Source organism: Lygodium microphyllum, chromosome 6 (assembly GCF_053477565.2).
Source record: "Lygodium microphyllum isolate KBCC chromosome 6, Lygodium_microphyllum_v1.1.10, whole genome shotgun sequence".
Lineage (NCBI taxonomy): Eukaryota > Viridiplantae > Streptophyta > Polypodiopsida > Schizaeales > Lygodiaceae > Lygodium > Lygodium microphyllum.
Genome location: NC_141140.1, coordinates 126,419,367 through 126,937,805, shown reverse-complemented (window position 1 = coordinate 126,937,805; position 518,439 = coordinate 126,419,367). Strand labels below are relative to the sequence as shown.

Genomic DNA, 518,439 nt, shown 5'->3' with positions numbered 1-518,439 from the left:
CATAATATTCTTTAGGATCTCACAAGATGTTGTTTCGTGGCATTCTGTGCGCTTTATGTAGCGCTTTGCTCCATGTGCTACCATCTATCATATATCAACTCTCCATCTAGGTTATTGAACGTGTCTTGTCGATGTATGTTATGTTGATGTTGTCGTTTCTCGTCTCGTTGATTCCATCATTCGTCTCGTCATTTCATCATGTCTTGTTTGATGCACAGATCGGATGTTGTATGCGTGCGTAGCGAATCCCGGAAGGTCCCTAAGAACAAAGAACTCTGCAAACCTTTATAAAAAGTAAAAGAGAATTTGCACAACATGAGACAAAAAGATAAATTGGGTGCAATCTCCCCACATGCCTTGTGTGAGCGCTTCACAAGGCATGTATTTATAGATTTATTTATAGTTTTAGGTTCAAGGATTTCAGTTTCTTCTTCTAACAAAGGAGGGTTTTCATAGACAGGATGGATATGTAATTGGCCTCTAAAAAATCATAACAAATTAATATAAAAAATATTATGGATATTCCAATGTTTGGGTAGTTGTAATTTAAATGCATTGTTATTGATCTTGTGAATTATTTTGAAAGATCCATAAAACCTAGGTGCTAATTTAACAACAGGATGTTTCTCAATACTTTTTAATCTTCTCTTTTCAATACGTAAAGCAACATTGAAACTCATGGCTTGTCTTTTCTTATTAGCTTATTTAGTGTATGATTGATGGGCTTTCGCAATCATATCTTTAACTTGAGCAAAAAATAGTAACATGTATATTGGCAATATGATCAATAGCTTTAACTTTATTCGATAATGATATAATAGATGTAGACAATCTATGTCCATAAATGATTTCAAAATGTGCTTTATGCGTAGCTGTGTGTCGTGTATTATTATATGCAAATTGAAGTAGATGCAAATGTGTGTCTCATGTTTGTGGTTTTGAAATTGTGTATGCACGCAAAAGATATAGATTGTACTATTAGTAGCTTTGTTTGCCCATTGGTATTAGGATGGAATGTAAATGAGAAATTAATCTTAGTACCCAAATTAGCAAGCAAAGTAGTCCAAAAATTATGAAAAAATCTAGAATCACGATAAAAAATAATAACTTTTGGCAAACCATGATTTAGTGAAAATAATCTTTAAACACAATTGTGCAGCTTGAGATGCAGTTAATATTTTCTTGTATGGTAGAAAATATGATTACTTGCTAAATTGATCTACTATAGTCCAAATCATATCATGTGTATTAGGCTCATATTAGGCAAACCAGTTATAAAATCCATTGAAATATGTTTTCATGGATTGTCAGAAATTGGTAAAGGCATTAACAAACCATATTTCTTACCATGATGTCGCTTGACTCTTTGACAAATTAAATACTTAAAAATAAAGCTAGAAACATCAGGTTCCATTTGCGACCAGTAAAAATCTTCAACCAATGTTCTTAAAGTGGAAATAATACCTCTATGACCTTGATATGGAGGACAATGAATTTTGTGTAACACAAATGATCTAAATTGAATAGTGACATACAATCTTTTCTCATAAAACATAAATCCATCAGAATAAAACAAAGAATCAATTGAAATCCTATTATTAGTAACTAATTTATTCCAATCAGCTTGAAAGTTGGGGCCATGGTCATAGGTATCCTTCATCGAAGTAAGGGAAACAAAAGATAGAACATAAATATTATGGATACTTGGTCTTCTACTCAAGGCATCGGCAATAATATTTTCTCTTGCTAGTTGATATTGGATAAGTGGATGATCACTCTAAATGAAAGCAACCCATTTAATATGACGGTTAGAAATTTATGGCTGTTAAGGAGATGTTTGACACTTTGCTGATCAGTGTTCCCATTGATGTAAAGCTTCAACTACAGCTAAGAATTCTTTATTATAGGTGGAATACTTCAACTCAGAAGGTTTAAGTTTGCAACTAGAATAGACTATGGGATATGAATCTTGCATGAGAACATCTCCTATTCCTGATCCGCTAGCATTAGTGACTACTAGGAAGAATGATCGATTAAAATCAGGTAATTGTAAGACATATGCATGTGTTAAAGCATGTTTCAATAAATCAAAAGACTTTTCCTAGTTGTTAGACCATCGAAACATAACACATTTCTTTAACAATTTCCTGCCTGATCTTGCAAGCAATGAAAATTTTCTCACAAATTTTCTATAAAAGCTGGCAAGGCCTAAGAAGAAACGTAACTCATGCACATTTTTAGGGATTGGCCAATTCAAAATTGCCTCTATCTTTTTAGGATCAACGCAAATACCATCAGAAGAAACAGTGTAATCTATGTATTCAATCTGGGTTTGGAAAAATTTACTCTTGTCAGGGTTAACATACAATTGATTATCTTTCAACAATTTGAAAACTAAAGATAGATGTTCACAATGCTCATTCTCATCCTTACTGAAAACCAAAATATCATCAAAGAAAACAATCACACAATTTTGATACTTCAATGATATACGATTCATCATACAATTGAATGTAGTTGGTGTGTTGGTCAAACTGAAAGGCATATTAACAAGAAATTCATAATGACCAAACTAAGTTCTAAATGAAGTCTTAAAAATATAAGGTGTATCCAAGCATACTTGATGATATCCAGATTTGTGATCTATCTTGCTAAAAACAGTGGCCCCTTGTAGTTTATCCATAAGGTCGTCTCCCTAGGGATTGGATATCTATTCTTAACAATGATTTTGTTTAGGGAATGATAGTCATTGCACATCCTATAGGTATTATTTTTCTTCACTAATAGGACAAGTGCACCAAAAGGAGAAGTACTGGGCCTAATGAGTCCTCGGTTCAACAATTCCTCAACTTGTGTTTGGATTTTTTTTTAATTCAATCTGATTGTATCTATAAGATGCTTTACATGGTGGTTGAGAGCATGGGATTAAATCTATTTTATGCTCTTCAAGATGTGCAGGTGGTAAACTAGGTGGTAAATCAGCAACAAAATAATCTTTAAATTGTGAAAGAAATTGTACATGCCTAGGATGTATCTAATTTTCCTTAGCTTCAATTTTATTCACCCATACTAAATATGATTTATTACCTTTTCTCAATGTACGTTTAGCTTCTGTGTGACTAAGCAGTGGAAAATTATCAAAGGTATGCAATGCATATAATGTGATTTGGTTTTCGTTAAAATGATTTTTCATGGAATTTTTAGAATAATCTATGTTACGGTTATATTTGTGACACCAAGGCATTCCTAAAATAATATTACTAGCTTGGAAGGTACAACTAAGAAATTTCTACGCTCAACATAATCATCGATTTTAATCTCTTAATCATGCACTTCTTGTGTACCATTGTATCTAGTGCCTAAGAATGCAGCCTTTATGCAATAATGAGTTGGAACAGTAGATAAATTCAATTCTTTTTCCACTTTGTGAAAATAAAATCATGTGTACTTCCATTATCATACAAAACAATCTTTTCTTGACCATGTACAAAACATTTCATTGTTAACAACAAATGAGGATTTGGCATACTTGGTAAAGTATCTGAAGCATCGCCGATATCATCACCATCTTTAGTGAAGTCTGGCATATCTTCATGGTCCTTGTCATCAGTTACTCCCAAGTGATTGATTTGAACAACTTGCTTCTTGGACTAATAGTTCACTGCTAAGTGTCCAGGTTGATGACACTTGTAGAAAACCATAGGCTTTGCTTTGGAGACATTGTTTGTAATAGCTAGAAATTTGGGTATATTGGGATTTGGATAGAGGAAAGACTTAGGGTTTGAATTTGTATTTGATGGTAAAGTAGGAGGTCGAGTCCAGGGTTTACGAAAAGAAGGAGCAAATTGATTTTGATTAAATCTTAATTTGGAAGTTAGAATTGAATTGCTTTGTACTAAAGTTACCATTGTCGAAAATTGGTGTGGTCGCTTTTCTTGTCTACGAATTTTATCCTCCACGTCATGCGCTAAAGAAATCGCATCCTCCAAAGTCTTTGGCTTGAACATATTTACTTTCACATAGAAGTGACCAAGCAAACCAGACATATACTTGCGGTTGTGGATTGCCTCAAGAACATCTTCAAGCATTCGAAGTTGAAGGCACTCCAAAAACGCTTAGTGTATTGTGGGATGGATTCATAATCTCTTTGTTATTGCAAGAGATCCCACTGTTTGATAGCTTTCTCATGGAATTGAGGTGGAAGGAAATTCTGCAAAAATTTCTTTTGAAAGGCTTCGCAAGTAGAGGGACAATCAAAACTCTTGCGGACAACAGTCCACTATGATGATGCTCTATTTGCTAGATGGTTAGTGACACATTTAGGTCTATCTTTTTTAACATATTGCTTTTCATGAAAATAATCATCAAACTGACTAATGAAAGTGCCAAGAACAATTTTGCCATCATGTTGCCCATTAAAAGTGCGGAATTTAAAATATCTCTTACTTATATTGGCCTTTTTCTTAAGAGCTTGTGCATTGAGTGCCGCATCAATAGTACATCGAATAACATCTTCAAGTTGTGCTCCATCTTGATTGATAGTAGATTGTTGAAGTATAGCCAATTGTGTCTACAAGTTTTGATGTGCTCTTCACTCTTCTTGAAGCTATATCATGATTAGATCCAATTTGTGCTCCATAGTCAGCTCTAGCAAATCACCTTCGCCTATAGAATCATCCATATTATAATCCAACATCCTAGATTTGTTTAAAGATTTCTCACTCGTCTTCTAATCACATGTGAAGAAGCTCACCACGAACTTGCTTTGGCTATTAGGATGCCTTTGCTTTTACGATCTTGCTTTTCTCGGGTACTGCAATTAATAACAATCTTTTTCCAAGCAAAATAGTCTTCCGCATAGACTGCATGTGACAGCCTACTTACTATGAATCCGCTCAACCAAGTTGTAGGTGGGAACAAGGGCTTGTTGGAACTTCAAAACTGGTTCAAGAGTACCATAATGTGAACACTCGCTATGGAGGAGATTAATGATTGAAACTTTAAGCTTTCATTCAGCTTAATAACTTTAAGCTTTTAAAAAGCTTAATGAATTTAAGAATTCGACATAGAATGGTTGTATGTTCTCGCTGGATTCGACGTCAACGAGTTCATACATCTGCCGTAATTCATTGAATTGTTGAAATTTATGCCTCCTTTAAGCTTATTAAGCTTATGAACTCAAACTTCATAAACTTCTTATATGCTTCCTTGTCAACAAAAACGACTTTTAAAGGAACTTCATGAGTGGTCCTTCGCCTCCTAGGAGAGATCCTTTGTGAATAGAGGGTACACTAGGGAGTTCTTTACCGCTAGGAACACGCCTACGTTGTCAGTTCATCACGAGACAGTCTGTAGAGCCCGTTCGTTCCTGGAGCTTCACCTTCACATGAGATGGTAAGCGATTGGAATCTCTTGATCTCAACTTCGCTCTGATACCACCGGTGCGCAGATCGAATGATGTATGTGTGTGTAGTCAATGCCGAAAGGTCCCCAAGAACAAAGAACTCTACAAACCTTCATAAAAAGCAAAAAAGAATTTGCATGACATGAGACAAAAAGACAAATTGGGTGCAATCTCCCCCCAATGCCTTGTGTGAGCGCTTCATAAGGCATGTACTTATAGTTTTATTTATCTTTCAGCTCAAAAGTAGCCCACTTTACAAATAGCATACTTTTGCTTTTGTGTTTGCTTTTGCCCAAATATAAAGTAAGGCGTTTGGGCATCCAAAAATTGAGATGTGCTCAAATACAAATGTCAAATAATGAAATATTTAACTGAGCACCTATGCATATACAAGATCATAAATATTTTATCAAGCACTTTAATAAATAAGCGCGCTTAAATAAATATTGGTGCCACGCTTTTAGTGATAAGGCACATGCCCATCAAAAATGGTAATTCTTCTAGGCATTTGGATTCGCATCATTGCTCGATGCTACCCAATGCCACCATTGCCTGCTCTACACATCAACTTAAGGATTCACAATTGTTAGAAAATAATAAAATAAAACCCAAAAAAAGTGAATACCTAGTAGTCCTTAACTACAAAATAATTAAATAGGTTGAAAATCTATCCTAACCTTAATTTAATTTCAGTGTAGACTCTAAACTCATAAACGTCAATTAATTTAATATATATTTTGTGAAATCACATGTTGTGGAATCACCCACGTGCACATTAAATTAATATGACGCCCGAAAAGGATAGGCATCCCCGTAAACTTCTCGCACAAGGAATCCACCTTATGTACAAGCCCCGACAAATAAATATAATCACGGAATCCATCGTGGAATATGCCTCCTAGCATCATGTCGATATCCAATGAATTGATCATGTCAATGTAATAAACGTACTAATGTCAATGTAATAAACATACTAATTAGTTAACATTATGTTAGTTCACATTTAATAAATATAAGAATTAGTAACATTACTTAGTAATTTTTTAATTATTGTTAGTTCAGGTCAACTAATAAACATAGTAATTAGAAATGTTACTTAGCAAAAGGCTTAGTTTCTGTCCTTTTATTTTTGTAGTTGGACTTACTGTTAGTATTAGTAATTGTAGTATTATTACTTAGTTAGTTAGACTTATGTATTATTAGTAGGAGTTAATAGTTAATTATTAGTGGTAATATTAGTAGTTGGACTTATTAGTAGTTATAGTATTATTAGTTAATTACTTAGACTTACGTAGTATCAGTAGTAGTATTTGTAGCAGTTAATACTTAATTATTAGTAAAACAAAATGAAAAGAAAACGATCTTTTGAATGTATGGAAAAAATGAAAGTCTAACGGTCTTTCAAATGTATTGGGAAAAAAAAACTATATTTCTTTTGAACAAATGACATATTTTGAATGGACAACAGATGGCACCTTCCCCCATAATTATTTAAATACGAAGAGACCTATGCCAACTCTTTGGCATGCTATATATCTTTTTTTATTTTTTATTTTAAATTATAATTAATATTTATTTATTTTAATATTTATTGATTTTATTTATTTTAATATTTATTGATTTTATTTATTTATTGAAATTACTATTAAGTGAAAGATTTAAAAATAATCATTCTCGCATGTAAAAGTGATAAACTAGATTTTTTTAAAAAAAATATGTAATTACAAGTATAGCATGTTGTTTTCATAAACAAGTGTAGTGTAGTTGAATGATAAAAATGTATTGTTCTCACCAGCATTAGCAACAATGGACACTATGTTAAAATGAACTCACTGGACATCCTTCAAGACTTCTAGAAAAATGAAAACTATGGTTTGTAGAAAAACATAATTAAAACCCTTTGCTGCAACTTGGCACAACATAGATAAATTCGAATCATCTTGGGCAACAAAATGTGAAAACATTATTGTAACACTAACAATGTGCACATCTTGTGGTATAGTCACAATGCAACATCATGCTGTGATCTCGTAAAAGAACAATTCATCTACAAAAGAAATATGAGTAACAGCGACTTTGTCAAGCACTATTCTCATCCTTGCATACCAACAATAGGGAGTCAATATGACGATAACGAAATGCTGACCATGTCTTACAAAGAAAGACATAAACAAATACATAGTCTCATTGTTATTAGACTATACATAATGAATTCTCAATGCAAAGTCATTACAGCTTTAACTGTTGAGCATCATTGATACATCCATCTTAGTCTCCAAAATGACAACAACGAATTGCAAATGGAACCTTGGACCGTCTATTAATTCTTGACAACCCTCTAGTCTCTTAGAATGATGCATCACTTTCGTAGCCATCTACTAGAATTGACTTGACTACATCTGATATTGCATATGTGTAAGATTTTAACATGCTACATAATCCATTGATCTAGAAGTACATGGCCATAGCAAAACATCCACATCCAAGGGCAAGGCTTTGCATCCTCACAGCAGGCAATCCATCGGAAGGATTGTAGAGCTCCATCGTGAAAGCTCTCCATTTGACCCACTGCTCCAAGCAGAATATGAGAATGAAAGAGGTTGCAATGTGATCGACAATATAGTTGAGCCAAGCTGATAACACACATTCCAAAGAGTTGATCAACATGAGTTTGCATGCATTATACTACAAAATAATAATTGTCTTGTACAAAGAACAACAATGTTTAGGACGAACGGCTTGCCTGTAAGAAGCTTGCCCTGCCTAGATATCACCTTGAAAAATGTAGTGTTTCCATTTCTATTCCCACTTGGCCATGGCACCTACAATGGCAACATCTATTTTATTGAATACATCAAGATGCAGGCATTAACCCTATTCTCTATTGTTAGAAGATAGGCATAGGAACCCACTGTAAGCAAGAGTGCATAAGGGCAGATGGGTGTGAATAGCCTTAGGGGTAGGGGAAACCCTAACCCTAGCTTGGCAGAGGCTATATAAACAACCTATGGGTCATTATCAAGAGTGGGAGAGTGTACCCAAGTTGTACTTGTAAGCAACTTAGTAAACAAGATGTTGTTCTTATACTTTGACGTCTCTCCTTCCTCTTGTGCACACATTCCAATGCTGCAACTCTGATTTTTCACATGGTATTAGAGCCTTCTCTGATCTCTTCAGCTTCTTATACCCTCAACCTCACTAAATGCACAAAAAAATCTCCATCTCTCTCATTTTTTCCCTTTAAACTCCATAGCTAACCAGATCCCCTGACCTTGGAGGAGGTGGTGTGGGCAATAGAAGCAGTTTTAGACTCTAATTTCAAATCGCAGATCTGGTGCAATTTTTGCAAGCGACCTGATTCAAGCTGAAGCACGTCTAGTACAAGGAGCAATCATGGGGGCGGCTACCTTAGGGCTATTGTAGCCCCTATAGAGGACTATACTCACCTAAGAGGGTTTGTCCTGATTCATCTCCTACAGCCTGCAATGATCAAAACCCTAACTGTGGGTCTCTAGCAACCATAGCCAGGAAGCTTTAAGCTTCTTCAAACTTTCAAATTTTTTCAATGTTTGGTCATTAACAGTGATTTTAATCACTGAGTCAACTTTTTTTTGAGTCAGTTACTAATCTGGGAACCTAATCTCAAAGATTAATGCACTTGAAAAGTCGTCATCAAGCTTATCAAGACCGACATTTACCATCTCTAGCAACATGAGCTACAGATGAGTGCTTGTAAGCACTAAGGCACATTGCTTAATCATCATTGCTGCCAATACTTACACAATCTGAATGCTTTCTTCAGGAAAATAAAACAACTAAGTACCCTACATCAAGTTGTAAGGCTATGTGTTCAACTATAGACACATAGACCATCCAACACTAGAAGTGTATTGCATATCTTGAGTGATTTCTTCTTAAGTATATTGGTCAATCAAATTAGAGGGATGAGTGTCATTGCACTCTCCTCAGAATCATCGGTAACAAGCATTGAAATCATAGACAATCCTTGTCCTACACAAGGGTCATCCATTGAGCCATACCACAAAGAGGAGCCCGAAGTCCAGTCTAGGTTCAAATCATTGAAGCCTAAAAAAACCATTAAACCTCAGAAGAAGATTGCCCCTAAGAAAGGACCGCCAAAGTCATATTTTGAAATATTACATATGTATGATTTTCAGTCCTTCTCCTCATTACAACTTTGAATTGCTTCTGCATTTAGTGGCAAACTTGTAAGGGAATAGACACTGCCCTTGTTCTAACAAGTGGTAAGACCTTCCAAATGGCCACAACATATGCTAATGTCCGTCCTCAAATTCGAAAATTTGATGGCAAAGATTTCCACTCATGGTAGCTACTTATCAAGTATAAAATGATGGAGAGAGGGTATTGACCTCTCATTCAAGGCACTAGAGCTGTTAACTCTGCAAATCTAGTTGATATAGAGGATGACCAACGTGCCCAGGCAATCATTATGTTACATTTAGATGAGTCATTGATTCATCATGTTGATCAACTAAATACTGTTGAAGAAAAATGGAATGAGCTTGAAAAGCTCTATGGAGCCATTGGTAAAAATACTAAAATCTTCCTTAAAATTGAATTCTTTAGCTTGGAATATCGATCAGGAGAAGACTTGGGAAAATTCATCTTTCACATGAAGGGACTTATGGCACAGCTTGCCTCAGTACAAGCTCCAATACATGAAGAAGATGCTATAGCTAGTCGACAAGTGTTTCCTACTCTTGTAACCACTCTTACCAACATTCTAGATCCTACATTGGCAAGTACCATCCAATCATGTTTGGATGAAGAAAAGAGGAACCACAAAGAAGGTAGCAACAGTCAGGCATCTTCAAATTCCCGTGATCAAGCATTGGTATATACAGCTCTCACTAGATGTTCTTTCTGTAAGAAAAAATGACATCTTGTAAACAACTATTGGAAGAAGTATCCCGAGAAAATGAAATGTAACAAATGCAAGAAGACAGGGCATATCACTAGTAAATTCCCCAACACTCCTGATGTACCCAAAGAACTGGTGGCCAATTATGCCTCCAATTCATCGACTTTTTTGAGTCTTTAAACCATCTACCTAAAAACACTCTTGTAGCCTAATTTATAAAGGCATCCCAGCTGTTTAAAGGGGGGGGGGGGGGGGGGGGGGGCATCTTACATGCCTTGTAATCCAATGCCACCCTGGCATTGAGGGGGGTGTTAGAAGATAGGCATAGGAACCCACTGTAAGCAAGGGTGCATAAGGGCAAATGGGTGTGAATAGCCTTAGGGGTAGGGGAAACCCTAACCCTAGCTTGGCAGAGGCTATATAAACAGCCTATGTGTCACTATCAAGAGTGGGAGAGTGTACCCAAGTTGTATTTGTAAGCAACTTAGTTAACAAGATGTTGTTCTTGTACTTTGACCTCTCTCCTTCCTCTTGTGCACACATTCCAATGCTACAACTCTGATTTTCCACATCTATGTACACCTTACACAAGCCTTACATCTTGATTCTATACTAGCTGAAACAAGTTGTCTTGATCGTGAATAGCACAAGCATAACTTGCCTACAAAGAGACATTGACAACTACAAGCGTGCAAACAAGAACAATTCCAATGAGGAGATCGTCAAGCACATCCTCCGCTACAATGTTCCAGCTTCAATATCAAGATCCCCATCTTGTCACCCGCATACCTTTAAGGACCTTATCGCAATGGTCGATGTATGGGGCATGCCTCATTTCTTCCTTATGGTTTTTACTGTAGACGAGGTCACTAATACAAAGGTGGGATAAGATCAGCAAGTTCAAATGCATTGCAAAGAAGTTGAATCTTGAATTCTCATGGAAAGACTACCCTGTCCAGTGCACCATCCTCTTCCACACCAAGTTCTACCTTTTCTACATCCACTCAAATTCTTGACAATGAATGGCATCTTGCATCAAAAGACAAGATCACAACCGGTATACAACCTCCTACAAACTTTGCAACCTTCATTTTTACTTGAAACAACAATGCTAACTCATATGCACTTAACATATAGGACTCGTGAAATACATACTTGACAAAAGAACTTCAATACGAAGTCTCAATTTACAATCCAATACGAATAAGCATGGCCCAAGAGCTTCTAGACATAAGAACAAATGGCATCAGAACATACCCCATTGAGCTACTGCACTACAGATTTAACAACTCACTTAACCAATTGTTAGAGAGTCACGAAAAAAGAAGACAAGGACATACTAGAAGATTATATGAAAAAGAACTACTACGATCTTGGTTGTGAAAATCTTGCAATAATGATCGAGAAGGTCATATACCTATTGAGTAAAGCGGCGGTTTATACCTGGAAACATGGTTCCAACTCTAATCCATTCGGCAACATAATCTACATAATAGGAAAGTTCTCAAAAATTTAAAAAAAAACTAACAATATCAACTTTTCTCGCAACATGCAGACAGAAGCAAACCTAGAAGAAACCAATCTTCTACTAGCGCCAAACTTGCAGCCTCAACCACTGCAAGTCCTCCCACCAACTCAAGTACTTCCATATCATCTGGCACCGTATACGACTAAAACTCGCGAGCTAGTCCAAAAGTGCCAATGCAAAGACACAATATCAAGTACTTCATCTACAACATAAGATGTAAGATAAATGACAAGGAGTACATAGGAAAAATGACCCCAACATTGAGAAAAGAATTCAACAACACTAAAGAAATCCCGTCAAGAAAATGAAGAAAGACATGGAAACATTCCAGCCGTTCAAGGATAACTTTGAGGTTAACATAGATACAATAGTTGATACCATAGACAAGGAGAGGAATTTTCAGCAAGCCACCATTCGTAAGAAAAATTCAATCGAGACAGGGTACAACAACCTATATGGAGACCCAACAAGATGTAAAAATTATTATTCTTTAAAGGTAAGAAAACTCATTTAACATAGTTAAAAAAAAAGTGAATGTCCAAACTCACGATCATTGACTTGAACTATATAAGTCTATAGATTCTCTTTTCAAGATTCTCCATGAATTTAAAAATGCTAAATCTTATCTACAAATGTACTTCACTTTAAAACATGTCACATATCTAAACACCATCAGTAAAATTGATGTACAACAAACATGCAATAATTACATATGGAACTTCATACTCCTTTACTTAGCTGAATGCATCAACCTAGTTGTCTACAGATGCTTGTTTAACATCTTTTTAGTTCATCTTAATGAATATTGCATCGCAATTTGATCAATGGTGAAAATCAAACTTGAATAGTGCAAATGTTGGTAGCTCAACTCACGAATGATAAAATCTAGTTACACTGCAAGATATAGGTCTCATAAAACATTCAAAGTGACAAAAATATTCATTAAAAAAATTGCATTGGTCGTCAAAATGAGTGCAAAATGTACTAGAATACCCACAAGACTGAAACATAAAATAAATACACGATTGATGATGAAAACTTATGAAATCATGGCAAGATACAAAGGATACTAACATAGTACATAAAACATACATGCATAAATCACACAACCAAAAAGAAAGAGGATGTGTGCTCCACGAATCCAAGCGCAAGGTATAGATCCTCACCATTTGAAAACTCATCATGATGCAAAGGAGTGTTGAACGGAGTCCGCAAAAAAAAAAAACTACATATCAGTCCACCATACATAATGCATTTTAATAAAAATAGTAATTAGGGACAAGAAAGATAAGTGACTTACTAGGCCACCGCATGCATACAATCTATCAATCAATGCAGTGAGACCGTGTCTCTCTACATATCGAGTCTCTAGGCCGATGGGATCGTGGTTTGTAATGGAGTGTTGCAAAGAAAATAAAATACAATTGTTAGAAACACGACTGTCAGTATAAGCGATATTGCAAAAAAGAAAGTGAGAAGAACAAAATAAAAACTTACAAAGTTCTCCTAATAAAACTTGTGGCTGCCACTCCCAAGATGATAGACCACCTCTGCCTCCAATCGTGCCGTCGCTACCTCGCACTGTTGTTTCCATGTCCTGGAGAATCTATAGCCTCCTCCCTGAGTCGGCGCCAGTCATTTGCATCAAGCTACTTGGGCTTCAAGGCACCACTCTTGAGTGCCTTGCGTGAGTTTGATAATTTGTATGACATGTACGCACGCATGCACTCCATCATCCAACCTATGAAAAACCTCTCTACCACGGTGGGTATTGGAAACTCCTGATGCAAGGATGCTATTATGTAGTCCTTGCTCCCCTGTGGTATGTTCTTCCAATGGTCCAAGATGTTGTGCTGAAAAACTTGTTGGCACAACTCTCTCATATGAGCCATCACTCTCCTCCTCTCATCATTCATGATCATGACTCCTGTTTCGTCATCTATAAGGTATCCATACCCCTCTGGGGTATGTCGAAGATGTGTCCTCTCCCACCTACGATCGCGCTCTTGGGCATAACCAGGAGACCCCTGTATATCTAGTATACCCATGGGGATGGTATCTCTTAGAGTAGCACCCATAGGGATGCCACCTGTGCGGACGACTGAGCAAAAGCTGGAAGCTGGAGTCACTGGAGTAGACATCCCCATAGGTGTCACAATTCCTACGGGTGATGCAACTCCACCAAAACGACGAGACTGAGACATTGCATTGGTGCCTCCATAACAATCACTTGAGCCAACCTCTCTCGAATCTGCACGAGAGCGAGGAGTAGCACCTGTATCTCGAGCCGACCACAGGCTCACTGCATCCACGTCTCTGCAGTATCCCCCAAAACCACTCCCTCCATCCGATCCAAGTCTAGAGTGTCGACCTCTTCTACTGGAAACCGAAGCATCAAAGCATGCTGATGTAGATCTAACGGAACGACGTGATGGTATCCGAGACAGGTCTTGGTCCACCATATCTCTAAATCAAGCCATCTAATTTGGAGACATACATATAAATATATTTTGCAACTCCCCGTCTCTCATCCCTTAACTCATCATGCTCTCCAAGATATCGTCAAAGGTCAGCTACACAAACAAAAAGTGATATTAGCATAGTCAATATAAAGATTCAAGCAAAGCACGATCATATAACTCTGAAAAAAATGGTCTTACTTAAAACGCATATTCTAGAGTACCTTTATAAGCAATTCATTAACGAATTGTGTATGTGGATGCTACAAGTATGATGTAGCCTATGGTCCCATGTTAATCTCCTGACACAACTCCGCATAGACTGGAAAGTCGATAGGCATGTCACCACAAAAGGATGAGTCCACCGTGTTCTCAAAGAATTCTTGGTCTCATGTCTTTCCGTTATCGTTACCCGATTCTGCCTCCCCTACACGCTCCAGCGGCCTCCACCCCTTACAATATTGACCCCTCCATTTGCATACTATCCTCATCTACGCTGGGAACATTGCTTTCATTATATACTCTCGCACTTTAGGGAGCTGAAGGCACAACATACCACCATCAAGGTTGTCACGGGTTTGGATAGAATGTTATTGTTCAAAATTACATACAAGAGAGATTCAACATTTATGACATATACCATGTCGTAATAAAATTTTAAAAAATAGTTAATGCATCTATTCACAATGGGCCGGCAAGACAAACATGTCACACAGATCTATCCATCTTTTTTTTAATCTATTTTGACAAATCTAAATGGACCTCGCCGAATGGTTACCTCGGCTCCTTCTAGTACACTTTGAACCATTTCACATCGAATATGATCATGTAGAAGCTACAGTAATCCACCATGATAACACTTTGTAAGTTTCCAAAATACCCCATCTCATCTAAAATGGTATTTGGATTCGTGGCTCGCCATTGGCTCTCTTGCTCAAACTTTGCCATGACACCACAATCCGTTGTGGAGCACATTTTGTCAATGCGCTCGATGCAAAAATGTCACCCGTGCGACCATGCCACACTATATATTTTGTATTGTACATTGAAACAGATAGATTAGTTGTCACATATAAAATCTAGATACGACAACTTATAAAACATGTGGTCACCTTTGGACTATATCCCCTCGTGAATTCCCACTCCTCAATAGAGATCTCCACCCCTTCGTGAGAGGCTACAATCAAAGCTCCATGCAACCATTGCATAGACATAAACTGCCACATCTCCTCTATTCCTCGGGATATCGAATTAGTCGGTGGTGCATACTATGTTAAAATTCGAATCGCGCCTCTTCCCAATCTTTCCTGGCTTGCTCGTACCTAGTGAGCCACGTCTCCATGGAGGCATTGTGCAACATATAAAAACGGTTCACTTTCTCCTCCATTGCAACATGCATCCTTTTTCCTATCCCATTTCCAACCACCACATCAAAACTCAATGTAACCATCACATACACATAAACCGCAGCATCTCCTCCATGCTCTCGGGATATCGAATCGGTTAATGACTCATACTACGTCGATATTCGGATCGTGCTTCTTCCTGATCTTTCCTAGCTTGCTTATACCTAGCAAGCCATGTTTCCATGGATGCATGGTGCAACATACAAAAACGATTCACTTTCTCCTCTATTACAGCATCTATCCTTTTTTCTACCCCATTTCCAACCATGGTTAGTCTATCATCGTCCTTCAATGACCATAGCATAATGTTGTTTGAATCTACCAATTGTAGCCACTGTGAAATATGCACTAACGTCTCAGACACCAACCAACCTTCAGCCATGCTACCTTCTGACCGAGCTCATTGTCACACAAAGCCTTTCAGGGTTTTCATGAACCGCTCCAAGTAGAACATCCATTGCATATTGATAGGTCCCACAATCTCCACTTCATTTATAAGATGCACCAAGAGGTGGGCTTATATCCTGAGCATGCTGGTGGATAGGTACTTCTCAAAGAGACAAATTGTATCCATTGCTCTCCACCTTGCGGATTCAATAGAGGATGTCTTGATCTCCTTCTATGAGATCCATCACTAAATTTGACAACCTGTAAATCGCCCCACGTATTTCTGGAGTAAGGCATCCTGCGATTACAATTGGTAGTATAAATTGCCACAAATGAAAAAGCATTATGAACACCGACTAGACTCCAAATAGCAAAATATGCAAGCCACTTACAATCCATTTATAGTATAAACTTGATATATCTTATGCCAATCATGGGATTTTAGCCATGTTAGTTGGTTGTCTTTAGAAAAAGCAAATATGAGAGAACACATCATACCCATCGAAGTGCAGATAGACCTGATAATTTGCTTCATAATGTGCTCTTCTTTAGTGGACAAAACCCAAGAAGTGTGAGATAGTTGCAAGTGACCATCAACACTCGATTGTGGCCAAAACACCTCCATCTTGCCTATCTCGTTCAAATCCATTCAAGCCCCTACAGTGTCTCTCTTTCCTGTGATGTGGTCCCATAGTAAGCTACCCATATTCTTAAAAATATGCATGTGATCCAACAAGTGGTTGATCTATAACTGGGTCCAATATGGCAACTTGTAGAAAATCAAGAGTTGTCGCATTTCGTTTGGATGCGACTATGTGTGGACCATTTTCAACTCGTATCATCTTTGAGTATTCATTCGTGCTGGAGGTCTTCTAAGAAAACCTTCCCTTAGCTCAGAACCCTTTGGGTAAGAAAGAGGCGTGCCTTTTTTTATATACCATCTTATTCATGGTTTGTGACCTTCGAGAGTCTAAATGTGGCCCACACAATGGACATGCATGATAACTTGAGGTAACCAGACCTGTCCCAACACCTCTATTTAGTGAACACAAATTTGAACAAGCTATGATAGATATGACCAACGAGAACACAAGCCTACTTACCTGAGCACTCCCCGAATCCCGAAAAGTCATACATGGTCCACATGAGAATGGCTCGTATATTGGTCGACCGTCAACCATCGTGTTTACTCATCATATCTTTCACGGCAACCTCCTCCTCCCACAAAATCTTAAGCTCATCGACTAATGGACGGAGAGAGACATCCATATTATTGACTTTGTAGCGGCCAAGAATGAGCAATCTAAGGATCATGTGTTCTTTCTTCATAGAAAGCCATGGTGGAATGTTATAGTTAACAAGGACTATAAGCCATACACTATAAGAAGTTGAGTGGAGATTAAATGGGTTCACGCCATCCATAGCAAGACCAAGTTGAAGATTCCTTGGCTCTCGTATAAAGCCTGGAAAGGTAGAGTCAATGTGGCTCCATGCGCATGAATCCAGTGATATTTGTTGGACTCCATTTGTTGTCAAGCTCGCCATGTCCGATGTACAAAACAAGTGACGTATACAAGGGTTAAGTGGAAAATATCTAAAAACTATCTGAGGGATGGTTAGCCCTTGCAAGTCCTGTCGACACCTGTGAGCACCACACTTTGGGCATGTCTCCAATAGACTGGGTCATGCCTTCCAAATGGTGGATTGGCACAAGCACTCCATCTATCGCACGCCCACAAACTCTTCTAATTGGCTGCAATAGTTGCATTCCTTCTTTAGATGAGATGTCACCTCCCTGTATAAATATTATGACTGCGTCTAATGTTTTTGTATATGATATTCAATTAGTTTGCAAAAATAATATAAGGTATAATTTATACACATTTTTATTACCGTTTGCTCAAAGTATGAGATCTTTAATCAATGATCTCTGATTGAAACTCGCCGAAGCATCGTATGTATTCTATAGACAAGCGATACTTTCATCAGATTGCTAGCTTGCATTGAGAGCAAGAACACGGAAAACACTAATTAAGATACACCTTGTGATCTTGAACATCACGACCATCGTCATAATTCATTTTATCTACGTTACGACAAACAATTGGTTTTTGTTCTTATTCTCTTCTTCTTTATTAATTTGTTTGAGAAAGGATTTCTTCTTTTGTAACTCAACAAAATTAATGTCAACTAAAGTCTTTGTTTTCTCCCCCTTTCTTTGCACTTTTCTTTGACTCTTCGTTTTATGTTCTCTCTCTCTCTCTCTCTCTCTCTCTCTCTCTCTCTCTCTCTCTCTCTCTCTCTCTCTCTCTCTCTCTCTCTCTCTCTCTCTCTCTTTGTTGCCCTTCTCTTTGTTTCTCTCCACCCCCTCGTGTTTTCTCACTCATTCTCCTCTCTCCCTCCCCCTCTCTCTCTCTTTCTTAATTTCTTTGTTATCTTTCATGTTTACTCTCTCTCTCTCTCTCTCTCTCTCTCTCTCTCTCTCTCTCTCTCTCTCTCTCTCTCTCTCTCATTTCCTCTCTTTCTCCCTCAATGAACCTCATTCTCAAGAAAAAAAAAAGAACAAACCAAGAGAAGAATGGATTGTCCATCTCCTCTTTGCGACAAACCCTCTCTTTGTTTCTCTCCACCCCCTCGTGCTTTCTCACTTCTTTCTCACTCATTCTCCTCCCTCCCTCCCTCCCTCCCTCCCTCTCTCTCTCTCTCTCTCTCTCTTTAAATTGACTAGAAATTATGGCAAGAAATTTGTAAATCTAAGCTTACTAATTATAAACAAACCTACTAACTTACTAATTAATTATTTAAATAGATAATAATTTAAACAATACAAACCTCTCTCTCTCTCTCTCTCTCTCTCTCTCTCTCTCTCTCTCTCTCTCTCTCTCTCTCATTGATTAGTAATCTAAACAATTTAAAGCAAAGCATCTAACTAAACTAACTAACTAATAGATAAATCTATAAATCTATCACCCCTTGTGTTTTCTCACTCAATCCCTCTCTCCCTCCCTCCCTCCCCCTCTCTCTCTCTCTCTCTTTAAATCAACTAGAAATCATGGTTAGAAATCTATAAATCTAAACTTACTAATTGTAAACAAATACTAACTTACTAATGAATTATTTAAATAGATAACAATTTAAACAATACAACTCTCTCTCTCTCTCTCTCTCTCTCTCTCTCTCTCTCTCTCTCTCTCTCTCTCTCTCTCTCTCTCTCTCTCTCTCTCTCTCTCTCTCTCTCAATCATTGATCTGCAATCTAAACAATTTAAAGCAAAGTATCTAACTAAACTAACTAACTAATAGATAAATCTATAAATCTATATCCCTAAACTGTACAAACCTCTCTCTCTCTCTCTCTCTCTCTCTCTCTCTCTCTCTCTCTCTCTCTCTCTCTCTCTCTCTCTCTCTCTCTCTCTCTCTCTCTCTCTCTCTCTCCATTTCTTCTTCTCCCTCTCTCATTTCCTCTCTTTTTCCCTCAATACACCTCAATCTAAAAAAAACAAACAAAAAAAGAAAAAGAAAGAACAAGAACAAACCAAGAGGAGGATGGATTGTTGTCTCCTCTTTGCAACAAACCCTCTGTTTCTCTCCACCCCCTCGTGTTTTCTCACTCATTCTCCTCTCTCCCTTCCTCCCTCTCTTTCTTACATTCTTTGTTATTTTTCATGTTTATTCTCTCTCTCTCTCTCTCTCACTCTCTCTCTCGTGCTCTCTTCCTTTTCCTTTCTTCTTCTCCTCTAAACCAATAGGGGGCAATGTACTCACCGCAAAAGCCTGAGGATGGATTCTTCGTCTCCTCTTCACGACGGCCCTCTTCTTTCTTCATGTACTTCCTCCTCTTCTTTGCAAATGGTGACGGTGGCAACGGTGACGGTGAGAAGCTCTCCTTCTCTCTTTTTCTCTCTTCCTCTCCCTCTCCCTCCCAAAGGCAAAATCTCTTTCACTCTTTGCAGAAAATTGCCATCCTCGGGTTTCACCTGCTTTTTTTTTCTCTGAGTACCGTCACTATTTGTGTCGCAAATAGAGACACTTCTAATATGTGTCACAATTGCCCGTTGCTATATTCCTATATCCTTGTAGTGTTAAGATAAATATATCATTACCTTTCCTTTTCAAAGTCTAGTTAAGACTCTAGGTCTGACATTGCCCTAGAAGTGAAGGAGCTATTCATATCACAAAAGAAACCAGAAATTGGTTTCGATATTTGTTTTTTATTTGAGGTCAAGATAGTGAGTTTTTGTATTTTTTATTTTGATTAGATATTATAATAGACAAAGAGAGATGTGATGGTTTTCATTTGTGCAGGATCATAATGAGTGTAAATTTCAAACTGAATCCCTCTATCTCACTAAAAAGTGAAAATCCACCCACATGTCTTGCAATTATCTCTAGCTTTCAATTAAAGCTTCGTGAATTGGTTTTAGTAGAAAACCCTCTCACAAGAGCATTTCTGAAGTTCACTTCCATGTTTATTCTTTTCCCACATATTGAAGTTGATCATATGAAGAGACTTTTATGTTCTCTCTCTCTCTCTCTCTCTCTCTCTCTCTCTCTCTCCAAAGCTATGAAAGTTTCAAGGGGAAGAAGAGAATATGAGCTTCACTCTCTAAGTCCCTCACATAAGCTCTCACTCTCTCTTGCTCACTCTTAAGCAATGGAACAACAAGAGGAAATAGTAAAATCAAGAAGAGTAGATGCTCTCAAAATTGCATGCACAAGAATGAGCTCTCTGTTCCAATTTTCACATTTTATTCAATAAGGTTTGACTTTAATATTTCCTGCTTCAATTGGGAACCCTCCATCCTTATCCACTTTTTAAGTTGTAACCAGTCCTTTCCCTTTTGCATGCACTTCAACCTTTGTAAACATACTATAGGTAAAAAATGAGCTTAGAAATTGTCCACAACCTTGTCAATCATCAGGGTCTTTAAAACATAACTCTAGTGATATTACAATTCACACCTGAGTAACCTTCTCGATCATTATGATCCTCCATTTTCAAGTAATAGATGGAATTACATTACAATTATACTTTATGAATGAGGACTGCCTGAATTAATATCATGATATCTGAAATAATAATCCCTTCCCAAAAATAAATGTCACTACTTTGACTTTGAAATCTTATTTTCTTCTTAAGTTAGCATTTACTCCCCTTCTAAATGAGTGTTAGTCTCTTGGTGTTGCCATCGAAAGAAGCATATTATAGCTTGTACCGTAGATGCAAAATACTTGGGATGGTTATTGTGTGGTTCATTGGAGGAGTGGTGGTCAATAGTTCACATTATTGATAAAGGTGAAGAATACATCTAGGTACTCTAGTAGGTGGTGGTTGGTGACATGGCTCAAATCCCTAGTAGGGGGACTATTGACCCCTTCGGGAAACCCCAACCATGTCCCATCTCTGCTACCCTCAACATCCAAAATAGGGGTCCTTGATCAATATCACCCCCCACAACTCAAGGAAGTGTTTCTCAAGTTAGTACCAACTTAACTACTTCATGTAATTTGTAGGCTGGGCCTTCAAAGGTCGCCTTTTTAATCATCTAGTCACATAGGCATCATAATATAGAAGTCAAGATCCAACCAATGTCAGTGATTGCATATTCTTTCTCCCTATGATGGGGCTTTGCAATTTTGAGCACTCTAGATCATTTATGGCACTTGATGAGGGTGGGGTGGAATAATAAGCATATCTAACCCCCCAGTATCCTCTATAAGTGAACTACTTCCTCAATCCAATGCCAAGTTTTTGAAGATCAACTCAAAGCAAATTCTTAAGTGCATATGTGAATATATCTCATCCATTCTTCTCTACTACTAAAAATAGAAAAACTACATTATCACATCCTCAATGGACATTAACATATTGGGTTGTAAACATATCCTATTCACACTATTTTCAGCAAAAGCAGTCAATGCTTTGACTTGTGAATTATCATGCATCTCATGTAATACAATGATTTTCTAATGTATTGATGGTGCAGGCAACCATTGATAGTTACATTTTGACCCATTTTTATCGATTTTTTATGATTGTTTTGCTACTAGTGTTATGCTAAAATTCTCCAAAGATTCTGTGGGCACACAATGTCAAGTACTAACTAGATATCTCTCTTGCATTGAGATTGTCAACTTGTGCTAGATTTTAGTTAATATTCTAAAGCATCATTATGGATTTATCATTAAAGAATGCACTCTTCGACATGGATAAGCTTGATGGGACAAACTTTGCATATTGGAAAGAGTAAATATATAATATATTGGGGCAAAAGAAGTAAATAAGCCCATATTCTTATGAGTATGAAAATTGTTATGACATTTTGGCATTGTTTTTTAATGTCTTCTTGAGTAAAATGATGCAAGATTAATGCTATTAGGCATTTTAATTCCATTGGTATCATGTAATAATGTCATTTTCATAATCAACAAAACTTGATGTTGTTAACAAAACTTGATGCCACTTATTTTGTATCAAGTAAACCCATATCTATAGTCATGTCTATATGTGTGACTAAATTATAGACTTAATGCAGTTATAAACATGAATATATAGACATTTGTTAGCACGTGCAAATTTTTTTTCCTTAGATCAAAATATACATCTAGTTGCCCACTTAGGACCTCATTTCATTTTATTGTGGGAGAGAGCTCACAAGGTATATTGACACTCGATACGCATTATAAGAGTCTAACATGAAGTGCAAAGTAGAAGCCTATAAATATAGATGGTGCTATCTTTAAGAAAATAGTAGGTGTATATGCTTTTTATGACCGTGTGGCATGAGAGAGAGAGAGAGTATGTGTGTGTGTGTGTGTGTGTGTGTGTGTGTGTGTGCGCGCACGCGCGCGTGTGTCTATTATCTTTAAGAAATAATGAAGGTTGCAAAGTCAAAGTTTCAAATTTTATTTTGGGAAAGAGATTTTTTTTTAAATTTCATGACATTAATTTGGATATTGCTTATGTGTAAACTACAATTGTAATCTATGTTGGCTCACTCCTATGAAAATTGTTTTATCCATTGGAGTTACATTTAGAAGAATCACAAGGGATGAGAAGGTTGCAAGAAATCTCTATTCATGCTAGTCTAAACTATGTCACAAAGGTCAAACTGTGTGCAAAAGGAAAAGGACCACACATGGAAAAGGATGGAGCGTGCCCAACTTAAGTGGGAAACTATTAAATAATAGAATAGAAAGCTCATTCTTGTGCATGCAACTTTGCCCACCATTCTTGCTTCTAGTGTATCCATGTGTGCAACATTGCTTGAGAGTGAGAGATAGAGAGAGTGAGGGTGAGATCTTGAATGAGGGAATAAGAGAGTAAATCTCATCTTCTCTTCCTGCTTTCTCCTTCTTCTTCCACTTGCCACTTCCATAGCTTGAAGGGTAAGAAGTAGAATGAGGTTGAGAATGAGTGAGAATATGTATGAGAGAGAGAGAGAGAGAGAGAGAGAGAGAGAGAGAGAGAATGTATGTGACTAGTTCAAGAAGCCCTTCTCTGTAACTTTCATCGCCTTCTTCTTCTCTATCTTTTTCTCTTATCATTGGAGCCATTGTAGATTGCATTAGACATGAAGGAGTGGAGGAAGCTAAGGCCACCATTGAACCTTTGACGATGCCAAAACTACAACATGGTGGAGGTAAGTGGATGAGTCTACTACAACCCTTTAAATTATTATTTTTTCACTCGCATTGTGAGTGTGAGAAGAGAGTATGATGACTGGTAGTTTAGAATAAAAAGAAACTAAGGGAGATATAGTTGAGTCATGAATGCATTGGGCTCTTAAGAGAAGAAGAGTTTATGTCCAATGCCATGTCATTGACCACTTGTAGAGGGCAATAATTTGGTTCCATTGCCACCATGTAGGATAGAATTAATACTCACGATGCTTGCACTCCCACACAAAATAGGAAGCGATCTCAAATTTATGCATCTTGCTTACTTTGAAACACATGTGGCTAGGTAGGTAGCAAATTGGTAGGACATCAATTAGTGAATCAAAACCACATAGAGAGAGATTTAGGTAGATTATGGAGGGATAATGATAGAGCAAGTGAATCACTTAGGAAAAAAAAAACTTAAAAATTTCCCAAAAAGAATATTTACTTACCAGTCTTAGTGGAAGTAGTGTCTACTTGAGGCCCATCAACATGCTCGCTTACTCCCATATCCAAATAATAAACTTATACTCACATCCACCTGTATCACTTGAAGAGCTATTCATAGACATTGTAGTAGATTGTTACCCGATTCTGCCTCCTCTACATGCTCCAAGCTTTGGGCAGCCTCCACCTCTTGCAATATCGACCCCTCTATCTACATACTATCCTCATCTATGCTAGGAACATTGCTTTCATCACATACTCTCTCACTTTGGGGAGCTAAAGGTACAACATACCACCATCGAGGTTGTCGAGGGTTTGGATAGAAAATTACCTATTCAAAATCACATACAATAGAGATTTAATATTTGTGACATATACCATGTCGTAATAAAAGTGTAAAAAACATGAGTTCATGCAAATGTTCACAATGGGCCAGCAATACAAACATGTCGCGCTAATCCGTCCATCTTTTTTCGGAATCTATTTCAAGAAATCTTGATGGACCTCATCAAACAGTTGCCCTGGCTCCTTGTAGTACCAATTTGAACCATTGCATATCAAATAGGATCATGGAGAAGCTACGGTAATCGACTGTGATAATACTTTGCAAGTTTCTAAAATACTGCATCTCTTCTATAATGATGTTTGGATCCGTGGCTTGCCATTGGCTCTTTTGCTCGAACTTTGCCATGACACCACAATCCATTGTGGAGCATATTTTATTGATACACTCCACATGGAAATGACGTCCGTGCGATGAGCCGCACTATATAATTTGTACTATACATTGAAACGATTAACTAGTTGTCACATATAAAATCTAGATACAACAGGTTATAAAACATGTGGTCGCCTTTGGATTACATCTCCTTGAGAATTTCCACTCCTCAATAGAGATCTCCACCCCTTCGTGAGAGGTTGCGATCAAAGCTCCATGTAACCATGGCATAAACATAAACCGTAGTATCTTCTCCATGCCCTCGAGATATCGAATTAGTCGGTGCTGCGTACTACGTTAAAATTCGAATCATGCTTCTTCCCGATCTTTCTTGGCTTGCTCCTACCTAGCATATGGATAGGTCTAGCAATCTCCACTTCATCTATAAGATGCACCAGGAGATGGGTTTGTATCGTAAGCATGTTGGTGGGCAAGTACTTCTCAAAGAGATAGACTGTCTCCACTACTCCCCACCTTGGGGATTCAATAGAGGATATCTTGATCTCCTTTTGTGAAATCCATTGCACTAAATTTGACAACCTATAAATCGCCCCGCGTGTTTCTAGAGTAAGGCATCCTGCAATCATGATTGGTAGTACAAACTACCACAAATGAAGAAGCATTGCGAATAACAACTACACTCCAAATAGCAAAATATGTAGGTCACTTACAATCCATTCGTAGTACAAACCTGACATATCTTATGCCAATCATGGGATTTTAGCCCTATTTCTTTGTCGTCTTTAGAAAATGTGAATCTGAGAGAACGCATCATATCCGTTGGAGTGCTGATAGACTTGATAATTTGCTTCACAATGCGCTCTTCTTTAGTGGACATAACCCAAGGAGCACAAGGTAGTTGCAAGTAACCATCAACACTCGACTGTGGCCAAAGCGCCTCCATCTTGTCTACCTCCTTCAAATCCATCCTTGCCCTTGCAGTGTCTCTCTTTCTTGTGATGTGGTCCCATAGTAAGCTACCCATATTCTTGAAAATATGCATTGGATCCAACAAGTGATTGATTTGTAAGTGGGTCCAATCTAGCAACTCGTAGAAAATCGAGAACCGTTGCATTCCGTTTGGATGCTATGATAGATATGACCAACGGGAACAAAAGCCTACTTATTTGAGCACTCCCCGAATCCCAAAAAGTCATGCATGGTCCACATGAGAATGGCTCGTATATTGGTAGACCGTCGACCATCACGCTTGCTCATATCTTCCACGTGACCCCCTCCTCCCATAAAATCTTAAGCTCATCGACTAATGGATAGAGATAGATGTCCATATTCTTGACTTTGTAGCGGCCAGGAACGAGCAAGCTAAGGATCAAGTGTCCTTTCTTTGTAGAAAGCCATGGCGGGATGTTGTAGTTAACAAGGACTACATGCCACACACTGTAAGATGTTGAGCGGAGACCGAATGGATTCATGCCATCCATAGCAAGATCGAGTCGAAGATTCCTTGGCTTTCGTGCAAAGCCTGGAAAGGTAGAGTCAAAATGGCTCCATGTGCGTGAATACACTGAAGTTCATTGGACTCCATTTGTGGATTTATTCTGTGCATACCACATTATCAAGCTCGCCATGCCCGACATACAAAACATGTGAGAACATCTAACTGATGAAGTGCTTGATGAAGCTTGATCACAAGTTGACGGCCATCACATGTGCATACATCCATGTGTGGACATGGGAAGGCCAACACTAGAGTACACAAAGCTCATAGCCGAACCCCTGATTTGGGATGAGCAACAACATGTTTGCTCCTGCTATGAAGCTATTGCTGAGGAAGTCATGAAGACATTCTAAAAGCCACAGCTAGAGAATTGTGCTTGATACCCTCACTCTATGCTACCCAATGTGAGACAAACAAGAAAAAGCTTGAAGCAATCAAGCGAAAAGGGAAAGGACAAGGCAACTTTGTGCAGAAATGGTACTCCAATCAAAGCTTGGCAGTCAAAATTGCCCACCGACTAATGACACTCGTTGAGCAAAGGAAAGCCCTTTGAACATCAATACATGATCCCACGAACGTTGCCCCAACCTCATTACGAGTGTTGGCAGTGGTCCATGAGGTCCACCTTTCTGCCACCCACTATCCAAAAACATCCCTTATATGATAAACTACTTCTAGAAGAAGATCTACATCTGGCTAGCAAGCTAGAAGTAGGGAGCATGGTTCTTAATGTTAGTGCATATGTCTTCTGTCTCACTCAAGACCCTACAATCCTAGATCTCCCCATCAATACAACCCTGACTTCCTCAATTGGTTCCGTCCAAGCCTACATGACAAGAACCCTAAACTCTCTCTTGGTTCTACACTAGAGTCACCCAAACCTCCTAAGCAAGAGAAAAACAGCTCTAAACACAACACCTGACGACAAATAAGAAGCAATGGAGGCATGTTCCAACAATGGGTAAGAACAAGAGCCTAGAGCAAACGCCTGACCAGGAGCAATTGCCAATGCAATCTGATGAGGAGCTAAACGAAAGGGAATTAGCTGAAGAGCTAGACTCTCCAAAAAGAGAGGCAATTGTACCCTCACAACCTAGCGAGGCTGTTTAGTAGGCGGCAACTATGTTCCATGAGGACACTCTAGAGAAAGAGAATGTTGAGGCCCAACTAAGCACATCAACAGCGTGGCTGACTTAGTTTAGGGTCCAAAATCTTTAAAAGGGATACACCTTAATTGCCCAAGAAAAAGAGGAGAAAACAATAAAAACAACGGCAGTTACAAGTGATTGTAGATACCAAGAAGATTGAGACCAAGAGTGCTGAAGAGCTGAGGAATAAAGCATCAAGTCCACCCATGAATGAACCCATTTCCATCTCTCCTAACAGCGTTGAAACCTCAGACACATCCGTGTGTTCTGATAAGTCAAAGCAACCATTACCATCAACAGTTGCTTGCAACACTCAATCCACAGACAACAACTGAACTTGCATTGGCCAATCAAGAGTGGATATAGCAATGTCACAATAGGTTGAAAAAAGTGTACCAGTCACATCCGAGGAGAACCATGACACAATAGTAGCAAGGCCTCAAGAGAAACATGAAAACCCCGAGGACATGAGCAATCCTAGCGTTGACCAATCCTGCTTATCTAGGCTTGAGCCCCTAGCCATGCTAAAGCGTAGGGAAACTCCTAGAACCTTGCATGAGATAGCAAACGAGCAAGCCCTCGTTGAGCATAGAAGTGTCACAGAATGCTTAACTAAGTTGGATGCTAAACTCAAATTATTCGCACGTGTCTACATCCTTGCAGATATGGGTACATTTCCTAAGGAGCAGCTTGACAAATACTTGCCATATCCTCTATTTTGGGAAGAGTAGGAATATCTTAACGACCACTATGACTAGCTCCTACATGAGCATATACAACTCATCTCTGACGAGGAGGCCAACAAACTACGCCTAACTATGACATTCAAGGAAGCACTTTGCCAACCAAATCTCTTAGAGATAGAGCAACTAAAGTGACAATCAAAGGGTCCAAGTCAATTTGAATAACCTTGGTTCAAAAACCGCGCTACAATGGCCAAACTTGGAGCCCAGATTATGACACTCAGAGGAGCGATTGGCCAAATGGCGGTCTCACAGAGACCCCCAACCTATGTGGTGCCAACTTCCTTTTGAGTACTGACTACCATTCGAGGTATGAACTTAGTTGGAACTAGCCAAGAGAACTCTCTAGTTGATAAGATTCTCACTGAGGAGGAGCTACATGTTGCGAGTAGACTCGAACAAGGTACCATGCTACTCGATGTTGCAAAATATCTGTTGCTATTAACTAGGTTGCCACGAGTATTGGATGCACGTGCCACACTCTAGTACAATCCTAAGTTCTACAATTGGTTTTTATCCTCATGAAGTGACATGGATTCATAAATGTGTACACAAATAAATAATGAGTTTTGTGATTGTGTATAAATAATACCAACACACACAAGCAATGATAGTCAAACGCAAGAAGAAAATTTTGGGTTTTACAGGCTAAGTTCCCCAAGTCCTCCCCTCACCACATGTCTAGAAGTCGTGTGACCATTTCCACCTCCAGGTGGAGGGCATGCAACCCTCATTGCTGCCATTGGAAGCCTTGGTCAACACCTCTAAGGATGCAGACGGGGTGCCATCCCCTCCTACAAGCTTTTCCCATTTTCGATCTATTCTTCTAGGGACGAGCCCTGCTCCATTCCATCACCGCCAGTCCACACAACTTGGCATGAGCGAAGATCTGCTTACTGGCTGGAATCCACCCCACACTTGAGGTAGGACAAGTATCATCACAGGGGTTGCCCCTCTATAGCAAATACTATATACCTCGCCTCATCCCTCCTCGTCATATGTGCATGTTAACCAGCTATTTAATTCCGCTCATGGAAGTGGCTCTGCCATGCCTCAGGGTCTAACCCTTGGTTCACATTTTGTAGGTTCCTCAACAGTCACGAGTCATGGAGCATCCCATGCCACTAGCCTGCAAACAAAGGAGACTCTCCTCCGCAGAAGGGAGCACACTGCACAAGCTTCGCCACTAGAATGCTACGTGCCCACCCTGAAGCAGTATTTACCGAGACGCGGCCCAAAGTGGAAACGCCTTGGACACAAGTCGAACACTCCCCAAACCAAGAAGAGGAAGGTTCAAAGGAATGCCCGGAGGGTAATGACCCCTAACGTGCTGGCCATCCGTAGACACTCGAGCACTAGATGCTCAAAGGAGGAGAAAGAAGCAAAAATTAAGAATGAAATTGCTGAAGTGTTCCAGAGCATTCTTAATATGGCAACAGCCATGGACTACACCATTTGGATCTTGACCGATGTCTCCACTACCCTTAGCGCAACTCAAGATGTGCAACTCTCCCTGATTGCTCAACGGACTCTGGCCCCCCACATAATCGATCAGGACGCGGGTTTGCATACAGTACCTCAATCGTCTGGTCACTCGAACTCACCCTGCCTCATACAAATAGAATAGCCTCTATTTTGTATAAGATGCTTACCAAGTGCTATCTTGCCATGACTTTTTGACTTTAGGTGGTTAAAAGGGGTAGGTTCCCCAACTATACAAAACTTACCTTATCTACTTCTAACACATTTCATGTCTTTAACAAAAAAGATAATCAAGCACATGTGATATGCATCAAAGTCAACACCATGGGATTCGGATATGTGATGTCTCTTTCCATTGCACGTGTTCATTATAGTTGAAACATATGACTTGCATGTACTGACACAAGTTGTTAAGTGGATACCGAACGACACAGGTCTCTGTATGAAAGCGTTCAATGTCCAAGTTACCACAAGACCACCAACCCCACAAAGAGCCATTATAGAAAAGTAACAGAAACACCAAGAACAAAGAACCATGATGGAAGCCCCAATGCTAGAAGAGAAAATCACCCTTGCAGAATGCTTACATTGCATTTGAGCATGGCCCAAAGCATAGTCATTGGCTACTCTCTCTTTCTTGGCTAAACTCTACATTTGGCTCACTACAATTGCTACATCAATTGTATCAATATCTCACATATTACAAAGAGGTTTGAAAAATCTCAAGTGTATCTCTCCATCTCAACAATTGTTCCTCTAGCACCGAGACTAGTAACACAATCATCGTTGTAATATCCATTTTCACAGCCTTTGGATCTCGACATTTCCCAATCCAAATGAATGGCTGATAGCCTCAACATATTGCAATGGTTTTATTCATATTATCCAAAAAAAAAAAAGCACTCATGATTGCAACATAGCACTTAGGGGTCCTCAAAGTAGGTACATCCAGTGATCTTGGTCGGCTGGCTCTGTCCCTAGCCCCCTAGCCCCTTACACATCCCCCACAATTGTTCACGGTGCATCAATGGTAGGACATACCTAGGGAGCTTGTCTCGCCTATGGTTAGACCTGCCACCCTGACCCATTTGCACAATTCTTTTCTCGCACTCCATCTCAGTACAATTGCAACCAATAGTGGTAAGCAAGGCTCGAAATACCATGGTAAGTACACAGTACTCTTCGAACAACACAACTAGCTGCTAGCTACCAAAAGTTAAGGTGTCAATAAGCTCAATTATACTACATCGTGTTGTCAAAATCACAAATGATGCCTAAAAAAACCTTCGTGTGTACTTCTCCTCAACATTAACAAATTTTTCCACCCCATTGAACCCTTGCTTCATCCACACATTGCTATGAGGAACCAGATGAGCAGTCTTCTAACTACGTAATATCTAAGTATGCATGAGCACTCACATTATATCTAAACCACAACCTATCCGCAATTTGGGTCCTCAAGTGCAGGCTATTACTCTCAGCTTGCTTAGAATTCGACTTGTCTCCCAAACTAATCAACCTACATCTTGTGCACACAATAAGAAGACTAGTACCAACCCATAGGGAGAGACCATATGAGAGGTTTTCAATTGTAGGCATTGATGACTTCAACGAAAGTACCCTACCGCTCTCCATCACCACTCAACTTTGCACTCTTTTCCTTTCTCATCATGCAAGCCCACCAAAGAACCGTCATGTGTAGAATCCCCACAAACCAACACATGTACCAACCCTCTGTACAATTCCCAACAACAAGCAGTCCTATCCCCAACTCCAACAACCTGCCAACCACTAACCACCCAGGCCAACAACATGCCCCCAATGACCCTCAAGGCAAACCACAGATGTCCCTTCTACCCACGTCTTTGGTATATGCCAAAGCCTGCTACCTACAACGGTGAGTGCCATAGGACTGGCCCTCGTCTAGGAGGGAGGTAATGTTGACCCTCAAATGAACAAGGTGGAAAATCTGAAAAATCTAAACTAGAAGACAAGGCTAAGGCAAAAGTGAAATGGAAGACGATGCGTGCCAAAGAAGAATCCGAAAACACAAGAATTGCAAAATAGTCCCAAATCAAGAAGAAAGATGCATAAGAAAAGACACAAGTCAATATTTTTGTAAAAGAGTGCAAGGCGTACCAGGATTTATTTTAAAAAGCGCCAAGCTCTCACCCATGCAAATTGTAAAGGTAGATGGGCGGTGGAAAGGAAGCTAGGAAGATAGGAGGACAATGGGAAAAAGGGCCTAGGCCATGGTCGGCCATGTAAAAAAGGGGATAAGGGGATGACCTCCCAAAAGGGATTTAGGGTGTGTGGCCGAACGTAGCTCTCTTCTTCTTCTTCTTCTTCTTCTTATTCTTACTTGCTTACTTGAGCTTGTGCTTTTGAGAGAGGGACTGTGAGAGTGTGAGGGAGTGAGCATGTGAGGGTGAGGGACCGTGGTGGAGAAGCTCTTCATCTTCTCCTCTGTTTTTCTCTTCTCCTCTCTTGCTCGCAGCATTGGAGCTTGGAGTGTAGGGCTACAGGAATGGAGCTCGCTTGAAGATTGCACTTGGATCATGGAGCTACCAGAGTGCTCGAGAGAGGAGACTACTCGATCGGACATGGAGATAAGCTCATTACACTCGTAGAGATGGATAGCACGTTGGCTATGTGAGAGGTAGCCATTAGTGCTCGGCTTGGAATGCTTGAACAATAAGCGGTCCATGGGTCTCGATGGTTGAGCTCGTCTCTCCCTCCCTCCCTCCCCTTGTCTTTGTTTTTCTCTATCCCCTCTTGCATGACTACGATCTTAATAAGTGATTAGTTTAGACAAGGAAGTGATGGCTTCTGAGGAAGACACCTCTCGGATCATTGAAGTCAAATCTAAGCCCCATGAGCCAAAGCTTCAATGGATGCCTAAACTGCAAGGACCGTCACCTAGGAGCAGACACCCACAACCCCGCAAGGCTAAGAACCCCACCTCGTGCCCTAGGAGGCCAAAACACAACTATAGACATTGAAGTACGGTCACGCCGAGGTGGGTCCCCAAGACCATATTGCAAATGCAAGGCTATTACGAGGGTAATGCCTGGATATGGATTCCTAAGGCCAAAATGACCAAAGGCATTGATCAAACGCCACTCTCAAGCTTAACCACACAAGGCCACATAACACATCCAAGGCCGAAGTCATAAAAGCCTCCGGATTCAAAGCCTTCAGAATCACAAACACACAAACTAGTGAAGATCAAGTGAGCCTATCGACCCAAACCACGGCCTACTACTCACACACATGCCATGACTAGTCCTACAACTCATGGAACATCACCGAAATGTCACAGTGCACTGTTAGCAGAGCCACAACCCAGCCTACTGTACAAAAGGCCCAACCGCAAGCTTAGGAACAACCAAAGCAGCCCCCATCATCCTGCTGACCACTCTAGTTCTGTCAAACCCCAACCCCCCGATCTTAGACCCTCTTATGAGAGATGATCAATTATGACTGTGGCCCTCTACTTAGCGGAGAATACTAGGGATGACTTGGTTGCATATCTTAGATGCCTAGATTCTATCTTCATGTCGCTCGCTAAAAGTTATGACTGCTTAGATTTGGGACTCTTAGATGAGCCTACAGCAACGGAAGTACAAACACTTCCTTATTCTTGGGAAGAATCAGAATTTGTGTTTGTCAAGGCTTCCGAGGCAGCTGAGGAGCTAATTACCACTGACATCTTATGCGAACAAGCACAAAAACAATGCCTCATCACCTCATATGACAAGTGCACAACTTATACCAATGATCAAGAGATAGAAGACTTGAAAGAGCTTGCTGACAGCAACTTCCCTTTCTCGAGGTAATGGTATGCTCTTCACCTTTAATGGGAGCTCGAAGGATGTTAAATCATGACAAATGTAGAGCAACGACACACAATCAAAACATCAGAGTATGACCCAACTCATATTGCTCCAACCTCTTATAGGGTATTCACAACCATTCGTGACCAAGAACACATTTAAGAACACCCCTGCTTAGATCGCATCCTCACCAAGGAGAAACTGCACATTTCTAGTCGCTTAGACTCCGGTGACTTCTTGCTTGATGTCGTTACTTACATCACCCAGGTAGGTATCCGACCTTTCGACATAGACCAATACGCTCATATGGAATATAATCCAAACTTTTATGCTAGGCTTATGCCAAAGTAAAATACTATGCCCATGTGCTGAACGCCCTCCCGAAAGGAGAGAAGATTCGAAGCTTGCACTCGAGAGCTATGGCGGAAAAGCAAGAGCAAGAAAGAGAGAGAGACAAGAAATGGGAACTCCAATAGTCACAATGTGTGACCAGGCCTTCCTTTATTCAAATTGTCACTAAAAGAATAAAGAATAAAGTGACGGTGACGAGCGCCCGCCACCTGCAGTGTGCAGTGGCAGTGACTGTCAGTGTAGTAATACATGGACGGCTAGGCAAAGTCGCCTTTATCCCCAACAACCTCCCACTTAAAGGCGAACCTACCCTAGTGAGGAGTGAAAAAGAAAAAGGAAAAAAGATAGTATAACATGTACACATGTACAACAGGATGAGGAAAGACGTCATCTCATCCCACGCCCATCAACCTCCTGAGGAAGGCAAGATGTCATCTCATCCCATGTCCATGAACCTCCTGAGGAACTCCAATAGTCACAATGTGTGACTGGGCCTTCCTTTATTCAAACTGTCACTAAAAGAATAAAGAATAAAGTGACGATGACGGGCACTCGCTACTTGCAGTGTGCAGTGGCGGTGAACTGTCAGTGTAGTAATACACGGGCGGCTAGGCGGAGGCGCCTTTACCCCCAACAACCTCCCACTTAAAGGCGAATCTGCCCTAGTAAGGAGTGAAAAAGAAAAAGGAAAAAAGACAGTACATCATGTACACATGTACAACAGGATGAGGAAAGATAGTACAGCATGTACACATGCACAACAGGATGAGGAAAGATGTCATGTCATCCCACGCCCATCAATCTCCTGAGGAAGGCAAAGTGCTCTGTAGAGAGGCTTTTCGTGAGCAGATCTGTAGGATTCTGGTCAGTCGAGATCTTGACAAGGTCAACAGACTTGTCCTCAACGACCTCACGTATAAAGTGATACCTCACCTCAATGTGTTTCATCTTCGCATGGAAAACCGGATTCTTGGCTAGGATTCTTGGCTAACTGAATAGCACTCATAGAATCCGAATGCAATGTAGGGATAGCATCAATACCAAGGTCAGCAACCAAACAACCCAACCAAATGGCCTCCTTGCAAGCTTCAGTGGCTACAACATACTCAACCTCTGTAGTAGAAAGGCCGTGCATTTCTACACCCTGGACATTCAAGAAACAACACCTCCAGCATAGGTGGACATAGCCGGAAGTGGACTTCCTACTATCTGCATATCCTGCATAATCAGAGTCAGTGTATCCCATGACTCCAGTATCCTAGCTGCCATAGCATATGCACATATTTGCAATGCCCTTTAAGTACCTCATGATACCCTTCACCGCATCCCAATGCTTCTTGCCAGGTGCAGACATATAACGTACCACAATACCAATTGCAAAGGCAATATCTGGACGAGTGGCTATCATGGCATACATAAGATTGCCCACCACTACGGATGCATAGGGAATCTTGGCCATCTCGTCCCTCTGCTCATCTGTCTGCGGACAATCACCTATGAGACCTTCACATAAGAAGGCAATGGATAGCCGATAGGCTTTACGTCCTACATGTGGAAGCGCTCAAGGACTTTATGAATGTACTCCCTCTATGACAAGTAGAGGAGTCCCTTATGCCTGTCGCATTTAATGCGCATACCAAGTATGTGAGAGGCATGTCCCAGATCTTTCATCTCAAAGCTCTTCTTGAGCTGAGACTTAAGAGCATCTAGCTCATCATGAGCTTGCCTTGCTATCATCATATCATCCACATAGAGTACCAAAATCAATAAAGAACCATCACGAGCTTTCTTCTGTAAAGACACGGATCCATAGCACTCCTGCTGTAGCCTTGTGACTGCATAAAGGTATCAAACTTATGATACCACTCCCTAGGTGCCTGCTTTAAGCCATAAAGACTTTTCTTCAATTTGCACACTAGGTGCTCCCTGCCAGGTTCTGCAAAGCCCTTAGGCTGCTCCATATAAATCTCATCATGCAAGTCTCCATGTAAGAAAGCCATCTTAACATCCATCTAGCATAAATCCAAGTCAAGCTGAGCAACCAAAGCCAAGACTAAGCACAGGGTAGTCATCTTAACCACAGGAGAAAAGACCTCATCAAAGTCCACACCATGCTCCTGCTTATAACCCTTTGCTACCAATCTAGCCTTGTATGACAACTTGGGGTATCCAAGGGTACTTTTCAGCTTATACACCCACTTGCATGGCAAAGCCTTCTTGTCCTCAAGCAAGGAAACCAAATCCCAAGTCTCATTACTATGCAAGGAGTCTATCTTAGACTGCATAGCCCTCTCCCAAGAGTGACTGTCACCCCTGCGCATAGCCTCATCATAGATGAAAGGCTCTCATACATCTCTAACCAAGACATAATGCATCAAGGGCTGAAATCTATCAGGTGGACATCTGTCTCTAGTAGATCGTCTCACTGCAGGCTTTTCTGCGTGCCCAGCTGCATGTCCAACACCCTGACCATGAGTATCTACTAAAGCTATAGGCTGTCCAACTGGCTGTGCGGGAGCCCTCGGCTCCTCCTGAAATATGTCCCTACGGATCTCAACAACTCCCTTAGATTGTCTATGCATCTTTTCTTCATAGAAAACTACATCATGACTGCGGATGACTTTCCGCACCTACGGATCCCAGAGACGGTAACCCATCTTGCCTACATCCCTATAACCAAGGAAAATGCATTTGATACTCTTAGGATTCAGCTTACTTCTCTTATCCCTGGGCACATGGCAAAATGCCTCACATCCAAAGACACAGAGATGTGCATAAGAGGGAGGTTTTCCAACCCATACCTCCTCTACAACCTGGAAATCCAAACCACTAGAGGGTGATCTGTTTATGACATGCACAACTGTACTAACTGCCTCAGCCCAAAAGCTCTGTGGTAGGCCTACATGGCTAAGCATACTACGTACATACTCCTGGATGGTTCTATTCATCCGCTCAACCAAACCATTCTGGGGGGGGTGTAGGGGGCGATCAACTGACGCTTAATACCCCTCTCATCACATAACTGCTCAAAAGCACGTGAGACATACTCACCCCCATTATCTATCCTTAGGCATTTTAGCCTATACCCAGACTGGTTCTCAACCAATGCAAGCCATCTTTGAAACACAGCTAAGACATCGGATTTTAGCTTAATGGGATAAGCCCAAACTTTCCATGAAAAATTATCTATGAAAGTAACAAAATACTGTGCACTACCCATAGACTGACAAGGCATGGGCCCACAGACATCCGAATGTACCAATACCAAGGGATCACTCATGCGTGGCCTACCAGACTTCTTATGCGTAGACCTAGTCTGCCTGCCATAAAGACAATGTTCGCATGAATCAAAACATGCATAATCAAGGGGCGGTAAGTACTACAAACCAGAAAGCATTTTCATTCCCTTCAAAGACATATGGCCCAAACGGGCATGCCAAAGAGATACATGTGGGATAGAACCCACAGACAAAACGTGATCAAAGGAAGAAGCGAATACAATCAAGGGATAGAGGCTATCAGCCTTGGCACCTCTCGCAATCACAAGTCTGCCACGAGTGATCTTCCATATAGAGTCTCCAAAATATACAAGATAACCTACATCATCAAGCCATCCAGTTGACATGAGACTGCGTGTCAAAGCAAGTACATGACGTACATCATGCATAACAAAACTGCTGTCGAAAGGACACTGTAGCCTAACATCACCAATGCCCACAATGTCAAGAGAGCTGTCATCACTCAAGCACACAGAATCCGAAACAGTACGGTATGAATGAAACCACTCTCGGCAAGGTGTCACATGAAAGGATGCACATGAGTCCAAGAGCCAACACTATGCATACATAGATTGTATCTCTGTCATCTGCGAAGCACTAGAAGAAGCTGCAAGAATATAATCATCATCATCAACATCCTCAGGCTGCATATTATTTATCCCTTCAATTTTAACATTGGATTTTTCAGGCACTATTCCGTAATCAGAATACTTATCTTGCACTTTGTCTTTCCCCTTATCTTTGTGCCTTTCATTGCGCAATTCATGGCATTGTGGCCTAATATGGCCCTTTTTCCCACAATGGTGACCAGTAACATCTACATTCCTACCACGAGATTTGCTATGTGTCTTTCCACGAGACAGGGACCGAGATTTCTAAGAATCCCGTCCACGGCCACTGCCATTGCCATGCTTTTCATATCCATCATTCTTGCCTCTAACTGTCATAGCATGCGACACATGAGAGGCATCCAAATTCTTACGATTAACCTCTTCTTGTAGAAGACACTCTCAACATCAAATAATTTCAAGGTAGCAGCAGAGGCACATAATGCAGTGCGAAATACATCCCATGACTCATTAAGAGTACCAAGCAAGAAAAGAGGAGTGACATCCTTTGCAAAAGTGATGTCCTGCGAAGTCAAGTTCTTAAGTATAGCATGGAACTGGCTCAAGTGAGCAGACATGGTCACATTCTCCTTCATGCGCAAATCCATAAGCTGCTTCAGCCAATACATCTAACTCACTGCCAAGAAAAATACATCAAGCTGTAGGCGTCGGGTAAGCATGTACCCAAATTGCATATAACTATCAAAGCACTGACCACTGTCAAAAGCATAGACCAATGTCAATAAGTGAGGACTAAAATAAGCTCAAGTTTCAAAAGCATTCGGATCCAATGACAAGCTCGAAGTCGTCCATCGATGATCAATACATCATAGCATAACCCAAGACATACACCCAGAACCAATAGACTTATGTCAAAGCATAAAAGATAGCTTCAGTCCAAGAGTATTCAACATGCATTTACTGTTATAAACTAAGTATTTTCAGCTCTACAATTAGGCCAAAATCATAACATTACATGTAGCTTCAATCCCCAAATCAATAAGGATGCAATAGGCATCAAACCGATTATGTAGTGATGCCATGAGGCATATTCCACGGTGGATTCCGTGAGGTTTTGCGGTGAATTCCGTAAAATTTTATTACCGGGGCTCATACACAAAGTGGATTCTTTGTGCGAGAAGTCGATAGGGATGCCTATCCTTTTCGGGCATTTTGTTAATTTAGTGTGTACGTGGGTGATTCCATAGTGGGTGATTCCGCAAAATACATATTTAAATTAATAAATGTTTATGAGTTTAGAGTGCGCACTCGTGATAAATTAAGATTAGGATTGATTTCTAACCAATTTATTTATGTAGCTGAAGACTGCTAGGTATTTACTTTTGTCGGTTTAATTATATTATTTTTCTAACAATTGTGAATGCTTCAGTTGATGTGTAGAGCTAGTAGCGGTGGCAGTGGGAAGCATTGGAGGATAGCGTGTATTCAAGTTATCATCAATATTTTGATGGGTACGTATCTTAGGCATGGCGCCTATATTTTGTCGCGCTTATTTATCAAAGTGCTTAATATTTATTTATTATTTTTGTATGCGCATGGACGCACAATTTAGATATTTGTATTGGACATTGTATTTGGGTATGCCTGACTTCTTAGGCGCCCATTAGCTTTAATTCTTTATTGGCACAAAAGCAAACTCAAAAGCTAAAGCGTGCTATTTTGTAATTTGGGCTATTATTTGAGCTTGAAGATGATTAATATATGAAATACATGCTTTGTGGAGCGCTCGCACAAGGCATGGGGGGAGATTGCACCCAATTGGTCTCTTGTTCATGTCGTGCAAGCTTTCTACATTGATTTGTGTGCAAAAAGTAGAGTTCTTTTGTTCTTGGGGACCTTCTGACGCTCACTACGTGTGCTTATGGCAACCGATTTATGCAGCAGTAGTATCAGAGCAAAGCTGAGATCGAGAGCTTCCAATCACTTACCATCTTGCGCGAAGGCAGAGCTCCTGGAACGAACAAGCTCTACAGTCAGTTTCGTCACGAACGATCGATACCAGTGTGTTCCTGGCGGTCAAGAACCCCCTTCTACACTCTCTGATCGTGAAGGACCAGCCTGTGGAGGCGGAGGACCACGTGGACATCTCCTTTATCAAGTCGTGAGTTAACAGTAAACTCCATAGCTTAAAGTTTTAAAGCTTTAGCTTAAAGCTAATTAAGCTTAATAGTAAGCTTTAAAAAAAGCTTCAATCAACGAATCTGACGATCGACGGCAAGAATATGTTTTGAACGGCGCCGATTTTGTCGCCAACATCCTGAGATACCCGAAAATCACATAGGCTTCGTAAAGCCTTAAGCTCCTAAATCCTCTAAGTCTTCCAAGTCTTTCAAATTCTTGCACGTCACCTAAGTCACAGAGGTTACAAAAGACTTATTCAACAACTCCCATAAAGGCAGATCACACGCAGAAGCACAGAATCCGTTTATTGCTATCTGGTAGACCCTGTTCACACTTGCAGACTTGCTGAACCAGTTTCAACAAACGCAGAAGGTCATACACAGGTCATACGAAGATTATACATCGTTTCTACGAAGACGGTTGTGACAACGAATACCGCAATTGCAAAGGACAATGACCATAAAAGCCAAACAAAAATTTATAAGCCTTGTATACCCGCCTTTGAGCTACGCTCATCCCACTAATCAGATTTCGAGAGTGTGAGGTCTTTTGAATTTTAAAGGATGACCGATCCAAACATGGACGATTTTATGGCTGAAGGTGATTTACCCGAACCAACGATGGAGCAAAAGTTGGATTTGATTATGATGTAGCTCGAAGAAGAACGAAGAGCCCGACAAGCTTTGCAAGCTCAATTGGCCAATTTGCAACGATCTACCGCCGACCAAGATGGACCGCAACCCGAAGATCTTATACAACGTACCATCGATGCGACACTTAAAGCCCAACCTATCCGCAAAGAAATAAAGATAAGTAAAAGAAACTTCAAATTTCGTACTTTCAATGGATCACGAGATGGAAAGACTGTACTTGCTTTTATCAGTCAATTTGATGATTACTTCCATGAAGAAACATATGCTGAGAAAGACAAAATTAAATGTGTCACTAATCATTTAGTTATCGAGCATCCTTATGGTGGACTGTGGTCCGCAAGAGCATTGATTGTCCCACTACATGGGAGAGTTTCCAAAAGAAATTTTTGCAGAATTTCCTTCCTTCTCAATTCCATGAAAAAGCCATCAAGTAATGGGATCTTCTACAGCAAAGAGATCGCGAACCTATTTCCCAATACACTGAATGTTTCTGGAATGCCCTACTGTAACTACGCATGCTCGAAGATGTACGTGAAGCAACTCACAAACGCAAGTTTATGTCTGGCCTACTTGGACATTTCTATGCTGAAGTCAATATGTTCAAGACAATAACTCTTGAAGATGCAATTTCCTTGGCTCATGACACTAAAGACAAGATTCGAGAAAGAGACAAGCGACCACAACAATTTCCAACTAATGGTAACTATGGTTCCAAACAATTCAATTCAAATTTTCAAAGATTCAAATCAAAGTCATTTTCTTCCATCTTCATTCCGTAAATCTTGGACACGACCACCTGCTTTGCCATCAAACACCAATCCAAACCCTAAGCCATCCTCACAGCCAAATCCCAATATTCCTAAACTTCCTGCCATTACCAATAATATATATAAAGCCAAACCCATTGTTTGTTACAAATGCCATCAACCTGGACATCTAGCAGCCAATTGTCAATCGAAAAAGCCACATGTCCATACCAATTATCTTGGAGCAATCGAAGAAGAAGAACGTGAGGAAATGCCTGACTTTACGAAAGATGATGACGACATTGGTACTATTTCAGATACTTTGCCAGGTATGCCAACTCCCCATTCTTTGTTAACAATGAAATGTTTTGTGCATGGTAAAGAAAAGACTATTTTACATGATGATGGGAGCACACATGACTTTATTTTTGCAAACTTAGTGAAAGAATTGAATTTGCAAACTGTTTCTACACATTATCGCATTAAAGCTGCATTCCTAGGCACAAGATATAATGGAACACAAGAGGTGCATAACTTAGAAATTAAAATTGGTGAATATATTGAACGAAGAAATTTCCTAGTTGTACCTTTGCAGTCTAGTGACATTATCTTAGGAATGCCTTGGCGTCATCAGTATGATCCTGACATAGATTATTCTACGCATTCAATTAAAATTTATTTTTAAGGAAAACAAATCACATTGCATGGTATGCATGCTTCTAATAATTTTCCACCGCTTACTCATACTTAGGCTAAACGTGCATTATGTAAAAGTAGCAAATCTTATTTAGTATGGGTGAATGAACTTCAAGCTAAAGAAACACAAATGCATCCTAGGCATACACAATTTCTTGCCCAATTTCAATATTATTTTGCTGATGATTTACCACATGGACTACCACCTTCACGTCCTGAAGATCACAAAATAGATTTAATTCTTGGAACATAACCACCATGTAAAGCACCATATAGACATAACCAAATTGAACAGAAAGAAATTCAAAATCAAATGGAAGAATTGCTTAACAGAGGATTAATTAGACCTAGTAGTTCTCCATTTGGTGCACGTGTCTTATTAGTAAAGAAGAATAATAATACTTATCGCATGTGCATTGATTATCGTGTCCTAAATAAAATTACTATTAAGAATAGATATCTAATTCCTAGGGTAGATAATCTTATGGATAAGTTATAAGGATCTACCATATTCAGTAAGATAGATCTTAAATCTGGTTATCATCAAGTAAGATTGGATAAATCTGATATATTCAAAATTGTATTTAGAACACAATTTGGACACTATGAATTTCTAGTTATACCGTTCGGTCTAACTAATGCACCAACTACATTTAGTCGTATAATGAATCACATATTTTTGAAACATCAGCATTGTGTCATAGCATTCTTTGATGATATATTGGTATTCAGTAAAAATAAGAATGAGCATTATGAACATTTGTCTTTAGTTTTTAAGTTGTTAAAAGACAATCAATTGTATGCTAATCCAGAAAAGAGTGAATTCTTCCAAATAGAATTGAATATCTAGGACATATTGTTTCATCAAAAGGTATTAAAGTCAACCCTAAAAAGATAGAAGCAATTTTAAATTGGCCCATATCCAAAAATGTGCATGAGTTACGTTCTTTTCTCGGTCTTGCTAGTTTTTACAGAAAGTTTGTGCGAAATTTCTCATTACTTGCATTACCTTTGACCAAACTTTTAAAGAAGGGTATTGTTTATAACTGGTCTGACAATCAACAAAAATCTTTTGATTTATTGAAACATGCTTTAACCCATGCTCCTGTATTACAACTACTTGATTTCAATATACCATTCTTTTTAGTAGTTACTAACGCTAGTGGATTTGGAATAGGAGTCGTCCTTATGCAAAATAATCATCCCATAGCCTACTCTAGCTGTAAACTCAAACCATCTGAACTTAAATATTCTACCTATGATAAAGATTTGCTAGCTGTAGTATAAGCCTTACGTCAATGGAAACATTATTTAATAGGATCTGAATTTATGATCAAAACTGACCAACAAAGCATTAGACATCTCCTTAGTCAACCACAATATCTGACCGACACATTAAATGGGCAGCTTTTATTCAAAGTTTTCATCTCCTTATACATTATCAACCAGGAAAAGAAAATGTTGTAGTTGACGCTTTCAGTAGAAGACCGACAATTTATAATATTTCTGTGATATCATTTGATTCCCTTATCCCTATGAAAGATACTTATCATCAGGATCTTACTTTTCAAACTGATTGGAATAAATTAGTTGCAAATAAGTGGATTCCTATTGATTCACTATCGTACAATAATGGATTCATGTTTTATGAAAAGAGATTATGTGTGACAGTTCCATTTAGATCATTTGTTTTGCATGAGATTCATTGTCCTCCATATCAAAGTCATAGAGGTATTATATCTACTTTGCGTACATTGACTAAAGATTTTTATTGGCCACATATGGACACTGATGTATCTAACTTTGTATTTGAATGTTTAGTTTGTCAACGAGTTAAAAGACACCATGGTAAACAATATGGTTTACTAATGTCACTATCTATTCCATCACGACCATGTGAACAGATTTCAATGGACTTTATTACTAGTTTACCTAACACTAAAGCTAACCATGATATGATTTGGACTGTTGTAGACAGGTTTAGCAAACAAGCATATTTTATTCCATGCAAGAAAACTTTAACTGCATCTCAAGCTGCTCAATTGTTTTTGAAAACTGTTTTTACTAATCATGGTTTACCAAAAGTTTTTATTTCTGATCGTGATTCTAGATTCTGTAATAATTTTTTGATTACTTTATTTGCTAACTTAAGAACAAAGATTGACTTTTCATCTGCATTTCATCCTGAAACTAACGGTCAAACAGAAGCTACTAACAGTACTATTTTAGATCTTTTACGTGCTTACACCATTTCAAAACCACACACATGGGATACACATCTACATTTACTTCATTTTGCATATAACAATACACCACATACAGCTACAAAGAAAGCACCATTTGAAGTTATTTATGGATATAGATTGCCTACACCTGTTGCATCATTATCAAACAAAATTCAAACTGCTGATGATATTGCTAATATGCATGCCACTATCTTTGATGAAGTTAAAGATATGATTGCCAAAGCCCAGCAATCGTATACAAAACAAGCAAATAAGAAAAGATAGGCTATGAATTTTAAAGTTGATGATTATGTTTGGTTACGCATAGAAAAACGTAGATTACAAAGTGTAGATAAACACCCAGTTGTCAAATTAGCACCTAGATTCTATGGACCATTTAAGATCATACACAAAATCAATGACAATGCATTTAAACTAGAACTACCACAACACTGGAAAATCCACAACACCTTCCATATCAGTTTATTACGACCCTTTAGAGGCCAATTACCTGTACACCCTGTCTATGAAAACCCTCCTTTGTTAGATGATGAGACTGAAATACTTGAGCCTGAAACTATTATAGATACTGACTTTATGACCACTAGAACTGGCCGTAGATATTCTAGATATTTGGCCAAGTTTAAAAACCATCCTGTTGAATATGCCCAATGGATGCACACTAGAGACTTACATGCTTTCCCCACTCTGTTAGTTCCACATTGAGCTAATAGCAAGTGAGGACAATTGCTATCCCACCCAGGGGGTATGATGCTAGGAGGCATATTCCACGGTGGATTCCGTGCCATGGGGGATTCCGTGAGGTTTTGCGGTGGATTCCGTAAAATTTTATTACCGGGGCTCATATACAAAGTGGATTCTTTGCGCGAGAAGTCGATGGGGACGCCTATCCTTTTCGGGCGTTTTGTTAATTTAGTGTGTACATGGGTGATTCCATAGCGGGTGATTCCGTAAAATACATATTTAAATTAATAAACATTTATGAGTTTAGAGTGCGCACTCGTGATAAATTAAGGTTAGGATTGATTTCTAACCAATTTATTTATGTAGCTGAAGACTGCTAGGTATTCACTTTTGTCGGTTTAATTGTATTGTTTTTCTAACAATTGTGAATGCTTCAATTGATGTGTTGAGCTAGCAGCGGTGGCAGTGGGAAGCATTGGGGGATAGCGTGTATTCAAGTTATCGTCAATATTTTGATGGACGCGTATCTTAGGCATAGCGCCTATATTTTGTCACGCTTATTTATCAAAGTGCTTGATATTTATTTATTATTTTTGTATGCGCATGGGTGCACGATTTAGATATTTGTATTGGACATTGTATTTGGGTATACCTGACTTCTTGGGCGCCCATTAGCTTTAATTCTTTATTGGCACAAAAGCAAACTCAATAGCTAAAGCGTGCTATTTTGTAATTTGTGCTATTATTTGAGCTTGAAGATGATTAATATATGAAATACATGCTTTGTGGAGCGCTCACACAAGGCATGGGGGGAGATTGCACCCAATTGGTCTCTTGTTCATATTGTGCAAGCTTTCTACATTGATTTGTGTGCAAAAAGTAGAGTTCTTTTGTTCTTGGGGACCTTCTAACACTCACTACGCGCGCTTACGGCGACCGATCTGCGCATCATGTAGTCATGCCCAAACAAGCATAGGCATAAACTGTGAATGTAGCACTAGCATCAAATGTCTGTGGACTGTTTATAATAATCCTGAAACACTGTTTTCAGCCACCAACTAATGCCTGATCTCAAAGGATCAATGCCAAGCATCAATACATGTGCTAAAGGCCTGAAATGGAGCCCCAAACAAGTGCTTAATGCCAAGCTGGAGCTGGAGCTGAAGTGGCTGACTGTGTGGTTGTCCAAAAAATAGGCACAAATTTTGTGATATTGCTACTACTCCTGCTGGTCCACGTGGCAGGTCTGGAGTGGTTGGAGGGCTCAAACATGAGCCAAAGGGGTATGGGAACAAGCCTCTAACAGCCCACAACCGGTGGCAAAGAGATATGAAGGTTGGAAGCTTGAATGGTGGCTGCCCTATTTGCCTAGACATGTGGACTGAAATAAAACTCTGAAATAATGAAGCAATACCTCAATGTCAATGCCTTGATGGTGCCTCGATAGGCGAGAAAAAGCTCGAGAAGCTGAGGAGTGACAGGAGCTCAAGAGAATGAGCTATGGCTGTCGGGAAGGAGACCCAAGGCGAGTGGGGAGTCTATGGGAAGCTGAGAATGCCATGAGCCAAGCTCAAGAGTCAGGAAGCCGTGCTCTGATACTAGTTGAAAGGAGAGAAGGATCGAAGCTTGCACTCGAGAGTTATGGCAAGAGAGTAAGAGCAAGAAAGAGAGAGAGAGACAAGAAATGGGAACTCCAACAGTCACAATGTGTGACCAGGCCTTCCTTTATTCAAGCTGTCACTAAAAGAATAAAGAATAAAGTGACAGTGACGGGCGCCCGCCACTTGCAATGTGCAGTGGTGGTGACTGTCAGTGTAGTAATACACGGGCGACTAGACGAAGGCGCCTTTACCCCCAACACCTCCACTCTCTAACCTTCAATCCTAGGAAGGATTCTTCTCAATTATGAGGAGAAGGGAGTATGGTGAATCAAAATCAAATCAAACACACAAGGAAACAAAAAAGGAAAAAGATACCTTAAAAACCTCAATCCACACCTAATAATAGAGAAGGAAAGAAAACATTAACTCGCTATTGAGGAAAATGTAACCAAATTTTGAAATAAAGCTTGAAGGGAAAGTCTATATTTGTACTAAAAATGTTTCGATCCAGCAAGCATGGAGTCTTTTCTTTCAGCAAGTAAATGTTTTGGAAAGCATAATGGTGAACTATGGTTCATGACAAGACCTGAAGACGTCACAGCAAGACCGAGCCCATCGCCTTCCTTTCACAAAAGAGGAAAGGGCAAAGTATTGCCTTTCCCTTGGAAACAGACTTACAACTAGCTCAAATTCAAGAGCATTCACAACATTGAAGATGTAGTGGCCAATGAGGAGGTTGTCAAGAGGGTTGTAGAACAGTGCAACCTCGCCAAGTACATTGAAAAGTTGGACAAGAGCCGACCACATTGTGTGTGGAATTCTTAAGGACATACGACTCTAACAAGAGTCCCAACCACACTAAGTGTGTGAAATTCTTAAGGACATATAACTTTGATAGGGAGTGTGGGATAGTAACTGTGGGGAGTATAGAAGGAGCCAAGCAAGTGCAGATTTCGCTAGGTAAGGCCTTGGTAGAGAAGGTGTTGGGATTGGAACCAAAGGTGGAAAAGAGGCAGAAGAGAGATGTTTATGCCATGCTGAAGATGAAAAAGGAGAACGTATTGACAAACGATGGCATAAGCATTCAAGACATCCTCAACTCAGAAGTTAGATTGTAGGCTAAGATGATCCACTCCCTCTTCTCCAGCCAAAGGTACAACTCACTTATACACAGGATCAACGTGCACGTATTGGAGAGCATGGCATCTCACTCGCTGGATGAGGTGGATTGGAATGGCTACGTGCGAAAAACCATTGATCAATCTGCTAAAGCACTAGCCCTTGGAAGCAAATCGGTGGGTGAGAAATCCCCAGTGTCAAAAGGATCTGAGAGAAAGAAGCCTTCACCCAAAGCCTCGCTCATTGGGTATAGAGGAATCCTGAATGCTCTTTTCCAGGAAGCAATAAAGGAGGCACGGGATGGAGAGGAAGGAGCGGATAAAACACCTGACAAGTCACATCCCCATCACGATAGATAACAATAGAGTGAGAGGATAGTTAGTGAAGAGGAGGGAGAGCAAGAATCTCAGTCCAACAGAACGGAATCAAAGAAGTCTAAGAAGAAGATGACATTGAAAAAGTAGGAGGAAGAAAGGATGAAAAAGGAGAAAGTGGATTTGCAGAAAGCCAAGAAAGAGTCAAAATAAGAGGTGAAGGAAAGGAAGAAGAAAGAGAGAGAAGAGTTTGAGAGGCTAAAAGCTAAGTCAAAAAAAGTTGAAGAAGAGAGAAAGAGAAAGGCCACTAAAAAGAAGGAGGATTTGAGGAAGAAGGAAGAGGAAGACATCGAGTTGGCAAAATGCAGATCAATGGAGCAACAAGGTGAACAAGACAAGATGGACACTTTTGATCTCGAGAAGAGATGAGGGCTCGAGTTCAAGCACATAGGTGCCTGAAGACACGCCAACCGCAGTGTAGGAGGGCAAGGGCAAATCCCCCATCCACCCCATTCCACCCCTCATGGTACCTACCCCCACAACAACAATGCCTACCTTGGGTACCCCGACCATGGTAGATGCCAATAATCTTATGGCCTGGGTGCAATATTTTGTTAATAAGGAACTGGCTCAAGCAAAGAGTGTGGAAACCCCAACCATAGGGCAAAAGAGACCAGCAGCAGAGTAGATGCTGCGAGTGAAGGAACGACCCTAAGCGGCAAAAGGTGAAAACTTCCACAACTCCCATCCCCACAACTGTGACGCCACCCACTAACTACGACAAGTATGTCACGGAGCTACTCTCTCAATTGGAGAAATCCACGGAGGAAAAGAGAATAGCAGTGGTTGAGTTGGAAGCTAAGAAAGAGTCAGTGGTGACCTTCCAGCTGGAAAAAACACAACAGCTGGCCATGTACCAAAAGGAGATTAGCAAGCTAAAAGAAAAGCTCAGTACCAAGGAAGAAAATGAGAAAACCTAGAGAAAATAACTTGAAGATGAGAACCAGGAGTTGGTTGGACTACAACATGACTACAACTCTTAATAATGCAGCATGAGGACCTGGAAGCTCAACTGAAGAGAATCCAACTAGGCATGGATGAGCTCACTGCAAGAGAAGTAGAAAGAGTGTACAAAGAGGAAGAGCATCACCAAGAGGTTGAAGACTTGGTAGTAAGGGTGATACTAGGGGTAGATGAGCATGAGAGGTTGGAGAGAGATATCAAGTACCTGGAAAAGGAGGAGGTGATAACTCAGAAGTGGAAAGAATAAGAATCGACAATAACTGCCTTAATACAGAGGTAGGGGGAGAGCTTCGAGGAGATGACGAAGAGAGCAGAAGAGTGGACAACCCGCAATGAAAGGAGGGTGAAAACCTTGGCACACCGTCTGGCTCAAGTGGAGAAAGACAAAGTACTCACTAAAAGCAGAGTAGAGGCCGCCCAAGAGGGCTTTCAAACTCAACAATGCGCCTTCTTGAATAGCTTACTAGATGTCACACAAGCAGAGGAAGGAGAATCCATAGAAACTGTAAAGAAGAAGCTAAGGATAGCACACAGTGCTCTGAGAGCAGACCTACAGATGCTACCACACCCATGGGAGTTGGCCTTAGCATTGAAGAGCAGTGCCACTATCTCCTATTGGTAGGCCTAACCCCATAAGAAGTTGACATACTTGGATTCACAGAAGGGGCATAGCAAGTGCCAAGGTAAGAGGAGGCGACTGAAATGAACTTTGAAATGGGACCGCAAGAAGAAGAGCTTGTCCCACCGGCTCCTTTCCCACGACCAGATGAGCAGCAACAAGCAGATACCTCCGTAGAAAGAAAGACGGCACTGAGAGAAAGGAGAAAACAAATGGTGGAGAAAATAAGAAGAAGATGGAATGCTAGAGGAGTAATAGCATCAACTATACCTATCCCACGATGCAAGGACGAATCCCCAGCAAGCTTCCATGCTGGCCTTGTGATTTGGGAACGGCAGGAAATGGCCAAGAACCCCTTCGATTTTAATTTCCAATTCCCCACTATCCTATGTAGAGTTTTGCCCATCAAGGTGGTGGAGGAGGTGATTAATATCAGAGGCAGGCTTAGGGAGAAATGGCTGAAGGAGAGAATAGAACCTCACTCTCTGGGCACTAAAGATGCTAAATTTTGGCAAAACAAAGTTTTTGAAGTGCCAAGGTCAGTGCCTGGTTATGAATGCCAACCTACATGGAGAAGGCGGATCTACAACATCAACATGGACACTTGGATGGTCTTTTGCAACACTCAACCCTTCGAGCAGAACAACCCAACATTCATGCCATACCCTTGAAGGGTAGGAGTGGATTTTGACCCCAATGTCCCACGGCCACTTTGACTTCTCGATAATCTATAGTCCACATTGTACCACATATGAAGATGCCCTTATTTTCACATCAGAAGACTTGTATGATACCATGGTCCACTTCATCAACGAATTCTCTTCGTGCCTTGACCCCACCTTTATTACCACCTATAATTACCTTAGATTGCTTAGGATACTCCTTAGGCAAGACCCCACTCTGCAAGAGCGCGGCCTCCCAACCCTCCATTTTGATCCTAAGGCTATAGATAGTTAAGCAATGGCTCGATTAATGATGTGAGTTGTACTACTACCTTCATTTTGCTTAGCTCTTTTAGAGGATATGAATGATAGCCGCTTCACCCACTACAATCATCCATTCCTCTTCACCACCACCCACCCTTCAAGTTCCGCCTAGACCTCAAGGGGTATCTCCAAACCCACCAATTCCTTAACAAATCTATCAAGCCTCCTTCTCCGCCTCACTCTGATGACAAAGATTAGCTTCTATCATGACTATGAAACTTTTTTTTTTTAAAGAGAAAGAAAGAAAATGCAAAAGTACAAAACAAATAGAAAAACAAAGAGAATGGAAATGGAAAGAGAGCATTATACGAAGACATAGCAAGTTGCACATAGACCATAGTCACTGCACCTAAGGGGTTCTCAAGTTCGGCATGTCCAATGGCCTCGGTTGGCCGACTTTGTGTCTAACCCCCCAGCCCTTTTTAATCCCCCACTACACACACTTAGGGCACCTCAAGGGCAGGACATACCTAGGGAGGTAACACTCGTCTCTCTAAGTTGCGACCAAGGCACCTCACTTCCGCATGCACGGGGTTTTCAAATGTGGGATATCACCTAGATTTCCTGTGGTCAGACCTAGCTCCCCGTTCCACCAGCACAAACACGATGCACTACATGCTGAGGTAGACATTTTCCCTAGGTAGAGCATGTTTTCTCTTTTCACGTGCTCCCGGATGCTATAACCACCAACATCAGAGGCCACACCATCCACTCAATATACCTTCGGTCTCCAACAACGCAATCATTGCCAAGCTCCTCGACCACTACCAATTAACACAAGGCCCCATCATCCACTTAGACAACCACCCTTCAAAGCATTAGACCCTCAACAACAAAGACGGAAGCAAAAGAAGTGAAATGCGGATGAAATCGAAGAAGTAAGACAGAGAACAAGCAAAGGCACAATGGCGACCTCTGAAATCAAGTTAAAGATAAAAAGCACATTTTTAAGTGAAATGTGTCCCAAAACTTTTGTAAAAGAGTGCTAGGCTCCCTCCTATGCAATTTGAAAAAGGGTAGACGGACATAAGCTAAAGAAATAGGCCAAGCAAAAGGAAATAGAAAAGAGAACCTTGCCATAATGGCCGGTTATGTAAAAAAGGGAATGGGTGCCCATGGGATTTTAGGGCATGTATATAAAGTTCAAAAAGTGAAAGAGAGCTCATTCTTTGGTATGTGGCAACAAGAGACTCTTCTTCTTCTCTTCTTCTCTTCTTGTTGCTTGCTTCTATATGCTGAATAGAGGGAGTGTGAGGGAGTGAGGAATCAAGGAGGTGAAGCTCTCCACCATCTCCTCTCTTCTTCTTCTCTTCTCTTGTCTCATGCGCGGCTATGAAGGATGGAGCTTGGAGGTGGAGACTTGAGGATGCTTGAGCTTGCATCAAGAATCATGGAGCTACTGGTGTGCTTGAGGAAGGAGGCAACTCATTTGGGCATCGAGGTAAGCTCACTACACCCCTGTAGGATCAAAGGCGTGTCAGCTAGGTGAGAGATAGCCCTAGGTACTCACTTGAAATGCTTGAACAAATAAGCGGTCCGTGGGTCTCGGCAGTTGAGCATGAGCTCCCTCTACATTTTATTAGTCCTTACCCTTGATAAAAGCAAATTTACAACTTGAAGATAAGTTTTTGCTCATGCTTTCTGAGAGTCCAAGAATAAGATACCAAGTGGCTAATTACTAGATTTAGCCTAAATTGTCCTAATAATAACTTGATACTCATGAAATAAATTTCGATATACACACTTTAGAAAACCATAATTTTGTATGTAAGAGGAGCATGTTCATAACAAACACCCTTATGAAACGCTCATCCAACTTCCTAAATAACCCAAACAATCTAAATGCCTTTCAAATGATGATGTTGTTATGGTGTAGGTTTGCTCTAATGCCCCCCTTTTCATTGGAATGTACATTCTCACATTGACCTCCAAAAGGGAACAAATAATGTGCCTCTAAACCAAAATGGGCAACCTATTGACCTCCAAAGATTACAAGGGCTAGTTGTTCACTCGATTATGAGAATGGCAAAACCTGTAACTGAACACGTGTAGAGAATAAGGAGATTGCTTTTGACATTTAAAACACCATGGAGAGTGTTGTGACACAGGCATGTTGATAAGTCTCGTGTAGCATGGAACTGGACAAAGCATGTAGGAGCTTCATGGAGCATTCATAGGTAAGTTGATGAGACGTTTGCAAGCATGATAATGAGGCAATAGTTCAATTTCACTAGACAAGGGAAGGATTCTAATTGGATCCAACCTTGCGAGAGAGGACCACTTACGAGAGGGCATTGGGCAAGTATGGCAAGGGGCAATGTGGGAGTACTTGTCACATTCAAACAACATGTGGAGCAAGAGAATGACATGGGAGGTTTTAACCAATGTTTGAAAGGCCCCCATGTGTCCCTTTCCCTCTTATGTCGTGCACACGACCGACCGTTGTCATGTGTTGACTCGCCATGGTGAGTTACATGATGACATGGAGTGGAATATTTTGGGTATCTAGGGTTGAATATTGCGGGGAGAGTCCGTGGTGGTAGAGATGGTAACTCCACGTGTCAGAGCCCCATGCGCTTATCTGCCAAAGGCAAAACTTCACGAACAGGCGAATCGCCATCGCTATTGGCGTGATCGTGCCGCCGAAGGTGAGGTCGCAGCGCTGCTCCCGCCATATCACCCCTCTCTCTTCCCGTTACATCCTCCTCATCGATCTCATCCTCTACGCTTTTCGCAATCTCAGTTTGCTGCGACGCGGTACAGTTCTTCACGTCCTCCGCAATGGATTATGGGAAACGGGCAATCCATAGCGCTGTCCTCTTGTCATTTTCGCTATACAGCACCTACTTTACATTCGCAATCCATTGTCTGTCACCTTCTTTTAGATAAATTTTCTATGCTTGTATGGATGCCTAATTGATTGTTGTTTGCATGATGCTATCACATCTGCAAGTAGACGCCGTCATCAAGCCACTCGAGTTTTCAATCACCAGCTATCCCAAGACCAACAATGTTCATCTTCTATTCGTCATTGATTTCTCACCTTCTTCCGGGTCAATTCGTCACATTCTTCTTTCAAAATACATTGATATTTTGTGCTTGCATGGATGCCTGATTCATGTCTGCATGTTGCTGGCATATCAAAAATGCATATCGTCATCATGCCTTTTTATGTTCTCCACATCCATATGTCCCAAGACTAGCGTGTTGGGCTATAATATCCACCTACTCCCGAGCCAGTCTATCAAGCTCCCAATATATCCACACGTTACGTCTCGCATTTAGCATTTTTCTTCTACTTGCTTATACTAAATTCCCCTAGCTACATCCTCAATGTTGTCTAGACAACTAGGGTTCTAGTTCTATGGAGCTGCAAGGTGAATCTATTGTCATGGATCACTCATCGTCATCTCGCAATTCATGCTCTTTTTCTACAATACATAGATTGTTAACTCCTCTCCCTACATGCATGTCACTTCTAGGACAACAACAACTCATGATGTTGCAATGAGGTCCTACAATTGTATTCTAACACAAAGCGAGGCTTGCAAATGTGAATCTTTCAAGTAATTTGTGTTGCCATGCCATGTAACAATTGATTATATTTATGGGTGCCATATAGTCTCTTCATCAACATGCATGCGGTAATTTAACCTAACGATAAAGAATGTTTGGATTGACACACTATGGTAGTTAGCTCATGAATACATGCATATTTGCACAAGATTGTGATACAAATCAATCACTCCACAAGCGAATCACTTAATTGCAATTCCATAATAATAGCTCGTTTCCTTCACACTTGTTGGGAACTAAGGCTATACGGGTCTATTTCTAGTAATCACTTAGTTCTAACCTTTTCCTACTAACTCAAAAAACTTAAATATAACTTGTGATGCATGCATATTTAGTGTTATGCTTTGAAGTGTATGTATGTTGGTTGCACGTTACAATGAGCTGTGTGTTGTGCCATGTATGATAGTTTGTTCCTATGAAGCTTTAATGCTACATGCAAGGATTAATACATGGACTTCTTTAAATAATTAAGCTCTACTATTTAAAGTCTATTGTGCGTACTCTTGCATACTTTGTGATGGTTTGTTCCAATCTAATGGTTTCTAACATTTGTATGGTTTGTTGGTACCATCCTTTCTTGTTGTGCCTTCGTTCTTACGAGGCTTCGGTATTGCAAATGAAGAATTGCACAAGAATTGAGCTCTACTATATAGAGCCTCTTGTGCTTATAGTTGCGTACTTTGACGTGCTTTGTTCTTCGGTCTAACAAGTTGTGAGACACCTATGGTTTGTTAGTACCACTCCTCAATGTCACTTCAGGATGACATAGTGGAGAACACCCAATGTTGTCAGTGGACTCTTGCCTCCCCATTCCTTGTTTCAATACTTGATGCATGAAGCTTTTCTAGAGCACCTCCGAGACCTATCCCATTAATAGATATTGGGGCATTTGGGAGCTAGTATCACCCTAGCACAACTCAATCCTCAAAGAATAGTTAGTTCAGCTTCTCATTTGACCACAATGCAAGCCACACCATCTAGCCAATCAAGTGGCAAAAAGAGGAAGAGCACGAAAATATGGTCTCCATCACATTTTGGTGCTCCTTGATTTGCATGAATATAAATGGATTTCTCTTAAAGGGGGAACTTTAAGGCAAAGCACTAGGCTAAACTTGCTTATGACATGGATCATAGGTGTGGAACAGATTCTTTTGAGGTTTGACACGATTGGGTACACCAATTGTAAGTGGTTTAAATGACAGTTTTGTAGGAGAATACTATTTTGTTCTCTAGACAACATCCTTAGTAGACGACAAAGACGTAGCCATGGGGGACAGAAATGGGGTGCCTCCACCACTAGTTGGAGGATGTGGATACCCCAAGTAGGGTTGTTGACATCAACAATGATGCTGGGATTCTTGGTTCTACAATTAGACATGCCATCTGAGGGCAAAAGACGAAAAACACAATATAGCTTTAGCACTAGAAGGAATGGGAGTATTTGCAAAGGCATTCGAGCATGTGGAGCATATGGAGCTGGAAGTGAAGTGATTGGAGACGCAATTATAGCATAGCTTCTTGCTCCTTGGATGAACACATCATAACAAAACAATGACTAGTAGATGATCACCATGCAATTCATATACTTACACTTATGTGTGCTTTACATTTCCTAGTTGTGTGCTTTAGTGGAGTTTAGGGCATTTATCTTTGATGATGTCACCATCTTCGATTGCTTGATTGTTGTTAGCATGCATTGATGTCATCCTCATTTGCTTTGTAGTTGTTACTACTACTCTTTGTTATCATTAGTTGATCATGGACTTATGGCACTAGAGGTTCTCCAATACTTGAGTTGTGACATAGTGGTTTGATACCTTATTTATTGTTTCAAACTAATGCAAAGAGTGTTCAAATGTATTTTGAATCAACACTAAGTTTGATTTGAAAAGAATTACAAGCAATGAATGTTATCACATGTACTTTAATTGACCGAAAGCAGTTTACTGATAACACGCTTAGCCTTTGGGCCTAGTTTACTTAACCATGTGTAGCTAAGCATTTGGGCCTAATTTATTGAACCATGTAGATGGTTGGATTCCCATCACAATTCCTCCCATCTCCCTTCTCCGTTGATCCTCACTTGTCACTTATTTAACAGTGTTGAGATGCATTGCGATAATTAGCATCCGGATCGGCTTGCAAATGTATTGCACATATAAGGGTGAGTAAGACATCTTGTTAGCATCTATCTACTTGGAAGACACTTTTCCGTGATGATGAACAATGATAGAGATGACAAAGGACACCCTCATTTAAAAGGTTGAAATGTCTTGAGTTAATAGTTTTATCTACCTATTTTTTGAACTAGGTAGCATGTCATGCAAATAATGTAGCATCTATACTATTAGTTAAGGAGAGGTTGGGGGCGAGTGCCACGTGGCAGCCCCCCACCTCCCCCACAAAAAAGAAAGAGAATGCAGGGGCGGGTGTCACGCGTCCAGCATACACCCGCCCTCAAATAAAAATCGCACCCGCCCCGGTGTGAAGCACTGGGGTGAGTCTAGGCGCGGAGCGCCTAGTATGCATATATATGGCACATGTTTGTCAATTGGTTTGAATGTGTGCGTGAGATTGGTTCATTGTTAGTTGGAGATGATCATTAATCATTTATGAGCCTAGACTTCACAACTTCACGTGTCAAACATAAGAAGTAGCAAATGCAAGTTGATGTATTCAGTGTCTCTAAATTTGTGTATGGTCCGGGGATTCCCCTTGCCCAAAAGTGTCTACTATTTATAATTGCTTGAAATGCGGAGCCCATGGCACCTTTTTATGAACGGGTCTTTTGTCTTCCACCAAACGTTGTGACAAATTCTTCTTTTGCCCAATTGGCCCTATTGTTTGAGATAATGCAGAATCGTGAATTGAGGCCTGATTCACACTAGGGTAGTGGACAAAGTAACACTCAAGTCACTAGGGTAGTGGACAAAGTAACGCTCAAGTCCTCTGTCCTTTCCATAGAAGTTAACTTGTCCACTATGGATTTTTCACACTTGACCACCTAGCTTATGGATTTTTCACACTTGACCACCTAGCTTATTGGAACTGTCCCACCTTTATGTTGGAGCACGTGGGTTCAAACCTTGGCCACGAAAGACCTTGAAAGGAGATGTGCTATATAGGTTAATGGGAGAGGATATATGTCATCTTTATGGGCATGTGTTTCTTGCTGCCCAAACATGTTGTGGGATTGGATAGGAGCTGCCCTACGACGTAGAATTTCCAATGTTGACCGTTTGTCTTGACGTGAAACTTGAAAGCCCAAATTGGGGGTCATGTATTGATTGTCTCCTCTTTGGCCTTTGCGAACGTTGGCTAAGGCTTCCCTAATTTGACGGTTGTGCCACACTACGTAATACGGATAGTTCGCACTTCCATTTCAAAGTTAGTTAGTAAGGTTGACTGTGACATCTGAAAGGTCGAGCGGGACACCATTCTCAGTTTTACGAGAGCGAGCCGGAGCCATCTTCACATCCAGATTCGAAAGCCGTAAAAACCCTAACCCTAAAAACTCCCGTTTCAAGGACTCTTGTCTCTTGTCTGCCCTTTTCGATCCCTCCCTCACCCTCACCCTCACCCTCACCCTCACCGTCCGTCTGAAGGCTCCGTGTGCCTGTGACGATTTGGAAACAGCAAGCATCATCAGATGGGGATACTCGCGTGATGATCATCTCTTTGTCACTACCTCTGAGGCGCGCGAGTTTTCGCTTCCTCTCGAACATACGCCGGGTGCACCTGGGATGGTACATAAATATACTTAGAGGGCATAAATCTACTTATGCCCAATGATATCAGAAATGTGCTGAGGTGCCCCTACGACATGCTCCCTATTACTAGCGTGCAATCTAAGTTAATGAACTGGCCAGCTTTCAGGTGGGGGAAATTGTGATTCCTTGTCATCGACGTTGAAAGTTTGCAATATGGGTTTCTAGGTTTTGGGCTGTCTGTTGTTGGTTTTGGTAGCTTGTGTCATTAGCTCAGTGCTAGGAGCTCAGCTTTATTAAATGTCACTACGGGAACATTGTATTATCGACTCGAGCTGATTGCAGGCGTGCTCGACGAAGAGTGGGCGTGCAATGCTTACGATCTAGCAACACGAAGCCAACGGGTATTTGTTCTGTATGGGCCATGGGTTGCTTTCATGCCGTATGGTGTAAGTATCACATTTACTTATCTATTTCAATTGTTGAGCTAGAGGACCAGGTTTCGTCTATCTCGGGCACGAAAGGAACGGTCATTCCATGTAGCCCCAATTTGCCGCCCTCTGGCAATCGGGGAACGGGTCTTCTCTGCTGGGGATTTCGGCTTGTTGTCTGGTGATGTGACATAGCTAGCCTCCCAGATTCTCGATGGAAACTTTTCTGCTCTAATTGGAATCTTCCCTCCCTAAGGCCTAGGTTTCCATTCGGAACAGTAGAAGCGTGAATAATCCAGAATAGCAGGAGCAAGTCATTGATTTTTATCAAACCAATGAATCTAATGGCAGCAGGAGTTTGTAACTAACCAAATTTTTGATGTTAGTAGGATTATTACCTACATGAATTTCACATTTCTATGTCAGCATTTTATAATAAGGTGGAGGAAAGTCTCTCTTATGAATTATCTCATTTTATAATGAGATGGAGGATAGTCTCTCTAATGCGGTCTCATTACACCATACTTTTGGAAGGGCCCCCTCCCCCAATCATTGAAAAGCTTATGTTTTTGTAGACTCCCTTTTTGACAAGAATATGAATTATCTCATTTTATAATGAGGTGAAGGATAGTCTCTCTAATGCAGTCCCCCCATCATTGAAAAGCCTATATTCTTGTACGAGCTCCAATATGTATATTTTTGCTTAAGGAGCTTTGCCTTCTAGTAAATCTTGATGTCCCTTGATAGAACATTATTCAAAAACCTAGCAAACAAAGTGAAAAGCTTCTTGCTCTAATATGAAGTGTAGTAAGCCTTCAACTAATACACTATTTTTTGTTACCCCAATATTGAATGTGAATTGAATTATCAAGCATGAATGGCTTTTACATTTCCCCAATTTGCGATCTATAATCCCCCTTCCACCTAGCATTCTAGTTTGTGACAATTTGGACCTTGGGAGGTGAACTTTTCTTCCTCAATTTGAAAGTGATGGAGGATATGTATATGCTTTCTTCAGTCCATCCGAAGTAAACCTCTTGTAGAGTCTTGCTAGATCTTACCAAAGACAAGCAAAATTTAATGGTTGGGTAGATAGAATTCTTAGTATTTTAGAGTTTTTAATGTTGTAATGTGGCTAAATTGACTTCTAGTGCTCAAATGTCCTTTTGTTCTTGCTTGGGGGTGTGAAATCTTTAAGAAATAAACACTTCACTTGATGTAGCCAAGTAATTTTCTACTGCGTAAGTTTCATTTTATTCCTATTGAATGTCCATTGATGATTCCTTGGGTCAACAACTTGACCCATTGGGGAACCTAGGTATCCAAGGACTTGCTGATGTATATGAAGATTTCTCCCTTGTTGACCACCTTTCCTCTACAATCTATTGATGATTCCTTTCCTCCCTTGTGCTATGCTTTCAATCAAATATAATATTGGGGGTGTAGCAAAACAAAACGTGGGAGATTCAATTGTTCTTGTTGCACTTGCAGTTTTGGTTCTTTGTGAGGTTGATTAATCGAGATGTAAGCTTATCGTCCTTCAAATAACATGCTCTATATAGGTTAGCAACTATTTGGTGAAATTCTATGCACTATATTATTTTTTAGAGGGCTTTCCTTCTCTCATTTATATATTTTCTACCTCCCCTTTTAATTAAAATTTTCCCCTTTCCCTTCTCATGTGTAATGCTTAGGTTTTCTCTCTCTCTCTCTCTCTCTCTCTCTCTCTCTCTCTCTCTCTCTCTCTCTCTCTCTTTCTTTCTCATAGATCAAACTTTTTAATTAAACTTTTGTGTACTTAAAACATTTTTCAAAACTTTTTTTAATTTAAAAATTTTCTAATGTAGTTTTGAGAGAAGGATACAAAGAAGAGAGAGAGAGAGAGAGAGAGAGAGAGAGAGAGAGTATGTTTTTCAAATTTAAATAGTTTTTAAGTGGCAAGGAGAGCAAGAAGAGAATTTTAAAAAGGGAGGAGAAAAAAGAAAAATTAGAAGAAAATAGGAAGATTGTGAGACGAGACAAAAGGAGAATATAAACATAAAATATGAAAATTTTATTGTTATACGTTGGAAAGCCTCAAACCTTTGAAAATTTTAATCAAAGGAAAAGAGAGAGAGAGAAAGAGAGTAAACATAAAGAGAATATAGGTTTGGAAAATTTTGAACTTAGATATCAAACCTTCATTTTTCAATCAAAATTCCCTTTTCCCTCTTTCTTGTGTAATCTCTCATTTTCTCCTTTCCCTCTTTTTTAACTAAAGCTTCCCTTGCTTCCCCTTCCCCTCTCACTTATAATCTCTCTTTCTTTTTCTCTTTTTCCCTCTTTCTCATGTGTAACGCCTAGGTTTTCCCCTCTCTCTCTCTCATTAAATCAAACTTTTAAATTAAAAGTGTCTTTCTATTAGATTGAACTAATTTAGTTTTCTTTAATTAAATGTTTGATTTTTAAAGCTAGTCTTCTTTTAATTAACCATTTTTTTCTCCCCCTATTTTCCCTCCTGTCGAGGGCTTAGATTCTGTCTCTCTCTCTCTCTCTCTCTCTCTTCTTTCATATAACATTTAAGAGGTAAAGAGGAGAGGGGGAGAGAGACAAAGAGAAGAAAATGAGATAATAAGAAAAGAGATCTAAACATAAAGAAAATTATAAAGAGAAAATACAAAATATAAAAAAAAAGGAAAATAAAAAAATTGGAGAGAAGAAAGGGACGGAAAGAAGAAAAAGATAAAAGTAAGAAAAAAGGAAAATGAAGAGAGAGAATGACAGAGAGAGAAAAGAGAGTAGAAGATGAAATAATATAAACAGAAAGAGGAAATTATATCCAAGAAAAATAGAAAATTTGCATAATTTAAGAGATATAGAGAGGAAGGGAAGGTGGAAAAGTGAAAGAAGAATAAGAGAGAGAAGTGGAGTGTGTGAAGAAAAATGTTAAAAAGAGAATGAAGAGGAAGTAAACAAAAGGAAAAGAAGGGGGAGAATAAAAGAAGAGAAAAAGAAAAGTAGGGAGAAAAAAAGAGAAGAAAAGTAGGAAAAGAGAAAAAGAAGAGAAAACCATGAGAGTTAATAAAATAAGCAAAAATAGAAGGTAGAGAGAAAACTAGACATAGGAAATTAGGGGAGAAGAGAGTAAATTAAAAAATTAGAAAGAGGAAGAAGAGAAGAGAGAAAGATGAGAAATGGATTGTTGAGTAAAGTTGTCGTTTTGCTCGTCGCTTTGGGGGAGCGAAGTCTCGGAGTAGCCTAGCATTCTGTGCGTGCGAATGAAACGCTAGTGATATCTAATTGTGACCTCAAATTTTTTGACATGATATAGAGGTGCCATTTGTGTTGGTTTTGTCACAGACCATTGATCAACATCAAAGCTTACCCTCCTTTAGATAGAATGTATTATAGGTTGGCAACTCTATAGCGAAATCCCATTCATTACATAACCTACCTTAAAAATTGTTAGCTTACTCTATCAAAGGTTGTTCCGATGTTAAATTGCAATAACATAATTTTTGACTTGATGTTTAATTGCAATAACATAATTTTTGACTTGAGATGGAGGTTCACTTTGAAGCTTTAAACAATGAGTCCATCAATCCTAGTAAGTTCTTGCCTTTTATTAGCTTGTTTGGTACACATTTATCTATTTTTGTATAATGGGCCTCGTGAATATATAAATGATAAATGGCAACGTGAGATTGCCAGAAAGTTTAGAGTGGCTTTTTGCATGTAGTTGCAATTCTTTGTTGGTTTAATTCCCATGAGCCATCATCATAATGTTAGCCTACTATATTTTCCTTAATGTTGCATTTTTTAAGAGACGCAATGAATTTCAGCTAGTTTGCAATGTATATCTTGGATCAACCTTTTCTTGTTTAAGAAGTTAAAGTGAAACCATGTAGCTACTTTTGCAAGTAAGAAGGGCTTCCTTGTAAACATTTGCACAAACTTTGTTGGCATCAAGCATGTTGTTACTTGGCCCATCTTTCTTGCTTTCCATATTGTGTTGGAGGTGACTTGCTAGAATTGTTGAGAGTAGTTGTGGATTTGACTCTCAACTTTGGTTTGATTGAGTTTTGATCTTGAGAAGATTCATTGTGTTGGATTTATGCCTTCGTGCTTGAGGTGGGACAATTGGAATTTTCTCCATGCTTGTGCTTGACAATGCCCCTCTTGCCTTCATCTATTTCCATACAATTGTTTGTATTGCAATTGTCATTTGCCGTTTGCTTCTCCTTGTCCAACCATTTTGCATTACGGTGTTGAGCAAGCAAGAATCCATGCAAAGCCTTGTATGAAGGTTGGCACCATGTGAAGGGGGAAAGTAATATAGCATGAGGAAATTTTGTAATACATTATTAGTACATTTTTCTTAAAATTACAATTTGTCTTATCGAAGAGAAAATATTTTTTCTTTTTTCTTATTCTAAATCTTAGGATTTTATGAAGATGAATAGTTTGATAATCTTAATGTTTCATCCATTTGATTATTTTGCATATCTGCTAGACGACTATTATCTATAAAGCAATATATGCCCCTTGTAGTCCAATGTTACTTTGGATGTAACAATGGTTGTATACATGCTCTCATTTGCACGTACATTGTCTTACAATAAAAGTTTGATGAGTGCATAGTGAAGATAAATATAGCTTGAAATTGTAGGGACTTTTGTCAAGCTTAATTACTTTGAAATGTTGCAATGTCAACCTACTCCTCAAATTGCTCATACCATATTCGTTTAGCTACCATGGCCATGCTGATAAGAACATCAGGAGGATGCATGGGGCATTCATGCAAGTAATGGCCTAAGGGGTAATACTTCTTAATGTGGCTATCATTAAAAAGTCCAATGCCTTTTCCCTTTAAAATTTTAAGCTCAACATTGCATGTCTTGCTAATTTGACGAACATGATACGATCCTAGGCCGTGAAATTTTAATTTTTACTTATGGTCTTTAAGAGAATACAAGAGCACCAAGTCACCTTTATCAAAGAAACAATACTAAAATCCCCAAGCATAAATAAGCAATATTTCCCACCACTTTCAAGGGCGTGGCGTTTAGGTGGTATGAAAAACAAGCAGTGTGAACTTTTGGCACTACATGGGACGCGACTAAAAGTTGGCCTTCCCTACTAAATTAAGGTGTCAAGGTTTTGAAGAGTGGATGCGAGAGGAGTTCATGAATCTAAGTCAATCCTTTGGAGAATTAGTAGAAGCTTATGTTCTTTAAAGGCTTAAAACGAGAAGTTTGTAAGTTTGTGGAATTGAGAAGACCAGTCAATCTGCAAGTTGCAGTGGAAGGTGCAAGATTGTATAATGAAGTTGAAGCAAGGTTGTCAATGACCTCAGGAAGAGAAGTCTTACCTCCTTCCATGCCAGGAATGGTATATCCACCAAATGCAATTTCAGGAACAGTTTTCTACCCCTACTCCCAGATGCAAACAATGCTGCAGTACAATGCACATAATCCACTGTGGTTGTAGACGACAATGACTCAAATGATGATTCAACCACAACAACAATGGTCTTAAACAATTCCTCCAATGGTAACTCAACAATAGTGAAATCCTATCCATTGGAATCAACAACCCCCAGTCTCAACAGGAGCTCTGAATCAAAACCAGAACAGAGGACCTCCTAGATCCCAATCCAACCAATGTATGCAATAATTATAGAAGCTTCACAAAACCCTACTACAAGTACTCAAGGAAGTAAAAATAGAAAGCAATAGTAACTTGTGGGTGGTTGCTCATGTAATCAATCTAAATAAGCTAGATTCATGTTGTACTTTGTTTGAAGAATGTGAGAAATAAAGGGGGGCCAATATGTTGACCTTCTACGTAAAAGATAGTCTTAGCCCATTCGTTAAAATGATGAGATTGGGATATGATAATCCTTCTTATAACAATTAATTGCTCGAAGCTACCTCATGTTTACTACCCAACAATATGGAGTGCATAAAATAGCACTCCTCTAAATCTACTATAAGTAAATTTGGGATTTATTAAATATAACACCCTTTTGACTGGAGCTTCCATTGGTTTAGTGAAGTTGCCATGGACTTCAAGGAAAAGACATTGGAGCTTCCATTGGTTTAGTGAAGTTGCCATGAGATGATACTCAGGGGTGTCCATTGAAAGAAATAACTGATATTGGGATGTTATAATAGTTGCCAAAACACGTCCATTTGATACAATAAAATAAAGTGTTACTCATCATTGGAGCATGGTCATGTAGCACAAGAGTTGACCATAAATAGATAGCTGTACTCAACGTAAAGTAATTGCACATAGAAGTGTGCTTGCTAGATAGGGAAATTAATGCATGGCATGTGTCATCAACCGTTGTCACCAAAGGGTCCTACACAATGAGGATAATAAATATGATGCCTATTTGCAAAGCGATCATGACTTCTTTCTTTGTTGTGTTAACATCCCGCACTACCATTTATGTATGCATGCTTGTGGGAGACACACCAATTGATGTATGATATGGTTCTTTTGTGGCTAAGCTAGGGCGGGGGCCTCTTGGAAGGGCGTGATTACTAGCATGATCAATGGTCATTTACGATCTAGGCCAAAAACTTGGTAATGCTCAAATCCATTATGGTCTAGCTAGGCCAAATGTGTGAAGTATTCAGGCTTATGAGCCAAGGCCAGCATGGCTGTCCAATTTACCACATAAGCTAACGAAGTAAAGAGTAAAATAGTTCAAGCTTACTTAGTCGAGGGCCTCCTTGGGCCAAGGCTAAATCTGGTTAAGTGTGACTTATCAATCAGGTCAAAGATTTTGTCCAATGTCCGAGAGCTTAAACAATCATCCACTTTAGAATGTCAATCTCCAAACCATAGGCACAGCCATCACCAAATGCATCCTTTGTATTATTTTTTTCACTTTGTGATGATTTGTGATGATCTTGGAGCTCACAGCTTGATAGATTGACCCTCATATACACCCAATCTTCTCCTTTTCACAATACCTTGCTTATATACTCGATGATACAATGCCATAATTTGTGTAATATCTCTATTCATAAAATTATTGGGTATAATTTTTTATCTTCATACTTAAAATACTTTGATGGCCTAATCATAGTTAATGTCTCAACCTTGACTAATTGAAAATCCTTCACTATAAGATATAGACCTTATACTGACGTTTAAAGTGACGAAAATGTAAATAACAAAATTTGTTACCATCGTTGCAAAAAGTGTCGTTATTGGCGACGCCATAAAACATTCCGTATATTGTCGCTATTAGCGTCGGTATTGGTGTTGGTATGCAATGTTGATATCGACGCCAATACCGATGCTTATAGCGACGGTTTATGACGTAAATAACGATGCGAGCAGTAAAATTTGCGACGCTACTAGCACTGTGTGCTTTATTAAAGCCATACAAAATAGTTTCTTCACTGTGTACAATGCGTTGCAAACAAAAACAATGTTTATTGAAATCATAACACTGATAGATGAAATAAATACATAATCGCATAATAACAAGATTGTTTTTTTGTGGCTATAGCACTTTGTGCTTTATTAAAGCATACAAAATAGTTTCTGCACTGTGTATAATGTGTTGCAAACATAAACAATGTATATTGAAATCATAACACTGATAGATGAAATAAATACATAATCGCATAATAAGCAATTGGTACAATCATGACAAGATATCACTAATACATAGAAAATGTTTACATAGATCAGACGACTTAAAAATAAAGGTGTGTGAGCTCCAGCGATCCAAGGGCGAGCTATATATCATCGTCCCTTGAAAGCTTGTCTCGCTGCAAAGGAGTATCGAACGGACTCTATAGAAAAAGAAAAACACATCAGTCTACCATACAATAATGCATTCTAATTAAACATGGTAACTACGGACAAGAAAGATCAGTGACTTACAGGGCCGTCGCGTCTATACAATCGGCCGATCAATGAAGTGAGACCATGCCTCTGCATATCGAGTCTCAAAGCCAGTCGGATCGTGATTTGTAATGGAGTGCTGCAAAGAAAACAAAATGTTAACTGTTAGAAACATGATTGTCAGTGCAAAGAATATTGCAAAAAACTGTTAGCCAATCATCTGCATCTAACCACTCGGGCTTTGTAGCTCCACTCTTGATTGCCTTGCGTGTGTCGGATTGTCTATATGATATGTATGCACGAATCAATCCATCATCTATTCCCTAGAGAATCGATCTATTGAGGTTGGCACCGGAAACTCATCGTGTAAGAATGCCATCACCCTCCTTCCCTTGTCATTCATGATGATGGCTTCTGACTTACTATCGACTAGATATGCATATCCCCCTCAAGTTCGCCTAAGATGGGTTCTCTCACATTTACGTCCACGCTCTTGGGCATATCCAGAAGACCCCTGTGCATCCCGTGTATCGACCGGGGTAATATCTCTCGGAGTGATATCCACAGGGGTGTTACCTGCTGACGTTTGAGCAAAAGCCGGAGTAATTGGAGTAGACGTTCCTCTAGGTGTGATAAATCCCTGAGGTAATGCAGCTCCAACTGAGCTTGAACCATGCTTCTTGGAAGGGCCACGAGAGCGAGGAGTCGCACCTGTATCCCGTATCGATGGCAGGCCCATTGTCTCTATATCTTTGCAGCATCCCCCTGACCTTGAACCACTCCCTCTCTTTGGCCCAAGTCGTGAGCGTCGAGCTCATTTGCTCGAAGTCGAAGCATTCAATTACGTTGAAGTAGATCTAGCAGAGCGTCCTGACGAAGACCGAGACAGCTCTTGGTCTGGCATATCTCTTAATCTCGCTTAAATTTAAATCATACAAAGCACAGTAATATAAATCATTTAAAAAAAATTCACTTAAAATACATATCTTATGTATCATTATAAGCGATTGGTCAACGTATTGAGTTAGTAGATGCTCCAAGTATAAAGTATCATATGGTCCCATGTTAATCTCCTAACACAACTCCGCATACACTGGAAGGTCGATAGACATGTCACCATAAAAGAATGAGTCCACCTCGTTCTCAAAGAATTCTTGGACTCCTGTATTTTCATCATCGCATTGATCATATAGTCTCGCACTTCGAGGAGTTGAATGTATAACATACCACCATCGAGGTTATCGGGGGTTTGAAAAAAATATTACCTGTTCACAAACACGTACAAGAGAATTCAAACCATTGTGACATAAACCATATCATAATACAATTAACAAACAAATGAGTCCATGCACCTATTCACAATGGACCGGCAACACAAAGGTGTCGCATAAATCTGTCCATTTTTTTTCGAAATCTATTTCGAGAAATCCAAATGGACCTCGTCGAACTTCTGCTCCAGCTCCTCCAAGTACTACCACTTTGAACCACTTCGCATCGAATAGTATCATGGAGAAGCTACGGTAATCCACCGCAACAATACTTTGCAAGTTTCCAAATTACTCCATCTTATTCACAACCGTATTTGGATCCGTTGCTCGTTGTCGGCTCTCTTACTCGAACCTTGCGATGATTCCATAGTCCATTGTGGAATGCATTTTATTAATATGCTCCACGTGAAAATGCCATTCGCACGATCACTTTACACTATATATTTTGTGATGTACATTGAAGCACTCAAATTAGATGTCGAATATAAAATTTAGATATGACAGATTCTAAACCCCTCATCACCTTTAGACTACATCCCCTTGAGAATTTTAACTCCTTCATTGAGACCTTTGTCCCTTGGCGAGATGCTGCGGTTAAAGCTCCATGCAACCATCGCGTTGATATGAACCGCGACATCTTCATGCCTTCGGGATATTGAATCGGTCGATATGTCATCCATGCGACCACGCTGCACTATATATTTTGTACTTACATTGAAACACTCAAATTAGATGTCGCATATAAAATTTGGATACGGCAGATTCTAAACCCCTCATCACCTTTAGATTACATCTCCTCGAGAATTTCCACTCTTTCATTGAGACCTTTGTCCCTTCGTGAGACGCTGCGATCAAAGCTCCATGCAACCATCGTGTTGACATGAACCGCGGTATCACCTTCATACCTTCGGGATATCAAATCGGTCAATAATGTGTACTACGTTGGAATTCAGCTCGCGCTTCCTCTCGATCTTGCCTAGCACTCTCGTACTTGGCGAGCCTTCTCCTCCATTGAGACATCCATTCTTTTTTCTACCCCATTTCCAACTACCATATCTCCAGTCAGTCTATTATCGTCCTTCAGCGACCATAGCATTTCATTGTCTGGTTTCATCGTTGATAGCCATTGTGAAATATGTATTACCGCCTTAGACACCAACCAACCTTCAGCCATGCTATCTTTTGACCGAGCTCGTTGTCGCACAAAGCCTTTCAAGGTTTTCATGAAGCGCTCCAAGAAGAATATTCATCGGGTATGGACAGATCCAACAATCTCCACTTCATCTACAGGATGCACAAAAAGGTGGATTTGTATCGTGAGCATACTGATGGGCATGTATTTCTCAAAGAGAGAGACCATCTCTATTGCTCCTCACCTCGCGGATTCAATAGAGGACATCTTAATCTCATTCTTTAGATCCATTGCACCAAAGTCAATAACCTGTAAATGGCCCCGCGTATTTTTAGAGTAAGATATTCTGCGATCGCGATCGCGATTGGGATTGGTAATATATATTGCCACAAATGAGAAAGCATTATGAATAATGGCTATACTACAAATAGCAAAATGTGCACGTCAATTACAATCCATTCGTAGTACAAACGTGACATATCTTATGTCAGTTATGGAATTTTAGCCCTGATAATTGGTGGTCTTTAGAAAATGCGGACCTGAGAGAACGCATCATATCCGTCGGAGTGCGAATAGACTTAATTACTTGTTTCACAATGCGCTCTTTTTTAGTGGACACAACCCAAGGAGCATGAGGAAGCTACACGCGATCATCAGCACTCGACTGCGGCCAAAGCGCCTCCATCTTATCTACCTCCTTCAAATCCATTCGTGCCCCTATAGTCTCTCTTTCCTGTGATGTGGTCCCATAACAAGCTACCTACATTTTTAAAAATATGCATGGGATCCAACAAGTGGTTGATCTGTAAGTGGGTCCAATATGGCAACTCGTAGAAAACTGAGAACCGTCACATTCCGTTTGGATGTGATTCCGCGTGAACCATTTTCAACTCGTATCAGCTTGCGGCGTTCATACGTGTTGGAGGTCGTGCAAGGAAACCTTCCCTGAGTTCATGATCCTCTAGCAAGAAAACAGCGTGTCCTTGATATATCATCTTCTTCATGGTTCGTGACCTTCAGGAGTCTAACTGTGGCCCGCACAATGGACATGCATGATAACATGAGGTAATCAGACCTATTCCAACACCATGACCCAGTGAATACTTGCTTGAACGAGATAAAATATAGATATTACTAGCGAGAACGGAGGCCTGCTCACCTGAGCACTCTCCGAATCCCAGAAAGTCATGTATCATCCATATGAGAATGGCTCGAATATTGGCTGATTGCCGACTATCGCGCCTGCTCCTATCTTGCACGGTGACCTCCTCCTCCCACAAAATCTTAAGCTCATCGACTAATGGACGAAGATACACGTCCATATTTTTGGCTTTGTAGCGACCGGGGACGAGTAGGCTAAGGATGAGATGTCATTTCTTCGTAGAAAGCCATGCAGGGATATTGTAGTTGATAAGGACTATAGGCTACACATTGTAAGAAGTTGAGCGCAGATCGAATGGGTTCACGCCATCCATTGCAAGACCGAGCCGAAGATTCCTTGGCTCTCGGGCGATGGCTGAGAAGGTAGAGTTAATGTACCTCTATGCGCGCGAATCCGTTGATATTCGTTGAACTCAATCCGTGGACCTATTCTGCACATATCACGTTGTCAAGCTTGCCATGCCGGACGTACAAAACATGTGGTTTATGCGGGGGATAAGCGAAAAGTGTCTGAGAACTTTTTAAGGGATGGTTTGTCCTTGCAAGTCCTGTTGATACCTGTGAGCACCACACTTTGGACATGTCTCCATAGTCTCGTATTCTCCTCGAAACAGTATACAATCGTTGATACATGCATGGATGTTATTGTAGTCCATACCAAGCTTCCCTAAAACATATCGTGCATCATCACGAGACTCAGGCACGGTATTTATAGGTGGTAATATATGATATTTCAATAACTTGAAAAAAATCATAAAACACCTTAAAAAAGCACAAGTGTTTGTAATAATAGTGTCGAAAAAAAAAATCAATGAAGCGTATGTACAAGGTACGTAAACAACTCGGTCACACCCATCATATAATGGTATGGATGCTTCCTCTCTAAGCGGATCAGAAGTCTCGACATCCATGGGAATCAATGCATTGATCATTGTCTCCATCTCATGCTCCAAGATTGTAGGTAGGTTTGGAAGGTTGCTTGTTTCCTTTGGCATTGACGGTATAGATTGGCCTTGCAAGTGGTGGATTGGCTCTTGCACTCCATCCATCGCACGTCCATGTACTCTTCTAATTGGCCGCAAATGGTGCACTCCTCCTTGGGATGAGACATCACCTCCCTGGATAGAAAATTTATCAACGAGACCCAATCTTATTGTATATGGTATTCAATTAGCTTGCGAGTACAATGCATGATTGATATTAACTTCAAATTACCGTTTGTTGAAAATTTGCAATTGCCTGATTAATGATCTCAGATTGAAACTCGCCAAATCGTCGTACGTGTTCTATAGACAATCGGCGGTTTCATCTAATTGCCAGCTTGCATTGAGAGCAAGGACATGGGACAGGCTGATTAAGATAGGCCTCGCAATCTTGAACAACATGACCTTCGTTTTCCATTTTGTCTACGTTACAACAAACAATTTGTTTTTGTTATCATTCTTTTCTTTTCTTAGATTGTTATCCTCTCCTTCCATCTCTCTCTTTTTCTATGACCTAACATAAAGTATCATAGAACACTAGTATTTAGTACCTAATACTCAGTACTTAGCACATAGTATCATAGCATCTTAGTATCTAGCACCTAATACTCTAGTATCATAGTGCCAAGTACCCAGTACTATGATACTATGTAGCAGATGCTAAGGTACCATCTCTTTCTCTCTTTCCCTATTAAGTTTAATAATTTTTATCTCTTTTTCTCTCTCCTCTCTCTCCTCTCTCTTATATTTATTTTTCTCTCCTCTCCATCTGATTTCCTTTTTACTCTCATTTTCCTTTCTCTCTTTCTCCCTCTCTCATTTCCTCTCCCTCTCTTACCCTCACCCTCTATTTCTCTCTTAAGTTTAATGATTTTTTCTCTTTTTCTCTCTCCTCTTCCTATCTTATTTTTTTCTTTCGCATCTCCCTATCTCATTTCCCTTTCTCTCTTTCTTCCCCTCTCTCATTTTCTATCCCTCCCTCACCCTAACCCTCTCTTTCTCTCTTTCCCTATTAGGTTTAATGATTTTTTTCTTTTTCTCTCTCCTCTCTCTCTCTCTCTCATTTTCTGTCCCTCCCTCACCTTGACCCTCTCTTCCTCTCTTTCTCTCCCTCTCTCATTTTATGTCCCTCCCTTACCCTGACCCTCTCTTTCTCTATTAGATTTAATTATTTTTCTCTTTTTCTTTCTCCTCTCCCTCTCTCATTTTCCTTTCTCCCCCTCTCTCATTTCCTCTCTCTCCCTCACCCTAACCCTCTCTTTCTCTCTTTTCTTATTAGATTTAACGATTTTTTCTCTTTTTCTCTCTCCTCTCATTGCTTTTTCTCTCTCCTCTTTCTCTCTCATTTCCCTTTCTCTCCCTCTTGTATTTCTTGTCCCTCCCTCACCTTGACTCTCTCTTTTTCCATTAGATTTAATGATCTTTTTCTCTGTTTCTCTCTCCTCTCTCTCTCATTCCTTTTTCTCTTTCCTCTCCCTCTCTCATTTTCTCTCCCTCCCTCGCTCTCACCCTCTCTTTCTCTCTTTCCCTATTAGGTTTAATGACATTTCTCTCTTTTTCTCTCTCCTCTCTCTCTCATTTTTTCTCTCTCCTCTCCCTCTCTCATTTCCTTTTCTCTCTTCCTCTCCCTCTCTCATTTCCTCTCCCTCCCTCACCCTCACCCTCTCTTTCTCTCTTTCCCTATTAGGTTTAATGATTTTTCTATCTTTTTCTCTCCTCTCCCTTTCTCATTTACCTTTCTCTCTTTCTCTCCCTCTCTCATTTCCTATCCCTCCCTCACACTAACCCTCTCTTTTTCTCTTTCTCTATTAGATTTAATAAATTTTTTATCTTTTTCTTTCTCCTCTTTCTCTCTCATTTTTTTCTCTCTCCTCTCCCTCTCTCCTTTTCCTTTCTCTCTCTCTCTCTCTCTCTTTTCTCTCTCCTCTTTCTCTCTCATTTTTTTCTCTCTCATCTCTCTCTCTCTCATTTCCCTTTCTTTCTTTTTCTCCCTCTTTCATTTCCTCTCCCTCCCTCACCCTGACCCTCTCTTTCTCTCTTTCCCTATTAGGTTTAATTATTTTTCTCTCTTTTTCTCTCTCCTCTCTCTCACTCTCATTTTTTTCTCTCATCTCCCTCTCTCATTTCCTTTTCTCTCTTCCTTTCCCTCTCTTATTTCCTCTCCCTCCCTTGCCCTCACCCTCTTTTTCTCTCTCCTCTCCTTCTCTCATTTACCTTTCTCTCTTTCTCTCCCTCTCTCATTTCCTCACCCTCTTTTTTTCTCTTTCTCTATTAGATTTAATAAATTTTTACTCTTTTTCTCTCTTCTCTTCCTCTCTCATTTTTTTCTCTCTCCTCTCCCTCCCTCACCCTGACTCTCTCTTTCTCTATTTTTCCATTAGATTTAATGATCTTTTTCTCTTTCTCTCTCTCCTCTCTCACATTTCTTTTTCTCTCTCCTCTCCCTCTCTCATTTCCTTTTCTCTCTTTCTCTCCCTTTCTCGCCCTCACCCTCACCCACATCCTCTCTTTCTCTCTTTGCCTATTATGTTTAACATCTTATCTCTTTTTCTCTTTGCTCTCATTTTCTCTTTTTTTCTCTCATCTCCCTCTCTCATTTCCTTTTGCTCTCTTCCTCTCCTTCTCTCATTTTTTCTCCCTCCCTCTCCCTCTCTCATTTCCCTATTATGTTTTCGTCTTCCCTCCCATCTCCCTCTCCCTCCCTCTTCCTCTCTCATTTTCTCCCCCTCCCTCTTTCTCTCTTTCTCTCTCTCCCTCCCTCACCCTCCCTTTCCCTCTCTTTCTCTCTCATTTCCTCTCCCTCTCTCAATATATATACACAAATCATATAAGCAAAAGTAAAAGAGAGAAAATGCATTCTCCCTCCCTCTCCCTCTCTTTCTCTTTCTCTCCCTCCCTCTCTCTCTCCTTCTCTTTTTCTCTCATTTCCTCTCCTAAACAAGCAAAAGAAGGAGATAATTAAACCCTAAACAAGCAAAAGAATGAGAGAATGGACTCACCGATGAGATATGGCGAGGGTCCTCTTCATGATGAAGGCTCCTCCTCTCATTCGCGAACGGCGGCGGCAAGCGTTCTTCCTCTCCCTCTCTCACCCTCTATACAAAACGGTCGCTCTCTCTCTCTCTCTCTCTCTCTCTCTCTCTCTCTCTCTCTCTCTCTCTCTCTCTCTCTCAAAATGTCTCACGAAAATGCGTGAAATGAAATGCGCTCTGGTTTCGGCCTTGTTTTTTTTGCGATGCAAATAGCGACTCCGCTATTTCTACATCGCGACCCGCAGTCGCTATACCTCTCTTTCCTTGTAGTGCTTAAAGACTTTTACTAGTTAGTATTGATTCGAGGGCTAAGCAAGTTGTCTAAGGCACTACAACTATGGGCAAGGGATTTTGGGATATCAACCTAGAATACGATAGTTAAAAGGCCAATTCTAATACTAAGCTGTATAGGGCCAAGACTCTATATTGTTCCAACCTACATACATGTAGTGAAAGCAAAACTTCCTTTACCCATGATGGTGTTGAAGGGTAAATAATAGGCGAAGTTGTTGGTTGAGGTGGAAGAAGGCCTTTGGACTAGATAATCTAGAATGAAAGAAGAAGAACTAGTGCATAGATCAGATATTGTACGTGTGCGTAATGAATGTCGGAAGGTCCCCAAGAACAAAGAACTCTACAAACCTTCATAATTTCAAGTACAAAGCAAAAGAAAATTTGCACGACATAAGATAAAAGAGACAAATTGGGTACAACTGTTTTAAGCAAGATAGATCTTAAGTCTGAATATCATTAAGTACGCATGGATATATCTAACATTTTTAAGACTACATTTAAAACTTAGTTTGGTCATTATGAATTTCTTGTTATGTCTTTGGGTTTGACCAATACACAAGCTACATTTAGTCGTAGGATGAATCATATATTTTTTAAGTCTTGTGTGATTGTTTTCTTTGATGATATTTTGATTTTAAGTAAGAATGAAAATGAGCATTGTGAACATCTGTGTTTACTTTTCAAATTGTTGAAAGAGAATCAATTATATGCTAACTTTGACAAGAGTGAATTTTCTAAACTTAGATTGAATACTTAGGTCACATTGTTTCTTCTGATGGTATTCGTGTTTATCCTAAAAAAATAGAGTTTTTTGTTCTTGGGAACTTTCCGACATTCACTACGTATGCGTACAACATCCAATCTGCGCACTAAGAACAAAGGAACCAATCAATCCATTACCCACACACTATTGGGATGCAAAATTTATATATACATGTAGTTTAGTCTATCAACTTAGTCACACCATCACTTGGTGTAAGTGCCATCCCTAAGGCTGATGTATACTTGTGTGGACGCCTATGTTTGGATCGGTGCAATACTCACCCTCTTCATGGATCACTCTACTTGCAAGTGTCCATGTGTATCACCGTAGTGAGTACGCTTTGACCATCAATGGCCTGCTCTAAGGTTTCAATGAGTTAGCATGGCTCGACTACAACCTTGGTTTTTGACACATGACATGATTGCAGTATGTGTTGACCATGTGATCACAATCCACCATGGACAAGTAAAATAAGTCAATGGATAGCTCAGCATGGACGTGAAGAGCGGTCCTCGGATGTGAGCCTGATGGTCCGTCTACTTGCATTAAGCACGACTGCAACGTTGGGCTTGACCCTAAAACACGATGCATGCGACCATGATAGTCAAGGCCTCTCATCCGCGTTTGACAGCTACCAAAATTAGCTTTGGCCAGAGAGTCTCGGCTCACGGGCCATCTACTCGAACATGCTCGCTTGATTGCCACCCGCTTTCCTTTGGGCCTTGTGGCCCTGAAATGACCCGGCTAATCAATCCTTCGCCTGGTGGGGTGGCCTACCTCTCGGCTTGGACGCCACATCCTCCTCGAACCACTGCTGTGCATGCCGTATCCTTCCGCCACAAACACTGCGTCTGATGGGCAACCACTCGGACAATGTCACATGGCATAGCCACCTTGGCCCTCTACGACTACTCTCGCACAGCTGTTTGTGCTTGGCCGCACACCAGTCAACTTTCTCTTGGCCTTTCGCCTCAGTGCTCACTTCCTCCAGTCGGCCTAACACCGACGCCCTCGCTCAACGTCCTTGCTCGGACGCCCACCATAGGACTCGGACGGCGGCTCCCCCCGCCCTCTCACATTGCCACGTAGACCTCCCGTGGCTGGCATGCAGTTTGAAGTTCGGAAGCACAACACTCGTAATGTTTAATATAAATGCTGTTGAAGAAAGTGATGTTTGTCTTTTGTGAATATAGTGCATCTCGTGAATAAACCCTCTTTAGTGCTTCAAGGTACCATTCTAGGTTAAATAACATTGCAGCTTCAAGGCTTAGTCTCAGTCACTTAACATTGGATAGCGCTCTCACATCTAAGAGATATCTATTTGCAAGTTTGGAAACTATATGCCTTTAATGTGAGAAGTGGAGGCTAAAGCTACTTGCCATTTTTTTTTGGGTAAGGAAAGGTGGACACATCCGAGGGGAGCCAAGAGAATCACATTGAGGCTTGCAAGAAGGGTGCTTCCAATCATCCCCATGAGAGTTATTATCTTGTTTACACAAGACCTAGCCTTAGCCAGCACAATAACATGACCTTCAACTTGTATATTGGTTTGAGCCCACTTCATATGCAAGTCTTGCACTTACTTGAGAGTAGAGTCAAATCTATTGATGAGTATCTCATGCCAAAGTAGAGTCGTTGAAGTGATAGAGGAAAGATGGAATAGATTCAATCAAGTGCAAGGTTCCTCCCAAGCCACTTGATTCAGACATCCTTATCTCATGGAGCATACATTGTGAGAGAATATTCAAATCCTAGGGAAGAGCATTCACCCATCTAGAATGATTCCCTAAATCCTAAAGATAGATCCAAAGCTTGACATTCTTAAACATAACCTAAACGAAATAATCCCCATAAGTTATAAACTTGTTGCTTGCCCTAGGGCTTTTGAAAACACCGGTTGCACACTCACAGTACTTCCTAGGTGATTAAAAATGAGCTAATTACATGCATAGGGAGCAATTGAGTAACCATGGGGATTGGGCCTAAACTCTAGCCACTTGCAAGAGCACGATTGAGGACACACTTAGATTCTGAGGCTGTGAGGACTAGCATGCAACTAGGGATTGAAGCTTGTGTTGAGACTTCAAAGATCAAGAGGGAAAGGAACATCCCTATTTAAGCCCCAACTACTCCAACCCAATTTGCATTCTAGTTCAAGGAAACGAGCACCTTGAGTTGCTTGCTTCATTTGGCTGCACATCAGTAGTTTTGGGTGAAACCAAAAGGCCTCAATACCTTTAGTGACTCTCGATGACACAAGGAAGAAATACTTGATCTCTCTAGAGAAAGACATAGCATGGCTGTGAGCTAGACCACTTTGACATCAATAAATTTAGTCCATCATCTTGACCTTGAGTTGTCTATTGCATCCCTTGTGTTGCTCTACAACATAGACTCACAATGCTTTGACTACATGAAAGAGGAAATTTTCCACCATCCCTAGAGAACTAAGACTCTTCAACCACATTCCCTAGTTAACCACTTTGTCAATCCCCAAATTCATGCTCTCAAGTCAAAGAGCTTATTGCAACATATTCCTCAAATCACCAAAACCATTAAGCTACTAAGTGGCACTCAACTTTCCCTAAGCGTCTTCCACAAATCATAGTAAGGAGGCAATTACGTGCCGATTTAATCCGGTCACCAAGCATTATCTCTATTGTGCTTAAATATTTAAGCTAGTGATCACATGATCTTAGTTTGACGTGGCTTGATTATGGTTGATTGGCAAAGGAAGAATTCTCAAGATAGGGAATTTGATTGTTTATAGCATAACATCTTACTCACATAGGCACCCTTCCAAGCCCACTATGAAACAGAATGCACCCTTGCATGCCCTACCCCATGGAGTTGAATGGGCCTCTAACTGCATTTATTATGAGTGATCTAAATCTTAAGACTATTTGAACTATCACGAATGATAGGGCATTATGTTCCTTGATTTCTTGAGGAGACTTGCATGCCAAGGGGATTGAGTGGATTTCCAATGTTGAGTTAGCTACAATGGAGCTTGTGAATAGAGATGCAGGTTGAGAGAGAGAGAAGAGATAGAGACACACGATTTTTGGTACTGAAGAGTATACCTTAATAATATTTTAGATAGGTATATGTACTATGTACAGCCTGGCCCTTACGGGCGGACACGAGCACTACCCTTTATTCCAACAACCTCCCCCCTAAAGGCAATGTGCCCAAAGGTAGAGAAAAAGAATCAACCAAGTCTAAGTATGTACAAAGCTCAAAAGACTATACCTATCGAATACCCATCATCTGCCGACAATGGGCAAACCTCTGTGCTAGAAGACCCTTCGTGAGAAGGCTTGCAAGCTTATCATCAATATGCACCTTGACCAGGTCAAAGCTCTTGCTGTCAAGTACCTCTCTGATGAAATGATACTTCACATGTATGTGTTTTGTCTTTGCATGAAAGATAGGGTTCCGTGCTGCTAACATGATAACACTCCGACTATCATAGTGGAGAACAGGAACTTTAGTAATCCAAAGCTCAACAACCAACATGACAGCCATAAGGCCTCTTTGCATGCCTTAGTGGTAGCCACATACTCTAGCTCCGTATAGTAGACATTGCAACACACTTCTGCAACCTAGATATCCAAGAGATAGATCCCCCTGTGAAAGTAAATGCATACGCTGTAGTGGACTTCCTGCAATTCGCAAGTCCAGCATAGTCTGCATCCGTACAGCCAATGACAGATGCCTTCTACTTACCAAAGTAGATGCACAAATCCTTTGTGCCCTTGAGGTATCTCATAATACATTTCAGTGCTTCCCAATGCTTCTTGCCAGGGTTTGCCATGTACCTACTAACCACTCCCTCTGAAAAGGCAATGTCTAGACGTGTAGCAACCATAGCATACATCAAACTGCCAATAGTTGAAGCATACGGCAAATCTTGGCCATTTTAGCCATTTCATCATCAGATATAGGCCTATCCTCTCCACTGAGTTTCACATATGGAGGCAATGGAACTCCAATTGCTTTCCCCCCCTCCATATTGAACTGCTGTAAAATCTTAGATACATACTCTTGCTGAGATAGATAGAGTAACCCCTTCGATCTATCTCTAAGTATCCACATCCCAAGAATGTGATTGGCATCACGAAGATCCTTCATGTCAAAGCTGCCATGAAGACTTTGCTTCAATGAATCCAAGGCATGAGTATCCCTGCTAGCAAATCAGCATGTCATCAACATACAGAACCAAGATAATTAGGCTACCATCTGCTGCCTTCTTGGTGTACAAGCAGTGATCAACTTGACTTCTCTAAAAGCCCTGAGATTGCATGAAAGTATCAAACTTATGATACCATTTTTGTGGTGCCTATTTCAACCCATACAAACTCCGTTTCAGTTTACAGACAATCGTCTCTTTGCCTTCAGCAACAACAAAACCCTCATGTTGCTGCATATATATATCCTCATGCAAATCACCATGTAAGAATGCAGTCTTTACATCCATCTGTATGAGGTTCATATCTTCAGCTACGACCAAGCCCAAAATGGTTCTTAGAGTAATTATCTTGACTACATAAGAGAAGATCCATCAAAGTCAATTCCATGTTCTTGCTTGTACCCCTTTGCAACCAACCGTGCTTTGTACTTTGGCGAAGAACCGGAAGTGACCTTCATCTTGTAAACCCACTTGCATGGAAGAGTTTTTTGCCCTTTAGGCAACTGCACCAAGTCCCAAGTACCATTCTTATCAAGTGATTCCATCTTTGACACCATGGCCTTGAACCACTTCTTAGTGTCCAGTCTAATCATTGCTTCCTTGAAGCATGAGGACTCACCACAATCCATCAACATGACATAATTTGTAGCATACTGCATACTAGGAACAAACCTGTCAAGTGGTCTGGATGGTCAAGTCGACCTACGGAGTGAAGGCTCAGCATTTTCTCGCTGTTGGGCCTGCAAATATGCATTTACAGGTTGTTGTCGTGGAATAGGGGCTTGTAAATCTGCATGTACAGGTTGTTGTCCTGAAATTCCTCCATGTTTTCGTAACAATTCAGTCTATCCTAACTGCATGTTTTCACATTGAAACTGTGATGTATCATGGGCAATACCTTGCTGGTCATTTCCAACACCATTTTCTGCAGTTTTAGGAGTATTTATAGCAGGTATACGCTGTTGTCCACTAGGCACAAATGACTATCTAAAAGGTACATCCTCCCTGAAAACAACTCTTCTGACTTCCTCAATCTTCTGGGACTGCTTATGCATGCAATTTTCTTAAAAGATAACGTCATTGTTACATACTATCTTTATTTTCTTTGGATCCCAGTGTCTATACCCCATTTTAACCTTGTCACTGTATCCTAGGAATATGCATTTACAGGACTTTGGTTCCAATTTATTGCATTCTTCTTTCCGCATATGCACAAAAGCCTCGCACCCAAACACTCGCAAATGAGCATAAGAAGGTGGCTTGCCCGACCATGCTTCCTAAGGGACTCTCCCTCCCAAAGACTTGTTTGGTGACCTTTTAATCAAATAAATGGCTGTCATAACAACCTTTGCCCAAAAGCCATGGGGTAATGCAGCATGTAACATCATCATACAGACCTTATCCTGTATGGTCTAATTCATGGGCTCTGCACCTCCATTTTGGGTGGATTATGAGGGGTAGTGAGCTCCCTCTTTATCCCCTTGCTATCACAAAATGCCTGAAAGGATTTGGACACATACTCCCCACCGTTATCAGAGCAAAGACACTTAAGTGTCTTATAAGTTTGATTCTCTACCAATGCCAAGAATTTTTGAAACCTGTCAAGCACTTTGTCCTTGCTACGAATAGGGTAAACCCATATCTTCTGAGTAGCATCATCGACAAATGTGCAAAGTATTTCTTTCCTCCTAGAGATAACCTTGGCATTTGTCATACATCGGAATGTACTAACTCTAGAGGCAAAGATTTTAGTGAAAGAGGCTTTTTATGAGATGTCTGTGCATGCTTACTCCATAAACACAATGATCACAGTGCTCAAAATCAGCATAACGAAGACAAGGCAAGTAACCCAAATATGAAAGTACTTTCATTCTTATTTGACTCATGTGTCTCAACCAACCATGCCACAAGGAAACACTTGGCTACTCGGTCATGACAACAACATGGTCACTCACACTAAATACATGAAGTGGATACAAAGTATCACTCTTGCAATCTCTGGCAATAACCCTAGATCCCTATAGATCTTCTATTTTCCATCACCAAAGGTGGTATGAAAACCATAATCATCTAGCTGACCAGTAGTAATCAAGCTCTTCTTGAGCTGCGGTACATGCCTTACATTCTAAAAAGTGAAGACAGATCCATGTTGAAATTGCAGTTGCACACTGCCAATGCGTGCAATGTCACATGCATAATGGTCCCCAAGATGGACAACACCATGTTGACCTCCTGTATAGTTTGTAAACCACTCACAATGAGGGGTGACATGAAAAGAGACACGTGATTCCAAAATCCAAGTGTGCATGTCATTATTCGTATCGGCTATCAAAGCATGTGCACTGAAATATGAAGAGACAAAGAGTACATCATTTCCACTGTTGCTCTGATGGGTTGCTCTCATGGCTAACTACATTCACCTATTTGATCTTTACACTGCTCTTCTTAGTAGACTGACTCTCTTTCTTATCTTCTTTATTGTCATCCATCTTCTTGCCATTCCCTTTCTCTTTCTTCCATTCATAGCAATCACGTTTGAAGTACCCTTCTTACCATAGTGATGACACTCAACATCCTTATCACGTGATTTACTGCATCCCTTGCTATCAGATTTGCCTTTCTGTTGTGATCTGTCTTTAGTATGCCAAGCACTGGAAGACTTACTGGATGAATTATTCTCTTGATTCATTTCTTCCATGAGTAGAGCACTCTCTACATCAGCATACAAAAGCATAGCATTAGAATTACTCATAGTAGTTCTGAAGGTATCCCAACTCTCTGGCAGAGTGCAAAGCAAGAACATAGCTTTGAACTCATCATCAATATTAAACTTCAAAGTGGTAAGCTGGTTGAAAATGGAGTTAAACTCACTAAGGTGAGTAAACATTGCAGTACTCTCTTTCATACACAAATCCATGAGTTTCTTGAGCCAATAGACTTTGCTTGCAACACTTTTCTAGGCATACAATTCTTCCAATCGCTTCCAAATGTCATAAGCAGAACCCAACCCTTCAATGTTAAACAACAAGGCATCAGAAATCTATAGCTCACTGGTCCAGCGTGCAACCTCATTCAGCTCATCCCAATCATCCTACTCTACATCAGCTGGTTTTGTTCTCTTTACTTTAATAAGCTTTGCTTGCTTCTTCTACAACAAGATACTATAGCACCCCTTTTGCCAAACTACAGAGTTGTTTGCTCCTTCAAGCTTCTTGATATGCATAAGATGATTGTCACTACTAACAGCCATGATTCACAGTCAAATAACTGTATGACAGTAAATGATAGCTAATGCCAAGCAATGAAAGCTCCAAAATCCACTCAGTAGTATGTTAGGAATATCCTCAAGTATGTACAACAAGATCATACATCAGTTCATTGCCCAAAATGCCTCAAAAGTATTCAATGATAGTAAATATACAAATTTTCTAATAAAAACAGAGTGCATCCTAAAATTCTTGACAATACAGGTAGTTCTTCTGCAATTCGGAACTGCAGTCTAGAAATTCTTGACAATATAGGTGGATGTCATGCAATTCAAGAGTGCAGTCTAGAAATTCCTAACAATACAGGTGGTTGTCCTGCAATTCAAGAAACTATCTTGAATGTACAACAATAGACTTGTAAGTAAAGCTAATCCAAAAAATGAGGTCTAATCATTGCTCAAATGCATTTTGGAATCAAATCTAAGCATGTAACATTAACCATAAGCATGAATACATGGTATAGAATCCCCGAGACCAAGTCTAGAAGCAAGACATAATGCATACACAATTAACATGTCATTCAACCTTGTTATTCCAACAACCAAATCTCTATTAAAACTGAGTGAGATCTTAGTCAAAATCAGTCCAAATGCACTTCAATACATAGGCATATCATTCCTTAGTGTCTTGACATCACTTGAGCATGTATACACATCAACATGCATGTCCAAGGACCAATGTCATTAAAGGACAAAGAGCTGCTTGTAAATTGCAGGATGTGGACTATGTATTCCAGCCACAAGCACGGCTACAAATTGAGCCAAATCCTTGCCAAGATTAGCTCAAAATGGCCTTAAGACAATGCCACATGATTCCAAAGCATCCAGCATCAAGATATCCAATAACCATATTTGCATACCTTTGCTGATGGCGCTTTCAGCCCTAAAGGGATTAGAATGCTGGTCCAAGTGTTGGAGATGATGAGGAGGGTCTTGAAGTGGCCAAGGATGGATGCCAACAAGCTCGAATGAAGAGGGAAGCTTCGAGCTTCAAGAAGAAGCTTCAAACCTTGTTGCCTTGGCTGCAGACTCTTCACAATGAACTCTTCTTCAACTTCATGCTCCTACACTTGAAGAAATGCAAAGCTCCCGATTGCCTGAACGAAACTCTAATACCAGTTTGTTGAGTTAGCTGCAATGGAGCATGTGTAGAGATGCAGATTGAGAGAGAGAGAGAGAGAGAAGAGATAGAGACACACAATTTTTGGTACTAAAGAGTATACCTCAGTAAAGTTTTAGATAGGTATATATACTATGTACAACCTAGCCCTTACGGCCCTTTATCCCAATAGCCAAGCCTTAGTTTAGAAGTGTGTTGAGACTGATAGATTTAGTCACAAAACCAAGGGCTATATTGCAACTCTAGGGTGGACCCAATTGATATTATCTTGTCTTGACTTCTTAAGTTGAATTCAAGTGAGTTGCACTTGCTCCATTAACCAAAATTTTCAAAGCATACATTTAGGCATTAGAAAATAGAGAATAACCTCATAGGTGGCTTGTTGATTCAATCCCATAATGATAGTACTCCCATGCAAAACCATGAGGCAAAGTCATGGACAATTCCACCTAATGCAAGAATAAAAGGAGGATAAGAACCAACTATGGTGAATGAGAATTGACAACCTCAAAGCCATGTCAAGGCAAGTATAGTGACACAAGGGCCTAACAACCGCCACGAACAATCACTAAAGAGAAAAAAATGTAAATGAAGGTTTTAGGGAAGGTTGACCACCTTAGACACAAACAACCCTAGATTTGAACTTCATAGCCTAGGTAGACTCAAGGGGATTCGGAGCAATTAGAATACTTAGGGTACTCCAAAATCATTAAACACTCAAACACAGATCGAATACCATTCGGCAACTAAGAAAACCCCACATGCAAATGAAGGAAAACAAAGACCTTAGAACTTTTAAGTCCTCCCTAGCCATTAGGGGAAAATAGGCCATGCAAGAATGTATGCCCATGTTGATTATACCGCACCTGATCTGAATGAGATATACAACACTCTCAAAATTCAAAACACAAAGGTGATGGACAAAAACCCTAAACGTGAATAGTCCCAAAGTAGTATTGCATGGATGAGCCATGATCTAACACACAAATCATGTTTGATAGTGTAAATTGGGACTCACAAGTTCATTTTCGAATGATAGGGCTCAAAGACTTAGATCTAAAATATGAATAATTGATACTACATGCCTATGTTATGATGAAACTTACTTAAAAAAGGTGGCATATTGTCGATGCACTAATCAATGAAGGAGTAGACTTCAACTTATTAACCTACGCAACTTGGATGAAGATTTGTTGACTTGAACTTACACTAACAAACACAATCCTAAATCCTATTGGGGTAAGACCATGTGCTCTCTCCTAAACAAATGTAGGATTCTCATTACAATAGAAAGCAAAAGCTTAATCATCACATAGCATGTGCTTCCAGATCGTAAAGTAACGGGAAAGGATATCCTCCTCAATAAAGCTTTCCGGTGGACAATAAAATGTGATCTTAACGTTGTAACACATAAAATACATTTAACCCTTTTGAATGTATCGATAATCACAACTTTTAGTGAGAGTAACCTCACCTATCCTCAAGAAAAAGTCTAGGAGCAAATCCTTGACTCAAAAGAGATGCCTAGTGAGAAAGGCAAGGAGATGTTTAAGTAGTTACTTTGGGCACACAATGAAGAGAAGAAACCACTCAAGACAACCATGCCTCAAACCAAAAACCAAGTTGACGAGAATGTGAGCAATAAATCCAAAACCACTACAATTAAGCAACAAAGGACTCCTTAAAGAGGAAGGACAAACCCAAAATTTATGGATAAATATGGATAAATATGTTGAAAAAGAGATGGTATAACACAACGATGGGTTCCAAAGTTCCTCCCACTACCTAGGAAATTGTTGGTTATGGTTGCCTAAACCACCTATGGGACTACATCCATCGTACTATACGATAATCCCAATTCCCTTGATGAAGAAAAACCAAACCTAAACAAAAAGCTAAACCAAAAGATGCAACTACTAGACCAATAGAATCCCTCAAGTTTTTGAAGTTCAAGCCGTCACTGTCCAAAAGAAAGAAGAGAAATAAATAAACCCATAGGAATTTATGCATCATATTGTCATTAATGGTCATACTATACAAGTTCTAAAAGGGTTCTAGCCTACAATGAATGATAGATTTCATTCAATAAGAAGGACTAAAGTATCTCAAAACAAGAAGAGCCTTGGTGTGGCAAATAAAATCAACTTTGGAATAGGCAAATGTACTTCAAAACAATTGAACATAACTTTTAAGCACTGCATTTTTTAATATTATCAAGTGGTCTATCCTGTGGCCTTAAGTGGATAGCGTTTTAGCTAGCTTTAACAAAGCCACTTCATAGAGATCCTAATTGACAAGCCAATGCAGGTAAAATTATGAAAATCCCTTTAGAATAACTAAAAATATTTTGTTTGTAAATGCATCACTTTTTGATATTTTTCAACTTGGAAGACTTGTTAAGTCCTTGCACACTAGTAATTGTCTCTAACAAGTTAAGGTCACTTACATATTCGGCATATGATTTGGTACCAATTTACACTATGTCATTCACTAAGTTACTCTTTGAGATAGATGTGCATGTAGATCTAAGGGATTGCCTAGGAATTGAAGGTCTAGCAAGTGCATTAAGAGGGGAAATTAATTCATATAAAATAAGCGACTTCAATGATTATTCCCCTTTCAAAAGAAAAAGAAAGTTGCTTTTATGTAAAAATTCCCTTTGCTTACCTTATGTAAACATAATTAAGTGAAGTTTTGGCATATGATAGAACACAAATACACCCGCATATGCATGCACATAGTGAAAGAAAGACTCTTACATTTGAGTCAGATGCGCACATACATCAAGGGCATTTCATGTAGATCCAAGGGATTGCCCCTAGGAATTGGAAGTTAGCATGTGCATTAAGAGGGGAAATGAATTCAAATGAAATAAGCAACTTCTATGATTTTTTCCCTTTCAAAAGAAAAAATTAATTTTTTATATAAATTTGTTTTGCTAATCTTATACAAACATAACTAAGTGAAGTTTTGGTATATGATAGCACACATACACACACGCACACGTGCACACACATGCTTACATGCACATCTCTCTCTCTCTCTCTCTCTCTCTCTCTCTCTCTCTCTCTCTCTCTCTCTCTCTAACATGGCTCAAGCTTGAAAGATCGTACATTGCATTGTATTATAGTCTCTATTCTCACACTCTTTCTTCGATGCACTTAATTTTTTTTTGTCTTTAACCCTTGTGTAATCATGTAGTCCCATGTCTAAAGCCACATGTTCTTGATAAAAAAATTTATGACATGGTTGGGTTGAGGTGATTGAAGGAAGCAAGTGGGGAATAGTGGCAAGAATGGTCACTCGTTGAATAGCAATTAACAAAACAAAAGGAGAGGAAGCGTGGTATAGGCAAACTAGGATAGATGCACCAATAAGCAGCCAGGGGACCAAAAGAAAATCATTTTCAAAGGTCACTCCCCCCCAAGCTGCAAAAAGCAAGGGACTCAAATAGTTTTACAATGTGAACCAAAAAAGGGATAGCTTCCTTTCATTTCACATTCGCTTTGCCACATCTCTCTTACCTTTCTTTTGGAGTAGTCATGACCCTCAACATGTCAATTACTTGAACAAAATAAAAGCAAATTCATGTTAGAGCTCCACCTTCATATCTATCTAACTAATTGTGCAATGATTTAAATGCAAAATAGTATGCACCTCTACTAATCCCACGATCTCCTCCCTACACATACACTGTGCCATTGCTCTCACTGTCTATTGATCCATATCACCTTGCTAGAGCCAATCAATTGGCTAGGATAGCTGTTCAATGGTGTTGATGATCACTTGGTTTATTTGAAGGCTTATATTGAACTAAGGAGTAGCCACATGTCTATAAATCTGCTCAAACCTTGTGTTATTAGAGCTCATTCCCATGTTGCTTTTTACATCCTAACATGTTGGCCTTGCAATCAGCCCTTGTCTTTGCCTACTACCATGTCCATGTTGGAATATTAAAATTAATAAATTAAATAATCAAAAGCTGCGATGAACCGTCGCCCACTCTCTCTATAAAATGTAATCAATAGTTACATGAAAAGAAGAAGAGTTAATCATGATTCAGGTCTCGTCTCATCTCTTTCTATCTCTTCAACGCCATCTCTTTCTCTATCTCTATCTCTATGTACACAGCCATGGCGTTCTACGCAACTCTCTTCTCTACCTAGCAAGTTCTACAGGGTGTCATTGCCAACCTTCCTCGTGTGCCAGTGAGGTTCCCGTTCCCACCCTCCCTTCGCTTTTCAGTACCACCCTCCTCACGCAGCCATCTCTTTTTGTGTTTCCCACATTTTCACTACCTTTCCTCTCCTTCACGCCTCGGCATCCCTCCCTTTTGATCACCACCTTTCCCTCTTCACTGCCAACAACGCCTCGCCCTTGCTTTTTCAATGCGACCATCATCAACCCTCGCCATTCTTATGCAAAACCAGCACCATACATAACCCTTGTTCCTGTGCTATTTCACTCTCATAACTTCAACTACAAACAAGACATCAAACGGCTAAATCAACGACAATATGGTGAATTGGAGTTTGGCATGACGATTTACAGTTCGACCAAAGGCTGCAATATCGCAACTATTTTTCCTTAGCCTCTTAATCATATAAAATAGACCACCTTGATATCACAATTTATAGAGCGTGGTCCGTTCGTCTTCAAATGTTGTTAAAACAGGAAGACATATGGTCCTATGTTGATGGCACAACTCCATGTCCTACCCCAACCATCCCTACTAATTCACCTTCTCGCACAACACCCACCAATGCTGTCGACATTGCTACTTGGAAATGTAATAACGCAAATGCTATTTCTGACAGAATTCTCACATTAGCTGACACTCAAGTACAACTTGTCCACCATCTCTCAACATCCAAGGAGATTTGGATCGTCTCAAATCCCTCTATGAACACTCTGATATTGCCTCACGAGTCTCTGCCCATTGTCGTTTGGTAAGCTTACCTCTTAATGAGGGAGATGATGTCCCTAAGTTCTTGGAGGAGTGGCAATGTCTCCTAGATGAGACTTCCATGATTCACAATCTGTTGCCATGCTACTTCATGCATTACCACCCACATGGAGTGCTTTTGTTACTACTAATGGCAACACACCTAATCTCACCTTACCCATCTTCATTGGACGAATCCTTCAAGAGGATACAATGCGAAAAAATGCAAACACTCATTCCACTAGTACTCCAACTACCTCTTCACCTTTAGTCATGGCTACTATTGGCCGGTGATCCCCATCACCATCCTTTCGAAAAAAGGGAGTGTCATAGAAAACTTCCCCTTCCCCTTTCAAATTCACTAGTCCCTCATCATCTCATAGCCAATCCCCTACCACTCCTTCTAAACACAATATCATGTGCTCCTACTGTCATAATTAGGGTCATTATCACAAGGATTGTTGGAAGCCTAGCAAGTTCTATAGCCCATACTTGCAATTGTTAGATACTATGAGTGTGCAACAAGTATAGAGTTTAGAAATGTGGAGTGCATGTTAAGCCAGCAAACTAGTGTACCCACAAAATAGCTACACCAATCACATAGCCTCCCCAGGGATTAGTGCTACAATAAGTCATCATACAGGCAAGAGACAAGAAGTTAGCATAGTGCTCCCTCTCCAAACTTTCAAAAACCTTGAATCCACTCCCTCATCAAGGCCAATTTATATTTGGCCTAATTCTAAAAATCCTAGGTTCTTGGTCAAGGATTATGAGAACCTTTTGAGGGAGTTTTGAGAGCTGGATCACGTATGAGAGCTCTACGATGACCTGATATAGCTCTGTCTTATAAATAATAATCTATTTTTTCTGCATACATTTTGACCTTGGCTTCCTTGCAATTCAAGGTTGCCCATAGTGCTTAATTGCAGTTTCTACATTCCACAACTATGTTTCTGAATATTAATTTGTTCTTCCCAACTATGAGCCTTAAAACAACCAAGAAGATAAAGAGGGGTGCTCACAAGATCAACTTTGTTCCAACTTGATGGTGCATCATGCCAAGTCCACCACCCTTGCAAGCTTTGAGGACAAGAATTTGTCACTCTGAGGCAATAAGCATAATGGTCACAGTTGAGATTACACAGGATGTGCAAGCACTTTGCCAATCTCAAGTGCACTTTGCTATTCAAAGACACAAAAGGAGAACATAGCCTTGGACGGAGTTTGACATGGCTATTGCAATCGAAGTAGTGGAGGCTAGGGTGTCCCAGAGAGTTATTGCCCATCACTACGGAATGAGCCAATTTGCATTTGATGCATGGTTGGAAGAGAGATCTACTAGCACGCGCGAAGGGCCGTCTTCCACTTTGTTGGAAGAGGAGCAAGATGCGGGCCACGGGGCTACAACTCAAGACCTTATTATAAAGGTGGCTGAAATATGCCAACTAGGGTAAGCCCCTTCACTCATGCCATTCTAGTCTAGAGTTGGTTGGATGGGTTTAGGAGCGAGTATACTAATCTAAAGCTTAGAGTTGCTGAACCATTGGAGTGCCAAAGAGCTATTAACTTGAGGCCTAAAATTGTCAAGTCATTGTATGACAATCTAGAGCTCCTGTAGAGCCACGACAAAATTGCCCACATGGTAACATTTGTAATCTAGATGAAATTGGCTACAAAGGGTCTAGAGATGGAAGAATGAAGATTCTAGCCAAAAAAGGCACACAAGCTTTGTATGGCATGACATTGGACTCTCAAGAGTAGTTGGCCATTCTCACTTGTGTAAATGATGAAGGCCAATCATTACCAAGGTACTACATATTTAAGGGAAAGAGGGCTATGCAAAATTACCTTGGCCCATGCAAAGAGGGGCCCACAATGTCTGTGGAGAACAAGGCATGGATGACAATGCAATTGTTCTATGCACGGATGGAGCATTTTAGGCAAGTGTTGCCGAATGGTGTCTCATCGAGCAATCATCATTTGCTAGTCCTGGATGGTCATGGTAGCCACACTAGCTTAGAGCTTGCTCCTAAGGCCGAGTTGTGGGGCATAGACATTGTCACTCTCCCATCTTATACACCCATTGACTTCAACCATTAGATGTTTCTATCTTCAAGCCATTCAAGACTGCCTTCAAGAAAAAAAAATGGCATTTTAGTGATTAAAGAACCATGACGTAGTAGTGAGAAAGTCTGATATTGTAGGTATTGCTTCAAGAGCATTAAAGAAGGCTATGTCAGTTGGGAACATAAAGGCAGGTTTTAGAGCCACAAGCATTTGGCCTCTAAGGCACATCTATAGACAAGCAGAACCAGAGAGAGAGAGAGAGAGAGAGAGAGAGAAGCACACCTTCGACTGGTTTGTGGTCTGCATGCCACTCCTCCTTCGACTGGTTAATGGTGTGTAGGTGCTGATTTCGAAGCCTGGTTCAATAGCCTTTCTATTGGTGTGACGATGCAACAATAATTCGACGGCCTTTCGGCAGGTCTGGCTCCTCAGCCTGATTCTATATTTGAAGCAAAGTAAATCAACTCATTTAAAGTTGATACCTTGTTCAGCATATTGGACTCCTGACCCTCGCATCTTACTGGGGATGTAGCAGCATCTCTGACAAGCTGGGATGCAGTGTTGACAACTCTTGGGCCCCCTTCATTTGCAGTCAAACATGGACTAGCAACCAACGATGATGGACCGACAACAAGTAACAAAGCGACAAGGAATTGTAGCATAGACGATTTGCAACAAGCTCACGTAGGCCATGGCAGTGGAATCCTCCACCCCCGACATGCGCACTCCCTATCCCTGACATTCACGCAAGCGATTTGCCACTCAAGCAAGCCCGTGCCAACATGTGGCAAAGCCTGCCCTCCCACAACCACGTTTTATTCGCAGTCTTTTTTGTAAGTGGCATTCCAAAAGGGGATATGCCAAGTGGTAGTGGGGACCACCATAGAGTTGGGGTCCGGGGACACGTGGACCATGCCTCGTATGCACCCACATACCATGAAACGGCCTGCAGGTCATGTGCATTTTGATGGTCATTTTAGATGACCTTATATTGACACACGCACTCCAGATCAAGGGTGCAACAACAATGACCTACTTGTTGATATAAAATTAAGGCAACAATCACAACACCACACTTGAGGTTGATTGCTACCAAATAGATTGAACATGTAAAGGTAGCAATGCAAAAAGCCAATAGTTAAGCAACTTGTACAATTTGTAAGGAAAGTGATGGCTCACCACATTACAAATGGCAAAAGAAAGGGGTGAATGTTGGTTCCCACCTTGCATCACATGCTATACACGGGTTTTGAAGATAATTGTAGATTCGAAGGTCACACAACAAACACTATTGGAAGTGAGTCATGTTCCCACCTCACATTGGATATTATAGTTGGGTTTCGCAAACAATGGTAAATTGAGGGGTCACACACAAAACCCTAATGGAAGTAAGGGGGTGTGATCAAAGTAATGATATTCCTTAGTTTTGCAAACAATGGTAGATTGAGGGGTCACACAAAAAACCCTGTTGGAAGTAAGGGGGTGTAATCAAAGTAATGATATTCCTTAGTTTGCTTGTATGGTTGGATGAACTCTATAATTAGTTATGCTTCTTATATCATGGTAGCCCTCCCTTCTTAGTGCAACCACTAGAGCTGTGAGGTATCTGCTTAGCTCATTCCAAGGCACACCTTTTTATAGTACATCAGTAGGTTTTCCTAATGACGCCGCCCGATGCTCCCTTGGAACATCACGAGGTTTGTCACTTAGACCCCATTGAGTCTACATCGCAACAGAAGTGTTCTGGTCAAACCTACTAGGATCAACCTGAATTTTTAGGTTCCTAAAATGAGATGAGTCTCCTAGTAGCTAGCTAGAGTCAGTAATTTCGAGTTCCCACTTCTACAAGACTACTCGATTTGAAGCAAACTTGCCATTGCACTTTGTTCAAAGAGAATGGGAGTTGGAGGGGAGTGTGGTACATCAACCCTCCTGTCCATAAGGCAAAATCCCATTTCAACCCCCCTAAAACAATGCAAGTCAGTTCTATTTAACGACTAGTTGGATCGTCTTCTTATTTCTGTTGCCGATTTAGAAAAGCTCCCAGCTAAGTGAGACTACTCTACCATTGGACAAACTTGTAGGGGGTCACGTCCACCCAGTTTCCTTGATGATTGAATCATCTTTAGTTTTTTAATTACCTACAACACATTTATTGGAACATATACAACCAGCTTCCTTAATTAGTCATTTAAATCACATGTTCCTTCACGTAATTTATCTCATGGATATGTATACAATTCAAACAATCCTTGAATAATAAACTTCTTCATTATATTGGAAGTTATTACAATCTTCATCTTTCCGACCCTGTGGAAGATACAAGAATTCCACTAAGGTATTCTGTCTACCAAGATTCCATCTTTGTAACTAGTATTTAGGGTTCCTGGATCCCATCTTGGGTCACGAAGGGGCTTATCAAAATCTAGGAACAATGCAGGATTTATGGCCAAAGCCCCCCATGGTACCTACATTTCCTACTGCCCAAGACTATCCCTACGGACAAACCTTTCGCTACGGAGTCGATCTAAGCCTCTCAAAGTGATAACCATGACCCCCTTAGAGTAGGGTTTCACAGCTAGCTTATAGCTTAGTGAGATCCTTTCTTTTATCCTATTTGTTAATATTTTCAATCAGAGATATAGATTCTAGCAAACACAAACAATCCTTTTAAACGTATATCAAATGATGCAATGACAATTACACCATCGTATAACTCACAACTTCACATAGCCAAGTTAAACCTTATCCTAAGGTAACCTTATATTCTAATGAGGATTCTCCTCCCCATAAAGAAGTGTTGAGTACATCTCTTACAACATGTTAAGTAAGACATGAATTTTTCGTTTGGGGCTATCTTACCCAACATAAGCGAAATTTCTTAAAGAAATATATTGTGCCGATAACTCAACGAGATGATGTACAAATCCTTTAAATAAAAATTCATTTTTTTAAGCGTTAGTCAACACTTAACCTTGTCACATTTGACAATAATTATATCGAGTTGTTTTACTAATCTCGAGTGTACGTAAAGTTGTATGTACAATAACCTCTTGCAACTATTTCTATCATGATTCCATGATTTAGAATCCCACTTAATCTAACTATAAATCATAGTAATTAATTGTTTATGCGTATACTAGTATGTTTTCTAGATGAAACTGTCAATTTGTGTAAGTGTAAATTATAGAAGCTAATATTTTATGTAATTATTTTATGTGGCGAAATAATAACCTAGTAATGAATAACCTGGTTTGGCATGACGACATTGCAAATTTTATCTTTGCTCATGCTTGCGTTCGCTACACCTGATGTTCTATTGGTAGTGGCAACTTCGGCAGCCTCATGCACTCCTGTATCTCCAACAATACCCGTTCTTGACCAGTTGAAGTGGTTTCCATGGTCCTTTCACCTCGTTACTTTGGAGCAATCGTCGTCTACAAGTGGATTCGAGAGATAAAGAAGGAGTAATGAATTCAAGATAGAAGAGTATAAGAGAAGATGGCTTACTTAAAGACCAAGACATGGAGGGAATTGAGCTAACTATCTCCCTCGCAGCCTCTCAGGGTAACTTCTCTCTCTCTCTCTCTCTCTCTCTCTCTCTCTCTCTCTCTCTCTCTCAAGCTCCTTCTTGTAGCCTCTTGGAGGGGTTTCCTTCTACCTTCCTCTCTCTACCTCTCTCTCGCAACCTCTCGAAGTCTCCTTATGCCTCTGTAAACTGCTTCCCATGCCTCATATTTATAGCTAAGTTAGAGAAGAATAATTGTGGCTGAGAAGAATAGCTTTTAATGGGGGGGGCATTGGCAAAATCAACGATCTGAAACTTCTAAGATGCAATCTGATGCTCAAATCACAAATCTGATAGTTTCGTTGGCTTTGAAAGGGAGGTAAAACCCAAAGACACTTGATTAGAAATCTTCTAAATCACTCCTTCTTCTTCTCCCTGTTCGAAGTGTTATTTATTGCATGTAAACTATGATCACGACACACGCGATTTCACCAATCTTTCTTTTTTGTATTAAATCTCAAAAACTAGCTAAAAAGACCACTTACTTTTTTTATATGACATCTTGTTCTAGAAATCTTTCATAGCTTTTTAGGATATTTACAATAAATAATATCTAAAATATGCTAGTTTTATCCAAAAATCTAATATTTTTGGACCATCTATACTATACACATTAACACTAGTGACTAATATGGCTCATAACTCTCGTTCACATGGTAACTTTCGTGATGAGTGGCTATAGTCTTTGTCAATTCGAAAAAAATATCGGGTTACGATCCTCGAATTTTTTAAATAATAAATTATTATTTATTAATGTTAGTTAGTTTTTACTAGTCTTTAGTTAGTAACCTTACTAACTTATTAATTGATTAACTAACTTTTGAACTAACCAACTAACTTGTAATTGCATAGAAGTATTTCAAGAGCCTTGCAATTATATAGTAATGACTTAAGTTAGGAGTTGGAATGACCATTTTTTAAGGCACTTAAGTCAAGATGTGTCCATATATGGTTATCCCTCTTGTATCTTGCTAGCACTTCCTTCTTAGTGTGACCACTAGGAGCCTTCTGTTAGTGTGACTATTAGGAGCCTTGCATATACATAATAGCGACATAGAACTAGGCTATGCCCAAGTGCATTGACTTGGGTGTGTACAAATCTAAGTTATAGAGTATAGCTGTCACTAAATTGATTGCTTATTACACATTCTCTATTGAGTAAATTTATGTCAATAAATTAATGACTCACTTTTCTTTAAGTGTTGATGATGATCTAGCACAGCCATGAGACTATTTAGAGACCAGTATTCCTAGTGCATCACTTAATGAGGTGATCAGAGCACTGTGACGGGGATATTTGGTACATGCTGTATAAGTTATGAAGGGGAAGGAAGTGCCTGCCAAGTGTAAGAGTGTACACAAGAACCAATGAGTTATACATAAATGAAGATGGATTGAGTTCTAAGAAAAGGAAGTGCATTAGCATTGTGTATATGTATCTATGTGTGTATTCGGGGACGCTTGGGAATGTTTACTTGTGTGTAATGAGCATTGCATTCATTTGGGGGTCATCCTCTCCCTTACAAGTCAAGGTTTAAGGTATTTTCTCTCTTAATGAATTAAGAATAGAAATAATTCTTTTACTAAGAAAAAGGAAAGAGGTAATTCTCTCACTAAGAAAGACAAGAGACTTGATCCTCTAGAAGTAATGAGAGAAGTGATTTTCTCTTTCTAAGGTCTAAGATGACACAAGCTTTCGTGGGAAGTCAATGTTAAGGTTGAGGCCCAAGGCAATCTAATTAACTCTTCTTAAATATGGCTCAAGGTAGTTGCATGGACCACAAGTTAAGAGTACAGTTTAAAACACTGTTTTTTTAAAAATAGATGTGGTGAATCCATTTTTAAAATATCTCACGATAGAAAGCCAATCTCTAAAAATGGCTCATGTGAGTTATCGAAAACAGCGAGATCTACAACTTTCGTGTTGGACATTTTTCCATTCGAACAATGCATAGAGAGATATCTCGAAATTGGTGTCGCAAAGTAGGTTCTAGAACGTCACATCTTGCATGAAGATCAACATTTCCAATCTTGGCACTTAAGTTTCTCTCTAAGAAGAGAAGCTCTTGAAAGCCTATAAAAGAGGAGGCTCTCCTTGGGTAGTGTGGGGGAGGTGAAGGAAGCATCGGTTTGCATGCATCCAAGAGGAGGAGAGAAGGTGCAAATACTACGGAAGCCATGCTGAAATCAAGTTCCACGAGAAGGAGAGAAGGTGCAAGTTCTACGGAAGCCATGCTGAAATCAAGTTTCAAGAGAAGGAGAGAAGGTGCAAGCGCCGCGGAAGCTCTGTTGAAATCAAGCTCTAAGAGGAAAGCCCTACACATATTGTGCAGGAGAGAAGGAGAGACTCAAGAAAGATCAAAAGGTGCCAACTTTCAAGTTGTGCAAGTGTTAGCCGATTGTATACCATGTAAGGAACTGTGATCTTGTTCCCAAGATCTTCAAGTTAAGAACTCATTTATGTGATAGAGGAGCTTGCTTCTTGTCATAATATAACTCCACAAGGGGGGGGGGGGGATTGGCCCATCTTCTAGTCCCTAATGTGTTGTCAATCTCTCTATCTCTCTACATATTTCTTTTCTCTCATAGGTTCTCTCTTTGTGTCAGCATATAATATTTACCATATATATTTTAAGTATATAAGAAAGTCAAGCATGTATCTCAGATTTTATAACAATAGCAACCACACACTTGCATACTTCATTTGGACGCTACCTTTGCCAATCAGGAAAGAGAGACTCTATGAGGAGAGAAACGACCCTTTAGAAGAGTGCAAGAGACTCAAGGAGAGAGAACACGATATTTACCAATAGATGACTGCCACGTGTTTTAACTCCAGCTACTTCATGGGAGTATGACCATTTTTTGAGATACTCCATGAACTCTCAAAAGTGGTAACACATAAGTGAAGAGTAGTTATGTAAACCATCCACACCTCATTAAACCTAACTACATAGACTTCTGGAAGTAAATTTTCTCTAAGTGTATGGAATTGTAGAATCCTCATTTGCAACCTTTCAATGAACAAGCTTGGATTCACTCATGAACTCCACAAGCAAACCTATAGGGAAACACAAATCAATCCGAGTACTTAGAAACCATGTTAACAACCCAATCGATTGTCTGTAATGGGTAGTATTTGCCGTCGGTGAATCTAGGTGGGTCGTAGTCTTTCATTTTGGAGTCATGGGAGTAAAAATTGCCTTACACCCCTCCATCTCAAAAGTAGTCAAAAGCTCTTGCACATGCCTTGTTGGGAGATGAAAATTCCCCTTGGAATTTGTCAAATCTTATGACCTAGAAATAAGTGGAGAAGATCCATATTCGTCATCTCGATTCTCAAACATCTCGTGCATTATGCATTGCCTTCTTTGTCTCCTTGACCTTTTGGACTCTTATGATAGGAGTGGGAATGCACTTAAGAAGTGTCCACCCAGCACCCGCATCTCTGCGCCGCGCGCACACACATATATATATATATACATGTATATATGTATATCGAGAGAGAGAGAGAGAGAGAGACGGTGATGAAAGCAGCAGGTTTTCCGTACTACGAGGCTCGGGCTGGCCATCGCGGGGCCGTGACGAAGGAATGGCTGGCACAGGCCGAGGCCGCTGTGGATTTGGAGACGGCAGCAGGAGCAGCGGCCAATGGTGTCGGCGGAGGGGCTGCTCCGCCTTTCAGTGTGATCGAGGAATTCAATCACTGGCGCAGCAACCCTGAGCTCGCCGAGGCAGTGGCTGCTATTAAGGCCCTCACAGCAGTTATCAAGCGCAGCGAGGCCACCACCATGATGGGGCTTGAAATCGAGCTGAAAAAAGCATCCGAAGCCCTCAAGGTCAGTCGTCCATTATCTTGATCTATACATACATGAAGAGCGTTTTCCCCTAAAGTAGCGTGAATGACAAAATTGGGGTTTGAATCAGTCTGTATTGCTCTTAGAAGCAGCTGTGTGAAGCCATTGTCATGGTATTTAATTGCGTTAATAAAGGAGAAAGCAATCAAGAAAACAAAGAGCACGTCTATGCTGACCTGTGCCTTTCATCTCTGCATAGGCATGGGATGAAACATCCATTTCACTTTCAGCAGGCTGTGACCTCTTCATGCGATATGTTACTCGTACTAAGGCTTTGGAATATGAAGACATTCGTGCGGGAAAATCTCGTCTTATTGAACGTGGAGAGCGTTTTGGTGAAATTTCCCTGAAGGTATACCTTGGAAAGTTTTGGCTCATCAGGATACCATGGTTTCATTTAGACTGATTGATGGAGCAAATGTTGCAGTCACTTTATCTCATGACTCTACTTTTATCTTCTTAGGCTAGAAAGACCATTGGCATGCTTGGGCAAGATTTTGTTCGAGACGGTTGCACAATACTCACCCATGGTTTTTCTAGGGTAGTCTTAGCAATCTTAAAACTTGCTGCTGCCAATGGGAAACATTTCAGTGTTATCTGCACAGGTATATTTTCAGATTCAGAACTACATGTTTTTTTTATTTTTTGGGTGTTTTTTTGTTGGTGGGGTGTGGATATGGGGTCAAATAGTGTTTTTCTTATTATTGTATACTAATACACATGCTGAAAAGCAAGTGAATTCATCTTGATCGTGTTTGTTTTTGTGTTGTTAGAGGGTAGGCCTGATAGCACAGGAATTGAGATGGCAAAAGAGATGGTTGCAGTTGGTGTTCCTGTTACACTCATCATAGATTCAGCAGTTGCCTATACTATGGAGCGTGTTGACATGCTATTAATTGGTGCGGATGGGGTTGTTGAGAGTGGAGGCATTATCAACATGATTGGAACTTATCAAGCAGCTATGGTAGCAAGGAGCATGAGCAAACCGGTATATGTTGCAGCTGAAAGCTACAAGGTATATACTGAAAGATCAGGTGACAGAAGCTTTAGTTTCTTTGCTAGTTTTTATTTGTACTATGTAGAACAATTGGGCAAAGTACAAACAAATGCTTGCATCAAACAAATACATAAGAAATTGAGCAAAAATATTATTTCAGGAAGGTGTTTTTCAGGTCTGTCTGATGAATGGGCCATTTGTATAGAATGCTAGGGAAAGCACCTGCTGAATAGCAGCATGAGGATGCTGGATAGTGGGCGGTAGCAGCACCTACCTATATAGGAGTCTAGATGTCTTGAAGGGATATTGAGGTATAGGCCTATCGTGGTCTTCAATGTTGTTCATTTATACAAATTTACGTTAGAGTGCAGTGAATGTGGAAGCATATGATGGGATTGAAAGAAAATGAACATGGAGAGTAGGGAGAGAGAGAAAGAGACAGTAGAACACAGAAATCTGCAGTGAATGAATGTTGAAATGAAGAAGACAAATATGTAAAAGGGCACATGTTGGCCATGTCTCTCTAGCTACCCCTGAAAAATAGAGAATAACAATGATCGGGAGGGGCTGGGCATAAATAGCCCATAATAAATGCATAAAAAATAACAGATTGGCCAAACTGGCTGACCAGCCTGAATACTGGCCAATTGTGCCATAAGTGCAGTGAAAATGCTGCGCATTGCCATGCACCACCTGCCCGGGATGTCTGTATTGCCCACCCTGCCCAATGTGATCCTCATGGTTGACTTTGTTGCAGAACCATTAGACGACTGCTGAAAGCTGTCTGACCTGCATAGGAAAATGCATAACTGTGCTCGACATTACTAACTATACAATAGTACACTACTTGTGTTGTCCAGGGGATGACTGAATCTCTAACATTCCCCTCTCAAATCCTAGATGCAGCATAAGGCTTAGGGATTTGGAGTGTTGTTGAAGAATGGCCTGAGGAAGAGCCTTCGTAAATAAATCTGTGAAGTTATCCTCCTGTCTTGTAAATACCACATCAATAGTCTCATCCAAGATCTTTTCTCAAATGAAATGGTATTGTATCTCAATGTGCTTTGACCTGGCATGGAAGATAGGATTTTGTACCAAAGCAATGTAAATCTCATTGTTGCAATGAAGTGTAGTAGGACTTGTCTAGGAACAACTAAGCTCTCCTAACAACCTCCGAAACAACATTGTCTCACATTTGGTAGAAGATGCCACTCTATACTCCGCCTTTGTAGGTGATAGGGCAATGATGGGCTACCTTTTACTACCCCAATAGATAGCACCTGCACCCAAAGTGAAGCAATATCATGCTATTGACTGTTGGTGGTCAACATCTCTAGCCCAATCTAAATTTGTAATCCAGTCATCTCCTATGGCTAGCTAAGGCAAGAATAGCCCTAATGGTAGCTATCCAAGCCATAGGTACAAAGGTATCATGGGAATCCACTCTTGGCCATTGCACGACTCCTTTAGGAATGAGCCGTGCCTTGTGCTTTCTTAACGATCCACTTGACTCCAATCACCTTCCTATGAATAGGCCGTGGCACAAGATCCCAAGTGCCATTCCACTCAATAACATCCACTTTTGCTCCATAGCCTTCTTTCAATGCTCTAATTGCAGAGCCTTCATGTAGGTCACTTGCGATAGGTGGGCTCTCTATCTTGTATGGCACAAGACATCAAATAATAGTTAGTACAAACAAGCTCCGTGGAATGTGCTTGGTTTCTTTGAGATCCCCATGGGCCATCCTGTGGTTGCTATTCCTCAAGAACTCTCTCAATCTTTGCATCACAGTGTATCATGTGCCTAATGAGAGAAGGCCAATACTTCCCTCACCACTCTGCCTTTGACGATGTCTCTGGAATATCCACCTGTGCTAATCGAACGGGTGAATCTAGTGGTGAAGCCATCTCCTTCTCCATTGATGGTGGAGCCTCAAGAGGCATAGGCTTCAAAGGCATTGGCTCTTGTATCCAACTGCCACGTGGATCTCCAAGTACGGGATGTAGAGAGCATCCCCCTTTGCAGCACACTTGAACACCATGAACTACGAGACAGCCAGCTTTTGAGTAAAGTAAGCCTTGGATGGCTTTCTGTAGCACCCTACCATAGGAGAGGAATGATCCTACCTACATGCCCTATCTGCAAAGGATTGGAGTTGATTTGAATGGGGAGGTGCATGGTAGGTATGACTTCCCTATGATCTACAATGTGAATGCCACTTCTCTGGAAGAATGCTTAACCTTCACTGAAAGGGATCTCCGCCCATCAATAGTAGGCTTTCTTAGAGAATTCTCATTGTGCCTAGATCTTGCTTTCATTACCGCCTGCAATTATCTCCACCTTTTGCGAATACTACTAGAACAAAAGCCTACTACAGAGGAAGAACGGTTATTGTTTCTCTTTTTTGATATTGATGGAGGAATAGATAGTTGTGCAATGACCCGTGTCTCATGATGAGAGCCATCCTCTTGCCAGCATTTTGTATGAGCCTATTAGAAAATATAAGTGATAGGAGGTTCACTGGGTGCAACCAACCGTTTTTGTCATCTATGCTCCTCAACAATGTAAAGGTTAACTTGAAGGGCTATATGCAAAGCAGAGTCTTTCTAAACAAATCCCTTAAGCCTCTTCGCAGCTTAGTCCTTGCCCATGAATGGGATGCCACTTAATGTGCTCCCTTGTAATCACAAAAAAAAGAGAAAAAAGAAGAAAGAAAATAAAAGAAAAGAAGAGAAATAAGTGAAAAAGAAAGAAAACAAAAATGAAATCCGTCCATTTGTACTCTATGAGCGTCACAATCATTGCACCTAGGGACTACCCTAGCTCTCCCTTGCTTCACTACTTAGGGTACATTAAGGGTAGTGTAGTTACTGTGAGGCACAGAGATCGAGACAATCAGTGTTTGTTAGCAGCAGAGAGAGACAGAGAGCAGAGTAGAGAGAGTGCACGATTTGTGGTTATAATGATGAGTGTACCACTTTAGGTTTTTTAGATAGATATATATGTGTAAGTACAAGTGCTAAGGGTGTGTTCACACCCGAGCACATTAAAAGGCACGAGGGCCTTTATTTCCAAGAACCTCCCACCTAAAGGCAATGTGCCTTAAGAGGAGAAAAGAATCAGCTAAGTCTAGGTATGTACAAAGTTGAAATACATATATCTATCCAACTCCCATCATCTGTCAGCAATGAGCAAACCGCTTTGCTAGAAGACCCTTCGTAAGAAGATCTGTAGGATTATCATATGTATGCACTTTGACAAGCTCAATGCTCTTAGTGTCAAGTACATCTCTAATGAAGTGGTACTTCACCTGTATGTGCTTCGTCTTTGTATGAATGACAAGATTTCGTGCTAGCATGATAGCACTCTGACTGTCACAATGGAGAACAAGTAACTCTGTAATGCCAAGCTCTCCCACCAGACGTGAAAGCCATAAAGCTTCCTTGCATGCCTCAATGGCAGCCTCATACTTTGCCTCTGTAGTAGACAATGCAACATACTTTTGTATCATGGAGATCCAAGAGACTGCTCCTCCTGTGAAAGTAAACACATACCTAGAAGTGGACTTTTTGCAATGCGTATGACCAGCATAGTCTGCATCCGTAAAGCCACAAGAGATGCCTTCTGCTTTCCAAAGCAGATACACAACTCCTTTGTGCCTTTGAGGTATCTCATAATATCTTTCATTGCTTCCCAATGCTTTTTGCCAGGGTTTGCCATGTATTTGCTAACCACTCCCATTGCAAAGGCAATGTCAGGATGTGTAGCAACCATAGCATACATCAAACTGCCAACGGCTGAAGCATATGGTATCTTGGCCATTTCAGCCTTTCTCATCATCAGATGCAGGGTTGCCCTCTGTACTGAGTTTCACATATGGAGGCAATGAAATCCCAATTGTTTCCCCCCCTCCATATTGAAACACTGTAAAACCTTGGAGATATACTCCTGCTGAGATAGATAGAGTGATCCTTTTGACCTATATTTGAGTATTCGCATGCCAAGAATGTGATTTGCATCACCAAGATCCTTCATATCAAAGCTGCCATGAAGACTTTGCTTCACTGAGGTCAAGGCATGAGTATCCCTGCCAGCAATCAACATGTCATCAACATACAAAGCTAAGATAATTAGGCTGACATCTGCTGGCTTCTTAGTGTACAAGCAGTGATCCACTTGACTTCTACGAAAGCCTTGAGACTGCATGAATGTATGAAACTTATGGTACCATTCTCTTGGTGCTTTTTTCAGCCCATACAAACTCCTTTTGAGTTTATATACCATCTTTTCTTTCCCTTTTTCCACAAACCCTTCAGGCTATTGCAAATATATATTTTCATGCAGATCACCATGTAAAAACAGAGTCTTTACATCCATTTGTATGAGCTCCATATCTTCAATTGCAACCAAGCCCAAAATGGTTCTCAATGTAGTCATCTTGACTAAAGGAGAGAAAATCTCATCAAAGTCAATTCCATGCTCCTGCTTATATCCCTTTGCAACCAATCTTGCTTTGTACTTAGGTGAGGAACCAGAAGTGACCTTCATCTTGTAAACCCATTTGCATGGAAGTGTTTTCTGCCCTTTAGGCAATTGCACCAAGTGCCAAGTGTCATTTTTCTCAAGAGATTCCATTTCTGACAACATGGCTTTATACCATTCCTTGCTGTCTTGTCTGTCTATTGCTTCCTTGAAGCAAGACGGTTCACCATAGTCTGTCAACGTGACATAATCAGCCACATTGTTTGCACCAGAAACAAATCTATCAGGTTGTCTAGTAGCCCTAGATGATCTCCTAACCCAATGATCATTGTTTGTTGGCTGTTGAGCATTTTCAGCTTGCTGTCCTGGCATTTCAGCTTGCAAATCAGCATTAACAGCTGCTTGTCCTGGATGTTGTTGCACATGTAGTGGCTCAGTATCATGAGCAATATGTGGTTGATCATTTCCAATCATTTACAACAGGTATTTGCTGCTGTACAGCGGGCACATTTTGCTGTCCAAAAGGTATTTTTTCTCGGAATACAACCCTACGGACCTCCTCAGTCTTTTCGGGCTGTTTATGCATGCGATCTTCCCGGAAGATAACATCATTGCTGCGTACTACTTTCCTTTTCTTGGGATCCCATAATCTATACCCCATTTCACCCTCGTCACCATACTTTGGCTCAAGTTTGCTGCATTTTTCTTTACGAATGTGCACAAAAGCCTCACAACCAAACACTTTCAGATGAGCATATGAAGGTGGCTTGCCCGACCACGCTTCTTGAGAAACTCCCCTCCCAAAGACTTGTTTGGTGACCAGTTAATCAAGTGTACGGCTGCCATAACAGCCTCTGTCAAAAAACCATGGGGTAATGCAGCATGAGACAGCATCGTACGGACCTTATCTTGTATGGTCCGATTTATACGCTCTGCAACTCCATTTTGGGGTGGATTATGAGGGGTAGTGAGCTCCCTCTTTATCCCTTTGCTGTCACAAAATGCCTGAAAGGCCTTGGACACATATTCCCCACCATTGTCAGAGCAAAGACACTTAATTGTCTTATCTGTCAGATTTTCAGCCAATGCCAAGAATTTTTTAAACTTGTCAAACACTTCATCCTTGCTACGAATAGGATAAACCCATACCTTTCGTGTAGCATCATGGATAAAGGTAATAAAATATTTCTTTTTTCCTAAAGATAATCCTTGCATCTGACATACATTTAAATGTACTAACTTTAGAGGAGAAGATTTTAGGGAAAGAGACTTGTTGTGAGACGTCTGTGCATGTTTACTATAAACACAATGATCACAATGCTCAAAATCAGCATAACGAAGACAAGGCAAGTAACCCAAACGAGAAAGCGCTTTCATTCTTGTTTGACTCATGTGTCCCAACCGGTCATGCCACAAAGAAACACTTGGTCGCTCGGTCACAGCAACAACATGATCACTCACACTAGATACATGGAGAGGATAGAAGGTATCACTTTTACAACCTCTGGCAATCACTCTAGATCCCTTAGAGATCTTCCATTTCCCATCACCAAAGGTGGTGTGAAATCCATCATCATCTAGCCGCCTTGTGCTAATCAAGCTCTTCTTGAGTTGAGGTACATGCCATACATGCTGAAGTGTGAAGACAGAACCATGCTGAAACTGCAATTGCACACTGCCAATACTTGCAATGTCACATGCATAGTTGTTCCCAAGATGGACAACACCATGTCGATCCCCTGCATAGGCAAAGAACCATTCACGTGTCAGAGTGCAGCAGTGCGGAAGCGTAGGGCTGAGAGAGAGAGAACGCAGAGAGAGAAGAGAGAGAAAGAGACAGTGGACGATGAAGATCTGCTGTATAAAGAATGCTGAATACAAAGATATGCAGATATATATACGGGCATAGTGCGTTGGACTGCGTGTCTCCACCTTGACGATGCAACCTGCTGTTCACCTCGAAGTCTGCAGTCTGCACTGTCTGCTGTCTGAAATCTGCGAACAGAGACGGAATCTGCGCGTGTCATCGGTCTGTAATCTGCGAGCAGAGAAGTGTACCAGACTGCTGAAAGTGCCAGGTATAAATAGCTGAAAAACCGGGGGAAAGAGGGCGCCAAAAATAGCCAGGCGGCTGCATTAAATGCAGCCGACAGGCTGCTGTAGGTCGGACTGCCACGTGGCAGTCCGATTGCACCAGCCTGCTGCCTCTGATTAGGCTATGATCTGATCTCTAACACCCCCTCTCAGAGCCTGGGCAGGGCAGAAGCCTGAGGGATCTGGAATGTCTCCGAAGAAGAGCTTGAGGAAGCGCCTTCGTAAACAAATCGGCAAGATTGTCCTCCGTCTTGCAATACTCCACAGTGATGGTCTCATCTAGAAGCTTTTCTCGGATGAAGTGGTACTGGATCTCTATGTGCTTCGTCGGGGCATGAAAAACAGGGTTCCTTGCCAAGGCAATGCAACTCTCATTGTCACATCGCAACAATGTAGGACGAGTCTGGGGGCACCCAAGCTCCTCCAATAATCGTCGAAGCCACACAACCTCGCATGTGGTGGAAGACGCGGCCCGATACTCCGCCTCAGTAGACGAGAGGGCTACCGTGGGCTGCTTCTTGCTACTCCATGAAAGAACACTTGCATCCAAAGTAAAACAGTAACCTGTAGTAGACCGCCTGTGGTCCACGTCACCGGCCCAATGTGAGTCGCTCCAACCTGCAAGTACAAGATCTGACCCATCTGTCCTTGCGGGGTAATGAATCCCTAAATCAGACGTCCCCCTCAGATACCGAAGTATCCTCTGAGTAGCCTGCCAATGCACCACCATCTTAGGTTCACTCATGAACCCTGCCAAGAGTCCAACAGCAAAACATAGATCAACCCTGGTGTTGAGAAGCCAAATCAAAGACCCAATTAACTGTCCATAGCGGGACGCATCCGCCAAAGGAGAAGCTGAATGGGAAGTGGCCTTCCAGTTTGGATCCATAGGAGTAGATAGGGCCCGACAATCCTCCATCTCAAAAGACACCAAGAGCTACTGTACATATCTCTGTTGAGAGATAAAGATCCCCCTCTGAGATTGATAAATCTCATGGCCCAAAAAGAAATGGAGTAGACCCAAGTTCGTAATCTCGAACGTATGATATAAAGCTGACTTCGTCTCTTGGACCTGTTGTGCATCATCACCTGTGACAATCAAATCATCAACATATAAGACAAACAGCACACAACCATCCTCGGAAGTGCGAACATACAGCTGCGGATCGGCCTTGGACCGCCGATATCCTAACTGAGATTGGAGGAACGAATCAATCTTCTCGTTCCATGCACGCGGAGCTTGCTTGAGGCCATACAAGGCCTTCTTCAACCTGTAGACTTTCCCATCTGAAGAACCAAAGCCAGGAGGTTGCTCAACATAGATCTCCTCCTTCAAATCACCATTGAGGAAGGCCGACTTCACATCCAACTGATAAACAGGCCATCTCCTATGGCCAGCCAAAGCAAGATTAGCTCTAATGGTTGCCGTACGAGCTGTGGGGGCAAAAGTATCATGACAGTCAATACCTGGGCGCTGTGCAAAACCTTTAGCAACAAGGCGAGCCTTGTGCTTATCCAAAGAACCATCGCTAAGGTATTTGGTCTTGAAGACCTACTTGACTCCAATCACCTTCTTCTTCGGGGGGCGGGGCATGAGTGACCAAGTGCCATTCCTCTCAATAGCCTCTAACTCAGCTTCCATAGCTTTCTTCCATGGTGCGGACTGTAAAGCCTCCTTCACGGAGGTGGGCTCTTGATCTTGCATAATACGGGTCATCAAATAATAGTTGGAGCAAACAAGCTCCGTAGAGTGTGCCTGGTGCCTCCGTTACCGCCGCGGACCATCCTACGGTCCCCACTCCTAAGGAACCCCCTCGATCCCTGAATCACGGAGTGTGTCACGGGCCCAGCGAGGAGGAGGCCGAACCTCCCCTCGTCGTTCTCCATCAGCAGAAGACTCTGGAATATCCACCGGTGGTAACTCCTCACAGGTGTCCAGTGGAACAATAGACTCTGTGTCAGAAACAGAATCAGAATCAAAAGGCAGGGGCTGCAGTGGAACTGTAGAAGGAGCTCAACTCTCCCCTAGATCTCCAAGAACGGGATGCTCCTCACCCGTTGAAGTAGCTGGAACCTCCACAAACCGCACATCACGGCTAGTGTACACATCTTGCTTGACGGGATCATACAGTCGGTAACCCTGGGACTGGGGGCTGTAGCCAACAAATACCTGTTTTCGGGAAGCTGCTTCAAATTTATCACGGTGAGCCTTGGGAATGTGAACATAGGCATCACACCCAAAGACCCGAAAGTAAGAAACATCTGGCTTCGTCCCAAAATAAGCCTAAAATGGAGTCATCCCTTCCACGGCCGAAGTAGGGGATCGATTAAGGATGTGAATTGCAGTAGCCACAGCCTCAGCTCATAGAACTTGAGGGGTCTGTCGGTGCTCCATCATGGTGCGCACCATCTCGATCACACTGCGGTTCTTCCGTTCAAGAATACCATTTTCTTGAGGAGTATTGGTATTGGCAAACTCTTGGTGAATTCCTCTATCTGCACAAAACTGAGCAAACTCATTAGAAACAAATTCACCTCCCTTGTCGGATCGCAAGGTTTGCAACTTCCGGCCCGATCGGTTCTCCTCAAAGAGAAGCCAATCCTTGAAGTGCGAGAAAGCTTCTGACTTTAATGCCAAAAAATAGGCCCATGTCATCTTGCTGTAGTCATCCACGATCAGCATGAAGTACGAGCTCCCACGCAAGGACTCATTCCTCATAGGGCCACATAGATCCGTAGATACTAGCTCCATCGGTGAAGTAGACCGCCGCGAAGTTGTGTGGGGAATGGCATCCTTATGCTGCTTCCCCCGAATGCAGGAGACACATGGCTGCTGGCTCACCACTATATCCGGCAACCCTCGAACAAGCTGTCCACGTGACGCCCTCCGAAGATAGTCATAGTTCAGGTGACGAAACCGAGCATGCCATAACTTTGTCTGTGACTGAGAGGTAAGAAGAAGAGTAGAGAGGGCGGTGGAAGACTTCAGTTTATAAATGCCATTCTCCTCATATCCGGATGAGAGAACCTTCCTCGATCCACGATCAAGGACTCGCACTGTAGTACTGTCAAACTCCACCAAAAGGCCAAGGGAGCAAATCTTATGAACTGAAAGGAGATGGTACCCTAATCCTGGTACATGCAAAACCTCTGAGGTATGGGTACCACCTCGCCCATCGGGAATAAGCTGCATCTTACCCCGACCTGCAATAGAAACTGAAGAGCTGTCTTCAATGAGAATCTGCCCACGCGAGGGTCGCAACTGGGCAACACCATCTGATGAAGGAGTCATGTGCCGTGAGGCACCACTATCAACAATCCACTCTCGAGCCTGGGGAGCCGTCATCGCAGCATTAGAAGCATTCGGTGAAGCGTCCTCAGTGACAGCTAGATGAAGAAATGCAGCTGATGAGGGTGCAGCCACCGCTCCAGAATCCTTGGTATCCTTCTTCTTGGTGTCCTTCGTGTCTTTGTCAGGGCAATCCTTCTTCCAATGGCCAGTCTGTACACAAATATGGCATGTGGAATCTTTGTCCTTGTCCTTCTCCTTGTCGTTCTTGGACTTGTTATCCCCCTTCTTCTTCTTTTGGTCCTTCCCCTTCTTCTGAGAGGCTTGACCTGTCAACGCCTCCGACTTGGAAGCATTCTGTCCCTTTAACTGTTCCTCTTGGTCCAAGACCATAGGAACCAACTCTTCCCACCGAAGAGTAGACTCTCGCTCCGAAGCAATAAGGGCAGAGTAAAATGTACCGAATCGTGGCGGCAACTGGGACAAAAGTGTGATCGCCATGTCTTCGGAGGAAATCGGCTTCCCCGCATTCTGAACTTGCATCTGAAGCTGCCTTAGCTTGTTAATGTGCTCCGGCAGTGAAGAAGACTTATTTACGGACAAGGCCCGCATCTGTACCTCCAAAGAAACCCGCTTCATTAGGGTCATCCGATTGTACATCTGATCAAGCTCCAGCCATATCTCCCGAGCCACCGTCAAGTGCTCGATGTGAGCGATCATGGCTGTAGTGCATGATAGAAAGAGAAAGGATCGAATCCTGGCATTCAGTTTGTCCCAATGAGATTGGGCCTTGGCCAAATCTGCACGAGCATCGGAAGAGAGTTTGGACTCATCTCTTACCGAGGGCCAGTCAATCTTCTCCTGTACCAACTCCGCCAAATCATAGGACTCAAGAATGGCCAACATTATGACGCGCCAAATGCAGTAGTTGTCGCCGTCAAGCTTCTGATTTGCAGGAAGAGCCGGTAAGACGGGCACCTTCTGGTCCATAATCGCCTGGAACTCCAAGTCAATCTCTGTAGACATCTTCACCTGCAATGCCTTCACAAACGCAAAAGCAGCCCCCTGTGACTGGGAAAACTCAGCCTGCTAAGGCTCTTCCGCGTCCTGAACCTTCTTCACCCGCCAAAGGCGATGAAAAAGTAAAAAACTGCACTTGTAGGCTGAAAACTCAAACTTCCTCCGCGTCAAACAGCAGTAAACAGAAGCAAATCCACCACCCGTACTCCTTTCCTGTGCGCCACACTCGTTTCAGCCTTGTTCCAAGGCGCAGCCCTCCTGTCTGCCCTTAAACGCAAAAAACGCAAATTTGTGTCGCGATGGAAACTCCTCTTCAGGTTGATTCTGCGCTCAGTCAGCCCTCAAACACTGCTCTGATACCATGTCAGAGTGCAGCGGTGCGGAAGCGTAGGACTGAGAGAGAGAGAACGCAGAGAGAGAAGAGAGAGAAAGAGACAGTGGATGATGAAGATCTGCTGTATAAAGAATGCTGAATACAAAGATATGCAGATATATACACGGGCGCAGTGCGCTGGACTGTGTGTCTCCACCTCGACGATGCAACCTGCTGTTCACCTCGAAGTCCGCTGCAGTCTGCACTGTCTGCTGTCTGAAATCTGCGAACAGAGACGGAATCTGCGCGTGTCACCGGTCTGTAATTTGCGAGCAGAGAAGTGTACCAGACTGCTGAAAGTGCCAGGTATAAATAGCTGAAAAACCGGGGGAAAAAGGGCGCCAAAAATAGCCAGGCGGCTGCATTAAATGCAGCCGACAGGCTGCTGTAGGTCAGACTGCCACGTGGCAGTCCGATTGCCAGTCCGAGTGCACCAGCCTGTTGCCTCTGATCAGGCTATGATCTGATCTCTAACATCACGATGAGGGGTGAGATGAAAGGAAGCACCTGAATCGAGAATCCAGGTATGCATGTCATCATCTCTATTTGCAAGTAAAGCATGTGCACCAAAGTGTGAAGAGACCAAGAGTACGTCATTTGCACTGTCACTGTCATGAGCGACTACATTCACCTCTTCAATTTTGACATTGCTCTTCTTAGGTTGACCCTCTTTCTTCTCTTCCTTACTATTATCTGTCTTCTTGCCCTTTTCTTTCTCTTTCTTCCATTTGTAGTAGTCACGTTTAAATTGATCCTTCTTGCCACAATGATGAGATTAAACATCTTTTCCATGTGATTTACTGCGTCCCTTGCTATCAGATTTTCCTTTCTGTTGTGATCTGCCCTAGTATGCAAAGCACTAGAAGACTTAGTGGATGCATTGTTCTGCTAATTCATTTCTTCTATGAGTAGAGCACTCTCTACATCATCATACAAAAGAATCGCATTAGAATTGCTCATAGCAGTCCTAAATGTATCCCAACTCTCTGAAAGAGTGCAAAGCAAAAATGTAGCCTTAAATTCTTCATCAATCAAGAACTTCAAGGCAACTAGCTGGCTGAAAATGGAGTTAAACTCACTCAAGTGAGTAGACATTGTTGTACCATCTTTCATATGCAAATCCATAAGCTTTTTCAGCCAATACACTTTGCTTGTGGCACTCTTCTATGCATATAGTTCTTCTAGTCGAGTCCAAATAGCATATGCAAAATCCAAGCCTTCAATGTTAAATAGCAAGGCATTAGAAATCGATAGCTCGATGGTTGAGTGTGCAAGCTTGTTTAACTCATCCCAATCGTCCTATTCCATATCTGTGGGTTTCGCCCCTTTTGTCTTAATTGGCTTTGCCTGCTTCTTTTGCAACAGGATATTGTAGCACTGTTTTTGCCAAATTGCAAAGTTATGTGCTCCTTCAAGCTTCTTTATGTGCATGAGATTACTGCTCCAACCATGATTTTCAGCCCAAATGTGACAAAAAAATTCAGCAAATGCAGGCCCAAACTGTCACACAAGTGACGAAGGTACAAACAAGTACCAACCAGCGATAAATGACCACGTAGAAGTAGAAATTTCAGATCTGTAAGTAAATTTTCAGAAGCACCAAACCATGTGCTACAGCATTCTACAACTGATTACAGCTGTTCCAAGGGCAAATGCATCACATTACATGAGAAATTCCAAAATTTTGCTGCAATTTCTGTTGTACATGTATCCATGGGCATAAAATTTGACATGCACCGTCAAAAGCCCCCAAGTTTTGTGCTCAAAGCATCAACCACACATCTGCATTGTCTCTGCTAAGCATAGAACAAGCCAAATTTGCCAAAATAGAGCAATTTCAGCAAAAACCCCCAAAATTTCCAAGTGCTAGATGTCCAAATTGCATGGAATTAAGCTTGCATGTATACAAAATGACCAAATGGGGCACACATTTTACCCAAATTGCAAAAGCCCCAAGTTGCACGGGATCCAATGTGCATCAATGTCGAGAAATAGGGTAAATTTCAGCCCAATTTTTGCATGTACATGAAAAGCGCTAAATGTCGGAGGCAAAATGTCACAAATTCTTGCAATTTCTGAGACAGATATCACTGTTTGTCTTGCTCGCACTAAATTTGGACAAATCCCCAAATTTCTTAGGTCCGGTGTGACAAATTTCAGTGAAATTGAAAAAAAAAAATTCACTTAAGTGTGAAAAGCCCCAGAATTCCCGGGCAAACGTCCACTGATTTTGCAATTTGTGAGTCAGATTATCCAGTTCTGCGTTAAGGTCTCTAAGTTCTAGAAAAGCCCCAAATTTTCGGGTGCAAAGTTGCGTAAATCTGAGTTTTGTGCTTATGTACACAAACGCCTGTTAGTGAGCAAGGGGCTTGCTTGCAGGGAACCTTTGAAAAAATTTAAAATTTTTGCAAAGGAAAAAATGACGAATTTTTTCCATTTACAGCAGCTAGCCCGTCGCCTGATCGCGTGACCTGTGGTTGATTAGAAATAACGTCGTTTGACCTGCGCCTGCAGCCACATAACTAAGTTTGACTAGGAGGTGACATTTTGACTTGTGTCTCACCAAGAGGTGTCGTTTTGCTTGCATTTGACTAGAAATGACGTTTTTGACCTGCGCTTGCAACTTGGAACTGTCACCTGGCGGAAACGTGACCTATTGACCTACACGGACTCCGAGAAGCACGAACACCTTAACCGCAGCTCTACTACTAGTTTGTAGTGACCCTGAGATACGGAGATCGAGACAGTCAATGTTCGTTAGAGAGAGAGAGAGAGAGAGAGAGAGAGAGAGAGAGAGTAGGAGAGAGCAGAGTAGAAAGTCTGCACGGTTTGTGGGTACAATGACGAGTGTACCAGTTTAGGTTTTTTAGATAGATATATATGTGTAAGTACAAGTGCTAAGGGTGTGTTCACACCCGAGTGCATTAAAAGGCACGACGGCCTTTATTCCCAACAGGCAGGACATTTTGACAGACATGTCTTCCTAAGTCACTCACAACACCTTCCCCTCCTTTACTCGAACTAGGTACTCAAGTGTGAGATAATACCTTAGGCTTGCCTATGGTTCGATCCATCTCCTAGGTCCACCATCACTTGCACAATGCATTGCACACTAAAGTAGATACACCCCCTTAGGAAATGCACTCTTTTTCTTTTTGGTACATTGTGCGGTGGTGTGGCAAGTCAACTACTATGGAGGCCTTCTTTAACCAACCGTCTATCTTCGATATCAACAACCTTTAAAATTTGCTTCATAGAAGAGCGTCCCCAACATGGCTAACCTCTCCAAAGGCTCCAAGAACCATTTTTCCGATTCAACATTTTCAGCCCGTACCATAAGTGCCATGGGACTAGCACTTACCTAGGAGTGGGGTAATGTTAACCCTCGGAAGACCAAGATGGAAAAAATCCGAAAAATCGGAAGCAGAAGACAATCCCAAGGCAAGAGAAAGACGGAGGACAAAGGTGCACTCAAAAAAATCTGAAGATACGAAGCGCAGGAAAAATTCTAAATGTAAGAGGAAGCGCATAAGAATAAGTACACCTCAATATTTTAGCCAAAAGAGCACTAGATGCATTGTAATTTATTTTGTAAAAGAGCAATGGGCTCTCTTTTGTGTAAGTTATAAGGAATGAGAGGCATGAGCTAAGGAAGGAGGAAAAAGAGTTAAGGAGTGGACAAAGGCCGGACCAAAAAGGGGATGAATGCCCAAGGAGGAGATAAATGATGTATAAAAGTCAAAAAGTGAATGGAAAAGCTCATCTTGTGTATGAGAGAGGGAGTGTGAGAGAGGGAGAGTGTGTGTGTGAGAGAGCGAGGGACCTTGGAGAAGCTCTTCTTCTCCTCTCTTCATCATCTTCTTTTTCTCTTCTTCTATCTCGCGCACATGGCTATGAAGGTCAAAGCTTGGAGCTTGGAGATAGGGCTTGCTTGAGAGCACATCCTGGATCGTGGTGCTACTGGCGGATTCGTGGGAGGAGGCAACTTGATTAGATTTAAAGATAGGTTCACTATATTTGTGTGTGGGAGAGTGTGCATGGCTATGTGAGAGGTAGCCATAGCTTGCGACTTAAAACAATAAGCAGACCGTGGGTCTTGGCAGTGTACTTGCAAGAGCGGCGACAAGTGAGGGTTTTGAATCAAATTTCATCGCATGGAGTCAAGGTGCCCCAAAGTACGAGAAAATAAAGATGGATTGTCCCATGGCCTTCATACAATAAGAAAAACAATCCCACACACTATTAGGATAAGTGCCTAGGGATTCCTAAGTATGTGTGTGCCAATCATATGGAAAATATGTGGAGAGAAGGGCAAGACGAGTAAGCAAGCAAGATAAGCAAAGCTAACATGCAAGCATAGGAAAAGAAGCACCTTTGGAGATTACATGCAGAATACGATGCAACGGTGCAACTTAGACAGTGTTCTCATAGGGAAATTGTTTACTTGTCCAAGCACCCTTTTACAATTATGTCATCCTAATAATGCGGATGAAGTTACAAATATCCATAATACATAATACATAATAAATAAATGTCTAAAAGTGAAAAGTTGTAAACATTATTACTATCACTATCAAGAGAAAGAAACCACCCCCTCTCAAACTGGAAGGAGAAGTAAGAGGAAATCACTCTCTTCTCGTTAATCTGAAGAAGTAGAGGAGAGTGTATTCAAGCTCATGTGTGGTAGTAGATACTGTAGAACCGGTCTATTGATTGCCGCAGTCAAAATATTTGCAAAGTTGTTGCTTGATGGCACAAACTCTAGGTGAATGGTTGCCTAGCTCAACCTGCTCTCTGGTGAAATGATTGTGAATCACCATGTGTCGTGTGATTGTTTGGCTGGTGCTTGTGAGAGAAATTGATCAGCATATTCTCTCAATCACACCAAGATCCGAAACAAGTCGAGCACACGACAGTTAGAGTGACTAATTTATTGTCGCTCTAACTTGTATATGCTTCAAACTATGCATGAGATGCCCATGGCTAGATAGGTAAAGTTAGACCTTGGAAGTAACAAGTTGCATTCCACTTATTACGCATTTAAAATAATGAGTTAGATTTTGAATATAAAAATTGTCATTTTATTTCATTTAGGTGAATGTTGATGAGATGAAGTTAAGTGGGGCTACCTCCAAGAGTGTCAACAAGGAGCGAAATGAGGAGCATGAGACCATCCTCAAGGATCTCTACATGGAGGTAGAAGAGATTGACTATCAAGTCTCATGGATACGTAGAGGCCATCGAGTTGTTGCCAAAGTTGTGAGCACTAGGACTGGCCCTACACTAGCCATTAGGACCTATGTGAGGCGAGGCTTTGGGAGTTTCTCTATTGCACATGCAGTTCTTGTAGAGGATGCTCCAATTATAGAGTCTGAGTATGATGATGATGGGAATGTTGCAAGTGATGGCAACTTTGGTGAGCCATCTAAGGCCTCTTCTAGTGAGGGCCGCTCTCCACCTTCCGATGTGTTGGAGTTTGATGATGAGTCGTCCTCATGAGTCTAGACATTTTGTGCTTAGTTCATTTGTAATGATAAATTTTGAGTCCTTTCATGGACATTTGCGATTGATGTATCTTTTTGGAGCACTCAATATATGATTTGTCACTCTAGTTTTCACTATTTAGACCTATATGGCATTTTACTCTTTAGACCTATATGGCATTGCAATTGTTTTCTAAACTCTAGTCTCTAATGCATGAAAATTTGTCATGATTGATCTATCTTTAAGTTGCACATTTTGTATGTATTGTTATATATACATATATAATTTTAGATTTATTTTTTAATGAAAGTACGAGAGAACATATTTTATTCTTGAAGTTTTTGTGTACGTTTTGTACCTCACTAGTTCACGTACGAATTGTATCATACTAAATGTACGAAACCACCATGGTCTCAACCATTCAGTTAGCTTTCAGAGAGAGAGAGAGAGTTGGTTCATTTTCTGATCAGAGAAAAACAATTTTCTGTAGAAGACAATCATTTGGGAGCCTCAACAGGCAAGGAACAGAATGGAGACACTCTTCTAGGGGCTTGCAACAACATTGGTGATCAAGTGATAGCATTTTGGAGATGCCCGGCAGTAGGTGACTGTATTAAATGCAGGTTGGAGCAGGCAACGTACAAACTTTAGGGTTGGTCAAAGCCATTGCCGTGGTTGGTCCATGTGAGGGGTGGTATGGTGTTAGCTACAATGGCATGCATATCAAGAAGCTCAATGAGGAGGGAGAGAGAATCAATAAATCTCTCGAGCGTATGCATGTCGGATAGGCAAAATATGGTTGCACCATACTTTCCAATGGATGGAGCGATTGGAAGAAACAAGGCATCATCAACATCCTTGTTTCTTCACCTCTTGGCACATATTTTTTGTGGGTTGTGGATGTGGGGCAAAGAGGACGAAAAACTACGGTCACATTCATATACTCATATATTTGCTAAGCTATCATTGAAGTAATCTCTTTTTTGGTTTATAATTCAATGAAGTGGTCATTGACAATGCTTCCAATTCTCGAAGAATGGGCCACTTGCTTGAAGCAGAGTTCCCGTCCATTGTATTGTCCTATGTGCCGCCCATTGCATTGATCTCCTCATAGAAGACATAGGGTCGTTGGAATGGGTGAGTAAGATTCGTAGGGGATGGTTCTTATAGTAGATTTCATCACGAAGAAGGTAAAATTCTCGGCTGACTAACGCGCCTACAATGTTCTAGAGTTGAAGAAGCCCTCCAAGACATGTTTTACCGCCATGTGGTTGCTTTTAGAGTGACTAAATGATGTGCAAACATAGAGTGTTGCCAAAATGATGATTTCTTGTAAGAATGCCGCATGTTGGTCTTTCTCCAATGCGTTTGGGAGGTAGGCATCTCTATCGGTTACCAAGTCTTGATCCATGAAAAGGGGTGGAGCTTTATAAATGGGATGTAAGAGGGTAGTCAATTTGTGGATAAGTCTTCTCATCCACTTCCATCTTCACTCCACTAAGTAAAGGATACCATCACACCTTGACATGGCATCCAATATGTCAGCACTACATTTATTTTAAAAAACATTTAATGTAGTCACGAAGAATGCGAAAATTGAAACTATTTACTTTAAACTTAATTAACTTATGCAAAAACAAGTGTAGTTACCTCGGGTCCTCCACATCTAGTACTATGCATGCCTTGATCTTCTCAATGGCTTCCCTCATGAAGTGCACGAGAAGCCCCAAGGTAGCGTCCTCCATGTCAACAGTCATGTGTAGAACCCTATATAAGGGGGTAATAGCAATGATTAGAGCTCGTACATCATTCCAAAATGCCTCTCTCATGCAAAGTCTTTAATCAAGCCTCTTTTTTGGTGGGAATCTTCTCAATATTAGGTACCCACTATCCAAAACATTGTCCTTAGAGTACTTGCACAAGTAAGTTCTAAGTACCCACTTGTAAGTTGTTGCCTAAGGCTGAATTGTTTTGTGATCAATGAGCATTGAATTTGGATTTTGAAACAATTTGAATTTCTGTCTTATGTAGGATTGCTCGGGTGGTGCATGTCAAAGAAACTAGTCAATATATTCTCTCATTCACACCAAGATCCAAAACATGTTGATCACATGGTAGTTAGAGCGACTAATTTATTGTCGCTCTAACTTGCATATGCTTCGAATTATGCATGAGATGCTCATGGCTAGACAAGTAAAGTTAGAACTTGGAAGTAACAAGTTGTATTCCACTTATTACATATTCTAAATAATGAGTTAGATTCTAAATATGCAAATTGTCATTTTATTTCAATTAGGTGAATGTTGATGAGATCTAGTTAAGCGGGCCTACCTTGAAGAGTATTATTAAGGAGCGAAATGAGGAGCAAGAGGCCATCTTTAGGAATCTCTAGATGGAGCTAGAGGAGATCAATTGTTGAGTCTCATGCATAGGTAGGGTCCGTCGAGTTGTTGTTGGAGTTGTGAGCACTAGGACCGGCTCTACATCAACGACTAGGATCTATGTGAGGCGAGGCTTTGGGAGTTCCTCTATTGCACGAGCAGTTCACATAGTGGATGCTACAATTAGGGAGCCTAAGTATGATGATGATAGGAATGTTGTAAGTGATGGTGACTTTGATGAGCCATCTGAGGCCTCTTCTAGTGAGGGCTGCTTTCCACCTTCCGATGTGTCTGAGCCTTATGATGAGTCGCCCTCATGAGTCTAGACATTTTATGCTTAGTCCATTTGTAATTATACATTTGTGATTGATATATCTTTTTGGGGGCACTCAATATATGACTTATCGCTCTAGTTTTGACTCTTTAGATATCTATATGGCATTGCAATTGTTTTTTAAACTCTAGTCTCTAATTCATGAAACTTTGTGATGATTGATCTATCTTTAAGTTGCACATTTTGTATGTATTATTATATATACATATATAATTTTACATGTATTTTTTAATGAACGCATGAAACAACGTATTTTATACTTGAAGTTTTTGTGTACGTTTTTTACTGCACTAGTTCACGTACGAATTGTATCGTACAAAACCACCCTATCCTACTATTTAATTAATTTTCAGAATTAAATCATCTTGAAAATTAATTTCAACTCTTTTGATCCTGCCCAAAATTAAATATGCCCATCCATAATTAAATTTGCTAGGCCATTTGTGACGCGGAGGGGTCTTGATGCTTTGTTGAACCTTAGATTGACATTAATTAATTAATTAATGCTAGTTCTTAGTGTCACCACTAGTAGTTATTGGCGAAACAACTATGCAAGGGTAAAAAAAAACTTACACCAATTGACTCTCAAAGACCAACCAGCATAACTTATCATAACTTTTGCGTTTGAGACCCACTGCATCCTTAGGGTCCTTGGCCTATTACCATGAAATAACTACCATGTGTATCACATGTGCTAAACAATCTTGCACATTTGATCTTAATCAAATGTTATCAGCAAGATTAGAGCATCTTAAAATTTCTCATCTCCATGACAGACCTTGGAGAGGGCGGTGAAATTTGATTAAGCACTTAATTACAGCAATTAATAAATTCATAAAATTGACATGTACACTTTGTCACACAATCTTGGACATTGGACACATTGTTGGCTCAAAACCGGCGTCCCTTTCGGTATTTCTTTAAGTTATATTGCAATCGGATGGACTACAACAGAGATTCCTTATTCTTCTTCGTTGATCCAAATGCTCATTGTTGCCACAAATGATTAGAAAGTCTTCAAATCAATTTGCCTCTTGGTTTGCTTAGGGATTGGTCTTTACCCAACTCCTTGAAAAACAAATTCAACTCCAAATTTGATATTGGCTGGTTGGCTTCTTAAATCTCCTTGAAATTCCTTCATTTTGGTTGTTGAAATTCGAGTTCTAGGCCCTTAATTTTGAGCATACATCTTGAGGTAACTGGTAAATCCTAACTTATGTTGTAAATTAGGGTTTACAGCAGAGATTGACTGAAATTTTTTCCTTTGATGGCTCAAATTGCTGGGAAACACTGAGATAACTTGTGAGCATAAGAGAGAATGCTATAGAGAGAGAAATTTCAGAGTTTCATCGTGAGAAAGGTTATGTTGCCTTGCTTAAATAGCCATGGAAGTTGTCACCTATAGCTTAGGACCACTAGAAAGATTGTTGCTCCCCTTGTATGTTGTCATTTGCACTAGAAGAATCTTGGGCTACTGTCACCCACTCCTTGACGGCTCCAAACTGTTGTCACATGCTATAGGATTGATCCATCGTGGCTGTAAATCCTATCAGTAATCTCTTCTTGCTCTCTAACAACATTCTTCTCTCTCATAATACTGAAATAGACTTCCACCAGTCCCTAAAAACGTTTTTTTCACTTGCATGGGCAAGTTTTACCAAGTGACAGCCTTCTAATCTCATTTTTCAACATTATGTAGCTTATAAAATTAATTTTGAGAATATCAATTCTAAAAATTAATTTAATAACTATTCTAGTGCTTAGAAGAGTAATTTCACTAGCCATTAATTAAATTGGCTAGGCCAATTGGTCTTTCAAGTATCTTTGAGCACTTATTGATCCTTAGAGTGATATTAATTAATTAATTAATTAATTAATGCCTAGTCGCTAATGTCACTATTGACATTAGGAGTAAATAAATTGGTCTAGGTCCAAATTTGAGATCAGGTACCACCTAGTACGTGTCAGTATAACTTATCACAACTTTTATCTTTGAGACTCACTACATCCTTGGGGTCTCGAGTTCTTGATCTACTACCATGAAATAATTGCCATGTCCATCACATGTGCTAAACAACCTTGCACATTATCGAAAAGATTAAAGCATCTCAAAATTTCACGTCCTTGTGACAAACCTTACCCTTGAAATCCTTGCAATTGTCCTCGATTGCACTACATTGTGCCAGCACTGGAGTTTCCATATGACATCATTGTTACAACATTGGTCACTGTTGTCTAACCATGCCACATGCCCCAAATCTTGCTGAAAATTTTCGCCCAGCATAAACATCTAATAATACTAAAAATTAGTCTATAATTGTTGCTTGAAACATGTTGGATGCATCCATAACTCATGTTTCTCAATTGTTCCGACTCCACAATCATAGTAAAGCATATTCGTAGCATAAACCATTTTTGAAATTGACATTTACTAACATGCTCCTGTCCATGGAACTAGTTGTAAGCCATTGAAAATTGATCACTTGCTGATTTGAGAACTAAATACAAACTACTGCAAATGTGACCTCAAAGTAATCACAGATTGATTGCAAAAATTGATAAGCAATTGATGCAAAATTGTTCCCAAAAGTGACCATAAGTGGTTCTCAAACTAATCAATTGTGTTGAAACGAACCAGAACTCAATCTTAAAATTGAGGCAAAAACTCATATCCAACTAATCATGAATCAATTCCAAATTGATGCAAAAGTATAGTTTTAGAGCCGTAGTAACAACCATACTATACTTATTTGCATACATCTTTGAGTGACTAGTACACTGAGTAGAGACCCCATGTCATACATATTGTCAGCACAATACCTTTGATGCATGTTGAATATATTCGAGATCCACTATATACGAGAGCTATCCACAATTGGAGGAGTGGAAGTGGTACCTTCCCCTTGAGCATCAAGTAATACTTTGAATCCTTGCTTTGCTAAACGTGACTAAGTTCGAACTAAAGTAAGCCCTAATTGAAAGGCATCTAGGTAAAGTTGCAACAACTGAGGATGCTTTGCCAAGTCATCGTTTCCCATCCACTTTGCATCCATTGTTCAATAATTTTGAAACTTAACCAAATATCTCCTAGAAACTTTACCTCTATATTTTTTTTCTTATGTCCAAGATCTGCCCAGGTACTAAAATCTCATTCAACTCCTCAACCTCGCGCTGAATTTCAGCAGACATATCTTGTGGCACATCACCATGAAAAGGCCTCAACAAACTGACCTGAAAGGCCTTATGTATCCGCCAATGTGGAGGTAATTTCAGACAATATGCCACATTGCTGATATTCTCCAACACTTGGAAGGGTTCATAGTATCTCATTCTTAAGTTCGGATACAATCTCTCTTTTTCTTTCATATTTTTCAGCCTTAGCCTTTTCAAAATGCAGTAATACTTAATCGCTCTCTGCAAACTACAAAGCATATGACGATCTCAACTAAGTATCAATGTTGCTCCCATTGTGTCTTGTGGTCTAAGACATAGCACCTTAAAAGATATAACAGTGCGGAATTTGCTTCCTTAAATTGACTCTCTCTCTGCGGATTGAATGATGATGAAAATTTCAGCGTGGTACCCATGTTCTCAAGCAACCCCTTCCAAAATAAACTAGTCATCTAGGGGTCTCAATCATCGATGATTCACTTTGGCATACCATGATATTTAAATATATGTTGCAAAAACAAGCGTGCCATATGATCAACCTTTATTTTGTAGGTGTCAGAGGCAAAAGTTGCGATAAGCTGTTTGGGGGTCGGTTGGTGTTAGTTTTGACCCTAGCACAATTGTTTCGCCAATAAATGTTAGTGGTGACTTTAGGGACTTGCATTAATCGATTAATGCTAGCATAAGGGTCAACAGAGGTTAGAGACCACTCCAGAATGGCTTAGCCAATTTAATTATGGATGGGAACATTTAATTTTGGGCAGTGTCAAAAAGGTTGAAATTAATTTTCAGGACGATTTAATTCTGAAAATTAATTAAATGCTATAGATAATGTTGAAAAATGGATTTAGGTGGCAAAGATGCCCATGCAAACTGAGAAAATGTTTTTGGGGGTTGGGTCTCAGTTGTTCAGTTAGTTTACAACCTCAGAGAGAGAGAGAGAGAGAGAGAGAGAGAGAGAGAGAGAGAGAGGGGGGGGGGGGGTTACTGGTCCATTTTCTAATCAGAGAACAACAAATTGCTACAAAAAACAACCATCTGGGGGTCTCAGCAAGTAGGGGACATCACAGAGACACCTTCTAGAGGTTGGCAATAGCATTGTTGATCAGGTGATAGGCATTTGGAGGTGGGTGGCAGTAGGTGACTGCATTAAATGCAGGTGGAGCAGGCAGTAGGCAGATTTTAGGGGGTTTCTCGCAAAGAAAATTAGATTTCTCTCTCATCTTGGCTCTCTAACCTTCTCCAATGATTTCTCAAAAGATCTCAGCAGAACTCAGCCAAATTTGGTGAATAGTAGGCGGATTTTTGATATAAATCCCAAATTTCTGTAGAAATTAGGGTTTGACAGCCACCTTGGGACCCAAGCCAACAGGAATAGGCATTGTACACTGAAATCAATGCCTAAAATTCGTGGAATTGAGAAGGATTTCAAATGCAAGGTCATCCAATGTAAATTGGGGCAGCTGTTGGCCAATTGGTGGTTTCAATTGTGCAATTCCTAGGTGAAAATCAAGGGGCAATTGATCCAACTTACTTGTTGATTGTACGTACAATAAGGGGCTTTTGGATCAGCAAAGGAGATTGTGAAATCTCAACTTATACGCTGTCCATTAGCAATTAAAGATAAAGAAATACCAAAAGAGGCACTAGCTTTTGGGCCAACTGGTTGTCTATTGTGCAAGACTGTGAAGGTAATGTCTACATTTCTATTTATGGTTAGTTATTAATTGCTATATTTAAGTGCTTGATTAGGTTTCACCACCCTATTCGAGGAGGAAGGTTGGTTTCATGAAATAATTGTCACGTGTATCACATGTGCTAAACAACCTTGTACATTTGATTAATATCTTAATTAAATGTTATTGGCAAGATTAAAGTATCTTAAATTTCACGTCCTCATGACACTTGCAAGTCCTTCTCTTTCAGGCTAAACCTACAAGGTTGTCGCGAGATTGAATGGCTACGAGACAATGTCACAATCCTATGGTCTAAGGTTCCGTGAGATATATCTTATCCATATTTTAAAAATTGAATTACATTGCAAATTATACGATTGAAACTTTTCAATAAAAGAAATATAAGTAGGAACACTTGGATTAGAAAAGCATTCACTAAATTTCTCTACTAAAATCGTATGTACATTGTTTTTTGTGATCCCTGAGAGCGAACCGCCCTTGATCACATGGAAATGATAATCAAGCCTAAAAGAAAGTACATGATTTTTATAGTCAATGTACAAAGTGGAATATTTATCAAAGAACCATGCATGGCATGCCAAGAATGACGTCGACATGGTCAAGTCTTATAAGTTAAGATTGTTTTGTTCAATTTGTGGATACTCTAGCAAATCATCCATGCTAGTACAATTGTGAGCACTCCACAAAGCCTTATAAACAAGTGTTATTTCTCCAATAAAATTATTCCTTGAGTTTTTGGTTGATATTGGATATTGGATGTCAAAATGTTAAATGATGAAAAACTGATAATGGAAGGTTGGTCATGCAGTTTGCAAGATTGTATCCTCTTCATCAAAGGGATATGTCACCAGCACCCCGTAGGGTGGATTTTCAAGTGCCCTTACCATCATCGGTTCAACTGGAGTGTCCAGCAAGGGATTATACACCACCTCAGTATTTAACCCTCTTGTTCACAGATCTTGGAGTTTTAACTCCCTCTGCTGTGAGCGATGAACTGATTCAACTGTATCTTTAAACTGATTTTGAAGGTGCTGTTAGTATACTTAAATTCAGTTTATTTTTTATGATTCTTGAGATTTCTTCTTCTGATGTTTAGCAACCAGAATATGGAGACAACAGGAATATGAATTTCAAGTATCCACTGAGTGATGATTTGTTTTGGTATGTTAACAGCTGGCATGTGGAGCATGATAGTAAAAGTAACTAGTAGGGTTTTCCCCAATGTATCCAGAGGATCAGCTGATTCAATGATTGATCACACTACTAGCATTTCTATCTTCTCAACTTTGGAAGGCTTTCTGCCTTGCCAGTAGTCAACTTCTCAAAGAGACTGCTGATTATGAGCCTTCAATCAAGCAGAGAAGAGGTGAGGGCATGAAAGGCAGGCATGGTGTGTACATGGTCTTCAATTTTGAGATATCTTAAGACTTGTAAGAGCTTAGTTGTATAAGTTTCAACCAGGCTGCTAAGCGACTGCCATTCTTTAATAGAACTTGTTCCACATAATCGATTTAGAGCTTTGCTAACTGATTCAGGTTAGTATTTGGTGTATGTATGATTGCATGAACTAAAAGTCTTCAGTATATTGTTACTTCCACTTTTGTAAGCTTGCTGTTCCTGGATGAATGCTGTGTATTATGGATTGCATTGTTATCTTGATTGTGGACCAAGATTAAGCATTTCATAAAGGCATGTCTGAAGGTTTCAAGGATGTTCTACAGTGAAACATCGTGTGAAGAATGCACATGATGTCCCAATGCAGATGAATAATTTATGATCTCTTCATCGTTGTAGTATGTATCTATAAGCAAAGCTTGTTCCATGTCACTGCTTCCCAATCTTCTATGTTTTAACAATAGTTGGTAACACGTGTGATGTTTATAGATACAGCTTGAAAGTGGACTTCAGAAGGTCAGACCTGTTCCAATCAAGAAGGTGAATAACACCAAGATATTCGGCAATAAGCAAAGTACTTCAGCACAGCAATTTGAAGTTCCCTTTAAAAATAATCATATCTAGCATGCTGATGTGCTGAGTTTGATTTAATGAGAGGAGAATACATCAGACAAGCACAAATTAGTTCATTGGCATGCCATCTACGTAAGGAAAGATACTAAGGTCAAATTCAAAACTCCATGGAATCCAAGTGCATCACGAAAGGGATATGCTAATTCATACAATCTAAGGGCATCGTAAAAGGGATGTGCTAGTTCATAGATGGGCCAGAACAAAGACTTGAAGGTACTCAATCTAATGATGATAAAAATTGTACTTGCTTTTCATCACCTATACTACAAGCCTATAAAAAAGTTGGAATTCATTACACATTTGGATGTGGGTGTTCCCAACTACATGAGTAGATAATCTCATAGGAATGTTTGGCGACTTAACAAAATGTAAGCTGAGGCCATTTATGATGTTATTTTCCATGTAATGATGCTTCCACAATGAGGTTGCGTATGCAGGCATGGCTACATTCTAGTGAATCTTAATGTGGTGATAGTAGCCAAAGGAGGTGGAAAATTGTAGGAGAGATGGAGGTAAGTGTAATTTGTACTATGCTGTATGCATATCCTACATAAGGCACACTATGCAAAGGAATTCATCCTAGTGTTTCATCGTTATTAGTTCTTGATTAACCTATCTTGTCTTGATGATGCTTCTCGTCAACCATGGAATTATGCTCTTCTTTACTTGCACTTAGTTTAGGATTAGTCTACCAAATTCAAACAATCTCTATTAGCACAATAGATTGATATTTAAGCTTATAGAACTTCACTTCATTATCATCTTGCTTGCAAAGTCTTTAGCATCTTTTCCTTTCTTAGGTGTTTTAGACCCACCTCTACTCAAGGAGTTCTACTCTAGTATAGAAAAGGTTATTTGAAAATTTGAAGATATGCTTGGGTTGCTTCTTACAAAGTTTTCAAGCAAAAAAGTACATGAAATTATCATCTATAACTCTTATGCCAATTGTAAAACCAAACTAGCAATGCTAAGGACCTCTATTATTTCTAGCATAATATGAGGTGATAGAGATTTGTGCCCTAAAGTCCACAAGATGATTTTAAACAGGTTTTTTCATTGGAGTTTTTGTTAAGGAGAATTGAATGATTCTCTATGCTAGTCTATGTTGGCAATCATAGCCAAAAGCTTTAAAAGTACCTCTATTTCAAAATTCTAACTTTTTAGCTACTTCAAGGTTTATTGTAAGTAATGTTTTTATTATTTGACATTTCTAGCTTTTGGACGTGTATTTTACTTTATATTGGTCTTCCTTATCACTTGCATTACATTTGAATACATTACTATTTGGGGGATAACTAAAATGTTCATAATCTTATTTTATAGTGATGGCGTGGTTCTCATTATGCACTAAAAAATAAGTTAATGTATACATATTTAGGAACTAAACATTGCCTCGAGACTCAATTTAGTGCTAGTAAGGTCATTCTAGTTATGTCCACAAAAACAAAATAGAAAATTTTTATGGCACTTGTTTTCATACTTGGCATACAACGTTGAAGTTTGTTCTCATCCAGGGTCTATTTGGAACTATCAATGTGGAATTAAATAGAGGCCCATTGCATTGTAGGCCAAAATCAAGAAAGCCTCGGAAATAGTTGCCTTATAGTCTCACATACTAATATACCATTGCATGGATGTAACATCTCCCATGAAGCTTGATATCTTCTACAAAAGTCTTTTTGGGGTTTAGTACAAAGCTTTAGCTATTAAGTTACCTTTGTCAATAAATCTTTTGGATTGAAAATGAAATGAGAATGATACTACCACATCACACATGAACTACGTATATAATCGAAGAAGATTTGGTGATTGTTGTCTCTTAATGAATCACTAGAATAACATGATCCCCTAATTGCTACCTCAAAAACCTTCCCCTCTACAACTCTTAATGGAACTTAAGCCTCTTTGATGGAGGAAAGTCAAAATAAGGCAAAAAGATGAAAATGCATGCATCAAAGTCGATCTTGCTAAAGCTATCATCACGTGTTCTCGTTGCAAAATTGATGGAAAAACTCTCAAGGGTTGCAAATTTGAAAGGAAAGCCCATCTACTTATGCATCTATTGTGGAGGGATAAAATTTTTATAAAATATGTAACATAAAAGGAAAAATAAGAATTGCAACTTGTTAGAATATGTGCCATGAGAAACAAAGGAAGAAAGGCAAGTTGTAGAGGAGGAGACTTCTTCTCAAGAGTCTACACTAAGAAGGAGACATGTCGATATTTGCCAACCATTTCTTCTTGTGCAATAGTAAACTAAAGCATGGACTGCCTGAATGCCCAATAAAAAAGGCTCACCTTACACATCTACTCATTAAAGTAAGCACCTACCATCTAATCATAGGACAATTGTACAAGCTAGGATAAGACAATCTATTGAGGAGATGCATGTGTGAGCAGAAGTACTATAGAAACATGGAGCAATAACTAAAGGGCACTTCAATGCCACCACCATCACTTGAAAGGTGCTATAGTCATAGCTTTGGTGTGCTAATCTTATTCAAGATGCAACACTATTTGTTAAGCATTAGAATGAGTGCTAGTGTATGAAGGTACCCATTAAGAAGGAAAAAATGGAGCTCGTGCAAGTCCTAGCCTATCAACCTTTTGAAAATGGAAAGTTTGACTTCATGGAGCTTGCCAACCCTATTGTGCAATGTTCTCAAGTATAATATATCATAGTTGTGATAGACTATCTATCAAAATGGATGGAAGTAAAAGCAACATGGAAGAATGATGCTACAACAATGGAGAAGTTCCTATGGTCACAAGTCATATTCGAAATCGGATGCTTGATAAACATAGTTAGCGATAAAGGGATCCACTTCATTAATAAGGTAGTAGGCACTTGCTCTCCACATTCTTAATAATTTGCCAAAATCAAGCACATATTACCCTTGGTCAAATAGCCAAGTAGAACCAACCAAAAGGACCCTAATCAATGTATTGATGAAAATAATTTCCAGCTCATGAATTGATTGGGACAACAAACTCATGGAAGTCTTATGGGCATATCAAACTGCTTATAAGATAGCTACAAGTTACACCCCATTTAGGCTGACCTATGGCACCAACACCATTATATCTATAAAATTAACAATCCCTAATCTATGTATTATCGTGCAAGAATGGTAGGAAGGAAACAAAGCTAGGATTGAACATCTTGTTCAGTTATAATGACTCATACAAACTAGGCTTTCAACCACTCATATGCTCATTGTGGAGAAGGCTCACGGGAAGGATTGGTTCGACAAACATATTCAACATCGAGGGTTTGATCAAGGGGACCTACTTCTTCTTTACTTGCTTAAAAACATAAATAGAAGCCAAAGCTTAGAGGGATGGGACCTTACTAAGTTCATGCCATTAGCTGAACTAGAAATGTAGAGCTAGGAACTCTTGAGGGGGAGGGGATAAGCCACTTCAACAAGAGCCACATCAAAGAGTATTGATGAAGGTGCAAGGAGAATTGAGATTGCACACACACACACACACACACACACAGAGGACACTATGCTTATGGTGCCTCCAAATAGCTTTGTTATGAAAAGTACCTTATTACCTTATTAGTGAAAGAACAAAGAATGAGTGAGTGTGTGTGCGTGTGTGTGTAGTTAGGGTTAGTGATGAGTAAGATGGGCAGCGAGTCACATTGACATTTATCCTAAAAACCTCCCACTTAAAGGACAATGTGCCTTTAAGAGAGACAAAATAACAAGAGAGTTTCTTAAATAAATACATGTGAGGTACCCTCACCCAATGCCCATCAACTCCCTACAATGTGCAAATGCTTATGGGAGGGCAAAATCTTGGTGAGAAAGTTTGTTGGGTTATCATTAGTATGAAGTAACCTTGTCATCCAAGTTCTTGCATTGTTGCTACCAAAGCATAATCCAAGCAACCAAAAATACATAAGTGAGCCACAAATTGATTTTTTCCATGCCAAGCTTCATATGGAGTGGTAGGCTATAAAGCCTTAGTGTGACACACGTTAAGAACATAGACTACACATTAAATAGCCTCAAGCAAAAAAATATGTTGCAAAGCTTGACTCTTCATCATGCATTGTGCCATCTCTATGAATGATATGTTTTCCCTCTCACCTACACCATTTTCTTGTGGTGTATATAGCATTGTGCATTGGTTTTCATCCATATTTATCCATATATGCATGAAATTCCTTGGACATATACTCCCCCTTCAATCTAAATGAAAAGTACCCACTTTACATCTTGATAAAATTTCAACCATTCTAACAAACTACTTGAAGCACAAAAATGCTTTGGACTTAGCTTTTAAACCATATAACCATGCATACGTTCAATAGTCATCAATGAAAGTCATGAAGTATGAGTAGTTACCAAAAGAGGGTCTTTGCATGTGGGACTACAAACATCAATATGTAGAAGTTGTAGTGTATGAACAACTCTGACTAAATCGTCTTTTGGAAATGAAGCATGTTGCATTTTAGCCAATACGTAGCCTTCATAAATGTGTTTTCCAAGTGTCTCAAGAATAGACAATAAAGACACCAAATTAGATTTCTATAGGCCCAGTAGACTAGTGAAATTTAGATGAGCAAAACACACATGCCAAAGTTTTGCATTTGAAACAGCCTACGAATCTACAAACTACACATTGCATGTCTACCATATATTTTTCATTGTTATCAAGCTTATACAAGTGATGGCATAATGAACCAGATGCAATCATTGTATCACCATAAGAGAGAGCATGAACTCTACATCTGTCACATCAATAAGCTTTACAATCAAGCCAATCTTGGCAAGTGTAAAAACTAATATCAAATTCTCTTGACCTTTTATATATATAAAGCATCCATAACTATGAAATACTACCATTAACAATAATCAACACAATTATATCAACTCTTTGAATAGGATAATATGAGTTGTTTGTTGGGGGTTAAAGCTGACCTATGCCTGGCGGCCTATATTTATATTGTACTTTGTGCCTATACACATGTACACTACATGTGGCAACCACCCATCACTATCATGTTTATTCTTTATTCTTTTTAATTGAATAATAAAGGAAAGACAAGTCACACATTGTGACTCTTGGAGTTCCCACATAATGGTCTTGCTCTCTTGAGTTCAAACCTCCATAGCCATTGCTCTATTACTTTCGCTTGAGCTTCTATCTCACTCTTACTCATGCTCACCTTTTCAACTAGTATCAAAGTGGGAATTCATTGAGATTCATCTATCCTTCTTTGACACAAGAAAAAGAGCTTCAATGGAGCTTCCATGGTAGCCACACCTTCTTTCAGGAAAGAGAGCTTCAAGTGAGCTTCCATGATAGCCACACCTTCTTTCGAAAAAAAGAGCTTCAACTAAGCTTCCAAGATAGCCACACCTTCCTCCACCTGAGGTACACAGTAGCTCCTCACCTTCTCTAGCTTGTTTTCTAGCATTCAAAGCACCTTTAATTAGTAACAAGTGACCCCAAAAGGTCACCCATGGTAGGGACAATCCCCATGGAAGATCTCACAATTTGTGGCACATTTTAGGGGCTATCCTTGCCATGCTTGCATCAATCTCATTGTGTCCTAGTTCTTCTTTTGCTTCTTACTCAATGTTTGTGGGTTCATTCTACATTACTTGACTCCATTTCAAGCATCATTCTAGGCTTATTTTGTGACTTCAATTTTGGGGCTAATTTACTATTATTATAGCATCCCATTCTCCCTTTGTTTTGCAATCATAATGACAGGTGCTTTTAGTGCTTCTAGAGATAGCGCCATCTTTAATATTGACAAGTTGGATATCAATAACTTTAATTATTGGAAGACCCAGATATGGCAAGTTTTGGTGCAAAAAGAGTAGGTTAGACCATTGAAATGCAAATGCATGAAGCCCGAGGGTATGGATGCTAACACTTGGGATTACATTGATGAGTCATGTAAGTCCACTATCATTTAGTCTTTGTCTAAGCATGTATACTTTAATCTCATTAAGACTAAGGGTAGTGCATGGCAGTTATGCTAGAAAATATGAGATCTTTATGATAAGCAAAGTCTTGCTTCACAATTATACAAGCTTAAAAAGCTTGTGGGTCTTCATATGAAGGAAGGCACACCTATGTACTCATTTCAAGGAGTTTCACTCTATTTGCAACTAACTTACTTGGCAGAAGGTCATATTTGATGATAACTTAAAGTCTATATTTTTGCTTGTCACTCTTCTAAGGTCTTGCGATACCTTCAACTATTAGCATTAATGCTCCCGAGGATGGTTCTAAATGCTCAGATGTAGAGGGAGGCTTGTTTATTGAGGAAGTGAATAGAAAGAATGTTGATGCAACCTATGCCTCTCATGCTCTTATTGTTAGAGACATGAATGATACTAGAGGCAGTTATGACCATTGTGGTAGAGACCACAACATAATATGTTTAAGTCTAGACCTCATGATCAAGGTTGCAATAAGCTCTATAGTCCTAAGTCATTTATTGCTTGCCATTATTGTGGGCAGTAGGGATATATATGGCCATAATTCCATAAGATGCATGAGGATAGGCATGCACGATAATGTTTAGACATCTAATGGTTGATGTATTACTAAGTCCATTATAAAGATTGAGGAGATTAATGTATTGGAGTATATTTCACATGATTATATTTCAATTGCTTCTTCACTTGGTGCCATGCATGTTCATGATGGTCAGTCTTCTTTCTCTCAATGCTAGTTACTCGATTTAGGTGCTTCCGCATGATCTTGCATTGTAGTTGGTTTGATACTTACCATACTATTTTTTGGTTTAGCATGCCCAAGATATAACCATGTTTGTGATATTGTTAGCATTCATGATATACACTTGTAGTTTCCCACTAGTACTTTCTTTGTTCTCCAATATATATGTCATGTACCGGCTTTGACCAAAAGCATTATTGCTATAGGATTGTTGGATGATGCTGGGTATCATGTCTCTTTTGGTGATTCTAGACCAAAAATCACTCATGGCAAACTCATTTTTGGTGGAGGTGCCAAGATTGGTAGTCTTTATCCTTTGCTTGTCTTTGGCTCCACTAGTCATATATGAGTTGTTTTGTTGGTCTCCTCATGTATCTGTGAGAGTGCGCAACAGAAGAAGAAACACGAACACAGAGGGAGAGAGAGAGAAAGCAGAAAAATGAAGGAAGAAAATCTGCACTGATTGAAAGGAATGCTGAATACAAAAATGTGGACTAATCAGTCCCCGCACGCAGCTCGAAGCATCAATGAGGGCACCAGATCAGGCTGATGATGACGGTAGCACCGAAGACGGAGGAAGATGACGGAGTCGGAGTGTGCACCTACCAAAGAAGGAGGGAAGATGATAATACAACTGATTACCAATTGGGAAATGGCTATAAATAGCCAAAAAACCCAAAAACTGACCGACTTGAAATTTGAGGCCATAAATATGTTCGACCAGCATTTAATGCTGATCCGACCAGTATTTAATGCTAGTAAAATGCCAGGAATGCTCAAAAAAATATCGGAAAGGGTGGACAATGTTCGACAGGTGAGGTAGACTGAAGAATGCAGAAACTACCCCGGGATATGCACATAAAATCCCGACTGGAGGAGAAAATGCACTGAAATGCAAAGACAAGTCAGAGCTCCTAAAGTGAAGAAACTCCTCGCGATCCTGGGAAGCCCCCTCTAAAATAGTAGGGGCCAGGAAATCCACAGCCGCATCACCGAGATCGTCCCCCTTTGAAAGGGATGGGGGGTACGAGGGAACCACCGGAGGAGAGGGTGGGGGATGGGAAGAAACTTGTGGAGAAGAGGGTGCACAAGTGGAAACGGGTCTAGCAATAGACAACTGCCTCAGAGGTCCATGCATAAGAGAAGGGGAATGGAGCCTATAAAGCCCGCTCTCCTGCCAACCTGTCACAATAACAGCCCGTGTAGAAGAATCCTCAATACAAACGGCCTGCTCGGTGAAGACAACCCGGGTACCAAGCCTAGTAAGGCCATAGACTGAGAGGAGTGGAAAGCCCAAGTTAGGAACATAAAGAGCCTGGGAAAGGGAGCTCGACGCGTGGTCGGGAAATAAAGGCAAAGTGCCAACACCACAAATAGACACTGAAACAATGTCACCAACAGTGACTAAACCCTCAGAAGGGCATAGATCCTGCAACAAATCACCTCGGGGAGTCATATGACGAGAAGCTCCACTATCAACCAGCCAAGGTCTCTCAGAAGATGAGTCAACCACTGAAGAAGGCTCCTCCAAGTCAACAATATGAAGGAACCTTGACTCATGAGTAACCGCTGGAGTAGAGGTAGAAGGCTCAGATGTTTTAGCTTCATCCTTCGCTCTTGGACAAAGGTGAGGGTACTTCTTCCAACATTTCTCCTTTGGATGTGTCCCCTTCCCACAGTATGGGCATTTAGGCTTCTTTGAGTCGAAGTCAGAACCTGAAGAACTCTCATGTCTTTTAGCCTGTGACTTCCCTTTCTTTTGTGTCCCCCCTCTCGAACATGCAACAAAAGCTTTGATGGAGGTGGATCCACTGGCTACCTCTTTGGCGCACTGGTCATGCTCCAAAACAAGCGGGGCAAGCTCCTCCCATAGAAGCTTCTCACGTGTCCTCGATATAAAAAGGCTGGTGTAGAAGACATCAAAACGGGAAGATGGCAGCTGAGTCAAAAGAATCATGGCCATATCCTCGGAAGAGATCATCCTGCCAAGGGACGCAAGCTCATCCCTCATGTCCTCCAACCTATTGATATGATCCTTCATGGAAGAAGAATCATCAACAACGAGCATCCGTAATTTCTTCTCGAGAGTAATCCGATGGGCAAAAGTCTTTTGATGGTACAAAGAAGCAAGCTTTGTCCACACTTCCGCTGCTTTTCGCAACCTGCACACATGCACTAGGACAGAATCTTATAAGCTCATAAAGACGAAAGTTCGAGCTCGTGAGTTGAGCCAATCCCACAAGGCCGCACGATCCATCAATGATCCAACGGTGGGATCCTCCACTGGATGGGAAATAGGGTTGTAACAAACTCCCAAAGATCAAAGGTATCAAGGATACACTCCACCTTACACGACCAAAGTGAGTAGTTGGAACCATCAAGCTAATCTTCTTTGGGCAAAGAAGGGAGTACAGGCACCTGTATAGACGGTGCCATGGAGGGCATATGAAGGCCAGTAGAACGAGCCTTCTGTGAAACATGGAGAGAACGGGGAATAGAGGGATCTCGGTCAAATGGGCTAGGTGACCTCTGGTCGTCGCGTGAACTAGCACGAAAGTCTCTCCGTCTCTCTGAGGAAGGAATAGAGACCTCATCCTCTGAATCAGCAAAGAACTGGTGATAAGATATATTCGTATATATCTACAATCACCAAACAATCTGCAACCAACAGACAGTCAAGATGGAGCCGCCTATGTCAAAAAAAAGACCCAGAAGATACTGTCGCCTGTAAGAGAAGAGAGAATGCTGTAGCTTGGAGAGAAAAACGGCCGCCTATCCTCTAGATGATGATGCCTCCTCTTTTGCTGATGTTGACCACCTCCTATTGGCTGCGTTTGATGCAAATGCAGGCTGCAAACACTTAGAAAACTGTCGCCTATTCCTCTTGATGCTGCAAAATAACAAAACAGGCACCTGTATAGACGGTGCCATGGAGGGCATATGAAGGCCAGTAGAACGAGCCTTCTGTGAAACATGGAGAGAACGGGGAATAGAGGGATCTCAGTCAAATGGGCTAGGTGACCTCTGGTCGTCGCGTGAGCTAGCATGAAAGTCTCTCCGTCTCTCTGAGGAAGGAATAGAGACCTCATCCTCTGAATCAACAAAGAACTGGTGATAAGACATCTTCGTATATATCTACAATCACCAAACAATCTGCAACCAACAGACAGTCAAGATGGAGCCGCCTATGTAAAAAAAAAGACCCAGAAGATACTGTCGCCTGTAAGAGGAGAGAGAATACTGCCGCCTGGAGAGAAAAACGACCGCCTATCCTCTAGATGATGATGCTTCCTCCTTTGCTGATGTTGACCATCTCCTATTGGCTGCGTTTGATGCAAACGCAGGCTGCAAACACTTAGAAAACTATCGTCTATTCCTCTTGATGCTGCAAAATAACAAAACATAGGTATGGAAGGCTACGTTTCAGCCTGGATAGCACCGCCAAGGGCTGGAAAGGAGGGAAGAAAGGCTGCACTTGATGGTATCCTCCTCTACAATGGAAGCTCTCCTCAGTGCTCTCAGTTAGGCTTTGATACCATGTGAGAGTGCGCAATGGAAGAAGAAACACGAACACAGAGGGAGAGAGAGAGAAAATAGAAAAATGAAGGAAGAAAATCCGCACTGACTAAAATGAATGTTGAATACAAAACTGTGGATTGATCAGTCCCTGGACGCAGCCCGAAGCGTTAGTGAGGGCACCAGATCAGGCTGATGATGACAGTAGCACCGAAGACGGAGGAAGATGACGGAGTCGGAGTGTGCACCTGCCAAAGAAGGAGGGAAGATGATAATACAACTGATTGCCAAGTGGGAAATGGCTATAAATAGCCAAAAAACCCAAAAACTGGCCGACCTGAAATTTGAGGCCATAAATATGTCCGACCAGCATTTAATGCTGGTAAAATTCCAGGAATGCTAAAAAAAATCCCGAAAAGGGTGGACAATGTCCGACAGGTGAGGCAGGTTGAAGAATGCAGAAACTGCCTCGGGAAATGCACATAAAATCCCGACTAGAGGAGAAAATGCACTGAAATGCAATAAACTGAGTGCTCTAGAATGAGCTTCCTCCTCCGTCAAAACAAGTGATAGACAAGTCAGAGCTCCTAAAGTCCTCGTCTGACTCAGATTGAGGCTCACGGGTAGGAGATGACAAGGCATGACAAACATGATTGCTAACAGTATCTCTGTGGCATCGCCACCTTGGGTATATGTCACTCAAAGGAATGGAAATTTTTAACACATTTGCAGTTTCTCTCGGTCATGTTTTGATTCTTGTGATCATTTTTTATATGGCAAGTAGATATACAACATGCATAAGAAGTTTCATTGTACGAGAATGGGTGAGCTCCTAGCTTTTGTTCATTCACATGTTTGTGGGTCCATGCCTTATCATTCCTTGCGTGGTACTAAGTACTTTGTCATGTTTATTGATGACTTTTCACATGAACTTTGGGTCTATCCTATAAAGTAGAAGGTAGGGGTTTTAGCTAGGATTCAACGCTTTGTTGCCTTGGTTAGGAACCAATCTAGGTACATGCTAAAATGACTAAGATTTGATAATGGGGATGAGTATGTCTCACATGATTTTGAGCAATTTTTTGATGATCGAGATATTAAGTGTTAAGTGCCCTCTATACTCCATCCTAGAATGGTATTGTAGAATGCATAGGATAGGATGTACTAGCACTATAGCCCGCTCTACTAGTCTCTCACATCCTTTTGATTGCTATGAGTCTATTTCGCATTATGTCATGGTGATAGATTTTGATGATGAGCCCTGTGTAGAGGTGACAATTTCTCTTGGAAAATGGCTATGTAGTCTAAGTTTGACTCCTTAGAAAAGAATCATACTTGGGATTTGGTTTCCTTGCCTAATGGAAAACATGCATTGCCATGCAAGTGGATGTATAAGCTAAAGAGCACCCTCAGTCACCCTAAGCGAGCATATAAGGTTTGATTGGTTGCAAAGGTTTTAAATATGAGAAGGAAGTTAACTTTAATGAGATCTTGTCCCCTATGGTCAAGACGACTACCCTTTGCTTGGCTTTGGCCTTAGTTGCATAGTTGGATCTGAACTTATACTAGATGGATATTAAGGCAACTTTCCTACATGGGGACCCATATGAGGACATCTATATGTAGCAACCTAAGGACTTTGTGGAAAAGGACATGGAACACCTAGTGTATATATAAGTTGAGGAAAGTTTTCATGGACTTAAGTAACCACCTAGGAAATGGTATCATAAGTTTGATGCCTTCATGCATTCATAGTTCTATACTTGCAGTAGTATGGATCTATGTCTTTACAAGAAGAAGGCTCGTGATGGTAGCCTTATCATTTTGGTATTCTATGTTGATGATATGTTGATTGCTTGGAGTGCTTATGATGATGAGCTAGATTCTTTGAAGATTCAACTCAAGAGGAGCTTTGAGATAAAGGACATGGGGTATGCTTCTCACATATTTGATATGCACATCACTTGTAATCACTCAAGTACTTTGTTTCCATGTAAAGGTAAGCCATATAGATTATCTGAATCAAATGATGGAAGGGCCTAGATGGCCAAGATTCCCTATGCATCCGAGGTGGGCAGCTTGATGTATACCGTGATAACCATTAGACCTGGCATAACATTTGTAGTGAAAATTGTTGCTTATTATATGGCCACACATAGTAGGTGACATTAGATGCCATGAAGGGTATCATGAGATACCTTCAGGGCATTGCAAACTTATACCTTTGCTTGCTATGGGAGCCAGAATACTAGAGTTGTGAGCTACACTAAGTTGAATTATACAAGACATGTAGACAATAGGAAGTCTACCTCTAGCTATGTATTTGCATTTGTTGGAGGTGTTGTTTCTCATATATCTAGGATGTAGTTGCCTTGTCTACAACCAAGGTAAAGTACATTACAGTCCCCCAATGAGGCTTGCAAGGAGGCCCTATGGTTGGACCATTTGGTTTCAGAGATCTTGGTATTAGTTCTATGCCTCCTGTACTATATTCAAACTCTATGAGTGTTATCTAGTTGGTATATAATCCAATCTTTCATGTAAAGACCAAGAACATTAAGGCCTATTATATCACTTCATCAAGAAGATGATTGAGAATAGGCAAATAGAGCTTGCTAAGATCTCCACAAATGAAAATCCTATTGATTTTCTTACTAAAAGTTTCCCAATGAAATGTTATGCCTTCCTTAGGAAGATGATGGACATAGAATGAGATGATGTCTTTCCTCATCTAGTCGTATTCATAGGTACATTTTCTTTTCGCCTTTACGTGGGAGGTTGATGGGGGTTAAAGAGGATGCTTATACCTAACTACCTATATTTATCTTATACTTACTATCCGCATACTTGTACACTATAGGTGGTGGCCACCCATCACTATCATATTTATTATTTATTCTTTACTATGGAATACTAAAGGGAAGGTAGATCACACATTGTGATTTTTGGAGTTCCCACATATTGGTCTTGATCTCTTGAGTTCAAACATCCATAGCCTTAGGGGGCAAGATCAAGAGAAGTGAATAGATTGCATAGAGAAGTAATATGTTTCATGGCACCACTATCAAAGTACCATACATAACAAATATGCAATCATTTAAAGAAGAGTTATACTTGTGTTGTACACTAAATGTCCACTCTGTATCCTACACAATATTTATAGATTTTAACTTAGAAGGAGAGGCATCTGCAATAGCCATACTATCCTCTTTCTTCTTAGCCTCTTGCAAAGCTAGTTTAGTACCATCCTTAATGACATGATCTTTGCCCAACAAAACTTAAAAAACATATTTCTTTTTCCTTGATTCTTATCAGCCTTCTTTATCTAAACAGTATTTGCATATTTTGACTTACTAGTAGAAACATAAGATTTTCTTTTACCTTTATGACTAGCCATAAAAGCTTGGCCTACAACACTCATAATGGACATGATTTTCCTAGATCATTGTTATTATATCAACGAAAACACCAACTCATCAAACAAAAAAGCATTCATATTTTCTTCCTTCAAACAAAGTGTAGATGCAAAAGTTTAATAAGAATCAAGAAGACCATTGAGAATAGTTTGCATAAGTAAATGTATGGCAAAAGCCCATCTGCAATTAACTACTCCTTAAGATCTTTGACATTTACAAAAAATTATCCATGTTGTCATTTGCATACATACGTTCACTCTCTAAGTGCTTAGCAAATAAACAAAATGGACCTCATTTCTTCCTTAATACAAACATGCAAGGATATCTCAAGCATCCTGTTGAGAAATAGACAAATGATGTATGCTCTAGGAAGAGATGTCCTGAATCCCATATGCACAGTGAGGAGAGTGGAACAACCAAACTTCTATAAAGCATTGCTCTTAATTATCACTTTTACACAATTATGAATGCATTATCATGATGTTGTGTACTTTCAGTTAGTCTCATTGTCATTTTCAGTCTCTTACACAAGATTGTGTTTATGAGTCCAAGCTAATCTATCTTGGAACCTAATTCACTTGTGTAACATTTGGTCTGGTCATTATCCATGTCACTATGAACTTAGTCTTCATCTTCCAACCTCCACAGTTGCCATGCTCTAAATCCATGCATTTCAACATGGTATCACATCTCAGCTGAGGATGGCATAACTCACTTCTTTGCTCTCTCAGTTCGTTTTAACCTTACGTTAGCTCAAATCCAACTCATGGTCTCATTTCTCACTCCCATCTCTACTTGATCTTGTGGCAGCCATAGCCAAAACAGTACCTACTTACCTTGGAGCCTCTGGATCTCCCAAACCAAGCAATATCTACTGAAGATTTCTTCTAGACATATCCTCTATACCTCAAGGCACTTCTATATACCATGTCACAACTTAGTATTAGCCCCTCTATAAGCCAGCATTGCAGAAATTCATTCTCGCTATCCAGAACTACGCCTCCTCTGGTCATACTACTGCTGTTGTGCACACAAGCCACGATTCTCTATGCAAACATAGGGCAATCAAAGGTGGGCTAATGAGCTTACTCCCCATCAAAGGACTCATCAAATGGTTGCCTCTAGAGGCTGCTGTGATAAAAAAATCAGTCAAGTGTATCAGAAACCCTAAAGACTCCATAGCCAAAACCTCAAAAGCTTGACATTTATCATCACTAATTCTTCTCATTGAAGCTATCAACAGTGATTTTAATCACTAAGCTACAAGCATTAAAGTCCACAACAAGATTCACCCAAGGAGAGGAGACCTTGGAATATTTGAAGACCTCAAGCATTGACATCTAACACTAAGCTCAAAGAATAGTATCCCCCATTGATACTCAACTAGTGTTAGTTTGACACTGATCTTTGTGTGTCTCTTGCCACATTGAACTACAACTCCCTTGCTGGTTGATTGGCTGCTCATAAAAAATGGCAGAGCTCGAACAAATAGCAAAGTTCAATGGAGAAGGCTTCCATGCCTAGAAGGAAAAGACCATGCAAAACGTCATGAGGAAAGACCTTAGGGATCTCTTTGAAGATGATGAAAGTAATGGTGGAACTTAATTCACTAGTGTAACATTTGGTCTAGTCATTATCCATGTTACTATGAACTTAGTCTTCATCTTCCAACCTCCATAGCTGCCATGCTCTAGATCCATGCATTTTAACACATCTTTTATCTATCTCACATGAGCGAATATGTGGGATCATGGTAGCTTTAACAAACAATGCAATCAAAGCATATAAACTCCCATTCTCTCCTCCTCATGTGCTCCAAGAAGGACCCTCACATACCTTGAAGTAGATTCTCGTGGTCCCTCATATGCTCCTTTTGTTCTTTTTGCAAGCTCCTTGGGGGACTTTCTAATATCCTAGTAACACTCTTCTTTGTACTTTGATTTATTCTTCTTGTGGCCTCTCTTGTCTTCATTTGTATTCTCATGGCTTTTATCTATTTCTTGTCACCATTTTTCAGTAGTGACATATGTAAATACAATTAGGACCATCAATGCACTTTTTTCTCTTTTTAGAAGTTTTTCTACCCTTTACCTTATATATATGCCTATTAACTTTTCTTGCATACTAAGTCTTGTTAATATTCTCTATTGATACCTCTCAATACACTTTGAGTTGTGCTCTCAAGCTTCTTCTTCTCTAAGCTATGTATGTGTATTCTTACAACCTTTAATCCTCCACTTGATTTTCTAAGATTGGGACAAAATTTGATGAACATTCATAGGTCAACAAATATAGGGGAATGCCTGTAAGGGCTGGGCATTGTCTGTTTTTATATTTGGGTTTGTTTTGGTCTCCATTTGCATTGCGATCAATATTGCATAAGCCATTTCATCCTTTTATGTATAATTTTTTAATAGTAGTCAATTCTACTAGCCCTTATAGTCTTCTTTATATTGTAGTATATAGTACAAGTTGGTTTTGTGCATATTTTTCTCTATAAAAGCAACTTTTACATCAAGTATAGTCAATGGCCATGGCTGGCAATAATTATGTTTTTTGTATGTTGATTGTTGAGGACAAGTTGGATAGAAGTAAGTATCTATTATGGGCTTATATGATGCATCATGTATTGGTTGCAAAGTTGCTCTAAAACATTGTACATGGAATTGAAAGACATCTTGATGGTAGTTCAGAAATTGCAAGTGCAACATCCTCCAACACTTATTTTTGTTGCTTATGCTGCACTTGCAGTAGGGTCAAAATTAGAAGAAGAGTAGAAAGAACAAAAGGAGAGAGGCCATAAGAATAAGAAATTGAATTATAAAGAAGAGTTTCACTAGGATATTAGAGAGTCCTTCAAGCAGATGTAGAAAGGACAAAAGAAGCACATGAAGGACCATGAGAACCTTCTTCAAGGCATGTGAGAGTACTTCCTAAAGGACATGAGGAGGAGAGAAAAGGACTTCATGTGTAGGCCAAGGTCAAAATTGGAAAGAAGAGGACAAAGATACAGGGCAAGGAGAAGGTAGCGGAGGGCCTAAGCTTAATGGATATGGTGGCTACTTTACAAGCCTTGTAGGTCAAAATCCAACAACTCAAGAACTATGCACAAAAAAGGCCTAAGTTGTAGAGGTAAAGAATGAACTCTAAGCAAAGTAGATGTAGCCATAGAAAATTACAAAATATTTTTAATACAGTCTAATCAATGGCACCATGAACTCAAAAAATAGGTCAAGAAGAAAAATAAAGAATTGGTGATTAAAAATAAGGAACTAGAGGAAAATAACAAGGAAGTGGAAGATAGGGACAAGGCATTGGAAGGCAAGAGCAAGGCACTAGAAAAGAAAAGTAAAGAGGTGGAAGAAAAAGATATAGAGCTAGATGAGAAAAACAAGCAGCTAGAGGAAAGAACATAGTGTTGGAGGAGGTGAGAGCCTGTTTGCTTGACCTAGAAATAACTCAACACCACAAAGAGAAAAAAGGCCTAGATGGTTGAGCTAACAGGTATATAGAGTGGAAAAAGGTAGGAACCCTCACGCAAAATTTCACGGAAAGTCAAAAGGAATACGATCCTAGCCTTTATAGACCTACAAACCACCTATGAAAATGATCTCACTAACGTTGTAACTAGATTGAGAAAGAAGTAGAACATGTCTAAGTTGACATGCTCCACTGGATGGCCTCAAACTTTGCCGATTTACTCTTTCAAGAGAGTTGTTGTAAAGAGAAAGTGGTAGTGTGTAAATCTATTCTTGGCTACAATAGGAGTTGTATCATAAGGCTATGACAACCATAGTATAGAGATACTTGTGGACTAGGTGGAGGAAATGAAAGCCTAATTGGAAATAGGTTGATTTTGTATGGGGAATTCAAAGTGATAAACTATGAGCTAGACATAGCTTATCAATATGGGAATGGTAGGTGAATAAATGAGTGAGCTTGTCTCCTGTTGTTGGGAGACTACATGGGAGGATAGTGACCATTATTTTTGTAAAAGTGAAGCTATTCAATGGGACATTTTGAAAACATTTTCATAGAAGAGTGCTAAAGCAATGCGACTCATCATTAACTAGGCTTCTGTCCATGAAGGCTAATGATCATACTAAAGTGATTGGGGCCAAAAAAAAATGTGATGACTCTAAATATCCATGCCTCAACGTGTGGTAGAATCATCACCTTGATACTGCATGGAATGGTAGTTGATTAATGATCCAAGTTGACCGATGTGGAGCAACAATGCATTGCCAAGACCTTCTAGCACAATCCAACTCATTGTAATGGCATCTCACTTTGTACAATTTTTATTGCTTATGACTTACCATATCGATCAAGACTAGAGCAACATCCCTTATTGGACAATAAACTTCTTGAATGAGAACTACATGTTGCAAGCTGACTCAAACGCCCATCTTTGTTAACCAACATCATGATCTATCTTTGTAAGCTTCATTCTCAACCTTTCGATCTAGACACACTCATTGATCTTCAATATAGTCCAAATTTTTTTCATTGGTGGCTTCCCAAGGACACCATGATATGACCTCTTTCTAAATAAAGCACACATCTTGTACACATGTAATAAAAATCTTCTTGAAATCCCCTCCCCCCTCCCACACACATACGCACACCCCTTGAAAACCCAAGAACGCACTTCTATAGCTAAGATGTTGTCTATTGCCAATGGGGTGTGGAGAGGGGGCAATATTAGGAATACTAAAAGTTGATACCAAAATAATTGAAACAACAATAATTTATGTTAGCATCAAGAACTATCTCAAGTGCATTATTTTGCATTATTCTTTTGTTTCAAATAATCCTCATGATGTATTATTGTTATAAATGTGTAGATGGTAGGATTTCTAGCTCCAACCATCAAGATCATTGACACTAGCTTACCTTCCCAAATTAATGGCCCTAGAAATAAATATAAGATCTTTATTATGAAACAATGAAAGGAGTAAAACTTGCAATTCAGCATCTAGCACCTCAATGACCTTAAATTCCAGGCATTGAAAAAATTTTAGGAGCTAGTTAGTAGCAATGACATGGCCAAAAAACTAATAGAATGATGTAGTCTACAACCCTACATTAAAATATGCAATGAACCTATTCATTTGACCACATGCCTGAACTTCATTTGAGACTAGGTGGCCAATTCAAAAACAATTCTATTGTGTGATTAAGTAAGAGGAAAACAAAAGATCTCAATAGTGACACTTACACCAGAACTAATAGAAATCACCCTAGGAATCGAAGAAAAAGAAGGAAAACATGAGAGACACTTCCACCAAAACTAATAGAAATCACCCTAGGAATCCAACAAAAAGAAGGAAAACATGAGAGACCCATAGGAATACCTACAATTTCACAAAATTGTGAAAAGGCTTATCTTAGTCAACTATGAGAGAGGGGTATATTGGAGTGAAAGTATTTCTCAAGAAGCTTTGATGGGCTTCACAAATATAAATGCCCCACTAGAACTGTTGGGGGATTTTGCTTAATTATGCCATGCAGGAACTGAATTACTAATTGTGGAACATAGATGTCTATGTTCCACCGAAAAGAAAGACATGGTCAAACTACTTTTCATGATTTTTCATCCTAATGTTTTGTCTTTAGTAGAGGTGAAATGTGGGTAGGAGTGTGACCTCACGATTTTAGGGTACGATTCCTTTATTGATGCCCCAAGTAGGGGGAGTGGGGCTGCATTAATATTTTGTAAATCTTTTCTTAAACCAAAGGTTTGAGCCATGAGTGGGATTGGGGACTAGTAATAGCAAGTATCTATACCCAAATAATAGTAATGAAAGGGAGGAATTATTGGTTTGACTAGCAAAACTGAGACCTGGATGAGATATTGTTTCTAGGGGATTGGAAGATGGTTGTGCATGTAGAAAATAGACATGATCACACTAATTAGATGGCATTAAAAAAATGAGTACATGGCAACTATTTCAAAATGCCTTCGATCTGATTGACTTGATCAACCACCTCACTCAATGAAACAAGCATCGGGGTTACTCCCTGAGAGTTTTTGTATAGACCACATTTACGCTTCTATGGGATGGTAGTGTGGCTAGGGAGTAGAGCATTGAGGTGACTCCTCTATTGCCCCTTGCCCCTTGCCCCCCCCCCCCCCCCCCCCACACACACACACACACACACACACACCCCAACTATGGTCAAGAACAAGATCTGGATTGGAGGGAGCTAGTGCCACCTATTGTGAATGTTCGTGACAATCTTGATATTGATATTGGCTTTGGCCTTTGCCCTGGGATTACTCTTAATCTCCTACAAGAGTTTGAGGGTTTTTTGGAATTTGATGAGAATGTTAGACTCCACAATTCAACAACAGCTGAAAGAAGTGGATTGTCCCTCCTTTGCATTTTCGAAGACTGTGAAGCAAAATAAAGCTTTGGAGACATAATGGGGATCAATGCTCTCTTTTCCAACTTTCTCTTGAACATTGTGGGATCAGAGCACATAATGGGAAATGATTATTATGATAGAGCTTTATTGTTTTTGGATTGCATGCCCACTTCTATTCTATTGTACAAGGTTGCTATTCTTGTGACCACCCTTTTTTTGAGGTAGAACTACACCGTGTGGTTGGTTACATGAAAAAGAATGATTCCCTTGGGAAAGATGGCTTACTTGTTGAGTTATTCCAAGAATATAGAGATATTTGTGGCACTCATCTAACGAGGATGGCAAATGAAGTATGTGGAAGTGGGGAGATGTCTAAAAGTGTAAATGCAAGAGTGATTAAGCTCATTCTTAAATCTATAAATAGGATCCATTGCTAAGACTAGATGCAATCACTCTTCTAATATATGGCATATAAGGTTTTTGCCAAAGCTCTTGCTTTTAGAATTGAGTTTTTATTATTGGAAGTGGTCCATCCAATGCAATTCAAGTCATAGTGCTATTCTCAATTTGGTACTCTTTATTGAGCATGCTCTATCCTAGAATGAGAGGTTTGTTGTGGTTAATGTTTACCTTGATAAAGCCTATGATTGGATTATTTTGGATTTTATCCTTTTGGTCTTAGTCAAGGCTGGTTTCAATGCCAGCTTCTACAAAGTTGTGAATGCGTTGTTTTCCAATACTTGGCTTATGTTTGTCTTAATGGATATTTCCAAAAGCCTTTCCCACTAAAACACTCACTAAGGCAAGAATGTCCTCTCACGTTGCTCCATTTTCCCTATTCTCATATCCACTACTTTGGAAAATGGATGTGTCGATTTGGAAATAGCTTAAAGGTCTCCCCCTTTACGATGGGTCGACTTTTAGTGGGAAGATGTTTGCTGATAATAATATATTTTTGCTAAAGAAGAAACTAAATTGGTGGCCTTGTTGAAGCTATTTGTGGATATCTGTGAAGTCTTTGGGTCTAAAGTAAGCATGGTTAAAACTAAGGTCCTAAAGCTTCATGTCAAGGAATGTGATGATGTATTAGATAAATTTCACATGAAGGATATAGGTGCTGGGAGAGTGTTCAGGTACCTTGCTTAGCTAGTATACATTATTATACTTGAGAAGCAAAGATTTGACTTGTTTTTTGAGAAAATTGGTGGCAAGCTTACTCATTTGAATTCTCTATGTCCTATACTTTTGGGGAGAGTTATTGTGATTTAGCATGTGTGTCAATATATGACAATATTTACAGCCTCCATTTTTCCCTTGTGTAAGATTGCATGTTGTTGATTTGAGAGGCTCTTTCACGATTAGGCTTGGTTAGATGGGACCAATTGACTAAGTGTATGGAGAGTGGTGACATGGGAATCCCTAAGTTCACCGACTATGCTTTAAACTTTGCAATAAAGTGGCTACATAATTTGGAGTCCCCTCAACCTTGGGCCATCCTAGTAAGATTATGGGTTGAAACTGTTTGTATGCAGGTACCTTGGTGGGACCAGTTGATATGCATCTGCTTCCCTTGAAGTTCCCACAGTTGATTGACTGCACATTCTAGAATTGAAGTCTGTTCAAAGGTTCTCTCTAAAGTAGAATGGGGAGGTCATTTTGGCAAATTCGACTCAAGCCTAGCTTTATTTAAATGGATATCTTTCTTCCACTTTACAATGGTCCCCAGGCTCAAATCATGCTTCAACCTTTGCAGCCAAGTTGCTATGTAATTTGAAGTCCCCTCAACATTGGGCCATCTTGCTAAGATCATGGATTGAATTGTTAGTATTTGCTAGTATGAAGGTACCTTGGTGGGACCAGCTGATGTGCATCCCCTTTGCTTGAAACTCCCATAATTGAAGGCAGTAAATTCCAGAATTGAAGCCTAGTTAGAATTTCTCTCTAAAGTAGAATGGGGAGGTCATTTTGACAAATTTGACTTATGTCTACTTTATCTATTGATATAACCATATTTTGCTTCACAATGGTCCCTCACTAGTGTTTGTAAACACCAAACAGTTTAAAGCTCTACTTGAGAAAGGAGTTGGAGAATGGAAGGATTTGTGGGATTTTGGTAAATTGGAATAGCTTGCAGTGGAGGAGATCACTCACAAGTTCTATTCGACATCTCACTTTGTCCATCTTCTCCTAATTTTATTTCTGAGTTCAATATGAAGTCTTGCAAGCTTAATGGCATTCCTCTCTTGAAGGTGAAAATGAAGAGGCACCATGGCCTTCCCCATTGATTAGACTAGCACATAAGTTTTGGAAGAAGACAGATGGTAATTGGTTTGACAAGGCGATGAAAAAGCTTGCAAGAAAGCTTTGGCATGCTTCTCCTTTCCCAAGAATCAAAATTTTTTGTTGGAAAGTGACAATGAAGAAGGTGGCTATCAGAGATAGATCATGTAAGTGGGCCCTAGTTCCTTTGATATGTCTACTTTGCCACTGCAAAGAAGAACCAATCTACCATCTATTTTGGGATTGCAACTGTGTTATGCAAATTCGGAAGAAGGTATAGAGATGATTAGTTCCTATTGGGTTTCATGATGTAATAACTTGGAAATAAGCACTTTTCAATATTAAAGGTAGGATGTCCTCATCTTTGTTCCATTTTGGGGTGTGATTCTCCTAGTGATTTGGGAGGCTAGAAATAAAAAAGTTTTCAACTATGTGGCCTAGGTTGTAGTCAACCTCATCAATAGGTTCAATAAGGTGTCCAATTAGTGTCTAAAGCCCTCGACATGTCTTAGAAAAGATAACTCAATGAAAGTTGTTTTGTTGAAACTAGCTAATACTATTGCTTGAGGTAGACTATGATGTAACGATCACTACTTTACTTTAATTCAATTGATTGCATTATTAGAAAAAAAGGGCAATTCCTCAAAGATTAGATTCCCCTTTGCATTCTTTGTCATTTATGATAGACTTGGCCCTTATCCAAAGTGGGGCAAGCATGTAAGGTGAGAGTAGTGACTTGTGTCTACTTAGAAACTTGATTCATTAGACCTTACAATATTTTTAAAAAGCATCATTCAACTTTAAAGTTTCCAACTATCTAGAATTCCAAGCTTTCAATGACTTGTGTCTACTTAGAAACTTGAATCATTAGACCTTGTAATATTTTTAAAAAAGCATTGTTCAACTTTAAAGTTTCCAACTATCTAGAATTCCAAGCTTTCAAGCTACTATAGTAATAAGGGGCCTTGCCAAATATCACAAGCCATTATATTACATGCATAATACTTCTAATGGCACAATCAATCTATAGGTTGTACTATATGATACATAAGTTGCATAACTTATTAACTTGTAATTTATGAAATGCTATAGTAAAACTTGCAATAAATCTAAAATTTAAAAAATTGTGTTGGATGGGCATTTTTTACTTTCCCCCCTATTTCATCAAGACTCCCTTCACATTTTTGCATGCCTTTTAGGATGGATAATTTCTAACTTTGCCATTCCGAGAAATTGAGGACTCATAGATGCCTTTCATTGAAACAAGTTTAAAGCCTTTGGATGGGTAAATGGCCATTCGATCTTAACTTGGAAATTTGCTTCTTAGTAATGCATGCAATGACATTGCCCAAATTGCAAGGTGGGTGCCCTTAGAAAATGGTGCTTAGCAAATATGCATCTATATTTTGGGAGCATGCTTGGAATTCGAAAGATGACATGATATTTTTCACTTTTAAATTTAATTTAATTTCATAGTGAAACTCTCAATGAGTGATATCTGTACTTAGAAATGCCATCTTATTAGGCCCAAAAATTTTAAAAGAATGGTTTTGAACAATTGATGGAAAACTTTTTTGTCAAGTAGTTAAATAAATGCAAGTTTTCAAAGTGACCAGTTTTGATCTTCAAAATTTATATAAAATTTTGACTCTATAACTAAAAAACTCAAAAAATCCACCATGATTTTTAAAAGCAAAATAAAATTCCAACCGGTATTTTAGAAATCTAGCCGGTACAAATACATTAAAATGCAGTTTTTTGTTTGCACTCTAAATTAATAGCAAGCAAATTTTAGTAGGTTCGAAAATATTGAAAATTTCAAAATTCAAATTTAATTTTAATTCAGAGTCAAAGGCCATTACAACTCCGAACACCAAACGAGTAGCGAGATTTGTACTGTGGGTTAGGAAATGCCATCGACGCTGCTTTGGAGTGCAAGTGTGCCAGCTCCGGCTCTAGGGGCGCACAAGACGACGATGTCGAGTAGTAATGACTGTGGGTCGAAGCCCTTGGTAGACCGGGTGGTGATCGTGGGTGGTGGGCTGGGTGGACTCGCAGCTGCCCTTCAGCTCAGGAAAGCCGGAATTGATGCTCAGGTGAGAATGCGGATTAATAGTGCCTTGCATTGATGACAGTCTTGCGAGTCGGTGCAACTCATCCTTTCACCAGCGTGTGTGTTTCTTGCAACGGCCAGTTTGGAATTGCAAGTCGATAGTACTAAGCTCGCTCTTATGGGTTGTGAGGGTATCACTTGTTTCTGCCGGAGTATAATTCTGTAGGAGGGCTTAAGCTCCTTGCCGGTGAGCAATCTGGTTGTTAGTATCTTTACGGAAAGCATAATTAAGCTCCTAGCATCCATACGTCGACTTTATCACTCTACTCAGACTTGACCAGGCTACATCGCTTACCAGTCTCCTATGGATCATCCGAATGTAGAGGGGAAAGTACCATAGCAACTGTGGCAGACTTCCGCACCTACAGAGGGAATCCTAAGATGATGAAAGAAAAGGAGGTACGAAAGCCCCCACGTGAGCCACCATATATTGAGAATGCTTTCACTCTTTTCTTTGATGATTCTTACAAGAGAAGACATAAGGAAGCTTTTGGAGGTCCATCATTGTAAGACTCATATGGAATATTGATAAAAAAGGAAGGATTTAAGCTGAAAATGCAGAGTAACAATGAAGCAGACAATGCAGTGTTTGAAGAAGTCTTAGAGGTGGTCCATGTCATGTGGATCAAAGAGGTGAAGGGTGAGGGGATGCCTTCATAGTGCTGAAGCAAGTTTTTGGGATATAGTAGGTAAAAGATGTTAGACTAAGACATGCTGACAAGAAGGATGTTACAAGCAAAGGCTCGGTGGCTGCAAAGGGCAGCATTTGTGCACATTCTATTGGTGCCTGCTACAATGAGTAGTGAGAAAGCTGTCTGGCCGACAAATTGGAGTGTTCGTGAGTTCGACGATTTGGGGTGTTCATGGTGGAATGCAACTTGAGGGTGGGCATGCAGCATGTCTGAATTGGGGCAACATGTTTGAAGATTGATTGAGGATAGTCATGTGGCACTCAACACTGATTCCCAGCTTTCGGTTCCTTCTTCTGTACCCATTTGGTATACTCATGGAAGGTTGTCCTTCGGAAGGTGAATTGGGATCCAACAGATGATAGATTACATGCTAATTCCTTGTAGATTGAATTGTTGGTCTCGGCTGCTCTCTTGGGAAGGAAAATAAGATGATCGCTCTAAGTTCAATTGGATGGCATGTTTGGACTTGGACTCTATTGCAGATGTGACTCTATTGGCTCATAATGTGTCGATGCCTTTTTGCACAGCCAGATGTGTTTTGCAGATTCCTTGTGATGTTGTGATTTATGGGGTAAGATCTCAATGTAGTTGCAAGATTGATAGCCCTTCACCACGATTCTGATCATGCTTGGCAAGATTGGAATCTTGCGAATCAGCCGAATCTGGAGGGTGCTCTGGTTAACTAGATATATCACCTTATGATTAGAGATCACCGTTGGTTAGTGACCAAATCCAATGTTGTTTGGAGACTTCATAAAAGCAAGGCAACATGGAAATTGATTATTATGGAAGGGTGCCTAAATAAGACTCTAATCAAATGCAAAGTTTTTTAAAAGAGAATACTGATGGGTGGCGTATCCCTTGGCTTGGCTCTTTCCAGGCGCCGTATTTTGAATGGCAACTATTTCTTTTGTACTATGAGTGTGGAATCTTCCCACTATAGATTTATTTCATGCCCATTGGCCAGAAAGATTCCACTTTAATCCCCTTTGATTGGGTCTTTGGTAAGGCAAAATATCCCACTCTCATGCAGCCACATATGAAGATCTTGTTTCATTCTCTTGGGTTCTAGGGCTGTTGGCACAACTGGGTCACTCGTAATGCCTTCATCTTTGATTCTATCTCTCGGGTTCAAAGTCATATTGCTAAGCTCAAGGGTCTTATCCATTGGCAGCTGAATCTTATTCAACATGGTGGCCTTCTCCCTAGCAAGGATTCGGTTTCCTATCATACGGCAATTTCTTTTGCTACTTTGCCGTGACTCTTGTATTTCTCATGTGATTAATATAATTACTCATTATGAAAAAAAAAAAAAGATCTTTATGGCAATGAACACAAACTTACAGCATACACACTATTCAATTCAGCAGAGGAAAATAATAATACAAAAAAGCTGAGAGATAGAGTGCTCTTGCACAAGAGATGACATAAGATTGGCCCTCAAGGTGAGCATCCCTTATGATTTTTTAAAAATATTAAAGATTGGTCTTTACACAAACCACTTATGGCCTACCCGTGTGTTGAGATATCGAGCTCCACTCGTGATATGCCAGGGTGATCGTTGTGCATTTATGTCACCGACTTGTTAGCTGTAGATGCGGTTGGTACATCGCCCATGAATAATAGCTAGATGACAGCTATCCTTATTTACTCTAGTTCGAGCTCCACTCGTGATATGTTAGGGTGACCATTGTGCATTTATGTCACCGACTTGTTAGCTGTAGATGCGGTTGGTACACCGCCCATGAATAATAGCTAGATGACAGCTATCCTTATCTACTCTAGTTCGTGGCTCGGTTAATATGCCACCTTAGTTAGTTGAGTTTGGTTTGAGACCCATATATAGGGTTATTCTATTTCTATGTACTTGAGTTCTTTTGGCTTACACAAACTAAGAAGAGGAAAACTGTTTTCAGCCTCCACCTTTGTGTATATTCCCCCATTGTGCAAGCAAGAAAGCTACAAGTGAGACTCCTTCCTTCTCTCCCATAATCTTGACATGGTATCAGAGCCTTGTTCGTAGTAAGGAGCACAAGAAAGCAAGCCAAGTTTGCGGTGTTCTGGTAAGAGGACTAGTATTGCTTTCATCTTTCTGTTTTGGGAGCAAGTCTCTGTAGGTAGCACATTCGGAAAGTGCAAGAGTACATTGTCTCAGGTTGAGACGTCCTTCGCGGTGAAGCAAGAGGGCAGTATATGCTGCGGGAAAGGCTTTAGCCCTTGGTGACCTTGTTTTTTTGATTTGAGGCCATTTCGGGGCCTGTTTTGGAGGCAGAAGTTTTCTGCACGCACTCAGGAAAAGGCTGTGTTTTATGCTGTGCGACCACTGTTCTACATGTCGGTGAAATGTTACTGTAGAAATGTAAACGCCCCGAACAACGTAGTATGCTTAACAATTATGATATTTGCTTGTTTTCGAGATTTAATATAAAAGAAAATGAACACTTAAAGCTGAAATGAAAATTATTCATAAAATTATAGCCATGAAAATGTAAAAGTAATGGAAACAAGATTGAGGATTGAAGATGGGCAACCCCTCCCCCCCCCCCGAAGGAATGTCTTTCTGCTCAACCCAAGTCCCTTAGGGAAGAGCTCAGTTACAATCAACCTGAGAGTGAGGAGAAGTAATTCTCACTCTCACAAGATCATGCAAAGATGTTCAAACACACATGCATTATCTATTATACAATGATAAGAACTAATTTTTTTACAGTATGAGAGAAGAAAGAGGGGGAAATCAGCCTTTCTCCATCGTTGATCAGCAGTACATGGATAGGACTTGCTTCTTGTTGCTAAAATGGAAGAAAGAGCTTGAAAAGGTGCTGTAATGAATTTTGCAGGCTTGCTGTTCTGTAAAACAGCAGTGATAGAAGAGGGAATATGGAGGAATTTGATAATGAAAAAGTGGGGGATGATGATGGGGATGGATGGGGCCAGTTTCTGGCTATCTGTGGGTGCTGTACATGAGTTTATAGCAATGAAAAATGATATTGAATGAAGAAAAACGAGCTTTTATTTATAGGAGAGGGAAGAGCTAGTACAAAAGGGAAAAGTGGAGTAGCACAAGACAAATGTTCAGTCACATGTCATGAGATGTGACAAGTGGTGGGACACTTGGAAACTTGTGTGACAAGTGTCTTGACACTTGTCTCTTCTCTATGGCCTTCCTTTTTGGGTTGAATACTATCAATAATAGAAACAACCAAATTTAGTAAGCACAGTCAGAGTACAGAACTTACTATTTTTAGTATGACATCCCTATTTTTTAGGACTAGCATTTTTAGGCTAATTCGAGGCTCCTAAAATTTAGGGATCTTCTAAAATTTAGGGATTTCCAAAAATTTAGAGACCCCCCCAATATGGGTGTCATATGAAAGCTTTTTCCGTGTACATCGCAAAAACGGTATCAGAATCTTCATGTGACTTTCCTATGCAAAAAAAATGTGTATTTCAAGCTTTCAGTCCACACATGCACATTATACAAGCATTTCATAATCATGCCATCTTGTTGATTGTAACTGTTTGTTCTGGTGGATCTAGCCCACACTTCAAGGCATCAATCCTTTCTGTGTGCGAGTCTAACCCTGATATGCGTGAGTTCTGGTCACAGGCGCCCAATCGGGCCATATAGGTAGAAGTGTGAACTATCTTTTCTCTAATCCACCGCGTGGGTCCACCATAACCTGTGACCACTCATCAGTGGCCAGCTCCGATGCACTTTTCTTTATATCTAATTAGTGCAAAGGAAATAAATTTAATAAATCATTATATAGACAAATTAATGAAAAAGGATACAAATTCTGTTTCTATAGAGTTGTGACAAGAAATTGCATCGTATGCCTGTGTGCAGAGACATTGGGAGTTACAGAATCATCCTTGTTGCCTGTTGATGCAAAATCGTCACTAGGAAGTGACTGTGTGATCAAATACCACTTTCGTCAGTTTTGCAGATTCGCTCTTGTGAGGCTGAAGTTGTGTTCTTTGCAGTGACGGAATTTTTTGCAGTGTTCTGTAATGGTGTCTGATTCTCTTTCACAGATTGTCACTGAAAAGCTTGACAAGAACAACTTCCAAGCATGGAAGTTTAGAATGATGAATTTTCTTATGGGAAAAGGATATTGGGAATTCGTTGCAGGAAATGAAGAAGAACCAATTCTTCTTGATGTTTCCAATCAACAGCAAATGCAGGCATTTAAAGCATGGTATGAGAGAGCCAGGAAAGTTATGTACTAGCTGTCTATCAGCATTTCAGACTCTATGATTGTGCATATTCAAGATGCAAGTACGCCAAAGGAGGCATGGGATACTTTGTCAAAAATGTATAGCACAAATACGCAAGCCAGGAAAATGCAGCTCAAGCAAGAGTTGCACAATGTGCAAAGAGAAAATATGAGTATCAATGACTATCACATAAAGGTGAAGAAGATTGTAGATGTACTTGCTTCCATTGGATCGCTAGTGGAAGATGATGATTTAGTTTTTGTGACCTTGAATGGTCTAGGAAATGATTATGCACAGTTCCGAATATCCATTTCCGTCCGTGAAAGATTTCCTGATTTTGAGGAGTTGATTGTTCTTTTTATTTCTGAGGAGCAGAGAAATGGTGGTGCATCTTCTTCAGGAGGAACTTCAAAAGAATATGTTTTCTACTCAAATGCTGGAAGAGGTAGAGGCAGAGGTAGAGGAGGCCGATCTGGAGGCCGTGGTAGAAATCAGAATATGCAGCAAACTCAAGAAAACCAGTCCTATGGAGGAGGACGTGGTAACTCTAGAGGCAGGGGAAGCCAAAGAGGTCGTGGTGGATGACAAAGAGGCCAAAATGCAAACAGTAATGTTGAATGTTACTAATGTGGTAAAATGGGTCATATGGCTAAAGACTGCTATAAAAAGCAGAATGACATCATGAATGGAAAATTGCAACAAGGGAATTATGCATCTTCTAGTAGACAGGGTGATGACAGAAATGAGCATTTGTTTATGGTGCAGCACATGAACAATTTTGTGACAAGTGCAGAAGAAAGCAACGATGTATGGTATGTTGACTCAGGTGCATCAAACCACATAACAGGTCATGCAGAATGGATAGAGGATGCAAGGAAAATGGAAAAACTAGGATTTGTGGAGACTGGTGATGATATTGCACATCCTATGGTGCAGATTGGAAAAATTCCTTTGTCTATGCAAGATGGGAAAAAAAAATACATGTCCGATGTATTTCATGTCCCGAATATCACCAAGAATCTGGTTTCTGTTGGTCAAATGATTGAGCAGGGCTTGCAGGTCAGATTTAATCCTTATGGATTCTTTGTTGAGGATATGAAAAATAAAGGTCGCTTGATAGCAAAAGGAAAGAAAAATGGCATAATGTTTACGTTGAATGCAGACATGCCTGAATTGAGTGCAGCAATGTTTGCACATGGGATCGGTGTAGTTGCAGATATTGATATCTGGCTGTCATTATTTTGTCACTTTTATTGATGACTATAGCAGAAAAGTTTAGGTGTATTTTATGAAAAAGAAAAGTGAAGTTTTTGGGCATTTCAAAACTCTTAAAGCTATGGTTGAAAAAGAAACAGGCCTGCAAATAAAATGCCTAAGGTCAAATGGAGGGGGAGAGTATCTCTCAAATGAGTTTGTAAGGTTCCTGCAGGAGCATGGCATAAAGCAGCAATATTCATGCAGTCATACCCCACAACAAAATGGAATTGCAGAAAGGAAAAACAGGCATATTGGAGAGGTATCTCGTGTCATGCTCAATGAAAAAGACTTGCCAGATTTTTACTGGGCTGAAGCAGTTGCTACAGTAGTCTACATAATGAATAGGACTCCCACTGCAGCAATACATGGGATGACTCCAGAGGAGAGGTATAATGGTAGGAAACCAGATATTTCTCATTTGAAGATTTTTGGTTGCATTACCTATGTTCATGTGCCAGATGAGTTGAGATCCAAGTTGGATCCAAAAGTTGAGAAGTGCATATTTATTGGTTACTCTCTGCAGCAGAAAGGGTATAGATGCTATAATCCTTCTACTCGTAAGTTTACAGTGAGCAGAGATGTTTTTAATGAGATGAGTAGCTGGTATGAACCAGTAAATGTGATTGATAATGTAGATGCAATGGTAATGCTGCACAGAATTCACAGCAGCAGTCACAAGATATTAGTGGACATGGAGCGTTCTCTAGCAGTGGTTCACATTCTTCGCCATGGACATGCAGATTGAGATCAAGAGAATCTTCTCAAAGTATTGCAGATAGTGGTATGCAAGTATCACGAAAAGGAAAAGAGAAGGTAGATCAGCCCATATTTGATGTGAATGCAGGTCACTCTTATGTGGATGGTGAATCCAGTGGCTCAGAACAGAGCATTGATGATGAGTTGGGTATCCCTTCTATTGTTACACCTGGAGTAAGGAAGACCAGGGATGTTTTGAGAGCACCTGGGAGTGAACCTACTTTGCGCAGGTCTACTAGAGCTAGGTATCCTGTGGATAGGCTGAAATATGATGGATTTACAGCCATTCACTATGCCTATATGGTCAAAGTGATACAGGAATCAGAAGCCACTTCTTTTGAGCAAGCCATGTGAAAAGAAAAATGGGAGAAAGCCATGGATGAAGAAATGGATGCCTTGGAAGCAAATGCTACATGGGAATTGATACCTTTGCCTAAAGATAAGAATGCAATTGGTTGTAAGTGGGTTTATAAGGTGAAGCACAATGCTGATAGTTCTGTGAACAGATACAATGCAAGATTAGTAGTCAAGGGGTATGCACAAACATATGGCATTGATTATGAAGAAACATTCAGTCCGGTTGCAAGGATGGCAACTGTAAGAGCAGTCATTGCTATGGCTGCATCAAAGGAATGGTCTTTACATCAGATGGATGTAAAGAATGTCTTCTTGCATGGTGATTTGCAAGAAGAGATATATATGGAGCAACCACCAGGTTATGTGCATGCTGTTCATCCTGAGTTTGTTTGTAGGTTGAAGAAAGCCTTGTATGGCTTGAAGCAAGCACCTAGAGCATGGTTTGACAAGATAGGACAGTATCTTGTCACTGTTGGCTTTCAGATTTCCAAGGCGGATTTCTCACTTTATGTGAGAAAAACAGAGAAAGGTATTATGCTACTTGTCATTTATGTTGATTTAATTATGACAGGTGACAGTGATGAAGATATTCTTTATGTGAAAATGCTATTGAAGCAGAAGTTTGAGATGAAGGATTTGGGAGACCTACGTTATTTCTTGGGCATTGAGGTGATTAGATCACCAAGTGGGATACGGCTCTTGCAAAGGCAGTATGGATTGGATATGCTGTCCAAATATGGGATGACAGGCTGTAAGCCTATTTCAGTTGCTTTGGAGCAGAATGTGAAGCTGAGCACAGATGCAGGTGAGCTTCTCGAAGACCCTACTATGTACAGACGCATAGTAGGAAGTTTGATTTATATGACTATTACCAGGCCAGATTTAAGCTATGCTGTTGGATTGGTAAGTCAGTTTATGCAAGCTTCAAGGAAACCCCATTTGGATGCGGCTAGACGCATACTGAGGTATGTGAAGTCCACATTGCAGTATGGACTATTTTATGAGACTGGGGTTCAGATACAGTTGCATGTATACACTGATGCTGATTGGGCTGGTAGTATTTCTGATAGACGATCTACCAGTGGTTATGTGTTCTCGTTTGGGAGTGCTGCAATCACTTGGAGCAGCAAGAAACAGCCTACAGTTGCCTTGTCGAGCACAGAGGCTGAGTACAGGGGTGTAGCAATTGCTACATGTGAGGTAGCTTGGTTGCATAAGCTACTTTATGATATGCATCAGCCTATAGATGGGCCAGTTGTCATTTATTGTGACAACATGAGCAGTATACACTTGGCAAATAACCCAGTCTATCATGCTAGAACAAAGCACATTAAGGTGCATTATCACTATGTGCGGGAGAGGGTTTTACTAGGTCTTATTGATCTAATTTATGTCAGCACAGAGGATCAGGTAGTTGACATATTTACGAAGGCATTGGGCGCAGAGAAGTTGCGCAAGTTCAGAGACCTGCTTGGTGTGCAGGAATTGGGATTGAGCTCGAGGGGGAGTGTTGAGATATCGAGCTCCACTCGTGATATGCCAGGGTGACTGTTGTGCATTTATGTCACCGACTTGTTAGCTGTAGATGTGGTTGGTACACCGCCCAAGAATAATAGCTAGATGACAACTATCCTTATCTACTCTAGTTCGTGGCTCAGTTAGTATGCCACCTTAGTTAGTTGAGTTTGGTTTGAGATCCATATACAGGGTTCTTCTATTTCTATGTACTTGAGTTCTTTTGGCTTTACACAAACTAAGAAGAGGAAAACTGTTTTCAGCCTCCACCTTTGTGTATATTCCCCCATTGTGCAAGCAAGAAAGCTACAAGTGAGACTCCTTCCTTCTCTCCTACAATCGTGACAGTGTGATCAACTTAGCTATCACAGACCAACACTTTCTTTGCTAATGCTCGGGCCTGGCTCTTTAGTGGACGAGAATGGCTCAATTGCTATATCCTCAAATGCTCTCACCAACCTTAACTAATAAGCTTTGAATTTGTCACAACTATACACTCAAACCATTGCTATATTCTCAAATGCTCTCACCAACCTTGACCAACAATGCTCTTATCAACAACCTTGACCAACAAGCATACAAAGGTGCAATCACTCCAATATCGACCAACATGACATTGAACAATGCATCCATGGTCTCTCATTGATGCCATATTGTAATCAATGAGAAATTTACACTAATATCAATCTTAGATTGATACGAGTCACTGAATGAGGTGTTAGCCTTGATTGTCCAACAATCTCAAAGCTTTGTCCTAACCAATGCACCTTTAATTCACTATGAAATTGAAGTAATTCAAAATTATAAGTTTGTTGTGTATATATTCTAATCTCTACCATATATTTGTCTTGGGATTGGATGCTGGCTTTATTTTTAAACATTTTGCAATGTTTGCCTTGAATTTTCAATGATTCGTCAATCTCAAACAAGGGGCAAATTGGGGGTTTTGTTGCAATGTCTTCACAAAGCAATTCCACACCCAAATGACTAATTTCTAAAAAACCCTAGCCAATGACTTGTTGTAAACAACAAACCCAGCTATGATCTTCTATAAGCCAAAATTTATAGAGCAAAGCCTAATTTTGATTTGCTATAAAACAAAGTTTGTACAACAAAAGAGAGAGATAAAGGAGAAGATGGAGATTGATTCCTGGTTGTCTAGCACCTTGCGATAGCTCCCAAACTTGGGTTGCTGAAAATGAGAGAGAGAGAGAGAGAGAGTTCTGAATAGCCAAGACCAAGTTTCCAAATAAGTAACTTGTTGCTCCTTATTCAAATCCTATTAAGCTTAGGGATTGCTTTATAACTTAAGTGAGTTGCTTGTTGGGGGAAACTTTTATTTAATCCAAATCTAAGGCGCAAAATTTCAATTCGATTAAAGTTTCACATTGCACATTGTTGCTTTTTCCTAGTCTTTGTATGGTATACCCTATATGCTTGTCCATCACATGCCCCAGTGTCAAATTATTCCTTGCTAGTGCAATGTTCACTATGCTAAGAGCTAGGGGTATCAATATGAGAGTTCATCTTAATTAACTCATTATGCTCATTAGTCATTTTAGTGATACATGCCAACATAATTACTAAGAAATCAACAAACAAGCACTAGATAGAAGAAACGTCTAGGTGATACTTGGGGCAAATGTTATGAAATGGATGAAATAGAAAGGACAACGAAAACTCATAGGAAGCGGAATTTTCGAGTAAAAATGCTAGGAAACGGTTGTTTCCAGTGACCGTATTGTGAGAGTGCAGTGAATGTGGAAGTGTATGGACAATATTGAAAGACAATGAACACAAGAGAAGAGGGAGAGAGAAAAGAGATAGAAAAATGCATAAATCTGCAGTTAATGAATGCTGAAATGAAGAAGGCAGATATACAAATGGGTTGTTGAAGTATCTCCTTGAGCCGATCTCTCTTTGCATCACCTTGAATGACAAGTATGAAGGGCATATATGCAACCGACTATAAATAGCTGAAAGTAATGCCCTAACATAAGTAGGGCGGCTAGCAAACGCAAATTGGCCAAAAAAAGCCGTTGACCAGCCAATAAATGCAACTGATTGCACATAAAATAATTCCTAATAATCACGAGTCACGACATGTTGCTATATTGCCATGTGGCACTACCCTGCTAAGTAAAAGGTGGGTGTCTACATGTGGTGATTATTGAAAACTCGAGAATGGACTGTACCAATTGAAGCCTGAGAATGCTAATCCAGAGGATGACTAATCTCTAACAGCCCCTCTCAAATCTTGGATGTGGCATAAGGCTCAAGGATGTGGAGTGCTATCATAGAATAATGTGAGGAAGCGTCTTCGTAAACAAATCTACTAGATTATTCTCTGTCTTGTAATATACCACCTCAAGAGTCTCATCCAAGAGCTTATCGAAATTGGTATTGTATCTCAATGTGCTTCGACCTAGTATGAAACACAGGGTTCCGTGCTAAAGCAATGCGATGAGGCTCTATACTCCGCCTCTCTAGAAGAAAGGGCAAATGTAGGCTGCTTATTGCTACTCCATGAGATAACACTTGCACCCAAAGTAAAGCAATAATTTGTCATTGATCTCTGTTGGTCATTATCTCCGGCCCAATTTGAATCTGTCTAGCTTGTCAGAACCAAAGTCGAATCTCTAGTACTTGTTGGATAATGAATACCAAGATTGTGTTTCCCCTCAGGAATTGCAAAATCCTTATAGTAGCCTTCCAATGAACCACCTTGGGTCCACTCATGAACCCTACAAGTAAACCTACAAGAAAGCACAAATCAACCTTGGTGTTATGAAGCCATATCAAGGACTCAATCAATTGCTTGCATCCGTTGCCAATGAATTTGCATGGGTCGTAGTCTTTCAGTTTGGATCCATAGGAGTAGAAATGGCCTTGCATCCCTCCATCTCAAACATAGTTAAAAGCTCCTGTACATGCCGCTGTTGAGAGATGAAAGTCCCTCTCAAAGTTTGCCAAATCTCATGACCTAAAAAGAAACGGAGAAGGTGTCATAGTGCAGTGATACGGAAGCGTAGGACAAAGACTGAGAGAGAGTGAACATAGAGAGAAGAGAGAGAAAAGGAGAGTGTAAAAGTAGAAAATCTGCGGTGTAGTATGCTGTGTAAGAGTGCACAAATACACAAGGGGGTAGAGAAAATATCTGTGTATGTCTCCGACTTGATGACCTCGATCTCTATCAGCCCAAGCACAGTCTGTCTCAGGCAGTAGATCTCAAGATCAGAATCTGAAATAATGAATGTTGGAGTGTGCCATGAACTGGCTATAAATAGCCAAAAAATAGGAAATAACTGCACCAGGTCAGCTGCATTGAATGCAACTGATTATAGTAAAACGAACTGTCCGACTGCAGTAAATTGTCCGATTGCAGGTGCTGATGTGGCACCTGCTGACGTGGCAGTGCCGTACTCATTGTCTAGGAAATGACTGGCTAACACCCCCCCTCTTAGATCCTGGATAGGTCAAAAGATTGAGGGATTTGGAATGCTGCCGAAGAAGAACCTGGGGAAGCGCCTTCGTAAACAAATCTGCAAGATTATCCTACGTCTTGTAATACTTCACATCAATGGTCCCATCCAAAAGCTTCTCCTGAATGAAGTGATATTGGATCTCAATGTGCTTTGTCGAGGCATGGAATATAGGATTTCGTATCAACTCTCATTGTCCACTTTGAAGAGTAGGATGAGTTTGGGGGCAGCCAAGCTTCTCCAACAATCTCCGAAGCCACACAACTTCACATGTGGTGGAAGACGCAGCTCGATACTCCGCCTTAGTAGAAGAAAGGCCTATCCTGGGCTGCTTCTTGCTACTCAAAGAGATAACATGTGTACCCAAGGTAAAATAGTAGCCTGTAGTAGACCGTTGGTGGTCCACATTGCTAGCCCAGTCCGAGTCACTCCAACCTGCAAAAACTAGATCTGAAGCATCTGAACCTGCGGGATAAGAAATCCTTAAGTCAGAGGTCTCTCTTAAATACTGAAGAATCCTCAGGGCAGCCTGCCAATGCACTTGTTTGGATTCAGTCATGAACCCTGCCAAAAGACCCACAGCAAAACAAAGATCAACATGAGTGTTGAGAAGCCAAATCAAGGATCCAATCAACTGACGTTAGCGTGAAGCATCCATCACGGGAGAATCTGAGTGTGAGGTGGCCTTCCAATTCAGATCCATAGGAGTAGTAATGAGCCGATAAGTCTCCATCTCAAAAGTCACCAAGAGCTCCTCAATGTATCTCTACTGAGAGATGGAAACCCCCCTCTGAGATTGATAAATCTTGTGACCTAAGAAGAAATGAAGAAGCCCCAAATCCGTCATCTCGAATGCCTGATGTAAAGCTGTCTTGGTCTCTCGGATTTTCTGTGCATGATCCCTTGTCAGAATCAAATCATTAACATATAACACAAACAACACATGACCAACCTCGGAAGTGTGTACATAAAGTTGCGGATCGGCCTTAGAGCGTCGATATCCCAACGTCGACTGAACAAACGAGTCCATCTTCTCGTTCCATGCATACATAGCCTGCTTGAGGCCATACAAGGCCTTCTTCAACCTATAAACTTTCCCATCTAAGGATCCAAAGCCAGGAGGCTGCTCAACATAGATCTCCTCCTGCAAGTCACCATTAAGTAAGGCCGACTTCACATCCAATTGATAAACAGGCCATCTCCTATGGCTAGCCAAGGCAAGAACAGCTTGAATAGTCGCTATGCGAGCAGTGGGGGAAAAAGTATCATGCAAATCAATGCTTGGGCGTTGAGCAAAACCTTTAGCAACAAGGCGAGCCTTGTGCTTGTCCAAAGAACCATCGCTAAGGTACTTGGTCTTGAAGACCCACTTGACACCAATTACCTTCTTGTGAGAGGGACGAGGCACAAGAGATCAAGTGCCATTCCTCTCAATAGTCTCCGACTCGGCTTCCGTGGCCTTTCGCCAATAATCAGACTGCAAAGCCTCCTTCACTGAAGTGGGCTTACGATCTTGCATAAGACGGGTCAGCAAACAATAGTTGGAGCAAATAAGCTCCGAAGAATGTGCTTGGGTCCTCCGTGATCTCCACGGTCCATTCTGCGGTTTCCACTTCTCAGGGACCTCCTCGATCCCTGAATCTCGGAGTGTGTCACGGGCCCAACGAGGAGGATAAGCCTCTCTCGTCGCTCTCTATCTGCTGAAGACTCAAGAACATCCACACCGAAAGCTCCCCGAGGGTTGCCGGTGGAAGAGAAGACTCTGAATCAGAAGAAGAATCTCCATCAAGAGGCTCTGGCTCCAAAGGAGCTGTCTCGGGAGCCCAACTCTCCCCTGGATCTTCAAGGACGGGTGCTCCTCACCCCCCTTTGTGGCCGGAACTTCCACGAACCGCACATCTCGGCTCTTGCAGACATCTCGCTTGATGGGATCAAACAAACGATAACCTTAGGACTGGGAGCTATAGCCAACAAAAACCTGTTGTTGAGAAGCCGCCTTGAACTTATCATGCTATGTCTTCGGAATGTGCACATAAGCGTCACACCCAAAGATCTTGAAATAAGAGACATCAGGCTTAGTCTCGAAGTAAGCCTCAAAAGGTGTCATCGTGTCAAGGGCCAAAGTGGGAGATCGATTGAGGATGTGAACTGCGGTAGCCACTGTCTCGGCCCACAGAAACTAAGGTGTCTGTCTGTGCTCCATCATGATGCGTATCATCTTGATCACACTTCGGTTCTTCCGCTCCAAAATGCCATTCTCTTGGGGAGTGTTGGTGTTAGCAAACTCTTGGTGAATGCCCCTATTTGCACAAAAACGATCAAACTCATTAGACATAAATTCACCTCCCTTGTTTGAACGCAAGGTCTTCAGTTGCCGGCTACAATGGTTCTCCTCAAAGAGAAGCCAATCCTTGAACTGAGAGAAAGCCTCCAACTTCAAAGTTAAGAAATAGGCCCAAGTCATCCTACTGTAGTCATCTACGATCAACATGAAGTACAAGCTCCCCTTCAGGGACTCGGTCCTCATCAGACCACAAAGATCCGTAGATACAAGCTCCATGGGTGAAGTAGACCATCTAGAAGCTTTGTTGGGAATCGCATCTTGATGCAGTTTCCCACGAATACAGGAGACACATGGCTGATGGCTCACCACTATGTCCGGCAATCCTCAGACAAACGACCCTCGCGACGCCTTCCGAAGGTACTCGTAGTTCACGTGGCTAAACCGAGCATGCGAGAGCTCGGACTGTGCTTGTGAAGTAAGAGCTGAAGAAGACTTCAATTTGTAGACGCCATTCTCCTCATACCCTGTAGAGAGAACTTTCCTCGATCCACGATCAAGGACTTGAATAGTATCACTGTCAAACTCCACCAAGAGGCCAAGAGCACAAATCTTATGGACCGAAAGTAAATGATACCACAAACTTGACACATGCAACACCTCAGAAGTGTGGGTACCACTATGTCTATCTGGAATAGGCTGTATCTCACCCCGTGCAGCATTAGACACAGAAGAGCTGTCTCTAATGAGAATCCGCCCACGCGAAGGTCGCAAATGGGCAACACCAACGGAAGGAGTCGTGTGCCGTGAGGCATCACTGTCCACAATCAACTCTCGAGCCTAGGGAGCTGTCATCGCAACATTAGAAGTTTTCGGTGGAGTCCTCAATGACTGCTAAGTGTAGAAAAGCAACGGATGAGGGTGCAGCCACCGCTCCAGAATCCTTCGTGTCATTCTCGGTATCCTTTTTGTCTTTGTCTGCAATCCTTCTTTCAGTGACCTGTCTTTCCACAAATATAACAAATCTATTTCTTGTTCTTCTTGGATTTGTTGTCCTCCTCCTTCTTCTTTTGGTCCTTCCCCTTCTTCTGAGAGGCTTGACCAACCAATGCCTCCGATTTGGAAGCATTCTGTCCCTTCAGTTGTTCCTTCTTGTCCAAGACCATAGGAACCAACTCTTCCCACCGAAGAGTCGACTCCCGCCCTGATGCAATAAGAGCGGAATAAAAAGTACCAAATTGTGGCGGCAACTGGGATAGTAAAGTGGTCGCCATGTCTTCGGAGGAAATAGGCTTCTCCGCATTTTGAACCTACATCTAAAGCTGTCGAAGCTTGTTAATGTGTTCCCGAAGCAAAGAAGACTTATTCACGGACAAGGTCCGCATCTGCACCTCCAAAGAAACCCTCTTCATCAGGGTCATCCGGTTGTACATCTAGTTAAGCTCCAGCCATATCTCATGAGCCACCGTCAAGTGGTCAATGTTAGTTATCAGGACTGTGGTGCATGACAGAAACAGAAAAGATCGAATCTTGGCATTCAGTTTGTCCCAATGAGACTGGGCCTTGGTTAACTTTGCACGAGCATTGGAAGAGAGTTTGGACTCATCCCTCACTGAGGGCCTGTTAATCATCATCCGCCATATGCGGTAATTGTCACCATCAAGCTTTTGATCCAATGGAAGAGCCAGTAGGACATGAAGCTTTTTGTCCATGATCGCCTGGAACTCCAAATCGGTCTCTATAGACATGTTAACCTGCAATACCTGCACAAATGCAAAATCAGCCCCCTCAGATTGTGAAAATGCAGCCTTTTAGGGCTGGTTCCTCCGCTGCCCAAACCTTCTTCACCCGTCGGAGGCGATGAAAAGGTAAAATCTGCAATGGAAGGCCTCAAACGCAGCCTTCCTCCCCTTCGAACAGCAATAACCTACAACAAATTCACTGATTAGACTCTTTTCCCGCACGCCCACACTTGCTTCAGCCTTGATCCGATGCGCAGTCCTCCCTCTCGCCCTCGAATCCTGGAAAACGCAGCCTTGTGTCGCTCTGAAATCTTCTCTTTAGATAGGTTCATCCCTCAGTCAGTCCATCTTCACCGCTGTGATACCATGTCAGAATGCAGCAATGCGGAAGTGTAGGACAAAGACTGAGAGAGAGTGAACACAGAGAGAAGAGAGAGAGAAAAGGAGAGTGTAAACACAGAAAATCTGCAGTGTAGTATGCTGTATAAGAGTGCAGAAATACACAAGGGGGCAAAGGAAATATCTATGTATGTGTCCGACTTGATGACCTCGATCTCCGTCACAAGCACAGTCTGTCTCAGCCAACAGACCTCAAGATCAGTATCTGAAATAATGAATGCTGGAGTGTGCCAGCAACTGGCTACAAATAGCCAAAAAATAGGAAATAACTGGACCAAGTCAGCAGCCGACTATAGCAAAAAAACTGTCTGACTGCAGGTGTTGACGTGGCGCCTGCTGACGTGGCATTGCCGTACTCACTGTCTAGGAAATGACTGGCTAACAGAAGGTTCATATCTGTCATCTCAAACACCATTGTAGTGCCTTCTTCATCTGCTTGACCTTTTGGACATAGTCACCTGTCAAAATGAGATCATTCACATAAAGCACGAACAATGCATGTTCTCTAACGAAGGTATGGACATGCAATTGGGGATGAGAAGAGAAACTATTCTCTGTTGTCCACATCCATTCCCAGTGGATATCTCAGTTCGAGTTTGTTGTCCATTAGTAGGTGCTTACATCCAGTCCTCCATCAGCCATTGAGGGCTGTCTTCAACCCTCCAGGTCTATGTTTACTATTGGTGATTGCCGATCAGCCATCAGCTGAAAATTCCAAGCCTTATCCTCTTACTTGGCGCCCATCAGACTGCTCCATTTTTACTGGTGCATGCATCTCGAGCCTGCAGTTACTGATCAGTAGCTCTTGCATGCTTGCCACGCATCATCTGTAGTTACGTTTGCAATTTCACTAGTTGTCTTCGTCATCTAGATTGTATTCAAGCTACTGCCCATTCTTCCAAGCTGTCCTAGACATGTTTTGGCCTAATCTAGACTCTACAGATTTGCATTTGCTGCTGCCATATATAAAGAAATACTCCAAGATAGAAACACAAATACAAATGTACAACAAAGCACAAACTAAACAAAACACAGTTAGGGTTAGGGTAACTCAAAGACAATGAACACGATGAAGAGTTTGAAATGAATGAATTTGAATAATACAATGCTCATGCAATGAATGAATACTATATCTTGAACTCTCATGCGTCGAGGACCGATGTAGAGATGATGAGTTGGAGAGTGTCATACTCCAACGGATCCTAAAAAGCAGTAAGGCAGTCTCCAAATACGTCTAGCAATAGCAAAAAAAGCACTAGAGATGTCAGCGGATCAGTGTCAAATAGACAGAGGAGAGAAAAAAGTAGCAAACACAATGTCTGGAGGTGGGCGACAGTGTGGACGGTAGCTGTAGGGTCAAAATCCAGCAGTGTGAGTGACGTGGAGTGCAGGGCAACAGCTAGATGGTCCAAATGCAGCCAAGGAGAGGTCACTAGGTGCCCATGGATGTGCCGATCAGAAAAACGCAGCTTAGGGCCGGTTGCTAGGTGCAAATGCAGTAGGGTGAGGGGCTTCATTAGTTGGTGAAGGCAATATGGGGTGCGGACAGGGAGGTGAAGGCTGGAAAGTGACACTAGATGGATGTAGACAGCGTGGGGCGGCTTATAGAAATTTTGGGCCTCCCAAAATTAGGTTTTGCATATGGGACATTTAAACTCTCTTGAATCATTTCCGCTTCAGAAAAATGTTTAGAATTCATTAATTAAGTTGAGTTTTGGGTTGTTTAATGAAAGCTAATGGTAATTTAGCTCAACACCTCTCTTAGGCCTAAAGCTAGAATAGAAAGGGATAGTAAACAAGCTCGAGGCTCGAGCTCTTTTTCTTGTCTTTTCCCTAAGGTGTCCAACCCAAAGCACCCAAGGCATTGGGCAAAGGGTGCATGTTGATTCCCTAGTGACCTACCAAGACTACAGAGGTGATGGTTATCTTACCAAGGGAGCCCAAGTATTCACCCTAGAGAGGACTGACCATGATACAAAGGGTACTCGTTGGTTGCCCATTAGTCTATTAAGTCCTGCAAAGGCGGATAGAAAAATAGTGGACTTTGTTTTTGTTTTTGGTTTCTTTGTTTTGAGGGCTTTTGTTTCGTTTTCAAAAGATTTAGCATTAAGTGAGTCTTAAAAAAGAGTTTTTAGTCAATTGAGTAATAGTGTCCCAAGGGGAGATAGGGATGGTGAGCCCCAAGACCTTCATAAAACAAACATATCCCAACCACTATAGGATGTCGATAACGAAGGAAAGAGGCTAACTATGGGAAGCATCTATGGTGAGTATGTGGGGAGGCAAAAAAGCACTGCAGAAAGCAAGCTAGACAAGCTAAGCAAGCAAGGGAGATTGCCATATACAATTCCACGAATATGGTGCATTTAGAGTCGACCACTCCAAAGATTGAAAAAGGATAAATGTGCATAGATGCACGTTTAGATGAACATAATGCTAATGCATTGGAGCTATGCAAGAGAGAGCATGCTTATGCAAAATGCGATGTGACGGTGCTATTTGAATAGTGCCTTGGTAGGGGAATCGCTCACTTGTCCAAGCACCCTTTTACAATCATGGTTATCTTGATGATGCGGATGAAGATACAAAGTACGATACACATAATGTCTGAATCAAAATTGTAAACACCACCTTGTCACCAATATGATAAGAAAGCTGCCCCCTCTCAATTTGGAAGGAAAAGCTAGAGAGGAGCACCCTCTCCTCGTTGATCTGAAGAAATAGAGGAGGGTGTGAAGAAATTTGTGGAGTAGATGCTAGGGTTGGCACAAAGGAAACACAAAGTGTATGACCACGACAGAAACATAATGATACAGACACAGATGTGTAAAATTCAAACCCTAAAAGAAAAACTCAAAAACTCAAACAAAACTGCACATGAATGAAGAGTGTACAAAGTGCCCAAGGGCAAAACAGTAGTGTCGGAGAGTAACATCTATTGGAGATGGATCTCGAGGGCTGTGATCATGAGTTAGAGTGTTGAAGGAGAGGAAGTTGCTAAACAATAATGAGAGATGTTGCTAGAGAACCAAACGTAAGTAGTGATGATGTGGAAGGACCTAGGTGGTACTAGAAGGCTGTAAATGCAACAAACAGAGGATTTCCTGATGGAGGAAGAGTGCTGAACACAGTCGCTTGGATAGCAGGATACCAAACACAGGTAGGCATAGTGACACACAGAGGAAGGAGACTGATTAACCACCCGATGTATGGGAAGCAGCATGCCAAATACAAGCAGTTGGAGGAGGCGAGGATGCTGGTGATGGCTGATCTGCACCAAACGCTGTTGAGAAACCCTTCACCCTTCACTCGCAGTTTGCGTTTTTGCGTTTAGGGCTTGCAGCCCCAAAAAGGGGCGCCATCCTAGACAGACTATGCCTATTTATAGGTCACTCTCTCATTCATTCCTCATGGCTAATTCATTCAGTCCGTCACCTCTCCAGCCTCTCCACTACCCTCACACCCCTTCAGGAGGACATTGCGGTTCGTGGTTCGTGGTTGTCTTCATCATCTTCCTTGTGCTACGACACCCTTGTTCCCTTGTATCACATTCACTCCGTGATTCAGAATTTCATCATTCCATTCATCAGAGTTTCTTCTCTCTTCCCTTCTCTTTTCCATGTTTGTCGAGTTCACTCCGTGTTCCTCCCCGCAAACCCTACTGTCTTGCTGGTACGTCATCTTTTGACATGGTATCAGAGCTAGATCTGCTCACCTAGCAACGAAGATCCTTTACTCCAGTGAAGGCAAAGATCGGTGGCGGGTTCGGCATCCACTTCTCTTCGTCTTCCGCTGCATTAAAATCTCGTTTTTGCAGGTTTTAGGTGTTTTCAGCTTGCTGCTCACACCCCTTTGCGGAGGACATCACTGTCTCAGCTGTCCCTTGCTGTCATCTACAGTCTGGCGCCTGTTTTCAGCCTTCCACCCGCAGTTTGCAGCTGTTCATAGCAAAATGATTGTTGTTGATCACTCTCCATTCAAAAAACAATCTTGTTTTTGCAGATTTCAGGTATTTCACCTTGGTGCCCACACTCCAAACACGGAGAACATCGCGGTCCAAGCTGGCCATTGCTGTCTACAACAGTCTGGCGCCTGTTTCCAGCGTATCACACTGTTCAGAGCTGATTTCAACATATTGACTGTTGCTGCTGTTTTTTTCTGCGTTTTTAGTCTTTCTCTCTCTTGCAGGTTGTCCTGTTTGCGTTTTTAGTCTTTCTCACTTGCTGCCTGCGTTTTAAGTCTCTCTCTCTCCTCACCTACATTTTTTTACTTATTGCAACCTCTTACTGTTGCTATTACATTCTCCTCCCATTGGCAGCTCACTTTCAACCCTTCCACTGCCCTCCCACCACTCGAGGCAAACATTGCAGTTCGTGCTACACATTGTCCTCATACCCCTTGAGGCGGACATTGTAGTTCGTGGTTCATGGTGGCTGACCTCTTCCTTCTTCAACAAGGCATACTGGTATCCATGGCTTCTTTACCAACAGATGTCCAAACTATTGGGTGCTCCTGCTGTGGCATCACTGGACACACCACCAATGCTTGCCGACTTTGACCCTTGCTCCCCACCCCTCGGAGTATGTTTGTCTTCCACTAGGCACTCCTTGTGTCTCCTTTTTGGGCCACAGAGATAATTCTGCATCGGCTATCAAAGTACTATGCTCAAGGCAATAAGACATACTGATGCGCACTAAGTCCTTTCGAGCACATGGAGGATCAATTGGTGCTACGACCTCCTGGAGATCGTTGCGATGCCAGTAGCAATCTTCTCCCACTTATTTTCAGATACAATTGCTTCCATGACCTATAGATTTGCAGTCCACCTATCGAGAGACGGTGATTGTTTGATATCGTCTCCTTATCAGTCTGCTCCTTCGAGAGACAGTGGTTGCTCGACTCCTTTCTCTTCTTCGGCTATCCAATCTGCTCCACTGAGAGACAGTGACTGTTGCCCACCTCTTGCTCATTCTGAGCCCCACCCTTTCCCACCCTCGACTACTCAGGTTTGAGACGCTACCTCTGGAAGCTCTTCGGCATCCCAGATATCTTCTTCAGTACGATCGGTGGCACTTCCTTCGTCATCAGACATTTCAGAGTCTGTGATCCATGAGTTTTTGGATTTCCTATCTACTTCAGAGAGGGATGTTATTTCTTTGCCCTCAGAGGGGGCATCTACTTCTTCTTCGACTTCAGTGGGGGCCCCTCCACCTTCCACCTTAGAGGGGGAACCTACTCCACATGAAGCTCTTCACCCATCCTCTACTTTCTTGGAGTGATTGTCTTCGACCAGTCATCTCTTCTACTGATACCCAAGATCTTCAGGTACCACCTAGATCGGGACCTTGAAGGTTCAACCGCGACTTGGCGACGAGGCCTTCGTATTCCTTCTAGCATGGATGCACGGAGCTAGTGGCTTCTCTCCCGAGGTTGAGTTTCGGGTTCTCCAGTTCACAATGTCTACTGTTCTTTACGGCCGGTTTCTTTTCAGGTGGAAATCTTGGATCTTAGGGATCCTCTACCTCCTAGGCATTGCACAATTTCATCATCTTTGTACTAGGGCGCTTGGGCAAGTGAACAATTTTCCCACGAGGGACACTGTCCAAGTGGCACCTGTTGTATGAGCATTCTTTAGCATGTAGCATTGCATCTCCACCTCTTCTCTTGTTTCCCTTTTTGGGCCTAAGAGGGGTTGTTGAGAAACCCTTAACCCTTCACCCGCAGTTTGCGTTTTTGCGTTTAGGGTTTGCAGCCCCAAAAAGGGGCGCCATCCTAGACTGTCTGTGCTTATTTATAGGCCACTCTCTCATTCATTCCTCACAGCTGATTCATTCAGTTCGTCACCTCTTCTCTCCAGCCTCTCCACTACCCTCACACCCCTTCAGGAGGACATTGCGGTTCGTGGTTCGTGGCTGTCTTCATCATCTTTCTTGTGCTACGGCATCCTTGTTCCCTTGTATCACATTCACTCCATGATTCAGAACTTCATCATTCCATTCATCAGAGTTTCTTCTCTCTTCTCTTCTCTTCTCTTCTCCATGTTTGCTGAGTTCACTCCGTGTTCCTCCCCGCAAACCCTACTATCTTGCTGGTACAGCATCTTTTGACAAATGCAACAACGGAAGACATCTAGTTAGTTGGTGGCAACTCCAAGGGGAGTCGTCAACAGCTAGGGTAGCAGAAAGTAGAGTGGCAATAGTCGTGAAGGCTGGACAGCCATGTGGAAGGAGACTAATGGCTAAGATTTGCACATAAGGGTTAAAAACCTGCACAAAGGGATGAAGATTGAATGGGGAAAGATTGTGTGGATGCGCCCTCCCAAATTAGAGTTTCACAAAAAACTTTCTCAAATTGTGTCATGTTATAGGGTTTTTCATCAAATAAGCATACTTTGGGGCTATTTGAGAGGCTATTTAGCTTAACACCCCATCTTAGGCCCAAAGCAAGGCTAGAAAGGAAGGCCAACCCAATTTTGCTCTAGGCATCCCACCCCTAAGCAGCCAAGGCATCTGATAGAGGGTGCACGATGGTTGCCCAATGGCCTACCAAGACTTTAGAGATGATAGTTATCTTACCAAGGGAGTCCAAGTAGTCACCCCAAAGAGGACAAGACATCGGACAAAGGGTGCTCATCGGCTGCCTAGTGGCTTGCCAAGTCCACAAAGAAGGATGGAACCACAATGAATTGAGAGTGTGTGTTTTAGGGAAAAAAGAGGTGTTTTGAGAGATGATTTGCAGTCGATTAAGGAGCTGTATCGTATGGGAGAATGAGAAGGGATGGTTAGGCCCAACCCATCACAATACAAACAAGTTACCTATCCACTCGAGGATGTTGATGTTGAGGGAAGGGTGAAGAAATAATGGTGGTGTGATGTACAAATCACCGGTGAAAACATCTTAGGATCCGTCTATTGGTGCTCTGCACAATGAGGATGCTACATGTTGTGAAATATAGTAGGTGCTACTTGGACAATGTCCCTTACGGGGAAATTGTTCACTTGCCCAAGTACCCTTTACAAAGATGATGAAATCATGTAATGCAAAAGGAGGAGGTACAACAGGGGGGGGAAAGGCTGATGTTGAAGATAAGTGCCAAAACTGTAGAACACTAAGAAGGGTAGCAACACCTTCTCAACATTGGATATCAATGCCAAAGGAGGACATAATACTATTTTTAAGTGGGTTCAATATAAGGGATTTTTAAAATACTATTTTTACACATTTTTCACATGCAAAGGGGTCCCATATAAAGGGGTTACTTACAAATTGAATAGAAAAGGGTTATGTTTTATTAAGAAAAAATTCACAGATAAGGGTATTTATAAATAGGCATTGAACGTACGTGATATAGAGGGTATACATATAGTGAATTACCCAGGCTTATGGCTGGCCCAAGAAATGGGAGCTGTGCCCAAGGTAAAGGTGTAGCTGCCATGGGAATGCTGGGTGTCAGGATCTCTTGTCCAACTAGATTGAGCGTACCCTTGCAAACATAAACTAGAACCATAAGTCAATCTATAAGAAAAGATACACTTGAAATATCTCAAAACATGAAGACATACACTCTAATGTGACATCCTAGGTGTAGTGAAATATTGACCGAGCAAACTAACTAAGTACGCTAAATCTGGTCTTGTATGAATCAACCAAAGCGATTTCCCTACTACGGATCTATAGGTGTGCTCGTCGAAGGGCTATTGACCTAGGGTATCCTTAGATAAATGGATAGTTGGATCGAGAGACGTGACCACAGGCTGTGTTTGATCTTGGCAATATTGATCCACCAATTGAAGAGCATATTTCTGCAATGACACAAAAATACATCCCCCAGCGCGAACTACCTCCATCCCTAAAAAATAAGATAACAAATTGAGGTTTGTCATCTCAAATGTAGCATAGAGCTTGGTCTTAATTTTTGCCATAGCAACAGAATTTAAGCCAGTGATAAGTAAGTCATCTACATATAGTAGGATATAGCTGACCCCTTTGAAGTGATACAGACATCTAAGTTCAGGTCATAAGGCGTAGAATGGTATTTGTGAGTTTGAAGGAACTCATCCATTCTCGGGAACCAAGATTGCAGTTCTTGCTTTAGATCATAAAGAGCTTTCCACAAGTGAAAAACCTTATCTTTCCGGTCAATAGAAGAAAATCCGGGTGGTTGCTCCACATAGACTTCCTCCTCTAGATAACCATTCAGAAAGGCACTTTTGAGATTTATTTGATAGATTGGCTAATCATGGTGAGCGGCTAGCACAACCAACAAATGGAATGATATCAACTGCGCAGTAGGAGCAAAGGTCCCTTCATAGTCAATGCCTTACTTCTGAGTTGAAACCCTTGTACTACAAAGCAAGCCTTGTATTTGTCTAAAGTCCTTGTTGGGCACTGGTTGAGGATGTGCACCAAAGTGTTAGCAACCTCGACCCAAAGGTGCTCACGGAGCTCTACTACGAACAGGGTAGAGCATGCCATGTTCATGATGGTCCTGGTTCCTACACTCCACAACTCCATTATGAGAGAGGGACACTTTGGGTAGGCTAACAGTGAAGAGAGACGAGATGAAAGTAGGAGAAAGTGGTGCAAAAGTGGGAGCAGAGAAGTGGGCGCAATTGATGACCATCAATGACACTTTGGGGTTCACATCACAGCGTGCTCCTGACAGGGAAGGACATCCCAAAATGAATTCCCTGCCCCTTCCATGTGAGGGACGGCGGGACAAGGAATGTCCCGCCAAGCTGAGTTGCATCTTGGGCCAAATTTCGGGCAGAAGGCCATTTCATTGTCTTGGGCCTTGTTCCGGCCATTCTCTGTTACTATGGGCACCCTCATTGAGCAAGCTGGCAGCTGGCTGAACAGGTTGTTAGCTGCCATGTAGGTGGCAACAATGAGGGTGAAAGCAGCAATCGGTGAAGAAGGGTAATGATGTTGATCAAGAGGATGAATTGCTAGCACAATGTAAGAATAATTAGGAATAAGGATGGATGCCCATCACATTTCCTTATATAGGGGGTGGGCATTTGTCCTACCAAATAAAAATGCCTTTTTGAATGAATAATTCTTTTTGGGGCTGTTTTGTGGGGCTAAATTAGGACTAAATGTATGACAGTTTTGTGTTAATGCAGTCCTTTAATTTTAGTGGTTCAATAAGTTGCCTGAGACTCCACGTAATGTAACAAAATTTGACTAATAACTTTTGAAGAAACTCTCTATTGTTACAACTGTAGCGTTGCATGCTGAAGGCTTTATCTTTGATTAGTGCCTGAAGGTGCCGTGATCTTGGAAGATCCATGTCAACACCTTAGTTTGTGCGAGGTAACTGGCAGACTCTCGAGGAGCCATGTGGTTGTTGGCAAGGGGTGGAGATGTTGCCAATACTGGCAATACTACCAGTGTGCTATGGGATTGTGGCGTTGTGGCATTGGGAGGCAACATTGAAGAGGCTTTAGATTCAGCAACTTCCAAAAGGCAGTAGACAAAATTTAAGCTACTGGTATCCAGCTTGCAGTGCCACTCAACTTGTGGCAATCCACCTTCTTGCCGTGGCTGTCACATGATTGCCCTAACCACATGCTTATTTGCATTCACTTGCTTTTGACCACCACACAAGCATAAATGCACAAAACATAAGGTTCAGGTGCAACATAATTTGGACATACAGTGTTTCAGTCTGTGCATCTAGTGGCTAGTACACAAAGAGAAGTTTTAACCCAAATTGCAAGTTCATGGGAGTAGTACAAATGTCGATAGGCACTATAGCTTATGCACAACTTTGAGAACACAGATGTGAACAGCAAAGCACAAAAACATGAAACAATAGTGAATCAAGATACAATAGCTCAATCCAATCTTGGCTACCCAAGAACTCTATGCTTTGATACCATGTTTGATGTGTGATGGGCTCAAGAAAAGGTTTGGAGAGAAAGAGAGAGGAAGCGTGTTTATAAAACACAAGATCATGCAATTAGGTAGTAATAAGCCAATGTAAAGCATAAACAAGAGCAATCAGGTCAAATACAGTGCAATTCAATAACGATGATCACGCAAGAGTTAACCCAAAGTGAGCCACCAAGGACACTCACAACAAGCTGGAGCTGAGAGCGAAGTACCAACCAAGGTGAGCGAACAATGAGTGTGGCTTCACACTATGTGGGGTGTCAAATAGGGTTGCCTTTATATAAGCTACAAGAAGGACAAGGCTTGAGTCACGTGGATGAGAGCTAAGAGGACTCTAGCACTAAAGTAGCATACGTATTTCTAATGTTGTCATTAGTTGCATCGGGAATGCCCCACAAGCAACATCCAAACACCTTCCCCAAATGCTTCAATGGTGAAGATAATTTCAGTATTGTGATGGAAATAGAGCTGCAAAGGAAGGGCCAACAATGCAAGGAAGTTAGGAATGATGAATAACCCGGACTGTGACCCCCTAGGTGATGAAGTACTGAATGATGGAATGAAGTATGTACAATGTGCTGCCTTAAAATAGGAAAAAAAAACCAAGGGTTGACCTGATACGGAAGGACGAAATGTGGTCGAATTGAAATGGTGTAACCTGCACACGTGGTGGATGTGCCTGAACATGGCATTTGAAAACACCTTTGTTTGCTTCCATATGGAGCTGGACATCAACAGCAAAAATTGGGTCAAAATTAATCCTCAATTATTGGTCAATGTGTGCCTCTCTATCTCTTTTCATCTCGTATATTCTTTTGAGAGCCTACCATAGCCAACTAGCCATATGCAGAGTAACATCCTAGGTGTGAAGATATTGTCTAGTCTCATTTAGAAGCCAAATAAAAAATGTGAGGAGATGCCTTCTCTATGCTAGTACTCGATAAGGAATGACAACATTTTGACCCAACTGTTTTGACCCAACTTGATGCTATATCAGGAGAATAAGACATTAGAAGGAAGATCTATTAGGAAAGGGATCTCTCGAACAACAACAATTTGACCCAACTGTTTTGACCCAAGTTGATGCTATATCAAGAGAATAAGACATTAGAAGATCTATTAGGAAAGGGTTTGCCACTGTTTTGACCCAAGTTGATGCTATATCAAGAGAATAAGACATTATAAGATCTATTTGGAAAGGGTTTGCCACTGTCTTAGATTCTGCTATTATGTTTAAAGGGGTTCCTTTGATAGGCCCAACGTCTCCATCCATTCATCATGCAAGTCTTTGCTAACTTAAACTAATATTTGGTTGGTCCCTCTCTCTCCAATGGGAGATAGAGTCATGTACTCTCGAATGTGTGAGTACTTTGATTGCATTGGGCAACAACTTAGGGACCAACCCTTTTCTTTTGTGTGGTGTCACATGGTTGCATCATGCATGCGCTCAAGGCTCAATCATGATACCGGTCACATGGGCACCACGTTACAAGTACAACTGATAACCTAAATCTATAAGTAAAGTATTCACAATCAATTTCAGGTGCAATTGCAACGGGTTCCAGATGGTGACTTAGACAAGAACCTGTCTTCCCAATCCCATCTCTTTGTGACTAAGGTGTGACCAATCTCAACCTTTTCTTTTCATGAAATAACAATGAGGCTAGGCAGAACGTCAACCTAAAGCCATGAAAGTGTACAATGCTTTAATCAAGAGATTTGAGATGCCACCTTGCTCTTCATATTTGCCAAGTTGTACTTGTCATGATCCCTGTAGGAAGTGTCTACATTGTTCCTATGCTTGCATTTGGAAGGAGTAAAGTCAGAAATCATCATCTCCATTCTTATATGAAGTTTGAGGTGTAAATAATGCAAAACATGCAAGCCAGTTCTATAAAACAAGAAACTTTTGATAGTACCTGTGTTTTGAACCTGTGAGGGGTAAATAATGCAAAATATGCAAGCCAGTTCCATAAAACAAGAAAGTTTTGATAGTACCTGTGTTTTGAACCTTTAATCAACTATTATTAACTTTCTTGGTTCATGTTTATTCATGTAGGTGTTGAACAATGTTGATATCATAATGTTATGGTGAATTTGTGGGGACTTATGACACACAATGTTTATGCTACACAATGATGTGTCATTAATGTATTGATATATTTCCCTTACTGATTGTGAGGTTGTGGGGAATGATCTTGTGTATTAGGTATATGAAAGGAACTCAACAATCTCTGGAGGTGAAGGCACACTTATATCCATTTTTCCAAATGGCTGCAAGGCTTTGAATCAAGCTAACCCAGAAATTGTCTTTAAGGTGATACCTTGAATTTTATTTTGGTGAAATAGTTATAATGGAAATAGTTGCAAGTAATTACAAAATCTGAAAATCTTGTGTTTATGTACATATTGTAACTTCTGCACAAAAGCAAAGTAGATGATTCAATGACAAGTTTTCATGATCAACTTGCAAACATAGTTTGGTCTTATAGATCTTAGAGACCTTTCAAAGATGACAATGAAGTTTCTTTTTCTCTACTTTCCCATCCAATGCATGCCCCTTTTGTTAGGCACAAGAAGGAACACACTAAGCTCTTGACAACTCCCAATTTCTATTGCACAATTCTTTCAACATGTTAATGAGAGTAAATGGTCATGGGGATGCTGTATTATAGAGATAGGTTATGTCATCTTGATTGAGGCTGAATAGTGGTTAAGTGGGTGAGCAGCAATGGTTGTGTGATAATAAGCACTAGTTTTAGTGTTTGAAGCGATATTAAAGGGGGAGTTAAGACTCAATCTTTGACTGTGAGCCATGTAACAACTACATGTTAAGGGAAAAATTCTCAATCTATTGAAGCATTTTAGTCCCAAGATCCCAAATACGTAGTTATCTTTCAAATTGACCTCATTTGGGCCATATAAAAAAGACCTATGAAATGTTAACCAATAAAAATCTAATTAAAAGTTGAGAACATCTAAAAAGGTGGAACGGAAGATCAAAACATTCAAATGCAAAAATGTAAAGTTGGTAAGCAATCTTATACAGTAACCTCTTTGTAGGACACATAATATAAAACACAATAATGATGTATGACATCTCATCAATAGGGTTAGGGTATTTGATAAATGCTCAAGCATCTACAATAGACCCTTGTCCCTAGGAAATAAACACTAAATCTTATTCATATTTCTCTTTTAATTGTTAATTTGGTATGTAGGCTAGGCCTAAAATGTGGGTGCCCAGGACAACCCAAATACCCAAAAAGAAATGCACTATTGTGCCGTCCACCTAAAGTGCTTGAAGCACATAAAATGACAGACAAATACAATGTCAAAGCTCTTGTTCTCGTCTGATTCAAATTGAGGCTCATAGGTAGGAGATGACCACACAAGACACACATGACTGGTAACACACCCTCTTAGATCCTGGATATGGCAGAAGGCCAAAGGAGACGTGTATCCAAGGGTGGCAAGAAGAGTGCTAATGCCAATGAAGTTTGTCGATGAAGAAAGTCAATTAGGGAGCAAGATTCCTCTCCATATTAAAATCCGATCAAACAGATTGCCAAGAAAGGGAAATGGAAATGGAGAGGCCTTGAATAGATCACTCTTGAAAACTCTAGTCGAGGATGGGTGAGCCAAGTTTGTGACTCAAGTGATGAACAATAGCGAGGAACTATTGAAGGTGCCATAAGATGTATGGAAACAATAGGGACCAAGGGCCAAGCGGTTGAGGATAGTGGCTTGATGATGAAGAAAATAGGTTGTTGCATGAAAGAAAGACCCAAAGTAGATTGGAAGCCTTGAAGAAACTCCTCACGATCCTGGGAATTTCCCTCTGAAACACAAAGGGCCAAGGAATCCATAGCCACATCACCGATATCGTCCCCCTTTGAAAGGAATGAAAGGTAAGAGGGAACCACTAGAGGAGATGGGATGGAACCTTTGGGATAAATGGTGTACAATCGAGAATAGGTGTGACAAGAAGAAAGTTGTCTCAGAGGATCTTGCACAATGGAAGGGGAATGGAGCATGGATAGCTCCCTCTCTTGCCAACTTGAAGACAATACGGGTCCCAATATTGGTAAGGCTATAAACTAAGAGGAGTGGAAAGCCCAAATCCGAAACATGTAGGACTTTTGAAACGGAGCTCAATGGATGGTTTGGCAATAGTGGCAAACTGCCAACACCACTAATAGGCACTGTAGAAATGCCACTAGTAGACAAGACCCTTTGACGGATGGAGATCCTATAACAAATAATCTTGAGAAGTCATATGACTCCATGTATCACTATCAATGAGCCAAGACTACTTAGTAGACAAGGCAATCAAAGAAGGTTTCTCCACTTGGTAAATGGGTAGAAACATTGACCCCATGGTAATAATGGGTGACGAAGAAGAGGTAAATGAAGGCTCCTATGTAGATCCACCCTTTGCTCTCAGACGAAGGTGAGGGTATTTCCTCTAGCAATTCTCCTTGGGGTGTTGTGAAGATATGCTAGGGTTTGCATTGAGGAGACATAGCATGTACAACCAAGAGTGAAACATAGACTCAAATAGAGACGAGTAAAATTTAAACCCTAAATGCAAAATACAAAAACTCAAAACTCAAACATAGAGAGAAGAATCTTTCAAGTGAATGAATGCTGTAAAGTTAATGTAAGAGTGTACAGAATGGCCAAGGGGAGAGCAATGCAATGTTGGAGAGTGACGTCCACCGGAGATGGATCCCAAGTGTAGTGATCACCGGTCAGAGTGTGGAAGTCCAGCAAAACACCAAATGTTGATCAGTGGAGGGTCAGATGACTGAGGTGATAGTAGGGAAGGTGCTTGCAGCAGAGGGCGGCAACAGGAAGCTACAAATGCAGATGTAGGATGTTTGCTAGTAGGGAGAAGATGGTTGCCAACATGGAGAAGATGGTTGCCAGTTGCCGCTTGGGGATGAAAAGGCCGAACATAGAGTGCAGAGCTGATGCTTGATGGTGAGGAGGGAAGGCTGCCACCTATTGCCTAGTTGATGGAGAGTTGAACACACAAAGAAGGAGGTGTCAGAGTGCAACAATGCGGAAGCGTAGGACAAAGATCGAGAGAGAGTGAACATAGAGAGGAGAGAGAGAGAGAAAAGAAGACAGTGTAAACGCAGAAAATCTGCGGTGTAGTATGCTGTATAAGAGTGCAGAAATACACAAGGGGGCAGAGGAAATATCTGCGTATGTCTCCGACTTGATGACCTCGATCTCCGTCAGTTCGAGCACAATCTGTCTCAGCCAACAGATCTCAAGATCAGAATCTGAAATAATGAATGTTGGAGTGTGCCAGGAACTGGCTATAAATAGCCAAAAAATAGGACATTCCCAGCAGCAAGTCGGCTACATAAAAATGCAGCCGACTGCAGAAAACTGGCCGATTGCAGACAGAAAATCTATTTGACTGCTCTGCAAACTGTGCCACATGGCACCCTCTGTGACTGCACTCTGGCCGTACTGCTCTGCCCACGGCTGTATAGGGAATGACTTTCTAACACGCCCTCTTAGATCCTGGATAGAGCAGAAGACTGAGGGATCTGGAATGCTGTCGAAGAACAGCCTGGGGAAGCGCCTTCGTAAACAAATCTGCAAGATTATCCTCCATCTTGCAATACTCCACAACAATGGTCTCATCCAGAAGCTTCTCCCGAATGAAGTGATACTGGATCTCAATGTGCTTTGTCCGGGCATGGAATACAGGATTCTGTACCAAGGCAATGCAACTCTCACTGTCGCACCGTAGAAGAGTAGGACGAGTCTGGGGGCAGCCAAGCTCCTCCAACAATCTCCGAAGCCACACAACCTCACATGTGGTGGAAGACGCAGCTCGATACTCCGCCTTAGTAGAAGAAAGGGCTATTGTGGGTTGCTTCTTGCTACTCCAAGAGATAACACTTGCAGCCAAGGTAAAACATTAACCTATAGTAGACCGTCGGTGGTCCACATCGCCAGCCCAGTCCGAGTCACTCCAACCTGCAAGAACCAGATCTGAAGCATCTGAACCTGCGGGATAAGAAATCCCTAAGTCAGAGGTCCCCCTCAAATACCGAAGAATCCTCAGGGCAACCTGTCAATGCACCTGTTTGGGTTTAGTCATGAACCTTGCCAAAAGACCCATAACAAAACAAAGATCAACACGAGTGTTGAGAAGCCAAATCAAGGATCCAATCTACTGATGCTAGCCTGAAGCATCCATCACCGGAGAATCTGAGTGTGAAGTGGTCTTCCAATTCGGATCCATAGGAGTAGTAATGGGCCGAGAAGTCTCCATCTCAAAAGTCACCAAGAGCTCCTCAATGTACCTCTACTGAGAGATGAAAAACCCCCTCTGAGACTGATAAATCTCGTGACCCAAGAAGAAATGAAGAAGCCTCAAATTCGTCATCTCGAATGTCTGATGTAAAGCTGTCTTGGTCTCTCGGACCTTCTTTGCATGATCCCCTGTCAAAATCAAATCATCAACATATAACACAAACAACACACGACCAATCTTGGAAGTGTGCACATAAAGCTGCAGATCGGCCTTAGAGCGTCGATATCCCAACTTCAACTGAAGAAACGAGTCAATCTTCTCGTTCCATGCACGCGGAGCTTGCTTGAGGCCATACAAGGCCTTCTTCAACCTCTGAACTTTCCCATTTGAGGATCCAAAGCCTGGAGGTTGCTCAACATAGATCTTCTCCTATAAGTCATCATTAAGAAAGGCCAACTTCACATCCAATTGATAAACAGGCCATCTCCTATGGCTAGCCAAGGCAAGAACAACTCGAATAGTGGCTGTGTGAGCAGTGGGGGCAAAAGTATCATGGAAATCAATGCCTGGGCGCTGAGCAAAACCTTTAGCAACAAGGCGAGCCTTGTGCTTGTTCAAAGAACCATCGCTAAGGTACTTGGTCTTGAAGACCCACTTGACACTAATCACCTTCTTGTGAGAGGGACGAGGCACAAGAGATCAAGTGCCATTCCTCTCAATAGCCTCCGACTCGGCTTCCGTGGCCTTTCGCCAATAATCAGACTGTAAAGCCTCCTTCACTGAAGTGGGCTCACGATCCTACATAACACGGGTCAGCAAATAATAGTTGGAGCAAAGAAGCTCCAAAGAATGTGCCTGGGTCCTTCGTGATCTCCATGGTCCATTATGCGGTTTTCACTTCTCTGGGACCCCCTCAATCCCTGAATCTCGGAGTGTGTCACGGGCCCAACGAGGTCCAACTCGGTTTTCATGGCCTTCTGCCAATAATCAGACTGCAAAGCCTCCTTCACTGAAGTGGGCTCACGATCCTGCATAACACAGGTCAGCAAATAATAGTTGGAGTAAACAAGCTCTGAAGAATGTGCTTGGGTCCTCCGTGATCTCCGCGGTCCATTTTGTGGTTTTCACTTCTCAGGGACCCCCTCGATCCCTGAATCTCGAAGTGTGTGATGGGCCCAAAGAGGAGGACGAACCTCTCCGCATCGCTCTCTATTTGCTGAAGACTCAGGAACGTCCACTAGCGAAAGCTCCTCGAGGGTTGTTGGTGGAAGAGAAGACTCTGAATCAGAAGAAGAATCTCCATCAAGAGGCTCTGGCTCCAAAGGAACTGTCTCGGGAGCCCAACTCTCCCTTGGATCTTCAAGGATGGGGTGCTCCTCACCCCCCTCTGTGGCCGGAACTTCCACAAACCGCACATCTTGGCTCTTGTAGACATCCCGCTTGACCCGATTAAACAAACAATAACCTTGGGACTGGGAGCTATAGCCAATAAAAACCTGTCGTTGAGAAGCCGCCTCGAACTTATCACACTATGTCTTCGGAATGTGCACATAAGTGTCACACCCAATGATCTTGAAATAAGAGACATCGGGCTTAGTCCCGAAGTAAGCCTCAAAAGGTGTCATCCTGTCAAGGGCCGAAGTGGGAGATCGATTGAGGATGTGAACTGCGGTAGCCACTGCCTCGGCCCACAGAAACTGAGGTGTCTGTCCGTGCTCCATCATGATGCGTGCTTTCTTGATCACACTTCAGTTCTTCTGCTCCAAAATGCCATTCTCTTGGGGAGTGTTGGTGTTAGCAAACTCTGGGTGAATGCCCCTATTTGCACAAAAATGATCAAACTCATTAGACATAAGTTCACCTCCCTTGTCTGAACGCAAGGTCTTCAGTCGCCGACCAGAACGGTTCTCCTCAAAGAGAAGCCAATCCTTGAAGTGAGAGAAAGCCTCGGACTTCAAACTCAAGAAATAGGCCCAAGTCATCGTGTTGTAGTCATCTATGATCAATATGAAGTACAAGCTCCCCTTCAAGGACTCGGTCCTCATCAGGCCACAAAGATCCGTAGATACAAGCTCCATGGGTGAAGTAGACCACCTAGAAGCTTTGTTGGGAATCGCATCTCGATGCAGTTTCCCACAAATGTAGGAGATACATGCCGATGGCTCACCACTATGTCCAGCAATTCTCGGACAAATGACCCTCGCGACGCCTTTTGAAGGTACTCGTAGTTCAGGTGGCCAAATCGAGCATGCCAGAGCTTGGACTGTGTCTGAGAAGTAAGAAGAAGAGAAGTAAGAGCTGAAGAAGACTTCAATTTGTAGATGCCATTCTCCTTATACCCTGCAGAGAGAACCTTCCTCGATCCACAATCAAGGACTCGAACAATATCACTGTCGAACTCTACTAAGAGGCCAAGAGTACAAATCTTATGGACCAAAAGTAAATGATACCCCAAACCTAGCACATGCAATACCTCAGAAGTGTGGATACTACCACGTCCATCTGGAATATATTGCATCTCACCCCGCGCAGCAATAGACACAGAAGAGTTGTCTCCAATGAGAATCCGCCCACGCGAAGGTCGCAAATGGGCAACACCAACAGAAGGAGTCATGTGCCGTGAGGCACCACTGTCCACAATCCACTCTCGAGCCTGGGGAGCTATCATTGCAGCATCAAAAGTCTTCGATGTAGAGTCCTCAATGATTGCTAAGTGTAGAAAAGCAGTAGATGAGAGTGCAGCCACCGCTCCAGAATCCTTTGTGTCCTTCTTCTTGGCATCCTTCTTGTCTTTGTCGGCAATCCTTCTTCAAGTGACCTGTCTTTCCACAAATATGGCAAATCGATTCCTTGTCCTTGTCCTTCTTGGATTTATTGTCATTTTTCTTCTTTTAGTCCTTCCCCTCTTCTGAGAGGCTTGACCAACCAATGCCTCCGATTTGGAAGGATTCTGTCCCTTCAATTGTTCCTTTTGGTCCAAGACTATAGGAACGAACTCTTCCCACCGAAGAGTCGACTTCCGCCCTGATGCAATAAGAGCCGAATAAAAGGTAAGGAATCGTGGCGGCAACTGAGATAGTAAAGTGATCGCCATGTTTTCGGAGGAAATAGGTTTCCCCGCATTTTGAACCTGCATCTGAAGCTGTCGAAGCTTGTTGATGTGTTTCCGAAGTGAAGAAGACTTATTCACGGACAAAGTCCGCATATGCACTTCCAAAGAAACCCTCTTCATCGGGGTCATCCGGTTGTACATCTGGTCGAGCTCCAGCCATAACTCACGAGGCACTGTTAAGTGCTCGATGTGAGCTATCACAGCTAGGTAAAAGACATAAACAAAAAAGATCGAATCCTGGCATTCAGTTTGTCCTAATGAGACTGGGCCTTGGTCAACTCCGCATGAGCATTGGAAGAGAGTTTGGACTCATCCCTCACCGAGGGCCTGTTATTCTCCTCCATCACGAGTTCCGCCAAATCATAAGACTCCGAAACAGCCAACATCATCACCTGTCAGATGTGGTAATCGGCACCATCAAGCTTTTGATCCGATGGAAGAGCTGGTAGGATAGACACCTTCCTGTCCATGATCACCCGGAACTCCAAATTAGTCTTTGTAGACATGTTAACCTACAATGCCTGCACAAACGTAAAATCATCCCCCTCTGACTATGAAAACCTAGCCTTCTAGGGCTGGTTCCTCCACTGCCCAAACCTTCTTCACCCGCCAGAGGTGATGCAAAGGTAAAATCTGCAATGGAAGTCTTCAAACGCAGCCTTCCTCCCCTTCGAACAGCAATAAGCTCTAGCGAATTCACCGATTAGACTCCTTTACTGTACGCCCACGCTCGCTTCAGCCTTGATTCGATGCGCAGTCCTCTCGCTCGCCCTCAACTGCTGGAAACGCAGCCTTGTGTTGCGCTGAAATCTTGTCTTCAGATAGGTTCGATCCTTAGTCAGTCCATCTTCACCGCTCTGATACCATGTCAGAGTGCAACGATGCGGAAGTGTAGGACAAAGACTGAGAGAGAGTGAACACAGAGAGGAGAGAGAGAAAAGGAGACATTGTCTCCTTTTTTGTCATTGTCTTGTCGACGTCGCCTGCTCTGCGTCGCCTGCAGACGCCGTCTGACGCCTTTTGCTCGCCGCCTGCAGTCCCCTCGCCTGTCCCTGACGCCCTCCACGGTCGTTGCGTCCTCCCCCCTGCTGCGCCTGCTTCTCGCCTCTTCGCCCTACCCGTTAGGGTTTCGGCTAATAACCGGACCCCTGCTCGGCGCCCCATACCGTCCTGCTCTGCTGTCGACTGCCCGGCCGTTGCTTTGCCCTCCTGCCCGGCCGTTGCTTTGCCCTCCTGCCCCTGCACTGTTCGGGTTGTGCTTTGCCACGAGGGTTCTTGGGATAGGCCACGACTGAGGTTGACAGGTAAAGCTTCGCTTTCATCGGTTGTGTGTACAGAATACGCCCCTGGACAGCGACTTTGCATTGGAAAAGAGGGAGTGAGAGAGAGAGGGAGAGAGAGAGAGAGAGAAGCGTGCGTGTCTCTGCCCCCCGCGACTTTTTCACTCGGCCTCTGTCTGACATACGTACTGATACAATATGGCTGGCCTGGATTTGGCTTTCATAGACCAAGCTGTGGCAGCTCTTAGTCCGGATTCTGACACCGAGGAACCAGAGGACATGGTTCCGTGCACAGAGGAGATGCCCCCTGCTCCTGACCTCCAGCCAGCAGGCAAACGCACCAAGCATACTTCGGCAGGGATAATGGATCATCAGGATCGTTCCTATGCTCAGGTTGCTTCTGGTTCTGCGGACTCTCAGGAGGTTGATTGGGAGTACTTGTTGGAGTTTGCTAACACTTTGCTGGGCGATTATGTTCAACATAATTAGAAAGTCTTTTCGGACTCTGCAACGGAAGATGTTCTGGAAGCCACTGTGGATCCGAAACATGTCTTGTGCTCCTTTTCAGTGTTCTATGAACGTGCTGTGATACTTTTTTTCACTGGTAGGATCCCACTACTTTCCCGTATTCGCCAGTGGCTGCACAGTTTGCTACAAGAGGAATGTGTTGAAGAGATTTTTGTTGGCCCCCGGGGTTTTTTTGAGGTGCTGTTGAGATCAGAGACACACCGTGCTGCTCTCCTGTCTAAACTGCCATTGTTCGTTGATCGCCGTCTGGTCCATGTGGTGCCATGGCGCCCCATGGTAGATTTTCAGCGTCTGCTGCAACGTGAATGCCCTGTGTGGGTTGAAGTGGAAAACTGTCCGGCTGTTTATTGGCCACTGCTAAAAGACGCCATGGCCGCTGTGGGCACTGTTCTGATCCCCCCAAGCCTAAGGGCCATGAATCGCAACCGCCTATGTATGTTATGGGACACTGCTCGAAAAAGGCCTGCTTGGTTACGCATTAACTGCTCTGGCATGCATCCTTTACATTTTCGTTTGAAATGGGGCAACTTTGCAGGACATTGCTTTTCATGTGGAAAATTGGGGCATTTTATGGCTGAATGCCCAGAGAAGCACCACACTTCAGATGCCGAGCATGTTGCGCAGCCCATGGAAGATATGGTGTGTGATGCGCCGTCGCAAGATGCCACCCAGGCACCTAAAGTTTTGAATAAAGGTAAACAACAGGTCTTGGGTTTGGATTCTGGTGGCAATGATTGGGTAGATGTACGTGCGAAAAAAGGCAACAAGCATGCTGCTGGCATGATGGATACTGTGCCTGTTGCCTCACCAGATTCCATGCGTACGTATATACGCAGGAAATAAATGATGTCTTCAGAGCACTTTGCTCCTGCTATGGTTTCCTCTGCTCCCCGTCAACAGACAGCTAGGAGAGTGTCTTCAGATGGTCCTAAGGGTCCACCCGCTAAGCTGGCTTTTGATACTCGAGGTAATGTCATTACCCCATGGGATCGTCGTTATCCCCGCTCCATCCCCAAGTCCGCAGATATGCCATCCACTTCCAAATTTGGACGCCAGAACTCTTTTGCCGTGTTAGTTGATTTCTTGGATGAGGGTGTACTAGACATTCTCGCCGAAAAGGTCTCATCGAGGCAAGCTGTGCCTTGTACCTGATCCTCTTTTGAATCCACATGAAGATAGCTACGTGGAATGTACGAGGAATTTGTTCTCGCCACAAGCAACATGCCATATGGACAATATTGCATGAGAATCAGTGGGATGTCTTGTGTGCTGTTGAACACAAGAGTCATAGTGAAGCAGGTAAAGTTGTGGATTGCCATGGTTTTCGTTTGTTCTATGCAGGGACACATGCCAGGCAGTATTCTGGTGTGCTTATGATTGTACATGAAAAATATCAGCCGGTTCTTATCAAGAATGATGTACATGGCCGCTTTGTGGTGATTGAAATTTTATTCGAAGGAGAGATCTTATGGTTACTTGGCCTCTATGCTCCGAATGATCCTCTATCTCGCCGGGAGCTTTGGTATACCTTGCAGAGTTCCTTGTCCCTTGGCAGACAGGGTTTTTTGATGGGGGATTTTAATATGTGTGTTGATTCTTTACAGTCTACATCCGAACATTCGATAATGGATGCGCCGGAAAGACGTACGTGGCAGCAGTTGGCTTTGAGATATCACCTCAATTCAGTGCATTCGATTCCAACTTGATTTTTAGAGCAGATGGAGACCCTTAAGTGGGAAGAGTAGGTTCTTACAATCTTGGACCAAGAGGAACAACTTAAGGTTAGAACGCTCCTAAGTTGGAGGCTTTGACCGGATAGTCTTTTCCCAACAGAAGTGAAAGAATAATAACAAGAAGAAGAAGGACAAGAAGTCCAAACAAGATAGAGCTAAGGAGCCTACTTGTTGTCATTTATGTGGCAAGATTGTCTCGATAAGGACAAGGACACTAAGAAGGAGAAGACTATAGAGGACTTGGGAGTGGTGGGTGCTCCTTCATCGACTATCTTCCTCCATTTGGAGATGGTAGAGGATGTTCCTTTGATGGCCACTAATAGAACAATGATGTCCCCAGAGTCTCACGAGTGGATTGTGGATAGTGGTCCTTCCCACCACATGACTCCTCCTTTAGAAGGGATTGTCCATATGGGTTCGATGCTTGGAAAAATCCTTTTAGGTGACAGTTCTTTAGTTCTCATCAAAGGCAAGGGTGATATGTAGCTGATTTTGGATGGTCAAGGTGGTGCCCACACATCAGAGGCGCTTTATGTGCTGGGTCTAGGATATCATCTCCTTTTAGTGCAATAGATTTGTGCTCTTGGTTTGACATTCGAGTTTCACAAGTATCCCTTTTGAGTTTTTGGTTGTGTTTTTTAAGAGGTTCTTTGTGAAGAGCATGAGGAGAATGGAGTCTACAAGATGTGGTCTTCTTTTGCCTTTTCTTCTCTTCTTCTTTCTTCACACACTTAGATTGGAGCTTTGGCATGCTTGGTTTGGCCACCTCAACAAGGAGTATCTTCGCAAGACCGCTCGTAGGCAGTTAGTACGTGGTTTGCCAGAGATTGGGGTGAGCCACCCACTATGTGTATCTTGTATTTGTGGCAAGCTGCATAGGGATACTATTACCAGCAAAGCTTCACGACGGGCTAAGGAGCCCATGGAGCTTGTTTCAACGGACTTATGTGGACCAATGAGGATGGAGTCCCTTAAGGGGAGTTTGTATTTTATGCTAATTGTTGATGATTTTAGCAGGATGACATGGGTGTATTTCTTGGCCTTGAGGCTCACATTTTAAGGATTGGTTGATCTTTGAAGAGAACAGGTTTGGCAGGAAACTCAAGATCGTACATTCTGCCAAGGGAGGGGAGTTTGTCTCGCATGAGCTAACTCGTTTTGGTGTGATCTTGGCATTCACTAGGAGTTGCCAACACAAATACCCCTTAAGAGAATGGCATATTGGAGTGGAAGAATCATAGTTTGATCGAGATGGGGCGAACTATGATGGAGCATCGGCAGACACCTTAGTGTCTTTGGACTGAAGCATTGGTCACCGTTGTCCACATTCTTAATCGATCCCTTAGTTGCCATGGTTGGTATGATCCCTTTTAAGGCTTATTTGGGAGAGAAGTCAGATGTCTCTTATTTTAGGGTGTTCATGTGTGATGCCTATGTTCATATCCCAAAAGAGAGAGACAAGTTTGAGCCAGCTTCCAACAGGCGGTTGTTTGTGGTATATAGCTTGCAGTCCCAAGGATAGAGGCTTTATGATCTTGCTTCCCTGGAGGTGTAGACGAGTTGTGATATTCAGTTTGTGGAGTTTTCAACTTAGAGGGGTGCATTGAGCATCCTGTTCTTGGAGATCTAGGTGACAGTTGGGCACTTGATGTAGTGCCTTTAGAGCCTTTGCTTATTGAGGCTCCACCCTTAGTGGAGGAGGAGATTGCTTCACCACTGGATTCGCTCGTTGAGTCAGCTTCGTTGAATATTTTAGAGACTTTGGTAGATGGTGAGCAGTGGGGGGAGTGTCGGCCTCCTTCTCGTTGGGCTCGAGACACTCCGTGATTCAAGCAACTCTTGGTTCTAACACACTCTGTTTTGATGGATTAGCTAGAAAATCCCATTTTTCTCATCTCCACAAGATTGGCATAGCTTGTTGATACTTTTCAAAAGAGATCATACTAGTAGGTCAAACTTGATACACTATCAATGGGACTACAAGACAATAATTGCCAGTTGCATAAGTTTTATCGCGGCTTGCATGCTTCCTTTGCTAGGGAAAAAGTGGTTCACTTGAGCATATTCAATGGAAAAATGGTCATAGGTTTGTGAGCTATTATGCAAATGTGCAGAACCTATTTCAAGGACTTGCTTGGATTGTAGTCCTGTATCTCTCATGTAGTTGATGTGGCTTGTTCATTGTTTTGTGATCTGGTTAAAGATCAGGTTCGGCCAAATGTTGTTGATAGTTTGGATATGGACATTACACAGGATGAGGTCATGGATGTTCTCTTGCATTTGCCTAAAGACAAAAGCCCAGGGTGGGATGATATCACCAATGAGCTTTTGAGACCTATGCCACTCACTTGGTTGCACCTTTGACAACCTTATGCCGTAGATTTGGACAGTTGGACACATGCTGTCCTTGTGGAACGAGGGTCTTATTAAATTGATCCCTAAACCATCCTTCTCAACCTTTAAGCATTGGCGACCAATCTTGTTGATGGGCTGTGTATAAGATCTTTACCAAAGTCCTAGCTAATAGTTTGTAGGAATACCTTTTGGACATTATTCACCCTGCCCAATTCAGATTCATCAAAGGGCGAAATATTTTGCACAACATCTTGAATGTCGAGATGGGTATAGATTGTGCTCGATACATGAAATAAGAAATGGTGGTGGTTTAGTTGGACCTTGAAAAAGTCTTTGATAATTTGGGATGGTCGTTGTTGGGTTAGTCGATGCAAGGCATGGGATTTGGTTCGAGAATGTGTGGACTTATCAATACTATTCGCGTGGATTCCTCTTCAAGAGTTCTGCTAAATGGTGGTATCACGACATCCTTTCTCCTTCGGCGATTGGTTAGGCAAGGTTGTCTATTGAGTCCTTTGTTCTTTGCCTTGGCCACTCACCCCATTTTGACAATGTTGTCTCGTCCAGTGGCTAATGGTGAGGTTGTTAGGCTCTCTCTCCCTTCACAGGAACAATTGGTGGGCTAGGCCTTTGCAGATAACACCTTCATGTTTCTTAAGGTTGATTCAGATAATATACGAGGAGTGATGGTCACATGGGACTTTTTTTGCCTTGCCTCGAGACTCAACATTAATGCATCTAAATCGGCCCTTATTAGTTGCATTGAGAGTTATCTTCGTGGCGTGGTTTGGCAAGGCAAGGTGGTGCTTAAAGGCTCTGTTTTCAGGCACTTGGGCTATCCTTTTGTGGGTGCATGTTTTGCCTAAAGTGCTAATGGATTGGATTTCCCCGGGTATTACGAATAAGTTTGTGTATTGGAAATCACAAGTTTGGCCTTTCCACGTAAGATTTAAAATAGTGTAGACAATTATGATACCAATGGTTCCGGGAAAGAGAGAGAGAGAGAGAGTGTGTGTCGGTCAGTCCTTCTGTGAGATCAGTTCGTCATACACGATGGCTGGTTTGGATCTGGATTTCCTAGACCAAACGGTGGCAGCACTTGGCCCGGACTCTGATGCTGAGGAACCCGAGGATATGGTTCCGTGCACTGAAGAATTGCCCCCGGGTCTTGACATCCAGCCTGCGGGCAAACGTACCAAGCACACCCCGGAAGAGATAGGCGTTACTCCCGATCGTTCCTATGCGCAGGTTGCTTCGGATCCGGTGGACTCTCAGGAGGTGGACTGGGAGTATGTTGGAATTTGCTAACACTCTGCTTGGTGAATATGTTCAACACAACCAGGAAGCCTTCTCTGCCTCTGCTCCAGACGATGTTCTGGAAGCTACCATCGAGCCAAAAACTGTCCTACGCTCCTTTTCGGTATTTTATGATCGCGCGGTGATACTCTTCTTCACCGGTCGCATCCCGCTGCTTTCCCGTATTCGCCAATGGCTGCAGAGTCTGCTACAAGGGGAATGTGTTGAAGAGATTTTTGTTGGATCTCGGGGTTTTTTTGAGGTCCTCTTGAAAACAGAGATGCACCGTGCTGCTCTTCTGTCTGAACTGCCTTTGTTTTTTGATCGTCGGTTGGTTCATGTGGTTCCATGGCGCCCGATGGCAGATTTCCAGCGCCTCCTGCAACGTGAATGCCCTGTGTGGGTAGAAGTGGAAAATTGTCCGGCTGTTTGCCGCTATTAAAGGATGCTATGGCTGCTGTGGGCACGGTTCTGGTCCCTCCCAGTCTCAGGGCTGTGAATCGCAACCGCTTGTGCATGTTATGGGATACTGCACGGAAACGGCCTGCATGGTTACGCCTCAATTGCTCCGGCATGCATCCGTTACACTTTCGTTTGAAATGGGGCAATTTCGCTGGCCATTGCTTTTCCTGTGGATAGTTGGGGCACTTTATGGCTGAATGCCCCGAGCAACAACACGTTTCAGATACAGCTCATGTTGCTCCGCCCATGGAAGATATGGTGTGTGATGCTCCGCCGCTGGATCTTACCCACCCGCCCCAAGTTCTGGCCAAAGGTAAACAACAGGTTTCGGGTCTGGATTCCCGTGCTACTGATTGGGTTGAAGTACGCGCCAAAAAAGGCAACAGGATTGGTGCTGGCATGGAGAGTATTGGGCCTTCTACCTCACACGATTCCATGCGAACATATATGCGCAGGAAGGAAATGATGTCGTCAGAGCGCTCTGCTCCTGCTATGGTTTCTTCAGCTCCCCGCCACCAGCCCGCCAGGAAAATGTATTCGGATCGTCTCAAGGGTCCACCTGCATAGCTGGCTTTTGATACCAGAGGCAACGTCATTACTCCGTGGGACCGTCGTTACCCACGTTCCAACCCCAAGCAAGCCGATATGCCCTCAACTTCCAAATCTGGTCCTCAGAACTCTTTTGCGGTGTTGGCAGATTTCTTGGATGAGGGAGTCCTGGACATTCTCGCCGACAAAGTCAAATCGAGGCAAGCTGTGCCTCGTACCTGATTGTGTTTTGTATACACATGAAAATAGCCACGTGGAATGTGCGAGGAATTTGTTCTCGCCACAAGCAACATGCCATGTGGACTGCATTGTATGAGAATCAGTGGGATGTCCTGTGTGCTGTTGAGCACAAGAGTCATAGTTGTCAGATTGGAGAGGATCGAGGTGCAGTTGAAGTGCAGTAGACAGTGTGAGAGTGAGAGACAGAGTTGAGCACGACACCCAATGCAATAGTACTGAAATAGAGTGTAAGCTGAAAGTACAAATGATAACCCTTATACCTAAGAGTTATAAGGGGCTGTTCACACCCGAACACAGTAAGTGCCCGTAAGTGTGCACCACAAGCACATACAAAATAGTACACATAATCTGGGGGAAAAAACCTCTCCTACCGAGAGTAAAAAGTGCCCCAGTGTCCTAGTGATCACCCGCACACTCCCATATGAGCGTAGGCGTAAGTAAGGCGTGTGAGATACCCAACAAACCCCCCTGGAGTGAAGAGTGATCAAGTGTACAAGGATCATCCACCACCAAAGGGCGTCAAATTCAAAGCATCGCGAAATGCTTCAAATTTGTCTCGTGGAAGAGCTTTGGTGAAGATGTCTGCCACATTGCTGGTGGTAGGACAGTAGACAAGGCTGATATCACCTGCATGTAGCCTCTCTCTGACAAAGTGGTAGTGAATCTCTATGTGTTTCGTGCGAGCATGAAACACAGGGTTCCGTGCCACTGCAATGGCACTCTGACTGTCAGTATATAAAGGAATAGGCTCCGTAACAGATACATCCAAATCAGCAAGTAAGCGTCTAAGCCATACGCACTCAACTGCAGTAGTGAAGGCTGCCTTGTACTCAGCTTCACATGACGACGTGGCAACAGTGGATTGTTTCTTGCTAAGCCAAGAAATGCATGACGAGCCAAGAAAGAAACAATTGCCACTAGTGGAGTGACGAGTATCAAAATCACCAGCCCAATCAGAGTCACTGTAAGCATGTAACTGCAGTGGTCCCCCCTTGGCATAAAGCAATCCAAGAGCTCTAGTACCCTGCAAGTAACGAAACACACGCTTCACAGCTTGCCAATGCGACATACGAGGCTGATGCATGTACCTGCTCAAAACTGAAACGGCAAACTGTACGTCTGGCCGAGTGTGGCATAGATAGATGAGACATCCCACTGCTGGAGCATAAGTATGGATATCAAACAAATCACTGTCATCATGTAATGACAGTTTGAGCCCAGGTTCCATGGGTGTACAAACTGGCTTGCAATCCTGTAAGCCAAACTTCTCAAGAAGTTGCCCAATGTACCTTGACTGACATAATCCAATGCCTCTAGCATCATGTACAAACTGGATGCCCAAGTAATAGTGCAAAATACCCAAGTCAGACATGTCAAAAGTTTGCTGTAAATTATTTTTGAATGCTGAAATCTGATCAGCACGTGTTCCAGTGAGCAAAAGGTCGTCTACATATAGACACAAAATCAGCATGGATCCCCCCTCTTTATGTACATAAAGGGTAGACTCAGATGGGCTGTTTACAAACCCCTGACTAAGCAAGAAAGCATCTATCTTTGCGTACCAAGCTCGTGGAGCTTGTTTCAAACCATATAGAGCTTTTTTCAGCTTGCATACTAAATTTTCTGAGCCTTCAACTGCAAAACCAATGGGCTGCTGTACATACACTTCTTCCTGAAGTTCCCCATGTAAGAATGCAGTCTTTATATCCAGCTGATGCACTTTCCAACCAAAATGTGCAGCCAAGGCAATCATAGACCGAATGGTCGTCATACGGGAGGTAGGAGCAAAGGTCTCCTCATAGTCAATGCCCTTTTTCTGTGCGTAGCCTTTAGCTACCAGCCGTGCCTTGTACTTATCTATGGATCCATTTGCATTCCTTTTCAATTTGTAGACCCATTTCGTACCAATGGCACGCTTGCCAACTGGCAAAGACACCAAATCCCAAGTATGATTCTTATGAATAGAATCCAATTCAGCTTGCATGGCTGCCATCCAATGCACACTATGTCGTGCATCCTCAAAACATTCAGGCTCCTCATTATCATGAGTACATGCTGCCATAACAAACTCCATGGAATGTGCTGAATCATGCAGTCGAGTTTGCCTTCGAGTACGACCAGCCAAGGGTGTTTCCAAATGACTATCTCTCATAGTCTGCGTGTACCATCTAGGCACCTGTCTTGCTTCCTGACTGTGTACAAGTTCCTGCTGAATTTCAGTTTCAGCAATGTGCTGATTTACTGCATGTTCCATAGGAGCAGCTGGCTGAACATTAGGTTCATTTGCTGAAGTACCAGCTGAATCACCAAATGTGATGGGCAGCAGCCCTTCAAAGACATCACGGGCAGCCTGATATGTATCAAAACCAGCCAAGGATAATTCTGATTTTTCATCAAATACAACATCCCTGCTGACAAAAACCTTCTTGGTCACGGGATCATAGAGTCTGTAGCCTTTGCTTTCGCTGCTATATCCCATAAAGATGCATTTTACAGCCTTGTTGTCCAACTTCTTTCGAAGTACTTGTGGAATATGGGCATATGCAAGACACCCAAAAGTACGGAAGTGGCCAACAGAAGGTTTGGGGCTGTGCCAAGCCTCAAAAGGTGTGACGGTTTTCAAGGCCTTGGTAGGGCATCTGTTCAAAATGTGGCAAGCGCACATGACGGCTTCCATCCAAAAACTATGAGGCAAACTCTTTGCCTTCAGCATACATCTGGCCATCTCCATGAGTGACCGATTTTTCCTCTCTGCTACCCCATTCTGCTGTGGAGTATATGCAGTAGTGTACTGATGGATAATGCCCTTCTGCTGCAAATAAGAATTCAGCATAGAGGACATGTATTCCCCCCCTCCGTCCGAACGGAGAGTCTTAATCTTGCAACCAGACTGAGTTTCCACAAGTGCACTGAAAGCCAAAAATGCATCATACACTTCTGACTTCTTTTTCAAGCAGTAGACCCAGCACAAACGTGTAAAGTCGTCAATAAATGTTACAAAATAGTAACAACCACCCAATGACTGTGTCTGCATGGGCCCACAAACATCCGAATGCACAAGCTGCAATCTGGCTGTTGCTCTAAAAGCAACATCACGGGGAAAAGAGAAACGATGCATTTTGCCCAAAATGCAACCCTCGCATAAATGCTCAGGAGGTCTCTCCAAGAGAGGTAATCCATCCAACATCTGAGTACGCTGTAATAGCATCAAGCTGCCATAGTTTACATGCCCCAAACGAGCATGCCATAACTCTGCCTCTAACATAGCAGGAGTAAGAGTGGATGTCAAATATGCAGACTGATCTACCGAAAGAGCATCCAACTCATATAACCCATGACACAGAGAACCTGTCAAGACCAATGTCATGTGTTCCTTGTCACGGACCATGCAACGGTCATCATCAAAGGTGACCTGCAAACCACAACGTGCCATAGAAGAAATGGAAAGCAGATTCTTCTTAATGCCAGGCACATACAAAGCATCCTGTAGGTGGAGAATAGAGCCATCAATGGCTGTAAGCTGAATCTCCCCAATACCACGAACAGGGTATGATGCATTATTAGCACACTGAACAGACTTCCCAACGGGAGGTGCACCAAGAGAAGCAAACAAATCTCTACGAGATGTGATATGCCGTGAAGGACCACTGTCAAAGAACCAAGTGTCAGCATCTTCTGTAGAGCTAAATGCTCTATCAGCCCAAGAGACATCATAACTGCAAGTGTAAAAACAATAGTCCCTGTCTGCAACAAAGGACGCGGACTCACTAGCAGTGGAAGGAGCTGCAGAAACAGACATCCCTGACTCCTTCTTCTCTTTGGCGATGTGCTTCCTGCACTCAGTGATGTAGTGGCCAGGCTTCTTGCAGTAATGGCATTTTCCTTTCTTGGCTTGCGTGCCCCCCTGTTTCTGACTTGTCTGTGAAGTGTTACTACTACCAGAACTCTGCGAAGCATTTTTCCCTTGGCTGTTTTTACCCTTCTGCCTTGACATAAAAGCCTGCTCAGAGGCTATACCATTCACACCACTGTTCCGTCTAGTTTGCTCCTCCTCTAGAAGCAAACTGACAAGCTGAATGAAAGTGATGGGCTCTTTCGAAATCCTCATAGTGAGGTTCAAGGCAGTATGAAAAGCCAAGTAAGAGGGAGGCAGTGAATTCAATGTCGTAGAAATCAGCTGCGCATCTGAGTAGTACTCATCCACATTCATGAGTTGCTCCCGCAAGTCCTGAATTTTGTTGAGATGATCCTGCATAGAATCACCCTCATTCATCTTTAGAGTCTCTAGCTCTTTCTTCAAGAAAGAGATGCGGGTCTCATTCTTTCCTGCAAACATCTGCTCCAATATCAACCAAGCTTCTTGTGAAGAAGCTGCTGAACGAATATGAGGAATGATAGAACGCTGAACTGCCAATGCAATCAGCGACATAGCCTGTGCATCCCGTGTATCCCAAGTTTTCTGAGCTGCAGTTCTTGGGGGAAATGGCTGAGCGGGGTGAGGTGGAGGGGGCTGAGGTTGCCCTCTTGCACGTCCTCCTGGAGGAGGAGTAGCGGGAGCCACAACTCCCGGTCGTGCTTCCTCTCCACTGACATAATCCCACAAATTTTTGGCCACTAATACATTCTTCATCATGAAAGACCAAAGGGAATAATTGTTCCCATCCAATCGGTCTTCCTTGGACACATAGGTGAATACATCTCCTCCCTGATTTGCCATTATTTCCCAAAAGGCAATAGAGCAATGTCAATGTAGTACGAGCTGGAAATCTGCAAATTTCCAGAAATTGCAGCAAACACAAGTCTGCAATTAATGTGCAAAGGGTACTCTGTCAAAAAAAAACTGTCACTGATGCACGCTTCCCAAGGTGCAATTAGTGCTCAGCAGCACTAAAACATCAAAAGCCCCAAAATTTTCTGCCCAAAATTTGTCACAAATGTCTGTTACAAAAGCCCCAAAATTTGCATTCAATGTGTCACAGACAGACACAGCACGTTTCCCAATGCTGAAAACTGAACCTGCTGCTGCTGCACGAATCCCTGTGTGGAAATAAAAAATGCAGAAATATTACCTCTGCAGAATGATTGCAGTTGACTAACGACGTGCACGGATCCCGAGGCAACGTCTGCGCACAGGAACAGACTGTCGAACTTGGTGGTGGACAGCTGCCGGTTCAGGAAGCAGCACCTTCGGACAGAAGTCTAGTGCATGCCAGTGGCGCCCTGGGCAGGACTGGTACGTGCTGGGCAGATGGCGCGCTGTGCAGAACTGGCGGCACGTTGTGCATGACAGGTGGCATACTGGGCAGGGCGCGCTGTGCAGGACAGATAGCACGCTGTGCAGGACAGGTGGCACGCTGGGCAGGGAAGGCTGCGCCTGGACTGAAGACGTCTGCAGATGGCGCGCTGCAGCTGGCGGGTGGAGCTGTGCGCTGGCGGCTGGAGCTGACGCTGGCGGGTGGAGCTGCGCTGGCGGCTGGAGATAACCTGGCAGGTGGAGTTGCAAGTGACGTGGCTGCTGACGAAGGTACAGGCTGCACGTGCTGTACCAGACAGGTACTGACAAGCTGTTAGTGCTGACGCAAGTCCTCGGGAACCGAACAGAGCTGCTGACCAGCTCTGATACCAAATGTCAGATTGGAGAGGATCGAGGTGCAGCTGAAGTGCAGTAGACAGTGTGAGAGTGAGAGACAGAGTTGAGCACGACACCCAATGCAATAGTACTGAAATAGAGTGTAAGCTGAAAGTACAAATGATAACCCTTATACCTAAGAGTTATAAGGGGCTGTTCACACCCGAACACAGTAAGTGCCCGTAAGTGTGCACCACAAGCACATACAAAATAGTACACATAATCTGGGGGAAAAAACCTCTCCTACCGAGAGTAAAAAGTGCCCCAGTGTCCTAGTGATCACCCGCACACTCCCATATGAGCGTAGGCGTAAGTAAGGCGTGTGAGATACCCAACAATAGTGATGCCGGTAAAGTTGTGGATTGCCATGGCTTTCATTTGTTCTATGCAGGAACACAGGCCATGCATTATTCGGGTGTGCTCATGATTGTACATGCCAAATATCAGCCGGTTCTTATTAAAAATGATGTTCATGGCCGCTTTTTGGTGGTCGAAATCTTATTCGAAGGGGAAATCCTATGGTTACTTGGCCTCTATGCTCCAAATGATTCGTTATCTCGCCGGGAGCTTTGGCAGACTTTGCAGAGTTCCTTGTCACTTGGCAGACGCGGCTTCTTCATGGGGGATTTCAATATGTGTGTTGATTCTTCCCAGTCTACATCGGAGCACTCGGTCATGGATGCGCCGGAAAGTCGTATATGGAACGACTTGGCTCTTGCTGTTCTTAAGCAAGATCTTTGGTCTTGGCTACACCCGTCTTCTCCAGGCTTTACTTTCCATTCGGCCCAGTATGCCACAACATGGTCGCGGTTGGACCGCATATATATCATGCAGAATGATGATTTTCTGCCTGAGATGCTCGAAATAAAAGTGTTGCAGCAATATGTCTTGTCGGACCATTTCCCTCTGCAGTTCGAGTTGCTTGCACAACCCATTGCCCCCTTCAAGCAATTTCTGGAGAGACTCCCTTTGCGTTTCAACTCCTCCTACTTAAAGCATACAATTTTTCAGGGCTATATGCAGCAAATGCTTGACAGATTCTCCTTGGACTTTTCCTCTCATGGCACTGCCTCATTTGACCGATTGCTCTCTAATGTGCAGCGGGTTGCTCGGCAATATGGGATCTATCATGCCTCTCTTTGTCGGTGCCGTTGACAGGCAGCGGAGGACCTGCTGCTTTTGGTTCGCTCTCTGCTGATGGACACTCCGGATGATGCATTCTGCTTGCACTGGCCCTGCGGGTGGCCGATCTTGTTAAAGAATTCCAGTTAAAATCGTATCAGCAGGCCAAATTGCAACATCTAACAGAGACTTTGCAAGATAGTGCATGTCAGACCCACAAGTTCTTTCGAGCCCTCCATGCCTCTCCTGCTCGAGAGAATTTGACCAGACTCGAGGATGCACAAGGCCACCTTATCCTGGATCCACAGACTATTGTGCATATGTGCAGGAATTATTTCCGTGACCTTCTCGGTTCCGCTTCTCCTCCTTCAGCCCAAATTACTCAGGCCCGTTCGGTCTTTTATGACCTGGTCCGCAATCAGTTACCCCAGGACATGCAAGCTACTTTGGGGTCAGATATTGGTGAAGCAGAGGTTATGGATGTCTTGTTACACTTGCCCAAAGATAAAAGTCCGGGTTGGGATGGTCTCATCAATGAGTTCTTTGAAGCTTTCGCTACCCAACTGGCGAAACCATTGCAGGCTCTGTTTCAGCAGGTGTGGGAAATGGGGATCATGCCTCCCTCATGGAAACAAGGACTTATTAAACTACTTCCAAAAGTTCCTTCGCCATCTAAGTTGACACACTGGCGCCCCATTTCTTTGATGGGTTCCATGTACAAAATCTTTTCCAAAGTAATGGCGAATCGGCTCCATAAGCATCTCCCTGCCCTTGTGCACCCTCTCCAGTACGGTTTCATTAAGGGCCGAAATATTCTACACAATGTTTTGAATGCCCAATTGGCCATTGATTATGCCCGGCATTCTAATCAGGAGGTGGTGTTGATTCAACTGGACCTGGAAAAGGCTTTTGACTATCTGGACTGGTCTTTTGTTGCTGACCTTATGTCTGCTATGGGCTTTGGTGCTCGGATGTCTCGTCTGATCTACACCATTAGTGCTGCGGCGTCTTCGCGAGTCATGCTGAACGGAGGTGTTACTGAGCCATTTGTCCTTGCCCGTGCTGTCAGACAGGGGTGCCCTTTGAGCCCTTTATTCTTTGCCCTTGCGACACATCCAGTTCTTTCCATGTTATCACATATGGCCGCCTCTTCCTAGTTGGCCGGACTGTCGCTTCCTACAGGGCAACATTTCATTAGCCAATCCCTGGCGGATGATACTTTTATGATTTTGCGTGCGGACAAGGATAACCTTCGAAAAGCATTGGATGTTTGGGGTCTCTTTGGCCAGGCGTCAGGCCTTCGCATCAATCCGCTCAAATCAGCCATTCTAAGCTGCACGGAGTCGGACTTGCAATCCTTGGACTGGCAAGGTCTGGTTGTTCCTCGAGGTTCCATTGTCAGGCATCTTGGATACCCATTCGGGGTTGATGTTCCCCCAAAGCAGTTTCTGTAGTGGATTTCTCAGAAGATGATGGCCAAGTTTATGTACTGGAAGTCTCAGGCCTGGCCTTTTCATGTCCGCCTCAAAGTAGCCCAGATAATTATGTTGCCAATGATCACATATTTCTTGCCATTGTTGCCCTGGACTCCTACGACTCTGAATGCTCTCACTCAGTCTATTCGCTTCATGCTCTGGAAGAAGGACTCATTGAAGGCAGGTATTTCCTGGATCTCGTGGTCGCATGCGTGCACCCCCAAAAGCATGGGTGGCGGAGCTATTTTAGATGCCCAAACTCACATGCAGGCACTCCGTTGGTCCCTTTTCCGCGCCATGTGCTCGGATGATCATCATCCGTGGGTCGCTATCGCCTGTTCTTTCCTTGAGGGTCATGGGCTTCGGCATGGCAATACCCGACTCCGGAGTTCTTGGTGGCACGTTCTTAATGCGGATTCGCGGTTTTCCAGTTCTTCTTCATCGCTGCTTACTCATTTGGTGTGTTCCTGGAAACACGTCCTTTGAAAGGCTCAGTGGCACCCAACGGAGGATCGCCTGGCTTCTAACTCTTTTCAATTGGAATTACTGGTAGTCTCGCGTCTACTTTCGTGGGAAGGTAAACATGAGCTTAGACCACAATTCAACCGGATGGCATGGTTGGGCTTGTCTTCAGTTGCGGATGCCACCCTTGCCAGTCGCAATGTGCTTATCTCCTTTCGTACTGCTAGGAGGATTTTCTGGATCCCCTGTGGATATAGGCCTTTATGGGAACAGCTCGTGACGGTGCTCCAGAACAGACAACCCTTTTCTGCTCTTGCTTTGGATCATCCTTGGCAGGATTGGGACCTACAAGGCTGGCTGCCTTTGAGCAAAGCTTCTGCTAATCAAGTGTATCATCTCCTGATTAAAGATAATCAATGGCTAGTTACTAAAGCGAATGCTCTATGGGGATTGCGTAAATCCCGCTCCTGGTGGAGGGTCACTGTGATGGAGGGTTGGGTCAACAAGACACCCTTTAAATATAAAGTCTTTCTTTGGAGAGTGATCATTGGGGGTCTTCCGCTTGCTTCGGCTCTTTCCAAGCGACGAATCTCCAATGGCACCTGTTTCTTTTGCACCACTACTATGGAAACCGCTCGCCACCGATTTATTTCCTGCCCCGTCGCTAAGGTCTGGTTATTTTTGTCGGCCGTTTGGCGAGGGGTGGTTGGTATCACACTACGCCCCTTTGATTGGGTTTTGGGCCAGCCCAAATACCCTTCTCCCGCACAGCCACATATGAAGCTCATGTATCACTTTCTTCGATACTGGGGCTGTTGGCATAACTGGACCATTCGGAATGCTTTTCTGTTTGACTCAGCCCATAATGTTCAGTGATATATTGTGAGGCTTAAGGGCCTCTTGTGTTGGCAGTTAGCTCTTTTCCATCGTTCTGATTTGCTCTCTACGAAGGACTTCCGTCCTTGGCATATGGCAATTTCCTCCGCATCCTTGCCATGAAATTGTAACTTGTAGTACTTAGCACCTCGTCGCATGATGACTTGCATTGTCGTCATGTATCTTGTAATCAAGTAATCTTGTATTTTTTTCGTAATTAATACAATTACCTTTTACGAAAAAAAGAGAGAGAGAGAGACATTAATGTCTCTAGAAGGCGAGAATGGCCTATGAGAGCATAACTAATACAACTGGTATCATCATCTCTCATCAAAGAAAAAAACAGAATTATGTCTAGGTCTACATGATAAATTGAAATAGAAAATGAAAAAATATGAAAAATTGAAAAACTGAAAAGAGTATAGAGTATCTCCCTCTGAGTATATGGAATCCACCAAGACTTTGTGAGCTACCTCCAATTGAGTTGTCGTGGTAATCTTCGTCTGTAACGAGCAATCGTGACGCGAATGTGTCGCATAGGAGCATGTCTACATTGCCAATCTGGTACCCTAGGGCGTTGTTGTGCTCTGCATAGAGCTGTAGCTGTGTCTAGTGTGATGCCACCTAATGATGTCCCTTGATGGCGCATGTCAGTAGATGTAGTGTCTAAGGTGGCAGTGCACGGGGGGTCAACTATACTGAAAAAGTTTGTACTTGCTCTCTGGAGGGGTGCATGTGGTTGGGGTTGCTTTCGATCTATAAGAATGTTGCTTTGCGCCGTTGGGACTCCTATAACAAAAGGTCCAGACATCTATGGTCCTCATAGTTCATCACCCATCTCAATGGTCCAAAGCCCTCCTTAAAGAGGCAATGGTAGTGGCCTTGGATATCATAGTATACAGTGCATCTACAAATGTAGTGTTCCCCCGTCTCTTGCTTCTATCCACAAAGGTAGCACATCCTTTCATTTGCTGCAACATGGCTCCATCGACTTGTGTCAATCATCAACTAATGTGATGAGGTGCGGATTTGTCCAATATCAACTCAAAGTCCGTGAGGAAGTTGAGCATTCATATATCTTGGCCTCACTGTGAAACCATTATGGGAAAGCTGCAAGAAGTGATGTTGGTATTGTGCCATCTTCGTGCCTAATGGGAAAGGGGGACTTGGACCGAGTCCTCTCTGTCTTCACTTTAGTGATGTCTGCTATGATCACTCTGTCATTCATGAATTTTTGTTGCATGCTGCCCCACACCTTCATACATGCTTTCAGGTTTGCATCCATTTTAGCATTTAATTCCTTTCCCCATGTTTCATGCATTGCATTCATGTAATGTGTCACCTTGTCAATCATTGACATACATATTGCTGCGATCTCATCTCTTATGAGGGCTTTCACTTCATCCAAACTGTTTGTTGCAATCAGCCTTTGCATCTTTGTCCATTGCTTGGCACTTGTGAGAGTGGCATTTTAATGAGCTCTTGTCATTTTTTTAAATACACTTTCGGTTGCCTAGGCAAGGTTTACTTGGGCAAAAATTATGCATGTGAAATAGAGGGTGTAGGTACCATTCACTTGGCCCTTGAAAATGGCCAAGAGCTGATTTTGCATGATATCAAATATGTATCTAGCATAAAGAAAAGTCTACTATCAGTTGGGCAGCTTGATGCAAGATGGTATTTTACTATCTTTGGTGGTGGATCTTGGAAGGTTCACAAGGGCTCTATGCTGATTGTTAAAGGCAGCAAAAAGGAGACTTTGTATTATTTGCATTGTAAAGTATTGCTTGGCAAGTTTTTGATTGTAGCTGAAGTTTATTCTCAGATGGAACTTTGGCACAAAAGACTTGGCCATATGAGCCAATAAGGCCTTTAAGTTTTCTCCTCTTCAGGGAGATTTGATGTAAAAGGCTCCGGTCTCAACTTTTGTAATAATTGCATATATGGACAACATGTGAAGTCTCCTTATTACTCTGGTGTCGTTAAGAAGTCCAATGCTCTTGTCTTAGTACATTTAGATATGTGCACTATACCTGTTAATTCACATAGGGGGGTGCACAGTACTTTGTCAATTTTATTGATAATTTTAGTAGAAAGTCACGGGTGTATGTATAGAAGAGGAAAAAGGAAGTGTTGGATGCTTTTAAAAAGTTTCATGCTTTTGTTACCATACACAAAGGGCTTAAGTTAAAAGCTATAAGAACGGGTAAGGGGGCATGTATATCTCTAATGAGTTCAAAAGGTTTTGTGAGATGCATGGCATTAAGAGGAAGTTGACAGCCCCTTACAATCTTGCATCAAATGGCGTGGCTGAAAGATATAATCACACACTTTGTGAGAGAGTCAGATGTATGCTGTTCACAACTAACCTCTTGTAACAGTTTTGGAGAGAGGCTCTTAAAACTATAGTTTATATGTACAATCACTCTCCCAATCGTGCATTGGAAAATGACATTCCTAAAGAGGTTTGGTTTGGCAAACTTGCTTCATATGATCATTTGCGTGTCCAGGATCGGCTTAGGCACACTCTCCCCTACTTCTTCAAATCGACGGGGAGAGGGTGCTTTCCTCTTACTTTCCCTTTCAGTTTGAGAGGCAGCGGCTATTTCTCTTTATAGTGCTAGTGATGATACTTATAGTTTTTAGACATTCATATATTTTTTTATATTGTACTTATGAACATTTGTAACTTCATCCGCACTGTGAGGATGACATGATTGTAAAAGGGCATTTGGGCAAGAAAACAATTCCCTTGCAAGAGCACTGTCCAAGTGGCACCATTGCATTGCATTTTGCACTACATGACATCTTACATCTCCCTTTGCATTACCCCATGTATTGGCATTTTGTTCATGTAAATATGCATTTGTGCACATTTATTCCTTTTCGATCTTTTGGAGTGGTTGCCTACCATATTCGTGGCATTGCACATGTCATTCTCTAAGGCAATTCTCCCTAGCTTGCTTTGCTTGTCTTGCTTGCTTCACATCTTTGTTATATTTGTGTCACCCACACCTTAGCCATTTTCCTTCTTCACCGACACCGAGTTGGGGCACGAATACTCAATCGAACGAAAACTGATTTGAAACCCTTGTCAAAAGATGACGTACTAGCGAGACAATAGGGTTTGCGGAGAGGAACACGGAGTGAACTCGCCAAACATAGAGAAGAGAAGAGAAGTGAGAAGAAACTTTGATGAATGGAATGATGAAGTTCTGAATTATGGAGTGAATGTGATACAAAGGAACAAGGGTGCCGTAGCATAAGGAAGATGATGAAGACAACTACGAACCACGAAGTGCAATGTTCTCCTAAAGGGGTGTGAGGATAGTGGAGAGGTTGGAAAGAAGAGGTGACGGACTAAATGAATCAAGTGTGAGGAATAAATGAGAGAGTGGCCTATAAATAGGCACACTGAGTCTAGTATGGCGCCCCTTTTTGGGGTTGCAAAACCTAAACGCAAAACGCAGAAATGTAAAAACGCAAACTGTGGGTGAAGGGTTTCTCAATACCCCCTCTTAAGCCCAAAAAGGGGAAGAAAAGAAGAGTGAGGTGGAGATGGAATGCTACATGCTGAAGAATGCTCATGCAGCAGGTGCCACTTGTGGAAAAATTGTTCACTTGCCCAAGCGTCCTAGTACAAAGATGATAAAAACATGCAATACATCGGAGGAATGTTTGACTTTGTGTGGTGCCAAGAACCATAAGGATATGCCCATACTCGATCTTGGGAGGTGGCTCCATGCTGACCAGGAGACAAAGAAGATCCACCCTCCGTGACTCCTTGCTGGAAGGAATACGAAGGCCTAGCCACCAAGTCGCTGCTGAAGACCCAAGGGCCCCGATCAAGGTAGATCCTCTAGATCCTGGGAATGAGTAGAGGAAATGATTGCTCAAAGGAAAGCCACTCCTTGAAAGTGAAAGGTGGTGGTTTGTGAGGAACTTCATGGCACATAGGGTCCATCTCTGAATCGGAAGGAGTAGAAGTAGGAGTCCCCTCTGAAGCCGAAGAAGAATTGGAATCCCCCTCTGAGGGCAAAGTGAGAAAATCCCCCACTGAATCCCAGTCTGAGAGAGAAAGGGAATCCAACCACTCATGGCTCATGGATTGCAAAGCATCAGATGACAAAGGAAGTGCTGCCGGTCGTGCCGAAGAAGGTATCTGGGGCTTGGAAGAAGAAGCCAGAAAGCACCCATAAGTGGTATCTCAAACTTGAGTGGAAGAGGGTGGGGAAGAAGGAGGCTCAGGATGAGCTAAGGGTGAGGAATAGTCACGGGCTCTCAAGAGAGTGGACTCTGGAGGAGATGTGAGCCGGGAAAGCCATTGTACCCGAAAGTGGGTGGGGGAAACCTCCGCGCAGCGGGGTGGTCTCTAGGAGGGCTTATCTCCTCGTAAGGTCTTAGAGTCTCCGTGTGCTCGAAAGGACTTAGTGCGCGTCGGGTGCGGCTTATTGCCTTGAGCATAATATTCTGATAGCCGATGCAGAATGATCTTTGTGGCCCAGAAAGGAGAGGTGGTACAAGGAGTGCTTGGTGAAAGACACATATACTCCAAAGGGGCGGGAAGCAAAGGTCGATGTTGACAGTCTTTGGTGGGATCACCGTTCGTGCCGCAGTAGTAGCACCCAGTAGAAGGATAATCTGTTGGTGGAGACGCCATGGTATCGGTGTGGCAAGCTGGAGAAGGGAGGGTGGGAGGAAGAAAAAGGATATCTCCCAATGCGTAGCGGAAATGATAGAGAAATCAAATGTTGATGCCAAACTTGCCACCGATCTTTGTCTTCTTTGATGAGGAGGATCTTTGTGGGTAAATGCAGCCAAGGAAGACTGAATCTGATGTAGACGATAGTGCAGGAGAGAGAGAAAGACTAAAAACGCAGGAAAAAACAGCAGTAGTAGTCAATATCTTAAAATCAGCTCAGAATAGTGTTTGATAGGCTGGAAACAGGCGCCAGACTGTTGTAGACAGCAATGGCCAGCTTGGACCACGATGTCCTCCGCGTTCGAGGTGTGGGCAACAAGTTGAAATACCTGAAATTTTCAAAAACGAGATTGTTTTTTGAATTGAGAGTGATCAGCAATAGTCGCTTTGCTGTAAACAGCTTCAAACTGCGGGTGGAAGGTTGGAAACAGGTGCCAGACTGTAGATGATGGCAAGGGACAACTGAGACTGCAATGTCCTCCGTGAAAGGGGTGTGGGCTGTAAGCTGAAAATACTTGAAACCTGCAAAAACGAGATTTTGATACAACGGAAGAAGAAGATAAGTGGATGCCAAACTCGCCACCGGTCTTTGCCGTCACTGGAGTGGAGGATCTTTACTGTTGTTTGAGCAGATCTAGCTCTGATACCATGTCAAAAGATGACGTACCGACAAGACAATAGGGTTTGCGAGGAGGAACATGGAGTGAACTCGGCAAACATGGAGAAGAGAAGAGAAGAGAGAAGAAACTTTGATGAATGGAATGATGAAGTTCTGAATTATGGAGTGAATGTGATACGAGGTAACAAGGGTGTCGTGCCACAAGGAAGATGATGAAAACAACCACGAACCATGAACCAGAATGTCCTCCTAAAGCGGTGTGAGGGTAGTGGAGAGGTTGGAAAGAAGAGGTGATGGACTGAATGAATCAGCCGTGAGGAATGAATGAGAGAGTGGCCTATAAATAGGCACAGCCAGTCTAGGATGTCGCCCCTTTTTGGGGCTGCAAACCCTAAACGCAAAAAGCAGAAACACAAAAACACAAACTACGGGTGAAGGGTTTCTCAACAACCCTCAATTTTAAATCTATCAAAATTACAAAGCCCTAAAAAAAAAGTCCATAGCTAATTCCATCCGCCTTTTCTCCCTTGATAAGATTACCCTCACCTCTGTAGTAGGCTACTAGGCAGTCGATGCACACCCTTTTTCAGATGCTCTAGCTGCTTTGGGGTGGGATGTCTTGCAAAAGATAAAGAAAAAAAGGGCTTGGCTAGGCTACTTCTTGTGGTAATGTTGTTGTGTCTAAGAGGGGGTGTTGAGTTAAAAAATGCATTAGCTTCGCTTAAACAGTCCCAAAACATACTTAATTAAGGAAGAAACCTTGTTTATTTGAAAGAAATGCGTTCCTAGAGAGTGTCCGTATCCCATAAGCACAAACCCACTTGGGAGGGCTTTAACTTTCTATAAATAGGTATGTTGCGCTCCTTTCAATCTTAATCTCATTTTTGTAGGTTTTACGTGTTTTCAGCTTGCTGCCGACACCCTGTTCACAGGGAACATCGCAGTCCAAGCTGTCCATTGTAGTCTTCACTCATTTGGCTCTTGTTTTCAGTCCTCCATCATGATTTTGTTGTTTTCAGCCAAGCGACTGTTGTTGTCCACCCATCTAGCTATCACACAACCTGCCATGCCAGCATACTGTTGTGTTTGCAGGCCCCAACTACTGCCTTAACAGTTTTTCTCTCTCCTATCAGTTGTTGCTACTGTTTTCTCTCTCTTCTCTACCATGTTTTGGATTTTTCTCTCTCCTCCCGTTGTCATCATCATCATCTTAGCCTACATTTGCAGATTTTCTTTTTTTAGCCTGTGTTTGCAATTATTCTCTCTCATGAGCTTGTATTCACAGCACTCTCTCTCTAGATTGCCATCTGCATTAGGTCCAGCTACACCTAGGTTGTAGTTACTGTTGTTCGACACTCGAAGGCTACCTTGTTGCGATTCGACATCGGTTTGGAGTACGACATACACACTCTCCAGCTTATTACCCCTGCCTTGATCCTTGAGATACAGGAGTTTGAGGTTCAGTATTCATTCTCTGCATAGTGTGTTTGTTGCATGAGCATTGTATATTCAGTAGTCATATCACTTCATTCATTCTCTGTGTTCATTGTCTCTGAGTTACCCTAACCCTAATTGTGTTCTTTTATCAGTTTGTGCTTTGTTTTACGGTGTTATTTGTGTTTCTATGTTAGGATATTTCTTCACATTCTTGGGGTGTTGATGTTTAGTCAAAACACTTGGTTGAATGGATTTTAGATAGATTGGAGACTAAGTTTGTTTATTAGAAATCTTAGGTGTGGCCATTCCATATTTTTCTCAAAGTGGCATGGATTATCATGATATCCACACTTGCTTAATTTTTGCTACTTCTATCCTAGACTATCAATACCTTGAATGATTATACTTGGCATATCCATTTCATGTTATGGAAAAATGGCTCCTTGCATGTAGGTATTTCTTGAATTTCTTGGAGCCATGTTTGCACTCCGAGAAGCATGGGTGTTGGGGCTATTCCAGATGTTAAAACTCATATGATGGCTCTTCATTGGTTAGTTTTTGGTGCTATGTGCACTAATTGTCATCCCTAGGTCTTTATTGTCCATTTTTTTTCTAGAAGACCGAGGACTATGCATGGTAAACTAGCATTCAAGGCATGTGGTGGCACATCCTTAACACTAATGCCCCTTGACATCTTCTTCTTTTTTGGTGACCCATTTGGTATGCTCATGGAATCATAAGGCATCTTGGCATCACAAATAGAGATTTTCTTGGCCGCTAATTCTTTTCAGATGGAATTGTTGGGTCAAAGTTGCTCTTTTAGGATGGGAAATACGACAATCAACCAAAATTTAATTGCATGGCGTGTTTGGGCTTGTCTTCTGTTTCTGATGCCATTGTGATGAGCTGCAATGTGTTTATGTCTTTCTATGCAGCCAAGAGTCTTTCTAGGATCCCTTGCAAATATGGGGCTAGATTTTGATGGTATTGCAGAATAGGCAGCCCTTTCCCACCCTTGATTTGATCGACCTTGGTAGGATTAGGATCTTGCAAGATGGCACAATCTTGAAAGGGCTTTAGCTAATCAGCTGTATTATCTCATGATCAAAGATCATCATTGGCTGGTCACCAAAGCCAATGGTGTTTGGGGCATGCATAAATCTAAGGCTTGGTGGAAAATGACTGTGATGTAAGGTTGGCTAAACAAGATTCCGTTCAAATGTAAGGTCTTTCTTTGGAGAGTGTTGATTGTGGCGGACTTCCCCTTGCCTTGACTCTTTCGAAACGCCGAATCTTAGACGACAATTGGTTTTGTTTACACTTCTAATGTGGAATCCTCTTGTCAGGGATTTATTTCATGCCCTTTAGTTAGGAAAATCTGGATCCTCTTGTCTAATATTTGGAGAGTTATGGTTGGGCCGTTGCTGTGCCCCTATGATTGGGTCTTTACTAAGGCAAAATATTCCACTTTGGCACAACCACATATAAAGATATTTTTCCACTTTTTCAAATTTTGGGGTTGTTGGCACAACTAGGTTACCCAAAATGTGTTTGTTTTTGCTTGGACTCTAGTGTCGAGGAACATATTGCTAGGCTCAAGGGTCTTCTATATTGGCAGCTAGATCTCATTCAGCATGTTGGTCTTCTTTCTAGGGAGGACTTGGTTCCTCGGCATATGACAATTTCTTCTGTTTCCCTGCTGTGACTTTTGTATTCCTTATGATATAATAGAACTACTCATCATGTTTTGGGGGGGGGGGAGGGAGATAGGAAGAAAGAAAGTGATATTACCATCACAAAAGGCCAAATAAGCCTATGAGACCAAAATTTAACATCTAAAAGTCAGGGAGTTACCCCAAGTCCCAAAATAGCTATCATCCAATGCTATGACTAGAGAAGAAAAGCGGGATCCTGAAATTAGTCTTGTGCAACTAGCGTGAGCTTGAAATGAGTCATGTGGAACCAAATCTTCCTAGCTAGTGATCGTGCTGACTCACCTGGCAAGCAGGCAGCCCTGTGCAATGAGATTTTCCTAGACAGTGATTGTGTTGACTCACCTTGTGGGAAGTTGACTACATATAGGGTATTGTAACTAGCAGACAGGCCAAGCCTGTGGTTGCAAAATCAATTTCTTAGTCAATCAATCTGATAAGTAGGTATGCTGTAATATAGACCTGCTTCGGTACAGCCAGGTGCAGGTCCCACGCACAGGCAGAGACACAGTCAGGTGCCTAGACTTTGGTGACATTGAGAGAGAAAGAGCAGATTGCAGTGTCTCTGCAGTCGTAAACATAGACTGGGGCTCTGGCCTAGGCAACATGCATGTGTCTTGTGGTATAGATGTGGATTTCCTTGATCAGCGAACTCAAGAAGGGGAAGAAAGAATTGGTGGACATAATGTTGACACTTTAGCAGAAGATTTTCATGAGCCAGTGGAACGAGACGAGATGGACAAACATTGCAAGAGCTGACATCAGATCTTCTGGTTTTTGGTGTTCCAGAGATGCCTCAGTAGGTTGCATGTACACCTCACTCGCAGACAAATGTGTATTTTCAGTATATGCTTGTAAGTGCTAATAATCTCATGAATGACTATGCAGGTGTGAATGAAGGCAAAGCGAACTATTGAACCAAATGGTGATCATGCAGTGGCTGTCATGGGGACAGAAATAGTATTACAATAGATTTCTACCTTCCATGAGAGGGAAACTATATTTTATTTTATGGGAAGGACTCCTTTCATTCTCCCTATTATAGTCAATGCTTTTGAGTGATGATGTGTATTAGAATGATGATTCAGAGCATGTGCAAACCCCTCTTGTGGAGGATATTTATGATGGACTGAATGGCTTCTTTGAGATACTCTTTCGTACATTGGATGGTTGTGCATGGATAATGTAGTGTATCCCTCTGATTATGGATTGGGCAATTGGTGCATGCGGTCCCATGGAGGTCCATGGAGGAATTTTAGGACGCTCTTAGGTAGACATGCCCAATTTGGGTGGAAGTGGTTAATTTCCCTTTTGACCTTTGGCGATTCCTTCCTCTTGTATTGAGATCTCTTGGATAGATCTTGGTGGAGCCTTGTTTGGCCTCTTGTTAATAGAAATAGAGCCTGCATGCTTTGGGATACTGGAAAACCTCTGCCCAATAAAATTAATTGGTTTTTGAGTCGAAATGGGTGACTTTTGCATGACATTGTTTTAGATGTGGCCAGTTGGGCCATTCTGTTTTTGAATGTGATCATGGTCTTGAAATTTTATAGCGTGGTTTGGATCTTGAGTCAGATATGCAGGAGCATGAACCCCAGGATGTCCCTCTGTAGCAATGTGTCTTTCCCCTTGTGCTCTTGATCTACGTGGAAATATTGAGATCTCTTGGCTAGATCTTGGTGGAGCCTTGTTTGGCCTCTTGTTAATAGAAATAAAGCGTGCATGCTTTGGGATATCGGAAAACCGCGGCCCAATAAAATTCATTGGTCTTTGAGTCCAAATGGGGGACTTTTGCATGACATTCTTTTAGATGTGGCCAGTTGGGCTATTCTGTTTTTGAATGTGATCATGGTCTTGAAATTTTACAGTGTGGTTTGGATCTTGAGGTAGATATGCAGGAGCATGAACCCCGGGATGTCCCTCCGTAGCAATGTGTCTTTCCCCTTGTGCTCTTGATCTACGTGGAAATGAGAATACAACTTTGCTCTAGGCTATGCTTGTAGGCGAGTCGCATCTTGCCTACCAAGAATAGGCGTTGAAGGACACTTCTTGGATTAGTGTGATTAAACACATGCTTGACAAGAATCCCGTTTGATTCCTATTTATTCGAATTCTAATAATGTCATGTACACTTTCGAGGCAGAGATAAGGGATTTTACGCTCAACCTCAATCATCTCATGTGTCTCCAATAGCTGGAGTAGTCGATAAAAGTGCTTTTGATTTTTATTTGAGGTCTGATGCTTGTCGGAGGCAGTTGTCCTCTTGAGATCTTCTAGTAGTGATTTATATGTGGGTGGAGAAACATCATTCATTATCCCTTGGTTTTGGAAATGACTCATTGGATGATGTTGGCCTTCAAGGCTCTGCTTGCTTGCCTACCTTTGATTTTCAATCATATTCTGCTGAACGATCATGTTTTGGGGCACATGTACAACTAATTGCTGCATTTAGCATGCAGGTTCTATTTAGGGGTCTCAATGAATGTTCCGTCTTTAGGGATAAAGCATATGCTTTGTCCTTAGAATATGGTATCCATCATGCATCTGCTTTTCATGCTGAATTGCAGCATTTGCAATCTTTGTAGAACATTTGGTGTCTAGGCAATAGGCTAGGGATACCTTTGATGAGTTGGTCGCATGTTCTAAACTGTTGAAATGCAGAATCCAGGCTCTTCAAGAGGAGGAATATCCTAATTATAAATTACTAGCTTATCTGGATGCTTTGCATGATGATACTTTCTAGACTCATCATTTCTTTTGCTTGTCTACACCAAAAATATGCTCAGGAAAATGTTGTGCATTTGATGAACAAATAGGGTGACATGGTTATTGAGCTTGCATCTCTTACTCAGACGTGCCTTGAGTACTAATAAATCTTGGTTGGGTCCACATGAAGCTCTTTTTGATGCTATTCATTTTACTCGTCGATACATTTGTGACTGGTCTGAAATCAGGTTAAGCTTGAATGGGTAGATTTGATGGAGGACGATATTACAGAGGCTGAATTGAAGGATGTGCTATCCCATTTAACATGTAGGAAACACCCTAGTTGGGATAGCCTCCCTAATGAGCTTTTTTCAGTCCATGTGGAATAGCTCAAAGATCCACCGACTCCGGATGGTATAGTGACGGGAAGCTAGGAAATGGCCATCCCCTATTACTATGGTGTTGGGATTGGAAGATTGCAGTTATTCATTTGAAATAGGGGAGATCCATTTCTATTATGGGTTCATTGTACAAAACGTTTTTCGAAGTCATTGTCAACAGATCGCAAAAAATGTTTATGCAATTGATTCATCCATGCTAGTTTGGTTTCATTAAGGGATGGAACATCATACATAATATTTTGAATGTTCAAATGGGGATTGATTATGCCAAAGCCTTTGTTGAAAGTGGAGGGGGACACATCAAAGAGTGATGGAGGTCGAGCAGGAGTGAACCAGTGAGTGTGACGGCTTGAGAGAGTTTGAGCAGAGTGTAAAGTCTGAGACGATAAGAGTGTACAACCAATGCGTTGGTACACAAAGAATAAAATGTATTTATACTTAGGGCATGTAAAGGATGCGTTCACATGTACAATGTGCGTGTACTATATACACGGAGATTACTGGGTCTTTATATCCCAACAACAGGGTTATCTTGTGTTTTAATCTTGGTCAATGTGATTTGACCATCTTCTAGAATCTGTTTGATGAAGTGATATCGCACATCTATATGCTTTGTGCATGAATGATACATGGCATTCTTAGCCAGATACACTGCACTCTGGCTATCACATCCCAAAACTGCAGTACCCATAGAGATGCCGAGATCATCTATAAGCCTGCTCAACCATATAGCTTCCTTAGAAGCTTCAGTAGCTGATATGTATTCAGTTTCAGTGGTACTCAGTGCAACAATGTTTTGCAACCTGGAACACCAAGAAACAGCCCCACCAACAACTGTAAAGACATACCCGTTGGTGGACCTACGAGTGTCCAAGTCACCTGCCATGTCTGCATCACAATAACCCTGCAAACTAAGTGCACCCTACCCATAGTAAATACTTTTTCTTTGTGCACCCTTAAGGTATTGAAGAATGCACTTGACAACCTCCCAATGTGCTTTGCTAGGATTTGACATAAACCTGCTAACAACTCCCACTGTATGAGCAATGTCTTGATGAGTAGCAACCATAGCATACATAAGAGAGCCACAAGCTGATGTATAAGGAACTCCCTTCATAGCAGTTGCTTCCACGTCATCTTTGGGGTTGTTGGCTTTGCTAAGCTTGAGATAAGGAGGTAAGGGTACTCCAAAAGGCTTAGCTTTAGCCATGTTAAATCTGTCCTGTACCTTTCCAATGTACTTTTCTTGAGATAAAAACAACAATTTCTGCATTCTATCTCTACGAATCCTCATGCCCAAATATGCTCTGCATTCCTCAAATCTTTCATGGAGAAAGTTGATTTCAACTGATTTTTTAGAGCATCCAAGCTAGTCTTTCTTTTCCCTGCTAGTAACATATCATCCACATACAAAACAAGTATTATGGGGCTGCCATATGTATCCTTTTCATGTACAAGCAATGATCTGCATGGTGCGTGTAAACTCATGAGATAGCATAAAAGTATCAAACTTTTTGTACCACTGCTGTGGTGCTTGCTTCAACCCATAAAGGCTGCGTTTTAGCTTGCACACCATCTGTTCTTTTCCAGGAACTACAAAGCCCTCGAGCTGTTTCATGTAGATTTTCTTATCAATGTCACCATGCAAGAAAGCTGTTTTTACATCCATTTGATACAGCTCTAAATCCAAAACAGCAGTAAGAGCAAAAAGCACACGTAAAGTGGTCATCTTCACAACAAGTGAGAAAACCTCTTGGAAGTCAATCCCTTCCTTTTGTGCATAACCTTTGGCTACTAGCCTTGCCTTGTACTTGGGTTTCCCATCAACTGTCTTGACTTTGTACACCCATTTGTTTGGAAGTGGCTTTCTTTCCTTTGGTAATAACACAAGATCCCAAGTATCATTTGCATATAGAGATTTAATCTCTTCCTGCATAGCTAGCTCTTACTGCTGAACTCACATGACTTGGCCTCTTTGTATGTAAGAGGCTCACCCTCATCTGTAAGCATCACATAATGCAAGGAGGGGTCAAACCTATGTGGTTGCCTTCTTACGCGTGTAGACCTGCGTACCCAATGATCAACATTGTCAGGAATTGGGTCTACATCAGGAGGTATATTATTTTCAGCATTCATTTGCTGCTGTAAACCATTTTCAGCATGCTGTTCATGTTGTATAGCACCTTCAATTTCATTTCCAGCACCTGCATTTTCATAATCAGGAAGCCTATCTTGCTGTCCATGACCTCCTTGTGCTTCTATTTGCTGTCCATCATCATTTGGCTCAAAAGTAACCGGCTGATCATCAGTTTCAGCCTGTGGTACAGCACCTTGAGGCTCATTTTCTGAAGTAATGGGTGGCTACAAACTCTGAAATTTTACATTTTTTAGATCTTCATTAGAGGCTAGAGTGCCTTTTAGCAAAATTGCCTCATTAAACACAACATTACGGCTGCAAATAATTTTCTTGGATTGAGGTAACCACACTCTGTAGCCAAATTCACCCTCATCACCATAGCCCATGAAGATGCCTTTGGTAGATTTTGGGTCAAGTTTATTCCTCAGTTCATTCCTAACATGCACAAAGGCATCACAGCCAAAAGTGCGTAAATGGTCATATGAGCCCGATTTGCCAGACTAAACCTCTTCAGGGATGCCATTATTTAAGGACCTGTTTGGAGAGCGGTTGCAAATGTGAACCACAGTTTTGAGTGCCTCTCCCCAAAATGCATGAGGGAGATTAGCAGTGGACAGCATGCACCGCACTCTTTCACATAAAGTCCTGTTATATCTTTCAGCCACCCCATTTGAAGAAGGGGTGTAAGCTCTCTCTTAATACCATGCAAGTCACAAAAGGACTTGAATTCAGTCGATGTGAACTCACCCCCATTATCAGCTCGCAAGCATTTCAACTTTCTATGTGTCTGAGTGGTCACAAATGCATGAAAAGTTTTAAAAACAGCAAACACATCACTTTTCTTTTTCAGCAAGTATACCCAAATCTTCTTGCAACAGTCATCAATAAAGAAGATAAAATATGCAGTACCACCCAATGATTTCACAGCCATACTACATACATTTGAATGCACTAAGTCCAAGACATTGGACTTACGAGAGACACTAGAGTAAAAATAAATTTTTATTTGCTTTCCAAATTGACATTCATTACAAAAATCAAGTTTAGAGCCTTTTTCATCAATCCTCTTCAGAGAGGTAAGGACATCAAGTCCTTTTTGGCTCATATGGCCTAATCTCTTATGCCATAACTCCAAGTGGCTGCAAATTTTAGCAACTGCAAGAAACTTGCCATTCAAGGCTTTACAGTGCAAACAATACAATGTGCCCTTCTTGGTTCCTTTTGCAATTAGCATGGAACCCTTTTTCACTTTCCACAAACCACCACCAAACAGTGTGGTTTAGCCATGCAAATTAAGTTGACCAACAAACAGTAAACTCTTTTTAATACTAGACACATATCTGACATCTTTTAACACAAGCTCTTGACCATTGTCTAAAGACAACTGTACGGTACCAATCCCATCAATGCTACAAGCATGGTTATTTCCAAGGTACACCTTTCCATAACTGCCTGCATTGAACATAGCAAAACACTCCAAGCAAGGAGTTACATGGAAAGAGGTACTAGAGTCTATAATCCAAGTCTGAGTGACACCATCATCAATAGACAAGAGTGCATCAATCATATCAGCCTTGGTAATCTACATATCCTGCATGTGACATACAAGGGCATCATAATCAATTGCACATAATACATCAGCCTCTGTATCTGAAAGCTACTCTATGACCACACTAGAGGCCACATTGGCCTTTTCTTTGCCTTTGGATGTCTCCAATGTATCTGTCTTTTCTTCTTTCTTCTTTTTATCTTCTGACATAATCAATTGCACAAAATACATCAACCTCTGTATCTGAAAGCTCCTCTATGACCACACTAGAGGCCACATTGGCCTTTTCTTTGCCTTTAGATGTCTCCAATGCATCTGTCTTTTCTTCTTTCTTCTTTTTATCTTCTATATTCTTCTTTCTCTCATGTTCCTTCTTGTAGTACCTGCAATCAGGTTTCTTGTGGCCCTTCCGACCACAATGATAGCAAGTAATGTCACTCTTATCCTTTCCTTTGCTCTTGCTCCTGTTTCTGTGCTCTGCATATGCATTTTTCTTTTCAGTCATGCCTTTTACATTATAAGCTGAGTTGCTGCCTTCTCCACTAGACATACGTCTGATTTCTTCATTCAAGATAGAACCCCTCACCCCATCATATGAGAGATTGGGGTTATTGCTGAGTGAAACCACCAAGGTTTCCCACGAGTCCGGCAGTGTCATGATAAAAAAGATCGCTCTCAACTTATCATCAAAGTCCAAGTTTGCATCTTTGAGCTGATTTAGAATCCCTGTAAATGCACTCAAGTGCTCAGTTGCAGGCTTTGTCTCATCTAGTCGCATATTCATCAACTTGCGCATTAAATGCACCTGATTAATAGGTGTGGTGATCTCATAAGTAGTCTTCAGCTTCTCCCATATTGCATAACCTGTGTCTAAACCCTTAATGTCTGTCAGAATATCATCAGTGACACCTATCTCTATGTAAGCCACAGCCTTTTTATTCACTCTGGCCCAATCTGCATCAGACATTAGTGCGGGTTTATCTTCCTGTAAAGCATCCTCACAATCCTTCAGGAACAAAATGCCCTGCATATGGTCTTTCCAAAGGTCAAAGCCATGACCATCAAACCGTTTGATCTCCATCAAACTCTTGATGTCTGAACTGGAAGAAGTTGCAGCCATTTTATCACGAACACAAGCTGAACCAACAAAATACCTGCTGTTTTTCCTCAACCAGAAATAAATCTCTGCTGTTTGTACATTAACCAGCCATTGCACGGGCAAAAGATGCAGAAGTTTACCAAATTCTGTGCAAACCCCCAAAATTTCAAGTCCAAAATTGCATGAATGTTAGTCAATCTGACCAAGCTAAGTAAAGCTTTGCCAATACTTGAAAAGCCCAAATTTCTGGGATCCAATGTCAGGAAACTTTACCCAAAAGGGCAAAATTTTGACAAAATTTGCAAAATCCCCAATTTAATTGAGGTCACCGCTCGCGATGTCTGCAATTTCTGACTCAAAAGTCACTGACAGGCATGAATGATGCCAAATCTGGGAAAAGCCCCAAATTTTGTGGCTCGATTTGCACAGATTTTGAAATTGTGCCTTTGGTGTGTGAACACCTGCCAAGGCAAGTGGTAATGAGGGGATTAGAGAAAAAATTGATTTGTTTTTTGAAAAAAAAAACGAAGGAACTAATGGGGGGGTCTGTTGACCCTTGTCGCGTCACGTCGCCCGCCTGTCCACGTCGCCTGCCTGTCCAGGTCACGAACGGTCACGCGACCCCGTCACGTTTGACTGACGCGCTTGTCTGCCGGCGCCGCCTGCCTGTCGCTCGTCACACGAACCGCCTACAGAGGTTGCTTGCACGTCACATCGTTCCAGTCGTCGCCTGCACGTCTTGACCATGCGCAGTAGCAGGTGCTTGATCCATGCCCACTGCCCAGTGCCGCCTGGTCTTGTCTGCACGTTTGCTACCAGTTGACTTTGCTTGTCGCTTGCCTGCTGAAGGTCGCGTTCGAGTTGGGAAGCATACACAGAACCTTAAGCTCTGATACGAGTTGTTGAAACTGGAGGGGGGCACAACAGAGAGTGATGGAGGTCGAGCAAGAGTGAACCAGTGAGTGTGATGGCTTGAGAGAGTTTGAGCAGAGTGAAAAGTCCGAGATGATAAGAGTGTACCAACAATGTGTTGGTACACAAAGAATAAAATGTATTTATACTTAGGGCATGTAAAGGGTGCGTTCACATGTACAATGTGCGTGCACTATATACACGGAGGTTACCGGGCCTTTATATCCCAACAGCCTTTGGCTAGCAGGTTGTTAGGATCTAGCTAGATATTGAAAAGGATTTTGATCATGTTGATCTTTTCTACGATAGTTAGTGTCTACCATGGGTTTTGGTCCTTGGATGCCTTCTCTTATTGATACCATCCGTGGTGATGCTATGGCTTATATTGCACTTTTTTTTTGGGGGGGGGGGGTCGCGATTCATAGATGAGATTGCTTTGACTTGTTCTCTTCATCAAGAATGCCCTCTTGGTCCTTTATAGTTTGCATTGGTTACTTATCCGATGCTCTCTTTGTTGGATAGGCTTGTTGATGATGGGGAGATTGTTGGTTTGACTCTTCCTAGTGGTACTCAACTTTTGGGCCAATCTTTAGCAGATGATTCCTTTATGTTTCTTAAGGCTGATTAGACCAATGTGAATCGGCTAATGACTATTTGGACTGTGTTTAGTTAAGCTTTGGGGCTTCATATCAATGCTTCGAAATCTACACTGATTTCTTGTACGGAGATTGATTTGCAAGTATTGGGTTGGTAGATCTCTAAAGGTGAAATAAGTTGGTACTTGGGATATCCCATTTGTGTGGATGTGGCACCTCAAACTCTGCTTGATTGAATGTCCTCTTTGTTGGGTATTTCACTCACGCCTCACTTAACGCCTAGGTTCACATAGGAGTGTCGGTGATCAGTAGGACACTGGGACACTTTTACTCTCGGTAGGAGAGGTTTCTTCCCCCAGACTTATGGTATTATTTTGTATGTGCTTATGACACACACTTATGGGCACTTACTGTGTTCGGGTGTGAACACCCCCTACAACTCGAAGGTTAAAGGGTTCTACCTTGTACTTTCAGCTTACACTCTTTTAGTCTATTGCATTGGGTGTTGTGCTTCACTCTCACACTGTCTATTGTTTTCTATGTTGAGCTTTGATCCTGCCATCCTCTCTCACACTCTTGAGTTCATGATAGGTTTATGCATTGGAAATCTCAAGGTTGGCCTCTTCATGTGTGGCTAAAAGTAGCCCAATCTATCATGATTAGTATTGTCTCATATTTTATGCCCTCACTTCCTTGGACCAAGAAGTCTCTCTTGGAATTGATGCAGCCCATCGGCCATGGATGTACTTGGGTCGTAGCAACCCATATGGACAAAACTACCTTTGCCAAGTCTATATTTTGTGACTTGATCCAAGATCAAGTCTTGCTTGACATAGCAAGTTTAGAGATTGACATTTCTGAGGATGAGGTGATGGATGTTTTGCTGAAGTTACCCAAGGACAAAAGCCTAGGTTGGGATGGTCTCACCAACTAGTTTTTTGAGATCTATGCCAGTCGCCTAAAGGCATCTTTGATCACTATGTGCGAGGAAGTTTGGGCAACTGTCTGCCTCATGGATAGAGAATGTTATTAAGCTGATTCTGAATGACATATATTAAGAAGTTTTTGCATAGAATTGTGTTTAACTTTTGGTGCTGAGCTGATCATGTTATTAGCCAGAAAAACACATACTATTTTGCAGGAATAAAGTAATGTAGGATTCATGGTCTAGTTCTGGCAACATTGGCTAGATGTTTTCCTGTTGGTGTTCAATCACATTGAACTTGGATAATGTTTTGCAGATGCGATCATGTGGCTTGGAAAATGCACCTGCAACCATTGTCTACCCAGATGGCTCAAGGATTGGAGAATGGAGCCTTGCCACACAGATGGAGCAGAAGTTTGGCCAACCGGTCATTGGCATCCTTTGGCGGGATGCATTGCAAATACTTTCTGAGTTTTTACCTGATGACTGCAAACACACTGGTTTTGAATGTGTGAATGTAATTCAAGTATGACAACTTTTCTTTATCTTTTGATACCAAGTTGTTTATACATGTAGGAGGACATTTGTCATATGTTGGTAACTATATGCACACCTAGTTCCTATGTACATTGATAGTTGCTGAAAAAACTGGGCACATATGTGTGAATGTATGTTAATGAAACTGACCAATTTCTAGCTGAATGATGTAATAATTGCTTCCTACAGGAATAAACTTTCATATCATACCTATCAAATTTCAAATGAATCTGGCCTGAAGTTGCAGCTACATATGAAATTCCTGAAGGCAGCAGTTTATCTTTGGCATATAAAAAGTAGGCTGAAATTTAAGGTGTGAGGGGATTCTTGAGGGCACAAAAGAGGCCCATGGGAGCTCCGTGGACAGCAGGGAAGGGCCCTGCTTATTGAGCTTGAAGTGATACCTCCCAATGAGCCAATGAAGCCATCAGAGGTTTGCCAAGTAGCTAGGATTCATACATAAAGAAAAAAAAAGGGCAGGCTAATAAGTTGTCTGATGCATATTGCACATAGTACCCAAACCGGCATTCTGGATGCCTGTTTTGGAAACCCTGTTTTGGGAATGTTTCCGAAACTTGGAACGTGTTTTGGGAACAAACTTTTATAAATAAATAAATAAATAAATAAAAATTGGGTTTGGCGGGGGCGCGGGTGGGTGGAGGGGGGGGGGGGGGGGGAAGGATTTGTTTAGGGGGGAGAGGCCTTCAACTTTACCCACCTGTGTTTCAGTTTTTGGCCAACTGACAATGTGTTTTAGTTCTTAGATCTCAATTCTAGCCTTCAAATTACACTTTTATTGCATGTGTTTGCATGGAAATTTCTCTTTGGTAAAGCCATCTATAGTGAGAGGATGGAAGCGGTCACAGACAGATTTGCATAACTAAGGTGTTACTAACTCTCAACTCTTGCTAACAACCTGCAGCTATTAAATAGTGACATGAAGGTTTGAAATCCTCAACTTGCCACAGTTTGTTTGATATAAGAGATGGAGAGAAGATGAACACAAATTCATGTGACATGAAGGCTTGGAGTTTTGTGTAAAATTTAAGTAGATGGTGTTATGTGCATTGCTACTAAAGTACGTATTTATGGATTTAATGCTCAAATCCAAAACTGCTCCTGCCGTTTCCAAAACTAACTGAAACTCTGAGCCTCTGGTTTTTGCTCTTTCCATTTCCCCCGTTTCTGAAACTTCCCCGTAGTATGATGTTGCAGCCCCTAATTTGAAAATGCAGGCCTACAGAAAGCATAACAATGATTTCCAAGAGTTATAGGAACCATCCCCTTGCAAAATCTCAGGTGGCAGCAGTGGAGTAGACACACTCAAAATTGATTGAGAACTTTTGCTCTAGATCCCCATTTAATGTAGGTTCTTACTGAAAAGGCAAGAGAATCATTGTCGACACAAAGGACACAAATGTTGGACTTCAAGTAAAACCTTCAAGGATGATAAAAATGTCGAGGTCGAAGCATGAAAGGCCACCAAGATGGAGTGACCCATCCTTCAAGGTTGAGATCTCCCCTTGAGGAAAAAGTGCAAGGGAGGGAGGGGTTGCAAGAGCAAGGCGCATCCCCTGACCAGCAAAACCCAGCTCTGGTAATTTCTGGCTAAATGTCATGCAAGTATTCAAGCTGTGGTTGAAACTTGCAGCCGTGCATTAATATCTTGTTTTAAAACAGTGGCTATCCTCCACAAGAGAGAAAAGATGACAATTCCACAACAGAGCCAAAATAGTAGAAGTCAGTACACCACATCGACTTGGAAATAGTAGAAGTCAGTACACCACATTGACTTAAAATGGCTACCTTCTTCAAAGAGAGTTGTTCCATCACGCATGATCGATGGCCTATCAGCATGAAATCACAACTGATCAAAGCGATGCAGAAACTTGTATTTTTCAAGGTGGTCATCCACTATCTATTCAGCCCCAACTGTATAGGTACCCTCAACAATAATTAGAGATTCTACCTGTCTATATTCGACTGACAAAGAGAAGATAACCCAAACTGCCAAAGCACTTCTTGAAGCAGATCCTCGACAATAGTCCTATTATGTAGAAACTCTAGCCAGCTGCAACTGGATGCAAAAGGCCTTTAGTCCCAATGCAAATAACCACCACTCTTTGTGCCTATGCAAGTCTATGATTGTTACTTTGCCGGTCACAAAATGGTACAAGGAACAAAAGATCAGCACTCTATGCAATCCTCTTGAAATTGAGATCTGTGATGGATATTTGATTGAACAAATGGTTCCTATGTATAACACTATACCTGCTAAGAACAACATGAACCACTAGTATGAGCATTGAGGTGATTGTCAGCAGTTTCTATACTCCGTGAACTTTGCATGCTCGTCCACAATCCCTTGTGATAAGCAATATTTTCTTTGTTTGCGCACCCGAACATACAATCCACATTTACGAGGAAACACCTCAAGGATCTGTGACCATGTAAGTATTATAGAATATATGTGCACAGGATTTAGGGGTGCAGTGACTAATAGCACACGTAAAGACATGTATGCCCAAGGGATTGTGCCATTTAAAATATGGTCTTTAGCCAGTTGATGTGTGTACAGAGGCTATAGACAAGTAAATGGTTGATGTGCTAAGTATGCACAGTGCACACAACTTATTAGGACCAGGTTCATAAGCCATTAAAATAAGGTCATGGTGTGGCTTGGATGTTAATTGTACAGCTCAGCCAACTCCTCTCTCTTGTTCAACTACAAAAACCCTAATGTATAGATCAAACCAGCAACCTGTTTTATCCCATCCGTCATTGGTATCAGAGCAAGAAGACCTTCAAGATGAAGCATCTTAAATATTTAAGTTTTTAATCAGCAAAAGAAAAAAACAATCTCCCAAACTGTTTGTGAATGCCAAAAAGTCAGGACTTCCTGGAAAAAATCCGAACCACCTGTCACCTTTCAGCGATGCAAAAATGTTGAATGCTGCTTTCGGTTATAAATTGGCAATGTGGGCATCAGGTGTTGCTACATCTACTATAGACACTCAATAAAAGTAGGGAAAAATGTCACGAGTGCTTTTAACAGGTTCATAAGAGTAGAATAAGTCACGTGTTGAATCTGGGCAGCAATTGGACAAGCGAAAAGCTTAAATTTATCGTCCCAGCCCTTGCCTCATTTATATCAGTAAACAGTCCCAGATCTCCGAAAATTAGTGTTTCAATCTCAGAAAGGAAAACCAACAAAGCTGGTGCAGACTTCATAGTGTACTCAGCCAGAGACACCTGGAAATCAACTCAGAACAGAAGCAGCCAAGCCGCTTTGTTGAGGAGCCCATTGCTTTGAGCCGGCTTGGACATATCAGGATTGCTTTGAGCCGATTTGCAATATTTGGGATTAGAAAATCCAGCTGAGACAAAAAGGAGGGCTCCATCATCTATTTGTTTAACTCATGAATTGATTTTTTCTTCTTCAATTTCAATGTAATGATTTGAGGAATGGAAAAAGAAAGAGGATACATTTACATGAATCATGGAGGGTAGGGATGAATGTATACAAAGTGAAAAGGGTCAACCTATGGCTGGTCCCAAAATAGAAATTGATGGGGACTAAGTAAAATTGGAAAGATTACGCAATTGCATCTCAATCTGTCCACCCATAACATTGAGATGTAATTGTATCAGTATGTGTTCATGCAAACAATGGACGCTATGAAATCGCAATTGAAAACATATGGATATTTAGTCAAAAAGGGTAAGGGCGACTGATATTCATCTTAGGTAGTTGCCCAGAAAGGATGGTAGTAGCCCAGAAAGGATGAGAGATCAAGATATGAAACCTTCAATGTTCGATGGGGAAGACAAAGCTAGGAACAAATATTAAATCTGCACTTTTTTCCAAAATGGTAAGATTTACATGGACTAAAGGATAGCCCACTCAAGTACTAGGAGCTTAGTGAGTCTCCAATGGTAAAGGCGAGGACTAGAGGCATTTTTAAAAGATCTCCCTTGTTTTGTTGCTACTGGATGGAGTGGGGGGTTCTGCTGAAATTGGACAGTATTAATAAACTTGCCCAGTGTAGATTCGCCTGCCTCAACATTATGGGCTGAGTAACCAGGGCTGATAAGGACCGAGTCACCCGGGTGGTGCGTGATTGGTTTGGGTATCTGGAAGAGAGCGTTTCCTAACCTTGCAAGTATTGAGTCTAGGACTCGAGCGTGCAAAGTTTACAAAGTTGAAAAGAGTCTGTCCCAGAATCATTTTTAAGTCCAATGATTGAGAGAGCCTTGTTGTCCTTTTTATGCCGCTCTTAAGATCCTCCATCGTTTTCTTTCCTGAGTATTGCCTTCCATACATTTTACTCATTCGAGTAAGTTTGGAAAGGTTTAGGCTTGGCAAGGAGACAGCACAGGACAACTTGCTGCTCGGAGACCAGTGTGCCCCTCGTGGAATGAGGTCTAGGCTGATGGGAAGAGGTTACAAGAGGCCGAATAGGAAGGCTGAGAGGAGAGAGGAAAGGTGGAAGATGGCTGAGAGGGAGGAGGGAAGGGCAGAAGGAAAGGGTTCAGAAGGCATCAGGAGTGTAGAGAAGGGAGGCATGATGAAAGAAAGGCCAAGAAAAGAAGGGTAGGGTGGGCAAAAAGAAGGGGGCAGTGTGCTGAAGACATGGAATTCAGAAAGCATGGAGGCTGAGAACAAAGAGGGAGATTGCATGCTGGATCAAAGAGGCTGAGAACAAAGAGGGAGATTTCATGCTGGAGCAGCAGAGAGGGCAAGGATAGGTGGGACTGCAGGGAGAAGGAAGAAACGATAGATTGGCGAGCAGGGACGAAAGGCTTGCGGGGTTCAATCTTGATACTTGTAAGAGGTGGCTTGTGTTTTGACTCTCAACTTTTATACACTATTTTGATAATACAATGCTTCCAAGTTTCATATTTCAGGTTCCACAATTTGAAATACTTTTGTTGTGTATGCGTTTAATGTACACTTGTAGTATCACTCCAACTCCTATCTTCTCCTCCAAGAATTGGGGAGGGGTAATTAACCATGTAGTGCCTATCTATGAATTGGTTCTTTTTTGAATAGAAGGAATGGGCATGGATCCTAAGATGTGAAATGAAGCCTTTCAGTGTGTCCTCATATTCTATATCGCCCTAAATCTTTTGTGCATTAGACCCTTTCCCCACATTAAGAGCAGATACAAAGAGGATTTTGATCAGACACCTTTCTCCATATGGCACGAGGATGATCACTACTGGAGTCATATCCTTTAGCTCTTTGAGGATGACTTCATCACTTGGCAGATCTATATGAATACTCAGCTTCCATATGGTGCTATGTACAACGATTTGGGAAAATTCGTATCTCAACACATTGTCTAAGGACGGAGACAAGTGGATAGAGGGTATGGAGACAAAAGACCACACATGCCGACTTTGTGATAAGAGTGCTAGAGACAAAGGAGCATTACATTTGTTGGTGTATGGTTTATTATGATATTCAAAAGACCGCACGTGCCAACTTTGTGATAAGAGTGCTAGAGACAAAGGAGCAATTACAATTGTTGGTGTATGGTTTATTATGATATTCGAAGCAGATACCACTATCTGTTTCGAGAGGGTTTTGGTCCTTTGCAACAAGTGATGTAGTTTGAGGATTAGAGGTGTTTGCAATTCTCCCTTTTGGAGCTTAAGAGACACGGAGTGGCTATTCTATGGGCTAGGATCCCCCACAAATAGGTCGACTCAGACAAGAGGCTATTACTGTTTTTTCACTATCATGTAGTCGAGTACAAGATTGGCCACATCATTGACAGATAGCTAGTAGGGATACATCATAAGGGAGCTTCATTGTCAGGGGGTATTTTCTTGGATAGAGCATTGTCACTCAACCAAGCAAGACACCTATGTCGGCTTGGGAGGAGATCCAAATATCCTTACCATAGAAAGATTAGAGCTATCATTGAGCACCACAGGAGACAGATATCGAGGCACCTTCGCCACATAAAGCTACATTTCTACCCAAGTGGGATATGTCATTGAGGAAAGGAGTATTTCTATCCTTTTTTCTTCTCCTTTTTATTAGTATCATTTACGTTTGTACCACAATCATATTCTTTTATAGAATATTGCCTAATAGCTAGTTTTGTAGGCATGCCTTTTATCTTTTCAAAAGGGAAATATAGTTCATTGAATATATTGGTTTGGTCTCACCACATTAGCCTTTCATAGATGTCAATATACTCTTTCTTTCTTTCTCTCTGGCAAAATGCTTTCCAAATGAGTGGACCATGCACACACTAGTCTCTAGATCCCCTAGATCTTGGAAACTTTAGGACTATCATGGTGGGCCACACATTGCCTATGCAAAGAGGAAGATTGGCTACAAGAAAGATTGGATTTAGCTAGAGTTATCTCCACTTGACCACATCTTCAATCTAAGAGACATGATTGAGCAAGCAAAGGTTAGGAAGAAGAGACTCTATTGCTACTTTGTGGATTTCTGCAAAGCTTTTCACACATTCCCATGAGATAGACTACTATAGAGGATGCAAATGCTTGGGATCTCGTTGGACATGATTTGGTGCATCTATGCATTGTACATGATTGTTATAGGCTGAGTGAGATGCTCAGGAGGGCTTTTAGATAGGGTCTCTAGGACCTTAGAGTAAAGCAGGGATGCCCTCTCTTCCCTATACTCTTTGGACTTTACACTGAGAGGGATAGAAGACCACATCACATGAGGAGACACTTCGAGCCATTATGGAGGAGGGTCGAGCTCGATACAAGAGAATCTACTGTTGCTTTGTGGATATAGTGCCTTGCACATGCATTATGCAAAGACCGCAAGGTATGGGACTACTAGAGGGCATACCATGGGGTATTGATGCATTATATAAGATAAAGAAAGGCCATGTATGGGCACTTTGGGGGCTATCATAGAGGACAATACAGTAGGAGGTAAGCAAGGATGCCTACTTTCACCCACATTGTTTGGTTTATATATAGATGAATTGTTTGATTACATTGATCGTGAAGGAGTCGTCGAAGTTAGCCTAGCAAGGGTATTAATATCGATATTATTGTATACAAATAATATTGTTCTAATTTCAGACTCACCAGAGGGATTGTAGTACCACCTAGATGCTTTGCACGTCTTTTGTAGAGACAAAGACCTCACAATACATCTCATGAAGACCTAAACCATGGTCTTTAACACTTAAGCAAGATGCGTGACTAGATCCATATACGAGTTTACATTTGGAGGAGACATTGTGAAGCATGTGAGGGAATATGTTTATCTAGGATTCACCTTCTTTGACCCACGATTTTCACTAAGAGGGGTATTAGAGGCTTGTTTGTCGTGGAGCTATGTAGTACTAGGGGCAGCCGCGAGTCAATGTGCTCACATACAATTCAAGGAGTCCTGTATCAAACTATGGTTGTTTGACACCCTAGTCACACTTACACTACTATATAGAGCAAAGATATGGGGCTGCAACTTGTACAACAAGTGCCTAAGCCTACTCATGATCAAACCAGAATAGAGAGAGATTATTATGATGGCTAGGATGGCATGGAAAGGCCATTGATTATGATGATAGCACTCATGATTAGGAGTAAGCCCTCCACCCCACATCCCATTGTCAAAGCAGAGCTTGGGGTAGAGGCACTCTTCAAGGCAATGATCTTTTGGCATAGATTATGGGAGCTCCCACGCCATAGATACTCTAGATTCACATTGAGTTTATCTAGACAGCTAGTCGCAAAAGGTGAGAAGAACTGTTGGTTTTCACAAATGACTATATGGATGAGGCTATATGGTTTATCGATACCAACTCCTATGCCTATTCCTATGCCTATCGTTAGTTGGGAAGCTCATGTCCAAGAGAGGAAGATACCAACTCCTATGCCTATCGTTAGTTGGCTATATCCAAGAGAGGAAGATGAGAATGGTAAGTCACAAGTGCTTGCTGAATTGGTGTGGAAGCATGGAGGAGAGGAGCACCTTTTGTAGATGAGAGAAGCGTCAAAGTTCAAACAGTCAAATAGGGGTCAATGGTCAAAGAGAGGGCTGCCAGCTAGAAGGAATCCAAAGAGGGCTGGGGAGGAGAGTGCATGGCTGGAAAAGGGGGTGGGGTGAGGTATGTGGCCTAAACAGGTGCAAAATCACATACAAATTCGTATGGGTACGTACTGTACGGTACCGTACAAATCGTACCGTATGAACCTGTCTGTACGACGTACAAAGGCAACTATGGAGGAAACACGGCATGTACAACCAAGACTGAAACACAAAGACTCAAACAATGACAAGCAAAACTCAAATCCTAAATGCAAAAGACAAAACTCAAATATAGAGACAAACACAGAGAGAAGAAAATCTGAAGTGAATGAATGTTGTAAATGAATGTAAGTGTGTACAGAATGCCCAAGGGAAGAGCAATGAAATGTCGGAGAGTGATGTCCATTAGAGATGAATCCTGAGTATTGTAACCACTAGTCAGAGATGAGAGAGTGCTGAATAATGAAGGGCAACACGCTGGTCACCAAAACACAGCAGTCGAGGCTGAAATCTGGTAAATGTAGTAGTGTACCACCAGAGAAGATTAAAAATTGGTCACTTGAGGTAGAGGACTATCAAGCGAGAACAAGAGAGGTATATGCTGGACAACAAAAACGCAGGTACTACATTAGTCACTCAATGGGACAGATGGCAGCAGTCTCTCGCTTGGCATTAGATGCCAGAAACATCGGTTGATTATGATGATATAGCAAATGGAGACCTCCAAACATCAAGGGTAATGGTTGAAGTCTAGGGACACCTGGGCCAAGGTGGCATGGGTGACTATTATCCGTCATTACTCTGAGAGGGGTTTGGAGATCATTGACCTAAAGTACTAGATTTCGGCCTTCTTGGGTAGACATGAAAGGTCCTTGTATAGGAGGGCCTTTAGGATTGCAAGCCGCAGCTCAACAAGGAGTGGAGGCCATGCTCAAGATGGATCTTCACATCAGTACAGATCACCCCACCCAAATCCTCCTTCTTGCATAGTTTGCGATGAGTGTGGTAGAGTCTATGTAAGGCCTTGATTTAGAGGTCCCCCAACTTATCAAGAAGAGATAGGCCATCAATGGTCTTGAACCCCTAGGTTTGAGATTGTGACAATATCCAAATCGGTGAGCATGCTCACATCTAGTGGGCCAAGTGGGAGGTTGGCCTTGCGCGTATTGTTAGATTGTGGAGGAAGGTTTATAAGCTAGTTGATCAGGAGGTCTTGCAGTATGTATTTGGTTGCCACTGTGGAGTTGAGATCAAGAGGAGGAGGATTGAGACAATGATCCCTCACGACTAGTTGGACCCCCCTATTCAGGAGGGAGTTGAGATTAGGAGGAGGGAGATTGAGACAATGATTCCTCACAACTAGTTGGACCCCCCTATTCAAGAGTTGATGCTACCTAGTGAGATGTGGGTGGCTATATTAATGGACGAGAAAGATACCAACTCCTATGCCTATCATTAGTTGGCTATATCCAAGAGAGGAAGATGAGAATGGTAAGTCACAAGTGCTTGCTGAATTGGTGTGGAAGCATGGAGGAGAGGAGCACCTTTTGTAGATGAGAGAAGCGTCAAAGTTCAAACAGTCAAATAGGGGTCAATGGTCAAAGAGAGGGCTGCCAGCTAGAAGAAATCCAAAGAGGGCTGGGGAGGGGAGTGCATGGCTGGAAAAGGGGGTGGGGTGAGGTACGTGGCCTAAATAGGTGCAAAATCACATACGAATTCGTATGGGTACGTACTGTACGGTACCGTACAAATCGTACCGTATGAACCTGTCTGTACGACGTACAAAGGCAACTATGGAGGAAACACGGCATGTACAACCAAGACTGAAACACAAAGACTCAAACAATGACAAGCAAAACTCAAATCCTAAATGCAAAAGACAAAACTCAAATATAGAGACAAACACAGAGAGAAGAAAATCTGAAGTGAATGAATGTTGTAAATGAATGCAAGTGTGTACAGAATCCCCAAGGGAAGAGCAATGAAATGTCGGAGAGTGATGTCCATCAGAGATGAATCCTGAGTATTGTAACCACTAGTCAGAGATGAGAGAGTGCTGAATAATGAAGGGCAACATGCTGGTCACCAAAACACAGCAGTCGAGGCTGAAATCTGGTAAATGTAGTAGTGTACCACCAGAGAAGGTTAAAAATTGGTCACTTGAGGCAGAGGACTATCAAGCGAGAACAAGAGAGGTATATGCTGGACAACAAAAACGCAGGTACTACATTAGTCACTCAATGGGACAGATGGCAGCAGTCTCTCGCTTGGCATTAGATGCCAGAAACATCGGTTGATTATGATGATATAGCAAATGGAGACCTCCAAACATCAAGGGTAATGGTTGAAGTCTAGGGACACTTGGGCCAAGGTGGCATGGGTGACTATTATCCGTCATTGCTCTGAGAGGGGTTTGGAGATCATTGACCTAAAGTACTAGATTTCGGCCTTCTTGGGCAGACATGAAAGGTCCTTGTATAGGAGGGCCTTTAGGATTGCAAGCCACAGCTCAACAAGGAGTGGAGGCCATGCTCAAGATGGATCTTCACATCAGTACAGATCACCCCACCCAAATCCTCCTTCTTGCATAGTTTGCGATGAGTGTGGTAGAGCCTATGTAAGGCCTTGATTTAGAGGTCCCCCAACTTATCAAGAAGAGATAGGCCATCAATGGTCTTGAACCCCTAGGTTTGAGATTGTGACAAGATCCAAATCGGTGAGCATGCTCACGTCTAGTGGGCCAAGTGGGAGGTTGGCTTTGCGCGTATTGTTAGATTGTGGAGGAAGGCTTATAAGCTAGTTGATCAGGAGGTCTTGCAGTATGTATTTGGTTGCCACTGTGGAGTTGAGATCAAGAGAAGGACGATTGAGACAATGATCCCTCACGACTAGGAGCCCTTAACAGAGCTCAACATGAGGAGCTATTAGCTTTACCCTCGAGGAGGATCCGTGTCATCGGACTCTAGGGGAATACCTAGCTGGACCCCTATGTGCCTTGGAGTGAGTTTCGAGAATGGCGCCTATGGATTTCGGAGAGTCGGCCTCTTGATGAGGTGGAGAGGGACATTGGAAAGTGGTTTTGAGTGACCACTACAGTTTCCAAGAAGCCCCAGGGCTTTTTGGCCATACACAACAAAGATTGGCAGGCATGTCTTGATGAACGATGACATGGATTGGGCATCCTTGCGTAGCAGGCATTGTGCGGAACACAACATTACCGATGCTTTCCTTCGGACCTTGTAGTGATGCTTGTGGATAGTTGGAAGCTGTAGAGGGGGCCTTATTTTCTGTCTGCTGGCATATGGAGACTTAGTAGTTGGTAGTTAATTGGCCTAGATGCAACAGGATGGAGGCTGCAAAAGCATTGTCCACTGCAACGCTCAAAAATCCCAAAGCATTGCCTTTGGTCTTGTGAGGCAACATAGTTGGTGTGGAGAGGAGCATGTTGCATCCTTTGTCGTGTGGCACTTATGCTAGGTTTTATATCTTGGAGGGCCGTTTGTTGGCAAGCAACTAGCCAAAGCTACCACTTATTATATGAGGGAGAGATGCATGATACCATTCTTCTTATCAAGGCATGTGCTTGTGCTGTGGTCGGTTTGTAGGAATTACCCATCCAGCCTAGTAGAAGAGCTGACAGTTGAGTGGTTGGAGGTATGAGAGATTATTGAGAACTTGACAATTTGGCACATTACGAAGGCACACTGTTAGTTGGTTCTAGGTAGCGAATGTCTAAGTGCATATGAGACTTTGGCAGAGCTTTGGACCTCTGTCATCCACTCCATCTGTGGCCATTGAGATCAGCTGTAGGGTGGCTCTCGAGCTTGCAAGGAGCTTTGATACCACTTCTTATGTACCTAGGGTGGCCATGATCTGTTCATCAGGATGGAAGCAGGCAACCTTAGGTGGCACTACTCTCCTCCTCTGTGGCTTCTATCCCCCATTCCTCCCAAACCGCCTTGAGAAGCTTGTATATATGATCCCAACTTGACCTTGTATTAGCTCTAGCTAGGCTGTTGAGCACATGTACTTTGTCGTAAAGTCTTCCTTTGAAATATAATTAAATATAATTAGCCACTTTTTTCTTGGGAAAAAATAGGATGCTATGCAAGGCCCAATGTATATGGGTGTGACAAGTGGAATGAAAAACCCAACGTATAGCAATGTTGGCATGATACTAGGATATGAAGTAGCAAGTTTAGCAATGCATATATGCAGCCCACTATTTGGGACTCCTAGTATTAATGCTGGTAATGCAAATGCTCTGTATGGTTCTAGTCATGAGGGAAATGCAACCAATGTACCCTTTTTGGCAGCAATGTGAAAGTTCCAAGGATCTGTGTGGTCCAAAGTTAAAAAAGGCCTATAACCTAGTGGAGGTTTTGAGGCAAGTAAAGTTAGAGGTAAAGTATCCATTTGCTACTTAGTGAACTTTTATGATTGTTTCACCTATGGAAGGATGCAAATGGATGGAGGAGGGTGACTTGGTAGATCATCCTTAGTGATGCGATTTACCTTGATGTGTTTCAGTTAGAGCTGATTTTGGATCAGGCTCTTTCATGTTTAGCGGAGCATAGAAGGTCTAGAGTATTGCCTAATGCTCAAAAAGGAGGTTGCACCTCCACTCCCCTAATAATGGATGGGTCAACTATGTAATGGACCTCAGATGTTCTTGGTTTTCATCCAAGGTACTTTATACTAACAATATTTCTGCCATTGGGATTACTATTCTGTCTACTAGTCACTGTGACTTGGTATGGTGATGTATATGGCTTGCATCTAGGCTCTAAAACTATACATTTGCACGGTTGTTAACATTTATGGAATACATGGAATTTACATTTGGATATGTTTTACATTTGTAAGGCATGTATGGGATACATGGATAGGATGCCATATATATTTGCAAGTGATGCAAGAGAAGTATAATTGTATAAGTTACATGTGATTTGCAGCTGATGTATGCTCTACATGAGTATTATGTGGTACATCATTAGAACAAGGCATTGGTTATGCTTAGGTTATACATTGCTATGCCTTGGTGGCATAGTTGCTGAAAACGCCCCGAAACACCACATTTTTGCCGGATAACTATTCCCGTTTTCGTTTCCGTTTGGGTTTCCATTTCTGCTTTTCTCATCCCTTTAGTTACTCAAAACTCCCTGAAACCCCAAATCTTTGCCATTTTCGTTTCTGTTCCCATTTCCCATAACTATGCTTGGTGGTTAGAGGAGTATTGGGATTTGGCATGCAGATGTATCCCTTATGGTTCTAACAGTGGTTATGATTCATGTGTGTGTATTATGTAAATTGGTTTAAGTATTTGGAATTTTAGAATGCAGAGTTCATAAGCATGGTTAAGCAATAGGTATGCTTGTTGTTTGACTATGATGCTAGCATATATTCTAGTAGTGGCAACAAATGCTTTTGAGACATTGTAGTGCAATTGAGGGCAATTGGAAGAATTTCAAGGGGGAGCTCTGTCACAAGTATGTAAAATTTTGATGCTGCGATGCGTTTTTTACATTCCGTGATGTAATGACCTCGCTTCATACAATAGTAGCACTTGCCCTACTTGGCTTGCATACCCCCTGGTTTCTTGCTGCTTTGTGAAGTACCTAAACTTCCAGAACTCTGCAGAGCATTTTGACTGGCTGCCCTTGCCTTTTTGCCTCATCATAAAATCCTGTTCAGAGGCTATTACATCCACCCTACTGTTATTTCTTGTTTTCTCTTCTTCTAGAAGCAAACTAACCAATTGAAGAAAATTAAGTGGTTGTGGAGAAATTCTCATGGTGAGATTTAGGGCTGTATGAAAGGCCAAATAAGAGGGCGTTAATGAATTCAAAGTAGTAGAGATCAACTATGCATATGAATAATACTCATCTACATTCATTAGTTGCTGAGGCAGGTCCTGAATTTTGTTAAGATGATCTTGCATGGAATCACCTTTATACATCTTCACATTCTCAAGCTTTTTCTTCAAGAAAGAGATGCGTGTCTCATTTTTTCCAGCAAACATTTGCTCAAGTGTAAGCCACGCTTCTCGTGAAAAAGTTGCAGACCGTATGTGCAAGATTATAGACCACTGAACTTCCGATGCAATTAGTGACAATGCTTGAGTATCTCGTGTCTTCCAAGCCTTTTGGTCTCTTGGGAAGTGGTTGAGCTTGAGCGAGTCTTTGACCATGTCCCCCTGGAGGAGGTGTTGCAAGAGCCACGCCACAACTCCAGGATGAACTTCTTCACCACTATCATGATCCCAAAGATTTTTCATAATCAGCTTATTTTTCATCATGAAAGACCATAAAGAATAGTTGTTGCTATCCAATCTATCCTCCTTGGATATGTATGTGAATACAAAACTTTGTCCTTGATTTCCCATGGTAAATGTCACCCTTTCAAAGAGCACAAGAGCAAGAACTAAAGCTGGAGAAACCTGGAAATCTATAAATTTCCAGAAATTACAGCATGCACCATGCGTTAATTAACAAATCTTTGTCACACTCTGTCAAAACTATCCAATGTACACACTGTCCAATGCACAAACAATGCTCAACAACACAAAAAAATGCAAAAGTCCCAAAAAATTGTCGTCCGAAATGCACAATTTCAGTCTATTTTAGATTGAACCTAAACTATATGTGCCAACGTCTGCACTGAACCCAAAAGCCCCAAAATTTTGCCTCGAATTTCAAGAAATTTCTGCAATAAATATATCCAGACACGTCCAAGAGCAGAAATAGATTGCTCTAGCAGAAGCCCGTGTATGAAATTCAAATTTTGAATTATAAAATGGATAAATGTCTCCTTTTACCTCTAGTGCTGGCTTTGAGATCCAACTCGCTTAGTGGTACAGGAGGCTATGATGTTGGCGGAGGTGGCGAGTTGGTGGAGGAGACCTGGAATAGGTGGCGCAATTGCAGGTGACAGTGGTTGGTGGCAATGTAGCTGCAGGTGACCAGGCTGGTAGTGGTAGCGCTGGATCAGACTGGTGGTAGCGGCGCTGGTGGACGAGGGCGTAGGTGACTGGAGCAGGAGGCGCAGTCTACTATGCTGCAGATGGCGCTAGATAGTGGCGGACCTATCACAGGTGTTGGAGATAAGTGGCGGCACTACTGATGGACAAACCTATAGGCTGGGTGGTGCAGGCAGGTGACCACGGTGGTAGTTGCTGACAAAGTTGGAGCTAACCAAGAGCTCAGCAAATGCGGGTGCTACTGGTACAAGACTAAGAGATGCGAGAAACTAAGCTGAATTTGAGCTCTGATACCAAATGTGAGACGGGGAAGATCGAAGCTCAATTGAGAGTACACAATTGACAGTGAAGAGAGTGTGAGAGTGAAGACATGACTCCCAATGCAATAATCAAAGAGTTATGTGCAAGTACAAAGTACAACCCTTAAACCTTAGGGTTGTTAATGTGCATTCACACCTGAAAGGTGTAAAACGCTAAGTGCTCGAACTGTGTAACATAAGTACATATAATAAAGAAGAATATAACTGAGGGAAAAAACCTATCATAAGGAGAGTAAAAAGTACCCCAGTGTCCTACCGAGGATCATCGAGCGTAGGTAAGTTAAACCCACCAATTAGCTAATTAATGCTAGTTTATGGGCTAATAAATGCTCAAGAATACTTGGATGACAAAATTGGCCTAGCCAATTTAATTGTTGTTAGAAATAGTTACCTTTTTGAGAAATAATTAATAATTAAATTAATTCTCAGAATTAATATTCTGAAAATTAATTTAATTGGGCTGAAAGTTGCTGAAAATGCATTTAAAAGGATGCCAGTTGGCAAAACTTGCCCATGCAATTGAGGGAAAGGCTATTAGAGGTTGTTGGCGCCTCATTCTAGTATGGTGGGCATTGGGAGAGGAAGAGAAAGAGCTGTTGCTACAATTTCCTATCCATTGGAGGCTATCAAAGAGTTGTCCCAAGATGAGTAGGAATAAGTTGTCTATAGGCAAGTGACAACAATTTCGGGGTCCACAAGGACATGTAGTTGGCAGCTGCATGTGGGGCCATAGAGACAGGGAATACCCTTTTCGGCACACAGGAACGAATTAACCCGTTTCGGGAGATTCGAGCCCAGGAAATGCTGGCGGAACATTCCAGCTCATTCCCTGTCCCGTTCCCTCCTGTTCCACGCTGTTCTCTAGCCGTTCCAAGGCTGTTCCCTGTTTGGAATGGCCATTCCAATAGCTGAGTTTTTTTATTTAAAAAAATGGTCAATTGACGTCCAATTAGGTCGCGATTCGCTAGCCCGACGTCCCCTATCACTAGCCCGCCTCTCTCGCTTTTGTCGCTTGCCTTACCCGATTGCCTGCTTGCTCCCACCTTTGTCGCTTGCACCGCTTGCCTCACCTGCCTGCTTCCACTTCTCCCGCCTGCCTCGCCTGGGCCCTGCTTGCCCCCACCTGCTCCCGCCTCTCCCGCTTGCCTGGCGTGCGGCCCGCCTCTTCTGCCTGCCTGGCCTGACTCCTGCCCGTGATCAGGTGAGGTCCAAGGAATTTCGTATTGGAATTTTGGCTGAAATTTCTGCAATTTCATTGAACTTTCGATTTTGGCTGAAATTTCTGCAATTTCATTGAGCTTTCAACTTTGGCTGAAGTTTCTACAATTTCATTGAACTTTGACACATGCATGTTGAAATTTTGACTACAAATTTCTGCAATTTCATTGAAGTTTATTGATTGTTTGTCACTTTCATATAGATGGCAGCATTGACGTCTATGGGATCTTCATCATCCTTAGCAGGTACTTCGTCAACAAATGGACTAAGTCGAAGCACTACTTGGTCATGGTGGGATGAGGTAGATGCAGGGGTGTCATTGAGAGGTGGAGGGGCTCATCCTTGGAAATACAAACTTTGCTCTTATGCTCGCACTGGTGGGGCTGATAAAGTGAGAGCCCATCTTCTACATAAGGAGGGGACAGATGTGCGTTTTTGCACCAATGTATCAATTGAGAAAAGGTAGGAGTTACTTGACTGCATAGCCACTTCTATGGGGAATTCACATGCCAGGAGGACGCCAAATATAGTAGTGGATCCAACAACATGGACTCCAAGGCTACCAAGGCATGGTGCTTCATGCAGAAGACCACTAGGATTAGTGGCTACGTAGCCTTCTCGTGGGCCATTAGTGGCAGCAGGTCGTGGTGTTAGATAGAGTTCATTGCACACTTCATGGGAACCAAAGAAAAAAGAGGAAACAGATGCAACAATGGCACGCTTTTTTTACCATGACCATATTGATTCAAATCAGCCAGGTCACCTTATTTTTTAAATATGGTGACAAAGATTGCAGAGTATGGCCCACATAGAAGCCCCCTTCATCAGAAACTATCAGGACTACATTGCTTCAGAAGGAGAAAGCAGCCATAGAGATTGCAACAGCAGATATTCACAATCAATGGGCAAGAAATGGAGTGACATTGATAGCAAATGGATGGAGTGACACACGCCATAGGTCCATACATGGTGTTGTCGCATATTCTCGTGGGGATGTATACTTCATTGGTAGTCATGATGCTTCAAAGACTAGAAAGAGTGTAGATGTACTGGCATCCGAGTGGTGCGAGGCAGTGTAGGCTGCTGGGGTAGAAAATGTAGTGCAGTTTGTGGCAGATGGTGAACCTACAAACAGGGCAGCAAGAAACATTTTAATGGCAATGTATCCACATATCACCTTTAGTCCATGCATGGCGCATTGCTTGAATAACTTGTTGAAGGATATTGGGGACTTGCCATGGATTGCATCTCTTGGTGCTAAAGGCAATAAGATTATCACATTTATATGTAATCATCAGTACTTGCATGCTGACTTTTGCAAGAGAAGTGACAAAGAACTTCTCAAATACTCTGATACACGATTTGCATGTAAGTTTCATATGCTTGGTCGATTGCACTATTGCAAAGGTGCAATTAGGAAGCTATTTGCTAGTGATGAGTATGAAAATTGAACTGGGGCTGCCTCTGCTAGTGTTGTGTTATATAATGCATATGTCTCTGATAGAGATTTTTGGGATGAGGTGAATCGCACCAACCAAATGGTTGATCCTATTATACACATGTTGAGGCTTGCAGAGGGCATGGATCCATGCATTGGGAAGATCTATGAAGGTATGGATCACATGATTGAGAAGTTGAAGAGTTTAGAACCAAATGCAGACAGGTATGAGCAGATCAAGGAATTATGCATCAGCAGATGGAATGAGTATGACTCTCCTATGCATGCTGCAACATATGTGCTTGATCCTGAGTTTCAAGGAAAGATGCAAGAAAGAGACCTTGAGGTGGTCAAGGCTTGGAACACAGTACTTGCAAGGCTCTATCCTAGACATGAAATGCAACACAAAATTAAAAATCAGCTCTCTATGTATCAGCAGGGATGTTTGGTACAGAGGATGCACTAGAGGACATGACAAATATTGGGGCTGCTTTATGGTGGGATGACTATAGGGCAGAAGCTCCAAAGTTACAGAGTCTAGCTATTCGTATTCTTAGCCAAACAATTAGCTCTTCTTGTTTAGAGCAACTATGGAGCTCATTCAATCACATTCACTCAAAGAAGAGAAATCGTCTTTGTACAATGAAGATGAATCACCTAGTTTATGTGAGCTCCAATCTTTGCTTGCTAGCTCGTACATCAATTGCAAAGGCTGATTCTTTTATACATTGGGAAAAAGATGATGATGATGATGATGATGGTGATGGTGATGGGTAGGATGTTGTTCAGTAGGATGAGCATTCAGGCACAATGGAGCCATCTTCCATGAATCAAAGCACTTAGTGGCTAGCCTTTTGGAACTTCAGAGTATTGACTTGGAAATTGGAGCTCTTGTAACTTGGATCTTTAGACTTTATAATTGTTTGAACTTGATTATTATGTCTCTAATTTCACGAATTATGGTTGATATGATATCTCTCTCTAGATTCTAAGACTTAAGTGTTTATTCTATCTCTCTCTCTCTCTCTCTCTATTATATATATATATATATATATATATATATATATATATATATATATATATATATATATATATATATATATATATATATATATATGTGCCATTCCCTAACTTTCGGCATTCCCCCGGTTCCGGGGGGTCCCGTTCCCCGTTCTTGGTAATTGTGTGTGGGCTCTTTTTTATGCTGCATTGCAATCGATCACCATTCATAGCAAGATTAGCATCGAATTTCAGCCAATTTTGGCAATGAAACTCCCAAAATTACTCTCTTCAACTTCCTCTCTATTCTTTCAACCAATTCATAGCTTCCCTCAAGAGATCTCAACCAAATTCAGCCCCAAGAGGGTGAAATTGAAGAATTTCTATTGCTAAACATTAATTTGCAGCAAAAATTAGGGTTTACTAGCCACCTTGGGAAGAGTGCTCAGATTTGAGAATCTAGTACTTTGAAATTCGGCAGCTGAAATTTGGGGATTTCAAAGAATTTCAAGAGGTCAGCCAGCTAATGCTAAGTTTGGGGTAGAGCTAGTCTTCCAAGGAGCAGATTGAAGGCCAATTCCCAAGCAAACCAAGGGGCAAATTGGTTTGAAAGATTGATGGTTGTTATGGACAGCAAGATCTATTGAAGATTGAAGGAAATTACGTTGGATCTCAGTGCACTTCAACCTTTAGCACTAAAAGTTAAGAAATATAGCAAGGGGCACTAGTTTTGGGGCCAAGTGTGTGTCCAATGTCCAAGATTAAGTGGTAAGTACTTGGCTTGAAGATGGCCTTCTATAAGGACCATCTCCTTTGGATTTTTGGGAATGTTCTCATTTTTAGGCCGGAAAACATAGTTGTGCATGTCATTTGGGATGCAATGTCCCATAGGCTAGATGCGAACCTCATCACACTAGCTTTAAGTTGAGATAGGTTTTTTTTTGTCTGACTTTTTTGATTGAGACTCGTAATTTGCTAGGTTCAGTTAAGTTTACATGCAGATTCAAGAAAGTTAAGGCGGTGGAGGCTTTGGGGCTGAGGAGGGGCGAGAAATGGTTCCTTGTATTGAGATGGTGGTCTTTTGTTCTGAGATTCAAGCCCGGTTCTAATGTGCAACCACCAATGAAACATAGCAAACATGTTCTTGAGACCTTGACAGAAGATTCTAAAGAACCCATCCCCACTACCTGATCATCAGGTGTGTTCCTATGCATAGGTCACCTTTGCCACTGAGGAATCTCGGGACTTGGACTAAAAACACTTCTTAGAATTTGGCAATATGTTGTTGGGAGACTATGTCTAATACAACCGTGAAAGCTTCTCTAATCAAGACCAAGATGATGTTTTGGATGCTAATGTGGATATTAAGACAATGTGCACTCCTTTTCCACCTTCTATGAAAGAGAGGTAATCCTTTTTTTCATGAGCTAGATCTCAGTGCTTTCTTGGTTTCAATGGTTGCATTAAATGCTGTTGGGCCCGTTCCTCCTGCCCGTCCCTCTCCGTGGCACACTGCGCCTCTCTCTCCCGCCATACATCCTCTCCATCGCGCCGCCTCCCCCGTGCTGCCCCATGCTTGGTCACCCCCCCATCCCCGCCCTATTGCTACCCCCACCACCAGTCTCCTTCACGCTACCCCTATCCCACACCCCCTCCCTCCCCCCCCCCCCCCCACCGCGGGCCCGTCCTAGTACCTCCCCTGCGCTGTCCCCCGTCTCTTTCACCCTACGGCTACCAGCTTGTAAGCCATTCACCCACGCAGCTCCAGTCTGATGCCGTCATCCGTGGCGCCCGGCACCTCCACCGTCGTCAAAAAATAGAATGCCCCTGTCCTCACCATCGCACCCCCCCTCTCCTTCCCCCTATTGCTGCCTCCATTTCTTGGTACAGTGGTTTCACTTCAGGTTTCTTAGACATCCGGTCACCCTACTCTTCCTTGGACTGGCGATAGAGTATCGCCAGTTAGTGGAGGACTTTGGACGGCTCTTTGGCATTGTCCTTCCCGCCTCTTTCGCAGACGCAATGATACCCACAAGAGTCCCAAAGGTATGGGTGGCAGTGAAAGAGACAAAGAATATACCACAGTTTCTGGAGATTGAGGCAGGCGGACACTCCTTCAGGCATCAGGTTATTGTGGCTGGGCAACTAGGACAGTGTCTGCATTGCCATGACTTTGGGCATTAGGCAATAGATTGCACGCGCTTTAGAGCCAAGGTAGCTTTGCCGACACGCCCATAGGTAGATGCGGACGGCTTTACACGAGTCCAGTGACGATAGAGAGGGAGACGGTAGAGGGGCTGTAGTCAACCCCTCAGACACAATCGTGACAGCAGGGAGCAAGAGTGTGAATCCCCCCCCCCCCTCGTCCCACCCGGCAAAACCACAAGCCTCCACATCCACCTCCCACAAAGGCGTGATAGGCCACCTCACCTGAGGGCTCACATCCCCCACACCCTCCTTCTCCCCCTCCCCCTCCCCCTCGGACCCTAGACCATAGTCAACCCCCCCCCCCCCCCCCCCCCCCACACACACACACACACACACCCGCCTTGTGCCTCCGACCACCCCACATACCTCAATCCTCCCCCTCTCCACCATCCCCTCCTCCAATCAGTCTCTCCTCACACAGCAGCTTAGCCCTCCCTCCTCCTCACACAGCCACCAACTCATCTGTCCGTATCGCCTGTCACACTTTCTCGAGACAGGCACAACTGCTACCACAGGAGTTTTTCGCTGTGGTCTCTGGTCTTACTTGAGAGTTGCAGAGTACGGAGAGTTTCCACTACCTCTAGAGGTGGGAATCTTCGTGGTACGCAAGTCAAGGAGCTGCAAGGTCCATCTACTAGCACTACTGGATGGACCAAACTATGCTTTATTCCTTCAAACCTCTCATACAGGAGACTAGAGGATGACACAGATAGAGGAGGTGAAGAGTCTGGTGGCAGATCACATCTCCCAATGGATGAGAGGAGGACTAGCACTCTTCTCCCAGCAGCGGCCAAGTTGCATGATGGACATAAATTGGTGGGCTATGGCCGAGGTCCCACATCTGAGCTTTATCTTTTGAGCCCCTCTGCAGTGGAGAGCTCCGATGGATGTGATCGAGTGGCCCGTGGCATAGGCGGTCCATTTCTACTAGTGTACAAAGTCACGCCTCTCAGCGTGGCTGTTAGATGCTCTGGTGGTACCACCAGGTGCATCTATCATCCCCATGGTCCAGCCGAGGGTTACCAGGGGGGAATGGAGTTCACCGTCTAGGCTTGCAGTAAAGCATCCCCATAGCTCTTCTTCTTTGTGAGCAGCTTCCACACCAAACAAATGCCTATTCGGTCAGCCACAGGTTTCCTTATGAATTTACATCTTGCATCTTGGAATGTGAATAGCCTCTACTATAGTGGGGCACGTGGTTCCAAGAAGTTCATTGTTCGGCAAGAGTTGCAGCCTGCCCTCGCCAGATGGATCAATATCCTACTTTTGCAGGAGCACAAGTTCACTTGCGCCTAGGCCAAGTGGGTAGGGAAGGTACTCCCAGGCAGTTCACACACTTACTGGGAGCACGCCATTGGTGCCCACGGCAGGAGTGGAGGCGTATGCACCTCTATTGGCCCGAGCCTCACCGCCTGTGTACTAGACCATGGGACGATTGTGGCAGGGAGGGTTCTATGGATCAAATTGGACATTAGGGACTCGTGCCTTGGAGTCCTCAATGTCTATGCCCCTATTGAGGTTAGGGCACATAGGAGGTTCTGGGTGGAGATCGCAGCAGGACTCCTAGAGGTGGACTCCTGGATTGTTGGAGGAGACTTCAACAACCTGGAGGCCTTAGAGGACCAGTAGGGCAGAGGTAGAAACTACCAAGGCAGGGCTAGAGAGAAGCAGGAGGCATGGGAGGTTTTCCTACTGGCAGTAGGAGCACGCAATGCTTGGAGAGACCATGCTTCCCATAGGAGGGAGAGGTCGCTGGACTTCTCTTGGGGATACAGGCGGCTAGGCGGAGTTTTGCTTGAGCGGCTGGACATGTTTTGTGTGGGAGAGTGGCGATGCTCTCGTGGAGGCCAGGTAGGGTAGTTGGTAGACACCACTTTGTTTAATCATTGCCCGGTTCTTGTCACCAGGTGGTGATATATATATATATTTAGTTGTTGCTTTTTATCCCCAGAGGTATCTTGGATTAAGCCGAGATCTTTGCATGGCTAGAAGAGGCAGCCATTAGGACAAATTGGACTAATGGTTTGTCTGAGCCTTGGGACCAGTTTGAATGGGCATTGAAGAATAGAATGCAGTGGTTTGGGACTGTGTGCTTAGCCACTGGAGATGGTGCAGGACAAGAGCCTGGCCAAGACAGAAAATGCACATGTGAGAATGCCCATGGAATAAAAGTCACTATAACTGAGCCACATTACACTTTTTGATGTGGTTGCAATGATAAAAGTTGCTCAAAACAACTTGAGGAATGCAAGGGACACCATCCCTAAAGTTTAGGGAGTTACTATTTTTGGACCCCAGAATCTGTTTGCATCATTATCTTCGTTTTTGCACGAGGATTAATTCTTTGGTCTGTGCCGAGGTCAAATTTTGCACTGATCATGGAGAATTTTAGACCGGAAGGTTTAAACGGGAAAATTGTTACATGTATGCCATATGGCACAAATTTCCGAGAGAGAGAGAGAGAGAGCATTAAAAAAAAACGTAATAGGCATGAGGAGCAGATCTGAGAGTGAAGTTTTGAGGAGCTGAGGGCAGATTGCTACAAGTACATCAGTTACGGAGAGTACTTCGTCTCAGACTCATGTACGGAGGTAGAGCTTGCTCCCTCTGGTCAACTCTCTCTCTATTCTCAGAGGAAATGCTCTGCATGATGGGCTGATTCCATCGAATGTACAGTTCTGTGTTTTCTTTGCACTTTTGTTGAGGCAAGAGCCTCACTGTCCAGGTTCAGGAGCAGCTGATGGCTTCTTCAATGCAGGAACTAAAGAAAGTGATGACCATGCCATACGGGAACAGGGATTTTCAGCTCTGATTTAGTGCTGTTTGTGGGATTGTTTTACTGTTGGAATGATGCCAGGTAAAAAGGATGTTGTTCTGGATATGCTGGATAGTAAAAATAGTATATACAGAGTTCTGAAGACTACAATTCTGCACATGAATCATTGAGTTGTGGTCACAGAAAGTGTTTTCCTAAAAGGGATGTTATTCAGGATGTGCTGGACAGTAGAAACAGTAAATACAAAGTTCTGCAGACTGCAATTCTGCACATGAATTATTGAGTTATGGTCATAGAAAATGCTTTCCTAAAAAGGATGTTGTTCTAGACATGCTGTACTGTCCTTATGTAGTTGGGATTTACTCAGAAAAGATGAAAACCAACTATTCATAGGTTTATGTATTTTGGAACATTTCATTTTTTGTAACTTTCCATCTTTTAATTGATAAAGAAATACCGAGAGGGGTGCCGGTCTTCGGAGCCAAACAATTTGGTGTTGAGCGAGCAAGTCAAGTCTATGTTTGTGTGTGTGTGAAAAGACCAGGTATTAATTGAAGGAACTACCGCTTTATGTGAGTCATAGACCGGTTTTAGTTCTCCTGACACTTGATGCCCCAGCCTTTGCCCTACACACACGATCTTGTCAGATCCCTGACTCGATCTACAGGAGGGAGGAGGCAAACAGATAGATTGAGCAGATTTGGACTAGGGAATGGGACAGAAGGGACCGGATCACAAAGGAGGTTGCACAGGCCCTAGCTGAGTTTGAATAGTATCTGCCAGGAGGCATCCCTACAGGACAGGCAGCAGAGTTGGGAGGAGGAGAGAGCACTCTAGCAGGACCTAGCAGCCACACAGAGACCCCTACAGGAGGCACCAAGGGATCCCATCCTCCACATACAGGAGGTGTGCGCACAAGCAACCCTCGCTGGCCTAGAGGACAAGCGCTCGGAGTTTTCATTCCACATCTCAGCAGCCTTTTGGGCGTGGAAGGGGGACACGATATGCAGGGAGTTCTTCTAGGTGCATCAGCCCCACACCTCAGGAGAGCAAATACACAGCCTTCGGGATCAGTATGGGAGGATTCGCTATAGCCCAAATGAGGTGATGGACATTGCCACTGACTACTACAGATGCCTTTTCCAGTAGGAGACAGCCTCAACTAGAGGACAACAATGCAGACAACAAGTTTGGGATCACATCCATCCCTCGTCACAGACGCTCTCTTCTAGATCCCTTCACAGAGAAGGAACTAGAGGAGGCTTTCCATGCATACGACGGGGCAAAAATGCCCGGGAGAGGATGGCCTTTCCAAGGCCTTCTTCACTACTTGTTGGGAAGTGGTCAAGGACCCCCTATTGTTGGCCTTCCAGGAGATTTTCAGCTTAGGATGGATGCCAAGGAGTCTATTGGCAGGTCTTATCAGTCTCCTTCCCAAAGGGAAAGATCGGTTGGAGCTATCGTAGTGGAGACCGATCACCTTGTTGTTAGTGGCCTATAAGGCACTGGCCAAGATGACTGGTATGCGACTCCGCCATGTGCTTCCAGACATCATTCATGACACAGACAGGCTTTTTCTAGGATAGGAGCAGCCTAGACAATGTCTTCGCCTTCTTTGAGGCGACAGAGTGGGCCCAACACAATAGTCAGGGATTGGCGGTTCTACTCCTAGATTTTGAGAAAGCCTATGATAGGGTTGAATGGGACTTCTTAGAGGGTACCATGGTGAGGTTGGGCTTCCCCGAGTCATGGATCAGCGGGGTCTTCACACTTTACAGATCGGCTACCAGCAGGGTTCTCATAGGTGGCAGGTGAGGGGAGGAGTTTCGGCTAGAGAAATCGGTCTAATAGGGCTGTCCTCTTGCCTCGTATCTGTTCCTACTCTTTGCAGAGGCGATGTCTCACTCCCTCAGGTCATGTGTGAGCGGGTTACGTGGCCTCCGACTTCCGGTGAGAGAGAAGACAGAGCTGCTAGACTCAGAGTATGCAGATGATACATCTGTTGGGTATTTGACTCACGCCTCACTTACGCCTACGCTCATATGGGAGTGTCGGTGATCAGTAGGACACTAGGGCACTTTTTACTCTCGGTAGGAGAGGTTTTTTCCCCCAGACTTATAGTCTTATTATCGTATGTGCTTATGTGCTTATGTTACACACTTATGGGCACTTAGTGTGTGTTGGGTGTGAACACCCCCTACAACCCTAAGTTTAAGGGTTGTACTTTGTACTTTCTGGTCACACTCTTTCAGTCTATTCTCTTGGGTGTCGTGCTTCACTCTGTCTCTCACTCTCACACTGTCTACTGAATTCACATCTGCACCTCGATCCTTCCATCTCACATTTGGTATCAGAGGAGTCTTCTGTCTGCTGTCTGCAGCCCTCGCCAGCTCTGCCAAGTCGACTTGCAACTTGTCTGCCCGCCAGAACCGTCTAATCCTGTTCGAAAGCCCCAGTCAGTTTCACCCTGTACCTGCGTACTGCCGCTGCACCTGTAGGAGCCGCCATCTTAGCCAGACGTGCTCCTGTGCCCGTCAGTTTGCCAGCATGCAGACTCTCCCGCTAGCGCGCAGCTCCAGCTCGTCAGGTCTGGGCACTGCCTGTCACCAGCGCGACCTGTCTCTAGGGCCATCTGTTTCGTGCGCCGCCTGCCTGAAGCCCATTCGTCTGTCTGAAGCGACGCCAGCGCCAGTGCCGCCTGTCTAAAGCGCCGCTTGCTGGTGGCCGCTTGCCTCTAACACGTCAGCAGCCCGCCCGACACCATCTGACCAACAACCATCAGCCTGCCCGGCACCGTCTGACCAACGACCGTTAGCCTGCAATCCACGTCAGCAACCTGCGTCCCGTTCGCCCGCTCTGACAGCTCGATGACTTCCGTTTGACCAGTGACCTGCCACACTGCCCCGTCAGCCTGCAATCCACGTCAGGTATTTTTTAACAAAAAAATTATTTTAGTCCAGAACAAAGTTCTAGAAGAGGAGGTTCATACGCGGCAGGCACAGCATATAGGATATGGGTGTGGGATAAATTTGATGCAAAATTTTGGACTGGTTCATCAGAAATTTTAGGGCTTTTGTGTATTTTGAGGACAGTTGCATATGAACTGCTGTTACAGTCACAGAAAGACTGTTTTGACAGAAATTTTGGCAAAAATTTTGGGGATTTTGATATAACAGTGTTGCTGAGCACTGTTTGCACCTTGGGAAGCGTGCATTAAAAGACAGTTTTTGACAGAGTATGCCCTTGCACATTAATTGCAGAAGTGTGTTTGCTGCGATTTCTGAAAATTTGCAGATTTCCAGTCCTTACTGCTTTGACATTGCTCATTTGTCTTTGGAAATTTGTCATCATGGCAAATCAGGGAGGTGATGTATTTACGTATGTATCCAAGGAAGACAGATTGGACGGAAACAATTACTCGCTATGGTCATTCATGATGAAGAATGTATTAGTGGCTAAGAATTTATGGGATTATGTCAGTGGAGAGGAAACTTGACCGGGAGTTGTAGCTCCCGTTACTCCTCCTCCTCATGGCGCACGTGGACAACGGGGACCTCAGCCCGCTCCACCTTAGCCACTTCCTCCAAGAACTGCAGCTCAAAAAGCTTGGGATACACGTGATGCACAGGCCTTGTCGTTGATTGCTCTGGCAGTTCAGCGGTCCATCATCCCTCACATTCGTTCAGCATCTTCTTCACGAGATGCATGGTTGACTTTGGAGCATATGTTTGCAGGAAAGAATGAGGCTCAGATCTCTTTCTTGAAGAAAGAGTTGGAAACTTTGAAGATGAATGAGGGTGATTCTATGCAGGATCACTCGAATAAGATTCAGGACTTGAGGGAGCAGCTCATGAATGTAGATGAGTATTTTTCGGATGCACAATTGATATCCACCACCTTGAATTCCTTACCTCCTTCGTACTTGTCTTTTCATACTGCATTGAACCTCACCATGAGGATTGCTGAGCACCCACTCACTTTTATTCAGCTGGTTAGTTTGCTTCTAGAGGACGAGCAAACAAGGAAAAATAGTGGTGTGGATGCTATAGTCTCTGAGCAGGCTTTTGTGGCAAGACAGAAAGGCAAAAACAGCAAGGTGAAAAATGCTCCACGGAGTTCTGGCACTTCGGGCACATCGCAGAATCAGACACAAGGGGAGACGCAAGCTAAAAAGGGAAAATGTCATTATTGTAAGAAGCCAGGCCACTATATCACTGAGTGCAGGAAGCGCATTGCCAAAGAGAAGAAGGAGTCAAGAATGTCTGTTTCTACTACTCCTTCCACTGCTAGTGAGTCTGCGTCCTTTGTTGTGGACAGGGACTATTGTTTTTACACTTGCAGTTATGACATCTCTTGGGCCGATAGAGCACTTAGCTCTACAGAGGATGCTGACACTTGGTTCTTTGACAGTGGTACTTCTAGACATATTACATCTCGCAGAGATTTATTTGCTTCAGTTAGTGCACCTCCCGTTGGGAAATCTGTACAGTGTGCCAATAATGCATCATACCCTGTTCGTGGTATTGGGGAGATTCAGCTCACAGCCATTGATGGCTCTATTCTCCGCCTGTAGGATGCTTTGTTTGTGCCTGGAATCAAGAAGAATTTGCTTTCTATTTCTTCTTTGGCACGTTGTGGTTTGCAGGTCACATTTGATGATGACCGTTGCATGGTTAGAGATAAAGAACGCATGACTTTGGTCTTGACAGGATCTTTATGTCATGGTTTATATGAGTTGGATGCCGTTTCAGTAGATCAGTCGGCATATTTGACATCCACTCTTACTCCTGCTATGATACAGGCGGAGTTATGGCATACTCGTTTGGGGCATGTAAACTTTGGCAGTTTGATGCTTTTGCAGCGTACTTAGATGCTGGATGGCTTACCTCTCTTGGAGAGACCTCCTGAGCAGTTATGCGAGGGATGCATTTTGGGGAAAATGCATCGTTTCTCATTTCCCCGTGATGTTGCTTTCAGAGCAACAACCAAATTGCAGTTGGTGCATTCAGATGTTTGTGGGCCTATGCAAACAATGTCATTGGGCGGTTGTTACTATTTTGTGACATTCATTGGTGACTTTACACGTTTTTGCTGGGTCTACCGTTTGAAAAAGAAGTCAGAAGTGTATGATGCATTTTTGGCTTTCAGTGCACTTGTTGAAAATCAAACTGGATGCAAAATTAGGACTCTCCTTTCGGACCGAGGGGGGGAATACAAGTTCTCTATGCTGAATTCTTTTTTGAAGCAGAAAGGCATAGTCCATCAGTACACTACTGCCTATACTCCACAGCAGAATGGGGTAGCAGAGAGGAAGAATCGGACACTCATGGAGATGGCCAGATGTATGCTGAAGGCAAAGAGCTTGCCTCATAGTTTTTGGATGGAAGCAGTCATGTGTGCTTGCCATATTTTGAACAGATGCCCTACCAAAGCCTTGAAGACCATCACACCTTTTGAGGCTTGGAACAGCCGTAAACCTTCTGTTGGTCACTTTCGTACCTTTGGGTGTCTTGCCTATGCCCATATTCCACAGGTACTTAGAAAAAAGTTGGACAACAAGGCTGTTAAGTGCATTTTTATGGGATATAGCAATGAGAGCAAAGGCTACAGACTCTATGATCCCGTTACAAAGAAGGTTTTTGTCAGCAGGGATGTTGTTTTTTATGAAAAATCAGAATTATCCTTGGCTGGTTTGGACACATATCAGGCTGCCCGTGATGTTTTTGAAGGGCTGCTGCCCATTACTTTTGGTGATTCAGTTGGAGCTTCAGAAAATGAACCTAATGTTCAGCCAGTTGCTCCTATGGAAAGTGCAGAAATTCAGCCATTGGCGGATCGGAATATTCAGCATAATGCTGAAACTGAAATTCAGCAAGAGCTTGCACACAGTTAGGAAGCTAGACAGTTACCTAGATGGTATTTGCAGACTATGCAAGATAGTCCTTTGGATGCACCCATGGCTGGTCGTACTAGAAGGCAAACTCGTTTGCATGATTCAGCACATACCATGGAGTTTGTTATGGCAGCAAGTACTTTTGATAATGAAGAGCTTGAATGTTATGAGGATGCACAACACAGTGTGCATTGGATGGCAGCAATGCAAGCTGAATTAGATTCTATTACTAAGAATCAAACTTGGGATTTGGTGTCCTTGCCATTTGGGAAGAAAGCCATTGGAACGAAATGGGTCTACAAACTGAAAAGGAAAGCAGATGGATCCATTGATAAATACAAGGCACGGCTTGTAGCTAAAGGCTACGCACAGAAAAAGGGCATTGATTATGAGGAGACATTTGCTCCTACTTCCCGTATGACGACCATCAGGTCTATGATTGCTTTGGCTGCACATTATGGTTGGACAGTGCATCAGCTAGATATCAAGACTGCATTTTTACATGGAGAACTTCAGGAGGAAGTTTATGTACAACAGCCCATTGGTTTTGCAGTTGAAGGCTCAGAACATTTGGTATGCAAGCTCAAAAAGGCACTATATGGTTTGAAACAAGCTCCTAGAGCTTGGTATGCAAAAATAGATGCTTTCTTGCTTGGTCAAGGGTTTCTAAACAGCTCATCTGAGTCTACCCTTTACGTATGTAAAGAAGGGGGATCTATGCTGATTATATGTCTTTATGTTGATGACCTTTTGCTCACTGGAACACATGCTGATCAGATTTCAGCATTCAAACAAAATTTGAAGCAAACTTTTGACACGTCTGACTTGGGAGTTTTGCATTACTACTTGGGCATCCAGTTCATACATGATGCTCGAGGTATTGGGCTATCACAGTCAAGGTATATTGGGCAGCTTCTTAAGAAGTTTGGCTTACAGGATTGCAAGCCAGTTTGTACTCCCATGGAACCTGGACTGAAACTGTCATTACATGATGACAGTGATTTGTTTGATATACATACATATACTCCTGCAGTTGGATGTCTTATCTATCTATGCAACACTAGGCCAGACATACAATTTGCAGTTTCAGCTTTGAGCAGGTATATGCATCAGCCACGTATGTCACATTGGCAAGCTGTCAAGCGTGTTTTTCGTTACTTGCAGGGTACTCGATCTGCTTTATGCCAAGGGGGGACCACTGCAGTTACATGCTTACAGTGATTCTGATTGGGCTGGTGATTATGATACACGTCACTCCACTAGTGGCAATTGTTTCTTTCTTGGCTCTTCTTGCATTTCTTGGCTTAGCAAGAAACAATCCACTATTGCCACATCGTCATGTGAAGCTGAATACAAGGTAACTTTCACTACCACAGTTGAATGCGTATGGCTTAGACGCTTGCTAGCTGATTTGGATGTATCTGTTACGGAGCCTACTCCTTTGTTCACTGACAGTCAGAGTGCCATTGCAGTGGCACGGAACCCAGTGTTTCATGCCCGCACGAAACACATTGAGATCCATTATCACTTTGTCAGAGAGAGGCTACATGCAGGTGATATCAGCCTTGTCTATTGTCCTACCACGAGTAATGTGGCAGACATCTTCACCAAAGCTCTTTCTCGTGACAAATTTGAAGCATTTCGCAATGCTTTAAATTTGATATCCTTTGGTGGCGGATGATCCTTGTACTCTTGATCACTCTTCACTCCAGGGGGGGTTGTTGGGTATTTGACTCACGCCTCACTTACGCCTACGCTCATATGGGAGTGTCGGTGATCAGTAGGACACTGGGGCACTTTTTACTCTCGGTAGGAGAGGTTTTTTCCCCTAGACTTATAGTCTTATTGTCGTATTTGCTTATGTTACACACTTATGGGCACTTAGTGTGTGTCGGGTGTGAACACCCCCTACAACCCTAAGTTTAAGGGTTGTACTTTGTACTTTTTGGTCACACTCTTTCAGTCTATTCTCTTGGGTGTCGTGCTTCACTCTGTCTCTCACTCTCACACTGTCTACTGAACTCACAGCTGCACCTCGATCCTTCCATCTCACAACATCACTCTACATAGAGGATGATGGGCTAATGTAGGAGAGAGTGAGACTAGCTCTTGAGGTGTTTTACACTCTAGTGGGAGCGAAAATCAACTACCGAAAGTCTGTTGGTTTTCTTACGGATCCGGACTCTAGCACAGAGTGGGGTGTCCACTTGGGATTTAGATGGGTGTGAAGAGAGCAGACCGTCCGTTACCTAGGGTTCCAGGTGAGACTTGACATCATTCCTGCCCAGTAATTTCTTCTAGGCCTCGACTCTATTCGGCGGAAGCTGACTTATTGGAGTATTGCTCACCTTTTTCTAGCGGGCCGAGCCCTAGTGGTTAGCCAGGTCCTCCTAGTGACGGCCTGGTACATTGCCTCGTGTTGGTGCTTTTCCTGGTCTTGTGTAGTTCAGCTTCGCCACCTAGTGCGGAATTTTCTCTGGACCGGGTCTGACGATTCTAGGGACTCCCGAGCCAAGGTGGTGTGGGCAACCATCATCCAGCATTGGTCAGAAGGAGGGCTTGGGATCATAGATCCAGAGTATCAGAGTTTGTCCCTTTTGAGCAAGCTAGTAGTCCACGGTTTCACACAAGGAGGGCAGACAAGGAAGGGCCTATTGCAGGAGGGCCTCCAGGAGCGTAGACCGAGGCTTGGCGGTGATTGGAGGCCGTCCTTGAGATGGATCTTCACGACGGCCCAGATCACACCCCCCTGATCCTCCTTTCTCTGCAGCCTACTTCGTGTATGGTAGGGCCTCCGTAAGGCCCTTATTCAGAGCCCCCTAGGTTGCCAGGAGGAGATAGACTGCCAGCCAATGATCTAGAACCCCCATGTGAGAGATCATGGGAGGGGGTGCAGATTGGCAAGTGCCCCCACATCCAGTGGGTTGGTTGGGAGGCTGACCCGGCTTGTACCATCAGGACATGGCGGGAGGTGTATAGGGTGGCGGACCAAGAGGTGTTGCAGCAGGTATCAAGTTGCCAGAGAGGAGTTGAGTTGAGGAGAAGGGAGATTGATGCTGCGATACCTTAGGAGTGGCTTGACCCCTCGATACAAGAGCCGATAGAGCCTGGCGAGGTAAGGGCCGCTAGATTTTCACCAATAAGTATCCCCCTACAGGTGGCAGGTAGAGTGGGCGCCGTCCCAATGGGACTTTCTTCACCGTGCAAGAGGGGGGGCGTCTGGTTCTTGACAGAGGGCAGCAGGATGAGGGATAGTTGTCCTTCTGTGGAGGAGAATTTAGGTGGTTAGCCTTCAGGGGAAGACATGGCGTCTGGACCCTTATGCGTTCTTGGAGGAGTTCCGGGAGTGGCGCCTTTGGATATGGGAGAGCAAGCCACTTGATGAGCTGGAGTGGGACCCTAGAGAGTGGCTATGGCCGGCCATTGCAGTCGCCAAGAAGCCACCGAGGTTCTTGGAGTACACAGCGAGGATTGGCAGACACGTATTGATGCAGGAGAACATGGACTGGGCGCCTTTGCATAGCAGGTATTGGGCAGAGTATAGCATCACGGATGCTTTCCGGCGGATTTTCTGGCACCGCCTATTGGACAGCTGGAGGCCAAGGAGGGTATCGTATTTCTTATGGCTGTTGGCACATGGAGGCTTGGTGGTGGGAAGTTATTTAGCCCAGATGCAAACGGATGGAGATTGTAAACGCTACCCACAGCAATCTCTGGAAACTCCAAAGCACTGCCTTTGGTCGTGTGAGGTAGCGCAACTCATGTGGAGAGGAGCATGCCACATTCTTCGCCGTATAACACCCAGCCTTGGATGTATCTCATGGGGAGCTTTCTGTTGGCAGGTAATCAGCCAGGGCTGTCACCTTTTGTATGAGGTTGGGATGCAGGACACGATCTTCATCATTGAGGCTGGGTCATGCACAGTGGTCGGCTTGGAGGCTCTACCCATCCGCCAGGTACTGGAGCCCACAACAGACCGCTCTGAGGTATGGGAGATTGTAGGGAGTCTTTCTGGATGGCACATCTGGAAGGCGTGGTATCAGGAGGTTTTTGGCGGGGAGAGACTTTCAGTACATGCGACTTTGGCAGAGCTTTGGACCTCCATCATCCACTCCCTCCGCGGCCAATGGGATTAGATGCAGGGCGACCTTGAGCTCGTCAGGAGCTTTGTTTTCACTTCATGCACACTTGGGGCAGCCAGGATCTGTTCTTCATGATGTAGGCAGGCAGCCCCAGATGGCAATACACCCCCCCTCCATGGCTTCTTGCCCCCATCCCCCCTAGATCACCTTGAGAGGCTTGTATACTTGATATATCTGTGACTTGGCATCAGCTCCAGCTAGTTTGTTGAGCATGAGCACTTCTTTGAATTCTGGGTTTTTTCTGAAGTAATATAATTAGCCACACTTTATTTGCAAAAAAAAAAAAAAAAAAAAAAAAAAGTTGAGATAGGTAGATACTTCGAAGGGGCATGAGAGGGTAGGATATGTTAGAGGTATCATGGAGACAAAGGAGCATTACATATGAAGATGTCTTGCCTAATATGAGATACAAGGGTACTACCATTGCCTTTTTTCATGGTTGAATCATGGCCTTCCACAATGAGAGATGCCTAGGACTCTTATCGTCAAAAGCTCCATAGAATCGAGATTCACAAACCCCACCCTGAGTGCTAGCCATGCAAGTACACATGGCATTAAATAGCACTAACACACACCTCTCCTCCATAGCCCCACCACCACCAATAGCAGCTTCACCGCCTGACCAACTAAATAGAGGACCATCTAGGATGACTAGTCCTACAGCATAGGTGTTGCCCGCAAGATTTTGTGAGTAGATGGGTCATCATATTTCATCCCCCTTAGTCTTTCTTGGAGAGCCTCACCTCAGGAGATGCCATCATGGATGTACTGATCTCTTCATAGAAGCCCTATGCTAGATATTATTGATAATAGGAAGTGCCAGGAGCTGTTCTGTAGATATATGTGTCCACTTTCTTGTTCGTTAATTTCTTTTATCCATAACAAGATATACCATGGATTCACTGTAATCCACAATTGGGTATCATAGTTCATTTTGGCCTTTAGTGATATGCATGCATTTGTATATGTGTGTGCGTGTTTGCCTTTTATTTTTATTTTAATTTCATTTAATCATGTGATAGAAAAAGTGAAAAGAAGATGGCAAGTCTCTGTATAGACAATTATAAAATTTGCATGGTGTTTTTGGTGCTGTCAAAAAATCTCATGGTTTTGGACGTGCTATTCAAGTTCTGAATTGCAAAGGTCTACCATATCTTTTCATATAGGGGTCTTTTTTCGTAAAGAGGCATTAAGTTAAGCTTTAGTGCTAGTACCAAAATCATTTTTCAAATTGTTTGTCTTTTCTTTTGGTGGGGCTTTTCAGGAAGAAGATGGTGCCATAGTTCATTTGAAGAAAGAAGATGAAACCATTGAAGTGAAGGTGATCGTGAAGCTAGCAATTGTCATCCATTAGACCCTAATAATGCACCTTCATTGTAAAAGCTGCTCTTTTGTACTTCTGTTATAGTCTTTTACCATTTCTGTTTGAGCATTGCCTCAATGATACATAGCATCAACATAGGTAGGCTACATACGGCTACTCGTGGTCCTTATTTCGCTTTCTTACCAAATAACCATAGCCAATTATTTTTCATACTTTGGGTTCCAAGAATATACTAGTACCAACCTCATCCAATTGCTGAAAGTTTGGGACAGGTCCAGCCTCACAACCAGCCCATTGAATGTGTGCACATCCTCCAAGCTGTGAGCAAGTCATCTTTATCTTTGACCTGCCATTCCAAACGATTGGCTGTCTATCAATCTTCTCCTTACAACACGGGCCTTTGCTAAAGTGCCTTTTGCAGAAGCTGCCAGATCTAGAGAGGGTGGCTGGTACCATAGTGAAAATCCCCTTAGAGAAGGTCTCTACTCTTATGTAAGACGAGGTCTGGAAGCCCTCCTGGAGAAGCAGCTTCCAGGTCTCCCCATCTGGCATGAGTCCTGAGGCCACGAACTTGCCTAAGAGGTTCTGAATTTGTTACTTTGGGTGAATAATCCCCAATCCTTCTGAGTAGTCATCAATGTTTGGTTTGCCAAGCCACTTTGGCTCAAGAATCCCTAGAGCCCTCCACATGAAACTTCAAATCAGATGGTGTAATAGAGAGATGTAGTCAAAGAGAATCAGTAACATGAGACTATATATGAAATCCATATGGGTTCTAACACGGGTACTGAGTCCAGACTGTTGGGCTGTTGTGATGTTGAGTCCACTTGAAACCAGGGATATCTGACTGTTTGTCCCCTACTCACCCATCTGAAACCCAAGTAAACTTTGCAATTTGTGCTAGACTCTGAATCTCTACGAAAACTGACTAACTTGCACTAGTTGATCTTCACTCTTGTAGTGCATAACACCTCCAAGGCCAATCTCACCTTTTCCAACATTAACTCATCATCCTCAATATATAAGGTTGTGATGTCTGCATAGTCTGAATCTAGCAGCTCTGTCTTTGTTCGCACAAGCAGCTTGAGGCCCCTCAACCTACTAACTGGAGAGCAGAGAAGATAAGAGATTGCTTCCACAGAGAGCAGGAAAAAATATGGAGCCAGTGGAATATCTCTGACTGACCTCTCCAGGTGGAACTCCACACCTTTCTGCCCTCCTATCATCACCATGCTGCCAGCCATCCAGAACCCACTGATCCACAGCTAAGGAAAGTCTAGCCGATCTGTGCTACCCTCCAGAAAGTTCCAATCAACCCTGGCATAGGCTACTCAAAGTTCAGAAGAAGCAGTGCAAGCTTGTGCCTATATTGATGGGCCCACTTCTGTGGCCTCAAAGAAGGTGAATATGTTGTGTAGGATACTTCAATCTTGGACGTGACCTGTCTGAGTGTCATGAATGATGTCTGGTAGGAGGGGTTGAAGTCTGCTGCTGATCCTCTTTGCTAGTGCTTTATAGGCGGCTGACAAGAAGTAGATCGTGCACCACTGAATCAGCTCTGATTGGCAGTCCTACCTTTTGGGGGGAGGCAAACAAGGCCAGAAGACATACTACCCAGCATCCACCAGAGCTGAAGTTTCTTTGAAAGGCCATCAGTAGAGGGCCCTTCACCTCCTAGAATGTGAAAATGAAGGCCCTAGAGGGTCCATCATCTCCTGGGTACTTTTGCCTATCCTGTATCTCAGAAGCTTGGAGCATCTCCTACGCCATGAAGGGTGCAAGGAGGGGCTTGCCCCATTGTGTCAATGACCAGGGAGGGGATGCATTCCCACACATGTTCTCTGCAATGGAACACTCCAGATGAGATCTGGTCCTAGTGGAACAGATGTCTACAGAAGTCAGTGGCCAACTCCAGCACCTTCTCTAGCCAAGATCGTACTCTCCCATACTGATCCTGAAGGCCATGGTCCCACTGATGCTGGTGGTCCAAGGCACCTGGAAGAACTCTCTACACATACCGTCTCTTTTTCATGCCTGAAAAGCAGTAAAGGTGCGGGAAAAAAACGTTCAGCTCATATCCTCTATGCTCACTAAGGTATCTCACACATGCATCTTTTGCATCTGAAAGATATGATTTCCAGTGGAGTCTTGTAGCAGGTGTTGGATGGTTGCCATGTCCCAATGCAAAGCCTTCTCCCCCTTGCAACCTAGCTCTCTCACTTGCAGAGCCTCCTCCTAGCAAATCCCACTTGACTCTCCTAGGGCGTCAACTTGCCAATGAAGAAGTCCTTTCAAGCAGACTATATGACTGTGCATGCCTGATGAAGCATCAAATATGAATGCATTCCTCATAGTCCATATTGCCAACAACCCCAAAAGCATAAGAAAGGAAGAGCACTTTCATATCAGCTGGCACGGTGTCCAGAAACTTGGGATGTCCAAAGACCTAGCCCTTTGGAAGCATCGATATCCCAACCACTCGGAACCGAATGGCCAATAGTAGTGACCAAACCTTCCATGCCACTGGGCAAGTAAGGAATTGATGGCAGGGGATTTCAACTGACGTCTAACAAAAGAAGAAGCAACCATTGGAAATCCTTCTCTTATTGATCCATCCCTCCATAATTGTCAATTTCCACTAGGCTTTAGATTTGTGCAATCCCCAAAGAGTATTTGCTTTGCTAGTCAACTATGTGTGGTCTCTAATTATGAAATGATAAATTTGATTAATCGAAGATGACCAAAGGGTCAAACGCCCTACAAGACCCCAGTCTTGCAAAGGGCACTCAGCATCTAGGACAGGAAAGGGGTGCCAGTCCTACCAGAGATCAGAGACTCTACACTAAAGATCATTGTAGCCAGGAGGAACCCAATAGACTCTTTTGATGATGCAAAAGGACATCAGGGGGCTTCGGGGGCAAAAGGGTGGCATCAACCAATACCATTGAGGTCAAGCCATGCGATTAAACTTAGGTCTCACCTTGGATTTTCCTTCCCAAGAAAGAATAGGAGACACCACTAGAATTTCCATTGGCAATGAAGTAGTTGCCTGTCTATCCTCTGAGGGATGCTAACGGACCTTGGAAAGGGCAATTTTCCATGAAGACCACATGCCACTGGGAACCCTGAATCCTTGTATTGCCATGCCAAAGACTCTGTTTCTGAAGAAAAGCATGAGCAATAAGCGTCTAGGGTTGTTGACCAATACACAGAGCCCGAAACAGTGACCAATGAAGGGTTGTCATATGGGTCCACACATCCAAAACAACTCCACCTCCCATGGATTTCGAGATGCAAATATGACTTCATGATATCCAAGATATACGTGCTTGCATAAAATCTTTCTTCTATGTTTGCTTTGACTCAAGCCTACTCTCACAAAGGAGTGCCGTGGTGATTCACAATAGGACATTGGGGCACTTTTCTACTCTCCGTAAGAGATTTTTTTTCCCCCAGTCACATTATTTACTATTTGTGTGTTTATGTTACACAATTTGGTCACTTAACGGACTTTACACACTTTTGGGTGTGACCTTAAGGTACTTACACAACCCTAAGGTCTAAGGATTGTACTTTGTACTTTCACTTACACACTTGAATTGAATCATGTGTCGAGTGTCAACACTCTCACTCTCTACTATTCACTCTATTTTGAGCTGATAGTTTCCATCTCCATCTTCAACATTTGGTATCAGAGCTTCGAGATTCGCTAAGCTCCCCATCAACTCAACTCAAGGTTCGTCAAGCTCTCTACCAGCTAGAGCATTAGCCGCCAGTTGCCCCCGACTAGTCTTGCCAATGCCCTAAACCCTAAACCCAGTGCATGTCTAGTCGTGCCAATGCCAGTCAGTTCCACTACCACCCAACAGCTGCCGCGTAGCTCTGCTAAGTCCTCTAGCTCCACCACTAGCTCTACGAAATCCTCGGCTCACCGCCTACCAGCCTGGGTAGTCTTCTTCATACTCCCGCCGACTTGAATTCGGTTTGTCTTCATCTCGTCTTGGAGGTGATAGGTATACTTTATTATTTTTATTTGGGAAATCAGAGCTGTAGTAGGGGGCTTTTGCTAGAAAGGTGCATTTCCGCTCTAGAAAGTGCTTTTGGGTACACATTACAAAAATTTATTGGAATTCGAGTGAGAAAATTTGGGGCTTTTGCATGTTTGGCAGACATTGACACATGTATTGAAGGCTCAGTCTGAAATTGACTGAAATTGTGGATGTCTGATGGTCAAATTTTGGGGCTTTTGTGTTTTCAATGCTAGTGAGCACTGTTCATGCATTGGACAGCATGCTACTCGCTGAAATCTGTGGAAATTTCAGCACATTGGATAGTTGTGATCAAGTACGACACAGTTTGTTAATTAGAGCTTGGTGTTTGCTGTAATTTCTGGAAATTTGAAGATGTCCAGGTTATTCCGGCTTTGGTTCTTGCTTTCGTACTTTTTGGAAGAGTGACATTTCTCATGGCCAATCAAGGACAAAGTGATATATTCACTTATGTATCTAAAGAGGATAGCTATATTGGATGGCAATAACTATTCTCTATGGTCCTTCATGATGAAGAATGTGCTCATTGCTAAAAACCTTTGGGAGTATGTTAGTGGCGAAGAAGTCCATCCTGAGTTGTGGCTCTTGCAGCTCCTCCCCAAGGAGGACATGGTCACATGCCAACTCCAGTCAGTTTCCCAAAGAAAAGCTACACAAAAGGCTTGGGACACTCAGGAGGCCCAAGCATTGTCACTCATTGCATTGGCAGTTCAACAGTCCATAATCTTGCATATACTATCTATTAATTCTTCACGAGTAGCATGGCTTACACTTAAGCATATGTTTGCTGGAAAATGAGACACGTATTTATTTCTTGTAAAAGGAGCTTGAAGTGATGATGGATGAAGGTGATGCTATGCAAGATCGTCTTAACAAAATTCAGGACTTACGTGAGTAGTTGATGAATGTAAATGAGTATTATTTTGATACACAGATGATCTCTACTACTTTGAATTCCTTGCCACCTTCTTATTTGGCCTTTCACATGGCCTTGAATCTCACAATGAGAATTTCTCCACAGCCACTTACCTTTCTTCAGTTGGTTAATTTGCTACTTGAAGAAGAGCAAACAAGGAAGAGGATGTTGTAGCCTTTGAACATGCTTTTATGGCAGGACAAAAGGGAAAGGGCAATCAGTCTAGGAATTCTCCGCAGAGTTTTAGAAGTATAGGCACTTCATAGAGCAACAAGAAGTAGCGGGGCACGCAAGCTAAAAAGGGCAAGAGCCATAATTGTAAAAAGCTAGGTCACTATATCAGAGAATGCAAGAAATGCATTGCCACGGAGGAGGAGTTTGGGATGTCTGTTTTTTATGCACCTTATGCTACTACTGCTACAAGGTCCGTGTCGTTTGTTGTTGATTGTGACTACTGTTTGTACACTTACAGTTATGATTCTTCTTTGGCAAATAGAGCATTGAGCTTTACAGAGGATGCTAGCACTTGGTTCTTTGATAGTGGTGCTTCTAAGCACATTACATCCCATAAGGATATGTTTACCTCCATTGTTGTAGCTCTTGTTGAAAAATCTGTTAGAGGTGTTGGAGAGATTGTTTAGAAAGCCATTGATGGCTCTACTCTCCGTTTGCAAGATGCATTATATGTGCCAAGGATAAATAAAAATTTCTTGTCCATTTCTTATTTAGCAAAGTATGGAATGCAAGCCACATTTGGTGATGACAAATGCATGGTCAGGGATAAGGAATTTTTGACTTTGTTATTGACTAGCACATTATGTCATGGACTCTATGAGTTAGATGCTCATTCGATTGATCAATTAGTCTATTTGGTATCTACTATTACTCCTACTATGTCACAAACAAAGTTATGGCATGCTCGCATGAGGCATATTAACTACAACAATTCGATGCTTATGCAGTGTACTCAGATGTTAGATGGTTTACCTCTTTTGGAGAGACCTCCTGAGCAAATTTGTGAGGGATGCATATTGGAAAAAATGCATCGGTTCTCTTTTCCTCGTGATGTTGCTTTTAAGGCAACGGCCAGGTTGCAGATTGTGCATTCGGATGTATGTGGACCTATGCAAACAAAGTCATTGGGTAGATGTTATTATTTCATCACCTTCATTGATGATGTTACTTGCTTTTGTTGGATCTATTCATTGGTGAAAAAGTAAAAAGTGTATGATACATTTTTTGGCTTTATTGTACTTGTGGAAAACCAATCTGGCTATCGGATTAAGACTCTCCGTTCGGACCAGAGGAATACATATCTTCTTTGCTGAATATATTTTTAAAGCAAAAAGGCATTGCACATCAGTATAGTGCTGCATATACTCCAAAGCAAAATGGGGTTGCATAAAGAAAGAATTGATCACTCATGGAGATGGCCAGATGTATGTTGAAAGCTAAAAATCTGCCACATGGTTTTTGGATGAAAGCAGTTATGTGTGCTTGTCACATTTTGAATAGGTGCCCTACCAAGGCATTAAATAGTATCACACCTTTTGAGGCTAGGAATAGCTACAAACCTTCAGTTAGCCACATTCATACTTCTGGGTGTCTTACATATGCTCATATTCTCAAAGTATTGAGAAAGAAGTTAGGCAATAAGGCTGTCAAGTGCATATTTATGGGTAGAGCAGTGAATGCAAAGGGTACAGATTGTATGATCTTGTTTCCAAGAAAGTCTTTGTCAGTAGGGATATGATTTTTGATGAAAATATTAGAATTATCTCTTGCTGGTTTTGACACATATCAGGCTGCAAATGATGTGTTTAAAGAGTCGTTGCCTATTTCTTTAGGTGATACAACTAGAGCTTCATTAAATGAACAAAGTGTTCAACTAGCTACTCCATTAAACAATGCAGAAATTCAGCCAATGGCTGATCTAAATATTCAGCAAGATGCTCAACTTGAGGTTCATCGGAAGCATGTACATAATCAGGAGGCTAGACAAATGCCTAGATGGTACTTACAGATTTTAAAAGAAAGTCATTTGGATGCTCCTCTTGCTAGTTGTACTAGAAGACAAGCACGTTTGCATGATCATGCTAATACAATGGAGTTTGTTATGGCAACACATAGACTTGATGATGAGAAGCCTAATTCTTTTGAGGATGCACAACCGAGTGTGCATTGGATGGCAACAATGCAAGCTGAATTTGATTCTATCATGAAGAATCAAACATGGGATTTAGTGACATTGCTTGTTGGAAAGAAAGCCATTGGTACTAAATGGGTCTATAAGTTGAAACTAAAAGCGGATGGATCCATTGATAAGTACAAAGCCAGACTTGTGGCAAAAGGCTATGTGCAAAAGAAAGGCATTGATTATGAGGAGACATTTGCTCATGGTTGGATTGTGCACCAACTTGATATTAAAACTGCATTTTCACATGGGGAACTTCAAGAAGAAGTGTATGTTCAGCAGCTCATGGGTTTTGCAGTTGAAGGATCCGAACACTTGGCATGCAAGGTGAAAAAGGCTTTGTATGGTTTGAAGCAAGCTCAACGAGCTTGGTATGTAAAAATTGATGCTTTTTTCCTCAGCTAAGGGTTCATTAACAGCCCGTCAGAGTCTACTCTTTACATATGCAAAGAGAGGAGATCTTTGCTGGTCATTTATCTTTATGTGGATGATCTTCTGCTCATAGGGACACATGCTAATCAAATTTCAGCATTCAGGAAAAATTTGCATCAAACTTTTGAAATGTCAAATTTGGGGCCTTTGCATTACTATTTGGGCATTTAGTTTATTTATGATGCTAGAGGCATTGGATTTTCACAGTCTGGATATATTGGTAAACTGCTTGAGAGATTTGGCTTCTAGGATTGCAAGCCAAAAAGCACACGGATGGAGACTGCACTCAAGCTGTCTTTGCATGATGATAATGATCTGTTTAACATTCATACATATGCTCCAACAGTTGGATGTCTCATTTATTTGTGCAACACAAGGCTAAATATTCAATTTGCAGTTTCAGCCTAAGCATATATATGCACGGCCCACACATGTCGCATTGGCAAGTTGTGAAACATGTTTTTCATCACTTGCAGGGTACTAGGACTCTTGGATTGCTTTATGCCAAGGGGGGACCACTACAATTACATGCTTACAGTGATTCTGATTGGGTTGGTGATTTTGATTCACGTCACTCTATAAGTGGAAACTGTTTCTTTTTTGGCTCATCTTGCATTTCTTGGCTTTGCAAGAAACAATCCACTGTTGTACAATCATCTTGTGAAGCTAAATACAAGGCAACTTTCAACTACTATAGTTAAATGGTATGGTTGAGATGTTTGTTGGCTGATCTTGATGTATCTATCATGGAGCCTACTTCTTTGTTTATTGACAGTCAGAGTGCTATTGCAATGGCATAGAACCCATTGTTTCATGCGCACATGAAACACATAGAGATATATTATCACTTTGTCAGAGAGAGGGCTACATGCAGGGAATATCAACTGTGTCAACTATCCTACCAATAACAATGTGGCAGACATCTTCATCGAAGCTCTTCCTCGCGACATATTTGAAGCATTTCGCAATGCTTTAAATTTGATCTCCTTTGATGGATAATCCTTCTATGTTGATCACTTTTCACTCCAAGGGAGTTTGTTGGCTTTTACTCACACCTATCCTCACAGAGCAGTGTCAGTGATCCGTAGTAGGACACTGGCACATCTTTTTACTCTCCGTAAGAGAGTTTTTTTCCCCCAGTCACATTATTCTCTCTTTGTGTGTTTATGTTACATAGCTCGATCACTTAATGCACTTTTCACACTTTCGCGTATGAACGCATCTTAACGCACTTATACAACCCTAAGGTCTAAGCGTTGTACTTTGTACTTTCACTTACACACTTGAATTGAATCATGTGTTTTGAGCTATGTCAACACTCTCACTCTCTCTCTACTGTTCACTCCATTTTGAGCGAATGGATGCCATTTGTGAAGGAAACTGCTAGGGTTTGCACTGAGAACACATAGAGTGTACGACCACAACAGAAATACAAAGAGACAGATACAGACACAGAGGGCAAAACTCAAACCCTAAACGCAAAACTCAAAACTCAAACACAGAAACTCAAACACAAACAGAAGAAGGGAGAGAGAGAACACAACTCTAAAGTGAATGAATGCTGTAAATGAATGTAAGAGTCTACAATGTGCTCAAGGGCAGAGCAATGTCGGAGTGTGACATCCACCGAAGACGGATCCCAAGTCTGTGACCACCACTCGGAGTGTAGGAGTGCTGAATAGTGAATGCAGCAGGTTGGTCACCAAAATGGAGCAATCTGGAGACTGGAAACTAGTAAACGCAGCAGTGTACCACCGATCGGAGGCTGAAAACTGTGCAGTCTGCTGCAAACAGGAGGCTGAAACAGTGTCTAAGAGTGTCAAGGCCTGCAATGCTGAAAACACAGGCTGGCTAACCCTGGAGATGATGGATAGCAGGCTGAACAGCAATCTGGGACAGGTGGGAAACTGGGCGCCAACATTAGCAGAGGGTGTGTGGATTGGTGTAACCTGCAAACAAGGATAATGGCTGAATGGGGACAACCTGTCTATTTATAGATGTGGAAGGGCGACCCAAAAATTAGGGTTTCCACTAAACTCTCTCGAACCGCTCCTTGTTTTAGGGTTTCCACTGAACTCTCTGGAACCGCTCCCCGTTTTAGGGTTTTACTCTAAAAGTGCATTTTTAGTGTGTTTTGGGGCTGTTTACCTAGAGTATCCGAAAGGACCTAGAGACATGCAAATCGAAGAAGGTGGCTACCATCATGTATGTCCAGTAGCAGCGCTCTGCCAAGGGAATGCTTGATGAGGTGGTGTCACGGGGACGTGAAATTTTGAGATACTTTAATCTTGCTAGTAACATTTGATTAAGTTATTAATCAAATATGCAAGGTTGTTTAGCACATGTGATGCACATGCCAGTTATTTCATGGGAACAGGCAAAGGACCCCGAGGATGCAGTGGGTGTTAAAGGCAAAAGTTGTGTTAAGTTATGCCAACTGGGTTTTGGTGGTCAGTTGTGCCAGATTGGACCCTAGGACAATTGTTTGGCCATTAAGTGTCAATGGTGATACTAGGGACTAGCATTAATCAATTAATTAATGCTAGTCTAAGGGTCAACAAAGATTGGGAACCACTCCAAGTTGCAAATGGCCTAGCCAATTTCATTACAGATGGGCATGTTTAATTTTCGACAGGGTCAAAAGAGCTGAAATTAATTTTCAAAATTAATTAATTCTAAAAAATTAATTTAATTGCTGAAAGTGCATTAGGAAGGTTGCCATTTGACAAAACTTTCCCATGCAACTAGGGAGAAGGCTGTTGGAGGGTTGTGGAAGTTGATTTGCAGCTATTCTGAGCTTGGTGGAGGGAGAGGAGGTGATCAGATTTGGCTTTAACTGATCGCGCACCGCGACAGGACAGGATGCAGCAGGTTTTCTCTTCCGCCTCAAGAGAGGCGGCGGTAGGAGAGGAGGGCTCGCCAGTAGAGCTAGTGTTTTACCTCCCTTTTGAAGCTGTTGGTACCATCAGATTTGTCATCAGAGCTACAAATCAAAAGATACATTTCAGCTGATTTTCTCTCTCTCTACAGCATTGTGTCATCTCCTCCAGTCCATGCTCAAGCATTCTCAATAATTCTCAGCCATTGGTAGCAGAGTACAGCCAAATTTGGTGGACAGCAAGGAGTTTATTGCTGTAAACCCTAAATTACAGCAGTAATTAGGGTTTAGCAGCCACCTTGGGACCCGTGCCATCAGTCAAAGGCATTCTACACTGAAATCAACACTAGAAATTCGTGGAATTGTGAGGATTTCAGATGCCAGCCCATCTATTGTGAATTTGGGGCAGCATTTGACCAATTGGGGTTCCATTAGAGCAAGTCGTGGGTGAAAATCAAGGGGCAATTTGCCCGAATGCTTTGTTGATTATTGGAATAGCAAGGGGCTTTTGAATCAGCCAAGGAGATCGTGAAATCTCGGATTGTAATTTATCCATCAACAATTGAAATTAAAGAAATACCGAAAGGGGCGCCAGTTTTGGGGCCAACAGGGTGTCCAATGTCCAAGTTTATGAAGGTAAAGTGAGCATTTCAGTTTATGTTCATTTGCTAATTGCTATAATTAAGTCCTTAATCAGGTTAAACCATCCTATCCGAGAAGGAGGGCTGGTTTCAAGTGGAGAGGAAGGTGAGATGGATGCATGAACTTGCAGACCAATCAGCCAATCCCTCGTGGGGAGTGAAAGAGATGGGCCGCCGAGGCTGTACTCGAGCCACATGTCCAACAGCAGCAACGAGTGCTGAAGGAGCAGATGAAGCAAGAGCGGAGGGCGTAGCCCCACTCGACTGTGCAGTCTTGCGGCGGTCTACTGAGGCTTTTTAGGTGGAAGACCTTGGGCCTTAGAGCGACACTCCTAGTTCATATGGCCTGCTCTCTGAAAATGTGTGCAAAACCTGTTTTGCTTAGGGAGTTGCTGCCAAATAGGTCTAGATTCTTTGGTTCCATCTAAGGAAGAGAAGTCACCCTTTGATTGGCTTGCCTTTGCATCTAGCGAGTCCTTGCCACTAGTGGTTGTCCCTCTCGAAGAAGAGGCAACCAACCCCCTCTTGCTAGAATAAGGCTGTGATGAGGATTTTTTGTGGACTTGATCATACAGCCTCGCGTAACGCAAGAACTGGCACTCAAACTCGTAGAAGGTTGGCAATCTAGGTTGGTAGATGATGTTTTGAATGAAATTGAAGTGCTTGTCAGGCAACTTATTCAAGAAGAATGTAACCTAATCGTCATCTGACTTTGGAGAGCTAGTAGTGGCGAACTCGGCAAAGTAACCCGCCTGTATTCAGCCAGCTTGACTTTCAGATCATCCCCTACCTTAAAATGAAACTCTTGAAGCTCAAAGTCGAGATTGATGCGCCGACTACGATCACGAGCCGCATAGCGGTCGAGAAGGTGACTCCAACGCTCTGATGCGAGCAGGAAGTGCTGCAACTAAGAGTGAAACTCAGGAAGCAATCCCTACATCAGCTCAACATTGGCTGTGGCATTGTGGGCTCTCCATTGACGGATGTAATCAGGGTGAGCTAGTCGAGGGTCAGGCATAGGCTCTAGACCAAGGACGAGGTCCCAAAGACCCTGAGACTCGAGCACTTGTTGCATGAAATTAGACCAAGTGGTGAAATTTGACTCGTTAAAACTTGTCTCATCTGTGAAGGCATTCTTGGCCGTTGCAACAGGAGTGGTAGTGCTCGGAGATGGACAGTGTGAAAAAGTGTAGTGCGGGTAGGATGGGGAAGTGGAGTACACTTGGGAATGGGCCCCAGAGTGCCCACCAAGCATGCGTGTAGTGTGCAAGGTGGATCCATATGTAGGGATGGGTTGACTAGGCATGGGTATGGTAGCCACATGAGGAACCCAAGGAGGTGGGACGGGAACACGGTGAGCAGACGATGGGAATCCCTGCGTAGGTGTAACCTAAGGAGAGTGTGAAGATGCACCATAAGCTGAGGATGGAAACCCCTGCGTACGAGTAGTCATGGGAGATGTGAAGCTGGGGATAGTGAGGGGGATGCCCATCACAGTCGTCCCAAGAGTTATGGGTGTGCTCATGTGCTGAAAGGCGAGAGGCACTATGTTAAAGGGTGGCATTCACCCTAACGAAGTACCATGGTGCAAAGAGGTAGAGAATGGGGTGGAGAAGGAAAAGGTGCTAGGAGCAAAGATGGAAGATCCAACCCCTAGGGTGTGTGATGCATGTTGGGTATCTCACACGCCTTACTTACGCCTACGCTCATATGGGAGTGTGCGGGTAATCACTAGGACACTGGGGCACTTTTTACTCTCGGTAGGAGAGGTTTTTTCCCCCAGATTATGTGTACTATTTTGTATGTGCTTGTGGTGCACACTTACGGGCACTTACTGTGTTCGGGTGTGAACAGCCCCTTATAACCCTAAGGTATAAGGGTTATCATTAGTACTTTCAGCTTACACTCTATTCAGTACTATTGCATTGGGTGTCGTGCTCAACTCTGTCTCTCACTCTCACACTGTCTACTGCACTTCAGCTGCACCTCGATCCTCTCCCATCTGACAATGCAGATGTGGAGTGTAATCCAAGGTTTTGGAAAGATGATGAGAGGTGTGATATAGAAGAGGGTGGGATGGGAGGGAAGTGAAAAGTGTGTGTGATATGCTCAAATGAAACAGAAGTTGTAGATATACTTGAATTTCGTCTGCTTCATGAGCCCCCTCTATTGAAGTTCACATACGCAAAGCCATCCGGATCAAAACAAAAGAATTGTACAAACGTGACATTGGACCTGGCTGAGATGATGAAGATGGATCACCAGACGTTCTAAATGCCGTATATCCTCCATGATCGGAGAGGTGGCCAGCCTCACCAACAACCGGTCCGGATGTGGTAGCAAAACTAGTAGGAGGGGTGTAAACATCACCATACTTGTTGTGTTGGTACTCCTCAAAGTCCTCCTCTGTCATGTTAGTGAAATTTGGTGAAGGTGGAGTGCCGTCCTCCAATGATGGAGAAGCCTAATAAGACATCATAGGAACTGGAGAAGGTGTCTAGGACATTGTGATTCGGTTACGAGTCGTATTGTGTGCCTCACACAAAGACTAGCTTTCCACAATATCCGCAGGATACTCTTTACAAGAGCACCGACTCTGATACCATGTGAAGGAAACTGCTAGGGTTTGCATTGAGGACACACAGAGTGTACGACCACGACAGAAATACAAAGAGACAGACACAGACACAGAGGGCAAAACTCAATCCCTAAACGCAAAACTCAAAAACTCAAACACAAACAGAAGAAGGGAGAGAGAGAACACAACTCTAAAGTGAATGAATGCTGTAAATGAATGTAAGAGTCTACAATGTGCTCAAGGGCAGAGCAATGTCGGAGTGTGACGTCCATGGAAGACGGATCCCAAGTCTGTGACCACCAGTCAAAGTGTAGGAGTGCTGAATAGTGAATGACAGCAGGCTGGTCACCAAAACAGAGCAGTCTGGAGACTGGAAACTAGTAAACGTAGCAATGTACCACCAATCGAAGGTTGGAAACTATGCAGTCTGCTATAAACAGGAGGCTGAAACAGTGTCTAAGAGTGTTAGGGCCTGCAATGCTGAAAACGCAGGCTGGCTGACCCTGGAGATGATGGACAGCAAGCTGAATAGCAATCTGGGACAGTCTAGAGGAGTCGCCAGTAACTGAGAGCTTTCGCCTACAACAATGGACAAGCTGAAGATAATGTGGCTGTAGTTGATGATATGGTTGGACAGTAGATGGAGACAAGCTGCAGGTTGGAAACTGGGTGCCAACAACAGTAGAGGGTGTGTGGGCTGGTGTAACCTGCAAACAAGGATAATGGTTGCATGGGGGCAGGCTGTCTATTTATAGATGTGGAAGGGCGCCCCAAAAATTAGGGTTTCCACTAAACTCTCTTAAACCCCTCCCCGTTTTAGGGTTTCCACTAAACTCTCTCAAACCACTCCCCGTTTTAGGGTTTTACTCTAAAAGAGCATTTTTTGTGTGTTTTGGGGCTGTTTAAGAGACTAATCAGCAAGTAATGCATATTTTAGCTCAACACCATCTCCATCTTCAACATTCTAGAGCATGAAATGGAAGTGCGGAGCAAGATCCTTCAAGGCAACATTGGTCCAAGGCTACTTTAAGGCGCACATGAAATGGCTAAGCTTGAGATTTCCAAACTTGTCTTCCAATTTTTGCAATATCCATTTCAGCAAAGCTTTTGGCTGCACATCAATCCGCAAGGGGTAACAATGATGCCTTGCAATATCACCTTGTTGGACAAACTTACGTGCCATCCTAAATCTAACAATTGGAGGTGGTGCAATCAACAAGGGAAGATTTGGTAGCATTGATTCACAGGCGTGATGCATGCTTTAATAATTCCCATACATCCAAAACTCTCCGAAGTTTCTTGACCAACAAACTATCATTGCAAAGGTATAGAAAGACCTACTAACTGCCCCATATCCACAAGATGTGATAGCATGGAAAGAATAGGGTGAGTAGCAAGTGCAATGAAAAGTGAGCTGAGAGGACAGCCCTATCGGATCGATAGTGCAAGGGTAAAGGGCTTTGTAACTCCACCATTTAGGATAGCATGGGAGGTGGCACTCATTACTAATGGTGTAGATCAACCTTGACATGCGAGATCCAAAACCCATAACTTTCATGAGATCTGCAACAAAAGACCATTCTAAGAAATCAAAGGCATTTTCTAAGTCCAATTGCACCAGAACCTCGTCCTATCACGTGTGCCCCGTATAGTCTATGGCCATCTATGCATTCAAGATATTATCAAGAATGTTTTTGCCCTTAATAAACCCATATTGGTGAGGGTAAACAAGATTGGGCAAGTGTTTATGGAGACGGTTTGCCAATACCTTCTTTCCACAATAAAGAAATGGTCCTCAAAGCCCAAACTTGTTGGCACATGGCAGCCAAGCATTTTGCCAAAAGAAATGCATAGGTGCCAAAGAATTCATTGATGATGCCATCCCAGCTGGGGCTTTTATCATTTAGTAGATGCAATAAGACATCCATAACTTCGCCCTTAGGGATACAACTTCTAGGAAGCCTTGCATGTCTTGGGGAACTTGATCTTTAGACCAAAGTATAAAAAGGATGCACAAGCTTATGCAATTTGCAGAGAAGATATCTGTCACAACTCAAAAGGTTTGCGAAGTATTCCTGACACATACTTACACTCGATTGGGGGTCTGTAACCATGTGACCTTTTGCATCTTGCAATCTCACCAAATTCTCTCATGTTGGAGATGCATGCAAGGCCTGAAAGAATTTGTGAGTTTGACAAGAATTGTCTCAAACACTATCAATTAGATTCAGAAAATCATCATGTGTCAAGTTGACCAACAATAATTGGACCAAGGCTAACATGTCTTTTGCAACATGCAAACACTGCCTATTAAGTGAAGCGTGATAGATCCTATATATTCTTGACACCTTCTGGACATTTGAAATCAATCTATCGAAGGAGTCCGATCCTTGCAGTGGAAAATCACATGAAAACCTCTCCAACACCTGGATCATATAGCCCTTGAAAACAACATGACTTAAAGAGGAAGAGTTGAATCTCAAGGGAAGCCTACTCTAGAGACCAGCAAAAGCACCCATCAGCTGCCTGATCATGTCAAGGTGCAAAGGGAAATGGTTGGATAATACATAGTGCTGCAAGACTCGCATCTCCAAGATTTATGGTAAAAAGGAGTCTTCATGCATAGCATAAATATGATCTAGGCAAGACCACATGGACAAGTATTGAGACGAGTGAAAGGTAAATTCTAAAGCTAATGGAAAAAGCCAAGACCAAACATCTTGTTTCAGAACATCCATGGCGAAGGCCTACCACGCCCTACTTTCTAGGTTATCCATTAGAGAGTGTTCCAAAGCCAAGCAGATTTGAATTTATTTGAATTGGCTACACGGCTTGCTTTGAATTGGAGGGGTCCATGACAGTTGTACACGGCATCTCAAAATATTTATCCTTTCTATGCATATATGTACCGAAGGCATCCTTTCTATGCATATATGTAAAGATTTATCCTTTCTATGCATATATGTACAAAAGATTTATCCAACTGGGACTTATAAGGATCAATTCACAATAGTCTAAGGATCAATGACCATTTGACCTTCTGCATCCTGGAGTCTAGTCATATCCTCTTGAGCAGGAGATGCATGGAGAGCTCGAAAGAACTTATGGTCTGACAAGCACTATCTTGCAAATTCTCAGTCAAATTTTGCAATTTGGCTTGCTGATAAGATTTTAACTGAAACTCTTTAATAAGATCAGCCAAACGCATAGCCAATGGCAGCAGAAATTCATCATCTAGAGTTTCCACCAATAGAGAACGAACCAAAGCCAGTAATTCCTCCGCTGCTTGTCGACGCCGCCAACAAAGAGAGGCATGATGGATCCCATATTGCCAAACAACCCGTTGCACATTAGAGAACAATCGTTCAAAAGAAGCATTTCCCTCAGAGGAGAAGTCCAATAAAGTTCTATCAATCAATTGCTGCATATAACCTAGAAAGATTGAATGCTTCAAATAAGACGAGTTGAAACGCAAAGGGAGTCTATCCAAAAATTGCTTAAAAGGTGCAATGGGTTGTACAAGCATCTCAAGCTGTAGAGGAAAATGGTCCGACAAGGCATATTGCTGCAACACTTTCATTTCGAGCATCTCAGGAAGAAAAGCATCATCCTACATGATATACATGCGGTCCAACCACGACCATGTAGTTGTATATTGCGCAGAATGAAAAGTAAACCCTATAGAAGAAGGGTGTAGCCATGACCAGAGATCTTGCTTAAGTACGGCAAGAGCAAACGCATTCCACGCACGGCTTTCCGGAGCGTCCATCACCGAATACTTTGATGTGGACTGTGAAGGATCAACACACATATTAAAATCCCCCATTTAAAAAAAAAAATCCAAAAATTTATAGGTGTTGGATATTACAACTTGTGATATTGGGATTTTTAGAGAGACTCTACAATTTCTAAAATATGTGAAGCCACACACTTTCCGCAAGTAACAGTATCCTCAGCTCAACTTCGATTTTTCCTACCATCTAGTTTAAAATAGAAGCTAACAGGTGGATTCTGCATCAACATTGTAATTTCCTGGCGCATTTTACTCAAGTGTCAATCATTCTCCATTTGCAACATTGGGACTCACGGCCCTCACAAATGACAATAACATCCACAGCTGCACTTTCACACATGTCTTGATCAAGGCACAACCGTTTACCCTTGAGCATCCTCCATCTACGATACTTAAACACTAGGCATAAAGTCTAGCGTGTGACAAAGTACATGTAATTGGAAAGGAAAGTTAGCCGATTAATAGTCAACTAAGAGAGAGAAATTTTACCTGAAAGCCATGTTCCTTGTTGTGACGGGTGATGATCCACACACATAGCGCAAAAAAGAGACCAACGAAGAGCCAACATATGAGTTTCAGCATCCAAAATAGCTCCGCCACCCAGGCGTTTGAGGGTACATGTATGTTACCATGAAATCCACGAAATACCTGCGTGCAATGAACCCTTCTTTCATAACATGAAACGAATGGGCGAGTGAGAGCCTTCAAAGTAGTAGGAGTCCACGGCAGCAATGGCAAGAAATATGTGAGCATTGGCAGCATAATTGTCTGAGCCACTTTGAGGCGGACATGGAATGGCCATGCTTGCGACTTCCAATACATAAACTTAGCTGCCAGTTTGTGTGAAATCCACTCCAGTAGTTCCTTTGGCCGAACATCAACCCCCAATGGGTATCCAAGATGCCTGACAATGGAGCCACGGGAAACAACCTGACCCTGCCAGCCCAATGACTGTAAATCAGACTCCGTGCAACTGAGAATGGCTGATTTGAAGGCATTGATGCGAAGACCAGAAGCATGACCAAAGAGCGTCCAAACATCTAATGCCTTGCGAATGTTGTCCTTGTCCGCACGAAAAATCATAAAGCTATCATCAGCCAGAGATTGGCTAATGAAGTGCTGTCCCAAAGGAAGAGACAATCCAGCCAGTTGACCAGAAGCCGCCATTGAAGATAACATTGAAAGAACCGGGTGAGTCGCCAGGGCAAAGAAGAGAGGACTCAAAGGGCAACCCTGTCTCACCGAGCATGCAAGGACAAATGGCTTTGTAACCCCACCATTGAGCATAATGCGTGAAGAAGCCGCAGCACTAATGGTGTAGATCAATCGGGACATCCGAGTACCAAAACCCATAGCAGACATAAGTTCTGCAATGAAAGACCAGTCTAAATAGTCAAAAGCCTTTTCCAGATCCAATTGAATCAATACCACTTCCTCACTGGAGTGCCTTGCATAGTCAATAGTCATTTGCACATTTAAGATATTATGCAGAATATTGCGGCCCTTAATGAAACCATATTGAAGAGGGTGCACAATAGCTGGAAGGTGCTTGTGAAGCCGATTCGCCAGCACTTTGGAAAAGATTTTATACATCGAACCCATCAAAGAAATTGGTCTCCAGTGTTGCAACATTGACGGCGAAGGGACCTTGGAAAGCAGTTTGATAAGGCCTTCTTTCCATGAGGAAGGCATGACCCCTGTTTCCCAAACCTGCTGAAACATAGCCGCCAATGGCTTCACGAGTTGGGTAGCTGAGCTCTCAAAGAATTCATTGGTGAGACCATCCCAACTAGGACTTTTATCCTTAGGCAGGTGTAACAAAACATCCATAACCTCCTCCTTGCAAATATCTGCCTCCAAAGTAGCTTGCATATCAAGTGGAACCTGCTGGCGGACCAGATCATAGAAGACCGAGTGTGCATGCGTAACCTGGTTAGAAGGCGACGGAGAAGAACCAAGAAGGTCCATAAAATAATTTCTGCACATATTGACAATGGTTTGCGGATCAGTGACCATGCGACCTTCTGAATCCTGGAGTGTATTCATATTTTCTCGTGCAGGAGAAGCATGCAAGGCGCGAAAGAACTTATGAGTCTGACAAGCACTATCTTGCATTGTGTCAGTCAAGTTGTGCAGTTTGGCTTGCTGATAAGATTTCAACTGAAATACTTGAATAAGATCAGCCAAACGCATCACCAGTGACAGCAGAAATTCATCATCTGGGGTGTCCACCAGCAGCGAACGGTCCAAAGCAAGTAAGTCCTCCGCTGCGTGTCGACGTCGCCGACAAATAGAGGCATGATGGATCCCATACTGCCGAGCAACCCGCTGCACATTAGAGAGCAGCCGTGCAAAGGAAGCCAAGCCCTCGGAGGCGAAGTCCAATAAAAACCTCTCAATCAATTGTTGCATATAGCCCTGAAAGATTGGATGCTTCAAATAAGACGAGTTGAAACGTAAAGGGAGTCTATCCAACAACTGCATAAAAGGTGCAATAGGTTGTGCAAGCATCTCAAGCTGGAGAGGAAAATGGTCCGACAAGGCATATTGCTGCAAGACTTGCATTTCCAACATCTCGAGAAGAAAATCATCCCCCTGCATGATTTACATTCGGTCCAACCACGACCAGGTAGTTGCATATTGTGCGGAATGAAAAGTAAACCCTGAAGAAGAAGGGTGGAGCCAAGACCAGAGATCTTGCTTAAGTACGTGAAGAGCAAAGGTATTCCACACCCGACTTTCCGGAGCATCCATTACCGAATGCCCTGAAGTGGACTGAGAAGAGTCAACACACATATTGAAATCCCCCATCAAAAAACCCCTTCTGCCAAGTGACATGGAGCTCTGCAAAGTCTTCCAAAGATCCCATCAGGATGCAGGGTCATTTGGAGCATAGAGGCCCAGCAACCATAAAATCTCTCCTTTAAATAAAACTTCGATTACCACAAAGCGGCCCTATACATCATTTTTAATAAGAATAGGCTGGTATTTCTCATGGACAATCATAAGCACGCCCGAATAGTGCATAGCATGTGTCCCTGCATAAAATAGGCGAAACCCATGGCAATCCACAACTTTTCCTGCTTCACCGTGACTCTTGTGCTCAACCACACACAAGACATCCCACTGGTTCTCATGCAAGACAGTCCACATGGCATGTTGCTTATGACGAGAACAAATGCCTCGCACATTCCACGTGGCTATCTTCATATATCTTCAAAAAGAGAATCAGGAATGAGGCACCTGTTGCCTCGATTTCACCTTTTCCACAAGAGCATCCAGGACACCTTCATCCAGAAAATCAACTAACACTGCAAAAGAATTCTGGCGGCCCACTTTAGAGGTAGATGGAATATCCACTGCCTTGGGAGTGGAACGGGGATAATGACGATCCCAAGGTGTAATCACATTACCTCTAGTATCAAATGCCAGCTTAGCAAGTGGGCCCTTTGGACCGTCTGTATAGACTTTCCTTGTAGACTTATTACGGGGGGCAGAAGGAACCATAATATGCGCAGCATGCTGTGAAGAGAACATTTCTTTCTTGCGCATATACGTGCTCACAGAATCCTGTGAAACATTAGGCCCAGAATCCACAAGGCCTGCATCCAACTTTTTACCTTTTTTGGGACGTGCCTCGAGCTAGTCATTGCTACGGGAATCCAATCCCAGGACCTGTTGTTTACCTTTATCCACAACATTAGGTGGCTGGGGTCCTCCTGTGCTGGAGCATCAAGCACCATGTCATCCTTAGGCAATACAACATGCGTATCATCCGAAGACGGTTGTCTCTCTAGGCATTCGGCCATAAAATGCCCCAATTTTCCACACGAAAAGCAATGTCCTGCAAAGTTGCCCCATTTCAAGCGAAAGTGCAAAGGATGCATACCAGAGCAATTGAGGGGAAGCCACGCAGGTCTTTTTCTGGCCGTGTCCCATAACATGCATAAATAGTTTCGATTCATAGCCCTTAGGCTTGGGGGAACCAGCACCATTCCCACAGCTGGCATCGCATCCTTTAACAATGGCCAATAGACTGCCGGACAATTTTCCACTTCAACCCACACCGGGCATTCACGTTGAAGTAGGCGCTGAAAGTCTGCCATAGGGTGCCATGGCACAACATGGACCAAGCGGCGATCAAAGAACAATGGCAACTTGGACAAGAGCTCAGCCTAATGTGTCTCTGATTTCAGCAGCACCTCATAAAAGCCGCGGGGTCCAAGAAAGATCTCCTCAACACCCTTGTAATAAATGGTGCAGCCACTAGCGAATATGGGAAAGCACTGGGATCCTGCCAGTGAAGAAGAGTATAATTGCACGGTCATAAAACATCGAAAAAGACCGCAAGACTGATTTGGGGTCCAGCGTGGCTTCCAGCACTTCATCAGTTCCCGAGTCAGAAAAGCTTCATGATTATGCTAGACATAATCACCAAGCAGAGTATTGGCAAATTCCAGCAAATGCTCCCAGTCAACCTCCTGGGAATCCAATGAAGTATACATCCAAACGAGAATATGCAACAACACCATGTATGGACCTATGGCGTGTGTCGCTCCATCCATCTGCTATCCATGTCACTTCACAGAATCAGAGGCAACATGCGCATAGGAACGTTTCTGAGGACCCATTATCTCGTCGGAAGTATTCTTGGAGCGTTTGCCCGCAAGCAGCAGGTCAGAACGAGAAGGCATCTCCTTCGTGCAAGGAACCATATCCTCCAACTCCTGTGTATCAGAATCAGGACCAAGGGCTGCCACCATCCGGTCGATAAAAGCCATATCCAGGCCAACCATACTACTGTCCTCTCTCTCTGTCAGGGCACGCAGCCAAGGGTGACATCGTAGGTCCGCGGGGCAAGTCAGACAGGTCACAGGTCAGCCGACGTCTCAGGTCCATAGGGCAGGTCAGCCGACGTCACAGGTTCAACAAGACGGGTCAGACGAGGGGCCAGGCGGGCGCATCAACACAGGGAATCGCGGGGCAGGTCATTGTGCAGACGCAGGGACCGTCGGACAGGGAAAACGGCACAGTGGTGTGCGCGAGGCTCACAGATGGTAAGGTCGACGTTGGGCAGGGTTCAGACGAGGCACGAACCAGGGCGGACAGGCGTGAACAGGCATGGACCAGGGCGGACAAAAAAGGCGCGAACTAGGGCGGACGGGTCCGAACGGGCGCGAACAGGCGCGGACGGGTCAAGTGACAGAAGCAACAGGCCGGATGGGCCGGACAACCGACGAGAGGTTGTGCGACGGGCCAAGCAGGCGCAGAAACGATAGGCCGACAGTAGGGTTTAGAGCTCTCTCCCCACCATTGCTTTCTCTCTCGTCATCTCTCTCTCCTCATTTCATCTCTCTCTTCTCTCTCTCTCTCTCTCTCTCTCTCTCTTTTTCGTAAAAGGTAATTGTATTAATTACGAAAAAAGGTACAAGATTACATGATTACAAGAGACACGAGGGCCCTAGGCCAACGTGGGGGAAATCCCCGTACTAATATACTAAAAAGGTTACACCAATCATGGCAACGACCCAGAGGCAATTGCCACATGCCAGGGATGCAAATCCTCTTGAGGGAGCAAGTCGGAATGCTGAATGAGATCTAGCTGCCAATGCAAGAGCCCTTTAAGCCTGGCAATATGTCTCGGTACATTAGAGGCCGAATCAAAGAGAAAAGCATTGCGCGTGGTCCAAATGTGCCAGCATCCCTAGTATCTGAAAAAGTGAAATAAGATCTTCATATGTAACTGTGGCAGTGCAGGGTACTTTGGGCGCACAAAAACCCAGTCGAAAGGAGCTAGTGAGGACCCCACCACCGCGCGCCAGATTTGCGACAAGAGTAACCAGATATTCTTGGCGAGCCGGCAAGAAGGAAAACGATGTCGGGCCGATTCCGCAGTAGTAGTACAGAAGAAACAATTGCCATTCGAGATTCGACGCTTGGAAAGGGCCGAGGCAAGAGGAACACCACCAATCATTACCCGCCAAAGAAAGACCTTGCATTTGAAAGGTGCCTTATTCAGCCAGCCCTCCATCAGCGTTGCCTGCCACCATGACAGTGATTTCTGCAGTCCCCAAACAGTATTAGCTTTCACACCCAGCCATTGGTGATCTTGAATGAGAAGATGATACACGTGATTAGTAGAGGCCTTTTCCAGACTCAACTGGCCTGCAAGGTCCCAGTCCTGCCAAGGACGATCCACAGCCAGGGCAGGAAAGGGTTGCCTACCCTGAAGCTCCAACAAAAGCTTTTCCCATAAACCACGGTATCCGCGCGGGATCCTGAAAAGTCTCCTAGCAGTCCGAAACGATGCGAGGACATTGCGAGTGGCAAGGGTAGCATCCGCAATCGAAGTCACACCTAAACGGGCCATGCGGTTAAATCTCGGTCTGAGCTGATGTTTGTCTTCCCATGAAAGTAATCTGGATACTGCCAACAATTCCAGCTGAAAGGAGTTAGTCTGCAAGCGGTCCCCTACTGGATGCCAACGGGCCTTTTGGAGCACCACTTTCCAAGAGCCGACCAAGTGTAGTAACAAAGAGGAAGAGGGATTGGAAAATCGAGAGTCAGCATTAAGGACATGCCACCAGGAGGCCCGAAGCCGTGTGTTACCATGGCATAGCCCGCTGTCCTCAAGAAAATAACGGGCTATGATGGTCCATGGGTGATGATCCACACACATGGCACGAAAAAGAGACCAATGAAGAGCCAGCATATGAGTTTCTACATCCAAAATAGCGCCACCACCCATGCGTTTAGGGGTACATGTATGTGACCATGAAATCCATGAAATGCCGGCCTGCAGTGAATCCTTCTTCCATAGCATGAAACGAATGGGGTGAGTGAGAGCCTTCAAAGTAGTAGGCGTCCACGGCAGCAATGGCAGGAAATACGTTAGCATTGGTAGCATAATTGTTTGAGCCACTTTGAGGCGCACATGGAATGGCCACGCTTGCGACTTCCAATACATAAACTTCGTCGCCAGTTTTTGTGAAATCCACTCCAGTAGGTCCTTTGGCCGTACATCCACCCCCAACGGGTATCCAAGATGCCTGACAATGGATCCACGGGAAACCACCTGGCCCTGCCAGCCTAATGATTGTAAATCAGGCTCCGTGCAACTGAGAATGGGTGACTTAAAGGCATTGATGCGAAGGCCAGAGGCCTGAACAAAGAGCGTCCAAACATCTAATGCCTTTCGAATGTTGTCCCTGTCTGCCCGCAAAATCATAAAGGTGTCATCAGCCAAAGATTGGCTAATGAAGTGCTGCCCCGAAGGAAGAGACAATCCTGCGAGCTGAGCAGAAGTCGCCATTGAGGATAACATTGAAAGGACCGGGTGAGTCGCCAGGGCAAAGAAGAGAGGACTCAAAGGGCAACCCTGTCTGACCGAGCGTGCAAGGACAAATGGCTCTGTAACCCCACCATTGAGCATAACTCTTGAAGAAGCCGCAACACTAATGGTGTAGATCAATCGGGACATCCGGGTACCAAAGCCCATAGCAGACATGAGGTCTGCAATGAAAGACCAGTCCACATAGTCAAACGCCTTTTCCAAGTCCAATTGAATCAATACCACTTCCTGACTAGAGTGCCGCGCATAGTCAATAGCCATTTGCACATTCAAGATATTATGTAGAATGTTGCGGCCCTTAATGAAACCATATTGGAGAGGATGCATAATAGCTGGAAGGTGCTTGTGAAGCCGATTCGCCAGCACTTTGGAGAAGATTTTATACATCGAGCCCATCAAAGAAATTGGTCTCCAATGTTGCAGCTTTGACGGCGAAGGGACCTTGGGAATCAGTTTGATAAGGCCTTCTTTCCACGAGGAAGGCATGACCCCTGTTTCCCAAACCTGCTGACACATGACCGCCAATGGATTCACCAACTGCATGGCCGAGTTCTCAAAGAATTCATTAGTGAGACCATCCCAACCAGGACTTTTATCCTTAGGCAAGTGCAACAAAACATCCATAATCTCTTCCTCGCAAATATCCGCCTCCAAAGTGGCTTGCATATCAAGTGGAACCTGCTGGCGGACCAGATGATAGAAGACCGAGCAGGCATGCGTAACCTGGCTAGAAGGCGAGGGAGAAGAGCCAAGAAGTTCCATAAAATAATTTCTGCACATAGTGACAATGGTCTACGGATCAGTGACCATGCGACCTTCTGAATCCTAGAGTCTAGTCATATTTTCGCGAGCCGGAGAAGCATGCAAAGCGCGAAAGAACTTATGAGACTGGCAGGCACTGTCTTGCAATGTGTCAGTCAAGTTATCCAGCTTGGCCTGCTGATAAGATTTCAACTAAAATACTTGAATAAGATGGGCCAAACGCCTTTCCAGCGAGAGGAGAAAATCATCATCTGGGGAATCTACGAGCAAGGAACGGACCAAAGCCAATAAGTCCTCTGTTGCATGTCGACGACGCCGACAAAGAGAGGCATGATGAATCCCATACTGCCGAGCAACCCGCTGCACATTAGAGAGCAGCCGCGCAAATGCAGCCAAGCCGTCAGAGACGAAGTCCAATAAGAACCTCTCAATCAATTGCTGCATATAGCCCTGAAAAATTGGATGCTTCAAATAAGAGGAGTTGAAACGTAAAGGGAGCCTATCCAGCAACTGCATAAAAGGTGCAATAGATTGTGCCCGCATCTCAAGCTGGAGGGGGAAATGGTTCGACAACGCATATTGCTGCAAGACCTTCATTTCCAGCATCTCGGGAAGAAAATCATCCCCCTGCATGATATACATTCGGTCCAACCGCGACCAAGTAGTTGCATATTGTGCGGAATGAAAAGTAAACCCTGAAAAAGAAGGGTGAAGCCACGACCAAAGATCTTGCTTAAGTACGCGCAAAGCTAAGGAATTCCACACCCGGCTTTCCGGCGTATCCATTACCGAATGCCCTGAAGTGGACTGAGAAGAGTTAACACACATATTGAAATCTCCCATCAAAAACCTCCTTCGGCCAAGTGACATGGAGCCCTGCAAAGTCGACCAAAGATCCCGTCGGGATGCGGGATCATTCGGAGCATAGAGGCCCAGCAACCATAAAATCTCTCCTTCGAATAAGACTTCGATTACCAGAAAGCGGCCCTGCACATCATTTTTAACAAGAATAGGCTGGTATTTCGCATGGACAATCATCAGCACGCCCGAATAGTGCGTATCATGTGTCCCTGCATAAAACAGACGGAATCCATGACAATCCACTATTTTCCCTGCTTCAGCGTGACTTTTGTGCTCAACTGCACACAATACATCCCACTGGTTCTCATGCAAGACAGTCCACATGGCATGTTGCTTATGGCGAGAGCAAATGCCTCGCACATTCCACGTGGCTATCTTCATATATCTTAAAAAAAAGGAAGTCAGGAACGAGACGCCTGTTGCCTCGATTTCACCTTTTCCGCGAGAGCATCTAGGACACCCTCATCTAGAAAATCAGCCAATACTGCAAACGAATTCTGGCAACCTGCTTTAGAGGTAGAAGGAAAATCCACTGCCTTGGGAGTGGGGCGGGGATAACGCCGATCCCAGGGTGTAATCACATTACCTTTTGTATCAAACGCCAGCTTAGCAGGTGGGCCCTTGGGGCCATCTGTATAGACTTTCCTTGTAGACTGATGACGGGGGGCAGACGGGGCCATAGTACGCGTTGCCGGCTGTGAAGTGAACATTTCTTTCCTACGCATATACATGCGCACGGAATCCTGTGAAGTATTAGGCCCAGGATCCACTAGGTATGCATCCAACTTTTTACCTTTTTTGGGACGTGCCTCAATCCAATCAGTGCTACGAGAATCCAAAGCCAGGACCTGTTGTTTGTCTTTATCCACGACGTTAGGTGGCTGAAGGGCCTCCTGTGTCGGGGCATCAAGCACCATGTCATCCTTAGGCAGCACAACCTGCGCAGCCTCGGAAGACGGTTGCCTTTAGGGCATTCGGCCATAAAATGCCCCAATTTACCACATGAAAAGTAGTGGCCTGCAAAGTTGCCCCATTTCAAGCGAAAATGCAAAGGATGCATGCCAGAACAATTGAGGCGAAGCCACGCAGGCCTTTTCCTGGCTGTGTCCCATAACATGCATAAACGGTTTCGATTCATAGCCCTGAGGCTTGGGGGCACCAGCACTGTTCCCACAACGGCCATCGCATCCTTCAACAATGGCCAATAGACCGCCGGACAATTTTCCACTTCCACCCATACGGGGCATTCTCGTTGAAGTAGATGCTAGAAATCGCCCATAGGGCGCCATGGTACAACATGGACCAAGCGGCGATCAAAGAATAATGGCAACTTGGACAGGAGCTCAGCTCGATGTGTTTCCGATTTCAACAGCACCTCATAAAAGCCGCGAGGTCCAAGGAAGATCTCCTCAACACACTCCCCTTGCAATAAATGGTGCATCCACTGGCGAATATGTGAAAGCAGTGGGATCCTGCCAAAGAAGAAAAGTATAACTGCACGGTTATAAAACACCGAGAAGGACCGCAAGACTGATTTCGGGTCCACCGTGGCTTCCAGCACATCATCAGTTCCCGCGTCAGAAAAAGTTTCATTGTTGTGCTGGACATAATCGCCAAGCAGAGTATTGGCAAAGTCCAGCAAATGCTCCCAGTCAATCTCCTGCGAATCCATAGGATCAGAGGCAACCTGCGCATAGGAACGCTCCTGAGGACCCATTGGCTCGTCAGAAGTATGCTTGGAGCGTTTGCCCGCAGGCGGCAGTTCAGAACCCGGAGGCATCTCCTCCGTGCAGGGCACCATATCCTCCGGCTCCTCTGTATCGGAATCAGGGCCAAGGGTTGCCACCGTCCGGTCTAGAAAATCCATATCCAGGCCAGCCATACTGCTGTCTTCTCTCTCTCTCTCTCTCTCTCTCTCTCTCTCTCTCTCTCTCTCTCTCTCTCTCGCTCTCGCTCTCTCGGTGTCTGTGGAAAGGCAAGGCTGCACTGTCTCCGTGTGCAGGTCGCAGAACCCAGAGGCGCAAGCTCAGGCACGAACAGAGGAGACGGCCTCTCGCGGGGGCGACGACCATGGCGGCTGACTGGCGAGGGCAGCGTCCGACAGGCGAGGGTGGCGTCCGACAGGCGAGGGCGGACAGGTCTGGCGGGCGATGGCGGCGGTCAGATGATGGCGTCTGACAGGCGACAGGGCAGCAATCGTCAGGGGCGGGCGAGAGGACAGGTGACAGAGCAGGCTGTCGTCTGACAGGACAGGGCAGGCAGTCGTCAGGGGCAGACGCGAGGACACGCGACAGGGGCAGGCAGTCGTCGGACAGGACAGGTGTCTGACAGGCGGCTGGGGCAGGCAGTCGTCTGACAGGGGACAGGCTTCCGATGGCGAACAGGACCGCGACGAGCAGGAGCCGCTGGTGTGACACGCGACAGGAGCAGGAACGATGGCGGGCGAGGGGCGATAGTCATCCGGTTGACGGCAGGGCAGGGCACGCAGGCGGCGTCATCGCGATCTTGCTAGGCACTCTCTCTCCCTCCCTCCTCTCTCTCTCTCTCTCTCTCTCTCTCTCTCTCTCTCTCTCTCTTTCTAGCAATACTTTGCTTTCTTCTGCTTTATATAACCAAATATACAGACAGTGGGAGATGTGCCCTTCCACAGGGAGCTCTACACTACACAGTACAAGAATGCTTATTGAGAGCGCGCAGCAGGCCGGGCGTCGCCGGTGGGCTTGGTGGACCCGTCTGCGGTGTCAGACCCAGGAGGCGGAGGGGGAGCAGCTGGTGTGGGGATGGCGGCGGCCTTGCGGCCACCGACAGGCTTCAAAAGCAGAAACACAATCCCACCCGCTACTACCAGCAGGCAGAAGGTGGCAGCGACCCATGACTGCCTCACCGACGGTGGCCTGTACTGCCATCTCTTGTATTTCGTGGAATCGTCCGCCATGGATCTTCCCTCGAAGCTAGCTCGCTCACTCGCTCTGTGTCTCTCTCCCCCTCCCTCTTTACATTGCGGAGCTCTCTCTCTCTCTCTCTGTCTCTCTCGCTTCCTTTGATAGAATGGAAGAAAATGGTTGTAGGTCTCCCTAGAAACCACGAGCACAAGTCAGCAGCGACATGCATATTCTCACCGCTCGACACGTTCAACCCAGCAATCCTCTCTCTCTCTCTGCGACTGCAAGAGCAGCCCAGCGTGTAGGTTACTGGATATCCCACAGGGTATTTCACGAATGGGCTGCAAGCCCCAGGTCAGTGTGAAGGTCCAGTGGGGGCACCAGGCAGGAGCATGTAGAGCACCATCGTGTTTCTCACACCAAAATTCTCCTCTCTCTCTCTCTCTCTCTCTCTCTCTCTCTCTCTCTCACATAGGTTGTATCTAGGATCCAACATGAAGGGGGGTTTAGGGCTGAAGCTGGTGGATCCGGAGATTATGGAACTTGGGAATGAACGGACAGCACAGTCCTTGCCAACTGCCCAATCTGTCCTCTTCAAGAGGTGGCCCATAGAACTTTTCAAGTGTTGGGTTTCACTCACGCCTATGCTCACATAGGAGAGTCAGTGATCCGCACATAGGACATTGGGGCACTTTTTACTCTCCATACGAGGTTTTTCCCCCAGTCACATTATTCTTCATTTGTGTGTTTATGTTGCACAGTTTGGTCACTCACCGCACATTACACACTTCTGTGTTTGAAAGCACTTTAAGCCACTTACACAACCCTAAAGTCTAAGGGTTGTACTTTGTACTTTGGTACCTTACTTTTGCTATCAATCAAGTGTCCAGCAGTGACCACACACACACACACACTCTCTCTACTGTCTATACACTCCCAAACTGAGCTGATATCCATCTCCACCAACAAGTGGTATTAGAGCCTCGGCCAATCGGCAGCTGCCTCAGCTCTGTCCTGCGCCAGCTCAGCTGTGGCAGCTTTGTCCGCCAGCAGCTGAGCTCCAGCTGGTTTGTGACCAGCAACCACCTCAAGCCACCGCCCAGTAGACTGCCCTGCAGTCTGCTGCCCGCCACCTGCAGCCAACCCACCACCCTGCAGACTGCGCCCACCCTGTTCACCAGCTCCTCCAGTGCCCTGCCTACCAGCTCCACACCCCACAACCAGCTCCTCCAGCTGCACCGCCTACAGCCTGCCCTGTGGCCGCCTTGCAGCGCGAGTCCTGCAGACTCCTCTGCCTGTAATCTGCTTGCCTCCAGCAGCTCAGCCTGACAGTAGCTGCCACATCAGCATGCATCTGGTCTAACTCGTCTTCAGCTACCACATCAGCATCTTTCCAGCTCATCTTCAGCTCTGCCACGTGTATATTTTATTATTTTATTCAGAATATGAGAGCCAAAGCAAAGGGTTTTTGTAGGGAAAGGTCAATTTCTGCTTTAGCAAGTCCTTCAGTGCACAAATTGCAGAAATTTGCAGGCATTTGGATCAGCAAATTTGGGGCTTTTGTATTTTTGGTAGACATTAGCATATGTACTGAAGTTTCAGTCTGAAATTGATTGAAATCATGCACATTCGATGGTCGAATTTTGGGGCTTTTGTGCTTTCAGTCCTGCTGAGGAATCTTATTGCATTGGGCAGCATGTTGCTTGCTGAAATCTGAAAATTTTCAGCACATTGAGGCAATAGTGGTCAAGTGTGACACAATTTAGTTGATTACAGCTTGGCCATTTGCTTTAATTTCTGGAAATTTGCAGATTTCCAGGTTAGGCCAGCTTTTTTTATCATTGCTATGCATTTGGAAGTTACATTTATCTTGGCAAATGAAGGACAGAATGATGTCTTCACTTATGGATCAAAAGAGGATAGATTGGATGGCAACAACTATTCTCTTTGGTCCTTCAATCTTTGGGATTGTGTCAGTGGGGAAGAAGTTTGTCCTGGTAATATGGCTTTGTAACTCCTCCACAAGGAGGTGGTGGTCAAAGGCAAGCTCCCGTTCAGCCACCACCCCAAAGAAAAGCTACATAGAAGACTTCGGACACTCTAGATGCCCAAGCATTGTCACTTATTGCATTGGTAGTTCAATGGTCCATAACCCCGCATATCCGGTCTGCTACTACTTCACGAGTAGCATGGCTTACACTTGAGCATATGTTTACTAGAAAAAATGATACTCTCATTTCTTTTTTTAAGGAGCTTGAAAATGTGAAGATGAAAGAAGGTGATACTATGCAAGATTACCTAATAAAATTCAGGACTTGCACGAGCAATTGATGAATGTAGATGAGTATTATTTTGATGCTCTAATGATTTCTACGACTTTGGACTCTTTGCCACCTTCTTATTTGGCCTTTCATACGTCATTGAATCTTACAATGCGGATTTCTATGCAGCCACTTACTTTTCTTCAATTGGTCAACTTATTGCTGGAAAAGGAGCAAACAAGGAAGAATAGTGGGGTGGATGTTGTAGCTTCTGAACAACCTTTTATGGGAAGATAGAAGGACAATTAGTCTGGGAATGCTCGATAGAGTTCTGAAAGTTCAAGAACTTCACCGAACAACAAGAAGCAAGGGGGCACACAAACCAAGAAGGGCAAGTGTCATTACTATAAAAAGCCAGGTCACTATTTCACAGAATGCAAGAAACGAATTGCCAAGGAGCAAAAGGAGTTTGGGATGTCAGTTTCAGATGCACCTTCTACTGCTACTGCTATAAAGTCCGCGTTGTTCGTCATTGAGCTTGACTACTATTTTTATACTTGCAGTTATGATCCCTCAGCTCTACAGAGGATGCTAGCACTTGGTTCTTTGATAATGGTGCTTCCAAGCACATTACATCTCGCAAGGATTTGTTTACCTCTGTTGTTGTAGTTCCTGTTGGCAAATCAGTGCAATGCGTCAACAATGTATCTTATCCTATTAGAGGTGTTGGAGAGAGTGTCTTGAAAGCCATTGATGGCTCTACTCTATATTTGCAGGATGCTCTATATGTTCTAGGAATAAAGAAGAATTTGCTGTCCATTTCTTCTTTAGCAAAGTGTGGAATGCAAGTCACCTTTGATGATGATAAATGCATGGTCAGGGATAAGGAATTCTTGACTTTAGTACTCACTAGCACATTATGTCATGGACCTTATGAGTTAGATGCTCATTCGGTGTCAATTAGTTTATTTGGCATCTACTATTACTCTTCCTATGTCACAGGCAAAGTTATTTTTTTGCAAGTAAAATGTGGCTGATTATATTACTCAAAAAAACTGATTTCAACGGTGTACTCATGCTCAACAGACAAGCTAGAGCTGAATCACAAATACATCCTGTATACAAGCCTCCCAAGGCAGTCTGGGGGGGGATGGGAGCAAGAAGCCATGGAGGGGGGATGTATTGCCATCTAGGGTTGCCTGCTTGCATCATGAAAAACATGTCCTAGCCGCTCCAAGTGCGCATGAAATGACATCGGAGCTCCTGACAAGCCCTAGACTCGCCCTGCACCTGATTCCATCGACTGCAGAGGGAGTGGATGATGGAGGTCCAGAGCTCTACTAAGGTCGGCTGTACTGAAAGTCTACACCCCGCCTTCCAGATATGCCAACCAATAAGACTCCCTATGATCTCCCATACCTCAGAGCGGTCCGCTGTGGGCTCCAATACCTGGCAGATGGGTAGAGCCTCCAAACCGACCACTGCGCACGACCCTACCTCAATAAAGAATATCTTGTCCTGCATCCCGACCTTATACAGAAGGTGACGGCCCTCGCTGACTGCCTGCCAACAAAAAGCTCCTCATGAGATACATCCAAGGCTAGGTGCTATACGGCAAAGGATGCATCATGCTCCTCTCCACACAAGCTATGCCGCCTCACATGGCCAAAGGCAGCGCTTTGGGTTTTCCAGAGGCTATTGTGTGCAGCGTTTACAACCTCCCTCCTGCATCTGGGCAAGCCAGCTTCCCACTGCCAAGCCTCCATGTGCCACCAACCATAAAAAATACGATATCCTCCTCAGCCTCCAACTATCCCATAGGCGGCGCCAGAAGGTCCGTCGGAAAGGCTCCATGATGCTATGCTCTGCCCAGTGCATGCTACGTGACGGCGCCTACTCCATATCCTCCTACATCAGTACGTCTCTCCATATCCTCCTACATCAGTACGTGTCTACTAATCCTGGCAGTGTACTCCAGAAACCTCGGTGGCTTCTTGGCGACTGCAGTGGCTAGCCATAGCTACTCTCCTGGATTCCACTCTAGCTCATCAAGTGGCCTACCCTCCCAGATCCATAGGCGCCACTCCCTGAGCTCCTACCAAAAGACAAAAGGGTCCAGCCGCCATGTCTTCCCCTGAAGGACAATCACCTGGATCCTCTTCCATGAAAGGACAGCTATCCCCTCATCCTCCTCCCCTCTATCAAGAGCCAAACACCTCCCCTCCTGGATGGTGAAGAAAGTCCCAAGTGGAGCACTGCCCACTCTACCTACCACCTGTACGAGGGTGCCTGCTAATGAAAACCTAGCAGCCCATACCTCTTCGAGCTCTATCGGCTCTCGTATCGGGGGAGCAAGCCACTGCTGAGGTACTACTGCGTCTATCTCCCTCCTCCTCAACTCAAATCCTCTCTAGCAGCCTGATACTCGTTGCAGCACCTCCTCGTCCACCATCCTGTACACCTCCCACCATATCCTGATGGTACGAGCTAGGCCAGCCTCCCAACCAGCCCACTGGATGTGGAGGCGCTTGCCAATGTGTGCCCCACCCGGACCTCTAACCTGGGGGTTCCAAATCACCAGCTGACACAGTCTATCTCCTCCTGGCAACCTAGGGGGTTTTGGATTATGGCCTTGCGGAGGCCTTGCCACACGCGGAGCAAGCTACATAGAAAAGGTGATCTAGGGGGGGGGGGGGGGGGGGGGGTGATCGGGGGCTGACGTGAAGATCCATCTCAGGGATGGCCTCCACTCACCGCCAAGCCTCGGTCTACAATCTTGAAGACCCTCCTACAAGAGGACCTTCTAGGGCCCTCTTGGTGTGAGGCTGCGGACAACTAGCTTGCCCAAGAGGGCCATACTCTGATACTCTGGGTCTATGATCCCAAGCCCTCCCTTTGACCAATGCCATATGATGGTCACCTACACCACCTTGGCCCTGGAATCCTTAGAGCCGTCTGACAACCCAGATCAAAGGAAATCCCGCACCAAGCGGCGAAGCTGCACTACGTAGGATGAGGCGAAACACCAACACAAGGCGATGTACCAGGTCATCACTAGGAGGACATGGTTAACCACCAAGGCTCGTCCGGCTAGTGAGAGGCGAGCCGTACTCCAGTAGATCAGCCTCCTTCGAATAGAATTGAGCACTGGAAGAAACTATTGGGCGGGAGTGATGTCGAGTCCCACTTGGAACCCTAAGTACCAAACAATCTGCCCTTTGCTCACCCATCTAAATCCCAGGTGAACACCCCACTCCGTGCTAGAGTCCGGGTCTGTGAGAAAACCAATCAACTTTCGCCAATTGATTTTCACTCCCGCTCTGTAGAACAGAACATCTCAAGAGCCAGCCTCACTCTCTCCAACATCAACTCATCGTCCTCTATGTAGAGTGTCGTATCATTTGCATACTCTGAGTCTAATAACTCAGTCTCCTCTCACTGGAAGTTGGAGGCCACGTAATCCTCTCACACGTGGCCTGAGGAAGTGAGACATCGCCTCTGCAAAGAGTGGGAACAGGTACGGGGCCAGGGGACATCCGGACCGATCTCTCTAGCTGAAACTCCTCCCCTCGCCTACCACCTATGAGAACCTTGCTGATGGCCGATCTATAAAGTGCAGAGACCCCACGAATCCAATTCTAGGGGAAACCCAACCTCACCATGGTGCCCTCTGGGAAATCCCAGTTCACCCTGTCATAAGCTTTCTCAAAATCCAAGAGAAGTACAACCAATCTTTGCCCACTGTGCTGAGCCCACCCTGTCGCCTCAAAGAAGATGAATACATTGTCTAGGATGCTCCTATTCCGGACAAAGCCTGTCTGTGTGTCATGGATGATGTCTGGAAGCACGGGGTGTAGTCTCCTACCAATCATCTTTGCTAGTGCCTTATAGGCCACTAACAATAAGGTGATCGGTCTCCACTGGGAAAGCTCCAACCGGTCTCCCCCTTTGGGGAGAAGACTAATAAGGCCTGCCGAAAGACTCCTTGGCATCTAGCCTGAAGTGAAAATCTCCTAGAAGGCCATCAGTAGAGAGGCCATCCTCTCTCGGGCATTTCTGCCCGTCCTGTGTATAGAAAGTCTCCTCTAGTTCCTTCTCTGTAAAGAGGGCTAGGAGGGAGCGTCCCATCTCCTCAGTGACAAGGGACGAGATGTGATCCCAGACCTATTGTCTACATCGTTGTTCTCTAGCTGAGGTTGTCTCCTACTGGAAAAGGCATCTGTAGTAGTCGGTGGCTATCTCCATCACCTCGTCTGGGCTAGAACGAATCCTCCCATACTGATCTCCCTTCCACGCCCAGAAAGTTGCTGAGATGTGGAAAGAGAACTCCGAGCACCTATCCTCTAGGCTAGCAATGGCTACTCACGCACGCACCTCCTGTGCGTGGAGGGTGGGATCCCCTAGTGCCTCCTATAATAATCTCTATGTGGCTGCAAGGTCCTGTCAGAGTGCTCTGTCCTTCTTCCAGCTCTACTGCCTGGCTTGTATGGCTGCCTCTAGGCAGATACTACTCGACTCGGCTAGGACCTCTACAACTTCCTCTGCGATCCGATCTCTCCTGCCTCACTCCCTAATCCAAATTTGCTCTATCTGTCTCGTCACCTCCTCCCTCCTGTAGATCAAATCAGGGATCGGACATGATCGTGTGTCTAGGGTAGATGCTAGGGGATCAAGTGTCAGGAGAACTAGGCAGTGATCGAACAACATGGTGCCCCCACCAACTGCCCAATCTGGCCTCCTCAAGAGCCTCCCCACTCTCCCACATAAAACCTATCTAACCGCTCTAGCAAGTCTTTATCTAGCCGCCTATATCCCCAAGAGAAGTCCAGCAACCTCTCCCTAGAAAGCAGGGTCTCTCCAGGCATCGCGTTCTCCTACTGCCAGTAGAAAGATCTCCCAAGCCTCCTGCTCCTCCCCATTCATGCCTTGGTAGTTTCTGCCTCTGCCCTACTGGTTCTCCAAAGCCTCAAGGTTGTTGAAGTCTCCTCCAACGATCCAGGAGTCCACCTCTCTGGAAGTCCCTCCCCGATCTCTACCCAGAACCTGCTACGTGCCCTAACCTCCGTAGGGGCATAGACATTGAGGACTCCAGGGCACAAGTCCCCAATATCCAATCTGATCCATAGAACCCTCCTTGCCACTATCATCTCGTGGTCTCACACACAGGCGGTGAGACTTGGGCCAATAGAGCTCTACTCCTACCGTGGCCACCTATGGCATGCTCCCAGTAAGTGTGCGAGCTGCCGGGGAGTACCTTCCCTAGCCACTAGGCCTAGGTGGGAGTGAGCTTGTGCTCTTATAGAAGTAAGATGTCGATCTTCCGGCAAGGGCAGGCTGCAGCTCCTGCCAAACAATCAACTTCTGGGAACCACGTGCCCCACTATAGTGAAGACTATTCACATTCCAGGATGCAAGGTGTAAGCTCATGGGAAAACCTGTGACTAACTGAACAAGCATTTGTTCAGTGCGGAGGCTACTGATGAGGAGGAAAAACTATGGGGCATGCAAGTATACTTTGCTGCAGGTCTGGAGATGGCAAACTCCAATCCCCCATGGTGGCCCTCGGCCAGGGACCATAGGGATGATAGATGCTCCATGTGGTACTATCAATGCATCTATCAGCCATGCTGAGAGTCGTGACTCTATACACTGGTAGAAATGGGCCGTCTGTGCTAGGGGCCACTCGATCACATCCCTCGGAGCTCTCCACTATGGAGGACCTCAAAAGATAATACTCAAGTGTGGGAACTTGGCACTAGCCCACCAGTTAATGTCCATCATGCAATCAAGCCACTACTGTGCAAACAGTGCTAGTCCTTCTCCCATCCACTGGGAGATATGGTCCGCCACCTGACTCTTTAACTTCTCTATCTGTGTCGTCGTCCAATCCCCTGAGTGAGAGGACTCAAGGAAAAAAGTGTAGTTTGGTCCATCCAGTGGTGCTAGTAGATGGACCTTGCCCCTTCTTGACTTATGAACCATGAAGGTCCCCACCTCTAGAGATAGTGGGAACTCTCTGCGCTCTGCAACTCTCAAGTAGGACCATGGGCCACTGCGGAAGAACTCTTATGGCAACAGCTGTGCCTGTCTTGGAAAAGTGTGACGGGCGGCCGAGGCAGATGAGCTGGTGGCTGTGTGGGCGGGGAAAGACTTCTAGTGCGAGGAGGATGTAGGCGTGTATGGCTCATCATCTCCTGTGGGAGGAGGGGGAGTGGGTCTTGGGGGGATCACCTGAACAGGGGGTGCTCGGCAGGGGAGGTGGTGGAGGGGAGAGGATCAAGGGATGGTGGGATTGACGAAGGTACGTGGCGGGTGTTTGGGGGGGGGGGGGGGGGGGGGGTTGCGGTCCTGCCTGGTGGGGGGGTTGCTAAGTACTCTGCCAAGGGGGCGTCGCTCGCTCTTCTACTCCCTGCTGTCGAGGCTACGTCTGAGGAGCTGGCTACTGCGGCCCCCCTTGCCATCTCCCTCTCTGTCGTCTCTAGACCTTTATGAAGCCATTTGCGTCCACCTGCGGGCTTGTTAGCGGAGCCACCTTGGCTCCGAAACGCATGCAATCTGCTGCATGATGCCCAAAGTCATGGCAGAGCAGGCACTGCCTTGGTTGCCCAGTCACAATGACTTACTTCCTAAAGGAGTGACCTCCTGCCTCAATCTCCAAGAACTTTGGTATACTCTGTGTCTTTCATGGCCACTCGTACCTTTGAGACTCTTGTAGCTATCACTACATCCGCGAAGGAGGCAGGGAGAACTGTGCCGAAGAGCCGTCCAAAGTCCTCCACTAACTAGCAACATTCTATTGCCAGTCCGGGGAAAATAAGGTAACTGGATGTCTAAGAAATCTGTTATTGAAGTGCAAATGTCTCCACTGTGAAGCCGCTATACCAAGGAACCATGTAAATGACCCGTAGAGGCATAGGGCGAGCTCTCCACTAACTCACAAGCTACGTCCGCAGAGGTGAGTTGAACCATGAAGATCCCTTGACCCATGAAGACTGCCTCTGCAATCTGCGCTATGCCAATGCGCAACGTGGAGTGGAGCCAATCCCGCAACTGGGCCCTTGATGGGGATTGTCCGACGACCTGACCAAAGATCATTGTTTCTTTCAACTCGAGCTCTGTGGCATGGACGGCTAAGAGCTGTTCCTCAGAGAGGACGATGCGCAAGGTGTTTGACTGGGGGGCGCTCGCAGAATGCGCCGGTGTCTGACTAGAGGTTTCCATTGCGCGTCCCTACTGAGAATGCGCCGGTGATGGGGACAGGGGATGGCACTAGTGATGGGGGATCAGGTGATAGCGATGGCGATGGCGAGGGGGCAGGCGGATTGGCAGGGGGGGGGACAAGATAGCAGACGTGATGCGACGGCAGGAGTCTATCACAGGCAAAGTTATGGCATGCTCGTATGGGGCATGTGAACTATGGCAGTTTGATACTTATGCAGTGTGCTCATACATCAGAAGACTTACCTCTCTTGGAGAGACCTCTTGAGCACATTTGTGAGGAATGTATTTTGGGAAAAATGCATCGGTATTCCTTTCCTCGTAATGTTGCTTTTAAGGCAATGGCCACGTAGCAAATTGCACTTTCAGATGTACATTGAAAGCTAAAAAATTGCCACATGGATTTTGGATGGAAGCAGTTATGTGTGATTATCACGTTTAGAATAGGTGTCCTACCAGGGCATTGTAAAATATAACGCCTTTTGAGGCTTGGAACAGTCGTAAACCTTCAGTTGATCACTTTCATACTTTTGGGTGTCTTGCATGTGCTCATATTCTGAGAGTATTAAGAAAAAAGTTAGACAATAAGGCTGTGGAGTGCATATTTGTGGGGTACAATAGTGAAAGCAAAGGGTACAGATTATATGATCCTATTTCCAAGAAAGTTTTTGTCAATAGAGATGTGATTTTTAATGAAAAATCAGAATTATCTCTTGTTGTTTATGACACATATTAGGCTACAAAAGAGGTTTTTGAAGGGCTGCTGCCTATTTCTTTGTATCACTGGAGCTTCATTAAATGAACAAAATGTTTAGCCAGCTGCCCCACTAAATATTTCAGAAATTCAGCCTATGGCTGATCTGAATATTCAGAAAGATGTTAAACATGAGGTTTATCAAGAGCATGTATATAATCAGGAAGCTAGGCATATCCTTAGATGATACTGCAGACTCTACAAGAGAGTCATTTGGATGCTCCTCTTGTTGGTTGTATTCGAAGACAAACACGTTTGCATATTCATGCTAATGCTATGGAGTTTGTTATGTCAAAAAACACACTTGATGATGATGAGCCTGATTATTTTGATGATGCACAACAGAGTGTGCATTAGATGGAAGCAATGCAAGCTGATCATAAAGAATCAAAAATGGGATTTAGTTACATTACCTATTGGAAAGAAAGTCATTGGTACTAAATGGGTCTATAAACTAAAATGAAAAGCGGATGGATCCATTGATAAGTACAAGGCCAAGCTTGTGGTGAAAGGCTATGCGTAAAAGAAAGGCATTGATTTTGAGAAGACGTTTGCTCCTGCATCCCGTATGACCACCATCAAGTGTATGGTTGCATTGGATGCCCATTATGGTTGGATTGTGCACTAGCTAGACATTAAAATTGGATTTTTACATGGGGAACTTCAAGAAAAAGTCTATGTTCAGCAGCCCATGGGTTTTGCAATTGAAGGATCCGAATACTTGGTATGCAAGCTAAAAAAGGCTTTGTATGGTTTGAAGCAAGCTCCACGAGCTTGGTATGCCAAAATTGATGCCTTCTTACTCAGTCAAGGGTTCATTAACAGCCCATCAGAATCTACTCTTTATGTATGCAAAGAGGGGGGATCCTTGCTGGTTATTTGTCCTTATGTGGATGATCTCCTGCTCACAGGAACACATACTAGTCAAATTTTAGTATTTAAGAAAAATTTGCAGTGAACTTTTGATATGTCAAATTTGGGGCCTTTGCATTACTATTTGGGCTTTCAATTTATTCATGATGCTAGAGGCATTGGATTGTCATATTCCAAATATATTGATAAACTCTTTGAGAGATTTGGCTTCCAGGATTGCAAGCCAGTAAGCGCATTGATGGAAACTAGACTTAAGTTGTCTTTGCATGATGACAATGATATGTTTGGCATTTATGCATATGCTCCAGCAGTTGGATGTCTCATTTATTCATGTAACACAAGGCTAGATATTCAGTTTGTGATTTCAACCTTAAGGAAATATATACACAGCCCATGCATGTCACATTGGCAAGCTGTGAAGCGTGTTTTCCGTTACTTATAGGGCTTGCTTTATGGCGGGGGGGCGCTACAGTTACATGCTTACAATGATTCAGATTGGGCTGGAAATTTTGATTCTCGTCATTCTACAAGTGGAAATTGTTTCTTTCTTAGCTCTTCTTGCATTTCTTAGCTTAGCAAGAAACAATCGAAGTAGTTGGATGTCTCATTTATTCATGCAACACAAGGCTAGATATTCAGTTTGTGATTTCAGCCTTAAGCAAATATATACACAGCCCATGCATGTCACATTGGCAAGCTGTGAAGCGTGTTTTCCATTGCTTATAGGGCTCTAGGACTCTTGGATTGCTTTATGCCGGTGGGGGGGGGGGAAGACGCTGCAGTTACATGCTTACAATGATTCAGATTGGGCTGGAAATTTTGATTCTCCTCATTCTGCAAGTGGAAATTGTTTCTTTCTTGGCTCTTCTTGCATTTCTTAGCTTAGCAAGAAACAATCCACTGTTGCCACATCATCTTATGAAGATGAATATAAGGCAGCTTTCACTACTACAGTTGAATGTGTATGGTTGAGATGTTTGTCAACTGATCTTGATGTATGTCACGGAGCCTACTCCTTTGTTTACTGACAGTTAAAGTGCCATTGTAGTGGCACGGAACCCAATGTTTCATACAAACATGAAACACATTGAGATACATTATCACTTTGTCAAGGAGAGGCTACATGCAGAGGATATCAACCTGGTCTACTATTCTACCAACAACAATGTGGCAGACATCTTCACCAAATCTCTTGCTCCTGACAAATTTGAAGCATTTCACAATGCTTTAAATTTGATCTCCTTTGGTTGTATGCTGATCACTTTTCACTTCAGGGGGGTTTGTTGGGTTTTACTCACACCTACGCTCATAGAGGAGTGTTGGTGTTTTGCACATAGGACACTGGGGCACTTTTTACTCTCCATAAGAGAGCTTTTTCCTCCCAGTCACATTATTCTTCATTTGTGTATTTATGTTACACAGTTCAGTCACTTACCTCACATTACACTCTTTTGTGTGTGAACGCACTTTAAGCCACTTACACAACCCTAAAGTCCAAGGGTTGTACTTTGTACTTTGGTACCTTACTTTTGCTATCAATCAAGTGTCCGAGCAATGACCATACACACTCTCTCTCCCTCTGCTCTCTGCACACTCTCCCAAGCTGAGCTATTGTCCATCTCCACCAACATCAAGGCACTCCAAGAGGCTACCTCCCAATTGCCTTTAGGCCCAATAGAAGTCAAGCAGGGGAAGTTAGATTTCTCCAAACATCTTTAACACCAATTGCAAAAAGGAAGGCCTCCTGTTCTCCATATGCAGCAATATGTAAGTCTGTGCCTCTTCCTTGCCTGTCCTTTAAGCTCTCTAGATTGTTGAAGTCGCCACATCTAACTAAGAAACAGGCCTGCTTTGACCTGTGTCAATGCGTAGATGTTGAGGATTCCACAAGTAAAACACAGTGGACGAGCACAAGTAAAACACAGTGGACCTAGACAAAATTGCAAATAAAGCAGTGTATGAGCACAAGTAAAACACAGTGGACGAGCACAAGTAAACACAGTGTATGAGCACAAGTAAAACACAGTGGACCTAGACAAAATTGCAAAATGAAAAAATTAGGAAAAGATGGTTCTGATAAATGAATGAATGAAGGTTTTGTACAAATGTGAGAGCTCAAGGAGCAAAGCTGTCCAACAACCACGGACTCTCGTGGGACTGGGCTGAGGGAGAGTGCCGGAGAGTGTTGTCCTCCGTGTACAGATCCCAAGTACAGCAGTATCATTAAGAAGTGAAGTAGATGCAATAGACTAGAGCTAAGGGTGATTAAAATGCACTCCACCTGATGCAAATGCAGCAGCTTGAGTGCGACATGGCAGGCTGGATGGTCAACTGCAGGCTGAAACAGTAAAGGTAGCTGATCTGATGATGTCCAACAGCTGGTGACAGCATGGGGAACCTCCAAACAGGCTGACAGCACCCAGAGAGCACTGGACTGTGAACACAAAGTAGAAGGCTCCCTTTGAGTATCTATTCTTTGTGGTTGAAGACAAGAATGAAAGATGATTGCGACACTGATGCTTGGCTTCAGTTAGAGGGTGACCTATGACCCCCCTTGCTGGCTCGAAGGCATAGGAGGGGAGTAATGTTCACCCCTTGAACCATGATATGGAATGTAGGAGCCAAGGTGTTGATCACATCTCACTGTGTTGTAGAAGCAGGCAGTATGGAGTGAGCTGATGGTGTCCATTAAGTGAGAAACAAGTTTGAACACTGGTACAAACTGTGGGTGCTTGAAGCAGCCTTCGTTCATTCATCCTAAACCACCAACTGGGCATGTGTTCCCTTCAGAAAGTGACTGTAGGGGAAGGAAATGAGGAACCAGGTTAGTAACTGGCAGAAAAGAGCAGAGTGTCAAACTGTTGCAGGTATGAGAAAAGTGGACAGAAACAAGCTATATAGGTTATAACAAGGGAAGGTAGATGGAAAGCTGAGACAAGGGGATACAGGAGAAACAGTGTTGAGAAAAGCAGGGCATCAGATTTGGTGGCAGGGACAGCAGATACATTGCCATTGTGGTTGCAACTCATGTTTTACTCGACTGTGCTTTGTGTGTAAAAGCCCTTTATGATGCATAGAAAAGGATGTCATGTGGCTTTTAATTGAAAGGTGTCTCAACATATTAATTGTTTATGTTTTGGAAGCTTGATCCTTTCATTGGCTGATTATGCTCTTGTGCGTAATGGTGGCAGGCACCTTTGGTGATTGGTGCAGATGGAATCCGCTCCACTGTAAGAACAACATTGTTTGGTCACACAACACCACGAGACAATGGACGAACCATGTGGCGAGCTGTTATTGACAGCCACCTCTGTTCACATGAGGTGCTTTTTGCATCCTTTTCAACAAGGGTCGTGTAATTTATAATTGGCTTATATGTATGTAAGTATCAGTAAATAGCATGCCCTTCATTTATTAGTAATGCCGAGAAAATGTAGCAGCTAAATTTTTTACAGAGCATTGGATATTCAGGTCTAGTTTGGTGCCATGGTTAGAATGATTTCAGTCATTACTGTGGCAAACGTGCAGAAACTTTTCATTGGTTCTTCAGTGTGGTCCAGTGTCAGATTAGGACAACGGAGTTTTTACTGGTGGCAATCGTGCATGCAGTCTCCACATGTGGATCAGAGGCAGGCACACATTAAAACTGACACATGATAGAATGTACTGACTTTCACCAAAGGAGCATTATTATTGGGTTGTCTGAGTAAGAACGCCAAAGAAACATCATTGTATGTTTGTCTTGGAGTAGACTGTTTGAGCTAGAATTCAGCATTCTATGAAACTCTCTGAAATGCATGGATTTGTACTGTTGAATTGGTGCTTGGTTGGGTCTCATTTTGAAATTTCAAGTTCCTTTTTTGTAAAATTATTACTCGTACTTCAATCTCAGAAACTTGTGTTTCAGGGTTTGATCACTGGAACATTGTCATCACTATTCAATGGAAGAACTATTTTTATTGTGAATGGAGTTCAAGGCAAGCTTTATTGGGCTCTGAGTGTTGAAGATGATTATTGTGAAGGAAGTTCAAAAATCCGCTCTAAAACAAAAGAAGAATCCAAAGAAAGGCTACTTCACTATTTTGAGGGATTTAGCCTTGCCATATCAATTATCCAGGTAAGTGTCTTTGATTACAGGTTATTTCCAAGCTCCAAATGTTGCCTGGAAGCACAGTTATTCCTTGTCTGGTTTGACAGGCTACAGATCCAGACCTTATTTTGGAACGGAGAGTGCTAGACATGCCTGTTCTATCAACTTGGTCAAAAGGAAGGACTGTTCTTCTTGGAGGTTCTGTATTTCGTCACTTTCATGGCTGCAATGACTCAGTTCAGATTCTGCTTTCTCACACAAAACAATGACACCAATATCTAATTTCATGGACCGAGTTGACCTCAGTTTATCTGAAGGGCTGGTCTGGATTTGTGTAGCCCCTAACAAATTGTTTAGTTTACTTGACTGCCTGGTTAGGTCACCAGGATATGAAGTTTCCTCTTTTGATACTTATAGAAGAGCTCATAGCACCTAAGGATGCTTATCTTGATCATAGTTTAGAGATTTCTCTATCAAAGATCCCTCGCTTTTGAGTTGATTCACAACTGATGATCGCAATAATAACCTGCCAGAGAGAAAGCCATTATACATGTTTAAAAGTTTTCCTAATATGTATAACTTAAAAAGGAGTAATGAAAACTCTTTAACGGAGCACATATGCCAGATTTGTCTATGAAAGCCAGAAGCAGGGGGGTACCACATCTTCTTTGTTCGGCAAATTATGATATTCCAGGGTGCTTTCACTGCTTGTTCATGGATGGTTTAGACCGCTGTCAATAGTCATAGATTACACTAATCAAAGATGTCTCAGCCTCTTTCTCCTGGAGATACGGAGACTTAGAGAGATTTACCTCAGGGATAGAGCACCAATACACTGAGGGCCTATACAAAGGCAGCTTACAGATATCTTCACGAGGAATACCGAGGCAGCTTCAAAGCAGTCTTGGTCTTTTTTCCAGGGGAAATACTAAGGAGGCTGCAGCACAACCTCAGCCTGCATCTACCAGAGGGATATGGATTGATCAACCAGCTTAGCTTCGCCGATCCTGACTCCTAGATCTCAATTGAGAGCAAGAGAGGCATGTAAGCCTCGAAAAAATTTATGTGACTGATATAAAGCATCTCGCAATTTTTCAGTTGAGATTTGTAACTTGGCTTGCTGATACAATCTTGATTGGAACTACTGAATGGCCTGGTTGCATGATGGACATCAACTGGTGGGCTGGTGCCGAGGTCCCACACTTGAGCATTATTTTTCGAGCCCCTCAACAGTGGAGAGCTCCGCGGGATGTGATCGAGTGGCCCCTAGCACAAGCGGCCCATTTCTACCAGTGTACAGAGTCACAACTCTCAGCTTGGCTGATAGATGCATTGATAGTACCACCTGGAGCATCTATCACCCCTATGGTCCGGCTGAGTGCCACCATGGCGGACTGGAATTCACCGTCCAGTCCGGCGGCAAAACGTACTTGTATGCCCCATAGTTCTTCCTCTTCATTAGCAGCCTCAACACCAAACAGATGCCTGTTCGGTCAGTCACGGGTTTCCCCATAATCCTACACCCTGCATCCTGGAATGTGAATAGTCTCCACTATAATGGGACACGTGGTTCCAAGAAATTCATTGTTCGGCAAGAGTTGCAGCTTGCCCTTGCCGGACGGCGGATCGACATCTTACTTCTACAGGAGCACAAGCTCACTCCCACCCAAGCTCAGTGGGTTGGGAAGGTACTCCCAAGCAGCTCGCACACTTATTGGGAGCATGCCATAGGTGCCCACGGCAGGACTGGAGACATATACACCTCTATTGGCCCAAATCTCACCGCCTGTGTACAAGACCACGGGACGATAGTGGCAAGGAGGGTTCTATGGATCAGACTGGATATTGGAGACTCATGTCTTGGAGTCCTCAATGTCTATGCCCCTACGGAGGTTAGGGCATGCATCAAGTTCTAGGTGGAGATCACAGATGGACTCCCAGAGGTGGACTCCTGGATCCTTGGAGGAGACTTCAACAACCTGGAGAATTTGGGGGACCAGTTGGGCAGAGGGAGAAACTACCAGGGTATGGTTGGGGAGGAGCAAGAGGCATGGAAGGTCTTTCTACTAGCAGTAGGAGTACGCGATGCTTGGAGAGACCCTGCCTTCCACAGGAGGAAAGGGCACTAGACTTCTCTTGGGGATACAGGCGGCTAGGTGGAGTCTTGCTGGAGCGGTTGGACAGGTTTTATGTGGGAGAGTGGGGAGGCTCTCGTGGAGGCCAGATTAAGCAGTTGGCAAGCACTACGTTGTCCGCGGTTCTCCTGACACTTGATCCCCTAGCATCCGCCCTAGACACACGATCTTGTCAGATCCCTAACTCGATCTATAGGAGGGAGGAGGTGACGAGGCAGATAGAGCAAATTTGGACTAGAGAGTGGGGCAGGAGGGACCGGATTGCAGAGGAGGTTTCAGGGGTCCTAGCCGAGTCGAGCAGAATCTGCCAAGAGGCAGCCATAAATGCCAGGCAACAGAGCTGGGAGGAGGAGAGAGCACTCCGGCGGGACCTTGTAGCCATGCAAAGATTATTACAAGGGACACCAGGGGATCCTACCCTCCACCCACAGGAGGTGCGCATGCGAGCAGCCATGGCTGGCCTAGAGGACAGGCGCTCGGAGTTCTCTTTCCGCACCTCAGTAGCCTTCTGGGTATGGAAGGGGAACACAATGTGCAAGGAGTTCTTCCAGGTGCACCAGCCTCGCACCACAAGAGAGTAGATACGCAGCCTTTGGGATCAGTATGGGAGGACTCGTTCTAGCCCAGACGAGGTGATGGAGATTGCCACCAATTATTACACGCGCCTTTTCCAACAAAAGACAGCCTCAACTAGAGGGCAGAGATGTAGACAACAGGTCTTGGATCACATCCCGTCCCTCCTCACAAAGGAGATGGGACGCTCCCTCCTAGCCCCCTTCACAGAGAAGGAACTAGAGGAGGTTTTCCATACACAGGATGGACAGAAATGCCAGGGAGAGGGTGGCCTCTCTAAGGCCTTTTTCACTACCTACTGGGAAGTGGTGAAGAACCCCCTACTGATGGCCTTCTAGGAGATTTTCACTTCAGGACAGATGCCAGGGAGTCTTTCGGCAAGCCTTATCAGTCTTCTCCCCAAAGGGGGAGACCAGTTGGAGCTTTCCCAGTGGAGACCGATCACCTTATTGTCAGTGGCCTATAAGGCACTGGCAAAGATGATTGGTAAGCGACTACGCCCCGTGCTTCCAGACATCATCCATGATACACAGACAGGCTTTGTCCAAGATAGGAGCACCCTAGACAATGTATTCACCTTCTTTGAGGCGACAGAGTGGGCTCAGCATAGTGGGCAAAGACTAGCCGTACTACTCTTGGATTTCGAGAAAGCTTATGCAAGGTGGACTAGGATTTCCTAGAGGGCACAATGGTGAGGTTGGGTTTCCCCCAGGTTTGGATTGGCAGGGTCTCCGCACTTTACAGATCGGCCACTAGCAGGGTTCTCATAGGCTTGCCGAAAGACCCCCTAGCCCCATACCTATTTCTACTCTTTGCCCTAGCCCCATACCTATTTCTACTCTTTGCAGAGGCGATGTCCCACTTCCTCAGGTCACGTGTGAGCGGATTACGCGGCCTCCGGCTTCCAGTGAGAGAGGAGACTGAGTTGTTAGACTCAGAGTATGCAAATGATACAGCTCTCTTCATAGAGGACAATGAGTTGATGCTGGAGAGAGTGAGGCTGGCTCTTGACGTGTTCTGTTCTGCAGTGGGAGTGAAAATTAACTGGCGGAAGTCGGTTGGTTTCCTCACAGACCCGGACGCTAGCACGAAGTGGGGTATCCACCTGGGATTTAGATGGGTAAGCAGAGGGCAGACCGTCTGGTACCTAGGGTTCCAGGTGGGACTCGACATCACTCCTGCCCAGCAGTTTCTTCTTGTCCTTGATTCTATTTGGCGAGAAAACTGACCTACTGGAGCACGGCTCGCCTCTCACTAGCCATCCGAGCCCTGGTAGTTAACCAAGTGCTCCTAGGGACTGCTTGGTACATCGCCTCGTGTTGGTGCTTCTCCTCGGCCTGCATACTGCAGCTTTGCCGCCTAGTGCGGAACTTCCTTTTGGTTAGGGTCAGATAGCTCCAGGGATTCCAAGGCCAAGGTGGTGTGGGCGACCATCATACGGCATCGATCAAAGGAAGGGCTTGGGATCATAGACCCAGAGTATCAGAGTAAGGCCCTCTTGGGCAAGCTAGTTGTGTGCGGCCTCACACCAGGCGGGCAGACCTAGAAGGTCTTATTGCAGGAGGGTCTTCAAGACTGTAGACCGAGGCTTGGCGGTGAGTGGAGGCCATCCCTAAGATGGATCTTCACGTCAGCCCAGACCACCCCCCCAAATTACCTTTCCTACGCAGCTTACTCCGCGTGTGGCAGGGCCTCTGTAAGGCCCTAATCCAAAGCCCCCCAGGCTACCACAAGGAGATAGACCGTTAGCCAATGATCTGGAACCCCCATGTCAAATATCATAAAGGGGCACAGATTGGCAAGCGCCCCCACATCTAGTGGGCTGGTTGGAAGACCGGCCCAGCTCAAACCATCAGGACGTGGCATGAAGTGTACAAGATGGCGGACGAGGTGTTGCAACGAGTATCAAGCTGCCAAAGAGCAGTGGAGTTGAGGAGAAAGGAGATAGATGCAGCAATACCTCTAGAGTGGCTTGCTCCCCCGATATAAGAGCTTATAGAGCCCGGGGAGGTATGGGCCGCTAGGTTTTCACCAGCAGGCATCCCCTTACAGGTGGTAGGTAGATTGGGCGGTGCCCCACAGGGGACTTTCTTCACCGTTCAAAAGGGGAGGCGTCTAGCCCTTGATAGAGGGCAGTAGGATGAGGGGATAGCCACCCTTTCGTGGAGGAGGATTCGGGTGGTAGGCCTTCAGGGGAAGACATGGCAACTGGACCCCTATGTTTTCTGGATGGAGCTCAAGGAGTGGTGCCTTTGGATGTGGGAGGGCAAACCACTTGATGAGCTGGAGTGGAATCTAGGAGAGTGGCTATGGCCGGCCACTGCAGTTGCCAAGAAGCCACCCAAATTCCTAGAGTACACTGCTAGGATTGGCAGACACGTACTGATGCAGGAGGATATGGATTGTGCACCATCACGCAGCAGGCACTAGGTGGAGCACAGCATCACGGAGCCTTTCCGATGGACCTTCTGGCACTGCCTATGGGATAGCTGGAGGCCAAGGAGGGTGTCGTACTTCTTATGGTGGCTGGTGGGACATGGAGGCTTGGCAGTGGGAAGTTGGCTTGCCCAGATGCAAAAGAAGGGAGGTTGCAAGCGCTGCACACAGCAGCCTTTGGAAACCCCAAAGCATTGCCTTTAGTCGTGTGAGGAGGCACAGTTTGTGTGGAGAGGAGCATGCCGCATCCTTCATCATATATCACCCAGCCTTGGATGTATCTCATGGGGAGCTTTCTGCTGGCAGGCAATCGGCCAAGGCCATCACCTTCTATATGAGGCCGGCATGTTGGACACAATATTCATTATCGAGGCAGAGTCATGCGCAGTGATCAGTTTGGAGGCTCTACCCATCCGCCAGGTACTAGAGCCCACAGCAGACCGCTCGGAGGTATGGGAGATCATAGGTAGTCTTATTGGCTGGCATAGTTGCACGAAACGTTGTTTTTGGCCCTCAAAAACAGCGTACCATTTCTGCTACGCAAAAACGTCGTTTCTGGCCCGCCTACTTTTTTTTTACTTTTCAACGCATTCTTTTCAGGCATTTTTAGGCAATTTTGCCCTACGTTTTTTAGCCGGGAGCCTCCACCTGAAAAACGAGAGCCCCGATTTGAAAATCGCTGCAGCCTGCGTATGCTCATTTCTCGAATGCTGCCGGCAGCCATGGGCTTTGCACACACATGCCTCTCTCTCTCTCTCTCTCTCTCTCTCTCTCTCTCTCTCTCTCAACTCACACACACACAGTGCACACACAATCGTGGGCATTCGAGTCTGGGCCTTGGCACTTGCAAGTTGCTCTCTCTCTCTCTGGAAAATGCAAAGGATGCATGCCAGAACAATTGAGGCGAAGCCACGCAGGCCTTTTCCTGGCCGTGTCCCATAACATGCATAAACGGTTTCGATTCATAGCCCTGAGGCTTGGGGGAACCAGCATTGTTCCCACAACTGCCATCGCATCCTTCAACAATGGCCAATAGACCGCCGGATAATTTTCCACTTCCACCCACACCGGGCATTCTCGTTGAAGCAAACGCTAGAAGTCGCCCATAGGGCGCCATGGTACAACATGGACCAAGCGGCGATCAAAGAATAATGGCAACTTGGACAGGAGCTCAGCTCGATGTGATTCCGATTTCAAAAGCACCTCATAAAAGCCGCGAGGTCCAAGGAAGATCTCCTCAACACACTCCCCTTTTAATAAATGGTGCATCCACTGGCGAATATGTGAAAGCACTGGGATCCTACTAGTGAAGAAAAGTATAATAGCACGGTCATAAAACACCGAAAAGGACCGCAAGACTGATTTCGGGTCCACCGTGGCTTCCAGCACATCATCAGTTCCCGCGTCCGAGAAAGTTTCATTATTATGTTGGACATAATCGCCAAACAGAGTATTGGCAAAGTCCAGCAAATGCTCCCAGTCAATCTCCTGCGAATCCATAGGATCAGAGGCAACCTGCGCATAGGAACGTTCCTGAGGACCCATTGGCTCGTCAAAAGTATGCTTGGAGCGTTTGCCCGCAGGCGGCAGTTCAGAACCCGGAGGCATCTCCTCCGTGCACGGCACCATATCCTCCGGCTCCTCCCTATCGGAATCAAGGCCAAGGGCTGCCACCATCCGGTCTAGAAAATCCATATCCAGGCCAGCCATACTGTTGTCTTCTCTCTGAAGAAGTCGTCAGGCGGCAATCGTCAGATGGGTCTCCAGGCAGCGCACAGGTCTAGGCGATCCTCTCTCTCTCGCTCTCGACTGCCTTAGCTCTACACGCGGACGTAAAGCAGGGGACCACAGGCGAACAGGCATGCACTCGTTCAGGCGTGTTTCTCTCTCTCTCTCTCTCTCTCTCTCTCTCTCTCTCTCTCTCTCTTTTTTCGTAAAAGGTAATTGTATTAATTACGAAAAAAATACAAGATCACTTGATTACAAGATACATGACAACAATCCAAGCCATCATGTGAAGAGGTGCTAAGTACTACAAGTTACAATTTCATGGCAAGGATGCGGAGGAAATTGCCATATGCCAAGGACGGAAGTCCTCCGTAGAGAGCAAATCAGAACGATGGAGAAGAGCCAACTGCCAATACAAGAGGCCCTTAAGCCTCACAATATGCCGCTGAACATTATGGGCGGAGTCAAACAGAAAAGCATTCCGAATGGTCCAATTATGCCAACAGCCCCAGTATCGAAGAAAGTGATACATGAGCTTCATATGTGGTTATGCGGGAGTAGGGTATTTGGGCTGGCCCAAAACCCAATCAAAGGGGCGCAGTGTGATACCAACCACCCCTCGCCAAACGGCCGACAAAAATAACCAGACTTTCTTAGCGACGGGGCAAGAAATAAATCGGTGGCGGGCGGATTCCATAGTAGTGGTGCAAAAGAAGCAGGTGCCATTGGAGATTCGTCGCTTGAAAAGAGCCGAAGCAAGTGGAAGACCCCCAATCATCACTCTCCAAAGAAAGACTTTGTATTTAAAGGGTGTCTTGTTGACCCAGCCCTCCATCACAGTTGCCCTCCACCATGACCGGGATTTGCGCAATCCCCATAAAGCATTCGCTTTAGTAACTAGCCATTCATTATCTTTAATCAGAAGATGATACACTTGGTTAGCAGAAGCTTTGCTCAAATGCAGCCGGCCTTGTAGATCCCAATCCTGCCACGGATGATCCGAAGCAAGAGTAGGAAAGGGTTGTCTGCTCTGAATCACCGTCAAAAGCTGTTCCCATAAAGGCCTGTATCCACGAGGGATCCTGAAAAGCCGCCTAGCAGTACGAAACAATATAAGCACATTGCGACTGGCAAGGGTGGCATCCGCAACTGAAGACAAGCCCAAACGTGCCATTCGGTTGAATTGTGGTCGAAGTTCATGTTTACCTTCCCACGAAAGTAAACGCAAGACTGCCAGTAATTCCAATTGAAAAGAGTTAGTAGCCAAGCGATCCTCCGGTGGGTGCCACTGAGCCTTTTGGAGGGCATGTTTCCAGGAAGACACCAAATGAGTAAGCAGCGATAAAGAAGAACTGGAAAACCGCGAATCAGCATTCAGAACGTGCCACCAAGAACTCCGGAGTTGGGTATTGCCATGCCGAAGCCCATGGCCCTCGAGGAAATAACGGGTGATAGCGACCCACGGATGATGATCATTCGAGCACATGGCGCGGAAAAGGGACCAACGAAGTGCCTGCATGTGAGTTTTGGCATCTAAAATAGCTCCGCCACCCATGAGTTTGGGGGTGCACGCATGCGACCAGGAGATCCAAGAAATACCTGCATGCAATGAGTCCTTCTTCCATAGCATGAAGCGAATAGACTGAGTGAGAGCATTCAGAGTCGTAGGAGTCCAGGGCAACAATGGCAAGAAATATGTGAGCATTGGCACCATAATGATCTGGGCTACTTTGAGACGAACATGAAAAGGCCAGGCCTGAGACTTCCAATACATAAACTTGGCCACCATTTTCTGAGAAATCCACTGCAGAAGCTGCGTTGGGGGGACATCAACACCCAAAGGGTATCCAAGATGCCTGACAATGGAACCTCGAGGGACAACTAGACCCTGCCAGTCCAAGGACTGCAAATCCGACTCCATGCAGCTTAGAATGGCTGATTTGAGCGCATTGATACGAAGGCCTGACGCCTGACCAAAGAGACCCCAAACATCCAATGCTTTTCGAAGGTTATCCTTGTCCGCACGCAAAATCATAAAAGTATCATCCGCCAGGGATTGGCTAATGAAGTGTTGTCCTGTAGGAAGCGACAGTCCGGCCAACTGGGAGGAGGCGGCCATATGTGATAACATGGAGAGAACTGGATGTGTCGCAAGGGCAAAGAATAAAGGGCTCAAAGGGCACCCCTGTCGGACAGAACGGGCAAGGACAAATGGCTCAGTAACACCTCCGTTCAGCATGATTCGCGAAGACGCCGCAGCACTAATGGTGTAGATCAGACGAGACATCCGAGCACCAAAGCCCATAGCAGACATAAGGTCAGCAACGAAAGACCAGTCCAGATAGTCAAAAGCCTTTTCCAGGTCCAATTGAATCAGTACCACCTCCTGATTAGAATGCCGGGCATAATCAATGGCCAATTGGGCATTCAAAACATTGTGTAGAATATTTCGGCCCTTAATGAAACCATACTGGAGAGGGTGCACAAGGGCAGGGAGATGCTTATGGAGCCGATTCGCCATTACTTTGGAAAAGATTTTGTACATTGAACCCATCAAAGAAATGGGGCGCCACAGTGTCAACTTAGATGGCGAAGGAACTTTTGGAAGCAGTTTAATAAGTCCTTGTTTCCATGAGGGAGGCATGATCCCCGTTTCCCACACCTGCTGAAACAAGGCCTGCAATGGTTTCGCCAGTTGGGTAGCGAAAGCTTCAAAGAACTCATTGGTGAGACCATCCCAACCCGGACTTTTATCTTTGGGCAAGTGTAACAGGACCACCATAACCTCTGCTTCACCAATATCTGACTCCAGAGTAGCTTGCATGTCCTGCGGAAGCTGATTGCGGACCAGGTCATAAAAAACCGAACGGGCCTGAGTAATTTGGGCGGAAGGTGGAGAAGCGGAACCGAGAAGGTCACGGAAATAATTCCTGCACATATGCACAATAGTCTGTGGATCCATGATAAGGTGGCCTTGTGCATCCTGGAGTCTGGTCATATTCTCTCGAGCAGGAGAGGCGTGGAGAGCTCGAAAGAACTTATGGGTCTGACATGCACTATCTTGCAAAGTCTCTGTCAGATGTTGCAATTTGGCCTGCTGAAACGATTTTAACTGGAATTCTTTAATAAGATCGGCCACCCGCATGGCCAGTGCAAGCAGAAATGCATCATCCGGAGTGTCTACCAGCAGGGAGCGAACCAAAACCAGCAGGTCCTCCACTGCCTGACGACGGCGCTGACAAAGAGAGGCATGATAGATCCCATATTGCCGAGCAACCCGCTGCACATTAGAGAGCAATCTTTCAAATGACGCAGTGCCCTGAGAGGAAAAGTCCAAGAAGAATCTGTCAAGCAATTGCTGCATATAGCCCTGGAAAATTGTATGCTTTAAGTAGGATGAGTTGAAACGCAAAGGGAGTCTCTCCAGAAATTGCTTGAAAGGGGCAATGGGTTGTGCAAGCAACTCGAACTGCAGAGGGAAATGGTCCGACAAGACATATTGCTGCAACACTTTTATTTCGAGCATCTCAGGCAGAAAATCATCATTCTGCATGATATATATACGGTCCAACCGCGACCATGTTGTGGCATACTGGGCCGAATGGAAAGTAAAGCCTGGAGAAGACGGGTGTAGCCAGGACCAAAGATCTTGCTTAAGAACAGCAAGAGCCAACTCTTGCCACATACGACTTTCCGGTGCATCCATGACCGAGTGTTCCGATGTGGACTGGGAAGAATCAACACACATATTGAAATCCCCCATGAAGAAACCCCGTCTGCCAAGTGAGAAGGAAGTCTGCAAAGTCTGCCAAAGCTCCCAGCGAGATAACGAATCATTCGGAGCATAGAGGCCAAGTAACCATAGGATTTCCCCTTCGAATAAGATTTCAACAACCAAAAAGCGGCCATGAACATCATTTTTAATAAGAATAGGCTGATATTTGGCATGTAGAATCATGAGCTCACCCGAGTAATGCATGGCCTGTGTTCCTGCATAGAACAAACGAAAGCCATGGCAATCCACAACTTTACCGTCATCACCGTGACTCTTGTGCTCAACAGCGCACAGGACATCCCACTGATTCTCATACAATGCAGTCCACATGGCATGTTGCTTGTGGCGAGAACAATTTCCTCGCACATTCCACGTGGCTATTTTCATGTGTATACAAAACACAATCAGGTACGAGGCACCGCTTGCCTCGATTTGACTTTGTCGGCGAGAATGTCCAAGAATCCCTCATCCAAGAAATCCGCCAACACCGCAAAAGAGTTCTGAGGACCAGATTTGGAAGTAGACGGCATATCTGCTTGCTTGGGGTTGGAACGTGGGTAACGACGGTCCCACGGAGTAATGACGTTGCCTCTGGTATCAAAAGCCAGCTGGGCAGGTGAACCCTTTAGACGATCCGAATACATTTTCCTGGCGGGCTGATGACGGGGAGCTGAAGAAACCATAGCAGGAGCAAAGCGCTCGGAAGACATCATTTCCTTCCTGCGCATATAGGTTCGCATGGAATCTTGTGAGGTAGTAGGCAGAGTACTCTCCATGCCAGCACCAATCCTGTTGCCTTTTTTTTTTTTTGGACGAACTTCAACCCAATCAGTGGCACGGGAATCCAGACCCGAAACCTGTTGTTTGCCTTTGGCCAGAACTTGGGGCGGGTAGATAGTATGCAACGACGGAGCATCACACACCATATCTTCCATGGGCGGGGCAACATGACCCGCATCTGAAACGTGTTGTTGCTCTAGGCATTCAGCCATAAAGTGCCCCAACTGTCCGCAGGAAAAGCAATGGCCTGCAAAATTGCCCCATTTCAAACGAAAGTGTAACGGATGCATACCAGAGCAATTGAGGCGTAACCACGCAGGCCGTTTCCTTGCAGTATCCCATAACATGCACAAGCGGTTGCGATTCACAGCCCTGAGACTGGGAGGGACCAGAACCGTGCCCACAGCGGCCATAGCATCCTTCAATAGCGGCCAATAAACAGCCGGACAATTCTCCACTTCTACCCACACAGGGCATTCACGTTGCAGGAGGCATTGGAAATCTGCCATCGGGCGCCATGGAACCACATGAACCAACCGACGATCAAAAAACAAAGGCAGTTTAGACAGGAGAGCAGCACGGTGCGTCTCTGTTTTCAAGAGGACCTCAAAAAAACCTCGGGATCCAACAAAAATCTCTTCAACACATTCCCCTTGTAGCAGACTCTGCAGCCATTGGCGAATACGGGAAAGCAGTGGGATACGACCAGTGAAGAAGAGTATCACCGCGCGATCATAAAATACGGAAAAGGAGCGTAGGACAGTTTTTGGGTCAACGGTAGCTTCCAGAACATCGTCTGGAGCAGAGTCAGAGAAGGCTTCCTAATTATGTTGAACATATTCACCAAGCAGAGTGTTGGCAAATTCCAACAGATGCTCCCAGTCCACCTCTTGAGAGTCCACAGAATCCGAAGCAACCTGCGCATAGGAACGATCCGGAATAACACCTATCTCTTCTGGGGTATGCTTGGTACGTTTACCCGCAAGCTGGATGTCAGGACCCGGGGGCAATTCTTCAGGGCACGGAACCATATCCTCTAGTTCCTCAGCATCAGAGTCCGGCCCAAGTGCTGCCACCGTTTGATCTATGAAATCCAGATCCAAACCAGCCATCGTGTACGACGAGCTGATCTCCTGTTGTGCGTTCTCTCTCTCTCTCTCTCTCTCTCTCTCTCTCTCTCTTTTTTTCGTAAAAGGTAATTGTATTAATTACGAAAAAAGTACAAGATTACATGATTACACGAGTACAAGAGGCACGAGGGCCGTAGGCCAACGTGTGGGAAATCCCCGGACTAGGGTACTAAAAAGTTACACCAATCATGGCAAGGACCCAGAGGCAATTGCCAAATGCCAGGAATACAAATCCTCCCGAGGGAGCAAGTCAGAGTGCCTGATGAGATCGAGCTGCCAATGCAAGAGCCCTTTAAGCCTTGCAATATGTCGCGGTACATTAGAAGCCGAATCAAAGAGAAAAGCATTTCGGGTGGTCCAAATGTGCCAGCATCCCCAGTATCTGAAAAAATGGAATAAGATCTTCATATGTAACGGTGGCGGTGTGGGATACTTCGGGCGCACAAAAACCTAATCGAAGGGAGACAATGAAGACCCCACCACCGCGTGCCAGATTCGTGACAAGAGTGACCAGATATTCTTGGCGAGCGGGCAAGAAAGAAACCGATGTCGGGCCGATTCCGCCGAAGTGGTGCAGAAGAAGCAAGTGCCATTCGAGATTCGACGCTTGGAAAGGGCCGAGGCAAGAGGAAGACCACCAATCATTACCTGCCACAGAAAGACCTTGCATTTGAAAGGTGTCTTGTTCTGCCATCCCTCCATCAGCGTTGCCTGCGACCATGACAGTGATTTCTGCAGGCCCCAAACAGCATTAACTTTCACGCCCAACCATTGGTGATCTTTAATGAGAAGATGATACACCTGATTAGTAGAGGCCTTTTCCAGACTCAACCGGCTTGCAAGGTCCCAGTCCTGCCAAGGGCGATCCATAGCCAGGGCAGGAAAGGGTTGCCTACCCTGAAGTTCCGAGGAAAGCTTCCCCCATAGATCACGGTATCCGCGCGGGATCCGGAAAAGTCTCCTAGCAGTCCGAAATGATGCAAGGACATTGCGAGTGGCAAGGGTAGCATCCGCAATCGAAGTCACACCCAAACGGGCCATGCGGTTAAATCTTGGTCTGAGCTTATGTTTATCTTCCCATGAAAGTAATGTGGATACCGCCAACAATTCCAGCTGAAAAGAATTTGTCTGCACGCGGTCCCCTACAGGATGCCAACGGGCCTTTTGGAGCACCACTTTCCAAGAAGTGACCAAATGCACTAACAAAGAGGAAGAGGGACTGGAGAATCGAGCGTCAGCATTAAGGACATGCCACCATGAGGCTCGAAGTCGTGTGTTACCCTGGCGGAGGCCGCTGTCCTCAAGAAAATAACGGGCTATGATGGTCCACGGGTGATGATCCACACACATGGCACGAAACAGAGACCAATGAAGAGCCAGCATATGAGTTTCTGCATCCAAAATAGCTCCACCACCCATGCGCTTAGGGGTACATGCATGTGACCATGAAATCCAAGAAATGCCTGCCTGCAGTGAATCTTTCTTCCATAGCATGAAACGAATGGGATGAGTAAGAGCCTTCAAAGTACTGGGCGTCCATGGCAGTAATGGCAGGAAATACGTCAGCATTGGTAGCATAATTGTCTGAGCCACTTTGAGGCGGACATGGAACGGCCAGGCTTGCGACTTCCAATACATAAACTTCACGGCCAGTTTGTGTGAAATCCACTCCAGCAGGGCCTTTGGCCGTACATCCACCCCCAATGGGTATCCAAGATGCCTGACAATCGAGCCACGAGAAACCACCTGGCCCTGCCAGCCTAATGACTCTAAATCAGGCTCCGTGCAACTGAGAATGGCTGACTTGAAGGCATTGATGCGAAGACCAGAAGCTTGACCAAAGAACGTCCAAACATCTAATGCCTTGCGAATGTTATCCCTGTCCGCCTGCAAAATCATAAAGGAGTCATCAGCCAAGGATTGGCTAATGAAGTGCTGCCCCAAAGGAAGAGATAACCCTGCCAGCTGGGCAGAAGCCGCCATGGAGGATAACATTGAAAGGACCGGGTGAGTCGCCAAGGCAAAGAAGAGAGGACTCAAAGGGCAGCCTTGTCTGAGCGAGCGTGCAAGGAGAAATGGCTCTGTGACCCCACCATTAAGCATAACTCTTGAAGAAGCCTCAGTACTAATGGTGTAGATCAATCGGGACATGCGGATCCCAAAGCCCATAGCAGACATAAGCTCTGCAAGGAAAGACCAGTCCACACAGTCAAACGCCTTTTCCAGGTCCAGTTGAATCAAGACCACTTGCTGATTGGAGTGCCTCGCATAATCAATAGCCATTTGCACATTCAAGATATTGTGCAAAATGTTGCGTCCCTTAATGAAACCATATTGGAGGGGGTGCACAAGAGCTGGAAGGTGCTTGTGAAGCCGATCTGCCAGCACTTTGGAAAAGATTTTATACATCACGCCCATCAACGAAATTGGTCTCCAGTGTTGCAGCTTTGACGGCGAAGGGTCAAAGATATTGTGCAAAATGTTGCGTCCCTTAATGAAACCATATTGGAGGGGGTGCACAAGAGCTGGAAGGTGCTTGTGAAGCCGATCTGCCAGCACTTTGGAAAAGATTTTATACATCACGCCCATCAACGAAATTGGTCTCCAGTGTTGCAGCTTTGACGGCGAAGGGTCCTTGGGGATCAGTTTGATAAGGCCTTCTTTCCATGAAGAAGGCATGACCCCTGTTTCCCAAACCTGCTGGAACATGACCACTAAAGGCTTTACCAACTGCGTGGCTGAGTGCTCAAAAAATTCATTAGTGAGACCATCCCAACCAGGACTTTTATCCTTAGGCAGGTGCAACAACACATCCATAACCTCCTCTTCGCAAATATTCGCCTCCAAAGAGGCTTGCATATCAAACGGAACCTGCTGGTGGACCAGCTGATAGAAGACCGAGCGGGCATGCGTAACCTGGCTAGACGGCAAGGATGAAGAACCAAAAAGATCCATAAAATAATTTCTGCACATATTGATAATGGTCTGCGGATCAGTAACCATGCGACCTTCCGAGTCCTGAAGTCGAGTCATATTTTCGCGAGCCGGAGAAGCATGCAAGGCGCGAAAGAACTTATGAGACTGGCAGGCATTATCTTGCAATGTGTCAGTCAAGTTATGCAGCTTGGCCTGCTGATAAGATTTCAAGCTAAAGACTTGAATAAGATGGGCCAAACGCTGCTCCAGTGACAGCAGAAAATCATCATCTGGGGAATCCAGGAGCAAGGAACAGACCAAGGCCAATAAGTCCTCTGCTGCAAGTCGACGGCGGCGACAAAGAGAGGCAGTGTGAATCCCATACTGCTGAGCAACCCGCTGCACATTAGAGAGCAGGCGTGCAAACGAAGCCAAGCCCTCAGAGGCGAAGTCCAATAAGAACCTCTCAATCAGTTGCTGCATATAATCTTGAAAATTTGGATGCTTCAAATAAGAGGAGTTGAAGCGTAAAGGGAGCTTATCCAGTAACTGCATAAAAGGTGCAACAGATTGTGCCCGCATCTCAAGCTGGAGGGGAAAATGATCCGACAACGCATATTGCTGCAAGACCTTCATCTCCAGCATCTCGGGAAGAAAATCATCCCCCTGCATGATATACATTCTGTCCAATCGCGACCAAGTGGTTGCATATTGCGCAGAATGAAAAGTAAAACCTGAAACAGAAGGGTGAAGCCACGACCAAAGATCTTGCTTAAGTGTGTGCAAAGCAAAGGAGTTCCACACCCGGCTTTCTGGCGTATCCATTACCGAATGCCCTGAGGTGGACTGAGAAGAGTCAACACACATATTGAAATCTCCCATCAAAAACCCTCTGCGGCCAAGTGCCATGGAGCCCTGCAAAGTCAACCATAGATCCCGTCGGGATGCGGGATCATTGGGAGCATAAAAGTCCCAGCAGCCATAAAATCTCGCCTTCAAATAGGACTTCGATTACCAGAAAGCGGCCGTGCACATCATTTTTAACAAGAACAGGCTGGTATTTCTCATGAACAATCATCAGCACGCCCGAATAATGCTTAGCATGTGTCCTTGCATAAAACAGACGAAATCCACGACAATCCACAACCTTTCCTGCCTCACCATGACTTTTGTGCTCCACTGCACATAATACATCCCACTGATTCTCATGCAAGACAGACCACATGGTATGCTGCTTATGGCGAGAGCAAATGCCTCGCACGTTCCACGTGGCAATCTTCATGTATTTTCAAAAAAAGAAAGTCAGGAACGAGGCGCCTGTTGCCTCGATTGCATCTTTTCCGCGAGGGCATCCAGGACACCCTCATCCAGAAAATCAGCCAATACTGCAATTGAATTCGGGTGACCTGCTTTAGAGGTAGAAGGGAAATCCACTACCTTGGGAGCAGGGCGGGGATAACGCCTATCCCAAGGAGTAATCACATTGCCTTTTGCATCAAACGCGAGCTTAGCAGGTGGGCCCTTGGGGCCCTCGGAATAGACTTTCCTTGAAGACGGATTGCGGGGGGCTGACGGGGCCATGGTACGCGCAACCTGCTGTGGGGTGACCATGTCTTTCCTGCGCGTGTACGTGCGCACGGAATCCGGGGAAACATGAGGCCCAGGATCTACCAGGCCTGCATCCAACTTTTTACCTTTTTTTTGTCGTGCCTCAATCCAATCAGAGCTAGGAGAATCCAAAGCTCGGACCTGTTTTTTACCTTTATCCATGACAGTAGGGGGCTGAAGGGTCTCCTGTGTCTGGGCATCAAGCACCATGTCATCCTTGGGCTGCACAACCTGCGCCTCCTCAGAAGACAGTTGCCGTTCCGGGCATTCAGCTACAAAATGCCCTAATTTACCACATGAAAAGCAGTGTCCGGCAAAATTGCCCCATTTCAGGCGAAAATGCAAAGGATGCATGCCCGAGCAATTGAGGTGAAGCCACGCAGGCCTTTTCCTGGCCGTATCCCATAACATGCATAAACGGTTTCGGTTCATAGCCCTGAGGCTGGGGGGAACCAGCACTGTGCCCACAACCGCCATCGCGTCCTTCAACAATGGCCAATATACCGCTGGACAATTTTCCACTTCCACCCACACCGGGCATTCGCGTTGAAGCAGACGCTGGAAGTCAGCCATAGGGCGCCATGGTACCACATGGACCAAGCGGCGGTCAAAGAATAGTGGCAACTTGGACAGTAGCTCAGCTCGATACGATTCCGATTTCAACAGCACCTCATAAAAGCCGCGAGGTCCAAGGAAGATCTCCTCAACATACTCCCCTTGCAATAAGTGGTGCATCCACTGGCGAATATGTGAGAGCACTGGGATCCTGCCGGTGAAAAAAAGTATAACTGCACGGTCATAGAACACTGAGAAGGACCGCAAGACTGATTTTGGGTCCACTGTCGCTTCCAGCACATCATCCGCAGCCGCAGCAGAGAAGGTTTCATTATTATGCTGGACATAATCGCCAAGCAGAGTATTGGCAAAGTCCAGCAAATGCTCCCAGTCTATTTCCTGCAAATCCACAGGTTCGGAGGCAACCTGCGCATAGGAACGGTCCTGAGGACCCATTGGCTCGTCTGAAGTGTGCTTAGAGCGTTTGCCTGCCGGCGGCAGTTCAGAACCCGGAGGCGGCTCCTCCGTGCATGGCGCCATATCCTCCGGCTCCTCTGTATCGGAATCAGGGCCAAGGGCTGCCACCGTCCGGTCGAGAAAATCCATATCCAGGCCAGCCATACCGTTGTCTTCTCTCTTTCGCTCGCTCCCTCACTGTAGCAGCAGGATGTACTGTCTACAGTCTCTGCTCTTCAATAATCTGCTGCCTCCTCGGCACAGATCTGTCCTTGTAAAATGTCTAGCTGCCTGACCCTAAACTGTCGTGTCCCGGCCTGTGCAGGGACGTATTCTGCAAGCACACCCTTTGATCCTGGCGATTCTCTGGTCAGGGCTTCCACGATGCAGCGCAGCACGGTTACAGGTAGACAGTGTGCAGGTCACGTTGGCGCGCCAGGTAGGCAGTGTGCAGGTCACGTTGACGGGCGCCCAGGGCCAGCGCAGGTGACAGCATCCCCGATTCGCTTGCTCTCTCTCTCGCTTTCTCTGCCTGAGCCCTGCGCACAGGGGACCACGCAGAGTTGCACAGGCCTGTGCACGTGATGCTGGTTGCGCAAGCAGGCAGGGGCGCAAATCTGAAGACGAGTCGCTGTAGCGAGCTGAGAGGCGACGCAGACCAGAAGACGATCTGTGGCGAGCAGACAGGCGACAGCGCCCAGGCCTGACAGCGACCACCGACCAGGACCCGCAGGTCAGCCAGGCGACGACTGCGACGAGGCCTGCAGGTCAGGCGGCCGGCAGCAGGGCGGGACGCTCGCGCGGCGACATTCTCTCTCTCCCGCTCTCTCTCTCTCTCTCTCTCTCTCTCTCTCTCTCTCTCTCTCTCTCTCTCTCTCTCTCTCTGTGTAAAGTGGCAGGGCTGCTCTGCCTCAGTGTGCAGAGCTAGATTGCACGTGCAAGAAGAAAATGTCCTGTCGGCAACCTCTGATGTCAGCAAGGACAGAGTCGTGCTGCCGTTACCTCCAGTCTGCCAAACAACACGATCACAAGAAGGTAGGACGCAGGACAAGTTGGTGCGTGCCGGGCACAAACGCAGGTAGCAGAAGACAGGGGCGCAGACTCGAACGCCGGATGCTGGCTCTTGCTGATGCGAAGGAGAAATCAATGGGCCCTGTTCTGTCGCACGCAACCTGTTACCTGTGGCGAGCTGACAGGCGGCTGATAGACGGCTGACACGTGACGGCACCCAGGTCGGAAGGCGACGGCAAAGACCCCCACACGCAGGGCGGACGGGCGACGACGGCGACCAAGACCCGCAGGTCAGACGGTCGACGGAAGGGCGAGGGGCTCAGGCGATGGCATCTTCCCGCTGGCGGCGCATGCTCGCTCTCTCTCTCTTTTTTTCTTTTTTTTTTTTCGTAAAAGGTAATTGTATTAATTACGAAAAGTACAAGATTACTGGATTACAAGATACATGACGACAATCTAAGTCGTCATGTGAAGAGATTCTAAGAACTACAAGTTACAACGTCATGGCAAAGATGCAGCAGAAATTGCCCTATGCCAGGGACGTAAGTCCTCCCTAGAGAGCAAATCAGAATGCCGGAGAAGATCCAACTGCCAATACAAGAGGCCCTTAAGCCTCGCAATATGCCGCTGAATATCATAGGCGGAGTCAAAAAGAAAAGCATTCCTAATGGTCCAGTTATGCCAGCAGCCCCAATATCGAAGAAAATGATACACAAGCTTCATATGTGGCTGTGCAGGCGCAAGGTATTTGGGCTGCCCGAAAACCCAATCAAAGGGGCGCAGGGTGAAGCCAACCACTCCTTGCCAAACAGCCGACAAAAAGAACCAGACTTTCTTTGCGATGGGGCAAGAAATAAATCGGTGGCGGGCGGATTCCACAGCCGTGGTGCAAAAGAAACAGTGGCCATTGGAGATTCGTCGCTTGGAGAGAGCCGAAGCAAGCGGAAGACCACCAATCATCATTCTCCAAAGAAAAACTTTACATTTGAAGGGTGTCTTGTTCAACCAGCCCGCCATCACAGTTTCCCTCCACCATGACCGGGATTTACGTAATCCCCATAAAGCATTCACTTTGGTGACGAGCCATTGATGATCTTTAATCAGAATATGATACACTTGGTTAGCAAAAGCTTTGCTTAAAGTCAGCCGGCCTTGTAGGTCCCAATCCTGCCAGGGATGATCCGAAGCAAGGGTAGGAAAGGGTTGTCTGCTCTGGAGCACCCTCAAAAGCTGTTCCCATAAAGGCCTGTATCCACGAGGGATCCTAAAAAGCCTCCTGGCTGTACGAAAAGATATAAGCACATTGCGACTGGCAAGGGTGGCATCCGCCACTGAAGACAAACCCAAACGGGCCATCCGGTTGAATTGTGGTCTGAGGTCCTGTTTACCTTCCCAAGCAAGTAAACGCGAGATTGCCAGCAACTCCAATTGAAAAGAGTTAGTAGCTAAGCGATCCTCCGCTGGGTGCCACTGAGCCTTCTGGAGGACGTGTTTCCAGGAACACACCAAATGAGTAAGCAATGACGAAGAAGAACTGGAGAACCGCGAATCAGCATTAAGAACATGCCACCAAGAACTCCGGATCTGGGTATTGCCATGTTGAAGCCCCTGGCCCTCAAGGAAATAACGGGCTATATCAACCCATGGATGATGATCCGAGCACATGGCGCGGAAAAGCGACCAACGGAGTGCCTGCATGTGAGTGTGGGCATCTAAAATAGCTCCGCCACCCATGCGTTTGGGGGTGCACGCATGCGACCACGAGATCCAGGAAATACCTGCATGCAATGAGTCTTTCTTCCATAGCATGAAACGAATAGACTGCGTAAGAGCATTGAGAGTCGTAGTAGTCCAGGGCAACAATGGCAAGAAATATGTGAGCATTGGCAACATGATAGTTTGAGCCACTTTGAGGCGGACATGGAAAGGCCAGGCTTGAGATTTCCAATACATAAACTTAGCCACCATTTTCTGTGAAATCCACTGGAGCAGCTGCTTAGGGGGAACATCAACGCCCAAAGGATACCCAAGGTGCCTGACAATGGAGCCACGAGGAACAACCAGACCCTGCCAATCCAAGGACTGCAAATCCGACTCCGTGCAGCTGAGAATGGCTGATTTGAGGGCATTGATGCGAAGGCCGGACGCCTGACCAAAGAGGCTCCAGACATCCAATGCTCTTCGAAGGTTATCCCTATCCGCACGTAAAATCATAAAAGTATCATCCACGAGGGATTGGGTAATGAAGTGCTGTCCTGTAGGAAGTGACAGTCCAGCCAACTGAGAAGAGGCTGCCATATGAGATAACATCGAAAGAACTGGATGTGTTGCAAGGGCAAAAAATAGAGGGCTCAAGGGGCACCCTTGTCTGACAGAGCGGGCAAGGACAAATGGCTCAGTAACACCTCCGTTCAGCATGACCCGCGAAGACGCTGCAGCGCTAATAGTGTATATGAGACGAGACATCCGCGGACCAAAGCCCATAGCAGACATAAGTTCAGCAACGAAAGACCAGTCTAGATAGTCAAAAGCCTTTTCCAGGTCCAGTTGAATCAGTACGACCTCCTGATTGGAATGTCTGGCATAATCAATTGCCAGTTGAGCATTCAATACATTGTGTAGGATATTTCGGCCCTTAATAAAACCATACTGTAGAGGGTGCACAATGGCCGGGAGATGCTTATGGAGCCGATTCGCCATTACTTTGGAGAAGATTTTGTACATTGAACCCATCAAAGAAATTGGGCGCCACTGTGTCAACTTAGATGGGGAAGGAGCTTTTGGAAGCAGTTTAATAAGGCCTTCCTTCCATGAGGAGGGCATGATCCCTGTTTCCCACACCTGCTGGAACAAGGCCTGCAATGGTTTCACCAGTTGGGTAGCAAAAGCTTCAAAGAACTCGTTAGTGAGGCCATCCCACCCCGGACTTTTGTCCTTAGGCAAGTGTAACAAGACGTCCATAACCTCTGCCTCACAAATATCGGACTCCATAGTAGTTTGCATGTCTTGCGGAAGCTGATTGCGGACCTGGTCATAAAAAGCCGAACGGGCCTGAGTAGTTTGGGCCGAAGGTGGAGAGATGGAACCAAGAAGGTCACGGAAATAATTCCTGCACATATGCACAATAGTCTGTGGATCCAGGATAATGTGGCCTTCTGCATCCTCGAGTCTGGTCATATTTTCTCGAGCAGGAGAGGCATGGAGAGCTCGAAAGAACTTATGGGTCTGACATGCACTGTCTTGCAGCGTTTCCGTCAGATGTTGCAGTTTGGCCTGCTGATATGATTTCAACTGGAATGCTTTAATAAGATCAGCCACCCGCATGTCCAGTGCGAGCAGAAATGCATCATCCGAAGTGTCCACCAGCAGAGAACGAACCAAAGCCAGCAGATCCTCCGCTGCCTTGCGACGCTGCCGACAAAGCGAGGCATGATAAATTCCATACTGCCGAGCGACCCGCTGCACATTAGAGAGCAATTTTTCAAAAGACGCAGTGCCCAGAGAAGAGAAATCCAAAACGAATCTGTCAATCAATTGCTGCATATAGCCCTGAAAGAGTGCATGCTTCAGGTAAGATGAGTTGAAGCGCAAAGGGAGTCGGTCCAGAAATCGCTTGAAAGGTGCAATTGGTTGGGCAAGCAGCTCAAGCTGCAGTGGGAAACGGTCTGACAAAGCATATTGCTGCAACACTTTGATGTCGAGCATCTCGGGAAGAAAATCATCATTCTGCATGATATACATACGATCCAGTCGCGACCATGTTGTCGCATACTGGGCCGAATGAAAAGTAAACCCTGTAGAAGACGGGTGTAGCCAGGACCAGAGATCTTGCTTAAGAACAGCAAGAGCCAACTCATGCCACATATGACTTTCGGGCGCGTCCATTACCGAATGCTCCGATGTGGACTGGGAAGAATCCACACACATATTAAAATCCCCCATGAAGAAGCCGCGTCTGGCAAGTGACAAGGAGGTCTGCAAAGTTTGCCAAAGCTCCCGACGAGATGACGAATCATTCGGAGCATAGAGGCCAAGTAACCATAAGATTTCCCCTTCGAATAAAATTTCAATCACCAAAAAGCGGCCATGAACATCATTTTTAATAAGCATAGGCTGATATTTGGCATGTACAATCATGAGCACTCCCGAATAATGCATGGCCTGTGTCCCTGCATAGAACAGTCGAAAGCCATTGCAATCCACTACTTTTCCGGCTTCACCGTGACTCTTGTGCTCAACAGCGCACAGGACATCCCACTGATTTTCATGCAATACTGTCCACATGGCATGTTGCTTGTGGCGAGAACAAATTCCTCGCACATTCCACGTGGCGATTTTCATGTGTAGTTAAAACCAAATCAGGTACGAGGCACAGCTTGCCTCGATTTGACTTTGTCAGCAAGAATGTCCAGGACTCCCTCGTCCAAGAAATCCGCCAACACAGCAAAAGAGTTCGGAGGACCAGATTTGGAAGTAGATGGCATATCTGCTGGCTTGGGGTTGAGTCGGGGGTAATGACGGTCCCACGGGGTAATGACATTACCTCTGGCATCAAATGCCAGCTTAGCAGGGGGACCCTTTGGACGATCTGAATACATTTTTCTGGCGGGCTGATGACGGGGGACAGAGGAAACCATAACAGGAGCAGCGCGCTCGGAAGACAACATTTCCTTCCTGCGCATATATGTACGCGTGGAATCTTGTGAGGAAGTAGGCACAGTATTTTCCATGCCAGCAACAACCCTGTTGCCTTTTTTTGCACGTACTTCCACCCAATCAGTGGCGCGGGAATCCAGACCCGAAACCTGTTGTTTACCTTTGGCCAGAACTTGGTGCTGGTGGATAGCATCCAGCGACGGGCATCACACACCATTTCTTCCGTGGGCGGCGCAGCATGGCCAACATCGGAGGTGTGTTGCTGCTGTGGGCATTCAGCCATAAAATGCCCCAACTGTCCACAGGAAAAGCAATGCCCTGCAAAATTTCCCCATTTCAATCGAAAGTGCAACGGATGCATGCCCGAGCAGTTGAGGCGCAACCAAGCAGGCCTTTTTCTTGCAGTGTCCCATAGCATACACAGGCGGTTGCGATTCACTGCCCGGAGACTGGGAGGGACAAGAACAGTGCCCACCGCGGCCATAGCATCCTTCAACAGTGGCCAATAAACAGCCGGGCAATTTTCCACTTCGACCCACACAGGGCATTCACGTTGCAGCAGACGCTGAAAATCTGCCATTGGGCGCCATGGAACCACATGAACCAACCGGCGTTCAAAAAATAAAGGCAGTTTAGACAGGAGAGCAGCACGGTGCGTCTCTGATTTCAACAAGACCTCAAAAAACCCCCGGGAGCCAACAAAAATCTCTTCAACACATTCCCCTTGTAGCAGACTGTGCAGCCACTGGCGAATACGAGAAAGCAGCGGGATTCGACCAATGAAGAAGAGTATCACAGCGCGATCATAAAATACTGAAAAGGAGCGTAGGACAGTTTTTGGGTCGACGGTGGCGTCCAGAACATCTTCAGGTGCGGAGTCGGAAAAGGCTTCCTGATTATGTTGAACATAATCGCCAAGCAACGTGTTGGCAAATTCCAGCAAATGCTCCCAGTCAACCTCCTGGGAGTCCACAGGATCCGAAGCAACCTGAGCATAGGAACGATCCTGAGGAACGCCTATTTCTTCCGAAGTATGCTTTGTACGTTTGCCCGCAGGCTGAATGTCGGGAGGAGGGGGCATCTCTTCGTTGCACGGAACCATGTCCTCAGGTTCCTCGTCATCAGAATCCGGGCCAAGTGCTGCCACTGTTTGGTCTATGAAATCCAGATCCAAACCAGCCATCGTGTGACAATTTGATCTTGAAGGAGGACTGACCCTGTCTCTCTCCCGCTCTCTCTCTCGCCCGCTGGTCTGGACAGAGGCGCTGTCCCGGGGTGTACTCTGCAAAGACGGCTAATAAAAGCTGAGCTGTACCTGTCACCTTGCAAGGGCAGAAGGGCGAAACAGAGCCTGTCGGTCGCAACGGCAGGACGGGACAGGCTGAGGTGCCGGGTAGGGATCCGTCAGGTCAAGGGACAGGGCGGCAAGGGCGGCCGTGGACAGGGCGTATGAAGCCGAGCGTTAGAGGCGGCTACAGACAGGGCGCCAGGCGTAGAAAGCGTGGGCGGTGGCAGGCATAGGGCGGCAGGAACCTGCACACAGGGCCGAGGCGAACCTGCACAGGCCCGAGGGAAGGCCTCAGGCTGCAGAGAGGGCAGGGAAGCGTGCCCGCAACGGGGACGAACCAGGGCGGACGGGCGCAGAGCCTGCACGACAGCGGGACGGGACAGGACGGGACGGCCGTGAACCAGGGCAGACAGGCGCAAACCAGGGCGCACGGGCGCGGAGCAAGGCGGACGGGCGCAGAGCCCGCAGAAGACAGAGAGGCGAGTCAAGCGACGGAGGCGATGGGCCCGACGACGGAGGACAGGTCGCGCCGCATCCCGTCAGTTCCCGCCATTTCCCCTCTCTCTTTTTTTTTCGTAAAAGGTAATTGTATTAATTACGAAAAAAAGTACAAGATAACTTGATTACAAGATACATGACGCCAATCCAGGCCATCATGTAAAGATGGGCTAAGTGCTACATGTTACAAAGTTATGGCAAGGGGGCAGATGAAATAGCCATAAGCCAGGGACGGAAGTCCTCCCTAGAGAGCAAATCAGAATGCCGGAGAAGATCTAACTGCCAAGACAATACGGGCTTTCCATTTCAACACATGGTTAAGGCTAACCTCCTTCGGGAGCATCTTACCCCATTTCCCCTCTCTCTCTCTCTCTCTCTCTCTCTCTCTCTCTCTCTCTCTCTCTCTCTCTCTCTCTCTCTCTCTCTCTCTCTCTCTCTCTCTCTCTTCGCTCTCTCTCTCTCTCTCTCTCTTTTTCGTAAAAGGTAATTGTATTAATTACGAAAAAAATACAAGATTACTTGATTACAAGAACATGATGACAATCCAAGCCATCATGTGAGGAGGTGCTAAGTACTACAAGTTACAATTTCATGGCAAGGATGCGGAGGAAATTGCCATATGCCAAGGACGGAAGTCCTCCGTAGAGAGCAAGTCAGAACGATGGAGAAGAGCTAACTGCCAATACAAGAGGCCCTTAAGCCTTACAATATGCCGCTGAACATTATGGGCGGAGTCAAACAGAAAAGCATTCCGAATGGTCCAGTTATGCCAACAGCCCCAGTATCGAAGAAAGTGATACATGAGCTTCATATGTGGCTGTGCGGGAGTAGGGTATTTGGGCTGGGCCAAAACCCAATCAAAGGGGCGCAGTGTGATACCAACCACCCCTCGCCAAACGGCCGACAAAAATAACCAGACTTTCTTAGCGACGGGGCAAGAAATAAATCGGTGTCGGGCGGATTCCATAGTAGTGGTGCAAAAGAAACAGGTGCCATTGGAGATTCGTCGCTTGGAGAGAGCCGAAGCAAGCGGAAGACCCCCAATCATCACTCTCCAAAGAAAGACTTTGTATTTAAAGGGTGTCTTGTTGACCCAGCCCTCCATCACAGTTGCCCGCCACCATGATCAGGATTTGCGCAGTCCCCATAAAGCATTCGCTTTAGTAACTAGCCATTCATTATCTTTTATCAGAAGATGATACACTTGATTAGCGGAAGCTTTGCTCAAATGCAGCCGTCCTTGTAGGTCCCAATCCTACCAGGGATGATCCGAAGCAAGAGCAGGAAAGGGTTGTCTGCTCTGGATCACCGTCGAAAGCTGTTCCCATAAAGGCCTATATCCACGAGGGATCCTGAAAAGCCGTCTAGCAGTACGAAACGATATAAGCACATTGCGACTGGCAAGGGTGGCATCCGCAACTGAAGACAAGCCCAAACGTGCCATTCGGTTGAATTGCGGTCTAAGCTCATGTTTACCTTCCCACGAAAGTAAACGCGAGACTGCCAGTAATTCCAATTGAAAAGAGTTAGGAGCCAAGCAATCCTCCGGTGGGTGCCACTGAGCCTTTTGAAGGACGTGTTTCCAGGAAGACACCAAATGAGTGAGCAGCGATGAAGAAGAACTGGAAAACCGCGAATCAGCATTCAGAACGTGCCACCAAGAACTCCGGAGTTGGGTATTGTCATGCCGAAGCCCATGGCCCTCGAGGAAATAACGGGCGATAGCGACCCACGGATGATGATCATCCGAGCACATGGCGCGGAAAAGGGACCAACAAAGTGTCTGCATGTGAGTTTGGGCATCTAAAATAGCTCCGCCACCCATGCGTTTGGGGGTGCATGCATGCGACCAGGAGATCCAGGAAATACTTGCATGCAATGAATCCCTCTTCCATAGCATGAAGCGAATAGACTGAGTGAGAGCATTGAGAGTCGTAGGAGTCCAGGGCAACAATGGCAAGAAATATGTGAGCATTGGCAACATAATAATCTGGGCTACTTTGAGGCGGACATGAAAAGGCCAGGCCTGAGACTTCCAATACATAAACTTGGCTACCATTTTCTGAGAAATCCACTGCAGAAGCTGCTTTGGGGGAACATCAACACCCAAAGGGTATCCAAGATGCCTGACAATGGAACCTCGAGGAACAACCAGACCCTGCCAGTCCAAGGACTGCAAATCCGACTCCGTGCAGCTTAGAATGGCTGATTTGAGCGCATTGATACGAAGGCCTGACGCCTGACCAAAGAGACCCCAAACATCCAATGCTTTTCAATGGTTATCCTTGTCCGCACGCAAAATCATAAAAGTATCATCCGCCAGGGATTGGCTAATGAAGTGTTGTCCTGTAGAAAGCAACAGTCCGGCCAACTGGGAGGAGGCGGCCATATGTGATAACATGGAAAGAACTGGATGTGTCGCAAGGGCAAAGAATAAAGGGCTCAAAGGGCACCCCTGTCGGACAGAACGGGCAAGGACAAATGGCTCAGTAACACCTCCGTTCAGCATGACTCGCGAAGACGCCGCAGCGCTAATGGTGTAGATCAGACGAGACATCCGAGCACCAAAGCCCATAGCAGACATAAGGTCAGCAACGAAAGACCAGTCCAGATAGTCAAAAGCCTTTTCCAGGTCCAGTTGAATCAGTACCATCTCCTGTTTAGAATGCCGGGCATAATCAATGGCCAATTGGGCATTCAAAACATTGTGTAGAATATTTCGGCCCTTAATGAAACCATACTGGAGAGGGTGCACAAGGGCAGGGAGATGCTTATGGAGCCGATTCACCATTACTTTGGAAAAGATTTTGTACATTGAACCCATCAAAGAAATGGGGCGCCACAGTATCAACTTAGATGGCGAAGGAACTTTTGGAAGCAGTTTAATAAGTCCTTGTTTCCATGAGGGAGGCATGATCCCCGTTTCCCACACCTGCTGAAACAAAGCCTACAATGGTTTCGCCAGTTGGGTAGCGAAAGCTTCAAAGAACTCATTGGTGAGACCATCCCAACCCGGGCTTTTATCTTTGGGCAAGTGTAACAAGACATCCATAACCTCTGCTTCACCAATATCTGACTCCAAAGTAGCTTGCATGTCCTGCGGAAGCTGATTGCGGACCAGGTCATAAAAAACCGAACGGGCCTGAGTAATTTGGGGGGAAGGAGGAGAAGCGGAACCGAGAAGGTCTCGGAAATAATTCCTGCACATATGCACAATAGTCTGTGGATCCAGGATAAGGTGGCCTTGTGCATCCTCGAGTCTGGTCATATTCTCTCGAGCAGGAGAGGCATGGAGAGCTCGAAAGAACTTATGGGTCTGACATGCACTATCTTGCAAAGTCTCTGTCAGATGTTGCAATTTGGCCTGCTGATACGATTTCAACTGGAATTCTTTAAGAAGATCAGCCACCCGCATGGCCAGTGCAAGCAGAAATGCATCATCCGGAGTGTCCACCAGCAGGGAGCGAACCAAAACCAGCAGGTCCTCCGCTGCCTGTCGACGGCGCCGACAAAGAGAAGCATGATAGATCCCATATTGCCGAGCAACCCGCTGCACATTAGAGAGCAATCTTTCGAATGACGCAGTGCCCTGAGAGGAAAAGTCTAAGAGGAATTTGTCAAGCAATTGCTGCATATAGCCCTGGAAAATTGTATGCTTTAAGTAGGACAAGTTGAAACGCAAAGGAAGTCTCTCCAGAAATTGCTTGAAAGGGGCAATGGGTTGTGCAAGCAACTCAAACTGCAGAGGGAAATGGTCCGACAAGACATATTGCTGCAACACTTTTATTTCGAGCATCTCAGGCAGAAAATCATCATTCTGCATGATATATATACGGTCCAACCGCGACCATGTTGTGACATACTGGGCCGAATGGAAAGTAAAGCCGGAAGAAGACGGGTGTAGCCAGGACCAAAGATCTTGCTTAAGAACAGCAAGAGCCAACTCTTGCCACATACGACTTTCCGGCGCATCCATGACCGAGTGTTCCGATGTAGACTGGGAAGAATCCACACACATATTGAAATCTCCCATGAAGAAGCCTCGTCTGCCAAGTGACAAGGAAGTCTGCAAAGTCTGCCAAAGCTCCCGGCGAGATAACGAGTCATTCGGAGCATAGAGGCCAAGTAACCATAGGATTTCCCCTTCGAATAAGATTTCAACCACCAGAAAGCGGCCATGAACATCATTTTTGACAAGAACAGGCTGATATTTGGCATGCACAATCATGAGCACACCCGAGTAATGCATAGCCTGTGTTCCTGCATAGAACAAACGAAAGCCATGGCAATCCACAACTTTACCAGCATCACTGTGACTCTTGTGCTCAACAGCACACAGGACATCCCACTGATTCTCATACAATGCAGTCCACATGGCATGTTGCTTGTGGCGAGAACAAATTCCTCGCACATTCCACGTGGCTATTTTCATGTGTATACAAAACACAATCAGGTACGAGGCACCGCTTGCCTCGATTTGACTTTGTCGGCGAGAATATCCAGGACTCCCTCATCCAAGAAATCTGCCAACACCGCAAAAGAGTTCTGAGGACTAGATTTGGAAGTAGACGGCAGATCTGCGTGCTTGGGGTTGGAACGTGGGTAACGACGGTCCCACGGAGTAATAACGTTGCCTCTTGTATCAAAAGTCAGCTGGGCAGGTGGACCCTTTAGGCGATCCGAATACATTTTCCTGGCGGGCTGATGACGGGGAGCTGAAGAAACCATAGCAGGAGCAAAGCGCTCGGAAGACATCATTTCCTTCCTGCGCATATAGGTTCGCATGGAATCTTGTGAGGTAGTAGGCAGAGTACTCTCCATGCCAGCACCAATCCTGTTGCCTTTTTTTTTTTTTTGGACGAACTTCAACCCAATCAGTGGCACGGCAATCCAGACCCGAAACCTGTTGTTTGCCTTTGGCCAAAACTTGGGGCGGGTGGATAGTATCCAACGATGGAGCATCACACACCATATCTTCCATGGGCGGAGCAACATGACCCGTATCTGAAACGTGTTGTTGCTCTAGGCATTCAGCCATAAAGTGCCCCAACTGTCCACAGGAAAAGCAATGGCCTGCAAAATTGCCCCATTTCAAACGAAAGTGTAACGGATGCATACCAGAGCAATTGAGGCGTAACCACGCAGGCCGTTTCCTTGCAGTATCCCATAACATGCACAAGCGGTTGCGATTCACAGCCCTGAGACTGGGAGGGACCAGAACCGTGCCCACAGCGGCCATAGCATCCTTCAATAGCGGCCAATAAACAGCCGGACAATTTTCCACTTCTACCCACACAGGGCATTCACGTTGCAGGAGACGCTGGAAATCTGCCATCGAGCGCCAGGGAACCACATGAACCAACCGACGATCAAAAAACAAAGGCAGTTTAGACAGGAGAGCAGTACGGTGCGTCTCTGTTTTCAAGAGGACCTCAAAAAAACCGCGGGATCCAACAAAAATCTCTTCAACACATTCCCCTTGTAGCAGAGTCTGCAGCCATTGGCGAATACGGGAAAGCAGCGGGATGCGACCAGTGAAGAAGAGTATCACCGCGCGATCATAAAATACCGAAAAGGAGCGCAGGACAGTTTTTGGGTCGACGGTAGCTTCCAGAACATCGTCTGGAGCAGAGTCAGAGAAGGCTTCCTGATTATGTTGAACATATTCACCAAGCAGAGTGTTGGCAAATTCCAACAGATGCTCCCAGTCCACCTCCTGAGCGTCCACAAAATCCGAAGCAACCTGCGCATAGGAACGATCCGGAATAACACCTATCTCTGCCGGGGTATGCTTGGTATGTTTACCCGCAGGCTGGATGTCAGGACCCGGGGGCAATTCTTCAGGGCATGGAACCATATCCTCCGGTTCCTCAGCATCAGAGTCCGGGCCAAGTGCTGCCACCGTTTGGTCTATGAAATCCAGATCCAAACCAGCCATCATGTACGACGAGCTGTTCTCGAAGAAGGACTGACTGACAGTGCAGATCAGTGTCAGCTGCGTTAGAAGGCTGCACCCCTATAAGCTGGTTGCGCAGGACGTCACACGGACAGGTTGCAGGTGTTAAAAGTCTGGCGGGCGAGGGCAGCGTCTCTCTTTCTCTCGCTCTCTCTCTCGCGCCTTCTCAGGCAGAACAGGACAGGCACTGGAGCCGCGGCTTCAGGCGTAGCCTGTCCCAATATCGCGAGTGACAGGGCACAACCCTGACAGTGCATGTGCAAGAGGGCGAACCACAGGGGGGCAGAGGACGTCAGGTCTGGACAGGCGACGAACGAAGGCAGGGGCGGCGACGGTTAACAGGGCTCAGGTCCGACTGTAGGACGGGCGAGGCAGCAACGGCGCAGGGCAGAGGTCGGGCGCGGGCAGAAACCCTACGCGCAGGGCGGGCGAACAAGCGCCAACGAGACAAACGGGCGAACGGGCGCAGGGCAGGGCAGGGCGAACGAGCGAACGGGCGCAGGGCGGACGACGAAACGCGACGGTCAGAGGACCGTCAGTAGCGCGACCGACTCAGGCGACGCCATCGCGAGCTCCCGTTCTCTCTCTCTCTCTCTCTCTCTCTCTCTCTCTCTCTCTCTCTCTCTCTCTCTCTCTCTCTCTCTCTCTCTCTCTCTCTCTCTCTCTCTCTCTCTCTCTCTCTCTCTCTCTCTCTCTCTCTCTCTCTCTCTCTCTCTCTCTCTCTCTCTCTCTCTCTCTCTCTCGCGTGCACGCGCGATGCAGCAAACTCAGGATTCAAGTGGGATTCGGGAATAATCAACATGCCAAAGGATCAAGCATGGAGTCATGTCACAGTGCTTCAAGCTTACGGAGGTGGTGGTGTCTCCAAGCGGTGGCAATGCAATTATTGCAGCATTCAAAGAGGAGGGGCAGCCGCAAGGATCAAAGATCATCTTGCCCATGTGCCCAATAAAGACATTGGTCCATGTGTCCATGTGAACATGTGCCTGCTGATGTTAAGGCTTCCATGGAGCATTGGAGGCTCAGCCGCTTGGCTCTTACAAGTGCATCTAGTACAGGAGAGGGAAACCATGTAGATGATGAAATTTCAGCAACAGGAGGTCCTATAAAGAGGAGTAGAGGAGCTTCAGAGTCTGACACAATAAGTAGTGCACATACAGGGGGTTCTACTGGTGGAGCACGCGGGACACCTCGGGCAACAAAAGGTCATTGCAGGGTGCTCGTATCAAAGCAGGTATTCAAAAGCAAGCCATTGCAAAGGCCACCAGAGAGCTCACTCGATTATTCATTCAATGTGCCATTCCTTTCCATGTCTTGCACACGCCGAGATGGAAATCAGCCATGAGGGCTGTCAGCCGCATTGGATGTGAGTGGGAAGAGCCATCGTATGAGGGTATTCGGACAAGAGAGCTTAAAAATGAGAAAGCTTGCATAGAGGTTTAGTTGCAGCCATCAAAGGCCACTTGGGTGAAGTATGGTTGCACGATCTTGTGTGATGGGTGGTCTGATGTAAGTAGACAAAGTGTCTATAACATTCTAGTCTCCTCTTGCAAGGGGACAATGTTCTCGAGGGCCATTGATGCTTCGGCAGCTGGCAGAGTGGTCACTGGCTCATATATTTGGCAGCATATACACAAGGCAATCATGAAGATAGGGGCAGATAATGCGGTTCAAGTAGTCACAGACAATGGGTCCAATTGCGTTTCCATGGGTTGCATGCTTGAGGCTGAGTTTCCGAAGATAAGGTGGACCCCATGTGCTTCTCATTCTTTAGACTTGCTTATGGAGGACTTAGAGAAGTTAGATTGGGTTGACAGGATTTTTTCAACAGCCAAGTCCATGGTGCATTTTGTCACAAAGCGGCCTAAGGTGCAAAGTATCTACCATTCACACAGTGAGTTAGAGCTACTCAAGCCCTCAAGCACAAGGTTTGCATATATGTTTATTGTTGTGGAGAGGCTTGTGCGAGTGTGCAAGGACTTGATACGCACAGTGGTGTCCCGAGAGTGGTGTGCTTTGGAGGATAGCCAAGATGCAAAACACATATCTTTCTCACGGATGGTAATGGATCAAGGATGGTGGGAGGAGGCTGAAGCCTTAGTGAAATCAATCCAGCCCATCTATTCTGTATTGCACATTACTGATATGGAGGGGAGCACCATGGGGCTACTCTATGAGTACATGGATAAGATTGGAGAGGCCTTGGACAACAATACCTGTCTTCCTCGTAGAAAGTAAGTGATTTTTATGGTTTATGCAAATATGTATTATCATTTATGGTTTGCAAATATATGTTTATCCACCATAGCTTCAATTGCCCATCTTGAATCTAGGATCGAGGAGCTTCGATTTGTATGGCAGACAGGATGGAATTGGTTTCATAAACCAATCCATGCAGTTGCACATGTATTGCATCCCCTATGGCGTAGTGAGGATCAGTCTGTTGATGATGAGCTAGAGAACGATATTTAGGAGTATTTTGAGAAGTGGGCAGACGGAGATTTGCAGATGGTCATGAGTAGTTGCACATGTATTGCATCCCCTATGGCGTAGTGAGGATCAATCTGTTGATGATGAGCTAGAGAACAATATTCAAGAGTACTTTGAGAAGTGGGCAGACGGAGATTTGCAGATGGTTACGAGGCTTGAGGATGAGCTTCTCCTGAAGCAACATCCAAACCACGCTGCAAAACCTTCGGAGCATCATCACATTGAGAGACAAAATGACCCAACTGGCCACATTTGAAATAGTGTCCTGCAAAAGTTCCCCATTTAAGCTCAAAAACCAATGCATGCATTCTTGGTGCCTCAAAATGAAGTTTTCTGGGGTGCGATTTGCGAGTATCCCAAAGAAAGCAAGCTTTGTTCTTGTTTCGGAATACAAGAGGAAGAAGCCGCCAAAAGTGAGAAGGAAAATTAACCACTTCCACCCGGATCGGGCATGCATGCTTAAGAATATCTTGAAATTCCTCCATTTGCCTCCATGGGACAGCATGAACCAATTGACCATCCAAAAACAAAGAGATATGCTGCATTATGCATGCCCAAGCATCAAAAGAGCAAAATAGAATCTCAAAAAACCCTTTAGGGCCATCATAAATCTCCTCCACAAGAGTAATGTATACTTGCCCTAAATCATCATTCTGACTCACATGGTCACTCAATAGCTTGCAACCACCCTCTAAAATGGGGAATCAAAGGAATTCTTCCCATAAAATAAAAGATGGTTGCCCTCTCATGGAAGGCAGTAACAGCAACAGTCACTCAGAAACAGTGGCGCATGTCCTTGCCTATGGATATGCAGATCACGCAGTCTGTAGGTCGATTAGGGTTGCAGCTTGTTGATGGACAAAGCACAGATGGCATGCTAGGGCACAAACAAGATTGTTGGGTCAGAACACAGCACAAACGGTGCTCAGGTCAAGTCATTGACATATCTCCAAGGCTCCATAGCAGCTGGCAGATGCAAACAGGCCACGAACAATCTGCAGGCACCTACCAGGCCAGCGAACAGGGCACAGGCTGTCTCTGGGCAGGAAACAGTGCATTCTATAGATATAAATCCCTAGGCAATAGGGGCAGACTGAGCGGTTCTGCTCTCTCTCTCTCTCTCTCTCTCTCTCTCTCTCTCTCTCTCATTGGATCTCCAACAGCACAGAGCAGCATTGTTACGGGATCGGAGGCAACCCCAGTCACATCCACCCCTCCAGAGAGCAGTTATAGACTTTTTCAGTATAGCTGACCCCCCGGCCACTGCCACCTTAGACACTACATCTCCTACTAACAGGCACCAGCGAGGGACATCATCAGGCGGCATCACAGTGGAAAGAGCTACAGCGTTATGCAGAGCACGACACCCTAGGGTTCTTGCTCGGCAACACATTCATGCTCATATGCGACACATTCGCGTCATGATTGCTTGTCAAAACAAAGATTACCATGTCAAGTCAAGTGAGGGTAGCTTGCAAAGTCTTGGTGGATTCCATACACCAAGAGGGAGATATTCTATACTATTTTCAGTTTCTTAGTTTTTCATTTTCTTCATTTTCCATTTCAATTTATCATGTAGACTTAGACATAGTTTTGTTTTCTTCTCTAATGAGAGATGATGATGCTAGTTGTATTAGTTATGGTCTCATAGGCCATTCTCATAGTTGTCAGGTACGAAAGGTACAATACGGTATGGTACTAAATGGTACCTTAAGATTTTATAAGGTACAATACGATATCGGTACGAAAAAAAAATAACTTAATTATTTTGGACTAAAGATAATAGAATAGATATTTCAAGTCTAAATAGCAATGCTATTAGAGTATATAGGATGAGTACTTGAGGGTAACATGCCAAAACCTAATGTTGCATGGGCAGCATGCGCTACTGCTACCTACAACTTATAACTACATAGATGGGAGTGGATACATCATACATGCATGATCATACAAATAAGAGAAGTGTGGGCTTGAGAGAGAGAAGGTTGAGAGAAATTGTTTGAATCTCAAATAACCTAATCTCATGGGAGAATCATATTAATATAAGGAGCATTTAGCTAGTCCCAAAGTGTAGTTCAAATGGGAAAGATGTATCGTATTGATACGTAAGGTATAGTACCTAAAGTATGGTATAGTATGAAACCTTTCGTACGTGATACTAGTGCAACTATGGCCATTCTGGCCTTCTAGAGACGTTAATCTCTCTCTCTCTCTCTCTCTCTCTCTCTCTCTCTCTCTCTCTCTCGTAATGGGTTGTTTATATTAATTACCAAAAAAAGTACAAGATAATAGGATTACAAAGGGTAGGATGGCTCTAGGCCATCATATAGAAACCAGCTACAATGGACTCAACAAAGACAAAGGGACGAGTGTGCAAGAGGCACCCCGAGACTCATTAGACACACAAGATCAAGAGGGTTGACGAGAATTTGCCGCATGGGCTTGGGTCTTCATTGCCAATGTCTCCAGTACACCATCTTCAAAGAAGTCTCCCAATACTGCAAAAGGATTAGGTCTCTTAGGATCAGCCCTTGAGGAAGAAGGTCGATCTACAATGCAAGAGTTGGAACCTAGGTACTTGTGATTCCACGTGCGAGCTGGTATCGTTATGGCTCTTTGGGGGTTGGGGCTCCTTGTGAGTAGTAGGGATTGAAGCAAGTAACACATCTGGACGATGCAAATAGGTGCAAAGAGCATCCAGTGATGAAGAAGAGCCAATAGGTACTTCAGGCGACCCGAAAGTCTCCTTGGCTTTGCCTTTAGTGCGGCGGGCCTCTGTCCCATTCCTACATCTCTAGATCCAAGGGTGGAGCCAATGGCTCAGGTTTAGACAGGCTGGGGTCAATAATCTGTCACTTGGCAAGATAGGGAGGTGGAGTTTGTTCTTTCTCCATAGACTGGTTCACCATGGTTGTCTTTCTATCGAGACATTCTATGAGGAAGTGACCCAATTGACCATAAGAGAAACAATGCCCTGCAAAAGTACCCCACTTGAGATTAAACCAAAGAGGCTACATACCATTGCAATTAGGGTGCAACCAACTGGGCCTCTTTCTAGTTGTATTCCAAAGCATGCACAACCTGTTTTTGTTGGCTGCCTGTAGACTAGGGGACACCAGCACATGGCCCACAACGGCCATAGCATCCTTGAGGAGGGTCCAATAAACCGCTAGGCAACGCTCCACTCCCACCCATACTGGGCATGGCTGCTTGAGAAAACATTGAAAATCTGCCATCGGGCACCAGGAAACAATATACACCAACTGTTTATCAAAAAAGAGGGGAGAGCAAAGGACAACCTCATAGAAGCTACACGGGCCAATGAAGATCTCCACACCATCAGTTTGGAGAAGCGATACCAACCACTAACAAATCTGAGTGATGACAAGAGTCTAACCTATGAAGAAGAGAATAATACCTTGCTCATGAAAGGCAGAAAAGGAGCAAAGAACCTCTTGAGTATTCACTTGTGCATCCAAAATCTCTTCCTCCGCGCAAGTAAGAATATCTCTACGATTATGTTCAACATATTCCTCCAAAAGAGAGTTAGCAAACTCTAATAGCTGCTCCCAATTTGGCTCTGGCAAATCTGGCGAGGGAGAGGCCACCTGTGCATATGAACATAGTGGAGAATCACCTGAATCAAGGGCCTCTGGAGCAACAGAAAATTATTCATGCTTGCTACATTTGATAGAAAGATGATCATCATGGGGTGAGAAAGCCATCTCATCAGTGCATGGGACCATATATACTTCTTTTGCGCCAGCTTCAACATCCATGGCCGGGTCTCCAACCGCTAGAGGCAAGTCAATTCAGCAGGGCCCTCCAAAGTGCAAGGCCAGGGAACAGTAGAAGACAAGGGCCCAAGGCAAGCAGGAGTAAGGTACCTACACACTATGCAGGAGCCGTTGCCTCCAACAGCCACAAACCAGAATAACAAGAAGGCTGGGAGATTGTAGGTCGTGAGCCACGCTAGTTGTCAGGGTGGCTTCGCTCTGAACAAACAACAAACGACAAGGCAAGTACAGGGTGGCATGAGGCAGCATGGCGCAAGCCCTCTCACGTAGGCAAATAGCAAGGTAGGTGTAAGGTTGGCCATAGTTGTCAGGTACAAAAGGTACAGTACGGTACGGTACGATAAAATATGGTACTAAATGGTACCTTAAGATTTTATAAGGTACGGTACGATATTAGTACGACAAAAAAATAACTTGATTATTTTAGACAAAAGATAATAGAATAGATATTTCAAGTCTAAATAGCAATGCTATTAGAGCATATAAGATGAGTACTTGAGGTTAACATGCCAAAACCTAATGCGGAATGCACAATATGCGCTATTGCTACCTACAACTTATAACTACATAGATGGGAGTAGATACATCATACATGCATGATCATACAAATAAGAGAAGTGTGGACTTGAGAGAGAGAAGGTTGAGAGAATTTGTTTAAATCTCAAATAACCTAATCTCATGGGAGAATCATATTAATATAAGGAGCATTTAGCTTGTCCCAAAGTGCAGTTCGAATGGGAAAGATGCATCCATTAAGTTGGTACCTTATGGTACTAATACATAAGGTACAATACCTAAAGTATGGTATAGTATCAAACCTTTCGTACGTGGTACTAGTGCAACAAGAGAGAGGAAGAGACCACACACACACACACACAGGAGAGGCTTGAGAGAGAGAGGGTGTGAGAAGCTTGAGAGAGAGAGAGAGAGAGAGAGAGAGAGAGAGAGAGAGAGGCTTGGGGGAGAAATAAGAAAGAAAGAAGAAAAGAAAAAAGGAAAAAGAAAAAAAGAAAGTTGTAGACTTAAAGTAGAGTGGCCAAAAAGTGCCCATTTTTTTGTACTAAATCATACGGATATGTACCGTACAGATCAGTCCGTACTACTTATGGAGACAACCCTAAGGTTGGCCAAGGGAAATTCTAGAGAACAACAAGGTAGCAACAAGGTTGCATGAGGCAAGAGGGTGTAGATTGTCTTCCACAAGTAGGAACCCTAAACAACAAGGAACAATAGTCTCCTATAGGCAGAAACCTAGATGATAGGGCCCATGCAAGACGCTCTCTCTCTCTTTTTTTTTCGTAAAAGGTAATTGTATTAATTACGAAAAAAAGTACAAGATAACTTGATTACAAGAAACATGACGCCAATTCCAGGCCATCATGTGAAAAGGGGCTAATTGCTAGGAGTTACAAAGTTATGGCAAGGGGGCAGATGAAATTGCCATAAGCCAGGTACGGAAGTCCTCCCTAGAGAGCAAATCAGAATGTCGGAGAAGATCCAACTGCCAATACAAAAAGCCCTTAAGCCTTGCAATATGTCGCTGAACATTATAGGCGGAGTCAAAGAGAAAAGCATTCCTAATGGTCCAGTTATGCCAACAGCCCCAATATCGGAGAAAATGATACATGAGTTTCATATGTGGCTGTGCAGGAGTGGGGTATTTGGGCTGTCCGAAAACCCAATCAAATGGGCGCAGGGTGAATCCAACCGCTCCTTGCCAAATAGCCGACAAAAAGAACCAGACTTTTTTTGCGATGGGGCAAGAAATAAATCTGTGGCGGGCTGATTCCACAGCAGTGGTCGCTCTCTCTCTCTCTCTCTCTCTCTCTCTCTCTCGTGAAGATAATTGAATTAAGTAGTAAATATTTACATGAGACCATCAGGTCAACATTCTCTCTGTATCTCTTACATTCTATTACATCAGACCATCAGGTCAGCATACTCAATCTCTCTCTCAGTGTCTTTGTAGAAATTTACAAGATGCAAGCAGGCTCTCAAAACAACCTATTACATAACCAATTCTAATAAATGAGACAGAAAGAACAGCTGGAGTAGAGCGAACAATCACCAACTAGGGAGCAGCAATATCTGGAAGAACCAGGTCAGCTAACATCATAGAAGTGATTTGCCATAATACCAATCCACGCACACGAGCCACATACCCATGGATGCTTGATGTCGAATCAAAAATAAAGGTATTGCAAGTACACCATATGTGCCACAGGGCTATCCATCTAAGAAAATGAAATAGGCAGGAACAATCTAAAGACAAAGATGGCATAGAGGACATATTTCCCATAATCCACGAACGAACCGGTATGCGATGCTGGGTCATCGAGAACCACACATGGGAAATGAAATTCCAGATCTGTCGCGCAAGAGGGCAAGAGATAAAGAGGTGAAGCAATGTCTCATCACATGTGATACAGAAAACACAGCGCCCTGCAGAGATCTTTCGGGCACGGAGCACTTCTCCCATTGAAAGACCCCCAATGAGCAGCCTCCACATGAACACTTTACCCTGATACGGAACCTTAGACTTCCAAAGTTGGATAAATCTGTCTCGCCACTTCTTTTTGCTATCCTTGAGATGCCAGAACTTATTAACCTTCCTCGTGACCCATCTTTTAGCTTCCACCATCTCATGATATATCTGATTCGCTGACCTTTTCTGAAAGTCATCAGGAAGCACAAACTTCCAGTCACGCCATGGATGCAATGGCTGTAACACAAGCAAAGGAGAGAACCTCTGAAGATAGTCTTGTATTGACAACCAAATGTCCCTGTATCCACGAGGCACCCTAAAGAACTGACAAATACGCCTAAAAGAATAAAGGCGGGGCTGCCTAGGAATAACCCCATCACAAACTGTCTTCAACCCTAACCTGGCCATCCGATTAAACTTATCTCACTGCAAATCTTTGTGTGGCCAATCCAACAATCTTGAGGAAGTCAGTATTTCTCCTTGCAGCGAATTTTCCTCCTTACAAATATCCGAAGGACGCCAGACAGCAAAATGAAGCATCTTCTACCAGGAAGCAATTAAATGAGAAAGGAGAAAATATTGGGAGACCTTTATGGGCCTCATAGAATTAAGCGCATGCCACTAGAAAGCATGAATAATCGTGCTTCCATGAGAGATGCCAATCGTTTCTATGAAGAATTTGGCAATATCTGACCAAGGATGACACTGAATACATAGACTCTGCAAAAGGGACAGCCTCAAAGCAGCCATATGCAAATTTACATCCAACAAAGCTGCACCCCCCATCCTTTTCGAAGTGGTGACATGCTGCCAGGAGATCCATACTTGCTCCAAACGATTGCCTTTCTTTTTCTAAACCATAAATCTGATAGGCTGAACCAAATCCAATAAGGACTTCTTAGTCCAAGGCAGCAATGACTGAAAGAAGGAAATCATACTAATCATAATGCATTGAGCCACTTTTAGCCTAACATGAAGAGGCCAACTCTGAGATTTCTAGTACATGAACCTGTCATGAATTCGAGATGCCGTCCAATCCAACAAAGCACGGGGAGTAACCTCCACACCAATAGGATATCCTAAGTGTCTAGTTATATTGCCCCTCCGGATCACCATTCCATTCCATCCCAAGGCCTACAAATCATTCTCCGTACAGGAGAGAAGGGTGGATTTCTGAGTATTAATGTGAAGACCCGATGCCAAAGCAAAAAGGTTTCAAGCCACCATTGCCCGATTGACATTAATAGGATCCGCCTTGAGGAACATAAAAGAATCATCTACCAAAGATTGGCCCACGTGCTGATCACCGCCAGGAAGAGATAACCCAACTATCTCACCTTGAGCTGCCAACTTATCTAATAATGAGAGCATCGGGTGAGTTACCAAAGCAAACAGCAAGGGGCTAAGTGGACAGCCTTACCGAAGAGACCGAGATAAGGCGATTTCCTCCGTAATCCCTCCATTAAGAGCAATATAGGCCACAGCACCGTGACTAATGGTATCAACTAGAGAAATCATACGGGGGCCAAACCCCATTGTAGACATTAATTGCCGCAAAAATGACCAACTAACATGATCAAATGCCTTCTCAATATCTAGCTAAAGCATAACAACCTGCTGGCTAGAAGCTTTGGCATAATCGATTCCCAGCTGGACATTCAAAGTGTTGTGCATTATATTCCAACCTTTAATGAAACTGTATTGACGTGGATGAATGAGGTGTGGAAATACTTTCTGCAATCTGTTGGCAATAATCTTGGAGAAGATTTTATATAACGATCCCATAACTGAAATGGGTCTCCATTGCTTCAAAGAGGTCGGAGAGGGAACTTTGGGCAACAACATGATGACTACAATCTTCCAATTTGAAGGCATCATACCCGAGTTCCACACCCGCTGACACAATCAAGTTAATGGGTCCTTAAGCAGTTGCACATTGGCTGAAAACAGCTCATTAGGAAGCCCATCCCAGCCTGGACTTTTCCTTCGCGGCAAGTGAGACAGCACTTCTTCCACTTCCTCTTCAAAAATATCGGCCTTCATTAAATTCACCCATTCTGGTTTGACCTGATTACTAACTAGATCACAAATGTATGTTCGAGCATAGAGAATAGCATCTGAAAGGATCTCTTGCAAACCCAACAAGGCCCTATAAAAGTCAACAATCATCCGAATAATGGAGGGAGGATCAGTCACCATATCACCTTGCCCATCCTTTAAGCGCACAATATTTTCCCGGGCATATTTTTGATGCAGACGAGCAAAAAATTGATGAGTCTGACTATTGTTATCATGTAAAGCTTCAGCTCTGGCTAACAGTTTGTATTTTGCATACTCCTCTTCCTGAAGAGACTGGACCTTGCCTTTCAACCATTCAATGCAAGTGAGCAAGTCATCATCGGAATCCCCAGTTTGACACAAAGCTAAGGAATGAGCTAATAAAGCTTGACCATGTTGCAATTCAGCTCAAAACAAGGAAGCATGCTGAATATCATATTGTCGGGATAAGGCTCACTCATTATCCCTAAAACCGCCCATGCTTCCATCCCTCTAGATAGAACCTTCAAGCTAAAAGAAGCTATTAGGTGCTGAACATCTTCCAAACTGATTTTGCTGCAAAAAAGATTGATTAAACCGAAGAGAGGCAAATGGGCAAGGAGAGCCTTGAATGCATGAACAGGTCTGTGGCTCATTTCCAGGACCAAAGGGTAATGATCTGACAGAACATGTTGTCTTTCCATCCGCATATCAATGACTGCAAGAAGAAAGGAGTCACTTTGGCAGATGTAGATTCTATCCAGTTTGGCCCAAGTATTTGGATGCTGCAAAGAGTGATAAAGTATATCCGGCTTGTGATGGATACATCCAGGACCACATGTCGTGTTTCAAAGATGCCGTTGCAAGAGTATCCCAAGCCTGTCGCTCAGGACCATCCATAACCAAATGTGGAGAGGTCACCTGATCTGCAGAAACACAAGTATTAAAGCCTTAACGAGCCAAGGCAAGGCAATGCAGATCATCCCAAAGCTGACAACGATCCCTTGCATTAGAAGAAGCGTACACGCCTACAATCCACAGAACCTCCCCCTCATAACAAATTTCCAGGATCAGAAATTGGCTGCGGGTATCTTGAGAAACCAATGCTGGTTGTTTGCAAGGAGGATTTGACAGCCAACATAACTCTCGATTTACATGGAGCGCGACCACTAAAAAAGACCGCATAATCCTTATCCCATAAGAGGATCCATCCAAAGAATGTTGTTTGTGCTCCACAACACAAAAAACGTTCCAATTTCCAGCAAGCACAACTTTCCACAACCGATACTGCTTGCTACCCGAAGAAATACCTTTTACATTCCACAAAGCAAGTTTCATGATCAATCAGAAAATTAAAAAACTATTGAACCATCGCTTTCCCTTTCCCTTTTACATCAATAGCCTTGGCAGCCTAGAATCTCTCCATTTCAGTACGTATAACATCTACAATATCTGCTCTCTACAGACCCACAATCGAAGCTCGGAAAGGAAACTGCAATTGCTGGGAGCGGAAAACATCCCGAGGAGGCACAAGCCTTCCACGAGCATCGAATCGCAAGGCTATAGAAGTCCTTCTATCCTCTACTGCTGGGGTACGCAAAGATTGAGGTTTCATATAAAAACCCCTACCTCTGCGTTGGAAGGTCTGAGTGATTGGGGGCGGCGAAGGATGGGCAGGATTCAATCGAGAATCTTGCCTAGCATTACGACGAACCACAATGACCCAAGAATCCTCTCGAGGAGACAAACTCTACCCTACCACAGTCGAAGGACGCTCCCCACACTCGTGGGGGTCATTCTTCTTGCCTTCCTCACGACCTTGTTGGGGAAGGTGCTCTGGATCAGGTACTGTTTGCTGAAACATGTGCTGAGGGTGGTGGTCTTGCATTTCCATATCTTGATCCATAGGGCCCTGCACTACCTCTGTATTCTTGTCGCATTCCGAAACAAAATGGCCCAACTAGCCGCATCTAAAACAGTGTCCTACAAAAGTACCCCATTTCAACTCATACACCAACGTTTGTAAGCCTGGAACTTCAAAACGAATTTTTGTCGGCCAAGGTTTGCCTGTATCCCACAACATACATGCCCTGTTTCTATTGTGAGAAGCCAACCGAGGTTCCACCAAAACCTCACCAAGGGTTCTCAGTACCATAGGGAGGAGTCTCCAAAGATGCGTAGGAAAATCCACCACCTCTACCCAAATTGGGCAAGCCTATCTCAGCATGTCCTGAAATTCAGCCATGGGCCTCCAAGGGACCACATGAACTAGTTGCCCATCCATAAACAAAGGAATGTGTTGCATAACAAGAGCCTGTACTTCCGCAGAATGAAAGAGAATCTCAAAGAATCCCTTCGGGCCATCATAAATCTTTTCAACCAAGGGAACCTGCATACGCCCTAAAGCATCATCTGGGCATTGTTCAAAACTAACAAGCATAGACTGCAGCCAAGCACGAATTCTAGTGATCAAAGGAGTCCTTCCAGTATAATAAAATATGGCTGCCCTCTCATGGAAAGCAGCTATCTGTTGTAGGACTAGGTCGGTTCCCGTGACTGCTACTACTTGATCCCCTTTCGATAATGTGTTAGCTTTATCCTCATTACTATGGACATAATCCGACATAAGATAATTAGCAGTGGCCAACATGAACTGTAAAGACCCATTAGGTTGCGAACACGAAACATGAACCTCAGGCTGAGGCAAATTCGGGCCAAAGGCCGGTTCTTCAACCGACATCCTACGACGTTTGCCCATCTCTTCACTATCCAGCAACGGCCCGGGTTCATCTGCCAACGAATCACCATCCGAGTCAGCCAGGTCTTTGTTATTCCCTTGCCCGATCCGTCGATCGAGAAAGGCCATATTGATACCATTAGATTCCTGCAGGTTTACCATAGCAGAAGCAGATTCCGATTCCAAAATTCTTCCTCTGTCTCTCTCCCATTCTGTGCAAAACCCTCAGGATGTGCTGCAGGCTCTCTGCATAGGTCTTGGAACTGCGAACTGACAGTTTGCTTCTTTTTTTTTCGTAAAAGGTAATTGTATTAATTACGAAAAAAGTACAAGATTACTTGATTACAAGATACATGACGACAATCTAAGTCATCATGTGAAGAGATTCTAAGAACTACAAGTTACAACGTCATGGCAAAGATGCAGAGGAAATTGCCCTATGCCAGGGACGTAAGTCCTCCCTAGAGAGCAAATCAGAATGCCGGAGAAGATCCAACTGCCAATACAAGAGGCCCTTAAGCCTCGCAATATGCCGCTGAATATTATAGGCGGAGTCAAAAAGAAAAGCATTCCGAATGGTCCAGTTATGCCAGCAGCCCCAATATCGAAAAAAATGATACACGAGCTTCATATGTGGCTGTGCAGGAGCGGGGTATTTGGGCTGCCCGAAAACCCAATCAAAGGGGCGCAGGGTGAAACCAACCACTCCTTGCCAAACAGCCGACAAAAATAACCAGACTTTCTTTGCGATGGGGCAAGAAATAAATCGGTGGCGGGCGGATTCCACAGCAGTGGTGCAAAAGAAACAGTGGCCATTGGAGATTCGGCGCTTGGAGAGAGCCGAAGCAAGCGAAAGACCACCAATCATCATTCTCCAAAGAAAAACTTTACATTTGAAGGGTGTCTTGTTCAACCAGCCCGCCATCACAGTTTCCCTCCACCATGACCGGGATTTACGTAATCCCCATAAAGCATTCACTTTGGTGACGAGCCATTGATGATCTTTAATCAGAATATGATACACTTGGTTAGCAGAAGCTTTGCTTAAAGTCAGCCAGCCTTGTAGGTCCCAATCCTGCCAGGGATGATCCGAAGCAAGGGCAGGAAAGGGTTGTCTGCTCTGGAGCACCCTCAAAAGCTGTTCCCATAAAGGCCTGTATCCACGAGGGATCCTGAAAAGCCTCCTGGCTGTACGAAAAGATATAAGCACATTGCGACTGGCAAGGGTGGCATCCGCAACTGAAGACAAACCCAAACGGGCCATCCGGTTGAATTGTGGTCTGAGGTCCTGTTTACCTTCCCATGCAAGTAAACGCGAAACTGCCAGCAACTCCAATTGAAAAGAGTTAGTAGCTAAGCGATCCTCCGCTGGGTGCCACTGAGCCTTCTGGAGGACATGTTTCCAGGAACACACCAAATGAGTAAGCAGCGACGAAGAAGAACTGGAGAACCGCGAATCAGCATTAAGAACATGCCACCAAGAACTTCGGATCTGGGTATTGCCATGTTGAAGCCCCTGGCCCTCAAGGAAATAACGGGCTATATCGACCCATGGATGATGATCCGAGCACATGGCGCGGAAAAGCGACCAACGGAGTGCCTGCATGTGAGTTTGGGCATCTAAAATAGCTCCGCCACCCATGCGTTTGGGGGTGCATGCATGTGACCAAGAGATCCAGGAAATACCTGCATGCAATGAGTCTTTCTTCCATAGCATGAAACGAATAGACTGAGTAAGAGCATTGAGAGTCGTAGTAGTCCAGGGCAACAATGGCAAGAAATATGTGAGCATTGGCAACATAATAGTCTGGGCCACTTTGAGGCGAACATGGAAAGGCCAGGCTTGAGATTTCCAATACATAAACTTAGCCACCATTTTCTGAGAAATCCACTGCAGCAGCTGCTTTGGGGGAACATCAACGCCCAAAGGGTACCCAAGGTGCCTGACAATGGAGCCACGAGGAACAACCAGACCCTGCCAATCCAAGGACTGCAAATCCGACTCCGTGCAGCTGAGAATGGCTGATTTGAGGGCATTGATGCGAAGGCCGGACGCCTGACCAAAGAGACCCCAAACATCCAATGCTCTTCGAAGGTTATCCCTGTCCGCACGCAAAATCATAAAAGTATCATCCGCCAGGGATTGGCTAATGAAGTGCTGTCCTATAGGAAGCGACAGTCATGCCAACTGAGAAGAGGCTGCCATATGAGATAACATCAAAAGAACTGGATGTGTTGCAAGGGCAAAAAATAGAGGGCTCAAAGGGCACCCTTGTCTGACAGAGCGGGCAAGGACAAATGGCTCAGTAACACCTCCGTTTAGCATGACCCGTGAAGACGCTGCAGCGCTAATAGTGTATATGAGACGAGACATCCGCGGACCAAAGCCCATAGCAGACATAAGTTCAGCAACGAAAGACCAGTCTAGATAGTCAAAAGCCTTTTCCAGGTCCAGTTGAATCAATACGACCTCCTGATTGGAATGTCTGGCATAATCAATTGCCAGTTGAGCATTCAATACATTGTGTAGGATATTTCGGCCCTTAATAAAACCATACTGTAGAGGGTGCACAAGGGCCGGGAGATGCTTATGGAGCCGATTCGCCATTACTTTGGAAAAGATTTTGTACATTGAACCCATCAAAGAAATTGGGCGCCACTGTGTCAACTTAGATGACGAAGGAGCTTTTGGAAGCAGTTTAATAAGGCCTTCTTTCCATGAGGAAGGCATGATCCCTGTTTCCCACACCTGCTGGAACAAAGCCTGCAACGGTTTCACCAATTGGGTAGCAAAAGCTTCAAAGAACTCATTAGTGAGACTGTCCCAACCCGGGCTTTTATCCTTAGGCAAGTGTAACAAGACGTCCATAACCTTTGCCTCACAAATATCGGACTCCATAGTAGTTTGCATGTCCTGCGGAAGCTGATTGCGGACCAGGTCATAAAAAGCCGAACGGGCCTGAGTAATTTGGGCCGAAGGTGGAGAGGTGGAACCGAGAAGGTCACGGAAATAATTCCTGCACATATGCACAATAGTCTGCGGATCCAGGATAAGGTGGCCTTCTGTATCCTCGAGTCTGGTCATATTTTCTCGAGCAGGAGAGGCATGGAGAGCACGAAAGAACTTATGGGTCTGACATGCACTATCTTGCAAAGTTTCCGTCAGATGTTGCAGTTTGGCCTGCTGATATGATTTCAACTGGAATGCTTTAATAAGGCCAGCCACCCGCATGTCCAGTGCGAGCAGAAATGCATCATCCGGAGTGTCCACCAGCAGAGAACGAACCAAAGCCAGCAGATCCTCTGCTGCCTTGCGACGCTGCCGATAAAGAGAGGCATGATAAATCCCATACTGCCGAGCGACCCGCTGCACATTAGAGAGCAATCTTTCAAAAGACGCAGTGCCCTGAGAAGAGAAATCCAAGACGAATCTGTCAATCAATTGCTGCATATAGCCCTAAAAGAGTGCATGCTTCAGGTAAGATGAGTTGAAGCGCAAAGGCAGTCGGTCCAGAAATCGCTTGAAAGGTGCAATGGGTTGTGCAAGCAGCTCAAGCTGCAGAGGGAAATGGTCTGACAAAGCATATTGCTGCAACACTTTGATGTCGAGCATCTCGGGAAGAAAATCATCATTCTCCATGATATACATACGATCCAGTCGCGACCATGTTGTCGCATACTGGGCAGAATGGAAAGTAAACCCTGTAGAGGACGGGTGTAGCCAGGACCAGAGATCTTGCTTAAGAACAGCAAGAGCCAACTCATGCCACATACGACTTTCGGGCGCGTCCATTACCGAATGCTCCGATGTGGACTGGGAAGAATCCACACACATATTAAAATCCCCCATGAAGAAGCCTCGTCTGCCAAGTGACAAGGAGGTCTGCAAAGTCTGCCAAAGCTCCCGACGAGATAACGAATCATTCGGAGCATAGAGGCCAAGTAACCATAAGATTTTCCCTTCGAATAAAATTTCAATCACCAAAAAGCGGCCATGAACATCATTTTAAATAAGCATAGGCTGATATTTGTCATGTACAATCATGAGCACTCCCGAATAATGCATGGCCTGTGTCCCTGCATAGAACAGTCGAAAGCCATTGCAATCCACTACTTTTCCAGCTTCACCGTGACTCTTGTGCTCAACAGCGCACAGGACATCCCACTGATTTTCATGCAATACCGTCCACATGGCATGTTGCTTGTGGCGAGAACAAATTCCTCGCACATTCCACGTGGCTATTTGTGAGAGTGCGCAACGGAAGAGGAAATACGAACACGGAGGGAGAGAGAGAGAGAAAGCAGAAAATAAGGAAGAGAAATCTGCACTGACTGAAATGAATGCTGAATACACTGAAATGGACTGATCAGTCCCTGCACGCAGCCCACAGCGTCAGTGAGGGCACCAGATCAGGCTGATGACGATGGCAGCACCACCACGGGGGAGAAGGAGTGTCGGAATCTGCAAGAAGACAAGTGATCAAGTGGGGAGGGGGGCTGCCAATATATAGGCAACGGACAAACCCTAACCCTAACCCTAAAATGGGCGCAAACCCTAAAAGTGCCCTAAAATGGGCGCCCCACAACAGTGACCAAAAAGGTGGCCGGGCAGCCAGTGGCTGCCCACTAAAAGAGGCCAAAAAGAAATACACAACCTAAGACAGCCAGTCAAGAGTGACTAGCCTCCCCCATCATAACACATGACAGACATGTCAGAGCTCCTAATGTCCTCGTCTGACTCAGACTGAGGCTCACAGGCAGGAGATGACAAGGCATGACAAACATGACTGCTAACACCCCCTCTCAAATCCTGGATGTGGCTGAAGGCCGAAGAGGAAATAGATCCTGGGGTGGCAAGAGGAATGCCAATGTCGATGAAGTCCGTCGATGTAGACTGCCGCTGAAGGAGCTCCTCACGATCCTGGAAAGCCTCCTCTAAAACACTAGGGGCCAGGGAATCCACAGCCGCATCACCGAGATCGTCCCCCTCTGAAAGGGATAGGAGGTATGAGGGAACCACCGGAGGAGAAGGTGGGGGATGGGAAGGAACCTGTGGAATAGAAGGTGCACAAGCGGGAACGGGTGTAGCAATAGACTGCCTCGGAGGACCTTGCATCAAAGAAGGGGAATGGAGCCAGTAAAGCCCGCTCTCCTGCCAACCTGTAGATAAGACAGCTCCTTTAAGAGAATCCTCAATAACAACGGCATGCTCGGTGAAGATCACGCGTGTGCCAAGCCTCGTAAGGCCATAAACTGAGAGGAGGGGAAGGCCCAAGTCCGGAACATGTAGGGCCTGTGAAAGGAAGCTCGTAGGTCGGTCTGTAAACAAAGGCAATGTGCCAACACCACTAATAGGCACCGATAAAATGTCACCAACAATGACTGAACCCTCTGATGGACGGAGATCCTTTAACAAATCACCTCGGGGAGTCATATGACTCGAAGCACCACTGTCCACTAACCAAGGCTGCGCAGAAGACACTGCAGCCACGGAAGAAGGATCCTCCTCCAAAGCATGGATATGAAGGAACACTGACTCATGGGTAACAGCTGGTGTAGAGGTAGAAGAAGGCTCCGATGTAGATCCACCCTTCGCTCCCGGACAAAGGTGAGGGTACTTCTTCCAACATTTCTCCTCTGGATGTGTCCCTTTCCCACAGTGTGGGCACTTCGGTCTCTTTGAATCTGAGTCAGAGTCTGAAGAATTGTCCTTCTTCTTAGCCTTTGACTTCTTCTTCTTCTTCTGTCCTCCCGAACCTGCAACAAAGGCTCTAGTGGAGTCGGATCCACTAGCACTGACCTCTCTGAGTCGCTCGTCATGCTCCAAGACAAGCGGGGATAACTCCTCCCATAGAAGCTTCTCACTGGTCCTCGATGTAAGTAGGCTGGTGTAGAAGACATCAAACCGAGGCGATGGCAACTGAGTCAAGAGAATCATAGCCATGTCTTCAGAAGATATCGTCCGACCGAGGGATGCAAGCTCATCCCTCATATCCTGTAATCTGTTGATGTGGTCCTTCATGGAAGGACTATCATCAATAGCGAGCATCCGCAACTTCTTTTCAAGAGATATCCGGTGGGCAAACGTCTTCTGCTGATAGAGAGACGCTAGCTTCTGCCACACGTCTGCTGCAGTCTTCAACCTGTGAACATGAACAAGGACAGAATCCTGCAAACTCAGAAAGAGGAAAGATCGGGCTCTAGAATTGAGCCGATCCCATAAGGCTGCACGATCCATAGATGTCCCATCTGCGGGATCCACCATAGGCCGGGGAATAGGAACAGAAACAAGCTCCCAAAGATCAAAGGAGTCCAAGATACACTCCACCTTGCAGGACCATAGAGAAAAGTTGGAGCCATCCAACCGGTCCTCTTTGGGTAGCTGAGGAAGTACGGGTACCTGTACAGGGGGTACCAAAGGCTGCATCTTCGGCCCACTGGAAGGGGATCGCCGAGATACATGAATAGAAGGGGAACGGGAACGAGGAAGAGACTCCATATGATGATCCTCGCGATAGAAATCACGCCTCCGTTCAGATGAATGTCGAGACAAAAGCTCATCATCTAAGTCATCAAAACCTGTAGACTGATGATAAGACATCTTCCAATCTGCAAAATACCAAAACACAACAAGGGAAGGTTGCCGGTGCCGAAACACAAACACCAGAAGCTCCTGAGCTGGCCGCCTTGCACAGAACGCAAGGATGATGTCAAACGCAAATGCTGACGATGCAATCACCACAGAAAAACAGCCGCCTGCCTGAAAACGCAGCCTGGGAATAAGTCGCCAGCAAGAAAAGAGCCGCCGGACGATGGAACAACCGCCAAAACAGCAAGGCGCAGGCTGGAGGAGTGTCGCCCAGCTGTTGGAGGGCCGCCCAGGCTGAAAACGCAAGCAGGAAGAGGTGGGTGATGACGTGGTAGCCACTGGAGAAGGCGCCAGTAGCAAACGCAAATTTGTTGATACCAAAACAGGCCGCCCTGATCAAGGAGATGGTGCAGAGGATGACGCCTCAGCTGTTGGAGGCGTCTTGACCAGCAAACGCAGAGTTGTGGGTGTTCTCCCGCGTAAAACTCAGCTCCGTGTACTCTCAGTTTGGCGATGATACCATGTGAGAGTGCGCAACGGAAGAGGAAATACGAACACGGAGGGAGAGAGAGAGAGAGAAAGCAGAAAATAAGGAAGAGAAATCTGCACTGACTGAAATGAATGCTGAATACACTGAAATGGACTGATCAGTCCCTGCACGCAGCCCACAGCGTCAGTGAGGGCACCAGATCAGGCTGATGACGATGGCAGCACCACCACGGGGGAGAAGGAGTGTCGAAATCTGCAAGAAGACAAGTGATCAAGTGGGGAGGGGGGCTGCCAATATATAGGCAACGGACAAACCCTAACCCTAACCCTAAAATGGGCGCAAACCCTAAAAGTGCCCTAAAATGGGCGCCCCACAACAATGACCAAAAAGGTGGCCGAGCAGCCAGTGGCTGCCCACTAAAAGAGGCCAAAAAGAAATACACAACCTAAGACAGCCAGTCAAGAGTGGCTAGCCTCCCCCATCATAACACATGACAGACATGTCAGAGCTCCTAATGTCCTCGTCTGACTCAGACTGAGGCTCACAGGCAGGAGATGACAAGGCATGACAAACATGACTGCTAACACTATTTTCATGTGTAGTTAAAACCAAATCAGATACGAGGCACCGCTTGCCTCGATTTGACTTTGTCAGCAAGAATGTCCAGGACTCCCTCGTCCAAGAAATCCGCCAACACAGCAAAAGAGTTCTGAGGACCAGATTTGGAAGTAGACGGCATATCTGCTGGCTTGGGGTTGAAACGGGGGTAACGACGGTCCCACGGGGTAATGACATTACCTCTGGTATCAAATGCCAGCTTAGCAGGGGGACCCTTTGGACGATCTGAATACATTTTTCTGGCAGGCTGATGATGGGGAGCAGAGGAAACCATAGCAGGAGCAGCGCGCTCGGAAGACAACATTTCCTTCCTGCGCATATATGTACGCGTGGAATCTTGTGAGGGAGTAGGCACAGTATTTTCCATGCCAGCAACAACCCTGTTGCCTTTTTTTGCATGTACTTCCACCCAATCAGTGGCGCGGGAATCCAGACCCGAAACCTGTTGTTTACCTTTGGCCAGAACTTGGGGCTGGTGGATAGCATCTAGCGACGGGGCATCACACACCATATCTTCCGTGGGCGGCGCAGCATGGCCAACATCGGAGGTATGTTGTTGTTCTGGGCATTCAGCCATAAAATGCCCCAACTGTCCACAGGAAAAGCAATGCCCTGCAAAATTGCCCCATTTCAATCGAAAGTGCAACGGATGCATGCCCGAGCAGTTGAGGCGCAACCAAGCAGGCCTTTTTCTTGCAGTGTCCCATAGCATACACAAGCGGTTGCAATTCACTGCCCGGAGACTGGGAGGGACGAGAACAGTGCCCACCGCGGCCATAGCATCCTTCAACAATGGCCAATAAACCGCCGGGCAATTTTCCACTTCTACCCACACAGGGCATTCACGTTGCAGCAGACGCTGAAAATCTGCCATTGGGCGCCATGGAACCACATGAACCAACCAGCGTTCAAAAAATAAAGGCAGTTTAGACAGGAGAGCAGCACAGTGCGTCTCTGATTTCAACAGAACCTCAAAAAACCCCCGGGAGCCAACAAAAATCTCTTCAACACATTCCCCTTGTAGTAGACTGTGCAGCCACTGGCGAATACGGGAAAGCAGCGGGATTCGACCAGTGAAGAAGAGTATCACAGCGCGATCATAAAATACTGAAAAGGAGCGTAGAACAGTTTTTGGGTCGACGGTGGCGTCCAGAACATCGTCAGGTGTTGAGTCAGAAAAGGCTTCTTGATTATGTTGAACGTAATCGCCAAGCAACGTGTTGGCAAATTCCAGCAAATGCTCCCAGTCAACATCCTGGGAGTCCACAGGATCCGAAGCAACCTGAGCATAGGAACGATCCTGAGGAACACCTATCTCTTCCGAAGTATGCTTGGGACGTTTACCCGCAGGCTGAATGTCGGGACCAGGGGGCATCTCTTCGTTGCACGGAACCATGTCCTCAGGTTCCTCGGCATCAGAATCCGGGCCAAGTGCTGCCACTGTTTGGTCTATGAAATCCAGATCCAAACCAGCCATCATGTGACAATTTGATCTTGAAGGAGGACTAACCTTGTCTCTCTCCCGCTCTCTCTCTCGCCCGCTGGTCTGTACAGAGGCGCTGTCCAGGGGTATACTCTGCAAAGACGGCTAATAAAAGCTGAGCTGTACCTGTCACCGTGCAGGGGCAGAAGGGCGAAACAACAGCCTGTCGGTCGCAACGGCAGGACAGGACAGGCTAAGGTGCCAGGCAGGGATCCGTCAGGTCAAGGGACAGGGCAGCAAGGGCGGCCGTGGACAGGGCATTTGAAGCAGGGCGTCAGAGGCGGCTACGGACAGGGCACCAGGCGAAGAAGGCGTTGGCGGCGGCAGGCGTAGGGCGTCAGGGACAGGGCGCGATGGGTGTCGTTGGCGGCGCAGGGAGCAAGCACGAAGAAGGTCCAGGAAGAACGGAACTGCAGGCGGCGACGGGGCTGAGGAGGCGCGAGTAACCGGCGCGCAGCAACGGACCGTCAGGCGGGCAGCGACGTCATGTCGGGCAGCGACTGGGCGGAACGCGAGCGCGCGAGGAAGACAGAGGGGTCTTCACTCTGCGACAGCGCAGATGAAGGCGACGAGAGGGCGTGCAGGACCAGGCGAGGGCAGGGCGGCACGACGCAGGGATGCCATTGCTCTGCTTCTCTCTCTCTCTCTCTCTCTCTCTCCTCTCTCTCTCTCTCTCTCTCTCTCTCTCTCTCTCCTCTCTCTCTCTCTCTCTCTCTCTCTCTCTCTCTCTCTCTCCAGACTCTCCTCTCTCTCTCTCTCTCTCTCTCCAAACTGACAGTTTGCTATAACCAGCTCTCTCTCTCTCTCTCTCTCTCTCTCTCTCTCTCTCTCTCTCTCTCTCTCTCTCTCTCTGTGTGTGTAGGGGCAGGTCTGCTCTCTTTATCAATGCACAGGGGCAGATTGCACGTGGAATAGAAGAAAGTCCAGACCGCAGGCTCTGTATAGGGGCGCTCAAAGGGCGCACTAAAGACTGCCCGGACAGCACATCTGTTTCTGCCTAGGGTAGAGCTGTCTCTTCTCCCAATGCAGTGTCTGTGTCTCAGGAATAGATCTGGGCGCCACACGAACCGCAAGTCGCAGAGCAGGTGTATTCGCAGATGACAGGTTGCAGGCGTGCAGGGGCAGAGCTCGCAGAAGGCAGAAACAGACCAGGTGAACACACAAAAGCAGGGACCCACAATACTTTTTTCCGTCTGCGCCCAGGAAGAAAAGGCCGAAGTGCAATGGCAGTGTAGGAGGCAAAACGAGACGGGCAGCCGTCGAGCGTGGCGCAATCCACAAATAGCAACGGAACAGGAGCAAGGGCGAGGCGGCTTCAGGTCAGGCTCCATCGCGTCCTTCTTTTTTTTTTTCGTAAAAGGTAATTGTATTAATTACGAAGAAAGTACAAGATTACATGATTACACGAGTACAAGAGGCACGAGGGCCATAGGCCAACGTGTGGGAAATCCCCGGACTAGGGTACTAAAAAGTTACACCAATCATGGCAAGGACCCAGAGGCAATTGCCAAATGCCAGGAATACAAATCCTCCCGAGGGAGCAAGTCAGAGTGCCTGATGAGATCTAGCTGCCAATGCAAGAGCCCTTTAAGCCTTGCAATATGTCGCGGTACATTAGAAGCCGAATCAAAGAGAAAAGCATTTCGGGTGGTCCAAATGTGCCAGCATCCCCAGTATCTGAAAAAATGGAATAAGATCTTCATATGTAACGGTGGTGGTGTGGGATACTTCGGGCGCACAAAAACCCAATCGAAGGGAGTCAGTGAAGACCCCACCACCGCGTGCCAGATTCGTGACAAGAGTGACCAGATATTCTTGGCGAGCAGGCAAGAAAGAAAACGATGTCAGGCCGATTCCGCCGAAGTGGTGCAGAAGAAGCAAGTGCCATTCGAGATTCGACGCTTGGAAAGGGCCGAGGCAAGAGGAAGACCACCAATCATTACCCGCCACAGAAAGACCTTGCATTTGAAAGGTGTCTTGTTCTGCCATCCCTCCATCAGCGTTGCCTGCCACCATGACAGTGATTTCCGCAGGCCCCAAACAGCATTAACTTTCACGCCCAACCATTGGTGATCTTTAATGAGAAGATGATACACCTGATTAGTAGAGGCCTTTTCCAGACTCAACCGGCCTGCAAGGTCCCAGTCCTGCCAAGGGCGATCCATAGCCAGGGCAGGAAAGGGTTGCCTACCCTGAAGTTCCGAGGAAAGCTTCCCCCATAAATCACGGTATCCGCGCGGGATCCTGAAAAGTCTCCTAGCAGTCCGAAATGATGCAAGGACATTGCGAGTGGCAAGGGTAGCATCCGCAATCGAAGTCACACCCAAACGGGCCATGCGGTTAAATCTTGGTCTGAGCTGATGTTTATCTTCCCATGAAAGTAATGTGGATACCGCCAACAATTCCAGCTGAAAAGAGTTTGTCTGCACGCGGTCCCCTACAGGATGCCAACGGGACTTTTGGAGCACCACTTTCCAAGAGCCGACCAAATGCACTAACAAAGAGGAAGAGGGACTGGAGAAACGAGCGTCAGCATTAAGGACATGCCACCATGAGGCTCGAAGCCGTGTGTTACCCTGGCGGAGGCCGCTGTCCTCAAGAAAATAACGGGCTATGATGGTCCACGGGTGATGATCCACACACATGGCACGAAACAGAGACCAACGAAGAGCCAGCATATGAGTTTCTGCATCCAAAATAGCTCCACCACCCATGCGCTTAGGGGTACATGCATGTGACCATGAAATCCAGGAAATGCCTGCCTGCAGTGAATCTTTCTTCCATAGCATGAAACGAATGGGATGAGTAAGAGCCTTCAAAGTACTGGGCGTCCATGGCAGTAATGGCAGGAAATACATCAGCATTGGTAGCATAATTGTCTGAGCCACTTTGAGGCGGACATGGAACGGCCAGGCTTGCGACTTCCAATACATAAACTTCACGGCCAGTTTGTGTGAAATCCACTCCAGCAGGGCCTTTGGCCGTACATCCACCCCCAATGGGTATCCAAGATGCCTGACAATCGCGCCACGAGAAACCACCTGGCCCTGCCAGCCTAATGACTCTAAATCAGGCTCCGTGCAACTGAGAATGGCTGACTTGAAGGCATTGATGCGAAGACCAGAAGCTTGACCAAAGAGCGTCCAAACATCTAATGCCTTGCGAATGTTATCCCTGTCCGCCTGCAAAAAAATAAAGGAGTCATCAGCCAAGGATTGGCTAATGAAGTGCTGCCCCAAAGGAAGAGATAACCCTGCCAGCTGGGCAGAAGCCGCCATGGAGGATAACATTTAAAGGACCGGGTGAGTCGCCAAGGCAAAGAAGAGAGGACTCAAAGGGCAGCCTTGTCTGAGCGAGCGTGCAAGGAGAAATGGCTCTGTGACCCCACCATTAAGCATAACTCTTGAAGAAGCCTCAGTACTAATGGTGTAGATCAATCGGGACATGCGGATCCCAAAGCCCATAGCAGACATAAGCTCTGCAAGGAAAGACCAGTCCACACAGTCAAACGCCTTTTCCAGGTCCAGTTGAATCAAGACCACTTGTTGATTGGAGTGCCTCGCATAATCAATAGCCATTTGCACATTCAAGATATTGTGCAAAATGTTGCGTCCCTTAATGAAACCATATTGGAGGGGGTGCACAAGAGCTGGAAGGTGCTTGTGAACCCGATTTGCCAGCACTTTGGAAAAGATTTTATACATCACGCCCATCAACGAAATTGGTCTCCAGTGTTGCAGCTTTGACGGCGAAGGGACCTTGGGGATCAGTTTGATGAGGCCTTCTTTCCATGAAGAAGGCATGACCCCTGTTTCCCAAACCTGCTGGAACATGACCACCGAAGGCTTTACCAACTGCATGGCTGAGTGCTCAAAAAATTCATTAGTGAGACCATCCCAACCAGGACTTTTATCCTTAGGCAGGTGCAACAACACATCCATAACCTCCTCTTCGCAAATATCCGCCTCCAAAGAGGCTTGCATATCAAGCGGAACCTGCTGGTGGACCAGCTGATAGAAGACCGAGCGGGCATGCGTAACCTGGCTAGACGGCAAGGATGAAGAACCAAAAAGATCCATAAAATAATTTCTGCACATATTGATAATGGTCTGCGGATCAGTGACCATGCGACCTTCCGAGTCCTGAAGTCGAGTCATATTTTCGCGAGCCGGAGAAGCATGCAAGGCGCGAAAGAACTTATGAGACTGGCAGGCATTATCTTGCAATGTGTCAGTCAAGTTATGCAGCTTGGCCTGCTGATAAGATTTCAAGCTAAAGACTTGAATAAGATGGGCCAAACGCCGCTCCAGTGACAGCAAAAAATCATCATCTGGGGAAATCCAGGAGCAAGGAACGGACCAAGGCCAATAAGTCCTCTGCTGCAAGTCGACGGCGGCGACAAAGAGAGGCAGTGTGAATCCCATACTGCCGAGCAACCCGCTGGACATTAGAGAGCAGGCGTGCAAACGAAGCCAAGCCCTCAGAGGCGAAGTCCAATAAGAACCTCTCAATCAGTTGCTGCATATAATCCTGAAAAATTGGATGCTTCAAGTAAGAGGAGTTGAAGCGTAAAGGGAGCTTATCCAGGAACTGCATAAAAGGTGCAACAGATTGTGCCCGCATCTCAAGCCGGAGGGGAAAATGATCCGACAACGCATATTGCTGCAAGACCTTCATCTCCAGCATCTCAGGAAGAAAATCATCCCCCTGCATGATATACATTCTGTCCAATCGCGACCAAGTGGTTGCATATTGCGCAGAATGAAAAGTAAAACCTGAAACAGAAGGGTGAAGCCACGACCAAAGATCTTGCTTAAGTATGTGCAAAGCAAAGGAGTTCCACACCCGGCTTTCTGGCGCATCCATTATCGAATGCCCTGAGGTGGACTGCGAAGAGTCAACACACATATTGAAATCTCCCATCAAAAACCCTCTGCGGCCAAGTGCCATGGAGCCCTGCAAAGTCAACCATAGATCCCGTCGGGATGTGGGATCATTGGGAGCATAAAGTCCCAGCAGCCATAAAATCTCACCTTCAAATAGGACTTTGATTACCAGAAAGCGGCCGTGCACATCATTTTTAACAAGAACAGGCTGGTATTTCTCATGAACAATCATCAGCACGCCCGAATAATGCTTAGCATGTGTCCCTGCATAAAACAGACGAAATCCACGACAATCCACAACCTTTCCTGCCTCACCATGACTTTTGTGCTCCACTGCACATAATACATCCCACTGATTTTCATGCAAGACAGACCACATGGTATGCTGCTTATGGCGAGAGCAAATGCCTCGCACGTTCCACGTGGCAATCTTCATATATTTTCAAACAAAGGAAGTCAGGAACGAGGCGCCTGTTGCCTCGATTGCATCTTTTCCGCGAGGGCATCCAGGACACCCTCATCCAAAAAATCAGCCAATACTGCAAATGAATTCGGGCGACCTGCTTTAGAGGTAGAAGGGAAATCCACTACCTTGGGAGCAGGGCGGGGATAACGCCTATCCCAAGGAGTAATCACATTGCCTTTCGCATCAAACGCCAGCTTAGCAGGTGGGCCCTTGGGGCCCTCGGAATAGACTTTCCTTGAAGACGGATTGCGGGGGGCTGACGGGGCCATGGTACGCACAACCTGCTGTGGGGTGACCATGTCTTTCTTGCGCGTGTACGTGCGCACGGAATCCGGGGAAACATGAGGCCCAGGATCTGGCAGGCCTGCGTCCAACTTTTTACCCCCATCGCGTCCTTCTCTCTCTCTCTCTCTCTCACTCTCTCTCTCTCTCTCTTGTAATGAGTAATGAGTAATGAGTAATGAGTAATGAGTAATGAATAATTATATTAATTATGAGAAAAACTACAAGATCACTAAGTACAAGGTGGCTCTAGGCCATCATATATGAACCAAGTACAACGGATTCAGCAAGAGCAAAAGGACGAGTGTGCAAGGGGCACCCCAGGACTAGACAAAGAGAGAGGATCAAGAGTGTCGATGAGATATGGCCACATGAGCCTGCAACACACCATCTTCAAAGAAGTCGCCTAGCACCACAAAGGGATTGGGCCTCTAATGTTCAGCCCATGAGGAGGAAGACCCATTTGCAAGGTGGAAGGTAGAACCTAGATACTTGTGATCCCAAGGTGTGATGACCTACAGCATCAAAAGCCAGCTGAGATGGAGGATCATGGGTACATTATTGTGGCACTTGTTGTTTAGCAAGTTGCGGATCCTTGGGGCTAGTAGGAACTCGAACTGTGGGCACATCAAAAGACTTGTCTTGACGATGTGAGTAAGTGCGAAGGGGGTCCTGTGAAGAAGGATCAATAGGTGCTACAAGCATGGGGACCTCCTTCACTTTACCTTTATTCCATCTAGCTTCAGTCCATACTTGTGTCTCGAGAGCCAATGGAGGAGTTGATTGTTGGACCTTAAACTGGGTAGGTTGAACAATTTGCTGCTTGACAAGACAGGGGGCGGGGGGTGTGCTTTGATCTTTATCCACAGGCTGATCCACTACAGCATTTTTGCAGTTTGGGCATTTTGTTGTGAAGTGACCTAATTGACCACATGAGAAATAGTGCCTAGCAAAAGTACCCCTTTTAAGCCGAAACCAAAGAGGCCTCATACCATTGCAATTAAGACGCAACTAGTTAGGCCTCTTTGTGCTTATGTCCCATAACATGCACAGTCGATTTCTATCGGCTGCATGCATCAGACTAGGGGGCACCAACACCCAACCCATTGCAGCCATAGTGTCCTTGAGGAGGGCCTGCCACCGGGCAATGCTCGACTTTCTTCCCACACTAGACATGCCTGCATAAGCAAGCAATGGAAATGTGCCATAGGGCTCCACGAAACAATGTGCACCAACTCTTTCTCAAAGAAGATGGGCTGTTGGGCAAGAAGGAAATCTTGTGCCAAAGGAGAACAAAGCACAACCTCATTGAAACCACATGGACCAGCAAAAATCTCCTCCACATAATCAACCTGAAGAAGAGATATCAGCCACTAACGAATCCTAGTGAGAATAGGTATCCGGTTAGTGAAGAAAAGAATGACACCTCTCTCGTGGAAAGGTGAAAAGGAGTGGAGAACCTCTTGGGTATTCACTTGTGCATCCAAAATCTCTTCCTCAGCAAAGACAGGAATATCTTGATGATTGTGCTCAACATACTCCTCCAATAAAGAATTGGCAAACTCAAGCAACTATTCCCAATTTGGTTCCTGTGAATTGTGTAAAGGAGAAGCCACCTGGGCATAGGAGCGCTGCGGAGAATCTCCCAGATCAAGGGCCTTAGGGGCAGTAGGAGATTATTCATAGAGATGCTTGTTGTGCTTGACAAAGGGCTAAACCTTAGGAAGGCTCAGAGCCATGTCGTCAGTGCAAGGCACCATATCTTCTTCCACGGCAACTTCTTCCAAGTCCATGTAAATTAGCAAGGGCCTCATCCATTTGAGCCATCGGCGATCTTCCACCAAGGCATAGGAGCTGTCAGCAGCTCATACTGTGACTGTCATAGATGTTGTACGGGCAGAACAAGGTGGTCGCCGGGAGTAGACTGAAAAAGGCACTAGGTAGGCGTCAGCTATGTGTATCGCAGCCGCTGCAATAGGACAAGGCCACGTAGCAGAAACTGAAGGCAAATGCACAACAAGCGGGGCATAGGATGGAGACGGATGTGAGGCTAGCATCGTGGGAAAGGTTGAAGGCAAGCAGGACACAGGTCCCTAGGCGGACAAAAGAAAGCTGGCACAATAAGCAAGATATTGATGACGAGCCATAGGAGAGGCACGCTGAGGGTAACACAAAAACCCTAGGGCACAACCCAGGTCGCCATGGTGCTTAGGACCCCGGTCCTGTGTGTGTGTGTTGCAATCAAGTGGCCTTTTTCTAGGTAGTTGAGATATGCCTCTGTGTGTGTGTGTGTGTGTGTGGGTTTTTTGCAATCAAACGGCCTTTTTCTAGGTAGTCGAGATATGCCAATAGCCTTGGGTTGTCCACATCCACCAACGGAGGTCGACCCATACAATCCATCCGATGTCATCCAAGCTCATCTGGCCAAATTGCAAGCATTCGTTGGCCTGTCAACCACGTCAAACTAGACTGTTTTTTCACTCTTTTTTATCCTTTGGTTCCCCAACAGCTCACTTAAGGCTCCAACAACTCTCTAGAAACTACTCTAGTCTCTCTCTCACTCAATGCAACAAAACCCCCCCTCTCTCTCTCTCTCTCTCTCTCATACACGTGACACACAATGTAGCCACCTCTCTCTCATCATTTGCACACCTCTCTCTCTCTCTCTCTCCCCAACTCTAAACCCTAAAACACTCTCCCTCTCTATAAAAATCTCTCCCCCTCCCCCATCTCACGCATCCTTTCTACTCACTTGAGCTTCCCACTCCCTCTACTCCTTCAAGCACTCTTGCCATCTCAAGCTTTCTACTCCCTCAAGCTCTCTCTACTCTCTCAAGCTCTCTATCCCTCGAGAAATCTCTACTCTCTCAATCACTCCACCATCCATCCTCTCGAGTCTCCACTTCCTCCCTTTCTACCCTCACTCTCAAGCTCTTTCTCTCTCTCTCTCACTCTCCATACTCCCAATCATCAATGGCACCCCCTCTTCATGAGGCCTTTTGCTTGCATCGTGTGTAATTTGAACAAGTGAAGGAAAGATGCAACACTTGCAAGTGGCAATGCAAGTATTGCCTAAAGATTCAAACCTCATCGGTCATCCATCTCCTCATCCACATATGCCAATTGGGAGAGAAGGCCACACCATGCCTTAGTTGGCATTCCCAATTATGTTTATCAAGAATGTTGTTGGAAACACTTGCTATTGAAATGGCACAAAGGCATTTCAAAGGCGAGTGAAGAGGTGATATCTCTCGATCACAAGGTCTCGGATGCGGAAGATCTCTCTCCAACCATATCCCCCTTTCCTCCGTTGGAGGGGCCTCCTCCATCCCATCAAGAAAAAGCCATTCAAGTGGTGCATCTATGCTACAGAGGCAAGCCACTCTTGCCCAAGCAACAAGCCAAGTATCTAGTCTTCTCTCTTTCCTAAAAGAGAGGCAAAGGCAAGCCAAAATAGCACACACCATAATTGAGTGCAATCTCTCTTTCCACATCTCAAAGTGGATCGATAGAAGAGGATGATGAAAGGCATTGCCATCGTCATTGGTCCTTGTGAGGAATGGAGAATTGACAAGTCGCTCTTTTACGAAAAAAAAAAAAGAATTGACAAGTCGCTTAAGCCCGTGCATGCCGGTTGGGCGCAAAGTATGGGTGCTCCATCCTATCCAATGGATTGAGCAATCATAAGAAAAGGAGGATTATCAACATCCTCATCTCTTGCCTGCTTGGTATGTACTTCCTATGAGCAGTGGATGCCGGCACAAGGAGAAGGAGAACAACAAGTTCCTTTATATATCGGCATATATGGCATGCCATTATTGAGGTAATGTTTTAAATCTATAATCTTGCTATTTGAATGTGCAATACACATAAATCGTAAATTGATTTGTTTACTTGCAACTTATCAATTTTATTCTAATTTCATTGTGCATGATCTTGTAGGTTGATTTGCAAAACATGATGCAAGTTATCATAGACAATGTCTCGATTTATGCCTCTATCGGATAAAAACTCGAGGCTAGAGTTTCCATCCATAGTATGGATATCATGCACCATTCATTGCCTAGATCTTCTCAAGGAAGATCTAGGCACGTTGGAGTGGGTGAAGAGGATTGTTGATGATGCTTGTACAATCATCGGTTTCATCAATGCCAAGGTCGAAGTTCTTGCAATTTATTTCTTGCAATGCCATTGGTTTCATCAATTTATTGCTCATACTCAGATTTGGAGTTGAAGAAGCCATCGAAGATGCACTTTGTGACCATATGGCTTCTTCTTGAGCATCTCTATGACATTCACAATAAAGTCATCTTCGATGATAAATTCAAGGAGTGGCTTGAAGAAGAGTCTGCTTCAAGTCAAGTAGAAGCAAAGGCCATTCAACAGCTTTGCTTGGAGGACTTTTGGATTGAAGTGAGAGCCATTGTCATTGCGGTCACTCCTATTTACAAAGTGCTTCGCATGACAGATATGGTGGGGTCCACTATCGGCCTCACCTATCATTTTATGGCAAAGGCAATAGTAGAGATTGAAGCATCAATCATCTTGGATCAAGAGCCCTCTTCTTCATGGTAATAATTTCTCTCCCTTACTTATCATGATACACGCTTATTTTAATTTTTAGAATTCACATTGTCTCTAAACTTTAAATTCTAGACTCTCTTGAGAGTCTCACTTTCTCTCATTTCACCATTTATCTATGATCTACCCTCTATCTCTCCCTCTAAATTTCTCTCTTCCTATACCTTTCTAGCTACATCTGGGATACCACACCAAGGAGGGATTATATTCTCTTCTTGATAAAGAAAAGACAGGAGTGGATGAAGTGACCCATCATGGATTTGCAGCACTTTTGCATCTCACCTTTAGGAAATCTTCTTTGTTTATGGATGCAAATGTGCTCATTGATGGTGATACCTTTCTTCCAAAGGCGTTAGAGGAAGAACACCTTTGTATTTGAAAGGATTTTATTATGCCAATCTGTCATCACCACAGATTTCCACCAAACTTTGGCCTTGCGTGAAGACCCCGAGTGTGATTACCCTTCATTGACAGCCAATCCTAATCTCTAATAAGCAAAAGATACATCTGATTTACTAAATCCCAATCTAACAAGAATCAACCATTAATTATCCAATCTTGCCAGGGGCTATCCTAATTTAAGGGAGGAAAGGGCTATGAAATACACAAGGAACCTGAAATTGTTTTCCATCAATGGCGATAGCCTCTAGGAACTTTAAAAAACTCTTGGAACTGACTGGAAGGACATGACAAGGGGACATGTAGACAAAAGTACATCAACAACAATAATCAGCCTAAGCATGGCCACTCTATTCAACATTTTCTTTTCACAGTATAGATATGATTCAAGAGGTCCAAGAGATGCTCAATTATGGGTAGGCAAATTGACTGAGTGATCTCTCACAAACTGAACTTCTACCAAGGAAGCAATGGCAAATAATAAGAAATCATCAACACTATGATTTTCTTGGCCACTTTTAAGGCGTCATGAAAAGATCATGCCTACAATTTCCAATATACAAGCTGTCAATAATACGTGTGAAGATCCATTCAAGCCACTTCTTGGATAAAACATTCACCTTAGTTACCACCTCTCCTTGCCAACCCAAAGTTTGCAAGTCTTTTTTTGTGCAACTAATAAGAGTAGACTAGAAGATGTTCATATGAAGCCCCGAAGCAAGTGCAAACAAGCCCCATATCTCCATTTCTTTACAAAGATTATCTTTGTCAGCTTTTAGGAACATAAACATGTCATCAGCCAAAGCTTGCCCAATCAAATGTTACGCTGAAGGAAGGAGCAAGTCCACCACATCACCATTTGCAGCCAAATGGGACAACATTGTCAAATTAGGATGGGTGGCCAAAGCAAAGAACAAAGGGTTCAGAGGGCATCCCTGTTTAACAAATGGAGAAAGAGTAAAAGGCTCCATAACACTATTAAGCATAGCTTTAGAGCAAGACTTTGAAACCAGCCTTCCTTCTTGGAAAGGGTGGTATAAACCTGATTTAACTCAAATTATAGCAAACATTAAATACACAAATCTGGAAATATACACTTTACCTCTTAATCTTGGACAGCCTTGGCCCAAGAGCTGACATCCCTTGCAGTATTTCCTTAATTATATCTCAATATTAGGCACGGGTCCCAGGGTGGCTATGGAAAACGTAGTTTCTGCTGCAAATTAGGGTCTTAGCAACATTTTCTACAATTGCTCTTCACGCCAAGCTGGAATTGGCAGAGAATTGTTGAGAGTTGATTGGTATAGACAAGAGAGAAAATCAATTGAAATGAGTATCTTTTGATGGGTAGCTTTGATGGCAATTCTAATGGTGCCAACAACTTCAAAAGGGGAGTAAAACCCCAATGCAACCCTTCTACTTCCACCTCTCACTGAGATGGAGAAGGAAACTTGTTGACCCCATATTGTCATGTTGCACAATCAGCTGTCACCTCTCTTAGAGGTCATCCAATAGCTCCTTCCACCCTCAGCCTCTGAATGCCGGAATGGCCCTCAGCCAACCCCCCAACAGCCCTGCTTTAGTTTGCATGGGAAGTTTTCACAAGTGGCAGCCTATTTTGCCACTTTGCAACTTTCCAAAAGTAATTTCCAACTTTAATCAATGAATTTTCAGAATTTAATCTCCAAAAATTAATTACTTAACCATTTGACCTTGCCCAAGAACTGGCTAGTGCCTATTCACATCAACTATGCTAAACCCCACTAGACATTCAATTGTCCCACACATTATTTGGTCTAGGACTAGCATTATTTAAATAATTGATGCCTAGTTCTAATGTCACCATTGGACATTTAATGAATAGCCCAACTAATGGCTTGGACCCAAATTGACACTAGGCACCCACAAGTACCTATCCATTGTGCAACTTTTGTGGATGTCACCCAATGATCACTTGGGTCATTAAGGTATTCGCAATCACTCAACTGACTTTGTACTTCACATGTGCAGTTCACATGTGCACAACTTAATAATGCCAAAGCTAAGCATTAAAAATGCACGTCCTCGTGAGACACTCCGTGCTGACCATGTAAATCAAATGAGGCATTCTAGGACCAAATCCCATTGTTTGCATAAGCTAGGTTTAAAAAGACCATTCTAGATAATTGAACACTTTTTCAAGTTCTAACGGAATCATCACCAATTCTTGATTTGTGTGATGTGCATAATCAATCCCCATTTGCACATTCAAGATATTATGAAGAATCTATCTCTCTTTGACAAATCCATATTGAGCAGGATGCATAAGATCATGAAGGTGCTCATGCACTCTATACACTTTTGTAAAGATCTTACACATGATGCCTGTCAAAGAACTAGGCCTCCAATGCTTAAGACTGGAAGGTGATGGCACTTTTGGAATCAATTTTGTAACACCCTCTTTCCAAGTGAGCGGCACATTTCCTATCACCCAAACTCCCTAATACATAATGGTCAAAGGTGCTGCCAGCTGATTTGCATGTGTCACAAAGAACTCATTGGTAAGGCCATCCAACATGGGCTTTAATCTAGGTAAATGCAACAACACTTCCATTACCTCATCCTTAGAATGTTTACACCTAACTTCTCCACTATATCAGGTAGAACCTCGTCCTTGGCCAACTCATAAAACATAGTGCAGGCTGCTGTGATTCTGTCTGAAGGGAGCAATTGCGACCCAAGTAAATCCATTAAATAATCCCTACACATGTACAATAGCTTGTGGATCCATAACCATTTGACGAGCAGCATTTTGCAGTCATTGGGAAGGCTTTATTTGGAGGAGACTTTGGGGGCATCATACTCGCATCAGATCCTCACCCTCTATGAGCAGTGGGCCTGTTAGATGCTCGGTTTCTCTCAATGTGAAGGACTTTGAAGCTTTCTACCTCCTCCTTTAATAGCTGGATCCTTCTATACATTTGCATCTGTGGAAAACTCTACACATACCAGTTCAGCATTGTGATAAAATGCACGTTAGGAAGCTTACGGTAGTAGTCTTATAAAAGTTGCTTCTTTTCCTCGGACTGAAACAGATAGGTGAACAATGTATACTAAAATGCTTCTTTATATCCCTGTTAAAATGTGTTTCATGGTTACCTTGATATCAGCATTTTCACAGATAGTGTGAGATAGGATGAACATCTTAAGAAAGACATTTCTTTGAAACTATTAGAGAGTGTGTATTGTATCTCCAATTTGCTGGTTTCTTTCAAGCACGTTCATGTGTTATCCTGTTTGGTATCATCTTAGAATGGCAGGAAAAACTTGTGTTGACATTTTGATGCATACATTGGAGCTTATATGCATGCAGCATTTCTTAGTGTTTCTTTTACAAGTATGTGTCTGCTCTGGTTGAAAAATGTGGTATTACAGAAAAGTGTGTTGTGTTTTGCTATTCCTGATATGACCTTTGTTTACAGATGCTGTCCATGCTGTTACTCCCTCGCTAGGACAGGGGGCCAATTTAGCCTATGAAGATGGAATGCAGCTGGCAAAGCTTCTGACATCCTGCACAGACTTGAGGTATTAATCACAAACAAGTGGAACACTAAAAAGAGTTTGTACATTTATTATGGCAGACTGCCGTTATTCCAATTCATATATGTGTAGTCTCTTTTGCCAAACAAACATGCAATGGGAACTGTGGGTGGAACATCCAATGCTTTGAAGGTTCCCTATATTCAGAGAAGTTATAGATGCCTCCAAACATACGAAGCCAGTTTTTTAGTCACATCTAGCATAAATTACTTCGTAGTGTAGTTTTTTAGCCTCTTTGTTAGCCCTAGAGGGACACGTTGTGTTAATTAGATTGCAACATGAAGAAAAGACCTGCAGCATTGACATATATAGCTGAGATGCTGGATCATCAGTGGCAAAATGATTTCTGAGGGCTGAATGATAAGGCGTAGAGTTAATGGCTTGTTCAGTGAATGAATGCATGAGTTTTTTTCAAGGATGGAACTTTTAGGTCCATCTTGCTGTGGATTCAAACTTACTTCAAGTCTAGCCTATATAGCTCAGTGACAACTGTCATCTTACATGACAAAATGCTACAGCATAATCCTAGCCAATGCAAAGAAATGGAACTTATGCTGACATGACTGCTCTTCCACAGAGTATCTGCTGTGCTCATGCACACAGAGATGCACGTGTGCATGTATGATGTGTGCATATTATGCACATGTGTGAACCTGCTGTAGCACCCGCCTCACTTACATTAAGTTGGGTAAGGCTAGTGCTACAATGCAATCTGAAATACATGAAGATTTACACATGGCCAGTTGTCATTGCTTATCGCTTGCAAGGAGTATGAAATACTAGGCTTATTGCATTTGGATGAGCAATATTTGTGACAGGGCCAAGGCTAGATACCTTTGTGGATGAGAATTTCTCTTCAAAGGCCTTTCTAGAGTATTTAGAGAAGAGCAATATATCTCACAAGTGCGAAAGGACATGCAACTAGGGCAGGAATGTTTGCAATGCTTTCAGCAGCTCTTTGTCAATACCTTTAGTAGTAATCAGGTAGGGGTTGTATGGGAGATAATTTAAAACTGAAAGTAAAAGGTCTGCCATGCAATAGATAGAAAGCTTGTGGCATGAATTTGCTTCTGCTGCATTCAGCAATGGAAATAGAGGGAAAATAGAACAATCTGGGGCATTTTCAAATTTGTATCTAATACATCTAGTTAATGAAGGGTTCAGGAAAGAGTGACTATAGAGGCCAATAGAGTGACATTCAAGGATGCATTGTTTTGTTGGTTTACTAAATCCAAAATATTACATGGCTCAAATTTTTTGACTCCCATTAAACGTTGGTTTAATACAAAAGAAGAAGAATTTGTATCGTAGCTTCAAGTGGCTAAAAATTATGCATGGTTTATGCAGAATTGCCATTAAATTAGGGTGGGGTGCATTTTGGTTTTGGAAACATCACTTTGTTGGCCCCTTATCCTACTAGTATAACTGCTTTTTTCAATCAATACAATGTTGTATGACACAGGACTGCACTTGATTTGTACCAAGCAAGGCAAATGCCTCGTGCAAAGACAATATCAGAACAGTCAGCCTCAAGAAATGCACAAAGATCAGAGGAGTTCTATGAGTGGCTTTACAACCCTAATATTCCAAATTGAACCAAGCATACATACCGATGGAAATGACCCAGATTTTATCAGCAAGTCATTTTTACAAACCTTCTTATTTTATTAACTAAAAGCAAAAGTGTATTTGGAAAAAGGAAGTCGGTTCAACACAATCTATTGTTATGTCAAGGCAAGAGCCATGTTACGTCAACTTGGAAACCATTGCAATGTAGATAATATTCTTTACGCAACAAAACATTGGTATGGCCCTTGAATGTCTACCACTTGTGTTTAATTCAATTTAATGAAACAATGACAACACTAGAAAAGTCTAGGGAATCACCGTAGTTTGATAATCTTTCAAAAGTAGAATTTAAAATCATTAAACAACCAGGTTGACATGTGCAGCTCAGTAAAGGAGTTTGAAGTTCTATATGCAGTTCTTGCATGTTTGTTATGTAGCAGTTTTACTACTGATGGTGTTTAGACATGCGTCGTGTTTTGAAGCGAAGTACATTTGTAGATAAGTTTCTGGGGGGTTTAAATACTGATGGTGTTTAGACATGCGTCGTGTTTTGAAGCGAAGTACATTTGTAGATAAGTTTCTGGGGGGTTTAAATACATGGAGGATGTCGAAAGAAGAATATGTATGCATATGTAGTTTGAGTCATTGATCATGATTTTAAACGTTCATATTTCTTTTGGTCGTAGGCGCCATGGCCAAGTGGGAATAAGAACAGAAACACTGCATTTTCCAAGGTGATATCTAGGCAGGGTGAGGTTCTTGCAAGAAAGTCATCCGTCCTAAACGTTGTCGTTCTTTCAACGAGACAGTTATTATTCCGTAATATGATGCATGCGAACTCGTGCTGATCGGCTCTTTGGAATGCTTGTCAGCAGCTTGGTTCAACTATATTTTCGAGCAAACTATAGGATCTTTCATTCTCGTGATCTGCTTGGAGCATTGGATCGAATGGAGAGCTTTCACGATGGAGGTCTATAATCCTGTGATGGATTGCCTGTTAAGGATGCAAAGCCCTATCCTTGGATGTGGATGTTCTATTATAGCCATGTATTTCTGGATTAGTGGATTATGTAGTATGTTGAAAGCAAACACATCCGCAATATCAAATGTAGTCAAGTCAATTCTAGTAGATGGCTATGAAAGCGATCCATCATTCCAAGAGACTGGAGGGTTATCGAGAATAGATCGCCGGTCCAAGGTTCCATTCCCGATCGCTCTTGCCGTTTTGCAGACCGAGATGGATGTATCAATGATGCTTAATACTTGAAGTTGTAATAGCTTTGCATTGAGAATTCATTTTGTATAGTCTAGTAAGAGTGATAGCACATATTTGTTTCTCTTTCTTCGCAAGACATGGTCGGCATTTAGTTATCATCATGTTGGCTCCGTGTTGTTAGCATGTAAGGATGAGAATAGTGCTTGACAAAGCCATTGTAACTTGTATTTCTTCTGTAGATGGATCGTTCTTTTGGGAGTTGATAGCATGATGTTGCATTGTAACTATACCATAGGATGCGCACATTGTTAGTCTTCCAATGATGCTTTCGCATTCTGTCGCCCAAGACGATTTGAATTTTTCTATATCGTACAAAGTTGTAGCAAACGGTTTTAGTGATGTTTTTCTAGAAGCCATAGTTTTCCTTTTTCTAGAAGTCTTAAAGGTTGCCTTGTGACTTTGTTTTCCATTGATGCTAATGAGAACAATATGTTTTTATCATAAAACTGTAGTATACTTATTCACAGAAAAACTTGTTATACCTCGTAATTTTATTTTTTTAAAGATGGTTTATTTTTTCGACATGTAAGGATGATGATTTTTTTCTTTTTAATAGTGATTTTAATAAAATCAATAAATAATAACAATATTTCAAAAACTTTAAAAAAATTAAATGAAATGAGAAAACATTCTATATAGCATGTCAAAGAGTTGGCACAAAACTCTTCGTAATTAAATAATTATGGGAGAATGTGTCATTCTCCCATCCATTCAAAATATCCGATTTGTTGAAGTTTTACGTTTTCATTTTTTTAGTATGTTTGAAAGTTCGTTTCGCTTTCGTTTTTGCCATAAGTAAAAAGAATGAATGACGAATATTTAAATCTAAGCTTAATAAACTAAAAAGACGAAGGACAAATTTCTTTAAACAAACCCTAAAAAGAACGAGTGACGAAGATTTGAATCTAACCTTTTAGCTTGCAAGCACGATGACTGAGGAACTAATGTACACATCTCCACACACTTATGTATGACCTTTCTCTCTCCTCAAATAAGAGACGAATTTTGTAATGAAGAGAATGGCCCATACTACTTAACTCTCTCCCCTTTATATAGGCTTGAGGCTTCCCAACATTCAAGGCTTTCCTTTAAGCTTTTTAAAGCTTTTGTAGTTTACAAACTTGAAAAGCCTAAATGCTTTCAAACATTTAAGCTTTTCCTAAAAAGCTTTTCTTCAATTTGGATGTACGCTTATGTTTTCCTTCTTTAACCCAAAAAAATAACAAAAAAATATAATTACAAAATATCACATAGTTGCACTTGTAAAAAATTTGTTAAGGTGAAATTGGAAACAATTTGCCAAACAATACTAATTTAAATAACTAGTGTGAGCAATTGATATAGTGACATTTAATTGTCTACCATTGGATCTTTTTTTGTTGCTAAGTTATATGGTGTTTTTTTTTTAATTCTGCACATCATATCTAACAAAAAGCTTTGGAACATTTTCATATTTCTATAAAGTACTCCTAGATATAAATGAAATGTCTAAAGAAAGAGTGCCCCAAGAAGGGGCCAATAGAGTGCCACTCAAGGATGCATTGTTTTGAGGTTTTGCATAATCCAAAATTTATTAAAATTTACATGGTTCAATCATTTAACTTACATTAAGCCTATGTTTAAAACATTGTTTGCATCATAGCTTTAAGTGGTTAAAACTCATGCATCTTTTATCTAAAATCATCACTAGATTAGTGTTGAATGCATTTCTTGGGGAAGTGTCACTCTATTGGCTCATTTACCCTAGTGTATTAGCTCAAGGCATGATTATAGGCGCATGTTGTGCTCTCTCTCTCTCTCTCTCTCTCTCTCTCTCTCTCTCTCTCTCTCTCTCTCTCTCTCTCTCTCTCTCTCTCTCTCTCTCTCTCTCTCTCTCTCTCTCTCTCTCTCTCTCTCTCTCTCTGTGGGTGTTGAATCTAGAAAGATAAATTGATATATACAAGAGACTTCAAGCTACCAACACAATTAACCAAAAAGATAGTGAGTAGTCAACACAAAGAGCATTGAATTAAAATAAATAATAGGTAGGTAGAAGGGGCCTTTTGGCCAAGAAATCTACCAAAAGATAGCTAGTAAACAAGCCATCAAGATAACATATAAATATGCAAGCTTCATACCATAATCCATGGATCATACTTTATCCAAGTATGGGACAAAGTGAATGTAAATGTTGTGGATGGAATATGAAAGAATTGCATTGGATGTTCAATTGAGTATGAATATGACTACACAAGGCTACTAACAAACAAAATATGCATCATAAATGTGACATAATAGGAATGCTATTGATTTAGTGATGTCTCAAAGAACAATGCTAGTAGTAACTACAAAACCAACTTGCCACAACAATCCTCATACACTACCTGTATGACCATTGATACCTATGCCAAAGTTAAACATATAATCTTTATAGAAGATCTTGGTGCTATACTTGCTATTGAAAGGGCATTTCATGTTCTCCAAATGTGCCAAAGATGAGCTTAATGCAAAAAGAGACTTGGATAAATTGATCACAACCTTGTGGGCATTTCATGTTCTCCAAATGTGCCAAAGATGAGATTAATGCAAAAAGATACTTGGATAAATTGATCACAACCTTGTATTGGATACCATTTTATGCAAGACCTAAGAATGGCCTTTAGTGCATTGCCATTCACAAATGCCATATATGAAAAAGAAAGCATGGCTAGGTTTCATCACATGTCCAAGCATATTTGCCATGAAAGATCTTGTAACATCGTAGTGTACCACCTATGGAAAGATTACGTATTTGAATCCTCCAAACACAAAGGTTACCTTGTTAGAATAGACAATTTTGACAATTGAAGCAATCTATCTCACCACTTAACCATACTACTCCTACATGACCAAGCTTTGCTTACTCTATCAATTACCCACTTCATAGTAGGCACTATTAGTAATGCCTATCAAAAGGTCCCAAGATGTACAAATGCCCAATCCAAGGAGATAAATTGTCAAATCATAGCATTAGGGAAAGCCATCAAATTCTTTCCTTGAGTCTATTGCATACCATCGACCACAAGCTCATTAAACAAAGATCATCAAATGAGACACCAAAGAGAATAATACCCTTGTCTAAGGGAATGACTGGAAACATTCTATTTTTGACAATCCTCCCTTGAGACTCCAACTAACTAAATAAAGACTACCTTAGAGACTCATTTGACCCAATGTGCAATGAAGGTAAATTGCTCCTACAAAAGCTAAAATCTTATGAGCCAATATGTTAGAAGGCCTAACCCAAGCTCTAAAGTCTTAACAAGACCCCATGCCCAAAATTTGGTTGGCTACAAACTATCCCTACCCTAAACATTTTGTTCTCCAAATCTACCAAACATAAGGTGATATCCAATAAGGGAATTACAAAGAGGATAGCTATGAACCAAGTGATCATAGTGCAAAAAGAAGTTATAACACTCTTTATGAATCCACAATGGTGGTATTGGTATCCCTCACATCCCAAGCCAACCATAAATAACCTTGCATGTGTTGGGCTTTCCCCATGTTCAAGCATGGTGGGGTCATATGCGGCAAACTCATGAGATTCACTATCTATTGTCCCATGCAAAAGTCACATGTTGCCTCTAATGTATGGGTTTACAATTTGGATCAAAGATTGAGGACCTATGAAAAGCATGCCATGGGTTGATGGCATGCCCTATGTATCCCAAGTCATACTAAAGCCCTTCTATCGCATGATGGATCCATTATCATAACCAACCTTAGTTAATACATAGAGTGCAAAAGTTTAATCTCTACCCTAAATTCCAATAGTAAAGGTCCATCCTTGATGAGACTCTCAGCGTCATCCTTGGGCTCAAGCTTTACCTCCTTATCGCCCTCAAATTTGTAATGCAAGGCTATCAACTAGCACTCCCTCTAGTTGATTTGTAACATGCATGCCTCTTGACTCAAACAAGTATGTTATCTCTACTCCTAGTATCTTGCAAATTCCCTTCCAATCCCATGGGGTGCACCACTTTGATCATGATCCAACTAGGGTCTCACCATGCAAGTACTCTCCATCCTCCTCTTTGCTAATCTCCTCATGATCTTCATCAAAAATCAACCAAAATATATTATTTTATTTTTTCCATTTTCAAGGTAGAATACATATGCAAATGGTTAAGTTATGCATCACATGTTGGACTGAATGTTGTTTCCTTTTATCATTTTCTAAATAGTGTATTTTTGCTTAACCTAAAACCTATTATTTAGAAGAGATTTTATCATATTTTATTCTACCCATTCTTAGGGTAGAATGAATATCCAAATGGTTAAGTTATGCATCTCCTATTTGGTTTAATATTATCTCATTTTATTATTGTTTAAATAGTGTAATTTTTCTTGACCCTAAAACTTACTATTGGGTTACAAAAGCATTTTGTTAGTTCAGATCATGTTTTTTGTTAAGAATTACTCTTTAGTAGTGATATTTTATAATATTTCATTTTACCCGTTTCTTAGGGTAGAATGAATATTCAAATGGTTGAGTTATGCATCTCCTATTTGGTTTATTATTATCTTATTTTTATCATTGTTTAAATGGTGTATTTTTTCTTGGCCTAAAACTTACTGTTGGGTTACAAAAGTCTTGCTACTTAAGTTCATGTTTTCATTTCAATCTTAGACTTATTAGAACTTGGAGTATCACCATTCAAATTTTTACATATTTTTATAAGATGATCACTATAGTCTTTCTATATAGGCCATCTCATATATCACATTATACAAAAAAGACGAATGTGATTGTCCTATAGGTTTATGTATTGTAAAACATGAAAATATTAGCATATTTACATAGATCAATCACCTTAGCCTTTTGTAAAATCATTTTTCTTATAGTGTATTTATACAAAAGATTAAGGTGGTCCACCATACATCATTAGAACTGTTTGTGAAAAATATATAGTTAAATATTCTAAATCAACTATTGTCATACTTAACTTTTGATGGAGATTGCTTAAATGCTAGTTATTTAAGACCTAAATCATTCAATGACATATTTCACATGGAGTAATTTTTCTTGTTTAAAAAAAGGTAATATTGATTATCCCAAGTAAATGTCATAAAGAATGTCCTCAATAAATATATCATAATGGATATTTGAACTATAGTAAAGTATTCATTCAACATTCTTCTTGTAAACAAATCAATTTCTTATAGCATTATGATAAGCTAATTATATAGCAATAGTTCACTTGTAGCTCATATGTGAAATTAAAGTAATCTATTCATTCAAAATTTATTTCAATTTCTAAACAAATAGTTTGCTTATAGCAGATATGCAAAGATAAAGTATTGATTCAGGCTTATATCGGTATACTATATTCTTTGTTTGTTGTATTTTAGCATATTGGTGCTCAAAATACATTTCTTGTGGTGGATGTTGGGGGTAAAGGCACATATGCCTATGCCACATGTGTATTCATTACACTTGACTATACTTACAATACCCGCACACATGTACACTGCAAGTGGCGAGTGCCCATCACTGTCACTTCATTCTTTATTCTTTCAGTGACTAATGAATAAGGGAAAGTTGATCACACATTGTGACTATTGGAGTTCCCGCATCTTAAGTCTCCCTCTCTCTTACTCTCTTGCTCCATCTTCCATAGCTTGCACCTCCCTTGCTTACTCTTGCTTGTGCTTCAACTCAAGTTTCTCCCTTCAACTAGTATCATATCCTTTGATCAAGAAGCTTCCTTAGCTTGACTTCAATCTCGATTTGAAAGCCTCAACTCATTGCTTTAGGGCAGCCATGGCTTCTTCCATTCCAGATAACCATTTGACCTCAGCTTGCTCTAGGGTTGTTTGAGCATGCTTTAGGACCTTCAAAGGGTGGCATTAACCTTGAAGAAGAGCTATATAAGCTCTATTGCAGCAAGCATTGCCCACCACTCCACAAATACAAGGTGTACTTGTTCTTCCAACAGCTCTCCATTGGATTTTCAACAACTCATTTGTTCCCTCTAGCCCCTATAACACTTGGCTAATCATTAGCAATGCTTCATCACTTCCTTAACATTGGCATTGTGATTTTGGGCACCATTTGAGCTCCGTACCCTTTGTTATCTATTGTATACAGTAGCAAACTTGTTGTACACACATCTATGAAGGGTTTTTCTTCATAGCTTGAAGCTTTTTTATGCTTCTATTCATGCCTAACAATGCATGGATCATTGGTGGATGCTAGAATAATGTCTTGGGTTGCTATTGAATCGATTTGAGCTTGCATTAAATTAGGTTTGACAGTTATGTCACTATTGTAATGCAATGGGCATCAAGCATTTGTATAGGAAAAATATATGCCTATTGCTCTTTCATGCCATTCAAGTACTTCATTGGATGTATTAATGTATGACATTGATGCTATGCACTCATATATGCTTATGGAATGCTTTGAGCTTAGCATCTGAGCTTGGTTACATGTCTTGGAGCTTTAGTCAGTTGCTACAGTGATCATTCACTTATGGGCTTGAAGATTTATTGAGATTTTATGCTCCTAGCTACACTCTTGATGCATCTTTGATTCCAAATGGTTATGTACTTGTGGCATTGAGCTTCCACTACTCATTTGTCATTTGGATTTGCTTTAGTGGGAGCTACTCGGATATTTTACGATTGAGCAGAACTTTGGGTTTTATCCAGTTGAGCCTAGTCTATTGAGACAATGGGACTTATTGAGATATGTACATGCTCTATTGATGCTTCTTTGATGTAGTTCCTCTTCAGTGGGTTGATTTGATTCATGCTTTGGACCCAGCACCTATTTCTATGAAAGTGATGTCATGTATGTATACACACTACTTGGCTATGTATTGAGCTTCATTACCCTTGCTCACTCGGTCATGCATTTGGCAATTCTCTTTTATTCCTCTTGAGACCTACTACATGCATGATGTATATGCCTCCTAAATGTATGGTTTGCTAATGCAATGAGATTGTGGCATATCTCAGTACCAGTTGCATGCCCAGTCTCACTGCTAGTTGCTCTTACATATCCTGTTTATTGTTACAAGATATACCTAGTAGTGTGAGCTTGGCTTTTCTTGATTGATTGCCCACACTTGCTCTTGGGTTCATTGCTGCATTTATTGTAGTAATGTTGTAATTATAGATTTGTGCATTATTTATGAGAGAAATTGCTTTAATTTGACAGTTCATTACTAGCGATTAGTGGATAACCCTATGCTTTGGTGTTTTCTTCTATTTAAACCTTGTCTTGGCTATGATTTAGGATAGATTTATAGTCATTTACAATAGCTTGTCTTCTTGTACTGTGCTTTCATTGCTGGTGGATCAAATGACAGTGTTATCTTTAGCATGATATACACCATGTTTCGACTTTAACCAAAAGCCTACTTTCTACTGGATAGTTGGTTGATGCAGGTTACTTTGCATCTTTTGGTGATTCCTCGTGGAAGATTACCAATGGGAATCTTGTTCTTGCACAAGGTGTCAAGTCTAGCACTCTTTATGCCTTACTTGTATCTGGGTCTATCGATCATATTTTGACAGTGGCTATTGTATGGTTATAGCATCATCACCTTGGGCACATGTTACTAAAGGAAATGAAAGTTCTTACCCGTTTACAGTATCTTTCTCCCCTTTACTATAAATATTTTGATACTTGTGATCATTGTCTGTATGGCAAGTAGACATTCAGTTTGTATAAGAAGTCTGGCATTACGCGCATGGGTAGGCCTCTAGCTCTTATTCATTCTAATGTTTGTGGACCTATGTCCTATCAATTGTTAGGTGGTGCAAAGTATTTTATTACTTTAAATTGATTATTTCTCACATAAGTTCTAGCCATACCCCATAAAGCACAAATTGAAAGTTGGCTTGCTCTTGTTAAGAACCAGCTTGGATATAGGCTGAAATGCCTATGATCTGATAATGGAAGTAAGTATGTATATAAAGCCTTTGAGCAATTTTGTGATGATAAGGGAATTAAGCATCAATTGACCACCCCATATAACCCACCTTAGAATGATATGGTTGAGCGCATGAACAATGCATTGCTATTGGCTATCAAGTTGCAAAGGAGGTATGGTCTAGAAAACCTCCAATCATCATAAACTTATTTGCATATCTTTGGTTGTGAGGCTTTTTGCCATGTTCCCAAGAACAAGTGTAATAAGCTAGATTCTAAGCCAATGAAATGCATCTTTCTTAGTTATGGAGATGTAGGTGAAATGGGCTATCACGTATGGAATCTATAGGCTCGAAAGGTCATCCACAACCATGATGTTGTTTTCCATGAAGAGAAAATGCTTAAGTAGCCTGAGCACATAGTTAAGGTACACAGGGTGATATTTCAAAAGGAGCCTCCTACTCCTATATAGCCAGCTAGACATTCTATAGTAGTTGATGCTCTAGTAGCTTATGACATGATGTTAGATAGGATAAAAGACTCCGCAACCTACTTTGAGATGTTCTACTAGAGATAGACATCCTCTTGAGCAGTTTAAGCCCTCCGTGGACTATGTAATGGTGACAAATATTGGTAAGCCTCTTACTTATGATGAGGCCATCCATTGAGGTGATGGTCACTCTTAGAAGAGGGCCACGCAGTCAAAGTATGACTCATTGTAGAAAATTTATTCATGGGATTTGATTCCTTTGCCTAGTGGAAAGCGTGCTTTCCTATGCAAGTGGGATACAAGTTGAAAAGTACTCATGGATACCCAAACCATCATATAAGGTTAGATTGGTTGCTAAGGATTTTAAGTAGAAGAATGGTGTTCACTTTGATGAGGTCTTTTCTCCTATCATCAAGATGACTACCCTAAACTTGGTAATGGCTTTGGTTGCTCGTTTAGATATGGATAATTATGAGATGGATGTAAAGAATCCTTTCTTACATGGGAGCTTGCATGATAAGATTTATATGCAACAACCTAAGGGCTTTGAGGAAAAAGGCAAGAAATACCATGTGTGCAAGTTGAGATAGATTCTTTATGCCCTTAAGTAGGCACCTAGGGAATGGTACCACGAGTTTGATGCTTTCATACATTCACAAGGATATACCTGTAGTGATATAGATCTGTGTTTATACACGAAGAAGGTCCATGATAGCAACTTTATAATTTTGGTACTCTAGATGATATATTGATTAGTGGGAGAGCTCACGATGAGCCAGATGCCTTGAAAAGTTAGCTCAAGAAGAGCTTTGAGATGAAGGACATGAGGTAGCCCTCACATGTCCTTGGGATGTGTATCATGTGCAATCACTCTCATGGGCTCCTTTGCTTATCACGAAAAAGAAGTACATCTAAAAATATCCTTGAGTAGTTTCATATGCATGATGTTAAGCCTATTGGTTGTCCTTGATCTTCTCATGTAAAGGTTAGTTAGGCCGATTGTCCACAATTTAGTGAGCAGAATGCCGAGATGGCCAAGATTCCTTATGCATCCCCAATGGGTAGTTTAATGTATGCCATGATAGCCACTCATCCTGGCATAGCATTTGCAGTGGGATTTGTGGCATGCTATATGTCTACACCTAGCAGAAGCATTGGGATGTTGTGAAGTATATCAGGAGGTACCTCAAGGGCACTATAAATATATGCATATTTTATGGTGGCAAGGATACAGGAGTCTTGGGGCATACTGACTCTTATTATATAAGACATGCAAATAGTAAGAAGTCCTCCTCTGGCTATGTCCTCACCTTTGTTGGAGGTGCTATTTCTTGGATGTCCAAGATACAAAAGTGCATGGCCCTATCTATTATAAAGGCAAAATATGTTGCAACCACTAAGGCTTACAAAGGGAGACTCTAGTGGCTATTTGGTGGCAAACCTTGATATTACTGATGTGGCCCCTACACTGGATTCGAATTCTATGAGTGCTATTCAGTTGTCCAAGAATTTGGTCTTCCATGCGAAGAAAAAACATGTTGAGGTATGTTACCACTTTATGAGAGAGGTCATTGTTGAGGACAAGTCTATTGCACTTGTCAAGATCTCAACAACTAACCAAAATCTTGTAGATCTACTCACTAAAAGTCTCTCAGCAAAATATTTTACCTTTCTTAGGATGATGATGGGTGTAAGATATGATGACATCTTTCCTCATCCTATTGTACTCTATGTACATTTATACATTGTCACTTTTTTTTCTTGTTCTCTCCTCAGTAAAGGTACATTCACCTTTAAGTGAAAGGTTGTCAGGGATAAAGGCACATATGCCTATGCTACCTATGTATTCACAACACTTATAATAGCCACACATCTATACACTACAAGTGGCTCAGGCACTCATCACTGTCACTTCATTCTTTATTCTTTCAATGAGTGACTAATGAATAAGGGAAAACCGATCACACATTGTGACTATTAGAGTTCCCACATCTTGAGTCTCTCTCTCTGGCACTCTTGCTCCATCCTCCATAGCTTGCATCTTCCTTGCTTCCGCTTGCTCATGCTTCCACTTGGGCTTCTCTCTTACTAGACACTTTAATTAAAAAGTAAAAAAATCAAGGTTAATAATCTATGAGTACCATATCTACTTCAAATTCGTGGCAAGCTAATCATTTGCACCTTCTTAAAGTTGTTGTAGAGTTAAAGATCCCCAACCCATGGCTTTCTCAACCTATTCCATATCCTCATCACCATTGCACAATGTCTATGAATTCCATTTCTATCTTATGGGTGTGTACATCCTACCTAAGCAACTACTTGATTGGATTTCACCACATATTGTGGACACATTTGTTTATTAGAAAACATAAGCATGACCTTTCCATGTGCACCTCAAAATTTCTTACACAATTTTGTTACCCATGATCCCATATATCTTACTCTTGCTATCATGGTCAATAAATTCCTTGCAAGAAATGCTTTCTATCCCCTTCATGTTGTAGAAAAAAACTATATATATATATTCTAGGATTACTTGGATTTTGAGGGATCATATATGTAAACCTAAACAAATGGGAGGAAATGCAAATTTAGACAAGGAGACACACGGTAACCCTCCAATGGAATTTATTCAAAGCCATCACATTTGCATAGTAGAACATGATTCTCATTGCTAGAGACATGGGTATTTTGCATGGCAACACTCAAATTTTGACCTCATAGTGCATCCTCCAAAAATTTTATTATAGCCAATTATATGGCAGATGAGATTTTGACTGCTTTTAGAATTGTTTCTAGGGATGCAAAATAAGAAGCTCACCTTTAGTTGAATGAGATGACCAAACTTGGCCTTGTCACTATTGTTAATACTTTGGAACCCTCAATAACTACTTTCCAATCAATTTATTTTGTGGGAAGATATTTTCATGTACCTAAAGGTTGCCATGATCTATGGGCAACATTTTTTTTTCACTTATTCGGCACCTTGGCAAGATTTGAAATTAAAAATCAACTGATCTTAAAGCAAGCATCTATAAATCAAATATACCATTTTCTCATCAAGGATCATGCGTGCTTAATGGATAGGTTGGTTTTGCAAGATGCGCCATTTCAAATGATTCCTACTTTTCTTATATTGCAACTAAAGATACCTCCCATCATAGGTTTATGGCTTGTGTAGTCACTCGATGCATATGATCTCTCATGTCTTAAGTTTGGCATTCAATTGCAGGAAGCTTTATGCATGTGAAGGACTAGGTTTTTGGAAACCTCAATTTCACAACTTCCACATAGCCACATGTACTAGTGATTTTTTGCTTTCTACACTTTTGGGTATGTTGGCATAGTTAGACTATTCATAATGCTTTCATTTTTTATTCCCATTCTGGCATGCATGGCCATATTGATTGATTGGAAAGCCTTCTTCAATGGCAATTGAGCATCGTGGAGCATGCACATCTTCTTACCATGGATAATCTAGCTCACCATTTCTTTAGTCACTTTGGATGATACTTACTATTCATGTGACTCTTGTACATTCTTTAAACATTTTGGGTAATACTTAAGTAGTCATGTGACTTTTGTACATCCTTCATAGTCATGAGAGAAAGACATGGCACCAGGGGGTATTTCAAGACAAGGGTCGTGAGTGAGCACAATATGTAGAAAATCTCAATCATAATGCCAATAGAAGGCAATGGGTTGGAATGCTACGGCATTGATGGGTTCAAGGGGTTGCCTATATTAGGGCATAGGATACCAAGAGATTAGCACAAAATCATATGGACCAAAGGATCAAAGGATGGGCTCAATGTGAATGGATGCACTAAGGTCTATCTAAATAGAGAGATCATAGATCTACCTAAAGACACCATTGAGGTGCTAAAATAGGCTATTGTTTTGAATGGTTGGGAAGTTAATTGAGCTTCTTCTAACTTCTATGTTGACAGAGTGGTAGTGGTGATTTCTTATGGCTTAAGGTTATGCAACAGCCAAGGCATAGTCCTTAGCATACCTCGCAATGTGGCTACGAAGCCTCCCTTGGTATCATTGGTTACACGCGAGGATTGATTGTTTACTTGAAAGAAAAACTTCCTAGGACATGACCCATTCTAATATTGTCCTCACCCAATAATGTCGATAATGGACGGTGGGACAGAATGCTAAGGTATTGACGGGATTAAGGGATCAAGGGGTACCCTACATTAGGGCATAGGATGCAAAAAGATTAGCACAAAGGTATACATGCCAAAGGGTCAAAGGATGGGTAATCAGTATGAATGGACTCATTAAGCTCAATGTAAATATAGAGACTATAGATCTGCCTAAAGATACAAGTATGGTCCTAAAACATGCTATTGTCTTGAGTGACTAGGAGATTAATCAAGCTTTTCCTAACTTTTTTGCTAGCATAGTGATATTTTCACCTTCTTGTGGCTTATGACTAAGCAACAATGAAAGCATAGTCCTTTACATGTGCTTAGAAACGACAAGGCTACGAAGTCTTTGTCAATGGCATTGATGAAAGGTGAAAGGGTGAGCAAGAATGAGAGCATGAGCATAAGCAAGAAGCAAGAAGCAAGAACTAATGAGGTTGGAGCAATAAAAGAGAGCAAGATCATATATGTGGGACCTCCAATAGTCACAATGTGTGATATGCCTTTCCTTATTCTATTATCATAGTAAAGAATAAAGAATGCAAAGTGATAGGTAGCCACCACCTATAGTGTATAGGTACGTAGGCACTAAGTACAAAGTAAATGTAGGTAGCTAGGCACATGTAGCTACCACCTATAGTGTACAAGTGCATGGATACTAAGTACAAAGTAAATAAGGGTAGCTAGGTACATGTGGCCTTTAACCCCCAACAACCTCCCACTTAAAGGTGAATGAGCATGAGTGAGGAGAAAATAAGAAAAAAGTGACAAAGCACAATGTCTACATATAAGTACAATTGGATGAGGAATAGACATCATCTCACCCTACACCCATTATCTTATGATATTGATAAGCTCTATCTGCTCTCAACCACCCCTCTGATAAAGTGGTAATAGACCTCAATATGCTTGGTCTTTGCATGAAAGATTGGATTACATGCCAGCTGTAGATGATACTCATAGAGTTCTAATGTAATATGGTAGTCATATTTATGATACTGATGCATGTAACTAAAGCAACCATAGGCCTCCTTGCAAGCCTCAATGGTTGCAATGTACTCGAACTCGCAATGCAATGTATTTTTGCACCCTAAATATCAAAGAAATAGTACCTCCAACAAAAGTGAAGACATAGCCAAAGGTGGATTTCCTACTATCTACATGTCCTACATAATTTGAGTCAATGTAACTCATGATTCCAGTGTCCTAGTTACCATAGCAAAGGCATAACTCTACAATGCTCTTAAGGTATCTCATTATATCCTTCAGGACATCCCAATTTCACAAGCTAGATATCACCATATAATGAGCCACAAGTCCCATTGCAAATGCTATGTCAAATTTAGTGGCTATCATGGCATACATCAAGCTGCCCACTACAAATACATACGAGATATTGGCTATCTCAGTCCTCTCATCATCTGACTAGGGAAAATATGCTTGACTCACCTTCATATAAGAAGGTAAAGGATGCCAAACCACCTTGCATATGGAACCACTCAAATGCTTCCTTTTGTGACAAGTAGAAAAGTTCTTTAAAGAAATTGTACTACATAATACACATGTGAATTATGTAAGAAGCATGCCCCATGCCCTTCATCTCAAAGCTCTTCTTGAGCTGAGTCTTCAAAGCAACCATCTCATCATGAGAAATCCCAGCGAGAGAGCGAGAGAGAGATTTTGGAAAGTCCAACAATCACAATGTGTGACCAGCCTTTCCTTTATTCAAATGTCACTAAAAGAATAAAGAATAAAGTGACAAAGATGGGCACTGACCACTGCAATGTACAAGTGTGTAGGTAACTAATACATGGTGCAGGTATGTACTGTCAATATAACTAATACACTGGCAGCTAGATACAAGCGGCTAGACCCCCAACAACCTCCCCACTTAAAGGCGAATGTGCCCCTAATGGAGGAGATAATAAGAAAAAAATAAATGTGACAAAGTACAAATGTACACAAGTACAATAGGATGAGGAAAGACCATTTCATCCAATGCCTATCAACTTCTTAAGGAAGGCAAAATGCTTTGCTGAGAGACTTTTAGTGAGTAGATTTGCAAGATTTTGGTGAGTTGAGATCTTGACAAGCTCAATGGACTTGCACTCAACAACCTCTAAAATAAAGTGGTAATGCACCTCAATGTGCTTCATCTTTGCATGGAAGACTAGATTCTTGGCCAACTGAATAGCACTCATAGAATCCGAATGCAGTGTAGGGACCACATCAGTAATGTCAAGGTCTGCCACACCAAATAGCCTAACTAGAGAGCCTCCTTGTAAGCCTCCATGGCTATAACATACTCTACCTCTATAGTAGATAGAGTTGTGCATTTCTACACCCTAGACATCTAGGAAGCAGCACCTCTAGCAAAAGTCAAAACATGGCCAGAGGTGGACTTTCGACTATCTGCATGTCTTGCATAATTAGAGTCAATGTACCCCACTACTCCTAAATCATGGCCACCATAACAAATACACATAGTTGTTGTGCCCTTCAAGTACCTCATGATACCTTTGATAGCATCCCAATGTCGTCGGCCAGGTGTAGTCATATGGTGTGCCATAACTCCCATTGCAAATGCTATGTTAGGGCGAGTGACTATCATGGCATAAATCAAACTACCCATCATCACTACAGATGCATAAGGGATGTTGGCCATCTCAACCTTCTAGTCATCTGACTGTAGACAATCGACTTGACTAGCCTTCACATGAGAAGGTAAAAGACAGCCAATAGGCTTAACATCCTACAGATGAAACTACTCGAGGACCTTCTGGATGTACTCCTTCTGTAACAAGTAAAGGAGCCCCTTAGAGCCATCACACATAATGCGCATTCCAAGAATATGTGAAGCATGTCCTATATCCTTCATCTCAAATCTCTTCTTGATTTGACCTTTCAATGCATCCATAAGCACTCCCAGTAATTAACATATCATCCACATAGAGTATCAAAATCATAAAGCTGCCATCAAGAGCCTTCTTTGTGTATAAACATAGATCCATATCACTACGGAAATATCCATGTGAATAGATAAAAGCATCAAACTTATGGTACCATTCCATAGGTACTTGCTTAAGGCCATAAAGGCTCTTCCTCAATCTGCACACTAGGTGGTCCCTACCAAGTTCTACAGAGCCCTTGGGCTACTCCATGTAAATCTCATCATCAAGTCTCCCTGAAGAAAAGTTGTCTTGATACCCATCTAATAAAGATCAGTTGAGCAACCAAAGCCAATACCAAACATAGGATAGTAATCTTCACAATAGGAGAAAAGACTTCATCAAAGTCCACACCATGCTCCTGCTTGAAACCCTTAGCAACCAATCTAGTCTTGTATGCCAACTTAGGCGTCTAGTGGTACTTTTTAACTTGTACATCCACTTGCATAGTAAAGCACACTTGCTACTAGGAAAAGGAAGCAAATTCCACGTATGATTTTTCTACATTGAGTCATACTCTGATTGCATGGCCCTCTCCCAAGAGTGACTATCACCTCTGCACATGGTCTCATCATAAGTAAGAGGCTCACCAACATGTGTCACCATGACATAATCAATAGAGGACTCAAATTGCATAGGTTGTCATCTATCTCTAGTAGACAAAACAGGTTGGGGGCCTAAACATCCTATGGAGAATTAGGAACTTGGGCCACTAAAGCATCAACCGTTGCTACAAGTTGTCTAGCTAGCTGTACAGTAGCAAGAGGTTGCTCCTAAAATATCACCCTATGTACCTCAATGACATATTCAAGCTACTTATGCATTTTCTCCTCATGGAAAATAACATAGCGATAGCTCATCTCACCTGTATGTCCATAACCAAGAAATATACATTTTCTAGACTTAGGACCTAGCTTGCTACACTTGTCCTTGGGTACATGTCAGGAAGCCTTACAACCAAAGACATGCAAATGAGCATCTGAAGGAGGTTTTCCAAACCATACCTCCTCTGTAACTTGATAGTCAAGAGCAGTACATGGAGACCGATTTATCAAGTGTATAGTAGTAGTAACTACCTTAGCCCAAAAATGTTGTGGTAAGCCTACCTAGCTAGCATATTACAAACTCACTCCTGAATTTTCCTATTCATGCACTCAACCATACCATTTTGGGATGGGGTATACAGGGCAATCGATTGATGCTTAATACCCCTCTTGTCACAAAACTACTCAAAGGCTTTAGAGACATACTCACCCCCATTATCTGATCGTAGGCATTTTAGCCTATATCCAAACTAGTTCTCAACCAAAGTAAGCCAACGTTGAAATATAGCCAAGACTTCCGACTTCTACTTAGCAGGATATGCCTAGACCTTATGCATATAGTCATCAATGAATGTAACAAAATACTTCTGCCACCTAACGACTTGCAAGGCATGGTACCATATACATCCAAGTGAATGAGAGCCAATGGCTCACCCATGCATGTCATACCAGAATTTTTATGTGTATTATATGTATGCTTGCCATATAAACAATGATCACAAGACTCAAAGCACTTATAGTCAAGAGGTGAAAGATACTACAAACGAGTAAGTATTTTCACTCATTTTTTAAGGACATGTATCCAAGGCAATGATGCCAAAGAGATACATGTGAAATTGTATCCACTACCAAAACATGGTCAACTGACCCAGATATACAAGTAAGGGATAGAGAGTATTGGACTTAACACTACGTGCAATGACAAGATTCCCCCATGTAATCTTCCATGAGGATTCACCAAAAGAAACTAGATAACATGTATCATCCAAAGGCTCTTTGTGAGAGCTGGTACATGACATACATCATGAAGAGTAAACATGCTACCTAAACCAAACTGTAGTTGGACATCACCAATACCAAATTTCTCTAATTCCAGGTCATTATCCAAATGGACAGATCCAGTCAAAAACTATGGTAGGAGTGGAGCCACTATCTATGAGGGGTCACATGAAAGGAAACAAATGAATCTATCAGCCAACACTAAGTATATCCTAACAAAGCATCAGTCCATTGTAACGTATCAAGAGAAGAAGCTACAAGTATCAAATCATCATCAAAATCAATCAGCACAAGGACAATGCTACAATCATCACTTTTGTCATGTACTTTACCTTTACCATTTTTCTTGCACTTGTCATCGTGCATTTTATGGCACTATGACCAAGTATGTCATGCTTTCCCATAGTAGTGACAAGTCCATAAAGACTTATAGCCACGGGACTTACTACGAGATTGTTCACGTGATTGAGAATGAGACTACTAAGAATCTCTCCCACAACAATCATTACTGCTCCTAGCATTATTTCCTCTAACTGTTATACCATGAGAGGTGCGGGAAGCATCAATATTCTTTATGTTAACCTCTTCATTCAATAGTGCACCCTCTATGTCCTATAACTTCAATCCATTAGTAGGCATGTTTACATACATAATAGTATGAAATGTATTCCATGATTCAGGTAGTGTAACCAAGAGGAATACATGGGGGGAGATTGCCCTTGAATTCAATCCCCTACAAAGACAAACGGCTAAGAATAGAATGAAACTCATTTAAGTGGGCCGACATAGAAGTGTTATCCTTCATGCAAAGGTTCATGAGTTGCTTCAGCCCAATACATCTAAGAAGTAAGGCAATGCTTGTCTCATAGATATTATGAATCTTATCCCATAAGTCCCAAGCAGACTACCCAGTAGAAACAATATTATAGAACACATGCTTAGAGAGGGACAATATGATGGTGGACTTATATAGCTTATCTAATTCAGCCTAATCCTCTATATCGATATGTTTGGGCTTGATACCCTCATGTTTCAAAGGCTTAACTTGCATTTTCTGCATTGAAACTTGCCAGATTTGGGCCTTCTAATAACTATAGTTGGTGCCATTCAACTTGTCAATATTAAATATAACACTATCATTGGAACCACCAACCATACTGAGACCAACTAAATGCACAGAAGGCAAGCCATGTTATTGTAATAACCTGCAAATCAGCCCCAAAGCCACTGCCATATCAAGCTGAAAACAAGGGGAAGTGACTAAGTAATAAGCTGTCCATCAACTCAATGTAAAGAATTGTCAAATGGAGGTGACTGCTTGCATAAATAGTGCAATAAACTACAATTACAACATGTTGAAAATGAAGTACAATAGTAAGAGACCAATGCCAAAGAGGGGTGATCCTTGATAAGACTGCAATTGCCAGGGAATAGCTCCAACTAGTAGTGAGTGAATATGTGACTGACACCAATAAGTATCAAAGGATCAATGTGTTAGATTGAGATACATCCCTTAGGCATAACCATCATGCATAGAATGGGTCTAATGGGTAACAAAAGAAACCAACCAAAAGCACAATGGACTTAGCAATGTAACGAAAGCTCAATATACAACCAACCAAGATGCACACATCACTGACAACATCGTGACAAAGATAGGTGTTGGCCCAAAAGTAATGTTAGACAGGAAGTGGGGCAAGGACAGTTGGTGCAAAGACACTACCTACATCCCCTCTTGTTGTAGCTTATGATGCCCACAAGGGAGCCCAAGACAAGGAGCCCAAGACAATGGTTACTATAGCAAAGGGAAGGCTTGGAGCAAGCCTTAACAAGTCTTTGATCACTAGAAAGAAGGAGAATAGCACTAAATCATACCTCTCCAAGTTGAGCCATAGCTGCCATTAAAACTGTGAGCTAAAGCTTTTCTCCATAAGCTGAGAAACAATGTCAAGTTGAGCTCCTCAGTACTGATGTAATGGCCCTAATAGCAATTGAAGGGAGTGAGCCTTGAAGTGTGGAAGCATGAAGTGGAAGCAATCGCTATGGTGGAAGGAGCAAGAGTAACAGAGAGAGAGAGAGAGAGAGAGAGAGAGAGAGAGAGAGATAAGATGTGGAAACTCCAACAGTCATAATGTGTGACTGTCCTTCCCTTTATTCAAATGTCACTAAAAGAATAAGGAATAAAGAATAAAGTGACATTGATGGGCACCCACCACCTATAGCATATAGGTGTATGAGTAAGTAATACACGGTGTGAATACTATCAATGCAACTAATATATGGGTAGCTAGGCACATGCTCTTTTACCCCCAACAAGCATGACATCAAATATAGTACCAAAATGTTAAGGCTACCATCACAATCCTTCTTCGTGTAATGACATGTATTCATATCATGGCAAGAATATGACTTTGAATGTATGAAAGCATTAAACTTGTGTTACCATTCCCTAGGTGCATGCTAAAGTCCATAAAGACTCTTCCTTAGCTTGCACACTAAGTGTTCCCTATTCTTTTTCACAAAGCCCTTAGACTACTACATAAAGATGTCCTCATGCAAATCCCCGTGTAAGAAAGTCATTTTCACATCCATCTAATACAAGTCTAGATCCATCTACACAATCAAGACCAAAACCAAGCAAAGGATAGTCATCTTAAGCATAAGGGAGAATATCTCACCAAAATCAACTCAATTTTCTTCTTTAAAAACCTTAGCAATCAAACAAACCTTATATGTTGGCTTAGGACGACCAAGGGCACTCTTTGACTTATACACCCACTTGTATGGCAATGCATGTTTTCCATTGAAAAATGGAACCAAATCCCACTTATGATTCTGCTACAATGAATCAAATTCAAACTGTGTGGCCCTCTCCCAAGAGTGACTATCACCGTTGTGCATAGTCTCCTCATAAGGGGCTCGTCAAAATTTGTCACCATGACATATGCATAGAGGGCTCACAATGATTAGGAGGATGCAAGGCTCTAGTAGAGTATATAAATACTAGCTAGGGGGCATGTACATTGTGTCCTCTCTATTCAATTGACAACATGATCCTGCACAACAAGTGGATCCATGGCCACTACATCCTTCTCAATAATAGCTACATGCTATCTAATTGGGACTAGTTGTATGGTAACAAAAGGCTCCTCCTCAAAGATCACCTTGTGCACCTCAATCACTCGCTCTAGTTACTTATGCATCTTGTCCTCACAAAACACAACATCATAGTTGCAGATAACCTTCCAAGCTTGCAGATCCCAAAGGCAATAGCCCATCTCACTTGCATCACCATATCCAAGAAAGATGCCTTTGATGGACTTCAGATCCAACTTGTTGCGTTTTTCCTTGGGAATATGGTCACATCCAAAGACTCTCAAATGAGCATATGAGGGGGGTTTACCAAACCATGCCTCCTCTATAACTCTACCACCAAGAGCAATGCACAGGGATCTATTAATGAAGTGAGTTGTAGTAGTAATCTCTCAGCCTAAAATGAATGTGGTAAGATGTTGATGCTTAATATCCCTCTCATCATAAAACTACTCAAAAGCACATGAGACATATTCACTCCCATTGTCAGATCTTAGGTATTTCAACATGTGCCCTAACTAGTTATCAACCATAGCAAAAATTTATTGAAAAGAAAGTAAAACTTCTGACTTCTATTTTATGGGATAGGCACAAACTTTCTTCCATTCATCATCAATTAATGTAGTAAAATAGTTAGCACCACCCAAGCACTGACATGCCATGGGATAACAAACATCCGAATAAACAAGAGCCAAAAGCTTACGTGTGTATAGAGTTAGACTTTGTGTGTTACAAGTCTGCTTGCTATATAAACAATTATCACATGAATCAAAACATGAAAATTCCAAGGGCAGGAGATACTATAAACAAGTCAAGTGTTTCATTCCTTTTAGAGACATATGCCCAAGATGGTAATGCCAAAGACATACATGTGGAAGAGTAGTCATTGTCATAATATGATTAGTAGTGCTAGATACAAGTACGAGATAAAGACTACCAACCTTGGCAATTTAGCCAAAATGAGATTGCCACGAGTGATTTTCCATGTAGAATCACTAAAAGAGATTATATCTAGCATCATCGTCCAACTATCTAGCAGAAATGAGGCTGTTAGTTAAAGCTAGCACAGGACATACATCATGCAAAACAAGTGAAGTACTATTAGCAAACTACAAGCAAACATCACCAATGCCAACAATATCACAAACTTGAATATCTTCCAGTCTCATAGAACTTGTCACACGATAGGTATAGAACCAAGTACAACGTGGGGTCACATGAAAGAAAGCCCTGAAATCAACCAACCAACACTATGAGAAAAAGGATTGAGTATCAAATAATTGGACATCAATGACAAAGCATCCAAAATATACTCATTAGAATTGAATTCCATGCATTTGTCTCCTCAATCTTGATAGTAGACTTTGTGATGATATGATCATCTGATGTCTTAATATTATCCTACACTTTTCATTTGCCTTTATCACGCCTATCTTGGTGCATTTTATGGCACTACATCCGAATATGACCCTACTATCTACAATAATGACATGTAAGAGATGACTTGGGGGCAAGGGGTTTAGTATGGCCCTACCCACAAGATCTACACTCTGATCTACCCTACTATACATCTTGGCCATAAAAGTCATTATCATTTATGCCATCATTATGGCCTCTAATAGTGAGTGCATGAGAGGTGTGAGTTGCACCAATATTCTTTCTATTTACTTCCTCAGTAAGCAAGGCACCCTCTACATCTTTGAGTATAAATTATCTACAAGAGCATTAAACCTAATGTAGTGCAAAAAGTATCCCATGACTCAAGAAGAGAAACAAGCAAGAACATAGACCTGATATTCTCCTCAAAGGTAATGCCCTGCAAAGTAAGCTAGTTATAAATAGAATGAAACTCATTCAAATGAGTAAGCATATGCATGTCTTCCTTCATATATATGAAGGTCCACAAGTTTCTTCAGTCAATACATCTGTGAAGCAAGCCTTTGTTTACTTATCACAAAGATCGCATATTTTCCCACAACTGCCATGCACTACCCTCAGTCTCAATGACATTAAAGTATACCTACAATGATAATGGACTTGCATAACTCATCAAGATCATCGAAAGTGTTGATGTTCATGTCTTTGGGCTTTATGCCTTTGCATTTCAATGGTCTAATCTACTTCTTTTGCACCAAAACATGTCATATCTGGGTCTTTCAATAATTAAAGTTATGGCCATCCAACTTATCAATGTTAAAGATGGCATTGTCCCCAAAGGCACTAGAAGCACGTGCCATTATGACTACAAAGCAAAGAGAGAATGAGATGTTGTAATAACAACAAATTAGCCCCAAATTTGAGCCAAAAATGAATGCAATGGGAGAAGAGCAACCCAAGGTATTGCTATCCACAAAGTAAAAGCACCAGAGTGCCTGATACAAGTGTCTACTCTCAATAAAGTAGCTTAAAATTGAATTTCAACAATGATATCCATGAAATTGTAGTAAATAATGAGACAACTATAAGTAAATATCCAAAATGACAAGCTCCCACTGCTAGGAAATCCAAGTAGCAATCAAGATGTACAATGCAACTAGTAAAGAAAAACCACTAGAGTGCCTGATACAAGTATCTGCTCTCAATAAAGTCGTGTAAAACTAAATTTTAACAATGCTATCCATAAAACTCAATAAATAATGAGGCCATTATAGGCAAATATCTGAAATGACAAGCTCCCACTATCAAGGAAATCCATGTAGCTGGGATTACAATGCAACTATCAATGTTAAGAAAAAGCATAAACCACCAAGTACTAAATATTGTTAAGCATCCAAATGTGTCAAGTACATAGATGCATACTAAAGTGCTTAACAAGCATGTATCCATCGCTGCTAATGACCCACTAATAGAAATAAATACCAGGTATCCAAACCAAAGGGAGATCAATCCACAGTATGTAATGTATCCAAAGATAGTGTGTGCATAAACCAACTAAGCATGTAAATGAATAAGAAACTCCCATTGCCTCTAATGAACCAAGCTCTACAAGGAAATTCCAAAGTACTCCCATTGAAGCAAATCCAAAATGTCTAAAGGAGCAAAGTAAGCTCAATACATAAAGCTCATAGCATCCAAGAAACACAAGTATATTGAGTATACATCAAAAAACCATATACATACAATAGGTCTTCGATCCCATACTTAAGAAACCAATGAACCAAGTAGCTTGTGGGAGCTCTCGCTCAACCGCCAAGACCCACAAACTGCTTATTGTTTCAAGCTTTTCAAGCCAAGTGCAATGGCTACCTCTCACATAGCCATGCACTCTCCCACACCTATGAGTGTAGTGAGCTTACCTCCATGATCAATCGAGTTGCCTCCTCCCTCAAACACTCCAGTAGATCCACAATCTAAGGTGCAAGCTTAAGCAAGCTTGATCCTCAAGCTCCAAACTCCATGCTCCATTGCTGCACTGAGGAGAATAGAAGAGAAGAGGAAAAAAATAGAAGAAGAAGAGAGGAGAAGATGGAGAGCTTCTCCACCATGGTCCCTCACCCTCACGCACTCACTCCCTCACACTCCCTCTCTTAAGCACAAGCTCAAGCAAGCAAGAACAAGAAGAAGAAGAGAAGAAGAGAAGAGCTAGTTTTGGCCACACACAAGAATGAGCTTCTTCATTCACTTTTTGCCTTTTATACAAGCCCTAATCCCTTTTGGGAACCCATCCCTTTTTTTTACATGACCAATCATTTTAGCATAGGTCCTCTTTTCCCATTGTGCCTTCATCCATGCCCGTCTACAATTACAAATTGCACAAGAGGGAGCCTAGCGCTCTCATGCAAAAATTCAGGGTGTGTCTTTGCATTTAAAATGTGTCTTTCCTCTTTTGAACTTACCTTGAACTTTTAAGGTTGTCCTTGCACTTTTGGCCTTTTTTTCCTCCTATTTCTTCAGTCACAGGGCCGCCTTTTTTCACTTTGCCTTGCATCCTTTTAATTTTATTTTTGCTTTGTTTGCACTAAGGTTAATATTACCCCCCTCCTAGCCGAGTGCCAATCCCATGGCATTTGCTAGCACTTGTTGATGAGGGCTTGGTGGGTGATTGGTTGCCATGTGGGTCAATGATGGGGCTTCATGCCCGTTGGATATGGAGAAGAAGCATTTCAACATGGATGTGGGGTTGTGGAGATCGAGAGTAGATTGAATGGGTGACAAGGACCTCCGAAGTCGATGGTTGGTCGTGGATAGTCAAACATACCTGAAAAGGAAAAGGGGATGCACTACTTGGGGGTGTATCTACCTCATTGTGCAGTGCATGGTGTCCATGCCAGTGAAACTATGAGTTGGGTCGTAACTTAGGTGTGGTGTTGTCCCACACTTGAGGACCCACTTTGTGTGCAAGGGAGGTGTTGTGGGTGTGACTTAGGGAGACATGTCTAGGCAAGTGCAAACTCTCTAGGTGTGTCGTCCTACCCTTGATGTGCCCTAAGTGTGTAGTAGAGGAAAGGGAGGGCTAGAGGGTTAGGCATGGAGCCGCGGTCGACCAAGGCCACCAAATGCATCTAACTTGAGAACCCCTAGGTGTAGTATTTATGGCACTCTGATGTTGCATAACAAATCTCTTTATTCCTTTCCTTTTGCTTTGTATGGGTCTTTTCTTCGTTTTTATTTTCTTTTTTTTGAGATTCAATGGGAGGGAATACATTAGACCTCATCTTGATGCTCTTTAGTAGTAGCATTTCGAGGGGGCTAAGAGATTTTCTAAGGAATGCATGGCTTTGCATGTAGCCCTTTTAGTTAATTCTTACATTGAGAGGGGTAATAGAGAGGAAAGGATGATTACATTTTGAGAACCTACTATCACTCATATCTTCCAAAAGGCTCATGCAAAAAGATGACAAGAGAGTGGCCCTTAACATTTGGCGAGTCATTGCATAGCTATCTATCCCTGTATTGATATCAAAATAAACATGTGGCAAGTGCTCTTCTTGGGCTATTAGTTTTTGTTTTAGCAGGAGTCACAAGAGGCGGAGGTAGTTATAAGTGGTAAGGAAAGTGGGATCGGGGCATGCTGTAATAAACTCATCCAAAAGGAAGTGAGTAATGGAGGTCGAAGGTCTTATGCCCCAAAGGTCAAGAATTCTTCAGGAATGGTGACATTGATGTTGTACATCAAAGAGAAGTTGTACCTGCCATTCTTTCCCCGATCAAAATCCATATTGTGACACCTTATTTAAGCCATGTAGGTGGGGTCATCCCTTTCATATGGTAGCGTATTGCAAAAAGCCATCCATGCCTCAAAATTGGTGTCCTAGATCTTTCGGCACCATTTAGCTTGGGCCTATTCTAAGGAGTGGTGTGGTACTTAGTTAAACTAATCCATCTTGCTCATATTTTATCACATCTAGTGGTCTGACCAAGTATGGTTGCACCCCATTCTAAAGACTCCTCTTTTGATCCTAAAGACATTGGATTTTCGTGGCTTGGAGTCTACTCATATTTATTTGATCACTTGGACGTCTGTGGCATACTCTATTGTCTTAGCCTCTTCCTCACTTTCCTCATTTGTAGAGTAGAAATCTTCATGCTCTTCGTCCAAATCGTTACCTTCTAGACAGCTCATCGTCTGCTAGGTTTCTATTCTCAACCCTCTTCTCATTTGTGATCACTGTCCAATTGTACATTAGGTTCAAGTCGTGCACTTGGTCCACTGTCACTTCAGCTCATCCATGAGATCCTTGAGGGGTTTGAGATTGGTAGCTAGGTTACCTGCCAATCCTCTTGTCAAGTATTCAAGGATCCCCTGGAGTTCAAGTTTGTTAGATAGAATGTGGAAAGGAACAAGTGTTGGTTGTTTGTTAGGGCTCTTGGTCATCATACAAAGTGGTACTAAGAGAGGGGTCTTACCCTTTGGCAAGAGGTCATGGCTTCATGGGACTCACTAGCTATCCTTACAGCCTACTTATAATCCTCTTCGTCATCTGAGAATGGCAAGTCGATGATGGCTACCATATGCATCCAATCCCACTCATCCTTGGGACATGGGATATACTTCATTTAGTTTGACCGGCATGGTTTTCCAGGTATCCACTTGACTCTTATAGCCTCCGCTCTATTGCCAAAAAACATGAGACCATTGCCCCAATCTTCTAGCACTCATGTGTTTTGCATCCAATATCAGCCTAGCAAGATGTCATAGTTCACCCTCTTCATGACTATGAAGTTCACTAAGAACTGGACTCCTGCTATCTTCAAGGGCCAGACTTTCAGCACCCCAAATGGTCTAACTTTCATTTTGTTAGCCGGTGTGACATTAAACCTTGCATTCTCCACATGTAGGTTACCCCAAGCTTGCAAGACTACATGGTTGAATACACAAACTCCTACTCATGTGTCTACAATCCCCTTTTGTGTGGCGTCCCCTAATGCTAGGACATGTAGGACTGCATGCATTTTTGTGCCTTTCCAAAAAGCATTCACGTGTAAGGACTTAGGCACTAAGTTTAGGGTCAAGCTAGGTATCTGTATAGTTGCATCATGGTTGGGCAAGTGGATCGCTCCAAGCTCATTTGGTCTTTCTACCCACTGCTTCAACACTTGTCACAAGGTTGGATTTTGCCTAATCAGATCTCCCAAAGGCAGAATCATAGGGGCTGATATCAATGTCGTGAGCAAGTTTTCCACCACTTGCTTTTTTTTGGGCTCTACACTCTTTTGCCAATGATCATGGCTAGTTTGCCTACCTGTGGCATCTAGGCTCTATCTGTGCGGTGCTACATGGGTGTGGATGTGTCTCTTGATTTGAATTGAGTAAGTGAGACTGGTGTGCTCACATTAGAGAGCTCATCAATCTTGTCTTTGATCATGGGTTCTGCATCTTTTAGGTGTGCTTGGGCTTCTTTCATCCACTCCTTGACCTTATCAACCACTTCTAATTAGTGCCTCGAATCAGGATATTCTCCAATCTTGGCACTTTTCTTTTATGCTGTCTTAGGAGCCAGCATCTCTACTTTTTCATATGTGTTGGTAACATGGTGAAAATATCCATCTTAAGCATAATCTTAGGAGCCAACGTCTCTACTTCTACATCCGTGACTTCCCCTTTGGTAACATGGTGGCAATATCTGTCTTAAGCATAATCTTCGTCTCAACCCTCTTTTTCCTTCTTCTACAGCTTTTCTTCCCTATTAAAGCTATGTCGAGGTTGCTTGGTCAGGGTAATGAAATATTGGCCTACTTTGCCTGTGCTCGGGTCATGACATTCAGCAAAATTGGCATGGCTTCACCATCAAGCATTTCAACTCCGAACAACCCCAATGGTACAAATGGCATGATAGCCAAACTAGAAAAGGGTTTCTACCTAGGCACTTGGCATACAAGTATGTGATCCCATACTCAGGCCACCTTGTCTCGATCAGGGCATGGAGATGAGATGTGTCCTAGGTGACCACAAGTCTAGCATGTGATGGATTCCCAATCCTATCCTCCTAGTCCTCTGCCTCTTCCCTTGCCCAACGCCATCATTGGCACTAGTTTGAAATCCATCAAGGTGGGTTTACCCTCTTCGTTGTACGAAACATAAGGGTTCACGTATGCCTCCTCCTCGTTCAGCTCCTCTACATAATGTATCATAGCATCGCTTAGTGGATGGGCTACGATGGGCCCAGGTGGTCTAGGTATCCCTGCAGGGTTAATGTCCATCCTAGGGACAGCTAGCTCTGAATCATTGGGTGATAGGACAGCTAATGGATCCCCCCTTTCGAAAGGTTGCAGTCTATTCACTAGGTAGTAAGGCTCATTGTATGGCTATGAGTATGTCAATCACCTTGGTAGTTGGCAATGCAATGCATCATGGCTAAACCTGCCACAATTGGCACAAGAATTGTCCATAACTCAAGGGCAACAAGCCTTACGAGATCAAGGAAAAAGAAAAAGAAATGCATATGGTGCATTCCTTTGGAGGCTTGTTCTAAGTACTTTGCTATACAAGGTAGCCACCAAGATTATGAGCATGAGTGTTGCTTCACTACCTTTCTCCATGACAACTCATATTTTGCTACCATGAGTTGTTCTGTATGCATGGCACAATCAATATACAATGTATTTTTATTCTTATGGATGATGGATCAACTCACAATGTTATTAACTACATGTTAGTTAAGAAACTATGTTTCCCTCATGTGCCCAATACTCATACTTATGTCATTTCTCTTATAATTGGGAGTGTGAAGGATGTATGGGATATGGAAGTGCATGATATTACATTGAAAGTACAAGGTATAATACAAAAATATGCTTCCAAATTATACACATAATGAGGACAAATTTTGTCTTGCGAAGAGAATGTTTGCATAACCTTGATAGTAGTACACTATAAAGTAGTTATGAGCACAATGCTCTTGCATTTGCAAACAATGTTGTGCATGTTAGAATGTTCCACCATTCCCTCTTATCTAAAAGAACTCTTCCATTTAAGGACAATGTTGTGCATGTATTGTTATTGGGTGCATACAATGTTTCACCATTTGATACTATAGTTATTGTTGAACTCACATATTCCACTAAACATAATGGTACAAAATATGCCTATATTTGTCATCTATCATCTCCTTTTTCTCTTCACAAAAGTATGTGTCTTATATTAATGGTGTTGTGAATATTTATTTACGAGAATCTAATGATAAGTTAAGTATGAAATGGATTGAGTCAATGGTACAAAACATTTGAGATGAGTAGGCTAATCAACACGACATTCCACAAAAAGCTTGGATCCAAGTATTTCCATGCAAGATGAAATGATCTTCAAGAAAGAATCTTGCAATAGAAACCCAAGCTTGGTGTCCAAAACAAATAGCCTGAAACAAAGTCCAATTTAGGGCAAACATGTTTGTCCCTATATCTAAAATGGCTCCATCCCCCATTCTTTTCAGAGTATAGATATGATTCCAACATATCCAAGAGATTCTCAATTGTAGGCGATCCTTCTTTTAGAGCATCAAGCAAATTGATTGAGTGATCTCTCACAAACTAGTCTTTCACGAACAAAGTAGTGGCAAATAATAGGAAATCATTAGCACCATGATTGTCTAGGCCACTTTAATACATACATGAAAAGGCCATGCCTACAATTTCCAGTATACAAGCTTGTCATCAATACATGTGCAGATCAATTCAAGCAAAATCTTGGATAAAACATTCACTTTAGTTACCACCTCTCCTTGCCATCCCAAAGTTTGCAACTCTTGTTCTATGCAACTAATAAGAGTAGACTTGGAGGTGTTAATATGAAGCCCCAAAGCAAGTGCAAACAAGTTCCATAGCTACATTGCTTTACAAAGATTATCTTTGTTAGCTTTTAGGAACATAAATGTGTCATCATCAAAGCTTCTCTAATCACATGTTGCGCTAAAGGAAGGAGCAGGCCTAGCACATCATCATTTGTAGCCAACTATGACAACATTGTTAAATTAGGATGGGTGTTGAGAGAAAAGAACAAAGGGTTCAAAGGGCTGCCATGTTTAACAAATCAAGAAAGAGTAAAAGGCTCCATAACACCACCCTTAAGGATAACTCTAGAGGAAGACTCTGAAACCATCCTTCCTTTCTAGCAAGAGTGGTATAAACCTAATTTTACTCAAATTATAGCAAGTATGAAATACACAAATCTAGAAATATACACTTTACCACTTAATGTTGGATAGTTAAACCCGATTGGCCCCAAGAACTGGCACCCCTTGCAGTATTTCATTCATTGCATTTCTCTAATTTGAAGTACATAGAGAGATAGGTTGATCCCTCTTCAAATTCAATGCAATGGACTATCATAAAATATTAACACAAATTGGGCATGATTTGCCCCTTGATTGTATAATAATTTAGGCATAGATTGGGTCATAGTCCCTTACATGTAGGCTACAATAATTTGAGAGTGGGCTACACATTGGTTCAAATGTAAATATCTTGCCTTGAAGTGCTTCACCCCAAGCTTGAACTAGCTGCTAATTTAAAGTACAAAGAGATATAGTCTAATCCCTCTTCAAATTCAATACAATGGACTATCATAAAATACCAACTCTAATTGGGCACAATTTGCCCCTCGATAGTACAACAATTCAAGCATATATTGGATCAAAGACTCTTGCAGTAGGCCACAATAATATGAGAATCAACTACTACAAATATCTTGCCTTGAGCTGCTAGTTCAAGGTCAAAGTCTTTAGTAAACCGTGATTTTTGCTGTAAATTAGGGTTTTAGGAGCAATTTCTATCATTGTTGTTCACCCCAAGCTTGAACTGGATGAGAACTATTGAGAGCTAATTGGTAGACAAGAGAAAACTACTAAGGGCTAATTGCTCTTCACCCCAAGCTTAAATTGGATGAGAACTGTTGAGGACTTATTGCTAGACAAGAGAGAAAATCAAATAAGAAGAGTATATTATAATTGATAGCTTTAATGGCAATTTTAATTGCTCCAACAACATCAAAAGGGGGGTAAGTTGACTAGCAAAGCCCTCCTCTTCTACTACTGCCTCTCACCAAGGTGGAGAAGGAAACCTACTAGCCTTGTCATGTCACATTGTGCAAGTAGATGTTGCCTCTCTTAGAGCTCATCCAACATTTACTCCCTCCTCTCTCAACCTCTGAATGTTATAATGACCCTCAACCATCCACTAGATAGCCCTCCTCTAATTGGATGGGAGGTTTTCACAAGTAGGAGCTTGTTTTGCCACTTGCTAGCCTTCCAAAAGTAAATTCAAAACTTCATTAATTTTTAAAATTTTATTTTTGAAAATTAATTAATTAACCATTTGACCTTGCCCAAGAATTGGCTAGTGCCCATTCACATTAATTGTGCTAACCTCCACTGCACATTAAATTGTCCCACACATTAATTGGCCCAAGACTAGTGTTGATTAAATAATTAATGCCTAGTCCCAATGTCGCCATTGGACATTTAATGGCCAAATTGATGGCCTAGACCTAACACTAGGCACCCACAAGTACCTATCTGGCATAACTTTGTATAACTTTTGCCAATGTCACCCACTAATCACTTGGGTTACTAAGGTATTCACAATCACTTAACTAACTTTGCACAATCACTTAACTAATCACTTGGTTTACTAAGGTATTCACAATCACTTAACTAACTTTGCGCAATCACTTAACTAACTTTGCACTTCACATGTGGAGCTCACATATGCACAATGTAATAACTCCAAAGGTTAGAATTCAAAATGCACATCCTCAAATAAACTCTGTGCTAACCATGTAAATCAAATGAGACATTCTAAGATCAAATCCCATTGTTTTCATAAGCTAGGCTCAATAGACCATTCTAAATAATTGAGTGCTTTTTCAAGTCCTAACTGAGTCATTACCAATTCTTGATTTGTGTGGTGTGCATAATCAATCCTCATTTGCACATTCCACATATTATACAAAATACATCTCTCTTTGATAAATCCATATTGAGCAAGGTGCATAATATCATTTGTAAAGATCTTACACATGATGCCCATCAAAGAAATAAGTCTCCAATGCTTAAGATAAGAAGGTAATGGCACTTTCGGAATCAAATTTGTAGCACCCTCTTTCCGAGAGCGAGGCATATTTCCTATCACCCAAAATTCCTAATACATAATGGTCAAAGGTGTTACTAGTTGATTTGACTGTGTCACAAAGAAGGTAAATGCAAGAACACTTCCATTACCTCATCCTTAGAATGTTTGCATCTAACTTCTCCATTATATCAAGTAGAACTTCATAATACGTACATAATGGTCAAAGGTGCTACTAGTTGATTTGTATGTGTCACAAAGAACTCATTAGTAAGGCCATCCAACTTGGGATTTTACCTAGGTAATTGCAAGAACACTTCCATTACCTCATCCTTAAAATGTCTGCATCTAACTTCTCCACTATATCAAGTAGAACCACATCCTTGACCAACTCTTAAAGCATAGAGTGGGTTGTTATGATGCTATCCAAAGGGGCCAATTGCGACCCAAGTAAATCCATAAAATAATCCCTACACACACACAATAGCTTGTGGATCCATGAACATTTTACGAGCAACATTTTGTAGTCATTGGGAAGGCTTTATTTGGAGGAGACCTTGGGATTATCAAACTCATATTTCACATCCTTACACTCTATATGCAGTGGATCTCTTTGATGCTCTATGTTCCTCAATATAAAGGACTTTGAGCCTTTCTACCTTCACTTTTAATGGCAAAATCTTGCTATACATTTGCATCTTTGGAAAACTATACATATGTTAGTCCAACATTGTGACAAAATCCATGTTGAGAAGCTTACAATAGTAGTCTAATAGAAATTGCTTATTTTCCTTTGACCCAAACAAATAGGTGAAACAATCTGTACTAAAACACTTCATTAGCAAAACATGTTTCACACTTAGTAAAATGTGTTTCATGATTACCATGATGTTAGCATTTTCACATATAGTGAATGAGATATGATGAACATCTTAAAAAATACATTTCTTCAAACTATTAGAGTGTGTATGGAATCTCCAAATTGTTGGTTTCTTGCAAGCACATTGATGTGTTATCATGTTTTGATATCATCTTACAATGGAACGAAAAAGTTGTGTTGACATTTTGATGCATGTGTTGGAGTTGATATGCATGTAGCACTTCTTAATGTTTCTTTTACAAGTATATTTGTTGTGGTTGAAAAATGTGGCATTACAAAAATGTGTGTCTTATTTTGCTATTCCTAACATGACCTTTGTTTACAGATGTTATCCATGATGTTATACCCTAACTAAGACAAAGGGCCAAGTTACCCTATGAAGATCAAATGCATGTGGCAAATCTTCTAACATCCCCTACACAAACTTGAGGTATTTAGCACAAAGAAGTGGAAAACTAAAAAGACTTTGTACATTTATTCTAGCAAATCATTTGTTATTCCAATTCATATAAGTGTGGTCTCTAATAGACAATGCCAAACAAAACATGCAATGGGAAGTGTGGGTGAAAGATCCAATGCTTTGAAGGTTCCTTGCATTCAAAGAAGTTATAGATACTTCCAAAAATAAGAAGTGAGTGTTCCAATAACACCTAACATAAACCTGCCAAGTAGAGTTGTCTTTTGGCCTTTTCGTTAGCCCTAGAGAGATGCTTTGTGTTAATTAGCTTATAACATGAAGAAAAGACTTGTAGCACATATATAGCTAAGATGTTGGATCATTAGTGGGCAAAATTATTTCTAAGGGCTTAATGTTAAGGTGTAAAGTTGATGGCCTATTTGGTGAATGAAGGCATGACTTTTGTTGAAGGATGGAACTTTAACACCTTGCTCTAGATTCAAACTTAGTTCAAGTATTGAACAAATCAAGCACTAGTCCTATGCCATACAACATAGTACTAATTGAAAAAAGCAATTATGGTAATGGGAAAAGGGGCCAACAAAGTGATACCCCCCAAAGGCAAATTGCACCCACCCTAATTTAGTAGCAATCTTGCATAAATGATGCATCATTTTTAGCCAGTTGAAGCTATGGTATAAATTCTTTTGTATTAAACCAATTTTTAATATGAGTCACAAAATGAATCCATGTAACATTTGTTATATTTTGAACTTTATATAATGTAAAAAACAATGCATCCTTGAATGTCACTTTATTGGTCCCTTCTTGTGACTCTTTCCTAGGTCCTATTAACTATGTGTACAACATACAAATTTGAAAATGCCCCAAATTGTTCTATTCCAACTAGCTCCATTCTTGAATACAACAAAAGCAAATTTATGGGTCTAGATGCAATTTGGGCGCAAAAGTTTAATTCAATATTATAAATATATGCATGGGAGAATTTTGTACCCATTCTTACATTGTGCAAGTTTTGGAATTCTCTTCTATTTTGCAAGTTTGTTCTCTTCTTATTTTTCTCTCAATTATTGGCAATTTTATGGTAAAGATAGCAACATTAGTATTAGAGTAAGGTGATTGGTTTGTGTGTCAACATCAAAGAAGAGACATACATCCATCTTGAAGGCTTCCCCACCATATGCATCAAACATCACCCTAATAACCATTGGACAAAAGCTTTCTATAATGGATTATGGCCTAAAGTTTAGAGTTTTCTACTTCCAAGATAATGAAGGGTGAAAAGTTTAAAAGGATTCATCAAAAGTCCTATTCAATGACTTATTTCTTCTTATTTATACCATAAGAATCTATCCAAAACTACCCATAAACTTGTTTGCAAAGGAGTAAGCGGTTTTGCCAAATTGAATGGAAGAGATCGATTGGCAAACCATCAATCTAATTATGCGATTTTCATGGGTGGCTATCTGAGCCTCCTATTTTCTATGACTACACGTGTTGTTTCTTCTCGGCTCCAGCTTTACTATTATGCTTTAAGCATTTACCATTAACACTTCAAAGCTTTTTTTTCCTTTCTAAGTAGTGCTCGATTTAAAGAAAGAGCGCGCGCAGGGGGGGGGGGGGGTGGGGCGGGTTGTTGGGGAGCCATTCTATCAGCCCTTTTGGACATAAGCCCCTTTTCCCATTAGGGTATCTACTCATTACCTTTTTGACATCCTAAGAAGTTGCTCTTGCATCAAAGAGGTTCGATGTTATTCCATGTTCACACATAAAGCCACAGACGCATGCAAGCTTCAAAAACCAAGGATTGAACTAATAAAGCCTATTAACCCAATAGACATTCTTTAGCCTGTGGCATTAATGCACAAGATTCCACCCATTGTTTCTCCTTCAAATAAAATCCAAGCTTTGCTTTTAAAATTATTGTTGGTATTCATTGCCACCTAAGGTTAGTTGATTTTGTATTAGTTCCTCTAACCAAATTAAATTATGAACCTAGAATCAAGTGAGGGTTCACTATAGTAAACTAACTAAATAAATTTTTTTCTTAACTTAGAATGCAAATATCAACTCTTTCATTACTAGATAGTAATTATAAAGGTAGTGGATTTCTTATTTTTACTAAACACATAACAATAGGACCTTATACTACATCAAGGCCAAGAAAACCCAGGGATTAGAACCTTAAAAGGGTTTGGTATATTGAAAACTATTAATAAGTTTTAGCATTAGAACATGTTGCCCTACTACCATCGAAGAATCCACAAGCTATTGTTGTCTATGCCATTCTACCCAAATCATCTATTGGAAGGCACCCTTGAATTTCTTACAATTAAAGCTTTATAAGCTTTAAGATTCCTTTTCCACTACACCCCCCAATTACATTACCTTCTTGCCTCACCAAGGGAGAGTTCTTGCACAAGATTTTAGAGTTTACTCTTTAACACTCATGAAGCTCTACCCACACTTTTGTTTCTATGCAATGAAGGCTGGTTAAATTTAGTAAGCATGTTCTTGTATACATTCTAGGAAATTTATTTCTATGGACTTCACTAAAAGGGTCATTTTTGCATACTATGGAAGATATACTGCAACTACTAGTCCATCGAAGGGCTTCTATTCTTTGGGGTTTTTTTTTCTATGGGATTTTTAAAAGCATGTTACTCTATAAGGCCTACAGTTCTAACTGTGAATGAACATATAGAACTCTAGTACACACAAAGTATTGCTCACAAGTTGTTTTCATGCTTTTAGGACAAATAATGAGGTCTCTATGCTTCTTTCCTATTATTATTATTCACAAGCTTTTCTATGTCATGGATGCGACTTCTTCAAGGTGGTGTTTCTCTTATTATCTATTTTTTGGCACAACTAGTGCATACCTTCATATACATATATTTAGCAAGGGTGCAGTTATTACAAAAATTGCATGACTTGTTACTCAAAGCAATATTTTTCAAAGTCCTTATTACTTACACCAGTGGCCACAAATATTTATCTCTTCATCTACAGCTTCATGGCTACAAATTTATTATCTCTTCATCTAAGTCTTTTGTTTGAACCTATGCAAAGAAGTTACCAATTCCAATGACTATAATACCCATTTTCAACTCAACATCTATTATAATATCTTCCAGGGCATATTCAAGGAGCACTATTATTCACAAAAATAGCATTAAAGATGCATTTTACAATTCAACCATGTATTTATCTCGCATGATAAACATTTCCTTCTTGATTGTATTATTAATTGTTTATGATGGATAACTCCTTGTTTTGGATTTGATGTTGGTTCTCTTTTCAAGTATTTTCCCTATCCATTGTCACATATCTATTATGGAACTTAAAATTTTTAGAAGCTTGATTGTCTTGAGCTAAGTTACAATGATATTCTGAGTTATCAAAATATGATACAAATTCCATATTCTAGTGGTATGGGATACTAGAATGTGTGATACGTGGGTGATGGAATACTTGAGTTGTTTATGTTTTTGGCTTGAGTATTTTCACTTTGTTGTACTGGTTGTTTTAGACTTTATACTAATTCTTTTTCTTTGAGTACTTTATTCTAGGAACCTAAGTAACTAAGAACAATTACTCCTCAACAATCGTGACTTGCCACATATATAAACATGTGGCATTGGTCACATTGTGCAAGATGGATATCAAGTAAATTGATGAGTTTTATGTTACAATGATTGCACTATTAAAGCAATGACTTTGTGTGTGCACATGCACAATAGATTTATTTTGATGTATTTATTAGTGAATAAAAAATATTATTTTGGTAAAGCTATTAGAATAAAGTGTGTTTTGATTTATTTGCACAAAAGTAAGTCATGCAAGGTGAGAAAAAGCAAGAACTAAGAAAGGATGCTTTCAATGTAATTTTGAGCACAAAAGCTTAATTTAATATTATAAATACATGCATGGGGGAGGTTCTCACCCATTCTACTTATTCTTGTGTCATGCAAGTTTTGGATTTCTCTCTCTTGTGCAATTTGTTCTCTTCTTGTTTTTCTCTCAATTATTGGCACTTTATGGTGAAGGCAAGCAACAAACACTATTGGAAAGCCATCAAACTCTTTCCTCGGGGAACTATTGGAAGCATTCTATTTTTAACAATCCTCCATTGAGTACTATTACTTACAACCCCATCAAAACTAATTGTGTAATGAGACTCATAATTTAAGAATCAAAGCTTATAGTAGACATCATTTTGTAAAGAAGAGACTTGCTAACATGATCAAAATCCTTTTCTAATGATTGAATGATGCCCACTTCTTAACTAGGGCCTTTGAATAATTAATTCATTGCTAAAACACGAGTACATGACATGTAATGACCAAAACCACCTTACTAAACTTTAGCTTAAAGACTCAATTGACCCAATGTGCATTCAAGGTAAGTCAACTTCTACAAAAGGCAAAATCTTATGAGCCAAAGTGCTAGAACACCTAATTCAAGCTCTAAGGTATTAAGAAGACCATAGGCCTTAAATTTGGTTTTGATACTACAAACTATCCCTACCTTAAATATTTCATTCTCAAAACCTACCAAACATAAGGTGATGTCTAATAAGGGAAATATGAAGCAGATATGCAATGAACCAAGTGATCATAGCCCAAAAATAAGTGATAAGTCCCTTTAAGAATCCATGGCAATGGTATTGGTATCCCTTGCATCCCAAGTCAACCCTAAATAACCTTGCATGTGTTGGGCTTTTGCCCCATGTTCAAGCATGGTGGGCTCATATGCAACAAACTCACGAGATCCCCTATCTATTGGGTTCCATGCAAAAGTTACATGTTTTGTTGCCTCCTATGTATGGGTTCACCATTAGGATTAAAGATTGTGGGCCTATGAAAAGCATGCAATGGGTTGATGATGTTTCCTACATATCCCAAGCCATATCTAAGCCCCTCTATCTCATGTTGGATCCATTATCATAACTAACCAACCTTAGTCAATGCATAGAATGAAGATTCGTGTTCTCTACCTTTGAGTCCAATAATAAAGGTCCATTCTTGATGAGACTCTCATCATCGTCCTTTGGCTCAAGCTTTAACTCATCATCACCTTCAAAGGTTCTAATTGCAAGGCTACCAACTAGCACTCTCTCTAGTTGATCTAGAAAATTCATGCCTCTAATTCAAATTAGTGTATCATCTCTACTCCTAGTATCTTGCAAATTCCCTCCCCATCCCATGGGTACATCACTTTGATCAGGATCCTCTATTTGTACATGATGCACCTATTCCTCACCCATATCTTGGAAATTCAAAGAGGAAATGGGGTATCTATATAGGCTCCTCTCTATTTGTTATGTGCACGATAGACTAGGATCTTTCCATGAATGTGCTCTCCATCCTCCTCTTTTCTAGTCTCCTTGTGATCTTCAATAAAAATCAACCTGATGGCTCGAGTAGGGGGGGTAATCCTCAAAAGGTCAATCCTTTAAATCCATGGTCTCCCATTCCATCTAAAGATGTTTATTTATGCCCTCTAAGTCTATATCCCTGGTGCATAGATTGGACGATGTATGTGCGCATAGTGAGCACCGGAAGGTCTCCAAGAACAAAAGAACTCTACTTTTGCACAAACAACAAGGAAGAAAGCTTGCACGACATGAAGAAAGAGACTAATTGGGTACAATTTCCCCCCATGCCTTGTGTGAGCGCTCCACAAAGCATGTATTTGATATATTATTCATCTCCAAGCTCAAAAAATATCCCAATTTACAATTAGCACGCTTTAGCTTTTGTGTTTGCTTTTGTCCTTCTAAATAATTAAAGCTATTGGGCACCCAAGGAGTCGGGTGGTACCCAAATACAATGTCCAATACAAATATTTAAATCATGCGCCCATGCACATACAAAAATAATAAATAAATGTCAAATACTTTAATAAATAAGCGAGTCAAAATATTGGCACCATGCCTAAGATGCGCGCCCATCAAAAATGATAATAATTTGAATACACACTATCCTCCAGTACTTTCCAACGCCACCGCTGCCTGCTCTACACATCAACTGAAGTATTCATACTTGTTAGAAAATAATAAAATTAAACTGACAAAAGTGAATACCTAGTAGTCTTCAGCTACAAAATAAATAAATTGGTTAGAACTCAATCCTAACCTTAATTTATTACGAATGTACACTCTAAACTCATAAACGTCTATTAATTTAAATATATATTTTGCGAAATCACCCGCTATGGAATCACCCACTTACACATTAAATTAACAATACGCCCGAAAAGGATAGGCGTCCCATCAACTTTTTGCGTAAGGAATCCACCTTGTGTATGAGCCCCGGCAATAAATAAAATTTTATGGAATCCACCACAAAACCTCACGGAATCCACCGTGGAATATGCCTCCTGGCATCATACCCCTGAGGTGGGATAGCAATTGTCCTCAATTGCTATTAGCTCAATGTGGAGCCAGTAGTGTGGGGTAAGCACTTAGGTCTCGAGCGTGCATCCATTGGGCCTCTTCAACAAGATGATTTTTAAACTTAACCAAATATCTAGAATATCTACAGCCAGTTCTAGTGGTCATAAAGTCAGTATCTAGAATAGTTTCAGGTTCAAGGATTTCAGTTTCTTCTTGGAGGGTTTTCATATACATGGTGTACAGGTAATTGTCCTCTAAAAGGTCGTAATAAACTGATATGAAAAGTGTTGTGAATTTTCCAATGTTTTGGTAATTCTAGTTTAAATGCATTGTCATTGATTTTGTGGATGATCTTGAAATGTCCATAAAATCTAGGGGCTAATTTTACAACATGGTGTTTGTCAACACTTTGTAATCTTCGCTTTTCAAATCGTAACCAAACATAATCATCAACTTTGAAACTCATAGCTTTTCTTTTCTTGTTGGCTTGTTTTGTGTATGATTGCTGGGCTTTGGCAATCATATCTTTAACTTCATAAAAAATAGTAGCATGCATGTTAGCAATATCATCAGCAGCTTGAACTTTGTTTGACAATGATGTAACAGGTGTAGGTAATCTATATTCATAAATAATTTCAAATTGTACTTTCTGTATAGCTGTATGTGGTGTGTTATTGTATGCAAACTGAAGTATATGTAAATGTGTATCCCATGTTTGTGGTTTTGAAATTGTGTAAGCACGCAAAAGTTCTAATATGGTACTATTAGTAGCTTCAGTTTGGCCATTTGTTTCAGGATGAAATGCAGATGAAAAATCGATCTTTGTTCCTAAATTAGTAAACACAAGTAATCCAAAAATTATTGCAGAATCTAGAATCACAATAAATAATAATAACTTTTGGCAAACCATGACTAGTGAAAACAATTTTCAAGAACAATTGAGCAGCTTGAGATACAGTTAATGTTTTCTTGCATGGAATGAAATATGCTTGTTTGCTAAACCTATCAACGATAGTCCAAATCATGTCACGATTAGATTTAGTATTAGGTAAGCCAGTGATAAAATCCATTGAAATTTGTTCCCATGGTCGTTCTGGAATTGGTAAAGGCATTAATAAACCATATTGTTTACCATGGTGTCTTTTAACTATTTGACAAATTAAGCATTCAGATACAAAGTTAGATACATCAGTTTCCATGTGTGGCCAATAAAAATCTTCAATTAGTGTACGCAAAGTAGAAATAATTTCTCTATGGCCTTGGTCTGGGGGACAATGAATTTTATGCAAAACAAATGATCGAAATGGAACAGTCACACATAATCTTTTTTCATAAAACATAAATCCATCAGTGTAAGACAATGAATCAATAGGAATCCAATTATTTGCAACTAGTTTCATAGGAAGAAGAGAGTCAAAAGATATCACATAAATATTATGAATAGTCAATCTTCTACTTAAAGCATCGGCAACAACATTCTCTTTTCCGGGTTGATATTGTATGAGTGGATGAAAACTTTGAATAAAAGCAGTCCATTTAATGTGTCGGTCAAATATTTGTGATTGACTAAGGAGATGTCTAATGCTTTGTCGATCAGTTTTGATCATGAATTTAGATCCCATTAAATAATATTTCCATTGACGTAATGCTTGTACTACAGCTAGCAATTCCTTATCGTAGGTAGAACACTTAAGTTCAGAGGGTTTAAGTTTGCAGCTAAAGTAGGCTATAGGATGAGAATCTTGCATAAGGACTGCTCCTATTCCAGTTCCACTAGCATCAGTGACTACTAAGAAAAATGGTCTATTGAAGTCAGGTAATTGCAATACATGAGCATGAGTTAAAGCATGTTTCAGTAAATCAAATGACTTTTGTTGATTGTCAGACCAATGATACACAATGCCTTTCTTTAATAGTTTTGTCAAAGGTAATGCAAGCAATGAAAAAATTCTCACAAATTTTCTGTAAAAGCTCGCAAGACCTAAGAAAGAACGTAATTCGTGCACATTTTTTTGTATCGGCCAATTCAAAATTGCTTCTATCTTTTTAGGGTCAACTTTAATACCTACAGATGAAACAATATATCCTAGATATTCAATTTCTGTTTGGAAAACTCTTTTTTGGATTGCATATAATTGATTTTCTTTTAATAATTTAAAAACCAAAGATAAATGTTCATAATGCTCGTTCTCATTCTTACTGAAAACCAATATGTCATCAAAGAAAACAATGACACAATGCTTATGCTTCAAAAATATGAGATTCATCATACGACTGAATGTGGCTGGTGCATTAGTTAAACCAAAAGGCATAACCAGGAATTCATAGTGTCCAAATTGTGTTCTAAATGTAGTTTTGAATATATCAAATGTGTCCAATCTTACTTAATGGTATCCAGATTTAAGATCTATCTTGCTGAATATGGCAGATTCTTGTAGCTTGTCCATAAGATCATCTACCCTAGGAATCATATATCTATTCTTAACGGTGATTTTATTTAGGGCACAGTAATCAATGCACATGCGATAGGTATTGTTTTTTTTTCTTCACTAATAAGACAGGTGCACCAAATGGAGAACTACTAGGTCTAATAAGTCCTCGGGTTAACAATTCTTCAATTTGAGCTTGAATTTCTTTCTGTTCAATTTGGTTATGTCTATATGGTGCTTTACATGGTGGTTGTGATCCAAGAATTAGGTCTATCTTGTGATCTTCAGGATGTACATGTGGTAATCCAGGTGGTAAATCAGCAGCAAAACAATCTTGAAATTGGGAAAGAAATTGTGTGTGCCTAGGATGCATCTAGTTTTCTTTAGCTTCGATTTCATTCACCCATATTAAATAGGATTTGCTACTTTTCTGTAATGCACGTTTAGCCTGAGTATGACTAAGCAATGGAAAATTATTGAAAGTGTGCATACCATGCAATGTGATTTGTTTCCCTTTAAATGAATTTTCATTGAATGCGTGTAATAATCTATATCAGGATTGTACTAATGTCGCCAGGGCATTCCTAAGATAATGTCACTAGACTGCAAAAGCACAACTAAGAAATTTCTACATTCAATATAATCACTAATTTTAATTTCTAAGTCATGCACCTCTTGTGTTCCATTGTATCTAGTGCCTAAGAATGTAGCCTTGATGCAATAATGTGTAGAAACAGTATGTAAATTCAATTCTTTGACCAATTTTGCAAAAATAAAGTCGTATGTGCTCCCATCATCATGTAAAACATTCTTTTCTTTGCCATGCACAAGACATTTCATCGTTAATAAAGAATGGGGATTTGGCATACTTGGTAAAGTATTTGAAATAGTACCAATGTCATCATCGTCTTCCATGAAATCCGACATCTCTTCATGTTCTACATCTTTTGTTGCTCCCAAATAATTGATATGAACAATTAGCTTTTTGAATTGACAATTGGCTGCTAGATGTCCAGGTTGATGACATTTGTAACAGACTATGGGTTTGGCTTTGGATACATTATTGGTAATAGCACGAAGTTTAAAAATGTTGGGATTTGACTGGAGAGATGGCTTAGGGTTTGGATTTGTGTTTGATAGTAAAGCAAGTGGTCGTATCCAAGATTTACGGAATGAAGATGGAAGGAAACAACTTTGATTGAATCTTCAAAATTTTGAATTGAATTGTTTTGAACCAAAGTTACCATTAGTTTGAAATTGTTGTGGTCGCTTCTCTCATCCTCGAATTTTGTCTTCAGTGTCATGGGCCAAGGAAATTGCATCTTCCAGAGTCATTGGCTTGAACATGTTGACCTCTACATAAAAATGTCCAAGTAAGCCAGACATAAACTTGCGTTTATGGGTTGCCTCAGGTACATCTTCAAGCATTCGTAGTTACAATAAAGCATTCCAAAAACACTCAGTATATTGTGAAATAGGCTAACGATCCCTTTGTTTTACAAAAGATCCCATTGTTTGATTGCTTTTTCGTGGAAGTGGGGTGGAAGGCAATTCTACAAAATTTTCTTTTGGAAAGTCTCCCAAGTAGTAGGACAATCAATGCTTTTGTGGACAATAGTCCACCATAGGGATGCTCGGTCAACTAGATGATTAGTGACATCCTTAATTTTGTCTTTCTCAGCATACTATTTGTCTTTCTCAGCATACTATTCTTCATGGAAATAATCATCAAATTGATTGATAAAAGCAAGTGCATTCTTTCCATCGCATGACCCATTGAAAGTACGAAATTTGAAATTTCTTTTACTTATCTTTGTTTCTTTCCGAATAGATTGCGCTTCAAGTGTTGCATCAATCGTACATCGTATAAGATCTTCAGATTGCGGTCCATCTTGGTCGCTGGTAGATCATTGCAGATTGGCCAATTGAGCTTGCAAGGTTTGACGTGCTCTTTGTTCCTCTTGAAGCTGCATCATAATCAAATCCAGTTTTTGCTCCATCGTTGGTTCGGGTAGATCACCTTCAGCCATAAAATCTTCCATGGTTTGATCGGACATCCTGCAAAATTCGAAAAGACCTCACACACTCAAAATCTCGTTAGCGAGATGAGCATAGCTCAAAGTCGGGTTTACAAGGCTTATTTCTTTTTTTTAAAAAATTGCTTTTTGTAGTATTTCTTCTTTACAGATGCGGAATTTGATCACGATCGTCTTCCAAGAAGATAAGCTTGCGTGTAGACTGTGTATTGTAAACTGTTTGCTGGAATCTGATTATGTCAGTCTCCACATGTGTGAACAGGGGCTTCCAGAGAGTTGAAGACAGGTTCGTGTTTAGCCGGATAAGAACTGACGCTATGGTAAATAGTTGGAATTGAAACTTGAAGCTTTAGAAAGTTTTGAGTTCTAAAGCTTTAGAATTTTAAGCTTATAGAAATTTTGTAATTTCGTGGGAACAAGAGGACGCATTTGACTGTTTTGGTGACATGTAGTACATACTGCCGCCGTCGAGACGGAAAATTTGGGGGGTTTAAGCTTTATAAATCTTTTTCTAAAGCTTAATAAGCTTCTAATCCAAGTTTTATGAAAATTGCTTATCTGAGAGCAAATAAAAAACGTCTTGTTGAAGAAGCTTCCCGCGTGGTCCTCCGCCTCTGCAGAAGTCGGTCCTTCGTGACCTGAGTGTGTAGCAAGGGGTTCTTGACTGCCAGGAACACACTGGTATCAACCGTTTGCCACAAGACTAATTGTAGAGCTCAATCCTTCCAAGAGCTCTGCCTTCGCACGAGATGGTAATAAGCGATTGAAAGCTCTCGATCTCAGCTTCACTCTGATACCACTGATGCACAAATTCGACGTTGTATGCGCATGTAGTGAGCGCCGGAAGGTCCCCAAGAACAAAAGAACTCTACTTTTGCACAAACAACAAGGAAGAAAGCTTGCACGACATGAATCAAAAGACTAATTGGGTACAATTTCCCCCCATGCCTTGTGTGAGCGCTCCACAAAGCATGTATTTGATATATTATTCATCTCCAAGCTCAAAAAATAGCCCAATTTTCAATTAGCACGCTTTAGCTTTTGTGTTTGCTTTTGTCCCACTAAAGAATTAAAGCTATTGGATGCCCAAGGAGTCAGGCAGTCCCCAAATACAATGTCTAATAAAAATATTTAAATCGTGCACCCATGCACATACAAAAATAATACATAAATGTCAAGCGCTTCAATAAATAAGCATGTCAAAATATTGGTGCCATGCCTAAGATGTGCGCTCATCAAAAATGATAATAATTTGAATACACACTATCCTCCAATGCTTCCCAACGCCACCACTACCTGCTCTACACATCAACTGAAGCATTCACAATTGTTAGAAAATAATAAAATTAAACCGACAAAAGTGAATATCTAGCAGTCTTCAGCTACAAAATAAATAAATTGGTTAGAATTCAATCCTAACCTTAATTTATTACGAGTGCACACTCTAAACTCATAAACGTCTATTAATTTAAATATGTATTTTGCGAAATCACCCGCTATGGAATCACCCACTTGCACATTAAATTAACAAGACGCCCAAAAAGGATAGGCGTCCCAATCAACTTTTCGCACAAGGAATCCACCTTGTGTATGAACCCCGACAATAAATAAAATTTTACGGAATCCACTGCAAAACCTCACGGAATCCACCATGGAATATGCCTCCTGCATCAATCCCATCGCTTCTCAAGGTCATGATGTCATCTAGCCCCCTTTCTCAAAATCCTTACGAATATTAGCATCAACATAACTTGTAGTAGAAAATGGTCCTCATAATCCTCTATGATCTACATCATCGTAGTTAGGAGTATCATCCACATATATATTCAAACTACTACTATGATATTCTACATGATCCTCATAAGCAAGCATGGTAGCAAGAGTCCTTGAGGTCTCCTCTAATCATCATCATTTTCTCTCCCTACATAAGATATGAGCATCCTCATGACTAAAGGCATAATGTTACGATGCTACAAATAGTCATGCTCTCATAAATTAGATGACCTATGCAAGGACCATTACCATCATAATCCCTATCTTACAGTATCATGCTAATGCCATTCTCTCACTTATATCCATCATACATGGAGTATCCATCCTCATATGAAGGTGCATAAGCCTCGTTGTAATAACCCAAGCATATATCCGTAAAATCGTGTGTCTATGCATAAGACTTATGCATGTGAGAAAGAACTCGAGCAAGGACCTACAATGGAGTATGCAACCAAGGGCTTCCAATCAAACAAAGGGCTGAGGATAAAACTTACTACATCAGTCTACAATGAGCATATTCCTTTTGATTTTTTGTATAAGTGCCTCATTAAGAGAATCCCCAATTAACGGTGAAGCTTTTAGATAGTTTTTCCATTGATATAGGGGTTTGATTAGATCAATAAAAATAGTCTTCCCTAAAATTAACTATTAATTTCTTTGGCAATTCCTCCAATCACCTTAAAACTCCTACTAGATACATCCATTAGCTTTCAATCCTTCACAATGAACCCTTTAATCATACCTTTACATATCCACAAACTCCATAGACACAATGCATGCTCTAATCTCTACTCTTGATACCCCTTGAGATATGGCAACAATAATAATTACTCTACCAATTTCTTATAAAGTGCTCTAACTTCCTTATTTATCAAATCAAGGAGGGGAATGTGACCCATAGGGAATTAAAATTTAAGTACTTATTGAGATGAAAAGTTGTCCAACCATAGAACAACATATTGAGATTACTAGGATATTGAACAAGGCTCTTAGGAATCAAGCTATGCTTAGTTGCCAAGTCTAGAAGTGTAAAGGCATCAAGACATACTTAGTAGTTGAGTCTAGAGACATAAATGAATTAAGGAATTATTAATAGCCAAGTCGAGAAGGATATTGGATCAAGCTCTTAGGAATCAAGGCATGCTTACTAGCAAAGTCTATAAGAGTAAAGGAAAAGCATCAACCCTATACAACCTATCTTAATCACATTAACTCGATTGAGTTTGAAAAAAAAATAGATATACAATATGAATTTGAGAATTTTAAGGTTAAATATATTTGTCAAATATAATGACTAATATTAATATGAGATATTTATGTTAGAATACTTGACATTAACTAAAATATAATACTTTATTTTACCTATTTTTAGGGTAGAATCAATATGCCAATGGTTAACTTATGCATCACGCATTGGATTGAATGTTGTCTCTTTTTAATCATTTTCTAAATAGTATATTTTTGCTTGAACTAAAACTTACTCTTTAGTAGTGACATTCTATAATATTTCGTTCAACCCATCCTTAGGGTGGAATGAATATCAAAATGGTTGAGTTACGCATCTCCTATTTGCTTTAGTATTGTCTCATTTTTATCATTGATTAAATAGTATATTTTTCTTCACCTAAAACTTATTATTAGGTTATAAAAGCTTTTTGCCACTAAGATTGTGTTTTTGTTTCAATATTAGAGTTGTTAAATCTTGAAATATTTACCATTCAAAATTGTACATATTTTCCTAGGATGATCACCTCATCCTTTCTATAAGGTCTTATTGAATATTGCATTAAGCAAAAAAGCCAATGTGATTCTCCCTAGGTACATGTGTTAGAAAACATGAAAATCTTGGCATATTTACATGGGTCAATCACTTAGCCTTTTTGTATAAGCTTCTTTGGTGTAATTATATTATACAAAGGACTAAGGTGATTTACTTGGGTGCATATATCGTTAAAAAAATTTGTGAAAAATATATACTTAAGTATTCTAAATCAACAATTTTCATATTTCACTTTGTTAGGAGATTGGTTAAATGCTAGTTATTTAAGGCCTAAATCATTCAATGACATAATTCATGTGGAATAATCGGCTTTTAGTTTTTTACATTGTAAAAAAAGGTAATGCTGATTGTCCCTCATGAATATGTCATAAAGAACATCCTCAAGAAATATATCATAATGGATATTTAAACTATAGTGGTGTATTGCTATAACTATTATTCTAAACCAATCACTTCTTTTAGCATTATGAAAAGCCAGTTTTACACCGATAGTTCACTTGTAGCTCATATGTAAAATTAAAATGTATGCATAATATCAAGTATGTTATTGCTTACACCTTTGTCATGCAAAAACAACTGCCTTGCCTGCTTCACAAACTTTATGTAATTCTCTAACTTTGAATGTAGGCAAACCTATAACCAAACCATTGGGATTGCATTGATTTCAGTCTTTGTAGATTTGTATGTTTAGTATGCTCATGCCATGTTTCAATGTCTACAATCACACCTTTGACTTTGGCATACACAACAGGAATTCTAGCATCCAAGGTAGACATGCAACTAACTCTATTTATGTTTGCAATCGAGTTGCACTTATTATTAAATTCTTCAATAAAATACAAGTAATACACTTAAATCTAACTCAATTTAACCTATGCCTAGCAGCTCATGTATTACTACATTGAAAGTACCCTCACCTCTACACTATTGCAGGCGGCGAGCACCCATCACTGTCACTTCATTCTTTATTCTTTCAATGACATTTGAATAAAGGAAAGGCTAGTCGCACATTGTGACTATTGGAGTTTCCAATCTCGAGCCTCTCTCTCTTGCTTTCTTGCTCCATCCGCCATAGCTCACACCTCTCTTACTTTCGCTTGCTCATGCTTCCACTTGGGCTTCTCCCTTCAATTGGTATCAAAGCCTTCTTCTTTGTGAGCTTGAGCTCAATCTGGCATTGCCTCAACTCTCATTCGAGTTACCTACAGCAAGGTTTCACCATTGGCAACCATAACTCCACCTTTTGAGATTCATATTGAGCTCTCATTGCTCTACAACTTCTCAAGACCTATTGGGGCTATCTCATGGCATTTTTGAACCTACATTGGGCTTATTTCAAGGAGTGTTCAACTCAGTATTCGGGGCTGGGAATATACATTGTAGATAGTTGGTATTGGTGATATCATATTGCACTTTGGTTCAGGTAGTATGTTTACTTTGCATAATGTCCGACATGTACTAGCTCTCACAGAGAGTCTTATCTCAGCTGGCACACTGGATGATGAGGGTTACTTTGTTTCCTTTGGGGATTCTTCTTGGAAGATCACCCATGGGAACCTTGTTCTGGAACATGGTGCCAATTCTGGCACTTTATATCCATCATTTGTATTTGGATCGATAGATCATGTTTTATTTGTGGTTGCAATTCCACATGTATCTCTTTGGCATCGTTGCCTTGGGCACATGTCCTTAAAGGGAATGAAAATGCTTACTCATTTGTAGTATCTTCCATCCCTTGACTATAAGTGTTTTGAGTCCTATGACCATTGTTTGTATGGCAAGTAGACGTAGTATGCATAAGAAGTCTGGCATTTGCGTATGGGTGAGCCTTTGGCTCTTATTCATTTTAATGTCTATAGACCTATCTACCATATCAGTCGTTAGGAGGTGTAAAGTACTTTGTCACGTTCATTGATGATTACTCATATAAGGTACGAGTATATCCCATAAAGCTAAAATCTAATGTTTTGCCTACCTTTCAATGTTGACTTGCATTGGTTGAGAACTAGTATGGATATAGGCTTAAATGGCTACAGTCAGATAATGGGGGTGAGTATATCTCTAAAGCCTTTGAGCAATTTTGCAATGAGAGGGGTATTAAGCGTCAATTGACCGCCTTGTACACCCCATCCCAAAATGGTATGGGCAAGTGCATGAACAGGACAATACAAGAAAGGGTCCGTAGTATGCTTAGCCAATCAGGCTTACCATGGTAGTTTTGGGCTGAGGTAGTGGCTACTGTCATATACTTGATCGATCAATCTCCTTAGTACTATTAACTTTCAGGTTGTAGAGGAGGTGTGGTCTAGAAAACCTCTCTTGTATGCTCATTTGTGTGTCTTTGGTTGTGAGGCTTTCTACCATGTACCCAAGGACAAGCGCACAAAGCTGGATACTAATTCTATGAAATGCATCATTCTTAGTTATGGGGATGTAGATGAGACGAGCTTTCGCCTATGGAATCCACATGCTTGAAAAGTCATCCATAGCCATGATGTAGTTTTCCATGGGGAAAGAATGCATAAGCATCTTGAGCTGATAGTCGAGATATATAGAGTTATATTTTAGGAGGAGCCTCCTACTCATGTACAACGAGCTCCAATGGCCCATGGCCATGGTGTTAGACATAATGTTTAGGCTCCTGCCTTGAGACGCTCTACTAGAGCTAAATATCCTCTTGAGCAGTTTGAGCCCTTTGTTGATTATGTGGTGGTAACAGATGCATGTGAGCCTCTCTTTTACGAGATGAGGGCATGCACCATGGTGATAGTCACTCTGTTTTAGGAGAGGGCCATGCACTTAGAGTTTGAATCTTTACAAAAAATTCATATGTGAGAATTGGTTCCTTTGCCTAGTGGAAAGCATTCATTGCCATGCAAGTGGGTGTACAAGTTGAAGAGCACCCTTGGACACCCCAAGCTTGCCTACAAGGCTAGATTGGTTGCTAAGGGTTTTAAATATGAGCATGGTATTGACTTCGAGGAAGTATTTTCTCTTGTAGTCAAGATGACTATCCTACGCCTGGTACCAGCACTAGTTGCTCAGTTAGATCTAGACCTTTATTAGATGGATGTTAATACGACTTTCTTACATGGGGACTTGCATGAGGAGATTTATGTGCAACAGTCTAAGGGCTTTGAGGAAAAAGGCAAGGAACACCTAGTGTGCAGATTAAGAAAGAGCCTTTATGGCCTTAAAGCAAGCACCTAGAGAATGGTACCACAAGTTTGATGCTTTTATGCATTCACAAGGATATACATGTAGTGATATGGATCCGTGTTTATATAAGAAGAAGGGTCATGATATCAGCCTTTTGATTTTGGCCCTCTATGTGGATGATATGTTGATTGATGGGAGAGCTCCTGATGAGCTGGATGATCTAAAAAGTCAGCTCAATAAGAGCTTTAAGATGAAAGAAATGGGATAGACCTCACTTGTTCTTGGGATGTGCATTAGGTGTGACCACTCTCAGGGGCTCCTTTACTTGTTACAAAAGAAGTATATGCAGAAGTTCCTTGAGCGGTTTCATATGCAAGATATTAAGCATATTGGCTATTCTTTGCCTTCTCATGTGAAGGTGAGCTAGGCCAATTGTCTGCAGTAGTCTAACGAGCAAAAGGCCAAGATAGCCAAGATCCCTTATGCATCCACAATGGGCAACTGGATGTATGCCATAATAGCCACTTGTCCTAACATAGCTTTTGCATTGGGAATTGTGGCATGCTATATGGCTACACCTGGTAGATGGCATTAGGATGTCATCAAGGGTATCATGAGATACCTGAAGGGCATAGTAGATATGTGCATATGTTATGGTGGCCAGGATATAGGAGTTGTGGGATACACTGACTCTGAATATGTAAGACATGCACATAGTAGGAAATCCACCTCTAACTATGTGTTTATCTTTACTAGGGGTGTTGTTTCTTGGGTGTCCAAGGTGCAAAAATGCATGGCCTTTCTACTACAAAGGCCAAGTATATTATAGCCCCCACTGATGCTTGTAAGGAGGCTCTCTGGTTAGGTCGTTTGGTGGCAGACCTTGGTATGACTGGCATGGTCCTACATTGCATTTGGATTCTATGAATGCCATCCAGTAAGCCAAGAATTTGGTCTTCCATGCGAAGACGAAGTGCATTAAGGTGTGGTATCACTTTATCAGAGAGGTCGTTGAGGACAAGTCTGTTAACCTTGTCAAGATCTCAACTAGCCAAAATCCTATAGATCTATTCACGAAAAGTCTCTCAGCAAAGCATTTTTTCTTCCTTAGGAAGTTGATGGGTGTTGGATGAGATGATCTCTATTCCTTATCCTATTGTACTCTATGTACACATTGTACATTGTTGTTAACCGTCAGATGAACAAGGTGAAAAATCTGGAAAATCTAAAGCGGAGGACAAAGGCCAAAGCAAAAGTGAAACAGAAGACGAAGGCGCGCCAAGAAAAATATGGAAGCATAAGAAATGCAAAAAAGTCCTAAATAACGGAAAAAAGCGCACAAGAAAAAGCGCAAGTCAATACTTTTGTAAAAGAGCACAAGTGCATCATGGTTTAATTTAAAGAGCGATGGGCTTTCACCCGTGCAATTTGTAAAGGTAGATGGTCGGTAGGAAGGAAGCTAGGAAGATAGAAGGGCAATGGAAAAAAGGGCCTAGGCCATGGCCAGGGCCATGTACAAAAGGGGATAAGGGGATGACCGCCCAAAATGGATTTACGGTTTTGTATATAAAGTTGAAAAGTGAATGAGAAGCTCATTCTTGTGTGTGGCCAAAAGTGGCTCTCCTCTCCTTCTTCTTCTTCTTGTTCTTGCTTGCTTGAGCTTTTGCTTGAGAGAGGGAGTGTGAGAGTGTGAGGGCGAGGGACCCGGGAGGAGAAGCTCTCCATCTTCTCCTCTCTTCTTCTCTTCTCTTCTCTTCTCTTCTCTTGCTCATGGCTATGGAGCATGGAGCTTGAGGATGGAGCTTGCTTGAAGCTTGCACTTGGATCATGGAGCTACTAGAGTGCGCGGGAGAGGAGGTAACTCGATCAGCATGGAGATAAGCTCACTACACCCGTAGATATGGATGGCGCGTGGGCTATGTGAGAGGTAGCCATTAGTGCTCGGCTTGGAACGCTTGAAACAATAAGCGGTCGGTAGGTCTTGGCAGTTGAGCGAAAGCTTTCACATTTTGGTTCCATTGCCGAGATGAATGAATTCAATCCTTGAGCACTTGCGTGCTTCGAATCGAGCATTGAAGTAGGGTTTTTCCCGAACCGGTGCTTGAGGTAGATAGGTAGGTAGCGAGGGAGCTTGAAGAGGTATTTGATCTCCTTAGCAAGTAGGTTTTTGTTGTTTTGGACTTGGAAAAGCATGTTGGAGTAGTGTAGTTATTTGCTTTGTGATTTGGGTGTATTAGGGTAGGAAAAACAAAGAAAAAGAAAAAAAAACAAGCATCGGGGTTTCTACTGTCATAACCAGGCATGAGGGTTTGATTCGGTTGCCGATTTGCATTTTGGAGTTTATTGGCTATTCCAGGTATATACAACTCTTTCTCTCCATCCATAGCTTTGATCTGGAGGTATGTGTGATAGGTCATGACCTGAATCGTGTGATTCAAGTGATTTATCATTGCGCCGGCCAAAGTCGTGCCACGTTTGGCCAGTCCGAGTGATGACAATTTTGGGATGAATCCCAAAATCATCCCTCAACCCACTACTGCTCGGACCACCTGACTCAGACCACTTGACTCGGACGCGTCGAAATTCGGCCCTTGGCCCACTCAACTCGAACACCCACCACTCGGCTCGTCCGAATCAACCATTTGAACCAACTTTGATATTCGGTCCTCAGCCCTGTCGACTCGGCCCAACCCCACTCGGACAAGTTGACATTCGGCCCGGCCAAATTCACCATTCAGCCTTCAGCCCACCTGACTCGGCCCTCGGACAACCACACTTGGACTGGCCGAGTTTGACATTCGGACCAATTACATTTGGTCCTTTCTCATTTAAATTTCGACCCTCGGACGGGCCAAATCGGGCATTCAACCCTTGCAATTTGGACTTGTTGGGCCAAATTTGGATTTGTTCAAATTTTAACATGTAGACCCTGAAATTGATCGAGAGACCATATAGAGCCGAAACCATATCACAGATCGATTATTGGGCTAAAATTTAGAGCAAGCGATTCAAAGTTTGGCTACAAACGGTCCTTCAAATTGCGCATGGCATTTATCGTAACGGCCCTATGGGCCAGGGGGGGATTCCCCCCCCCCCCCCCCCCCCGGGACCCTCACAAAGGGGGCTCTGCCCCCTCCGCACCTCCCCCAAGTAGGTTGGAGATAAAACACGCGTCGTGACAGGTCCTGTAAATTGGACCCTAGTGTAGTAATGGCTCTACACGAGCATGTATTCTCACTTGCAAAAGAGCAACCAAAAGCCCATACCCGAACAAAGACAAACAGAGACCCTAGAACCTCAATGGGCCAATCTAGCCAACAAGGGCAAAAAGGCCACACTGCAAAAACACGTATGTGTTCCATTCGGACCTCGTCTAGTCAAAGTGAAAATCCACAACATCAAGCTACGACTGTGAGGATGACTAGATATGACAATCCTGACAATAGATGCACCTTAAATAGTACTGCACAGACAATCCAAGACATCAGTGGAGAATCCACATCTGATCGTGCAACTGGGGACCCAAGGGCATTTGTCAAAAGGCTTAAATTTATAAGCCAAGACTCGAAAGATGAAGACATAGTACCACCTGCTTATCTTAGGGTCAAACTCACCACGAAAAGAGAGCACATTATCGATGCTCTGATTGATGAAGGAGCATATTTTAATATCTTAACCTATGAAGCATGGACCCTACTAGGCCAACTAGAGCTCACACTGACTAGTGCAACTCTTAGCCCTTACGGGGCACACCCACAAGCACTCACAGGAAAGTGCAAAATCTTTGCAACAATTGAAACTGAAAGTTTGCCTATCCTATTTCATGTTCCTCCAAATAGTGCTAATTGCGGGAAGGAAACCCTCCTAAGTAGACCCTTCAAAAGGGCGACCAAGTGTGAGGCCGACTATGTAGCACAGAGGATACACCTAATACTACCGGGTGTGAGGATACTACCGACTTGTTGGAAGAGTTGATACAAGCACAGGTCGAACAACGAGAACCAGTGAGTGAGGCCATGCCTGAAACAAGAAGGTCAAGAGACAATGCTCAGGACGGGCTTTGGACTTATAAGTATCGTAGAAGACCCCAAAAGAAACCTAAGCCTTATAGATGAAGGCATCAATGGAGAGCGAATACAATGCCGAGATGGATATCCAAAGCGTTGCTACGTGCTCAAGGGTATTATGCAGGTAACCGATGGATTTGGGGTACCAAAACCCCGTGCTAAACCACCTCTATTGGCTGAAGGCTAGATTGCATCAAAAGCAACGAAGCATAGGAGGAAATCTAAGAGAAACTCCAGGTCTTGGGGCAGCAAGAAACCAAACATGAGTGTTCGAAAGAAAGAGCCTCAGCCTAGCATGCTTAATAAGCAGATGTCATATGTAACCATTGAGCTTGCACAAAGACCACTAGTGCTCAGGGAGCTCTTGACTTCCCATGAGGATGATGAGCACCAGAGGCACAATGATGCTCGTAAGAAGGCTGATTGGTCAACAAAGCAAATGGCACAATTGTCTAATAGCCTTGAGCAAATCGTTCAGCCACTATCAAGTCCACCTAAGAGTCCCAGATCTCCTACACCCTCTTTTCCCAAACGGACACAGGAAGCACAACAGCGATCGTCAAGGGCAGCTGCTCAATCCCAATCTCTAACTACATCTGAGCTTCCAAAAGTCCAAGAGGTGAAACATGACACCACCCTTAGCTCTCTGCCTAAGGATATGCCTGTGCAATCCACCGTGGCTAGCTCAACTGATCGATCTACACAAGAGAATGCTCTAAGGGCAACAAAAGACACGACCACTTCCAATCAACCTAAGGACCTGACACCGCAATCCACCAATAGTAGCAAGTCCATAGAACTAGCTACTACTACCTCCAATCAGGGGTCACAGCAGTCACAGCCCTTGGCCGTGACAATGCCCCTTGCAGGATGTGTCCTTAGTAGTTCACCTATGGAGGAGGTGTCACAACCAACTTCCTTTGACAACTCCAGAACTTCCAAAGCACCCAAAGACTAGGTTGGAGGAGTTAAACAGAAGGGAACTCGCTGAAGAGCTAGACTCTCCAAAAAGAGAGGCACTTGTACCCTCACAACCTAGCGAGGCTATTCAGCAAGCCGCAGCTATGTCCCATGAGGAGACACTAGAGAAAGAGAATGCCAAGGCCCAGCCAAGCACATCCACAACTGATCTAGTTCAAGGTCCCGAGTCTTTAAGGGATATTCCTAAATTGCCTAAGAAAAAGAAGAGAAAATAATGAAAACAACAACGGCAGTTGCAAGTGGCTCTAGACCCCAAGAAGATTGAAATCTCTTATGACAGCAGTCTCAGAGGAGCGATTGACCAAATGGCGGTCTCCAAGAGACCTAACCTATGTGGCACCAACTTCCTTTCGAGTGTTCTGACTGCCATTCGGGGTACGGACTTAGTTGAAACTAGCAAAGAGAACTCTCTGTCTGATAATGTTGTCACTGAGGAGGAGTTACATGTTGCCAGTAGACTCAGACAAGGTTCCATGCTACTCGATGTTGCAAAATATCTATCGTTATTGAGTAAGCTTCCACGAGCACTAGTTGGGTGTGCCACACTCCAGTACAATCCAGAGTTCTACAATTGGCTTTTATCCTTGTGAAGTGACATGGATTCGTAAATATGTATATAATAAACAATGAATTTTGTGACCCTCACAACCTATCGAGGCTATTCAGCAAGCCGTGGCTATGTCCCATGAGGAGACACTAGAGAAAGAGAATACCAAGGCCCAGCCAAGCACATCGACAACAACTGATCTAGTTCAAGGTCCCAAGTCTTTAAGGGATACTCCTAAATTGCCTAAGAAAAAGAAGAGAAAAGAATGAAAACAACAACGGCAGTTGCGAGTGGCTGTAGACCCCAAGAAGATTGAAAGCAAGAGTGTCAAAGCGCTGAGGAATAAAGCATCAAGTTCATCCACCAATGAACCCATTGATGTGTCCCCTAACAGCGGTGAAACCTCAGACACATCTGTGTGCTCTAAAAAATCAAAGTAGTCGTTACCATCAACGGTTGCTTGCAACACTCAATCTGCCAACAATAGAACTCTTATTGACCAATCAAGAGTGGATACAACACTGTCACAACAGGGTGACAAATTTATACCAGTCACATCTAAGGAGAACCATGACGCAATAACAAAGCCTCAGGAGAAACGTGGAAACCCCGAGAGCATAAGCAATCCTAGCGTTGACCAATCTTGCTCATCTAGGCCTGAGCCCCCAGATATGCTAAAGCCTAGGCAGACTCCTAGAACCTTGTATGAGATAGCAACAGAGCAAGCCCTCGTTGAACATAGAAGTGTCGAAGAATGCTTAATTGAGTTGGATGCTAAGCTCAAATCGTTCACATGTGTCTATGTCCCGGCAGACATGGGCGCATTCCCTAAGGAGCAACTTGAAGAATACTTGCCCTTTTTCCTATCTTGGGAAGAGCAAGAACATCTCGACGAGCACTATAACAGGCTCCTGCATGAATGCATGCGACTCACCACTGATGAGAAAGCCGACGAACTACGCTTAAGTGTAACATTCAATTATCTGCTCTGCTAACCAAATCTCTTAGAGATAGAGCAACTAAAGCGACAATCAAAGGGTCGAAGTCAATTTGAAAAACGTTGGTTTGAAAACCACGTTGCAATGGCCGAACTAGGAGCCCAGATTATGACAGCAGTCTCAGAGGAGCGATTGACCAAATGGCGATCTCCAAGAGACCTAACCTATATGGCACCAACTTCCTTTCGAGTGTTCTGACTGCCATTCGGGGTACGGACTTAGCTGAAACTAGCAAAGAGAAACAGAGTAAGCCCTCGTTGAACATAGAAGTGTCACAGAATGCTTAATTGAGTTGGATGCTAAGCTCAAAGTGTTCACATGTGTCTATGTCCCGACAGACATGGGCACATTCCCTAAGGAGCAGCTTGAAGAATACTTGCCATTTTCCCTATCCTAGGAAGAGCAAGAACATCTCGACGAGCACTATAACAGGCTCCTGCATGAACGCATGCCACTCACCACTGATGAGAAAGCCGACGAACTACGCTTAACTGTAACATTCAATTATGTGCTCTGCTAACCAAATCTCTTAGAGATAGAGCAACTAAAGCGACAATCAAAGGGTCGAAGTCAATTTGAAAAACGTTGGTTTGAAAACAACGTTGCAATGGCCGAACTAGGAGCCCAGATTATGACAGCAGTCTCAGAGGAGCGATTGACCAAATGGCGGTCTCCAAGAGACCTAACCTATGTGGCACCAACTTCCTTTCGATGTTCTGACTGCCATTCGGGGTACGGACTTAGCTGAAACTAGCAAAGAGAACTCTCTGTCTGATAATGTTGTCACTGAGGAGGAGTTACATGTTGCCAGTAGACTCAGACAAGGTTCCATGCTACTCGATGTTGCAAAATATCTATCGTTATTGAGTAAGTTGCCACGAGTACTAGTTGCGTGTGCCACACTCCAGTACAATCCAGAGTTTTACAATTGGCTTTTATCCTCGTGAAGTGACATGGATTTGTAAATATGTATATAAATAAACAATGAATATTGTGACCCTCACAACCTATCAAGGCTATTTAGCAAGCCGCGGCTATGTCCCATGAGGAGACACTAGAGAAAGAGAATGCCAAGGCCCAGCCAAGCACATTGACAACAACTGATCTAGTTCAAGGTCCTGAGTCTTTAAGGGATACTCCTAAATTGCCTAAGAAAAAGAAGAGAAATGAATGAAAACAACAACGGCAGTTGCAAGTGGCTGTAGACCCCAAGAAGATTAAAACCAAGAGTGTCAAAGGGCTGAGGAATAAAGCATCAAGTCCATCCACCAATGAACCCATTGATGTCTTCCCTAACAGCGGTGAAACCTCAGACACATCTGTGTACTCTAAAAAATCAAAGGAGTCGTTACCATCAACGGTTGCTTGCAACACTCAATCCGCCAACAATAGAACTCTCATTGACCACCAATGAAGAGTGGATACAACACTATCACAACAGGGTGAGAAATTTATACCAGTCACATCTAAGGAGAACCATGACGCAATAACAAAGCCTCTAGAGAAACGTGGAAACCCCGAGAGCATAAGCAATCCTAGCGTTGACCAATCTTGCTCATCTAGGCCTGAGCCCCCAGCTATGCTAAAGCCCAGCCAAACTCCTAGAACCTTGTATGAGATAGCAACAAAGCAAGCCCTCGTTGAACATAGAAGTGTTGCAGAATGCTTAATTGAGTTGGATGCTAAGCTCAAAGTGTTCACATGTGTCTATGTCCCGGCAGACATAGGCGCATTCCCTAAGGAGCAGCTTGAAGAATACTTGCCATTTTCCCTATCCTAGGAAGAGCAAGAACATCTGAACGAGCACTATCACAGGCTCCTGCATAAACGCATGCGACTCACCACTGATGAGAAAGCCGACGAACTACGCTTAACTGTAACATTCAATTATGTGCTCTGCTAACCAAATCTCTTAGAGATAGAGCAACTAAAGCGACAATCAGAGGGTCGAAGTCAATTTGAAAAACGTTGGTTTGAAAACCACGTTGCAATGGCCGAACTAGGAGCCCAGATTATGACAGCAGTCTCAGAGGAGCGATTGACCAAATGGCGGTCTCGAATAGACCTAACCTATGCGGCACCAACTTCCTTTCGAGTGTTGACTACCATTCGGGGTACAGACTTAGCTGAAACTAGCAAAGAGAACTCTCTGTCTGATAATGTTGTCACTGAGGAGGAGTTACATGTTGCCAGTAGACTCAGACAAGGTTCCATGCTACTCGATGTTGCAAAATATCTATCGTTATTGAGTAAGTTGCCACGAGTACTAGTTGCGTGTGCCACACTCCAGTACAATCCAGAGTTCTACAAATGGCTTTTATCCTCGTGAAGTGACATGGATTCGTAAATATGTATATAAATAAACAATGAATTTTGTGACCCTGTATAGACAATATCAACACACACAAGCAATGATAGTCAAGTGCAGGGAGAGGAGTTGGGTTTGACAGGCTAAGCTCCTCAGGTCCTCCTCTCACCACACATTTAGAAGTTGTGTGACCATTCTTGGCTCTAGGTGGAGGGCATGCAACCCTCATTACCGCCATAGGAAGCCCCCACCAACATCTCTAATGGTGTAGACAGGGTACCGTCCCTTTCTATACACCTTTCACCCTTTCCCATCTATCCTTCCAAGGATAAGCCCTGCACCACTCCATGACAACCAGTCCATGCAACTTAGCATAAGCCAAGATCTGCTAATGACTGGAGGCAAAACAAACATCATCATGGGGACCATCCCTCTATAACAAACACTGTATGCCTCACCTTTCCCCTGCTCGTCATATGCGCTTGATAACCCACTTTATAATCCCTTCCATGTGAATAGTTTTATCCTGCCTCAGGGCCTAATCCTTGGTTCGCATTTTATAGGTCCCCCTACGGTAGTAGTTATGGAGCACATAGTGTAGCTCGCATGCAAAGAAGCCCTCCGTCGTCGGAAAGAGCATAAGGCACTAGCGCCCCCACCAGAATGCTACATGCCTACTCTAAAGAGGTACGTGCCAAAAAGAGGCCCCAAACGACACCGCACAGGACACAGGCCGAAAACCCCCCAAGCCAAGAGGACGAGGTCTCAAGGGAGCACATGGGGTGTGGCAACACCAGCTGTGTAGGCTCCCACCAGACGCTCAGTCTCACCAGGTGCTCGAAAGAGGAGAGGGCAACTCGAGACAAGTAGGAATTCGACGCACTGTTTAAAAGCATTCTGGAAATAGTTGCGGCCAGGCACTACACCGTCTGGGTCCCAGCCGACATCTTCTCCGCCCAGCCTCATAAGAGCCCCTCACCGGCACAGCCTCAATTGCCCAACCACCCAGACTCGCCCCACCTTGTGCAAATAGAGTAGCCCCTATGATATATAAGCATCTTAACAAAGGCCATTTTACCATAACGTTTTGTCTTTAAATGGTTAAAGGGGTAGGCTCCCCACCTGTATACACTTTCCTTACCTATTGCTATATACGCCACGTCTTTAACAAGCACCGGAATATGCATCGTAATCAGTATCATAGGATTTTGATAAAGTAATATCTTGACATGATTGCATCTATTCGTTGTACTTGAGGCATGCGACTTGCATATACTCTCATGAAGTGACAAGTGGATGCAGGACGATGCAGGTCTTTGTGCAAACATGTTCAATGCCCAAGTCACTGCAAGACCACCAACCTCACAAAGAGCCACAACAAAGCCACGCTAGCGAAAGTGAAAATCACCCTTGCGAGTGCCCACGTTGCATGGCCCAAAGCATGATCTTAACCACTTCCTCTTTCTTGGTTACACTCTACGCCGAGGACTCATAGCAGCTGTTACCCCAATTGTACCAATATCACACATTTCAAAGAGGGTTGCAATATCTGAAGTGTATCTCCCCATCTCAACAACTGCTTCTCTAACAAAGAGGCTAGGACACAATCATCACTGTTATATCCATTTCCTGAGCCTTCGAAGCTGGACATTTCCCAACCCATTGAAAGGCTAGTAGCCTCAACATATTGCAATGGTTGTACTCAAGCAAGTCCAAAAAAAAGAGAGGAGAAAAGAGAAGAGAAAGAAAGAAAGAAAGAAAAAAAAAACACAAGAAAAAGAAACGTAAAAGAAAACAAAAAAGGAAAAAAGAAAAGAAAAGAATAAAAAGATACGAAGCACCCACGATCGCAGCACAGGACCTAGGGGTCCTCAAATTAGGTACGTCCAGTAACCTTGGTCGGCTGGCTCCATCCCTAGTCTCCTAGCCCTTTAGCATCACCCACAATTATTCGGGCCACATCAAGGGCATGACATACCTAGGGAGCTTGTCTCGCCTATGGTATTAAGGCAGAGTGCAAGAGGGAATTCGCACAATTCCCTCTTGCACTCTGCCTTAATACCATTGCAATCAATTGTGGTAATCATTGCACGAATGGCCATGAAAAGTACACCGTCCTCATCAAGCAAGTCCAATAGCCCCCAACTACCGAAAGTGCGGTGTCCCTATGTTCAATTATGCTACGTCATGCAGTCACAACGCAAAGGATGTCTCATACACCTTCACGTGTACTTCTTCTCAACATGGATAACTTTGCTTCATCCACACATTGTTACGAGAAACCAGCCCGCGGTCTTCTAACTATGTAATATCTAAGTATGCAGCACGAGCACTCGTATAATATCTGCACCGAAATATATACACAGTTTGGGCCCTCAAGTGCATGACAATGCTCTCAGCTTGCTTAGAGTTCGACCTGTCTCCCAAACTAATTGAACTATGTCTTGTGCACGATAGAGAAGACTAGCACTACCCCTAGGGAGAGACCACCTATGAGAGGTTTTCAATTGTAGGTATTGAAGACTCCAACGAAAGTGTCATTCACTCTTCATCGGCACCCAACTCTGAATTCTTATCCTTTATCATCTTGCAAGCCCGCCAAGAATCGTCATGGGCAGAATCCCCGACAAACCAACACTTGTGCTAGCCATTAGTGCAATCTGCAACAAAGAATAGCCCTACCACCAACTCCAACAACCCTACCACCAGCCACCTAGGCCATCAATGTGCCCCCAATAACCTTCCTCCACACCACCACCAACACTTCTCCACGGCAACCACCGATGTCCCTTCCACCCATGTCTTCAGTGCATGCCAAAGCCTGCTACCTATGACGGTGAGTGCCATGGGACTGGCATTGGTCTATGAGGGGGGTAATGTTAACCGTCAGACGAACAAGATGGAAAATCTAAAGTGGAGGACAAAGGCCAAGGCAAAAGTGAAATGGAAGATGAAGGCGTGCCAAGAAAAATATGGAAGCACAAGAAATGCAGAAAAAAGTCCTAAATAAAGGAAAAAAGAATGCAAGCACATCATGGTTTAATTTAAAGAGTATCAGGCTCTCACCCGCACAATTTGTAAAGGTAGATGATCGGTAGGAAGGAAGCTAGGAAAATAGAAGGGCAATGGAAAAAAGGGCCTCGGCCACGGCCGGGGCCATGTAAAAAAGTGGCTCTCCTCTCCTTCTTCTTCTTATTGTTCTTGCTTGCTTGAGCTTGTGCTTGAGAGAGGGAGTGTGAGAGTATGAGGGAGTGAGTGTGTGAGGGCGAGGGACTGGGGAGAAGAAGCTCTCCATCTTCTCCTCTCTTCTTCTCTTCTCTTCTCTTCTCTTGCTCGTGGCTATGGAGCGTGGAGCTTGAGGATGGAGCTTGCTTGAAGCTTGCACTTGGATCGTGGAGCTACTGGAGTGTGCGGGAGAGGAGGTAACTCGATCGGCATGGAGGTAAGCTCACTACACCCGTAGATATGGATGGCGCATGGGCTATGTGAGAGGTAGCCATTAGTGCTCGGCTTGGAACGCTTGAAACAATAAGCGGTCCGTGGGTCTTGGCGGTTGAGCGAAAGCTCCCACAATTGTCATTTTTTTCTTGTTCCATCTTCACCGGAGGCACATTCATCTTTAAGTAGGAGGTTGTTGGGGGTAAAGGTAGATGTGCCTAGTCACACATGTATTACTACACTGATAGTACCTTCACTTGCACAGTGCAAGTGGTGGGTGCCCATCACTCTCACTTCGTTCTTTATTCCTTCCGTGACATTTGGATAAAGATAAGGCCGGTCACACATTGTGACTATTGGAGTTCCTACGTCTTGAGTCTCTCTCTCTTGCTCTCTTGCTCCATCCGCCATAGCTCACACCTCTCTTACTTCTGCTTGCTCGTGCTTCCACTTGGGCTTCTCCCTTCAATCCATTGCTACCAAACCAACTTAGATTTTTTTGCTAAATTGAACTACAATCCAAATTTTTATAACTGGTGGATTCCTAACCCTACAAAAACCTAACCCTCATATATTACTATCCCTAGTTACTTTGTACATAGTTATTTCTTTAGCTCAATGTGTTGCACTGACAATAACAAAAGACCCTTTGACTTTTAGAAGAATGCTACATCTTATGTGAGGGTAAGTTCCAAGGTATGAGATCTTACTTTTGTTTTAGATATAGTGTCACAAAGCAACACAATTGTCATTACTTCTTTCTATCTTTTGCCTTTGAATCCACTGCGTGGGGCTGTCACAGTTTCATTAAGTGAATGTAGGCACATGGTAGATCACATTGGTGACAAAGCCCAACAATGAATATCCAAGGCTTGAAGATTACATTAGCATGTGAAACTTTCTTATGAAGATCTCAAGTCCTTTGAAGTATCCATCATGAGAACACTAAGACAACAAGATCATCTTGGAACACCAACAAAGAGACAAAGACATTAGATACCCATCAACAACAAGGACCTCAACTTCTTCAATGAGGACATTCATTGAGTGTTACAATGGTCATCTACTTCTTGAGGAGAAATCACAATTGCTTCATCAACACTACAACTCCTCCTCAACCAGTACTACTGGTTCTTCTTCAACAACTATTGTATTGACATCAAGGCATTGTGCTTCATAGTTCTAGGCTTAGTCTTTAGCCTTCATATGTATAAATTAGTGTACAACTATGTTCTATATGCTAGGCTTACTTTCTACCATCAACCTTTAGTTTCCTCATACTTCCATTTCCACTTTGTAAGCGTGCTAGACAAGCTATCCAACGTTGTATTATTCAAGCAAGAGACAAAAGAGAGATTTTTTAAAAAAAAAGAAGGAATAAAAGAAAAGAGAGAGAAAAAATGAGAATAAGAGAATAAGAGAAAAGACAAGAAAAGAAAAAGGAATACACGTTCACATGCATTGCATCAAACCTAGGGATCCTCAAGTTGGATGCATCCAATGACCTTGGTTGGTGGCTCCATCTCTAACCCCCTAGCCCTTTTCCTACCATTCCTCACATTTACCTAGGGCACATTAAGGTTAGGACATACATAGGGAGTCTTAACTCACCTTGGTTAGAACTCTCTCCCTAAGTCACTTGCACTTTTTTTTCCTTTCCACTTCATTTATTCCTGTGCTAGCAAATAACCTTTGAAGTAAGCTGGAAAAGATGCTTTGATCAAAGAGTAGCAATTCCATCATCATTCCCATATGTTTGATCTAGTAGAGAACCATGTGCTTCCACGACTCATTGGATTGGACTCAACCTTTTGCCCATCTCACCACACTAATGTCTCTCAAACATCTTCATCAACAACTCCCTTTTTCCTCCATGGTACTACATCTTCTGATCTTCATCAATTTGATTTTCTGTAGTGTATCAGGTATCATCAAATTGAAGAACCCATGGAGTTATCTTCGAACAATGTATTAGCCTATGTATGCATGCACACTCGCATAGTATTTGCACTATAACCTATTCATGGTTTTGGGTCCTAACATGTGAGACACCACTTTAGGCTTCAACCCATCTCCCAAATCAACAATACCATATGTCATGTGCACAAATAGAAGACTAGCACTCTCCCTTAGAAAGTGACTACACATGATGTTTTACTTTGCAAGTGCAAAAGTTGGTGGAGAATCAAGTGCCATTACGTTTCCATCACCAGCTTTGCCAACTTGTGCAACCTCCTCCTCTTATTCGGTCACCCTTCAAGTACTTTCCCTTAGAAGAACCATTAGTCAAGTATCTCTTCACAAACACCAACTTTTGAAGTTGTGTCTTCAACAATATTGTTATCATTGCCATCTACTATAGTACTAGCACCATCATCTGTACTAGCATTTCATGTCTAGCTTTGACATGAGTGCCATGGGATAGCACTCATCTCAGAAGGGGGACAATGTTAATAGTAAATGTAAAAGACAAAGTCAAAAGATAATTAAAAGTGCAAGTGTGGCTACTATTTTTGGTAGATTACTATTGTTGGAGCAATTCAATGTATTATTATTGTACCTCATGGATATCACATCATTACATTTGTATTATTTTGTGAGAGTGGGGATCACAAACTTTGCATGATATATTGTAATCTGAAGTTGTATTTCTTGCATCCACAATTGTTGTTTGGGTTGCGCATATGGATTTTGTGTGACTAAAATACTGTAAGCTAGGTCTATTTAGGTTAAGAACAAAGTATGCTTTAAGGATTGACTAGCGTGGATCCCATAAAGTGGGTAAGATGTCCAAGAGAGGATGCAAACCCTAACTCACAATTGTGGAAACCCTAAAATAAAAAGTGGGGCACAAATCCTAAAACACAAAAGGAACACAATCCTAAAATGCCAATGGGGCACCACCTTAGAGAAGTGATCTAACCCTAATTCTAATATTAGTCTATATAAGGGTGGGAGGACTCAGTTGTATTTATCCTTTTGGCACATCTATGCTATAGAAGCTTTGCTAGGTATACACTTTTGGTGCATCGGTTGTAGAAGCTCTGTCAATGTAACCATTCACTTCTTCTATTCTATCATATTGCCTTCATTATTGAGAGTGACTCAAAGAGAGAGAGAGAGAGAGAGGGACTGAGGGAAGGTGAAGCTCTATATTATTTTCTTGCTCTTCTTTTTCTTTTCTATTAGCTTCTCAACTTGTTGGTGTGCTTAATAGTGGATGTGAAGGAGTGACAGTATCAAATCATGTTGTCTAGGTCATGGAATCACCTTTGAGCCTTCAAGTTTTTGGACTATAACTTGGAAAGGTAAGATAGTTGAGTTAATTGTATCGCAAAGTTAGTGTTGTATTCTTGCTTTCTTGGGTTGGAGAGAAGGATGCATGTTTAGTTAGAGTAGTGTTGAGAGACAAAGTGAGAGATTGCCATCAAAGCAAGTTGTAACTTTTGAAATAATAGAAGTCCATCCAATGTCCCAATTGTTGTTGTGTATTTAGCTCAACAAAGGCCTAATCCGAATAGCCTCCCACTCAAGTTATGAAATTCCTATACAAAAAGGGATATAAAACTCTTTGCAATAACATGAACACGAACAACAATATTGCAAGCCTGCAATGAAGTGTTGAAATTCTTAGAATATTTAGAATGAACATGCATAACATTTACATATTCAATAGGACCACCTAAATTGAAAAAGTGGTTATCAAAGCGAAGAATCCATGAATGTATATCTTTAATAAATATTCTAGTAGCATTAGAAGAACTTAAAAGATTCCAAATAGGCCATGTCAACTATACGATTAATGATTTACAATCGTCAAACAAGCCTCCCACTCAAATTATGATCTCTTACATGATAAGAAACACGATAGTATTCACAACAACATAATATAAATAACATTATTGCTAGATGTTTGCGATGAAGCGTTGAATTAATTTTTATTTTCAAAATGATCATGCAAAAGATGTGCATATTCAATAAGGCCAACATAACTGAAAAAGTAGTTTATCAAAGTGAAGAACTTGCGAATGTATATATTCATTATAGATGCTAGCATACTGGTATCATTATAAGAACTTAAAAGATTCCAAATGGGCCATGTAAGTCGTACAATGATTGATCGACAATGGTTGAACAATCCTCCCACTCAAGTTATGACAACTCTTACCTGATAAGAAACACAATACTATTTACAATATTTTTTAAAAAATTGCCAGATGTTTGTGATGGTGTTGAATTAATTTTTATTCTCAAAATTATTATGCTGCATAATATGTGCATATTCAATAGGGGCATCAAAACCAAAATGACAGATTTCAATTTGAAGAAGTCGTGAATGTAAAACTTTAAGAAAGATGATGGCAATAATTGAAGTACATGAAATATTGCGAATAGGCCATGGAAACCATACCATGATTGATCGTTACAAATGCACAAACAATAGCGATTTCAATATAAATAAATCACGATACTTACAGTTATTATTTGGAGATGTTTGGTGTAGAGGCTAAAACATTGATCGATTAGAACAACAAACGTGGGAGAAATCTATATGAAGGCATGATATTCTTTGTTCTACACAATAATATAGATGAGGTTTTTTATAGTTTTTTGAATTTTTGTAGAGAAGAAGATGAATCCTACTCTAGCCTAAACTCAAGCAATCCCAATCCATTTGTAGCAATCATAACCTCCTATCCATAATGGCTAATTCTAAACTAGGTATATAACCTTTGAAGTAGGCATGTATCTCTAAATGGAGAGAAGAAGCTCAATCTTTTCAAGCAATTGTGGCTTCTTATACCTACCCATGATGAGAGTACAAAAACTCTCAAAGTTAGTGAATTTTACCTTGGTCCCAACAATAGAATGAAAAAAATGTGTTTCTAAAAACAATAGTGAGACATTGGTAAAAACTTCTTTTTGTTTCAAGAGCTTCCTTTTTTTACCTCTCTTTCAAACCCTAAAACGAAACCAATAAAAAATAGTTGTTAGTGAGTGGATATGTTGCTTTGTATAGATACCGCATGCCTACAATGACATCATGAACATCGCAACCCCTTGTAGTAAACATATAGGCATGTTGTGTGTATATGGGTAGCCATTGTATTTAGTAATTTCAGCAAATATAAATCTTCTTACATTACCATTAAACAATTCAAACACTCTTAGAGGTTGTTATCCAGTGCATGCATGACATCTACATCCGTTGCTTTAAAAAAAACAATGCTTCTAGTTTATGAGTAATGGTTTTTATGAAATCTGCAAGTACATGACAACAATAACACATGTGCCACAAACATGCACGATTTCATGTTGCATTATGAGGATTTCAGACATGCACGGAGCATGAAAACGTCCTCAAATTGTAGTATTGGTAAAGGATAAACAATGTTCTAGCAAAGGTGTTGGATAAGTGCTATGCATGACAGGTAGAAATAATTCGTTTATCTATATGACAAGGCTAATTGAAGAGGAAAACTTGGCTTCAAAGAATTATGCCATGAACATGCACAAAAAGAGAGGTGAAATTTCAAGAAATTTCACATGCGCAAAGCATCCATTTCATCTCAAAATGGAGTTTTATTAGAGAGAACTAAAATTCTAATGAAATGTATCTAATAAGAAGTACAAGAAGAGGCAAAAATCTTCAATGAATTGCTTCAGTCTGATGTATAGAGGGAGAATGCAATATTTAACATGCATGCGAGACACAAACAATCGATTTCTTTGTATGAAGAGGACAATTGCACAGTATATCTAGCTTCAAAGAAACCTGCCATAAACATGCAGAAATAAAGAGGTGCAATTTCAAGAGTTTTCACATGCATAGAGCACCCATTTCACCTTAGATTGGAGTTGAATTGAAGAGAACACAAATTGCAATGCATATATTTAACAATGATTATAGAATATGAAATGTAGTGACAAAGAAAAGGCGTCCCAGCAGATCCATACATGATAGCCATTGACCTAGAATACGAAGACACCATCAATGAGAAAGTGTATTTGCAGAGTATGCAACATTGATTGTAGAAATGAAATTGCATGGCACAGAGAGAAATGGTACAATTGTGCATGGAGAGACAGATTGAAGAGGCATGAATGGAGGAGAAGGATGAGATCATAGACAAACATGGGAGCATACATTGAGTAACATACATGGAATCGTTGGCAGTCGTTGGCGTCGACACATATAGCAAACCAATGAATGCCATAGTGCGAGATCAATGGACCCATAATGTGGCGCATCAAGCGGCGGAATCATGGTTTATATCCTCGCAAAACCTTTGGATGGAGGTTGCATAGTGAAAATTCCAAGGTAAAAGTTGGAGGTGAAAGATGAAGACAAAAATCGACACATGAGAGGGAATACTAGTTAAACTGTAATAATCCCTCGGAGAGAGACTTTCTAGGGATTGTTAGGAAAACCCCCCTCCCCGCAATCACATTGTAGTGGGGGAGGGGGGGGGGGGGGTCGTTTCAAAAAACCCCGCCCCACACCCCCCCCCCCCCCCCCAACCCCCTCTTAATAACATAGCGTGACTCAGCCCTTAAATGGTTGCTTTCAATTGGACCTTTAAATCTGCAAAACCACTACCAGCAATGGCCAATGGGCATGTGAAGGGAATCCGATCGAACTACTATTTTTTAGGTCCGAGGGGCGGGCGCGCCCTCCAAAAGGAAAACACACCCCACCCCGATTGAGTGATAATTTTACAAGAAAGATGTGAATTTTTAGCCACTTAACAATATAATATGAATTTTTTAAAATTACATATGAACTTAACTTAAGTCAAACAATTGAGCCATGTAAAATTTTTTATATTCTAGATTTTGTAAAACCCTAAAGTAATGCATCCTTGAGTGTCACTCTATTGGTCCCTCATTGTCTATCTTTTATGAACCTTTCATTTGTAAGTAAAACTAATTGATACAAATATCAAAATGTCCTAATATTTTTTCTTTGAGCTCTATATAGTATAAATAGTTTGACCATTAAAAATATTTATACAACTCACTTGGAAAAAAAATTTATAATGGAGGATTGTTAGATGACAATCTATTGGCCCCTTTACCCTATATGTATCGAGTAGGCGAGAAGGGGGAAAATGAAAAGGATTTGCCGTTCCATTCGGACTGAACAACGCTAAGGGTTATATGTAAGAGGGGGCGAGTCGTTGCCGGCAAGCTTGTTGGGGTATAATATTCAGCATCAGCGATGGCGGGGAGGACTACGCAACATGCCGTCGTCATCTTTTACTTCTTCTTCTTCTTCGTTTCTGCGGCCTTCAACCGCGTTGCCGTGTGCGATTCCAGCTCCTCCGACCGGGCGTCTGCGCTTCTCCAGCAACAGTCCCGCTCTCCTGACGGTGTCATCCGGCTCGATGATTCGGGCGTGCGTTACTTCATTCAGGAGCCCCATCGCAGGCCCTACTCTCTCATCATTTTCTTTGATGCCCAGCAGCTTCGCGACAACGCGGATCTCCGACTAGAAGACTTGCGCCGCGAATTTGGTCTACTGGCCTCGACCTACATCAAAAACAATGATGGGAAGGACCCCGCATCCAAGGTCTTTTTTGTGGATCTGGAATTCAGACAATCACAGAGCAGCTTCAACCTCTTCGGCGTAAACAGCCTGCCTCATATCAAGCATCTACCACCAGGATCTTCAAGCCCTAAGGATGCAGATGTGATGGATCAGAGTGATTTTGCACGGTCTGCCGAGGGAATGGCTTCCTTTGTCGAGTCAAAAACGAAGCAGAAAGTGGGCAGGATAGAGAGACCCCCACCTATCTCAAAGAAGCAACTCATCATTCTGATTGGTGGGCTTCTTGTTGCAGCACCCTTTGTCATCAAGAAGCTCATGCTTGGTGACACTTTTCTGCACGATCGGAAGATTTGGGCATCATTTGCATTATTTGTGTATTTCTTCAGTGTCTCTGGGGGAATGCATAACATTATTAGGAGCATGCCCCTCTTCATGGCAGATAGAAACAACCCTGGTAAACTTGTATTCTTTTACCATGGCTCTGGCATGCAACTAGGGGCGGAGGGCTTTGTAGTGGGTTTCCTTTACACAGTTTTCGGACTGATGCTGGCCTTCATAACACATTTTCTGGTCAAAGTGAAAAACCAGACTACACAACGGATGATCTTGTTGGTCTGCATGCTTTTAGGTTTTTGGGCTGTCAGGAAAGTCATTCTTTTAGACAATTGGAAAACTGGCTACTGGATTCATGGGTATTGGCCAAGCAGATGGCGATGAAATGCAACATGAGCAAGAGTATCTCCTCTCCAAAACTGACTGCTACTACTTTTTGGAGCTTGCAGCCCATATGCATGGTGGGTACGCAAGATTTTTTGAACTCTTTAGATTCTGGTGATATAAATAGTTGACATGCTGTACTTGAGTAAGGGTTTGATTTGTTGTTTTGTCTCTTGCATCAAACATCAAATATGAATAGTGAATGGTTAGATACATGGGAGTGCAGCTCGGTCATGTAGTGAAGACTGGACGTAGGCATATTGGTTGTAAAAAAGGTTCCATCTTTGGACTCCTGCTTCAAAAGGCAATTATGAATTGTGAATGGTTAAATAGATTAGCATGTAGTGTGGTCGTCTGGTTAAAGACTAAGCGAAGAAGCATTTATTGTTATAACTTGATTTTGTGAGGTTCCATCAAGTGTCTTTGAGGCTGGCTTGTGCTTCTTCCACAAGCTTTGTAAACGTTCTTTAGCATGAAGTGATCAATTGTTTTTCTTCATGCTCAATTGTGTTTTCTTTTTGGATGGGTTGGGAGGGGGTGGGGAGACATATGTGTTAGAGATTAGTCATCCCTTGGACTAGCATTTCTCAGGTTAGCATTGGTGCAATCAGTTCTCTCGGAGGTACTCTTGGAGGGCATTATTTATTATTTCTGTCAGTTTGGGCATTATTTCCAGTAGTCGTCAGTATATCTGGGCAGGTTTCATTGTTAGGACAATGCCACGCATTCAGGCTGTATTTATTTCAGTTAGTGCAGCTGTTTAGTTGGCCATTTTCAGTTGCTTATGACCAGATTTGACAGGTCGGCTATATTTGGCTGGCTGAGCTGCCATATTTCTTTCTTCTTTTTGTGGCTATTTATAGCCCACTTTCAGCGTGCCCTCTTTAGTTCATCTTTCCAAGGATTGGTGGGAGAGATCCGGTTCGAGGAGATACACTGATAGCTTTTGTATATCTGCCCTCTTCATTTCAGCATTCATTCACTGCAGAATTCTTCACTCTTTTCTCTCTCTCTTTCTCTTGTATTCATTTTCTTTTAGTCTTGTCCATATCCTTCTGCATTCATTGCACTTTGACATGGTATTAGAGCAGCATAGAAGGGCCGACTGATCGTGGGAAAACCTAATTGGGAGGATTCTTTGCGATAAAAGTTTGAGTTTTCAACCTTTGGAGGTTGTGATGAACAAGTTATGCGCAAAGAAAGAGCGAAGTTGCTGTTTTTTGCAGGTCCTTGCTATTTGTGAAGGAGGAAAGGCCTCGTTTTTTAGCCTTTTGCTGAAGATTTTGAGTTTTCATTGCCTCCGACGGGTGAAACTCTTTGACGACGAGTGGAGTAAGTCATAGAAGGCATTGGCACCGCAAGCAGAGTCAGAGGGGGTTGCCCTTGTTTTTATGCAAGTTATTCTATTTACAACGTTGACTGAAATTGACGCAACGTTTCAGGTTATTATGGACCGTAAGATCCTTGTGTCGCCTTCCTTCAGATCAAAAGCTTGATGGGGAGAATTAGTGCATATGGCACGTAATGTTGCTTGCCATCTTGGAGTCTCATGATTTGGCAGAGCTCATGATCGAGGCTGTCCTACAAATCATGATATCTCCAAGCTTTCTTCAGATGAGAAAGATGGGTTGATGAAGGTACAAGTTATTGGGATAAATTGAATGCCCACATCCATTCTTTCCTCTTTCTCTCTTGTACTCTAGCTATCATTGCTCACATCGAGCACTTAACCGTGGCTTAGGACATATGGTTGGTGTTATGAAGATGTGAAATTTTGAGATGTTTTAATCTTGCCGATAACATTTGATTAAGTTATTAATCAAATGTGCAAGGTTGTTTAGCACTTGTAATGCACATGGCAGTTATTTCATGGTAACAGGATAAAAACCTCAAGGATGCAGTGGATATCAAAGGCAAAAGTTGTAATAAGTTATGCTTGATAGGTATTGGTGGTACTTGGTGTCAAATTTGGGTCTCAACCAATTTATTGTCCACTAATATTAGTGGTGACATTAGAGGCTAGGCATTAATTAATTAATTAATGCCGGTCTAAGGGCTAATAATTGCTCAAGGATACTTGGAAAACAAATGGCTTAGCTAATTTAAATATTGACCAGTGGAATTAAATTTTTGAACACTAGAATAACTATTAAATTATTTTTAAAAAAATTAATAGTTAAAAATATATTTAGTAAGTTGGATAACATTGAAAAATGGGATTAGAAGGCTACCAATTGGCAAAATTTACCTATGCAAGTGGAAAAAACGTTTTAAGGGATTGATAGAAGTCTATTCCAACCATTGTGAGAGAGAATAAGCTTGTTAGAGAGCAAAAGGAGGGTGTCGATGTGATTTGCAGCCACCAGAGATGAGTCCTACAACATGTCATAGCAGTTTGGAGCTCTCCAGGGGTAGGTGACATCAGCTCAAGATCCTTTTGGTGTAGATGACAACATACAAGAGGGGGAGCAGTCTTTCGAGTGGTTCTAATTGTAGATGATAACTTTCATGGTTGTTTGAGCAGGGCAGTAGTAGCTTTTCAGTGTTTCTTGTGATAGAACTCTGAAATTTCTCTCTATAGCATTCTCTCTTGCCTTCCAGCTCTCTCTCAAGTTATCTTAGTATTTTCTAGCAGTTTGAGCCATTAGAGAAAGAGATTTCAGCCAATTTACATATAAAATTATGGTTTGACAGCCATCTTGGGATGTGTGCTTGGAATTAAGGTCCTAGGACTTGAATTCTAGTAGTTGAAATTGAGGAATATCAGGGAGATTTAAAAGGCCAGCCAGTCAATATCAGATTTGGGGCTGAATTTGTTATCAAGGATCAGGATGAAGGCGAATCCCTTGGCAAACCAAGGGGCAAATTGGTTTGGAGGCTTGCTAGTCAGTTTTGAAAGCAAGAGGCACTTGGGTCAATGGAGGAGATAAGAGAATCTTTGTTGTACTCCTTTCATTTGCAATATAAGATAAAAAAATACCGCAAGGGGTGCCAATTTTGGGGCCAATAAGATGTCCACTATCCAAGATTAAAGTAGTAAAACGTGCGCTTTTAGTTTATGTGAATTTAATGCTCGCTGTAATCAGTGCTAAATGAGGTTATTTACCACCCTATCTGAGAAGAAAGACTATTTTTGACAGTTCATTGTCGGGATACCATCAATTCCCTCGATTTGGTGTGGGCCCAAGGTATGTGATTGAAGGTCAGAAGCTTTGCTCTAGTGCTGAAGTTGTATTTAGTTGAGCATCACAACAATATTGTCTTCAGATAGTGAGATGGGATCAAGTATGGATTATGCTTCTCAATCTGAAAATTCACAAAGTATTAGGAAAAATGTAATGCTTGATCTTGGATAAGGCACGCAGTATCGACAACAAGTTGAGAATTAGGTAATTGGATAATTGGTGGGTCCTTCTAGGTGTCTTAAAGTTGATGACTAGCAAGAGAGAGGAGTTTGATGATTAGTGTAAAGATCACCGGAGGACAACAACTGAAATGTTAATGCAATTGGCAAATGATTCTTAGTGATGGGCTTTTTGAACTTAAAGGAGGGCAACAAAAACAACAAGGGAAAATTGTCTTTAAGAGCTTCGAGACATCAAGATGCATCAAAGGAAGAGCCAATACAGCAGCATAATGTTTTAAATGCGGGTAGTGAGCATAAGCAAGTGGTGCCAGTGGGGCAAGTGATGCATATGCAAGGCCAACTTGGAAGTGCCAATTAAATGCTTTTTGGATAGTAGGGCATGCATGCAATGATAGGGCAGCCATGATACTTTGGTGGTGGCACTAGTTTCCATGCTATGGTGGGTTAGAGTTTGTATGTGGGGATGTATGACATAACTTTGCTTCAAGGCGGTTAGAGACTCTTTGTTGGGAAGAGTTGGTTCGTATGATTATGGACTAGGAGGAGCAATTGAAAGGATAGGATGCTTCCAAATTGGAGGCATTGACATAGCACTTCTCTTAGAATAAGGGAAAGGACCAAAAGAAGAATGAGGACAAATTGAAGAAGGATAGAGAGAAGGATCCCACTTGTCACTTCTTTGGCAAGATAGGCCACTGGAAAAAGGATTGCCCTGACTAGGAGAAGAAGGACAAGGAGAAGAAGAAGCCTTCAAAGGATTCAAGAGCGGTGACTGCTCACTCATCAATTGTCTCTTCACTTGGAGGTGATTAAGGCATTGATCCCTAAGGCTTTTGATGCTGCATTGATGGTTCCACAACCTCGTGAGTGGATTGTTGACAATGGTGCCTCTTGGACACGACTCCTTCTGCAGTAGGTATTGCACATTTGCGGCCTTCGCATGGACAGATTCTCATCGGTGGTAGCTCTTCTATCCCTATTTAGGGGAGAGGTAATATGCAGCTTATTCTAGATGGGCAGGGTGGCACTCATACTTCAGAGGTGCTTTATGTGCCAAGCTTGGGCTACCGTTTGCTTTTGGTACATAAGATTTGTGCCCTAGGCCTCTTGGTTGAGTTTGACGAGGATTCCTTTCGGATTCTTGATCGTGGATTGAGACATGTGCTTACTTCCGGTTACGGGGAGAATGGAGTTTACAAGCTAAGGTCTCCTTCTATCTTGATCTCTCTTTTTCTTACCTCTCAAATACAAACCGAGCTTCGGCATGCTTGACTTGCCACCTAAATTATGATTGCCTTCGGAAGGCTTCTAGGGGACAGCTTGCTCGAGGTATAGTGGACATTGTGGTGAGCCATTAGCTGTGTGTATCTTGAATTCGTGGGAAATAACATGGTAAAGCCATTTCCAGCAAGGCTTTGAGGCGGTCTTTAGTACCCTTGGAGCTTGTTTCTACAGATTTGTGTGGATCTATGAGGACAGAGTCTCTTAACAGGAGCTTGTATTTCATGTTGATTGTGGATGATTTTAGTAGTATGACATGGGCTTATTTTTTTCAATTGAAGTTAGAGGCTTTCTTCCACTTCAAGGATTGGTTGTTGTTTTAGGAGAACAGATCAGGTCGGAAATTTAAGACATTATGATCGGATAAGGGAGGAGAATTTGTTTCTAATGAGCTTGCTAGGTTTTGTGCCAATCATAGTATCCATCAGGAGTTTGCAAACACAAACACATCTCAAGTGAATGACATATTGGAGGCAAAAAATTGAAGTGTGATAGATATGGCTTGTACCATGATGGAGTATGCATAGACAGATACCTCAGTGTCTTTGGGTCGAGGCTATGGCTATTGCAGTTCACCTTCTTAATCAATCTCCCACTTCGGCTGTTGTTGGTATGACACCCTATGAGACGTATTTTGGGTCTAAGCCTGATGTTTCTTATTTCAGGGTTTTTGGGTGTGATGCCTATATCCACATCTTAAAGACACAAAGTGATAAACTTGAAGCCGCTTCTCAATGATAGGTGTTTGTGGGCTATAGCTCACTATCCCAAGGTTACTGATTGTATAATCCCATAAAGCGGGATGTCTACATGAGTCATGATGTTTAATTCGTGGAGGTTCCAGCTTCAGAGGGGGTTAAGGAGTACCTTGTGCTTAGAGATCCAGGAGATAGCTGGATGCCAGTGATTGTACCTTTGGAGTCCCTGCTTTGTGGAGATGCTTCCTCTTTGGATGAGGATATTATTTCTCCACTTGCTTCCTCGACTAGGCCACTGTTGGTGGATGTTCTAGAGACTTCAGTAGATGGCGTGTGTTGAGGAGCAATTTGACCTTCTTGTTGGGCACGAGACACACTTCGTGATTCAAGGATTGAGGGAGTCCTTGAAGAGTGACAGCTACAAGATGATTTGCGGCGGTCTTAGAGGAGCGATCTAGCCTTCTTCTCGTTGGGCACAAGACAATTCGTGATTGAGGGATTGAGGGAGTCCTTGAAGAGTGATAGCACAAGATGATTTGCGGAAATCTCAAATGAACCACGCATATACTATCGAGCTTGTTTGTATTGACTATTGTTTGATAAGCCGTGCCATACAGGATAGGGAGCCCACCTCTGTGGAGGAGGCTTTGCAATCATATTATTGGAAGAAGGCTATGGAGCAAGAGTTGGATGTTATTGAGCGGAATGGCACTTGAGATCTTGTGCCTCAACCCATTCATAGGAAGGTGATTGGTGTCAAATAGGTCTTCAAGAACAAATATCATAGTGATGGTACTTTGGATAAGTACAAGGTGCGAGTTGTTGCAAAGGGCTTCGCATAGTGGCCACGGGTGGATTTCCATGACACCTTTGCACCTATAGCTCGGATGGCTACCATTAGAGCTGTTCTTGCCTTAGCCAGCCATAGGAGATGACTATTTATCAACTTGATGTGAAGTCTGCCTTTCTCAATGGTGATTTGAAGGAGGAGATCTATGTTAGCAGCCTCTTGACTTTTTCTCATCAGATGGACAAGTGTACAGGTTGAAGAAGGCCCTTTACGGCCTCAAATAGACTCCATGTGCTTGGAATGAGAAGATAGATTCGTTCCGCCAAGGAAAGTTGGGGTATTGCCGTTCCTTTTCTGATCCCCAGTTGTATGTCCACACCTCAACTGGAGGGCATGTGTTGTTCGTGCTTTATGTGGACGATCTTAATTTGACAAGTGACCATGCCGAAAAGGTCAAGGAGACTAAGGCGGCACCCTACACGAGGTATTTATAGCGGTATGTATAAGAGCTTTTGGCTGTGTTTGAGGTGGAGGGATGTTTACGCTTGGTTCTTACAGGGTGGACGGATTTAGATTGTAAATGTTGACCATCGGAGGTCAGCGATAGGATATTGTTTTACTTTGGGTGCAGGTGTTATCTCATGGAGTAGCAAGAAGTAGCCCACAGTTGCCCTTTCTTCCGTAGAGGCAGAGTATTGAATGGTGTCTTCCACCACATATGTGAGATGGTATGGCTTTGGAGGTTACTATTTACAGAACAACTACAGACGCTGAAAGTGAATACCGCTAGCATATCCAACGTTGCAGGAGCAGGAAGAGATGTGATGCGGTCAAATACTTGGTGTGGTAAGTGTCATCAAGCAGGCCATTTAGCCACTGAATGTACACGAAAACCAACCATTCTTGGAGCCTTCTGTTCCTACTGTTTGCGGAAGAACCATACAGAGGACATTTGCTCTCTGAAGGAGATGCATGATAGGAGGAGGAAGGAAGAAGACGCAAGATTCAACTTGCTGGAATCCAAAATGACAACACAGGATATTGGACCCAAGCCTAGAGAGTTTGGTCCTAATTTCGGACCCCGAAGATTTCTATCTCAAAGTTACAGAGGAAGACAGTTTGGCGGTGGTCAGAGAACAGAAGTGGAGTGTTACAGATGCGGAGAAAAGGGACACATCTCACCAAATTGTCCAAATCCCAGAAGGTCAGTGGATTACAAGCCCTTATGCAGTCGATGCAAAGGAGAAGGCCACACTGCAAAAGATTGTCCAAGCCCAGCCCCAGTGAAAAACAGTGCTACTGATAGTCCGGCCAAGGCCCAAGAGCCTACCTCCAATTTAGTGGAATTGGAAGTTGCTGCCATCACGCGTGTACTCTTAGAGGGCATTATTCATTATTCCTGTCAGTTTGGGTATTATTTCTAGCAGTCGTCAGTATTTGGGCAGGTTTCATGGGTAGGACAGTGCCACGCAGTCAGGCCCTATTTATTGCAGTTAGTGCAGCTGTTCAGTCGGCCATTTTCAGTGGCTTACAACCAGATTTGACAAGTCGGTCAAATTTGACTGCAGCCGGTCATTTTGACGGGCTGACCTGCCATATTTCTCCCTTCCTTTTCTGGCTATTTATAGCCTGCCCTCTTAAGTTCGTCTTTGCAGGGATTGTTGGGAGAGAGCCGGCTGGAGGAGATACACCGACAGCCTTTGTATGTCTGCCCTCTTCATTTCAGCATTCATTCACTGCAGATTTCTGCATTCTTTTGTCTCTTTTGTCTCCCCTTTCACTCATGTTCATTTTCTTTCAGTCTTGTCCATACGCTTCCGCATTCGTTGTACTTTGACCATATGAATAGTTGCACATGTGTGTGCGCGCACACAGAAATTGGCCTTTGGGTGAATCAAAGGGCAGTGAATCTTAAGGTTGTAAGTACTTGGTCTCAGACATAGGAAGTCAGCAAGAGAAGATCATAATTAACAGTGGTATTAGAATGCTCCCACACTGGAACACGAAGATAGAGTGACCTCAAAGTTTCGTGCCACTTGTAATCCAACTGCTCTCACCAAACTGAGAGCAAACGCACAAGATCTGAACTAAACCAGCTGAGATTGCATGGAGCACGAGAAGAGCAATCTGCAGACATTGGATCCTACCAAAAAAAACCTGATATGACAAGATCTATTGTGACAAATCTTGTTCTATGCAGTTCCAAGACCCTTCAAATGGTCCAAAAACTACCAGGTCCAGCCAAGAACAGGTGCTCCCTGGCTGGGATAGTCATTACCTAATTAAATCAGCCATCGTATAGCATAGGACAGCCATCAGCTAACTTCTGTCAACCATCATCCACTTGTGGACAACTCCGCCCAGGCTGGAAACAGCTTTGCCAACAGTTAAAACAGCATTATTCTCGTTTTGATAGCCCCCTTCTATATCTATGGTGATCTTTGGCAAATGAAATGTTGAATTTTCCCTTCTTAGTGTTCTCTAGCTTTTCCCTGCTTTAAAACAGCTTTCCAAAAGAATAAATGAGTATCTACTATCATGATTCATAATTTGATTGTACATCCTTTAATTCTTCAATTTCAGGTATCCCAACCCAAAACTTTGGTCCGCCCACACCCAAATTTAATAAGTTAGATGAAACTTTCATTTAAATCCTTCTTGAAAGATTAATTAATGTGTGCACCAAACTTACACATTGGTTAGTTTCATTTTTAAATTATAATCTTAACTACTGATGGACATGCCCATGCCCAACACAAATCATACAATTCTTGGACCTACCATGAAAGAGTGCCATAGATAAATCATGTTCTTGATCATGACACACTTGCACTTCAAAAAATGGCAAAAGTGTCCTCAAGCACCCAACTGTGATTGGAACATGGTAGTCATATACTAGCAATACATGCGGCCTAATCATAGTTTCTATAAATGCTGTTTTGAACTTGCTGAAATAGGACAGCCATTTTTGTTTCTTGAAAATGGCGTTTCAGGTAGGTTTGGGGATGTTCAAGGTAAAATTCCCTTTTCGGCATGGAAGTGAACCATTAGAGCCATCGACTACATTGGACTACACTCACGAAAGCTCAGGAAGGAGAAGGCATGCATTGAGGTTCAACTAGAGTTGTTGAAAGATGCATGGAAGAAATATGGGTGCACTATCTTGTGTAATGGATAGTATGATGCCCGTAGGAGAAATGTGTATAGTATTATGGTCTCATGTTGTAAGGGCACTATGTTTGTGAAGGCAATTGATGTCTCTTTGCTAGGTCTTACATTGATGGGTGCATTTATATGGCAGCACTTATAGGATGTCATCTTACAACTTGGGCCCAAATATGTTGTGCAAGTTGTGACTAGAAGCAATCGTCTCCACGGGTAGCATGTTGAGGAGGGATTTCCAGCCATTGTATAGACACCATATGCTTCTCATTGTATTGATCTTTTGATTGAGAATATAGGCAAAATTCAATGGATTGAGGCTATATTTAGCACCACCACAAGTACAGTTAATTTTGTTAGGAGGAGGCCCAAGGTCCTTACTAGCTTTTGCTCATTCAGCCACCTCGGCACCTTGAGCTCTTAAATCCTTTGCCAGCGGATTTGCCTACATTTTCATTGTGCTTGAGTGGTTGGTGCATGTTTACAAAGAGTTGGTACATACTATGTGGTCTAATGAGTTCATGCAGTGGGATGAGTATAATTATCTAAAGGCTATGGCTTTTTGATACAATGTCATGAACGATACTTGGTGGAAAGAGGTGGAGTCTATGGTGAGAACTCTCAAAACTATGTGCAAAGTGCTATGCATTATCGATATGGAGGGTAGCACCTTGGGTCTTCTTTGTGCGTATGTGAATAAGATAGGGAAGCTCTGAAAAAAAACAACTTTTTGCCCTTGAATAAGTAAGTAACTCTTTATTTTGCAAATTAACTATTTTATATGTGAAATTTGAATAAGCATTATTGAATTGATATTTTACATGTTTGTTCAATGTTAATAACTTTAGGATTGCTCATATTATAGCTGTATGGAAGTGGAAATGGAATTGGTTTCATAGACCAATTTATGCAGTGGTCCATGTTTTGTATCCTCTTTGGCAAGATTAGTAGTAGTGGGAGAGTGAGGAGCTAGATGAGGGATTCATGGAGTATATGACAAAGGTGACAGGTGGAGATTGTCCATTCTTCAAAGGGTTGAGGATAATCTCTTACTGTTATGCAATGAGAGCTTGCATCTTGATAGAGAGATTGCGAAGTTAAAAGAGACTCAACTTTAGATTGCCTTATGGTGAGAAAAGTATGGAAATTATGCACCTACATTGGTAATTTGCAACCCCATTAATCCTTTATTATTCATAATGTTATCTATGTAATTTAGTATCATTGCATAGTTTGTGTTTCTATTTGAATGATGATTTATAGAAACACGTTTTGCTATATGAGTGCTCTCACAAGACTGTAGTTCAGGCCATTGTGAGAGAAATTAAGGTACTTAGACCCTTTTTTGTACAAAGAAAAGTGCTCAGTTAGAGACATTGGTAATTTGCAACCCCATTAATCCTTTATTATTCATAATGTTATCTATGTAATTTAGTATCATTGCATAGTTTGTGTTTCTATTTGAATGATGATTTATAGAAACACGTTTTGCTATATGAGTGCTCTCACAAGACTGTAGCTCAGTGTAGCTCAGGCCATTGTGAGAGAAATTAAGGTACTTGGACCCTTTTTTGTACAAAGAAAAGTGCTCAGTTAGAGAGGTTGGTCTTTCGTCATTGCAACCTCCAATTGCTTGAGAGAAACACTATTTATCCCGAGACAACGTAGGTGACTATACTTATATTTTCCTAATAGCTTATGGTCTTTGACTCTTGAATGCCAATTTTAAAGATGACAGATGTTTTTTTCTCTATTGTAAATATTGATAAGATCGACATAGAGAAGATGAAGTTTATTCTAAACATCACACGAGAGGAGCATGCCATTTATATTATGCTATTCGAGGAGATGATAGCCTCAAGCCGTACCTCGTGTAGCAGGATTGTTTCACAACATCAGAGAGCTACAGATGGAGCTAGCACTTTAGTTGTTCCAGAAGATTCATGGACTTTTGATGTTCTATCTCATCACAACTGATGTGGATAGTAATAAGCTAGAGGAGGATTAGGACGATGGCATCTCTATTGGTATAGATGATGCTCCTATAGATGCTTGTTATCACTTTACTCATGTTTTTTTCCATGGTTAGCCAGCGGCTCCTTATCATTTAGTTTTGACTCTTTAGATTACCCTTGTTTGATATATCATGTACTTCTATGATCTATCGTTGCTTGCATTATCATGAGTCTCATAAACTTGACTTTTAAGTTTTGAATTATAATTCTTGGATGACAGATATTATGATGTTACACTTTTGATTCAAGTTTTATGTGATATGTCACATGTGGACTGTTTTGTTTAAAAATAGTGTAAGTTATTTTGGGTGATTTAAGATTACTTAATACTAAAGAATCTTGCAAGTTGCAATTGTTAGAGATTGTCATTCCCTGGACAGCTAGGAGAGTTTCAGCAAATTAGAGTAAGACAGCGCAACAGGCAAGACACATTAGCAGCCAACGCAGATGCCACGTGGCAGTCTACAGTTGGCCAGACTGAGCAGTCGGACAATTTTTATACAGTCAGTTGCATTAAATGCAACTGACCTGATGCTGGTTATTTTCTTGGTATTTTCTTTTGTTATTTATAACAGTCCTTTCTAGTACTTGTCTATCACTTGTATCTGATAGAGACAGCTTGCTGGTGACAGACAACACTCGGGCTAACAGAGATCGAGGTCCTCAAGGTGGAGACATGCAGATATTCTCTTTGCACCCATGTATAATTCTAAACCCCTATACATCATTCTTCACTGTAGATTTTTTGCGTTTCTCTCTCTTTCTCTCTCTCTCTCTCTCTCTCTCTCTCTCTCCTCTCTGTGCTCACTCTCTCTGTCTTAGTCCCACGCTTTCGCATCATTGTACTTTGACATGGTATCAAAGCAGTGAAGATGAACCAATTGAGTGAAGAACCTATTTGAAGAGGAGATTTCGCATCGTTGCACTTTGACATGGTATCAAAGCAGTGAAGATGAACCAATTGAGTGAAGAACCTATTTGAAGAGGAGATTTCAGCGTAACACAAGGCTGCGTTTCCAGCATTCGAGGGCGAGCGGAAGGGTTACGTATTGGAACAAGGCTAAAGCGAGCGTGGGCGTGTGGGAAAGGAGTCGAGTTGGTGAATTTGCTGCAAGTTGTTGCTGTTTGAAGAGGAGGAAGGTTGCGTTTTCGGCCTTCCATTGCAGAGTTTACCTTTTCATCGCCTTCGGTGGCTAGAGAAGGTTCGGGAAGCGGAGGAAAGAGTCCTAGTAGGCTGTGTCTCCACAGTCAAAGGGGGCTGCTTTTGCGTTTGTGCAGGCATTGCAGGTAAAAATGTCTACAGAGACCGACTTGGAGTTCTAGACCCTCGGTGAGAGGCGAGTCCAAACTCTCTTCAAATGCTTGTGTGGAGTTGACCAAGGCCTAGTCTCACTGGGACAAACTGAATGCCAAGGTTCATTCTTTTCTTTTTCTGTCTTGTACTACAGTTGTGATAGCTCACATCGAGCACTTGACAGTGGCTCGAGAGATATGGTTGGAGCTCAATCGGATGTATAACCAGACAACCTTGATGAAGAGGGTTTCTTTGGAGATGTAGATGCGGATTTTGTTTGTGAATAAGTCTTCTTCACTTTGGAAACACATTTGCAAGCTTTAGTAGCTTCAGATGAATATTCAAAATGCGGGAAGCCCATTTCCTTTGAAGGCATGGTGATCACTTTATTGTCCTAGTTGCTGCCACGATTTGGTACCTTTTATTTTGCTCTTATTGCATTAGGGCGGGAGTCGACTCTTCAATGGGAAGAGTTGATTTCTATGGTCTTGGACCAAGAGGAACAATTGAAGGGACGTAATGCTTCCAAATCGGAGGCATTGGTTGGTCAAGCCTCTCAGAAGAAGGGGAAGGACCAAAAGGACAACAAATCCAAGGACAAAGAGAAAGACTCGACATGCCATATTTGTGGTAAGACCGGTCATTGGAAGAAGGATTGCCTCAACAAGGACAAGAAAGACACCAAGAAAAATGACACGACGGATTTTGGAGTGGTGGCTGCTGTCATGAGGATATATATTTTTGAAATCTCACTTAACATGTGGATTAATTTTTAATCACATGATTAAGTAAATGCTACACATGTGAGGTGCAACTGGGGTTAAAGTAAATTTACGAGCTTGGGATCTGAAGAAATCATGGGATGTCAAAGGCAAAAGTTGCTATAAGCTATGCCGCACAGGTACTTGGTGGTATCTGGTTTCAATTGTTGGCCTAGGTCATTAATTTGGCCATAAGTGTTAGTTGATGACACTAGAGAAGTGGCGTTTAATAGTACCTAACACCAATGTGATGGTCAAAGGTGGCGCAAAGACACTTGAGAATGGAAGTTACCTAGTCAATTTAATTATTCACCAGTTAGATTATTTTTTAGGACATTGAAATAATTATTAGATTAATTTTCAGTATTTAAAGACCGAAAATTAATATTTAATTATGGATAATACTAGAAAAACCATTTGGGAAGGTTGCCACTTGTCAAAAATTTCCATGCAAGACTGAAAAACGTCTTTAGAGGCTGGAGAGGCATTTTTAGTATATTCAACTTGCAAGAGAGGGAGGAGATGCTGGTGGTCCGATTTGCAGTCATTGGAGGACCTTTTGAGGCAGCCAGGGGCAAGAGAAGACCAATCAACAGCAGGTGATAGCATCTATAGGCTGTTGAGACAGGGCAGCAACAGTAAATGTCTGATTTTCTTTAGTTCTTTGCATCTACAAGCTGTTGTGGTAGGGCAGTAGCTGCATTTGACCGATTTCAATCATTCTGCGCGACAAAACTCTGAATTTCCTCTCTCTACAACTTTTACTTTGGGTTTCGGTGTTATCTCATGGAGTAGCAAGAAGCAGCCCACAGTAGCCCTTTCTTCTACTGAGGCGAAGTATCGGGCCGCGTCTTCCACTACATGTGAGGTGGTGTGGCTTTGGAGATTGTTGGAGGAGCTTGGCTGCCCCCAGACTTGTCCTACTTTTTTGCAGTGCGACAATGAGAGTTGCATTGCCTTGGTACGGAATCCTTTATTTCATGCCCGGACGAAGCACATTGAGATCCAGTACCACTTCCTTTGGGAGAACCTTTTGGATGGGACCATTGATGTAGAGTACTGCAAGACGGAGGATAATCTTGCAGATTTGTTCACGAAGGCGCTTCCCCAGGCTCTTCTTCGGAGACATGCTAGATCCCTCAGTCTTATGACCTATCCAGGATATGAGAGGGGGTGTTAGAGATTGTCATTCCTTGGACAGCTAGGAGAGTTTCAGTAGATCAAAGCAAGACAGCGTAGCAGGTAGGACACGTTAGCAGCCACGTCAGCAAGACACGTCAGTAGCCAGCGCAAATGCCACATTGCAGTCTGCAGTTGGCCAGGCTGAGCAAATGCCACATGGCAGTTTGCAGTTGGCCAGGCCGAGCAGCCGGACAGTTTTTATGCAGTCAGCTGCATTAAATTCAGCCAACTTGATGCTGGTCATTTTCTTGGTATTTTCTTTTGCTATTTATAGCAGTTCTCTCCAGCACTTGTCTATCACTTGTATTTGATAGAGACAACCTGCTGGTGACAGACAACACTCGGGCTGACGGAGATCGAGGTCCTCAAGGCGGAGACATACGCATATATTCTCTTTGCACTCGTGTATAATTCTGCATCCCTATACAACATTCTTCACTGTAGATTTTCTACGTTTCACTGTCTCTTTCTCTCTCTCTCTCTCTCTCTCCTCTTTGTGTTCACTCTCTCTCAGTCTTGGTCCCATGCTTCCGCATTGTTGCACTTTGACAGCAACATGCAAAGCTGAACTATGTGAGAGTGCGCAATGCTAATCTTGGATCTTAGATTCTTGTCTTAAAAGTTAAGATTGTTTAGTGACTGTAGTCTCTAGTATGCTTAGTATGTGTATGTATATGTTGATTTACATGCATAAACACACATATTATTATTTATATTGTAGTTTATTATTTTTTTCGAAACACTGTTTCCACCAAAATTTCAAATGGTGTAGTAGCCTGAATTATCATGGCTACTAGAAGTTACAACCATGTATTTCAACAGCCAAAAAGAAATACAACATTTTCTTAAGTAAAGGTTTGTTCATTATGGTATTTAAGAGTTGCACCAAGTGCCCATCAAGACTGTCGCAAGTATGGTGGCATGACCATTTAGCATAGAAGTCTCAAAAAACACATAGTGCTAGCTGACACTAGGACTTTTAAATTCTAGAGCCAGTTTTCTTAGGAGGGGAATTTGAACTTTGAAGTACTATCCCCCTCTCGAGCACTAGGCTATGCTTCAGATCTATGCTCTGTCATAACTATTGCAGCCCCAATTCAAGTGGGTTCCAACTGAAATACCTCTAGACAAAGTTTTTACAAGTGAGGTGAATTTGTTAGAGGATCATCCCTTGGATGAGTAGCAGGCCAATGGAGGGCTTTTGCACAGTCGGGTAGGAGTGGCTGGCAATATTTGGGCAGTGCAGGGCAGTGGGACCAATTTTAGGCAGGCATGGACAGTCAGCGGGCAGGTTCTGACCAAGCAGGCTGAGATGTGGCAATGTAGTTGGCTAGATTCAGCCTAGCTGACCCGCTGCTTCTTTTACTTTTTCTGCTCCTATTTATGCTGTTCTAGCCCTAGTGGTCATGTGCTTTTCCTTTTTTTGTGTGTGAGGCCATGTTGAGTGCTCATTGCATACTTCGACACTCACACCGTGTACATATTATGCTTTCAGATTTCAATCTTCAGTATTCACTCCTTTGCGAGTTCTCTCTCTCTCTCTCTCTCTCCGTGCGTGTGTGTGTTCCACTCTCTCTCAGCCCGTGCATCCTCTTTGTCTCTCTCGTGGAATTAAATAAAAGTATTTACATCAAGCCAGCCCTGAAAATTCTAGCAATAAAAGTATTTACATCAGGCCTTTTGGCCAGCCCTTGAAAATTCTAGCAATCACAAGTCAAGTCAAAAAGCTACCAATTTCCAAAACATAGCACACAAATATCATGTAGGTGGCACAATTGGAGTAGGACAACCAATATCTAGTTGAAGAGTAGCTACATCAAGGAGGACCAGGTTTGTTGAAACCATGGAAGAGATTGGCCATAATAGTAATCCTTGAACACGGACCACATGACCACGGATACTGGAGGCCGATTAAAAAATGAAGGTTCATCAAATGTATGAGAGAGCTACCCACCTAAGAAAATGGAAGAGGTAAGAATGATCTAATTGCAGAGTGGACAAAGAAGTCATCTTGCCCATGACCAAGAATGGATGGGCATTTGTTGTTGAGTCACCGAGGTCCACACACAAGAAACAAAGCTCCAATTTGTCTCGCTTAAGGGCAAGAGATGAAGAGGCGAATTGGTGTCTCATCACATGTAGTGCAGAAGATGCCTTGGCCACGTGAGATCTCGTGGGCATGTTGTCAAGAAAACTGCTAGGGTTTGCATTGAGGACGCACAAAGTGTACGTCCACGACAGAAACACAAAGAGACAGACATAGACACAGACACAGAGGGCAAAACTCAAAACTTAAACACAAAAACTGAAACACAAACAGAAGAAGGGAGAGAGAGAACACAACTCTAAAGTGAATGAATGCTGTAAATGAATGCAAGAGTGTACAGTGTGCTCAAGGGCAAAGCAATGTCGGAGTGTGATGTCCACCGGAGACGGATCCCAAATTTGTGACCATCAGTCGGAGTGGAGTAGTGCCGAATAGTGAATGGCAGCAAGTTGGTCACCAAAACGCAACAGTCTGGAGGCTAGAAACTGGTAAACGCAGCATTGTACCACCAATCAGAGGCTAGAAATTTTGCACAGACTGCTGTGCATCGATCAGAGGTTCGAAATAGCAGACTGAAACAATGTCTGATGTGGCTTGCGATAATTGGATGATCAGATCGCAGCAGATGGTGATGTCGCCAGCAACTGATGTCAGCGTGGATGAAGGCGCCAACAACACAAGCAAACATGGATGGAGTGGCAGTAGTCTTGAGGGTTGGATAGCCACGTGGGAGGAGGTTGATGGCTGAAATCTGCACGTGGAGTGAGAAACTTGCACAGACAGAATAAATCTGAATGGGGGTAGCTTATCTATTTATAGATGTGGAAGGGTGTCCCAAAAATTAGGGTTTCCACTGAACTCTCTTGAACCGCTTTCCATTTTAGGGTTTTACTCTAAAAGAGCATTTTTTAGTGTCTTTTGGGACTGCTTAAAAGGCTAATCAGCAAGTAATACATGTTTTAGCTCAACATCCCCTCTTAGGCTTAAAACTGAGCCGAAAGGTTAGGCCAGCCATTGTGATGTTTACTTATCCCAAGGCGTCCCACCCCAAAGCAGCCAGGGCATCGGACAAAGGGTATATGTCAGCTACCCAGTGGCCTACCAAGACTACAGAGGTGATGGTTATCTTACCAAGGGAATCCAAGTAGTCACCCCAGAGAGGATAGGGCATCGGACAAAGGAAAAATAGGTGATGAGGTATCCATGTGATGGAGGATGGTGGTGTGGTAACAACAACCACCGGTGGAAACAACTTAGGATCCGCTCAAGTGGTGCTTGGTACAATGAGATACAAAGTATGTTACGTGTTGAAGAATGCTCAAGGAGTAGGTGCCACTTGGATAGTGTTCCTCATGGAAAAATTGTTCACTTGCCCAAGCACCCTAGTACAAAGATGACGAAATTATGCAATGCAAAGGGCAAGGTACAATAGGGAGGAGAAGGCGATGTCGAAGACAAAGTGTTGAAGCTTGTAGAATACCAAGAAGGGTAGGAACTCTCTCTCAGCCTGGATGTAGATGTCGAAGAAGGAAGAGGAGCCTGATGTCGGTCTTCATATGGTGCCGAGAACCATAAGGAATGAAATAAGATGAAGTGGATGAAGCACCCCGCTAGAAGAGCAAGGTAGAAGTCACCGCCATGATCGCATCGAGAGAGATGATGCATGATCTGCCTGGGGAGGGGAAACCGCCATGCTGGAAGAAGAGCAAGTACTCCTAGGATGATGAAACCATGAAAGGAACGGTGTGCATCCCCATGTCTCTAGCCCAGATAGGACAAAAGCAATCTGCAAGTTAGCCCTATACTGAAAGACAAAACCTTGAAAAAGAGATGAGAATTTGTACACACAGAGGTTAGTGGTGAGATGCTCCAAAGCAAAACATAACATAAAGAAAATCTAACTCAAAATAAATGCAATGAATGTGTATGTGTGTGACTAAATGCAACGGAAGATAAAAGAATGGAAAAGCTAAGGACAATGAATCCTATGGGCCCGACTCTAAGAGTGAGAAAAATAAATGTTAGATTGATCTAGGGTATTCGAAAGGACCTGGAGATATACTAGTCTAAGAAGGTGGCTACCGTCGCGTACGTCTAGTAGCAGGGTTCTGCGAGGAGAACGCTTGATGAGGTGGGGAGAAAGGTGAGATAGATGCATGAAGTGCAACGGGATTGGAACCTGCATACCAATTAGCCAGTCTCTCAGGGATAGTGAAAGAGATGGGCTGCTGAGGTTGTACTTGAGCCACATGTCCAACAGCAACGGTGGATGCTGAAGGAGTAGATAAAGCAGGAGTAGAAGGCGTAGCCCCACTGGATTGTGCAGTTGCAGTGGTCTACAAAGGCTTTTTAGGTGGAAGACCTTGGGCCTTGGAGCGACACTCCTCGTCCACATGGCCTGCTCTCCGGCAATGTGTGCAAAACCGGTTTTTCTTAAGGAGTTGCTGCCAGATAGGTCTAGATTCTTTGGTTCCATCTGAGAAAGAGGAGTCACCCTTGGATTGGCTTGCCTTTGTATCTTGCGAGTTCTTGCCACTGGTGGTTTTCCCTCTTGATGAAGAGGCAACCAACCCCCTCTGCTCTGAATAAGGCTGTGATGAGGATTTCTTGTGAACTTGATCATGCAACCTTGCATAACGCAAGAACAGGCACTCAAACTCATAGAAGGTTGGCAATCGAGGTTGGGAGATGATGTGTTGAATGAAATTGAAGTATTTTTCGGGCAACTTATTCAAGAAGAATGTAACCTGAACGTTAGCTAACTTTGGAGAGCCAGTAGTGGCGAACTCGGCAAGTAACCGCCTATATTCAGCCAGCTTGACGTTTAGATCATCCCCTTCCTTCATAGAGAACTCTTGAAGCTGAAACTCGAGATTGATGCATCGAGTACGATCACGAGACACATAGCGGCTGAGAAGGTGACTCCAACGCTCTGATGCAAGCGGAAAGTGCTGCAACTGAGAGTGAAACTCAAGAAGCAATCCCTGCATCAGCTCAACATTGGCTGTGGCATTGCAGGCTCTCCAATGACGGATGTAATCAGGGTGAGCTAGTCGAGGGTCCGGCATAGGCTCTAGACCAATGAAGAGGTTCCAAAGGCCTTGAGACTCAAGCACTTGTTGCATGAAATTAGACCAAGTGGTGAAATTTGACCCCTTAAAATGTGTCTTATCCTTGAAGGCGTTCTTGGCCGTTGCAACAGGAGTGGTAGTGCTTGGAGATGGATAGTGTGAAAAAGTGTAGCGTGGGTAGGATAGGGGAGTGGAGTACACTTGGGAATGGGCCCGAGAGTGCCCACTAGGCATATGGGTAGTGTGCAAGGTGGATCCATAGGTAGGGATGGGCTGACTAGGCATGGGCATGGTAGCCACATGAGGAACTCAAGGAGGTGGGACGGGAACACGGGAAGCATATGGGAATCCCTGTGTAGGTATAACCCAAGGAGAGTGTGAAGACATGCCATAAGCTGAGGATGGAAACCCTTGTGTACGAGTGGTCATGGAAGATTTGAAGCTGGGGATAGTGAGGGGGATGTCCATCACAGTCGACCCAGGAGTTATGGGTGTGCTCCTTTGCTGAAAGGTGAGAGGGACTGTGTTAAAGGGGTGGCATTTCCCCTAGCGAAGTATCATGGTGTAAAGAGGTAGAGAATAGGCTGGAGAAGGAAAAGTGCTAGGAGCGGAGATGGAAGATCCAACCCCTAGGGTGTGTGATGCAGATGTGGAGTGTAATCCAAGGTTTTGGAAAGTTGATGAGAGGTGATTAAGGTGTGATATAGAAGAGGGTGGGATGGGAGGGAAGTGAGAAGTGTGTGTGACATGCTCAAATGAAACACAAGCTGTAGATGTACCTGAATTTCTTTTGCTTTGTGAGCCTCCTCTATTGAAGTTCACATACACAAAGCCATGTGGATCGTGTACCTCAAAAGAAGAAACAGGTGAGGGTTTTGATTCATGCAACACAGAAGAATTGTACAAACTTGACATCGGACCCGAGTGAGATGATGAAGATGGATTGCCAGACGTTCTGAATGCCGTATGTCCTTCATGATCGGAGAGGTGGCCAGCCTCACCAAGTGGTCCGAATGTGGTAGCAAAACTAATAGGAGGGGTGTAAACATCACCGTACTAGTTGCGATAGTACTCCTCAAAGTCCTCTCTCATGTTAGTGAAATCTGGTGAAGGTGGAGTGTGGTCCTTGTCACGGAGTCCATAATGCCGCCTCAGGGTCTCCAATGATGGAGAAGCCTGTTAAGACATCATAGGAATTGGAGAAGAAGGTGTCTGGGACATTGTGATTCGGTTACGAGTCGTATTGTGTGCCTTGCACAAAGACTAGCTCTCCACAATATCCACATGATACTACAAGAGCACCGGCTCTGATACCATGTGAAGAAAACTGCTAGGGTTTGCACTGAGGACACACAGAGTGTACATCCACGTCAGAAACACAAAGAGATAGACATAGACACAGAGGGCAAAATTCAAATCCTAAACGCAAAACTCAAAACTCAAAATCAGAAACTCAAACACAAACAAAAGAATGGAGAGAGAGAACACAACTCTTAAGTGAATGAATGCTGTAAATGAATGTAAGAGTGTACAATGTGCTCAAGGGCAGAGCAATGTTGTAGTGTGACATCCACCAGAGACGGATCCCAAGTCGATGACCACCAGTCTGAGTGTAGGAGTGCCGAATAGTGAATGGCAGCAGGCTGGTCACCAAAATGCAGTAGTCTGGAGGTTGGAAACTGGTAAACACAGCAGTGTACCACCGATCAGAGGTTGGAAACTGTGCATAGTCTGTTGTAAACAGCAGGCTGAAATAGTGTTTGATGATGTGGCTGGTGATAACTGGATGATCAGATCGCAGCAGATGATGATGTTGCCATCAGCTGACGTTAGCATGGATGAAGGTGCCAGCAGCAGGAGCAAACACGGATGGAGTGGCAGCAGTCTCGAGGGCTGGGCAACCACGTGGGAGGAGGTTGATGGCTGAAATCTGCACGTGGAGTGAGAAACCTGGACAGACGGAATAAATTTGAATGGGGGCAGCCTGTCTATTTATAGATGTGGAAGGGTGCCCCAAAAATTAGGGTTTTCACTGAACTCTCTCGAACCGCTCCCCGTTTTAGGGTATTACTCTAAAAGAGCATTTTTAAGTGTGTTTTGGGGCTGTTTAAGAGGCTAATTAGCAAGTAATGCATGTTTTAGCTCAACACATGTAGCACATCCGCAATGGGAAAACATTTGATAAGCTCCCCTATATAAAAACTTTCCCATGATAAGGGATCTTGGACCTCCACAATTGAAGAAATTTGTCTCACCACTCTATTTGCTATCTTGAGCACACCAAATATTGTCTTTCTTAGTGACCTATCACTTATTGTCTACCATCTTATAGTAGATCTAACTAGTCACCTTTTCTAAAAATCATCAGGTTTCACAAATATCCAATATTGCCATGGGAAAGAAGGTTGAAAAGCAAGCAATGGATTATACCTGCAAGGTTGACCGAATTTGAATATAGCCTCTAGGTACCCGAAGTATTGGCGTATGCGATGGAAAGAATAAAGATGGGACTGCCCAGAAATGATAGCATCATGTATTGTCTACATCCCCAATCTAGCAATTCTTCCGGTCTCCTCAATAAGAAATTTTGCAACATTAGTCCAACGGTGATTGTGCATGCATAGAACTTGCAAAAGCGCCATTCCTCGAGATATCAGATAAAGATTGATATTCAACAAAGCAGCTTCCCCCAACCGTTTTGAAGTAGTAATATGCTGCCACCAATTCTAAGAGAGACTTGTTGGTCTAGGGAAGCAAGGGTAAAAAATAAGAGACCATACCAATCATGATAGATTGAGACACTTTGAGCCGATTGCATAAACTTCTCATAAACTCAAAAGGACATTCAATCAAGCAATTCTCGAATCGGCACATCCACACCCATACAAGAAATCAATACAGATTTTTGAGCATTAATATGGAGGCTTGAGGCTAAACCAAACAGATTCCAAATAGCCATTGCCCGATTCACATTGGTTTGTTATCATCTGCAAAAGATTGATCCAAAAGTTGAGGACCACTCAGAAGAGACAAACCAACAATCTCCCCATCATTAGTGAGTCTATCCAGCAAAGAGAGCATCGGGCGAACGACCAATGAAAACAATGAAGGACCGAGAGGGCATCCTTGACGAAGAGAATGAGATAAGGCAATCTCATTTGTGACTCCTCGGTTAAGCACAACACGTGTCATTGCATCCCTAAAAGACTAGTTGACATGTTCAAAAGCCTTTTCAATATCTAGCTGGATCATAATAACATATTGGCTAGAGGCTTTGGCATAATCAATGTCTCTTGAAGAGCTTGGACTTTGCATTTCAGCCTTTCAGAACATGTGAGCAAGACTCAAGTCATCAGAGAGGTATCCTTGGCCTATTGTATATATTATAAATGTTCCAATAAAGAGTGCAAATATTGCAATTTAGCACATAAAGCAGATGCACGTTGAATACCATATTGTCTAGACAAAGCTCGTGTATTATCCTTGAAAATAGGCCATGTATTGATACCCTTGGATAGTGTCAGAGTGCAGCGATGGACAAAGGCTGAGAGAGAGTGAACACAGAGAGAAGAGAGGGAGAGAAAAGGAGACAGTGTAAACGCAGAAAAACTGCGGTGTAGTATGCTGAATAAGAGTGCAGAAATACACAAGGGGGCATAGGAAATATCTGCGTATGTCTCCGACTTGATGACCTTGATCTCCGTCAGCCCGACCATAGTTTGTCTCAGCCAACAAATCTCAAGATCAGAATCTGAATAATGAATGCTGAAGTGTGCCACAAAACCGGCTATAAATAGCCGAAAAATAGGACATAATTACAGTAGGTCGGCTGCCTTAAATGCAGTTGACTGCAGTAAAAACTGTGCGACTGCAGCAACCTGTCCGACTGTAGGTGCTGATGTGGCACCTACTGACGTGGCACTGACGTCTGTACTGTCCAGGAAATGACTGGCTAACACCCCCTCTCAGATCTTGGACGGGTCAAAAGACTGAGGGATTTGGAATGCTGCCGAAGAAGAGCCTGGGGAAGTGCCTTCGTAAACAAATCTGCAAGATTATCCTTCGTCTTGCAGTACTCCACATCAATGGTCCCATCTAGAAGCTTCTCCCAAATGAAGTGATACTGGATCTCAATGTGCTTCATCCGGGCATGGAATACTGGATTCCGTACCAAGGCAATGCAACTCTCATTGTTGCACCGTAGAAGAGTAGGACGAGTCTGGGGGCAGCCAAGCTGCTCCAACAATCTCCGAAGCCACACAACCTCACATGTGGTGGAAGACGCAGCCCGATACTCTGCCTCAATAGAAGAAAGGGCTACCGTGGGCTGCTTCTTGCTACTCCAAGAGATAACACCCGTACCCACTATAAAACAATAGCTTGTAGTAGACCGTCGGTGGTCCACATCTCCAGCCCAATCCGAGTCACTACAACTTGCAAAAACCATACTGAAAGCATCTGTACCTGCGGGATAAGAAATCCCTAAGTCAGAGGTTCCCCTCAAATATTGAAGAATCCGCAGGGCAGCCTACCAATGCACTTGTTTGGATTCCGTCATGAACCCTGCCAAAAGGCCCACAATAAAACAAAGATCAATACGAGTGTTGAGAAGCCAAATCAAGGATCCAATCAACTGATGGTAACGTAAAGCATCCATCACGGAATTGAGTGTGAAGTGGCCTTCCAATTCGGATCCACAGAGAAGTAGTAATGGGCTGACAAGTCTCCATCTCAAAAGTTACCAAGAGCTCTTGAATGTATCTGTGTTGAGAGATGAAAATCCCCCTCTGAGACTGGTAAATCTCGTGACCCAAGAAGAAGCCCCAAATCCGACATCTCGAATGCCTGATGTAAAGCTGTCTTGGTCTCTCGGACCTTCTGTGCATGATCCCTTGTCAAAATCAAATCATCAACATATAACACGAACAACACTGGACCAACCTCGGAAGTGTGATAAAGCTGTGGGTCGGCCTTGGAGCGCCGATATCCCAACTTTGACTGAAGAAACGAGTCAATCTTCTCGTTCCATGCATGCGGAGCCTGCTTGAGGCCATACAAGGCCTTCTTCAACCTATAAACTTTCTCATCCGAGGATCCAAAGCCAGGAGGTTGCTCAACATAGATCTCCTCCTGCAAGTTACCATTCAGAAAGGCCAACTTCACATTCAACTGATAAACATGCCATCTTCTATGGCCAGCCAAGGCAAGAACAACTCGAATAGTCTCCATACGAGCAATGCGGGCAAAAGTATCATGGAAATCAATGCATGGGCGTTGAGCAAAAGCTTTAGTAACAAGGCGAGCCTTGTGCTTGTCCAAAGAACCATCGCTAAGGTACTTGGTCTTGAAGACCCACTTGACACCAATCACCTTCTTGTGAGAGGGACGAGGCACAAGAGACCAAGTGCCATTCCTCTCAATAGCCTTCAACTTAGCTTCCATGGCCTTCCGCCAATGATCAGACTGCAAAGCCTCCTTCATTGAAGTGGGCTCTCGATCCTACATAATAGGGGTCAACAAACAATAGTTGGAGCAAACAAGCTTCGAAGAATGTGTCTGGTTCCTTTGTGACCTCCGTGGTCCATCTTGCGGTTCCCACTCCTCAGGGACCCCCTCAATCCCTGAATCTCGGAGGGTGTCACGGGCCCAACGAGGAGGACGAACGTCGCTCTCCATGTGCTGAAGACTCAGGAAGCTCCACTGGCGGAAGCTCCTCAGGGGTGGCCGGTGAAAGAGAAGACTCTGAATCTGAAGAAGAATCTCCATCAAGAGACTCTGGCTCCAAAGAAATTGTCTGGAGAGCCCAACTCTCCCCTGGATCTCCAAGGACGGGGTGCTCCTTACTCCCCTTTGTGGCCGGTACTTCAACGAATTGCACATCTCGGCTCATATAGACATCCTGCTTAACAGGATCAAACAAACAATAACCTTGGGATTGGGAGCTATAGCCAACAAAAACCTGTCATTGGGAAGCTATCTCGAACTTATCACACTGCATCTTTGGAATGTGCACATAAGCGTCACACCCAAAGATCTTGAAATAAGAGACATCAGGCTTAGTCTCGAAGTAAGCCTTAAAAGGTGTCATCCTGTCAATGGCCAAAGTGGGAGATTGATTAAGGATTGAACTGCGGTAGCCACTGCCTCGGCCCACAAAAACTAAGGTGTTTGTCGGTGCTCCATCATGGTGCGTGCCATTTCGATCACACTTCGATTCTTCCGCTCCAAAATGCCATTCTCTTGGGGAGTGTTGGTGTTAGCAAACTTTTGGTAAATGCCCCTATCTGCATAAAAATGAGCAAACTCTTTAGACATAAATTCACCTCCCTTGTCTGAACGCAAGGTCCTTAGTCACTGGCCAGAATGGTTCTCCTAAAAAAAAAAGACAATCCTTGAAATGAGAGAGATCCTCTGACTTCAAAATCAAGAAATAGACCCTAAGTCATCCTGCTGTAGTCATCTACGATCAACATGAAGTACAAGCTCCCCTTCAGAGACTCGGTCCTCATCGGGCCAAAAAGATCCGTAGATACAAGCTCCATGGGTGAAGTAGACCGCCTAGAAGCTTTGTTGGGAATCGCATCCCGATGTAGTTTCCCACAAATGCAGGAGACACATGGCTGATGGCTCACCACTATGTTTGGCAAGCCTTGGACAAAGGACCCTCGCGACGCCTTCCGAAGGTACTCGTAGTTCAGGTGGCCAAACCGAGCATGCCATAGCTCGGATTGTGTTTGAGAAGTAAGAAGAGAAGTAAGAGCTGAAGAAGACTTCAATTTGTAGACTCCATTATCCTCATACCTTGCAGAGAGAACCTTCTTCGATCCACTATCAAGGAGTCGAACAATATCACTATCAAACTCCACCAAGAGGCCAAGAGCACAAATCTTATGAACCGAAAGTAAAGAGCTACATCTCACCCCGTGCAGCAATAGACACAGAAGAGCTGTCTCCAATGAGAATTTGCCCATGCGAAGATTGCAAATGGGCAATACCAACGGAAGGAGTCATGTGCCATATGGCGCCACTGTCCACAATCCACTCTTGAGCTTGGGGAGCTGTCATCGCAACATCAGAAGTTGTTGGTGTAGAGTTCTCAATGATTGCTAAGTGTAGAAAAGCAGCTGATGAGGGTGGAGCCACCGCTCCAGAGTCCTTCGTGTCCTTCTTCTTGGTATCCTTCTTGTCTTTGTCAGGGCAATCCTTCTTCCAGTGACCGGTCTTTGCACAAATATGGCAAGTCGATTCCTTCTCCTTGTTTTTCTTGGATTTGTTGTTCTCCTTCTTCTTTTGGTCCTTCCCCTTTTTTTGAGAGGCTTGACCAACTAATGCCTCCGATTTGGAAGCATTCTGTCCCTTTAATTGTTCCTCCTGGTCCAAGACCATAGGAACCAACTGTTCCCACCGAAGAGTCGATTCCCGCCCTGAAGCAATAAGAGCGGAACAAAAAGTACGGAATTGTGGTGGCAACTGGGATAGTAAAGTGATTGCCATGTCTTCGGAGGAAATAGACTTTCCCGCATTTTGAACTTGCATCTGAAGCTGCCGAAGCTTGTTGATGTGTTCTCGAAGCGAAGAAGACTCACAGACAAAGTCCGCATCTGCACCTCCAAAGAAACCCTCTTCATCAGGGTCATCCGGTTATACATCTGGTCGAGCTCCAGCCATATCTCACGAGCCACCGTCAAGTGCTCGATGTGAGCTATCACCGTTGCACCCTGTTGTGGTACAGAATAGAAATAGAAAAGATCGAATCCTAGCATTCAGTTTGTCCCAATGAGACTGGGCCTTGGTCAACTCCGCACGAGCATTGCAAGAGAGTTTGGACTCATCCCTCACCAAGGGCCTGTTAATCTCCTCCATCACCAGCTCCGCTAAATCATAGACTCTAAAATGGCCAACATCATCACCCGCCAGATGCGGTAACTGTCACCATCAAGCTTTTGATCCGTTGGAAGAGTTGGTAGGATAGGCACCTTCTTGTCCATGATTGCCTGGAACTCCAAATCAATCTCTGTAGACATGTTAACCTGCGATACTTGCACAAACGCAGAAAACAGCCCCCTTTGACTATGAAAACGCAGCCTTCTAGGACTGATTTCTCCACTGCCCGAATCTTCTTCACCAGCCGGAGGTGATGAAAAGGTAACATCTGCAATGGAAGGCCTCAAACGCAGCCTTTCTCCCCTTCGAACAGCAATAACCTGCAGCAAATTCACCTAATACTCTTTTCCCGCACGTCCATGCTCGCTTCAGCCTTGATCCGATGTGCAGCCCTCCTGCTCGCCCTCGAAACCTGGAAACGCAACCTTGTGTCGTGCTGAAATCTCCTCTTCAAATAGGTTCAGCCCTCAATCAGTCCATCTTCACCGCTTTGATACCTCATTCTTTTGACCCGTCCAAGATCTGAGAGGGGGTGTTAGCCAATCATTTCTTGGACAGTATGGACGTCAGTGCCACGTCAGCACCTGTAGTCGGAAAGGTTGTTGCAATTGGACAGTTTTTACTGTCATCGGCCGACCTGCTGCAGTTATTTCCTATTTTTCGGCTATTTATAGCTGGCTTTGTGGCACACTTCAGCATTCATTATTCGGATTCTGATTTTGAGATCTGTTGGTTGAGACAGACTGTGCTGGGCTGACGAAGATCAAGGAGGTCAAGTTGGAGACATACGCAGATATTTCCTCTGCTCCCTTGTGTATTTCTGCACTCTTATATAGTATACTACACCGCAGATTTTCTACATTTACATTGTCTCCTTTTCTCTCTCCCTCTCTTCTCTCTGTGTTCACTCTCTCTTAGTCTTTGTCGTACGCTTCTGCATCGCTGCACTTTGATAGGCCAACATCATCACCCGCCAGATGCGGTAATTGTCACCATCAAGCTTTTGATCCTTTGGAAGAGCCGGTAGGACAGGCACCTTCCTGTTCATGATCGCCTAGAACTCCAAATCAGTCTCTGTAGACATGTTAACCTGTAATACTTGCACAAACTCAAAAAACAGCCCCCTCTGACTGTGAAAACGTAGCCTTCTAGGATTGATTCCTCCACTGCCCAAACCTTCTTCACCCCTCGGAGGCGATGAAAAGGTAAAATCTGCAATGGAAGGCCTCAAACGCAGCCTTCCTCCCCTTCGAACCGCAATAACCTGCAGCAAATTCACCAATTAGACTCCTTTCCCGCACGTGCACGCTCGCTTCAGCCTTGATCCGATGCGCAGCCCTCCCGCTTGTCCTCGAAACTTGGAAATGCAGTCCTGTGTTGCGCTGAAATCTCCTCTTCAAATAGGTTGAGCCCTCACTCAATCCATTTTCATCGCTTTGATACCATGTTAGAGTGCAGCGATGCGGAAGCGTAGGACAAAGATTGAGAGAGTGAACACAGAGAGAAGAGAGGGAGAGAGAAAAGGAGACAGTGTAAACACAGAAAATCGGCGGTGTAGTATGTTGTATAAGAGTGCAGAAATACACAAGGGGGCAGAGGAAATATCTGTGTATGTCTCGGACTTGATGACCTCGATCTCCGTCAGCTCGAGCACAGTCTATCTCAGCCAATAGATCTCAAGATCAGAATCTGAATAATGAATGCTGAAGTGGGCCACATAGCCGAAAAATAGGAAATAACTGCAGCAGGTCAGCTGCATTAAATGCAGCCGACTGCAGTAAAAATTGTCTGACTGCAGCAACCTGTCCGACTGCAGGTGCCGACGTGGCACTTGCTGATGTGGCATTGACGTCCGTACTGTCCAAGAAATGATTGGCTAACAGATAGAACTTGTGTTCGAACACTGCAATGAATTGCTGCGTGCACTTGAAAAATCGATCGTTCAATAGAAAAGACTGATTAAAACATAAAGGCAAGCAGACAAGCAAAGCCTTGAAGCATGCACCGATCGATGAGTCATTACCAAAACCAAGGAGTAGTGATCAGAAAGGACATGATTCTTCTCCACCCACATGTCAATCATTGCTGGAAGAAAGGAATCACTCTGGTAAATGTACGTCCAATCCAGCTTGGCCTAGGTGTCCAAATGTTGAAGAGATCAGTATGTAAATTTAGACTCATAAGGATGCAACCACGACCACATGTCCTATTTCAAAGCCAAGGCTACTATAGCATCCCATGCTTGACATTGAGGGCCATCCATAACAAAGTGAGGTGAAGTTGCTTGATCCATAGATACACATATATTAAAGTTGTCCATAACAAACCCTTGATGGGCCATGGAAAGGGATTGCAAATCTTCCCAAAGTTGACGACGGTCTTAGTTTGTGTTAGGACCATACACACCCACCAACTACAAAACCTCCCTCTCATACATAATCTCCACCGCAGGGAAGCTACCTTGAACACCTTGATGAACCAATGAAGGCTGCAATGAGAATCGAATAGGCAACATAACTCCAGATTTATGAGAAACCCAGCCACTAAGGAACATCGTAAATTCCTTATAAACATAGGTGGTACCAGCCAACGAGTGTTGCTTATGCTCCACCGCACTAAAAACATCCCAGTTATTGGCAAAAATAGTCCTTCACAACCTATACTACTTACTCTCCAATGAAAGCCCTTTGACATTCCATGAAGCGAGTCTCATGATAAACAAAGAAGGGAAGAACTATTGGATCATTGCTTTCCCTTCCGCATCCATAGATTTTGCAGCTTGAAACCTCTACATTTCAATATGAACCATAGCCTCAAGATATGCCCTTTGCAATCAAGCAATTGATGCACCAGGGGGGGGGGGGGGAGAGGGGGAGGATTGACGCCGGTGAGCATGAAATGCATCTCGAGAGGGCAACAGCCTCCCTCGAGCATCAAACCTCAAAGCCCTTGCATCTGCTTCTACAATGTTGCACTTTGACATGGTATCAAGGTGGGTTGAGCCAAAGATGGGAATTCAGCACGTCAATGGAAATGCATTTCAGCCCTTAGAGTGCGAATGGGAGGGTTGTGCGTCAACTTATGGCTGTAATAAGCTAAGAGACACTCTAACAGACAAAGATTCCTTCACTTCATTTGCTGATTGGCAGGGTTGCTTGTGTCTGCCTAGCGTAAAGAGGAAGTGTGTGGACATGATTTTTGTGAAGGAGTCTACTGCATTTTCAGCATTTGGAGTAGATTTGCATTTTCATCGCCTTTGATGGTGAAATAACCACAATGATCAGATGGAGGAGGTCCTAGTTGGCTGCATTTTAATTTTTGGAGTTGAAGGGGGACTATCCAAGAAGTTCAACCGATTTGAGGGAGAGAAGGATGCATGGTGGCTCAAACATGGACTTCTAGGCCACTATAGACCGCAAGGTTCCGTTCTACTTGTATTTCCTCGTGATTAGAAGCTTGATGGAGACATTTTGGAAGGTGATGGTGGAGGTTATCTTGGAGTTCTATGATCTTGTGGAGTGGTGACAGAAAAAATTGACCATCCAATGGTCAAAAGTGTCACCAGAATAAGAAATGACTCGATGATTCAATTGAATAGTAATTTTTAATTAAATCATCAAGTTCATTTCTCATTTTGGTGACACAAAGACTTGAGAACTCTTTGTACATTTGAGAAATATGATTTGGAGAAGGCATAAGTGCTTGGGTTCGTATCCGCCTTCCATATTTCTCCCTTGCACATTGATGGTCGTCATGCATGTGAAGCATATGACAAGTGCATGATAGATATGGCTGCACTCGGAGCAGCTTTATATTGGGATAAGGCCCATGAAGAGGGTATCTATGGAGATACAAATGTGGACCATGGATCTTGTCACCAAGACATGAAATTTTGATGCTTTGCCCGTCATTTGATTAAGTTAATAATCAAATGTGCAAATGTGAGGTGCGGATGTGATGTGCAAGCAAGTTATATCATTATATTGGATTCCAACAATGAAACCATGAAACCGGCCTTCTTTTGGGGAAAGGGTTGTAATGACATGATTCAACTCATTACAACAAGCAAATAAATTCACCTAAATTGAAATGCAAATGTTACCTCTTAGTCTTGGACATTTGACACCTGATTGGCCCCAAAACCTAGTGTTTCTTGCAGTATTTTGTTAACTTAAATTACAAATGGATGGAGTATACTGAGATTCTTCATCTTCCTTTGCTAATCCAAACGCCTCTTGTCGTCACAGATGACCAACAAGCCTTCAAACCAATTCGCTCCTTGGTTTGCTCGTGGAATTGGCCTTCGCTATGCTCTTGGGTGACAAATTTAGCCACAAATTCACCATTTGCTGGTTAGCCTCTTGAATTTCTTGAAATTCTTTTATATGAGGAGTTGTAGCTTGTAATTCAAGTCGTAGGCTTGTAAAATTGAGCACACTTCTCAAGGTGATCGTCAAACCCTAATCCTTGTTGTAAATCAAGGTTCACAGTAGAGATTTTTCAAAATCTCCACCTCCAATGGCTAGGACTGTTGGGATTGTTGAGGTAAGATGATAAATGCTTGGAGAATGAGAGATAATGTTGAGGAGAGAGAAAATTCAGACTTCCATGGCCAGAAAATGAAAGAAATCAGGTTTGCCCTATCTAGACAGCCATGAAAGCTGTCTCCATTGATGGAACACACCAAATATGTTGTTGCCTAGCTATAACAACCCTCTAATTGCTGTCGCCTATTGTTGTAGGACCTTGGGTTGCTGTTTGCTGCCCTTGATACTATACATGATGACTGCAAAATGTCTCCCATAGCTGACACTTGTTGCTATTGTCTTCTCCCTCTCTCCTAGGACCACAACCTTCATTAAGTTGAACTGACCGTTCTCCAACCGCCCACCAGCCTCTTCTGTCTTGTATATGCAAGTTTTGCCAAGTGGGAATCTTTCTACTTAAATTTTTAGTGATTTTTTGCATTATTAAACTCATTTTCAGAATATTTAAATTTGAAGATTAATCTAATACTTATTTTTTTTCCCAAACAATTAATTTGACCAGCCAACTATTAAATTGACTAGGCCCATTTATCACCCAAGTATACTTGAGTACTGGTTAGTCTTTGGATTGGCATTAATTAATTAATTAATGCCAAGCCCTTAGTGTCACCATTGACACTTAAGGCTAATATAATGATCCAGGCCAATTTTTGACACTAGATACCACTTAGTACTTGTCAAATATAACTTAATACAACTTTTTGCTTTGGCGCCAATTGATATTTGGGGGTCGTTGACTCAATATCATGTAATAACTTGCTTGTACATCACGTGCACTTCACCTTTGCACATTTGATTATTCACTTGACCAAATGCCAAGCAAAGCATCAAAATTTCATGTATAGTGATTGATCCTGAAAGTTTATATTCATAAAAGATCACATAAACAAGTTGCAACAATTGTAGCATGAGATCCTCATTGTGGGAAAGGTAATATTCTCCAAAGACATGGATGTTAATCTTATTGGCACAACAACTCACCCAATACAATGGCTTTTATTGTTTTGTTTATTTTGGGACAGGTCGATACCATCACATGAGAGAAGTTAGTGCCCATGGTGTTGGATCAAGAGGATCGTACTAAGCTACATTCTCCATAGGACAATTTGGAGGCTTTGGCAGGCCAAAATGTAGATGCAGAAAAGAAGGGTAAGGACGAGAGGGGTGATAAACTAAGTAGGATAAGTGTTGGAGATATCTTCATCAAAGGACCATGGTTCGTACTGGTAATGATTTAGTAGGATAACGTAAGCTTTCTTTTTGTAGCTGAAGTCACATGTATTCTTTGTCTTTGAAGATTCACTAATCTATGAAGAAATGTAATTTGGTGGAAGTTGAATATCATCAAAGCTAATAAAGGTGGTGAGTTTACCTCGAAGGAATTGCTCGTTTGACATAGGTTAAAGTATACACGAAGAGTTTGCCAACAGCTACACTCTAACAAAAAATGGAGTATAGGACCCTGGTGGAGATAGCAAGGACTATGTTGGAGTGTTCGGGGTTCTTTGGGCAGAGGTTGTAGGGACACTAACAATTCTAGACATGATACCTTTTGAGATGCATTTTGGCACTAAACATAATGTCTCTTATTTTAGGATCTTTGGGTGTGACATGTAGATCCACATTCCAAAGAAATAAGAGAAGATGGATTGGAAGGCTGTACGACACCTTTTTGTGGATTACAACACCTAGTCAATGGGTTACCATTTGTATGAGCTAGATAGTCAGGATGTCTACGCTAGTGGAGATATGGACTGTGTGGAGATTTTGGGCTCATAGGGGGTGACAAAGACCCCATTTTTGGAGATCAAGGTGACTATATTTTAGGTGGAGTCGTCATAATTAAGGCTCTCTATTATGTCCTTGAATATCTCCATGGATGCTAGTAGTATTGGCCACAGTGGTTATGAAGTGACTTAGTGCGAATGCGCTAAGTGCACTTTGGGGTTAGGGAATGTGAGCTCTATTTATAGGACTTAAGGCCCTATTGTGTACATTCATTGTGTAATTACCACTCTTGGATGCTTGGCTTATTGATCAATGTATTTGGACAATGGGATGGTGGTATAGGACACCAATCCTTGGGATGTGGTTGTGGCCTAGAAGCTTCGAGGCTCGGGGGTGAGCCCATTTGGCTCTAAGGTTGGTGTCACGAGGACGTGCAAATTTAATGCTTTGCTTATGTTTAATTGACATTTGATGAAAGGATTAATCAAATGTGCAATTAAAAGATGCACATGTGTTGCACATGTGAGGTGCAACACATGTGAGCTACTTTTTTTTACAGTTGAAGGCCCAAGGACCTTGTGAAAAAGTTGGGTGTCAAAGGCAAAAGTTGTAACAAGTTGTACTTGTTAAGTTTTTAGGTGAACTATGGTGTCAGTTTGCCCCTAGGACCATTATTGGCCATTAAGTGTCAGTGGTGACACTAGGGCCTAGGCATTAATTAATGGATTAATGCATGTCCAAGGGTCAATTAATGCATGGGACCACTTTGGGTTGCAATTGGCCTAGCCAATTAATTTTTGGATGGGCAAGGTCAATTTTTTGGATATGGATTAAGGGTTGAAATAATTTTCAGAATTAATTAATTCTGAAAATTAATTAAATGGCTGGAAATTGCTGAAAATGGATTAAGAAAGCTGTCACTTGGCAAAACTTTTCCATGCAAGTGGGGGGAAAGGCTAAATAGGGCTGAAGGGAGAGGGAAATCTCGTTTTTTCATTTTGGAGCTGTTGAACTGTTGCTGCCAGCTTTCGGGGTCATTTCCCAGCCATTGGAGACCATTTTGTTGATGGAGATTGCATATTCTTGACCTTGGGAAGCTAGCAATTGCTGCTGATGCACTTTCTCTTGAAGATCACAGTCTCTGATGTTCCTATTGTTGTTGGTGCATCTGTTTGGGGCTGGTATAGCAGAGCAGTAGCTGATTTTGATTAGTTCTTCGCGACAAATCTTAGAATTTTTTCTCTCTACAGCATTCTCTCATCTCCTTCAGCCTATGCTCAGCCATTCTCAGCAATTCTTAGCCATTCGTCAGAGATCTCAGCCATTTTTGGTGGGCTGATTTGTAATTTTTGCAGTAAACCCCAATTTACAGCAGAAATTAGGGTTTAGCAGCCACCTTGGGATCCGTACCAGAGATTGAAGGCTCAAGGGACTGAAATCAGCACGTGATAATTGAAGATTATCAAGGGATTTCAGGAGCTAGCCCATCCCGAATTGATTTGGGGCAGCATTTGGCCAGCCAAGGGTCAAATTGGAGAAGAAGTCCTGGGTGAATCAAGGGGCAAATGACCCAAAAGGCTTGCTGGTCATTTATGACAACAAGAGCAATTGGTTAGCGGGAGGAGATTGAAGAATCTCGAGTTGTACTCCTTCCAATTGAATGAAAGCTAAAGAAATACCGCAAGGGGCGCCAATTTTGGGGCCAACAGGGAGTCTACTGTTCAAGAATGTTATGGTAAAGTGTGCATTTTATTTTGTGTGCATTTATTTATTGCTGTAATTAACTCTTAAATCAGGTTATTACCACCCATTCCAAGAAGGAAGGCTGGTTTTAGTTGGGAGGTGAGATTGATGTCTAATTTATTTTATTTGTGGATATGGCTTGTATCCAGTCTCTTGTGCAGGTTGGATCCTAGGGAAAAGAAGGTTTGAGTAGTTGGCCTATTTGGGTGACCATAAGACACGTAAAATCTTTTTTAGGTTTTATTGGATTTTTTCGGAAGCCCATAAAGGATTACGCTCATATTACTAAACCTTAACACATTTGCTTAAGGGTATTTGAAACAAAAAAGCATGTCAGGCTATTGATAGTTTGGACCAATAAGCTTGATCAATGTTTTTAAACATTAAAGTGGTTGATTACTAGTGTACCAATGATGTAGATTATCAATTTGAATAAACTTTTTGAGGTTCATACGGATGCGAGTGATTATGCTTTAGGTGCTATTCTTTATTAGGATGGCCAACCTATTGTATTTGAGAGCCGTAAGCTCATCAATGCTTAAATGCATTACATCACCCAAGGGAAGGGATTATTGGTAGTCTTTTATGTGCTTAAAGCATGATGTTATTATTTGTATGGCCTTTGGTTTATTATTTGGATGACCATTGTTCATTAAAATACCTAACTTACCTTTGTGATTAGCTTGATCTCTGTGGCCGTAATGCAAGATGGGTGGATTAGTGAGCTTATGCTGGAATTTGACTTTGAGATTCGCTACAGAAAGGGCGCAACTAATGTGGTTGCCAATGCTCTTAGTTGAATATTTGAAGTCAATGCCTTATCCTTCTCCAAAATTTGGACTGGTTTCTATATTTCTCTGAAGGGGCATTGTCAAAATGATCTTCACTTTGGTAAGATTTGACAACTAGTTCAAGAGGGATCTAGTAGCCTATGAAGCTTTGGTGGTTTAGATGTCCGAAAGCTGGCTACTGAGAGAAAGATGGCGAAAAATTATTCCATTTGTAATGGATTACTTTTTAAACAAGGCAAAGTGTGTGTATTCGATAATCATAATATTTGCAAGTGTTATAAGTTATCTTTGAGGTAATGTGGTCCTTTCCAAATTACCAAGAAGATAAGTAGCGTATCCTACGATCTGGGTTTATCTTTGGAAATTCGAGTTCACCTTGTGTTCCACATTAATCACTTGAAAAAATGATTGGGACAAGGTGAACTGATTGTTTAGATTGAGGAAGTTGCATAGATAAAGGACACTGCTTGGTATATTCCACTCGAACCCCAATTGGTTTTTGACCTTAGGACTAGACGATCCTGTTGGGGACCGTTTATCCAAGTATTTGGTCAAGTGGAAAAACCGCTTGGAGGCGGAGGCTACTTAGGAGTGGGTATGTTCGTTGAAGAGTCATTTTTCTCACTTCGTCCCTCAGGATGGTGCTGAGCTAAGAAGTCAGGATAACAGTCAGTCATAATGGGGATATCGTTGAGCTAAGAAGAGAGGTGGAGATGCAATCTTAGTTGCTGAATTCAGGAGGAGGTATCAGTGTGTGCATGCCCTAGATATGAGACTACAATTTTGCTGGCTTCTGGTTCGAAGGATTTTAGAGACTTTCATGAAGAGATATATCAGTCGATGCATGACATAAATGTAAATGTGGTTACTGGGTTGTTAGCGTGGTATGGTGCATACTGGTCTAGGTATTGTATCATTACCTTGACAAGTTCACTGGTCTTCATATATATCATCCAAGCTGGTCTGTGCATTAATCTTGAGGCTAAAGTTATCAGCAGAACTGCAGGGTGTGAAGTGATGCTGCATAGTGAACAAGGAGCATTTTTATGTGTATGAAATTCTTTTGTGCAGAAAACCTTCTAATGAAAGTGGTACTGTGCCCGAATAAGAATAAAGCCTTGAATTCTATAACTAAATGCAAAATTGTTTTGTTGATTCCATATTCCCCCTGCAGCCAAAAAGAAACAAAGAGAGAGGTCCTTTTGACTTGTATAGGCATTGGACTATTAAAAATTTATGTTGTGCAATGATCTGAAACAATTTGATTTTACTTCTGATTTGTAGTAGATTGTGTAGGATTATATAGTAGACTGTTCTGGGCATGATATGGAGAATGCACTTGAGATAGAAAAAATACGAAGTTCTGTTTTTGAATCAGGTGTTCTGGGGCAAAAGAGGAGCCTCAAAAGTGAAAAAGGCACACACTATTTGACTAATACAATGTTTTTCAGTTTGAGAGTATTTTATGGTGTAATGGACTACATCTTCATCATGAGAAAAAGAATAGAAAAAAGCACTCTTAATTATTATCTCCACATGATGTCAATTGCCATCATCAGTTTCCCATTTCTCATACTAGGTAAGGATCTTTCAGGGTCCTGATAAGTTCTTGACTATGTCAACAGTCAATTCTTGCATATAGAAAGAACCTTGGTTTGTAAGGAAGCATCAGTCGTCCTTGTCATTCAACAGTTGTCTCATGACAACCCGAATCTGGTACAGTGCTTGTCGCTTGTTCATTTGATGCTTTGTTTCACAGTTTCAGAGAGGAGAGAGTGCATTATCACCTACGTAAGCTCTCATAAAGTAGGAAACAAAGATCTGACTGCTTGGTTTGTTGCATTACATTACATGTGCATTAGATATATTAAGCATGTTGATATACATTGCAGCACACATATCCCTGACAGTGCATTCTTTAAGGCCCATTGGCCAAGATCCATCCACATTTATAGGCACAAGAAAGCCAACTTCAATTAATGTCGACTTTCTTCTAATGTTCTTGTTTAGCATTTAGTAGTTGTAAGCTTCCATCGTAGCAATACAAGATTGGATCAATGGCCATGTAGTGTTCTCTCATAGGCCATGTAGTGTCCAAAATGTGTGGCCTTTGACTTGCCCTCTTGGAAGGGAAGTTTGGGTGGTGGCTGATCAACAAACATTGGTAAATGTGGATAGGGTAGGCAACTATGTATGCTTGATAAGGTTAAGGATACTCATTAATGTTGGGTTGGGAATGAATCTAGGTAGCCTATTATTGTTTCTTGTGCCACTTACTCAATAACTAGACATTAGTAGAGCTCTTATTCCTTCAAGAGTTCAGCCTACTTTGACTTGGCAAGACTAGCAATCACCTAGTTGCTTTCCTCCCCTTTCCAAAACATCACGTTACCCCTTCCAGCAAGTAAGCAAACCTAATGATTTTGAGATTGTAGTGGACACACCACTTACTTCCTCTCATTGTAGTTGATTCGATATGGAGTTGGAGTTGGAGATGGCCTCAATATCCTTGCACAATCCTCTCACTCCAAGTGGTTGATCTATGCCACAATCTACTTAAAGCTCAACCCCTCGTTTTCAAGAGAAGAAGAAGAATAGGAAAAATTAGAAGATGGAGAGTGAGATGCCAAAGTCAATGAATGCTTGACCCTTGCCCCTTGCACTCTCAAACTCAATTTGTCACACACACACACACACACACACACACACACACACTCTCTCTCTCTCTCTCTCTCTCTCTCTCTCTCTCTCTCTCTCTTGCACACAATGAAAGCAAGTACTCTCTTGCTCTCATTCCCTCTCTCTCTTGCACACAATGAAAGCAAGCAAGGACAAAATGTGAACAAGAGACCAAGAAGGCTTGGAATCAATCAAACACAGATGAATAAAATGGCATTACTTTTTTCTAGCTTATATATATGAACTTCGTTTTTTGGGTATCCTTTTACGTTTGAAACCATTACTTTAATTACTTTATGGGGCATCCTTTTATATTGAGAATCCATTTTCTTAATTAGGTCCTTGAGTTGTCTCTTTGCCTTTAAACACTTGCCTTGATGGACTACAAATTGTCTTGTGCAAACTCTTACTTTGATGGACTATTGATTGTCTTGATTCAATTGATTGCGCACTTGTTGGGATTCTACTATTGATCAATTAAGTCAAGGCATTCATGACATGACCTGAGTCACTCATTGGCCTTTGTAAACAAGCCAATGGTTCAAGGGAGGCATGTTTTCACCGGATCTATCTTTTATAGTCTTAACTTTCCATGAGAGTTTTTTTATGATTTGCATGGGTGAGCTCAATCCTCTCAAAATGATTTTCATAGTCGATTACATCAAGATCAACGAAATGTTGGTTATTTTAGGCGAAGTTTGAAAAATTTCATCCTTTAGATTAAGAATGTGGGGCTTCCTCTTCATTATTCTTACTTGTAGCTACGAAGTGTAGGGTTAGCATTACCCCTTGCTAGTTCCTTGGCACTCCACGCTTCAATGGGATGTTTCTTGCTAGGAATGGCCTTGACATGGTGTAATGTTGGAGGGGGTAATAGTCCTTTTGGGTGTAGGAGCTTGTGCCATCCTTGTGGTCTTGGGCAATGGTATCTAAGGATGTAGGTGATGGCTTCTTGGTAGGGTTGGCATTACCCCTTGCTAGTTCCTTGGCACTCCATGCTTCAATGGGATGCTTCTTGCTAGGAATGGCCTTGACATGGTGTAATGTTGGAGGGGGTAAATAGTCATTTTGGGTGTAGGAGCTTGGGCCATCCTTATGGTCTTGGGGAATGGTATTTAAGGATGTAGGTGATGGCTTCTCAGTAGCATGCTATTGTAGTAACGGTGGGGGAATGAGGAACTAGAGGACAAGTGGCCATTGATGTAATTAGGTTGTCTTCATGAATGGGAGTGCACCTATAATAGCAATTATATGCACTTAATAGGATGTGACTAGTTGGGTTGAACCTTGGGCAAGTTGAGGGTATTGTTCCACAATTGAGGATCCAATTGTGCATGGTTATTTATGTAGTACAATGCTCAATGTGACAGGTATTTGGTTACAATTGGAGGGTCCCACGCATGAGGTGCCTTATGTGTGGTGGAGTGTGGGAAGGGGCTAGGGCTTGATAACTCTTTGGAAGCAATGCACATATTTGCCCTCTATTTCTTCTTTGGCATGCATTTTCATTTTGTTATTTTCTTTTCTTTTCTTTTCTTTTTTTCTTTTTTCCTTTTCCTTTCGTATCATTTTTTTTTCTTTTTTGTTTTGAGTATATAATATAAGCTAGATTTCACTACTCAAGGAGGGGGTTAGTGTACGTACGTTGGAGGTGGTCTCTAGTAGATATTCATTTACAACTTGAGGGAGACTAAGAGGGAATCCATGAAAGAGCCAATGGTGTACATGATACATCTATTGTTGACAATGACCTTCAGGACGGCTATACAATATAATAGCAATTTTTTTTCCTATTGATACAATCACACCATTGCCACTCACTCAGCAACTATATTCACATTGAAGAATAAGGGTGGGAATGTGTCTTCATATGGAGTGATTGGGTGATGGAAACGTCTCACCAATAGCATTAGATAGTTACATACATGATGAACAATGGATCATAGTAGTTGTTGATTCTCCTTGGACAATTGTTAAATCTTCTCATGTATTGAAGGAATACAGGGTCCCTAGGTTTGAACATATATGTCTTTTAGCACGTGAGGCTCAAATGTTTGAGACCTTTGGAAAGTTCTATCTTTTGTGCTCCTCTTCGCAATACTTGTTGCACCTTTGATAATAGAAGCAATATAGAGGATTGGCCTACTCATCGGGGTATGTGTAGTAGTAGGCGAGCCATGTGACTTACCTATTTATAGTATTGGGTGGCGCTATTTTGGTTGCCCCTACTACTCATCCCTAAGCTTCATTTTAAGACAACTACTAGTTTCTACATGGTGATAGTGCTGGTGGAAGGCCTCGACATCTTGTTAATTAAGTAATTTTTGTGATATATTTTTTCTATTTTGATGAGAAAATGTACTTTCCACAAGGTGAGTGACATTCTAAATTGGGGATCCTCATGCACCTTGAAGTTGAAGGTCACCACTGCGATGCCAAATTGTTGCACCTCTTGATACTTGTGTAGGGCTTCAACACAAACTACTTTTTTTTGTTGTTGTTGTGGCATATCCATCATCCATCAACTTTTGCATGGGAGCTCTTAAGACCTTGATCATCCTTTCACACTTTCTATTGTTGAGTCATCTCTTTTGTCTCCTATGTGTCGCTTGGGCCTTTTTTGTCATAGTTAAGGAGTTTGGCCATTTCAATTGGGGGTATCTTTGGTGCTATGGCGGTTCTTCTAGTATCTCCATTTAGATGTGAAATTCTCTACTTGATGACAAGAAGGGATTAGTTGAGAGACCCATGCACTTGAGATTCTCATAATCATACCTTGCTACTCTTACAAATGGGCTTCATAAGCTCAAGCAAGCATTTCGAATGTGGTATCTAGTTGAGCGAAATAATCAGCTTGCTATAGGAACATTACTTTCCTTGACCTTTGCTATAGGCATTTGATAGATTGATTGGTATGTCTTATTGGGTCTCATTCGAACTATGGTGGTTATGGTCTTGTGATAGTCACTAAGGACATTTGCATTCAATGTAGATTCACTTTTGGTTGTAGTCTTAATGTGAGTCTCGAGTTGTGCATCATTGTGATTTTAACCTTCTTAGCCAAAGGTTTTAAAGCCATTGCTTTCTTGAATATTGATGAATAAGGTGTGCATATTTGGGCAAACCATGTAAGACAAGTTTTCGTGGCGTCACAAGTTGTGTCATGGGGCTTATATACCAAGATAGCATATTGAGGTCGAGATGGGCTTAATGTCGTGGGGGTTGGAGTGTTGCATTTGCACATGGTTCCATGTGTTCTATAGGAAATTAATTTGCGATTTGGGTGATGCTTGAAAGGCTCCTTTGGGATACATATGCAACATTCACCCTTGATTGATCAATAGAACCTTTGGCATCCATGTGGCAATAAGGGACTATTGTCGGTTGTGGTCCATCTATGTTACTTTTGTGGTTTAGGAGTTCATGTGGTTTCTCTTTGTGGTATGGAATGGGTTCAAGGATTAATATGAGTGCTGATCTCTTGAATTGCTTACAAGCAATCAAGTGTTAAGAGTGCAGCGGTGCAAAGAGAGAGAGAGAGAGAGAGAGAGAGAGAGAGAGAGAGAGAGAGAGAGAGAGAGAGAGAGAGAGAGAGAGAGAGAGAGAGAGAGAGAGAGATGCAAATGATGAATATTAAAGAAAGAATGTAGATATGTACACATATTCAAGGTGTATGTCTGTGTATCTCTGCCTCGACGATCTCATGGGTTATGAACCTCCTAGTCTAAATAGCAATCTCCATGATCAACAATCTAGAATATTGCAATTAGAATGATAAGGTGTGTGGGTAAAAGATTCTATATATAATAGTAATATAGACCATTTGAAATAGTTATAGGCTAGTTTAAATCTAGTTGACATGGTCAGATTTGGTTGACTGTCCAAATAGCTACTTAAGATAGCAATAAAAATTATTGCCTTTTGTTTGATTGGCTAAGTAGTAAATGTGTTCCCTTGATGAGCACGTGAAAATTGTTGGCATGTTGTGAATTGTCATGGATTGAGGCATGACACTTGTCTACTTGCCCACAACTAATGACATTGGCTTAAACTGTAATATGAGAGTGCACAATTATAAGCGATTGCTTTAGAATGCTCGGACTGACAAGAAATAGATGTACCCTTTCCATCTTTGAGGAATGCCTATCTAGGGGATGATCGTATCTTTAACATCCCCTCTTAAATTTTGGAGGCATGAGGCTAAGAGATCTGAAATGTTGGAGTAAAACTTATGGAAGCATCTTTATAAGTATTGAGGCTTCTCTCGCTTAACCGTCAAGACCCACGGACCGCTTATTCCTTCAAGCATTTCAAACGAGTACTAATGGTTACCTCTCACATAGCCAATGCACTATCCCTCTCTATGAGTGTAGCGAGCTTATCTTGATGCTCGATTGAGTTGCTTCCTCTCTCAAGCACTCTGATAGCTCTATGATTCATGATGCAAGCTCAAGCCTCTTTCTCCAAGCTCTATCCCCCATAGCCACGTGCGAAATGAGAAAAGAGAAGAGGGGAAGAAGAGAGGAGATGGTGGAGGACTTCACCTCCAAGATCTCTCACCCTCGCACACTCATTTCCTCACTCACAAACATTTCTTTCTTTTAGCACTCACAAGTAAGCAAGCAAGAGAAGAGAAGAAGAGTCCACTTTGTCGCATACTAAGAATGAGCTCTCATTCACTTTTTGAACTTTATATACATGCCCTAAAATCCCATGGGTACCCATTTTTTTTTTGCATGATCGGTTATTATGGCAAGGTTTTTTTTTTCATTTCCTTCTACTTGGTTTATTTCTTTAGTTTATGTCCGTTTGCCCTTGTATACTTTGCACAGGAGGGAGCTTGACTCTCTTTTACAAAAGTTTTAGGGGCACCTTGTATTTAAAATGCGCTTTTGTCTTTGACTTGATTTTTGAGGCCGCCTTTGCGCTTTTAGTCATTCTCCTTCCTCTCTCTTTCGTTGTGTCTGATTCTCTTTTGGGCCACCTCTTCTAGGTTTTGACTTGCGTTTTTTTTAAAACTTTTTCTCGCTTTCTTCTTGTGTTGAGGTTAATATTACCCCCCTCTTATTTTAATGCAAGTCCCATGGCACTGAGGTGTAGTAGTTGGAGGTGGGATGGGTGTAGCCAGATGGCTTTTTTGAGTTTGTATGACAAGCCCTTGCGGGGGATGGTGTTGTATGGACCGGCCCTTGAAATTGAAGATTTAGTTGGGGTGGGTCATTTTTTGTTGCTGGTGTTGAGGGGATTTATACTTTGAAATTGAAGATAAACTTAGATGGATCCTTGCATGGAGAGAGACTAATGGACAGATTCATCTTTAAAATTGAATATGGTGTTAGACGGATCCCTCCCTTGGTTGTCTACGGTTGCCTTCAGTTGTACTATTGTAGATAAGCTTTTTCATTCACTTTTTGATTGGGGATGTTGCAGCATGCTCTTGCTTTGGTTTGTCTGTAAGGTGACGTTGTCACATAAGATGCGGAGTGCATTGTATGGATGATGGGGTCTCTGAAGCTGGTGGTTGAGGCCTTTATTTGTACTTGAAAAGAAAAGAAGGTATACTATCTGGGGGTGTGCTAAGTTTGTTGTGTGGTGCATTGTGCTTGTGCTAGTGGGACTGGGAGTAAGCTTGGGTAGTCTCTCACTTGAGGGCTTAGTTTGTGTATAAGGGAGGTGCAGTGCGTGTAGCTTAGGGTGACAGGTCTAACCGTAGGCGAGTGCTACCTTCCTAGGTATAACCTACCCTTGATGTGTCTTAAGCATGTGTCATGGGGAATCAAAAAGGGCTAGGGGGTTAGACATGGAGTCGGCCAACCGAGGCCACCGAACACGCCTAACTTGAGAACCCCTAGATGCAGTGACTATGGTCTACGTGCAACTTGTTGTGTCTACATGTGATTTATATTTCCATTTTCGCTCTTTGGGTTGCCTTTTCGCTTTGTGCCTTCTTGTCTTTTGTTTCTTTATTATCTCTCGTCTCCTTCTTATTCTTATTTTTTTGTGTGTACAAGTTACATTGTCATGATAGAAGTTTAGTTTTCATCATCGGAATGAGGTGGAGAAGGGGGCTTAATAGATTTGTTAAGGAATTCGCAGCTTTAGAGATATCCCTTGTGGTTTAGGCGGACTTGAAGGGTGGTGGCAGAGGAATAGATGATTGCAGTGAGTGAAGCGGCTATCATTCATATCCTCTAGAAGAGCTGAGCAAAATGAAGGTAGTAGAGCGGCTTGCATCATTAGTTGAGCCATCGCACAACTATCTATAGCGTTAGGATCAAAATGGAGAATTTGGAGGCCGTGCTCTTGCAGAGTGGGTTCTTGCCTAAGGAGTATTCTAAGTAGTCTAAGGTAATTACAAGTAGTAATAAAGGCGAGGTCTTGCCTAAGGAGTATCCTAAGCAGTCTAAGGTAATTACAAGTAGTAATAAAGGCAGGGTCAGGGCATGAAGAGAATTCGTTGAAGTGGATTAGGGTATCATACAAATTTTCTAATGTGAAGATGAGGGCATCTTTATATGTAGTACAGTGTGGATTATAAATTATTGGGAAATCATAGCAGTGGTGGACACTAGAGTCAAAATCCACCCTTACCCTTTGAGGGTAAGGCATAAAGATTGGGTCATTCCGCTCGAAGGGTTGCGTGTTGCAAAAGGCCACCCAAGTGTCCATGTTGGTGTCATAAACCCTTCTTCTCCATGTAGGTTGGCATTCGTAGCCAGGCATAGACATTGGCACTTCAAAAACTTTATTCTGTCAAAATTCAACATCTTTAGTGGCCTCTAATGTGGGTTTTTGCTTTCTCTCCTTTAGCCATTTCTGTTCGAGTTGGTCTTCGATGTTAATCACCTTCTCCACCACCTTGATGGGCAAAACCCTATGCAGGGTGGTGGAAAATTGGAAGGTAGAGTTGAAGGGGCTCTTGGTCGTTTCTTGCCTCTCCCAGATTACAAGGTTTGCATGGAAGCTTGCTAGAGCATTGTCCTCACATGGTGGGGTAGGTGCTTGGGGCTCCCTCACTCCCTTAGCATTCCATTTTCTTCTTGTTTTCTCCACCATTTGTTTTCTTATTTTCCTTAGCACTGTCTTTCTTTTTGTGAAGGTGTCTGGGTGTTACTGCTCTTCAGGCCACGCGGAAGGAGACGATGGGACAAGCTCTTCCTTGTGTGGTCCCATTTCAAAGTTCATATCCACCTCCCTCTCCTACCTTGGCTCCTGTTGCTCTTCTTCGGTGAATCAAAGTGCGTGGGGCTAGGCTTGCCAATAGGAGATAACGGCGTTGTTCATCCAGGCTTGGACCAACTTCCCTAGGATGTGACGGCATTTGCAGGCTTGCTCAAGGATCTATGAGCTATTCCCAGATTCTTCTTCATGGCCTCTGGATTCTCCCTTCTCTGGATGTGTAACGTTCAATAGGGTATTCAAGAAGGCGCGTTGCTGCGTTTGGAAGCTCACCTAGGCGGCCTATGCTATGTTTTTTGCAAGTGTTTTGTCTTTCTCTATTTGAGTGAGGCAGCACGCCAGGGTTCTCACCCTCCCTTCATTGTGGGTTGTCCACTCTTCGGCTCTCTTCATCATCTCCTCGGAGCTCTCTCCCTGCGTGCGTGTTAGGGATGTTATGATTGACTCTTGTTCTTTCCCCTTATGGGTGAGCTCCTCCTCTTTTTCCAAGTGTTCAATCTCTCTCTCTAGCCTCACCTACTCATCTATTTCCAGGAATACTCTGACTACGAGGTCTTTGACCTCTCATTGATGCTTCTCCTGTTCTTGTTTTCTTTTTGCTTTTCTTTTAGCCAACTCTTCCATGCCTGGTTGGATTCTTTGCAGTTGAGTTTCCAGGTCTTGGTGCTGCAGTATCAAGGTTTTATATTCGCATTGTTGCGCCATCAATTTCTCGTTCTCCTCTTCAAGCTGCTGCCTCCACATTTTCTCATTTTCCTCCTTGGTGTTGAGCTTGGCCTTTAGCTCACTAATTTCTTTTTGGTACGTGGTGACCTGTTGAGTTTTTTCCAGTTGGAAGGCCACCACCAACTCTTTCTCGGCTTCCAACTTAGCCACCGCTATTCTTTTTTCCTACTTAGCCTTCTCTAGTTGGAAAAGGAGCTCAGTGACGTAGTTGTCGTAGTTAGCGGGTGGCGTCATAGTTGTGGGGATGGGAGTCGTGGAGGCCCCCACCTTTTGCCACTTAGGGTCTTGCCTTGACTCGGCATTTGTTGGTGCTATTGGTCTCTTTTACCCTATAGTTGGGGCTTCCGTGCTCTTTACTTGAGCTAACTCTTTGTTAACAAAATATTGTACACAACCCATAAGATTAGTGGCGTCGACCATGGATGGGGTGCTCTTTGTGGGTGTTGTTGCGGGGATAGGCACTACGAGGGGTGGGATGGAATCGATGGGGGACTTTGCCCTCGCCCTCTTGTGCCATGGTCGGCGTGCCTTCAGGTACCTGAATGCTTGGTCTTGGGCACTCCTCTCTCCCTAGGCTCAAGGTGTCCATCTCGCCTTGTTCGCCTTGCTGCTCCATCGATCTTTGTTTGGCTAGTTCAATGTCTTTCTCTTCCTTATTCCTCAACTCTTGTTCTGCGGCTTTTCTCCTCTCTTCCTCGGATCTTCTTAACTCATTCTTGGCTTTTCACAGGTCCACTTCCTTCTTTTTTTTCCTCTCTTCCTTCTGTTTTTTTTTGCGTAGTCTTCTTCGTAGGCGTCCTTGCCCTTCCCTTAGTGGATTGAGCTTATTGCTGTCCCTCCTTGCTAACCATCCTCTCACTTGATTGTTCTTTGCCCTGTTGAGGAGGCAGCCTATCAAGTGTATTGTCTGCTTTCTCTTTTGTCTTGTGTCTCTTTTATCACCTCTTGGATAAGGGCGATCAAGACTCCTCCATACCTTATACATGAGGCTTTGGTTGAGGGCTTCTTCTTGTTGGTTCCTTTGGATGATGGGGATTCTCCATGCGCCTTTTTTCTTTCAAGGGCTAGTGCTTTGGCTGATTGGTCTATGGTCTTCCTGACGTAGCCGTTCCAATCTACCTCATCTAGGGAATGAGCCGCCATGCTCACCAGCGCGGGCACGCTGATCCTATGTATGAGCGAATTGTATCTTTGGTTGGAGAAGAGGGAGTGGATCACCTTGGCCTGCAACCTGACCTCTGCGGTAGGAATGTCTTGGATGCTTATGCCATCGTTTGTTAAGACGCTCTCCTTCCTCATCCCTAGCATGGCATAGACGTCCCTTTTCTGCCTCTTCTCCACCTTTGGTTCCAAGCCCAACACCTTTTCCACCAAGGCCCTATTGAGCGGGACTTGCACCTGTTTAATTCCTTCTATGCTTGCAAAGGATATTGTTCCACACTCCTTGTCGAGGTCATATATCCTCAAGAGTTCCACACACTTAGTGTGGTTAAACTTTTCGATGTACTTGGCAAGGTTGTACTAGTCTACGATCCTCCTGACGGCCTCCTTATTGGTCACTACCTCTTCGATGTTGTGAATGCTCCTGAATCTGAGCTGGCTGTACGCTCGGTTCTCAAGGAAGAGGATGTTCTTTTCTCTTTTCTCTTTCGTGAAGGGGAGGCAATGGGCTCAGTCTTGTTGCGACATCTTCAGCTTCTGTCTTAAGCCATGGTTTGTCATTAGTACTTTTCAGAATAGTTAGTTGTTGGAAGACAAAAAAAATTTCATGCTTGTTGAACCAAAATGTGCTTAATACAGAAATAGGCTTTCCTTCCAAGCTAAGTTTGTGACATTCTCCTCCATCGCTATCCAATGTTTTCCTTCCTTTTCTATTCGTAGGTGTGGGTTGAGGTTTTTTCTTGTTTTCTTAGGTATTTGATTTGATTTTGATTCGCGTCGCCTCACTTGCCCTATCCCCCCTTGAGATGAGAAGAATCATTCATACAATTAAAGAGTTAGAGGGAGAAGGGCTTCTAGCACATAGTGTTAGTGTTTTACCTGCGTATGAGCCAAGCACAGAAATTCAAGTTATATTCTAAATTAGCATAGCTGTCCATGTTCAAAGGGCGTATGCCCACGTGTGTAATATAAGTGAGGAGGACATTAAGCAAGAAGTCGTCGGAGTCCACTCGGCTAGCAATGTGCAACTTTTCCTTGGTGAGGATGTGATCTAAGTAAGGATGTTCCTTAATGTGTTTTTTTAGGGGTTGGTTACGGATGGTAGTCAACACCCTATAGGAAGTTGAAGCTACATATGTTGGGTTGTATTCCGATGACTTGATTGTGTGTCGTTGCTTAATGTTGGTCATGATTTGGCATCCTTCTAGTTTCCATTGCAATTGAAGAGTGTACCATTTTCGCAAGGAGGATTTGTTGTCAGCAAGTTGTTGAAATCGCGCGATTTCTTGGTCCATGGCCATGACTGCAGTTTTGTTATATGACGTAATGAGACGCCGTGTGGTTACCTGTTCTTTGGATATCTCAGTTGTAATTAACTCCTCAGCTGCTTTGGAAGCCTTTATGAATATAAATTTTGACTCTTTCCAGGAGCAAGGGAGCATGCGTATTTTCGTTGCTATAGGCTCTTCCAAGAGACCTAGGTCTAGTCGGTTGTAGCTTTTAGCTAGTGTCATGAAGGTAGTGTCCAAGCGTCTTAGGCAAGTAACCAAGTTGTCCCCCGTATTTTTAGCTAGGTTTGCGGCCAAGGTTAGAATTGATCACCACTTATAAGAGGGTTTAAGGCTAGCAGGTGGTTGAGGTTTGACGATAATAGAGAGTTCAACAGCTATATTGGTTGCTGTTTGGTTTGCTCTCGAGGGTGTAGCTTGGCCTCATGTTTGATGGGTTTTGTTGTAGTTGCAGGTGTCACACTTCTAGGTGCTTCTGAGATTTGAGGAGCACTAGCGGGTCTAGATTTGGGTGGTTTTCTCTTGTGGCATGAGTACCAGACTTGTTGGAATGGTTCATGTGGTTAAGTTTGAGGGTGGCTTTTGAGGAGCGCCTTTGGCTCTGTTGGCTTTAGGTACCCAGACACAGCTATTATCCTCATAGTAGCCTTGCGTTTGCAATAAGATCTTCGGGATCCATTGCGGCTTGACCATTGGTCGATATCGGTAGCTTCTAGTATGCCTCCTAGGTTTCAAGTGTGGGTCCTTAACTTTGTGAGGGCGTGAGTGTCTGCTTCCAAGTGGCGGTCCTTGATGTTTAAGTTCCCATTTGAATTGGGGTTCATGGGCTTCAACGTTGGGTTCAACGGGTTGCTGGCATTGAGGGTTGGTGGGTTGTGACGAGTCATGACCCCCCTTCTTAGACTTGACAGTGGGTGTTTTTACCAGTGGCTTCAGGGACTTGGAAGGAGTCATGCCGCCCTTGCTAAAAGCTGTAACTATGCTGACGTTGCCCATGGCTAGGCGGATACATTGTGATTTGTAGTCAACATGGCAACAAGCTCGCTTCTTAAAGGTTCGTCATAACAACAATTCTGTGGTTGCATCTTTAGTGTTGAGCAACACTTAGAAGATTGTCGGTATGCTTTTAAACTCGATAGAAATTGCAATCTTGCACTTTTTCAAAAGTGTGTATGATTGGCCTTCATATAGACTGAGCTTAATGTTAGTGGGTTGTAACCACCGTTTTTCGATTTGGGTCCAATGGCCATGGGCTAATATATTAAAGTCAGCTCCCTCATCGATCAATGCATTGATGATACATGTGTGCTTGGCAGTGACTGTTGTGTTTAGGTAAGTTGGTTCTACAACTTCCTCCATCGTCCATCTTAGTGATAGTGGCTACTCATACTTGGATAGGTGATGCTAGCATTGGGGGCTCATGCAATGGGTTCATGGGAGGGAAGTACTTCTTTATGTGATTGCCATTGAAGAAGCCTATGCCCTCACCTTCTAGGGTTTCGAGTTCGATGTTGCTAGTTTGGCTGATGGTTCAAACCTTGAAAGGACCTAACCCTCAAACCTTCATTTTCTGCTTATGTCCTTTGACTGAGTATAACAATACTAAGACGTCCCGTTCAAAGTTGTGCTGCTTAACATGCTTGTCAAACCAATGTTTGCGTCTTGCTTGCTCGCATATTAGCGTATGGGTGGCTAGAAGCCGGGTTTTCGATAAGCGTTCGAGCTCAATTAGGCGTTCCGTCCATGCCTCCTTCTTGTCCCATCTCTCTTGAAGGGCTATTCTGAGGCTAGGCACGAAGAACTCTAAGGGTATAATCACCTCCGTACCATAGGTCAACCTAAAGGGCATCTATCCTACAACAATCTTGTAAGTCGGTAGGCCCACAAGGTCGCTATCAACTTATTATCTCAATCATTGCGCAAAGTAGAGATGACCTTGGTCATGACGTTTACCAAGATTTTATTTGTGGATACAACTTGGCCGTTTGCTTGAGGGTAATAAGGCAAAGATTTTCGATGGATGATTAGGAAGTACGATTTTTGATGGGGCAGTCGAAGTGTGAGATCACTTGCTCCCATAGGAACTTGGCAGTGGTCACATCATTATTTTTTCTCGTAGCTCATACTTTTGTCCATTTCATTAGTTAGTGGGTGGCAACAATGATGTATTTAGCTTGTGAATACGGTGCCGTAGGATTAATGGGTCCGATGAAGTCAATCTCCCATTTCTCGAAGGATTGTCGTGCTATAATTGGGGTTAGCTTCATGTGATCCTTACGAATAGGGACCTTAGTCAGTTGGCACTCGTCACAATGCTTCACAAATCGTGCTGCATCTCGGAACAGAGTAGGCCACCACAACTGGGACTGCAGCACCCTGCGGGTTGTTGTGTCTCCGTAGAAGTGTCTTGCAATTCCGCCTTGTGCCTCTATGAGTAGGTCATGGATCTCATGTTCACACATGCATCTGTGCAGTAACCTGTCTTGCCCCAACTTGCAGAGTTGGCTTGCTATCAACTGATAGGTTGGATCTTTAGGATGAGTCACCTAAGTCAAGCCTTTTCTATTGGTCGTTCGGGTAGTCCGTGCTCAAGTACTTGAACTATGTCATCTGTTAAATACAGCGTCATGTCAGCTCTAAATAAATCCCTTTTGCTGGATAAGTTGAATAGATGTGCGTCTGACAGTTCGTCTATAGTGCATTGCCCAATGGATTCTCCTGTGGGGATGTGAGACATATGGTCAGCCATGTAATACTGCTTTTCTTTATATACCACCACGGAGAAGTTAAACTCCAAAAGCTGAAGTAGCCATCTAGCAATGTGCCCTGTAGTGCAAGGTTTGTTAACAAGATACAACAAGGCTTGATGGTTAACAAAGAAGGTAAAAGGCGTAGACAAAAGATAATGTTAAAATTTCTTTACAGTAAACACCATGGCCAAGCTCACTCTTTTCGTTGAGTAATTTATTTTGGTCTTAGTGAGTTATGTGCTAGCAAAGCTTATTGGGTAATCCAGGCTGTGTTCACCAGGTTACACAACACAGCTCCTGCGGCAAATTTCGAAGCGTCAATATGCACATGGAACGTAAATGTCCAATTTGGGGCTCGTAGAATTTGTGCTGCTGTTAGAGCATTTTTCAATTCCTTATACGCGCATTGGCACTCTTCGGTCCATTCGAATATGATTAACAACTTGTATAGAGGTCTAGCAATCAATGCATAGTTCAACATGATCCGTCGATAATACCCTGTATGGCCTAAGAAACATCGAACACCCTTGTAATCAGTTGGGGGTGGAAGGTCGACAATGACCCTGATCTTTGAGAAATCTGTGGCAATGCCATTCTTTGATAACACGTGTCCTAGGATGCATTCATGCTTCACCCAAAGTTGGCACTTCAAGGGGTTCAATGAGAGACAATATAGTCGACACCGTTCAAAGACCACTCAGAGTCTGTCTAAGTGTTTCCTCCAAGTAGAGTGAACACATAAGTCATCCATGGAGACCTCTAACTCCTTCTTAAGCATGTCTTTGAATATTGTGCACATCAGTTGTTGGAAAGTGGTCGGCACGTTAGTCAACCCGAAAGGTAGGACTATGTATGCAAAGATGTCCCATTCAATGGCGAATGTAGTTTTATGTCTATCATTAGGATACACTTGCATATGATTGTATCCAGAGAAGTCGTCTAGAAAACTGTAGGTCTCTTTATCAACCACTCTCTCGAGCATGTGCTCGATGTACGGCAATGGATAGTTATCTCTCTTCGTTGCTGTGTTTACCTTCTTGTTATTGACGCACACTCTAATCTTTCCATTATTCTTCAAGACGACTATGGGCAAAACCCAGTTAGTGTGCTCAATTTCGTAGATGAATTCTGCTCTCATTAGCTTGTCAATTTCTTCCTTGATGGTGTGGGCGTGCTTTGGATTCGTGGGATATGGTTGCTGCTTGACCGATGTTGTGTTTGGTATCATGGGTATATTGTGAGTCACCACACTTGGGTCTATTCCTTTAAGCTCCTTTAGTGACCAAGCAAGGACGTCTATATACTCTCATGAGAGAGTAGTGAGGCTTTCTTCCTCTCCCTTAGTCAAGTCATTAGCTAGAAAGATAAGTCGGGGCGTCTCCCTTTCTCTGGCTAAATTGACCTCCTTGACCTTGGCAAGTTCTTCGATTAGTTCACTTGCATGCCCTTGTTGTTTGGCTCCAAGCAAGATCACTACCCTATCTCATTTTTTGAATTTTGTGAATCACTTTGGTAGGCCTTGCGATTTTTGCTGCTCTTCTGTTTGTGTTTCCTTAGGCAGCTTTCATTGTTCCTTCCTTAATCGTCGACGTCTTAGGTGGACGGGTAGGTCCCCCTTGGTGCATCTAGTCTTGGGAGGTCGAGGTATCTCAAGATCACTCTTGGAATTGACTTCCGACTCAGAATCAAACTCCTCGTCTTCACTAGAAGGGGGAGTCTCTCCTAGTGGTCATCACTCAGAAGGTGAATTCGTTCTTAGCAATGGCGTGTTGCTTGATTGTGTTAGGCCTGTGTGCTTATAGTCAATTGTGCCTATGTGCTCCTGGTCACATGCACATGACTCCTCTCCCTTCCCTAAAGGCATTCTGCTTGCGTGGTTTGGAGTCAACTCGTATTTGTTTAATTACCCGTCCCCCAGTGTCGTATTCTAAACTATTTCCCTTCCGCTCTCATCACTGAAGGAGTAGTACTCTTCATATTTGTCATCAAAGCTGTCTTTGTTTGATTGCTCTCAATTTTCCAACTCTTGATACGTCTCTTTTGGTTGGTTGGGGACTAAAGCCTGATTGTACCTCAAGTTTAACTCGTGCACCTTGGACCATCGCCATTCATGCCCAAAAGGTCTTGGAGTGGTTTGAAATTCGTTGTTGGATTGCTAGCCAACTTGTCAGCTAGATATCCTAAGATCTCTAGGAGCTCTCATTTATTGTTCAGAACTTGGAATGTGTTAGGGTTGGGCTTTCTGTGTAAGCTTCCAACTATCATGCAAATTGGTGTCGAGGGTGTGTCCTTGGGCTTGCCAGTTGCCTTGATGGCTTGTTCGTACTCCTTAGTGTCCGAGAACAAGTCAATGGTAGCAAGAACATGTATCTAGTCCCGCTGTGATATACTTGGTTAAGGTTCCATAGGATCTCCTAATCAATTCGTTACCCTTCAGCATAGTGGAGATGGCATTTAGGTCAATTGGCATAGTTATCCAAGTGTCCAGCTCTACTCTTACAGCCTCTGTTCGATTGCCTAAGAAGATAAGACCGTTGCCCCAGACTTCTATGACTCGCGTTGCACATCCAGGGTTGGCTTAGCAGGATGTTGTAGTCTACTTCCTTCATGACTATAAAGTCAACAGAGAATTGGATTCTTGCAATCTTCATTGGCCAATTTTTCAACACTTTGAATGGTTTCACCTTCATTACGTTAGCTAGTGTGTCGTTGAACCTAGTAGTCTCGATCGGTGGGTTACCCCAAGTTTGGAGTATCGCATAGCTTAGTACACTCACTCTTGCCCTTGTGTCTACGATCCCCCTTCTTGTGACATCCCCCAGAGCTAAGACTGGCAGGACTGCATGCATTTTTGTGCCTTTCCAAAAGGCATTGACATGCAAGGATTTAGGCATGGAGTGTAGCGTCAGATTCAGTATTTGCGTTTCTGCGTCGTGCTCATGCAGGTCTGTGGCAACTAGCTTATTTGATTTTTCGACCCACTATTTCAGCGCTTACCATAGTGTTGGATGTTGCCTAAGCAGGTCGCCTAAGCTTAGAGTCACAAGGGTGGTCACTAATGTATTAAGGAGATTGCTAGCCGTATGTCTCTCTTTTATCTCTGTGGTTTTTGGCCAATAGCCCTGACTGGTTTGCTGGCTTGTAGCACTTAGACTTTGTTTAGGTCGCACTGCTTGTGGTGCTAGTGTACCCCTTGATCTTGGTCGTGGGGGAGAGATTGGCATGCTTATACTTGAGAGATCATTGATCCCATCTTCTAGTATGGGCTCAACGTCTTTTAGGTGCTCTTGGGCCTTCTTCACCCATTCCTTCACTTTCTTAATGGCTTCGAGTTGGCGCTTTGGGTTGGGTTACTTCCCGACCTTAGCACTCCCCTTCTCAGCCATCCGTGGAGCCATTGCCTTTGCCTCTGCATCAATAATATTTTTTCCTACAGGTAGTGTTGTGGCACTTTCGGTTTTAAGAGTAACCTTAGTGTTTGGCCTTTTCTTCCTCCGTCTTCGACTCTTCTTTTCAACTGAGGTTGTGTCAAGGTTTGCTAGGCCCTAGCAATGATATGCTGGTGTTCTTTGTTTGTGTGTAGGTCATGACGTGCAATGGGATAGACGTGGCCTTTCTATCGAGTGTCTCGAGATCAAACAACCCCAATGGAACCAAAGGCTTATTTATCGAACTAGAGGATGCCTTTCGTCTAGGGTAATTAACAAAGAGATGAGTGATTCCATACTCAACGCATCTTAGGTCAGTCTTATCTCTATTTGCTTGCTCCCTCTCGAGGTTGTGCGAAGAAGTGTGCCCTGGGTGATCGCAAGTCCAACACACGATTGGCTCTTGGGTATGTCCTCCTAGGTCTCTGCCTCTCCCTTTACCTAACACTATCACCGGTATTGGTCGGTAATCCATAAGGACTACATTGCCTTCATCATACAATACATAAGGGTTTACATAAGACTCATCGCCGTTCGGCTCCTCCACGTAGTGGATTGGAGTATCGGTTGGTGGATGGGTTACGTAGGGTCCCAATGGTTTAGGGATGCATGTAGGGTTTATCTATATCCTAGGGATGGTTGGCTTAGCGTCATTAGGTGCTGGGAGGGCCAATGAGGATTCCATTCCCAAGAAGTTCGATGGCTTGTTTGCAAGGTAGGGCTGACCATAGGGTTGTGGGTATGGGAGTCTCTGAGGTAGTCAACAATGCATGGTGTTGTGGCCGTGAACCTACTGCAATAAGTGCAAGGTCGTGACCTAGGGTCCTAACACTTGGTTGGCAGGTGGTTCCCGTCACAGTGCATGCATTGGACATGTAGGCGAGTTGGTCGTCTCATCATCTCCTGTAGTTTAGCTATTTCCATCTTCATCTTTGCTAGCTCTTATCTTGAGTCGATGCCCTCCTCTTTATCTTGAGCACTTGGGCTTGATCTCTCACTCGGCATTGAAGCCCTTTCGGAATCCTTGGCGCTAGACTCTTCTTGACTCAAGCTCCTAGAGCTTCTTTGTTTGAGATGGTCGTCCACTCGAATAGCTTCTTTAAAGACCCTCGCCAGCACATCTCACTACAAGCTCGAGTTACCAGTCAAAGCTTTGTAGAGCCCTTCACTTCGTATTCCGTTGATAAATACGGTGGACACATTGCTCTTTCGGTTGGTCTCTCGCCAGGTCTTTCGCCCATAGGGATTCTCTCAAAGAGGCTCCTCACATGGGTCATGTAATCCCGGATGTCCTCTTTCTCTCTGCTTAACATTCATGAGTTGTACTAGTAGGTTATCGGAGTACCCAGATTCGAAAAATCTCTTAATGAAGAGATTTTTCAGGCTGTTGAAATTGACTCACTCCGCAGTATCTAGACTCGAGTATTAGGGTCTAAGCAAAGTCCGAAAGCTTGGGAGCATTAAGTAGGGTTAGTGAGGCCATTGGCCTAGCATACCTGCTCAATCTACTCTACAAAGCTGTATGGGTTGTCGATTGCTTAGTATTTGTCCAGCTGCTTTGCTACCACAAGAATTTTCGATTGGCTCTTAGAGCCTTGCTTGACTCCCAACCTTGCTAGTAGCGATGTTGCCAATGTTGCAGCGCTCTAGACTTGTGTATTAGGGTCTAAGCACAGTCCGAAAGCTTGGGAGCGTTGAGTAGGGTTAGTGAGGCCATTGGCATATTTTCTCACTAGTTACTGGATCGCCTAAGGAAAGACTCCTAGGTCAAGTTCCTTGTTACTTCTACGGCTTGAGTTGCCCTCTTCCATGTCTAAGACTTTTTGTTGTACCAATCTGTCTATTAGGTTGATGAGGTCACGTAGATCCACTTCCCTGATAGTGTCGATTCTTTGCATGGTCCTACTTTTGGGGATTCGATTACCCGCTTATGTCTTGGGATTTTCTCTTACTGTTGGGTTTCTTCAAGTTCTTATGTCTGGTGAGTTCCTTGTTAATTACAACCAATCATCAACTTACCCTCACTCTATGTGCGTGTTCTTTTCTGTGCACTATGCGAAATCAAGCTTTTAACTCTTCTCAAGTGTATTTCAAGGGCTGGAAATCAGAGTGAGTGAGAAAACAAAGTGTCTAAGCAACTTTAGCACTCTCGTAATGGGTTTAACTTGATAGGCTTGTATGGTCTTTCTGGCCATCCTTGATGGTTCATCAGGTTCTTTGCTATGTCCTCCGCTTAGTGAAGATTCGTTTGTGTTCTATGACTTTGCTTGATATCTCTAATGAAACAGGTTGCTAGATGATTGACTATTGTCGCCTCTACGTTTGCGTCTCGCTGATTCCTTTGTTCCTTGTGCTAGAAAGGTGTCCCAAGCGTCTGTAAAGTCTTCGGTCTTCATATGGTCAGTGTCTAGGTGGGTCTGGTCCAAATTTTAAAAATTCTGGAAAAAATTAGACTGGGCCCAACATGTTGAAATAAAGGGGTTGAGTAACTGACTTGGACGGGCTGAGGAGTCGAGTAAAATTGGGCTGAGGTCGAATATGGAATTCGGATGAGTTGAGCAGACAAAGATCGAGTGCCTAGTTTGGTCGAGAGGATGATTCGGATGCGGACCGAATGGAAGTTGGTCCGAATGGTAAATTCGACCAGGTCGAATGTCAGCTGCGCAGGTTGGGTTGGGCCGAGTCGGGTGGCCGAGGGCTGAATTTTCACATGTTTGAGTAAGATGTGTCGAGTGACCAAACACACGAGGGCTAAGGGCCAATTTTGGGACTCGGCCTAGAATCGTTGTCACTCATACGAGTCGAATGCTGTGCGATGTTTTTTTAAAATGACGAAAAATTCGTCGGGATGAGTGATTGTGGGCTTCACACTTCCTAAGCACTTCCAGATCCTACCTATGCATGAAGGAGAAGGTGTGGGTATACTTGTAGTGGGTAACAAACTTGTTGGTGGCACGATTGAAGTGGATCCACACAATGAAGCACACACACACACACATGTACTCTCTCTCAACCAGGGTTTCAAATGAGCTCTTCCTTGGCCTTTTGGCTATTAAACCCCTTGCTTGCAAGGTTCTTGCTACTTCTATCCCCTTACTCGTTGAACTCAATCCCCTTAAGCACTCATTCTTCCCATTTTCCCTTGATTTGTGCCCTGTTTGGCTTGCTTTACAGTAGCAAACCCTACACTTTTTCAACTGATCTCTTAACCTTAGCCTACTCTAAATGCAACAAGAATCGAAAGCAAAACACTGATTTCTCCTACTCTCCTACTTATCCAACCATCAAAATAACCCAAATACTTACTTGTTGTGAAGATTAAAAACCCAAGAATTCCTACCTATCTCAAGCTCCGGTTTGGGGGATGAAACCCTTACTTCGATGCTCGATTTGAAGTGTGTAAGCACTCAAGCTTGAATCCATTGGTCCCAGTAATGGAACCGAAATGTTGATGCTTTTGTCGCTCAACTGCCAAGACCCACGGACCGCTTATTCCTTCAAGCATTTCAAGTGAGCACTAATAGCTACCTCTCACATAGTCGATGCGCTCTCTCTCTCTCTAGGAGTATAGCGATCTTACCTTGATCCCCAATTGAGTTGCTTCCTCTCTCAAGCACTCCGATAGCTCCACAATTCATGATGTAAGCTCAAGCATCCTCAAGCCTCTTCCTCCTAGCTCCGTTTAGCCAAATTGAGCATGCTATAGCTTGAACTGTGTTTGAGAGATAACAAGAAGAGGAGTCAAGCTGGAAGGAGATCTTAACTTGTAGACTTCATTATCCTCATAACTGGGAGTAAGCACATGTCTCAATCCACAATCAATTGAAAGAAGATGGTAACCCAAGTGAAGGGGATGCAGTGGCAGTGGAGAAGGAGAAGAGGAAGATGCGGGAGAGAAGAGCACACATAATGTAGGTGCTGTCCAACTGAACTGACAATCTTATTGCACTATCATATTATATATGAATAAAGAATGGGTGGTCATAGTGTACACGGGCAAGCCCAGAGGCCTTTTACCCCAACAGCCTCCTACTAAAAGGCCAATGTGGCTGGGGAGTGAAAACAAAGAAAAGAAAAAAAAAGACAAGGTGAGGAATCATGACATCTCACCCAACGCCCAATCGAAAAGCGAGCTGTGCAAGAAGTGTTGGGAACCTCTGCAGAAGAAGAGTCAAGCATCCCCGAGTCCATGACATCCAAGAGATAAGTGATCTTGCAGCTCCATACAATGGAGCAATCCAAGAATGCTTCTTATGAAGCAAGCACAACTCATCAGTGCACGGTTGTAAAGCATCAAAGTCACACATAGCATCAGCATGGCACATCAAGACAGTAGAGAGCAGTTAAAATCTCTAGAGTCAATCACTGAAAGAGAGCCAACACCCCAGACACTCATCCAACGGGGTCTCAAGACTACATGTAACCTTAGTGAAGCGGAAAACTGACATATGGCTAGTTGTCCAGCTTGCAAAACTACAAGAAAATGGCTCTCATGAGTCTACAAAGGGTCTAACAACTGACCACCAACATCCTGACCCTAACTGCTATGCATAGCTATGTCATCTAGGCCAATAAGTGCCTCATTTTCAGCATAAACAACTTGTTGTAATGGCACTATAGCTGTTGTAAAATCAGTCATAAAGCGTACTAAATGCTCATCAAGAGGCCTAAGAGGTGTCTGTGTCTCATAGAAAATAGCATTACGATTGCATATGACTTGTTGGACATCCAAATCCCATAATCGGTAGGCCTTAAAGTCATCATCTCCATAACCAAGGAGGATACATCTACGTGACATAGGCTCATGTGGCATACGTATAGATGCCTGGAAGCCAAACATCCTCAAGTAATCATAGGAGGAATCTATGCCACTCCATGACTCATGGGATTTAATACGATCCAAGGTCAAGCATGGCATCCTGTTAACCAAATAGACTGTTGTCATAAGGGCCTCAACCCAAAAGCCATAAGACAACCCAACTGTGGTAAGCATAGAAGCAACCTTTGTCTGTAAGGTCAGGCACATGCCATGAGCAATCCCATAATACCGTGGGCATAAGAAATCAATGCCATACTGCTGACAAGAGGTCCGAAAGGTGGTAGAGAGAGCATGACTCTCATAATCCATTTGCAACAAGCACCTAGGCTTGCTACTAGTAGAATCCATAAACCTATCAAGCATAACTGCAGCATCCTCAATTTGCACCAAGGGAAAAGCCCAAACACGGTGGGTAGCATGATCAACAAAGGTCACAAAGTACGACACTTCACCAAGTGACTGGGAAGGCATAGGTCCATATACTGCACAATGGACAAGATCTAGAGAAGCATGCCTCATACGATCGCCCTAAGCCAAGGAGGCTCTGCAAGGACCAAGAGTATAATCAGGGCAAGCATCAAGATCTGTAAGTGACATAGGAGGCAGCAATGAGTCTAAACGAGACAAGATCTCCATCTCTCTGTGGTGCATATGGTCTAGGCGATAGTGCCATAACAATGCATGTGGTATCTGGATAACTGCAACTATAGAATCTCCCACATGAGAGACATGCACTGGGTAATGAGAACCAACTCTAGAACCTTTGGCCAAAACCAAGCAACCATGACAGATCTTCCATGACCTATCCTGAAGAGAAACAGAGTAACCTGCATCATGCAACTGACTTGACAGAAATTAAGCTCTTACTGAGCATGGGAACATGTAAAACATCCCTAAGTATAAGAGAAGTCCCATTAGGCAAAGCTAAGTGTATGTTCCCTATACCAAGAATAGCATACGTCTGCTTAAGGCCCAAATAAATGCATCCATCAAACTCCCTGTAAGTAGAGAACCATGCTTTATGTGGAGTAACATGATAAGATGCCATAGAATTCAATAGCCAATTTGAGGCGTAGGCCGTATCATTGAGCAAGAAAATTGTAGGGAAACTAGATGACATGAGTATATGCTCAACTTTATCATCATGGGTAACAACATGTACCTCACCACTAGTAACAGTGGTAACACCTGCTGCATCTCCTGTATCTCTGACTCTTTGCTCATGTCAAGTTCGTCTTTGTCTTTGCTGCTCTCTAATCCATTTGAAACATTTTCTTTTAACATGCCCAAGCTTCTCACAATGAAAGCATATATCTGTAGAAGAAGAATATGTAGAAGATGACAAGGAATCCAAGTCATCATGAATAGGGCTATCCATAGCATCTACGGAGCTCAAGGAGTCGAGGGCTATCCCAACATAGGGAACCTGCTCATCAAGACAACTGTCAGTAGAAGCACGTGGTAGAAACATGTTGTTGCAAGTACTCTTTCATCCTCATTGGAGAGGGAAGCACAGAAGCATCAACTAGGGATGCAGAAGCTCCCACATGAAAAAGACATTTAGTTAAGTACATAACATAACCAACCACAATAGTGTAAAGGCCAAGACATCTATCAAAAGAGCATATGGTATTCAGTCATGAAATCAGTCCATAATCATAATGGCAAACATGACTCTGTAGTACATCAGACCACATAGTAGCATCCAAGTCAAAGCAAGACTGGTAAGTGGTATAAGATCCTGTAATGGTCAAGCTCTAGGAGAAGCCCAAGTATCTGTACAACAACATCCAAATAAGTGGCTCTATAAAGTACATGATAGTAGACAAAGTGCATAGCTAGGTAAGCATCAAGAGCAACTGCTCTATGATATGTATGGGCAAAAGCAATCCAACTAGTATAGAAGCTAGGCAACACAGAAGCAACAAAGCCATAACTGCTAAATCCAAGTACTATCAAGAAGTCCAGTGATCAAGGAGTAACCCGCAAAGAACCAAGCATCAATGAGCAATGAAAGCTCAATAACCAATTGCCAAGACAATGGAGCAAGCACTGCTCAAACATGTATCTGCATCTAAGTAAATCCAAGATCCATAATCAGAGCATTAAGGGTCAAATAACATCCAAGCTGCATAAGTGATAAGCCAACCAAATGCAGACTGCTTCACAAAATTCTCAAATGCAAGTCGATTCAAGCCCAAACATCTGCCATACTACATCCGAATCCAAAAGCATCCACATCAAACATCAGTCCCATAATGGGTAGCACGGGGCATAAACCTTGTCAAGTGAAATGCCAGTTGCAAAGAAAATGACAGTGAACCAAGAATTGAGCTTTACTCTTTGCTCAAGAAGAATTCGAGAGTATAAACATCAAAGTTGCATCATTCCAATATATCAACATATCATCTCGAGTAGTCGGGAGCACCCGTAGACCATAGGCATAACCAAACTGGAGGTAAAATAACATGTCAATCAAGGTAGCATAAATCCCAACCAAGAACAAAGTGTCCACATCCAAATCAAGGCTCAATAGCTCTCAAATAGCATATCCGGGCATAAACCATGATGACCAAGCATCAATATATCTAACAGGACACCCGAATGTCAACAAAGAGCATTATACATAAGCCGTCCTTGATAAAACTTTGCTGCCCAAACAATGTACAATAGTAAATCCTTGCATAAATCAAGCTATGAAAGCTTAAACCAAGTCCCAAAGCATCTCAAAACATTGGGCAAACATCCCCAAAGCATTTGGGCATCAAATACCAAGCCTCGGGAGCATCATATAAGTTAAGAGCATGACATTTTCTTGCTGTAAGTCAACTCAGATCTATTACAGAAAAATTTGTGATCAGAATTTGGTAGATTTAACATCACCATTGCGTTTGGAGGGTGCCAAAACCCCAAGTTAGACTCTTACCTTGCCTAAATCGGGTTTTGGATATCCGAGATTTGAGAAAAAATGGAAATTTTGAGCCAGATTTTGAAACATAAGCAAAAAAACGTGAGTTGCTATTGTGGGGCCTGTTGGTTATGCTAAGGATAAGGGGGCAAATGGGGGCATACAAGGTGCCCAATGAAGCCAAGGAGGTCTTCAATCCGGGCTGAAGTAATGCCGGGCCAAGCTCCACGATCAAGTTCTAATCCAAAGGTTTGATACCAGTTAAAGGGAATGCAATGGCAATGGAGAAGGAGAAGAGGAAGATGCAGGAGAGAAAAGCACACATAATGTAGGTGTTGTCCAACTGAACTGATAGCCTTATTGCACTATCATATTATATATAAATAAAGAATGGGCGGTCACAGTGTACATGGGCAAGCCTAGAGGTCTTTTACCCCAACACCAAGCTTAGCACATAAAGCACCTTTGAAGTATGGATACCACCTTGCCCATCTAGAATAAGTTATATGTTACCTCTCTTGAATAGGAATGGAAGAGCTATTGCTAAGGAGAATTTTCCCATGCGAAGGCCACGAGGCAATCAATAAAAAAAGTCATGTGCCGAGAGGTACCATTGTTCACAATTCACTCACAAGGGTGTGGGATTGTCAATACAACATCACAAGCCCTAGGGGTCGATGCCTCAACTACCTCCAAGTGGAGGAAGGCAACTGATGAAGGAGCAACCACTGCTTTTGAATCTATTGAAGACTTCCCCTTCTTCTTCTTGTTGGGGTAATTCTTCTTCTAGTAACATGACTTGCCATAGATGTGACAAGTGGACTACTTGTCATTATTTGGTTTGTTCTCATTCTTTTTCTTTTGGTTATTTCCATTCTTTTGAGTGGATATACTTATTAATGTGGCACCATGGAAATGGAAAATTTACTGCAAGAAAATCTATCTTATCACACCAAGCATGTTGTTCATATTTTAATCAACTACGAAAAGAAAAACAACACCAATATTCACAAATATTAACACATCATATAGCAATTCTATCACAGATTTATCATAATAAATCTTCAATATATTCTTCATAGAAACCATTAAAGAGCCACAAGAACACAAAAGAAATATCAACTTTGAATGAAATTCATCACATAGTATTCACCTTTCATCATCTTTATAGTTTTCATAGTCTCTCTCAATCTCTCTCATGTAGATCACAATCTCAACCTCACAAGTAGAAAAAAGTCAGATCAAAACAGATCCTATCAAAACATCATATCTCAATAAAAAACCATAATGAGCTTCTCAAACATACTTAATCTATCCCAACATGCTCCAAAATGCTTCCAACACATTCAAAATCAATTAATAGCATCTCAAAATCAACCATTCATCTCACAAGAACAACAAAAATAAGCCCAAAAAGTAAGTCAATTTAGCTCTCAATATATTCCCACACTTAATTAGGGAGCGTCCTTGTAAACCTTGAAACAAGGAAGAATACTAAGCCCAAAAACTAGCTCCACACTTTTTTCTCGAACATTGATAAATCAATATCCATGATCCAACCTCGACCCCATCAATCTCTAAAATAACCTAGATCTATTAAATAGATCGACGCAAGGAAAACACCTTGAAGCATAAACCAATTCTTAGCTTTACAAAATATAACCAAACAAATTAGTAGAGGATATAATAGGTTTTTTCATTCCATCACAAGTCTTTAAAGCTTTAACAAATCCATAAATCAGCATCTTCAAATCTTTTTAGCTTTTTCGAACCATATCTTCAGACGGAACACAAATCAAACACACTCAGATACTTACACATAACATAGAAAAGTCTAAATGAAACCCTAATTAAGGAGAATGAAAAGAGATTCCATTAAAGCTTAACCACCAATTATATCCAAAAAAGAATCATCAATGAAGATGTCTCTTTTAAAGGCATGATGATTTCAGAATCCCAATTAAGGAGAATGAAAAGAGATTCCATTAAAGCTCAACCACCAATTATATCCAAAAAAGAATTATCAATGAAGATGTTCTCTTTTAAAGGCTTGATAATTTCAAAACATATCCATGGAAAGGGATTCATCCACAAATATCTTGGGCGGATTTTGAAAGAATTGTAAATAGCACATCCTCTCTAGACAAGATATTTGCTTGAAAGACAAAGAACATGGAAATACAAGATATCCAACTAATGGGGATCAACATCCACATTGGCATTCATGCACAACTTTGATACTTGCTTTTGATCATTATGAGAATGTTGATGCATGTTGCTAAGTACCAAGAAAAATGAGAAGTTAATCTAGTTGAAGGATCAATAGATTCATGATAGATCTGGACAAGCTATAAATAATTCTAATAAGCTTTTATAGGAATTCGCTAATCCATTAGAATCATAGCCCGATTAATTTGAGGTGCTGTTAATGAATCAATTTGGCTCCATTCTCTTCGTCTTTGTATTTGCAAATCAAAACCAGAGTGGCTACTAACCAATTGAGAGAGGCTAGGAATAAAATATGTAAATGGAGGAAGAGGAATAAGTACCAATGAATGAAGGGATTGATAGACGAAATCATAAAAAGAAGAAAGGATTAAAGATCAAGATTTAAGTAATTTGACTAAATCGGATAAGAAGGGATTAGAAAATACGCTAGAAAAGTGAAAATGAGTATGGTAGACAGTGTAGGACAAGGAGGAGTGCGAGAGAAAACACGATCTACAATTAATGGGCAATGAGTAAAGATAGGAATTTAGGAAGCGCCTTGCGGTTGAAAAAGAAGAGGAGAAATAACATGGAGAGTTGATTGAATTATGGATAGATAATAATCCAACATGTGGGCCATCTATTGATAATAAGCAAGGGGGGGCATTGATGGACCTAGAATCGATCGGTGATTGTAAGATTCAAAGAAGGAGGTATCAAAAGGAGATTGTTTAGAAATATGGGCTAAACAAAAGTCCCTCAATTGGTTAGCAGTCTGTAATTGTGCATGAGCTTTCAATTATCTCTGATTCAATATCAGGGACTATCATGGAATGCCGAGAAACCTCAGGACATACATCCACTTTGAAAGACTATGCTTGAAAAATCTCATCCATATGCAACTCAAGTGTTTGACATAAAGAACAACTTGCAAGATAACATCCTCTTCATACCAAGAGATATCCTTATTGTTTGGAATCATAAAATCACCTCTAAGATACATGTAAGGCATTAGCATGGTGTTTGGTATAATTGAATTTACAAAAACCATTAGGGCAACCTCAACTCTAGGAGATTTGAGGACCAAGCATCACTCCATCCATCCTTTGGGGGATGCAAATCCATAGTGGATAGCCTCATGTAAAAGGCCAGCTTTTGTTGTTGATAGTGCATAGAGAAATAATGATATGGTCGGATGTATTCTAGAAATGACTTAAAATAAGACCACAAAAGATCCATTCTAGATTGAAGTCTCTTCACTTTAGCTTGGAACAAAGAACACAAGGTTGCATTATGCTAGAGAACAACCAAGTGTGATAAAGATGGTACTGATGGTACATTAGGACTTGGAGGAATGGAGTATAACCGAGCCAATTGTTCTTTTAACTCCTCAATCTTGGTATTTTGATACTCAACTGTACCATTTACTGATTGTAACTCCACTATTTGGGCAGTAATTAAAGCTTTAAGCTCTTGGGTCTCCTGAAAAAAAAGATCCTTATCCACATTGATAACAACTGCTTGAGCCTTTGCTTCAGTCAATTGGGCCTGCAAAAAGAGGAGATTTTCACTTTTTGGGCTTCTATCATTCTAATCTGTGACTTCATTTGTTTGAAAATATAAAAAAGGATTTCCTTACGTGAGGTAAGCGTAATGTGCCTTATGTAACTCCTCCTTGGAGTGTTGCATCTCCTCATGCAAAGAAGAGTACAACTACTGAACACAAGCTGTAATTGATTTCTCTATGGAAATTTGAATGTCCTTATAGAGGAAAGGAATGGCATCTCTTGACACCAGGCGATGTAGAGAGGGAATTAGTATGTCAAACTACCATCTTTGTGTGTCCCAAATAAATTTGGAGATGTTAGACATATAAAAAGGGTATTGCTTGATGTAGCATGGATCGACATTGGTGAAACGGAAGTAGGAATTGTTTCGACCACTCACTTTGAGCATTTTCTTTGAATAACCAAAGGAGGAGGAGAATCATGATTTGTAGGGATAGGTTCAAAATCTTCAATAGAAGGAGAGGGAACCTCTTGAGGATTTTCAGGAGGTGGTGGGATTTCTTTTGCAAGGACAAAGTATGTTAGAAAAACATACAAGTAAGAACCATATGTGACATTGGTCACATTACTCCTAGTCACCTTGATAAAGTGTTGATCCATTTTGGCAAGGAGATATGAACTCCAATCAATGGTTGTGCCCTTGAGCACTATTTTGGAAGTAGTGAATAATTCCTTGGACATATAATTAGACCGAGTCTTGGTAGGTATAAACCTATCTTGAAGAAACTATCATAGTTGTCTCCAAAAAGGATCAGAGATCATGGAAACACAAACTTCGGATGTAGTGATGACTCATTTAGCATGCAAGAAATCCTTGGTTTGTCACTGTAAGAGCTTTAGAATATCAACATTGGAAAATAGTAGGTGGGTTGCTGGAAAGGGTTCCCTACGATAGGGAAGAGACAAAGCCTTTCCCAATCCTTGGTGCCATTAAAACAATGATACCTCAAACACAGCCAGATTGTTTGCTATAAGAGGTTAAAAGTTCATCACATAGGGTAGGATTATCAGGAGTGAGTGGTAATGAGAGAGCCACAAAATGGGAGAGATTGGTCTTAGTAATAAGGTTTGATTTCAACAACTGAGAATAATCTTGATTGACCAATGGAATATATTGTACTAGAGGAGTTCAAGGTGCCATTCAGATTAAAAAACAAAACACATACCACACAAATAGACAGAGGAGGTCTGCAAAACAATAAAACAAAAAACAAATAAGATCTTGATAGAGGATTAGTTCATCCACAACACAGAAGACCACCCCAAGCAAACCACATCCTAGAAAAAATTCGACATGATCTACCTACATGTGTGACCAATAGCTTCATGAAATGCAACAAATAGGTACCTTGATTCCTATATTAAGAAATATATATATATATATATATACACACCGTATCCCAAACTATATCAACATGACCATCAAAATAGAAGAAATATCACAAACTACACCACTATTGACATAACTGAACCAAGATCCCGACTAAAACCTATCAAAATAGAAGAAATATCACAAACTACACCACTCTTGACACAACTGAACCAAGATCCTGACTAAAACCTATCAACATGGACTGAATAATAGACTGGGTCACCCTCATTCGCACATATTGTGGTCATTGATTAGATGAGAGGCATGCAGCGAAGATGGATTTATATTTAATGGTAGGTGAATTTTACCAATTATTATCAATGGTTGATTTTTTAATATAGGTGATTAATCTTAAAAAGAAAATCACGATTCATTTTATCCTTTAAGAAAAATTATTACATGTTTTCGCTGCATTAAACAAACTTGGACTTTGATTTTGACTCTAAAGGTCTCTAAATGTATAATTATTTTTACTAATTATTATGTGTATAGCGCATTTTCTTTTAGTGTGTGTAAGAGTGATAGCTAGTTTATTTTATTACAAATTAAAAATGTGCATATTGAGTGCTGAAGCGTGTGTAATGTGAACAACATGTTGAACCCTAATTTGAATGAGCACACAAAAATTGATTGGTGGAGAGAAAACCATGGCCACAAAGCAATCCAAAGGACAATCCCATCAAGTTGAAAAATTACAGCATGAGGGAAAAATACAAAAAGTATAACATATAATTTTTAAAAAATATAGTTTAGAGTTTTAGAAAAAAAATTATTTGATTTATTGGTTTATAGATTTTATTTTTTGCATAAAGAAAAATAAAAAGGTTGAGAATGGATGATGATTTTTTTTAAAATTTTTTTTCAAAAGTTAAGGTAAATTTTCAACTATTTTTTGAATGTTTAAGGATTTTAATAGAAATTTGAGGTTTTTATTAGGTTTTTAAAAATATTTTTAAATATTTTGTTTACAATTTCTAGCTTATACATATGAGAAAAAAATTTACTGTATGTTTTACTATTTTTTAAAATTTAGTTCATATTTTATTTACCTTTTTAAGATTTATTTAAAATTTTTGAGTGTTTTTAGTTTTTTAGCAATTTAAAATTGCAAAAAGGTATGTATCGGGATCCCCTATGTTGTGTGAATAGTAGCAACACAAGACATGGCGAAGACCCCACACATGTCCTTGTGCGTGAACGGTAGCTTAAACAACAGATCCACTTGCCAATAAAATTTGTGTGCGTGAACAACTTATAAAGGAACGAAAAAAAACAACACCCCCATATGCAGGAACTTGCATGACAGGGGGCCTCATAGGGGGTTCGTAGTCGGTGGTGGTGATGGGTGGCGGGTTGCGTAAACTACAGGGGAACAGGGGACTTGTAAGGGGAGGGGGTGCTTGTGCGGGGGTGGGTGGGAAGGGGGGACTATGGGGGTGGGGGAATCGGGAGGGGGAGGGTAGTGGAGAGGGGTTGGGGGGTAGGGTAGGAGTGGTGGGTGGGGAGAAAGAGGCAGAGAAGCAGGGAGGGAGAGGGTAGAGGAGGAGGAAGGATGGAGGCACGTAGCGGGTGAAGAGGGAGGAGGGGTGGGTGGTGGAGGTGGGAATGGAGGAGAGGAAGGAGGCGATGGAGTAGGTGGGGCGGAGGAGAAGGAGGCGATGGGGGGGCAATTGGGGAGGGCTAGCGGCGTGCTATGCAGGGGGCTGTGGTGGCGGGAGGAAAGATGAGTGTGGGGTGTGCGGCAGCCAAGGTGGACATGGGCGGGAGGGCACAACATAGGAGGGCCAACGGCGAGGGCGGGGAGGCCAACGAGATGGCGACCAAGGCACGAAGAGGGTGGAGGGGACCAGGTAGAGAGAGGGTGGAGGCGAGGAAGGAGAAGGAAGAGGGGAGGTGGAGAAAATGGAGGAAAGAAAGGAGAGAGCAGAGGTGCAGGGAGAGGGGGATGGGGAGAGAGAAGAAATAGAAGAAGAAGAGGGGGGATGGTAAGAGCTGAATGATTGGGGGTTTGTTTTTTTATTTTTTTGGTTTTTAATATTTGTTTTAATTTTTATGTTTTTTGGTTTTTAAAAAAATTAAAAGAAAAATAGAATCTCCTCATCCCATACACAAATGTGGAGCGGGGTAAAAAAATTTGTGGTGTCAGGAATGAACAGAAAGGGAGGAGCACGAGCAGGTAAGCCAAAAGATGTCGACTTGATTGCATGCATTTCAAGGTAAAAACCACATGTTCATGTGGACACGCAAAGCAACGAGACAAAAAAAATCTCAAAAAAAATAATTTGAGAAAATCCGGGTTTCAGATTGATGTGTAATAAAAAGAAAAAGTGGACAAGATGATATGAGAAACATAATGGACAACATGAATGATATGTCAAGCATGAAAAACATGCATTCACATGGAGAAATCATTAAAAATGCACACACAAATGGAATTGAAAATTAATAACGAAAAATTATTTTATTGAAAAAGAGTATAAGAAAAAGAACTAATGTCTAGTTTTACAAGACAGATAGGGTTATCAAATCAAAACACAGATCTAGTGAAAAACAGGGGTGTTCACATGGAAAAAACAATAAAAATACACATGAAATACAAAATAGAAGTTAATTCGAGAAGATTCGTCAGTTGAAACAAAGGGCAACAAAAAGTTAAAAAGGTTAGGAGAGAGGTCTTATTGTCAAGTCAAAACACGGCTTCGATATGAGAAAGGCATGTTCGCATGGAAATGTGTTAAAAATACGAATAAAAACACAATAAAAAATTAATAACACGAAATTCGTGGATCGAAACAAAGGTGAGAAAAAAAAAACAGCTAAATGTGTGGCTTGAGGCTATCAAAGCAGAATAGCATTTCGATGAGAAAACATATTCACATGGAAAAATAGCAAAAATCACGTAAGAAAATACATGTAAACACACGAAAATGAATAATGGTCAATTCATGCATCGGAATGATGGGATGTCAAAAGAAAAAATGTCAGAGAGAAAGGAAAGATCGGGGCTATGGGATAAAATTGTAGTTTCGGTATGAGAAAGACACATTGTATAATTTATTTATTTTTTCAAAAATGAATAACGAAGAAACCGTTGCTCAGAAAAGAGGGCAATGAAAAGAAAAAGTTTCAAATTCAAAGGGACAAACAAGATTATGAAGTCAAACTTCAGTTCATGTAAACATAGGATATGTTTATATGGAAAAACAACTAAACAAGGAAAAAAGCTAAAGGGGTAAGGAAAGACACCAAGAACGAGGTAGAACATAATGGTTGGGTGGGGAAGGGAATCCAAAAAGGCATAGAGAAGACATCACATCGTTGAAACACTATATAACAATGCGTTCATGAGGGTATATAAACAAGACGTGTAGGGATGCGTCCCCACACTTAAAACCTTAACGGACTAGTTTGTCTAGTTAGTAAGGACCTAACACGACATGACTCAAACCCTTGCATCAATACACTTAAGATATGACATATATATAAATGCAAGAGGTAGGATTAGAAATACTTGGCCTATTTAGATGGTTGAGGTGAGTCGTCGTTGTCACACTAGGGGCCGAAGTCATTTGTAGGAGGTACCACTGCTCACTACATCATGTGTACAACATAACATGGACCATGTAGCAGCACCTCATAACCAACCTCGCCATGTTGATTGGATTGAATAGAAGGATAATTGAACATAGGCAAGAGGTAGAGGCGAGGGGCTAAAAGAATGAGGCCATATCATCAGAATGAAAAAAATGGATATCAGCAACAATAACATGAGATGTAGTAAGGAGCAATGCCTTAGAGGGAGAGGGACTATTGGCTGTGATTGCTAGAGTCCCCAAGGAGGGTAATACTTCTTCACACGATAACCATTAATCAGAAAGGGATCCTCAGAGGTATCAACGGCTTGCACTTAGATAGAGCCATTAGGGTTGACAACAAGTACCTTGTATGGGCCCATCCAATGCTATTGGAGCTTTCTTGGAAACTTACCAAAGCACAAATCATAGGTGAGGACTAGGTCACCTTCATTGAATTTTTTGTGCTTGATGAAGTTGTCGTGGTAAGCCTTTTCCTTGAGCCTGTGTGGCTTCCATACACTATAAGGTCATCCTGCGAGTCTCATCCAAACATTCAAAGTGCAAGAGATAGAGATGTAGGGACTCATCATCTCCCAAGCGCTCTATGATAGCCACTTGCAAAGAGGAGAGGGTAGTTTTAACACGACAAAGAAGACGACTTCTGTGCCATATACCAGCTAGAAAGGTGTATGTCATGTAGCAACCTTATGAGAGGTTTTGTATGCTAAGAGAGCCTTTGTAAGTTGATTGTCTCGGTCATAGCCATATGTAGCAATTGTCCTTGTCAGGATCGAGCAAAGAATGTTATTGGTAACTTCAACTTGGCCATTGGCTTTGGGATAATAGGGTGTGGACTTGTGATGGTGGATCTTATGAAACTCTGTCAGCTCTTTCATAATCTTGTTCAGAAACTGAGTGCCTTTATCACTGACCAACTCT

General features: G+C 42.8%; 4 protein-coding genes and 1 long non-coding RNA gene across 13 annotated transcripts; all 5 read left to right on the top strand.

Annotated features, from left to right (window-relative positions):
* Positions 1-57,624: 57,624 nt before the first annotated feature.
* LOC148035100 (uncharacterized) lies at positions 57,625-60,018 on the top strand. Its single transcript, XR_015691156.1, has 3 exons — positions 57,625-58,099; positions 58,276-58,334; positions 58,422-60,018. It is a non-coding gene; the product is annotated as an uncharacterized LOC148035100 (long non-coding RNA).
* A 37,414-nt stretch (positions 60,019-97,432) lies between these two features.
* LOC148035099 (uncharacterized) lies at positions 97,433-124,688 on the top strand. 2 transcript variants are annotated; one of them, XM_087680061.1, is made up of 6 exons: positions 97,433-97,841; positions 98,059-98,211; positions 98,323-98,464; positions 98,633-98,874; positions 123,412-123,478; positions 123,991-124,126. In XM_087680061.1, the coding sequence occupies exons 1-5, from the start codon at positions 97,494-97,496 to the stop codon at positions 123,439-123,441; spliced, it is 915 nt and encodes a 304-aa protein (XP_087536187.1). In that variant the 5' UTR covers positions 97,433-97,493; the 3' UTR covers positions 123,442-123,478; positions 123,991-124,126. The 2 variants fall into 2 exon arrangements, with proteins under 2 accessions (XP_087536187.1, XP_087536186.1); XM_087680060.1 differs by lacking the exon at positions 123,412-123,478 and adding an exon at positions 124,356-124,688 and having other exon boundaries at positions 97,445-97,841; positions 123,991-124,210.
* Positions 124,689-149,380: 24,692 nt separating this feature from the next.
* LOC148035097 (FAD-dependent monooxygenase penM-like) lies at positions 149,381-374,094 on the top strand. 5 transcript variants are annotated; one of them, XM_087680055.1, is made up of 10 exons: positions 149,382-149,604; positions 178,427-178,534; positions 222,731-222,940; positions 258,221-258,277; positions 301,915-302,046; positions 302,631-302,840; positions 302,921-303,011; positions 371,116-371,218; positions 373,489-373,536; positions 373,678-374,094. In XM_087680055.1, the coding sequence occupies exons 1-10, from the start codon at positions 149,419-149,421 to the stop codon at positions 373,778-373,780; spliced, it is 1,248 nt and encodes a 415-aa protein (XP_087536181.1). In that variant the 5' UTR covers positions 149,382-149,418; the 3' UTR covers positions 373,781-374,094. The 5 variants fall into 5 exon arrangements, 4 of the variants coding, with proteins under 4 accessions (XP_087536184.1, XP_087536181.1, XP_087536185.1 ...); XR_015691155.1 differs by adding an exon at positions 372,696-373,038 and having other exon boundaries at positions 149,383-149,604; positions 373,489-374,094; XM_087680059.1 differs by having other exon boundaries at positions 149,383-149,604; positions 373,489-373,552.
* LOC148035098 (uncharacterized) lies at positions 335,479-337,935 on the top strand. Its single transcript, XM_087680619.1, has 2 exons — positions 335,479-336,548; positions 336,648-337,935. Exons 1-2 carry the CDS (start codon positions 335,875-335,877, stop codon positions 336,784-336,786), a joined length of 813 nt encoding a protein of 270 aa, XP_087536745.1. The 5' UTR covers positions 335,479-335,874; the 3' UTR covers positions 336,787-337,935.
* A 70,222-nt stretch (positions 374,095-444,316) lies between the features above and the next one.
* LOC148035096 (putative dolichyl-diphosphooligosaccharide--protein glycosyltransferase subunit 3B) lies at positions 444,317-483,499 on the top strand. 4 transcript variants are annotated; one of them, XM_087680052.1, is made up of 2 exons: positions 444,317-445,554; positions 483,217-483,499. In XM_087680052.1, exon 1 carries the CDS (start codon positions 444,431-444,433, stop codon positions 445,475-445,477), a length of 1,047 nt encoding a protein of 348 aa, XP_087536178.1. In that variant the 5' UTR covers positions 444,317-444,430; the 3' UTR covers positions 445,478-445,554; positions 483,217-483,499. The 4 variants fall into 4 exon arrangements, with proteins under 4 accessions (XP_087536178.1, XP_087536179.1, XP_087536180.1 ...); XM_087680053.1 differs by lacking the exon at positions 483,217-483,499 and adding an exon at positions 481,730-482,106; XM_087680054.1 differs by lacking the exon at positions 483,217-483,499 and adding an exon at positions 446,704-446,722.
* The last annotated feature ends 34,940 nt before the right edge of the window (positions 483,500-518,439 follow it).

Bases quoted from the DNA above. Each gene is read 5' to 3' on its own strand.
- LOC148035097 (XM_087680055.1), top strand. From the start codon at position 149,419: ATGCCATCGACGCTGCTTTGGAGTGCAAGTGTGCCAGCTCCGGCTCTA. The intron at 178,535-222,730 runs GTGATACCTTGA...AATGTTTTGCAG, and splicing joins ACCCAGAAATTGTCTTTAAG to ATGCGATCATGTGGCTTGGA. The intron at 258,278-301,914 runs GTGATCGTGAAG...TAATGGTGGCAG, and splicing joins ATGAAACCATTGAAGTGAAG to GCACCTTTGGTGATTGGTGC.
- LOC148035098 (XM_087680619.1), top strand. From the start codon at position 335,875: ATGTTCTCGAGGGCCATTGATGCTTCGGCAGCTGGCAGAGTGGTCACT. The intron at 336,549-336,647 runs GTAAGTGATTTT...TCTTGAATCTAG, and splicing joins ACCTGTCTTCCTCGTAGAAA to GATCGAGGAGCTTCGATTTG.
- LOC148035096 (XM_087680052.1), top strand. From the start codon at position 444,431: ATGGCGGGGAGGACTACGCAACATGCCGTCGTCATCTTTTACTTCTTC.
- LOC148035099 (XM_087680060.1), top strand. From the start codon at position 97,494: ATGTATATCGAGAGAGAGAGAGAGAGAGAGACGGTGATGAAAGCAGCA. The intron at 97,842-98,058 runs GTCAGTCGTCCA...ATCTCTGCATAG, and splicing joins AAGCATCCGAAGCCCTCAAG to GCATGGGATGAAACATCCAT. The intron at 98,212-98,322 runs GTATACCTTGGA...TTATCTTCTTAG, and splicing joins TTGGTGAAATTTCCCTGAAG to GCTAGAAAGACCATTGGCAT.